This window comes from Haliotis cracherodii, unplaced genomic scaffold, assembly GCF_022045235.1.
Source record: "Haliotis cracherodii isolate W230 unplaced genomic scaffold, xgHalCrac1.p SCAF_5, whole genome shotgun sequence".
Classification (NCBI taxonomy): Eukaryota; Metazoa; Mollusca; class Gastropoda; order Lepetellida; family Haliotidae; genus Haliotis; species Haliotis cracherodii.
Window position 1 is genome coordinate 53,781,426 of NW_027266308.1, and position 569,261 is coordinate 54,350,686.

At 39.8% G+C, this 569,261-nt stretch overlaps 25 protein-coding genes across 64 annotated transcripts; 13 read left to right on the top strand and 12 right to left on the bottom strand.

The window, feature by feature from the left end:
* Positions 1-574: 574 nt before the first annotated feature.
* On the top strand, positions 575-26,851 carry LOC139443475 (ethyl acetate hydrolase-like). The gene is made up of 8 exons (XM_071224459.1): positions 575-841; positions 13,403-13,535; positions 16,440-16,561; positions 16,876-16,976; positions 18,413-18,507; positions 20,517-20,656; positions 22,108-22,194; positions 22,508-26,851. Exons 1-8 carry the CDS (start codon positions 622-624, stop codon positions 22,582-22,584), a joined length of 975 nt encoding a protein of 324 aa, XP_071080560.1. The 5' UTR covers positions 575-621; the 3' UTR covers positions 22,585-26,851.
* Positions 26,852-29,964: 3,113 nt separating this feature from the next.
* Positions 29,965-38,559, bottom strand: LOC139442516 (ethyl acetate hydrolase-like). Of its 2 annotated transcripts, XM_071223332.1 has the most exons (9): positions 38,144-38,559; positions 36,963-37,095; positions 34,767-34,888; positions 33,355-33,452; positions 32,572-32,666; positions 31,749-31,888; positions 30,730-30,816; positions 30,094-30,229; positions 29,965-30,051 (listed from the first exon to the last, which is right to left on the bottom strand). In XM_071223332.1, exons 1-8 carry the CDS (start codon positions 38,367-38,369, stop codon positions 30,135-30,137), a joined length of 996 nt encoding a protein of 331 aa, XP_071079433.1. In that variant the 5' UTR covers positions 38,370-38,559; the 3' UTR covers positions 29,965-30,051; positions 30,094-30,134. The 2 variants fall into 2 exon arrangements, with proteins under 2 accessions (XP_071079433.1, XP_071079432.1); XM_071223331.1 differs by having other exon boundaries at positions 29,973-30,229; positions 38,144-38,558.
* Positions 38,560-40,807: 2,248 nt separating this feature from the next.
* Positions 40,808-50,824, bottom strand: LOC139443311 (ethyl acetate hydrolase-like). Its single transcript, XM_071224290.1, has 8 exons — positions 50,434-50,824; positions 48,167-48,299; positions 47,383-47,504; positions 45,458-45,552; positions 44,526-44,620; positions 42,743-42,882; positions 41,852-41,938; positions 40,808-41,261 (listed from the first exon to the last, which is right to left on the bottom strand). The coding sequence occupies exons 1-8, from the start codon at positions 50,657-50,659 to the stop codon at positions 41,191-41,193; spliced, it is 969 nt and encodes a 322-aa protein (XP_071080391.1). The 5' UTR covers positions 50,660-50,824; the 3' UTR covers positions 40,808-41,190.
* Positions 50,825-57,793: 6,969 nt separating this feature from the next.
* LOC139444029 (uncharacterized) lies at positions 57,794-60,452 on the top strand. Its single transcript, XM_071224930.1, has 2 exons — positions 57,794-57,801; positions 58,910-60,452. Exons 1-2 carry the CDS (start codon positions 57,794-57,796, stop codon positions 60,450-60,452), a joined length of 1,551 nt encoding a protein of 516 aa, XP_071081031.1.
* Positions 60,453-64,719: 4,267 nt separating this feature from the next.
* On the bottom strand, positions 64,720-76,325 carry LOC139442061 (eukaryotic translation initiation factor 5-like). The gene is made up of 12 exons (XM_071222844.1): positions 76,236-76,325; positions 75,972-76,117; positions 72,464-72,698; positions 71,989-72,070; positions 71,332-71,504; positions 70,699-70,815; positions 70,312-70,482; positions 69,658-69,819; positions 67,853-68,014; positions 66,881-67,048; positions 66,276-66,401; positions 64,720-65,699 (listed from the first exon to the last, which is right to left on the bottom strand). The coding sequence occupies exons 3-12, from the start codon at positions 72,533-72,535 to the stop codon at positions 65,607-65,609; spliced, it is 1,326 nt and encodes a 441-aa protein (XP_071078945.1). The 5' UTR covers positions 72,536-72,698; positions 75,972-76,117; positions 76,236-76,325; the 3' UTR covers positions 64,720-65,606.
* A 3,513-nt stretch (positions 76,326-79,838) lies between these two features.
* LOC139442587 (kinesin light chain-like) lies at positions 79,839-125,814 on the top strand. 16 transcript variants are annotated; one of them, XM_071223435.1, is made up of 19 exons: positions 79,839-80,076; positions 84,033-84,077; positions 104,183-104,426; positions 104,884-105,120; positions 105,821-105,905; positions 106,343-106,571; positions 107,765-107,852; positions 110,144-110,245; positions 110,752-110,835; positions 111,134-111,223; positions 113,585-113,684; positions 114,412-114,461; positions 114,626-114,693; positions 115,141-115,255; positions 117,135-117,353; positions 119,580-119,698; positions 120,064-120,111; positions 121,799-121,862; positions 122,406-125,814. In XM_071223435.1, exons 2-19 carry the CDS (start codon positions 84,052-84,054, stop codon positions 122,484-122,486), a joined length of 2,049 nt encoding a protein of 682 aa, XP_071079536.1. In that variant the 5' UTR covers positions 79,839-80,076; positions 84,033-84,051; the 3' UTR covers positions 122,487-125,814. The 16 variants fall into 16 exon arrangements, with proteins under 16 accessions (XP_071079536.1, XP_071079539.1, XP_071079535.1 ...); XM_071223434.1 differs by lacking the exon at positions 79,839-80,076 and adding an exon at positions 80,151-80,389; XM_071223438.1 differs by lacking the exon at positions 84,033-84,077.
* A 12,937-nt stretch (positions 125,815-138,751) lies between these two features.
* LOC139442394 (enolase-phosphatase E1-like) lies at positions 138,752-145,911 on the bottom strand. Its single transcript, XM_071223198.1, has 6 exons — positions 145,724-145,911; positions 144,012-144,113; positions 142,511-142,707; positions 141,390-141,522; positions 140,305-140,428; positions 138,752-139,363 (listed from the first exon to the last, which is right to left on the bottom strand). Exons 1-6 carry the CDS (start codon positions 145,829-145,831, stop codon positions 139,095-139,097), a joined length of 933 nt encoding a protein of 310 aa, XP_071079299.1. The 5' UTR covers positions 145,832-145,911; the 3' UTR covers positions 138,752-139,094.
* A 12,061-nt stretch (positions 145,912-157,972) lies between these two features.
* LOC139442677 (ribosome-binding protein 1-like) lies at positions 157,973-209,627 on the top strand. 12 transcript variants are annotated; one of them, XM_071223542.1, is made up of 30 exons: positions 157,973-158,095; positions 158,263-159,206; positions 172,238-172,392; positions 174,930-175,002; positions 175,978-176,234; positions 176,404-176,441; positions 176,921-177,098; positions 177,659-177,901; positions 178,345-178,449; positions 179,276-179,442; positions 180,116-180,227; positions 183,252-183,347; positions 186,088-186,180; positions 186,553-186,630; positions 187,498-187,593; positions 188,344-188,436; positions 189,094-189,180; positions 190,485-190,565; positions 191,079-191,174; positions 191,594-191,686; positions 192,367-192,426; positions 193,651-193,716; positions 196,209-196,292; positions 196,909-196,989; positions 197,714-197,878; positions 198,643-198,678; positions 200,679-200,756; positions 203,668-203,685; positions 205,070-205,084; positions 206,637-209,627. In XM_071223542.1, the coding sequence occupies exons 2-30, from the start codon at positions 158,516-158,518 to the stop codon at positions 206,673-206,675; spliced, it is 3,474 nt and encodes a 1,157-aa protein (XP_071079643.1). In that variant the 5' UTR covers positions 157,973-158,095; positions 158,263-158,515; the 3' UTR covers positions 206,676-209,627. The 12 variants fall into 12 exon arrangements, with proteins under 12 accessions (XP_071079643.1, XP_071079645.1, XP_071079644.1 ...); XM_071223544.1 differs by lacking the exons at positions 203,668-203,685; positions 205,070-205,084 and adding an exon at positions 202,943-202,970; XM_071223543.1 differs by lacking the exon at positions 205,070-205,084.
* A 727-nt stretch (positions 209,628-210,354) lies between these two features.
* Positions 210,355-214,618, bottom strand: LOC139443136 (DNA-directed RNA polymerase II subunit RPB9-like). The gene is made up of 5 exons (XM_071224084.1): positions 214,481-214,618; positions 213,558-213,612; positions 212,887-212,960; positions 212,246-212,372; positions 210,355-211,237 (listed from the first exon to the last, which is right to left on the bottom strand). The coding sequence occupies exons 1-5, from the start codon at positions 214,546-214,548 to the stop codon at positions 211,175-211,177; spliced, it is 387 nt and encodes a 128-aa protein (XP_071080185.1). The 5' UTR covers positions 214,549-214,618; the 3' UTR covers positions 210,355-211,174.
* A 325-nt stretch (positions 214,619-214,943) lies between these two features.
* On the top strand, positions 214,944-223,811 carry LOC139442997 (FMR1-interacting protein NUFIP1-like). Its single transcript, XM_071223924.1, has 9 exons — positions 214,944-215,369; positions 216,014-216,127; positions 218,059-218,121; positions 219,223-219,305; positions 219,748-219,840; positions 220,622-220,739; positions 221,337-221,532; positions 222,527-222,675; positions 223,506-223,811. Exons 1-9 carry the CDS (start codon positions 214,998-215,000, stop codon positions 223,626-223,628), a joined length of 1,311 nt encoding a protein of 436 aa, XP_071080025.1. The 5' UTR covers positions 214,944-214,997; the 3' UTR covers positions 223,629-223,811.
* A 3,785-nt stretch (positions 223,812-227,596) lies between these two features.
* LOC139444021 (saccharopine dehydrogenase-like oxidoreductase) lies at positions 227,597-256,134 on the top strand. The gene is made up of 12 exons (XM_071224923.1): positions 227,597-227,858; positions 240,463-240,569; positions 242,705-242,785; positions 244,997-245,126; positions 245,890-245,939; positions 247,583-247,713; positions 248,766-248,883; positions 249,590-249,709; positions 250,284-250,340; positions 250,845-250,968; positions 252,790-252,871; positions 253,711-256,134. Exons 1-12 carry the CDS (start codon positions 227,675-227,677, stop codon positions 253,805-253,807), a joined length of 1,281 nt encoding a protein of 426 aa, XP_071081024.1. The 5' UTR covers positions 227,597-227,674; the 3' UTR covers positions 253,808-256,134.
* A 30,864-nt stretch (positions 256,135-286,998) lies between these two features.
* Positions 286,999-288,618, bottom strand: LOC139443765 (histone deacetylase complex subunit SAP130-like). Its single transcript, XM_071224684.1, has one exon. The coding sequence runs from the start codon at positions 288,616-288,618 to the stop codon at positions 286,999-287,001; it is 1,620 nt and encodes a 539-aa protein (XP_071080785.1).
* A 1,587-nt stretch (positions 288,619-290,205) lies between these two features.
* Positions 290,206-291,039, top strand: LOC139443767 (paternally-expressed gene 3 protein-like). Its single transcript, XM_071224685.1, has one exon. The coding sequence runs from the start codon at positions 290,206-290,208 to the stop codon at positions 291,037-291,039; it is 834 nt and encodes a 277-aa protein (XP_071080786.1).
* Positions 291,040-291,367: 328 nt separating this feature from the next.
* LOC139443768 (paternally-expressed gene 3 protein-like) lies at positions 291,368-292,009 on the top strand. The gene has a single exon (XM_071224686.1). The coding sequence runs from the start codon at positions 291,368-291,370 to the stop codon at positions 292,007-292,009; it is 642 nt and encodes a 213-aa protein (XP_071080787.1).
* A 7,060-nt stretch (positions 292,010-299,069) lies between these two features.
* LOC139442928 (ubiquinone biosynthesis monooxygenase COQ6, mitochondrial-like) lies at positions 299,070-309,567 on the bottom strand. The gene is made up of 12 exons (XM_071223851.1): positions 309,381-309,567; positions 308,682-308,816; positions 307,732-307,790; positions 306,893-307,153; positions 305,501-305,608; positions 305,279-305,341; positions 304,359-304,466; positions 302,864-302,942; positions 302,161-302,284; positions 300,417-300,532; positions 299,499-299,665; positions 299,070-299,157 (listed from the first exon to the last, which is right to left on the bottom strand). Exons 1-12 carry the CDS (start codon positions 309,565-309,567, stop codon positions 299,128-299,130), a joined length of 1,437 nt encoding a protein of 478 aa, XP_071079952.1. The 3' UTR covers positions 299,070-299,127.
* Positions 309,568-309,784: 217 nt separating this feature from the next.
* Positions 309,785-317,715, top strand: LOC139442281 (protein FAM161A-like). Its single transcript, XM_071223072.1, has 5 exons — positions 309,785-311,471; positions 312,604-312,679; positions 313,070-313,234; positions 314,255-314,354; positions 316,381-317,715. Exons 1-5 carry the CDS (start codon positions 309,785-309,787, stop codon positions 316,582-316,584), a joined length of 2,232 nt encoding a protein of 743 aa, XP_071079173.1. The 3' UTR covers positions 316,585-317,715.
* A 5,085-nt stretch (positions 317,716-322,800) lies between these two features.
* On the bottom strand, positions 322,801-340,079 carry LOC139442853 (zinc finger protein 410-like). Of its 5 annotated transcripts, none has more exons than XM_071223755.1 (8): positions 339,998-340,079; positions 335,369-336,121; positions 331,725-331,911; positions 331,168-331,343; positions 330,232-330,321; positions 327,653-327,919; positions 326,657-326,782; positions 322,801-326,144 (listed from the first exon to the last, which is right to left on the bottom strand). In XM_071223755.1, exons 2-8 carry the CDS (start codon positions 335,922-335,924, stop codon positions 325,726-325,728), a joined length of 1,821 nt encoding a protein of 606 aa, XP_071079856.1. In that variant the 5' UTR covers positions 335,925-336,121; positions 339,998-340,079; the 3' UTR covers positions 322,801-325,725. The 5 variants fall into 5 exon arrangements, with proteins under 5 accessions (XP_071079856.1, XP_071079857.1, XP_071079858.1 ...); XM_071223756.1 differs by lacking the exon at positions 339,998-340,079 and adding an exon at positions 339,883-339,964; XM_071223757.1 differs by lacking the exon at positions 339,998-340,079 and adding an exon at positions 339,862-339,963 and having other exon boundaries at positions 326,657-326,779.
* Positions 340,080-341,776: 1,697 nt separating this feature from the next.
* On the top strand, positions 341,777-371,877 carry LOC139442016 (exportin-1-like). The gene is made up of 25 exons (XM_071222769.1): positions 341,777-341,941; positions 342,907-343,084; positions 343,226-343,332; positions 344,857-344,972; positions 345,180-345,294; positions 346,665-346,784; positions 350,778-350,832; positions 351,442-351,518; positions 355,526-355,684; positions 355,866-356,063; positions 356,452-356,590; positions 356,706-356,809; positions 357,088-357,165; positions 357,491-357,647; positions 358,015-358,178; positions 358,539-358,673; positions 359,084-359,188; positions 359,300-359,485; positions 360,454-360,576; positions 361,330-361,401; positions 361,559-361,634; positions 368,343-368,597; positions 368,974-369,136; positions 369,479-369,575; positions 369,884-371,877. The coding sequence occupies exons 1-25, from the start codon at positions 341,825-341,827 to the stop codon at positions 370,028-370,030; spliced, it is 3,243 nt and encodes a 1,080-aa protein (XP_071078870.1). The 5' UTR covers positions 341,777-341,824; the 3' UTR covers positions 370,031-371,877.
* Positions 371,878-373,192: 1,315 nt separating this feature from the next.
* Positions 373,193-407,230, bottom strand: LOC139442566 (uncharacterized). Its single transcript, XM_071223396.1, has 15 exons — positions 407,073-407,230; positions 395,233-395,396; positions 393,250-393,381; positions 390,761-391,050; positions 390,288-390,404; positions 388,712-388,798; positions 386,017-386,094; positions 385,143-385,385; positions 383,522-383,686; positions 382,322-382,641; positions 378,579-378,736; positions 377,696-377,889; positions 376,394-376,475; positions 375,499-375,608; positions 373,193-374,050 (listed from the first exon to the last, which is right to left on the bottom strand). The coding sequence occupies exons 2-15, from the start codon at positions 395,378-395,380 to the stop codon at positions 374,027-374,029; spliced, it is 2,148 nt and encodes a 715-aa protein (XP_071079497.1). The 5' UTR covers positions 395,381-395,396; positions 407,073-407,230; the 3' UTR covers positions 373,193-374,026.
* On the top strand, positions 393,669-402,199 carry LOC139442568 (uncharacterized). The gene is made up of 3 exons (XM_071223397.1): positions 393,669-393,710; positions 399,977-400,380; positions 401,371-402,199. Exons 2-3 carry the CDS (start codon positions 399,984-399,986, stop codon positions 401,511-401,513), a joined length of 540 nt encoding a protein of 179 aa, XP_071079498.1. The 5' UTR covers positions 393,669-393,710; positions 399,977-399,983; the 3' UTR covers positions 401,514-402,199.
* Positions 407,231-407,313: 83 nt separating the features above from the next.
* Positions 407,314-436,025, top strand: LOC139443941 (DNA annealing helicase and endonuclease ZRANB3-like). The gene is made up of 20 exons (XM_071224827.1): positions 407,314-407,457; positions 408,053-408,071; positions 408,356-408,534; positions 409,751-409,985; positions 410,353-410,471; positions 411,269-411,413; positions 411,851-412,018; positions 414,585-414,752; positions 416,050-416,121; positions 417,090-417,269; positions 417,502-417,657; positions 418,685-420,935; positions 421,962-422,044; positions 422,899-423,029; positions 423,357-423,477; positions 427,998-428,138; positions 428,623-428,766; positions 428,901-429,004; positions 429,117-429,225; positions 435,695-436,025. Exons 1-20 carry the CDS (start codon positions 407,348-407,350, stop codon positions 435,884-435,886), a joined length of 4,827 nt encoding a protein of 1,608 aa, XP_071080928.1. The 5' UTR covers positions 407,314-407,347; the 3' UTR covers positions 435,887-436,025.
* Positions 436,026-443,040: 7,015 nt separating this feature from the next.
* Positions 443,041-464,891, bottom strand: LOC139442897 (sphingosine-1-phosphate phosphatase 1-like). Its single transcript, XM_071223805.1, has 4 exons — positions 464,745-464,891; positions 463,106-463,919; positions 446,932-447,021; positions 443,041-446,726 (listed from the first exon to the last, which is right to left on the bottom strand). The coding sequence occupies exons 2-4, from the start codon at positions 463,805-463,807 to the stop codon at positions 446,160-446,162; spliced, it is 1,359 nt and encodes a 452-aa protein (XP_071079906.1). The 5' UTR covers positions 463,808-463,919; positions 464,745-464,891; the 3' UTR covers positions 443,041-446,159.
* Positions 464,892-473,424: 8,533 nt separating this feature from the next.
* Positions 473,425-477,867, bottom strand: LOC139443176 (COMM domain-containing protein 1-like). Its single transcript, XM_071224138.1, has 3 exons — positions 477,700-477,867; positions 474,779-475,072; positions 473,425-473,635 (listed from the first exon to the last, which is right to left on the bottom strand). Exons 1-3 carry the CDS (start codon positions 477,865-477,867, stop codon positions 473,531-473,533), a joined length of 567 nt encoding a protein of 188 aa, XP_071080239.1. The 3' UTR covers positions 473,425-473,530.
* A 230-nt stretch (positions 477,868-478,097) lies between these two features.
* On the top strand, positions 478,098-504,031 carry LOC139443178 (integrator complex subunit 7-like). Its single transcript, XM_071224139.1, has 20 exons — positions 478,098-478,203; positions 479,138-479,267; positions 481,050-481,196; positions 482,677-482,814; positions 484,891-485,020; positions 485,714-485,953; positions 487,263-487,377; positions 487,884-487,985; positions 488,139-488,242; positions 488,392-488,488; positions 489,445-489,584; positions 491,501-491,686; positions 496,428-496,583; positions 497,201-497,395; positions 498,222-498,325; positions 499,038-499,103; positions 500,625-500,769; positions 502,279-502,374; positions 502,783-502,977; positions 503,701-504,031. Exons 1-20 carry the CDS (start codon positions 478,098-478,100, stop codon positions 503,965-503,967), a joined length of 2,859 nt encoding a protein of 952 aa, XP_071080240.1. The 3' UTR covers positions 503,968-504,031.
* Positions 504,032-507,298: 3,267 nt separating this feature from the next.
* Positions 507,299-558,272, bottom strand: LOC139443981 (metastasis-associated protein MTA3-like). Of its 9 annotated transcripts, none has more exons than XM_071224870.1 (21): positions 558,081-558,272; positions 557,527-557,594; positions 557,269-557,362; positions 546,729-546,776; positions 530,534-531,099; positions 529,476-529,593; positions 528,496-528,598; positions 527,938-528,037; positions 527,112-527,300; positions 526,830-526,904; positions 526,422-526,480; positions 525,813-525,898; positions 524,368-524,484; positions 523,335-523,367; positions 522,087-522,148; positions 519,796-520,021; positions 514,574-514,768; positions 512,962-513,054; positions 510,896-510,969; positions 510,217-510,356; positions 507,299-509,106 (listed from the first exon to the last, which is right to left on the bottom strand). In XM_071224870.1, the coding sequence occupies exons 1-21, from the start codon at positions 558,106-558,108 to the stop codon at positions 508,965-508,967; spliced, it is 2,616 nt and encodes an 871-aa protein (XP_071080971.1). In that variant the 5' UTR covers positions 558,109-558,272; the 3' UTR covers positions 507,299-508,964. The 9 variants fall into 9 exon arrangements, with proteins under 9 accessions (XP_071080971.1, XP_071080970.1, XP_071080975.1 ...); XM_071224869.1 differs by having other exon boundaries at positions 519,796-520,006; positions 524,335-524,484; XM_071224874.1 differs by having other exon boundaries at positions 514,628-514,768; positions 524,335-524,484.
* Positions 558,273-569,261: the final 10,989 nt, after the last annotated feature.

Here is a 569,261-nt window from a genome sequence, read left to right on the forward strand (position 1 = left end):
CAGCCATATATGGAAGAGACCAAGTTAATATATTCACATTTTAGTTATTTATGCAAAGTCATATTTAAAAACAAGTCATGAAACATATTTGAGCATATTGTATTGGTAGAGACAATGCTATAGAGCAGTAGCGACGACATCGGTAATATTTTACGAGTGCTTGCATCAATGTCTCCAGATCGAGTCAATATCTGCATTTCCTTTGGTTAAATGTTTGTGTGGGGAACTATATTTGTTTTGATTATGAGTGCATCATAATAGGTAATTTCTTGGAGCTGAATATTTGAAAGCTCGTAATGGATCGAAAATCCTTAAAGATAAGAAAATCAGTACTGCTTTACATTATCAAACTACATTTCTAGTAAGACTGTTAGATGTTTCCATTCATTATCATCACTGATTTTATAGCTAATGAAAATAATACCCGTAGTTTATCAGTCTTATACGCAAACGAAAATACCTTTCACAACACGACGTAAATTTACCGTAACGAGAAAAAGAACTTTTAAGAGAATACGCGATTTGACCCAGAGTAACCTCTGACCCCTCTGCGCATAATGGGTTCGTCCGAGGTTTCACTTCCGCGGTGTGTATTTTTCGGTAGCGGTGTTATTAAGCAAAATGCCGGAAGGATTTGACGAGTTCGCTACCAAATACAAAGTCCACAGTGAGTCCCTGGCATATCTGGAGATTCATCAAGCTGGGGGAATCGACATCACAGACGATTCTGTCCCTCTGGACGACAGGAGAAGGCAGGAGTCGTCATCCAAGTTGATCAACGATGCCGAGGAGTTCGCCGGCACTGTGAAGGAGTTCAGGGTTCCTTCAGCCGCCTTGCCAGGTACGTTGGGGGTGAGGGTGGGGGTAGGGGTAGGGGGCCATGTGGAGGCTGCGGGCAAGTGCTCTCACGGAAGTCTCATGCAATCAAAACAATAATATTTTTAGAGATGCGTAGGCCTCATATAGTCAGATGCCTGGCACGTGCTTTGAAACATTGTCACATAGAATTTTACTATTACTCATGTGTAACCGAAATAGCACACTGAGTGGGTATGGGATTTGTCCAATGTCATTTCAACATCTGGGGTCAGTCTTGAACTAACTGTTTGTGTTCTTTTTCGGATCGCTGTCAGTCGACATGAGAAGAGAAATGCTGACAGACAAGTTGTTCCGATAACGTAGACTCGGTGGACGCGTCCATTTATTTTTTGGGTAGCCCTGTGTGGTGGGCGTGGTCAACTGCTCCCGTGCTTCAAGCTGTTCTATTACACATCATTTGACAAGCTGTAGCCACTTATTAGTGTAAGATTGAAAAGAATTGTTATGTGAAGTGTACAGTATGTATTACATAAAAGATCTATTCCACCATATCAATCAAACTCCTATTTCACTTCTAAACAGACTGAAAAATCAATTAGAGTAAAGAACTGATCAACCTCAATTGGCATAGGTCACCTACCGGAACACCTGAAGCACTCGTTATATCTCTAACATCATCATCATCGTCATCATCAGCTACCGTTTTACTGCAGATGGATTAAGTGGTCAACTCTGTGACATGGTTGAGTTGGTGTTACGTAACCTGACAGTGTGGGACATGTTGATGATATCAATCACTGGATTGTCTGGTCCAGACTATCTGCAGGCAGTCATCATCTAGCTGGAATATTGCTGAGTTTTTTAACAAATAAACAAGCAAACAAATGAATAAGGATAGTACATCAATGAAAGCCCTGATAGTCAGGCTCTGATCCCTCTGATGGCTGGATGCCAGTTAGTGTAATAGTTGCCTGTTATATTTCCCATCTCACATGATTATTTATGTAATCAATGAACATATCGTCATTGACATTCAAATATGTTTAATCTTTGTTGGAGAACCTGGAGCAAACTGACCACCCAATCTAAATGAAAGAAGCCCTTGAATCAGGCGACAGGTTATTATAAGGATTTGGGTTCAGTCTTTGCAAAGAAAAACATAACAGTACACAGATATGCCCTCACTTCTACACCCTTTTCTATTTAGATAACTATAAAAGCGCTGCTTAATGGTTTTTTTCATTCTGAACTCACAGATGACATTTGTTTTCAAGAAATGGAAATCAGATATGCTTGTCTGAACGGTTCCCTCACTCGTATCAAGAATTTAGAAACCTTGATGATGATTGGCCGATTAGAAAGTTCACCTGATGTGACCTCCCATGGACGCATGTGTCCTCAGGTCTTCTCGCAGAGTGGTGTCGTATCAGAGTAAATTATATGAAGTTAATGTGACTCCCTCACCCAGCCACTCTCCCTTGCTCACCCAGCCACTCTCCCTCCCTCCCTCCCCTGACACCTTCCTCTCACCCTCCCCCACCCATCCCACCACCCTCAATCATTCACTCACCCTCCACCACTCAACCACCCATCCAACCACCCATCCAACCACCCTCAATCATTCACCCACCACCCTCACTCACTCACTCACCCTCAACCACCCTCACTCACTCACTCACCCTCCACCACTCAACCACCCATCCAACCATCCTCCACCACCCATCCAACCACCCTCAATCATTCACCCACCACCCTCACTCACTCACTCACTCTCAACCACCCATCCAACCACTCCCCACCACCCATCCAACCACCCTCCACCACCCTCACTCACTCTCTCCCAACCACCCATCCAACCACTCCCCAACCACCCTTCCAACCACCCTCCACCACCCTCACTCACTCACTCACTCTCAACCACCCATCCAACCACTCTCAACCACCCATCCACCCACTCTCAACCACCCATCCACCACCCTCCACCCGCCCTCACTCACTCACTCTCAACCACCCATCCACCACCCTCACTCACTCACTCTCAACTACCCATCCACCACCCTCACTCACTCACTCTCAACCACCCTCCACCACCCTCACTCACTCACTCACTCTCAACCACCCATCCAACCACCCTCAATCATTCACTCACCCTCCACCACTCAACCACCCATCCAACCACCCATCCACCACCCTCACTCACTCACCCACCACCCTCACTCACTCACTCACTCTCAACCACCCATCCACCACCCTCACTCACTCACTCTCAACTACCCATCCACCACCCTCACTCACTCACTCTCAACCACCCTCCACCACCCTCACTCACTCACTCACTCTCAACCACCCATCCAACCACCCTCAATCATTCACTCACCCTCCACCACTCAACCACCCATCCAACCACCCATCCACCACCCTCACTCACTCACCCACCACCCTCACTCACTCACTCACTCACTCTCAACCACCCATCCAACCACTCCCCACCACCCTCACTCACTCACTCACTCTCAACCACCCATCCAACCACCCTCCACCACCCTCACTCACTCACTCACTCTCAACCACCCATCCAACCACTCTCAACCACCCATCCAACCACCTTCCACCACCCTCACTCACTCACTCACTCTCAACCACCCATCCAACCACCTTCCACCACCCTCACTCACTCACTCTCAACCACCCATCCACCACCCACCCTCACTCACTCACTCTCAACCACCCATCCAACCACCTTCCACCACCCTCACTCACTCACTCTCAACCACCCATCCACCCACTCTCAACCACCCATCCACCACCCTCCACCACCCTCACTCACTCACTCACTCTCAACCACCCATCCACCACCCACCCTCTCACTCACTCACTCTCAACCACCTATCCAACCACTCTCAACCACCTTCCACCGCCCTCACTCACTCACTCACTCTCAACCACCCATCCACTACCCACCCTCACTCACTCACTTTCAACCACCCATCCACCACCCACCCTCACTCACTCACTCACTCACTCTCAACCACCTATCCAACCACTCTCAACCACCCATCCACCACCCTCACTCACTCACTCTCAACCACCCATCCACCACCCTCACTCACTCACTCTCAACCACCCATCCACCACCCTCACTCACTCACTCTCAACCACCCATCCACCACCCTCACTCACTCACTCTCAACCACCCATCCAACCACTCTCAACCACCCATCCAACCACCCTCCACCACCCTCACTCACTCACTCACTCTCAACCACCCATACAACCACTCTCAACCACCTTCCACCACCCTCACTCACTCACTCTCAACCACCCATCCACCACCCTCACTCACTCACTCTCAACCACCCATCCAACCACTCTCAACCACCCATCCAACCACTCTCAACCACCCATCCAACCACCCTCCACCACCCTCACTCACTCACTCACTCTCAACCACCCATACAACCACTCTCAACCACCCATCCAACCACCCTCCACCACCCTCACTCACTCACTCACTCTCAACCACCCATACAACCACTCTCAACCACCCATCCAACCACCCTCCACCACCCTCACTCACTCACTCACTCTCAACCACCCTCACTCACCCTCACCCACCCCTGAAACGTTCTTCTTACCCTCCACCACCCATCCAACAACCAGTTGATAACTTTTATACTTTATAGACCAATGAGGCTATTTACTTGAGTAAAAACGGTAAACTAACAGACAGTTGGGTTGCCAAGAACTATTCCCAAACTCTAGTTCCCACGGAAATCATATTGCACTTTATTGGACCAACGTTTACACTGGTTCCATGGTGAGAGCGCTGCAGTACCCTTCATCCGTGTTCTGAAATGGCAGAACAGGACTGTGAGGGTCTGTATTGATGTTATTTTGTAAAGAAATTGATTTGATGATCATTAACTAATGCACCGTAGAGATTCCAGGTTCAAGTTGTTATGGTGATGTGAGTGCTTGTGTTCCCATGCCCCTGTGGTGTGTGGTTACCATTGCCAGCTGCCTGATGGTTACTCTGCCAGAGCTCCAGATAAGCTTTTGGTGTTGTGGGTATTTTACCCATGTATTTTAAAATCATTGGGTATCAGTAATTCTATCTGGGTATTCAAATTTCTGTTACCCACTAGTTTTTACACATGAGGGTATTTAAGTTAGATATTTAAAAACACTATTCATCTAGTCCCTGCAAACTCGTGTCGTGTGGGTTCGAGAGCTTTATAGGACTCAAAAATACCACAATACTTCCACAAGAAAGTGTGATGGCAAATGATCATGATGTAACTGTCATCGTGGAGTTTGGCAAGGTTAACGGAATGCCCGTTTATAATTTCAAAATAAGTTGCTGATTTGCTAATCGAATACGCAGGGTTACTTCACAATATTTTGATGATACGCAAAAGTTTATTTTTGTAGTGTATCTGTAATGTTCGGTGCGTATTTAATACGCTTTGATTTTATTTTACTGCGTATTTCTGATGCGTATTTTACACAGATACGCAGCTTATCTGGAGCTCTGCTCTGCTCTGCTATCTGAGATCAGGTCTCTGTATGTACTAACGTAATCATTGTATAACTAGCACCTGCCACTTATAACAACCCCCTAATATGAAATATAAGCAGTAGATCTCCCCTAAATTTGTGACATTAAAGTGAAAAAGTCTGAGCTCTTGAACCCTGAACTGTCTAATGATCTCTACTCTCTTGTTGAATGTAATTGTGGATAACACAGGTAGGTGCATGATTGTAACATGAACTGGGCAACCCACCATTTAATGGTTCGGGGGTGCGAGGAGCTGGGATTTTTGTTAAGAGACAGAATAATTTTTCAGTCACTGCTTCAAAACAAGTTTATTCTTTCTCACTATACATTTTTCACTGAACATCTGACGTGTCCAATGAACTAATCTGTTTTGTTGTAAAACATGAGGACAAAATTATATTATTAGCTACTAATCATTTGTAATTCTCATCAACACTAATCTGACGAGATACTAATCAATTTATGTTTCATGAACACGAATGTGACAAGCTACTTATCAATTTGTTATTCTCATCAACACTAATCTGACTAGCTACTAATCAATCTATGTTTCAAGAACACGAATGTGACAAGCTACATATCAATTTGTTATTCTCCTCAACACTAATCTGATGAGCTACTAATCAATTTATTTTTCATGAACACTAATGTCATTATGTGACAAGGTACTTCTGTTTTCCACTACAAAGTACACCAGGAATGTTAAACTAGCAGAACAAATGGCACCATGGTGTTAAAAGATGAATTGATCATCACACAATGGGAATGTTTGGAAAATAACACCATTACTTCATGAATATTGAGATTATTCTACCTTCAACAGTGCCTCCCAACATAACCACCTATCTGAAACCCACAGCTTTAATCTTGGATTATAAAACCAGTTGCCATAGCAATGTGTGGAAAAGCTCGCCAACTGAGTAAAGTGTTCTCTGTTGGAGTGGAACATAATATAGAACACACACCACCAATCTCAGCAGGAACAGTCTCGCCTCTTTCCTCTTGATAGACACATGGATGATTCATAATTCATATCTGAAATTGCGTGGTGATGAAAGATTATGAAATATGTTTGAATTACGATCATGAAATATAAATGACACTGAACCATTGAAACGGAGTCAGTGTCGACAGAGAGTTGAGGGCTAGGAGTGTTTGGTATTGATCTGCAGATTTACGACCGTCTGGCTGGTGTACAGGCAGAGTTGGGTGTTATTACACGGACATAATTACATAGTCTTGGACAGTACAGCTGTGAACTCATTAACCATCCTACTAAATGACCCACTGCTCTCTCCATCAGCTTGTGACCATGTGGGAACCCTATGCCATGAACCTGTCCAGACCAAGATTTTGAGATTTGCTGCTTGATAAAGTCCCCATGAGCGTGTATGGTGCAGGTGATGGGTTATGAATGCACTGAAGTGTTAATGAAGGGGGCAGTATGTGGCGGAAATGAGGGTGTCATGATTACTTTTCAGTATAATAAAGTCAGGTTGAACTAGGAAATCAGTGCTGGTAATCTATTTATTTCATCTTGGTTATTCTGAGATTTACTCTGTCTATCTATTTTTGAGTTGAATAAGTTTAGGGGTCAAAGGCTCGGACATTGTGATGGATTCCGTAGCTGGTGACAAGACATTTGCTGATGTCACATCACTGCACATGATCAGAAGCCATAAGTCTGTTTGGATGGGGATTTCAATGTTAGACTGATGCATCAGGCTTTCAGTCAAACACATTTGTTGGGCTTTTTGTAACCTACCCCACTGCAATTCACAGAAAATGTCCCTATCTGGATCTTGTCCCTATCTGGAAGGACCTTGTCCCTATCTGGAAGGATCTTGTCCCTATGTGGAAGGATCTTGTCCCTATCGGGAAGGATCTTGTCCCTATCTGGAAAGATTTTGTCCCTATCTGGAAGGATCTTGTCCCTATCTGGAAAGATCTTGTCCCTATCTGGAAGGATCTTGTCCCTATCTGGAAGGATCTTGTCCCTATCTGGAAGGATCTTGTCCCTATCTGGAAGGACCTTGTCCCTATCTGGAAGGATCTTGTCCCTATCTGGAAGGATCTTGTCCCTATCTGGAAGGACCTTGTCCCTATCTGGAAGGATCTTGTCCCTATCTGGAAAGATCTTGTCCCTATCTGGAAAGATCTTGTCCCTATCTGGAAGGATCTTGTCCCTATCTGGAAGGATCTTGTCCCTATCTGGAAGGATCTTGTCCCTATTGGGAAGGACCTTGTCCCTATCTGGAAGGATCTTGTCCCTAGCTAGAAGGACCTTGTCCCTATCTAGAAAGACCTTGTCCCTATTGGGAAGGACGTTGTCCCTATCTAAGGATCTTGTTTTGTAATAAAACTGTCAGACCGGTAATGGTCCAGCTTGACACACTGCACAGCCTGACACAAGGCGGTATCATATACCTACAGACAAACACATCTGTAGCATAGCCAGTATAGGAAGAACTAAGTTTGCATCACAAACATTTTGTGTTCCCTTGAAAAATCTACAATCTGGTCAAAATTGACAACCTCAAGACTTGGATTACTGTAAACTATGTTTATAACGAACACCCTTCTAATGAACAGACAGATATAACGAACTGGGGTTTTTTTTCCTGTCCATTTGCTCAACGAACTGATTAAAGGCATATATTTATGTATATGCTATATATATGCTTGTAACGAACTACGGTTATAACAAACTAAAATTAGCTGTCCCTTAGAGTTCGTTGTTACCATAGTTTACTGTACTTGATTTTGACATACTCTCTGTGATTTTCCAGTGGTGTTAATACTCTTGCTAGTCCAAACCAAACAATAAAGTCATGGGGAAAATTCTGAAGAAACAATGAGACAAACTTCAACAAATTTGGTGAAATCTTTTCTCAACCCATGTGGTTATATGAATAAATTAAAAACTCAATCTTTATTGTAAGAAATTTGGCTAAAGGGGGCATTTATACAATACAAGATATTTGTAATGCTGATAACATGCCCTTTGAGAACCTCAAGGATAAGTATGACATAAAAAGTACAGTTTTAGATACTGTATTCTAAACATAGCCAAATCTTAGAAGAACACTCTTAGCCCTGTAACATTGACAGCCCTTGGAGCCTACACTCCTGGGGAAATTGTTATAACCGACAAACAATTCATTATGCTCAACTTATCTCATCAGTAAAATCTCCCTTGGTTTGTTATAAATGGGAGGCATTGTTTGACAGAGAAATCTCTCAGAAGGAAGTGTTTACTTACTATAGAACATGAACTAAAGATGTAAAGATACCAGACTTTCATTTTAGGTCCGTATATCAATAATAGTATCTTGAGGCTTTATTTGCTAAAGACACATGTAAATGGTATGACATGAATTGCTAGGAATGTTATCTTTTGTTTTGGTTTGTTGTTTAACGCTGCACTCAGCAATATTCCAGCTACATGACAGCGGTCTGTAAATAATCGAGTCTGCACCAGACAATCTGGTGAAGACCTATTCTACCCCGGAATCTTCACGGGTTAGGAATGTTATCAAGTATGTTCATATGAATGAAAATAAACATTGTTCAATTCATCAATTGCTTGTTTGGGACTTCTGTCATAAGGGCTGATTTTTTGGGGATATTTTAACATGAGCAAGTCTTTGACCCTAGCTAATTTTCATAAGAGATGTACATACATAAAAAAACATTAGCGCAAGAGGTGAGGTGAAATTGGGTTTAACGTCACGTCCAGGATTATTGCACCTTTATAGCGACATGCATGTGTGTGTGTGACTGCTTGTACTAGTCCGGCCTGATGCCGATTTATAGTGCTAGCACACTGTGATACCATGCCGCAGTTTAACATGAATACCCCACTCAGACACAGTATACTGACTCCGAGCCGACAAGTCCTTGTTTTAGCCCCTTAAGGCCAAGCGCCAGACAAAATAACAACAAGTACCATCTTTTAAAGTCTTTTGGTTTGACGAGGCTGGGGATCGAACCCCAGACCTTCCTCTCTCCAGCCGGACGCTCTACAATGAATGCGGTCATTAGTATAAGAAACAGCTAGGGATGAAAGGAGTACATCTTGTTTCACAAGTTCACTGATTGTTCCTGATGATAATGTTGAGTCACCTTCATTTTGTCCAAAAGAGATAAGAAATTGGGCTGTGTATTGTCAAAACATTGTCTTGAATACGTATTAAGCATATTGTGGCTAAAATGTTTGACACTTATAGTACATGCATATTCTTTGCCACTGTTAAAAGGTGGGCAGTTGAGTTCAAGAAGGGAAGATGACCCAAGGTCAGGAAGCCCTTCAACTGCCACCACTGAACTACTGTCGGAAATGCTAGAAAACTGCTTTCCTGGCTTCATGAAATAAATATGACTTAGAGTTATAGGACTATTAAAAGAGCGTATATAAAAAAAACGGAAATTGACCTAATCAAGCCTGTCCTTACTGACATTGTGATTACCCTTAAAATGTATTTTTGCAGGTAAAATGATGACAAACTTAGAAAATATATGTGTTGCATGTATGAAACGGCCTGTAACCTGAGGTAATTACCTAACACCTGTCCTGAGGTGATGACCTCACACCGCCAGTGCATTCTCCCAGGGTCAAATGTCACCAAGTAGGGGTGGTCTCAAAATATTGCTGTTATTGTACTTAATTGAAATGCGTTGATGGGGTAGCAATTTAGGGTATGTACTGCATTATATTTGCTTGGAAACATGATGGACTAGTTAAAAGCTATGAAACGGGATGAGTATTGGAAGGTTTTTGTTTTGGAATCCTGAAGTAGTTTCTTGAGGTAGCATTTATCTCCGCTGATGACGTATATGAATCTGTACTTTCGAATGTTGTTTTATGTCTTGCTACGAACCCGTTACACTCAGCCAACAGGGTTGAGCTCACAATGTCTGACTGGCATACGTAAGACAACGTAACTGTGTTGTGACGCCAGCACATATGTCTTGTACTTTACTGGTTTCTTTTTCAGCCGAATTTTCTCCATGAGTTGAACTTTCGTTTCATATGGTCTGAAGTCGACAATGTAATATATTCCTGTATGGTCGCCTTCAGACTACTCATGGGTTGGGCGACACTATCTGATTCCCGGACATTATATTAACGGGCGTCATCCATGACAATAACACAGGCGTTGTTTAATATATTTAATAACTGAAGTTCCAACCAGTCTATGAACAGATCACCTCCTATAATTTCCTTATGAAATTTACTAGTTTTCTTTTTCACCTCGAAAACTAGCACACATCCATCAATAAGCCCCATATCATGGGTTGCAGAGTGCAAAACAATGACACGATTACCTTAACCTGATAGTCTGTGGGTGCTTTTTGTCCATCTGACGATAGCCACATGTAGTCAGTGGAAGGATTCATCAAGGTAAATTAGATGGACGCCCTGGATGTGATAGTTATGAATTGTTCGGAGATAATGTGACCTCATAAACAGGATGGAATATTTTCCCCTGAAAATGCTCGGTCATCGCCACGCGCAGTGTATTGAAATCCCATCTCTTGGAGAGCAATAGTGAGTGCAGTTCGGGAAACATTTATTGTATCTTTAATTCCTCCCAAATTCTACTGCCTGTCAGGGTTACCTTCGGCTCATAAAGCTTTACACTATACACCTAATCACCCTGTATCAAAGCTGTCTAATACCCTTTTACTTCCCAGTTTTGTTTTTGAGACCACCCCTATACCTGTTCTGTTTTATTATCATACCAAGACTTGATGGTATGAATTGAAAACCTCATAGCTTGGGCAGTTTGGTAATTCAACCTAACTAATTAAATAAATGGTTTCCCTCTAGCTCTCTAAAGTGTAAAGAACTTGTATACATTGCCCAGTACAGACTCCATATCATGTACCTTGGTTATGGCTATGCAAGTGTAATGTAACATGCATTATGGGAGCAATGTTAACAAAATAAACGCAATGTCATTTTATCATTTTAGAAGATACACATCTAGAATTTTCTCCAAATGATTTTTGTGTGTGGATTAGATGTTTTACATTATTATCATTATAACGGAGTCACATGTGCATGTTTCTATAGTCTGTTTCAGACTGTCATCATTGGACTTAAAATAAATGTGAACTTCCTGTTTTGTTCAAATTTGTCTCCTGTAAACTTGTTGATAGGACTCATTGTGACTGAACTACATCGGCGATCAGTAGTTACTCAATATTTCAATATCATCAGTCTGTGAAAAATTATATCCTTTTTTTAACAGGCGAAAAGCATTTTTCTAGCAGTTTCAACAGTACTTTAAGGAAAATGTCGAATGATATTTTCATGAATGAACGACCACTCACTACGTCACGAAGCTTTTACTGTAGGCATCTCTCATGAAGGAGTTGAGCACATCTGGGGAATAATTTGGCCATGATAAAGGTTTTAACACACTGAATGCCAGAACTTCTGTCTCCAGATCAGAAATGCTCCAGATTCACCATCTCGTGTGAGAATTATTTCGTTTTGAAATGTTTGAAACCATGGATGAGTCTTGGGTGCACCACTATAAGCCAGAGACAAAACAACAGCAAAAGCAGTGGAAACACCTAATGTCACCCCCAAATAAGAAGGCAAAGTCTGTTCAATCAGCTGGCAAGGTGGCTTCACTTCTCTGGGGTTCCAAAGCAATCCTACTGGTGGACTACCGACCAAAAGGTCAGACCATTCATGAGCACTATTATGCTTATCTGCTTTGGCAGCTGCGAGAATATCGAGGCTGCAATGTGTGACTGTGGCTTTGAACATATTGAACATCCTCCGTATTCAACAGATTTCATCAGAAGAGAGAGTTGTCTGGCAAATATTATGCAAATGATGAAGATATCATTTCTGCTGTGGAAGACTTTTGTTGCGCCAGCAGGAGGAAGCCTTCTACACCGGTGGGATGTAGGCACTACAGCATCGTTGCAGAAGTGTGTGGACCTCGGATGGGATAATTAGCAACCAATTCTATCAATGCAGTCCATCTTATTCATAGGGGTGAAACAATACATCTGTGTACCGCTGCATCATGACTTTTCATGTGACGATACGATACACAATACATTTTTTTCTGTATCAACACAAGATGATACACTTGCTAAAATAGATAACTTACTACTCGTATAATGACCCCCACCCCAGCATTTTTGTCAGTCAAATATTGCAAAATGGGTTGTAATTAGCTTTTAAAAAGTTCACTACTAAAAACAGCTGCTACGAACATGCTTCAGCTACAGCTAGCTTTTCCTTTGGAACCTGCTCTGAAATATTTATAGCCAAGACGTTTCCACATGATTCGAAGTAAATATGCATATAGCAATACACATCGTATCAAGATCTATGTATCATGATACATATCGTATCACATTTCTGTATCGTTTCACCCTACTTATTTAGGCTCTGAATTTTGCAGCTTTCCCTCATATATGTATATTACAGGAGTGAGATGCCTGCTACCATCTGTCATGTCGTATTTCAATGAAATGATCATCTGCCTCAGTGTCAGCTCAGAGTCAGTGTACTGTGCCTCAGTGATGCATTTATGTTAAGCTGCAGTATGGTATCTCAGTGTGTAGGCACTATAAAACTGGCATAAGACCAGATGAGTACAAGTAGCCTCTCCCCACCCCCACAACACACCCACCTACCCCCACCCAAGACACACACACATACACACACACACACACGCACGCACGCATACACACACACACACACACACACGCACGCACGCACGCACGCGTGTACACACACACACACACACACACACACACACACACACACACACACACACACACACACACACACACACACACACACACACACACAGACGGACACCAGTAGCTATATAAGTCTTCTCTGATAGAAGTAAATACAAGCTTTTATGTACAATTTACACTAAAAATATTCAACATCCTGTACTGTAAGAATCAGCATATCTATTTACTCAGGCATTGCCTAATCCCCACAGCAGAATGCAGGTGTACATGTGAGTGTTTCTGTTCCAGATGGGATCCCCATTGATGTGATCAAACCACGAAACTGCAACACCAATCCCATCATCCTGGTGTACTTCCATGGAGGGGGCATGGTGTTCGGGTCAAAGGAGTCAGACAGGCCAATCTGTCAGGTACTGGCTAGGTGAGTGTTTGGGGGGCATGGTGTTCGGGTCAAAGGAGTCAGACAGGCCAATCTGCCAGGTCTTGGCTAGGTGAGTGTTCAAGGGCATGGTGTTCGGGTCAAAGGAGTTGGACAGGCCAATCTGCCAGGTCTTGGCTAGGTGAGTGTTCAAGGGCATGGTGTTTGGGTCAAAGGAGTCGGACAGGCCAATCTGCCAGGTCTTGGCTAGGTGAGTGTTCAAGGACATGGTGTTTAGGTCAAAGGAGTCGGACAGGCCAATCTGCCAGGTCTTGGCTAGGTGAGTGTTCAAGGACATGGTGTTTAGGTCAAAGGAGTCGGACAGGCCAATCTGCCAGGTACTGGCTAGGTGAGTGTCGGGGGCATGGTGTTCGGGTCAAAGGAGTCAGACAGGCCAATCTGTCAGGTACTGGCTAGGTGAGTGTCGAGGGGCATGGTGTTCAGGTCAAAGGAGTCGGACAGGCCAATCTGCCAGGTACTGGCTATGTGAGTGTTGGGGGCATGGTGTTCAGGTCAAAGGAGTCAGACAGGCCAATCTGCCAGGTACTGGCTATGTGAGTGTCAGGGGCATGGTGTTTGGGTCAAAGGAGTCAGACAGGCCAATCTGTCAGGTACTGGCTATGTGAGTGTCGAGGGGCATGGTGTTCAGGTCAAAGGAGTCGGACAGGCCAATCTGCCAGGTACTGGCTATGTGAGTGTCAGGGGCATGGTGTTTGGGTCAAAGGAGTCAGACAGGCCAATCTGTCAGGTACTGGCTAGGTGAGTGTCGAGGGGCATGGTGTTCAGGTCAAAGGAGTCAGACAGGCCAATCTGCCAGGTACTGGCTATGTGAGTGTCAGGGGCATGGTGTTCAGGTCAAAGGAGTCAGACAGGCCAATCTGTCAGGTACTGGCTATGTGAGTGTCGAGGGGCATGGTGTTCAGGTCAAAGGAGTCGGACAGGCCAATCTGCCAGGTACTGGCTATGTGAGTGTCAGGGGCATGGTGTTCAGGTCAAAGGAGTCAGACAGGCCAATCTGCCAGGTACTGGCTATGTGAGTGTCAGGGGCATGGTGTTCAGGTCAAAGGAGTCAGACAGGCCAATCTGTCAGGTACTGGCTAGGTGAGTGTCGAGGGGCATGGTGTTCAGGTCAAAGGAGTCGGACAGGCCAATCTGCCAGGTACTGGCTATGTGAGTGTCAGGGGCATGGTGTTTGGGTCAAAGGAGTCAGACAGGCCAATCTGTCAGGTACTGGCTAGGTGAGTGTCGAGGGGCATGGTGTTCAGGTCAAAGGAGTCAGACAGGCCAATCTGCCAGGTACTGGCTATGTGAGTGTCAGGGGCATGGTGTTCAGGTCAAAGGAGTCAGACAGGCCAATCTGTCAGGTACTGGCTATGTGAGTGTCGAGGGGCATGGTGTTCAGGTCAAAGGAGTCGGACAGGCCAATCTGCCAGGTACTGACTAGGTGAGTGTTTGGGGGGCATGGTGTTCAGGTCAAAGGAGTCAGACAGGCCAATCTGCCAGGTACTGGCTAGGTGAGTGTTGGGGTTGAGCTATGGCTTTCACTTTGCAGGGCAGCTGAGTGACAGAAGAGTGATTAAGTAGGTGAGATGGTGAGTCAGTAAATGTTGCTTGAAGCCACATCAGCATCTGTTCACTAGGATGGGTAGGTGAGTCAGTAAATGTTGCTTGAAGCCACATCAGCATCTGTTCACTAGGATGGGTAGGTGAGTCAGTAAATGTTGCTTGAAGCCACATCACCATCTGTTCACTAGGATGGGTAGGTGAGTCAGTGAATGTTGCTTGAAGCCACATCAGCATCTGTTCACTAGGATGGGTAGGTGAGTCAGTAAATGTTGCTTGAAGCCACATCAGCATCTGTTCACTAGGATGGGTAGGTGAGTCAGTAAATGTTGCTTGAAGCCACATCAGCATCTGTTCACTAGGATGGGTAGGTGAGTCAGTGAATGTTGCTTGAAGCCACATCAGCATCTGTTCACTAGGATGGGTAGGTGAGTCAGTAAATGTTGCTTGAAGCCACATCAGCATCTGTTCACTAGGATGGGTAGGTGAGTCAGTGAATGTTGCTTGAAGCCACATCAGCATCTGTTCACTAGGATGGGTAGGTGAGTCAGTGAATGTTGCTTGAAGCCACATCAGCATCTGTTCACTAGGACGGGTAGGTGAGCCAGTAAATGTTGCTTGAAGCCACATCAGCATCTGTTCACTAGGATGGGTAGGTGAGTCAGTGAATGTTGCTTGAAGCCACATCACCATCTGTTCACTAGGATGGGTAGGTGAGCCAGTAAATGTTGCTTGAAGCCACATCACCATCTGTTCACTAGGATGGGTAGGTGAGCCAGTAAATGTTGCTTGAAGCCACATCACCATCTGTTCACTAGGATGGGTAGGTGAGCCAGTGAATGTTGCTTGAAGCCACATCACCATCTGTTCACTAGGATGGGTAGGTGAGCCAGTAAATGTTGCTTGAAGCCACATCACCATCTGTTCACTAGGATGGGTAGGTGAGCCAGTGAATGTTGCTTGAAGCCACATCACCATCTGTTCACTAGGATGGGTAGGTGAGCCAGTGAATGTTTGTTTAAATTTCCACCTACCAACCAGAAGATTTTGAATATAATATCTGTAAACCCTACAATTTTTTAATATTATCACAAACCTCTTCTAGGCCTGTTCTCTTTTTATTGTGTCTATGATTGCCTAAATACAAAGTTGCCATAAACGGCATCATTACCGTACCTTTATGCCATGTACAGTCTATATATTGGTTAATGTTGATGCTAATAGGTGTGCTGTTGAGCAGGAAAGTAAAGAGGTCGCTATCATGACCCTGATGTTAATGGTGGAAAATGGGCCAGGACCACCCTTAACTGTGAACATGGTTGATAAAATCTCTTGACCTTGCAGAGACATTCCGTGTGTGGTTGTGAACGTGGAATATCGACTGGCCCCAGAAAACAAGTTCCCAGCAGCCTTTGAGGATGGGAAGAATGTCCTGCGATGGGTGATGATGAACAAGGCTCTCATAGGTACTGTCAAACTATGCAGGTGGATGCTTAACATGTATTAAGGCTGGCCTGATTGATTAATTTTTTTTTACTAATTTTCTTTGTCAGTATTCAAGATACAAGAAGCGCTAGTGATTGAAGGAAATGTTGAAAAGGGTTAGGTTAGGTTTGAATTATTAAAAAAATTCTTGATTTTTTTTTTAAAACAAAATTACAAACATAAAGATGTTTAACAAAGCATTTTGATGTGTGGTTATTTTTGGCACACGTTAAGTTGACTCTTCAGGTTGACCCTGAGATTGTCCATCCTTAATAGTACCACGCTTTGCCTCCAGGTGGCACCAATGACAGCAAGATCGGTGTGGTTGGCTGCAGTGCTGGCGGGACAATAGCTGCTACCCTGTGCCATGAAGTGACGAAGGGGATTGCGTTCCAGGTGCGATTCATGTGCTCCTCGATTGCTGGGTTAAATTTGTCCAAGTAACCAATTCTTGTTGTAAGCGGCAAATTAGATAGATTGGTTGTCAGGCTTGGTGATGTGGTTCATTGTGTGTCATCATTCTCCATTCATATTGTTGTTCATGATATCAATCATTGGTTTGTTTGATCCAGACTCGATAATATGCACACAACCATTATATAGCTTGACCATGCTCTACATTGATGTGCATGTACTAGTAAGAACTATGTTCTACATCGATGTGCATGTATTAGTAAGGACTGTGTTCTACATTGATGTCCTATGCTTGATATCCCAGTAAGGACTATGTTCTACATCGATGTGCATGTACTAGAAAGGACTATGTTCTATATCGATGTGCATGTACTAGTAAGGACTATGTTCTATATCGATGTGCATGTACTAGTAAGGACTATGTTCTACATTGATGTGCATGTACTAGTAAGGACTATGTTCAACATCGATGTGCATGTACTAGTAAGGACTATGTTCTACATCGATGTGCATGTACTAGTAGGGACTATGTTCTACATTGATGTGCATGTACTAGTAAGGACTATGTTCAACATCGATGTGCATGTACTAGTAAGGACTATGTTCTACATCGATGTGCATGTACTAGTAAGGACTATGTTCTATATCGATGTGCATGTACTAGTAAGGACTATGTTCTATATCAATGTGCATGTACTAGTAAGGACTATGTTCTACATCGATGTGCATGTATTAGTAAGGACTATGTTCTACAATGATGTCCTATGCTTGATATCCCAGTAAGGACTATATTCTACATCGATGTGCATGTACTAGAAAGGACTATGTTCTACATCGATGTGCATGTACTAGTAAGGACTATGTTCTACATCGATGTGCATGTACTAGTAAGGACTATGTTCTACATTGATGTGCATGTACTAGTAAGGACTATGCTCTACATCGATGTGCATGTACTAGTAAGGACTATGCTCTACATCGATGTGCATGTACTAGTAAGGACTATGTTCTACATTGATGTGCATGTACTAGTAAGGACTATGTTCTACATCGATGTGCATGTACTAGTAAGGACTATGTTCTACATCGATGTGCATGTACTAGTAAGGACTATGTTCTACATTGATGTACATGTACTAGTAAGGACTATGTTCTACATCGATGTGCATGTACTAGTAAGGACTATGTTCTACATCGATGTGCATGTACTAGTAAGGACTATGTTCTATATCAATGTACATGTACTAGTAAGGACTATGCTCTACATCAATGTGCTCAGCTTGATATCCCAGTAAGGACTATGCTCTACATCGATGTGCTATGCTTGATATCCCAGTAAGGACTATGCTCTACATCAATGTGCTATGCTTGATATCCCAGTAAGGACTATGCTCTACATGGATGTGTTTCATTGTCAGGTGCTGGTGTACCCGTGGCTCAACCTGAGATGTGAACAGCCATCTTGTACAGAATTTGAAAATGGCCCAATTTTGACTGTTCACATCCTTAAATGGTCAGTATGATTGCTGCAGACAACAGATTGAGTGTTGACCTCTTTGTAATCTTGCATATTTAAACTATTGTGATGACGTCACACAATAGTTTCAGTTGATTCTAAGCTGGGAATTCACTGACCATTCTGATTGTGCATTTGGCATAAAAACTAATAAAACTGACTCAACTATTTGTCATTATGGAAAATGATATATCAACCATAACGTTTTTATCCATAAGAAAGTGTCACGTGAGACATTACCGGTACTCGAATGGGATGATTCTGGAAGTAAAAACAACAGATTCTCATGCTTTCTCCCATGACTTAAATGGCTATTCCATCATTGCTTTTGGAATCCTGTATTCTGATTGGTCCACCAGCAGTACCGAATCTCAATCTCATTAAAATCAGATCTTAGTTCTCGCTACCAGTAAACAAAGCGTTTTTGTTTAGCGGTAGCGAGAACTAAGATCTGATTTTAATGAGATTGTACCGAATCTAGACATGTTAGAATTTTCCTACATTACCATGAAGAAAACATCTTCATAGAAACACTGCTTTTTTAGACCAGACTGGTAGTCAGTTTCAAATACTGATCTTAATTTTTAACATGTTTGATAAATAAGGAGTTGCAGTTCCTAGATTATTTAGAGCGAGTGTGGCAATATTGGTTAGGTGCAGAAGCTGATGAACAACTACTTAGTGTATTGTCAAAGTTGGTAACGTCAACACTTTAGTGAGACTTTAGTATGTATTCTTCTTTTCTTTCATGTTACAGTGCTTGGACTTCTTCCTCAGGAAGACACCCGTGAAGATCCGGGGTAGAATAGGTCTTCGGCAACCCATGCTTGCCGTAAAAAAGGCGACTATGCTTGTCGTTAAAGGCGACTAACGGGATCAGGTGGTCAGGCTCACTGACTTGGTTGATGCATGTCATCGATCCCAATTGCGTTGATCGATGCTCATGATATTAATCACTAGATTGTCTGGTCCAGACTTGATTATTTACAGACCGCCGTCATATAGCTGGAATATTGCTGATGGGGTTCGTTAAACAACAAACTAACCAAACCAATCCTAAGGAAGAGAATTTATGGATGTCAACTTCTTTATTATGAGGAACACAACGTTTCGGAGTATACACTTACTCATCAGGTGATGAAGGTGTTAGTATATACTCCAAAACATGTTCCTCATAATAAGAATGTTGACATCTGTGAATTCTCTTCCCTAGGTGTATCACTTTTAAATGCCTTTCAAAGACTTGGACTTCCTGTCTGTGGAACAGATGTCATAATAGTGCAGTGTACTTTGATCTTCTTTTTCTCAAGGGAATACAGACTAATTCATTTCAGGATATCTGTGCTGGATGATTCCACTGTGTTTTACTGAAGTGGTTTCTGTAGCCAGGCATACATTATGGTGTTGGGTTTATGAAAGCAAACATGAATGTCAATAAAAACCAATCTTTTTTTGTCCCTGTGTTCATGCATTCACCCTATGGAATATATTAGACTCAACTGATGCTGCATCACCGATCCCTTCCCCCGTTATGGAAGAGTTCACATTTATGAGGTCATAGTCATAGTTAACTGTGTTTTCAATTTAGAGGCCTTCAGCTGTACAATTTACCAATTCGAAACTTCACACTATCATGAAATTTACAGGTGTGTTAAAACCTCCAAATTGAAAACACAGTAGGTTTGCTTTCTAATTTAAACACATAGACATATGCTTAATAAGGCTATTTCAAATGTTAATCAATTTGAATTAATATCTATAGAAAATACAGCTATTTGAAATCTATCCTGTCTGAAAGCTAACTATATCAAGAACTATTTGAGCTAAGACCCTTTAGTGTTCAGTTACTTAAGCATGTATCATTTCATTCATTATTTTGAAACAAAAGATTTGTCATGACATGGAAGTATGACATTTGATTTGGTTTCATCCAGTACTCAAAGTCCTCAGTTTGAGACTGATTTTTCTCCTATATATTAAACAATGTTTCTGTATTTTTGTTTTAGGTGTGTAGACAAATATTTGAAAACTCCTGAAGAGGTAGAAAACCCACGAGCATCACCGCTACTTCGTGAGAGCTTCACAAGTCTCCCACCCACTCTCCTACTTCTAGCAGAGTTCGATCCACTCCGTGACCAGGCATATGGTGAGTCCATTAGTAGGGGTGTCAGGTTGTGTTTCCGACTCCAGGGGTCCACTCCCAGTAAGATTAACTTTCTGACAACTTCAAATATCAAACAAGGAGCAAGACAGACAATTCACCATCTGTTATTATCTGTTATTGCAGAGCTCATGTTTGAACAACATTTCACAAAGAGCAACTGAGGTGTTAACTTGAGAAATGTAGACAGCCAGCCATACAGCTATGTGTCTTTTAGTATCACCCTGTGGAGATTTAGGATGACACTGTGTCCCTAGTAAGACATGGTTGACGTAAGAGCTGACTGTCTGGGGTGGTCAGGTTCTGCCCCATGTGTGATTGTGACGTCATTATACTCCAATAGCATGGAAAGTGGTCACTGTATTTACTGCCATCATGATTTGGCTGGATTATAGCCAACTGAAGCATAAACTACATTTACTCACATGTCGAATCAATTATACTACTACTCAAATATACTACTCAAAAGAAGTTAAGGATCACCCGATTCTTTCATATTGGTAATGTTAATCTGTCATGGCATGAGAGATGCAGGTAGAGAATGGGTCTTCAGCAGCCCATGCTTGCTGTAAGAGGTGACAGCTTGTCGTAAGAGGCGACTAACGGGATCAGGTGGTCAGGCTCACTGACTTGGTTGATGCATGTCATCGATCCCAATTGCGTGGATCGATGTTCATGATATTGGTAATGTTAATCTGTCATGGCATGAGAGATTAACTATTGTAATATGAAATAATCAGGTGATCCTTAACTTCTTTTGAGTAGTATATATGTTATATGTTTAAATGCGGATTGTTGTTTGTTTGTTGTTGAACGCCGCACTCAGCAATATTCCAGCAATATGACGGCGGTCTGTAAGTAATCGAGCCTGACCCAGACATTCCAGTGATTGAAATCATGAGCATCGATCCATGCAGTTGGGATATGATGACATGCAACAACCAAGTCAGTGAGCCTGACCACCCAATCCCGTTAGTCGCCTCTTACGACAAGCATTCACCTCTTACAGCAAGCATGGGTAGCTGAAGACCTATTCTCTACCCGGATCTTCACGGGTCCCCTAATGTGGATTGTCTGCCTGTGAAATGTGACTAACAAAGCATAAAACAACGTTCACTCCCTAGTCTGTTGCATAGTAACTAAATTTGTGCCTGATAAAGTCACCACCACTGGTTCTTTGGTGTAACACAGTGTGCCAGATTTATGTGGGAAGAAACCGAAAGTGATGCATTTAACATTTTCGTTACCTACAATTTAGAAACAACCTAGAAACAGAACCTGGGTGAATCTTGGAATAAAACCTACAATCATAGATCCCTGGTATGACAAAGGGATGCAACTCTGCACAGCCAATTGGGGCAACAGTGCCACCCACCCCTGCCCCTGCCTTGACCTGAATACCTTTTCTGACCTCACATACCCTTGTTTGGTTTCAGATTACAAGCGCAAAATCAAGGAAGCTGGAATTGATGCAGAGAGTCTGATGATTAAAGGATCTCTCCATGGGTTCTTCTCTAAGCCTGGTATGTCTTATTAAGATAACTGCTGTGTCTACTTTGTGATTGGTCAATATTGGTCACATGACACAACAAAACAGATATTAGAAATATGCAACCTCACTGCACTTTGTGCAACCACAATGATAAACATGAAAATACAAAGGCATCTCTCAGTAGTGAGCCTTTTATATTTGTATTATTCATGATATGATCTACATATAATGTTTTTTGCCCATTTTTGTAATCATATGATTCTGATAACATTTAGAATTTGTTTTAAATTGTGCAAGTAGCAAAATAATTACATTGTTACAGGAACTGTTTTTCTTTTGTGCAGGACACTTCAAAGATCTGGGACTAAAAGCCAGGGAAAAGATGTTTGCATTTATTAAAAAAAGAGTAGCATCGTCATGATTGCTTTGAAGATTACCATAGAAATGATGTTTGCTCACAGCCCAACCAGGATTTAGCAAACACTGCATTCAAAATTGAAGTTTTTGCACAGAAGTAGCAGCAAAGTAGAACACCAGCATTAACAATCCATCCATTTAAGGCCCATGCCCTTTATGTAGGTGAAGTAGTGGTGCAGAAGATTGTATCTAAGGTGGGATTGTCTTGGAGGATATCTTCTTTACAACTTACTATTTGTGTAGAATGCTGATTTGGATGTCCATGTGAGAACTATTTCAATATTTTTTTGCATTCCTACGAAAGAAAATATTAATTAGTTGTCTCACTGGAACTTACATAAGTAAAGTATATGGAATTAATTTTTTTTAAATATCTAGTATCTAATCTTATTTAATAATAAATGAGAAGTATATTATCACAATTTTGTTCTTCAGAATTTATTAAATGGGGGTGTGGATTTGAATATAATCTGACTGGATGCTGGTTTTATGTTTTCAAATGACAACATGAATTGTTTTGGAAGACAGAAAGATTTTGATAGTCCTTTTTGTAGACGTAAATATCTTACATTTAATGAGTCACATTTTGGAAGAATATTATACGGTTATTAACACAAGGCCAGTTCTTGATAGAGAGAATGCTTTACACTAAGTCCATCAAAGGCTTACACGATGCTACTATGATGACGATATGTACATGTATTTGTTTTGTATGGAGGACTGATGGAATACACATAGGTATATTGGAACAAAGATTAAGAAAAAGAGTTGTGTCTACATTTATAAATGTTCCCTTCCACTTCTTTTTATAGCCTTTCGCATTTTTTAACAGTTAACTTTTAAACATCCAATTTGTAGGCAAACTTGATCCTGTATATGAAGATTTTTATATGAAGCTAAGGCTAAAAAAAATAATAGTCTTGGTTCTCAAGCACCGCCCGCGTCATCATAAAGTCTGCCGTACGTTTCGTTTTCATTTCCATTTAAAAAAAAATCCTAATATTAAAAAACATGCAATCCAATATAGCATGCAGTTACTTCCCTTTACCTGTACACTGCTTTACTGCGCATCTCGTGTTATGGTCATGGCAGCAATATGAGTTTGTATGCTTGTTGATGTAAGGAAACCTATTCCCAGGTTGATGGTACACAACTGTTTTTTGGTTACATACTAGTTTGAACAAACGAGAAACAAAAAAACACCGCCCACTCTAGATTTTCAAAAGTCATTGCCTGAGAACCAATTCTTTTATTTTTTTAACCCTAAGTAGACCAAATATGGAAACTGTTAAAGGACATTAAGTACTTTGAAAAGACTGTAGAAGAAAGCAAATGTAGATTGAAAGTTTGACGTTTACGTTAAGAATATACTTCAGTATTTAGGCACATTATGATGTCAATCTCATTAAAATCAGACCTTAGTTCTCGCTACCGCTAAACAAGGGTCGGAAGACATCCCATTAGGGGTCACGTCAGAACGACCTTTCATCTGACCAATCAGTGCATCGCTTACCAGATTATTAAAGTGACAGTCGGAATGTGATTTCTAATCATGCAATCTCGAAAACTTTAACATGGGGTATTCCGAACGATAGTTACGGGTTTAACGACTGAATCCTTACAATCTAGACCATCTATTAGCCATTCCAGAATGTCTTTTTGTTCAGGTTTCAAATTTGTAATCGAGAATTTGTCCAAATATGTTTTGAAGCGTAGTCGCCAATTTGAAATTTGTGCCGTAAAGCACGAGAAAGCTGCCTTCTGATTCGTCATTCCATTGGTTGGTCAAAGTTCGCGCAAGGTCGGTCTGACGTGACCCGTAATTGGATGTCCTCAGATCTTTGTTTAGCGGTAGTGAGAACTAAGATCTGGTTTTAATGAGATTGATTATGATGTATCACTTATGTTTTGTTTCATGTTTTGATGGGTTTCTTTAATTACTTTGGGGGGTTTCAAAGTACAGGTTTCTTTGTCTTAATAACTCTTTTAGTCTTTGATTTCTTTTCTTTAAAATCATTACACTATTCCTATCAGTATTTATGTGTATGTAAACTTAGTACAAGAAGGCAATAGGCTACTTAACTTATTACAGAGTTACCCCCCTTGATATTGTTTTCAACTCTTTTTACCATGATAACCAGCTGAGTGTAATGTTTATCAGTTACATATGTTTGTGTATTTAAGCAGCTTAGTCAAACTTTATGACTGATAATTTGAGAATTTATAATCACCTGATATACCCCAACAGGTGAATGTCCAGTCGTTGACGGATAGTTTAACCTGTATAAGCTTGGAACATTGTAAAACATACTGTTTTGTCCGGTGTATTGCTTATCCAGCACTGACTAGTTCTTCACGTTTCTTGTCTTCCCATTACCAATATACAGAAAAGGACAACCATCCCCAAACTTTGGTTGACCATATGCTTTTCAGAAAGTCAACTAAGAAATATTTGCTAAATGTGCCATAAATCCGCCCAAAACGATGTACCGTATTTCCTCTATTAAATGCCAAGCCTCAAATAAACGCTGGGATATCGATTAAATGCCTGGTTACTTTTGTGCACAGAATTCTCTCAATTATTATAGTTGTGATTAAACACCAGGGGGAAAGAGTGTCGGAAAGAAATGTGGAGTAGATTAATCAAGGAAATACGGTAATTAATTACCTCATGTCAACAAAATAGATACATGTTTGTTTTCAGCAAGTTTGGATATTTCATATTAACATGCTGATGTTTTGACCAAAGGATTACTTTACTTACAATCAATGGATATTGAATTACCAGTTCATACGGTTAATATCAGAATATGGAATATTAGCTGTTTAAGAATTCAAATCATCCCATCTCAAGATGGACAAAAACCTCGCTATTGTTTGCTCCAAAGTAGCTTGTCCTTTTTGCTTAATGGAAACACCATCATATGGAAAGATCCACTAACTTACAGATGAAGTAAATATTGATGTTATTTAAATGTTTGTATTTCCACAGTCGTATTGTATTGTAAACATCTACATACAGATATGAATTTATTGAAGTACAGCTGATGTTTGATATATGTGTGTTGTATATCTTTCATAGAGGTGGAAAGTTCTGGAATATTTTCTACAGCTGTTGAAATGTTTAAGTGCCAGTGGTTGAATGATTTCCAAGTTACAAGTGTGCTTATTGTATATGTGCCAAAACAGAGGAACTAGGCAGGTGATTTTCTGTTACTTGGTCAATGGATACCCTGTATATTCCAAAAACCAAAATCATCTTTTGTAAAAACAGAATTGCAAAAACATATTTTTGGAGGTCTAATTATGATTTGTTTGGTGCAAGAAATGAAATGGAAGAAACAGGCAATTTGGAGGGTTTCTTTATTGAAGAGCCAAGGAGTTACTTCCCTTGCAACATATTTGATAATTCAAAGTTATATTTCATTGCCAGAATTTGACTCAGGCTCTGAAAATAAAAACATTTCTTTTTTTTCTAGATTTTGTTGATCGGTATACCAAGTATTACAGAAAATAACTTGCCGGAGTAACTTTGCAACATCTGTTTTCAATATGTGAATGGTTATGTAGTTTTGATCATTGATTATGCCATTAAAGTGCCAGAGTTAAAAAGCAGGAGTTATCTGCCAAAAGCTTCAAATGTTTTGATTTTGAATTATTGTTATAGTTGATGAACAAACATTAGTTTAACACCTGATAATGACCTGTCAATTGCTCTATTTCGGCTTGTTGAAACATTAGTATTGTATATCCAACTAGATGTCTTACTTACAATTGCTAAGTGATCTTAGTTGTTAATGAAAGGTCAACAAGTTAGCATGTAGACGTTGGGTTTAATATGCAGCATAAATATTTGGTTAGTTAACGGAGAATCTGACAAGCCCTTCACATCTGCTTACATGGATTTCTGAATGGTAGAAATGAACAAGGTTACAAAATGCAAACGCCTCATGAGTTATTGAAATTGTAGGTAATTTTACATCATTTCTTTCAATAGGGCGATTGAAGTGCAATACTGGGAAGTGTGTTTGGTGCAAATACTTGATTTGTAAAAACCTTTTGGGTAGCTCAAGACCATTTCTTGTCAAAAGAGGCGACTAACAGGATCAGGTGGTCAGGTTCGCTGACTTGGTTGATTCATGTCATCGAGTTCGGATTTTGTAAGTCAATGCTGATGTCAATCACTGGATTGTCTGGTCCAGACTCAATTATTTACAGACTGCCATCACATAGGTGGAATATTGCTGAGTTCGGCGTTAAACAACAAACAAACAGACTTTTTGGAAATGCATTGCAAACTATATCATGTTATCAGTATTACCCAATATTAAATATTTTGTGTCAATGGTGTTTGAATAGTTGTCATCAAAATTCTTTGAGATTTATGAGATACCGTTAATGTGGCAACTAATCTTAGTTGAATATCTATAAGCAGTGACTGTTAAAAATCTTTTAATGTTTCAGTTTTGTTGAGAAAGGGTTTAGGTGAATATTAAAAGGATGAAAAATAAGAATACTCATTTCAACACTATTTTTTGGATTGTGTAATTCAAACAATCTAAGACGAGGGCAGCCTACATAAGGATTAGCTTAGAAAGCAAGTAGATATCTCATAATATAGTCTACAGTGTAATAACCTTACTGTATCATGATCTCATATATCTGTGTTTGTTTAAAATGGTCAGTGGTAAGAGAAGTAGTATTTGTTGATCTTGACGATAAACTTAATACAAACTTAATTGGTAAGTACTAACACCTTAACTCATGTTAATGTTATATTGTTAGGTCAGAGGGTTAGTAAGATTTGAATTTGCGTTGGTGCTAAAAGTGGGAACTGTCTTACTTTCTTTTGCCATCTGGTGGTTCCCTGTGCAACTTAGGTTGTGATTAACTGAAGAAATGGCCTGAATTATCAACACCAGGTCAAAACCAACAATGGAAAGGAGTCTCATGCATATGTATTTGACTTCAGTGATGATGAAGGGACCAAGTTTGACTAGAGAACTTTCACTAATAATCCTTAATCATTAAACATTTAGGTGACCCAAAATAATCAGTACTAAAAATAGAGAATGAGAAGCTGCCTCAGAGCTGAGGATTAACCCTGTTAGGAGCTTGAGGTGACACAATTTGATTGGATAACTAACAAGATGCTGGAATTGACGACAAAGTTTGTGAACTATCGCATTCAAATCAGATCTTACTCAGATATGATACCTGAAGAGCTTAATCCTTCACATTCTTTTCTCTATCCTTTTCATGTTTCACAGAAAAATGTTTTATGCAAGAAATTAGACATTTACTTTGTGAGTGTGCATGACTTTTATAACTGACAAATATATAACTTTACACAATATCCATTACATATCCAAGTTGTGTTTCTAGAATAGATTCAAGGTAATTTTGTAATGATTTTAGAAGAATATATTGGTGTATATTTTCGTAATATTTTATGTTTGTCATATTTTTGGCAAATATTGGTTTACATACTTAAGGAGATAATTATTTGAGGCTGTATTTATTAAGTCCAACATTACCTTGTCTGTTGGGGCCAAGAGGAGGAATTTACAAACTGTTGAAACTTAAACGGAGAACTTGATGATTGTATTTGGAAGTGTTAATCATATCTTGTTTTCATCCATAGTTGTATGGCTTAAAGCTTATGACGATGCATTTGTTGTTGCAGCTTTTCAAATGCTTTAATCTCATATGTGGCCAAAACAGTTTTTGATATTTTAGCTCATTTGTCCAGGTATTTTACACTGCTGTCCCTTGTTATTTTATAGTGGTTTATTACATAGGTATTTTGATTTTTTGTTGCCTTTTATTGTAGTTATTATGAATAAAGAGTTTTAAAAGTAATTATCATCATTTTTTTGTTGCCCATGAAGATCCGGGTTGGAATTGATCTTCAGCTGCTTATGCTTGTCGTAAGAGGCTACTACCCGGGGATACTGTATTCGACGTAATAAGCGCCCCGCTCTAATAAGCGCCCACGGCGATATTTGCTAAATAATTGGCTAGTGAACAATCCCAATTATCACCCCTTTCGATTGATCAATGTATCACATTGATCAATGTAATACGTGTGTTACGTGCACCCTTAATCATGGGGCATTATATTCTGGAAAAAAATATATCTTTCGTATATTAACATTTCAGGCTGTCAACATAAACCACGAAATTTACGATCTTTCAACTCTTTTGCTTTTCACCAAAATAATATTGTAATAAGAGCCCCCTATTTCTTATTTTGAGAGCGCCCTGGGCGCTTATAATGTCGAATACGGTAATGTGATGTAAAAAATAAAAGTAAAAATGGCCATCAGTGATAATTCAAGTGGGATTTGGCAATTATTCCCTAGAAACACTTGGAAAGATACAGTAGTGAGCGAAAGGTGGAGGTCAGCACAGCAAAAGCAATCGGTTTTTTTTCTGTTGAAAACAGAAGGGGACGTCAGTAACAGCAACGGTAACTACGTTACAGAGTTGGACGACTCAGAACGAGTCATCATAGCCAGCTTCCGGCGTGGTCAAGCCTAATGGCATTGTCGAGGGTGAAACAGACGGGGTTATTTCAGGCTGAACACCAGGCTTAACATTAAACTTAGAACTGATCAAGGCCCAGTGTCCACTCAGAGGGTTATTGTTTCAGTCAGATCAAGGCTCAGTGTCCCATCAGAGGGTTATTGTTTCAGCCAGGTCATCTTCTCGAGGTAATGGCGTTAACCTACTATAAAAGTCCCTATATAGTCAGTTAACGCCCTTGGCGTCAGCTAGGTCAAATGAACATGCTTCTGACCTGTTCCAGATTAAACAAATCTTCTTAGAATTCATCTTTCCCATCTTATTTCACATCAGATTCCACATAAAAGTTAATGATGCTTTGGTCAGGGGTAATTGTTGATACGCATGTTACACAGAAAAAATAATGTGCAAAAATGCCACTTGGGATACACTGTTTTGTTGGTAAAGTTGATGTTTTTTCGTTATGTTATGACAATTTCCGATTTTCAAACATTCCCTGATATCATTCATTTCCGCCACGTGGTGAAATGGATTGAGCGTTTGCTCGGTGAGCGGAAGGTCGGTGGTTCGATACCCAGGTCGCGTCACACCACAAGACGTTAACAGGTAGTACTCGTTATCTTACCTGGTACTCGGCATAAATGGCAATTGCTATTAAAAAAATTGTGGTGCATTTGAAAAATTTAGTATCATCAATATATGATTATGTATAAATCAATTGGAACGGAGGCGACGATTACAGTTTGTTTGTGGTTGCAATCAATATTATTTTATCATGCGTGACCACATGACATATTCTTGACAAAGCTAATCCGTTTTGTTTTTTCAAAATGCTTTATTAGAATATTTCATAACAATTAAAATAAACTCCAAAAACACAACTGAAATGAAGTATAAAAATCTGCCCATTACAAGTAAAGCTTGAGTATTGAGACATTGGAACATTCTGTTGACAAGGCAGTCGGGTGTCTGGGAGTGGACATATGCCAATACAGGGCGGATATGACGTAGCATGGTCACGTGGTGCTATTCGTCCGCGGGTGCGTCCTTGTTGCTGCCGTGTTTCCTGATGAATTCCGACACTGTTGCATATGCTGATGCACAAAGCAGTTTGAAGTGACCTGCAACATTATTGCATCAATAGATTTCTTAAACAACATGTATCACGTGTCCCCAGAAATGAAATTACTCAATGTGTAAGGAAGAAATATACGTTCAAGTTAATCCTTGGTTAATGTTTCAGCTGCGAAGTTGTAGATATGTATGATTCGGATCTTTTTGTTTCCTACTTCTACTTGTCTCTATTACATGAGAGACCAACAGACACCGTATAGTGCGTGAATGTAACAAGACGTGGCAGTCAGCAAATACCTGGTAAAGTCACAGGTGATATTACTCAAGTGTGGACCAGGCAAACCAGTGATTGAAAACATGAGCACCGGTTTACGCCATCGGAGCGTTGTGTGACGGAAGCAGCCACGGAGCCAGCATGCACCGTATTAATATAGTCGCCCCCAAACGACAAGCAGTACAGTGCTGGGAGCTAAGTTAACCCAGGTCCCTTCGTGGTTGTCCAATATGTGAATGCGGAACATCTATGTATATATTGCCTGTAGCTCACCTGGCATCCTGAAGAAGGCATGTGGCGCTCCCTTCACCAACACCAGCTTTGTCTGCACGCCAGCCTCAGATATTCGGTCACGGTAAGCTAAAATATGAGTCAATAAATCTTGAAGTCGTTTAGGGTACTAATCTGATATGAAAGAAAATTATTTAAGAATTGACTTCAATATGTTTTGCATTTACAGAGATATAAACGTAAAACCCTATGTGCGTACTGTGTAAATACGCGTAGTGGATTTACCCCAAGTCAGCACACCGGTTTAAAGGTTTATAACTCCATAACGGAAACAACATATTCTTACAAATATGTACGTCAACAATAATAACTTGACAGACTACCTATTCAATTATAACAGATAAACACAAACAAATTGTAGACATCAGTACGAAATCAGTGACATCGCCCAGCGCAATAATACAACACAAGCCACGCCCATTTTATAATCAGGAAACGATAGTCCGTTAGTGGGCATAGAAACAAACGCAAAATATTTTATATTTCTTTTATAAGCAAATAACCAATTTTAAGGAAGCACTATTTATGACCATATAAATCTTCAGAGATTAGCAGACTGTCACTGGAGATTTTAGACATTCTTTCAAAATATGCAATTTGTTTTATCGGGAGATGTAATACCTTTATCCATGGCATTGCATAAGCAAGGATTTTGTCACCTAACAATTAATATACTGGTACCAACATGGGGCTAATGCCCAGTTTTTCCCAAGCCAGGTAGTACACAGATACCGGTCGACCTTAAAAAAGTGACTGATTATATGTCACAAAGATTTATAGCTAAGGTATATGCATGTATATGGACCGGGGGCCTTTGATCAGGTGATGGTGGGATCGAATCAAAGGTTTATCCTGACTCTAGGTTTGAAGACTTTTCCCGTGGCAAACGCTTCCAACGGGCTTTCCTCCCACATTAAGCTGACACGCCATGATACAACTGGAATACTGTTCAAAGAGGCGTTAAATCCAACTTAATCCCTTGATATCAGATTAGAATTTACCGTATCCGCAGTCTCTCAGTGGATCTAGTTCAGCGAGGAGCACCAAGGCAGGGGGAAGTCCAGAGAACTGCTTCCTCAACAGTGGAGTTATACGCGGGTTAGACAGCTGAGCTGGCGATGTGAGGGCGTGGTTCTCAAACCTTCAAACAACCATCGTCATCATCAAGTCTCCGAATGGCACTTAGAAGTGATGCACACAAGAGAGAACTTTTTTTTATTATGAGGAACACAACCTTCGGGGTATATGCTTATTCCTTTATCAGGTTTCGGAGTATACGCTTACTCGTTAAACTGATAAAGGGGTAAGAATATATTCCGACACGTTGTGGTTCTCATTGCAAAGAAGTTGACATCCATAAATTCTCTCCTTTATCATCATCATCATCATCATCATCAATATATACGAAGTATAAACATTATATATTTTGAAGCATTAAAATCCATTAGGAGGGACGATATACTCTCTACAGGTGATGACGATGTAAGTGTACGGTGTGAAACTGTGCTCTGTCTGTTGTATTAATGAACCGTCGACATGTAATAAGGTTATTCAATATCATATTGATCTACATAATCAAAGCTTACAGATAGTGTTTGAACGATTGGCTGCATCTTCGATTATCCAGTGTTTCATACCAATTGTCTAATACATGTGTGTATATAATCGAGGGCTGCCAATTTGTTTGAGCCTCGTCCCCAGCCCCCTTTAACATAAAGTCTCAGCGCTACAGTCGTTTTGTCGAACGTGTCCACGGACACAACATATTAAGTAATACGAAAACATAAAAGTATTTCAGGTCCATTTGATAACGTTGAAGCCTACCACTCCAGGGCGTTCTTGTTTAGTCCTGGCGTGTTGGCGAACTCTGCCACGGAAGGATATGTATTCTCAAGGTCCACCATCGGGTACACCAGCACCTGCAACATCCGGGACATAGCACATAGCACATAGGGGGCGGCTGATGTAGGTGGGGACTTGCACAAAGCGTTGTTGGATGGGCATACATGAGACATACAACATGGGCGGATACAGACGGGGGGTGCACAGGACATGGATTCAAAACCATGTACGTCTTCTCTGGCCCAAGAGCAAGCTAACCTTCCCAGCGCGTGACACCTTACTAACTTCCGGGAACGGTAATCTTATGTAATTCTCAAATTTCTTTTGGTCGCTGGTTTAGTTGTATAAACACAAGGATTTGCTTTCTAACAAGGTCAGACCAATGTAAAAAATTATTAGACGGATAGAAGTGAAACTTTGATGCCATATTAATCGTGTTAACACTGATATAATATCTCACAAATAGATGGAATCGGGCATCTGGTATATGTATTTTAATGCCGAAAGCAAAATTCGTTTTGAGAGAATATTCATATGTGGGTAAGGGTTGCGTGTAGCATTGCGTCCCTTGGGCGCACCAGGATCCTATGATCGTGGCTTCGAATATCAGATTCGCACTGATTCTTGGTCTGACAGGATATGACAACATCGCAGGGCTAACTGACTACGACCTATGTCATGTTCTGTTCCTGGCAGATTAAGCTGACAGGCTTCTTTAAGAAACGATCGTTAACATTTCGTTAAAACAAACAAGTTCAGCGTTACCTGAAAGTCTACGTCCGGAACCTCATGACACACTGTGGAAGCGATGTGACCACCTACACTGTCCCCGGCTGTGCCAAGAGCGCTGATGTTGTTTGCACCTGTCACACAGTGAATACATGTTCATAGACATACTCAAGGAACTAAACAAGGGAACATTGAGCATTTTAGCGTGAGAAGGTTCATTGCTGTGCTGAAATGGTTTCCATATGAACAAAACGGAACTGAGGGCTGGCTGTTGGTATCTGGTGTTATATACATCCCCGATCATCTTTGCGAATGTCATGTCAAGCCCCGTTCCCTTATTTAGTATGCCTTTTGGATGAGAAGTTATTTATTGTTTACCACCCGTTCAGGGCCCACTTGCACAAAACGATCTTAGCGCTAAGACTATTGTAAGCCTATGTTAAAGTATGGGAGTTAAGATCATCTTAGCGCTAAGATCGCTTTGTGCAAGTGGGCCCAGGAGCTATTTCTTTGGGTTCCCCATAAAACGTTTCATGTCTTTATTTTCAACCAATTTCAAAATGCCTTTCAAAGACCTGATCAGTGTAACTGACAAAGAAATTCAAATTAGCTTCAGATGCTTTCAATACTCAAAAGTTGGACATATTATACATGTATATCAGATATATCAAACAACTCAACTTTTGACATGACACAGACATGTACATGCTGTTAGGCCTACTTCACTCCGAGGACAGCTAACGAAAATACAGGAAATAAAGCTGAATAAGCGTGGCACTATCACATACTAGTCGTATGACAACATTTCCAATAACGGACAATAAGTCTTAACCAATAGACACTATGACTACCCATATCAAAAGTTGTGTATGTTGTGCATAATGTGTATGCACGAGAGGGTCATGCTGACATGTTTTTTTGTCAAAGTATAGCGTCGTGAAAGACAACGACATTGGTAAATATATATATATATATATTATATGTAGTAGTATATAGGTATATGGTCTCTGGTCACCACTCGCCCCTTTCCGTAACCTACAAGAAGACTCGTCCCCGTATCGATGAATGTTATGTGCGAAAATACGACAAACCAATCAGAATGCGCGTATGGCTTCTAGTACTTCGGCCAAAGAATCCCTCAGGAATAAGTTTTGATTTTACATATGCCTTGCAATTAAAAATATACCCAAGATACATTTAAATGTGTTCAACTATACTGTATAATAATGTAAGGCCCAATGTGTTTTCAGTAGCATCAGGAATATATATGATATATGGGGCAAATATACGCGAATCATTACGTAACAAGTTGACACTTGTTTTAGCGATACCCGTTTGCGCTTAGACGGAACCCAGTCTCAAAAATGGCCACGGGAGAGGCACGAGTCGCGATTCGGCTTGTCCGGGAATAACACGAGTTGGTCACGAATGCAATAGCAATAACTCACCTATCAGTGCTCTGTTCATTTTCACCCAGCGCGTCACACACACGGCGTCGTCCAGACACGCCGGCAGTTTGTTCTCTGGAGCAAGTCTGTACTCCACACTCACTACTGTGCAAGGAGTATCCCTGTGTGAACACAATCACGTGTAATTACTATAAAACTCAGTATACTACGATTTATCAGAGACACTTTATGTTGCCTTTTTTAACTGAATTAAGAAATACGTAGCATTGATATATTTAATATCAATTCGTCCCCAGCAATTGTGTAGTATCAAGAAGTGAGGTTGTTTTAATGCCGCTTTCGACTGTGTTTCAGTTATACCAGTATATTCAGTGTCAGCTTGATCCGGGAGGCAGCAGTTGTATTTTAGACAGCCATGCGTCCTCGATTGTCCAGTGTATATTTGTCAAGCATATATTTCTAAATCAGTGAGTGAAGTTTTAGAATGCTTGAAACAATATTGCAGCATTTTTAATCAATATTAAAGTATTCTTGTAATAGTATTGCAGCATTCTTTAAACAATATTGCAGTATTTTTGTAACTATTGCAGTATTCTTGTAACAATATTGGAGTGTTCTTTAAACAATATTGCAGTGTTCTTTTAACAATACTGAAGTATTCTTGTAACAATATTGCAGTATTCTTGTAACAATATTGCAGTGTTCTTCAAACAATATTGCAGTGTTCTTGTAACAATAAGACAGTGTTCTTGTAATAATATTGCAGTAATCTTTTAACAATATTACAGTATTTTTTACACAGTATTTCAGTATCCTTTTAACAATATTGCAGTATTCTTGTAACAATATTGCAGTGTTATTTAAACAATATTGCAGTATTCTTTTAACGATATTAAAATATTCTTTTAACGATATTGCAGTATTCGTTAAACAATATTGCAGTGTTCTTTTAACAATATTGCAGTGTCCTTTCAACAAAATTGCAGTATTCTTGTAACAATATTGCAGTGTTCTTTCACTGCAATATTGCAGTGTTCTTTAAACAATATTGCAGTGTTCTTTTAACAATACTGAAGTATTCTTGTAACAAAATTTGAGTGTTCTTTTAACAACATTGCAGTGTCCTTGCAACAATATTGCAGTATTCTTTAAACAATATTGCAATATTCTTTTATTACTATTGCAGTATTCTTTAAACAATATTGCAATATTCTTTTAACAATATTGCAGTATTCTTTAAACAATATTGCAATATTCTTTTAAAGATTTGCAGTATTCTTTAAACAATATTGCAGTTTCCTTGTAACAAAATTGCAGTGGCACCAGGCCAATGGGCGCGGAGACGAGTACACGTGTGGACAAATTTACACTTGTCTTGAAAATCCTCATTGTGTCATTGTGTACACGATTGATACATTTGCATGAATAAATAACTACTCATATCTTAAATATGTATGTTCACATATGTCTACAGCAGCTCATGTTTAGTCTTCACTGAAAGGAAATAAGAGATTAGCTGCGATGTAAACATAAAAGTGTTTATTTTTCCTTCAAATACATCTCGGACAGGGCCTGCCGGGCGCTAAACGACACTGAGCCTCACTTCCTGCATAGCGACCTATATGTAATACAACTAGGTGGTTTATTGGGAAAGGATCTGCTTCCCGAAAGGGGCTGAAGCTCAGCCTCTCCCCCTGGATAAGATTGATGATGTGTGTAGTGTGTGGACTGTGTGATTTCAGTGTAAGTATTCAGATGGCACACACACGCGCGCACACACACACACACACACACACACACACACACGAGAACATATAACGATCGGAATATGGTCTCTGCATAGATACACACACGACCGCATATGCACACACACAGACACACAGACACAGTCTACTGTCTCACCTGGCGAGGGATCTGCATGTACTGTCTACATTCCCACCTGACGAGGGATCTGCATATACTGTGTACTGTCTCACATAGCGATGGTTCTGCATATACTGTTTACTGTCTCACCCTGCGAAGGTCCTACATTTACTGTATAACATCTCACCTGGCGAGGGATCTGCATATACTGTCTACTGTCTCACCTGGCGAGGGATCTGCATATGCTGTCTACTGTCTCACCTGGCGAGGGATCTGCATATACTGTCTACTGTCTCACCTGGCGAGGGATCTGCATATACTGTCTACTGTCTCACCTGGCGAGGGATCTGCATATACTGTCTACTGTCTCACCTGGCGAGGGATCTGCATATACTGTCCACTGTTGCCCGTGATCCTACGACGAAGCCCCCACCATGAAAGTAGACAACGACGGGGGCTTCTGGGGGACATTTCGTTGTTCTGTAGACGCTCACTGGTATGCTGTCTGGGAAAATGGCCATGGATGAAGTGGGTGACGTTTAACGACGTTCAGTAAAACAACATCTGTATCACGGCGGCAAGTACAGAATCGGGCCAGCCAGTGATTGATAGTATGAGCAACGATAAACCAGGTGACACCGTGTTGCCACATGACCCCATCTCTCGACTGTTACGACAGGTATGGCCGGGGTGCTTCCTAGATTTTGTTCACCGGAAATATGACGAGGGTGCGATGACGGAGTGCAGCTAACCCGCGTGTCGATGTGAGAAAACACGCTGCTAGTGTATTGTCACACAAAGTAGTTTACAGACTCCCACGGTGTAGAGGTCGTCGAGGGCGTCGTCGGATGCACATGAGTGGGAAATAACAACACAGTTCATGCGTGCATATTGTCCACTTGCACAGCACAGTCAGCTTGTACGATATGACGCACTGGCTGTCCTACCTGTGAGAACAGTGCTTACATCCAAATGCAACACGTTTGTGAAGTGTATTGAGACAATACACATTACGAGGCTAACGTCGAATAATGCTTCAGGGACAACAAGTAACATTTATAAATACTTGCGTAAGGATGTTTCTGTGGGCATTGACAATGTACATACAAAGCTAAAATCGAATAATTTAATAGTGTTGGCTAGTACTTAATCTATCACTACATAGGTAAGGGTGCATTAGGACTATACATATTATGGGACTATCATCCAATAATTCTACAGGTATAAGCAGTAGTCTTTTATTTTTGTTTGAGGGACAATACACATACAAGGTTAATATCCAGTATTTCAACAGAGGTAAGCAGTAATTTAACAAATACTTGTGTAAGGTGTATCTGTTGTGACAATACACATACAAGCTAACATCGAATAATGCATCAGGGATAACCAGCAACATATCTTATAAACATATTTGTCTAAAAATCCCTGTATTTTTTTTTTCACGCTTCAATCGTTCATTGTTATCGGTTTATCAATAAAAAGGCTTTTACTTTCACACAGCAGCAGATGTAATCAGTGCGCCGAGTCGTACTCCGTTCACGTGGTTGACCTACCTTGATCCGCAGGTGACGGAACCCTAAACTCTTTGATCTGACCGTCAAACTCAACTTCACCCCCGAACAACTTGGCTGTTATCAGTCCCGCCTCCCGAGCATCGGGGGGTGTCAGCTCGATTATGGGCCGGTCCTTCCGACCCTCCAGGATTCGGAAATAATCCAGAGTTTCCTCGTGAATGTCATACTTGAGACCCGCTTCACCCCACGCCTCGACTGTAGACATGCTGGTCCCGTCCCGTGTCTTATACAGGGATGTGATATGACTTATCTATTCCGGAGTGAGGTATACAGCCCTGATCAGCTACGTGTGACCTTGCCTTGTCGCCACCTCCGGGACTCTCCCGACTCTTCTATCGCTAGGCCCTTTTTACACGCTTCGAAGCAGATATATATATTTTCACTCCATATATAGAGCAGCGACAGTACACGCCGACTGGTTATCAGTCGATGCGTGATAAGGCGTTGTAAGCACTTATAAATACAACATGACTTGTACACGTAGTGTCCCTGTATCAAGTCAATTACTGTATATAACATACACACTGTGGTGTTATACATGCGTTTTGTATGATATTTGGCAATTATAAACAAATAAAATTTACCACTTAGGTTCATCATGAATTGTACATTAAACACGGCTCTGCTAATAAGTCATGAAACAACATAGCTGGGAAATCGACTATGAGAGAGAGAGAGAGAGAGAGAGAGAGAGAGAGAGAGAGAGAGAGAGAGCATTATTGAGCATTATTTGAAGCAATCACCATAAATAATACCAATTCTTCCCACACCACCTCGCAACCCCAGTACTAAATGGCTGGTTCCAGATTTCACCCGGAGTAAATAGATATGTCGTCATAACCCGTCTCACAGCAGAGGAAATGTGAAAGTTGCATGATGATGACTGGAAGGTGTCCGAAGTCCTCGCTCTGAAGTAAATATGTGTGCAGTATTCTAGAAGAAAGCCTGACTATTTTCTTGCATACGTCTGTGTAGGTGTGTGTGCAGTATTCTAGAAGAAAGCCTGACTATTTTCTTGCATACGTCTGTGTAGGTATGTGTGCAGTATTCTAGAAGAAAGCCTGACTATTTTCTTGCATACGTCTGTGTAGGTGTGTGTGCAGTATTCTAGAAGAAAGCCTGACTATTATACGTCTGTGAGATTATCCTTAAGATCCGAGGTTGTTACAAATCCGGGCCCAGGTCACGGTAACCCCAATACTTAGCAGGTATATTCTCAGGTTCGTTTATGCACCTCCAACAAACTTGAAATTGTGACACTGTTGGTCTGAGGGCCATGCCAGTTGTATACAGGAGAACCTGGCGACATCAAACATACCTTTACCCGTCATAAACCTGATATTTAGATGTCTCGATGATGACGTCCATGAGTGAGGTGAAATGGGGTTTACCGTCGCGTTCAAGATTATTGAAAATAGCGACGTGCATGCACGTGTGTGTGTATGTGACTAATACCGGCTTTATAGTGCCAGCCCACTATGCCTCAGTATAACATGAATACCCCACTCAGAATACTGACTCCAGTTTTTGTTTTATCCCCTTAATGTCGGCCAGTGTGACACCAAGTACCATTTTTTAATGTATCTTAGTATGTCGCGGCCGGGGATCACACCTCGAACTTCCCTCCTCCGGACAGCCGCATTATCCATTAGGCCACGGAGACGGCTGCACAAAGGCAATGATAGAGTCCTGCTTTGCAACTACTCCGTGAAATCTGAACTTAGTGAATCGGTTTTAAACCCAAGTCACGCACGCATATCAATATCCTTTGTATGTCACAGGCCACTTTGTTCTTGTCTGCTACCTTGTTATTTTACACCGCAATTTTCAAGATATATGACGCCGGCTTGAAAATAATTGAGTCTGGACAGGACAAACCCGTGATTGATATTATGTGCAACGTCTAACGCCATAGGGGAAAGATGTCACATAATCCACCACATCACCAAACCTGATCACCCGATCCACGACAGGCATAGGTTGCCAAGGCCGTAGTTAACATTTTTTGACAGGGAGGGCAAATATCTGTACAAGTATCACTTGTCCCCAACTTAATTCAAATAAAACTGTTTTCTATAAAAAATCCAGGGGGGGCAACTGCTGACGACCAATTCTAATCTAGAATGTGCACGGGGCGATTATCGTTCCTGACAGTGGGTTGTACGATGAGAAACAACAAAACTATAGGTAGTGGTTTGATCATTTGTTTATGTATTTTATTACAAGTGATTGTGAACATGCATCTTGAGGAATTCTAGCTATGATCAGTGTCTGCTTACACTATAACAACTGCTTTGAGACAGGTCACATATTATGGGGTGGGGGTGGGGGTGTCTAAGTTCTAAGACAAATATCAACTCGCCTCCCTACAATAAATGACCAGTCCCTTACGGCTGTACTGCGGTTCCGCGAGAGTTGCAGGGTAGTTTGGCAAAACATTGGCGCTTACAAAATGACCAAGGTACCTCTGTACGCTTGTTCTCGTATCGTACCGGTCTGGTACTGCAAAGATATGACGAACATTATAACGGAAAAAGAGATACCGTATTCGACTAAATAAGCTCCCGGGTCGCTCTCAAAAATCTCAAAAAGGAGGAGGCTCTTATTAGAATATAATTTTGGTGAGAAAAAACAGAGCTGAAAGATCGTAAATTTCGTGGTTTATGCTGACAACCTGAAATGATACAAAAGAAAAGTATGTGCGTATCATACACGACAGATATATTTTTCAGAATTTAATTGCCCATATAATTAAGGGTGCATATAACACACGAGTGCGTATTTTACACGAATAAATAAGTCCTGTGTACATCAATCGGAAGGGGTGCTAATTGGGATTGTTCTCTAGCCAATATAATACCCAATATTGCCGCGGGCTCTTATTAAAGCGGGGCGCTTATTACGTCAAATACGGTAAGTACTTGTGAGCAATAGCGTACATTGTCTGCTCAGTTAAGAGTCACGGGCCCTATATTTGTTTTCTGCCTGTATCCCTTCATGGAGCTTCGTGGTTTTGATCCTTTTTCTCAGTGACTAAATTTGCGGATGAACCTTGTAACAGCTTCGTAGGACAAACGGCAGTTCACTTCATAGTTTCCTAAAAACGATAAAAGGACGTGATGATAACAATGTATTTACCTGATTAAAGCTCTAAATCAGAACAATATGCGATATAGTTTGAAAGTGATAATACATTTTTTATTTGATTATAAATGATTCTGGTTATCCCAAATAAAGATGATGAGGTCGTTATAACCGTAACATTGTCGCATCACAAACTGAGCGAGATGCTACAGAGCATGGGTCTTAGCCTTTCTATAGAGTATAAATTCAGAGGACCTTGACCTTCTTCTTAACCAGTAACGACAACGTTGTTTCATAATGCATGACTAGGGCAGATTGATGGAACAATTGACACGTCTGCCATTAAGAATTTAACGTCGTGCAGCGATAACGATGAATTGTATTCCCCTTTTATCAGATATATAGCGAATCCAAATCACCCTGAGACGACACTGAGGCAATTATCTGTTCCGAGGAACTAGCAAGAAGTTTGCAAATTTGAGTTAGTGAAAAGGATAGATGGACGTTATCCGCACGCACCGTAATAATCACATGCTGTTTATAATGTTAAGGTTTTCGTGATGGTGTCTACCTGTACAAGCTATTAACTGTTTAACTTATTACCTGGCATGTGGAAAAATGCATGGGGCGCCCCCTGGAGAGTGATGCAGTCAGTTGTAACGCCAGCAGACGATAATTTATCCCGATAGGCTATGGAAAGCATACACATCATTTGAAATATATATTCAAACTCACTGGGGCTTGTAACGCGAAAAATAGCAGCTTCAAGATATATGGCCACAACCAGTGCTTATATAAGAATCCTTTTATATAAAACCCTGTTTTCAAACTGAACTGAATTATATGATTATGACAAAAGGGCTTTGGCAGAAGAGTGTCATCGGGAAACTGTCAGATCAATACACACACCCAAATGTGTGAGACGCACCATGTATATACAGGCAGGACATGACATAAGGTAAAACCAGCAAACAACTTCAGTCTGTTTAGGGACGCACCATTAAATAGTCTAGGAGTGAGTGAGTGAGTTTGGTTTAACGCCGCTTGTAACAGTTTTCCAGTTATATCACGGCGTGTCAGCTTAATGTGGGAGGAAAGCCCGAAGTGATGCAGGTCTCAGACGTTATCCACTTCGGTGAAACCCACGAGCACGGGTATGGTGCTGACAAACCTAGAAACATAATCGGGGCGAACCGGGAAAATAGTCTAGGAAGACGCTTGGACACAAAATACAGAAACATTCTCTATGAAATATAATCATAATTTAATTTTAGATAATTTTCATGCGTTGTTCTATGACCTTTGTATTTTTGTTCATGAATCCCAAAGACTGAAGGTTTATGTCATTATTTGGCTAATAGCCAAGCTTAAAATCCGCTTTTTTGGTACACAGATACATATCAAGATTACTGTCGTTATTTAAGCACGTAAGCTGACGTCCTTAATTCCCCGAGTCCGTATTGTTAGATCATGCACTGCACTTAAGTCACCTACCGTATCCACAATCTCTTAGAGGGTCCAGTTCTGCTATTACAAATATTGCCGGTGGCAGGCGACTGAAGTCTTTGTGTAGTAAGGGAGAGTAGCGGGGATCTTTCACTTCTTCAGGGGAGGAGAAGTGAAGGTCCTGGAACCTACAACAACCATACATGATGGAGAGGCAAACGTCAGACCTGCAGACATCAGAGAAGCAGAAAACAGTGACCAGCAGACATCAGAGATAAGCAGACGAAGTAAACACGCAAACATCAAACACAGGTAGACGACAGTGAGTCACAAATATCAGGGAGAGGAAGTCGACAGTGAATTGCGGACATCAGACACAGACAGAAGACAGTCATCTGCAGACAGAGAGAATCAGACGAAAGTGACTAACAGACATCAGACACAGCCAGACGACAGTGATTTGCAGACATCAGAGAGAAGCAGACGACAATAAACACGTAAACATCAGACACAAGCAGACGACAGTTACTTGCAGACACCACAGAGAATTTATACGACAGTTACTCACAAATATCAGAGAGAGGCAGTCGACAGTGACTTGCAGACGTCAGAGACAGGCAGACGACAGTGATTTGCAGGCGACAGTAAACATGCAAACATCAGACATAGGTAGACGACAGTGACTTGCAGATATCTGAGATAAGCAGAAGACAGTGAATTGCAGTCACCAGAGAAAAGTAGACGACAGTGAATTGCAGTCATCCTAGAAAAGCAGACGACATTGAATTGCAGACATCAGAAAGAGGCAGACGAGAGTAACTTGCAGACATCAGAGAGAAGCAGACTACAGTAACTTGCAGACATCAGAGAAAAGTAGGCGACAATAAGATGCAAACAACAGACGAAAGTGACCAGAATACATCAGAAGCAGACGACAGATAACATCAAAAAGAAGCAGGTGACAATAACTTGCGGACATCAGAGAAAAGCACACGACAGTCACTGGCAGAAATCATACAGAAGAAGGCAATAGTGACTATAGCAAACATCTGAGAGAGGCAGACCAGACGCAGATATGAGAGAAAAGCACAGTCGTAAGCTAAAGTCAAACGTCAGTAACATGCAAACATTAAAGAGAGGCAGACACGCGGTTAATAATAACATTAGCTGGACCGAACTTAGGTGTTTACTAACGTGCCTAGTCTAAGGTTTGGTGCATCGGTTTGGTAACATTGTAAAACGATGATGTGGTACATCCTGCCAGGTCCTGGTCCCGTGAAGATTCCGGGCCAGAATTGGTCTTCAGCAACCCATTCTTGTCGTAAAAGGCGACTAACAGGATCCGGTGGTCAGGCTCGCTGACTTGGTTGATGCATGTCACTGTATCCTAGTTGCGCAGATCGATTCTCATGATGTCAATCACTGGATTGTCTGGTCCAGACTCGATTATTTACGGACCGCCGTCATATAGCTGGAATAGTGCTGAGTGCGGCGTTAGATAATAACAACAATAACAACAACCTGTCAAGTCCTGAATTTTTTGCTTAGAATTTGTCAGCTACTGATGTTTCAGCAAATATGGTTCACTGGATACGTGTAGCTGCTGCAACATTTCATAAGGATCCACGATGGTTACTGAGACTGGAAACAGAACATTGTGACCTGTCTAATTGTGTGCCCACACCTAGTAATCCTGACGCGTGTACACTGCAAGTGCACAGGCCAAGCTCTGTGTGATAAAGGTGTACCATAGCGGACCTCCGTGATGCGGGTCCAATGTCCCGGATACAACGTAACACGCCATTCTATCATTGGCCCCTTCCCGACTTACCACTGAATCATGCTTTGGTTAAGTCCCGGTGTTGTGGCAAACTCGCCGAAAGATGGCTGTGAGCACGTGTGGTCCGTCATAGGGTACACTAGAACCTAAAACAAGACCAGTTCATCTACTTCCACTGTTTTATCTCATTGGTTCTGTAAGTATCAGGACAATACAGCCATGGTATATCTATACGGCCTTGGAAAAAGAGTTGGGGTTCTTCTTAAAATTGTTTGGCTCCTATTTTCGTCGAGTAGGGCTATAGTTCTACCATACTTAAATAGCCATATATTCTAATTGTAACTGTGCTATGGAATGTGCGTACATATAATTACGGTAAATAGAGACATAATTAGAGCTCATGCCTTTTGTATCATTTCAACATGGGGCGGTCGGGTAGCCTTGTGGTTAAAGCGGTCGCTCGTCACCCCGAAGACCAGGGTTCGATTCCCGATATAGGTAACATGTATGAAGCCAATTTCTGGTGTCCACCGCCGCGATATTGCTATAGAATTGCTAAAAGCGGCGTAAAACCATACTCACTCACTAACTCATTTCAACACTCCATCGAGCACTGCATCTGGCACTCACCTTGAAATCCGCATCGACCTTGAAATCCAACAGCTAAGTTGCTTCTCCTTCAACCCCAGCGAATCTTAGTGATACTTGCCCCCGAAAACACCAGTGTCTCACCTGAAAGTCGAGATCTCGCACCTCTATTCGACTAGAGTTACTTGCCCCTGAATTTGCTCACCTGATTGTGATACACGGTTCCCCAAACACCAACTCCATTGGAGTTACCTGCCCCTGAATACACAAGCCTCTCACCTGGAAGTCGACGCTGACGTGGTGACAGACGGACGCCGTCAGGTTTCCCCCTGCACTGTCTCCTCCAACACCAACTCCATTGGAGTTACCTGCCCCTGAATACACAAGCCGCTCACCTGAAAGTCGACGTTGACGTGGTGGCAGACGGACGCTGCCAGGTTTCCCCCTGCGCTGTCGCCTCCAACACCAACTCGACTAGAGTTACTTGCCCCTGAATTTACAACAGTAGAGTTTTTAATTAGCTAAATATAAATATATTTCTTCCGACAATTGAGGCTTTAAAAAATACAACTTGAACAATAACGATAGAATATATAAAGGCTACAGGTTTCTTACATTAGTACGTTAGGATTTGTACGGGGGAGAGTTTATACCGGGACACCGGCGACATAGCTGGAATGTTTCGGAGTGTTGTGTTAAACACCAAACAAACACAATCAGACAGACTGTATAGAAGCTCTGGATAGAATCCATACAAGATTTTATATCTTAGGTGTGAATGTCAGTTTGTCGTCATTAGTAAATATTTTGTTTCGGGTGGAGTGGACAATTCGTGATGCCATGTTAATAAAATTACCATTGAGCACATACCTACGGGTGCTTTGGTGCGTTACGTGATGACAACATTGCAAAAGACAAGAACGCAAATATTAAAGATGAAGTAGATTTTTAAACTTCAGCTCCATAGTGATTGGAAACTCGTGGAGCCAGCTGGACACCTTGAGGCATAAATCTAAACTCCTTGTTTCTAAAGTTTCTTCAGGGGTTTTTCAAGTGAACAATTGACTTTCCTTTGCACGTGTTTGTGACGGTGTCACCGGTGGTAGCAGGATACGGTAACCTTTTCGCTAACACCTACTTAGAAGTGATCCAAAAACACATTCTTATGATATAGTTGGAATTGTACAGTGGACTCTGCTTTTAGTAGATATTTCTTGTGATGATGGAAATGGTTTTTGTCACTTTTATTTTATATGTTGTCTTATTCTGACAATGAAACACGCGTTATATCATTACTTCTTACAATCATCTAGATTGTCAAAGACAGCAGAAATCAATTAATATGAATACATATAATCGTACATCTTCCCAAGGCAAGGGAGTTAACTGACTATAAAAGTCCAGTTTCCACCCTTGCCGAACTAGGCTGGAATTCCTGGGCTCGACCGTAGCGCCACCAATGGTTATTACGAGTGATGTTCCTTCTAAGCCTCTTCTATGGACCAATCAGATTCCACCTCTCGTATCACTTGCATTTGTTTCAAACAAAATGGTGGCGCCCAGTCAAAACGATCTGATTGATAATCAAGATCTATATTGTGATAAAACGGGTCTTACATAGCGAAGTGCATCAAATCACGTGAGCACCTTGATTAAAAACATGAAAAGACTTGGAAAATATCTGTTGACAACGAGTTGGCGGTGCATATGCTTTGCAAATCCTGCAATCGACAGAAATCTGCACGACATTTTACAAACCGGATTTCGATTTCGGTGAGCCATTTTGATTGGACTATGCATAGACTCGTAAGCACAGCCAAAATGTAACTCCATAATACCAGCCTAGTTCGGCAAGGGTGGCAACTAGACTTTTATAGTCAGTTAACTCACTTGCCTCGGGAAGATGATAATCGTTATATGTTTGGAGTAAATTAGAAAGTTTGCTTTTACGCCGCATTTAGCAATATTCCAGCAATATCATAGCGGGGACAACAGACATAGCCTTCACACATTGTACACATGTGGGGAATTGAACCCAACTCTTCAGCACGTCGAGCGAACGCTTTATCCACTAGGCCACCAACAACACTTTTGAGTAAATGAAAAGTATTTATGCAACATTTAGTTGCCAAGGGTCCCGGGTTATATTGACCAGAGAGAAAAACACCAATCACCCATTTCAGAACAGTGTAGGACCTCTGGTCCTGCTTCTGAAACCTGGTCTAATTAAAGGGTAATTCCGCCAGTAATGGATCACCTTTCTATAATATAAGGGTTCTCAATGATCTGAAGTTGTGTAATTGAAAGGAGACACGTGTACCTATGAGTGCCTTGTTCATGCAGACCCATCTAGTGACGCACTCCACGTCCTTGAACTGTGCAGGGAACCTGTGTTCCGGGGCCAGGCGGTACTCCGTGTTCACCACTATACAGGGCGTGTCTCTGAAACACAGCAGCAGGTGCCCGTCACAGGTCGCAATATACAGGTGGGAGGCAAAATACATAACAGACTACGACATGCATTAGGCATTTTTACACAATCATATCTTATGTAACCGGAGGTGATGATTGCTTACATGTTAGTAAATACTGAATGGTTGAAAAATATTATGTGGAGCCATGTGTAGTTTAATAGTTGTATTTGTTTTTACATCTAAATTTGAAAAAGAACTGTATAGCGAGATAACACGTACTGCCCATTTTACACGGTACTGTCACATGGTCAGGTTCGTTGACTTGGTTGAAACATGTCATCGATCCCAATTGCGTGGATCGATGCTCATGTATCAATCACTGGATTGTCTGGTCCAGACTCGATTATTTACAGACCGCCGTCATATAGCTGGAATATTGCTGAGTGCGGCGTAAAACAACTAACCATCCAACAAACCAACATGAATTTCTAAATGGGTGAACAAGATTGACTGCCTCTCTTGCACTTCCGGGGGTGAAGATCAACGCATGGGTGATAGAGGTATATTTTTACCCAAGTGATTGTTTCTATTTTTATAGAAATCATTCATATTTGTTTGTCAATATTGTCTTTCGTGAAACACCTTTCCTTTCATAACACCAAACATCGAAAAGAAAATAACAAAACGTACCTGGCTATTAGTTTACAGGTGACATCATAAGCCTGTCTGGAGCCTACCACCATTCCTCCGCCGTGGAAGTAGACGAGCACTGGGGCTGTGAGGGGGCAGATGGAGTCCTTGTACACGCTGACAGCCACGCCCTCTGGGCACAGTCAAGGTGGGGATGTAGACATATAACATGGTGACATTCGGCGCTAAGGTGGGTGAGTATGGATTTAAATTGCTTTAAGATATTTTTCAGCCATAACACGGCGGGAAATGGGCTTATAGCATTGTACTCATTTGGGAATCGAACCCCAGCCTTTCGTGTTACGAGCGAATGCTTTAAACCGCTATAGGCTTCCCAACCGCCTTTACCACTAAAAGACATGGTGGGCACCACAATTATAAAACATTAAGTCGGTTGTTTTTTTTAGATGTGCATTAATCATAATAGTATTCAAAACTTCTTCTTCTTTTATCTTCTACTCATACTGTTTCTCTTGTCAGAGTGGACATGTTTTATATCTGTAATCCACCATACCAGAAGAAGGCCAAGTCAACTTCATTGCGTAACGGGGCGTCGGGTAGCCTTCTGGTTAAAGCGTTCGCTCTTAGCACGAAAGGCCGGGGTTCGATTCCCAAATGAGTACAATGCTTTAAGCCGATTTCCAGCCGTGATATGGCTGGAAAATATCTGAAAGCCGAAGACCCAGATTCGATTCCCGACAGGGGTACAATGTTTGAAGCCCATTTCTGGTGTCCCCCGCCGTGATATTGCTGGAATATTGCTAAAAGTGGTGTAAAACCATATTCACTCACTCACTCATTGCATACCTTATATTTGCATGTATATGTTACTTGCATTCGCGTTAATTTCAAGCACAGGGTCATTTGTTCAAAAACTAATGAACTTAATGTGGTTATTTCAATACAGTGTAAATCAAATTTAACAAAACATTTAAAAGGTTTGTCTTGTATGCTATTAACAATACAATATAGCAATATTTGTAATATAAACATTGTATGAAGAAGATCTAGGTGGCCTGTTGATTTCATACTCATGTTTAAAGACATTTTTGTGTTTAAGATATGAACCTTTTTGTGTACGGCCTTGACCTTGGACGTAGATAGTAAAGATAAAATTCAACGATTGAGGGGCCATGTGTCTGTTGACAACAGTATCATAAATAATGCGTCGTGACAACGCGTACATATATCTGTATTCATGTCACCACTTCAAATGAACGTGACTGATCATACCACATATCAATCCTGGTGAGAGTGTATTGCTTCGTCACTGTAAAAACATTGTGAGGTAGTGGATGTTGTTTAACGCCGCAGTCAGCATATTCCAGCGTTTTCACGACAGTTTGTAAATTATCGAACCTGGACAAAAAACACGTCATCGGAAGCGGTTGACACATGAAGGAGTCGTTAATAGCCTGACCACCTGGTCCATTTTGATCGCCTTTTGGGACACGCATGGGTTACTAGGAGCCAATTCTAAATTGCATTATCAACACCGGGTGTTATTACGTCGCTTAACGTCGTCGACGTTTTATTTGTGGCATCGTCATTATCATCAAATACTGGCATTTAATACTGGCTGTGTATTCAGCCCCGTCATCGGGAGACAACATGGCACATCAAACAGTTATGCAAGTGCTAAGAGCAGGAAAGATATATACAGCGATGTAATTAAGTTTCATCATTTTCGTAAACTGTCATATTAGTGGCATGATTGCGGCAATTATGGTGACATGAATCCGCTGGAAGTGTAGTCGGTGTGTTGTGTTGGACTGATAACGTGCGAAAGATCTGGGTTACTTGCCGGGTAAAAACACTGTCCCACTGATCCGCTTATATCACCTTGACCTATCATGGCCGTTCACTGGGCACATATAACTGAACTGGTCTGTCGAGCAAACAGCTGACATGAATACCCGTTAATTATTTTCTGCTGTGTATACGACGGTACCCATACGACAGTGGCGAAAAGCCATCATCAAGATTACACTTTGCAAAAATAATTTTACGTGAAAATATTGTTTGATTATCTTAAATTACGCTTGCCTCCGAAAACACGACGAAGTCCATGCATGTTTAAGATGTAACTATGTATGCCATAGTACTTGCAGGTAGCAAACGACTTGCTTGTTATATATAACATATAATAAATAACAGCATAGCGAAGTCTCTCGTTGAATAAAAGGACCCCTGTCGTAGTTTTTTTTCACCGATAAGAATGGGCAAGATAAGAGGGCCCCCGTCTCTGTTTGTAAATACGGCCTTACCCGGACAATGAACGGAAGGAACTGTGAATTCCTTGATGCTGCCTTTGAATTCAGTGTCTCCGGCGTAGAAAAGTGACGTCTGCAAGTTGGCTTCACGCGCTTCCTCCACACTGAGCTCTGGATAGGGTCTTGCTCCCCTCTCTTTTTGTTGGCGAAAAAACGCAAGGGTCTCCTCGTGGATTTTATACTTCTGCCCCGCCTCCCCCCACGCGTCTAAAGTCGCCATGTTGGTATGATAGTCAGAGGCAGACGACCGTAAGCATATGGAAGAAATCTGCTCGATCAGTTCATATGCAGACGACAAGAGTAAGTGAGCGGTCTCTCTGCATTGTCAGGCGGACAGATATCGGGCGTTGAGGACAGTGTATTGAAGCTGTCGTCTCCCTGTTGAGGGACACGCTGGCATGATTTCAGATTAGGGGGTGTCAGATGTGAAGATACTTCAAAGTACAAGATCATTGTCCATAGTTCATGATATGGGTGGCTATTGTGACCCTGGGACAGAAGAGTTCCCTAGAACACCATGCTTGTCGTAAGAGATGACTGATAGATCTATATATAGAGTGCTTGGAGTAAATTAGTGAGTATGGTTTTCGCCGCTTTTAGCAATATTCCAGCAATATCACGGCAAGGAACACTAGAAATGGGCTTCATACATTGTACCCATGTGGGGAATGGAACCCGGGCCTTCGGCGTGACGAGCGAACGCATTAACCACTAGGCTACCCCACCGTCCCCTTATATATAGAGGACCGGGTGGTCACAATGCCTGTGACGTGAGTGACTGTTGTCAACCTCCTCAGCCAGCGTGGATCGTGCCCATACTTGAGATTCAGTCACTGAGTTCCCTGACCCAGATTCGATTATTCACAAGCCGCTGTGACATTGCTGAAGGATTGTGACTGCTACGTAAAACAACATTCACTCACTCACACGTGGGATACCGATGACACCTATATCTGAAACATAACTAAGATTTTGCTCCACACAACAAACATGAGGATACCATTAGATTCACAAGGCAACTTTATTTAAACCTCTGACATTTTATGCCATGTTGAAGGTCAATTCGACTTTTCAAAAGATGATTTTAAAAACGTTAAAATGAAAGTGTCATTAATGAATACATTCAGCTAACAAATTAAAATGGCGGCCCTTCTTCCGTGCCCGATCACCCTTGTCAAACAAGAAATTGCCATTCGTGAATTATTTATAGGTCAGATTAGGTGTGTATCGGTTTGGGGATGTGGCTTTGTTGTTTATTTCTATCCGGTATGGGGGTGGGTCTTTTTGTAGTTTGAGATTAGAGTTTGTTTTGGTAGGGCTAGCTGGGAAGCCCTCTTCTTCAACCGGTATACAAGACATACATTAGAAGGTATATTCCCTTCCTTTCAACTGGTATATAAGACTTATAAACTCTTCAAAAATAGAAACGCACAGGTAGATTTTTTGTAAATTTATTGTAACTAATAAAGTCGATATATTTCATTTAATATCATAGATACAAATATGAAATTTTGGAGCTCGATAGTCACATGTTGTCTTTGTACAAAGGCATTGAAAACTGTTCATTGTCACATAAGGCCACAAGGTTACGCTGAACTCAGTATCTCGTGTGACCGCCCGGGCAGCAATCACGGTTCTGCATCTCCTCGGCACTGACTGGATAAATGTACGAATTCTGTCCTGCGGAATTCTGCTCCATTCTGCTTGTAACGCGTTGGCCAGTTGTGGGAGTGACTGAGGCGTCTTTTGACGTTGACGTACACGTCGATCGAGTTCATCCCAGTGGTGTTCGACTTGGTTGAGATCTGGAGATCTCGACGGCCAGGGCAAGGCGTTGATATTGGCATTATGAAGGTAGTCTACCGTGACACGAGTTGTGTGCGTTGGAGCGTTGTCCTATTGAAACAGCTCCCTCTGGCGGTCAATGATTGGAAGAAGGTGAGGTTGAAGAATTTGATTCATGTAGCGATTTGCTGTCAAATTTGCCTGAACCACAACCAAGTCAGATCTCGTGGTGTAGGATATGGCCCCCCACAACATGACAATACCGCCACCGAAATTGTCGAATTCACGTACACAATGTGGGGGAAAACGCTCATTTCGACGACGATAAACACGTTCTCTTCCATCTCGCCGGTGAAGAAGAAATCGTGATTCATCGCCAGTTTCTCAAATTCCAAGGCTGTAGGGTATGGCACCAACGCAAACGTCGCTGTCGATGGATCTGTTGCAAATCAGGGACGATAACTGTTCTTCTGGGTCGGATTCCAGCCTAGCGAAGATGATTCCTGACAGTCTGGTCCGATATCCTCTTCAAACCAGGGATGCGTCCTGCAGTCTCCGTAGCTGTGGCATTGCGATGACGTAGGTGGAAAAGTCGAATATAGCAATCCTGTGCAAGGGTTGTAACTCTTGGTCGGCCGGTTCTCGGACGGTCTGCAGCGGAATTGAACTGTGTATATCGGTCCATTGAAGTGGCGTGCAACAGAAGATTGCGAATCCCCTCTCTGGATACGTCCTATGGCGATGTCCCAATCGGCAGCCCTGAGTCTCGGCATTTTCGAACTTGAAAAATGTTGACAATTGAATGACAAATTATTGGCTTGCCTTTTTATAGCCACTACCACGAGTTATGAATGCCATAACTTGCACATGCATTTGGCTTTCCTGTTTTCCTCCATGACATTTTGTACATGTGTGAAAACAATGCCGTTTAAGACATTTGAAATCGGGATGCCTGCGTTTTGACGCACCGTTTGTCGAATATCAGGCCACCAACATTTTCCAATAACATATATCCAATTTATATACCGGATTTTCTGTGTAGTCAGGTTCAATGAACTACATACTACCTGTGCGTTTCTTCTTTTAAGAGTGTATATTAGGAGGTATATTCCCTTCCCTTCAACTGGTATATGACGGCATGTATATTAGGTAGTATATTTTTGCTACTGGTATACGAAGACATATATTAGGAGGTATATTCCCTTACCTTCAAATGGTATACGAAGACATATATATTAGGAGGTATATTCCCTTCTCTAGCCTTGCTCCAAGTCTGTGCTGAAAGAAAAGTCCAAGAATGTGTAGTAATTCTATCCTCCTCATAGGCAAGTCTAGATATGTAGACAGACAACTTGTTCTTATTATTTACATAATCTAGAAAGTATGATCTAAACTAATAAAAATATTGCTTTCGAGACTTGTGCAGGGCTATCCCTTCCCTTCAACTGGTATATGACGACATATCTATTAGACAGTATATTTCCTTCAACTTGTATACGAAAACATATATTGGGATGTATATTCCCTTCCCTTCAAATTTTATACGAAAACATATATATTCCCTTCAAGTGTAATTACAATTTTAAGCCATTAGTTAGGCATTGGCATTATCTTGATATGTCAACACCGTATCATGAAATTATACCTTGCAATTATTGGTACCTTGCATTTTCAAATTTATAATTTCAAGAAAGCATAAAAATGGTATGGCCCTAATTGGTTTCCGTAGGGACACATCCCTGTCCTATTAAATATATTTGACGATACATGTTTGGGGCATATTTCCTTTGTATCTTTTATTAATTTGTTACATTCCCTCTCACTCTCTAAAGTACCAGTTCCACTGAAAGTAGTCCCTTCATAATTGTACTAGTTGCTGGTGTAAACATATGCCTTGTGTCTCGTCACGCGGCATCATGTGTGTAATTATAATGCTGAACGTATTATAATATAGATGTTTTTGTCTCCAGAAAACTGTTGGCAAATCTGTAAATGGTCGTTCCATAATATAGAGACTCTGTCGGTTATACTAAAATATAAATAAACACAACATTCGTTGATTACTTTCAAAGAGAGTCTCATGATATCCAGTCATGGGGAAGTACGCTTACTAAAAATAGCACCGTTTCTGGAGAAAGCCAAATTCTTGTTTCTAGTGGTCAGTATTGATACAAAGGACTTGTAAGAACTAGTCTGCCAGGGTATGTCAAGGTAAGTGTGTTAATTATGTCTCTTGACCGCTGAATTTATTTCTCGATCACCTCCCAGGCAACGAAGCATCGCTCAAATAGTTACATCAGTACGGCTGTGGGATCGCGCATTGATCCGGACTGTCCACGTCGATGTTAGCATCCGGGGGGCGTTATATGTTGTTAACATGTATCGTGTGAAAGTTCGTCATCTCATGAAGCTCTGTAAGTTTGAATTGTTGTACCATGTTGGTGGTTTGACGATTAGGTATCAATTACATGGTGTTTCTTTGAGGGGACAGAATTACTTCCGGGCAAAGGATGTATACACCCATGTTTGATGGTGTCTAAACATGAAACAAAACAAGAAATGGTTATTCGATGATGATGTGTTTGACAGACAGACAGACAGACAGACAGGCAGGCAGACAGAATATTTTATTTTCGTCTCACCCCAGGAACAGATAAACAACATATACAACAATATATAACTGAGCCATCCCCTGCAGGATTATGAGAGACGTAATTATTTACACGTACTATTTAGTATAAAATATAATATACACACACGGGTATCACAGATATTTCATGCATCATATCAATGAGTATCCCACAACAGGCGACATGGTCATGACGTCTCAGGGAAGATGGGGTCGCAGTTTCACACTACACAGTAATGAGCAGGGTCAAGTGTGAAGTTACAAGTCCATGCTTTCATTTGTTCGGCAGTGTACATGTTGTTTATTACATTAAGGGGACATAAAATACATTTTGTTTATCACTTTTAGTGGACATAAAATAAGGCTGTTAGTTACATTTATGAGATATCAAAGAAAGGTTGTGATTTACATTTAGGGGACATTAAATAAAGGTTTCAGTTACCTTTAGGAGACATAAAAGTTTAAGTTACATCTGGGAGACATTACATAAAGGTTTTAGTTACATTTAGGGGTCATTAAATAAAGGTTTCAGTTACATTTAGGAGACATTAGATAAAGGTTTTACTTACATTTGGGGGAAATAAATAAAGGTTTTAGTTACATTTAGGAGTCATTAAATAAAGGTTTCAGTTACATTTAGAAGACATTAAATAAAGGTTTTACTTACATTTGGGAGAAATAAATAAAGGTTTTAGTTACATTAAGGAGACTTTAAATAAAGGTTTTACTTACATTAGGAGAAATAAATAAAGGTTTTAGTTATATTTAGGAGACATTAAATAAAGGTTTTAGTTACATTTAGGAGATATTTGATAAAGATTATGATTTATTACGGGACATTGAATAAATGTTTCAGTTACATTTAGGAGACATTAAATAAAGGTTTTAGTTTCATTTAGGAGACATTAGATAAAGGTTTTAATAACATTTAGGAGACATTAAATAAATGTTTTAGTTATATTTAGGAGACATTAAATAAAGGTTTGAGTTACATTTAGGAGACATTAAATAAAGATTGTGATTTAGTAGGGGACATAAAATAAAGGTTTTAGTTACATTTGGGAGACATTAAATAACGGTTTTACTTACATTTAGGAGTCATTAAATAAAGGTTTCAGTTACATTAAGGAGACATTAAATAAAGGTTATAGTTACATTTAGGAGACATTAAATAAAGGTTTTACTTACATTTGGGAGAAATAAATTAAGGTTTTAGTTACATTCAGGAGACATAAAATATGGGTTTTACTTACATTTAGGAGACATTTGATAAAGATTGTAATTTATTAGGGGACATTAAATAAATGTTTTAGTTACATTTAGGAGACACTTAATAAATGTTTTAGTTACATTTAGGAGACATTAAAAAAAGGTTTTACTTACATTTGGGAGAAATAAATAAAGGTTTTACTTACATTTAGGAGACATTAAATAAAGGTTTTAGTAACATTAGGAGAAATATATTAGGTTTTAGTTACATTTAGGAGACTTTAAATAAAGGTTTTAGTTTCATTTAGGAGACATTTAATAAAGGTTTTACTTACATTAGGAGAAATAAATAAAGGTTTTAGTTACACTTAGGAGACTTTTGATAAATGTTTTAGTTACATTTAGGAGACATTAAATAAAGGTTTTAATTACATTTAGGAGACATTAAATAAAGGTTTTAGTTACATTTAGGAGTCATTAAATAAAGATTGTGATTTATTAGGGACATAAAATAAAGGTTTTAGTTACATTTAGGAGACATTAAATAAAGGTTTTAGTTACATTTAGGAGTCATTAAATAAAGGTTTCAGTTACATTTAGGAGACATTAGATAAAGATTTTAGTTTCATTTAGGAGACATTAAATAAATGTTTTAGTTACATTTAGGAGACATTAAATAAAGGTTTTACTTTCATTTGGGAGAAATAAATAAAGGTTTTACTTACATTTAGGAGACATTTGATAAAGATTGTAATTTATTAGGGGACATTAAATAAATGTTTTAATTACATTTAGGAGGCATTAAATAGAGGTTTTAGTTACATTTAGGAGACATTAAATAAAGGTTAGAGTTACATTTAGGAAACATTAAATAAAGGTTTGAGTTACATTTAGGAGACATTAAATAAAGATCGTGATTTATTAGGGGACATTAAATAAAGGTTTTACTTACATTTAGGGGTCACTGAATAAAGGTTTTAGTTACATTTTGGAGACATTAAAAAAAGGTTTCAGTTACATTTCAGAGACATAACATACATGTTGTTGGTCACATTTCGGGGACAAAAAAAGCTGATAGTTACATTTAAAAGAAATACAGTTTTTTAGCTACATCTAGGAAACATAAAATACATGTTGTTCGTTACATTTAAGAGACATTAAATAAAGGCTCAGTAGTCAGTAGTAATGTTAACAGGCATGGCATGTGAGTTTACAAAAAATATATAAAGGTTTCTATGTTCTGTTAACTTCGGATGTCAACTGGGAGTGAGTTCCATAGTAGTGGGGATGTCTTTCCCAGCATCTGTCACCAAGTGATGGGCATGATGAGAGTATTGTAAGTAAATGCTCACCAACGGACAACAAGGCTCGCGTAGGATAAACTCATGTTGTAAATATTAAGGAAAGTAATAAACAGTCCAATGACTGACATCATGAGCATCTATCCACGCAATAACATGCATCTACAAAGTCAGAGAGCCTGACCACCCGATCCTGTTTGTCGCCTCTTGCGACAAGCATGGTCGCCTTTTACCGGAAGTATGGGTTGCTGAAGACCTATTCTACCCTGGATCTTCACGGATCGCGATTTTAAGGAACTTTTGGGGACAATATACATATTGCTATTGTTACATTGTGGGGACATAAACATGACAGTTCAGTTGTAGGGCCAGGTTACTCTGACTGAATGGGTGAGTGAATGTTTTACTCTCATTCAGCAATATAACAATTATGTCACGGTGAGGTGGCACGGGTGGTCCAGTCGTCTTAGGCGCCGTCATTCGCTGTGCAGAGTTGCGTCCCTTGGGGACACCAGAAACCGAAGATTGTGGGTTTCGAATCCCGGTTCGCCCGGTGATCATCATACCTGTGCTCACCAAGTGGTAAACGTCTGTGACCTGCATAACATCGGACTTTCCTCCCACATAAAGCTGACACGCGGTGACATTACTGGAATACTGTACAAACCCAACTCACTCACTCAATCGTTATGTCACATGTCTGGGTCTGGGTACCATGACAAACAATCAGACAAGTCATCTTCTAAATGTACAGATGTACTGGGTGTCTATTCTGACTAGGAATCTTCAAGAGATCGATATACTTCAAACAACAATGACTTAAAACCATACGAGCCTATCAACTTATGGAGACAAATACAGTAAACTACGTTTATAACGAACTGACGGATATAACGAACTTATTTTTTAGTCCCGGCCATTTGATGTATATATGCTGTTTATATGTTTATAACGAACTACGGTTATTACGAACTGGTCCCTTTGAGTTCGTTATAACCGTAGTTTACTGTAAAGAAATCATACCTAAGTAGTTCATCACTTTGGTGAAACCCAAACGCACTGGTATCACCTTGTCAGACAAAGAATCATCAGTGGGATGAATCTAGGATTTGAACGCCCAACTAGTAGCTGTTGATCTGGCAACTAAGGGAGACAACCCTGCGCAAAGAGTTGATGCTTCTTGGACCACTGGCTACCTATTCGAGCTAGGATCTCCACCATGTATACATGGCCTTGAGGTGTATATATGTGTGGTCTGTGTTCAGAGATCATTACCTGTCACTTTGTACTGGTCCCTCCATGTTCACCACATGACATTGTCTGAAAACAAACACAAAACCATGCAACATTCACATGCATCTGTGTCATATAACGCAGTATGCATATTTTGTATGTAATAGGGATACCAATAGTAGTGTGCAGCTGCAGTCCTAAGTTTAGACTTTCTATAGAGTAAAATATTTCGTGTGTAGTAACATATTTGTTCATTGCTTGAATACATGATTGAAATTCCATGTTAATATGCATGTTTTCCTTTATAATACAGTATGGCAGATCCAACTCTTAACGCCCTGGTGAATAGCGTGTCCAGTCACCTTGAACCACGCGAAGTAATGGATTATTTATATCAGGAACATGCGCTCAGCGAGGAGGACATGGACTTGGTCAATGTGAAGGTCACACGTAAAGATAGATGTCGTCTGCTGGTGGAGAGACTGACTTTCAGGGACAACAAGGTCAAGGCCTTGAAAACATTTGTGGACAGCTTGAGGTCGGATTATAGTTTCTTGGTGTCACCGGTTGCTGCTTGCGTCAAATCTGTTATTTCGTCAATCCATGAGACTGCTGCCATCCAAACACGCTCAGTTTCAGTGGTTGTCCCCATCCGTGATAGTTCCACTGACTCAGACGAGGAAAACTCATTTACAAACAGGCGACAAGCAAAAACAAAGGGAATTATTGCGCGCCCGTTACCGAAATCGGGAGTAATCATAGACAGGAGAGTCCATCGTGTATTCAACATCCTGAGTAACTCTCTCAACAAGGGAGACTACTCGCAATTTCGCGACAATTCCCAGAAACTGATGTCGTGTTGTCGATGTCCGGCAGACGTGCGATGCACTGTCCTCTACCTACAGTGTTGTCAGTCCTTGTTTCAGAACGACCTGAGTCAAACTAAATTGTTGTGTCAAGAAGCATCAAAGTTGTTACAACATACCAGCAACCCCCTCGGATTCTCTGTGGACATTCTTTCCAAAAAAGCGTGGAGATATTTTAAACTTAACAAACTGAGTAAGTTAGAGAGTTGTCTTCGAGACGCCATGCAGCTGATTCATCAAGATCCACTAAGTTGCTCCGGGAAAGCGGCAGGGTGGATATTTGTTGATCATGCAAGACTATTGACATCTATCCTCGAAGTAGCTAGTCCACGTCGAAGTCACAATCTTAGACAACAAGCGCTCCGCAGTTTGGAGGAAGCAATAGAACACTTCAAAAGAGAAAACAGCAATGATGGACTCTTTGGGCAATCTCTTGCCTTCGTTAAGTATGCCTCACTTCTTCTCCAATGTGGGGAGAGTATGCAGTTTTCTGGGCTGAACCTCAATTCATTAAGTGTGGAAAAAGCCAAGGATGTTTTGCGGATTGTTGAAGAATCGGAAATTGGCGTCCCTGAGATTCTTCGAGTGACGTACTACACAGCAATGTCGGACCTTCGTTACCGCCAGCAGAACGTCCAGCGGGCTCTAGAGTACGCTGCAGACGCCTCGGAACTGTCGGGAAGACTTGGAATGTGCGAGGAGCAAAGAAACGCAGGCACGAGGGTAGACTTCTACCAAGCACGAAGAAGTAAAGAACAAATTACCTTAATTAAGGCAGATATCGAGGCAATGTGGGCAGAGAGTGCCAGAGAAACAGACGCAGACGACACATGTGTACCGGTTTCAGAAACAAAGAAGGTCGGATCGGATAAGCGATGTAAGAAAAGTAACTGGATAAGGGAGGTTATGTTGTGGGTGCGCTTTGTGGCTCTACTTTTGTGCATCATGGTGGGGTTTGTCGCGCCACTTACGCTCAAAGATGTGCAGTAGGATCCATGACAACATTTTGATCTACGTGCGTTGTGTAACTTGTAAATTGGGTCACTTGTAATGAAATTATGTCAAACACAAAGAGTCTACAGTTTTCAAAAGAAACCAGACACTCTGTTTTAACCAATAGGTGAATACTACTAGTCTGCTGGTTAGAAACGATGTTGCAAAAGAAGCAGTGCTCAATACGTCTTCTGTGGAAATCTCGTTTAAGGTTTGTCATCAAAGTGTTTCAGTCTTTAACTTTCGTATAAAATGACATAAGCGAACAATGTCTCTACTTGTTGGGGCTTTCCAGCCTTATACGGGTGGCAGCATGGTAGAGAGTAGTACACAATTATCATCAAAAGCAGGGAATTGTATGGTGAGGGATAAAAGGGGCATGTGAGGCTACTTACTATCGGTCATTTACTGGACAACAATTATGGTTAACAAAACGTCCGTTGTGCGGTGCTTGGTAATGTTTTGCATACCGTTTAATGCGGATCTCAAGGAGATGTTGAATTACATGTTTAAATGTATGTGATTAGGCGTGACGAGTTATGTCGACCAACAATCTTGACTCGATTTAGTCACGAATGAAATCTTTATTAAGCCCATTGCTGAATATATTATACACACCTGGAAAAACGTTAAGCACCCCCTCCTGTTGTAGCTATGAGTTTTGAAACCTGTTCCCTGACCCCAAATCTTTGGCATACAAAGCAGAACATTTCATTGGGTGTATTATTGGCAAAATTGGTACGCGATTTAAGTATGGAGCTGGAGGGTTCCCTATATTGTTATGGCTGGTAAGATGCTAACTACAAATGACCAATATGGCTTGAACAGGACTGTGTAACTACCACTTGCCCTGATAACTGCTTGAACATTCTCCACATAACCCCAGTGACTGATGCGTTCCTGGGGTAGGTTTTCCCATTCTCAGTGCAATAATGCTTGTGACAATTCCTGTAGTTTGACTACTGTTGGGTCCAGGTTTGCGCGACAGTGATCATCTTTGTCATGGGGCACTAACTTCTTCCCACGTGTATCCATGACGGACTACTTGGGGTTTTACACTCTGTTTCAGTATTCAGTTTGTTACTTTAACGCCTATTATCGTTTGGCACATGGATTGTTAGTTCATATAACATACGTTTTGTTATATCATGTCAATATAGTGCAAAATCATATTTTTGATTGTGTGTATTGTAACACTTCAGCATTTTAGCTGAACACTACACTTTACTTTGCAGTGGCGTTAACGAGCCTTTCACTGGGTGGTGCAATATCATCGTTTCAGTTGACTCAAAGAGTACATTTATGTCACAGTAGCCAATATGTTTAAAACAAATATCAGATTTTGCTTGGGATGTTCCGGTAATTGCTTAACACACCAAATGGACTAGTAATGACCTGTCGAGATGAATAGTGGCGAAAATATGAAAATCCCAAACGTTGAGTATGTATAATAACTCAACGTTGCCCCCTTATAAACCTCAATTTGATGAGGATATTTGAGTTGCAAAATATAGAGCAAGGAACCTTTTGTTTTGAGCAAATATTTGTTTATGAGGGTTATTCCAGGGTATATGTCCCTTCCAGGGTTGGAACGTTGAGCTGTCTTACATATTGCTTTGCCTTACAATTCGATAACACTGTTGTTCAAAAAGCAAGGAACTTTCCATACTTTGGTGTACTAAGAACAAATACAGTAGTTATGTGACACTGTAGATTATTATGGCTACATTTTAAAGGTGTGGCGAGGCACTAATATAGAGACGTTTGTGCGCGTGCGTGTGCGTGCGTGCGTGCGTGCGTGTGTGCATGCTTTATGCACTGTTAGTTTTATGGTGCTAGCCCACTGAGATACCAGGCCGCAGTTTAACATAAATACCCCGCTCGGACATAGAATACTCCGATCTCCGACCAGTCCTTGTTTTTGACCCTTAATGCAGAGCGCCAGACAGGAAAATAACGTACCATTTTTAGCGTCTTTCGGTATGAACCACCGACCATCTCCGGGCGCTATCAACAAGACCACAGAGGTGGTCGCTACATAGTCATTGGCTGGATACACCAAACTGAGTGTCTACATGTACTTTGCTCCCTTTGGCGATTGCCCATTCTAAACGGCATTTTCAAATAAAGTCTTTTCCTATTTGAAAAGTTAATTAATTTCTCACCTTGAAAGAAGAGTCCCTTGTTTGGAGTGATGCTTGTGTCGGGCGGTGTTAAAGCTGAGAACCGCGTCTTGTGTCCAGTAGGGTTGTTTGTGTAATTACGTTATTACTGTTGTGTTTTTGGAAACAATTGCATGGTCACTTTTCATTTAATTTTTTCAAATATAGTTTTGAGACTAATAATTGGGGTGCCGGTTTGCTAAAATGGGACATACATGCTTTGGTTGTTATTATTATTATTTATTTTTTTATTGATTGATTGATTTATTTTTATTTTTTTATTATTATTATTATTATTATTATTATTATTATTATTATTTTATTATTATTATTTTATTATTATTATTATTTGGTTGGTTAGCTTGATAAGAGAGCTACGCCACAATTGTTTTTCTTTTGTTTGTTTGTTGTATAACGCCGCACTCAGCAATATTCCAGCTAAATAATCGCGTCTGGACCAAACAATCTAGTGATTGACATCATGAGCATCGATCCACGTAATTGGGGTCCGATGAAATGCATCAGTTAAGTCAGCGAGACTGACCACCTGATCCCGGTCGTCGCTTATTACGACAATCGCGACAACTGACGCATGTCTTGGTCATTTACCACAAGCACCGATATGGTGCTTCCAATATAAGAATGACAATGCGAGCAAATCTGGGATTCGAACCACGACCACTGAATGATAACACGTCCAAGGGGCGCAACTCTGCCAAGCGAATTGCTGCTTGTACGAAGCGTGATCGCAGGAATGCCAAAATATTCAGGAACATTCTGACAGGCCATATCAATTGTCAATGGGGGTTTCCATCCCCATAATCATCTATAGTCTGCTTTATGGTGAGTTGAAATGGGGTTTAACGTCGTGTTCAAGGTAATGGAACGTAGCTATATAAGTGCAAAATTCTTGAACACGACGTTAACCTCAATTTCACCTTACCTCAATGAGACGCTTTTAACATTATTCCAGTTATATCCTGGCGTGTCAGCTCAACGTGGGAAAAGGCCCGAAGTGAAGCAGGTCTCAGACGTTTACCACTTCGGTGAAACCCACGAGCTCGGGTGTGGTGTCGACAAACCTAGAAACAATCGGGGCGAACCGGTATTTGAACGCACAATCATAGGTTTCTGGCGTGCCCAAGGGACGCAACTCTGCACAGCGAATCGCGGCGTCTAAGACGACTGGGCCACCCGTGCCACCCGTGCCCCCTCACCTCAAAGAGAGGCGTAATTCTACACACAAACATACATACCAGGTATGGATGAAAACGTCCACGCCAAACTACGATTGACTGTTTGAGTCTATGCTGATTATGTTTCACTTTTTGTGAGTTTTCCCAGGACGTTCAACCTTGATATTATCATGTAGTTGCCCCAGCAGATAAGCTGAATATTGGTCATTAATGGTCAGGCCTTTCGGGAGGGAGTCACCTATTAGGAGGATCCCTTTGGGATCCCAGAAAACCGAAGACATGTTGCCAGCTGATGAAACAGGGCTAGCTATAGGAGACGTTTAATGGTTCCATTAACTGTGGTTTAGTCTCTGGCTGATGTGAACCCAAGAGTTATCCATGGTTACAAATCCATGGTTACAAATCGCTGAAACACATCGGCTGGGTCTTCTTCAAAACGGCTGGGTCTTCTTCAAAACGACAAGCAAGGACCCGTTCTGACAGACCAGGATCCCCTTTCGGCTGTTTCATTGTATATAGCATGAATAACATTTCAATTGTGAAGAATCATCACAATCCATAGTTTGGTGTGTGTGTGTGGGGGGGGGGGGGGGGGGGGAAGAGTTTCATACAGCCCAGTTGCCATATTCCTGTCATATCATGGTGACATCTAACTAATCAAGCTGTGACCTGTATAGTCAGTGATGAAAAGCAATTCTAAAAGCATGTGCAACATTCATGGTGACATTGATGCACACATCTCACACTCTCCATTTGGTTCTCATTTTGGTCCCCATCAGATGCCGAGGACCTATTGCACAAAGGAATCCCCATTGGGTACATACTCATGTTCACATCATATGAATCTGCTTAACACTTGTAAAATGAGTTGATCAGCTCACTGGTGAGGAAAAAGTAATCAAATACTTCTAACTTTGAAACATTTTATTTATTACATAATTTAGTAATATATAGTTGTTTCATTGTGTACAGAGTACCTCAAGAGTAAGCAAACAATACCCCACATGAATAGCACATACATCCCAGCACTGAAGCCACAGTTGTCTCACAGATGAAGAAACGGATCACTATAGGATGTACTATAAAATAGCAAAGCAGACATTTTCTCAAAGCCTCCTTAAAACTTAAAAACAGAACTTCACAAAAATATACAAGGCTACAACAAAGTGATACAATACACAGCTTCATAGAACATACCATAAATCAAATCACTAAAACAAGCTGCATCATTTCATCAAGTTAGTCTTGAAAAGTCAGTCCATGCAAAACTCAATGGGTCAATTTTGAGAGTCCTTGCAACTGCAGGGAAACAACTCTGGTGGGGAAAAAAGAATTTAAGAACCACAGACCTCCAAAGAAAATCAAATGTATGTTTACAACAAAAGTGCTAAACTTCAACAAATTCCCAATATACAAATAAGGTTGATTACAAACATAAAGACAAGCCGACATATCTACAATAAACATTGAAAATCGGTTCTGATCAACCCTTTAAACAATGATATATTAATAAATTATGCTCTAGGTGATCAGATAGTGGTCAAATAGATGAAAGCCTGGATAACATATCTGAGACTTATCAGACTCAAAGTTCCATATTGGCTGAATGTTTCCGATGACTGGTATAACTGTAACTGGCGGCCCATCCTAACCTACAAGAATGTTCACAAGAAAGTCAACAGAACAGCCTAGTCTTCTCCCCTGTGATAGTACATCTGTGCTAGATAGATAGATAGCTATGAAGCTTGCAGTTAGACGGGGAGTGCTAGCTTGGTCTGCCAGTGGGGCATCATCTAGATGTCATCTATGTTGAAGTCATCTATCTCAGCAGTTTCAGGTTTAGGCTTCTCCTGCTGGCCAACCCTCTCAGTTGTGGAGTACACAACCTGAAACAGATCATAAAATGAGTTACTGCAAAAGAATTAGCTACTATATTATTAAGAAAAACTGAGTAAATTAAGGACCTGCTTCTCAATTAATCAACAAACCCTGCTGCAGTCAAACATAAGCCAATTTAAGATTCCATATTCTGAATGCAGTCATGACGGACAACCATTTGTAAAATGAAATCCCTACTTCATTGTAAATGAGACATATAAGTATTTAAAAAAATACCCATCGGTGACAAAGTTTGGCATAAAAGGCTGTATATTCAACTTATATTTAGAATACTCAAAAATGAAACCCTATCAACTCGCACGGATGTCAAAGTTGAATCTATCATAAGAACCATCAAGGTCAAGGTCATACTTTTCATCAACATATATACATAAACTGTAACATCCATGAATATAGAGAACCAAGAGAATTGATAAAATGTTTAAATGACTCAAATCGTGGAAAATAGATCAACTGGATATAGAATTAGGTACTTCAAAATGTGCTTTTCCTGCAACTGTTTTAGTGTCAATAATGATGCCAGTTTCTAAATAGGAAAGCCATAATGACATGTTTTGCCATACCTCCAGGTTTTCATCATCATCTTCATCTTCCGTTTCCTCTTCAGCTTCTTGCAACCATGTTATGAATGGTGCAGCCTTCTCATGGATCTCCGCCGCAACTTGCTTCGACACATATTTCTTAGAAACCTGTAAACAATTTTCAAAGTGATAATTTTGGGGAAACTATCAAGCAATTCTGTACTGAACATCTGTTAAAAAGAAAATGAGTATTATGCTGAAAAGCTACATGTGATGAGCAGAAAAATATTCTATATATGTAACTTACTTAAAAATGCTTATAACCAGCAGAAACTCAAGGGTGCCATAATGGCAAAGATCACTACTTTAAAGAAAGAATGTTGCCAGCCGCAGTCAGTAATATTTCAGCTAAATCAACAGTCTGAAAATAATATTAACCCAAAAACCCAACAACCCACTTACTGATAACATAAGCAACAATACACACAACCAGGGTATGATGGAATTAGTCAAGATCAGTCAAAGATACACATTTAGTCACATCCTACAAAAGCATCGGGTACTGGTGACCTAATCTGAACTGGAATATTTGAAGAAGCTGGTCATGTCTAGGTGTCTAAAGTGAGACTCGAGGAAATGGGCCTTACCTTCTTTGCCCAGTCTAGTAGCACTTCCTCCTCCAGGATGTCGGTATCGTACAATGCTTTGAGGATGTGAGGCATCTTAGGCAGCAGTGTGTCCTTGTGAACATTCCCCACCAGCTGCTCAAGGCCCCCCAACAGGTACTTCTGGGCTTTCTGGTTGCCATGGCAGAACTGAAAAAGGCAATACAGCCAATACCTTTTGAACATTGTCGGGAAATGACAACTGTAAACATATTTATCATGTTTATAAGGCTAAGTAACAGGAAAATGCATAATCTTTAATACTTCAAATGCTTAATGCCTGTTTGTTCAGAGTTCAGTCTGCATTACAGTTACATTGTAGGGGAACTATTTGCCGCAACATACACCTGGATTTAATCGGTGGGGGGGTGGGGGGGTGAGGGGGTGGGTGTGTTGGGGTAGAGTGACAGTTAGGGGCAGCAGTGAACAAACAGTTCTCTGCGGAGTATCCTGTTAAACATGTAACATACACAAGAATATATGGACTGTCATAAATATTTGTTCAGAAAAGGGGCACTAGTGAAGATTACATACAGATTGGTTTAGAAGTTGGTCAGGAGGCTTATGGGAGCGGGGCACTTAATAGGGGTGAATGTCAGCAAAAAGACTTAGGTATTCCTAGTAACACATGTATGATCAAGCTTATCCGACATATAAAACTCATAATTTTCATTCAAAGGTAAGCAAGATAAATGTAGAGTACCTTAAATCTAATTCAAATATGCAGTCAGAGTGTTTTTTCTCAATCAAGAATCTTGATGGGGAATCCAACACAAAGAAACTCATCATGTCTGCATTAGACTTAATTGTAGAACCTTGAACAGGCAGGTGTGAATATAAGAGGATAAACAGGAACTGTTCACAAACAACCCAGCATGAATGTACTTTTACTTTGAACATGGATGACAAGTCATTCACATTCTTAAGTTGATGACACTGCCAAAGATGACATACCACTCGGAAGAGCTTCTCATGCTCTTTGAGCTGTGCAAGGATCTTGGCACCGAGCAGCAATTCCACCAGAATTAGAGTAGCTTTGTCCTTCACCTCCAGCCTCTCAGCCTCAGAAACCACTTCCTTAAGGGTACTCTTCAAAGTTCCATTGTCACGACGTGTCTAGAGAATAAAGTAAGTCAAGAGTATTGTATAATGATCAGGACAAATCTGACTTTCAAAAGAATGACCTGCAGATCCAGGCAACCAAGGGAATCAACTATGCACGGCGCGTTACAGCATCTCAGAACTGATCAATCATGTAGTCAAATCAGCATGATTAAAAGTTAGCCTCATCTCAATATGGTTTTTGATGCTGCGACACTGGGTACTGATTGAGCATTATTTCAATGTTTGGGGAATACAGTATCAAAGCCGACCAGTCTTTGTTTTAGCCCCTTAACTCTTTCAACACCTGTCAACCAGAAGTGTTTACTGCTGGGACACCTAGTTCCCGGAGACTCTTGTGTGATAGATGAAGCCAACATTTATCAAAGAAAATATCTGCTTGTAAAACATCTTTGCTACCATGTGTTATACACAATTTGAAAGGTCTGATCCTATGGTTCATAAATATGAAAGTTATGTTTATCACATTATTTAAAAAATGCATTTACAACTTAATTAATTTTGTTGTAAATAAAAAAATATATGCTAACACGTTGATAACGTCCAGATTAAGGAAGCAAAAAATAGACGATTTTCGGCAAATATAAGATTTAATAAAATCCACCTACCTATTACTGTTTTATTTCCATTGTTTACGTAAGTGAAATCATTTTAAAAAGAATTATAAATAGTATCTGTCATCATATGTTCCCAATAACAGCGGCTGTTCGGTCAGTAACATGAAGAAATACCCCCTATTCGAGGCTTTGTATGAATAACACTTTCGAAGACTGGCATATGAAACACCGCCAGAAAGCTTATTCCTTCATGTACATGCTCGTAACATCACCTGCAGTTTTTTCGTAGTTATGACATACAATTTCATTGGATAAAAATTGGTTTCTAATGACACTTTCTTGACAAAATCTGCTACAAGCTTCGTGATTGGTCTAATTTGAGTACTTGACCTAAGGCAGACAATCAAAATTACAGCTATTGTACTGCCTCGTGGATATTAAAAACTTCAAAGGTTGACGCAAGATTTTTGTTAACTCATGTTATACTGATAGTTTTAAGCAGCAAATCACAATATATATTAAAAATAAGGAACTTTGTGAATGTATCGTGCAAGGTTACGAGATGTGACAAAGATTTTTTATGCATATATTTTTGCAATAAACATCGTGTCCGAGCCGAGAATTCAAGGCGACAAAAGCCAAGATGTCATTTGACTTACATTACACAGAAATGTCTTTATTTTGCTCTTTGACATGTTCGATGTGGACCCATTGTCAAGTGTGCCCGAGAATTTTATTTTCAATAACATTGCTGGAAATGGTGAATATTTTTTTAATATATCAATAAATAAAAAATGATAAATTGAAATGGAATACATATTTCAGACATTGTGAAATGTGATAGATTTAATAAATGAATGATATGACAGGTAGGTTCATAAAAATATATACTATTTTGACGTGACTATGGCTTGGTCGGTAAACCAGCCTATGGTGTCTGGGTACTCGATGCTTCTGGCAGGTATACCGGCCTACGGTGTTGAAAGAGTTAATGCTGAGTGTCAGGGCAGGGTAACAACAGGGTAAACGCAGCTGGGTACCACAGAGACAGTCTTGTAGCCATTCAACACTCAAGTTTACCTCAATGTATTTGTAGAGAATGTCAACCCTTTCCTCCGATGTTTTTTCAAGATCTTCTGTGAAAGCAAGTCCTTTAGCTGCATCCGTCAGTTCTTGCATCCGCTGTTTGATGGCTTCCGCACTTGTCTCCTCACCCCAGTCATCATCGTCAATCTCACGTGTCTGGATCAAAACAAACATAGGAGTATACATTTCCACCACAAAAAATAACATAGCAAACAAAATCACAAAATTTATTGGATGACATATCAGTGTTTTTTCTCAGTCAAGATTCTTGATGGGGAATCCAACACAAAGTAACTCATCAGTTTTGCCATACCAAATAGTTGCAAGGAAAGTAGATGTGTAAACTGTCACAGAGACTCATTCCATTTTTTCACCAGAATGCATCAAACAATATTATCTGGCACAACTTTATGCTATCAAACGATGCTAACATAGATAACATTATACTGTAGAAGTGGTCACATGAAAGCAAAACAAAAACATTCTTTGTACCATAATCTTGAGTAAATAGGTATAGTACAGCATGAGTATGGCCTTCTTATGGTTTGATAAGCATAATAAAACTGTTAAGGGAGAATTCTGGTTAGGCAGGGATGTCGCAACAAATGCATTATTCAAGGGCGAAAACTGTATTAAGATGTGACTGACCTCCTCAGGTGGAGCATCAATGACACCTCCAGAAGCCCGCTGAGCAGCCATTTGTTCCTGTGCGTTGACTTCTGGGCTGGCACGATCATCCTCCTTCTCCCCATTCACTGTTCCTTTCTTGCTTCTCTTTTCCTTCTTCTTGCCACCTTTCTGGGGTGTCGTCGACACTTCCTTAAATTTAGAAGTAATTAATGCAAAAACAGTTCATTGCTAAATCATTCTATTTATTTTTCTGACTTACATTCAAAACTAACACTGAAGGGTATGGGGCAATTCTGTTCCCTGTACCTAGGGAAAACACAAATCACTTTAAATAATAATGACACAAAATAACAATATGCCACTAGAATTTGTTGGAAGTCTCAAACCAATAAATGTACTACATACCATGTCTGGTGGATTCTTCAAAATGTAAGTGGTGACTTTATGAGTCAATGGGATGTTGCCAGTATACCCACAAGCAATGCAGCGCTGGGATATGGTTTGTTTCTTGGCATGAACAGTCTGCAACAAAATATAAACTTGTACTGTCAATGTCTCACATGCATGAAACATTTGGGCATTTTGTGGAGACAAGTCTTTTTGTGATAAAATGAGGAAGTGAAAGACAAGACTATGGTAATTGAGCAGTCAGAGTGTTTGTTCTCAGTCAAGACTCTTGATGGGGAATCCAACACAAAATAACTCATCATACCTGCATAAAAACAATTTTAAAATAAAAAAATCTGTGACATGAGCCTCTAGTCTAGTAAAATTTCAATCTGATAAGTTCAGAAAATACATGAAATTTTAGTCCATATATCAGGATAATATATTCACAATTAAATCTACTGAAAATGGTGCTGAGACAACTTTGGGCTTGCAAACTCAATTTTTGTCACAGACTTATTTAACATAACACATACAAATAGACACACAATTATGAAATGAAACCATTTATTCTTAAAAGTGATCATCGACCATCGAAAGCCATGTTAGCTTCATCCTACACTGGGCTAGTCTAGGGATCAATCAACTTACAAGATTTGTCTCCGGATTGGAGCATTCCGGACACAAGACAAATTTCTTGATAAAGCCGTCAAGCAGATCCTGAAGCTTGTTGGATTCGTGAGAGCCATTGACAATGAAGCGATCGTTTTTTAAATCGAACTGGGTTTGAGCGCCAAGTTCACAGCCAAAAAACTTGGTGGGATCTGAAAATAAATTAACAGCAGCATCAGTGAATGTTAACAATGTCAAACTGTGAATCATTACAATCTGCCTAGTAACAAGTGTGAAAGAATCAAATGAACATGTTCTGAAAATACAGAGACAGAAATGTTGATCTTAAAAAAGGCAGCTCAAAATTAGCTTGTTAATTCCATCCCAAAGCATGGTTCTGTATTGGACTTAAATGTGTGTGTGAGTGAGTAAGTGAGTATGGTTTTACGCCGCTTTTAGCAATATTCCAGCAATATCACGGCGGGAGACACCAGAAATGGGCTTCACACATAGTACCCATGTCGGGATTCGAACCCGGGTCTTCAGCGTGACGAGCGAACGCTTTAACCGCTAGGATAGCTGACCGCACCTGGACTTAAAGGTAAAGTAAGTCAAACAAAGACCAAGTGACACCTGGTTTTCATTAAGCTTTGTACATCTAGAATCATGTCAAGCTTTGTAATCATTCAAACTTACAAGTCGGAGGCCGTGCTAGGGCTTTGGCGATCTCCGGCATATTCACAATAACTGTTTTGATTCCATTTCCCTTTCCTTCCACCTGCATTGAAAGAAATGTCATTGTTAAGACTTGTACATGTTGTACGCAGAAGAAAAATCACTACAGTATCCAAATATATATACATATCAGTCATGCATTTTTTTAATGATTTGATCCAAGGCATTTAATCAGTTATTAACCAACATATTTTGTCACTATATCCTTCCTGAGAAACACTGGTTTGATCGGCATAGTTCAAAACATTTGAAAGAAACTTAAAATGTGATGTTTCATAGGTGTTTTTTCCTTGATCCTCGTTTCGCCTTAAAACATATTTCCATGAGATCAGCAATATCAATCCTTAAGGTAGATACATGACTTCCACAATACTTCTTGGCCAACAGTTACCTGGAATGGATGTTATAAGCAATAATACAACAGTAAAATGCTTACCTTGGCTAAGAGACGAGGCATCTTGTAACGGTAGAAGGGGTCGGTATTGCTTCTATCAATGTTGAACGACATCTTGATAGATTTTTCTGATAAGGTTTCCTCTTCCTATGAATACTACTATCTGCTTGATTTAAATGAGCAGCTTGCTTGAGGAACTTCATAAACCTTTCTGACGAAACTTTCCCCAAACCACTTAGCTCTGGTTCTATTATTCTTGTATGCCACCACAAGGGCCCTGCAACATCAAAATCATTCAATGTTTATTGACTTGTCACCCCAAAAAGTGATAGTCAGAATACTTCATGAGGTTGATGTTGTTGGTGTTGATTGTTGTTTAACGCCACACTCTGCAATATTCCAGCTATATGATGGCTGTCTGTAAATGATCAAGTCATAATCCATTGATTGACATGAGCATCAATCTACACAATTGGGATACGATGACAGACATCAACCAAGTCAGCAAGTCTGACCACCCGATCCTGTTAGTCGCCTCTTACAACAAGCAGTCACATAGGCAAGCATGGGTTGCTGGAGACCTATTCTACCCCTTATTTTCACAGGATACTTCATAAAGAGTATCTTCCATATCACTACAAAACCCAGAATAACACAGACACCTCTATTCAGCGACATAATAATTGAGTGTTGAGGGCATGCAAAACCAACTTAATTTGTCTAAAACATACTGCCAAAACCTTGAACAGGATGCAATACATTTTCATTGATAGGGCCAACATTTTATAATACCTTTAATATTTTGGATTATTTTAATAAAGAAGCTGATAGATGTGACTAAAAATATTACAAAAATATAGTTGTTGATTTCTTATCATTATTGCATGTGTTATGTTCAACTTTCATTTTGTTTTATTTTGCTTCAATACAACACTTCATCATTAATTAGTGAGTGAGTGAGTGAGTTAAGATTTAACGTCACATCGGCAGTATTTCAGCCATATCGTGACGAGAAGTACATTAATAATACACATAATTATACGAAATCAAAAACTGTCGACGAAGGACAGTAAAATAACTAGATTTATCACAGATCATGTCTAAAACTAGTAGTTAGCAATAAAAATATAACAACATACGAAACAATACAAGATAAAAATGAGCTATAGATCGCCAGCCACTGAAGAGAGATCACCATGCTAGGGTCCATGGGGACTTACAGTACTTTTGCTACCTGCATGGACCCTAACCGGATTTACATCATCCCTTCAGCAGTTGGCGATTATTGACAAATTTAGCAAACATTAAAATAACACATATGCTACGATTAAAACCGTGGTACAAATAAATATACTTTGAAAGACGTGGTCTTACATACCCTCTTAGGGGGACAATAATTTTACACTACTTCAACCCCCTTCGAGGATATAGCCACTAACGATCTCAGTTATTAATTTTATTCGACCAATTATAAAAAAACTGATTATGTACAGAAAATAACATTCAAAATTTATGCAATAATTCAATTTCCTTTAAAAAAACAATAATTAAATGAGAACTAATAGTATTTAAAAGATCCTTCATAGATGTAACCTTGAAATAGTTATCCCTTGTGATGGAAAAATCAATGCAGTCAAGCAGGACATGCTTGACCGTGATTCTTTCATCACAAGGGACACAGAATGGAGGATCCTCACCTTTTAAAATATATTCATGAGTATAACGTGAATGGCCAATACGACATCGTCTTAAAATGACCTCTTCAAATCTGGACTGACAACCCAAGTAGGTATAACCGATATTCGCATCAATTAAAACATGTAGAGTTATTCCAAATATAAGCATCAAGAATGCGTGAAGTGAAATGGGGTTGAACATGTTGAAGATTATGTTGTTCTATAATGTTAGCTACCATGCCACAGTTTTAACATGAATACCACTAGACCAAGGTCCCATAACTTGATAAAGATGAAGAAATTGCACTTTAACAAATTATATATCCATACAAGCGAGTTTGATTTGACACCTCTTTTAGCAATTTTCCAACGATATCACTGCACCGAACACCAGAAATGGGCTTCCCACATTGAACCCATGTCGGGACTCAAACCCGGGTCTTCGGCTTGATGAGCAATTGCTTTAACCACTAGGCTACCCCACCGAACCTATATCCATACAAGGCAGCATTATTATGAACTGCAATTAAAAGACTAAAATACATAACATATGGTCATTTTCACTTTCAAGATACCACAGATTTTTCCTGAACAAACTCAAGTGAAATATGTCAACATGGTTATCAGTCTGTGTCAGTTGTAAGGAACTTTCCAGCTGCTTATAATAGGTCTGAAGAAACTTAGTGTTCTTGCTTCACTCCACTAGGCAAAAATCCCATATGTATCCAATCAATCCATTTATTGGAAGTCAAACAGCTAAGGAAGTGAATTAGCTCTACTTTCATGACCTTGTCCGAGAAAAAAATAAACTAGAGCTTTTTTACAACCTAATGTGACTGTTTGCCTGATGTTTGTTGTTACGCAACAGTCAGCAATATTTCAGCAATATCACTACAGCCTGGAAATGATCCAATCAGAACTAGAAACTAGATCCCCACAGGAGTGTCAACCTTTCTATCAACATGACAATCCTTCTTGATATGCTACAAATCTAGCCCTTAAACAAATATATCTGAAACAGCCCATGCCATTCTATATATGTTCATTTCAGAGACTAGATGTTAGTCTATCTACTAGTCCTATGGTTAGCATAATCATTAGTCCTAGTTGGCTATAGGCCTGTAAATGTGTATTTGATTAACACAGCACTTAACAATATTAAAGCTGTATGACAGCAGACTAATTAATCTGAACCAGACAATCCAGATATTGAGATTATGAGTAACAAATCACGCCATTGGGGTAAGATGACACACTGTCAACTTACTTGGTGACCGAAATGATACTATAGTTGGTAATAACTAATTAAATGGGGAACTATGCTCACTGTGCTAGCCATTTCCAGTCTAGGTCCAGACATTTAAATAAGTGCCATGAGTGAACCCACACGCACCATTTCAGTGTGCAATTAGTAGATTATCATACGTCTGTATATCCAAACGTAAGGGCTGTCTGAAAGACTTGCTAGGATAGTCAGCTGGTCCGACCATGGTCCCCCTCATTAATACTTGCACTCAAAGCATGTTGTTACATTTCAATTTACTTTGTAACAGCATGTGAAGGTTAGAATTAGTTAAATTGTTTTATACTGACCTTGTTCGAGAGGTGAAATCATTAATAATTCTCATGATAGCTAACTATGCTGCCTTATTAGACAATATATGGTCAATGACGTATCACAAAATACCAATCCTTGAAAGGAAGACTTTGGTAGCAATCAAGCGACGGCAAACACCTACGCCACGTGTTGGTGTCGCAGATATAACACAGAGCAATATGGCCGACACTTCAACATATTTCATCATAATAGAACATGTCTACGACAATTTAAATCGACAACTGACTTAATTGTAAGTTAAAAACATCAAACTTACCGTCTGGTCGCACAAACGTCATAAAAACGCTAAAAATGAGCGAAGAAATTTGTAAGCAAACTGTAATTGGCAATCGCCCTGGGGAACTTGGTCCCAATATGTTAGATGAAATCTTCCTTCTACGAGTATTTCTCATACACCAGAATCTGAAAATACAATACAAATAAATAAATAAACCAAGCTGATGAATAGTAAAAACTGATTACAAAAGTCAAACAATTAACACGAGACAATGCGAAAGTTCAACTACGTTCGTCCACATACTTCTCCCACTCTGGTAGCGCTATGACAGAATGCCCGGATGAACACGCACCGACGTGCGCGCAAAACTATCTTCCAATGAACTGTTTAGAAGGTCCGTGACATTCAACATAATAGATATATGTTAATCGTTTCCACCTACGCAACCCTTTCAACGTATTGCAAAATCGAACGTAAACACATACTGTTTTATATACAGTGACACAGCAACATACTACTGTGCTTAACAAACGTTTCTTTGTATAATGACGGGTACACATGTACCACTTTCTGTCGCTAATTTCCTCAATTGAAATGGATTAAGCTTGAAAGAAACATTAAAATCAAATAGTTGTCAGATAGTGCAGTAAAGTGAGAGATTATATAGATATATATATATATATATATATATATATATATAGAGAGAGAGAGAGAGAGAGAGAGAGAGAGAGAGAGAGAGAGAGAGAGAGATATTTTATATACATATATAATCTCTCTTTTCTTGCCTGATGTGGATGTTCTTTTCGTTGGCATTTTTCGTTGTCTAATGTTGGCATGGGACGCGCATAAAATATATGATTCGGTGATATTCTTAATGGGAGGACAACCCTTAAGCAGGAATCAGCACACGATTATATTTATACAAATAACACAAGCCGCACGTGTATATTCAGTATTGTGGGCGTTCTGCATGTAAACACGCCGATCAATACATGTTTCATTTTTAATGACATATTAAACTAGTAGCACCAGATCTTTTGCAGTCTATTAACACAAAAACCTGTTTGATGACCACCAGTTGCGACATTACACTATTTCGAAATTCTTTTGTGTACACAATGTTTAAGGGCGTGTCGTTTTGCCATGATGAAAGTCACGGGGTTTCCAATAAACCGCTTAGATTTACCACATAATATACAATAAAGCTAATATATGCCTGTACTTATGGATGTATACGTAAGTAATAATAAAAACAGTCTATGGTACACTAATTGAATTGTGTGAAATGTTGTGCAAGTCTTCTTGCATGCCCCGTTGCTTTAAAACGTATGGGAGCGTCCTATCTCATATCTCCCATTCATACTTATACACGGACGAATACAGTGTAGCGTCAATAACACCCCAGTAAGCAAACCTCGATACGCATCGTGGGGAGTAAATGTCCCTGTGAATAGGAATTGTATATAGTGAGTAAGGACCCGTTTTCACAGAGAACTTTCGTAAGTTATGTATAAAAGTTGAAACGATATTCCCCAAGATGGACTCATTTCAAAGTCTGGATAAGCTAGTGGTTGGTGCATGTCTTTTGAACTCTATATTCTGTAGCGCGTTGAGAATGCTTGTATAGGTGTGAAAGCATATCCTCATGCAAGCTTACACAACAGCACCATATTTCTAAAGGCATGATTGTATATTCGTTGTTAATACTACTTGCAATGCAGATACAGTTAACCGCCTGCGTGCTCTAAATTATGTGCAACCAGTCGTGTGTGTTTTGGACTCAGCAAATTCGGAGGCCTGTAAATAATCGAGTCTGGACCAGGCAATCAAGTGATTGATATTAAGTGCAACGATCCAAGTCGTCCATGTAGACGCCCAGCATACGTTGCCGGAGGTCAATTCTAACCTGGAATCCCCCCCACCCCCTCTCTCTCTCTCTCTCTCTCTCTCTCTCTCTCTCTCTCTCTCTCTCTCTCTCTCTCTCTCTTTCTCTCTCATTATTTAGAGAGGTGGTGTGGGAAAAATGGGGTATTGCTTGAAATAAACTGTTTTATGTGAATGGATATGTTTGTTTGTTTGTTGTTTAACGCCGCACTCAGCATTATTCCAGCTATGTGACGGCGGTCTGATAATATTCAAGTCTGGACCAGACAACCCAGTGATTGACATCATGAGCATCGTTCTACGCAATTGGGATACAATGACATGCATCAACCAAGTCAGCGAGCCTGACCACCCGATCCCGTTTGTCGCCTCTTACGACAAGCCTGGGTTGGAGAACACAAGTAACAGCTGCGTGCTCAACGAACAGTATATTTGTCTGGTAAATCCTTATGGCAAAATATTACTTTCCTGTATCTGGAACAAATACAGTCACAAGAAATCCGCTTTCCGTATTGATTTTGTTGTGTGTCCTGTTGAAAGCCTCAGTTTGATATATGGTGTAGAACACGTTGTTTTGGACTGGTTGCGTACACTACATTTCCCACATGTAGGGTCGCTATATAAGTGCAATAATCTTGGACGCGACGTTAAACCCCATTTCACCTCACCACCTCACCCCATATGTAGGATACCAAGGTAAAAATGTTCGACTTTTCGGTATTTTATGTGCGCTTCAAGTATTTCTGTTCCCATACCCAGACGTTGAGTAACATGGTATTTATGGGATTTTACTGCGTGGAGACATTGTTTCCCACGGGATTTGACTGACTTGACAGAGATAAAGTACGCGAGGAAAGACGGGAATTCTGCGTTTCTGTTACTTGAGTTGATGATAGAGTGATTTCATGAAAAACCTGTGTGTCAAATGAATTCGAACCCGGTAAATGTTTTGTCACGACTTCGTAAACATCAGGGTGCCGTTGTACAAAGCGATCTTAGCGATGAGGTTATGGTAGCTTCTATACTTTAACATAGACTTACGACTGTCGTAGCGCTAAGGTCGTTTTGTACAAGGACACACAGATGTGGAATTAACAATTCGATATTTTCTTGCTATAAAACTAAAGAGATAATCCGTTTATGCGCCAGGGATATACTCGAATGGTTTTATTCGAACAGTGTGCTTCTGTATGCCCCGAACGTGCCTGTAATCTTTTTATACCAATTTTGTATAGCTTATTGGTAGCTGAAACGAACAGATAGAACCATGCATGTATTCAACTGTAGATCAGGGCTACGAGTTATATAATACAGGCCCATAACATGGATTTGTAATATCAAGGTGACTTATAAAAATATTTAAGTTGGCCCAATATAGAAATTTGCATACTTGCCCTATACTCTGAATAAGATTTAGATTAAAAACCAATATAAGAAAGTGTTGCCATGGGATCCGTCAACTTGTGTTCCTAAATTCGTACGGGTTTTGTTTTTGATGTTGAAGTCTTATTCACTATCCTAATATACTGCAGATGACTGTCATTAATAAAATCCCCATGACAACGGCTCGACGCCGAAACACCATAAGATGTCTAATTAGGTTTAATAGCTGAGAGAATGAAAGACCATGTATGCAGTATAATATATATTGTCCCACACCTTCCTATTAAATGGCATTTTATTAATTGCATAAACTTATTCAAATTGTCAGCGATCAAAAATAATATTTTCGAACCGAAAATATCACAGTTTACGTTTTAACTCCTTTTTCTTCATTTTAGACGGTTTAATTCCATCACTAACTCACAGGAAGGACTCGATGTGAGAATTTGAAGAATCCCTGTACACTAGTCACTATTTATTTCACTTGTAAGTAATTATACTAGATTAATACCATCCTAAGTTTCGCGGTGTGTTTACGGTCCACAATGCCATATCGCACCGACACGTGCTAAATGACTAGTTTTACACCAACTAGCACGCCTAACTTTCCCTTCGAGATCATGCGAGATTTCCGTAAAACATTCCGCCATCTTTGATGATGACTCGATGGGAGGAAACCGAAGTTTTCGGCATTCCTTTACAAATCAATCAAAATTTTCGTAAATACTGAGCAATAATTCTATGAAAGGCAAAATTCCAACAGAGCCATTTTGTTGAATGCAATCTCGACGTTCGAGTGGAAGAGGTTCCCATCCCATTTGAGATCGGAAGCACAGTTGTGTTTTCAGAACATATCGATCCAGTTCGCCTCTGTCTGGTAAGTTGTTCATGAATATTAAATCTACCATCAACCACTGCCACTTCCTTTTATAAATTATGAAAATTGTCACAGGCGTAGAATATTCTTTGCACGCCAGTGTCCGATGTGAGGAACAATCGCTTCACTGCACCATCTGACAACTGTCATTTGACATAACGAGCCCAGATGATACAGGGTTAAAAGGACAAGTGGCCAAATGTAGACTCATATATCACGTGCAGCGATTTTTAGTTTAATTACTTGTATATTTAATTACGTCAGTGAACCTGAGACATATCGATCCTGACTTAAAAATGGGTTCAGTCTACAGGTGAGTAGGTGTAAGCAAACAGAAAATGACATCTTCAAAAGTCAAATGTTGTTGGTGTGTATTTACGTGTAGCAATAGAACTAGACTTAGACCTAGTAGGTGTTATATGTGTCCTTTTGAACATATTAGGTTCAGTGGTGTATGTGTGAGATTTGACATTTCAGGAAAGACTACACATATGCAGATCCATCATATTGTTTATTTGCTAACCATATCCTTGGTACAATAATCAGGAACAATGAAGGAAGTTGTCAACAGTGGGGTATAAGGCCGTTGACACAAAATATTTCCTGGGCGCATGAATAATTTCTGTGTGAAATACATTATTATCTTTTGACAAATTATAATTATTAGTTGGTCACCAATTGCCCTAATAGTAATATCTCTGTTTCTTTGCTGTTTTCAGTTACATGTAGCTGGCATTACATGGTTAACAGCTGTCAGCTTTGACTGCACACCTTATAGTTCAGGTTCACAAAGGAACCACAGTTTAGAAGAGACATAAAAGTATCTGCATATTTTATGTACATTTTGATTCATAACCATGATAACTTCAGTTACATGCATTATTTGATAAAAGTCCAGACGGTTGACTCCCAGTCCAACGTGAACTTGATTAAGCAAAGATCATTCTTCTTTTGCATGTGAAAACTAATATGACTGGTTCTTTGCACCTGTTTGTCCATATTCTCAGAGTTCACGGTGATGAAACAGAAAGATAGACTGAAATACTGATTATCAGTTGCCATCGTCAGGCACTTTCTATAAATAGATGAGTGAGCATACTTTGTAAGTGACTCCTAACACACATTCAAATGTGGTTGTTTGTTTAATATCAAAATAAATAATTAGACATACAGACAGGTGTGTTTATTTTTGTGAGTACAGTACTCAGTAAGTGTTGTGTTTGTGATTGACACATCTTGAACTGCAACTTTCATTCATGTATGAACATTTTCAGCTGATATGTTGGTTGTTGCAAAATAGAAATTTATACAAACTTAATCAATCTTTTTCATCATATTCATTGTTAATCAGAGTTGGTAAGCATTGTTCGAAATTAAACAGGAAAATCAAGGTATCAGTAAATTCACTGATATGTTTTGGTGTATCTTTGTATTTTACATATGTCCTCAGTGAAAGGGAATTGCTTTATGTTGCCATAAAATCCCATCATGTATTATGTGTTCTACCAGTGTTCACTGCCAGTCTCAAAAGCTGAAAGGGTTTGAAGGGTTTATGAGAAAAAGTAGATGACCATGTAACATGTAAAACCTTTGACTGAACATTGTGATGAAAGTGTTAACTTTATCAGCATCTTTTGCATATTCCAGCCATTCCAAATTGATTAAGTATAGTTATAGTATGGTTTCAACCAATGTCGCATACTTCTGGTTGTGTATTACATTATTTTGCTCTCTGTGTCATTTTGGGGTTTGCACTGGTATATTATCTAACAGATTACAAGTATGAAAATAGTTAAATATGTCCCAGTCATCAAAATCATCACCATTCACTCCTCATATTTTTTCATTTGAGATTTTAAAATGAATATGAAGACTGTTATTTGGTAGGCTTACAAGTTGAAATACATGTAAAACAAATCTGACTTTTGACTAGTGGTTTAAGTCACAAACTGTATGGATCTTTACTCCTTACGACTTACAGACTTACAGACCTGCACAGACTTAGTGAGAACATGAATTTCAGCCATCTGACATAACTTTGCAGTCATTATTGGAAACTACCAAAACGTTGATGGATGAGTTAAAAATTATTTAGATTCTTGGATTAAGGTACTGTAGCTGATGATCCCCCAAAAGAAAGTTATTGAGTTAGTGAAATTTTTTTTTGATTCTTAGATTCAAGTACCGCAGCCAAACATACCAAAGATTTCTGAATAAATAAGCCTCCTTAGGTTTTTTTTGTCTTAATATCTGCTGTATTTACTGAGTCCTGATAATGCAAATGAGCACTATTTAGTACCAGTTACCTCTGCCGACATGGAGTCCGGGTTAGAACAGGACTCCAGTAACCTTTTCTTGTCGTAAGAGGCAACAAGGTGGATTGAGAACTGTAGGCTAGGCACAGTGGCTTGTTTGAATGCATGTCATTGTACCAGAACAGCATGAGACATTACTGTTATCAATAATTTGTTTGGGTCCAGACTTGATTATTTACAGTCTGTCATCAAGATATACCTGAAATATTGCTGAGTGCAGTGCTAAGCAACAAACATATCACTACAGAAAAAGTGTATTAGTTTTGGGCATCAGGCTGTGAGAGAGCATGTTGTGATGTCCCAAGTCTTGAAACAACATGACTGAAAAGAATATTTCACATTCTTTGTATCAAGGAACACTTTTGCCTGCGAGATTTTCAGCATGACCATGATTGCATGTAATTTTAAATGATGATTTTTCAAACATTATTGTTGTCATATCACTTTGATGAAACTCTACTTGACAGTAACACCAGAGGGCTTCAGAAAAAACACACAACATATTACCCTTTATTTCAGGAAATGAACACGAGAATGTACTTCCTGTACAGTGTTGCTCTTAAAATTATCTGAAGATTCAGTATGTTCTGAGATTGATCAGAATGAAGAGGAAGGGGCAAACTTTCAGAAGCATTTAGTTTTGTCAGTTGATTTATGAAACTTACCAACAAAACAAAAATGAAATAAGAAAAAAAATATTGACTTGCTTTGAAGAGTTGTAGGGGGACACAGTGGAATTAAGGTGAAGCAACAAACTGTAAAAACATACATCCCTTAGCTGTCAAGATCCTGTTGTTGATTCACTCTCATTATCATCCATGGCAGTATTCAACATGTTCGAAATTACGAGACTTTCAAGATTCCAAACATTTGCACCTACTATTCCCAGTTTGCCTGTGGCATTTTTTCTTTTGATTTGAAATTAGGAATATCGATAGTTTCGATTGTATTTACCATATCAATAAAGTACACGCAGTGCTGTTCAAATTTGTTTTTCTTTTGATCATGAGTGGTAGTAATTTACACATGGTAATGTGGAAGTTTCTTTTACTTAAATTATTAGGGTAAAGAAAAAACAAATCAGTCATATCTGAAACTTTACTTTTTATTTGTTGTTATGGTTATCACATTCAAAGGAAACTTCAGTTCCAAGGTTTATTTCAACTCTAAAATCCATCTAAAATGATACACTGAAAACAATTGATATTTATCGCAATAGTTGCATGCAGTATCAATAGTTATCGCAGAAGTGATTTCCAGACCAATAGTCACCCCTAATAAATGACATGAATTGACTTCTGACATTGGAGGCAAGTCTGTTTCACATGTTGAGGTATCATCCAAGGAACATGGGAGTGATACAGTTATTAATGTAATTAATAGCTGTTTGGAGGATGAAACCATTACCATTTACACACTGATGACTCTAGCTATTTAGCTGGAATATAGCTGAGTGCGGCGTTAAACAACAAACAATCCAAACCAAACCAAATCAGAGTTAATCAAAAGTATTTGTGTTTGTCTGCACAATTAAATCTCAATGGAAATATCTAAACCTATTTGTGGTGCACATGGATACTGAAATGGTATCCCAGTATAAAGGTGCATGTGAATGCTGCATGGTTTTATGTTTGTTTTCAGACAATGTGATGTGGTGAACATGGAGGGACCAGTACAAGGTGACAGGTAATGCTCTGAACAACGCAGACCACACATATATACACCTCAAGGCCATGTATACATGGTGCAGATCCTAGAATTCTGGGTTAGGATGTTTCCTGCACCCAGCTAACCCTCTTGTTCTCAAGTCTTATGTACATGGGGGATGGGTAGCACAGTGGTCAAAGGAGACTCAATTATTGTGCAGAATTGCTCCCCTTAGATCAACCAGTGCGTTCAAATCCCAGATTCATCCCAGTAAATGATCCTTAATCATTCAACATGATACCAGTGCTTGTGGGATTTTCCAAAGTGACGAACTTCTTAGGGTTAGGTACTTTAGACTTAAGGATAGCACAGTGGTCAAAGGAGACTCAATTATTGTGCAGAGTTGCTCCCCTTAGATCAACCAGTGCGTTCAAATCCCAGATTCATCCCAGTAAATGATTCTTAATCATTCAACATGATACCAGTGCTTGTGGGATTTTCCAAAGTGACAAACTTCTTAGGTTTAGGTTCTTTTGACTTGCGGGTAGCACAGTGGTCAAAGGAGACTCAATTATTTTGCTGTTACCTCCTTGTTCAACTAGTTGTGCATTCAAATCCCAGATACATGCCAATGATGATCTTTAGTCTGTCAACAGGATACCAGTGCTTGTGGGTTTCTTCTAAATGATGAACTTCTTAGATTTAATTTCCTTATGCTTCTGATTCTGAATTAGGCTGATGTGCTGTTATTGAAGTATCACTCTCATGTCCACAATGCCAGTATCATGAAGAGCATTTTGAAGTGAAGTGTGAATTGGGTGTGGTCATTGTGTTCTCAGAAACTTAGTTTCATGTGTTAAGGCCACTTCAAATTGATAACTAGTTTACAGGGGCGGTGGGATAGCCTAGTCAGGGTTAGAAACTAACAGTTTTTGTCCACTAGTCCTTGTAATGATAACATATAGCAAAACCCTTAAAATGGGCCAATTTCTACTAGTCCTTAGGATACCTTTACTATTGGGCATTTTGGTAAGGACTACAGGACTAGTGCCAATTTCTAACGCTGCTAGTGGTGTCCTTGATGTTTCTAGAAATGAATCTGGCACAGCTGATCAACAGTTAGTCAACCTGTTGCCGTGTAACTGTATTGAATAGACCAACAGTCCTTAGGACAGCCCTGTCTGTTGCAGCACACTATGTAGTATGACTTAGTTGTTTGTCCATGTAAGATGTTTTCAGCATTCAAATGCATCATGAAGAGAACAACATCCTTGGTATTGATTCAACTATGAATCAGCCAATTGGCCAATCACTGAATATGCTTCTGTTTATCGATTTGTTTTACAGAAGAATTCATGGAGCGTCCAATAAGTACTTTAGTGTGACGCGGTCATGGACTGCAATCAGTCTACTGTAGATCTGATACCAATGGTAGAGAAATAAGGCTGTATTATTCTAAACTTTCATAGCTTTTAATAATGCTTTTTCATACTAATTTCAATATCGTGCTGTGAACTGAAGCATTCAAAGGCCTGTTGCAGATCTGAAATAAGTTTATAAACAGCTTGTCACTGTGCAATTGACAACTCCAGGGTTGAGTTGTGAATTGTCTTCCTTTTAGCAACATGTTTCCCAATATATGTCGGTGGAGGTGTTTGTGTCTGTCTCAGTAGTAACATGCAGTGTTCATGTGCATACCCTCTGGCTTCTCATCAAATTCTGATTACCGGTTTTGTAATGTCGTCACTCACCCTAATTCACTGCCTGAGGCTGCTTCACTTAACTGTGTTTGTTAGCTTTAGAATATTTGATATCGTCATCATAGAATTGAACTGTGACTCATTTGTAATAATTCAATGGTCACATTATTTGATATTTACTCTAATAACTTAATGTAATATGGTTATCAAGGATATGTCTTGTAATACAGGTTGTAACTGTAGTGTATTCAGTAGTATTCAACCCACTCATCAAATACTTTTAGCTTTCAAAGATTCCTTCCATTGTCAAAATTCAGCTGACAGTGGCATGAAATAAGTATCATGTAGTACTAGTAGTATGTTATGCAATAGTATTTTTCATCATGTTCAGTCTTTTTATCATGTGATGAGCAAAGGATGTTTGAGTTGTCTAGGCACAAATTTGGTTTTCTGCATCACTTTCTGTACCTGTTTTACCCAAGCTTATGGATTGCCATTACCTGAGCTTACTCACATAAAGAAATGTTGCTGAACAAAGGGCAAAAGCTTCAGCCTGCTGCATCCCATCTACAGAGGGGATGTTGTAATTGAACAGTTGTCTCATATATGAGTGCTACAAGCTTTTTGACATTACCATATTAAGTGACTATTTGCATCTGTCTTAGTATCCCTTACCAGTTATTCTTGACATAATGTTGATCAAAGGTAATATTGCAGAGCGGTACAGGTCATCAGTAACAGTGCTGGTCAGGCATAAAACAACATTCACCCATCCAGTCACTAGACTTAAAGAAATTACAAGATTCTGCTTAGAGCGTGTGGCTGCAGTCACAGAATGTGTATTGGATCTGTGCCAAAATGTTGAGTCTATGAGCCCAAACTTTGCTTCTCGCATCAGTAGATTTTAATGTAATATTATAGACCATTGTGACCTGAGTTGACTTGATCAAACAGAATACCCGATTTAGGCTTCAGACTGGTGGCTGAAGTCGTAGACTATATGTATGTATATGGGAATTTTACTACAAGGAGGAAACCACAGCATCATGTAGTAGTGCATCATATATTCTTTAGTAAAGCTCATGCTTTTAAATGCATTGGACTTCCAGGTGAATGTGATCTAAATGAATGGAAACAGTGAATACATTAACATTGTACCAGGTTGTATTGTGATTCTGTTCACTGGTTCAAATCGAGGGCTGATCTGTGACAGTAATGAATATGAATATTAACTGCAATATGGTTCTCACACTCCTACATATCACACCCAAGTATGTGTACACAGGGTATAGTAGAGCTTTGGCGGGTTAGTTTATTTTTGTCTCGATATGGTGACATGCTATTGATAAGCGAGGTAAGGTTATGCAGTGTAATCAATCATGTGGTGATCCATCTGCCACTTTGTTTTCACTGGACTTGCATAAGGTAACAGGTATGTCCTTGGGGTGTCTCTTGCGTTGATGTTAAACCTGTCATCTTTGGTTGGTATATTTTGAGATTTCATCATTAGTCATCTGTTAGTCCTTAGCAGTCATTCATTTGTAACATGATCTTGAAATTGTATTCTTTTTAGTTATTTTGCACCTCATTTACAGTTTGCCTCTATGTTTGAATTGTTTCCTCTCTTGATTAAGAACCTTTATGGTCAATCCTTTTGTTAGATCTAAGAGCAGTTTGTGAAGGGTCAGATCATCTTCCCGGGGCAAGGGAGTTATCTGACTATAAAAGTCAAGTTGCCACCCTTACCGAACTTGCCTGGAATTTCGGGGCTTGCTTCTAGCACAACCAGTGGCGATTACAAGTTATGTCCCTTCTACGATCCTCCTGATGATTCCACCTCTCTTATAACTTGCATTTGTTTCAAAGAAAATGGTGATGCCTAGTCAAGACTATCTATTGTAATAAACCGAGTCTTACTTGCATCAAATCATGTGAGCACCTTGATTAAAGAGATGAAAAGATTTGGAAAATATCTGTTGACGCTTAGTTGGCAGTATACATACTTTGCAAATCCTGCAATTGATTGAAATCTGCATGACAGTGTCATTGCACAATTTTGATAAGACTATGCATAGATTCGTTAGTCCAGCCAAAATCTAACTCCATAATTCCAGCCTAGTTCGGCACGGGTGGAAACTGGACCTGCACAGTCAGTTAACTCCCTTGCCTCAGGAAGATGAATGTTATTGTTGTAGTTTGTATGATACAGCATGTGCCCTCGTGAACAGAAGGCTGAGGGTTTGATCCCTGGCCCTGTCATACAAAAGATGTTAAAAGATGGTACTTGTTGTTACCCTGCCTGGCTCTTGGCATTAAGGGGCTTAAACATGGACTGGTCAGCTTTCACTCACACGCACTCATGCATGCAAGTCGCTATGCAAGTGCAATAATCTTGAACAATAAAACCCATTTCACCTCACCTTGTTTGTATGATGATGTCTGATTAGGATAAAGACATTCTAGAGATAGCCTTTATCATACATTCAGGGATGATGACACACCACTATACCATTTTTCTATTCATGAAGGTCTTGTGTATATGGGTCACCGGTCAGTCTGGTGAGAATCAGTGTCACCAAGCCATGCAGCAACAGGGGTCATTAGGGATCCTGGACACTAGTTTGTCCTGAGTAAACATGCTAACATGTTTAAGTGTGGTCCTTTCCAGCTTTGGTGTGAGGTACTTTATTGAGGTACTGACCTAACAGGGACACAGCATTGGTAACTCTTTGTGACAGCTTCACAACAGTGGTGTGCGCTGGCCCTTGCACCGCTTGGGGTTTCATTCATCTGACCTGAAGGACTTCTTCCGTAAGCGTGAATGTTTGTTCATGGAATCACAATTAATTTTATTAAGTGAACATCATCTCCTTGGAAACCAAAAAGGTAATGTGGTACTGAAATTTGGAACAATTACATGGAGAATATGCATTCTTCATATCAAACTGACCAGATTACATAGCGAGTTAACAGACAGTCTCCTTACTATTCAGATTACTATGAATGTACCAGGTGAACAACAGTGCACTACTTTCATTTTTATTTCAATGCAGTCGTTGCTCCATTTTTATGTTTCTAGTTCGTAACATTGTCTGTAGGTAGTGTGCATTGATCCATGAGGTATAAGTTATGCTTTTGTGTGTACTTAATTTGGTTCTAAATTGTTTACACAGCCTGTGAACTTGCTCTCTCACTCCTGCGAATATGTGCATTTTGATTTTATCGAAATCACAAGAACAATGAATCAGAAACTTTTTGTCTCATTGTTTCCATAGCAACCATATTGAAAGATGAGTTGTTGATTATTGGCCGTAATAATGACACATGCTGATATTTTGGTTGCGTTCTACTCAAGCAAGGATGTTCTCATGCTGACAGCATTTGAAACTGTTCACAAACTTGTCGTTTTCATTGCAAAGGTGTTTGAGTGCTTGTGCTCTGTTTAGTCATAGACAGCAATGATGCAGATACTTACCCAGTGTTGGAAATTAAGGCGGAGTCCTATTGTATTTGGGGCTTTAAGATTTTGATAAAAGGTTCATGACAAAAGACCCTTGCCTTTCATACTTGGTTTCCACTGCCTCCGTGGTCTAGTGGTAGAGCGTCCCCCCGGAGAGCGGAAGGTCCTGGGTTTGATCCCCGACCGCGTCATACTAAAAGACGTTAAAAGATGGTACTTATTGTTACCCTGTCTGTCGCCCGGCATTAAGGGACTCAAGCAAGGACTGGTCGGCTCAGAGTCAGTATACTTTGTCTGAATGGGGTATTCATGTTAAACTGCGGCATGGTATCTCTGTGAGCTAGCACTATAAATCAGCATCAGTCCGGACTAGTACAAGCAGCCACAATAACACACACAAGTACATGCACGTCGCTATATAAGTCATGAAGTGCAATAATCTTGGACGCGACGTTAAACCCCATTTCACCTCACCTCATACTTGGTTTCACTGCATACCACTCAGTAAGCATGGTAAGTTTACCGTATGATATATTAACCATGAAATACACAATTTGTGTCTCAATGTTACCAGAGCAATTTGAGTAAGATTTTGTTGAATATTCTTACACTACTGATCTGTAGTGAATCAGAGATGGGAGGCATTTTAGTGTATGAGCAATGGAAATAAAGTGTTACTTTGAAGATGAAAGGTTTTCTACATATGGAATGTTTGATTTAGAGGCAGCATATTTCCAAGGACACATCACAGATGATGTGAGTTGACGACTATGGATGTATCCTGGGATCTGCTCATTGTTGACACAAATTAGAGTGTCAGGCCACCGTTATCGCGCCAATTAGGCACCTTTCCCCTGCCTTGCTCCCTCCCAACACTGTCCCACTGTCTTTCTCTCTCCGGCTTCACCCTTCAGTGGTGGGGGTATGAATGAGGCAGGTCTGTTACTGTAGGAGAAGGTGAATTCCTATGTTTCCTGGTGCTAGGATGAGGGTAGCCAGGTAGAAGTGTCTTTGTTAGGTGTCAACAGGGCGTGACCAATGTGACTGGCCACTCTGAATACATGGACCTGCACCAGTCCTCCTAGGTGGGACTAGCACTTGTGTGTTGTGAAGGTCAGTGTTTGGGATGTTTTATTTCCCATAGTTGACAATATCAATAAGATATTAATGTACAGTATAGAGTCATTGATTGAAGCGGTCTTATGGTGATGTTATATGTTTCAGACATTGATACTTGACACGAGGCTGAGCTGGCCCCTACCCATTGTTGACACAAACGCTAGTGATACTGTATAGTAGCACATTCCTTGCACAATGCTCGGTCTCAACTTCATTGTCAGCATCAGTTACAAGGCCTCTCCATGTTCATTGTAAATAGGCCACTGAAAAATCAGTAGTGAACAAAAAATATCTTCTCAGTCAGAACCATTAGTTTGGAAGTTTTACTGTCTGACACTCTTAGCTGATTGTGAAGCATTGCCATTGGTAAGCTTGCCTAGATGTGTATTAAACTCAACAGTATGTAGACATTCAGCTCCTTTTCCATCCTCACCCTCAACACCTGCTGGTTGTGCTGCTTATCTACTCAGGTATGTTGCCCTAACAGTATTCTTCAGAGAAATCATAACATGCTAAGGCTTAATAAGTTATGTAGATGTTCCAATTACTCTCAAATCCAAAACAGGGTTGGTCAGGTTTTCTCTTCCATATGTTTCCCATCCTCCATTTATCCTACTTTCAAGTTTATAGTATTTAGGTGAACACCACTGAGAACTAGTCACACTATCAGGACCTCATTGTTTTCTTATGAAGTAACACTGATGACAAATCAGAGAAAATCAAATATATATATACACCGATTCACAAAATGGCGCTTCATTGTTGATGGCAACATATAACGATCATTATGAGATTAACAGCTTCCCACATTATGAAAGTGGATGACTGGTTTGTTAAATCTTTATTAGAAATAATAATGACTTTTTCAACGTTTTTCATCTTATATTTTTTAATATCTGCGATTACCGGCACATGTCTTGCAGTCCGACTTCGCAGTGTTTTTTGCCTTTCAGTTCCTGGTTCGGCATATCTGCGGGTCATATCATTTTCTTTCATATTTCAATGGTCAAGTTAACACCTCGGCTTATCTACGGGGTCGGCTTATCCGCGGTCATATACGGTAAACAAGCATTGTTCACTAGAAACATGTTTTTTTTCCAGTGATTTAAAATAATCATTGCATATGTACATCATAGACATGGTTACGTCAGATCATTGTCAGGGTTTATAGGCAGGACTGAAGACGTCACATTTTTTTATGCTTATGTAATTTTAAAAAATCTCCACTCATGTTAGAAGCCCAAGTTATAGTTTCTATATATGGCCAGAAGCTGTGTGTAGGTGTTTCTTACACAACATGTGAAATGGAGTATGAACACGCACACAAATGATGCGACAAAACCCACATTATTGCTTTAGAGTCACAATGACCCTCAGGTTTTGTGGAGCTGTTGTGAATATTCGATCAACACCGAATTAAAATAAATCACTCTCATCATGTGTGTCGGCTGCATTGAATGACGAATGAGTCAAGAGGTATTTTTAAAAACAGATTGACTGATTATCTTGGCGTCTTGAAGCTGAGTTAGTGTGACCACTTCAATACGCTCACACGTATGTTGAGACTGGTTTATTGTCTTGCGGCAGATGTTGCCAGTCGTCCCATCATCTTTTGCCACACCAAGGTGTTCAATATCTTCCTGACCTAGCTCAGGTGAGAAAACCATCTTATATGTTCAGGGACAAGAAACCATCACAAGGTATTCCAGTTTTGGCAACATTTGCGCACAGCAGGAACAAATGGATTAAGGTTTTGAGCTCAACTGGTTTAAAGGTAATTGAGGTTGAGGTCCCTGCCTTGCTTTGTAACAATGGGATACCAACAGCAGTTAGACGTTAATGTGCTTGAAATGTTTGTGCTTGTTTTGCTCTAATTTATAGGAGTTAACGGTTAACATACTAAGAAGAAATGTAATTGGTAAGGGTGAACAATTAAATAATGCATAATTATTTTTGGACATGATGCAGAACGTGCATTTGTTTTCAGGGTGATACAATAGAAAGATGCAATATAGGATGCAAATAGCGCCCCAGGTGTTGAACCATTGTAGTACTCAGTACTGATGATATACTGATCAGCAGGAGTTTGAAGACAAGCCCAGACTCTATTTTGTGTGAAACATCCTAGTTATACATTTGGAAGTACTGTAGTAATACACATTGAACTGTAGCTTATTTGACCATCATGTTCATGGAATCCAGGCAATGTCTAAGCTGCTAACAGAGGGAAACACAGATTTGAACAGGATTTGATATTATTCACAAACCTTGGCTACCTTACTCATGCTGGGCTATACAGGTGACCAGAAACCATTGCAAATGGTTACTGCATATCTTTGAGATTCCTAAAGTTCAAGGTTATGATATTTTTTGGTTTAATTCAACCATTACGTTATCTTATATGGATAAATATCTGGAACAACATTTGTACTTTTGCTATGTTTCTGTGATTGCAATTAACAACTATATATAAATTAGCACGGGTTCTATGGTCCTTGCCAAACTGCCCACTAGTTCAGGTATCATAGGAACCAGAAGAAATTAGCCATTTTTAACGGTTTTGCTATTTGTTTTCATAAAAGGACAAGTGGACTATAAATGTTACTTTCTAACGCTGACAAATCTATTACTTTATTGCTGAGCAGTTAAGATCTTATTGCTGATATGCTTACACTGATTATCTTAGTGTCTTGCCTGTGTGTTGTGTGTTATTCAGTGTTACCTCATCTTTGTAGCTGTTGGTTCATCATGACAAGACAATCACAAATCAGTTTGTCTTCTTGTTGTCATTTTGTAGTCTTCTTTCATATGTGTAACCATTGCAGGGTTATTTATTTGGAAACATTTCAATGCAAGTCATGGTGGTTCAAAATAATCATTAAGATATGGCGAGGAATGTCGAAACATGCTTGCATGAAAATGTTCCAGAAATTAATTAATTTCAGTTTGTCAAAGATATGACTGTTATGTTATCTTAGCCATCAATTCCTTATCTTAAAAGGTGTTTGGGACGAGCTGATGGTGGTGTTTCTGGTAATTAGCATGCATTGATGAGCCTCATTAAGGAGCCCATCACCTGAGTCTGTTGCCATGACCTTGTTACATTGACAAAACGCTTGGCTTCAACGTCAGCAGATAAATTATGAAAATCATTGTTACTGTCAGCAGCTGTTCAGGACAGAACTGCTGCCACGAAATATATCTACCTTCATATCCAACAAGTCGCATATGACACAACCTGTATTTTGTTGGTACTGTGGTTAGAAATGGTCATAAGTATTGAGACATGAAAGTATGGGTCGTCCATTACTAATATATGAAGCAGTGATGTCAGCACTGTGGCGATGCAGCTACAGCAGCCTCTTATTGATTGCTAGGGAAAAATCAATATCGCTTTGCTGGTGGTAGTAGGAAATTTAGAATTCACTGGCTGTGTACTGCTATAGTTGGACAGGTCCATTGTTGAGAGAAGGGGAGCAGACACCAGGGTGGCATTTAGAATTGTGTTTTTACCCAGAGTAGTCTGATTATTATAATGCAGGCATCTGCAATGCAGACTTTACTTCACCCAAGTCTAACTACGTACTGTCTGGAGATTATAAGGATCAAATTCACCTCTACCAACTGAGCCTGGCTGTAAGTCTATCTACCTGCTCCACCCATCCCGAACTTGGGTATGCCTTGTGTGCTTGTCAATTGCTTCTGCCATGGTGGCTATTTGGTGGACCACGGGGAAGCGACAAAAATTCTAGAGAATACTCTATCTTCCATGATGAATTCTGAAACGGCCAAGAACTTTCGAGTGTAAGTAGTTTTCAGATGAAAAGATTGAAACAAATCATTCTAATATGTGCTGTTCTATCACATATGAGTCATTTGCATATCATTCACCAGGCTACCAATTATAATAAGATGGCATTGTGCAATGATGTGAGTTTTCATCAAAACATTGAAGACATATTGAACAAATTCAAGTCCTTTTTTCAATGGTATATTGTGAGAATATCTTGTGATGTGAGCCAGATGTATTTGAATCGCTGATCAATAGAATGTTGATCAGACGATATGTGATTCACCGGTGGACTGGGTAGGCTGTGCCACGGACTGTAGGTCTGCTTCTCAGTCTGCGTACTGTGACTGAGTCAGTGGAAGAAAGCCCACAGTGTATGTATGTGAGGGAGGGAGTTCACCTGACCTTGCTGCTAACATGTGATAGTGATCCACAGGAAGTCCTGACTTTGTATTTTTACCTCGCCTGGCTCACAATGCAGGCTGCCATGGCTCGCTGCCTCATGTTTATATAGTCTGTGTTGTTACATCTGAATGCCACTGTAGTCTTCTTCCACTTCCGGCCTATAATCATTAATTATATTATCACACTCAGCCCAAACATTACATCAGCACTTTAAGTCATGTCATTCCTCAGGGCCATATCAGTAGTCAACTACCTCAACTCAACATAATCGTCATTCCAATTTGAACCTGAGATAAATTAAAGGAGGCTTAAATTTGGGTTGAATTCATACAAATAGAATATCATGGTAGTTTTTGCTCAATCATTTTCATGTTGTGCAGTGTCATATGATGAGAGTGTAGAGATGTATGCCCTACTGTCTATTCTGAGTGACTCATGCTATTATGTGTCTGTCACCTGATTTGATAGATATACATCAAATAGTCCTATTGGTGTCTCTCTTGAATTTAGTAAAAAAATACTGTATACAGCACAGCTGAGATGGAAGTGCATGTTTCTAGTTATGTGGGAGCCCCTGTTCGGGCTGTCTGGGAGTAATCTGAACTGTACCCTTGATTACCTCTATTGTTAGACAGATTCATCACTATCTTCTAGTTTTGTTGACAGGGTATGACAATGTATGGAGGAGCTGTTAGCGGTTTCCCACTATTAGTGCAGAGTAGACAGTCTGCAGCATTTTACCTGTTTATGAAGGTTTCACTCGGTTCATATTGGCTGTTTTGGTGTATCATGGGTCAGATAAGTTGCCTATCAGTAGTCTTCTTAGCTAAAGATTAAAACTACAAAACAAAAAGACCATGTCTGGTGTAAATGTCAATTCATATTTTATATTTTGTACCTCAAAGGATGGTACACATTTTAATGTAGTATGTGTGACTTCATGTTTACACTGGAGTGTGTCGTTAAAACAATAGTGCCTCAAGAGGAGAGGTGACATAAGCATATGTATGCTCAAATCGCTCCTCTGTAACATCTTTTGTAGTTTAATGAGAACAAATAGATTTTAATAATATTGTTGGATGAGAAATATCTGCTAAGAACTACCTTAGTAAGTCAGTGACGAAGTAGTATAACATTTACTTCAAGTTGAGGACGTGAAATGGCCGAAATGATCAACATAACAGGTTTTTTTGGTTTTTTTCCAAAAATTGTCCATGAACGTATGGCCATCATAAGTGTTAGTCGTTAATCAATAAGCTAAGTATGAAGATATGTCGAATAGATACTGAACTAAAATTCATAGATTGTTGTGGAATGTTGTTGACTGTCACTGTCAGGCCAGGCAAGGGTCAAGTTGATAGGCTCATTTGGGGGTGCTTTCTTTGTTTTCTTTGCTAGGATAGGTTGTAGCAAGGATATTCTATGATTTTGTTTTTGTTTGTTGTTTCATGCTGGACTCAACAATATTCCAGCTATATGACAGCGGTCTGTAAATAATTGAGTCCAGTGATTGATATCATGAGCATCGATCAGACCAAATGGGATACGATGACATGCATCAACCAAGTCAGTGAGCCTGACAACTCGATCCCGTTAGACGCCTCTAAGACAAGCATGGGGTTGCTGAAGACCAACTCTAACCCAGATCTTCTATAAGGGGCATGCAGTCAAACACTCCTTTTCCATAGCACAAACGCAGACTTCAAGATTAAGTTGTCTAAATGATCAGGAACAACCCTTATATAGGTAGTCATGCTAGGGAATTCCCAGGGGTTTTACATGCTTTCATATGACCATTATTTTCAGTCATGTGACCGTCCTTCTCGTCCAAAGGAAAAACTGTATTTTATGTGAAGTTCACCTTAAAAGATATTTTACCATGTCACACAGCCTGCACAAATATCTATATGTAAAATAAGCTTCATTTTATTGCATCCTCTCTAATGGAAAACGATACACAAGCAGGTATTCCGGTTTGTTGAACTGTATGCCTATGTAGTACATCACTGTACAATATGGATAAGTAAACGGTTGGTCACAGATGTTGCATATTCTAGGCTCTTCAGAAATGGGCTACATTAGATATACAGCATATTCACTTCGTGCCAATATTTATCTTTCTTGTGTCGCTAAAAGCACCGCACATCTTTGAGATAATAGCTAATTGATGTAGCTTGATGGAACACAGAGTACGAATCAAGCGCAAAACTGCTCATATCATTTTTGGAACTTTATGTGAGATCTATACGTTTTGAACTGTGGTCATGCCACATAAACTGATAACTTGTAATGTTAGAGTTTGTCTAACATTTAACAAATGCAACTACTCATTTAGTTAACATGATCGTGATGATTACAGGGCACTTGCAGACTGAAATTCGAACATCGTCGGAAAGGGGATATATAGAGGATATTTCATGTGTTGTGAAGTATCAAAGCCAAGAGTGAAAATATCTCTTCTCTTCTGTCACAAGATAAGAGAAACATAATATTTCCCAAGACACATGGAATATCCGATTCATTATATACTTTTTGTGTAGTTGTCTACCAGAATTTTTTTTTTTTCATTACAAATGTAAAACCTTGAAACGTAAATTGTCCCTACCAAACACACTGGGACGTTTCACCATCTCTTGTAAATGCGACTTAAAAAGTAGTTCTGAGTTTGAAAGATCTTTATATTAAAAAAAAAGTAATAAAAAATTATTCGAGATGACTAAATTTCTTTATCATACTTTTGGATATAATAATGTACATAATCAACTTAAAAAAACACAATTTATGAAACCTAGGACATCACTATTGGAAGCGAAGGTATAACAAAAAGGGCACTTTGCGAAACGAACAGTCTCGATTGACAAGATAAATAAGTGAGTTAAAATTTAACATCTCATCAGCATTATTTCAGCGATATAGCGACTTACATGATAAATTTATAGTTTTTAATGAAACATTTACAAGAGAATAACAAACAACAAGAAGTGATGTTAACTCCATAAATGACCATCTGTCAATGTGGTACTAACGTTAAGAGGAAGTCAACAGTTTGTGAACGGGCCAGATACTTACGATAAAAGAGACAATTTCTGTGCATGTTTTCATGTTTTTGTATGACAATAGTTCTGTCAAAGTGTTATATTCACTGCAGTGAAAGTATACTTTTCTCAACTTCAGAAAACTCAGTCTTTCACACTGAAGTATATAATAAAATGTGTTATTGTAAGAGGAGTCCATTACGCATTACATGTTGTAATGCTAAGTAGTTTTACAAAAATCACTACTTTTTCTGTTTCTGTAGTTTAATTACAAATGCTTTTGATTTGATCAGAATTTACGCGTTCATTTCTTTGCTATTCTTGTGATTCTTTCATATATATTCATTACCATGGACAAACTCAGCTGAATATCAATTAATTCGTAGAGCATGTTTTGAAATGTACCAAATGTCTATGATATTTTCGATCTCTTATGTTCACAGCTGTCTGCAATCTTAATTGCCTACTCATGATAACACTGCTGTAAAGTTGGTGCTGCAAATGTTTAGTGTACTGCTTGATTACTTACATCAAGATATAGTTGCTTGATTTACAGTTTATTATATCCAGTGCATTTTATTATATCTTTGAGCGTATATATGTACTACATCACAGTCTTTGTGGGATGTGGGCCTTTCTACATCTCCATGCAAAACTAGAAATGTCTTCTCACTGTAGGTGGTAGGTCAAGGTGCAAAGTAACATATTTGCACTCTTGAGACTAGAGGCTTTGCGCTGCATCAACACACTTGATCACCCCTGTCACTATTTGTTTACAAACTCAAACAGACCTGCACAGTTTCAGAGCAGTTCATTTTCTAGGCCATTGACTAAGTGTACATCCAAAATGTCCTAATAATTTTGTTCAATGATATAGGGGAATATCCTATCAAAACTTATACAATCGTAGAAATGTCCTACTGCCTTTTGTCTCAGGCACAATCACTGTTCTGAGAATGTAGCTTTGTTTTCCTTTTAAATCTGACAGGATAATATAGCAGTATTTCCCTAACCTGTTTGAAAAAAGACGCTTGAACATATATGTTGACAGTTACATGGGTTGACACGCATTGGCAGGGTTAAAACTAATCTCAAAAGCTTTACGAGCCCAAGCCCAGGTAAAGATGAAATCCCCCTGTAATATAAAACAATGGTAAAATTGGGAAAGTTTTATTTCTACTAGTCTGCAGGAATTTTGTACTAGCCCTGGGTTGGTGACAACATTGACATCATACTGTACTCTTTTTGCCTTATTGCATATCACTTGGCTCCAGTGTAAAGGTTGACTGTCAACTTTGAGGAAATGCTTTTGTTGTGATAGAATTGTAATTTGTTTAATCAGTTCACATATCCCTTGGCCTAGGGAATTTATATACTTTTTTTATCAGGTTGATCAAATTCATCATAAAAAGAATGGAAAGAAGTCAGTTTCCTCTTTGAATGAACTTTGCTTTTGATTCTATTTAATTTGTTTGATGAGGTAGGCCAATGATTAGTGCATCTATATGTACACAAAATTAGAAGTCCATTCATGATCATGTTGATGTCCCCCTTGATAATGTTACCCAAAAAATATTTGACAAGCACTCGTTCACCCAATTGTGTCATTGGAGCTCCTGAAATAAATGATTCCTGTAGAGAGTGCCATACTATGCCAAGCATGTTAAGCTTTAGCCCCCTGTCAAGGTCTGTGTTTATCTCACCATAATTAGCAACAACTTGATTGTGTTCTCATTATGTCAGCTGAACTGCTGTGTAAGTGTTGGGTCCGAGTTCAGCTACTTGGGCTCCTTTGGACTGACAGTGCTTCATGTTAATCAACACAGCAGTTTACAGCAGTCTTTTGCCAGCTAGAGTTCACACCTGCTCAGACACTCTAGAATAACTATCTACATAATGTGCCAGCTTCCTGCTCATTGAAATTATACATGAGCCAGGGCCTGCTTGACTGCGACTTCATGCAGTTCAGTTCTGTGTCATGGCTGTGGTGCAAGCTAGGCAGTCTTCACGAAATGATTTGTGTTTATAGTGTATGAAAGACATTTGAGAGGTGACTGTGGTATAAGTATCGCAATCAGTGATATGAAAATACAGCATGAAGTTCTCCTTTTCACACGTTTTTGAAAGGTATTTGCTAACTCATCTTTCATGTAATATTGTGTATATTGTTCCTCATTGTTCAAATAATCAAATAATGTATTCCACATTCTTTTAGGAAGCATCTGGTTCATTGGAGAGTTTTGAATTCTGTATATAGTTTTTAGCCTGTTATGCAGTAATTTTGACCTTTTTCTCAGCCAGCAAAGTATAATGGCAGCAAATGATCAATAATCACTGTCTACAATTAGGTAAATAAGGTATGTAAGTTAGGGACAGTATTATTACCAAGTTGCCCGAGTTTTTTTAAGATTATAATATTTTATTATTTTGTTAATTTTGTTTCCTAATCATGCTAATGTGAGTTGAAATTTAAAATGTTATTTCATGTGGGTCAAATATAAAAAAGACAATCAGATATAGACTGTTACTTGCGGCTTTACTAGACATATGCAGATCTGCTTATACTGTCGATGCAGTATTGATTTCAGGTAGTTTGATATTTGTGAGTGATGTAGGTAATCGCACAGAAGCAAACATGCGACTGTCTTGTGAGGTGTCAATCTATGTTGGCACTGCTGCATGGTGGAGATGATCACTGCAGCAGTGGTAAACATAACACAAGAATACCTCACTGGCTCACTGGGCTTCCTGTCTGTCAGGCTGTTCAACACGTGATGTGGATGATGGATTGTATCATATTCCATCCTTGTATTGCAATGAGGACAAAGATGAGCATTACTTCTTGAGCTATGCGAAATATGACAATTAGCAAAGAAAACTTGGAGATATTTCTGGCAGGTTTTCCCCAACTACCCAGCTTTATTTTACGTGAATCAGGGGGCGCAATTGCGGTGCAGAGGTGCACTCTTGAGCCCGGTTTATCTTAGATTGTGGGTTTGGATCCCAGATTTGGCCTTTTTATGATTCTTTGTTTGTCACTGTCAGCACAGTTCTTGTTGGTTTCACTGAAGAGGTAAACATCAGAGACCTGCATTACTTTAGTCTTACCTCCCACACGATGTTGGTATACCATGAAATGACTGAAGTACTGATCAAACACAATTCCAAATATTTCTTGTATTTTTCTTCCTGTCTATGTCATCACATTTAAACTTACTCATCATCATAAAACAGACCCCTTTAGACATGTTCAGACAAGGCTCAATTAGCATTCTGCATTTTTAGAAAAAGCTTTTTTGAGACAGTCTTTGTCGATACCATTAATATGCTTCAACACAACAGGTAATTTTCCAGGCTTGCTTTTTACTGTATGGTAACAGCAGACTGGAGTGTGTGGCTACCACCATGTCTTGCAAGTATCGAGAGTGTTTGTCTGCATCTACACTGGCCATCCCTCCACCTGGTCTGTATGCTTGTGTACTCAGTTGGCCATCAGCAGGAGTAGTTATTGATCCTGATTCCCTTCCAGTCCCTGCAGACACGCAATCTGGCCTTTACAGACATTCTCCTTCACTGACCACACACCTAGGGAGGAAGGGGAGCAACTCTCGGTCCACTGGGACCATTCTGAATATTAGGGAGTGATTCTGGATCGACACCAGACGAAATCCAGCTGTAACCTGGTGCATAGAGTCCAGGCATTGTCCAGAATGACCTTCTGTCTTGTGCCCGATTAGTCCTGAAGAAGTATGTTACATCACGCTGGTTATGATGATTTGTATTGGCATTAGATGACCATGACAGCTGCTGAGTATGTTTTGCTCTCAGCAGTATTATGGCTATACCATGGCAGGCTGTAAAGTGTGGACCAAACAATCTGGTGATTGACATCATAAGCATCAGTTCACACAATTTGAATATTATGACACGCAGTCAACCAAGTTTCCACAAGCCTACGCTTACAATAAGAATGCTTAGTGAGCCCTACAAGCAAGAGGATAGGTGTCATTGTTGCTAAGCCTGTCATGACAAGCTTGACACATTGTACACTGCTGTTTTACTGGTTAAAAAGTATAGCATTAACCTCACACCTCACATTGTTGTAAGAGGATGTGCCCCCATTCACTCACTCATTCATTTCAAAGGACGAGTAGCTGGAGACTTTCCCCTGGCTGGTTTTATGTGTTATCTTCACCAGTGAGGCACAGCAATGCTCACACTATCAATAGCTGGTTTGCCTGCTCAAGACAATTGCGCCTGACAGGTTGATGTTGTATACAAGTCAGCTGGGATACTTACTATGGACTACAGGGTGACACCTAGCTATCTCATCAGTCAAACGTATTTGTTTATTGATGGTGTTATGATATTTCCCAACAATAAATATCACAAAGCAGATACTCTGGGCTGATGTTATTTAGGTTTAACAGTCCTTCTGACCTCCTTACTCACTGAAGAGCTCATAAACACTTAAGATCTTGTTGTAACATGGTCATTGTCAACAGGTTTAATAAGTCAGTGTGTGTGCTTGGGGATTATATTGTCTTTAGATGTTCTCTAAATATAAATGGTTGTGTCTTTTTTTGTTTCTTTTAGGGTATTAATAACATTAATGACACCGGGAAGAGTACAATGTGTCAAGCTTGTCATGACAGGCTTAGCTGCAATGACACCTATCCTCTTGCTTCTTTTGTGAACATAAACAGCAAGTTGTCACTGAACAACTTCAACAAGCATTGTAGGGCAATATTTGAGGAAACAAATTAAACTTGATTGTGTTTAGATATTCCCATGTACAACCACATAGTTGCAATGTTGTGTTGACACACTTTCATTCATTGGCCAAGAGGTGTTTCTAGATTGTGGATTACCTTACAAAATGTGTGTTTGTCTAGATCTATGTTACTCACTTGCTGTTCATCAGCGTGAAGGAAATGTTGCTGTGTTTGTATCTACTTCTGTTTGAAATGATGCGTTGAGATGTCCTGAGGAACATACTGTGTTGTAATGCTCCAGGGCTGACATTTTGTGACATCATGTAGGATATACTAAATATGTGTGTTAAATATTTGATCTAGGCTAGTTTCCACAAGACTGTTTTTCACTAATAGAGGCTTAACTTGTGTAACGTTCAATATGATTGTAAGATCACTTTGTGGAATACAACCCTGGTTTTAGAAGTCAATGTTTCAATCTTTTGCCGGATATTTTATGTGTTTTATTCCCAGCGTGTTCTTAGCAGTAAAATAGTTAGTGTGATCTGCTGTGGTACACATCTCGTTTTTTGATAGAAATATTAAAGCTGTTTTTGCCCTTGTCTCCCAAATCTTGGTGGTTTGTGACCCCCTGTTTCTTCCAAATAAGCTCTCAATGGTGTATTGAAGAGTCCTGGAGATCATCATTGTTCAAAGAGTCAAAGAATGTCTTGTGATATGTGTCTTGTTTTTCGTGATATAAATGTGAACTTATGCTGGAGGTTTTACCAAGGTTTTGTAAGTTACTTATCGCAAACTGAATGACTATATAGTGTCAATGATGACAGTTTAAATAAATTGTGTCTTCTCTGACACGAGCTGGATATATACATGCTGGATGTTAACTTTTTCAACACATTCGGGATGACTTTCTGTTGTAGTAGCCATTTGTGCAGTTCTTATCTTCAATGAGTGTAGGACTGCTATAACTGTTTCCCTAACCACCATTTTGAATTCTGCATGACAAGGAAAACTTTATCTGAACTCAAGTTGTAGTTTAGACGAAATGCTTATTAAGTGTTTTGCTATCAGATTATACAAGTTACACCCAGCAGGAAAATAAGGGTAGTAATCTGTAATGTCATGAGGATACGTCGCTGCTCAGATTTGCTTTGGGCTGAATAACATGTTCAATGATACGTTAGGATGAAATATAACAACAGAAGCTTTGCTACCAAAATCACTTTAGTCTATCAGCTAAAACTTTCCATTCAGCATGATTTTTTATATATATTTTACTTTCAACATATTGGCTGTCTTAGAGTACCAGACCAAAATAATTGTTGTTGAATTAAGGCTTTGTACAAAGGCTAAACCTGGAGACTGGGCTGAATCCCATCTACAGAGGAGACGTTGTAGTAGGACAAACATGTTACATATGTGTCTCTAGATGTTATTGACATTACAGTTTCAAGTGCCTACTTCCATCAGTTTCAATATCCAGTTATCCTTGACATTATTTTAATCCATGGTAATATCGTTGACTGCAAGATCAATGTTTATCACAAGATAGATGGTGTTGTTGTTGTTGTTCATGAACAAACCTGTTTGAAAGGGGTATTAAAGTTGGTGTAATTTCCCCATTAAGCTGTTTAATTCACTAAATTCACTAAAATTTCAAATGTATAATAATTGATCTAATTGGAAACTAAGTGGTCACTGATTATTTGTTTTAAGCGTCATATCCATTTCAGGAAACAGCCCTTTCATCTGATTGTTTTGTTTCCTTATCAACAGCAGGAACCCTGGTTGATCAGTCAGAACCCCATGTTGCTGGAACTGGAGCGGACTACTGACTACCTGCTTCCTGTACATTCCTTATGCTATGAGGCTTCATATTTGGAAATATGAAAGTAAATGAGGATCTGTTTTGTATTGCAGAAAGAAGATAGAGGAGATCGGCAAGATGACGGCGTTGACCCAGGACGAGATCATCAACAACACCAAAACGGTGATCCAGGGCCTGGACACGCTGAAGAATGAGCACCACCAGATACTCAACTCTCTCCTCACTTCCATGAAAACAATCAAGAGGGAGAATGGAGACACAAACCTCGTGGAAGAAAAAGCAAATATTCTCAAGAAGTCCCTGGAATCCATCGAGCTGGGACTAGGAGAGGCTCAGGTACTGCCAACTATATGTCTGTGTAAAGTTGATACTTGTGTTCTCAATACTGGTGATTGATGAGGAATTGTAATTAGTTGTTGCTAGCTGCAAAAATGCCATAAAAAATTGCGTTTTGCTACCTAATAACCTATGAACTGACATTTACATAGAAAAGAAAGTTACTTGGAAAAATGTTTATTTCTAGTCCATGAAATGCTCATTGATGTTCACAGCCAATGGTTGTCATGCGTTTCATTATATGTGTAATATGTTTGGCACAAACTGCAATCGCTCTTTTTAACATTCATCAAATTTATTGATGACTTGAATTTTAATCTTGTATACAAATAGAAACTAATTGCTTTACATTGTAAAAAGTGTTCATCATCGTAGTACACAGACATTACCATCACTTTCTCAGGTTGTTTGTTAGGTGAATCCAATGAAATGTTACAGCATGTGTTTGGTTGGGCAGGTAATGATGGCATTAGCTAATCATCTACAACATGTGGAAGCCGAGAAACAGAAGTTACGAGCGCAGGTGAGGCGCTTATGTCAGGAGAATGGCTGGCTGCGGGACGAGCTGGCCAACACACAGCAGAAGCTGCAGCTGAGTGAGCAGAAGTCGGCCACACTGGAAGAGGAGAAGAAACACCTGGAGTTTATGAATGAAATGAAGAAATATGATTCTAATGACACATCAGTCAGCATGGTCAGTGCCTCCAGGAAAACAGCTTTTTGATTGACATGCACATAATAATAATCATCATAATCATACATCATTATAATAAATAGTCAAATATCTACTATTACTACTAAAGCATACTTCAAACATGTGACCGATTGACGTGGCTAGTTAATAATTCAGATTTCTGACTTGGTATGATCAACTTGGTGGTCTGTGGTGCCACAGTTGTCTGTGATGAGTTGCATCCCTTTGCTGTTGCAAAGATTAGTGGATCTGGGGTTCAAATGCCAGATTTGTTTTGATTATGATCCTTGGATGTCAACTCCATAGCTATGCTTGTTGGTTTCATAAAAGTAGTTAACCCGACCAACCATCTTCATAGCCTATTGTTTCTCAGGTACAGGACACCTGTCTTGAAGGTCCTATTTTTATAGGGCGGTCGGGTAGCCTAGTGGTTAAAGCGTTCGCTCGTCATGCCGAAGACCCGGGTTCGATTCCCGACACGGGTACAATGTGTGAAGCCCATTACGGTGTCCCCCGCCGTGATATTGCTGGAATATTGCTAAAAGCGGCGTAAAACCATACTCACTCACTCACTCCTATTTTATATCTGGTTCGACTAAACATAAGACAGAAGGGGTAGTTACTCAGATATTTACTAAAAACTACATATAGAGCTCCTACTTTGTAACCAGGCTAACACATGATATTTTGTTGTCGACAGACAGAAGAAAAAGAGCCTGAACCCACTTCACAGCCACTAGATCTGGGATTTCCAGATGATGATGATGACGGACCACAACCTGAAGGTAAGACGGCCTCACTGTTCACATTGGAAATATGCGTCTCCTTATTTCAATGTTTATAAGTAGTAGACCTGTGACATGTAAAGAATATTTCATAACTTACCAGTTCATTTTAGATTTTTTACAGAAAATAACATACTTCACACATTCACTCTAGAAATACAAATATACTGCATATATTACTTGTGCATAAACTATTAAAGCTTATATATCATATTACAGTGGAGGAAAGTACATGGTCTCAAACATTAAAGTGTAAAACCTAATTAAAGTGCGAGCTGCTCCTCATTTTCAGAACATTTATGATATAGTATCACATTGGAATTGTACTTCAAAGAGAAAAGATTATGAATATACAAAGACACCTTAACAATACTCTTAGCACATAAGATGCAGAAATATGAGTAGAAGAAGCTGACTGAATGGTGTTCTTGTTCCAGTTCTGTCCCCAACACAACCAAGTGCAATGGCCCAGGCGGCAAGTGGTGGCTATGAGATCCCCGCCCGTCTGCGCACTCTCCACAATCTAGTCATTCAATATGCGTCACAGGGTCGCTACGAGGTGGCAGTACCACTGTGTAAACAAGCCCTGGAGGACCTGGAGAAGACCAGTGGGCATGATCACCCAGATGTTGCCACAATGCTAAATATACTCGCCCTAGTATACAGGTCAGTCAGCTTGCTGTGTACTGTATTGGTGGTCTGCTATGAGAGTTGATGGACGGAGCCATGTTCACAAAATACTATTGAACAGTATTCTAGGAAATGCTGTACAGTTAACGTAATATTTCAAAACGTTACTGCTCATTACATTACAGACAGTCGCAAGATATTTTTATAACCTCAGAGGAAGCTATTTTGATTGCTATCAATATTGTCACACACAGGAAAATTACCCTGCATTAAGTTGTGGTGACGTCTGACAAAATGTGAGGTTGAATTTGGATTTTTGGATAACACTATGAAGAGAAGTTATTGTGCCAAATTTTCATCATTAGCTGAGATTTAATAAAAGTAAGTTATGTTGATTATTTTTCCTTTGTCTGGTATATGGTATAGGTATATGAGAAATGTAAAGAAAAACATTGATCTATCTTTGCTGTTTTCTGTTGAAATGACGTGATGCTTCCCTGTTCAGCATGCTCCCTGATGGTGGTACCAGGGTGTAGGGAAGTGTTGTATTGTGCCCAGCATGCCATGTATGTTGGTGTTCCAGGGATCAGGGCAAGTACAAAGAGGCGGGCAACTTGTTGCTGGATGCACTCGTCATCAGGGAGAAAACACTGGGCAAGAGTCATCCTGCAGTGAGTGTCTGCCCTATCTAACACTCATACATCCCTTCCATTTCAGCCTACACCTGGGGACAGGCAGTCAATGACATCAAGCTTCTCCTTCAAGTGTTGTTATGAGCAATATGGATATAATAAGAACACTATATATGGGAAAGACAACTACTGCATTCATGAACTACAGTGTTAGAATGTCAAATCAGCTTTCTAACGTAGATGTGCTCCTATTGGATTCCGACTGAATAGGCCCTCAGCACACTATGGTTGTGGTGAGAGGTGATCAAATATACTGTTACTTTAGCTCGTAACGTTATGAACGCTTTTTGGAATGGGACAACATGCCCCTGTGGGATGAATTGATACCATTACTGAAATCATTCAGTTGATAAATACTGCAGTTGTCATCCATATATGATGTGACTTTATGCCCCATTAAGAACCTTGAGAAGGAGTACAGATTGTCATGGCTGCCTGGACCTGGTGACAGATGCTGCAGCACCTGACAAGGACAACCATGGACATTAGCGTCCACACAAGACTAGTTGTTTGACTTTTACTGCCTATCACTTCCAGAGACCAGGGCAAGTATAAGGAGGCTGCCAATCTACTAAATGATGCATTAGGCATCCGGGAGAAGACTCTGGGGCCTGACCACCCTGCCGTGAGTTGTTGCTGTTGTCTGCCTGCCTACCCGCCTTGGTTTTTGTTCCACCACCAGGCCACCTGATGGGTCGGCCGGCTGGTTGGTTGGTGTATCATTGGTGTTTGGTGTAGTGCATGTGATCCATTTAGTTGTCCATCTGTGCTGCTTGTAGCACTGCACAGTTTCATCCACCCTCAGATTTATCTGTTCCTGCAGATAAAATCACTGGTGGACACCTGGTTTGCAGTGGATCTGGCCTCCTTTAAGTTTATTTCATTGCTGTGCAAAACACAACCGGCACTTGGATTTTATCGATTTTCATCACCACTCTTCTCTTTTTATTTGCAAATTTACACTTTCACATCTGAAAATCTGCTTTGCATATTTGGCCCTATATATCACCACTTGTGTGTCATACTTTTTGTGTCTTTGAATATTGAGCATCACACAAGAGGAAACCTGTCATTCAGAAGTCCATTTTTTCCAAATCCCAAGATTGACTAAATGTCATGGCTTTCAGCTGATACTACTGATGAAGTACAGATCTTGTCATCTTGTACATCTGCAGACAGTGTCTCAGGAGGTTGTGGTGTCTGGGGATTTTGTACCTTTAATATTTCTCAATAACAATATCTCCTTTATATTCCCCATACTTTTTGGATCATTTCCTTCATCATCATTGGTAAACTACTAATACATTGTCGAAGGGTGATGAGTCATACAGCTTTTCCTTGTCATGTGGGTAATGCATATTTCATTGGTGTCCAGTCAGTTAACCTGCAGAACCAACCTATTATTGCATGATAGATATCACATGTAGTACATGAATGTGTTTGTTGAAAGTGGATCAGCCCTGGGTCTTGTTCCATGAGGTGATCTCAGCACTTAGATTGTCGTAACTCCCAAGGCCCCCGCGTTCCACAAAGCGATCGTAGCGCTAAGGCAATCGTAACTCCCATACTTAAACATAGACTTACGACTGTCGTAGCGCTATGATTGCTTTGTGGAACGGGGCCAGGGCCCAGTACTCAGCGTTAGAAATTGGCACTAGTCCTGTAGCCCTTGCCAAACTGCCCAATAGTTAAGGTATCATAAGGACTAGTAGAAATTTGCCATTTTAAGGGTTTTGCTATCTGTTATCATTATAAGGACTAGTGGCCTAAAACTGTTAGTTTCTACCGCTGAGTACTGGGTGTTTCTACATTTTATGGTATCAGCTGACAGCATGTCTGCATGACATATGTCACATAGGTAACACTTTCTGTTTCACTTAAACTGTATGACAAACTTTCAAATGACTTTGAAATGATTTGATCGTTGCACAATTCTTCATGCAGACATTGAATACACAGGCTGAACATGACCAACTGCTGAGACAGCTGCTGTGTATCGTGCTTGCTGTATGGCCTGCATGTGACATGCTTATGTTGTCGTCATGTAGACTAGAAATGTTTGTTTTGCACTATGTACAGTTTGCATCGTGACCACTAAACCTGAATGTGACCCTGATTTTAATGAGTTGTATGATAGTACACAGTTTGCTTTCAACATGTACATTCTTAGTTATAAGATGGGGGGGGGGGGGGGGGGGGGGGATTTCTTCCGTCTTTTAAATCAATTACATGACAAGAGGACTGTTTTGCTGCAAGTCCACTAAAGGAACATTTTTGGGCTTTACGACACACATGTAAAGTGACTATAAAAAGGAACGGCCATAATAAGGGCTTTTCTGCCTTCGGTCAGCACAGTACATGTCAGAAACTAAATGTGTACTAACTAAGGAGTGTTTTCTCATAAACTTTAGTTCTGGTAATGGAAAATACTGCAGTATTCTCATCTCAACTCCGCTTGTACATGTAGTACTAGGGGCGGTCTGGTAGCCTAGTGGTTAAAGCGTTCGCTCGTCACGCCGAAGACCCGGGTTCCATTCCCGACATCGGTACAATGTGTGAAGCCCATTTCTGGTGTCCCCCGCCGTGATATTGCTGGAATATTGCTAAAAGCGGCGTAAAACCATACTCACTCACTCACTCACTCATGAGCTTTAGTTCTGGTAATGGAAAATACTGCAGTTTTCTCATCTTAACTCCGCTGCCCATCAGTACCATCAGTATTCTAGACACGCGATTTTGCATCAGAAACCTTTATGATTATGCTTATTTTATTTATTTTATATTTTTGTGATAATTCCTTTATATTGAAGTCAGTGCCTCGTTATAAAGGGTGTAATACAAATAGCCCATTGGAGTTCAATGTCCACCAGTGTTGGTGATGGCTGAGTAACTAGTGCCTTCCTCTCCTCTCTTCAGGTGGCAGCCACCCTCAACAACCTGGCTGTATTGTATGGGAAGCGTGGCAAGTACAAGGAGGCGGAGCCCCTGTGCAAGAGAGCACTGGAGATAAGGGAAAAGGTAGGATTAGGAGTGCAGTTACAGAAGCACACCCCATTGGGAATAAGGGTCAGAATAGGTTGTCGTAAGAAGCAACCAAACTAGATCGTGTGGCCACAAGTGTGGCCTGTTGGAGAGTGTGCCATCATACTGTGTGGATTGTCTCAGACAGCTTTTATGACAAAGGACTGTGTGTATTATTTTGTTAATAATTAAGTTTTATTATGTTGTAATATTATTAAGATCTCAGTATTTATGTGATTAATTGAGGTGTGATGGGTTTTCTTATGTTCCTGACCTTCAGATGTATTAATTAAGATCAATGCAGTTAAATATAAATTTTCAAAATTACTTTTTTGTCTGACTATGTGGTAAAGACTTTTACTAATCGTATTATTGAGCTAGGTGTGCTTTAGAGATCAAGACAGTGTTTCATTCACTGAACAAGGCGACATTTAACCATTGTCACTCAGTGGAAGTATTTGATCCAATTTCCATGAGCTAACATTTTATTTAACTGGTTTCAGGTGCTGGGCAAAGATCACCCTGATGTAGCGAAACAACTTAATAATCTGGCTCTACTGTGTCAAAACCAAGGCAAATATGAAGAGGTAAAAAGAACGAGGCAATTTAATTATCCAGTCATAGAGGAATATTGTTTTGTTTGTTTAGTAGTGCATGTGTCGTAATGAATCAATATTAATGTTTTCAATAACTTGTTAATAACTGCTCAGTGAAATAATATGCTGTTATTAATTTATTCATATTTAAAAAAAACATTGTGATCAAGTCTAGGTATATTGTTTTGTATGTTTCACATGTGCAAACAACATGGGACATGAGATCTCAGCAAGAGGGACAACTCCTCCTATTCACTTGTTTTAACTGTGCATGATGTTTTATTAACAGGTAGAGCAGTACTATCAAAGGGCTCTAGAAATCTATGAAAGTAAGCTAGGCCAGGATGACCCCAATGTTGCTAAGACTAAGAATAACCTGGTAAGACTTGATGTTGTTGAGGAGCAGGGACCAGCAGTCTATACATCCTCGTCTCACACTGACCAGGGACATCCATACTGGCATGAGGACTTGATGACACTAGGGGTTTATTTCTGTACCACATTACTGTGTTCTGTCCTTCATGCCAGTGTGATGCTAAATTCAAAATTTCTGTATCTGTTTTGTGGAAGAATGACCAAAATTTCTATTTTCAGTGTCAGTTTGTTCTGCCGAACACCATGTGAAAGTTTTCCAATTTTGGTACAATGTTATTCCCTGAGAGACAAGTTGGTAATCACATCAACCAGTTTAAACAGATTTATACATTTTAAGTTCTTCCTACATGCTCATAGTTTTTAGTGGAATTTCTTTATGAGAAGACACATAACCCTTGTTTGATTTTGACCACATTCTCTTCTTCTTTCCCTATATGTTTGGTTGATGTGATTATTGGCATCTAGGAGATGAATAGACATCCGATGGTCCAGCTCCTTCATGTAGCACTGCATGCAATTGGCACTCTTTGGTTATTTATTGCAGGTGGAGAAATATTACATCCGAGCTTTAGAAATATACAAGAAACGCTTAGGAAATGATGATCCCAACGTGATAAAAACACAAAACAACTTGGTAAGGCGGTCACTCGTGCAGTAGAGTTGCCTGCTGCCTTTGTACCTGCCTGCACGATAACATGCATGTCTTTGACTGGGAGACAGAGTTATCTGCCCCTGACTGTTGACTGCTTGCATTTGTAACCAGCAAACCAGTAATATGCAATTGAATAACATGTTACACAAGATTTGATTGTGTGCATATAGTAACATGTTCCACATTAACAAATGCACCTTTTGCAAGAATTATGATTTCACTGTGACTAATATTTGGAACTGCAATGTTTGAAGTGATTACATTCAAGTTTTGTGAGATTTAGTGAATTGCTTGAAAGAAAAATCAGATCTGGTGATTTCTCTAAGGTTAATTGTTTTGTTCATCTTGACTGTAACCCTTTAGGTTGTTATCTCGTGAAGATCCAGGGTAGAATAGGTCTTCAGCAACCCCTACTTGCCGTAAAAAGTGATTATGCTTGTCGTAAGAGGCGACTAACAAGATCAAGTCATCAGGCTCACTAACTTGGTTGATGCATGTCATCATTCCCAATTGCGTGGATCGATGCTCATGATATCAATCACTGGATTGTCTGGTCCAGACTTGATTATTTACAGATGGCTGCATATAGCTGGAATATTGCTGAGTGCAGCATCAAACAACACACAAACAACAAACAAAAGGTTGTTCTCCAGGACGTTTTGACAGTTGTTCAGTATGTTCTTTCAGTGTCAGTAGATCATGAGGGGAGTTGAATATCTATGGGCACTACAGTGACCATGAGTAGGTTGAGGGTTGTACAGCCCAGAGTTGTGTTGATTTGCTGGGCTCTCTAGGTGAATCCTTTTTGATGCCAGATGAAATCTTCCATACGTATTGAATGCACAGTGATTACTACTGAATTGTTCAGCATCAAAATTGCCTATTGCATTTAGTTGTAGAGAAGTCACACTAACAAGTTACAAAGTAATCACTATCATGACATCTTATTGCCTTACTTCAGATAAGACGTAATAACATTACATAGGTATCAGTATCACTAGCATCTTCAGTCTCATTAAATCAGGTCTTAGTGCTTACTACCGCTAAACAGTAGGGGTAGCTAGCACTAAGATCTGATTTTAAAGAGATTGTGTGATGGTAACAAGCACTTAGGTCTGACTTGAAGGAAATTGCAAGCATCGTGTACTGGATACTAGAATATTGTGTTTGAGCTTACATATAGTTACTGCACCTAATATGTGTGTGACTTATCTATATATTACTCTTTCATTCCTGTAATCTGTTCCTGCTTTGTTCAACCTGTTGTTGAACTTTAACTCTGTGCAATCTTCACAGATGTCCTTGTATACACCGTTATATTAACACGATTTGAAATGTTTTGCATCTTTTCATGTTTATATTCCGTTATTAACACCATTAATATAGTTAAGATTTATAGATATATTCTTGAACATAGTATGATACACAGAGTATGGTACTGTTTAGTCCTTTTTCTCACTTGTATAATATGCGTTCAATCAGATTTAGTAATTAAAGCATGTTTCTCCTAAACAAGTAAAACAGAGAAAAAATCTTGTCTCAGAAAGTACATCTTCCACTAAGAAGAAAATAAGCCACCCCATCAAGTCATTGCCTGAAAACCAACTGTACATATTTCTCAGCCAGAGTATGGGTTACCTATATTGCATGTATGTTGTGTTGTGTTGTGTGAAGGTCTATGCCTGACCCTGACCCTGACCCCTCTTCTTGTAGGCCTCTGCATACCTGAAGCAGGGCAAGTACAAGCAGGCCGAGGTTCTGTACAAGGAGGTCCTCACCCGCGCACATGAGAAGGAGTTCGGCAAGGTGGAAGGTACGACTGTGGGACAAGCTGCATATGTGTTCACTTCTATTTCATTGTAGTGATAGCCTAGTGGTTAAAGCGTTCACTCGTCACGCTGAAGACCAGGGTTCGATTCCTGACATTGGTACAATGTGTGTAGCCCATTTCTGGTGTCCCCCGCCGTGATATTGCTAGAATATTGCTAAAAGCGGCGTAAAACCATACTCACTCACTCTATTTCACTGTCAACGTTAAGAGTGGTAGTGATTGGGGCCTCGGTCAAAACCCCAAATTTGTGAAATCAAACATTTAGGGTCCTTGGAATCGAATATTATAGCAGTAAACCTCAAGCTTGACCCCTTAATTTCAAACACTGTCAACATAACTAGCTCTCTGTGTTAAGAAAGAAGCATTTAATATGTAATATAAGTTATATTCATTTGGTATGTAAGGGCGGTAGGGTAGTCTAGTGGTTAAAGCCTTTGCTCGTCGTGCCAAAGATCTGGGTTCGATACCCCAGATGGGTACAATGTTTGATTCCCATTTCTTGTAACTTCACAATGATATTGCTGGAATATTGGTAAAAGCGGTGTAAAACCATACTCACTCTCACTTAGTGTGCATATTTTCATAACTTGAAGTGCAATGAACAGAAGATGTGGAAGTATTCCAATGTATTGCTATGACTGTGAGTAGATGAAGAATGGATGATGCATGTTCAGATGTAGGTATTAACCACTTGTGACTTGTATTGTAGGAGAGAACAAGCCTATCTGGATGAGGGCAGAAGAGCGAGAAGAAAACAAAGTGAGTCCATGTCACTGTTTGTTCACTGAAGTGTATCCACATGTTATACATAATGACATGTCATTGTGGCTACATATGTTTACTGTTGCATACTTCATTTGCAATACAGTTATACTGGACTGTTTACTTCCTGTATACTAAGCTCTTTTTGTCTGTTGTCACAGGGAAAATACAAGGATGGATCCCCACTTCCAGAGTATGGCAGTTGGCACAAGGCTGCTAAAGTTGATAGGTAATACTGCTAATATTAGAAACAGTATGTTACAAAAATCAGGATATAATTGTATCATTTGAGCATGATGTTTAAAATAATAATGACAGATACTATAGAGTCTACATCAAAACATTGCTACAATTGCAAGAAAGAAGTTGATCGTCCATATCTTGTTGTCATTTATTACATATCCATGACAAAGTCAACAACTTCTTTGTTTACTGTAAAGGCAATGTTTTAGTATAGATCCTTATACCATTGTCAAGCAATGATTGTGTCTACTTTGTTCTCTAATCAACTTCTATGTAATGCCTATCAAACAATTCATTTCATATCCATGTCAGAGATTAGCTTTAAAAAAATCAACAATGATTTCAAGACGCATACTTGTAAGATGAGGAATCTGGAAATTTGATGTGATGCTTTGAGGAGTTGCTCACCTCCTCCCCGTCTTCTCTCCCTCAGCCCGACAGTTACAACAACCCTGAAGAACCTTGGTGCGCTGTACCGGCGACAGGGCAAGTATGAGGCTGCCGAGACTCTGGAGGAGTGTGCCATGAGGTCCAAAAAGAATGTAAGTGTAGGTGTTGTCTTTTTATTGTTGTTATCTGTACATGCGTACAATTATTGTAGGTGTGTACAGAATCTAGTAGAGCATCTCTCTGCTTCCAACCAGGGGGCGCTGCAGATCAACTCTCTCATCACGGAGTTGACCTTATAATGCAAATGGCTACAAAATGCTGTTTGGGGGATCAAGTGCCTGTTCGCAAGAGACTGTTGTGAAAGGCTCCTACTGTTTCTGTTAATGTAAAGAAAGCCTGACAAAGCCAGCTATTTGTGGGTAAGATCTGCAGCCCTACCTAGTTGTGGCTGTCAAACAGCGGATGACAGCATTTATATCACAGAACTTCAGCAGTGGAGGTCGTTGGTCAGTCCGTCAGCGGCCGCACTGAGAGACACTCACAAGAAACACTGAATCGATGTCACGTGTCAGCCAATCTCATTACAGAAGTACATACGGATGATCATCAATTTCATCAATACACTTTCATTCATCATTCAACATGTAGTCCCTCCATTCATCATCTTTGTAGCTTAAATACTTCTAGTTTCATGGCTGAATACCCCAAGATTTAACATGTCAGTTCCTACTGCCACAGAGATGGCCCAGGATTTATCCTACAGACCCATGTGCACAAGTCATTCAACACTGTGTCCTCATTATGTTCTGAGGTTTCTGCACTTATTCTCTTATCTTGGCAATATTTAGCAACTATGAAATAGAACCTCAATAATGGTCAACATATTTGCACATATAACATTAGCTGTGGGACTTTCACGTCGGTGATGACACTTGTATGCACACACTCCAATATCACTGAACAACATATCTCGTCCCACAGTGTCACAGCATGTAACCCTTGGTATAGGTTCCAGCTTCCTCTCATATCAAGGCTGGGTTCAAACTTCACATTGGTTGATGGTTCCATACTTGTAGCTGTGTATCGTCATTCTCATCTTCTGTCAACTAATGTTGTGTCGTAATGGAGTCTCAAGTTTTACACCAAATACGTGGACACCAATCTTTATAATAGATGTATCATCAGTTTTGCTTTAAATAAATGCATAAGGTGTACAGTGTTGTTTATCTGAGTTTGTTGTTTTACTACTTTGGGTATTTTCAAACAATCAGTCACTGTGAATAGCTGAAAAAGTGCTGATGTGCCTTTAATAACGTTCTTTCCTTCCTTCCTTGCTGAAAGCTCCAATTTGTCACCGTGAAGATAATACTGCACAAAGTTTATAAGTTATGATGATAAACCAGATGTTTGTTTCAGAGAGTTGATAGTATTTGCTGTAGAGGCGTATGATACATGGTGTGTCTATATGGTGTATTGTGTGAGATGTCAGCTGTTATCTAACTCTGTCTGTCCCTCCTCGCTCACCAGCAAGTATATAGCTCTGTATGTACCCGGGGAAGGTGAGTCCAACACTCCAACAACAAGGCAAGGCAAGGCTAGACACACACAGATACTACACACACACTGCTGCTGTTTCTCAACGGAAGTATACTGGTGGCGGTGCTAAATGCTTGCTTTGTAGCATTTTGGTTTTCTTTAGTTTTCATTTACTAATTCTGTTTGCCACATGATTATTCCACTTCTTCACCCCATTGTATTATGTTTGGACCCTCACTCCTTCCTGCCCTACCCATCATCCCTGGTGCAGGCCTGGCCACCACCCACTCACGTTCTCACACTCCGGATATGGGGCTATGTTCACCTCATGTGTTCCACAATTTATGCATCCTTCATAAGTTGGGTTGTATTAGCTCTTTTTAGGGACATTTTCTATCTGACGTGACAATACCAGTGTTGTGTGGCCAGCCCTTCACCACTTTGCCTGGGTCATAGGTACAAACTACCCCCCAACATGTCAACTTTTTGGTTTTCTGCTAGGGTCTGGACGTAGTCAAAACCACGAAAATAGCGGATGTGTTAAGCAGTGAATATCATAAAGAGCAGTCTCCCAAAGAGCGAAAGCGCTCGATGAGCAGAGAGAACCTCCGGCGAGACTCTATGGATAGTGTAGCCTACGAGAAAACTGACATTGGTGACGAAGTGAGTATCAAAATGCAGTGGTCGGGCGACTCTGCGGCCCTCACAGACCAGGGCTGGGTGAGTATGAGTACCTACGCCGCCAGCAAAACTTTCCAACACAACATCAGCCACCAGTATCAGTGAAACGTCCCACCTAGCACTCAGACAACTCTGACCCACAACTCAAGCCCAGGCTTCTTTGTGCTAGTTGTGCAAGCTTATTTGTATGTTTTGGACTTATCTTTTAGTGAATGAAAGGCTTAAATGACCAGCCAGATGCAGAAAACCCTTGAATTTCTCTCTAGACAGGCATTATGATAGAGATACAAGGTAGTGAGAGATGTGATTGTTTCCCTTGGCCCACTGTTCACAGCATGTGCAACGCACATCGTCTCCAACTAGTCAGATCATGTCAGAAAGACCAGTGAAAAGTTTGCATGATAAACATTTCTCTTTAGACTTCTGCCGGTTGTATTTTGTTGCCTTGCATGAACGTTAAATGGTGTTAAGTTTTGAAATATTTAGGAACTTTTCCTTTTATCCATGTTTCATTTGTACCACTTTTCTATACTCTAATAAATATTGGCTGGATGCTGGAACAACCAAAATGTCCAGGAAAATCCCTTGATCTGGCAGTTATTGCACACTGAGTTTGTGACGGGCTGTTGAGTTGGAAGGTTTTCTGCCGGTGCATGTTTTCTCAGTGGCTGCTAGTTATCCAACAAGATAGGGCCTGTCAGATTTGTGTTTCTGTTTCGTTTACCTGTTTTTCCACGCTTTCCCACATACTTAGGTTTTCTCTAATGCACACCCACGGTGTTTGATTTTACCTAACAGTTCAAAATTGTCTTCTGGAATTGGCGTGTCTGCTTTTACTAGCAAATAACTGAAAAGAATCTTTGCTCTTCATTGAATCTTGCTGTTAAGAATATATATTTTGTGAAACATGTGATTAACAATTGTTATCTCGCTGATAACTAAGCACATTTCTTATCAAAGCAGTCTTCTTGTCTTTGGTATCAGCATGTTCATTTAATGATCTGTTACTATCGTAGCTTTGATACAGTCAGTCACTTGAAATTCTTTTCCTTTCTGAAGAAGCTTGAGCTTGTTTGCCTGTAAGGGTAAAAATGATTACACAACCCCCCTCATCATAAACCCCTTGTATGTCCTATTAGCTGGCACACTGAGTCAACAATGGTACTCATACCACCTTTGTTCTGTGTCCGCGGTGATTGCTGCAACTGCCGCTGCATGGCACTTGTTGCGTAGTAGACCCGACTTATGTTATCCTCACCATCAGACAGGTGGTAGGCGTAGATTAACTGTCACTCTTATTAACTTATAGTAAAATCCCAGTAATTTGGTGATTTACAGATGTAAATTTCATTGTGCTGGTAATTTAAAGTGTTAAAGTCAAATACCTGCTGGCGTTTGTCCTGGCATGTATTTCAGTATCACTACATCCTTTAGTTCATTCTGGCTGTCCTATATTTGCATGCCAACACAGTATTCATGTATTTTGTTCCTAGTATTTCTTTCTTGAGTTCTGTGCCTGCATGTGCCTGAAGGCTCAGTGAAAACATCACTCTTGTCCAAGCACTCAGGACTTCAAACCAGGAATTCAGGTTTAAGTGAACAGGCATACGTGCTGATGTACAGTTACTATTTCTTGGACAGTTATCTGAAGGATCTTGAGTATATGCAGTATCAAACTTGGAAGTCTTAGAGATAAGTTGAAAAATATAACATTGCTTCTTTATCTGAAGTTGTGCAAAAAAGAATGAACCACTTATTTTCTTCCATGACGCAGTATTCTACATTAAAGCTATCCTGTAAGCAATCATAAGCATAACTTGCATACCGGTATATTGAATAATAGTTGCCTCTGTATTGTTACTCAGGACAGTTCTTTGAACATTTTGTTGTTTCTACTTGATGTAACTGAGTGTTTGGAAATGAGCCATGGAACAAATGATTTGTTTTTTATTCCACTTCGAGGCACTTGAAATACATCAGTTTTGGCAAGGCTTTCTTATGATTTCATAAAGTAAGTTAACACGAGAAAATTGGTAGACCACACCTTGTTTGTGCACATGACTTACTCAAGCCATTCCATGGACTTGACTCCACGAGTGTTCACTAACCCCGACAGTGCATGTTTTCGGTTAACATTGGCTTAGCTTGTTGTCACTGAGTCGTCAGGCACTGTGTGGAGCCTGCTGCCCCAGCCAGCTCCAACCTTATACATACATGATCTAACCAACACATTCACCCCATCTTAATTAACTCCTCCTCCATCAGACGGGAAAGTTAAAGCGCAGTGGATCGTTCTCTAAACTGCGTGCTTCCATTAAACGTAGCAGTGCTAAACTGGTGCAGAAGTTGAAGGGGAAGGCGCCTGGTGACGAAAATTCTGGCAGGTAAGCACCCTGGTACATCCATTTGCCAGTTGTCATGGCAACACAACATGTCTCTAGCCTTGCCTTACATCTACATGACACAAGTACAGATAAGGGTCTCACAAACACAAAATCAGTTCTGTGCTCTGTCAATGTTGGTGTGAAATGTCTTGCTGTCTACAGATGTGTCGCAACTAGAAGCTAGCTGTACAATGCTACATTAAAGGGTTTTATTCATTGAAAGCAGTCAATATAGGATGCTACTTCAGATATCTATGCGTGTGTTAATAGTGTCATTTCATCTTGTCATATTCAGTGTTTTTCTTTGCTGTTTAAACTGGTTCAAGGGATCAGTTCCAAATTGATTTTGCACTGTTCTGTCTCAGCCTCAACTGGTATGTGCGGGGATGGTATGCCAACGAGAGAGTAAACACGTATGATGTTTCTTTCGTTTTTTATTTGCCATTTCATCTCGCCCATCCACAGCACATCCTAGCTTTTTGTTCATCACTGCAGCCCCATGTTTTCTCATCCATCAAACATTTAACAAAGGAACTGATTTCAAGTGACTCAAATCAAGATGATTTGCACAACTCATAAGGGCTTATTTCAGAGGAGGTAAAAGAAGGATTAATATTAAAGTTCCTCCATTGCCATATGATACACCTGGAGAAGTAAGATTTTGAAATGAGGATAATTTAATTTTAAGACTTATCATGACTACTATGAATTGTTTGTGTGTGTTTGTGTTGTGTTTGTTTATTGTGTAACATATCCAGCGTGAATCATCCGATGTACAATTCCCTGCTCATTCATCAGCCAGCTTTGCGTGGTTTGCAACATTCATACATTTCTCAAGGGCTTCTCATTACTAGTTCATGCTGTAATAATACTGTTTTACCTTAGTCATAGCATGGTGATGCTTCATACAGATATCATCAACCAAATACAATTTTACATTAAGACTCTCATCACATAGCTTTTGGATGCTTGAGATTTGAGGCATTGGCAAGTATTTCTTTCAGGGTTGATATCAAACAAAAATGCTTTTTTTTCTAAATTCATTCCCTCGTTTGTCATCACTATACATACACATCTACAGGAAGGAGGCTTGTACTGTGCACATGACCTGAAGTACCCTGAATACGGAACCCTGTCCTACCACTCACATGATGCCACCATGACCATGCCCCCATTATACAAGATTGTCATTCTGCACTGACATTATTTTTTTGCTTTAAGCTAGACTAACATTAAGACTCACAATAGCATTTCAGATTAAGTAGGAATGTGAAAAGGCATTCTTAATCGATTCATGTAATCACTGCTTTAAAGGTCTTAACTTCGAATAGGCCAATCTTTCTGTGTGATTTGCAACTGTTCTTTTATTTGCTGTCATTGGAAAGAATGTAATTCTTCCTGTTGAAATGGAAATTTATTCAAGTTTTTACACATGTTTAATTATGTAGAGTTGTTAAATATATAATAAATCATAGCTGTAGTAACACTACCCTACACCCATGCAGGGGACTGTATTTCTGTCATTGTGATTCAATTTAACAGTGTCTTGCATCAGTGTCAACCTCATCTTAGCTTTCTGGTTTCTATGTATCCAGTGCTTGTCTTAAGAGGCAACTAAAACTGTGATGTCCCTGTTGTCCTAAGGACGACAAAATTTCAACTTGTCTCTTGACGGGCGTTGGTGAATCCTGATGAAGTAGATCAGTGGTGATCACTGGTCAGTCCAGTCTAGGCCTGTAATACACAATAATGACCATGGAGTCAAATTTTGTTGATGCATTTTGTGAACCTGAAGGATTCAAAGCACTTGTCAGGTTTGTGTGTGAAAGATGAAACTACAGAGTACTGAGGGGAAGCGAAATATGTGGAGTAAGAATGTTGACAGTACAAGATATAGGTTACTGTTATATGTAGGGCATTTAACATTGTCACACCAAGACCTGAAAATGGCTTTAATGCTCTCTGCCGGCAGTGTCTGCAACAAATCTCCCCTCTCTCCCTTATTTTGTGGAGAGGGGCTGTAGCTGAAGGAGATGAAGGTAAGCATTCAGTCCAGCTGGTCACACCTCCCTGTTCATGCAGATTTCTCTCTTTTTGCAGTATGAAAAGAGCAAGCTCCATGTCAGTTCTCAATTTAATCAGCAGTAATGATGACAAGTTACATGTAAGTACAATACTGCTTTACACAGATAATCATTTTATCAGATTCATCAGTGGAGGTAGTACATCTACTTCTATTTCAATGTATGTCTTTTCCTGAAACTTATAAATCTGTTCTAACCTGAAACTAACACTGACAAAGATAGTGTGAAATGTTAAAACACATGATTCATTATTATGCTTCTCAAGTATGTTATCATGAGCAGTTTTATCAGGACCCGTGAAGATCCAGGGTAGAATAGATCTTCAGCAACCCATGCTTGCCGTAAAAGGCAACTATGCATGTCGTAAGAGGTGACGAACAGGATCCGGTGGTCAGGCTCGCTGACTTGGTTGATGCGTATCATCGTACCCCAGTTGCGTGGATCGATGCTCATGATGTCAATCACTTGATTGTCTGGTCCAGACTCGATTATTTGCAGACAGCATGTAGCTGGAATATTGCTGAGTGCTGCGTTAAGCAACAAACAAACAGGATCTCTTGTAAATGTGTCAAGGGTTGGTGTTGGAAAAATGACATTTAATATTTGCTCACTTGTACTTCCAGGAAAGTAGGCGGTCTGTGGGTGACTTGAGGATGCGAGGGAGGACAGCTAGTACAGAACATTTACCTGGCCAGCTGTTTTGATGAGCAGCTTGCCTGGTTAGACTTTATCATGTGTTTATATATATTTGTACAGTCCTTCAACCCAACTGTTGATGCAAAGCTGAGGCTGCTGGCTGCAAGAAGACTTGATGTCAGCAGCCCTGGCTGACAAGAGAAACACACTGATCACGCTGTCTTATTGATGAATTATTGCCAGATATGTATATGTGGCTTAACAAACCTTGGGCAGCCGGTGATGGAGTGAGGGCATATTGCCGGGAATTGAAGTAATCAGTAGTGTCTTCATGCATTATACTACTGTGTATCTTGAAGTTGGGCTGACTGCGTTATTTGTGTCTTTCATTGAGGAATCTTCCCGCTCGCAGTACTGTGTGGGTAGTTTGATAACAGCATAATACCCAGACAGACAGATGGATGAACAGATGGATGAACAACAGATGGCCAGCCCTCCAGGTGGAGCCATCGTCAACAACATGGGAGATGGTTCAATCACTGGCTGTCACTGCCGCTGTTCCTTACCCAGAACCACCCAGCTGCCACTTCCTATGTTGTGGGACTTCACTATCATCATTGATTTCATTGTGTGCAACAACGTCGTGGTGATTGTCGTAGAGCTTGCTGCTTGTGTACCTTGGTCAGACATCGATATATTCAACATATATGTCTTATACCCACATCTCAGCTAGGTTGAGAGATCTGCATCTACACATTGAAGTAATGTAACTCATTAACCACTAATAATTAGGAAGTTTTCATTATGGCTGTAGCCTGTTTTAGAAAGTATGAATCAAGCTTGTGTTGGAAGCTACATCACTTTATGCAGGACAGGTGTGTGGATCTAAGGTCCTCAGTTAGATGGGTTTCTACATCACAGCTGTGCTACAGAATTGATGCTTGCTGTGATGCTTCTGTTCAACAAGCATTAGGGATATTGTCTTGACACTACAACCAAAGTAAATGTTGAAGCAATTAGCTTTGCTTACTTATCAAATTCATAATATATGACTTTCTTTGCTCGCAAAAAGTCATGTTTTTAATTATTGTTTTGTTTAAGCAAGAAACATTAACATTGAAATAGATTGCTTTGCTTATAAAATTCATAGACATATTATCCCTTTGCTCGAAAAATCGTATTTTTGGTAAGTCTTTCTTTTGAGCAGAGTTTCTTAATCATCAAAAGGAATTTATTTGTACTTTCCATCCCAAAAAGAATACATGTTTTTCGGTGCATGTAGTAACTTATGTGAGACATGCATAACCTCTTTTCCCCTGTTTCGACTGAAAAAGAGCCTGACATGGTATATTCTCTCTGGATAGAAACCCTTCAAATATCTTGATCAGCTTATGTTGCCTTGGTATTAAATTGAACTGTATATTCGTCTTCATGTTCTATAGCCAAATTCTTAAATAACAGAAATATTTTCAATTTTAAACTTAAAATTAGCAGTTCAATTAAGTGCTTTCAGTGTCTTTTTATGTATCATGCTCTTCGATAACATGCTTCTGTGATTTATTAAGCAAGGTAACAGTTGTGTTGATTTGCGATCAGATGCATGGGTACCCTCAGTTTCCATACAACTAACTTGCAATATTAAATTGTATCAGGTAGGATGATGCCAATATTGGTTGAACGAATGAGAGCAGGTCATATTGACCTGGTAAACTAGGTCACAACGACCTAGCCATAGCAGCAGGACTGTGATCTAACTTTATATTGTTAAAACTTTGTTTTCTGTCAGATGTTTATGTTGATATAATTCAGGAGATCCTTGTTGCAGCACTGCTGCCCGGTTACATTTCGTCCTTCCTGTGTTAATGATGTGAAGATGTAAGGAGCTTGCACTTGGGTGAGTGGGCTGATTGGCAGGCGGGATACTAGTAGGACCATGCCCAGTGTCTGTGTCGTCTTTGTTCAGCAGCGTTCTCTCATAATCTGATATGTTAAAAGTGGCCCTAGTTGCTTTGAGTATACTGAGGTCCGCCTTCAGACCTGTTCTACCAGGACATGTAAATAGCAACAGTTTCTGCACTTGAGACATGGACTGACAATACGTCCAACACAAGTTCAGATTGGAATATGTGCAATTGTCTGATTTTCCTGTAAGCTTTTACTACCACATCAACTACTGTTGTCCTGATCAGCGACAATAGTATGACTTGCACCATGGATCAATTAGCCTGCTTAGATATTGTACACATACCTGTTTCTGGATATCTCGTACATGTTTGCCACAATACTGGCTGTCAGGCTGCGATACTACAAGGATTTCTTACAAAAACCAAATATTCTGTGAGCCTCCCTGTGTTAGCTGCCCTTGTTGTCCTATCATGCTGACCCTTTGGACAACCCACTGATTCCCTCACAGTTGAGTCAGTCACAACTGCCATGTTATTGGGCATTGGTAATAAGGAAATATAAGTACTTGTATAAAAAAAAAAACTATTTATTCTACCACAGAAGTGAACACCTTTCATGGGTACCAAGTCCTACATTCATCTGAATATTTCAACATTGAAACCAGCTGTAACTGACATTGAAGTGCTATGTTGTGTGATACTATAAGTTCTCTCATTGAGGATGTGGAATTAGAGAGATGCTGCCCTTATTAATACTATATTTACACCATGTGTTTGACGTAGGTACCTACAGCAAAAGATGGACTGGTATACAGGTTTATGGATGTGAGTGATAGGCTGAATGTAGACTGAATCCTCCCTTCCTTTGGCAGAGACTGCTAGATCCAGTACAATCAAAACATGCTAATGTAATGTAATGGACATAAGGAAAACTCACAAGGAATTAGGATGTAGCTCCTTGGGGTACTTCAATCATTCATTTATTTATTATTTGATGACATTAGATTTGTATTTGTTTGCAAGGTAATGGTGTATTTGGAATCATGTATTAAAGGTTGTCCTGTAGTGAGTACAAGACTGGACATTGACCAAGAATTATTGTGAGTTTCCCACATGTCTATCTAAAGTTGACTTCATACACTTCAAACTGACATTCTTTCTGTTAACAAATCAATTTTGATATTTTAATTACCCCTTTCAGACAGGTAGATATTAAATTTGATTATTGGATGTAATACAAAGATTTGTGAAGTAAGTAAATATGAAATTTATTCCTGATATATTATTGATGCCATTGTACAAGTTGAAACACATTATATGAACTCACTTGTCTGCAGTTTGGTTTGGATTCACTATGTGTATGCTGTCTGTCTCTTGCGTGTGAGATCCAGCTTGTATCATTTGAGGCAGTGTTCATGCAGCAAGTGTCAGTTTCTGTACAGTTGCTTGATTTCAATCCTGATAATTTATTAAAGCAAATTATTAAAACATCCCTCAGTGTTATCATTTTAAAGCAAGGAACTTCTTTTTCAGAAGTTACAGACCACACGATTTTTTTCAAATTACAACAGTTAATCTGTCATACCATCACAGATTTGTAATAGTAATATCAAAGAATCGGGTGGTCCGTGACGTCTTTCAGTTGTATTTACAAATGTGTGTTTGTTTCATGACATGCAAAAGAACACATTCAGTAACAACCTAATTATATAACCTGTCACATCTTACAGAATGCGTTTCCCTGACAACACATTGTGAATAGTCAGTGCCATCAGAAGTAATAGATGTAACACTGGAAACTATTCAGCTTCACGCTGAGGAGGAATGAAAACAATATGGAGGAATTGAGGTGGGGTTGGAACATGTCAAAAGAAAGCTTGCAGAACTACAAAAATGCAACAAACATGACTGACACAAAGAAAGATGTCAAACAAAATTTTACAGACATAAAACACTGACTGCCTTAAACAAAAGAAATATCTAGTAATCCTCTGAAGTGCATAAAACACGAATGACTTGCACACAGAAAAAGTTTCACAGCCACAAAAATACATATCCACAAAAACCTGTCAGTGGACTTAATTATGACTAGCACACAATAAATATATGTAGCAATTCTGCTTAAGTGCAGTGAACATTAATGACTTGTTCAAAAGAAAGACGTCTACGTTATTCGCAGCCGAAATATATGATTTTGGTTTGTTGTTTTACGCCGCACTCAGCAATATTCCTTCATATGACGGCGGTCTGACCAGACAATCCAGCGATTAATATCATGAGCATCGATCCACGCAACTGGGATCGATGACATGCATCAAACCAAGTCAGCAAGCCTGACCACCCGATCCCGTTAGTCGCCTTTTACGACAAGCATAGTCGCCTTTTACGGAAAGCATGGGTTGCTGAAGACCTATTCTACCCCGGAATCTTCACGGGTCCCAAAATATATGAACGAATGACGCGAGAAAGATTAAATGATATCAAAGAAACACTTCTTTATGCAGTTAACGTTACTGACATGCCCAAAAGTACTTGTAGACCTAAAATTGGTTGGTTGGTTGTTTAACGCCGCACTCAGCAATATTCCAGCTATATGACGGCGGTCTGTAATTAATCGAGTCTAGACAAGACAATCCAGTGATTAATATCATGAGCATCGATCCACGCAATTGGGATCGATGACATGCACCAACCTGTAGACCTAAAACATAACTGACTTAAGAGAACGATGTCTAACAGGACAATAATCACGAATGACCACTGGTTGACCGCGTGAGGTGCAATAGCATGTCGACGGGGCACGTTGATGCAATCTGGTCACTCACTATCCCATCCAATCCGTGGTGATTCCAAAGGAATCATACTCAAACAGCACTTCTCTCAAGGCGTATGAGCTCATTCCATGTAACTAACTTATTATCCTGATAAAAATAACAAATCAAGTTTCATGGCACAGCTCTTATGGCTAGACAGGCAATAAACACCAGACTCCCTAAACTAAAAATAATTTGTCCATGTCGTTTTAAGAAGAAACCGTAACACAAGATCATGTTGCAGTTGTTTTCAGTAAGACTTGACATTAGCGAAAAACACATTATACTTTCGGGTGAGCATAACTGTACCACACTGACACTCTGCTTTGTTAACCATCATGCAGAGCAATGCGTCACACTGCATGCATTCATCAATATCTGAATAGTAAGAATTCCACAACTCACTTTGAATACCCTACAAGAGATATTAAATTCTTGTATAGTTACCCAGCATCTTGATGGATCGGATGGTCAGATTCCTGACGAGGATGCGTGTCATATCGTTGCCAAACAAAGTGTGACTTTCCTAAAAATATCAGTCACTGTGTTTTCTGGTCAAGATTTTATTATTTACAGACCGACATATACTGCCAGTGGCCTTAAAAACAAAATGTAGTAATGGGTGGACTTCATTGCAGGTACCCGTGAAGATCCGGGGTAGAATTTGTCTTCAGCAACCCATGTTTGCTGTAAAAGGCGACTATGCTTGTCGTGAGAGACGACTAACGGAATCGGGACTTGGTTGAAGCATGTTATCGTATCCCAATTGCTTGGATCGATGTTCGTGATGTCAATCACTGGATTGTCTAGTCCAGACTCGATTATTTACAGACCGCCGTCACATAGCTGGAATATTGCAGAGTGTGGCGTTAAACAACAAACAAGCAAAACAGTGCTTGTTCTCTGCTCAAAATATACTCACCTGGTTTGTCATTTTTTTAAATCGTTCACTTTGTAAACTGTTTCTTTTCATTATGTTGTGAAAAAAGATACTTGGTGCTTTAATTAATGTAGCAGGAAGCGTATAAAAGATATTCTTTGGCGCTTGGTTAGTTTTTGTGCGTTCACCAAAACGGTACTCATAGACATTTGTTTGACCAGGCATTGGGAGCAGCAAAGAACGTTGACATTCATAAAAAAAACCAAGAAATGCTATTTTATCTGGTAAATTATCTTTGGGCTCAAAGGGAGCTAGACGCCTGTTGAATTTGTATCATGCTGTAAGGGTGTTCTAAATCCATTGCGTTACACAATTCTTCGGAAATAAACACTCAAAATAGTAAGCGAATTGGCCACAGATGGCCGGAGATAACACTGGTTATCGATTGGGTGTCATTCTTATGTGCTAATCAAAGCCATGGTCTTATGTCGTGGACTCTAATGCGTTATTCACAACCACAATGCCAAGGCAATGTTCTATAATACCAATGCCATTGTCACCAACATCGTCAGTCTATAAATGATGGTTGTTCGTTCACAAGCGTACTGAAATCAAGCGATTGTTTCGGTTGTATTTGCACAGCCACCATTAAACAGCGAGGGTGGGGACAAAAATACCTCAGGGATGAGTGTACGGCGTAAATCCCCTAATAACGGTCTCAGCCTCCCTCTGCTTGACACTCAATAAACATCCAGATGCAATACAGGGCAAGTCCGTGCAATAGCAGATAATTTACACCTGTCAAGAGTGAACGGGTCTGAAAGGTGAAATCTTATCGGACATGTTGATACCTGCATCCATAGTAATCAAGGTAATTTCACCTCGCTGTTGATGCGAGTTTACCTGTAATCGATGGGACGCCGATCACCACGGCATGAACATGATCGGCGCTTTAATTACATCGCGACACGGACGTCATTCGTCACGCCGGCGTGTTGCGCTGCAAGGAGCTGATGATGAACGGCGACCTGTCCGTGTGTGGCAGAGAGCCATACTGTCTGTTAAAAACTCAACTCATATACTTGTATAAGGATTCATCACTGGGGACATGTTCCCAGTTACTGTAACAATCAAATCCCAAATAAATATATTCGCAATCACAATGATCATACAATGTTCTGTCATTATAAAACTGTCATTTGTAACATTTGTAAGTCGAAGCACGTTTTTTTTTTCTAGACAATGTGACATCAAAATATCCTAAAAAATATTCATGATCCCTTACTTATTTTGTTCAGTATATTAGCATTGAAATGCAGGAACCGAAATTGATTATCTATTTATATGCTTATTAGTTTCCATGGCAATAGTTATTTAAGTACCATATGACGTCAGCCAGTACTATATGAACACAGATCAGGTATAGGTTTATCTCAGGCATTGATCAAAATGAGGTCTAGGCACATATGTTTGTTTGTTTGTTGTTTAACGGCGCACTCACCAATATTCCATTTATTGCGGCGGTATGTAAATAAACGAGCCTGGACCAGTGATTGATAGCATGAGCATCGATCAGCCCGAATGGGCTGAGCCTGACCACCCGATCCTGTTAGTCGCCTCTTATACGCCTTTTACGGCATAATACGATATATATCTGTGTGTGGGATATGGTGTGCAAGGTAGTGTATAGCTTTGGTGCTGTGCGTCAGCTGGTATAAGATGTAGTCAGCACACGTTTTGTCCCATACAACTACTCACAAATATTACTCTTGGCCAATATATGAAACAGGTAAACAGATAACTAATGAGTTGTGGACTGCATCACCAGGTGAGTGAGTGAGTGAGTTGGGGTTTAACGCCGCTTTTAACAGTATTCCAGTTATATCGCGGCGTGTCAGCTTAATGTGGGAGGAAAGCCCGAAGTGATGCAGGTCTCAGACGTTTACCACTTCGGTGAAACCCACGAGCACGGGTATGGTGCTGCCAAACCTAGAAACATAATCGGGGCGAACCGGGATTCGAACCAACCATAGGTTTCTGGCGTGACGAAGGGACGCAACTCTGCACAGCGAATCGCGGCGCCTTAGACGACTGGTCCACCCGTGCCCCTGCATCACCAGGAAGGCATCCCTGACCATATATAAAGTTAACATGTAAACCAGAAATCGCGCAGGTACAGCTTGTGTCGCCATATGCATATACTCACGTTATGGGTAGGTGTGAACCAGAAGAGATATATCAGAAAGATACCAATCTAATTTGAACCATTCGTAATGCACGTTTTCGCCTTGGATTATGTGATCTTTTAAAATATATTTCAAACTAAAAGGGTCAAAAACCTTTTCTAATTTGCAACCACGATTTTGAATATTACTTACTGTTTATCCGTGAATCTGTTGAGTTCTCTTACCTCCGTGGTATATTTGTCACATTCATCTGCATCAGTGCATTTCAAGGGACCAGTTACAAATATATGTGCATTTGTAACGTTCACCATGTACGGTACTGCTGAAAGAAGGGAATTGAACCGTGGTCCTATAAGCAGAGGAGCGAACACTTGCACCACAAGGCTACCCCGCCGCCGCTGTTATATACAGTAAACTACGGTTATAACGAACACGCTTATAACGAACTGACGGATATAACGAACTTACTTTTTGGTCCCGACTACTTGCTGTAGTCATACTGTATATGTACTTATAACGAACTACGGTTATAACGAAGTAAAATTAGTAGTCCCTTTGAGTTCGTTATAACCGTAGTATACTGTATACCTAATACCCAACACGCATATATTACGATACTCTGTAGCTCATTTTGTATAAGAGACTATGGCATTCGGGTTGCGCTATTTTCATTTATGTAGAATTTCAGTCTGAGAAAATGTGAATGGTGTCCTTCAAAAAGTGGGCTATAGAAAATACTCAAATACTCAAATATATATTGACAGATTCATCTCTGGAAAATAACCATATTACCTTATAACGGCACATGGATCGAACCTTTTTAGCTGCCCGATGTGATAAATAAGCTCACTATAGAACCATTCGCGTCATAGTGACCACGTCAGGGAGTTTGATTTGTACTCACATCGCGTGTGACAAGAAATAGGAGTCGCTTAAACAGTAGCGCTTTACGGCGCTGACAAGATATTCTAAGCCTTCTCTCTCGAACACATGTACTGTACTCTCATCGCTGCCTGGGAAATGTCCGACGGTGTTAGTTATTTCTATCAGGAAAAAATATAACTTCTGTTTGACACTTTGACTGTTAATTTGAGACATGTTATTCAATCCTTTCTACCTAATAAATGAGTTCCCGCTTTTATCATGTGATTCTCACCAAACGTGCAGTAAAACTATTCTTTCGTGTGTTTAACCTTCCTGCATGGTTACATTGCAACCCCAATTTCAAACCATGTACATATATCTACCGACATGTGCTGGATATATTGGTCAGATGAAAAGCATTCTTTAATTCAAACACGCGACAACGTGTCATTTTGCATTATCCACGTAGACCGCCTTTGACTCAAAGTATAGAAATTGATATAGTTCACGTACGCCTGCACGAAGTCCTGTGGTTCTAAATCGCCTTCAGTTGCGTGGTATAGAGTCTATACTACCGACAACACATTAGGGAACTCATGTCTTGATTGTGGCTATCATTAAGGTGTACAATTACATTGGCGTTGCATCTGAACGCACTTCTGATCACAATTGAATTTCACATCATGCATGTCATGCATAAACAGGACGTGTGCACGTGCACACAGAAGCCTGCAGGGGTACGAATGCAATTGAGCTGAGCACATCTTAAAAATGCCTCTGAGATGCTATCTCAATGAACAGACAAAATGGCAAATTGTGGGTATACGATAGAAGGTGGGTGGCTGGGAGGTCAATATCCAAGTTGTCCGAGTGTATGGCATATCAAGAAGTGTAATTTCTCGACAGTGGGGCAAGTACCGTCAAACGGATGGGGTTGCAATGACAAGCCTAAAAAAAGCCTGGGCGTGACAAGCCTAAAAAATGGACACCAAGACAAGATAGTCTCTTTATGACAAGGACGTCACCCATTATCAGAACAGGGACTTCGGCTTTTGTCAGAACAAGGACTTCGACCATATTCAGAACAAGGTCTTCGACCATTTTCAGAACAAGGACGTCGCCCATTATCAGAACAGGGACTTTGACCATTATCAGAACAAGGACTTCGACCATATTCAGAACAAGGTCTTCGACCATTTTCAGAACAAGGGCGTCGGCCATTATCAGAACAGGGACTTCGACTATTATCAGAACAAGGACTTCGACCATTTTCAGAACAATGACGTCGCCCTTTATCAGAACAGGGACTTCGACCATTATCAGAACAAGGACTTCAACCATTTTCAGAAAAAGTCCTTCGACCATTTTCAGAACAGGGACTTCGACCATTTTCAGAACAAGGACGTCGCCAATATCAGAACAAGTATTTCGACGTGTATCAAGAATTTCGGGTATTGGTTGGCGGGGAGAGGCGAACGTTATGGACCCACGATGGAACGGGAACATTTGAAGAGAACGCTGTAGTACTGCAAATCTGATTAGGGAAAGCTAAATTATTTCTTCGATAGCATCGTGAACTACTAGTTTGAATCGGGGATTCTATAAATAGTCCCCATATTATCATTTATGGACTAGGTATTAGATTTCACGTTTTTTCTGTCCATATTTTATCCCTCAGTGGTCCTACGATTTCTATCCACACTTTTAGAGAAGGTGTTGGCCTGTCCTTTGTTTAGACTGACAATGACGACTCCAATAGGCCCCCAAGACACATATCATGCACTGAAGCCGCTACGATCCCTGTAATCGATGTCACACACCTGAAGCCTTCAGAGTCTTTGCCCTCTGTCAAAGAACCGATTCCGAGTTTCTTCGAAAACCACACATACAATTGCAACCATCCCCAGCGGATATACGACTCATCTACAAGGTATAGTTAACTCTACCTTCCAATTGATATGACCATCCATTATCTATGGTTGATGACTATTCCCTACGGCCTACAAAGCCCATCTATAATGTATTCTAGTAATTAACTATCCCCTACAATTTATATGACCCATCTATAATGTGTAGTTCATAACTATACCCTATACAGTCCACATGGTCCATCTATATCATACACTTAACAATGTATAGGTAACTAGTCCCTATATAGCCCGTCTATAACGTACAGTCGACTATACCCCAATCTACATGATCCGTCTATAACGTACAGTTAACTATTCCCCAGTCTATATGACCCGTCTATAACGTACAGTTAACTATACCCCAATCTATATGACCCATCTATAACGTACAGTTAACTATACCCCAGTCTATATGACCCGTCTATAACGTACAGTTAACTATTCCCCGGTCTATATGACCCGTCTATAATGTACAGTTAACTATACCCCAGTATATATGACTCATCTATAACGTACAGTTAACTATGCCCCAGTCTACATGACCCGTCTATAACGTACAGTTAACTATACCCAAGTCTACATGACCTGTCTATAACGTACAGTTAACGATACACCAGTCTACATGACCCTTCTATAACGTCCAGTTAACTATACCCCAGTCTATATGACCCATCTATAACGTACAGTTAACTATACCCCAGTCTATATGACCCGTCTATAACGTACAATTAACGATAAACCAGTCTATATGACCTGTCTATAACGTACAGTTAACCTTATCCCAGTCTATATGACCCGTCTATAACGTACAGTTAACTATTCCCCAGTCTATATGACCTGTCTATAACGTACAGTTAACCTTATCCCAGTCTATATGACCCGTCTATAACGTACAGTTAACTGTTCCCCAGTCTATATGACCTGTCTATAACGTACAGTTAACTTTATCCCAGTCTATATGACCCGTCTATAACGTACAGTTAACTATTCCCCAGTCTATATGACCCGTCTATAACGTACAGTTAACTGTTCCCCAGTCTATATGACCTGTCTATAACGTACAGTTAACTGTTCCCCAGTCTATATGACCCGTCTATAACGTACAGTTAACTGTTCCCCAGTCTATATGACCTGTCTATAACGTACATTTAACTTTATCCCAGTCTATATGACCCGTCTATAACGTACAGTTAACTATTCCCTATACAGTCAGTCTATTTGACACATCTATAACTATGCCACAGTTTATATGACCTGTCTCGAACGCAGCAATGATGAACATTGTCAGAGCACACCCCTGCAAGTGATACCAATGACTGCTGTTATTTCAAGCTTCAGAGTCGAATATCCCCGTGAATCACTTCTCAGCATAGTCCACTCTGCATCATCAACATCGATATTTACAGTGAAAAATGCAGGCCGTAAACAGGTCGATGGGAATCAGGGCCAAATTCGTCCCGTAACGACGAGAGACTCATTACATTTATTGCTTTTGACATTCTCCATCTTATTGCTAACTGATAATGGTATTCGTTTCAACCATTTCTGATTCCTCATATAAATTGCATAAACGTGATAATCTGTTTAGATCCTCATTATAAAATGAATATAGACGTCAATGCACGCGGACAGAATCATTATCCTTTGTCAGCGTTTAAATACCGGTCTATCAATCATCAGGTATATGCTCTTTCAAAGATGCGCTGCCCACACAACTCGGGGCAGTTTTGTGAGATACTTAACATTAAGAGCACGTGCTAACGGACACCAGCTCGGCCAACGGTCACCGACAGCCAGTAAGATAAAAGATAGCCCTGACCACCCTAGGCGGGATCGATTTATGCCATATCTGTCATTGTCATGGCAACCGTATTGACAGGCTCGCGGTGCGTCAGAGCGAGGCTTCTCCAATAAAGTGAAGCCACGCCAAAACAAACCTCGCGGCACAACGTGCGAGAGCCGAGAAATGACGCTACCAAGACTGGTTGTTCTTATAATTGATCGAGCTTGTCAATAATCTACCCTGGAAGACTGGGGAAGTAAACGCACTGATATCCCAAACACTTGTGGCAGTTTTCTATGCAATTACACTGTGAATCAGTTATATACGTAGTAGTGAAGTCTCTTTATAAACAAAATTCGTATCGAATAGAGGGCGCATCACAACAAATGGTAACCCAAGTATTGTTCAACATTAATATACTGTTTATAAACGTCACGTTTGTCACGTGAGTCAGTATAGCAACACGTTGCCATAGAGACGGTAACAGGAGAATTTGGGACATGAATATATGTGCAGACGATCATTGCGTTATAACGAAACCATTTCAGGTGTATGCGATAAGATACGCCTTTATATGCATACGTGTTCAAATATTTCCTGTTTGTATCTGTACAAGTTTGGACGAGTGACACGTGTTAAACTAGGTTTTAATTTGTATTAACGCGGTTAAATATACAGGAACGTAGCTGTACATTGAAGCACAGAAAGTTCATCTCTATTCTGCTATGACAAAATTAAAGGCGAACGTGTCTGAGAACATATAGTGTATAGAGACATTGGTTAAATTCAGTGTTTCCAGTGAGTTTTCGATCCAAATTTATGAAACTCCGATACTAGCCTTTAAACAAACTATGACACCGTAGATGCTCGAACATGTTCGTTTACGTGGTCATACGTTTTCTTGCATGTATTTCTTGCGTTGAAAGCGTGTAGTTATAACTCCTTCGGGAGTTAACAAAGTAATTACAGTAAACTACGGTTATAACGAACACGCTTATAACGAACTTACGGATATAACGAACTTACTTTATTGGTCCCGACTATTTGCTGTAGTTATGCTGTATATCTGCTTATAACGAACTACGGTTATAACGAAGTAAAATTAGTAGTCCCTTTGAGTTCGTTTTAACCGTACTTTACTGTATGTTACTTTGGTATGATTAAAGTATGTAGGCTGGAAATGGCCCAGTTCAAACCAGGACTGCCAATAGACCCGAGTCTAAAGAGTTGGGTCATTATTTACCGTATTGTTTGTTTGCTGTCTAAGGCTGAACTCAGCAATATTACATGATAAATAATCGAGCCTGGACCACGCAATACGATGACACCCAATCAACCAAATTACCAAACTGGCCACCCGATCCGTTAAATCGCCTCATAAACCTGAACCTCGGTTACTGTGTGCCTATTCCAACCCGGAACACCCGCGGCTATACGTTCAACAGTATCCCCAAAATACAGCATATATTATACAAATATCAGTCCATATTGTTCTAAAGGTAAGTATGTGTCTCCGTGTGCAGTTCCGACCGATACCGCGCAGTACTCTGTCCAATTCGACAGGATGTATAACTATCATAAACCAGTGTTTTAAGCCAACTCATTGCCAAGTTGTTGTTTTTTAATATTGGCTAGTATAGTGAGCACAACCACCAGTATCCAAAGTGATGACGTTAATCTTGCTGGGATATCGTGCAGGAAGCAGAGGCACCGTAAGTCCCCATCATCCCCGCGAGGTGGCCTAGCCCCTAAATGATTGAAAAATTATTTTTAAATATAACTTTGTATTCATGAATAAATTGTGTATATATCAACTTGGTCTCGTCGCAATATGGCTGAAATAATGCCGATGCGCCGTTAAATTTGAATGTGCATACAGTAAGGAGTTCTATCCGTGACCCCTTTTTATTGATTTCGGGGATATCCTTAAAATGTGCTTATTTTGGGTTGAATAATTTAAAATTTGCCCTTGCGATTTTGGCACAACTTCTTGGCTACCCGTTGCATGTCATTTCAATATGAAGATCATGTGACAAAAAATGGGCTAAAAACTAAAAAGACCGACATTCGAAGTATTTAAGGGACTGTCCATTGTCTGACAACAGGGAGGGAAGATTTTTAAACTCACCAAATCACATCAAACCTATTTTGAGACATTTATTTTACTGCCAGAATGTAAAGTTACCCTATTCTACATAAAAATCTTCTGAAAATGAGGCTTAATTTGTCAAGTTCCCTGAAAATCCATTTGAAAACTAGACATACAGAAACCAATTAATAGCATAAAAGCTGTAAAAACCCGTGTCAGCTTCCAGCGTGACTGCAGGATAGAGCCAATTAGCGGCGAGTTTGTTGCAAGTCGTTCAAACGCCATTTCATTTTCATATCATATCACGTTTTCATATCATATCATGTAATTCAATCTAGGATCGTCGATGATTACCTAAATGGCACAGAGACAATGTCCCAATTTCACACATTGCGTCTAGCCATATTGGATAACAATATATCGTAAATGTTGATGCAAGTGCCTGAAAGTGATCTGGTTTCAACATCACCTCAATGAACCCTTTCAGTCCTCATCACCATCACTTGTGTCATATCTCAATCTCATCAAAATCCGATCTTAGTTCTCGCTACCGCTATTAAAACACAGATTTTAATGACATTGTGTCATATCTCTGGTGGGAGTAAATTCGGAAGTGTCAGGTTCCTCCTCAAAAGGGATCATATTTGGACGAAACAAGGATTCGACCCTATGACCAGCGAATCCTTTCATGGCTAAGGGACTTAACTCTGCACAGCAAATTGCGTCACGTAAGGACACCTAGTTCCAAATTGAAAATTGTATAAAATGTCACACTCCTGTCACGAAGGATGCAAGTACTGTCGATATATCTAAAGCAGTATATATTGGAAACTAAATGGGTCCTGAATGTTAAGAAGGCGGGAAAAACAGACTTTGTGAAGTCTGGGTGTCAGATGGAGAAGAATGAAAGTAGCATGTGTAAATAATGATGTGTAAGCGTTATTACAATTGCCTTTCACAATAGTAAGTGTTTTCTTCCTATAGATTTGAACAAATATTCCAGTAGTGATTCCCATCTGTTTAAATCACAAACACTCATGCTGTGCAAAACAAACTTGATGCATAACATCGAAAATTACACAGAAGAAAAACACGATTTCTATACCTGGTTGCGTATCTGGATTTCATGAAAAGGGAATATGTCCTCTCTGGACATTATTCACAATATATCCCCTAGACACCACATGTGCCCACTAACTACAATATACTCCATTACCTTCATACCATTGAAGACCAGACAGTAAATAGTTGATTGCATAAATCTACATTGATTAGCTGCACAATGTTTCAAAGATCCGGGATAGAATAGGTCTTCAGCAACCCATGCTTGCCGTAACAGGCGAGGGGTATGGTGCTGTCAAACCTAGAAAACTTAATCGGGGCAAACCAGGATTTGAACCCACAATCATAGATTTCTGGTGTGCCCAAGGGATGCAACTCAGCACAGCAAATCACGGCCCCTTAGACGACTGGGTATCAGTTCATGAATATACATCATATATCGACCCGTGAAGATCCAAAGTAGAATAGGTCTTCAGCAGCCCATGCTTGTCGTAAGAGGCGACTAACGGAATCGGGTGGTCAGGCTCGCTGATTTGGTTGATGCATGTCATTGTATCCAATTGCATGGATCGATGATCATGATATCAATCACTGGATTGCCTGGCCCAGAACTCGATTATTAACAGACCGCCGTCATATAGCTGGAATATTTCTGAGTGTGGGTTTAAACAACAAACAATGTTTCCCATCACACTGACAAACCACAGGGAAATGAGATGTAGAAGCCTGCTATTGCTGATAACCTCTGCAATGTGTATCAAGTTTATGTCAAGCTGTCATTCATTTGAAGAATTAGCCATCCTCTTTCTTCAAGGAACAAAATAAAACGTAACTGTTTAGGAAACTACTTTTATTCCTCAAGAAAATGTGGTTCCCGACTGCCGCTTGCAGCCTGCCCAATCGTCTGCTTCTCAGACTTCTGCCCGCATGTTCTGTACAGCAGTGGTATTCCTGGGCATCATACACATAAATATGGTAGTAATATCAAGACAACAGCAGTCCAAAACACTGGTAATGGTCTCCAGGCTCCGCCCAGATGAAAACTATTTATATGTAAATATATATGTAAAATGAAATCCAATGAGAAATCAGTCTAAAAAAGCACCTAGTATGACAATATGAACACGTAGAGTAGGGATGATATGACAGAGGCTGTGAGATGGTTTGTGGGGATGGCAGCATTATTTATGCATCATCATCTTCCTCTGGGTTTTCCTCTTCCACCTCGTCATCATCTTCATCTTCATCAGGGTCCTCCTCGTCGTCCTCAGCCTCCCCGTTGTCATCCCCCTCAAACCTCTTCAGGTCTTCTTCATCATAATCTTCATCACCATACAATTCATCAAACTTTTCAATACAACTGAAGTTCTGTAGGTGTTCCTCTGTGAGATCCTGATTGCCAGGCCGGATGACCAGAGTGCTTCTCATTCCTGCCTGATTTGCTGCCTTGGCCTCTGTACACAAGGAAAATCCGATTTACAACAAATCATGACATGGATGGTTATTACATCTTGTTGAGCATATTAGTATAACAAACTCATATTATTATCTAAAGATAAATTGTATCAAATAAGAGAAAGAAGGAGGCTCAACATGTTCACTGAGTTAGCGGATTAAAAGTTAACGTTGCATCGGCATTATTTCAACCATATAGCGACATGTTCACTAATACAGCTGAATCATCTATATAGCTGAATCATTATTTCCGAGCCCATGAACATGACTAAATTCCCCCCTTTCAGACCAATTCCTAAGCACTATGCATTCCAAGACTTTCATTATTTCCATATTTTAACATAGACTTTAATTGTAGAGCTGGGCTTGCTTTGTCCATGGGATGTGGGCAACTGGCTCTTCAATAATGAGGGTGCAGTGCTGATCTGATTTTAATGACATTGTAGTAAATAGAAATATACAGAAATTTCAAAACACATATTTACCTTATATAAAACTGATCTCTTAAAGTATGCACAGCAGGATGAAATGTAATTAATGAGGAATCACAAACAAAAAGAGTTAGTTCCCCATCTGTGGTCATTTTCACAACTCGGCAGAAGTTCTTATTTGTTCTGTATTTTTTACATGTTATCTCTGACTATCAATAAACCAAACAAGACATAAGACAACACCTCCGCTGTCCTCCGTATGTACTGGGGGACCTGTTATGTGTTGAGTGAGTGAGTGAGTGAGTAGAGTTTTACTCCGCTTTTAGCAATATTCAAGCAATATCATTGCGGGGGACACCAGAAATGGGCTTCACACATTGTACCCATGTGGTTAATCGAACCCAGGCATTCAGCGTGACAAGCGAACACTTGAACCACTAGGCTACCCCACCGCCCCTTATGCACTGAGATCTCAGGGTTGTCACTGCCGGGGAAAAGTATGAACCTACCCTCTGGGGTATCTGTGAGGAAGAGAATTTCATCATTTTCACACCCAACTTTCGTCACTAACGTCTTGTAGCTGCTGCTCGCTGTTTTGCTGCCTATTGTTGTGTCGAAGAAATCTGTGAACAACTGAACGTAAAGACAGATATCAGACTCTGCTTGTAATACATGTGTGCTTGTTATATAGCATGGTGGTTTTGAAATGTAGTGCAGAGCTGTAGCAACAGGTATCTGGTCGATTGCTCAATGGATTGGATTAGAAATAAGAAAGCATTACAATGCAAACTGTTAACAGATTTGTCACATTATGATACAAATTTGTACTTGTTTCAAAACTTGTCAAAAAAGCAAAATGAATTTTATTGATGACAAAATTTGATATATGATGTTTGTTTGTTGATTTACGCCGCACTCAGCAATATTCCAACGGCGGTCTGTAAATAATCGAGTCTGGACCAGACAATCATGTGAATGACATCATGAGCATCGATCCATGCAATTGGGATTCGACGACATGCATTAACCAAGTCAGCGAGCCTGATCCCGTTAGTCGCCTCTTTGACAAGATAGTTGCTTTTTATGACAAGCATGGGTTGCTGAAGACCTATTCTACCCCTGATCTTCACGGGTCGATATATGATGTATATTCATGAACTGATGCTGTCACTTAATTGATTCATATCCTCTTAGGACAAGACATATGATTTAAGTGTGTTAATATCCTGTACTATCCATTACAGTATACTGCTATTTCCGAGGATAAGCTCTTGCCACTAGGTTTCTTAAAAAGACAATGGACCTGTGAAAACTTGGGGTACAATAGGTCTTCAGCAACCCATTCTTGTCGTAAGAGGCGACTAACGGGATCGGTTGGTAAGGCTCGCTGACTTGGTTGATGCATGTCATCATATCCTAATTGTGTGGATCGATGCTCATGATATCAATCACTGGACTGTCTGTTCCAGTCTCGTTTATTTACAGACCACCATAATATAGCTGGAATATTGCTGTGTGTGGCTTTAAACAACAAACAAACAAATAAACAAACAGAAGACGTGGTTCCAAACATAAAATTCATAAGAGGACTCACTTCTACTAAATCTCCCTCTGATGTGTTGGCAAACAGTAGCTTCTGTGCCTCCACACTGCCAGACGAGTAGACATACAGCTTGATGCCCTCCTCCGATAGCTGCTGTATAACTGCTGGCACATCATCAAACACCCTGCAACATTAAACTGTCATGAATCGTACTCTAAGACACCCTGTAACATTAAACTGTCATGAATCGTACTCTAAGACACCCTGTAACATTAAACTGTCATGAATCTTGTCAAACACCCTGTAACATTAAGCTGTCATGAATCGTACTGTCAGACACCCTGTAACATTAAACTGTCATGAATCTTGTCAAACACCCTGTAACATTCAACTGTCATGAATCGTACTCTAAGACACCCTGTAACATTAAACTGTCATGAATCTTGTCAAACACCCTGTAACATTAAACTGTCATGAATCTTACTGTCAGACACCCTGCAACATTAAACTGTCATGAATCTCGTCAGACACCCTGTAACATTAAACTGTCATGAATCATACTGTCAGACATCCTGTAACATTTACAATGTTGTCATTAATTATTGTCAGACACCCTGTAACAAATAATGTCGTTTTGAATCATACTGTCAGACACCCTGTAACATGAATAACAATGTTTTATGAAATATATTGGCAATCACCAGGCAATATATAACAATGTTGTCATGAATCCTATTTTAATACACACTTTATATATAACACTGTTATCCTGAAGCTTACATATTAACAGTCATTGGAAACTCGATCATGATGATACATCCACAAAAGGGACATAACTCTAGTTTAGCACATTCAAAGACATTATGTTTGATCAGTGTTTGTACATAGACAAGCAGCATTAAAGTAGGGTTTTTTTTCCTTTTTTCCTATGTGACAGTTGATCTTTGAATCCAACAAATCTTAGTACCATGGAAGCATATACTTTTTTTTGGTAATAGGACAATGTTTTTAGAGTTTATACATTACTCACATACATAACAAGGTAAGGGGACTGTAGACTTATTATATTTAATGCAAGTTCTCAGGTGTTCACTTACAACAGAAATTTTTCTTGAATCACAGATATTTTGTATTTCAATAAAAGGCTGATTTAGCATGGACAGTGTACATACTCTCCCTTGAAGGCGCCGCTCTGGTAGCCCTCCTGCCACATGTGACCCTGGAGCTGTTTCAGCTCTGTGGACTTTCTGTCCTTGCTCATCTGCCACCTCACATTCTCCGAAACTGCCTTCAGGATATCTTCCTTGTCTGAGCTGCCATCAGGAATCTCAACTACACCATCCACAGAGTCGGATTTGTCTTTGGCAGCCTGGAATAAACATGATGAACATGATGAAGATATAAAACCGATGCAAGGTCCTCTTTTCTTCGAATGAGTAAAGTGTTCAATTTCATAAAGGGAACCATTTTAAAAAAATAAGGGACCCGTGAAGCACCGGGGTAGAATAGGTTTTCAGCAACCCATGCTTGCCATAAAAGGTGACTATGCTTGTCATGAGGGGCGACTAATGGGATCGGGAGGTCAGGCTCGCTGACATTGTTGATGCATGTCATTGTATCCCAATTGTGTGGATCGATGCTCATGATGTCAATCACTGGATTGTCTGTCCAGACTCGATTATTTACAGACCGCTGTCATATAGCTGGAATATTGCTGAGTGCAGCGTTTAACAAAAGAACAACAATCAACCAAACAACCATCATAAAACGAGTGGTTACATTTTGTAAAATGTGAAGTGGTAGTTTTGAATGATTGAAGTATGGGTTAATGAACAGGAAAAATCAATGACCGATTCTGTAATCATCATGTAATCCCAACCTCGCTGACATGACAGGTGCTGTTCACAGCATCTGAGGCTAGGCCATGAAGTTCTGGATCTAACAGAGATCTAGACAAAGGGGCATAGGGTCCACTGCAGACAGACCACCTTCACACCCCATTAAGATGCATTCAACTTTCAACAAAGAAGCAGAGACCGGAAACTGTTCCAGATGAATGCCCTGATCACCAAATCTTTGTATTATGTAACAAATTCACAAGTCCATGCACTTTGCTATTCATGGTGGATTAATCAATGTCACAGCTTTGTGCTGCTCTTTAAAGCAGCATGCTAACGTGACAAGGGAAATACTGTTAATGGCCTCGAAAGGTAATGGCCAACATTTGTGTGATGTAAGGGAGGTAACTCTTATGTAATTCACAAAACCTTACTGACTAGCCATTGATTTCTTTCTGTGCTGGCTATTACAGAGATAAGAGCATGGCATGTGCATTTTCTTACTAATCATGCAAGCTGTTATTTTAAGCCATACAGTAGTAATGGCAGAATGGAATGTTTTCAGGATTGTATGTCTTTGGAAGCAAATAGATGAAAATGTCTTATTTAATTTTCACATGTACTTTCTATCATAGCATGTTTTAAAAAAAAACCCAAAAAAACAACACATAATATTCATACTCACTCAAATACATTAAATTATAACCTTTCAATTTCAACACTTATCTAATGGATCTTGATGAGAAAACAACATCAATCTATCTATATGATATCTCTATTTCACATCTAAATTTAACTCAGGTAAGTAATTGGTAATTGCTACACAGTGCCTCACCAGGGTTCGTAATGCTGTAATGTCTTTCTGTGTCTCTGTGTCGTCATAATGTTTCTTGAGGTAAGTGTCCAGATTGTCTGTGATATAGGGGAATAATGTGTCCTGAAAAAAACAAGGAATAAATATATTTTACCTTGAATTGCTTAAATATATATCAGTTATATAAAATACGGTACTCATCAATAACATTAAGAATACACTTTGTATTGTTAAAATTGACTGGGTACATAAATGTTGCGAAATTCAGAAAATTATTTTAGCAGAATTTTGTTTTGTTTTGCATCCTTAATTTGCTGAATGTTACACTGCAGTGGTACATTTGGAGATTTCAAAACTGTTAATGGTCAATCTCTCTTAAGCGAGCTCAAAGATCTGATTTGAATTAAATAGCTGATTGGCTAATATTGCGAGTTATTATATTCCCTTGCAAATACAATTCTACTTTTCAGTAGTGAAAATATGTGGACTTTATCCATAACATTGGTACACGAGTCTTTCGGTTCAGGAGATGTATCTACAGTTAGTAAACCAAGTTTGACTGAGAGACAGATGCAATTAATGTATGATATGCGCGGAAGTCATTTTACCGAATGTTTACGGTAAACTACATGTAGGTCACATCTGGGGCAGTTTCACATTACACGCTCAAGAAACTATTCTGATCATTAAACTTTGTACATGCTTCCAATAAATGTTTGGGTATTTGTCGAAAATACACAAATATATTCTAAATAACCTTAAAGAATTTAGCCACCTCGGAATACAACAAATCAATCTCATTTTCAAGGCCGTCCGGTGCAGGACCGCCATATTGCCTTTCTCTACAACTAGCTTAACGAGGGTAGTGAATGGAAGAGTTATCACGTGACCAACATGGCTATTCCCACTATAATTCAAACTCCCCGCACAAAACTTTTGCCGGCACACCAACTTAAAAGTTATAATTTAGATCACAAACTGATTTGCCATTGAGATAGGGCACTTGTTGAATAGATGATATAGTTGAAAGAGACTAACCCACTTGGCAGATTAGCGAAAAAATTAACGTCAAAAATTTATGACGCTCTACTGTCAACATCACATTGAAAAAAAACAACTTTCAGAAACCCGGAAATAAACATTTTGCAAAATTTTATCACCGAGACCCTAAGAGATGTGCATTCAACACAATGATCGGACATTTAGTAGCCTCAAATGATTTTCTTAAACACGCATATAACTTAGCATAATGTCATGTTTAAATAATTGTTTTTCATTGAAAACGCCGTGCGCTCCTAAGTACCTTAAGCGCTCCTACTCCGGGAGAGGGCTAATGACAAAGTCACAAAAACAATGCAGACTTACGAGTGATAGTAATATTGTCTGCTTCCCCCCGTTGGATAAGGTCTATCTCACTACAAGAGGACCTGCAAATGCCTAATATTCACATTCTCAAACAGCGTTATCTACAGGGACGATGGTGCCCTCCGATACCCATGTCGTGCATGTTGTTGGATAAATAACGCATCTGCTGAAAGCGCCAACATGACAGGTGCAGCCGACGGAAGAAACCCTCCCGTTGAAGCCCCAATGATAGTTAAATCAAAGTAGCGCATCCCTTATAACAAATATTTGGCGCAATTACAAGGAAAATCAGAAGCGGTACATGTTCCTTGTTGGTCGACACTTAATAATAACAGTCTACTTAGCCGCAAAGATCCTAAATACTTTACCTTCACAAATGAAATTGGAGTTGTTGTCCCCTCAATATCCACAATTACTGCTTTAACTCCTCCTAGGAGAGAGTCGGCTTCTTGTGCACAACGTTTCTGAGGTGCCATGATGGATTAAACCAGCGCCCGGCGAGCAAGCGTCTGATCTGCTAGTGAACAAAGACGCGAATGAATCGAGCTTCAGCCAGCCAGGTGCCTCGCACACTCTGACCTCAATAAACGCCGAGAAATCCTGCTTGCCTCTCGACTAGCCATAGTTATGGGCGTAACTCGAGCTGCTCTATCGACCTGCCCTGCTTAACATGTGAATACGTCAACGCGATTGTGCTATAGTTTGTAGGAAAGTATTATATTAGCATAGTCGCAGATATTTTATAAATGCTTCAACGCATCATTAAATAAATCTGTTATGCAATAACAACAGAGAAACGGTTGTGATCGGAGTTCAAGGTATGGATACATCTGATACCTTCATTGATTTCTGTTTATTGACGCGGCTTGTACCAATGGACAAAGATCGTATAATCGGCCTTCTATCACCCAGATCACTATAGAGACTCAAATACCGCGCTTTATGTGAAGGTTTCGGTGTAACCTATTTGCAAAGAATTGCTTTGACGACAGACAAAGAATACATAGCGGCAAGTTACCACCGCATTAGCTATATACTGATAATGTAGTTTAACCTCCGCGACCACTTCCTGCTGCCACACTGTGATATGCCGATAGTGAGGAAAGTTGCTGTATAGTTCAATTGGATAGAGATAGCTATGAAAAAAACGTCGCTGTGTCAATATGAGGTTATGGAGATGGGCCAAGTTGCATGGCGTCATGCATGCAGCATTTTGGACACGTGTCTATATGAAATCTTCTGTGATAGAATGCACATATAACAAGTTTATAATAATATGCATCACCCCATGTGGCTAGCTACATAAAAGGTAACATAATTCAAATGATTATATAATCTAATCTTAAACATGTTTTATTCCACAAGTGTACAGACGCTAGCAGTTTTAATATACATTTTGACTGAAGATATGATTGTTATAAGACTTGAACATGTATAGTTAATATACACAAACTTGATATGGTTTAAAACACGTCTGTTTTCAAGACGAAAATTAGTTTAATAAGAGTATAAAGACAAGTAGAAAATGATACACTATAGACATATCTCGGTATATATGGTTGTGTATACTTAGTGTTGTAGTCTATAAACAGTGTTCACCTGTATATTGTGTGAAATAGACATCGAGAGCATAACAATCATAAACAATGTCGCCTCAAGATATTTGTGACAACATATGGACGTGACTATAGCAGGAAGGTGCACATGTGGGACTGCATGGGTGGAGATACAGTGGACTCAAAACATATTCGCTACATGCAAAGATATAGATGATTGACAGTCGTGGCACAAGTGAAGCATAGGTGAATCAGCTTGTCCGCGGAGGGTGTTTGGGCGCAGCTGACGCCATGTTGCAATGGGCGTATCCTACTGTTAGCAATCTACAGACGCGGACTGCACTGTATATACATAGAGGGCGTGTTCAGGGGGCTGACGGTGAGAGCATCACTCCACGTCGTCGGGGTACAATGGGACGCCATGACAGCAAGTTTAAACACGGAGTGACAATCTTCAATACCATTCCCTATTGACAAAGGTTTTAGTCTGCCGGTATGATTTGACACAGGTGCAGGGATATATGCACTTTTTGTTGTATTACAACTATGTGGAGAAGGCACATTGTACAATCATGTATGGTGTTGAATTGATAAAAAAGAGAGCGGAACAAGCTTTTACATTTCGAGCGGCAAGGAAAGTATGTATATCAAACCTTTTGTATGTATTCAAAAGAAAATGGATCAATGGCTACATACACAAATGATATATAGATCGATATATAGAAAATAATTTTTAAAATACTAAAACTATCTGATTAAGTTAAAGTAATGTCTAAAAGAGAATAATTGCTTTACAGTTTATCTTATAAGCTGGAAATGCTACCCTTTCGAAATGAATGTACTTGTCTGTCTGCATGGGCATATTTTAGTTCAGCTTGCGGTAGCGGATGAGAGTTACCACATACGCATGTGTAAACCGTATTAATCCCTGTGCTCAGGACTACGTGGGTACAATGTGTGAAGCTCATTTCTGATATTGCTCGAATATTGCTAAAAGCGGCGTAAAACCATACTCACTCACTGTGCTCCGGAATCCAACGTTCTGATTGAACCAATGAAATTGTTTAAGGTTTTGTACTTTCAGACGGCCCTATAGTTAAATTATTTTAATGATATAAAGTTGATGTTTTATAGTACACTAGGCATACAGTATTATTGGTTTAATGAGAACGTCACGGAGGTGTGAGCTGTGTTATGTTCATGTATGTGCAGGAGATGACCTGTCTTCTAGTTTCACTGATTGGTCATATAGATTTGAAAATGTAATACACTTTCATAACTACATAAAACATTAGGTTTAACATATTACAAATCTATATGTTTTTAAGCCTAAAAAACGACATCAGTGAGAGAATAATAATGATATAGATCGCTCTTAGCAACAATCGCACTGTATTTCAGTCTGTATATGTTGCATCGATGTTGGATCGCAACCGGCGTGACGCGCGCACGCTTCAAAGACGCACAGCATTATGGCGGAGTTCGCCGTAGGGGTCCGCAACAATCAGTAGTTAGGTTCCTAGCATTCTACGCATGTCGAATCACAGGAATCGACTGGTCCTGTACGTGACGTGTCTGAATGGTGTATATAGACTCGGACGGAGCGGAGCGGTTCTCAAACTATCAGCTGGGTTGTCTGGTCTAAGCAGGATTACTCACTGCTTCATGAGCTATAGGTATATATGGTTGCTGACTAACACATCACTGGCTCACAACATAGCAGTGTAGAGCTATGGGATGTCCATGAATATATGCATGGCTTGATGGGGTTTCTATTTGCGCACCACATTCCCGCAACAAATGAACATTCCTTTATGTACAGTCGACTCGGCATTTCGAGGTTTTGTAGCTGGACATATGGCGGCAATGTTGCTGATGCGGCGTGAACTAAAGTGCAGGGCTAAAGAAAGTGAACACCCATGTTTAGAACTTTAGACTAACATCTAGTCTCATGAACATAATTATGTTACAGAAAAACAGTTGTTAAATTTTCTTAATACAAATATAATAAAAAAGGGCCCAGAGACTTTCTAATCTAGACTTGCCAAACATTATAGACTTGCCTGGGCTGTATTGGATATATATTTGTATCAGGGACTGTATGACAGACTACCCCATGTTTGATTTTAGCTAAAAATGAAACAAACAAGAAAAGGTTATTTGATAGTGATGTATTTGATACGGGATCAAAACAGTGTTTTGGACCTTAGTTTGCTGTGTTTCGGCCACTGTTTTCAGTCTATATAGTCACGCTGTGGAAACGTTTGTAATATTTTGGTCAAATCCAGTTTTAGCGTACACTTTCTTTTGCCCGGCAGTTTATTAACTCCCTAATTCACACAGACGTGATTATCTTTGACTTCATCGTTCCAACCTTCCTTCTATAGATTTGTTATTTATACTTGCAATTATATCTCCAAGTTATGTTTTATATGTCAGTTGCTTTATATATGTTACCGCACTTTGTCTTATATGTCTATTTATATATTTATATAGAACGGTAGGTATTGGACGATTTACTATCGATGTCTCATTGACATATCTATAGATGGCTTTATTAAAAGAGGTCACTTTGTACTGTTACACCTATTGCAGGAGGCCCCTTTGTACTGTTACACCTATTGCAGGAGGTCCCTTTGTACTGTTACACCTATTGCAGGAGGTCCCTTTATACTGTTACGCCTACTGCAGGGGATCCCTTTGTACTGTTACACCTACTGCAGGAGGTCCCTTTATACTGTTACACCTACTGAAGGAGGTCTCTTTGTACTGTTACACTTATTGCGGGAGGTCCCTTTGTGCTGTCACACATATTGCATGGCCACTGTAATGATTGACACATGTCTACCACTGCCCAACCTGTTTACGACAGTGTTGTAAGGCGTGCAGCGTTCACACGTCAGGTGCCAGGTGTGTTCCAGCTGATCCATATATGTAACTGTAAATGTAGCCACCGCAAACAGGTGTTGTACGACTCCAAACACTGAACACTGGGCAGCCATGCTGAGTGTATGTGGACATCAAAGTCATGCCATACATGTATAACAAAGAATACGATACAGAATCCTTCGAATAATATGTGTATGTGGTCATGCGGTATATCTATATGATCAATAGTAATTTGTATATTAAATCTGTATTTCTGTTTGTATTGTTTGCTTTTTAACGCCGCACTCCGCAATTATCTAGCTATCTGACGAAGGATTTAAAAGATTCATAGAACATATGCTTGTTGAAATACTATCAACAATATTAAATATGGCGTTGACATGGGAAAGGAAGTGTACAAGTAGTATGTTCTACATACCATATGACTAACTGTCGCATGCATCATATAACATCGACAAACACCGCTTCCCTTATGCATGTGGCTCATTATACGTGTAGTTGTGTATCTATAAATGTTAAAGAGTTTTTCTGGGATAACTATAAATCTGTCCCGTCGTGTGTCAGGCCGTCACGACCCAGTATAACGCCATGTCACATAGTGCACGCATCACGTCACATTTTTATACAATAAAGACTAAAAATGTATCGACTGTACGCTTATTATTTGGGAGAGGGCGGGGGGATATCTTTTCATGTCCCCACCCCCCAATAATGGAAAAATATAATGAAGAGTCCTTAACGTACAATCCTATGTACAGAGTTATTATTTGATCAAACAAAACAGTTTTTTTTTATATAGTTGTAATATATTGTGGCGACCACAATATATTACAACTGTATAAAAAAAAATTCTCAACGATCTACCACTCCTAAAATGTCAAGTTCCTAATACTCATTTTGTCTATATGCCCGGTGTTTTGATGCGAAACCAGTCGTCGAGTATCTGCATATTTCAACGGCTACAGAGATAAACTTGCTTAACAATAAATAAGCTTTAAATAAACAAAACAGGATTATTCACATGCCTAGATTACCACAATCTCATTAAAATCGGATACAAGTTCTCGCAACCGCTGAGGACATCCTATTACAGGTCACGTCATACAGTTCGTAACAGTAATTTTGTGTTAAACTTTAGAGGTTGCATGATTAGAAAACATATTCCGCTAACAATATAACATAACAACATATATATTTACTTTTTCCTTTTGTTTTATTACAACGTGTTTGAATCATTATCTATCGTGTAGTTGTCCGATTTTCGATCTCAAACGTTGATACTACCTAATTTCGTTTATCCGACATACTAGTTAATCCGACATAATCATTTGCAACCAACAATGTCGGATTAACGGTATTTGACTGGATATCTCAGGTTATCAAAATGTTTCACGAGCTTCTGTTCAATGCATGCGCAGTCCAAGCAACACAGTTCACATTACGTCACCAAACACGTACGTTACCGTAAACACCAGGTTAAAACCGAAAATTGTAGGTAGGTAGGTAGGTAGGTAGGTGGGTGTGGGTGGGTGTGTGGGCTATAACAACGGAATGCCTGGAAGCTGTTTCTTATACACAAGGGAGGTAAGGTACTTCTTTCATGCTGTAAATAACCCAGTGTATTGTGTTATCCTTACAACACACGTCTCTCTAATATAACTTATATACCACAATGGTCTAGCGAAGGAAATTCAGTATTTGTTGGATACCGCTTGTATACATTCACTTGTGTTGCCTCAAAGAACATGTTTCCCGCGAATCCACAGTTGTAGAAGCACCAATAAAATATATTCAGTCAGCAAGTTTGGTCAAGTCAGGTGACGTATGAAGAGAACAAATAGACACCGGGGCTTTAGCAGGGGATTATATTGTCAAGCATGCAATGCTACATGAATGTATTGCTACATGAATGTCGACACTCTCTGTCACAACTGGTCTTGTCGCGACAAGGACAAATCGACTTGTCCAGCGACTGACTGTTCTTTTGAATATGTACACATTAGGACAATGTCTTGCTCTGTGTGGCCATGTGTTCATTGACAGCAGTGTGGAAGTCCCATCTAACAGTTTCTTACTTGACAAGCGAAACTTCGCAAACACTATGTAACCGCTATTTCGTTGTATTATCCTTTAATCCTTATGTATTTATTCGTAAGTGAACAATAAAGGATTCCATATTATTTGTCAAAATTTTACTTATTTGACCTGGTGACTGGAGGATAAATAAGAAATAAATCTAACTCTAAAAGGATTTGGCAAGTCTATATTGCTTCAGCTGTAAAACTAAGCATTATTCTGGGCTCCATATGGATTTTATTTCATATATTGTAGACATATATTTTTAAACAAGACAACTTTATTTCTGGGTCTAAATATTAGTCTACCGGTGACTGTACACACAGTGAAACCTCGTGTAGACCGGACACCGTGAATCCGGAAACCCTAATCTCCGAACGATTGGAAAGCATTTATATGATTAACTAACAACATGCTCATCATTTGTTAAACAGGATTTTTAGTAGAAAAATGTCAGTATCTGGTAGTCGTACCCCCCGGAGGAACCGGACTTTGCCGTATATCCTATAGAAGTGTTTGTAGGGTAACGGTCGCATGGTGGCACCTCGATAAGTGAATGCTGTTTATGCTTTCCCCATTATTTCAGTCATATTATTGCGTGTCAGTTGTGTGTTAGGTAGGGGAAAGCCCACTATGGTGCCGGTAGGATTCGAACCCACAATCGCTCCACCATCTTCCCTAAGCAAGGGCGTTAAACTGACTTTAAAAGTCCAGTTTCCGGTCTCTTATAGTCAGTGAACTCCCTTGCCTCGGGAAGATGTATCCACTTATTTACAATTATATATGTAATCTTGATAATAAGCTGTAGTGTCTGGTGTGATTTGGTGTCTGAATCCTAAGAAGAAGAGAAGACGACGCTGATACATGTATTACACATCACGTCAACAATGGTATAGGTATTACGTCAACATCACTGTCGATATTACACTGACGACTGTCAGCTTAGTCTACCGGAACATAACGTTAAGCTGCCTGCATTCCCAGATTCAGCTTGTATCGTGGACATGGCGTCATACCTCCACGTCTGATGCCTGTTGAATTGTATTATCTCTCCTATCTTGAAGCATATGGTTGATATATGATACGCTCTACGGCAAATGGAATCAGAATTCATTAATGACAATCGTTCAAATATCTTTACAACTGACATTGTATTAAGACCGGAGTTCAATGCGTGCACCTATGATTTTGGTATTCTTGTTGGGGAAAATATAGTCCTCATCATTTCTGTTCTTCAACAAAACCTATTTTAAAATTCTCCCCTCCCTCCCTTCTTACTTTTAAGAAAATTGTGCCCGAAAAATATTATATTTTTTATTATTTTGCCTTAGCCACCTGGTTAAGATGAGCGCGTTGATAAAAAACAAAACAAGATACGATGCTAAGGAGTAAGAATGATTACAAGCGCTCTACAACATTTTGGAAAGATGCAGACTGGATTGTTGTTTGGGAGCATTTGATACCTCGGACGTTTCACTTTCAATTCCGGGCCATTATGAATAATAACAAACTCAAAACAAAATAGCTGGGTTTTTTTAAAATTGGTAATGCACAAGGTGTCGGTAATTTTCCTATTTAGTAGAATACACAGAAAGCGAATATTTTCTGTCGTATGTGAATCGGAATGAAAACATAGTTATAGGTAAGCGTCTACTTTTGCTGGGACGTCGTCATCGCCGCCATCTTGTCCTAGAGAATGCATGTTTGGATGGGACTCGTGTGTGTCCTGCAGCCAGACATAGTGCAGCATGCCTTCCTTGTCACCAGCTGGTGCCTCAAAGCTGTGACTTCCTTCGACTGGGTTATCATGGCTACACATTGCCAACAGCTGTAACATGACCCTTCCGACAAAAACTTCGTTGCTGTACATAGATACAAATATCCTTTTTCATAACCCACTTATATATAGTTTTATTTGTGTATAGCTATGGATTCCTGTGCTTTTCTCTTCTTTACAATCCCCTAGAAAGTCTCGAAAATTGGAAACCTTATCAAAACGTTACTATGCCGAAAACAGTCGTCGAAAAACTGCAAAACCCAGGGACTAAATACAACTAAATACATCACCGTCGCATAACCATTTCTTGCCCGTGTCATTTGTAGCCACCATCAAACATGTGCATACGAGTAATTACATTTGCCCTGCAGTTTATATCATGGGTATATCTCTCTATTGAACCTCACTTGGGTGTAGCACAATTACACAATTCATGTCAATATCACTAGAGTGTAGCACGACAATGCCATTTTTGTCAACAGTGCGGAACATGGCTATACATTGTAAATAGTACAATTTATATATCAAGACTATACCAGCTCTGGACACGTTAGACACCAACTCTAAGACATGATTATCAGTTTAAACCATAATTCCTATAGTATATAAATAATAAGAACAAGCTGTCCCTATAAACGACTCGCGTCCTTACTATCTGTTTATCTAGACTTGGCGGTTATTAGGATATAATTGCTGAACATCCATGGACTTATCATATTGTACAGCCAACAAGTCTGAAACAGAAAATCCAGAGTGAGCATCGATCTACGATATCATATTGCATTTGTATTTGCCATTGCAGCAACCAGATTCCATTTAAGATACCATTTACATCATACATGTTTCAGTCACAATTTAAACTACAGATGGGACATACACATATCTCATTCTCTACTTGCAACACACGTGAAATATATACGTATTCCATACACATCTGCAACATATATGGGATAGATACATATTTCATACACTATTTACACCACACGTGGGATATAGACATATTTCATACACTATTTATAACACACGTGGGATATATACGTATTTCATACACTATTTGCCATACAAGTTGGATATAGACATATTTAATACACTATTTACAACACACGTGGGATATATATACGTATTACATACAGTGTTTACAACACGCGTGGGACATATACGTATTCCATACACATCTGCAACACACGTGGGATATATACGTAGTTCATACACTATTTACAACACACGTGGTATAAATACGTATTCCATACACATCTGCAACACACGTGGGATATATACGTATTACATACACTGTTTACAACACCCGTGGGATATATACGTATTCCATACACATCTGCAACACACGTGGGGTAGATACATATTTCATACACAATTTACCACACAATTGGGATACATACGTATTACATACATTATTTACAACACACGTGGGATAGATACATATTTCATACACTATTTACAACATGTGTGGGATATATACGTATTTCATACACATTTGCAACACACGTGGGATATATACGTATTTCATACACTATTTGCCATACAAGTTGGATATAGACATATTTAATACACTATTTACAACACACGTGGGATATATATACGTATTACATACAGTGTTTACAACACGCGTGGGACATATACGTATTCCATACACATCTGCAACACACGTGGGATATATACGTAGTTCATACACTATTTACAACACACGTGGTATAAATACGTATTCCATACACATCTGCATCACACATGGGATATATACATATTCCATACACTGTTTACAACACACGTGGGATATATACGTATTCCATACACATCTGCAACACACGTGGGATAGAGCCATATTTCATACACTATTTACAACACGTGTGGGATATATACGTATTTCATACACATTTGCAACACACGTGGGACATATACGTATTTCATACACTATTTAAAACACACGTGGAATATAAACGTATTTTAATCACTACTTACAAAACACGTGGGATATATACGTATAGCAGTCTCTATTTACAACACACGTGGCAAATATAGTTCGTCTCAGGCACTGCAATTCGCTTTTCAGAGTCGTGTACCTTGGGCACGCCGGAAACCTATGATTGTGGGTTCGAATCCCAGTTCGCCCCGATTATGTTTCTAGGTTTGTCAGTACCATACCCGTGCTTGTGGGTTTCACAAAAAGTGATAAACGTCTGAGATCCACCACATCTGCTGACGAATTTGACCCAATGTAGACAGTCATGTAACAGTACGTGCATGGCTGTATGCTGGGTCATGGGAAAGATACGGCAGTACATGTGACCTGTAATTCAACACAGAACATACAATGAACGCTGTCTTTTCGAACACTTTGAGACAACGGAATTCAATATATACATGCTTGTAATCTCACGGGTCGGTCCTATCTAATCAGATACTATTAATATTCTAATTTTGTAGATCCGAGTATCACAATCCACTGATGACGCATTACCATTGAACGAAGCTCTAGTAAAATACCTTTCATGCCCTCACCCGTGGCGTCAAATATGCAAAGCACTTGATAGCGTTTGATTATCAGTATAGTGTTTTTATGTCGCGTTGGGTTGGACACAGATGCAATGATTATAATCTTTGTAATATGTATCCTGTTGTTTGCAGGCGACTGGTGCCACCTGGAGGCATGGAGATTAACAACTTGTCCGTTAAAACTGGTTCGAAAGGTCCATATTATACTCAATACTGTACTCAAATGGTGTGTGGGTGAATGCGTATGTGCGTGTGTGTGCAAGTGCTCGCGTTTCTGCTCATAAAACGGATTTCGCAACCCTTGATACAATGTTCTTCATTATCATTGTAAAATAGACCTTTAGGCCCGTGGTTAGTCCTGCACCAGGGCGGAATATAAGTATTTAATGAAAACAAAACCATATTACATAAAAGCCAGCTCTATTCCATTACGAAATCAGCATTAGGAAATATTTTTAGAGAGAAATGAATAGTGTAATTAAAGATTTCATAGACTATATGTTAGCCTGTATTGTGTGGTTAACATATGTTAGATGCTCATGATTTCAATCACTGGATTGTCTGTCCAGACTCGATTATTTACAGACTGCCGTCATATAGCTGGAATATTGCTGAGTGCGGCGTTAAACAAAAAAACAAAAAACTTTGAAGCCAGATCAACCCCAAATCTGAGTCTCACGGTGAATGTGTCCACCGTTTTCTCTTTCATTTGAATATCAGTGCATATTCTAGCTGACTCATGATTCTCCGAATTTCAAATTTAACAAATATCGGTGAATAGGGACAAAGCTTACGCTTTATTTACAGCACGTGTATTTGTTTTATTTCTTTGATGACGTTGAGCGGACCCAGCAGCTAGCTGAGCTACATGTATCTATGAAGCATGCGTCCGACTGAGGTCTTTATGAGGACTACTATTAATAAATTGTACACCCATTTGCCTATTATAGTTTATCATGCCTTATCTCATTCCTTAATTTATGGAATACATAAGTTGTAAATATATTTATTATTGTTTATCATCAACAAACCAAGTCACGATTATATCAGTTCGAATGAATGGGTTTAGTATTCCGGGGAAAGATAATCGTTTCTAAATTCAATGGGGATGTATAGCTGCCACTGTAAATTGTTACAAGAGAAATGTTCGTAGGACGGCATAGTATTTTAGCTTCAAATAAACGATGGCGCTTGAAACAGATACAGATAACCGCACTGATTCAACGCGCTTCGGTGAGCCTAATGTATTTGTTCATAAACAATAATACCGGCGTTGCAAGAGGCTGGTTACATATCCTATATGGCTTATAATCACTGAAACGAAATTAATTACATTTTCCCTGTGACATTTTATTGACATGTTCATTATGAAATAACAAGAGAATGTGTCAACATCTATTGTTGTAAATTAACTGCGGTATAAACTTTTGAATACGTCAATCTGATACATAGCATTTTCTGTATGATTAGATATTTGCTGTCAGGAGAGTGGTATCTGCCAAGGCAGTGCTCTCTCCGGCTTCTGTGAATGGCTGTCCCCCGTGGCGAACATGCGCCCGGCCATTGGGAGCAGTGAAAGCATGAAATGAAGTGCAAAGAAATAAACGACGTTGGTGTATTTTTCCATTGAATATCAGATTAAACATTGACCTATGTGAAGGTAGTTTGACGTTGTGTGGATGCTCTTTCTCCCCTAGATGTAATTTTCTGCAAAATTATGAACTGACGTGGCAGGGAGGAGAAACAAAAGATCGACTCGCCATGATAAATATCAACCAATCGCAGCCCGTGTTACATTCGTGGTTGGGCTGTATTCCGACTTGCTATTGTTCATGTTGTTTGCCAACTAGTGTAAGGTCAGCAGACGGATGGGCTACCGTATTTTCCACGTTGACATTCGTGTAAATGAAGAGGAAAAATAATTGACACGCGTGGTAGGTCACATATTTCAATAATATTTTAAACGCTGACACGTGCAGAATTAAATAAGTATAAGAAATTATAGAGCCGATGTCAGATCTTTCACCGGCCGGTTTCTTCGAAAAATCGTGTGCTTACGTGGACTTGCATCTTAACTCGTGTCTTTTATTTCTGTCAACAGGAAGCCGGTTTCTGATGGAGACTTGACATAGAATTGTCCCTGGACTAAGATCTTGAAGCTTATGTGACATATATTAGCCATATCGGTAGGATTGTCGGTGAGCAAGTGTCCCAAAGTGGGTCCAGTCCTGAAGTAAGGGGCGTGGCCAATATTCACACTTGCTTACAAGTAGATTTGAGTTCACTCATCAGAAGGCATTTTTCAAAAAAACTTTAACATTGTTATTCTTGAACACAAGTCATAGATCAGCATCATGGATCCCCAAACTCTTCTCATCGGTGTTGCAGCATTTGTTATTTCTGCAATTCTAATTTATTTGATATCTGCCTTTACTATGAAGGAGAAAACTTTTGAGGAGGTTCTTGAGGAACAGCGTAGAAGACAGGAAGAGGAGAGAGAAAAACAGAAGAGTGAGAAAAAAGCTGAGAAGGAACATAAGAAAAAATACCGTAAAGGCAAAGAAAAAACAAAAGAAAAGCCTGACAAGCCAACACCAGTGCAAGAAACTGATGTACAAAGAGATCACAAAATGGTCAATCTTGAAATTGACCCTGAAATTATTGAACCAGTTGAAACTGTAGCGCTGAATACCAAAAAGTCAAAAAACAAAAAGGCAAAATCCATTCTGGTGAACAAGGAAGAAAAGCCACTTGTGACTGATGGCAAGCAGACCAAGGAACTGTATCACAAGGACATGGCACCTAAGGATGAGGTGGAGCTCCACCATGAGCAACATCGAGGGAAAGATAAACAGCACCCAGAGCAGCAGAGCAAGGCGAGCAAGAAGCAAGAGAAAGCACGTGAGGCTGAGCGTTTGGAGAAGGAACGCATCATTCATGTGGAGAAACGCACCGAGACCATGGTTGAGATACAGCACACAAGAGCTGTTATGGCTGAATCTGAGGTCAAGTCTGCTCGAGCCAAAGGAGGTGTTCTTGCTGCAGGTAATATAATGAATCTCAATCAGGCTTTCATAACTTCTAGAACCTGAGATGTAGTTTCTCGTCTGAGATGCTGCCATATTGTCATTGATAGTAAAGCATATTCCATTCTATATTTGCAATCTGACTGATGGCATATTGGGGATAGGTAGTAGGGCTTTGCCATTGCAAACTACATTTCCTATTTTCGAAATATTCCTTCAGCTTTGTTTTGTGGGTCAACAGAGATATGAGAGATTGCCATCACGGGTATTAAAAAGGCATTTTAATAGACTTGGTTCTTTGAGATCCTTAGAGTAGAGAGAGAGAGTAATTTAAAGTCCCAAGTTAAGGTAGAATAGGTCCACAGAACTGTGTTTCTTGTATTGTATTCATTGTTTCAACATTCCCCAAATACTTCACTAGAGAAATTATCCTGTCGTTTACAAATCGACTAGTAAAGTAGAATTAATCCTTGGTGTGTGTTATTTGATGCCAAACTCGGCGATATTCCAGCTATATGACGACAGCCTGTAAATAATCAAGTCTGGAGCAGACAATCCAGTGATTGATATTGTAAGCAACAATCCATGCTGTTGGGGTACACTGACAAGCCATCAACCAAGTAACTGGCCACCCTAACCATTAAGCAAGGATAGAAATTAACCAAGAATGTCTACTAGTACTAGTAGTAGATCTGCTAGCTCGAGTAGTGATAACATATAGCAAAGCCCCCAAACATTCTACTAGCACTTATGATCCTTTATGTGTCACATGACTTATTCATGCACAGAGCTCCAGATAAGCTGCATATCTGCGTGAAATACGCATCAGAAATGCAGAAATACACAGTGAAATATAATCTATGCGTATCAAATACGCAACGAACATTACAGGTACTTGTGCGTATCATCAAAACATTGTGAAGTAACCCTGCGTATTCAATTAGCAAATCAGCAACTTATTTTGAAATTATAACGGGCATTCCGTCAACCTTGCCAAACTCCATGATGACAGTTACATCATGATCATTTGCCATCACACTTTCTTGTGGAAGTATCGTGGTATTTTTGAGTCCTATAAAGCTCTCGAACCCACACGACACCAGATTGCAGGGACTAGATGAATAGTGTTTTTAAATATTTAACTTAAATACCCAGATGTGTAAAAACTAGTGGGTAACAGAAATTTGAATACGCAGATAGAATTACTGATACCCAATGATTTTAAAATGCATGGGTAAAATACCCACAACACCAAAAGCTTATCTGGAGCTCTGATGCGTAAACATAAATCCAACAACACAATGATGCACATTCAGTCCTGTCATAGCTTACTACCTGTCTGTCATTTCTTCCACAAGATACAATTCTAATACCTAATTGAGCTAGTTTTAAAGAATGCATTACCCTGAACGTGTCGAGAAGTCCACTTATAGTGGTAAGTATAAGCATGTGTAAATCAAATTTGGTGAATATTCGTTTTCGTCACTTTGCCAATGACAAATTGATAAAAGCATTTCTTACTGTAATGAATATAAAATTGAGTGCGATACCAGGGAAAATAGAAAATGTAATTTGTATAACTGATGCGGTGCACATGGTATTTGCTTTTTAGACGAAGGCGATAACAGGTACAGTTTGTTTGACAGGAAACCTCTATCTCAACTGTTTTGATTCCCTATCATCGCATTATTACAGAAATCAACAGAAACTTTTTCCACAGACAAATACTTGTATTTGCTCATAACTTCACAAAAATCAAAGTTATTGGCACAGTCAACATTGTACACAGAATATTTCAGAAATAACATGGAAAAAGTGGTGATTACTGGTCTGAGACGAGACATATACAAGTATTGTTAGGAACTCATAGTATTGTACAGAGATTGCATTAGTAGTACATTATCATGATAACAGGGAACATTACCCCTTTTAAAGACATGCAACCAAAATATGAACTCAGGCAAACTTGTGATTGAATGATAATTGGTATTTTATTCATTTGGCTAAGGGGGCACGGGTGGCCCAGTCGTCTAAGGCGCCGCAATTCGCTGTGCAGAGTTGTGTCCCTTAGGCATGCCAGAAACCGATGATTGTGGTTTCAAATCCCAGTTAGCCCCAATTATGTTTCTAGGTTTGTCAGCACCATACCCGTGTTCATATGTTTCACCGAAGTGGTAAACGTCTGAGACCTGCATCACACGCCGTTATATGACTAGAATACTGTTAAAAGCAGCGTTATAGTTTAACCCCAACTCACTCACTCACTCATTTGACTAATTGTTTCATATCATACTAGGTGTCCTTTTTAATTTAGGGTCCTCGTAAGTCTGTTAAGTAATGTTAGGGTTAAGAAGCCCTGTACATTTATGTTTAACTTTAAACATCATTATTATTTAAGCAAAAAATCAATTGCACCTCACAGGTAGTTTTATTTAGCAATGGATTATCTTACTGCCAAGTAAATGTACTAGAGTACAAAGTTACAAGTAGAAACACATAATTTTCTGAGCACTATTCTGATTGATTGCATGTTGCCAATCTGTGATCAACAGACTTTTTCTGCAAATGAATAGAACAGAGGTCAGGTACTGGGGACCATTTTTGATCGATAATCACCACAGAGTTCTGCAGTCGTGACCTACAACTAGAAACTTCTTAAACATTTGAAATGATACGGGAAGCAGTAATTGGCTGTAATGGTAATATTTTGTCAACAGTGTAAAAGGACAAATCTGAAACAAGTGTTGCTTAGTAAGTAATTGGAAATGTTATTATTGTAACAAATGCACTGAAGTATTTGATATATTGAAGAATAGGAAAAATGACGATAAATATTCTTCCATCAAGATTGAAGTGGTATTTTATGAATATTCAATATGCTAGTGTTACTACTTTCTGTAGGTTGTGATGAACTGTCCAGCATACTACAAAACCAGACCACAGTTCGAAGGCTGTGTGTTGCAATAACCATGGCAGATTAACTTTAGTCATGTGAAAATAGCGGGTTTTGAGTACTATACATGTATGATGACATGGCAAGAACTATTTGTATTGAAAATGGGAAATAATATGTGAGATAAATAGATCTATCTTGACTCCTAACATTCCAGAGTTACTATGAACAGTCTTGTGACAACACACTTATGAGACTTAAGATTATAAAGATTAATGTTTATGTTTAACATTATGTGATTCCTGCTGAAAATTGCTGTTGCTTTGATTATGATAGACTTTCTTATCATGATCTCTTTGCTAAACATAACTTGTGGGTGTATGATCAACACCTGTTGATGCCAGCATGTGCCACGTTTGATAGTGTCCAATACAGCCTGTGTTGATTCAGCATTTTGTCTTGTAACATGTTGGCCGGCTCGTAGCAGTGTAGTGTTCTTTCATGCTGTAGTTTCAGATTGTATTTATTTATTGATGTGAACGGTATAAATACAATAGTCATTTTCATACTCTGTTGGTCCTTTTCTGTTCTTGGCCATGCAATTGAAGAAGTTTTTCCCCCAAACCTAATAAATATGTCATTTCTGTGATCAAATTAACATCTTAGTATATCCATTTGTGGATAACATTTGTCATGTTTGTTGAGTAAATAATAATTTCTTTTCTTTTTTGGAGGAAAGTCATGACAGTGTCAATTTTATTTGAATGTTTGTCATTTCATCAATGGCATTATTTATGCACTAGTAATTGTTGAAAGTTCCTCATTCACACGGAAGCATGTTGAATATCTATGAGTACAGACTTAATGTAATCTGCTCTCGTTACATGGTACATTGTGACTTTTCATCTATACTTAATGCATCACGTCATTCAATGAATGAGTAATTGATAAGATCTTATAACGAAACAGTTAATACAAAAAAATGTACTAGTAATGTGTAATATATGATTTGAAATAATATTTTATTATAATATATTAGTTGTGGCTTTTTAGGGGTGACTTCTATTTCACAAATAACAGCACCAGTAAAGTGGAGCTAAGGTGAGGTGAAATGTAGTTACCGACACATTCAACAGTTCAAAGTTATTACACATATAAAGCGATGTGTGTGTGCTTGTAGCAGTCCGAACTAATGCCAGCTTTTTAGTGCTAGCCCACTGAGATACCATGCTGTAGTTTAACATGGATCACCTGCTCAGACAAGGACTGCTTGGCTCAGAGTCAGTATACTGCTGAGGGTAATTCCACTTATGACTGTCCCTTTTTTTAACCAAATGTAATATATGAGCAACTCCCAACATCACAGTTTTGTTTCGAGGACTGCAAATCTTGAGTTTGTGGGATTGATATGTTAAATTAGAAGTGGTTTGGTTATAAGACTAAACACATTAGCATGATTATGGTAGTATAACATATTCAAAGAATTGTCCCAATATTCATGTGAAAACCATGGTAGTCCATCAGGATATGTCATTAGTCCTTCACATATGTATTTTACTGTTTTTGGACGAGCAAACTAACATTAATTTTGAACCCTAAATTTTGTAGTAACTACTGGTTTGTGGTCAGGTGTAAGTCATGGTTTGAAGACATGGCCAAAAACTGATGTTTTATTAACTTTTGACATAGATATTAATGATAACAAATGTTATATTTGGGATAACACTTTCTTGGTAAAGTACTGAGATTCTGGAACTGTGTCCCGTCTGGGATTCGAACCCACACCGCCAGAGTGAGGCACCTAATTGCCAGCAAAGTCAGTGATCTAACCCACTCAGCCACCGAGGCTTCAACAAAAATGAAAGTCCGAACAACTGGAAGTCTAGATCACATACTTTGTGTACCCCTCTGACAAGTGTAAATTGGCACAGTACCCAAAAGAGTACCAGAATCTGTACTATACTAAGAAAGTGTTATCCCAAATATAACATTTGTTAAATGTGACCACTTTCTAAATGGCATTGTGTCTTCATCATGTTCATGATATTAATGATTCTTTGTAATTAATACAAGAGACATCATACTAACATGGCACTGTGGGATTAGGTCATCATGACATTAAACAAGTGCATGTTGGTCATGGTGGTTAGAGGATTTGCAGAAAGTCCACTGCTGTCTGCCATTCTACTCCAGACTAATGCATAAAGTAACTCAGTTGTTTTGTTCATGTACTTTAGGGGTCCATTTAATGAGATAGACACACATGCTATTTGAAAAGGTTAATCAAATATACAGTATGCTTGCGACACAATCCAGCTGTGATACTATGAACACTGCTGTCATGATCGTGATCAGACTGATGTGTTGTGGAAGAGCTGTTGTGTTATTGCTGCGTTATGTGGTGGGTGCCAGATTAGAATTGAGAGTAGCATGACACAGTCAGGAGAGGGTCTTCAACAAGCATGACATGTTCAAGGGGAGGATTGTACCATGACAGTCACCTCACTAATCTATTTTAGACACATTGGAATAACTGTGCTTAAAAGTTGATTTCAGCTTTAGGAAGCCCATGTCTAGTAAAAGGAAATTCAGCCTAGTAATCTGAACTATTATCAGGATTATCAGTCCATATACCGTATTCAACGTAATAAACGCCCCCGCTCTAATAAGTGCCCATGGCGATATTTGCTAATATATTGGCTAGTGAACAATTACAATTAGCACCCCTTCCGATTGATCAATGTACACAAGGCTTATTTATTCGTGTATAATATGTGTGTTATATGCATCCTTAATTATGGGAAATTAAATTCTGAAAAAATTTATCTGTCGTATATAAGCATTTCAGGCTGTCAGCATAAACCACGAAATGTATGATCTTTCAACCCTATTTCTAATTTTGAGAGTTCCCAGGGGGATTATTATGTCGAATACAGTGTGTTCAGAATTATATGTTCATGTCATGTTACCTGTAGCGGGAGTAGAAACTAACACTTGCTATCAGACATTCGTCCACTTGTCCTAATATAATGATAACATATACTATAGCAAAGCCCTTAAAAGGGCAAATTTCTACTACCGACTAATGACTTTTTCAATATAATTACAATGTTTTTCATCTTATATTTTTGAATATCTGCGATTACCGGCACATGTCTTGCAGTCCGACTTCGCAGTGTTTTTTGCCTTTCAATTCATGGTTCGGCTTATCTGCGGATCATATCATTTTCTTTTGTATTTCAATGGTCAAGTTAACACCTCGGCTTATCTACGGGGTCGGCTTATCCGCGGTCATATACGGTAGTTCTTATGATGCCTTAACTATTGGGCATTTTGGCAAGGACTATAGGACTAGTGCCAATTTCTAACGTTGCTGTTGCCGAATTTGGGCCAGTGAAATGAACCCAAACATTATTGGTACACACCTACTAACATGAGTTATCAAGCATGTGATGTCAAGAGTTGATTTGAAAATTAAATGTTTTTGTACCATCAGAAGTGAGTAAACTTGTTGATGCAAAATATAAAAGAATTCACAGATCATATAACATGTAGAAGCATATTAAGATAAATAACTTAAATATTAACATCCTAACATGCCTAAAAGAGTAATCATTAATTGTAATTGCAAATTGATTCAGTGTCAATTTACAACTTCAAGTTGAAAATCGAAATGTCAAGATAGAAGTATACATAACAAGATTGTGAAATACACTCAAAGACGTCCATTCAAATAATTATAGGATGAAAAACAATCTGAATAAATTTTGGTTAATTAAACACAATGAAAAACTAAGAAGAAAAATTACTGGAATCATTATGAACATAGCATCTTCAGAAATGTGCAGTGAAAGCAGTCATGTCTTGGTCTGCCTAGTAAGCACAAAATGAGCAAATATTTCTCTACAGTTGCTCCCATCTAGGAGTGCTTGTTTCAGCTGTTTGTTGGAAGAACGGTGACAGCTCCACAAAGGGACAGAATATGAGAGTTCACCTGTAGCTATATATACATGTATGTACTTAAACCTACAACAGGCTGACTACTCCCAATCAGCCTGTATTTAATTAGACATTCTTGCCATTTTGAGGAATGTGGTGTGACTTGTCTATCCCTTCAAAGAGTAATGGGCTGTGTGTGAGAGCACAATCACTAAGTCGCTCAGGTGAGACAGTGTCCCTAGACCTACATCCGTCTTCAAAATATTTGTGGCATACATGAGAATACCAAGTGTGCCCAAGATCCTGTTTGTTTACATCTTTACTTGACACTTTATTCACACTGGTTTTAGGTGACAAGGTAGACACAATTTTATGGATAACAACTTCTTTAATACTGTAAAAAGCGACGTTTCAGTATAGATCCTTATTCCATTGTCAAGCAACAAAAGATCTATACCCAAACGTCTCTTTTTACAGTATTAAAGAAGTTGTTATCCATAAAATTGTGTCTACCTTGTCATCCGTCAACTTCTAAGTAATGCCTATCAAACAGTTTGGTATTAGGTGGCAGTTGTAATAGTGGTATAACGTTTTACCATTAGGTAGAAATGGCAATTGAAGCAGATCAGGTTTTTTTGAGTTGTGAAAATGGAAATTAATCTCTAGACATGAATATGAATTTGCTTTATAGTGAATAATTAGCCTTCAATGAATCTTCCACAATATGAAAGTATCCACAGGATAATAGACTGAAATCAAGGCAGATATTGGAAGCCGCTCAAAAATTGAGCAACGAAAAGGTAGTGCTGTTGCTTGCCCGCCATCATGGACGGAGACCCAAACCTGTATTTCACACTGACTCACAGTCGGACAGGTCATTGTGACCTAGATTGAAAATATCCATGCATCATATTTCCTGCCAGCCAAGGCAACCTTAATAGATTAATATTTGTGAAATAACAACCCTCCCACTCGAATACCACAACAATTTTCATACCACACATGGAATCCTAGCCTATTGCTATGGCCTCCTCCGTGTGTGATTGTCATGCTAACCTCTGTTATGATGTGGTGATGTCCCTGCATTGTGTAGAGTGCTCACTGTGGTTGTATATTACCATATGTAGAACTAAATGAACATGAAGCTGGAACTTCATCGTGTGTGTGTGTGTGTGTGTGTGTGTGTGTGTGTGTGTGTGTGTGTGTGTGTGTGTGTGTGTGTGTGTTCTGCTAGTCCTACTAACACCTTAACTATTTGGCAATTTGGCAAGGTTTATAGGACTAGTGCCAATTTCTAACATTGATTAATCAAATTTCCTTGATCTTGCTATCTCAATAATGTCAAGACTACAGATCCAACTTCACAAGTGATCACGATCATCAGCACAAGGGATGGGTTTCACTGGGTTTCACTTACAGATGAGTCTTACATAATCTAACAATTCAGATTCACAACATTCTCATCAGTCTAATTTTGGCCTGTTGTTCAGAGATTGTCCTGTCAATCCCCGATATGTCATATTTCTGTCAGTGTCAGAGTAATGAGCTAGCTAGCACCCCTTCAACCAAACATCCCCCAAGGACTCCTGTAAATCAGTGTTGAGTTGTCCCTGCTGGCAATATAGTATCTGTGTCTCATGCTTCCTAGCCTCTGTTCATGTGGAGTGAAAGGCAGTAAAGCCATAATCATAAAGTGATAACTTAGAAACACAACAATAGCCCCTTTGGTGGTTGTTGTGTCAGGGTGTATTCAAGGTAGAATGTTAAAAAACATCTCATGGAATACTGTTAGGTACCGGTATTCTGCGCTGTACTTTATTTGAAAGTAATCGTGACTTCTAAACTGTTGAGATTGTTTAGTGGTTTGGTCTGGTTCGATCCCTATTTATACTACCTACTGTTAACAAGGTTTTTCACTGGTGTTTATGCTGACTGTTGACTTTTGAGTTATAATAGCTACAGTGAGAGCGCACTACTCAAAAGGGGTGCAGACACACTCCAGGGTATTACATGCTAATGTTTCAGTAAGTGCCAAAAATGTTCGAGTCTTTTGGCTTCAGATTGCCAGAGGGTCATTAAAAATTCACTTTAAAAAAATGGAGAGTCAACTTTGCCCCCTTTTCTGATAACTGGCCCATCATGTTCAAATGTGTCACTTGAACTGTAAGTACTCATGTCAGTCTGAAGCACTGATATAGCCCTATACAGAATGATGGATTCAACTTGATAACAGGACAACTAAACTATATGTGGAAAGTTTCTTTACTATATGAGTCTGAACTAGTCTGAACTAGTCTATTTTATACTTAGTTGTACAGTGATATTCAGTTTCCTTGGATAATTCCAGATATTTAAATTGAATTACCTTGAAAATGGTCCATTTGGCCACTGTCCAAACCAACAAACTTGACAAACAAAATAATCATGACAGAAAGTTGTTCATTAGCTATTCATATTGAACCTTGAAAATATATTATAGAACCTTTAATAAGTTCTATAAATATGGGAACAAAGATTTCAATTAGATTAAAATAACCTGTAATCATGATAATTGTGATGTGTTAGGCTTTATGAACGACTTTTATGAATTAATCAAATGGAACAAAGTAAACTGTGCACATTGTTGACACTGTTATCGTGAATCATGTTGATCCTTTGTGAGTAATTAGGAAGTTATATTACGTTTAGTTCCTGTGAAAGAGGATGTTCATGAATGATCATGCTTAGATTTCCTCATGAAATAAAACTTGAAATGCATTACATCTAATAATTTACAATTTTGCAGGTCCAAAACAGTCATTGCTGTTAGTAATCTATTTTCCTCCATTTGAAGAGAAATGTTAAAAGTTAAACTAGGCGGAAAATTTCATTTTATGAATCCTTGTATTATTTCCCTCTTGCCCTTCCTCTTCCACCCTGTGCCCCTCCCCCTCTCAATGTTTTTCATGTATGCATTTTTATTATTTTATCATTTATAAGCAACTATAATCTCATCCTAATTTCTATGGAGTTTTTACCTTGTAAAACAGACAGGATGATGATGGCATGCATCGGTTAAGTCGCAGGTCAGGTCAGTGTGTGACCTCTGACCACTCAGATGTTTATAATCAACACCTGATAACATTGATGCCTGCAAGCCTGGCATGCTGACTCTGAGAGTGAAGAACGCCAGTTCTTGATAAGATAACCATCACCCAACCCTTGTGGAGGAGATGTAATTAATGGAACTCAGGAACAATAGTTGTCCTACCCATAGCATATTGATGTTGGTTACTATACATGCTGTTTGGCTATAAACTATATGAAGGAAGATTTTGCGTTGCAAGCAGTTAGATTAGATAGTTTGCTGGTGAATATTTTCTGGTATGTTTCTATCTGGTCAGAGGTCAAGAAGGGGTCAGACTGATTTTATCAGTTGTACCAGTTTTTCATATTTAGATCTTTATTCAATGTTGATGAAAGATATTGACAATATTATCTCTGTGAATAATGAACAACGACAGTAATTATGAGGGAACTCAAAGGAATATTAAACTTTTCAAGCACATTTAAATAATTTGTCTTAATTTCTTTTTTAGTTTCATTTTTGTGATTGGTTAACATGGTTAAAGAATTACGGAATAGTGGACTAACACTTTGTCAATGAAAACATGTCTTTAAAATCATAAAAATATTTTTTCAAAAGAACCTTTCCTCTTCTACTGTGTGGAATCAAGCAATCTAGACTTGGTTAATTTGATCTAGACTTGACAAGGCTTTTAGTAAAAAAAAACACGTAAAAAATATAAATTCCACAGTCATGGTGCAGGACTAACGGAATAGTTTCAAAGAAAATTAAAAATAGGGTTGTAGAAAATGTTTGATTAGTTTTAAAGTTTGGTAAATATCTTACTCAGTTGTAAAACTACAATCTTCATTGCCGTACTACGTTAAACTTGGGAGTTTCTAGGCTCTTTCCCATGAATTTACAGATCACCTGCATGACTGATGTGTTGACATACACTCTGCCCATGAATACTTTGTGTTCACGCTGCATTTGTACAACGGCCACAGAGATTATGACAAGTGACAAACTGGGTTATTGCATACTTATGTATGTTACGATTGTTACATAGTAAATATGTTACTTCCCCTAGCTGAGGGGGGATTATCTTGACTGTATTGCCTGCTAAACAGGGGCCATAATAGTGTTATCATTACCTGCGTGTGAGATATTGAACCTTATGGAGATGTGTAAACACTGTGTGACATTACCCATGACCAAACCTGTTTGCCAGGGAGAGGCTACCACACGGGTTTGATGTCATGGTGTTCTTCGTTCAGATGGGAGGGCTGGGCTGCTGCTGCTGCTGCTGCTGCTGCTGCAGATGGGATCATGACAACTCTGTCAGCATGTTGCCCTCACTTGCCCCTGTATTCACCTTAACCCTTGTAACCCATTTTGCAGGAATAAGTTGCTGTGCTCATTTTGACCACGCCCTGATATTTGTAATGGGTTGGAAATAATCATGATAATATAAGTGACGTTGTTGCTTCTTGTAATAATGTCTGGACTTAATCGTTGTTAAGCACTATTGATTTATTACAATAGCCCCATTACCCCTGGTCATGTGGGCTTGAAGGGATACATGTAAATCATGGCTATTTTCTTTAATAATAGTCAGTTAAAATAAACAAAAATGAACCAAAAACCTAACTCTTTAGTACCATATTAGGTTGGCAGTATTTCTATATGTCAAGTATGTTGTGCAATCTTATGTCATCTATCTAATCTCTAATCTATCTGATTGTGATACTGCCCTAGCTTTTGACACCCAAATTTGAAACATTGCAGGGTGAGTGGAGTTCACAGTTACAATTTTTATAACTGACCCTTTCACCAGGTTTACTTTTGTTCACACTTCCTTACAAATGCAATGTCATGTCATGTTCGTTGAGTGTGCATGGCGTGACTCTTATATATTTCCTTAACTGATGATTTTTATTTTTTTTGCTCCAATGTGACAAAACTATAATTGTTTCCAGATGGAAAGAGTTTTGAATGATACATATTGAAAATACCAAATTAAAAATCATATAGACTTAGGAAATATATTATGGGCTATTGGGATCAACATTATTAAATTTTAATTATTTCTACCATACTGATTCAGGTTTTTACCTTGACTTACAAAAGTGGGAGTCCCCCCAAAATTTATTTTAAGGGTCTTTGCAGGTAGTATTAGGGTCCTTTACCTGAAATGGTGTAGTGTACTGTACGTTTTGATAATTACTTCAGAGCCTGGAATGAATTAATGATCATGTGTACTGTGGTCACGATTGATGGATGAAATGACAAACATCTGGAACTGCTCTTGATGCACTGTAGGAACAATTAATACTATTGTGCAGCCCTTGGGACAAAGTATATTCTTTTTATGCATCAAATCTCAACATTTTTTGCGTAATGGACGCACGTTTGTGCATCGCATAAATCCCTGCTGATTGCCTTCATATTTCTCCCATCTCTGTACAACCGTGGTAGTTCCTGGTCAGAATACATACCTAGTGCCCAGGAGGCGACTGATGAGGAAGGTGGTCGGTCCTATGTCCTGTCTGATTGTGTCTTCCTGCACTGAAAGCATGGTTACTCTTCATGCCGTTAACTGATTTGCCAGGCCTTTTGGACTGGTCAATCGGTTGAAGGGGAGCAAAATCTATCACAACTATATTGGTTGGGTTGGATGGGGATAGGGGCATGTCAGTTTCTAGAAATAACACAGGTCATAGGCGTTCACCACTTTTTGTGAAATCCACAATTACGGGTATGGTGCTGACAGACTTGAGATCATCCTCAATGCTAACCCTGCGTTCGAGCCGCTGGTCAAGCAGAATCTGGCACAGCCAGGTATTGTGCCTCAAACCACGGTCACTCATTCCCAAGGGAACATAAATGATGTGAAACAAAATGATGGGTTAAAAAAATTAACTTTTCTTCCTCGCTGGTTACAGGGTTATGTATGTTGTTCAACGTCCTATTGCCAGTGAAAGCTGATGTGATCCAATATCAAGCTATTCATAACCAATGAGAATGTTGATGCGAAACTCATATGTCTCAGTTTTCAGTAGCCTAGGATCGTGAATATTGCTTACAACTGCATTAGCGCTAATACAACAACTCCCAGTGCCACCGCTAACCATGATTACATGCTGTTATTAAATGTTCTTGTTGTTTACAGATGGCTCTCCTCTGAATGGTTCCAAATTGATTGCATCTGTTAAATCGGCCAACCTGAAGGATTCTGAAATTCAAACCCTGATCGAGATTCTCCTCAACCGACAAGGCATCTCTACATCAGGAGCTGGAGCTGCCTCGGCCACAGAATGGAACAAGGTCACAAAATTGAAGTCAATTAGATTCTTATCACATGATTTATTTGGGAATGAATGCTTAGCTATGGTGTCTGTATAGTTCATAAGCTTTTAGCAAGATATACCATTAGTACCAAAGTCATTCCTGAAATGTGATCTTATTGAGCATTTGAATGTCAGCATAATTTATATTTATATTTCAATCATATGGAACTGATGGCTTTGTAGTGTATCAATATCTTTGTAGAAATGCTTATTCCATCTAAGTGTAGTTTGTAGATGTGGATCTGCTGAACATGTAAACTTGAGGTATTGGTTTCAAAGCAGGAATTCACATTAATACACAGTAACATTTCAACTGTTTCACAATAGACTTTTTACTGTTTTGTTAATGACCAGCTGGTTTTGTCGTTTGTGCAAGCTCAGTAAGTTATTATGTTTCCCATTAAGTCTTCTGTTGATGTCATTGATATTCTGTAGCAGCTGTACTACGTACTGGAGTATTGATAGCTCACTCCCACAGCCACATGGTGTGAGACGGTTCCACGTGTTCAGCTCCTGCTTAGCTCTCTTTATCATACACCACAATTTATGATTATTTTAGGTCAGATAAACATGATAAATTCAATTATTTTTTTTTTAACTTTCAAGGCTAATAAGTTGAACATGCAGGCACAAACATAAAAGATCTTATCAATACTGACTGAATATTGACTGAAAGCCAGTTATTAAGGAAACCTCCATAGTGCCACATGTACAATGTAAAGTTAATAATCAAGTCTAGTACAATTCTGTTGGGTCTAGTCAGCTCAGCTAACTAAGTCCATATTATAGCACTATAGTCTATAGTAAAATGATGCCTAAGAGCCATGTTCGTGCTAGTTGTCTCAACAGTTCATGGCACACTGACAGACTGTAAGCAATAATGATATTGTGAAAAGATTAGCATGATTATTTAGGAATTCAACTTGACCTGAAATGTTTACCAGGAAATCGACTAACAACCTGAACTTCTACTAACCCTTTAACTGTTACATCAGACAGAGTGACTCAGACAGGTCCCAAGTTGCTTCACATTATTATATTTTTTTTATATATTTTCCTCAGAAGTCTTTTGAGCCAAAGACAAAATAAGACAATTTGCAAGAACATAAAAACAACCTTTGTTTCTTAAGGTTTTTATGTAAGTCCAGCAGACTATTTTTACCTATACATTGTTTCCTGCTGAAACACACATATGTGAAGTAGTGTGAATGTCACTTCTGTTGTCAATATCAACCAGATTAAGTAATTCCCTGTTTTACAGACACAATTGTAGGCTCATTACTTTCCAAATGTCACTCAAACTCAGTGTTCTGTGTAAATAAATACACAGTGCTTTATTGTAAATAGGTGAGTTAGACCTGCACAACAGATGACCAGCTGACCACGCTCTTATTGACACTGTCATGCTTACTGATTGACAGCTAAATAAACAACGATCAGCTGGATCATTGTAATGCTGTTGATTGGATTATTCAAACACACTTGGGGGCACAGGTGGCCCAGTTGTCTAAGGTGCCGCAATTTGCTGTGCAGAGGTGTGTCCCTTGGGCAAGCCAGAAACCTATGATTGTGGGTTTGAATCCCGGTTCGCCCCGATTATGTTTCTAGGTTTGTCAGCACCATACCCATGCTTATGGGTTTCACCGAAGTGGTAAACGTCTGCGACCTGCATCACTTCGGGCTTTCCTCCCACATTAAGCTGACACGCCGCAATATGACTGGAATAATGTTAAAATCGGCTTTAAACCCCACTCACTCACTCACTCACTCAAACACCCTTATTGTGAAGGGACAATGGATCTGCAGAACTAACAGATTAACATGTCAAATCATTTAGTTCATTATTGAGTGGATGTATCAACAGGGTATTGCTATTCAAGTAGCCATTCCAAAAAGAGTTATTTTGACAATTTTGGTTGATAACTTATAATAATGTTTTTAATTAATAAATAATCTCATACATTTTCGTGATATTTGAAAGTTTTGATAAGTATGGATGAATATAACATGTAGCATAGTTTTGCTTTATAATAAGAGAGAATGCAGTTTTCAAAGATAAATGGATTCATGTCATAACTATGTATTATTGGGATTCTTGGATACAAATATTTCATGCAAATTACCTGAATATGCTGGAGGACCCTAGGGGCCTTAATTGTTAATAACACTGATGAGCCTCATGGGGGTTCCAGGGAGGAATAATACCCCAGTACCCCATGCTATGCATAAGAGTGGTTGCAATGTGTGACCTGATGATTGTGTGGAATCTTTACCCAATGGCTTGGATCGTTGCTCATGCAGTCAACCACTTGTCTCTCTGGTTCAGACTTTATTGTGTACAGGCCACCTTGATAAAGCTGGAATATAGCTGTCTGGCATAAAACAACATTCACTTCCTTAACACTGATTAGACATAACACTTGTGAGCCCTGAGATGTATCACTAAAGCTGGGTAAACTTCATCATACAGATTATTTTGATTTCTATTGTGAACTTATGCTTTTTGTTTTCTAGAAAAGCCAAAAGGGAGACCCCACATCTCTGTTGAGGAAACAGCTGGAGGAGAAGGAGAGGGCCCTGCAGGAAGGTGAGTTGGTGGGGTGGGGTGGGGTGAGGGGTGGTGTTTATGGTTTAAGATTAACTGGTGGGTGTGTAATGGGGAGATAGGTAGGGATTGCTGTAGGGTGGGTCAGTGGTAGTGGGGGTGAGGGTGTTTGAGATGTTTATGGTTTAAGATTAACTGGTGGGTGTGTAATGGGGAGATAGGTAGGGATGGCTGTAGGCTGGGTAGGTGGGGGTGTTTGTGTTCTGGTTGATGTGTAATGGGGAGATAGGTAGGGTTGGGGGTGGTGGCTGTAGGGTAGGTGGGGGGGGGGGGGGGGGGGGGTTGTTATGGTTTAAGATTAACTGGTTGATGTGTAATGGGGAGATAAGTAGGGATGGCTGTAGGCTGGGTAGGTGGGGGTGTTTGTGTTCTGGTTGATGTGTAATGGGGAGATAGGTAGGGTTGGGGGTGGTGGCTGTAGGGTAGGTGGGGGGGGGGGGGGGGGGGTTGTTATGGTTTAAGATTAACTGGTTGATGTGTAATGGGGAGATAAGTAGGGATGGCTGTAGGCTGGGTAGGTGGGGGTGTTTGTGTTCTGGTTGATGTGTAATGGGGAGATAGGTAGGGAGGGTGTGGTATGGAGGGTGTTTGTGGTTTACAAGTTATTGGTGCATGTGTAGTAGGATGGTGGATCTAGGGTGGGGAGGTGTTGGAGTGTTAGGGGTGGAGATGGGTGTTGTGATGTAAGACTAATTTGGGGATGTGTGGTGGGTGAGTGGGTGGGGTGTTTGTGGTTTAAGAATAATTAGTGGATGTATGGTGGGGAGGTGGGAAGTGATAGTGGTCTGGGTTGGTATTATGTGGGGCTAATTTGTGGATGTGCATCTTAGAGGTGTCAGGTGAGTTTGTGGACACGAGACGAGAGGTGAGGTGGTTAAACAGTGTTACTTTGAACACCATCTCAAACATTAAAGATGAGACAGTAGGTATTAAGTGATGTTGTTGGTTAATTTTCAGAGCAAACCATAGCAATGTCTGCCAGCAGCCGTGTCAAGGAGTTGAGACAAGACCTATCATCAGAGAAGGCCAAGTTTGCCACACTGGAAAAACGCTACCAAGAAAAGCTAAGTCTTCAGGAGCGTGAGATTGAGTCTCTGCATGCACGCATGCAGAACACCCACCAGCAACACATGAGGGACTCGGAGGCCTTGCAGTCGAAGGTGGCACAGCTTGAGACAGCTGGCGACAGAAACGTCATTCAAAAACTGCAGGAGGTAGGTTTATGGTTGATGGTTGTCACTTGAAATGTTCATATTGATACTAAGAGTTTAAGATTCATCAATAATCTGTTGCAGTGATGTTGCTGTGATATTGCTGACTATGTTAGGGCCCAGTTATCACTCCTATTGCTCATTGACATTTTCTCCCTTGTGTGTTTTCCAGGAAAAGAAGATCTTAAGTGAGACACTGGCCAAAACAGCGTAAGCTCTTTTAGAAAAAACAATATATGTATACCATCAGTAGCACATTGAGATGTAATCTTTATGATTGATTCCTCTGAAAAGCATCATTTTTCCCTCGCTGTTGGAACACATGCAAAACGTTTGTTCCATGTAAACATCAGGAAGGTGGGGTAGCCTAGTGGGTAAAGCGTTTGCTCATCACGCCAAAGACCCAGGTTTGAATCCCCACAGGGGTGCATTGTGTGGACCACATTTCTTGCTGGAATATTGCTGGAACCCTACTCACTCACTCCATGTAAACAGCAACCAGTTCATTTATAACCAGGGAACGTTCAACTTGTGCTTAGATTAAATTAAACTATCTAAAACCAACACTTTATGAAAAGTGTATTAATGTAAATAAATAATCAAGGTAGTGTGTTTGTAGTTTGACTTGAGGCTAGCATAGTAACTTAATCTGTTGCTTATCGTACCAATCTTCCATGTTGCCCTGTCAGGAGCGAGAAGACTATTTCCCCGGCAGAGGTCAACAATCTCAAACAAAAGGTGCAGATCATGGAGAAGGAATTGTCTAGCAACGCCATCAAGCTTAACGCCTCAGAGAATGCCAAGAAGTCACTGGAACAGAAACTTGCCAAGTTTGAGGATCAGCTGAAGAAACATGATGCAGGACAGGTAGGCTAAGATCAGGACGGACACACGGTGTTCCAGTGTAAAGCTTGCACAGCATGTGTTTAGTCAGGGTATAACAGTACACTGTGGCAGGGAACAATAGGTTAGTAGAACAAGGCTAGCACAGGTTTGTCCGCGTATTCCTGTCAGGACAAATGGTGCAAAGACTTTTGCGTTTCTTAGTCTATGGACTCGAAACTAGAGCTCAACGAAATCCACTATGATTTTTGTTAGTCTGTGTTGAAGCGTGGATGTTACAGTAATCTGCATGCACCATATCACTTGAACAGTGCTGCCAGAGATAGACACCATATCAAACTAGACGCAGTGCTTTTAGGACAAGTATTTTATGTAAGATACTAAATTTCTTTTGAAAACTACAAATCCCTTTAGATTTTCACCAGCCTCGAACCGTTGATCTGAACATTCCGAAATCTTACTCGGCATAAATAATGATGATAAAGGGTGGTTGAAAATTAATTCAAAGCAGAAATGGGACAAAACTGTTTTCAATCGAATGGAATATGATGTATTATTTATGAATGTTGATTCTGACTTTGCAGAAGGACTCTGACGTCCAGATGACTCGCAGGATGGAGGAAGTAAGCCAGGAGCTGCGTCGTGCTGAGGCCCGCAACGATACACTTGTTAATGACAAGAAGAAGGCTAATGGAGAGCTTACCAAGGCAAATGATGCTCTGAATAACGCCCAGCAGGAAGTGAGCACACTCAAGTCAAAACTGCAGGAGTTAGAAAAACATCTATCAGCCAGTGATAACCAAAAGGAACTTGAGACAAAATTACAGGTACTGTGTTCTTATTGCTTAATAATCATCTTTTGAAATTTATGACTCTTGGCATCATCTTTTTAATAAACATCTTAATCATTATAAGTTTTATAACTGACTAATGGGATTCCCAAAGAACTCCAGGTAGTAGGTAAATTCCTCATACATATACATTGAAAGAATTTGTTTTTGACAGTAACAGTCTTGTCCCATGCATGTTATTATAGATGCCTGCAATCTCATTTGATAAACATTCGAATCACTCTATACGCTATTAAGAGCTTCAGTTTCTTTGTGGTAATTGCAAAACTGCCCCATTCATCCTGACACAGGATGCTTCAAGTCAAGAATTCCAAGATAAATCTCTGCCACCTTTAATATTAATATGAAAAGCCACAGCATGTTTAGATAATATTTCAAAATGGACTCCAATCTTTTACTCACTTTTACTCCCATTGCAGGAATCAGAGAGAAAGAAATTGGATTTAGAAGGAAATATTAAAAATTTGGAAAAACAGCTTTTTGTCATACAGAAGCAGCGAGCAGAGCTTGAATCAGACATGAAGGTAAATATAAACTAGAAGTCTAATGTGAATGTATATATAGCTTCTTAAAGAGAATCAGATCATACATTAATAAATGCCCATGTGAGATGTTTGACTAATGGGTCATGATGCTTTAAACATGTTGTCTTTAAGTCAACTTAATTGTGGGAAGAAAATCTATAGTGACAGGTGATATTTGCCATTTCAATGAATCTCACGAACATAGCCTAGTGCTGACAAATCAAGGATCATGATTTGGGATCCGACCTGCAGGGTCTGCCAGCAAGGATACACTTTGCACAGTCAGGGCACCTGACACAACGTTGCTACAAATGTGCTCTAATGGGTGTCGAACGTTTGCACATCTTTAGAATAGAACATTTGCACATCTTTAGAATGTACCATACAAGTTTTACTACATGAGATTTGAAGTATATTAGAGATGCTACTTTTTTAGCTGAAATTAATTTTCTCTGTTGCAAAGTTTCTGATCATCATGCTACTTCAGATATGAGAAAACAAAGCTATGGTTTGTTTGTGTATATTTGCAACATGGACCCTATTTATTCTAATTGCAGGAATCAGAAATAAATAAATGGGATTTAGAAGGAAATGTTAAGCATTTGGAAAAACAGCTTTTCGTCATTAAGAGTCAGCGAGCAGAGCTTGAATCAGATATAAAAGTTAATATAAATATAGTTTCTTTGAGATATATTAGAGCTTACTTCTGTTATAGATATATGATAACTCAGCTACTTTGTCAAATGTAGCCTCAGGAGACAAAATATTTTTATACAAAATCCATCTGATGAGCATTCATGGTAACACCTCTCATCGCTTGTCTTAGTCGCTGCAGCAGGAGAACTATGCCTTGGCGGAGGAGATGAAGACCACCAAGGAGAGGCAGGCTGGGGAGGGACAGGAGGCCCCAGCAGCACCGGCCGGAGCTCCCAACGGGGATGTCCATGAGAAGGCAGATGGGAAGCAAATTGAAATCAGGGAGCATGAAAAAATGTAAGTGTAGTCAAAGTTAAGACCTACCACATGCCAGTTTAGTGCTTATACTGTTTGAAAAGAAGCAAAGAAGGTGGCATTAAGTGTTGCACATGTGCCCAATCCTGTTGTCTTTTTGGACAGTAGATATTTTCTAAACCCAAAAAGAAGTACCATGACTAGTCAAAGTTCTGTGATCACTTTGTGCATGTGTTCTCTGGTGTTTTTGATGTAAGGCTGGGGTAGAAACTAACATTTTTAGTCCACTAGTCCTTGTAATGATAACATATAGCAAAACCCTTAAAAATGGCAAATTTCTACTAGTCCTTAGGATACCCTAACTATTGGGCAGTTTGGCAAGGACTACAGGACTAGTGCCAATTTCTAACGCTGTAAGTTATGCTGATTGACTGCTAAGTTTGTCTAGGTAATAGACTTTTGCGAGGGGGTCTACTTGCCTACTAATCTGATATTTAAGTATGTAATATGTAAATAGGAGCTATTGAAAATGATAATCAACATGCGATTAGTTCAGTTGAATTATTCTGAGTGACTTGGCTTTAATGCCCATGTATTTCAGTTATATCTACTGACTATTGACTTTGGTCATTTAAAGATATTCCAAAAAGCGACTGGGGCAGGTGTCTAAAACCTTTTGTTTCATGAATAAAATGGTGTTGGATTTATTATTCAGACTTGGAGAGAAATTGGCAGAAATTGGCAGACTGACCACAGACATTCAGTCGCAGAAACAACAGGTGTCATCATTACAGGAGCAGCTGGATGCTCAGAAGAAGAAAAATAACGTAAGTACATGTATAGACTTTCCCTGTTTCCCTGGGGTGTGATACAGTAGTTAGCTCCCTGGTGTGGTGCATTGTGGGAATGTATACAGTGTGGACCAGTGACTGTAGCTTACCAATACACAGAAACATTCTGCACCCACTCCGTGCTGGGTTGTGCAATTGGTTTGCAATAGGGTTTGGACGATGCACCAATGGTGCAATATGCTACATATCACGATACCTTGCTCACGATCCAATACATATCATGATACTTGCGCATGGTCTAATCGGTAAGCCATCTTTTTAATAGACAGAATAGCCAACTACTAACAATTTACTGTTAGCAGTGTCAAGTATGGCGCAGTGAATGAAATATTTATGTTTTCACTGCTGTTTTTACACTTGTTATTAGTGTTAGGTGAAACATTTATTAAAGGATACATTTAAGGTCAGAATCGATACCTTTTACTCAGTGTGTGATTGTGATCGATACTTGTATCAAGAAGTTAAAAAGATGCTTCGGCGTATCGACCCACTACTAGTTTGCAATGCTGATTAGTTTTGCATTGCAACTCTCTTACTTTTTGGTGTCATAGTCATGATAACAATCTTCTCAGCTGATGGAGAAGTTACATGGAACACACTGTAGACATGATCAATGTGCCCGTCTATTCCCTTGCCTGGTAAAATGGGTGGTACATGTTTTTATCAGCTCTGTTTTCAACTTGTCAATCCAACCTGTAGCAAGTCAAGGAAGAAATTGTGTTTTTTTATTTACATTTTTGAATTGTCACCCCTGTGCATTATAACATGTATGCTGCGATAACATAACCATGCTACAATGTTGGCTAAGATGTCGACATAAACTCAGAATGTTACATTCGAAACTACCCATTTACTCACAGGTAGTATGATACTTGTAGCTAGTCTGCACATACCCGCTCCTCTTGTAGCCCTCACATGTTTACTAACCATGGTTTAGTTTGAAAGGAAATAGTTCAACGACATAGGAACCATAAATTTACAGTGCTGATATCATCAACAAATGAGTATACTCTTAAACGATTAGCTCTATACCTCATGCTGTGTTAAAAAGAAAACCATCGCTCGAACTCTGAAGCCTTAGATCTACCATCTTCCCGAGGCAAGAGCGTCCACTAGCCTTTTTGTCAAAGTCTTGTTTCCACCTTTGCCATATCATGCCCACTTTCCTCTGCTAAATATGATTGGACTGTCACACATATAGATAGTCCAATCAGTGAATGTTTCACAATATCATCATCCACGACTGGTACACCCTCGTAAGAAAGTGATTTACCGCTGCCTGTCTTTACTGATATGACTACATTTACGATATTGCATGAATATGTTTTTTTCATGTTTTTATCACCCCAACAATTGCAGGGTTGAAATCGCGAATACTTTCGTTATCTGATCAACAAGGTTGTCACCTATGGTAGTTGCCATCTTTGTTAAGCTGTACCATAAGAACAGCAATCTTATTGGATATCACGTTTTCATTAAAAGGGGCATTACTCGTGATCTACGTGAGGTGGCGCCGGGGTCGAGCAAATAAAAGTGGCCTTGATGTGGCAAGGGTAGAAACTAGGCTTTGATATATGCTAGTGGACACACTTGCCTCGGAAAGATGCATATCTACAGGCTTGTAGCCTACAGTTCCTGACTGTTAATAAATAAACTGATTCTAAGACTTATCTGTATCTTTGTCAACAGTCTCATAACGATGTATGTGATGCATTGACATCCAAATTTTGGGATTTACCAGCCTGTATCAATGTGGCTTTATGAGCAGTTATTCAGGGTTATTGAATTAAATGCAAACTTATATTGTTATCAGTGATATGTCCTGAGGAAAGGTTTCACATACCGGTTCTGTAAATCATGAAATTTATGCAAAACGTGAGAGTGTCCCTTTTTGGCATTAATAAGTGAGGCATTTTGATCTGGACACATTGGAGTAGTACATTGTCATGTCAGGTTCACTCACATGGGAGGAAACAGTCACATATACAACAAATCTCACAGTAAACAGTGTACTGGAGATCCTCACCAATAATTGTATGATTATAAGCAAACCCCAGCTCACCCACATGGTGAAAATGTCCAGTACAGCAGTCATGGTGAACACATTCCACTGCAGATTTACACTGAACGGATCGCACCAACTTGTGTAAGAACACTTGAAACTGTACCATCTTCCTCAGTTACCTTATCTGTGTCATATGAAGCAGAACCATGAAGATCCAGGGTAGAATAGGTCTTCAGCAACCCATGCTTGTCATAAAAGGCGACTATGCTTGTCATAAGAGGCGACTAACGGGATCGTGTGGTCAGGCTTGCTGACTTGGTTGATGCATGTGATCGTATCCTAATTGCGTGGATCGATGCTCATGATGTCAGTCACTTGATTGTCTGCTCCAGACTCGAAAATTTTCAGACCACAGTCATATATAGCTGGAATATTGCTGAGTGCGGCGTTAAGCAACAAACAAACAAACAAACAATCATATGAAGTAGGCTACACACATTAATTTCATGACACAGTTAGGCCTGGGGCTAATACTCACATTAACTTGGTTTACGCATTACTTTCATGATTTACAGTGGTCATATAGCTTCAGTGACAGAGGATCAACACAAGTATATAAAATGCTGTATGGACTCTGTGTTTATTTGGAGATTTAGATTGATGAGAGGTGAATGTACAAAGACAAGCTATGTGTGAATTAACATTCAACTAATGTGTCTTGTTTATGTGAATACTCACCTGTGTTGCTTGGTCATTCTAATCAGTGCTAGGTTCATCATTGCTCATCGCTGAAATGATATTATTGTTCATTTGTTGAGATAAACAAACAATTATTTTATGATGTTACAGATGATAGGTTAATTTAACAAAAATGTTTGGAAAATACATAATAATGGAGTGGAGGTGGTATAGGTATAGGGTTATCTAATTGAGTTACCATGGTTACGGTCAGCTGTGATGTTGTGTACACTTTAGTCTTCTGATTACCATTGCAGGAATTACGGGAAAAGAACTGGAAAGCAATGGAGGCGTTAGAAAAAGCTGAAAAATCAGCCTCAGTTAAAGTTGATAGTGCTGTCAAATCCTCTAGGGTAAAGCCATTTTGATTTGATTACCCTTAACCAACTCATCTGTGAGACTGACAAACTGATCATTTACCAAGCACAAAATGTCATCACAAGTCCACATTGCAATCAGTGTTGCTTGTATCAGTTCTGTTGCTTATGTTGGTGATATATTAGTAACTAGGAAATGGTTATGATTATTTTGATTATTTTCTTAAATGTAGATGTACAGGGTACTAACTCCTTGATCTGTCCAGCACATTTGCATGATGTTGATACAACTAGTATGTCTGCATGATCAGCCGATGATGAAATGTCTCACTTTAACTAATATGCATGTCCTTTGTCTTATCCCACATGTGTAGGATGTAAGTATGTCTTGGTTTTCATTGGACCAGTGGCCTGGGATTGGGATGGTGTGTTGCATAACTGATCTCAAACAGAACTTAGATAAACATCAGAAGTGCCTAAATAAGTAGATACATCAGTGTTCAAAATGACTTTGGTGCCTAAATGGTCAGAGAGACTAATTTTGTAAAAGTACTTTCCCTTAGCAAAGAATCATGCAAAAATGAAAGATTTGTTAATGGACGTATCAACAGTGCAAGAAGAGTTGAAGTTTTATAGTCTCCCCGACTGATGTGTATGGTGCATAATCCTGTTATCAAGAGGGATTCTTGACTGACAAGTCCTGTGATTGCACATCTAACACACATTCATATGTTTATTGTGAAAATTCAGATTTGACTTCCAAGAAATGTATGTATGTGGTTATAAAGTATGTGAAAAAAATATCACTAGACAATTTGGGACTTGTACTTACTTATCCTCCTGTATTCTACTGGGCACATGATACTGCCAAGCAGTATTTCAAACACAGACAACCTAATACCACAGAGGAGTATCTAAAAAAATATGTTTTCTTCAAAGAGAAATTTTTTGACATTATCAAGAAATGACTGTGATGATCCACCTGAATTGAAGTGTCACAGTAGTTGGAGCCATGATGATTCTATTGTTTTAATAGGGATGTCCCAAAGACAGGTGTGGGGCGGTGGGGTAGCCGAGTGGTTAAAGCAAAAGACCTGGGTTTGATTCCCCACATGGGTACAACATGTGAAGTCTATTTCTGGTGTTCCCTGCCGTGATATTGCTGGAAACATTGTAAAACATTGTAAAACTCAACCCACTCACTCATCCACAGACATGTGATCTGTGTAGATTTGTGTGAATCAAACATTTAAGGGGTTATCAGATACAACCACTTAAGCAGCAAACCTCAGGCCCCCAGGATTCCCCTATATATCGAACACTGTAAACTGTTCCGCCAAGACATTTTGGCAAAGTGAATCTATACTGCCCCAATGAAAGCCATTTCTTACCCGGGCATCACACTCGTCAAAGTAAAGAGTGGATTAGGACAGGTGGTAGATTAGGACAGGGAGTGGATTAGGACAGGGAGTGGATTAGGACTGGTGGTGGATTAGGACTGGTAGTGGATTAGGACAAGGAGTGGATTAGGACTGGTAGTGGATTAGGACAGGGAGTGGATTAGGACAGGGAGTGGATTAGGACTGGAATCAAACCTGAAAGTTGACATAAACATGATCTCTGTCTGTTCACTAAACATGCTAAATGAGATTAATCTCTTTCTCCATGTTGCTTAGGAGAGGCCAGTTTGTTTTCTTGTTTTCTGGATTTCTTTGGTCAATATGTCACCAGCAGGAGGCAAATAACAAAATTAACAAAACTTGTCAGGAATCAATTGAGGTTAATTTACAAAACAACCCTTGAAATAAACATTTTAACACGAGAGATGGTGAAAAAGGAATTGTTCTAATTAAATACAACATTTTGAAATGTTTTTAGTTAGAGCATCCACAAAACAAGATATGAACTGGTCTGGCCTTAACATTTAATGAATGGCAAGAACATTAAGAACTTTGCTTGACTTTGCCTTTTTTGTCATCTTTTCACCTTCTGCACTTCCACACCAGAGTACATGCTTCAGTCTTTCCATCCCGCATACATGGCATAGATTAGACATCCTTTTACCTTGGATCCTTTATTATCAGAATGTATGTATAATAAGTCACTTGACTGATTTATTCTACTCCTGTTTGTTTCATGTTGATCTGAAATATCTCCATTCCCTAACTGTTGAAGGAATCCATACCACTTCACAATGTGTGTTATCACCCATGCAGCAGAGTGTTAAATCCTAATACATTTGATTGTCCTGTTATTAGTCAATGCATAAATGTTTTTGTAAACAATGTACGATGTATGACATGAACAGGTGGAAGCACAATGCCGTTGTTTGATCTGGTGGCTGTCAAATATTTGTTATCCCAGTGACCTTTGTGGGAGCTCTGTCTGAATTAAGCGGGTCACTGGGTCCGAGTATGTGGGATTCATTTCAGTCATGTGGCTCCACAGCTCGGTCAAAGGGTCAAGGACGTATTTCAAGTCATTTCTGAAGTATCATGTTGCTAAAAAATACTGATCACTTGTCCTTTGCCAGCTGCATACACTTACTAATGATATTCAAACAGGCAGATTAATCATTGGATGTGTCTAAAATATTTCACTAGAGCATATTTTAGTAGCTGATCCAGAGTTGCACTGTTAAAGGAAGACTTTCAGCAATACATGCTGTAAGTGTATTTCTTGATTAGAACGTTTGACATAAGTTGAAGTTAAGGCCCTGTTATGATTTTGTTCTTTGGTGTAAAGTTTGGTTCAATGAGTTTTCTCCCTTCCACAGGAGAAGAGTCAGGCCCAGGTGTCTGAAATAGAGGCTCTGGATAAAGGAGTCTTACAAAGGATCTTCCCAGACATCGCTGTAAATGCCAAGCTGGTACGTACTCTTAGCTTACTGTCAGAGTGGATTAACACCATGTGTCTTCTAGGTTGCCTAAACTTGCAGGAGTTGTCGTCAAGAAGGAGGTGTCATGAAAATACTCCTGCATTTGTTAAACTGCTTTTCATTCAAGAGTTACACAGCTAAGAATGAGATACCACATTTTTTATAATCCATACCTAGTAACTTCTCATACTATTCAGTGTTCAAAACTAAGCATGAAAGTCAAGTCATCCTTGTCATAACTCTAATGTTAAAAGTTAAAAAATTTTGGGGTGGCTTGATTAAAAAACTATAGCAGCAATTCTCAAGGACCCCCTTCAAACACTGCTTTCACCCCTGTATTGATGGATATTTGTTTTCATTCAGGTTCATAATGACTGGATGGGTCAGTTTGAGAGGGAAGCATCAACATACATCACAAACATCTCCTCCAAGTCCTCAGAAGTGGGTGCCATTTCATTTATTTAATCTATGTCTGATGATTGTCCACTGCAATATCTGTTGAACCAGCTGATCACACCTCTGTTATACAATAATAGACTTCATATGAGGTCAATAGCTGTTTTTTTGCCCCCCTCCCAAAGCAATATTGACTTTATGCAAGGTCGATACTGCTTTTTTGGGGTTTATAAAAACAGGTATTGACCTCAAATAAACTCTTTAAGTGTATGATTTTATTCCAAATTAAGAGGTGCAGAACCACATATTGTATAAATAGCAATCCAGCAGTGAATAATTCCACCCCTACTTACATCACAGCTTGGTTTTTATATTGTGGCAATTTGTCAGTTGACGACAAAAGTAGTGACAGTTTTATCAGCAATGTTTATAGTGAAGCATTCCCGCTGAAATCATCTGGAGTAACAAATACCGTATTCGACGTAATAAGCGCCCCGCTCTAATAAGCGCCCACGGCGATATTTGCTAATATATTGGCAAGTGAACAATCCAAATTAGCACCCCTTCCGATTGATCAATGTACACAAGACTTATTTATTCGTGTGTAATATGCACTCATGTGTTATATGCACCCTTAATTATGGGCAATTAAATTCTGGAAAAATATATCTGTCGTATATAAACAGTCAGGCCGTCAGCATAAACCACGAAATTTATCTTTCAACTCTGTTTTTTCAACCAAAATAATATTCTAATAAGATCCCCCTATTTCTAATTTTGAGAGCGCCCTGGGCGCTTATTTCGTCAAATACGGTATCTGAAATAACAAATCATGGGTATAGTGAAATGCCACTTTGTATCATAAGGATCCCGACCTGACAAGGCTTCACTGTATAACATCTCTCCTTGCAGAGTGCCGCCCAGGACTCCAGGGTCCAAGAACTTGTGTCCTCAAATGCAAAGTTACAGTCACAAGTGTCAGAGTACAAGCAGCTGGTTACAGATGCTGTGAGTTCTCTCGAATCCTGTTTTACTCGGGCATAGCTCATACAGAAGGGGACATCAATACAAGTAGAATAATGAAAACACTTGATATTTGAACACTACTATAAAACAAATCATCTTGTACTGCTTGTGCAGTATTCCATTTGTTGCTGTATTGTAGGAGACTGTTCTGAGTGTAGTGTACTGTAGGAGACCCTGGACTAGGTGTGTTGTATTGTATTTACTGGGTCTGTTGGCTATAGGAGACCCTTAACTGGGTGTGTTGTACTGTAGGAGACCCTTTACTGGGTGTGTTGTACTGTAGGAGACCCTTTACTGGGTGTGTTGTGTTGTAAGAGACCCTGGACTGGGTGTGTTTTGCTGTAGGAGACCCTGGACAGGGTGTGTTGTATCGTATTTACTGGGTGTGTTGTACTGTAGGAGACCCTTTATTGGGTGTTGTACTGTAGGAGACCCTTTATTGGGTGTTGTACTGTAAGAGACCCTTTATTGGGTGTTGTACTATAGGAGACCCTTTATTGGGTGTTGTACTATAGGAGACCCTTTATTGGGTGTTGTACTATAGGAGACCCTTTATTGGGTGTTGTACTGTAAGAGACCCTTTATTGGGTGTTGTACTATAGGAGACCCTTTATTGGGTGTTGTACTGTAGGAGACCCTTTATTGGGTGTTGTACTGTAAGAGACCCTTTATTGGGTGTTGTACTATAGGAGACCCTTTATTGGGTGTTGTACTGAGTTTGTTGTTTTGTAGGAGACCAAACTGCAGCAGCTGGAGAAGAGTGTGGAGTCCGAGGAGAAGAGGTGGAAGAAGGAGCTTCAAGAAGCACAGTCAAACCTCAAAACAGTCAGTATACTTCTCTCCTTACCTTGTGTGTGCATTAAAGTGTGATGAAATGCATCCATGTTGATTCAGTGACTAATTAGAAAGAAGAACAATTAAAACACTTACCCTAACAAATTATGACAATCTCTCAGCTCTTTTCTCAAAATGAATCTTATGACAACTGATGAAGACGATGTGATTCCAGTTGCAAACCTTTCTTTGTTTCACATGAAACAATTTCAAGGTGCATTTGTTGCTGTGCTTCAGTTCCCATGTTTATTTTGACATGAAACATGGTATAGACAAAATGGAAAATATAAGTGAGTCGTGTGTGAAATGATCATTTAAATATTACTTCCAGGAAGTCCAAATAGGTACTTATGTTGCAATTAACTGAAGATATGATAACAGTGAAACAATGTTATGATGGACCCTAGTTCCTGAGCAGTAGTGAGAAATGTTATTATGAATTACATGTTTAAGATTTAGTGAATTGATTTTAAAATATCCTTGCTGTTTATTATGTCGAAAGTTGACAGAATGTTTTCATGTGTTTAAGAGATGACAGGCCTCAAATATACTATTTTCCTGAACTGTCAACAGCCAAGCACACAAAATGCATTCTTGAAGAATAATAATCTAAACAGGCCTTTATTGGTTTCTTCCCCACTTTATCAGAGTACAAGCCGAGTTAGTGAATTAGAGCAGATAATGACAAAGTACAAGTCGGAGGTTACAGTCATCAAGAAATCCCTAGCTGAGACAGTGAGTGGTGAAGCAGGGGAGATTACTCTGCCCCGTTCAGTCAGTCCATGTAACCATGCTGCTTTCTCTGTGCTGCTTTTATAACACAGCATTTATATGTTATGTCTTCAAGTTTCTTGGTTTCATGACACAAAATAACTTCAGTCTTGTCATTAACAGCATTGACATTATATACCCTCTGCCTTATATAACCAATGGGACACTATGACTCTCTTGGACTTCTGCTTGGAATCACATATTTCTTGAACTCTCACTAACAGGGTTAGGCTATGAATTCAGGTTCACTAACACACACATTAGCTGCATGTCAGCTTGTGTTGCTTTTTCAGCACCATCTAACATGTGGGATACCTTTGTCCGTTTGGACAAAGCAATCTTAGTGCTTAGGCTGTTGTAAATCTCATACAGTGACATTCCTTCCAAATAGTCGTGGCATTAAGATTGCTGTGTGCAGTTGGGTCTCGCCATGATGGTCAGCTGCTTTTTTTACATATCACCATTGGTTACTATTTTCTTATGACTACTGATGCATTTCTTTTTTGCCATTGATATTATTCATATGCTCAATGCTCTTCACCTATGATGTGCATGCTTTTGTATTCCTGTGTATTTGATACTGATATTATGACTTAGCCTTTGCTCCAGGCTTTGTCATGATACATAGGGCCGTAATGATTCACTATTCCACAACAACAGTAGGATTTTGACATCATATGATGCACAATATCATTGATACTGCGAGTCTTAGAAGCTGTTACATCATTACCATAAAGTATTTGCAGTTCATAATCATATTAGGCAGAGTATGTATCTAGATTCAAATACTATGACTAAAGAAATGAAGGTTCTCAGGACCCCTCAGTTCCATTTGGAATGGAAGCATGACTCTGTTTATCAGTTATTTATTATATCCAAACATTACCACCATGTATACAATGTGACACACCAATAGTTCAGTGAATCGTTACGACCCTAGTAAACTTTATGATCCTACGATGTGTTCATCAACTGAGTCAGGTTTGAACATTCATGTTACATTTATGTACTAATGAAGTCAACTCCAACATTTCTAACTGATAATGAACATTCTTTGATATAGGTTGATATGTTAAAGGATTTAATATAAGGAAAAAAGCTAACTGCCATTTATGATCTATTCTATAGTTAAAATGGCATGACTTTGATCTAGATTGTATCATCAGCATGAGAAGTGATGCTTTTCTTTTTCTGCCGTAGTATGTTCAACAGACTTGTACCGGTATTTAAATGACTGCTTTTGTCAAGTGCTGTCTCTGTATGTACAGGAGAAGCGTTTGGGGGAGGCAGAGTCAAACAGTCAGCTGGTTAACGAGAGTCAGGCAGAATCGACAGCAGTTGAAGAAAAGGTTAGTTCACTTACATATGATTCATGCAGCCTTGTATTGGCTCCGTGAAATTGGGCAAGATTTATGTATAATGAAGAAGAATCAGAATATTACATTGAATATTTGTAACTATCTATGTTAGTAACAAGGGTTATAAATAATTTTTTATTTTCATTAATCACCAAAAATTATCAGCAAGAGTTGCCATCATTCTAATGGTAAAAGTGGTAGTCCACAACGGCACACAGAAATTTGCTGGACTGTAATCACGGAAGATCGAATAATTGTTACCTGGCTGCATTAGTTTAACTTCTCAATCACAGGCCACCCGGAAACATTGGGCAATTAAGCTGGGTCCTGGGGTCCCCCTAAATCTTTAACTTCAACATTGTGATGATGACAAGGACCCCTTGACTTGTCATGCTTAATTTTCACCTCTGAATGACTAAATGTGAATAAGATTTATCTCCCTTACACCATTAGCTGCAGTGGACACAGGGTACTGTGGTTGACAAGGGATGTGTTATGTTTCAGTGCCGTCAGTTCCAGGAACGTGTTGGCCAACTGGAGGAGAGCAACTCACAGTACGAGAAGCAGGTGCAGGAGTACCGGAATGTCCTCGCTCTCACGGTAGGGACAGTCTCTCCTCCATACAACTGTTTCTCAGATAGAGCTAGACAGAATCTTGTCATGCCCTTTGGTTCAAGCTTTGGTTCAAGCTCAAACATATTCTGTATATTTGCTTATTATGAATTGTCATAAATTAAACTGACTAAACTGAAAGAACAATTAATAAACTTGGTCTTCAGACAAGTTTCTGAATTTCCCAACTAGTATATTAAAGGGGGACTAGCTTCACAGTACCTTTCTTCATTCTTGGTGGGAATATTGCAATCTGTGACTAGTGTCACACCTGGATACAATCTCTGAAGTTAAGATAATCATCAACTTCTAAATTGAGTTCACAGACAAATATATATGTTTTTTAAAGACTTGAGTGAGATTAGCTAAGACTGCCAGTTTGTGAGAGTGTCTGTTTACCTCTGCAGGAGGACAAGCTGAGCCAGCTGGAGCAGCAGGCCAAGTCCGAGGAGTCCAGGTGGCAGGACAAGATCACCAGGACAGAGACAGATCTTCAGCAGGTCAGGCATCTCTCACTCTGCAGCGCAGTCTTCCACACTGACAGCACATGCAATTTGTTTGCAATTATTACTGTAACTGTTCAAAGTTTGGACAAAAAGTTTGATAGTACTTTTAGTAGTGGCTTATTTCAGATGAAAGGATAAGATGAAGAAAATAACTGTTTTTTCAGATTTCTATTTTTATTTCCTTATTGTTTCTAATGTGGTTGTATTATTTTAATGTTAATCTAATTTACTAACTTGTTCCGTGCCTTAATAGGCATTGTTACCTCCTAGATTTGTGATAACCAGATTATTGATCTTTTAACACAGATTGGTAACATCAGCTCTGATAAGAAATGTATTACACATGAAGGTGACAAGATTCCAACATAAGACTATTAAGTCATGAAATAAAGTTTAACAGATTCTGGTAGGCACAACTTTCATGGCAAATCATGCTTTGGATAATAAATAACTGTAGCATGAACGCCTTAATGCACAAGCATTGATGACTTCCTATAACACACATTTAACATGTCATAGGTTTGCTGGTCTTGAGAATTCAAATTTCTTTATTCTGGTTATGGTATTAATAATTCATTCTTTAACAATAATACCTATACACACACACATCATTCACCTGGCACCAGCAGATATTTATATATGTATGTGCATGCAACATATGAGTTTTCTTTCAGTCCAAAAAAGACGTGGAGTGTTTACAAGAGCAGGTGAAGAAGTTTCGAGGAAGTACTGAGGTAAACAATTTCCTCCTGTAACCCCATTGAGTTTTGGTGTTGTGGGGTGGGGAGTTATTGCTTGCATGGGCTGAGGATGGCTGTCGGGGCAAATGGCGGCACTGGCACCTGCACCGGAGTTTCTACACTGCCAAAAGCATGGGTTCTGCTTGGGAAGTTTGCTTCTGTTGTGGGTCAGGCTGTTGTGGGGAAGAGGGCTTGTTGATGTGGCAACTACAACTTTTCTCTCTAATTTGATGCAAGACATTTCAAAAACTGTTAATTAGTCTACGATCTTAAGGTACGATCAATTATTAATTATTAACTGGATCGTCCATAATCCCCAGACATTTTTTCTTTATCTTTTCCATTCATCAAACACTTTTCATGCCCACGTCACTCACTGCTAATACTTATCATACGATGGGACATTTAGCTGGTTTAGTTGTTATACCATGTATGGTTATTGGGGGTTGGCTAATTTTAATGTGAATTTATTTTATCTTGATTTATAATATTCTATTTTTACATTTTTCTGTTTTTATATAATCTTGGTGTATTTATGATTCTATGGTTTGTTTATATCAAAACGAAACATAATTTTGTTGTATTCTCTCATTGTAATAGTTAGAATGTGGATGTATGTCCCTCATGCATGTTGCCATCTGGTTTATGTAGAATTTTTATGTACATTTACAAATTCAAAGTATTTTATCAGGTTTAAAGCACTTTCATCTCCTGTTTGGTTGAATTATTTTGCTCTTTTGTATTTAAGATTCTTATTCCATATGACATCATCAATCCTAAGTATCCATGATCACATAACAATATGTTCAGTATAGTTTGTCCCAAATGTTTATGTACCTTAAACCATGTTATTACTTTTGGCACAGTGGTGAACATGGAGTTGTAAATAACTATCAGTGCTGATATTACAGTGCAGCGTTAGAAATTGGCACTAGTCCTGTAGTCCTTACCAAACTGCCCAATAGTAAAGGTATCCTAAGGACTAGTAGAAATTGGTCCATTTTAAGGGTTTTGCTATATGTTATCATTACAAGGACTAGTGGACAAAAACTGTTAGTTTCTAACCCTGCAGTGCTGTCCCCTTGATGTGATTAGTTCTTCTCCCGTGGTGTCATATGGAGGATGTTAGTTGAATATTGTTTTATGCCCTTCACTATCACCCCATAACCGTAGTGTATTATGTTGTGAGTTTGATGTTGTCTGGTCCGTCCATTCTAGGATCTCTCTGATTTGTCTTTCGCATACGGCATCGTAGAGAAAAGTCTGCCTCGTATTATTGAAGAGGTATGCATCCAAAACCCAGTTCTCATCCTTGCAATGCATGCTATTGTGTACCAACAGGTCACTGACAGACAGTCAAAAGGCACTTGGTTACAAGTGTTAGGCTTAAAACAGCTCATTTTAGGCTTTTCATAATTAACGCAGCTATGCCTTTGTGTGCCTTTATAGTAGTGTCAGCATTATACAATAAGAACAATATGCCATGATATTTCTTACATTTCAGTTGATGAGTTTTGTACTTTTCTGTATTACTTACATTTAATATTCTAAATATTGTCTTTCATAAGGATACAAAAGATATTTTGTAGCAATATAAAAAATGTCTCATAAAATTAAAATTGAATTTTCTTTAGCAAGCCATTCCTCAGTGATGTAGTGATTATTATTTTAAGATATCCCAGTAAGTCTGTACCTACGTTGTAAGCTGTTGAGTATTTCCTTATCATGACTGTCTGCCCTTGTGACTGTCTATCAATGTCTGAACCCAGTATAACTGCATGGACCCTGTGTGTTTAACATGTTGTGAATGGGGTTCATGGTTTTTTGGATCGTTTTGTTGTGACATTACACTCATTTGGAACATAATTCTATTAATGTGGTGATTCCATATTCACATTTCACTAATAACAGATTATGGTATGGGCTAGTCCAGGTAAACTAACAGGTATATGATTGAGCATATCAGTTGCCCCATGTACTGGATCGGAATCAAGAATATATTGATGCAATATTGTTATTCCATTACTAAGCATTGCTAAAGGAAGAGAGATCGGATCTGGTGAACAGTCCCTTACAGGTGTACAGTGCATGGATTTCATATTGAAGAAGATCTCTCCGAACTGTAGATCCTTTTAGTGCCTTTCTTCTTGTTATATGGGTTTTGGCATCCTTACAAGTTTAGAGCAGTATTATTATTATACCAATCAAACCCTATTATTTCAAGCTAATGAAGATAACAGCATATCCTGTGAGATTTATATTCTCAACTACATGTATGTATACTATACCATAATTACTGATACCATCATTGAATTCACTTTCAAGGAATATCAGCCATGTTTTCTGCTGACCTGACTAAAAGTCTAGTGAGCATATGTCATGGCCTGTTTGTCTGTCGCCAGTCTTGCTTCTTCTGTCTGAAACCACTGAAGCTGAAATTTCACATACTTGTTCCGACCAATGATGACACCCCAATTTGTTCCATAGGTTTGAATACAATTTTCAGTATAGTTGTCATGACAGCCATATTGAAAAAAATATATTTGTAGCCATTACTGGGTCATATATTTTTAATATAAAATGTGATGAAATTTTTAGTTTGTAGTGGGACTCAAAATATATCTGTTTTTGTGATATTTTACAGTTTAGTCTTGATTTGACCTTTGCACTTTGACCATGCCAAAAGCTGAAATTTCATATGGTCATTTCAAAATATGATGAAATTTTGTGTATGTGTGCTTTGGAGTGTGGATTATTATTCCCACCAATGATGAAAGCTGAATGTGTTCAAGTGGCTCGAAATCCAATTTTCAATATGGCCAGCTTGTTATAATTACATGTGTATATTGAAAAGCTGTTAATGGCCATTAATCAGCCATTTGTGTACAAAATATAATTAAATTTGGTATTTGGTTAGTTTATTGTTGCAGGGGCGGTTGGGTAGCCTGGTGGTTAAAGCATTCGCTCGTCACGCCAAACACCCGGGTTCGATTCCTGACATGGGTACAATGTGTGAAGCCCATTTCTGGTGTCCCCCGCCGTGATATTGCTGGAATATTGCTAAAAGCGGCGTAAAACCATACTCACTCACTCACTAGTTTATTGTTGCATTCATCACGTTTGAATATCATTACTGACAGCAAGTTTTGTTAAGTGGCTGTTATTGACATTTTAGGCTGTTGACTACATATTCAGGTGAGCTACGGTGCCATGACACAATTTTTATAGGACATTGCAGTGACAAAATTGTGTGATATATCTTGCTTTTTCCAATATATGAATCAAGATTATTGTTATTTAACATTTTGTTGCAGCTTTACAAAAGTATGACTTCCTACAATAAAACTGCTTTTTTTGGCATAAGTCCTTGTGTGCTTCACGTGTGGTTTCCATCCTTCCATTGACCTACTAGTTGCCTGTTTACAAGTTGAGAATTTCCAAAAATTGAATATACTTCATAATTCATTAATTATCTCGTTTGAAGTTTGATATGAATACAGTGCCCGTTGGCTGACTTGATTTATTTGTGTGATAAAGGAATTATCAATCAGTTATCACGCAAACTGTGTAGTAATGGAACACTTTGTCTATACAGATTTCAAAATATTTGACTACAGGTAAATGATAATAGTATAAGTATTAATTGTTTCCAAAGAAAAGGTTTGATGGCTGTGGAATTATGTGTTGAAGTATGAGCATGATTGCCCCGAATGTTCCTGGGTTCCTTTATTCCCTGCTTGTCTCCCTTGGTAATGAGTTATCTCACCTGGCTGCAGATGGAGGTGAAGGTCGAGTCTCTGGAGAGCCAGTTGAAGGCCTCTGAAGAGAGGTGTTTGATGCTGCAGAAAGAGACTGAGGAGGTAACGCACGTTACACCACACACACACACCCTGCATGATGGTCTGACCCTGGTCCTTGACTCCACTGTTATAATCAGTTTATACTCGTATCTCGGTCACACATTGTAAACAGGGTGAACATTTGTGTAATGTTTCTTTTAGAAATCATCCAGTGAAGCAGTGTTATTTTTAAGACCACTAGGGATTCTGACTTTGTAAAGGATTACAAGAACATTGGTTCAAAAAGACTCTTCTCAATGTACACAACAAAGTGTGCTGTGATAAGATTATGCTGGGTTGATTATGTCAGACCAGTATATATTTTTATCACATTATGATTTGGGTTTAATATATAGTGGTTATAACAGTGGTGGCACATAGTCTGCAAATGATTCAGAAACAATGACACAATAAACATATAGTTGCTAAAAACATTTTTGCCAAGTCAGCTGTCTTTAGAATATAAACACAAAAGGTTGTATCAGTTTGAGAAACTGTACGGAATTAATCTGAATCAATTGCCTTGGGTGATCTGCAAAGGATGCTTTATTGGTTTACTTTTGGGGGCACATGTTTTTGGTATATTTTTAAAAAGTATGTTTTCTATTTTATTTTGATCTTGAAAACTTTCTTGCAGGCACAAACCAAAGTTGTTACTGTCCAAAGTCAGCTAGAAATTACAAAGCATTCTTCTGATGATTTAGAAGCCCTTAGGCGGGTGAGTGCATGGTGGAGTCTTTATGTTTGTTTTAATAGTCCTGTCATGGAGATCTGACGGTTCCACAGTATCCACACTTGTCTAACAAGGCAACTAATTTGGGGGCTGGAGGAATATGATGTCAGTGCTCGAAGTCATGGCAACCTGGGAGAAGGAGAGGTCAATGACACCAGTCTAGTTGTCTATCACAAGAAGTATATATACCTATAGATCCTGTACTTAATTTAATGACTAATGATGACCCAGTGGTTACTGGGTGTGACTTGACCAGTTGTGTGATATCAAGCCATGAAGATGTGGATTGCTGCTATGCTCCCACCACTGGATTGTCTAGTCCTGACTTGGTGATCTTTAGGCCTCTGTTATACAGCTGGAATATTGCTCTCACAGCTAAATGTCACTCACTCACTCAAACCCCAACTGCATGAATCAAGCTTCACTCATATTAAGCTTCTTGTATCTATGCTCAGAATCAAATTTAGTCATATGGATGTCTAATGAATACTCATTCTTGCCTGAGAAACAGAATATTTTAAAATTTTACTTTTTAGTAGGCTCTGGCTTCCACAAGGAATCTTGCTTGGGTGAGATCATATAAATTTATAACGAGAATTGTCAATATCTCCTAGGAGATATCGCTACAATGAAATTGCATCACAGTGCTTTACACGTTAACCCTGAACTCATAACAGCTGTTTTTGACATGGCATGCCTTTACTTCCAGCGGATCGCAGAGCTTGAAAATTTTGTGGAGGCAGAGAAGAAGAAAACAAAAGAACTGTCCATGAATGTTGTGAAGCTCAATGGCATCATCAAGACCGGTCAGGATGCTCTCAGGCAGGAACAGGGAACCGTAGAGAAACTCACAGACCAGCTCAATGCAGCACAGGTGAGTACTGCTGCATGCATAGGCGGTCAGGTAGCCTAGTGGTTAAAGCATTCGCTCATCAAGCCTAAGACCCAGGTTCAAGGCCCCACATGGGTGCAATGTGAAAAGTCCATTTCTGGTGTTTCCTGCCTTGATATTGCTGGAATATTGCTAAAAGCGCGTAAAACCACACTCTCACTCACTCACTCACTGCCTCATTCACTGCTGCATACAATAGCCTTACTCAAGGACATTTGGTACAACTAGTTGTCTTGTTCTGACAGAACATTTCAGAACTTTTCAAGATGTAATGTTTTATGATAACATGACATGACTTTTCACAAACATGACATTATTCTATTTCCTTAATAATTTCTTTAATTATTCTGGAGTCATTGGGACAATTTCAACTTCAAAAGCAAAATTATTATATGAGTAAGTACAGGTCAATACCTATTGCCTCCAAAATATGGTTGAAATGTGTCCTGTACAATTTTTTCCAATGTTATGTCTGCCACAAATCGAGTCAAGATATACTTGGTTCAGTTAGTTTCCAGCAAGTTTGAATCCCATCCTTTGAATGCTTTGCCATGTATCTCCATTCCACACACAGCACTAAATACAGCATCTAGACCTGCCCTAGCTACACGGACCTGCACAATGACCTTGACCTTTGAATAGGAAATCCTACATTTGTACTTAATACTTTGAGTACCTCAATCAGTTTGAAATGGTTCAGCTTGTCCATCTTGTCCAGCTAGTTGATGAGTTTTGTTCTGTTTCAGTCAGGAGGCGGAGGATCTGGGAAGGGTGTGAAGGAGGTATTGTGACCAGCAGAACTGTACAGTATGGATGTGTGCGGGGCCAACACACGGGGTAAACACAGGCAGTAGGCTGGCTCACTGGAGCATGTCACAGTAGACACACACATTGTCACACAACTGATCTGCTTCTGTTCCTGCAGCATCATGCCCAGGCCCCAGGCCCCAGACTCCAGGCTCCAGGCCCCAGGCCCCAGGCCAATACTCATATTTCAGATTGTTCTAAAGAGAAATGTTTTTCTGCAATCAACAATCAATAATCAATAATAAGACACGGATGTTTTAATGAAGAACCATCATGTTCCCAATCTGAGACATTAGCCACGAGTCCGAAGGCCACATCTAAAATTCTGTTTGGTCTCGTAAGGTCATCAAATAACATATAATAATACTAAAATCCACCGAAAAAAGTTGGCACAGACTGTTAGTTGATGGCAACAATTGGATCATAACATGCAATATTTGTTCTGGTAAATTTATTACCATTCCACAAAGACTGTTCGCATGAGAAAATACCACAGCCATAGTGAACCCACTTTAACTAAATTTAATCGCTGCTCCCTCCTCTGGCATATCGGCCACATCCATTGAGCAGGTCTGGGCATGCTGCTGCCGGACTGAGTTAATGACGGAGTTTTCAGCATGGAGTGTTGTAATGATGACAGACCCTCACACCGTCGTTGTTGTTACCCTTCTCCATCTCCACACTGTAAACATAAACAATGCAAGTGACGTGTTAGCTCGACCGCCTGTCTTCTTGTGTGTTGTGTTTCTGCCATATTCAGCTGTTCATACTTTTCTCATTACATGTTTTGCGTGTGTTTCTAGCTAGACTATTTCTTTAGTAATTTCAGTTATTTCTTTCATGTAGTCAACTTTGAACTTTAATAGTAATATATGTATACTTTTCATGCACCTAATTTTCTCTGCATGTAGATATGTCATTGTATATCATATGTTTCTGTGTTTGCAGTGACTTACATAAGCCATGTACTCAGTTCTTATTATCTGTATATATCTTTTTGTAGTTAGCCTGTTTCATTATGCTCCTATAGAGGCAAGATTCACTGTTTCACATCATAGTGTCACTGCACTGATCAGAACAGTATTTGATCATCAAAAAGCGACTTGAGCAAATCCAATATGAGAGAAACAACCTAGTTATAACTAGTGTCTTTACAAGACTTCTACAGTCATACATTGGCAGAATTAGGTTTCTTATTTGTTTCAAGGTAGACCATATTAATTTAATTGGAAACGGGATTCTTACGAAACAGGTTAAAATACCCAAATGTCAAGAAACGTGTTGGTAAAAAAAAATTGAATACCCTCTAAAAATTGTGGATATCCAATCAAAATCAAACCCCTGGGTAAAATACCCAAATAACCAAAGGCTTATCTGGATCTCTGGGCTACTAGATGCTGTTGACATCTCGATATGACCACGTGAGGCCCACTCAGGACCATATGGGTATGGGCGTCTAGAAATTACTTGTACATGGAGTATTAGGGGCAGTCGGGTAGCCTAGTGGTTAAAGTGTTCGTTCATCATGCCGAAGACCCGGGTTCGATTCCCAACATGGGTACAATGTGTGAAGCCCATTTCTGGTGTCCATCGCCATGATATTGCTGGAATATCGCTAAAAGCGGCGTAAAACCATACTCACTACGTCACATGTACTATCAAGGCATGGATATCTAACATGTACTGTATTGAATCTAGGTATATCAGTGTTGGGGCACTTGCCTTCTAGGATCTAGATATTGACAGAATTATCATTTCAATAGGTATTTGTACCTGACACTAATAACATAGAATTTGGATATAATTTGGCTGGAATACCTGCCATCTAGAATCTAGGTATTATGATCTGCGTAAGGGCTCTTGACAGTTGTTATACAGAATCTAGATATAACTACCGGTATGTCTGGGCACCTGCCATCTAGCAGGTAGATAGGTTGATCAAGACATGGTTCAAGACTTGCTTTCATACTTATAGTTGAGGGCCAAACTGGCTGATAAGGAAAAACACCTTGAACGTGAAATATTGACAAACAAGCAACTTAGTCAACAACTGGTAAGTTGTCTTAGTGTCCAGCACAAAAATAAAGTCTTCAAAGACAGTTCAAGGAAACAGTGACAGATTCAAGCAATAATGTAATTCTTCATTTTCAAATATGTAAAGGTAAAGAAATTAAAAATAGATACTTAAAGTAAATTTATCTGCAGTAAGTGAATCGATATGTGCATCCCTGATATTTCAGCGCACACTTGACATATGACATGGGCAGGGATCCCATGCTATGTAAGCATTGTGCCACCCACCCACTGTCTACTGCACACGCACCCACACCCACACCCACACAAGGTCATCACAGTGCAAATAGATGGAGTATTCAGGTGTCATCCAAGTTTCCCTTTGGTATTAATGCGGCAAATGTTTAAAGTTGTTTAAATATACTCAGCGTCATTATTGAGGGGTCATGCAGATAAAAAGAGACAAAATGTCACATTTTCAACTTCCAAAAGGTGCATCTGGAATCAACTTTTTTATACCCACATTGACAGTTACTTGTCATGTATTGCATGTGCATGGACTAAACTGCTGGTTGCATTCATGCATTTGTTTTGGTTAGCTCTTTTCATCACCTTCAATCTTTAGGTTTTCATTGTTTTTAATGTTCGTCCACTTTTCCAGTTTCATAAAACATCCAATCAGTGTGACATTTAGGCATCAACAAGATGTTCTTCAATTGTTAATCACACGACATCATACTCTGGCCTATTGACGCATGTTGGCATATGTTCATGTTTGACATCCTACATGCCTAGGTCGATGCTTGTCGTAAGAGGCGACTAACACGATCGGGTGGTAGGGTCGCTGAGATGGTTGATGCATGTCATCATATACCATTTTCCGTAAATCGATGCTCATGATGGCAATCACTGGATTGTCTGGTCCAGACTCAATTATGTACAGACCGCCGTTATATAGCTGGAATATTGCTGAGTGTGGCATTAAACAACAAACAAGCTACATACCTAGGTGATCCTTATACAATGACGCTGAGTATATAAATTATAATCCTATCATCCAGGGTCCGTCCAGGATCCATAACCAATCAAATGCTGTCTAAACCTTCCTGATGATAAATCTATTTATAAAATATTGAAAGGAGCTATTTGCAGTGTTCTGACCTTTCCCAGACAAGATAAAATACCCTAGCTGCACATGGTTTATCCAATATCCCATACATACTTGCTGTGTGTCCTTACACTGACATGACCATCATATTACATCGCTAGTGCCCTGCCAGGAGGGATTGAGGCAGATCAGTACCCCCCAGTACCCCTTGCTTGTAACAGACGACTGAAGTCCATTTGTAGGTTCCCGGTACAAAGTGTGATCTGTCTGTGTGTCACTGTACCCTGACAGAGTGGGTCTAAAGTGCAAAGCAAAACTAAAGACACATTTGTTCAAAAAAGCTTTCCAGAGTGACATTTGCTTTGAGCATGAACTCGACATGGAGGCTAGTGCATTATAAGTGCACATTAGCATTATTATCATCATTGCTCTGGCAATCAGACACTAGTTTGCTTAAACATGATTATTGGCCGAGTGCCATGGTAATGCTGACTCTGGTATAAACCATGAAATGTGGTCCTGTGGACTGGTCAGACCTTGCATTCTTCTACATAGAGTGTACAATAATCCATTCATAGCCTGGCAGGTGGATATACCTCCAGTATGTGCAAGGTTCTGAAACACTTTCCTGATGCCACACCTGCACACTTTGTATTGTGGTCATAGATGGTATTGGTCTTTTGAGGATTGCTAAAAGGGTGTTATACCCCCAGACACATATTTGATTAGTGTTTTATTTTACAGCACTTATTGATTTAAAATTAAACAGTGAGACTAGGTTTTAATCATTAACTTTCTCTGCCTGAAGCTCTTTTCTGTATTTCCTGTTTTTGAGAAATCTATTCTTTTTTTTTTCTATTTAGTGACAGTGTTATTTATAATGATATATATTTTTTATATTTCCATTCATATTATTTATAACTACAAAACATGTATAGAAAGTTTTTAGCCATTTTCTTTTAATATCTTAGGTGATTTTTTAAAAATGTGTCACCAGACTGGAAAGTGATTTCACAGTATTGAACATGGCTTCATTATGATTCAGTGATCATTATGAATTGAATTTCTTCTTATGTTAAAGAGTCTTCTAACTTTGCCCTTGCTGTGCTTTGTTTTAGCCACTGCGTAGAACTCAGTCACTGACAGGTAGACTTGGTTAAGTCACCTCTCACAATCATGCACTAAGTTGTCTTTGGTTGAGACATACACTGTCTGCTTAGCTATGCTTCCATCCATCCAAATCACACTACTGTACCATATTTCCTTCAGTGCTTAATGTACAATTTTGCTTAATTAGACGGATTTAATGGTCAAGTTACATGATGTTTTATTACTTCCTGCCAAATGTCAACTTGGTACATGATGTGGTTTGAGATTTGACATTATTTTCTTTATTTTTTATCAATCTAAAATTATTTTTTAAGACTTTTTCAAATATTTTTCACATTTTTTTGCCAGTGGTACATTTGTTTTGACATGAAACATTGTGTTCTTGTTTTTAAGTCATTCTAAAATATTTATTTTTTTATCAGTATTTGTTTTCTTATTGATACAATCAGTCATTGCAATGTTTGTCCCTGAGCTTGAAAATCTTCCAAAGTTTCACCCTGATACAGCTCCTACTACCACCTCCAGCTGTTGCACCCCCCACATGCATAATCCAGCACAATCCGCAACAATCCACAACAATCCAGCATACATGACACAGCAATCCAAACAGAATATATTTGGAATCCCCATTGTGTTGCACATGAGCATCTCGTGGTTCTTCTGATCTCAGGATTGCTTTGGCCAGAGGTTTATCTACAGTGCCAGCTAATGTTCCTATTTCTTTGCTTCACAGGCACAATTAGGTGTTCTGGTGAGTTGGACTCGGTGATGGCAGTATTGCTGGTATACCCTGTACTCAGGGGAAATAGGAGGGTTATTGCATAGGGTCTTGAACAATTCATGTATTTTGGGGGTACTTTGTTATGTCGTGTTGAATAAAGAATATCTTGTCATACCTGTTATGGTATTTATTGCATGTTGATAAAATGTTGATTATAGTGATAATAATTGTGATAATATAAAAGTTATTGAATTAACATTTAATGTAGGGATTTCATCGAGTAATGTATTTATTAATCATGTTTATTGCAATACCATCCATCACCGTGATTAGTACTTCATCACATCCTCATGTTGCACATATGAGCTGCTGCCATCATCCCAGACTAGTCTCCCCTTGGTTGCCATGGATAACATGTCAACAGACTGACCAATCATACCATTATTCCCCACTCAATGCACACACGTTTATCTCAACACATGTCCTTGTAATTCCCTTGAGTGGCAAAAACTATGCTGTGTATTCAAATTTGTTGTGTATATTTTATTTATTCCCCCCTTCACCTTGAAAAAATCAAAGGCCGGTACGCCTCTTAAATTGTTCAGATGTTTTGGGTTGTTTTGTTTTTTGAGTTTATTGTCTACAAGAAGTGCTGTGTTTGGTTATTGAGATACTGATAATTGAAGCCAGTAGTTAATCTGCGACGTGTGGGTTGCATTAAGGTGGATTAAAACGGATAATCAGAAAATGAACAGAAAATACCTATAATATATACGCATCTACAACACTGCCAATCTGTTGACAATAAGGCCATAGGTTCAACATGACAAAAGATGATCTTGACATGAATGCAGGAGTTGTATAAAGGACTGAGGCTGCTTCCTCCCCGGTAGTTGTTGGCAGATAAGCATGCATGTCTTCTTGAATGTAGGTCTCCTGTAGTTAGTGTTTCTCATCTCACGCCCTTCCACACATAGGAGGCAGTGGAAAACACTTCTGAAACCATCCTTACTAGCCCCTTACAACCACTGAACAAAAAAAAGCAAAACATATATTATTGACTAACAGCAACAGAGATATTGAGAAAGGCCGCTGGACGTTTTTCTCGAAAGCCCACACCCCAATGCCATAATCTTCTTATGTTTGAATAATTTTGAAATAAATTGTTGATGTAAAATGTCGTTCATAAGTTCTGCAAATCAAAACATAACCCATACATTATAAACAAGTATTTTGGATGATGTTTTGAAGAGGAGAGATGAGAAACACAGAATGGAATACAGGAAGCCTTGTGTGCTTCATAGATTCCGCCATGGATGGCATCATGATCATTATCTTGCATCACCTCATTGATCCATCACACATCATGGTTTCAGTAGTAGTCTGTATTAAGATATATCATTTCTTCTGCTAGGCTTACCACCCAAAGGTAAATTTCTTCCAAATTTGTGTGGAATTGGACTAATCTTACTTCAAATTTAATCTTGGTAGAGGTCAAACTGAAGAAACAATAAGAAAAACGTCATAGTAATTACATCAAGGGTGACACTTAATATCATCATGCCCTTTTGAATCATAAGGTGCCAAAATGACTTCATTAGAATTTTGCTACATGAAATTACGATGAAATATGCATGATACTGATGTTGTGAGTGTTGGTAGTATTTCCTCTGTGGAGACATCGGAATTACGTGTTGTCCAATAACTCTGAATGTGTCTGACTTTTTCTCTTCAAGGTGATTGGTCATTCCACCAGTCAAGCATGTTGCCACCCTCTGAAGCATTGTGGAATATTTATATTCTAATACATGGCACAACATGTCATATTCTTGTAGTTACATTAATTCTGTCGCAATACATTTTATTACCAAAATATTATTTGTGAATCAACCCTTTGCAATGTTAACATCACGATTGTACTTTCAAATTCTCATCCACCTTGCTTTGTTGTGGTTAATATGTTTAACTGACTTTTTCTTGTTACAATTATTCAGAACTAGGTATTAAGGTCTATGTGTCTGGGATGTCAAGTCAATAAAGTTTCTGTTGCTTTCTTAGACATCCTGGATGAGATTAATAGGATTCACAGGGAATACACTGCCTCACACTTGTAGTTATTAATATCATAACTATCTTTGCCCGACTAACTGACACTTACAATACAGCTTTGGTGACTTTACTGGTGATGATTCTTATAGTATTTGGTTTCCTAGACGAGATAGAGACATGTACAGCTTTGTATATATATGTATATCTTTTCTTATAAATTACACTTCACAAATAGAAAAAAGACATTAAAGTTTTTTATGTCTCTGTTTTTCTCCTTGAATCATATTCCTTGACTCTCTACTTCTTACCTTCTGAAACCAAGGCAACATGACTGTCGTGTTAGTATAAAGCTAAATTTTACTATGGGATTGATATTTCAACTGACATGGTATCCAGTTGATTTGGTGTTCTTTTATACATCTTGGGCTTTTACTTAGATTTTCAGAAGGCAATATTAACTCTAAAACATTGGAATTGAAATGTAAGGAATGGATATGGCTTTTTATTTAATATATAATCAAATGGAATATGTCTTTTCTTGATTCCTATTCATAACATATTATCGGGTAACATAATCCAGCTTGCCATATGATCTTCACCAAAGCATCTTTCACTAGGATTACTCATGCACATCAATAGATTCCAAATGAATGAGAACCTTTTTGACAATTTCATCATAATTATGTTTATATATCTCCATAACACTCCTAGCGACCTGGTAACCTGATATGGTTATGATTGTTTCATGTTAACACTATGGGAGAACTGTTCTGTTAACCAACACTTGTAAATAACGGGCAGATGCCACATTTCACTGTAACATCTCTGTATTTAACCATGATCAGAAAAATCTTTGTAATGAAGAGATGGTGATCCAGGGCTGTTCCATGTGTTGGGCCTTGTCATGAGTGTATTCTTCTTTGTACTTTCAGGCTGCTTCTCCGGGGAATGATGCGGGCACCTCAGTTTAACACCTGCTTTCTACTGGTTTCATTCTGCCATGACGTACATCATCATCTGGCGATGCCCTAGCCAGACTTTGTCACATGACTAACTGCGCCATCTACCAGATGGATGATCTTAGTGTCACCCATGGATGACGTCTTCTCTTCAGCTCAGTCATATCATTATCATTTTAAATATACATGTACAATAGTTATAAGTGTTTGTATGACAGCAGTGATTTTTACCATTGCTTGCTTTTCTCACTGGTGAATGTTCATTGTCTTCCTTGTCAAAGGTCACTACAATGTAGGTCATGGTCAGTTTAAAAATGTTTGATCAAACATATCACATATCTTAGAAATTAGTGACATTTTCTTGGTTTGGTTTAATAAATAATATATGATTTCTGTTACTTAAAAGCAACATATGTTTAATGAAATGATGTATCAAAATAAAAGAACTAATTTGACCTTGACCTTGACCTTTAGACATTGGCTGCCATGTCGTTATTGCAAGCCATGTTTCTTTCTGTCAGGTAGCCTTGCATCGTTGCTGTAGTTGGGGGTGGGAACTTTCTTTAATTAAAAAGTGACATGGTATTTTATGAGTGCAGGTCATAGCCTGGTAGAGACGACAATGCTGTCAGGAAAATTATGTTTCAAATCAGTATATTTTCATATGTGTAGCAAAACTGAAACAGACTTACACTCCTACTTTGTCTCACTTCACAGTCATAATATTGTTAAGATGAGCGACCTGTTGAATTCAACATGAATGTATTCACAAGCATTTAGTAAGGCATTTAATGAAATAATGAAACTTGTGGACATGCCAGAATGCTGAAACTTACCTGGTTTGTATTATTGGCAGATTATGGTGGAAATGATATGAGCATTGTGTAATGATTAGTAATGAATGTTTTGTTGTTGACATCAGTGTCAATGTTTATGCTTTGTCCTTAAAAGGGATCCTGTGAGGTAATGCACCAAGGCAAACTCTTAGATGATGGAATTCAATATTACAGAAATTCATGGAATTGATTATTGAAGAATTTTCTAGTGTGCTTGTACAATGTATTAATTTGACCAATTTGCACTGACATGGTGTTGTAAATGTTTTGGCTGTACAGCCTGTGTTTGCCAAGCCTTTGGATACTGCATAATTGCTGGTTGTACTTGTCACATTGCACAAGCCAGGGAGCGCCCGTTAGGCTGTCTTGCTGTTGTCAGCCAATGCTGTTTGTCATTGTTGAGATCTTATTTTCAATATTTAATTTGTTCATGTTTAAACATCTTTTTCCTTGTTTACTCTCCAGTTGTCATGTTGTTACTTTGTGAGGATATGTTGAATATGCAATATAGATGGGTCCACTCATTGTTAAAGATTGTTTTTCTGTGAATATGTTTGCTTATTTACTTGCCCTCCTTGGAAAATTTGAAAGTGTATTTTTTCATGGGGCAATAGCAGGTGATTGTAAATTAACATTTGATACTTAAATGTCGAAATTGTTAATCTTAGAAATCTGAAAATTAGTCTGACCTTATTTTTGCAGCCTTGACCAAATTTTGTTTTGTGGATTAGCTGTTAATCCCCATTTGGATTTCCTTCCTAGAATAATATTATTCCGAGAGATGGTACACCCTGTTGCTGTTGCCTATGTGTCCAGTGTACAGAATCAACTTTGTACAGTAAATGCACTTTGATTATTTACAGTGATATATTATTATGATATTTCTGCATTGTAGGAGCTGTGTGAGCAAGGTGGTAGGGGCAGGGTATATAGTAGGAACAGGAGAGGACAATGCTTATTGATAGCAACAGGTGAAGGGAGGGCTTAGTATTTTGTTCATGACCAGCAACACCTTATTCTATATATTTAAGACTATACCATATCAAATGTCATAAAAAATTGTCGATGAAATTACACTGTGACATATTAATTGCTTTTACTTATAAGTATTCAAATTTATATACTTGATTAGCAAGAACTGTAAAGTAGGTACATGTAATACCAGTTGCAGTGACACACAGAGCACGTACCAGAGCTCATTAACAGACAGTATACTTCACAGTGCCTTTCAGCTGATTATTTACTCTTGCATGTATCCACCTAGCGCAGCTTCTTACGTCCAGGGCCCTGTTGTTCCACAAAGCCATCGTAGTGCTGCGACTGTCGTAAGTCTATGTTAGTATAGGAGTTACGATCACCTTAGCGCTACGATCGCTTTGTGGAATGGACCACACCATGTACTATGTGCCAATTGTAGCTGAGGCGGGTACTCGCCCTGTACATTCAACCATAAGGTAACACTATTTAAATTCTGTTGTGCTAGATTTGGCCTGTCTTTCCTTGGTAGCCATTGTAGTGTTGATCTGCAGAGCCGGTTATCCTTTCTGCCAGAGATGGCAAACAGAATTGTTACTAGTCACATATTGTTTTGTTTCTGATTATCATTTGTAATATAGAATATCATTTATTGTAAGAAACCAATGCAGTTAACTGCTTGCCATGTATCAATAGGATAGATGACATTAATCACTGAATAATTTACCAATGAGATTTTATGTTGATTTATTGTAATTAAGCATGTTAAGCATGTATTGGTCCATAGGTAGACTGTTCAGTAAATATCGGACCAGGTAACATGTTTCTGGTAATAGGCCACCGCCCCAGCATCACCATCCACACCAGAGGGATGTTGCCATGTTACAGCTGTGTCACAAGCAATGACGAGGGAGCCAGATGTGGTTCAGGGTGCCATCCTTGTTTTGTTGTACACGAATGGCTGGCAAGTCTGCCTCCTGGTTGTGGTGACTGGGACAGGCCACATGCTTCATTCACACTCGGTGGGGGCCCTGCAGACTGGGCTGTATGGAGGCCCCTTTGTCCAGTTTGTATGGAATCTCTAGTGATTGTTCACTGTGTGACTCATGTCCAGCATTGGTCAAGCTCAGTTAATAAAAGTTATGTCTCACAAGATTTTGTTTTGTCATAATGAAAACTGAAGAGTTTGCAGCCTGTTTGTTAACAGATTTTGCACCTTTCTTAACATATTGTATGCTGTGGCCAAAGAACGCTGTAGGACTCACCGAGTTTACCCTTGTGGAATACAGTACAGCCATATCACCCTGTCAGCCATGTGAGGACAGACAACCAATGGGTAACTAAGGAGCTTTGAGCAGGTGTTTGGATGTAAGGAGATTTTCTTGATTAGGCCACTTGGGATAGTTGGCTATCAAGCTGAAAAGTCTCCTTGCTATGCAACCAGTTTAGCCATCTCATCTGTGTTAGTTCCCTCTCAGGACAAGCATGAGGTTCATGGGACCCATTAAAACCTGTGAGTGAGTGAGTGTATGAGTGCATGTTGTTTGAATGTGAATGAATTGTGAGTTGGGTTATCCTCACACACTATCTACCAAGTCACACATTGTAACCACCTGATCTGCATTTTACTTTTCAACAGCCTCCTCCCGAGACCCATATGCATTGTGCTAAAGGATTCATGAGCACCACTACCACCACACTCAGAACAGAAAGTGGATTACACCAGAACTTGACATGGTTGTTTGCCTGCCCTCGCTGGGCTTGAAATATCATCAATGTCAAAACCAGATCAGATAACTCCTGCTCTATGAAGAGCAGAACAAGACAATAAAGTCGCATTCAGGTGACAGACAATATACACTTTGTCTACCATTAAATATTTTATTAAACATACATACGATTTGTAATGATAAATCCATTCACGAAACAAAATATCAGAAATCCTAAAACGTTTCAACATGACTGATAGTTATTCAATATTCATGAATACAAAGCAATGAATAGTGTCATTCTTGGACCAATTAAACCTCTGCTGACTTAAAGTGATGGACAAAGACAGTTACTGTACTTGAGGCATGGGCAACTGGGGTAAAATCGGCTGAATGGGAGTGGAATGTAGTTACACAACTTCCACAGCTATGTTTGTACAGTTGACTCCAATGTACGAAAGACGTATCATTATTCTTCATGTGAATAACATACTTTGCGTGTATAACAGTCTGATCTCGAGGTTCCCTTGGAATGATATCTGTAGGTGACTCCACCATACTGTTTGCAACAGTTCATTGGTTGCCAGATTTCCTAACTGATCACCTGTCTCATACATGAAGAACAGATCGAGGTTTTTGCTGTACCCATGGATGACAAAGCCAAAAAGTATTTCAAGGATTTGGGGTGAACAACTCACTTAATAATTCACTGATCCACATGACCTCTGTCTTATTCACATAAAATTGGCATCCCTTCTATACAACGAATATAACACATTTCTACACCATTAACTGGTACATGGAGATCAAGGTATGATGGAAACATATCCGGGATCTTCAGTAGATGTATGTTAGTGTTAAGTTGAAATGTCTTCAATACATGGTTAATGAGAACACGTCTGAGGTAACTACATGTCAATGATATATGGGGATGATCTCATGAAATGAGATGACAATACAATATGAACGGATGGCAATGTTCTTGTAGCAACTATTCAGTCCAGCGATGAACACAGTTAGAGTTGGTACATACGTAGTATAGTCGCATACCTTCCTGGAAAAGAAAAAGTAAACAAATTATTACACAGTCCATATAAGGCATTGGATGACCTGAAAAAAGTTCAAGTGATCCTAGTTTCATAACAGCAGCTGTGCACTTCTTTCATACATAATCACATAAACAGTGAGTGAGTGACGGGCAGACGGGCAGGAGAGCGAGTGCATGAGTATGGTTTTACGCCCCTTTTAGCAATATTTTCCTGCAATTTCAAGGCAGGACACCAGAAATGGGCTTCACACATTGTACCCATGTTGGGAATCGAACCTGGTTCTTTGACGTGACGAGCTAACGCTTTAACCACAAGGCTACCCGACCGCCCCTATCACATAGACAAATCATTAGACCCTTATGGGTAAAATGAAAAGTCACACTTCAAAATATAATCTATATCTTCCCATTTAACTTAACACAAACTGTGCAGTACTTTGTCCAAAGACTGAGTCCAGTAAAATTCTGTAGATGTAGTAAGCTCAGCTAACAACAGTCAATATCGGGGTACCCTGCTTGGGATGCATTTGTACCTGCAACTCGCAGTAAACAAAAAGTTCGAGGGTTTATTCTGATGCATGTGCCATCGCACATCACACAATGTCACTCAAACACACATCGTAGACAACATGAACACCATGGTTCCTCTTCATTAACATCAAAACATTGCAGTTTGCCAATTTCATCACAACAAGATGGTTTTTTTACTAAGGGAGATAATTCTATAAACATATGTTCTGTGCATACCACTAAGAATATCTCGTTACATTGCTTTCTCCTACTGCTACAGTCAATATAATGATGCTAAAATCTACTGAAAATGCTGCTAGTTGTTTAAGGGACAAACTGGTAAAGGATTAAGTGTCCATGATTTCATAGACGGGCGAGTACGTCTTCTTCAAAAGGCATGTGTCTGTACCGCCTGAACACACACTCCCTCTGGATGCCTGGTTAATATGTCATCGTTCTATGCACACTGACCAAACAGACATTTATGAACATCTAAACATTCACCTCAGCTTTTGTACTGTGCGACTGGAAAAACACGGACTCTTTGTGGCCACACTTTGGACATGGATGGTCTTCTGTGCGAGGGAGTGTCGGATCTGCTATGACGTCTCCAACAATTTGTGTCAATTCACTGCAACACATAAAAAACTAATGCATCAGGCTCAATTAATGCTGATATATTTAACTGTATATAGTAAGTTGTGTTCCTTAATGTACTGATGTATCATGAATTTACACCTGACAATATGATACACAATATGCCTACCCATGTAACACTTTTAAAAAAGTAATAACAATATTTCAGCAACACCATGTCAGTGAGCTCCCCACAGTCCCTGAATCGACCCTGGGTCTTCGGTGCGATGGGCCATGCTTTACCCTTCACCCTCCAATAATTAACAAGAATCTCAACATCATAGTTATAATCACATCCAAACAAGTAATAATTTAGAAGTTTTATGACAACAAATACCTCCTGAAGCAAAGAAATAAATAACATCAACAAACAGTTGATGTTTGTTATTGCCTGTTCGTTCACACGAAACGATACAATGCAGTTTATCAGTTTATTTTTTTCCAAAATATTGCACATTTTGCTTCAGTGCGCACTATAGTCAAGAAAATAAAGTAGGAGTAATACTCACTCGACCTCGTGCATGATCTTGTTCACGTAGATACACCGATTATCTGCTTCCTGCTGGTAGTCACAGTTCCGACACTGTAACAGCAACAAAATACCATCAGTGATCATGCAATATCACACATAACATACTCACATCCTGTATGTTACACTGAACAACCTACCGGAGCCATTGCTGAACTGCTTGTCATTTGAATCTACATATGCTAAGTACCTATTTCCAAAAACAAAATCCCTTCCTCATAATCCTGCCAGCCTTATATCAGTGTATATTGTCCACATCACGGAACCCTCTTCAAAAGTACATGACCTTCTAAATCATTAACCCCAGACATACTTGTATTCATGTAGTGACTGCGTGAGTTGGGTTTAATGCCACCTTTATCAGTATTCCTATTTATATCACGGTGTGTCAGCTTACTGTGGGAAGAAAGCCTGAAGTGATGCAGGTCTCAGACGTTTTACCACATCGGTGAAACCCACGAGCATGGGTATGGTGCTAACCTAGAAATACAATCGGGGTGGACAGGGACTCAAACCCACAATCAAAGGTTTCTGGCATGCCCAAGGGACGCTACTCTGCACAGCGAACTGCGGCACCTTAGACGACTGGGCCACCCGTGCCCCCTTGTATTTATGTACACAGTGGTAAATAAATGAACAGCCAAAACTTACTGCATACAGAAGAACTCTGTTATCTTTGTCTTCTTTTGGATACAGCATGTTGTTGCTGAAATATATATATTGAATCAGCATTATCAAGTAAATTAAATATTCAGAAGACAAACTTCATTGCATAATTCTGTAACAGTTCTACTTTGGCATCCAAAGGGTCATAAGATGGGATTATGACAATGACTTCAGACAATGTAACAGTCGCTTCCTTAAAGATTATATCATAAAAGTACTTATTCATTTGTATTCCCAACTTATTGCATGTTTGGTGCAAACATTCCTGTCATTGTTATGAAAAAAATAGCTTCAGCACTGCATCAGTGTTATTATTCTCAGGAAACAAGCCAACATATCCATATCCGAGCAAACATACACTGTTTAAACTAGATTAGTTCCTTAACAATAGTACCACAAAATCTTGTATGTTAATGTATGTGTGAATGTACATCACTAAAGACTTAGTAAAGTAAAACGAAATAGGATCACATTATGAGTATAAAACTAAGCAATTTGTTTTTCATTTTGATATTTGATTGGCTCTCTTGAATCAGACACAAATCAACGTTTTGACTGGTATCAATTTATTATTAAAAGTTGGGCGAGTACTGACAATATTGTATCCACAGTAGAACAAAAACTAAGGACTTGTTAAGGTTTTGTTCACAATTCAAAACCAACATTGCTCGCCAATACACACATCAACTTTCCCTAATGACTTCGTTTTCACATTTGAAACCATAAGTCACATAGAACGCTCTAAATAGATTATAGAATGGCAAGATCTGATTGATACATAGATCTTTTCCGTTTCGTGATTTCTCAAAAACTTTTCAGTGTCTGTAGGTTTGTTCAAAACAAGATTTGTAACATGTCAACATAGCATTCATCAACAATGATCAATTGTCCATATTTATAAATATTACCATTCTTTACAAAATTTAATGCCAACGAAACCAGGGCCTGCATCGTGGGCTTCGAACAACTGGTCCATTGCTGATTCTGATCTGCGCAATAACGATCTGAAATGATTGCAAAGCAAAATAAGCAAAACACACGCGAAAAGTCCCGTAAGCTTTCTGCAGAGCCGTGGAAAGAATACGCTATGTTCAGCGAGTCCTATGTTCACTGTTAGGAGAAATTGGCCGGAAAAGGAAAAAGCCTACTAGTTGTTTGCAACTCATTATACTATGACCAAATAGAATTAATTGATTAATATGTTAGCACCATTTGATGTAATAATTATGATTTATTCAACATCTGTTTTAAAATATCGTTAAACGTTATTGTTATTGTTAACTAAAATTCACCAGTTAGCAAGTTCAAACAATCTATCAGGCAAACCCTTTAATATGTCGTAAGTAAACATTACTTATGATGTAACGTAAACACATGTGCTCACGTCTTGATTCAGAACACCACGGTTAGCTTTCAATTTACAAAATGAATCACGGTTATGGATATAACACTTTCGATCAGTATGGACATTCAAATCCTTACTCACAACAAAATGGCATGTTCAACCAACAAGCATGGAATCGCGGAATGAACGGACACCAGTTTCCTCCAGGCCAGTTCCCCAGGCCCGCGGCTGGGCCTTGGCAATATCCACCAAGGGGACCACGCATCCAAGGCCCAGGCATGACACAAGGACATAGCAATAGACCGCAGTTCCAACAACGGTTTGGGAACCACCACCAAAGACACAATAATCCTTATCAGAATCCTCATAAGAATCCTCATAATGTGACAAACGCAGGCTTCCAGAATGGTAATTTCCATAACGTGCCTAATGACAAGAAGAAAAACAAAAAGGTAAACCACACTGTACGGTAGGCCAAGAGCGTTCTTATATTCCTTTCTCAAATGATCTAATTTGTTTCAGTTGTCACATTCAATTCACGTTTTAACATGATGAATTGACTTGAAGAGCTCAGGACACCCCCATATCAGGAGGGGGGCCCAGGTGGCTGTGCAGAGTTGAGTCCCTTGGGTACTCCAGAAACCTATGATTGTGGGTTCGAATCCCGGTTCGCCATGATTATGTTTCTAGGTTTGTCAGCGACATACCCGTGTATTTGGGTTTCACCAAAGTGGTAAACATCTGAGACCTGCATCACTTCAGGCTTTCCTTCCACATTAAGCTGAAATGCTGTGATATAACCGGAATACTGTTAAAAGCGGAATGAAACCCAACTCCCTCACTCACTAACCCATATCAGGAAACCACAGGAATCTGTAGCTGTACACAAATGAACATTTGTTTTATGATCTGTGTGTCCTATAAGGCCAAAGGTTTCCTTTACTGATGGTGATACAATTAAATTTGAACCCGGGTTCGATTCTCGACATGGGTACAATGTGTGAAGCCCATTTCTGGTGTCCCCCATCGTGATATTGCTGGAATATTGCTAAAAGGGGCGTAAAACCATACTCACTCACTCCTAATATTTTTCCAGAAGAGAATAGACAAGAGAGATCTTCCAGAAAACAACCAGTTCTTTTGCGACACATGTGACAGAGGATTTTGTTCAGATGAGAAGTACCAAGAACATGTCATGACACATGAAAAGGTTTGTTTTGTATGCTGCATATTTGTAGCTGATTGTTGATACTATGTTAGTAATGATGCTATTTCAGTATTGACCAAGTGAACATGGTGCATGTTCAGATGTACATCAATGTTATTATGATGTTCATGTCTAATTGCATTTTATATATTAAGGCTAATACAACTGTACAACACATCCATCAGACCTGTGAAGATCCAGGTTAGAATAGGTCTTCAGCAATCCATGCCTTTCATGAGAGGCGACTATGCTTGTCGTTAAAGATGACTAATGGGATTGGGTGATACATGTCATCGTGTCCCAATTGCGTGGATCGATTCTTATCATGCTTATGATATCAATCATTGGATTATCTGGTCAACACTCAATTATTTACAGGCTGCCGTCATATAGCTGGAATATTGTTAAGAGAGACGTTACACATGTTAAACAACAAGCAAACAAACGCAACCAAATTGACAAAACGCAAAAGAAAGTAAGGAAAAGCTTTCCCAGCAATTGACATTTTGATTGATTACTTTGCTTTTGTCAAAGAGAAGGGAGAACTGGAACTTTAATTTACTTAGATACTATTGCAATATTATCAAAATAGTTTTGAAATTATTTCATCATGTTCAATATGTCAGCATGTCCCTTGCAGCCATCTGTATGATGTCATCAGTGGGATGTCACTGCATGTAACAATGGTGGGAAATATTTAAATATGCATGTGTTTATCCACTTGTTGAATTGTTAAAAAAAAAAAAAATTTTTTTGTTTTCTTACGGATGTACATTTTATCTATATGTGCTTAAATTGTCTTTAAAAATACTGTCTGCTCTGTCTTGTGCCGATTGTAAAGTAGGAGGCATGGGTGGTCCAGTCGTAGAAGTTGCCACAATTTGCTAGGCAGAGTTGTGTCCCTTGGGCATGCCAGAAAACTATGATTAATAGTTTGAATCCTTGGTAGCCCCAATTATGTTTCTAGGTTTGTCAGCACCATACCCATGCTCGTGGGTTTCACCAAATGGTAAACGTCTGAGACCTGCATCACTTCAAGCTCTCCGCCAACATATATCTGACATGCTGTGATATAACTTGAACACTGTTAAAAGAGGCGGTTAACCCAAATCACTCACTATTGTAAAGTGTGAGATTTGCACAGAAGTTAATATATGCACCTAACTCAAAAGGACGTACAGTTACCTGCCTTGTTGTTCAGTTTGAGAAGTTCTATCATCATAATGACAGTACCTCATGCTTGTTCCGGGGCGGTGGGGTAGCCTAGTGGTTAAAGCATTCGTTTGTCATGCTGAACACCAGGGTTTGATTCCCAACATGGGAACAATGTGTGAAGCCCATTTCTGGTGTCCACCCACCCCCCTGTTATATTGCTGGAATATTGCTAAAAGTGGCTTAAAACCATACTCTCTCACTCACTCACTCATGCTTTGTCCAAGTGTCTATCAACCTGATTGCGTTATCAGATGCTTATACCTTCAATTACTGGATTACCAGGCCCAGGTTCAATTATTTACAAGGCCACTGTGACTCCCTCTGTGACCCTCAATCATCAGTTTAACTGCCTCCGTAGTCTAGTGGTAGAGCGTCCGCCCGGAGAGCGGAAGGTCCGGGGTTTGATCCCCGGCCGCATCATGCTAAAAGATGTTAAAAGATGGTACTTGTTGTTACCCTGTCTGTCGCTCGGCATTAAGGGGCTAAAACAAGGACTGGTTGGCTCGGAGTCAGTATACTGTGTCTAAGTGGGGTATCTCAGTCGGCTAGCACTATAAATCAGCATCAGTCCGGACTAGTACAAGCAGCCACTCACACACACACGTGCATGCACGTCACTATATAAGTGCAATAATCTTGGACGCGATGATAAACCCAATTTCACCTTCACCTCACCATCATCATTTTACTCTGATCACCGTTCTCAATGTATATTTCAGTGTTCAGATCCAACCTGTTCCTATGTGGCTGCCCCGAAGCTGGTCAAGCTACACTTCCAGATGGTGAGACATTATTGCATCAAGTTGAAACTGAAACTCAAAACCTAGTAGAGATCATCGGAAATATAGCAAGTTGTCTGAAGTTCAAGACAAGCTGAGTGTCAGTTTTAGAACATAGCACAAATAACACGAACAGTGATTTTGGCCTGGACCACCACAATACGTCTTCTTACAACAAAGGTGGAGTTTTAAGTTTTAGTAAAAAAAAGCTATTATCATGATAATTAGTGCAGTAAGAAGAATAGTTTGATAGGCATCACTTAGAAATTAACAGATCACAAAGTAGAAACAGTCTTGCTTGACAACGGTAAAAGGATTTATACTGAAACATCACCTTTACAGTAATTAAAGAAGTTGTTATGCATAAATTGTGTCTACTTTGTCAGTAAGACGAATGTGAGGATTTAAGGCCTCCGAGATTTTATGAGACAGAAGAATCACCCAGTACTCCATGTTTGTCATAAAGGGTAACTGATTGATAATTCATGATCTGATGCAAAGTGAACATAGTGCTGTGACTTTTATCAGACCTGGTATGGGTCTGTTGGCAATTAGAAGTGACAAACTTTGTAATAGTCTGGTTGGTTGTGGAATGCCAGCCTTTGAAATTCCAGGACTAAATTATGCTGAGGTCAAGTGAAAATCTAATTGTGGTAGTCTCCACTGACTAGCAGCATTTAGGGGCTATAAATTTGAGCCTGTTCTCAATATTTTAATATTTGCTACAAATTGGAAATGAATAAAACTGACAAAAAATGTAAACATAGTAAATGTTTTGGTCTCACTCAAGCAAAACTAGCTACAAACTCTGTGAAGTTTGTGTATTGAAATAATGTTTACAGTAGTTCCTTTGGACTAGTTTTGCAAAGTTTAAAGGCTGAATGCCCTTATGGCAACAGCTTTTCCTGAATACAGTTGTGAAATTATTTTTTTTCCTGAATGTTGAAAGTCCCTTGAAGACAAACTGTTAGTCATCCCCATGCATTGATATGTAATAGATCCTGACGCTTTACTGCCACTGCTGCAGCCTTACTCTCAGCCACCCCACATGGGCCCCAGAGGCCTCGAGTCATTGACTGATTCACTATGGTTTATTCGTTTCAGCAACATCAAACAGGTCTTGCTCACAAGATATGGCAGCTTGAGTCACCTGAAGACATCAAGAAATGGATTGAAGAGAGGAAAAGGTAAAAATACAGGTCTTCAGTTGGTGATGCCAGGGGTCATTGATCTCACACAAATGTTCCCGAATATGTCTGATACCTGCTCCATGATTCTCATGGATGATTGGACAGATGTGCTCACATTAATCTGAATCTCAAATGACCCGGGCAAAGTCTTGTACAGAGTTTCACCCCTTAGTTATGAGATGATCGAGTGATTGTGGTGTAATCGTTGAGTGTGATGATTATCCTTTCTTTGTCGGCACCATACACAATGCCATAACCATGCTAGTGGCGTTACCAGAGATACACAGATCAACTGAAATATACTGTTCAAAGGAGTGTTAAACCCAACTCATACATTCACTCACTCACATTTCCAATGATTCAGTATTAAAGGGGAAATTCTTCACACATGTTCCAACAAATGACAGAATACTTTTTACCATTACTGTTACACTTCTAGGAATTTCCCCACAGCAGCCAACGTAGCAAGGAGGAAGACGGTGGAGGCAGACAGACGATCTCGGGGGGAGAAACTGGACACCAAATATTTTGGGTGAGTCAAGTCCTAGTTCATGTCCACAGTTTGATCCCACAAGAGATCTTTTAAGCAGTAAGGTACCTCATGCTTGTTTGGTATCTGGGGAGTCAAAATGGCTGCCATGTGTGGATCTGGATGGTACTGCAGAATGTCATTCTGGGCAAATGGCTGTAATCTGGCGGATTGTGTGTCACTGTACCCAAACATCATGTTTCAAGGTTCACACTATCAACCACTAGTTTGCCTGTCCCTAAGATTTTCTTTGTGCTGACAGAGTTGTGTCCCTTAGCTTTAGGGATCTGATGATTGTTGGTTTAGATGGTTTTTGCCCTGATTATTATCATGGTTCTTCAGCACCTCAGTGATGCCTGAGGGTGCATGTCTCTGTGTCATACAACATTTCTGTGTTTCTTGCTTACTGATCAACCCTAATATGGTCCCTCATCATCCTGAATGTTTTTCTATATATTCTTGAGTTGATTTGTAGCTTTTGTCACTGTCCTGGTATTGTCCATGTTTTATGCAACTGATGTAAACTTCTTGTGGTTAAGTATATATTAAAAAGAACAGTCATTATCTTCATCTGAAATCTGTATCATACTGCAAGTTTCTGTTTTTCAAGGAAGAGTCCCCCCCCCCCCAAAGCACAACCTACATAGTCTATTTTGGGATGGTCTGAAACAGGAAACAGCCATATGTTTTGTCAGAGCTGTCTTTGGGCCTTCCTCTCTACATTGTGACTGAAACAGTGTACAAAGTTAACTTCTGGCCAACATATTTTGTGATTCTGTTCCAGCAAGATGAAGGGTGGAAAGCACCGAGGTAAATGGGGAAACAGGAAACGTGGCTTCGATGATGCTCAGTCTGATGTGCAACATTCTCCTGCCAAGAAAACAAACACAACAGAACAGACAGTATGTGCCTTTTGTCTCTACAGCGATCTATGCTGTCTTAGTATCAAGGATTTTATCTTCAAGTCTCTTTTGTTTTCTCAGTGTATTACTCAAGCTGTGCTGACTGAAGCGGTTGGGTAGCCTGGTGATTAAGGCGTTTTACTTGTTGTGTCCTGGGTGTCGATTCACCTCATGGGTAGACTGTGTGAAGCCCATTTCTGGTGTCCCCACCATGGTATTGCGGGAATATTGCTAAAAGCAGTGTAATACCATACTCACTCACTCTTTATTACAACCCCCAAATATTTTACCTGTTGTTTTTTAGCTCACCTGATCTGAATATAGTCTATTGTCTTATATTTGCAATTTTTCATTTTTGTGTCCTTTTTTCAAATGAGTAAGAATTTTATTTAAAATGTTGCAAATATTAAAATATTAGGTGAGGGGTTGTTTAAATAATTGTTGCCAAATTCATTCAGCATCTTCTATGCTGGATATATATATTTCTTTCGAAATGTCTGCGTACTATTCTATTCGGACTGATTTTCTTTGCGTTTGTGTGGGGATGCTGTTGTTTCCATTAAGGCCTCAGTTTAATATAATGTATACATATTCCAGACACCAGCTAATGGAGACCTTAAGACTGTGGATCCTCTAGCAGCCATTTTGATGCAGCCTGAATCTGAAACAGGCACAGATACTAACCAAGATCAAGTGAATGTTGCTGGTGGACTGGCATCACTGATGGCATCTTATGGAGCAGATTCAGAAACGGAGGAAGGGCCACACACATCACACGGCAAGTCACAGCAAAGTGAGTTATAGAAGGGATGTACTTCACACCCTGCATTTCCTGGAATTATTTCTCTATTTGGATTCCCCCATATTTGAACAAAAGTTTCCAGCTTCGAAAAAACAATTCATCTGAAAACATCCCAGCATCACCATGTCCACTACCCAAACAATTAGGTTATGTTATAAGAGCGGTCTGATTTTTAAACTTATCCTTTTTCACACTATCCATTTCTCCTTCTTCTTTCGATCCTGTGTGGAAACGTACTTAAACAATAGTTTCCAGCTTCGAAAAAAACAATTCACCTGAACACATCCCAGCATCACCATGACCACTACCCAAACAATTGGGTTATGTTATAAGAGCGGACTGATTTTTGAAAATTATCCTATTTCAAACTATCAATTTCTCCTTCTTTCCATCCTATGTGGATCAATTCACCTGAACACATCCCAGCATCACCATGGCCACTACCCAAACAATTGGGCTGCGTGCTATTATTCCGTGAAAAGTGACCTACATGACCTGATCACATGACTAACTCTGCCACATCATTCTCTTTCTCATCGCCACCCTGTGGAGACGTGTATTGTGTCTCAGTGAATCCTCTTTTTTTTCTGCTCCTCATGATAACATCTACAACACGATTGGTAGAAAATAGGAACAGAACAAGATAAACATACACCTTGCAAAGATTGCAGACATATTTTCTCCACTGCTGATACACGTGATCTGTTTTTTTACATTTATAACATAAAAGCATAAAGATATTGAAGACAAATCTTATGAATACATACATCAAAATTATAAATTCACAGACTTCTTTTTTATTCATTAACACCAAAAAATATAGACAGTACGAAATCAGTGACATTGTTCATCACGATATATATATTGTGACATCACATCACTCAAACTATTCACTTGACTGCTCTGTGTTCAACAACACTGTGACAAAATTGTTGAAATTATGACTAGGTTGTCTCCCTTATATTTCCACTGCTTATTTATACAGACACATCTCCAACAAGATCATGTGGCAACAAACAAACTAAGACAGACAGTACCCAGAAGCCCATGTCAAATAGACAGCGGAAACAGCAGAGGAAACAAAATGGCAGCTCGAAGATGTGGAATACAAAACGATCAACACTACTAGAGCGGGTGAGTCAAACTCCGAGTATGTAGTGTAGCGGTAGAAGTTACTTCACTGGGAAATTAAATACAGTTGGAATGTTGCTAAAAGTGGTATCCTAACTCACAATAATGTTAGACCCGTGAAGATCCGGGATAGGATAGGTCTTCAGCAACCCATGCTTGCCGTAAAAGGCGACTAACATGATAAGGTGGTCAGGCTCGCTGACTTGGTTGCTGCATCTCATCATATCCCAATTGCGTGGATTGATGCTCATGATGTCAATCTCTAGATTTTCTGGTCCAAATTTGATGTAGAAGTTACTTCACTGGGAGGTTAATTAAGGGTGGTGAAGTAGCTCAGTGGCATTGTCTCACCAAAGATTGAGTTTGATGCCCTGTTGGGGTACAATGTCTGAATCTCATTCTTGGTGTCACCAGTCCAAATACGGTTGGAATGTTGCTAAAAGTGGCATCCTAACTCACAATAATGTCAGACCCGTGAAGATTTGAGATTGAATAGGTCTTCAGCAACCCATGCTTGCCGTAAAAGGCGACTATACTTGTTGTAAGAGGCGACTAACATGATAAGGTGGTCAGGCTCGCTGACTTGGTTGATGCATGTCATCATATCCCAATTGTGTGGATTGATGCTCATGATGTCAATCTCTAGATTTTCTGGTCCAAACTTGATTATTTACAGACCGCCATCATATAGCTGAAATATTTGCTGAGTGCAGCGTTAAACAACAAACCAAATAAAGGTCTCTTTGTTAGGTTGGGAACCATCGCCAGTGTGTATCAAGATGATGATGATGATAATGTTCTCATCACCTACATTGTGTTACATTGTGTTACAGTTGCTGGCGAAGGAGATCCGGCATGAGCGGAATGTCCTGCTTCAGTGTGTGCACTACATTGTCAAGAAAAACTTTTTTGGTGTTGACCTGGAGGGAAAAAAGAATTATTTGGGCTCAAGATGATTTTGAGTAAACTTGATGTTGAAATGGACAATATTATTTTGTTTCCTTGGTATATGCAACATAAGGAGGAAATCAGTTCTTCGAGGATTTCTCTTTTACTTTGGTTATGAAAATATAATACCTATTAATCATCCTAACTGATTGTTACATTACCTTGTTGTAATTGTCTGATAAATATTAACAAGTGCCATGTTTTTATGTTTGATGTTTTTTGTTATTTGCTTTGTGAAACCAAAGGGTATGATTTTTCCACCATGAATCAAAAAGCTCTCTACATATCAGACTACTTCACCAATTGGGATTTTCTTCAATTTAGGGTCTGGTCATTATCTCCCCTGTTTTTTAAACATTGTGATATTGTGATAAGCATGTCCATCCCTCCATCCATCCATTTTTCTGTTCTCGAGGCTGATCTTCTAAGCCGTTGAATATTTCTTGTTGAAACTTTCTATAAAGATCAGTCTAGTGATGAACTGTGCTTTTTGATGACTTGGTATATTTATATATTTTTTAAATTTATTGAAACTTACGATGACAAGATACTGAAAATAAGGGAAGTGCTCATTTCAGGAGCAGAACTAAAAAAACGTGGAATATTTCTTGATGAAACTTGCTATACAGATCAGTCTGGTGGCATCTTCCCAAGGCAAGAGAGTTGACCGACTATAAAAGTCCAGTTTCCACCCTTGCCAAACTGGGCTGGTATTATAGAGTTACATTTTGGCCGGACTAACGAGTCTATGCATAGTCCAATCAAAATCTCGTATGGAAATCTAAATCCGGTTCGTAAACTGTCAGGCAGATTTCAGTCGATTGCAGGATTTGCAAAGCATGTGCACCGCCAAATTGTTGTCAACAGATATTTTCCCAATCTTTTCATGTTTTTAACCAAGGTGCTCACGTGATTTGATGCACTTTGCGCTGTAAGACCCGTTTTATCACAATATAGTCCTGACCAGGCCCCACCATCCATTTTGTGTGAAGCAAACGCAAGTGATACGAGAGGTGGAATCTGATTGGTCCATAGGAGAGGCTTAGAAGGGACATAACTGGTAATAGCCACTGGTGGCGCTACGATCGAGCCCAGTAATTCCAGCCTAGTTCGGCAAGGGTGGAAACTGTACTTTTAAAGTCAGTTAACTCTCTTGCCTCGGGAAGATGGTCTAGTGGTGAACTGGTGTCTTTTCATGATTGGGATAATGAAAGATCCTGAACAGCATTATATTTTCCTTCACTGAACTGAAGGTATCGAATGGCAATGAACCAAAAATAAGGTATAAGTAGCCATTTCTCCATTTCCAATTTGCACCAGACCGGGGGGATATGTCATCTCCTGATGACTCTTTTTTATTAGGATATGGCGAGTTTGAAAGAATGTTTTACTACATCAGGTAGTCTGTTTTTGTAGAATTTAATTTATGGATCCCTAGCATGCCTAATAGCTGATCCATAACTTACCTGCTTGATTTCGCTGTACAGAGTTGCGTCCCTTGGGCATGCCAGAAACCTATGATCGTGGGTTCAAATCCTGGGTAGCCCCAATTATGTTTCTAAATTTGTCAGCACCATACCCGTGCTCGTGGATAAATGTCTGAGACCTGCACCACTTCGTTCTGTCTTCCCACATTAACCTGACACACTATGATATAACTGGAATACTGTTCAAAGCGTTGTTAAATCCAACTCACTCACTCACTTTGCGTGGACCACATCCTTGAAAACAGCTGCACAAAGGGCAGTGCTGTCTCAGGATATGAGCCAATGATAAATGTGCACATGCACAGTAATCTCCAGTCTGTTAAACAATGCTCAGTCAGCTCGAATGGACTGCTCTACTTTTAATCAAGGCCAAGAGGCAGGTCAAGGTTTCCCTCGGTGTGTTCACCAGAAGCATGTCGTGGTGACCTGACATGGAGAGTCTCATCTCCTCCTGTCCGTCTTGTGTGTCTGTTGCAGCCATGTTGACAAATGGCAGACCACTGTGATAGAGATCAAAGCTGATACTAAACATGAATGCCTGCCCACTCTTGCATGCATCAACAAATAAGTGCACATGCTATATTTATATCACAACAAATGTACATCTATGTAACGTATTATCACTACAATTGACTAAACCTACTGTGTAACCTCTGAACCTGAAGTACAACTCTTCGAAAGGAATAAAAAATGTCAAAAAACAAAAAAAACAAATAAGTGCAACTGCACTGGTTAGCTGTGTAGGTATAAACAACACAAATGGCTCCTATATAACTGATTAGACCTGAAGGTGAGACTGATTGCGTGGAGTGACAATGTGTGCAGGTGCATGTCAGCTCGGGAAGAGACCTCACAACAGACTGGCCATCCTTAACTTATCAGTCTTCTCCGTGCACCTGGGGGATCGTAGGTTTGTTTGTTTGTTGTTTAATGCCTCACTCAGCAATATTCCAGCTATATGACGGTGGTCTGTAAATAATCGAGTCTGGACCAGACAATCCAGTGATTGACATCATGAGCATCGATCCATGCAATTAGGGTATGATGACATGCAACAACCAAGTCAGTGAGCCTGACCACCTGATCCCGTTGGTTGCCTCTTACAACAAGCATAGTCGACTTTTACGGCATGAATAGGTTGCTGAAGACCTATTCTACCCCAGATCTTCACGGGTTGGGTAGGGACCACATACTGGTTTGCCTGTTTACACAAACTTTGAGGAGGGGGGGTGCACCACCCATTTTGAAGGTGATTGGGTATACTAAAAATGAACATTTAGAAACAAAACACTGTGACATATTTGTACAATTACACAATTACTGAACACCAATTGACAAGTCACAACATGTACCCCTCCTTTTCCAAATTAATGTCTGAGCTTGACCCGGCTCAAACTTGTTTACTGACTACAATGATATAGCTGGAACATTGCTGACTAAGGCGAAAAACAGTCAAACTATCAACCTGCATGTTATATACTCACACCATCAACCAGTGGTTTGTCTGGTCCAGATATGATTATTTTCTGGCTGCTGACATATAGCTGGAATATTGATGAATGCTGCGTCAAACAACAAAGAAACATGTCTGCAGGAATATTAAGAGGATCTAAACTTTAAATTTCCCATAGGAGAAAATAAATGAGAGTTGGCATCCAATTTTCATTTTTTTCCAAAAAGATGGGTAAAATGTGCGAGGCATACAGTATTTTATTGTTACAGTTAATGTAAAACAAAATTTAATTACAATTTAAATAGTATTAATTACACTAAAATAAAAAAATTCTTTTTCTATGTAAGTGTTAATTTAGCACCATAACTAATTAGTAGGATTTGCATAATTTGCTGTAAAGCGACTCTTATCTTTTTTCCATTTAGACAAGACTTCATACAGACAAGCCAACACACTTTAACGTATCAAGTCCTTCAAGTAGGGGTACAGGATTCTAAGCATTTTCAAAATGACAAATATTTGATTAAATTTCCTCTGACAAGATTGTTTGAATGAAAAAAAAATCAATTGGTAATTCCTTTTTACAAAATTTAGACTTGCATGTTCCTCCATGAAAGCATGATTGCAATTAATTTCTGGGGGAAAAGAATGTGCCCTTGGAGAATTAGACCAAAAAATTAGTTTCAGACTCTTGTGTTTTGATAATAAATGTAAACATGTTTCAGTAAAAACGTGATTAAATCCACTACTCTCTCCACTCAAACCACAGTTTTTTGGATTGTGTGATCCATGTGAATTAAAATGTAAGGCAAACTTTAATTTAGGTTGCTTATTCTAAAAAAAATTCTCAGAAAATCCCCATGTACTACGTTTGCATCTGGTTGCAATAAATACAGATTGAGTCATTCTCTCATGATGGCACCAAGCCGCCCTGTAGCCAACCAAAACACAGACTGATTGAGCTCCCATCACCGCGTTATCTTCTTAACAAGTTGGTACGTTCAGTGAACCCTATAGGTCGGTGCGTGGAGCTTGAGGTTTGGAGCACCTGCACAGTTTGAGAGACGTGGAAGTTGGTTACTGACTGACTGCTTGCTGGAAACTGGTCGTCAAAATGCCGAGCGGTGAAAGTGCACGAAAATATGACTTTGTAATCTTCGGTGCCACTGGGTTTACTGGTCAGTTTGTGGTAGACGAGGTCGCACGACTAGCTGAGGAAGAGGGGGTGACATGGGCGGTAGCCGGCAGGAAGATGGACAGACTACAGAAAGTCCTGGAACAGTCCGGCCAGAGAACAGGTCAGCATCTCTGAATGTGTACGGTATCTGTGATATACTGCAGTGACAGCTCATACCCACCATCCGCCAACACGCCACACATGTTGGGTGACACACCGGCATTATCAGGATGCTTCACATATTTTAAAAATGTTTAATATGTTTGCCATGGTAACATGCAGTTCGAGATGCGGGACCTACTGCTGATGTTTACTGTAGTGTTTTAAAGGGATATTCCTGACATGTCATGTTTGTCAACGTATCTCTTTTTGTTGCAATACGTTAAAGGATACAGGCAATCACACGTTCATATTTCAATCTATTAGAAAATTCAAATTTCAAATAAATGTATAAACTTAATTTTAAAATGAAGAGCTTATTAAGTTTTAAACATAGTAAGCTCTAAGACATATGGTGCAAGCCTTTTGATTCTCAAAAAAGGGGCAAAACACATATTTTCATTGTCAGCCATGTTATAGATTGTTAAGGCCACATGTTCAAAGCAGCTTTAAAAAGATCTTGAGTGAGTCATCCATCATCACTTCCTGGTGAAACATCTGTTTCCGTGGCAGTGACAAGTCGCCATGTGCAGCTGATCATGATGATGGAAACATGTACACTATATATAGCCTGGAGTACAAATTATCAGCATCTGAAATTAGCGTGATAGGTATATGAGTGTTTTGCAAGAAATATGCTACTGGTATGTTATTCATTTCCATGTATTTTATGGATGATTAAAGACTTATTATCAACTTGGATGCAATGGTTATCCCCATGCATAAAATTGGGGAGGGGGGAGGGTGTCTATGTGTGTGAATTAGTGTCTTTATTCATCTTTCCCTCATTCTGACAGCACCATACAATGATAGGAATAGTCCTAAAAGTATGCAGATTGTCTTAATGGTGAGAGTCATAATCATAATTAACAGTTCTTAAGTTTGGAGATGTTAACAGGATAAGACCTGAGACGATTAGAGCTGTCGCTATGAAACCTTGCACAGGCCTTTTTGAAACTGTTATGAATCAAATTTTATTTTATTTTAACAAGATTAATATTGTCATGAATTCTCCCTAAGCAGTCTTTTGTATCTGATTTAATCTAAAAATTATGGTTTACCAAAATCAGACAGTTTCAGTTTCACGCCAGGCTCGAATAATCTGCAATACACCACACAATCCATGTTAAATAGTAATCACCCTGGTTCAATAAGTGCCTTCTGACTAACTTCTACACTAATCTATAAATTATCTTTATAAGCACCCCCTGCTGAGACTACTCAGAAGGGGTATTATCGAAAATGTTGTTTCATTGATGTTTGAACTAATTAGTTTACCATTCAGTCTCTGAAAACCAATTTGACTTGTGTGTGGTTCTAATAGGCACCCTTACACCTGTGTATTTTAAAACGCCCAGAGCTATAATAGCAAAAACAGAATTTAAACATGAGTATTTGAGAAGCATTTTCTTTGTTAGTACCTTTTTGGCACAAATCATCATCAATAGCGGTGTATGAATTCCTCTGCAAAATTGATGTATGATTTTCTCGAATACATTCTGATGATAACAATCTAAGTCCAACAGTCATACACTATATACCATGTTCATATGTTTGTCTATGATTCATGGCTGTGTGGGAGATGGTGTCACTGATTGCTATATTGAAGCCCGGCCACCAGTGGGGCATTGGAATGTGAGATCACTATAGGTCTAGCATCCATAATGCCGCAATGAGACTCGTTACACTGGCTGTTGGTAAAAGTCCCACAAATTTCAACAATGTGTAAACTATCAATTGCATTATTAGCTATTTGAATGCAGACACATCCTCCCCCACTATTTGGCGAGTCTTACACATTCCTGTGTGTGGGTGTGTCAGCTTGCCTGGTGACTCTATAATCGGACAGGTGAACCATGTTAGACTCTGGGGCTTACCAAGCTCTCCACACACTGTCACAATACCTTTCATGTGCAGGTTTGAAAAGTGATTAAGTGGCTAGGGATGTTGCTGTGGTGCTCATCATTTCATGTCTGTCTCAGAAGTTAGGTACAGAGTTGTTTGAATGAATATTTTCCCATTCAACCTGTTTACTCATAGTATGACCTCTGTGACCTGGGATCAAACATTCAGCATTCCCGTTTACCAGTAATTACCAGTTTTTTACCAGTAAAATTAGGCTTGGACTGGTAATTCATGGACTGGCAAATAAAGTGCCTTATAAATCTTTGTTGTTGGACAAAACATCGGTGATATTCATAAAAGTACATTCTTCTAACAAAGTCAGCTTGTCTGTTACCCTCAGTGTTTCCCCTTGTCTATTTCTAGGTTAAAAATCCATTTGTAGCGACTCAAAATATTATAAAAAAGAGAGCGAAAATTGTGACTGAAGTTTGTGTGAATGACGTATAGATCTAATTAAGTTACTTCAGAAATGACATCTTTGCACTGAACATGTTGAAAGAATTAAAACCAAATAATTTTCATACGTTTATTTATTTGTTGAAAGTTGGGACTGGGAACTGGTAATTTTTAGAGTTGCCAGCATAGCTGTCAACCCCTGGATGTCTAAACGAGTGAGAAGCCAGTGTGCAAGCCACGATGGGTCCAGGGTTAAGCCCTGGTGGGGAGGGGGAGGGGGTGTTGCAGTGGGGCACAGCCCGGCGAAAACTGGTTTTGAATGATTTTAAGACCATTTTAATGGCATGTATTCTGAAATAACAACAAGTAATTGCACGAAAGGGGAAAGAATGAACCCAGTCTCGCCGTGTTGGTTGCAATCGCGATAAATCGAAAGAGAAAAGCATTTCAAAATATTTTTATCTACATTTTATATGAATGCGTGAGAATTTCCCAACCGTGCGTGTAAGCATGACATAGGTGATAAATGCGTGAGATGCGTGCGAGTTGACAGGTATGTGCCAGTCCACAAGGACTGGCAGTTTCAAAAGCCAGCAGGAACACTGACATGTGAGTTAGCTGGTTACTGTACCACAGATGAGTGCAACTGTCAACTGATCAAACATTCTAATTTTGTGATTATAACTGAAGACTGCAGCTGTAGTAAAAGATCCCACACTTGAGTTTGCTGATACCTGCACCCAGTGTTTGTAATAAGCGCCTGCATGAGGTCCGTGGCTGGTAGATCTTGTATCAGGCCTGTAGTTTCAAAGTTGTATGGGTTCATATGGTTGAGGCATGTCATCGCATCCCAACTGTGTGGATCGATGCTCATGATGTCAATCACTGGATTGTCTGGTCCAGACTCAATTATTTGCAGACCGTAGTTATGAAGCTGGAATGTTGCTGAGTGTGGCATAAACAACAAACAAACAAATCTTATGACCTGCAGTAGATTTATGTGTTGATTTATTGGTCACAATAAGCTGCATTTTTTTACATGAGGACCTGAAGAGTTGAATCAGGACTTGAAGAGTTTTGTCAGGACCTGAAGAGTTTAGTCAGGGCCTGCAGCTTCTACAGTTTGTGGGTCCTGATGGGAACCTGACAGGTTATATTGATTTCAAACACTGACAGCACAGCTGAAGTACAGCAACAAAATTGGTGAATTAGCATGATTAGCATAAGACAAGATGATATTCTTTGTGATGACTTTTTTTATAGGAAGTCAAAGTTTAACATCATTGATATCTTTTAGATGTTTTCAACAATGCCAAATATGCAGTATGACATACTTTCAGGTCACCCAGACACGTCATTGGAGTTTGATGTCGTTCATCATAAATATCATACATTCTTTACCTGCACTGCTGGGTTAAGCCCAAATTCTGTTTGTGTTCTTTGCCATGAAATCTCATAAAAGCATCATGGCCTTTTCTTTTATTTGTCATGTGACAGATTGTCATAATGGATGTTCTAGTTTAGCTTACCTGACTGCCTGGGGGCACGGGTGGCCCAGCCGTCTAAGGCGCCACGATTCGCTGTACAGAGTTGTGTCCCTTGGGCACGCCAGAAACCTATGATTCGAATCCCGGTTTGCCCCAATTATGTTTCACCAAAATCGTAAACGTCTGTGACCTGCATCACTTCGGGCTTTCCTCCCACATTAAGCTGACATGCCGCGATATAACTGGAATACTGTTAAAAGTGGCGTTAAACCCAACTCACTCACTCACTCACTACCTGACTGCCTGTCTTCGTGCATTGTCTGTCACCCTTCCATCCATCTGTCTGTTGTAAACTTGATCTCATCTGAGGCCACAAGGCCCATGAAGCTAAAGCTCACAGGAATTAAGGCTTGTTATGATCGTATACTACTCAAAAGAAGTTAGAGAACACCCATTTGTTTTATTTGACTATAGTTAATCTGTCATGGCCATGACAGATTAACTATAGCCATAAAAAAAAATTGGGTTTCTCTATATTTTCCAGTCAGATTTAGCATTTTGTTTTGTTTTTATGGGGAGTAAGGTAATACAAGCCATTACAAGCCGGAGTAGTTAACAGGTCAGTTATTGCGAAAGTTTGTTATTACCTTTTGAAAATCGTTACAGGATTAGTCATCAATCGATGCATAGTTAGGATTATCTAGCTTGTAATTGTCAAATGTAATATTAACATGATTAATACATTAGTGAATCAGGACAACCCAATATCAACTACAACTTGTGAAAACCTGTGTTTTTGGAATTATGTATGTGGTCCTAGCAATGATGTCAATGAAATTTCACAGACCCAGTCAATTTTGTGCATTGCAGCCAATATTGTTTTATTTATGTACCTGGAATCAGCTATTGAGTAACCCGCGTGTGATGTAACAGAGGGTATGTTGTGTAAGAAGTGTTGTATGATGTTATACAAATGTCTATGTTATTGTGAGATGTCTTATTAATGTAGCTAGAAGCTAGGGCTGGGACGGGTAACTCGGGTACTTGGGACGGGTGGGTACTGAGAAGGACCTGGGTACCCACAGGACTACCCAGACCCATGGTTAGTCATGTGATAACACCGTGATATAACTGTATATTGTTAAAAGCGGTGTTAAACCCAACTCACTCACTCACTCACTCACTCACTAGTCATGTGATATATTGTTAAATAACACAAGATGATCTGGAACTATATGCTTACACTACAAGTCACTAATTTCTTTCTGACTATGCACTCATTCCTTCTGACTTATATATATGTTTGAATAAAAATAAAACTTCAGTCAACTTCAGTGTATGCATGATCGTTTTATATGTGTATCTAAATACAGTTTATCCAGGTCTACGGTCAAACTATTCCCAATCGGATAGTTTTAACCTATCTCTTGAGACCTACAGTGGGTACCTGGATAGGGTCGGGTAGTAAATTTGGACCAGTCCTACTAGGGGCATATATTTTCTGTTTTAAAATTTACTGCATTCAGCATAGATGTATTTTTCCCAAATCAGAAATGTTATTTGTCTACAAGTGATGTCATCAGAGCAGAATTGCATTTATTTGTTGGACTTATATGAAGGACTTTTCAGATCACAAGTAATGTCATTAAGATATTTTAAATCTTATGTGTGAGGTGGTCTTATGATTTGAATGCTTATATATGGCAAGTAATGACAGTCTTATAACTCAAGTAGGTCATGATGACCTATTTTCAGTAGATGGGATTCGCTATAATTTCGTTGTTACGTTGAATTTCACCTCATGTTTGGGCTAAATGTTTGATAGGAAATGTGCTTTCAATACTGGTAACTGGTATTCAAGGGCAAGTTAACTCCTAAGGTCATGCACATAAAAAAAAGTGTACGATGTTAAGGATAATTCAAGAAGTGTTCTTTGTAGTTGGATTAAAATTTAATATGCATCAACTGTAGGATCCGCTCAGGTGGTAAGGTTTTGATTGACCTTCATTGAAGGTCAGGGTGACCGAAACGGTTCAACATGCCCCTATGTTCGTATAACAATAGAAATAATCAACCATGTGATTGACTGAAATTGAAGGTCGAGATCATTAAACCAAAAGTGTGTAGAACTTGGCTAATAGGGTAGACAGATGCTTTGACCTTTCAGTTTTGAAACCATACTTCACTGGATGTGTGAATTCCCAAACTATAAGTCATGTCATTAAACTTGGAAATGCTTATTACTGTCTTATTAAAGAATGTAGGGGCATGGATTTTCTGTTTTAGAATTTACTGTTGTTTTTCTCCCAAATCAGAAATGATGTTATTTGACTGCAAGTGATGTCATTAGAGCAGAATTGCATTTACTGTATTCGACGTAAGAAGCGGCCAGGGCGCTCTCAAAATTAGAAATAGGGGTCTCTTACTAAAATATAATTTTGGTGAAAAAAAAAATTGTTGAAAGATCGTAAATTTCATGATTTATGCAAACAGCCTGAAATGGAACAAAAGAAAAGTCTATGTGTATTATACACGACAGATACATTTTCCAAAAATTAATTGCCCATAATTAAGGGTGCATATAACACACGTGTGCGCATTATACACGAATAAATAAGATTTGTGTACATTGATCAATCGGAAGGGGTGCTAATTGTTCACTTCTAATATATCAGCAAATATGGTCGAGGGAGCTTATTAGAGCAGGGCGCTTATTACGTCGAATATGGACTTAAGTGAAGGACTTTAAGATTTTAGGTCATGTGTTTTTCAGATCACATGTAATGTGATTAGACGACAAATGAATTTAGGTTGCTATTTTGGTTAATGGCAACTGGCAAGGTAGTTTTATCTGGTGGTAGGTTGTAGTATAGTAGTCATGTATTTCTGCACACAGAAGGTAATGATATCTGACTGGAAATGCATGGTGGTATACATTTCTGGGGCCTTCAGGAAATGGAACCGAAGGGGCTGCTTCTGTTTATAATGTACTTGCAAACACTTTTCTAGTTATGTCTTAATGACTGCAGATCATGCAGACTTCCAGCCATGTCTACCATACTCTCATCGCCCAACCTACAGGTATATTGACTTTTTGTCTCTGTTTTTTCTGTTACGCTCTTTCCAGTCAAGTCTTTACCTGGAGGTAAACTACTCCGTTTTTGTCATTATTTTGTATGCAAGATAACTATTCCATCTATACTGAACTCCAAAAGCGTGCTAAGCATTATGAAACAAGCGTGTATTAGACTGCAGTGGGGTTAGCGGTACCAAGTTTCTTCTAAGACGCTGGGCCTCTTAATACATGCTGGCCTCTAATTAACACTGGGTCATGCGCTCCGTCCAAAAAATAGACGCCAGGCCTCTATCAGATGCCGTGTATCTAATACTGTCATATGTTGGTCCTGCAAATGTACCCATTATAGGGACCCGTGAACATCCGGGGTAGAATAGGTCTCCAGCTACACATGCTTGCCACAAAAGGCGACTATGCTTTTCGTAAGAGGCGACTAACGGGATTGGGTGGTCAGGCTCGCTGACTTGGTTGATGCATGTCATCATATCCCAATTGCGTGGATTGATGCTCATGATATTAATCGCTGGATTGTTTGGTCCAGACTCAATTAATTACAGACCGCTGTCAAATAGCTGGATTATTGCTGAGTGCGGCGTTAAACAAAAACAGACAAACAAAACCCATTATATGAGTGTAGAATTAGGGATTCTGTGAGGTTGTGAGATCCACTGTGCCTGCATAAAACAGAATTGTGGCCAGGTCCACGTCTTGCGCAAAGTTGGGCATCTAATAGAGGAAATATGGTAGGTTGTGTTTCTCTGTACTTAATTTGTATTTTCAAGTAGCTACCAAAATTTTATATTTTTGGCTCACCTGACAAAGTTCATGGTGCATTTTCCGGCTGTCTGTCAGTTTGTCTTAAACCTTTTTCATTCTGGACATCTACTATAAAGCCTATAAACATGTGAAGTTAAATTTTCCATGGATGATTCCAGCTATCAAGTAAAACATGCTCACAGAATTCTGAGTCAATTTTTATCTGGACTGACATAGCAACTATATTGAAAGGGTCATTTATGTCCCTAACTGCATGTATCATAATGACATTTTATGTCGAGTAAATTTGTGGTATTGGGAATTATATACATATATACGATTTTGATTTTTTACCCAACTATGTCTTTTGACCTTCACATACCTTTATATATCTAGTTTTACTGCATCTGTGACAGTCGATGGGGCACGGGTGGCCCAGTCGTCTAAGGCGCCATTTGCTGGCCCTTGGGTACACCAGAAACCTATGATCATGAGTTCAAATCCTGGTTCACCCTGATTATGTTCCTAGGTTTGTCAGCAGCATAATTGTGCTTGTGGGTTTCACCAAGGTGGTAAACGTCCACTGTATCCCCTCAGGCCTTCCTCCAACATTCAGCTGACACGCTGTGATATAATGGGAATACATTTCAAAGGACCCTAGAAGATCCGGGGTAGAATAGGTCTTCAGCAACCCAATCTTACTGTAAAAGGCGACTATGCCTGTCGTAAGAGGCGACTAACAGGATCGGTTGGTCAGGCTCACTGACTTGGTTGATGTAAGTCATTGTATCCCAGTTGCGTAGATCGATGCTCATAATGCACAACCATAACCATTCATGTGTACATGTACATGGGACCCGTGAAGAATAGGTCTTCAGCAACCCATGCCTGCTGTAAATCGATGGCAATAGTCAATTGCATAGATCGATGCTCATGCTATCAATCACTGAATTGTCTGGTCCAGACTGGATTATATACAGACCACCCTCACATAGCTGGAATATTGCTGAGTGCGGCGTAAACCAACAAACAAGTGCGGTGTAAAAAACAAACAAACATTTCAAAGCAGCATTAAACTGAACAATTTCACTCACCTATCACTCTTCTGTGTCATTTTGTGACCTCTCTGATCTAATATAATGTTCCAGACAACATCCAATGAGCTACAGAGCCTTGTGTCTCTATGCTGTACATATTCTCTGAAACCACAGTAACAAAGATTACTGAGAATGAGCATGTCAGTTGGGGCAGTTGTTTGATCATCTGTATTTGACATACTGGTAGGTCCAGCATCTATGAAAAGAGACAGCCTCATCTGAAACCTGCGAATCAAGTAATGAATAATTGGTCTGACCTTAAGTAAAATACACTTGCCTCCTGACAAGTTAAGATAAGTGATTTTGTTGCCCGACCTCGTATTTTTACCTGCCGGGAGTCGGGAAATGGCAAATTTCCACCCCTGAGTGGCATTGATTGGTCATGTTGCTTAAAATACGGAAAACGAGAGTTTTGACCAGCACTATGCGCATTCATACTACATGTGTGTGACAGTGTCGCCTCAAATTGTATTGCCCACTAATTAAGAATATAAACTTCGCTTGTGGTTCTCTTTTATTGCATGCATGCGCTTCTAAGATCAAAGGATGTATAGTGTGAAAAGTTAACTAGTTGAATAATCGTATTTCCAGGACTTGCCGCGGATGTTTTCAAACAGATTATTAGAACTCCATTCAGTGATAAACGGTTGATTATGCAATGAGAAGCGTTATGTGCAAATGAACAACAAACAACAATACAATCACGGCTGTGTAAAACTCTCAGTATTAAAAGTGTACATAAATTTTGGGAGCCATGCGTTACCGCACATAGTAACCGAGGTAGCGCTTTATCGAAGAGCACAATAGCGAGGGATCACTGTACTCATTTTTTTCATTTCTACCATCTGATACTGCAAAGTAACTGCATAACAACTTTTTTATTGATTTGTAATATCTTTTCCTTGTAATAGATATCTTACTTGCTAGTAGTTCATGAACATTTGGACTAGAATTTCACACAAAATACCTAATACCTGTAAAACAATTTCTGTCATTTGAATAATATTTTGCCCACATAGATGTGATACTTGCTGGTGTAGACTGCATAAACTTTTGACCTAGAATTTCAAACTAGAAATAATATCAATATTTAATGCCATTGATTGCTATATAGCATGTGCTGGTTGTGTCAGCAGGACCCAGATGTTGCATACGAGGGTCTCACTCCACACATCAGCTGATCAGTATGGATCATTATCTCCTGCCCAGCTGTGTGATACAGATTATTGCATCCTCTCATGCTGATAACCAAATATATCACTTCTGATCACAGTCATCTTTTAGTGGAGCGAATTAATTATTTTGTTATAATGAAGGAATGTCTGGAAGATGTAGAAAGTAATTTTCTCTCCAATATGGCCATTATCATCTCTCCCATCACAAGGAGATGGGGGGGGGGGGGGGGGGGGGGGGGGAAGAAATTGGGGTTATCCTTCCATCATGTTTATTTCGTGGTGCATAACTCAAGACCATTCAGTGTTTCTTTGTCACATTTTGTGCAGATATCAGTTTTGCAATGTACTGACACCTTTCTGTATAAGGATGTTTAGAGAAAGAAAAATTCTGATTTTCATGAGGACAAATTCAATAAACAATTTGTATTTCTTCATTTATCAGTCAAGAGCATCAATCACATCAATAGAGCATACCATTGGCAAGGGAATATGACGATTTCATGCTTGCTTTTATAGAATTTATTTCTGTGTTAGTTTAAAATTGAAAAATTTCTAACCACAACATGATAAAGAGTTTTCTATAACCTTGATAACCATATTCATATATTTTGGCATGTTATTTGTAGTCAAGCAGGTAGTAAACATGATAACAATTGATTGTGTTAAGCATGGCAGCATGCCATGATATTAGTATCGATGTCAAGTATTTTACTGTGAATTTTGTGGCTAATGATTTTGTCACCCCGGAAAATGTTTTGAACAAAACCTTGACCTTTGTTTATACAGAGGAGCTATGCTAGGTCAGACTGACCTAGGCAGTGAAGTGAGCCTGCTTGTCTGTCTGTAGACTTGCACAAGTCTCTAAGGCAATAATTATTAGTCTAAATCATAATTTCTTGATTATGTAAATAAGAAGAACAAGTTGTTCCTAGAGACGGGAGTCCTTAGATTGTACTGTCCACATATCTAGACTTGCCTATTAGGAAGATAGAATTACTAAACATCTGTGGCCCTGTCTTTCAGTATAGCCTTGGAGCAAGGCTAGTCTTTCTGTTGTAGATCGAGGCTTGAGGTCAACATGACCTCATGAACACATCAACCTCTCATCACTGGACTTAATCATTTGTGCCTCATTTTTTTTCCCAGTAAAAATAATAGATAAAACATATTACCCCCTGATATGTCTTTTTTAACTGATGAAATGTAGTACTTTTGTTGTAAAAAAACAACAACTACATTTGACTGGAGGATATGTTATTACTGAAATACTGGTAGTATAATGGAGAGACAGAAGCTGGTACAGGGGGCACGGGTGGCCCAGTCGTCTAAGGCGCAGCGATTCGCTGTACAGAGTTGCATCCCTTGGGCATGCCAGAAACCTATGATTGTGGGTCCGAATCCCAGTTCGCCCTGATTATGTTTCTAGGTTTGTCAGCACCATACCCGTGCTCGCGGGTCTCACCGAAGTGGTAAACGCCTGAGACCCGCATCACTTCGGGCTTTCCTCCCACATTAAGCTGACACGTTGTGGTGTAACTGGAATACTGTTAAAAGCGGCGTTAAACCCAACTCACTCACTCACTTACTGGTACATGTGCAATAGGGTAGTTTATTAATCATTTGACACATGTGCAGGTTTATGTGAGCCATATGCTCTCAGTTGCAGAAGTGCACCTGGGGAAGGTGTGTGGAAAGCATCAAGTTTGGAAAGGATTTTGTAAGACATTGTTTCCAGTACCATATCTTGTTTTGCTGCAGTCACATATGGCGTCTAGTTTCTCTACAACCTCAACATGTGCCCCAAGAAGTTTCTGTTTTGTTTGAAATTTAGCATGATTAAATGTTCAGTTTACATATCTCAAAACTGAAAACCAGTTGACGAGCATCATTCATGAATGAGTGAGTGAGTGAGTGAGTGAGTATGGTTTTGTGACACTTTTAGCAATATTCCAACAATATCATGACGGGGCACCACGACATGTACCCATGTGGGGAATCGAACCCGGGTCTTCGGTGTGATGAGTAAACACTTCAACCACTGGTCTACCCCACTGCCCATTCCTCATGAAACACACAGGCCATAGAATTAAATACATCGTCCTACCCAGGGTTCATGGGTCAACCTAGTACAGGTACCTTCTCCCACAAACCAGGCAGATGTGAAGAGTCGTCATATCTTTCATCAAGTAATCATATGAGTTTATCATTTTTTTCGGTTTAGTAAGTTGTCCGCTTTTTTTAAAGAAATGTTTTATTTATTATAGAGAAAATGCTATGAAAAATAAGTAAAATGTAAATAAATATGATGGCATTAGCTGAGAAGGATTGCTACATTTTAGTACATCTCCTAAGGGGTGGTCGGGCAGCCTAGTGGTTAAAGCGTTCGCTCGTCACGCCAAAGACCCGGGTTAGATTCCCGACATGGGTACAATGTGTGAAGCCCATTTCTGCTGACCCCCACCGTGATATTGCTTGAATATTGCTAAAAGCAGCGTAAAACCATACCCACTCACTCACCCACTGGATATAGCTAGAATACTATCAAAAGCGGCGTTAAATACAACTATCTCAATCACTCAACTGGTGTACATGCAGCAGCCTTGATAATCTGTAAATCTAGTAGCTGTATTACAGCATTCATTCACTGTTGTTTTTGTTTTTTATCCCTTTGCAGGAAAGAGTTTGGAGGACACTCCAGTCATTATAGCCGACTCGAGCGCCGAGCAGTCAATCTTGGACATGTGTAAACAGGCTAGAGTCATACTGAACTGTGTGGGACCGGTAAGATCTCGGCTGTACTAATCTGTTCTTAGGGATATAAAACATTACATTCTGTTGTGAAGCTCACCATCCATTTATTGGAGTGTTAGCTGGTGTGTGTTTGTGCTTGAAGTGCAGCTGTTAATTCTTTGGCTTTCTTGACATGGTGGTGAATGTGCTGTTTCTGGAAATACAAGTACTTGCAAACACTCTTCTAATTGTGAAGCCATTTTTTTGTGTTTGTACACATGTGCAGACCCAAATAGAAAAAAAACACCTCCATGGTGTATCTGCACCAGGAGCAGAAGGTTGGTGGTTCTATCCCTGGCCGTGTCATACCAAAAGACGTTGAAAGATGGTACTTGTTGTCACCCTGCCTGGCACTCAGCATTAAGGGGCTAAAACAAGGACTGGTCGGCTCAGAGTCAGTGTCTCTGAGTGAAAAGGACAGACCTTCTGTACACCATGTTTGTTGTAATTCCAACATGAACTAAGGATCAGATTGTTACAATGTGTTCCCTGGTTGGGTATGAAACCTAATCACTGGTTTGCCTGAACCAGACTTGATTATTTACACACCATTGAGGTATGACTGGAATATTGCCAAGTGAAGCAAACAACTACATTTACTTGCACTTAAGGATTTCTTTGTATCATCAGTTCCTTACATGATTGGATATCAGCTATGTGGGGAAACATTTTAAAGGTGTAGTGACAGGTTTGACTATACCATTGTACTGTAATGTACTGTACTGAACTACTGTACTGTACTGTATTTCAAATTATTTTACATTTCAATCTCTTATGTACTGAAACACTTTGAAAAGAAACATTCGCTTTTTTGCAATATTAAACAAAATGGACACAAAAATCAAATTAAGTTATTCTGGGTATTTAGGCATGCGATAAAATTAAACACAACATTGTCATTGTACGGGTTAGAATCTCAATCAACTTGTTTGGAGATAGAGATGCAAAAAAAACAGACATGGAATAAATGATTATATGTACTGCCAGCGATTGTTGTGTACAGAACTGATAAAGCATGATAAAATAGCAAAATGTTCAACATTGATTAATCAAGGCAACACCAAAGCATATACAATATACAATGGTCTGTACTGGTATATACAAAGGTCTGTACCGGTATATACAATGTTCTGTACCGGTATATACAATGGTCTGTACCGGTATATACAATAGTCTGAACAGGAAAATAGACCCTGCAATAAGCCAGTTCACTGGATGTATCTAATTTCCAGAAATATGATCGACCATTCTGTTGACATTAGTGTGATTCATTAACTTTTATTAGTGTGATTCATTAACTTTCCATGGTGGGTGACATGTGTTTATGTGTGGTGTACCATGACATTTTCAGTTTGGTTTCAATGACCTTCTCAAATAAAAGAGAACAGTTCACTGGAATGGTGAAGTGAGATAATGTCTGTCCATGATACAAATTATGTACTGTTAGGTATCTTTTTAAACAAAATACAAGTATATACAAGGTTGGAAGTATACAAATAGTGTGTCTGTAGTACATGTATTGATACAATACAATACAACTATGTACCATGTTATATAAGGGTGAAAATGTTCAACTATTGAATGGGTAGATACTAGGGCTGGGACGAGTCCAAATTTACTACCCGAGTAACCAACCCCCTATTACCCAACACTACCCGGGTAGCCAATGTAGGGCTCAAGAGATAGGAACAAAATGTCTGATTGGGAATTGTTTTACCGCAGCCCTAGCTAAGACCATTTAGATACATGTATCAAACAATCAGATCATGTGTACACTGAAGTTGACTGAAGCTTATCTTTACTCAAACATATGAGTCAGAAGGAATGTGTGCATCATCAGAAAGAAATGCGAACATTAGCGACTTGTAGTGTAACCACTAAGCTATAGAGAGTTTTTGTCATTAAACAATATATCACGTAACTAACCACGGGTCCGGGTAGTCCTGTGGGTACCCAGGTCCTACTCAGGATGCACCAGACCCGAGTACCCGGGTACCCTAGTTACCCGTCCCAGCTCTAGTAGATATATCATATGTCAACACATATCCCATGGTACTTGCTACACAGAAACTTAGGTTATGTGTAGTCTAATGCATTATAGTTTCTAATAATCATTTGTGTTCCAGTACCGTTTCCATGGCAACCAGTTGGTGAGAGCTTGTATCGAGGAAGGAGCAAGCCACATTGACATAAGCGGAGAGCCACAGGTATACAAGGCCCACTCTAATTAACAACAACGGGAAACAGGATTGCTTTCGTTATGAAAGTTAAAAATGTTGAATTTGCAGAAATACATTGTGACAAGGGAATAACGTTGAGTGTTGTATTATTTCTGTCCCAGAGTTTTTAGTGATATGTTATACAGTAACAGTGGTCTCAAGGGAATTAGTTGAATTACATTTGTAGTCTTGCAAGTACACATGAGGGCACTTTAGGTAATTAACTGATTCATTCATAAATATTCATTCACTCACCCTCTCTAAATCAGTTTGTCCTTGAACCTTAAAGGGAGCTCTCTGAATATAGTATCAGTGGTGTCAAGGGAATTAAAATGGTGACTATTGTATTTGCAGTTGTGAAGGTACACATGTAGGCAGTTAATGTAATTGGCTGGTTTAAAATCCAGATGTCTGCATCACCATACAGTAAATCTGTATAAGTTTTAATTCCATTAAGTCTGCAGTAACTCTTTGACCATGTTTCTGATGATATTCCATGGCAAAGACATATGGTTGTAGTACCAATTTGATAAAATGGTAGAAATGTCTGTGTCAGTCAGTTGGCCAGACTTTGACCATGTTTCTGATGATATTCCATGGCAAAGACATATGGTTGTAGTACCAATTTGATAAAATGGTAGAAATGTCTGTGTCAGTCAGTTGGCCAGACTTTGACCATGTTTCTGATGATATTCCATGGCAAAGACATATGGTTGTAGTACCAATTTGATAAAATGGTAGAAATGTCTGTGTCAGTCAGTTGGCCAGACTTTGACCATGTTTCTGATGATATTCCATGGCAAAGACATATGGTTGTAGTACCAATTTGATAAAATGGTAGAAATGTCTGTGTCAGTCAGTTGGCCAGACTTTGACCATGTTTCTGATGATATTCCATGGCAAAGACATATGGTTGTAGTACCAATTTGATAAAATGGTAGAAATGTCTGTGTCAGTCAGTTGGCCAGACTTTGACCATGTTTCTGATGATATTCCATGGCAAAGACATATGGTTGTAGTACCAATTTGATAAAATGGTAGAAATGTCTGTGTCAGTCAGTTGGCCAGACTTTGACCATGTTTCTGATGATATTCCATGGCAAAGACATATGGTTGTAGTACCAATTTGATAAAATGGTAGAAATGTCTGTTGTCTGTCAGTTGGCCAGACCAAACACTGTTCACATACTATTTGTGATACATAATTTGCGTGGCTGTTTTATAAACTTATAAAGTATGAAAATGATAGTTCAGATAATATTTAACCGTTTGAGCCATGGGTTTCTCCAATCTGTGAAGATGATTGTTCAGATATACTACTCAAAAGAAGTTAAGAACCACCCGATTGTTTCATGTTACTATAGAAACCGGTAATCTGTCATGGGATGAAAGGTTTACTAAAGTAATATTGAAGAATTTGGTGCTCCTTAACTTCTTTTGAGTAGTATATAAAAAATGAAACTTTTCTCTGTGTTGCTGGGATTACTGCCATCGGCTGGTAATCCATCACAACAGCCTAGAACCTGCACAACAGCATTCTTCTAGTGGTTTCGGTGTGGATGCCCAGGCAGGATCTTGTGTGGCCTTGAATGTTAGGTTCACTGTCATGTCAACCACACCTGTTTGCTAGCTGCTTTAATTAATAAGGCTGATTCAGTACAAGCCATGATTCACTCCCTCACTCAATACAATGAAGACAAGCAAGTTTTTAAGATGAAGCTGTTTGCTTTGTTTATAAAATATATTTACATGTAAAACATTATTTAAGCTCATAGGACTCTTATGATTACTGGGGTAGCCTACTTGTTTAAATAGATTGTTACCCCAAAGACTCGCTCGCTCACTCACGAACGAACGAACGAACGAACGGAAATTAGAAATTCCACAAAAGCAAATAATTGTTAAAGGGTGAGGGATAATGAGGATCTCAGAGTATTGTTATTTTGACCTCCGCTGTACTGTTCAAAGTTCACTTGTCAATGCAGACAAAGTTGTTTTCTTGATTTTAGCTTATCTGTTCTTTCAGTGCAACATCTTGGTACAGGTGCTAGCCTGCTAGTGAACTTGCTTGATAAAGGTACCAGCACCTGTACCCAAACTTACTATTGAAGGAATAAAGAAGTTGAAATCCATATGTAAAGTCTTCTTTGGTACTACAGCTACTGAAATGTACCATTTGACCCTGTCTCTTTGTTCCAGTACCTGGAGAACATGCAGCTCTTGTACAACGCCAAAGCCAAGGAAGCTGGCGTCTACATCGTCGGCAGCTGTGGTTTTGACAGCATCCCTGCAGACCTTGGCGTTGTCTTCATGAAATCTAAGTTTCAGGGTATGTTCTGAACATCTTCCCGAGGCAAGGGAGTTAACTCACTGTAAAAGTCCAGTTTCCACCCTGGCCGAACTAGGCTGGATTTTTCGATCGTAGCGCCACCAGTGTCTATGACGAGTTATGTCCCTTCTATATCCCTCCTTTTGACCAATCAGATTCCTACTCTCATATCACTTGCATTTGCTTCAAAGAAAATGACTGTGCCCAGTGAAGATGATCTGATCGATAATTAAGATCTATATTGTAATAAAAGGGGATTTACTTCACGAAGTGCATCAAATCACTTGAGCACCTTGATTTAAAGCATGAAAAGATTTGGAAAATATCTGTTGATGCTATGTTGACGGTACACATGCTTTGTAAATCCTGCATTCAACCGAAATCTGCATGGCAGTTTACGAACTGGATGTCGATTTTGATTGGACTATGCTGGAAGCTGGACTTTTATAGTCAGTTAACTTCTCGGGAAGATGAATCATCTCATTTCCGGGGTAGAATTCACAGCCATTCAATATCACTAACCTGTGTATTGTATATGTGTATTTCAGAAGTGGTGTCATTTGCTTATAAGAATTTTTTAGTATGTTTAATGTTTGGCATTGTATAGAATATAGATGGATGGATTTATTTTCATGATATTTACTTGTGGATATACATGATATATCTTCATGGTAAAGTGGTGGTGTAAAAAAACATTCAATATTTCATTGTCATGACAACAGACAAGAAGGATCAAATATGAGCCTATTTTGAACTGTTTCAGGTGATTTGAATTCTGTGGAGTGTTACGTCAATTTGACCTCAGGACCAGAGGTAGGTGATGAAAGCTGATTATGTATGTTAGGTTTATCATATTTGTATTAAATGCATGTATAGTCCATGTGTACATTACATGTATTCGTACGAATCATGTGGACATATGTGTAAACACCCCATAATGAAATGGGTGAGAATTGGTCTTCAACAACCCATGCTTGTCGTAAGAGGCGACTATTGGGATTTTGTGGTCTGACTCGCTGACTTGGTTGATGCACGTCAGGGTATCACAGTTGCTCATGATGTCAATCACTGGAATTTCTGGTCCAGACTCAATAATTTACAGAGTTTTACCGTAGTTTCTTGAGCATAGTGCGCACCCATGTATAATGCGCACCCCCCTCTAGCGGATTCAATATTTTGGAAAAAAAGAAATTTGATTATTATGCTGGAATAATGCTGAGTGTAGGGTTAAAAAACAAACAACCAAACAAACGAAAACATAAGACATTAGGGCTGGGATGAGTCCAAATTTATTACCAGGGTACCCTACCTTCTATTACCCAACCCTACCAAGGTACCCATTGGAGATCCCAAGAGTTGGGGGGGCACGGGTGGCCAAGTCGTCTAAGGCGCCGCGATTTGCTGTGCAGAGTTGCGTCCCTTGGACACGCCAGAAACCTATGATTGTGGGTTCGAATCCCGGTCTGCCCCAATTATGTTTCTAGGTTTGTCAGCACCATACCCATGCTCGTGGGTTGTACCGATGTGGTAAATGTCTGAGACCTGCATCACTTCGAGCTTTCCTCCCACATTAAGCTGACACGCCGTGATATGACTGGAAAACTGTTAAAAGCAGCGTTAAACCCAACTCAATCACTCACTCACTCACTCAAGAGTTGCAAACAAAATGTCCCTGGCAGAAATTATTTAGTTACATATGTATCAAACAATCAGATGATGTGTACACAGAAGTTGACTAAAGCTTTATCTTTACTAAAACATATACAAGTCAGAAGGAATGTGTGAATCGTCAGAAAGAAATGCGAATATTATAGTCAGTCACTATAGTCAGTTTGTTGTCATTAAACAATTTATCACATGATTAACCATGGATCCGGTAATTTCTGTGGGTACCCGGGTCCTACTCAGGACCCACCTGACCTGAGTACCCGAGTTACCCATCCCGGCCCTAATACATATGTGGATGTTACATGTGTTTGGACATACTGTGTACATATTACATGTGTGGGATGGATATACTGTGTACATATTACATGTGTGGGATGGATATATTACCAATGTGGTAGAAATATCCTGCATCAAACTTGAGGTGATTGGATGGTTGGTTGGTTGGTTGGTTGGTTGGTTTGTTGTTGTACGCCGCACTCAGCAATGTTCAGCTATATGGCGGCGGTCTGTAAATAATCGAGTCTGGACCAGACAATCCGGTGATTGATATGAGCACTTGAGGTGAAGTCTGTACACATTGTAACCATGAAATTGGTGTATGAAGTACATTTTGTAGATTGGCTTGACAGGGTGTTCAGAGTTATTCCCCTTTGTCCAAAGTGCCTTTGCCTTTTGCAACTACTGATGTGATGTTGTTTTAGGTTGTACTGAGACCAAACTGGATGATTTACCTCTTTCTAAGTCAAGACTATTTGCTCATGTCTGTTTGAACCTGTACCTCTCTCCAGGGAGCTGCAATCAACTACGCTACTTTTGAATCTGCCGTCCATGGCTTCGCAAACCAGGGGGAGCTGCCTGCCATCAGAAAGCAGCTGTTTCCCAACCCCTTGCCTCGCAGTAAACACAAGGCCCCAAGAAGGTCAGAAACCATGGCAACAATAGCCATACATGGTTACATGATTCATGAATGTGTTGTTTTTCCTAAAATTGTGGAAAGATAGATGTTGATTAGCATTTATGGTAATATTCTTGACAGCAGCCAAATTTAGGATGTTTTTTAATGTATGACAAAGCATTAATCAGAAACCAGCTACTATCGGCTCATACATAAAAAAAATTACCTCCTGTATTTGGAGTCACACATTTACCCCAAATACAGTGATCGCTCGCTATAACGCTACCAATGGGGTCCAAATAATTGGTGGGCGTTATAGACGATGAGCCGTTTAACCGAGGCCGAGGCGCGCGCTCGGAAAATCTCAAATCATCAATATGTGTTTATCTCACGTCACATCAAAATAGTATATATTTTTATGGACCTAGATCTACCTGTAATATCATTCATTTATTAAATCTGTCACATTTCACAATGTCTGAAATACGTATTCCATTTCAATTTATCATTTTTAATCGATAAATTAAAAAATTATTCACTATTTCCCGCGATGTTATTGAAAATAAAATTCTCGGACACACATTTCGACAACGGGTCCACATCAAAGAGCAAAATAAAGACGTTTTAAACAAATCTTTAAATATATTATACAAAGTGATAAAAAAAAACAAAAATATATCTAAAAGTAATCAAACTTACATCTAAGTTATTATTTCCATCGTTTCGTGCGATTGCGTGTAATGTAAGTCAAATGACATCTCGGCTTTCGTCGCCTTGAATTCTCGGCTCGGACACAATGTTTAATGCAAAAATATATGCATGAAAAATCTATGTCACAGCTCGTAACCTAGCACGATACATTCGCGAAGTTCCATATTTTTAATATATATCGTGATTTCCTGCTTAAAACGTTCAGATTAACACGATTTAACAAAAAATCTTTCGCCAACTTCTGAAATTTATCAAACACGAGCCTTTATGCAATAGCAAGCTAGGTTATGAGACATACTGAGGCTCACTATGTCTGTCATTGATTCAGTTGATCAGATGTAATTTCATCTTATTTATTCTTTCAGGTCAGCTGTGTTCAAGAGTGGCTTAATGGATAAGTGGTGCTTCCCGTTCCTTGGAAGTGATAAGTCAGTTGTGAGCAGAACACAAAGATACAGATATGATGTGAAAAAGTCGCGCCCTGTAAGTTGCCAATCACTACCTCTACATTCATTGAATGATAATACATGGAAACAATACCTTTTAGTATTCAGGGAACCCATGGTGTACAGCCACAGAATACTTCTGACTATTCTGGTGTTCTGGTGCTGCAGTTCACATGTAGAGTTGCATCCCTTAGTGGTGCCAGGATCCAGTGATCATTGGTTCAGATCACAGATTTCTGATTTTTCTGATTATGATCCTTGATTTGTCAGCACCATATATTCAGCCTTCAAAATTCATTCGTGGCTGCTAGCCCAAGACTACTCTTCTGAAATGAAATGAAAACTAATTCTCATTGCTTTAATTTTGCTACAAATTAAAAATGAAGAAAACTGACATGGAAAGCAGTGAAGATCTGGGATAGAACAGGTCTTCAGCAAACCATGCTTGCCGTAAAAGGGGACTATGCTTGTCGTAAGAGGTGACTTAAACAGGATCAGGTGATCAGGCTCGCTGACTTGTTTGATGCATGTCATCAATCCCAATTGCAAGGATCGATGCACATGATGTCAATCACTGGATTGTCTGGGCCTGACTCGACTATTTACAGACAGATGTCATATACAACTGTAGCTGGAATATTGCTGAGTGCAGCGTTAAACAACAAACAAACAAACAAACATGTAGGCTGTATACCAACTTCACCTTCTCCCGATGACAGCATCTATCATGTTTCTCTCCCCAGACTCAGTTCTCCCCGTATCTGTGCGTTGACAGCTTCCTGTACATGATCCTCATGGTTGTATTCGGGTCGCTGTTCGGACTCCTCGCCAAGTTTAGCATTACTCGTAACCTCCTCCTAATGGTGAGTTCAGGCCATACAAGAAGGTGTTTCCAGTAACCTGACTGACATCATTTCACACTCTCATCAAATCTTTAACTAGATATCCAGAGAATTCATCGAAATTTGTGTACAAAAAAAGTAAGGGTTGTTTGACCTACTGACCTAACTGTTTGTGTTCCCTGGATGTCACCTGAATTTTTTTGTTTTTTGGCTTTGCTTGCAATTAAAAATTAACATGCATGCAGCTGAAATGAGGTATATATGTTCTATATCAGAGAGGGGTGGTGGTGGGGCAGACGATTGGTTGAAGCATTCGCTCATCACGCTGAGGGCCTGGGTTCGATCCCCCACATGGATACAATGTGTGAAGCCCATTTCTGGTGTCCCCCCGGCCTTGATATTGCTGGAATAGTGCTAAACATGGCGTAAAACCATTCTCACTCACTATATCACAGAAGTATTCACAATGTCTTCACTTCTGAATGCCCAAATGTATGACTGAGTTTACAAACAAGATGAATGATAGCAGACATTTATGTCTTAAGTGTTTCATACATACAATTCAGTGTTGACTAATCAATTGTTTTCTCCGCAGTATCCTGGCTTGTTTACAGCTGGGCTGGTGAAGAGAGGCGGGCCCAGCAAGAAACAGGTGCTGACATTTTGCTTGATGACAATTCAGGAGACGGTGAAACCGTGTTAATTCAATACTCATTGTAGTGTGTATTCTCTCTCATCCCACAGAAGTTTCGCTTTCTGTTATAAGATATTGCAAAGTGGCCACAAAAAAAGGAAATCTTGTGCTATGGATGCATAAAAAAAAAGTTCTGAAAAGTAAAAATATGACGATAATAATTGCCCTTGAAAACAATATCTTACCAAAATAAATTTACCCCACTCCACCATGTCTACCCATCTGCACTTTGTATGAAATTCTTGTTTATTTGTTGATATGTATATTAGATTCAGGCTTTATACAGTCATACATAATTATGCATACATCACCAATATGTATAAATTTATAGTATAATCTTCACATCTTCGTGTTGACCTCAATTAAAGTATGAGAAAACAGTAACAGTGACAGGTTCACGTACTGACAGTTGCATGACATGTTTTGGACAACAGTTTAAAAATTGCTATGTGCTTTCAACAGATTGAAGGTACCGCTTTCTCCATGACATTCTTTGGAGAGGGTTACAGTGACAAGCTGGACGACCCAGAGGCACAGCATGAGAACCCCCCAGACAAGAAAATAAAGACCAAAGTCATGGGACCAGGTACGCTCTCTTGTTGACAGCACAGAAAGACTGAAATCAAGTGAATCATCTCAGGCAGTGATCTGTCATTGTGACGAGTTGTGTCCCTTATGCTTGCTAGAATCATGTAATTGTGGGACTTGAAGCCCCACCTGATCATGATGCTTGACTTATCAGCATTATTTCTGTGCTTCTGGGTTCCCAAAGAGGTGAACATCTAAGACAAGGATCACTCTAGGCTTTCTTCCAACTTAAGATGTGACAGCCTCCATGGTCTAGTGGTAGAGCATCTGCCTGGAGAGCGGAAGGTCCAGGGTTCGATCCCCGGCCTCGTCATACCAAAAGATGTTAAAAGATGGTACTTGTTGTTACCCTGTCTGGCGCTCGGCATTAAGGGGCTTAAACAAGGACTGGTCAGCTATACTGTGTCTGAATGGGGTATTCATGTTAAACTGCGGCATGGTATCTCAGTGAGCAAGCACTATTAATCTGCATCAGTCCGGACTAGTACCAGAAGCCACACACACATGCATGCATGTCGCTATATAAGTGCAATAATCTTGGATGCAACGTTAAACCTAATTTCACCTCACCTGACCTCCAACTTAAGATGTAAGCCGTGATATATCTAAAATACTGTTGGAAGCTGCTTCAAACGCAACTCATTTATGCACTCACTCACTCAAACCCACCCACTCACTGAATCGGTAAGATCTATTCCAAGAGCAAATTTGTGAGTGGTTGTTGTTTTACACTACAGTCTGCAGGACTCCAGATTTACCATGGTAGCATGTTAATAATCAGGTCAGGTCCACTTGTTGGTGATGGGTTTCATGAGAACAATCAGTGCCTCAGAGTATGATGGAAGACAATCCACAGTTACACGCTGTCATTGCCCAATACACTTTAGTAGGCCTGCATTGTAAGCTTTGGGCACTGGGAACCTATCCTTCAAGGGGGGCATGGGTGGCCCAGTCGTCTAAGGCGCTGCGATTCCCTGTGCAGAGTTGTGTCCCTTGGGCACGCCAGAAACCTTTGATTGTGGGTTCTAATCCCAGTTCGCCCTGATTTTGTTTCTAGGTTTGTCAGCGCCATACCCGTGCTTGTGGGTTTCACCGAAGTGGTAAACGTCTGAGACCTGCATCACATTGGGCTTTCCTCCCACATTAAGCTGACATGCCGCGATATAACTGGAATACTGTTAAAAGCGGCATTAAACCCAACTCACTCACTCACTCACTCACTCACTCACTCACTCACTCACTCACTCACTCACTCACTATCCTTCAAGGACGGGACTGCCTCCGTTGCCTAGTAGAGCATCCGCCTGGAGACCAGAAGGTCTGGGGTTCCCCGGGCCACGTTATACCATAATATGTTAAAAGATGGTACTTGTTGTACTCCTTTTTGGCTCTCGGCATTAAGAGGCTAAATCAAGGACTGCTCGGCTCAGAGTCAGTATACTGTGTCCAAATGGGGTATTCATGTGAAACTGAGGCATGGCATCTCAGTGAGTTAGCACCATAAATCAGCATCAGTCCGAACCAGTACAAGCAGACACACACACACACACACGTGCATGCTCGTCGCTATGTAAGTACAATAATCTTGGATGCAACGTTAAACCCCATTTCACCTCACCTCGACTTCAAGGACGGAATTTGTGAGAGTCATACCTTGTTCGCTTATTTTTCTTTGTAGCAGTTTTTTTTTAATGAGTACCGGGCATTTGTTAATTACATGTATGTTGTCTTTGCTATGTTACAGAGATATCTTATTGTCTAAAAATAGAGTTAGTTTGTTCTATTATTTTAATTCCAAGTTTAATTTGTTTGATTACAGAGCCTGGCTATGTGACCACCCCAATCTGCATGGTACAAGCAGGACTTCTGATCCTCAAGGAAAAGTCCAAACTTCCTTCAGAGTAAGTTTCTTCTCATTTCCAATATGGCTACCATAGCATCCTTTTTCAACCAAGCCGCTTTTGCAAATATGGGTTAGACAAAGCTAATATTAACCATATATGCTGTTTTGAATCCAATATTTTACTTATTTTATGGTAAAAAATTGTTATGAATGCTTATTTTCAGTTGTATAATTCATAGTTCAGTAATGTTTTTCTCAGTAGTTAATCAGCAAGGATGTTCTGGTTTGGTAATAGTTTAACTGAACTTCATGTGTGATCCTTTGAATATGAACAGAAAAGGATCAAAGTTTAATAATCTATTGCTAAGAACTGTGTGGTCCTTAACTTCTTTTGAGTAGTATGTAACCAGATAGCTTAGGTTACTTAGCTGTCACCTGATTGGCTGAATTCCAATGGTTCAAAATACATGATAAGGAATGGATGTAAATTCAATGAAACATTCAGTTTGAAATATTGGTATGTCACAAGTGTGATTCAGGAAAGGTTGTACTGCTTCTGTAACAGCAGACCTGTGAAGATTCCAGGGTAGAATAGGTCTTCAGCAACCCATGCTTGCCGTAAAAGGCGACTATGTTTGTCGTAAAAGGCGACTAACGGGATCGGGTGGTCACGCTCGCTGACTTGGTTGATGATCTTATCTAATTGTGTGGATCGATGCTCATGATATTAATCACTGGATTGTCTGGTCCAGACTCGATTATTTAGAGACTGCCGTCATATAGCTGGAATATTGCTGAGTGCGGCGTTAAACAACAAACAAACAAACCAACTGTAACAGCATGTAATGCAAACAGTTTTCTAGTTTTCTTGTTGAGTTTGGCCGTCTGTGTTTCCAGTGGTGGTGTCTACACACCTGGTGCTGCTTTTGGCGAGACGAGTCTGATCGAGAGACTGGACAAAAGAAATGTGAAGTTCCAAGTGTTGGAGTCGTAATATGACAGTCAAGAGGCCTCCACGGATGATCAGGTCTTCTAGTGTACATGTTGGAAGATGAAACATCAACACTCTACCCAATATCAGCAGTAATATGTTGGTTTTTTTGTTGTTTAGTTGTTGTTATGTTTTTGAGGGGGTGGGTGGTCTTTCTTAGTATGCAAGAGCAAGGTCACAAGTGAGTACGTGGCTGATCTGTATGTCAGGTTGGATGTTCAGTTGACAGACAACACTGACTGACAAGAAAGAGTTGCTGTCAACTCTGAATGTTACAAACTCCAGGGATGTTTTTGATAAGTTTGTTAGTGTGGAACTTCACAAAAAAACACATTAATTACCCTGCTCTTGGATTAGATAAAATTAAACTTATTAATATATCCCAATTCATATTACAGACTGTTTTCGCAAACAAAATCATAATTAATCTGACATTTAAATTTGTAAACAAATATTAAATTTATATTATTCTTAGCAAACTCTACTGCATTTATTTCTCTTAACCAGCATTATGTGAGAAGGCCTGACCAAGGGGGATCTATGACTGAAGCATTTAGTGAAATGTCTTTCATCTTGAGGCCTGTGAGAGCGGGGGATATCAGTGCTGCCGTTAGTCCTCCTGGACCGTCCTGTTAGTTGTTGTTCAGCTTCTGTAGTTGCTTACCATATACCTACAGCTATAAGTAGGTCGCTTCATGAAATATGAGCTTGATGAATAAAATTTACAACTCTTAAGAGTCGAGTATTGTTTGAAAAAAGGCACAGATTTTGATTAAATATTCATTGCAATACAGTATACCACAATGCCATAGTATGATTTTTAGTTTATACGTACAATCCATGTTAGTACAGATGTCATGGTGTGATTTAATAACGATTTGTAAAATTCTATTTTCTGATGATTCTCAACTCATTCCTTAACGTGACAAAGTTTCCATGTATGGTATCCTATTGTAATAACACTCCCTCTGCTTCACCCATAGAACAACACGACAAGTAGCACAGTCTACCTTTTGTTACATGTGTCCTGTAGGCAAGAGATTCTTGCTAAGCAGTGTAGTTGCTAGTATATATATGAAGCCAAACAAGTTAGGGGTCATGAATAGTTCTTTGGATATTTCATATGAAATTGTGTGCACTAACTTTTTGGGTTCAGTATATGAACACTTTCCAGGCTGCTTTTCATTCCAATTTTTTCATCTGTTAAGCCAAAACAGTAACTAAATGTATTGATAAGATGGGACAGAATCCTATAACAGTTGCATCCGGGTATATCACAGTCCTGTAGCAGTACATCTTGAGAGGTGATTTAGTATAATTGTTTATTTCTTTTCACTATCTCTACTTTGTCTAGTCATTGACAAATCTGTGTGCTGATTATGTATGTATGTATGTATGTATGTATGTATGTATGTACTTAGGTTGGTACAAACATGGTGTTATCTTGATTATACATTTTGTATGTTGACCATATCAGTTCTCAATCTTGTACCAGTTCTTTGGTTTACTTGAATGGAGTGTGTGACTATAATTACCTGGTAACATTACGCGGGAAATGGTATGATCCGATATAGGCGAAAGTTACATGACTCGATTGTACATGCTATGTGACCTTAAGACTGGAACATTCTCTATATAATTCCATGGCTATCAAGGTCCAACAAACATGAAAACATGGAATTTCACAGCATGAAATTTTGACTGCCAAAAATGTTGCTTACTTTCAAAATGAATATTCCACAACTCCACAAATAAGTTACACTACTCAAAAGACGGACCACCAAATTCTATCAAACTATTGTTAATGTGTCATGGGATGACAAATTAATTGTAGACAGAGTAATTATAGTACTCTTTTGAGTAGTATATGTCATTTACGCAACACTTTGGGAGAGAAAATAGCCTGGTTTAACTGTTCGGAAAGTGCATATCATCTGATTGTACCAGTATATATCGTAATTTCCATTGTGGTTGATTAGCTGAATGTTTCCTGACTCTTGGGACCATAGCAATAATGTGGTACAGACCAATATATACTGGGAAATATATATGCCTATTTTTGTTGCTGTCTATTCTTTTGCCTGTTGATGTTTTGTATTGTTTGACAACGTTTAGTCTACTTTTGTCACTTTTTACCACTTTTGACAATGTTTCTTCCAGACAAGGAGTATCATGTTATTTCAAACTTCCAGATTGTGTTTGCAAACATTGATCTTCATGAGTTGAGTAACAAAATCAGCCACTGTCAATTATGAATTTGAAAAATATTATGCCAAATTTTCTGTATTTAGCTATGTATCTTGTTCATTCAATAAAGCTATTTACTCCTTGTATTTTGTTCATATTTTTATTCAGACCATAACAGACTCTTTGTATATATACATGTGTTAAATGTGTAGGCATAATTTTATGAGGATTTGTGGCAATATCTGACCCATTGACCCAAGCTTATCAGAAGTGGCATCGAGAATGATTTTTCACGCCGAAGACCCGGGTTCGATTCCCGACATGGGTACAATGTGTGAAGCCCATTTCTGGTGTCCCCCGCCATGATATTGCTGGAATATTGCTAAAAGCGGCGTAAAACCATATTCACTCACTCATTAAACTACTATTTACCAATCGCTTGCACATTGATAATGCATACTGGCGGGAATAATAGGAAATATAGAGCCCCGAACAAGAATATATACACTCACACGCAAAAGAAACGCAAGTCGAGTATGCAGTATACATGTTATTTATTTTCAACAGTAAAGACAAGAAATACTAATAGGGCAAGATTGACAGTTTAATGTATTAAAAGGCAGATGACATAATTGTTTTTTTCAAATGTAGAGGGCTTACACAGTTTTGGGTCAATACCCAAAATGTCAGTCAATACCTGGTGTGACTACCATTAGCATTGATCACTGCCACACATCTGTATGAGTGGATCAGACGATTTGTGAAGGCCCTAGGGATCCTCCTGCACACATCCAGAGCAGCTGTGTGTAGTTCATCGGCAGTTGTAGGGACTGGGCGCACATTGTGCAGACGCCTTTGAACCTCATCCCACAAGTGTTCGATGAGGTTCAGATCAGGGCTGAGGGCTGGCCACAGTAGAACACGGATGTTGTGTTGTTGCAGAAAGGCCATGGTAGCTCTGGCAACATGGGGACGAGCGCTGTCCTGCTGGAAAATGTGTTGATGTGCAAAAAATGGAACAACGTGGGGTCTGATCACTTGGTCGATATACCGCTGAGCAGTGACGCTGTGTCCCCGACCTTGACCAACATTCAGAAAGCACATGGGTCCAAGTCTGGCATTAAGTCCAATCCCTGCCCATATCATGACACTAGGTCCACCCCATGGATCCCTTTCCACAATGTTTCTGTCAGCGAAACGATCACCTCGCCGCCGCCAAATTCTGACTCTTTCATCTGCATGGGAGACACAAAAGTGACTTTCATCAGAGAAGATGACACGCCTCCACTCACGATGACGCCAACTGTGATGACCCTGTACCCACTGAAGTCGTGCTTGTCGATGCCTTGGTTAGAGAACAGGACGACGTGCTGGTCGGCGACATCTGAGGTGGTTGGAACGGAGACGTCGGATCAGTGTCACGGCTAATGTGTCGATTATGTGTTCCTATTGTCTGTCGAGCACTTTCGCTGGTGTGACAGGTAATCTGCCCATCTTGTCGAGGTGTGGTGACCCTAGGGTCTGAGGAAGGTCATCTGTGGTCTGTGTAGCATTGTATCGCTGCAGGAGACGGTAAATTGTGGTTATGTTAATGTTCAAATGACGGGCAACATCTTGGACAGACTCCCCAGCTTCCAAACGTCCGATAGCCTGGTTTCTCTGAATTTGAGTTAGGCGTGGCATTGTTGACGAAGGAGTGGTAGGTCCAAGAATCGGCCACAGTTTTATACCCACTACAGTTCGTGACAGTCTGTGCATTTTCAATTTCGCAAGAAATGGGTGAGATGATACCCACATATTCATTGAAATGGTGCGTTTTAGCGATTCGTTTTTTATGTTGCATTTTAACTCGGGGCTTCAAAAATGCAACCAAACAAATTGATAACACCATCAGGCTTCACTACTAGAAAATAGGCTAGAAATATGAACATTGTGGTAGGTAACCTGCTCTAACACAAATCATATACATATTATTTTGATCTTTTAAACATAATGCAAAATTATGAAAATATATAAAAGTTACTTTCATGCCAGACATTCATGTACTGCCGTAGCTGAGGTTGGCATTTATATGTTCTTAAATGAAATTATGCGGGTTGGAACCCCGCTGTTGACACCTTTTCAGAATAAAAAATAATTATTCACTTGTCAAATGTAAAAAATAGTTCTGTCTATTCCAAGTGGAAATTTTTTTTCAAATGTTGGTTCAAGATAATGTATAGTTGACAAACAACTCTCCATTATTGAAAAATAATGGAGTGTTCAAACAATAGAATGACATCACAGATGTGATTTAATGGCACATAACAGATACTGACTCAACTGTTGTTTTCACTTGTTTGATATACAGCTGAGATAGGCTCCACATGCTGAAGCACAAGGCCTCCCAAGTGAACATCTCTGAATTCAAATTTAGGTTTCCATGAACAGCTTTTAGATTGGTTATCATGTAACAGCAGCAGAACAGTAAGTTTGGAACACCATTGCCGCCTGTGTTCAGAGCGCCAGATAAGCTGCGTATCTGCGTAAAATACGCATCAGAAATGCAGAAGTACGCAGTAAAATAATATCCAAGCGTATCAAATACGCAACGAACATTACAGATACGCTACAAAAATAAAACTTGTGCGTATATTCAAAATATTGTGAAGTAACCCTGCGTATTCGATTGGCAAATCAGCAACTTATTTTGAAATTATAAACGGGCATTCCGTCAACCTTGCCAAACTCCACGATGACAGTTACATCATGATCATTTGCCATCACACTTTCTTGTGGAAGTATCGTGGTATTTTTGAGTCCTATAAAGCTCTCAAACCCACACAACACCAGTTTGCAGGGACTGGATGAATAGTGTTTTTAAATATTTAACCTAAATACCCACATGTGTAAAAACTAGTGGGTAACAGAAATTTGAATACCCAGATAGAATAACTGATACCCAGTGATTTTAAAATGCATGGGTAAAATACCCACAACACGAAAAGCTTATCTGGAGCTCTGGCGTTGATTCCAGGTGAGACAAGGTCCCCAGTGTAAGATTCAGTTGGAGAAGGGGATCGGGTGGTCAGACTCTTTTTACATGACAAATAACCTGTCAAAATTCCCTGATGGCATGGATCATTGTTCAAGCTTTCAGTTACAGCTTTGCCTTGTCCAGATTCCATTACTTTCAGGCTGCTGTGTTTGTTTGTTGTTTAATGCCGCACTCGGCATTATCCCAGCTATATGACGGCGGTCTGTAAATAATCGAGTCTTGACCAGATGCTCCAGTGATTGATATCATGGTCATCGATCCATGCAATTGGGATACGATGATATACATCAAGCAAGTCAGCGAGCCTGACCACTTGATCCCGTTAGCTGCCTCTTACGACAAGCATAGTCGCCTGTTACGGCAAGCATGGGTTGCTGAAGACCTATTCTATCCCGGATCTTCACAGGTCTCACGGCAAGCATGGGTAGCTGAAGACCTATTCTATCCTGGATCTTCACAGGTCTCACGGCAAGCATGGGTTGCTGAAGACCTATTCTATCCTGGATCTTCACAGGTCTCATGGCAAGCATGGGTTGCTGAAGACCTATTCTATCCCGGGTCTCACGGCAAACATTGTTTGCTGAAGACCTATGCTACCCCGGATTTTCACAGGTATACAGGCTGCTGTGCTATAACTGGAAAGTTGCTGACTGTGGCATTAAACAATATTTCTCACTCCTCGGGAGATATGGATGACTCTATGTTCTTCTTTGGCTATAATATACGAATCTATAAATCTCTTAAATCCACCATTTTTTATATCAGAAATATGGTAAGGACCCCTTTAATCAAAGAATTTCTAATATTTCTCAGCCATTTAACCTAAATGTATTTGTACAGCGCTAGACTCCACAGCACCAAGGGGCACGCTCAATGTGCAAAAATGTTTGAACACATGTGTACAAAAGAGGTCACATACACCTTTGAGACAAGTCCTTCTTCAGTATAGACTTCAATACTGGTATTGAAGGAGACTTAAAAGACATGATTCAGCAACTTTAGTGCCAAAAGACTTAAGTATTTCTATCATGATGTTCAAGAAGAATTGATCAATTGATCATAGTGTCCCAGGTGCTCTGTATATGGAGAGTGTGTGAGCCAGGTATATGTGCGTCTGCTCACTTAGCCGTGATAGTCATCGCCATCTGATAACTGGTTAATATGGTCTGTCTGTGTCCTGTCAGTTGGCTAACTGGCATGGCCTTGTTGATATGGACTGACTCCGTTATATCAGTTGGCTAGCTGGCATGGCCTTGTTGATATAGACTGTCTGTGTCCTGTCAGTTAGCTAGCTGGCATGGCCTTGTTGATATGGACTGTCTGTGTCCTGTCAGTTGGCTAGCTGGCATGGCCTTGTTGATATGGACTGTCTGTGTCCTGTCAGTTGGCTAGCTGGCATGGCCTTGTTGATATGGACTGTCTGTGTCCTGTCAGTTGGCTAGCTGGCATGGCCTTGTTGATATGGACTGACTCAGTTATATCAGTTGGCTAACTGGCATGGCCTTGTTGATATGGACTGTCTGTGTCCTGTCAGTTAGCTAGCTGGAATGGCCTTGTTGATATGGACTGACTCAGTCCTATCAGTTGGCTAGCTGGCATGGCCTTGTTGATATGGACTGACTCAGTCCTGTCAGTTGGCTAGCTGTCATGGCCTTGTTGATATGGACTGTCTGTGTCCTATCAGTTCGCTAGCTGGCATGGCCTTGTTGATATGGACTGACTCAGTCCTATCAGTTGGCTCACTGGCATGGCCTTGTTGATGTGGACCGACTATATCCTATCAGTTGGCTCACTTCCATGGCCTTGTTGATGTGGACCGACAATATCCTATCAGTTGGCCCACTGGCTAGCCTTGTGGATGTGGACCGACTATATCCTATCAGTTGGCCCACTGGCATGGCCTTGTGGATGTGGACCGACTATATCCTATCAGTTGGCTCACTGGCATGGCCTTGTTGATGTGGACCGACTATATCCTATCAGTTGGCCCACTGGCATGGCCTTGTTGTTGTGGACCGACTATATCCTATCAGTTGGCTCACTGGCATGGCCTTGTTGATGTGGACCGACTATATCCTATCAGTTGGCTCACTTCCATGGCCTTGTGGATGTGGACCGACTATATCCTATCAGTTGGCTCACTGGCATGGCCTTGTTGATGTGGACCGACAATATCCTATCAGTTGGCCCACTGGCATGGCCTTGTTGATGTGGACCGACTATATCCTATCAGTTGGCTCACTTCCATGGCCTTGTTGATGTGGACCGACTATATCCTATCAGTTGGCTCACTTCCATGGCCTTGTTGATGTGGACCGACTATATCCTATCAGTTGGCTCACTGGCATGGCCTTGTGGATGTGGACCGACTATATCCTATCGGTTGGCTTACTTCCATGGCCTTGTTGATGTGGACCGACTATATCCTATCAGTTGGCTCACTTCCATGGCCTTGTTAATGTGGACCTACTATATCCTATCAGTTGGCTCACTTCCATGGCCTTGTTGATGTGGACCGACTATATCCTATCAGTTGGCTCACTGGCATGGCCTTGTGGATGTGGACCGACTATATCCTATCGGTTGGCCCACTGGCATGGCCTTGTTGATGTGGACCTACTATATCCTATCAGTTGGCTCACTTCCATGGCCTTGTTAATGTGGACCGACTATATCCTATCAGTTGGCTCACTGGCATGGCCTTGTTGATGTGGACCGACTATATCCCATCAGTTGTCCCACTGGCATGGCCTTGTTGATGTGGACCAACTATATCCCATCAGTTGGCTCACTTCCATGGCCTTGTTGATGTGGACCGACTATATCCTATCAGTTGTCCCACTGGCATGGCCTTGTTGATGTGGACCGACTATATCCCATCAGTTGTCCCACTGGCATGGCCTTGTTGATGTGGACCGACTATATCCTATCAGTTGGCTCACTGGCATGGCCTTGTTGATGTGGACCGACTATATCCTATCGGTTGGCTTACTTCCATGGCCTTGTAAATGTGGACCGACTATATCCTATCAGTTGGCTTACTTCCATGGCCTTGTTGATGTGGACCTACTATATCCTATCAGTTGGCCCACTGGCATGGCCTTGTTGATGTGGACCGACTATATCCTATCAGTTGGCCCACTGGCATGGCCTTGTTGATGTGGACCGACTATATCCTATCAGTTGGCTCACTGGCATGGCCTTGTTGATGTGGACCGACTATATCCTATCAGTTGGCTCACTTCCATGGCCTTGTTGATGTGGACCGACTATATCCCATCAGTTGGCCCACTGGCATGGCCTTGTTGATGTGGACCGACTATATCCTATCAGTTGGCTCACTGCCATGGCCTTGTTGATGTGGACCGACTATATCCTATCAGTTGGCCCACTGGCATGGCCTTGTTGTTGTGGACCGACTGTTGGGCCAACTGTGCTAGCTTAACTGGCTGGTTCTGGTCCTGTCGTAGGGGTTGTTGCATCTCATCAAAGACATGTTTTATGGAGTGGTCTGGCCATGGCAATACAGCAATGTTATGCTGCCTAAAACAATATGTGCAATATGTGGGCGGGCATTATCCTGTCATGGTCAGTCATGTGTGTTGCTTCGCTGTAGATAACATCACCAAAGAGATGATATTGTGTTTGGCAACTTAGTTTTGCGCCATTCCTGTTTGCAGCATATACCCAGGGCACATAGACATTTGTTTTCAGAAAGCTGTGACATTGCGTAAACATTATTTACAGTTAAATAAAAGTGTTTTTATGAGCACCCGATAGCTAAAGAATCATTGTCTGCTGTTCACATTCAAAACCAACATGCACGAGTATCATGCTCCCAATAAACATGCAAACATCAAAATTGTGCAGCGTGCATGAACATGTGTTGAAAGATTGTTTCATTTAAATAAATATATTTTTATTAAACTTTACATAAAACACAGTTACTTTTTTCTGTTAGTATACAGGCTTATGTGTAGTTTCCACAAATTGATGTATTGAACCTTCGGTTGCATACAATATGTAGTCTAACACATTAATATGCAAGTAAATCCCATTGGTCAATGATCTTCTTAAAGTCATTTTAGCTGTTAAAATGACTTTTGTGTAAACAATGTGTTGCTGGGAAATTGTAAAGGAAAACCAAACAACTTCTGTAAAAGGTATATAATATAGGAGTCATATACCATATCATGTTTACAGTTGGGCGAATTGTAATATGCATGTTGCTTGCTTGTGTGCTGATAAAAAAAAAAAATCTTCAACTTCTGAAACATCTGCCACCTGCTTTTCCAATAAAATCAACTATTTTTGTTTTATGCCAGACTCCTGTTTAAACACATACAAAAACCATTCTAAATTCCTATTCATCATTTCTACAATGTATAACATACTTGTGAACATATATGAAAATAATATTTATCATCCAAAACTGGCTCCCACAGGAGATATGCTTGGGTGAGATCAAGCGATATCTACACTGTAGATATTGCTGCTATGAAATTGGATCACAATGCTTTGCAGACCATTGTGACATCATTGGTTACCATGACGTCACAATAAAATGACATCACTAATAGCTCTGCTACTGAAGCTGTTAGCAGTACTTTTTACACTTAAGACACTGCTTATTACTGTCTACAAACTGAAAAGGTTTGAAGAATGATGTTGGATGATAAATAAAATCTCACCCTTGTGTCTTTTGATATCAAATATATCAACACTCGTTGATAAAAGTGGAAAATATCCTCGGCAAGCCTCGGAGTTATCCCACTTATATCAACTAGTGTTGATATATTTGATATCAAAAGACACAAGGGTGAGATTCTCTATATATATACATTATTTCTTTATTTCATAATATGAATTGTATGTGAGAATGATTAGATCTGTATGTATACCATATACCTGCGGGGGGAAAAGAATAAACGAACAAATAAGCATAATGTCAGTAGAGTGGCAATTGTTGAACAGAAATCATATATGATCGTTATGATAAACTATGGATTTTAGAATGTTTGCTGAATATTTATACCCAACCTTCTATGATCTAATATGGTAGAGAGGGATGGGATCGAGTGGGGGCACATTTAGTATTGTTAAGCTGTTTTGAAAACCCCTTTATCCCTTTAAATCCACTTCACCCACTGGCTTTTATGTTTGTGGGGGTGTATAATTCCTTGCTTGATCACATTTGTCAAGTCTTGTGACCTTGTTTTCCTGATCATCTTTAAAGAAACCTGATTATTTGCGTTTCTTTATAATCAAGAAAGCTAGGTCTTCTCTATAATGTCCTAGATCCTGGGCAGCCAAGTATACACAGGACTAAGTCACACGTGTGCCTGAGCTGGCAGGTTTATGTTCCAGAAGCAGTGATCCATCAAAGTAAAGTGCTATATTTAGAAAACCTGCCTCAGCTGGTCTGCGCCTGTTTCTTGTGTGCATGGCTACACTGTTACAGGACAACTGGCTTTCATGATATAAACGAAATACACCACTTATTCATTCATGCATTGTAAATGTTTTCTCAGCAGTATATATGTATATATCGTCCCAACTTAATTAAAATTCAAGTTAAATATATGACATCTTTCGTTTGGGAGTTGTTCATTGGTATTGTTTTGCATTTCGAATAAATTTTGTATTTGTAACATTCATTATTCGTAATATTCAGAGATCCTATATCGGAATATGCAAATCTAAATATTTTAAATATGAAAGACAAGAACACACGCCCTCGGTTAATTTTGCGTCGTGGATATATAACCGCTCACTGTGTGGAGCTACCTTTCAAAAGTGGAATGTTTGGAATCACAATGAACAATGTTCCCATTTAATCGCTCGTCAACAATGGATCGAGTCTTTTGTGTGTAGATCTGCCATCGTCAAATGTGACATGCCGCGAGGCCGATCCCATTGTTCAGCATATCGGACTCATTACGTAACCTAACCTCAAGCTGAGGATTAGTGCATCTGGCCTCCAACTGTAATCGCTTGTCAAACAAAGGGTGCCCCGGGGTGTCAGAAAACACCGCCATCAACCTGTTGTGACATATTATTACATAATATTCCATAATTACAACTCACATATTGAATGATTCATACTTGTGCATAGGGAAAACCTAAAAACAAATTCCAAATAACATTATCGAAATATCGGTGACATTCATGATAACGTATGCACTACCAAATTGTGACATAAATTGATTTCTGACGTAAGGGAGGATCGATAGATATATATGTTCATTTTCGATAGAATGTAGGGATCTACTTGTAATAAAGTTTCGAGATTCCTAAATTGATAAAAATAGCGTATTGAAGAATAAAATATGCTGTGTCAATACTAATAAAATGCCACCGGCTGTAAATGCTATTAACAAAAGCAAGCGTAGGGGAATGGTCTTTGCCACGTACGTCACGGAAATATATTATCTATGAGACCATATAATCTCTGCATGTGTAGGTAATACATGCAAAACAATAAAATAATTGTGTTTTGTCATTGAGTCAACGCCAGATAATGTACAAATCGTGATGAAAACGTATTTGCGAAATTTCCTATGACTCCCACAACCGATCGAAACACTGGAAATAAGTGTGACGTTGCATATTCTATATTTAGTTATGACCACACATTGTCCCTTTCACCTCTTCCAGAAATTGTCCATCTCATGCTACAAAAATTCAAATTTAACAACACATGCAAAAAGGTTAATGCGAACAACATTTTTATATCAGTTAAAAATATGTTCATGGTTAATAAACTGCAGGTATTGACATAATGCCACATGTTTCTACGAACTATTTTGTTCCTGGCGCGTATGTATTTTCTGACGCTATCGACTGCTTACATCAAAATTTTCGGATACGTCCGCAATCACCCGTATGTACACTCGAAAATCGTTCGAAAAAGTCATAATTGTAATCTTATTTTATTTACATTTACTAGAAAATCGGATATATTGATAATATCATACCAATAACATGACATCAAATGTATAATATTCCACTCTTTGATGTTCAGTCCAGGGTACTCTTTTGGGGCTACGTGGCGCAGTAACACAGTGATTAGGCCGATTGTTAGGGTATATAAACTGCCAACCGCCGACCTGCGTCATAGCGTTGGTGAGGCCATAGAGCAGATGTGTCGGGTCGATTAGAAGATGCTTTCGCGTTAAAATCCTACATTGTCCATCATGAAAATCCAGGCTGTCAACCCCGTATGCGTTAGGTCCCAGGAAACGATATCCCGCTTGATCGGTAAAGTAGAAGTCAAGAAATTACGTTTCAGATCTAATTACACCGATTACAGATTGAATGCTGTTTTGGAAGCTACTTTATGTAGACTGAAAGCCGATATGGTAAAGATACAGACTTTACAAGTGAGGAAATCTCTGCCGTTTAAACCGAACTTTTGCCGGCAGAAATCAGTGAGTGCTTTATCAAATTCCGACATTCAAAATGGCGACCAGAGGAAACGCCCGTCTGTGACTGTGACGTCAGACCCAGTAATGCGCTCAGATTGTATTATCACAAGTAGCGTAGAGCAGCGAGATTCGTTGGGAATTGAAGACTTTTTCCAGAAATTAAGAGCTTGTGATCCGAATGTCTCTTCAAACGATATGGGTTTCAGCGCGAGATAAGTACCAAGTCCTGTGTTTTTGTATTGTTAAACAATTTTAATAGTGGCCGGCCCCGTTAATTTGACATACATTATGACAGCTCTTAAGAAGTTATATTTTTATACAATAAAGTTATTCATGTTCAATCTCTTTTTTTGTATCATATTTTGATCGATTGTGGGGGGTGGGTAGGTTAACTTTTATCTCTCCTTCAGCCCTACAGACAATCGGCTGTTTTCCATGGCTGGATGCATTTCATCATGCCCACATTTAGAGTTCTGCTTTGAAACTACTTGCAAGATTGAATCTCCTGTGGCGGAATGCAGACCTAGTGTGATTTGATTCTTAGAATTGACAGTGGGACATCAAAGTTGGAACGATGACTTCTATGTGTGGAAGTAGCTACTGGATTTTCATATCACTTTTACTACCTCTACCACTTTAACTTTTAATACCTCCTTAAAATATCTATAAAATTATCAAAGTAAATGTTTAATTTCTATTTGAATGTCAATTCAACCTGTGTAATGCTTCATTATATGAAATCTCACTTTCACCCAAACTTCTTTCCCTCCTTAGCATCCACAAAATTGTGCGTCCTGTCATTTCTCCAGAGCTGCTTTCATGTGTTGCCACCAGGGCAGTGTGCAAGAGAACCAGAGTTCAGCGGTCGTGACTAGGCCATTGAACAAGTATAGACACATCGGGCAAGTGGTTGCTGACTAGTTCTAAATTTTCAATTGTAAAATTGTGAAATACGTAAAAGTTCTATTTGAAATTACATCCGTGACGGAGATGCGTTTCATCTATTATGAACCTTTTGATGACAAAGATGATACCCGTGTTCATTTTGGATAAAAGGTGTTTTCACAAGCATACCTAAAATTTTGAACAAAGGTTATTGTGCAGGGGTGGGATTGACATGATTCTTGTAAGACTTTTCTTCAGCAACTTGCCCAGATGAGGAGTCGGACCTTTCTAGTCTGTTCCATATCAAGTTTCTATTGTGACCTGAAAGCTGATGGCATTATGAGAGATGACCATTCAGTACGGACAGATTGGATTCAAGAAGTATCTAAGTATACATGCATGGAACAGAGTAACTAATCTACTGCTAATATTGTGAAAAAAACTTAAACCTATTATATAAAATTAATGCAATGAATTGCTGGTAAACTAAACTCGAGCAATGATTACTTAATTTGTGGGGTCTTGCATGTGATCCTCTGCATATTGTCGGACTCTGTATAAGTTGGCCAAAATTCATTTGATCTTTTTGCTATGCTCTAGCACCATAAAGCCACATCTGACCAATGGATGGGATGAATTCAACTGCTTCAGTTCCTTTCCTGTATTCCTACCAGTATGAAGTAGGTCTGCTTACGAGGAGGGTATCACATTCAGGAATATTGGTAACATGAGTGTCTTAGATGATAGACAGTTCAGTGTGTGTCTGTATCATGTATCAACACTAAAATTAGCAAATGAATGTAAATTATTTTGAGAAATTAAGATTGTCACGATGGCAAATTAGTTCATTAAGATTACATTTAAAAAATCCTGATTTTAACCATTAACTTCGTGACTTCAATCCCCATTTCTATCTGGCATTGTAGCAAGTGCTGAAGCGCAGATTCCGTCCTTCAAAGAATGTAACGGAAACTAGAAAGGGCAGGTTCCACACAACATTGAACAACATTATGGAAACTAGATGTACATACTACTTCAGAGAGAAGCATTTTCTTGCAAGCGTGGATGCTGGTGAATAAGTACATTTTCAGGTATCGCTTGATTATCAAGGTTACATTTGTTAATTAACTACTGTCTATGTAATTGATTTGTGAAATGTACCCCAAACCAATCCTTAAAAATAACCTTACCTTTCTTAAACTTAGTTTGATTTAAATCTGTTTGCACAAGCTGATAAAATCATTTTTTGTCAGCATGTGAGCCACAGAAGGGTCAATGGTTTTAGACTAAACGGTAATCGTCACAAGCTGAGATCACCTGCAGTTCAACTGGCGACATCGAACCAAGACACATCACAAGAATACAAGAAATACACCAAGTTCAAATGAAACAGCCTATCGGATATGCTATGCATATGAAAGGTTCGAACTTTTACCTGGCTGAGATTGTATTGACGAACATGCATGATATCAACCTGAACATGACCTGTGTACCATGTACGCATGGAGCCTACGCTTACATCCTTCTACTTCACTAACAGGGATAGAAATTAGTAGCATTAGCCATCTGTTTTGAATCCATAATCTGTTTCACTTTCTTTTAGACCCAGAAAGTTTCCATAATTCAACTCTTGCGGTCAATTTCTATCCCTGCTAAACATACAGATACAGGGTTGATTAGCATCTGCTTTATTGGAGGAGTATGCAATGTATACTTGGAGAGTTGTGATGTAACATTGCATTTTTAAAAGATATTTCTTGACCTTGCAGGTTACTTGTCAGGTGTGAAATACGAACCATAACAAAAATACATGGGAATCGTTCAAGAATCGCTTGTATGTAGATTCTGTCATGAAATCAACAGGAAATGAAAAGACTGAAGAACTCCAATGAATGCTTCCTGGCACATCTCTTCGGACATTTTTCATTTGCTGCTTTCATAAGATTACTTGCATGTAGACTGAACGGATGAGGAAGACGTGCTGCTGCTTTCAATAATCCATTTGATTGGTTGCAAGAAAGACTGGGTCATGTTGCTGTTGAAGCTTTAAACTAGGTAAAAGCTGTCTTGAGTGAATGGTACTGCATGGATGTAATCGTTTTGTATAGGAATGTCTGTACCAACGTTGCAAGCAACTAATAATTTTCTGTCTTATACTTATTCTGTCTAAAGAGGGTGAAATCATCTCTAGCGGCAGATGCCTCAAGACTGACAAGAAAACTGCATCACTCCAGCTTAAGACAAGAGAGGAAGACAAAAGCAACCAATTTGTGGGGGTTTTGTTGGAGAAAGTCCAGTTTTGAACTGACTATTTCATATTTTTGACATTTTTTTTTAATATTAACAGGGTAAGGGTGGGGATTCTAATTGTGAATCCAGATCTTTTTGTAGACCCTGTGCTGTCCAAGGAGAACTTATTTCAAGTGACAAGGAATCTTAAATGCACATGTTATAAAAGGTTCATCCAGGTGAAACACTGGCTGATTACTGTTCTACCATCAAGCTGGTACAAGCTTTTGAGCTGAGTGAAATGACATTGAATTTCTAATGTGAAACTAAGAACTATAGTTTATTATTTCTTCAGACTTCCAAACAAGTATATATCGTGGGGTGTAGCTTTGTTTCTGACAGGTTTTCATGTCCCTGGAAAGAGCGCTGCCGAGTCCAATAATAAATATATTCTGATATATTTATTATCTTGGCTTTAGTACAGATTCTAGTGAAGTGTATGTGATGTATCCAGAAACAACTTTGAATTGTAGATGATTGAATGATTTCCTTATGTAAGGAAATTAATGGATTGGATTTGTAGTGTGGGGAACCAGGGTGGGGTGTCAATAATATAATTTTTTTGTTCATCGAACAGATCTTGGTTTAATGCCCCTGACAGTAAGGCTTGCAGTTCTCCCTAACATGACATGTTATGCAATGGTGAGATGCTGTAAAGTAATGTGCTTTTCTGTTTTGTAAAGATTCCAGGAGTGTAATTGTCATGCCTTTAGTGCATGTATGTGTCTGCTTTCATATAGACAGACCTGTATGCAAGACGTGCTGACAAATGTCTGTTGAATTTGCATCATCAATTTTCTTACCAACTTGATTTGAATCCATAATTTGCTTGCACAAGCGTCTACCGTTTTATGATTATTTGGCTCTTTTATCTGAGTGGAGCTGTCTTGTGAAAGGAGGGAGAGGTGGGGGAGATCTGATTATATCCATGGTTTTCTTAACAGCCCTCAGAAGCCTGCCATTATCTTTTGAAGGATTTGGCTATTAGGTATCCTTATTCTCAGCAGTATGAATAATGTGCTGATATTTACCTTTTAATTAAGCTTATGGTGTGAATATAAAACTGGGGGAGGGGTACAAATAATTGGTGTCATATCTACAACCAAGATCGGATTGATGGATCCATTATGCGAGTAAGAATATCAAATTGTTTTTCATATTTGAATGTATTTGATGGTCTTCACATCTTAGATATTGTGACGAGGGGAAGGGGATGGCATTAATAAGCAAAGTTTGTTTATCCTTTTCAAAAATGAAGAAACCGGTATTCAAGCACCAAGTCTTCAACATGGAGATGAATGTTCAAGCCAGCAGTGTTGGTTTTTTTTGCAGAAATATGGTCTGTTTTGAATTTCACTACTTTGGTTATCCATATTTTCTTATGGAATTGTTAATGGCAATATTATCTTGAGCTATTTCATCACATTGAATTTGTACCTTCACAAAGGTCTTCAGATCACAAAGTGTTTTCAGAAAATAGCTGAACAACTGTCAATAACTTCCATGAGGGGCATTAATTATTTTTAGACGTTTAATAGATCATTGGATTAGGTGTGTGCTCCTGTTTGCACTGTTTGAGCCTCATTGAGTTCGTAAGACTATTGTATGACAGATGGAACAACTTGGTTGAAATTAGTATATATATATATATATATATCCCCTGCGTGCTAAACCTACAAGCACTTCTTTAGTTGTGATAGTAAGGTTAAACTGCCGCTTATACTTTTTGCTTCATTGTATATGTGTGAACCCATGCTGGGGGTGGAAGCCAATTATTGTGTGTGAACGCCTCTTGTAGATGTAGACATGCCTGCGTGTAGCAAAGATCTATTCCACTTCACATGGACATACCATGGAATAACCATGATTCGTTTCAATATACGTTAGTGCTTTTCAAGTACACCTTAATTCTTTGGTTTTGACTTGTGTCAAATTGTTGGGTAGGGGAAGGGTTTTAATAGTTTCTTTGTTCTTTCAATGAAAGAAAATCAAGCAGGATCAAGCAAGTCAAGAAGAATGATTCCAACTATTTAGCTTCACTTGGCTGCTATAATGTTTTCACTCTGAATCGGTAACTGTATTGCATTGTTTTTCAGCAGTTAAATATGTGAATCAATATAGTTAATTCTAATTACTAAAGCACTTATCATCTTAGTATCATTGCTATAAAAGAATTCATCACTTTGCATGGATCTGGGGTGAGGGCGGGGCATTAATTTGTGTTTAAATACTTTACAGACTGCAGAGTATCCGATTACTTGTGTGGCCATGAGAAACCAGAAGGGGTTGTTATTCCCCGTGGCAGATTTTGAGTGGTAATACCATACTGTTGAGAAGTCATGGCCTTCGCAATGTTGCTTAAAACAGGCCTGTGCTTGTAACTGTGATATCAAGCCATTACAATTACAATCTTGTTTAATACTTTAATCTTTTATCTTGAGATTGTAAACATGTGACAGAATGTGTGAGTTTGGGGAAAGGGAGGGGTTTAATTTGTCCAGATACTTTTTAGACAGCAAAATAGGACCACAACATTTTGAATGTCTGAAGTACATGCATCAACAGTTGCCTGCCATGGGGACTGACTACTTCCAAGTGTTGGTATGAGCTTTTTAAATGTATCCATTTGGTCACATTCACTTCTGGATTATTTCTTATGTTTTTTTAGTTCAGATTCACTTATTGTTTGAAATTATTTGGTTTATGTTTTTGCAGTTTACACATGCATTTTGCCACAGTGCATAAAAACACCTGATTTTATGTAAATATCCAGAAGGCTTTGAAGCCCAAATATTATTTTGTTTTGGGTGGGTGTGTCCCTGAGGATGGGATGGGGAAGTGTGATACTTTCTATTTCATTCAAGTGATTGTGCATGGAAGATACCAACATTATCAAAGAAAGTTGACTTCAATCTACTACCTACAAATGGGTATGAAGACAAGTGGAGGACAGATTTGAAAGGTTTTGTGATGCTTTCTTCATAAGATTCTGATAACATTAGTGACAGGTAGTACATTTTACCTTCTGTTGATACGACGATGTAGTCGTCAATGAAGTTGTTGACCTGTTGTTGTTTTGTTGAACCTAAAGTGGGACCAATACCTACTATAAAAAATAAGTTAATTTTGATTAACTGAATATTGGATATTGTGCTCATGTTCATGAGGAATGGTTCTTTTTGTGGGGATGGGGGGGATTTATAGTTTTACTCTTTCTTCTTTACAAATATATGATCAAGAAGACAGAAGATGAGCAAGATTTGTCCCAGATGAAGTGTTGGACTTTTTGCTAGTCGTCTCTGGTAGAACGGATTTATACAAGCCATACTCTGAAAGGGTAAATAGTTTTGATGTTGAATAAGGTTGACTTTCTAGGTCATGTAACTCATGTTGCTTATTTTACTTGTTGGCCTTAAGGCTTTATGGGTTTGAAGGTTGACAGCTTGTCAATCAGCATGGCATAACTGTCATTTTGTTTGTTGACAGGTCTGTCTGTAGTATTGCAATGTTTTTGTGTGAAAAGAATTGTGCTGGTTTTTATCTGAGTTTCTTTGGGAGGGGAGGGCAATCTGGTGTTCAATGCAATGTTGTTGTTTTTGAAAACTATTAGCTGCTTACTTTCTCCAAAGAATTGTGCTGTTTTTATCCCAATTTTGTTTGGGAGGGGAGGGCAATCTGGTGTTCTTATTTTCATTCCCAAGATACCAACATTGTTAGAGGATGTGCTTGCCTGAAAATCACTAGCCACCCAGAACTGGGACAGGGAAGGGCATAAACTTGTATCTAGATTCTTCATAGATTCATGAAAGATCATGGAGTGTTCACCTGCCTTGACCGAACCGAAGCCAATGTTTCCAGTTCAGCCTCTACCGGTTTAAACCTAAAAGGTATTGCAGTATCTGCATGACTTTGTATATGTGAGATAATCTTTTATTTCCTAATACATCATCATTTATGATGTATCTTTATGTGCCATGTTCGTTTGTTTTCATTAATTGCACCTGAAACAATGGGAGAAGATCACCTGTGTGTGTGTGTGTGTGTGTGTGATCATATTATACCTGTATGTAGACTGTGTTATTTATGCATCTTGTATTTCGTCATTTCTTGGAGAGAATTTACTCCTTTGCTGATGGGGAGGGGAGGGTTTTTTTCATTTTCACTTTCTTCTTTACAAATTAAAATCAAGTACCAAGAGAGCAGGAATCAAGCAAGATTTTGTCCAAGAGGAAGTTTTCAATTATTTGCTACCATTTTTGATGGAACAGGCTCATTCAGGTATTCAGGTATCCGTAATTAGCTTTGTTGTTAGGCTGTCATTTTCTTGCCTAAACTGTGTCACTGTCTTATACCTGAAAATAGTTAAGCTAAGAATTCACATATATATTGCAATGTTTTGTGTCAATCAGGAAACTGCAATTTGTTTCTTACTTTCTCCAAAGATTAGAATTGTTAGGTACATCTTTTATTGTGCCAGTATTTGTTTCCCTGTTACGTTGTTGGGGAGGGGAAGGCAATCGAGTGTGAAGTTTCTATTTTCATTACCAAGAAGATCCTTCAAGACCAAGTTACCAACATTGTTAGAGGAGGTTCTTGCCTGAAACCACTAGCTATCAAGCGATGTTTGGATGAATTCTCATACAGGAGCTAGTTTGGAATCGCCATTCGGTAAATACTTCAAGCTGAACTGAAGGATTTGTAATGCATCTTACTTTTCCATAGTAATTTCTCTCCATGTGTCAACAGCTATGTGGTAATGAACAAGACCTATTGATTTGAAATCCAGTCATGGTTGTCAATAGTACTTCTTGTGTTGCTACTTTCATCTGTTGTCAATTTCAAGAGTTGTCAATCCAGTCTCATAGCGAGATTGTGATCATTTGGGAAGACATTTCTTTATTTTGAGAGCAGGTGTCCGAAAGAACCCAGCAAGAAAGAACCAGCAAGTAGAAGTGTTGCAGCAGGAATCTGAACATTTAAATAAAAAGAACTCTTACATATTTCAAAGGTACAATCAAGTAATTGTGACTGATTGACATTTTGTTCACCTTCAATATCCACTGAAGTGAAAATTGAGTGAGCTGGGGAAAGGGAGGGGCATAAACTTGTATCAAGAGATTCTTCATAGGTGTGTGAAAGATGAAGGGGTGTGGAGAATCACCAGCCTTGACTGAACCAAAGCCTCTACTGGTCTAAACTTAGAAGGTATTGCAGTATCTTCGTAACATTTCTCTGTGTGTCTTTTATTTTATAAATACATCATCTCAATAGGATTCTTAGTTTTCCTTGTGCCATGTACGATTGTTGTCATTGTGTACGCGTAACCTGTGATAGAAAAGATCACTTGCTTGTGTGAGTGTATGATACTTGTATGTAGATTGACTTTATTATTACTTAGAAATTTCATGGGGAGGATTTACTTTGCTGATGGGGAGGGAAGGGTGTTATTATATTTAATTTCTTCTTTACAAAATACTTGAGGAGTACGAAGAAAACCGGAATCAAGCAAGATTTTGTCCATGAGGAAGTTTTCAACTATTTTGCTACCCATCTCTGATGGAACAGGCTCATTAAGGTATTCTTTGAATGCGTAAATTGCTCTGTATGGCTTTAACATTTTTGCCAAATCTCACTGTCACTGACTTTTATGTGAGAAAAGTTTAGCTAAGAAATCACCAAGATATTGCAATGTTTTGTGTCAATCAGAAAAGTGCAATTTGTTTCTTACTTTTTTCCAAGAATTGTGGTGGTTGCTTCATTTTGTGTGCCAGTATTTGTTTCCCTGTTACGTTGTTGGGGAGGGGAAGACAATCGAGTGTGAAGTTTCTATTTTCATTACCAAGAAGATCCTTCAAGACCAAGTTACTAACATTGTTAGAGGAGGTTCTTGCCTGAAACCACTAGCTATCAAGCGATGTTTGGATGAATTCTCATACAGGAACTAGTTTGGAATCGCCATTCGGTAAATAGTTTCAAGCTGAACTGAAGGATTTGTAATGCATCTTACTTTTCAATAGTAATGTAATCTCTACATGTGTCAACAGCTATGTGGTAATGAACAAGACCTATTGATTTGAAATCCAGTCATGGTTGTCAATAGTACTTTTATCTTGTGTTGCTACTTTCATGTGTCGTCAATCCAATCTCATAGTGAGATTGTGATCATTAGGGAAGAGATTTCTTTATATGAGAGCAGGTGTACTCAAGAAGCCAGCAAGAAGGAACCAGCAAGTAGAAGTGTTGCAGAAACAAGGAGTGGGCAGTAAGGACATTCTGAACATTTACATAAAAAGAACCATTACATATTTCAAAGTTTGAATCAAGTAATTGTGTCTGATTGACATTTTGTTCATCATCAATATTCACTAAAGTGAAAATGGAACGAGGCAGGGAAAGGGAGGGGCATAAACTTGTATCGAGAGATTCTTCATAGGTGCGTGAAAGATGAAGGGGTGTGGAGAATCACCAGCCTTGACTGAACCAAAGCCAATGTGTCCACTTCAGCCTCTACTGGTCTAAACTTAGAAGGTATTGCAGTATCTGCATGACTTTTGTCCTGTTTGTGATAATCTTTTATTTTATAAATACATCATTTCGCAATCTCAATAGGATTCTTAGTTTTCCTTGTGCCATGTACGTTTGTTTTCATTTATTGTGTACTTGTAACCTGTGATAGAGAAGATCACTTGCTTGTGTGAGTGTATGATACTAGTATGTAGACTAACTATATTATTAATGCATCTTTAGTCATTTCATGGGAAGGATTTACTTTGCTGATGGGGAGGGAAGGGGGTTTTTATATTTAATTTCTTCTTTACAAAATACTTCAAGAAGTACGAAGAGAACAGGAATCAAGCAAGATTTTGTCCATGAGGAAGTTTTCAACTATTTTGCTACCCATCTCTGATGGAACAGACTCCTTAAGGTATTCTTTGAATCCCTTATAGCTTTGTTTGTATAGCTTTAACTTTCTTGCCAAATCTCACTGTCACTGTTTTGCTGAGAAAAGTTTTGCTAAGAAATCACCAAGATATTGCAATGTTTTGTGTCAATCAGAAAACTGCAATTTATTTCTTACTTTCTCCAAAGAATTGTGTTGGCTACTTTTAATTGTGTGCCAGTATTTGTTTTCCTCTTACGTTTTTGGGGAGGGGAAGGCAATCAAGTGTGAAGTTTCTATTTTCATTACCAAGAAGATCCTTCAAGACCAAGTTACCATCATTGTTAGAGGAGGTTCTTGCCTGAAACCACTAGCTATCAAGCGATGTTTGGATGAATTCTCATTCAGGAACTAGTTTGGAATATACGGTAAATAGTTTCAAGCTGAACTGAAGGATTTGTAATGCACTTACTTTTCCATCTCTACATGTGTCAACAGCTATGTGGTAATTTACAAGACCTACTGATTTGAAATCCAGTCATGATTGTCAATAGTACTTTTATCTTGTGTTGCTACTTTCATGTGTCGTCAATCCAATCTCATAGTGAGATTGTGATCATTAGGGAAGAGATTTCTTTATTTTGAGAGCAGGTGTCCTCAATAACCCAGCAAGAAGGAACCAGCAAGTAGAAGTGTTGCAGAAACAAGGAGTGGGCAGTGAGGACATTCTGAACATTTACATAAAAAGAACCATTACATATTTCAAAGTTTGAATCAATATTCACTAAAGTGAAAATGGAACGAGGCAGGGAAAGGGAGGGGCATAAACTTGTATCGAAAGATTCTTCATAGGTTTCTGCATGAAAGATGAAGGGGTGTGGAGAATCACCAGCCTTGACTGAACCAAAGCCAATGTGTCCACTTCAGCCTCTACTGGTCTAAACTTAGAAGGTATTGCACTTTCTGTGTGTGTAATCGTGTGTATCATAATAGTATTAATACATCATTTCACAATAGAAATAGATGCTTGGTTTTTGTGTGCCATGTTCATTTGTTTTTTTATTTATTATACCTGCAACCATGTGTATGTGAGCATATATTTGTATGTAAACTGACTTTGTATTATCAATGTGACTCTCAAAATCTTGTGCTTTTGTAAAAGCATTTGTTGATGGGAAGGGAAGGGAGTCTCATATTTACTTTCTTCTTTACAATATAAAAGAAAGAAATGCCAAGAAAGGAAGAATCAAGCAAGATTTTGTCCAAGAAGTGTTCGACTATTTGCTACCTAATGGACTAATTCAGGTATTCTCTGAATCCGTAAATATCTATGTATGTTCTATATAATATTCATTGACATACCATGAATGTGTTAACTTTCTTCATGAGTATTTTAGCAAAACAAACAAGATGTTGTGGATGGTTTGGGGTGCCGACATGTTTCTTTTCAGCTAGCATGTATGTGGTTGGAGGAAATTTGCCAGACTGGTTTTCATGGTTGACTGACTTCACTCGACAATGGTATGGCTGTCACTTAAATACTGTTTCTTGCCACATCTCACTGTCACTGTTTCAATCTGAGAATAGTTTAGCTGAGAATTTATTGAGACATTGCAATGTTTGTGTCAGAGAACTGGGTTCTTACTTTCTCTGAATCTGATGTTGGCCAACTTGTTTCATATTGTTGATGGGGAGGTGAAGGTGTGAAGTTCAGACAAGACCAAGTTACTATTAGGAAGCAAGGACTATTAGAAAGAATTCTCATCATGACAATTTGAGCTCTCATCAAGTGTAGAACAGAAGATTTTGTGTTGCTTCAAACATGTTCCTTATAAGGGAAGTAACTTGTATCTACTAAACTGAAAGTCAGATATCTTTGCCTTGTTTGTCTGAATGACATGTGAGGGAGGGGAGGGAAATAATTGTGCAGATTCTCAGATGACAGATCCAGACAAGTTTAGGATCCAAAGAAGAGCTCAACAATCCAACTGACATCAACCCATGAGTACTCCATACTTTTTCAATGAAGAACAGTGGCAGATTAATATGAATACCAAGACATCAGTGTGATATGGATTGAAGCCAGCTGTCGGTCATGTCAGTACATTTGACCTTTCTTTGATACAATGTTGTCAGTGTCATTGTTGGGCAATAGGACTTTTTGAAAGATATTCTTTAACGCTATCAAGTGAGAAAAAAGATTCCAGCATGGTTTGTCAGGCTATTAGAAAGTGTCTGTGCAGTAAGAAAATATGCAAGTTCAGGAAGAGAAAGTTCTGTTTCAAAGCTTCGATCAAGAATAGAAGTGAATTTTTGAATGACAGCCATCAATATCTACTAAGTGAAACTGACTTTCAGATAGGGAAAGGGAGGGGCATTAACTTGTTTCTACAGATTTTTCATAGATTCTTGAAGGGAACTCAACTGCCATGTCTCCATCCCTGGTTCAGCCAACATGAGCTTGCAAACGCCTCAGGTATACATGCATGTGAAATTGGTTTTCTGTGGAAATGAATCTTGAATTTGTGAATGCAAAACACTTTCACAATACATTTACTTCACAATGTTACCTTTTTTATGAATTATTTTGGTTCATAGTAACCATTGTAACTGAAACTCCAGTGTTACGAGGGAACACTTGTTGACAATTCGATGGTCCTGTTTGGAAGGTTGACCATTATGGCTGTCCATTTTTGTTTCTGCAAGATTTGGTAACTATCCTATTTTAAAAGAAAGGTATTGCAATGTCTGTTTAGTTTCTTCGAAGAAGTTGGCTACCTTCTGAATATCCTTGTTCCAATTTTGTTGATGGGTGGGAGGGGATAAAGTTGTGAATTTTTCTTGTTCCAAAAGAAGACCTGACAAGACAAGATACCAACAGTGTCAACAAACAACATGCTACCCATGGTATAAGGACATGTTCCTGCCCAAGATGGAACAGTGAATCAGTTAACAGTTAAGCCCTGGTATTGATAACAAGATTTCTGTCTTGCATGCAAGGCATTCCATAAATGAAAGTGCAAATGTGCAAACAGTTATATTTTTATTGTATTGACAAGTATGGGAGGGGAGGGAGAGTAACTGTACAAATTATTTATAGATGATCAGACTGCATTATCCAAGGAAGAGCCTAGTGACATAGTGACTGACAGCTACACACCAAAATACCAAAACAGTTCTGGATCAAGAATGATGGGGTAATTAAACCAAGCCATTGAGATTGGATTTGATGAAATCTATGGATTTTTTGTGTTGTAAATGCTAATGATGGTTTTCTGTGTTTTACGGTGTGTGTTTTCTATCACCATATTCTTTTGTAAAACAAATAGTAGTGTCACTGTGGGATCATTGGGGAGGGGTTTAATTTATCAAAAGCAGGTACCCTCAAGTGTGTGGAAACAACCAGCAACTAAGCTAAGAGTGAACCAGCAATAAGGAATTATTACAGGAACTTGGAGGTTGCAGCAAGGAAACTCAACAAGTTAAGAGAAGAACATACTCTTTTTTTCCAAGCTCAAGTCAAGAACTAAAGTTACATATGTTTGACTTAAAAAAATGTTTTATATATAAAACTATAAATATGTAACAGTAAAACCATGAGTTGGGGATAGGGAGGGGTATTAACTTGTTTCTACAGATTCTTCATAGGTTCCGTAACCTCACTGCCTTGACGCGACCAAAATGTCCAGTTCAGCCTACATGGGTTTGGAAGGCACAAGGTATAGAGGTAGATGCATGTAGAACTGTGAATCTTGAATTTGTGGATGAAATGCTATCTATTTGCTTCAAATGTTTTTTTAGGTAATATGATAACTGTTATCTTTTTTTTACTTTGTTTTAATTGGTATGATAACTGAATGTCATTTTGAATTGGACTCAATCATGTAAACAGTTCAACATTATTTTATCATTAGCTTACTGCATTTTGCATATTGTGCTCATGTTCATGAGATGGTGTCGATGGGGATGGGGGCATTTCAGCCTTACTCTTTCTTCTTAGAACATTAGTACAAGCAGGATCAAGAGGCAAGAGACAAGGAAGTTTTTGTCCAAGAGGAAGTTTTTGCTCAGCTTTTATGATTGAACTGGCTTAGTCAGGTATTATCTGAATTGTCAAATAGCTTTGTTTTTGGATTGTTGAAATAATGAAGTAATTGTCATGCGAATGTTTGGTACTTTCTTGAAACTTTGCCTTATTGAAAAAAGCATGTTGTGGATTTGGTGGGGTTTCTTTGAAGGTCATCTAAGTGGTTGGAGCATTTTGCCGGTCCTGTTTTGAAGGTTTTCCAGCTTGTCACTCAGCACTGGTATGGCTGCCCATTTCTTCCTGTGAGATTTCGCAACTAATTTTCTTATAAATGTTGCAATGTTTGACAAAGAATTTGAATGTTGTCCACCTTCTGAATTGTTTCCTTGTAATTTGTTGATGGGTAGGGAGGGGAAAAAGTGAATTTTTGTTATTCCAAAAGGCCAAACGAGACCAAGATAACAGTGTCAACAGGGGAAGTCATTGCCAATTAACAACTTTCTACCCATGGAAATGGACAAGTCTTGCCCAGGATCGGTGAACAGTTAAGCCCTTGTATCGAAGATTTGTGTTTCTGAACATACTCTTTTTCCAAGCTCAAGTCAAGAACTTAAGTTACATGTGTTTGACTGAAAATAATGTTTTATATATAAAACTATAAATATGTAACGGTAAAAACCATGAGTTGGGGATAGGGAGGGGTATTAACTTGTTTCTACAGATTTTTCATAGGTTCCGTAACCTGACTGCCTTGATTCGACTGAAATATCCAGTTCGGCCTACATGGGTTTGGAAGGCACAAGGTATTGCACTATATGCATGTAGAACTGTGAATCTTGAATTTGTGAACGAAAAGCACTTTCATAATATATTTTTATTCATATGTTTTCTTTAGGTAATATGATAACTGTTTTCTTTTGCTCTGTTAATTGGTATGATAACTGAATGTCATTTTGAATTGGACTCAATCATGTAAACAGTTCAACATTATTTTTATCATTAGCTTACTGCATTTTGCATATTGTGCTCATGTTCATGAGATGGTGTCGAGGGGGATGGGGGCATTTCAGTCTTACTCTTTCTTCTTAGAACATTAGTACAAGCAGGATCAAGAGGCAAGAGACAAGGAAGTTTTTGTCCAAGAGGAAGTTTTTGCTCAGCTTTTATGATTGAACTGGCTTATTATTCAGGTATTATCTGAATAGTTTAATAGCTTTGTTTTGGGATTAATATAATTAAGAAATTACATATTAATATGTTCATTGTCATATGTGTGTTTGGTAGTATCTTGAATCTTTGCTTATAGTTATATTAAAAAAGCATGTTGTGGATTTGGGGTGCTTAAGCATTTCTTTTCAATGTGGTTGGAGCATTTTTGATGGTCCTGTTTTGAAGTTCTTGCAGCTTGTTAGAGCTAACCATTAAATACTAAAACATAGTTCTGGATCAAGAATGATGAGGTAATTAAACCAAGCCATAGAGATTGGATTTGATGAAATCTATGTATTGTTTGTGTTGTAAATTTTAATGATGGTTTTCTGTGTTTTACGGTGTGTGTTTTCTATCACCATATTCTTTTGTAAAACAAATAGTAGTGTCACTGTGGGATCATTGGGGAGGGGTTTAATTTATCAAAAGCAGGTACCCTCAAGTGTGTGGAAACAACCAGCAACTAAGCAAAGAGTGAACCAGCAATAAGGAATTATTACAGGAACTTGGAGGTTGCAGCAAGGAAACTCAACAAGTTAAGAGAAGAACATACTCTTTTTTTCCAAGCTCAAGTCAAGAACTAAAGTTACATATGTTTGACTTAAAATAATGTTTTATATATAAAACTATAAATATGTAACAGTAAAACCATGAGTTGGGGATAGGGAGGGGTATTAACTTGTTTCTACAGATTCTTCATAGGTTCCGTAACCTCACTGCCTTGACGCGACCAAAATGTCCAGTTCAGCCTACATGGGTTTGGAAGGCACAAGGTATAGCAGTAGATGCATGTAGAACTGTGAATCTTGAATTTGTGGATGAAATGCTATCTATTTGCTTCAAATGTTTTTTTAGGTAATATGATAACTGTTATCTTTTTTTACTTTGTTTTAATTGGTATGATAACTGAATGTCATTTTGAATTGGACTCAATCATGTAAACAGTTCAACATTATTTTATCATTAGCTTACTGCATTTTGCATATTGTGCTCATGTTCATGAGATGGTGTCGATGGGGATGGGGGCATTTCAGTCTTACTCTTTCTTCTTAGAACATTAGTACAAGCAGGATCAAGAGGCAAGAGACAAGGAAGTTTTTGTCCAAGAGGAAGTTTTTGCTCAGCTTTTATGATTGAACTGGCTTAGTCAGGTATTATCTGAATTGTCAAATAGTTTTGTTTTTGGATTGTTGAAATAATGAAGTAATTGTCATGCGAATGTTTGGTACTTTCTTGAAACTTTGCCTTATTGAAAAAAGCATGTTGTGGATTTGGTGGGGTTTCTTTGAAGGTCATCTAAGTGGTTGGAGCATTTTGCCGGTCCTGTTTTGAAGGTTTTCCAGCTTGTCACTCAGCACTGGTATGGCTGCCCATTTCTTCCTGTGAGATTTCGCAACTAATTTTCTTATAAATGTTGCAATGTTTGACAAAGAATTTGAATGTTGTCCACCTTCTGAATTGTTTCCTTGTAATTTGTTGATGGGTAGGGAGGGGAAAAAGTGAATTTTTGTTATTCCAAAAGGCCAAACGAGACCAAGATAACAGTGTCAACAGGGGAAGTCATTGCCAATTAACAACTTTCTACCCATGGAAATGGACAAGTCTTGCCCAGGATCGGTGAACAGTTAAGCCCTTGTATCGAAGATTTGTGTTTCTGAACATACTCTTTTTCCAAGCTCAAGTCAAGAACTTAAGTTACATGTGTTTGACTGAAAATAATGTTTTATATATAAAACTATAAATATGTAACGGTAAAAACCATGAGTTGGGGATAGGGAGGGGTATTAACTTGTTTCTACAGATTTTTCATAGGTTCCGTAACCTGACTGCCTTGATTCGACTGAAATATCCAGTTCGGCCTACATGGGTTTGGAAGGCACAAGGTATTGCACTATATGCATGTAGAACTGTGAATCTTGAATTTGTGGATGAAATGCAATCTCATAATCTATTTGCTTCAAATGTTTTTTTTAGGTAATATGATAACTGTTATCTTTTACTTCTGTTAATTGGTATGATAACTGAATGTCATTTTGAATTGGACTCAATCATGTAAACAGTTCAACATTATTTTATCATTAGCTTACTGCATTTTGCATATTGTGCTTATGTTCATGAGATGGTGTCGAGGGGGATGGGGATGGGGGCATTTCAGTCTTACTCTTTCTTCTTAGAACATTAGTTCAAGCAGGATCAAGAAGCAAGAGACAAGGAAGTTTTTGTCCAAGAGGAAGTTTGTGCTCAGCATTAGTGTTTGAACTGGCTTATTCAGGTATTATCAGAATAGCTCTGTTTTGGATTGTTGAAATAATGAAGTAATTACATATTAATATGTTCATTGTCATACGCATGTTTGGTAATTTTTGCTTTATTGAAAAAAGCATTTTTGTGGATTTGGTGGGGTGCTTATGAGTTTCTTTGAAGGTCATCTACGTGGTTGGAGCATTTTTGACAGTCCTGTTTTGAAGGTTTTCCAGCTGGTCACTCAGCACTGGTATGGCTGCCCATTTCTTCCTGTAAGATTTCACAACAATCTGATTTCAAGAGAATTTTCTTATAAATGTTGCAATGTTTGACAAAGAATTTGAATGTTGTCCACCTTCTGAATTGTTTCCTTGTAATTTGTTGATGGGTAGGGAGGGGAAAAAGTGAATTTTTGTTATTCCAAAAGGCCAAACGAGACCAAGATAACAGTGTCAACAGGGGAAGTCATTGCCAATTAACAACTTTCTACCCATGGAAATGGACAAGTCTTGCCCAGGATCGGTGAACAGTTAAGCCCTTGTATCGAAGATTTGTGTTTCTGAACATACTCTTTTTCCAAGCTCAAGTCAAGAACTTAAGTTACATGTGTTTGACTGAAAATAATGTTATATAAAAATAAAACTATAAATATGTAACAGTAAAACCATGAGTTGGGGATAGGGAGGGGTATTAACTTTCTACAGATTCTTCATAGGTTCCGTAACCTGACTGCCTTGATTCGACTGAAATATCCAGTTCAGCCTACATGGGTTTGGAACACACAAGGTATTGCACTATATGCATGTAGAATCTTGAATTTGTGAACGAAGATCACTTTCATAATATATTTACTTCAAATGCTTTTTAGGTAATAGGATACCTGTTTTCTTTTACTTTGTTGTAGTTTTTATTGGTATGATAACTGAATGTCATTTTTTTGAATTGGACTCAATCATGTAAACAGTTCAACATTATTTTATCATTAGCTTACTGCATTTTGCATATTGTGCTCATGTTCATGAGATGGTGTCGAGGGGGATGGGGATGGGGGCATTTCAGTCTTACTCTTTCTTCTTAGAACATTAGTACAAGCAGGATCAAGAGGCAAGAGACAAGGAAGTTTTTGTCCAAGAGGAAGTTTTTGCTTTGCATTTGTGATTGAACTGGCTTATTCAGGTATTATCTGAATTGTTAAATAGCTCGTGTTTGGATTGTTGAAATAATGAAGTAATTACATATTAATATGTTCATTGTCATACGCATGTTTGGTAATTTTTGCTTTATTGAAAAAAGCATTTTTGTGGATTTGGTGGGGTGCTTATGAGTTTCTTTGAAGGTCATCTAAGTGGTTGGAGCATTGTGCCGGTCCCGTTTTGAAGGTTTTCCAGCTTGTCACTCAGCACTGGTATGGCTGCCCATTTCTTCCTGTGAGATTTCGCAACTATCTGATCTCAAGAGTATTTTCTTATAAATGTTGCAATGTTTGACAAAGAATTTGAATGTTGTCCACCTTCTGAATTGTTTCCTTGTAATTTGTTGATGGGGAGGGAGGGGAAAAAGTGAATTTTTGTTATTCCAAAAGAAGGCCAAACGAGACCAAGATACCACCATTGTCAACAGGGGAAGACATTGCCATTAACAACTTTCTACCCATGGGAACGGACAAGTCTTGCCCAGGATCGGTGAACAGTTAATCCCTTGTATCGAAGATTTGTCTCTGAAAATACTCTTTCCAAGTCAAGAACTAAAGTTACATGTGTTTGACTGAAAATAATGTTTTATATGTAAAACTATAAATCTCTTAAAGTAAAAACAGTATGAAGTGGGGATAGGGAGGGGTATTAACTTGTTTCTACAGATTCTTCATAGGTCCTGTAACCTCACTGCCTTGACGCAACCAGTTCAGCCTACATGGGTTTGGAAGGCACAAGGTATTGCAGTATGTGCATGTGAAATTGGTTTTCTCTAAAACTGAAAGTTGTGAATGAAAAGCACTTTCATAATATATTTACTTCAAATATTTTTTTAGGTAATAGGATACTTGGTTTCTTTTAGTTTGTTTTAATTGGTATGATAACTGAATGTCATTTTGAATTGGACACAAAATCATGTAAACAGTTCAACATTGATTTATCATTAGCTCACTGCATTTTGCATATTGTGCTCATGTTCATGAGATGGTGTCGAGGGGGATGGGGGCATTTCAGTCTTACTCTTTCTTCTTAGAACATTAGTACAAGCAGGATCAAGAAGCAAGAGACAAGGAAGTTTTTGTCCAAGAGGAAGTTTTTGCTCCGCATTTGTGATTGAACTGGCTCATTCAGGTATTATCTGAATTGTTAAATAGCTTTGTTTTTGGATTGTGAAGTAATTACATATTAATATGTTCATTGTCACACACGTTTGGTAGTTTCTTGAACCTCTGCTTTATTGACAAAAGCATGTTGTGCATATGGTGGGGTGCTTATGCATTTCTTTGAAGGTCATCTACGTGGTTGGAGCATTTTTGCCGGTCCTGTTTTGAAGGTTTTCCAGCTTGTCATTCAGCACTGGTATGGCTGCTACCATTTTTATTCTGCTGGATCTCTCAGCTGATCTCACATCTGATTTTAATGTAAAATATTTGATTACACATCATACCAAACAGTAGTTTATTCTTACTCTGCAAAGAATTCGTTTGTTGGTTTCCCTTTAAACTGTGGTGCAATTATATTGGTCGGGAGGGGAGCTAATCAAGGTGTGAAGTTCTATTTGTTCCAAAGAAGACCAAGATGCAGTCAAAGGAGGATGTTCTCTATATCAAACAACTTGCTACCCATGGCTATTAGGACAAGTTCTCATCAAAGACCAAATTTGGAATAGGTAAACAGTTGGCAACCCATAGGCATTTTTTAAACTTGAGAAAGTTTTTTAGATACATATTCCTACTGCTAAACTTGTGTAAATACATATTATACCAAGTGAGTTTTTATTTGTTTGTTGGATTGTTTGTGAGGGAAGGGGGGGTGCTTATTGTGCAGGACTGGTATGACTGACTGGATTGAAGGAAGACCATGGCATGACAAAGACCAAACTACTGGATGGAAGGGCGACCCTGACTGGATGGACGACCCTGGCATGACTGGATGGATAGACGACCATGGTGTGACTGGATGGATAGACGACCATGGTGTGACTGGATGGATAGATGACCATGGTGTGACTGGATGGAAAGAAGACCCTGGTGTGACTGGATGGACGACCCTGGCATGACTGGATGGATGGACGACCCTGGTGTGACTGGATGGACGGACGACCCTGGTGTCTGGATGGAAAATCCTGGGGTGACTGGATGGATAGGTGACCTGGATGGATGGACGACCCTGGTCGGACTGGATGGATTGACGACCCTGGCATGACTGGATGGATGGACGACCCTGGCTTTGACTGGATGACCCTGGCTTTGACTGGATGGATGACCCTGGATGGATGACCCTGGCATGACTGGATGGAAAGAAGTCCCGACGTGACTGGATGGATGGACGACCCTGGCCGGACTGGATGGATTGACGACCCTGGCTTTGACTGGATGGATGAACCTGGCATGACTGGAAGGACGACCCTGGATGGATGAACCTGGCATGACTGGATGGAAAGAAGGCCTTGGCGTGACTGGATGGATGGACGACCCTGGAGTGACTGGATGGACGGATGACCCTGGTGTGACTGGATGGACGGACGAACCTGGTGACTGGATGGAAAATCCTGGCTTGACTGGATGGATGGGTGACCTGGATGGAAAGAAGACCCGATGTGACTGGACGGATGGACGACCCTGGCCGGACTAGATGGATTGACAACCCTGGCTTTGACTGGATGGACGACCCTGGAGTGACTGGATGGACGACCCTGACGTGACTGGATGGATGGACGACCCTGACGTGACCTGGATGGAAAGAAGACCCCGATGTGACTGGATGGATGGACGACCTTGGCCGGACTGGATGGATTGACAACCCTGGCTTTGACTGGATGGACGACCCTGGAGTGACTGGATGGACGACCCTGGCGTGACTGGATGGATGGACGACCCTGACGTGACCTGGATGGATGGACGACCCTGGCCGGACTGGATGGATTGACGACCCTGGCTTTGACTGGATAGACGACCCTGGATGGATGACCCTGGCATGACTGGATGGAAAGAAGACCTTGGCGTGACTGGATGGATGGACGACCCTGGAGTGACTGGATGGACGGATGACCCAGGTGTGACTGGATGGACGGACGACCCTGGTGTGACTGGATGGAAAATCCTGGGGTGACTGGATGGATGGGTGACCTGGATGGAAAGAAGAACCGATGTGACTGGATGGATGGAAGACCCCGGAGGACTGGATGGAAGGACGACCCTGGAGTGACTGGATGGATGGACGACCTTGGCTTGACTGGATGGACGGACGACCCTGGTGTGTCTGGATGGATGGACGGACGACCCAGGTGTGACTGGATGGACGGACGACCCTGGTGTGACTGGATGGACGACCCTGGTGACTGGATGGACGACCCTGGTGACTGGATGGAAAATCCTGGGGTGACTGGATGGAAAGAAGACCCCGTCATGACTGGATGGAAAGGAGGCCCCGACATGACGGATGGATTGACGACCCTGGAGTGACTGGATGGATGGACGACCCTGGAGTGACTGGATGGACGACCCTGGTGACTGGATGGAAAATCCTGGGGGGTCTGGATGGAAAGAAGACCTTACTGGATGGAAAGGAGACCCCGACATGACTGGATGGATGGAAGACCCCGGCGTGACTGGATGGATGGACGACCCTGGAGTGACTGGATGGACGACCCTAGTGTGACTGAATGGACGACCCTGGAGTGACTGGATGGATGGACGACCCTGGAGTGACTGGATGGATGGACGACCCTGGTGTGACTGGATGGACGACCCTGGTGACTGGATGGAAAGAAGACTCCGTCCTGACTGGATGGAAAGAAGACCCTACTGGATGGAAAGAAGACCCGGACATGACTGGACGGAAAGAAGACCCCGGCGTGACTGGATGGAAAGAAGACCCCGACGTGACTGGACGGAAAGAAGACCCTGACGTGACTGGACGGAAAGAAGACTGGAGTGACTGGATGGATTGACGACCCTGGTGTGACTGGATGGATGGAAAGAAGACCCTGGTGTGACTGGATTGATGGAAAGGAGACCCCGACGTGACTGGATGAAAGAAGACCTTGACGTGACTGGACGGAAAGAAGACCTTGACGTGACTGGATTCACAGAAGACCCTGGTGTGATTGGATGGAAAGAAGACCCTACTGGATGGATTTTAAGACCCGATGTGACTGGATGGAAAGAAGACCCCGACGTGACTGGATGTAAAGAAGACCCTGGTGTGATTGGACGGAAAGAAGACCCTGGTGTGATTGGACGGAAAGAAGACCCTACTAGATGGATTGAAGACCCCAACGTGACAAGATGGAAAGAATACCCCGACATGACTGGATGGAAAGAAGACCCTACTGGATGGAAAGAAGACCCTACTGGATGGAAAGAAGACCCTGGTGTGACTGGATAGATGTAAAGAAGACCCTGGTGTGACTGGATGGATGGAAAGGAGACCCCGACGTGACTGGATGGAAAGAAGATGACGTGACTGGACGGAAAGAAGACCCCGACATGATTGGGTGCAAAGAAGACCCTGGTGTGACTGGATGGAAAGAAGATCCTGGTGCGACTGGATGGAAAGAAGACCCTGGTGTGACTGGATGGAAAGAAGACCCCGACGTGACTGGATGGAAAGAAGAGCCCGACGTGACTGGATGGATGGAAGAGCCCGACGTGACTGAATGGATGGAAGACCCTGATGTGTGGCTAGATGGAAAGAAGACCCTGGCGTGACTGGATGGAAAGAAGACCCTGGCGTGACTGGATGGAAAGAAGACCCTGGTGTGACTGAATGGATGAAGACCCCGGCGTGACATGGATGGAAGACCCTGGCGTGACTGAATGGATGGAAGACCCTGGCGTGACTGAATGGATGGAAGACCCCGGCGTGACTGATTGGATGGAAGACCCCGGCGTGACTGGATGGATGGAAAGAAAACCCTGATGTGTGGCTAGATGGAAAGAAGACCCCGACGTGACTGGATGGAAAGAAGACCCTGGTGTGACTGAATGGATGGAAGACCCTGGCGTGACTGACTGAATGGATGGAAGACCCTGGCGTGACTGGATGGAAAGAAGACCCTGGCGTGACTGGATGGAAAGAAGACCCTGGCGTGACTGAATGGATGGAAGACCCTGACGTGACTGGATGGAAAGAAGACCCTGGCATGACTGAATGGATGGAAGACCCTGGCGTGACTGGATGGAAAGAAGACCCTGGTGTGACTGAATGGATGGTAGACCCTTGCGTGACTGAATGGATGGAAGACCCTGGCGTGACTGAATGGATGGAAGACCCTGGCGTGACTGGATGGAAAGAAGACCCTGGCGTGACTGGATGGAAAGAAGACCCTGGCGTGACTGAATGGATGGAAGACCCTTGCGTGACTGGATGGAAAGGAGACCCTGGCGTGACTGGATGGAAAGAAGACCCTGGCATGACTGAATGGATGGAAGACCCTGGCGTGACTGGATGGAAAGAAGACCCTGGCGTGACTAAACGGATGGAAGACTGCGTGACTGAATGGATGGAAGACCCTGGCGTGAATGGATGGAAAGAAGACCCTGGTGTGACTGAACGGATGAAAGACCCTGGCGTGAGTGACTGGATGGAAGACCCTGGCGTGACTGGATGGAAAGAAGACCCTGGCGTGACTGAATGGATGGTAGACCCTTGCATGACTGAATGGATGGAAGACCCTGGCGTGACTGAATGGATGGAAGACCCTGGCGTGACTGGATGGAAAGAAGACCCTGGCGTGACTGAATGGATGGAAGACCCTGGCGTGACTGGATGGAAAGAAGACCCTGGCGTGACTGAATGGATGGAAGACCCTGGCGTGACTGATTGGATGGAAAGGAGACCCTGGCGTGACTGATTGGATGGAAGACCCTGGCGTGACTGACTGAATGGATGGAAGACCCCGGCGTGACTGGATGGAAGACCCTGGCGTGACTGGATGGAAAGAAGACCCTGGCGTGACTGAATGGATGGAAGACCCTGGCGTGACTGAATGGATGGAAGACCCTGGCGTGACTGAATGGATGGAAGACCCTGGCGTGACTGGATGGAAAGAAGACCCTGGCATGACTGAATGGAAAGAAGACCCTGGCGTGACTGGATGGAAAGAAGACCCTGGCGTGACTGAACGGATGGAAGACCCTGGCGTGACTGACTGAATGGATGGAAGACCCTGGCGTGACTGGATGGAAGACCCTGGCGTGACTGGATGGAAAGAAGACCCTGGCGTGACTGAATGGATGGAAGACCATGGCGTGACTGAATGGATGGAAGACCCTGGCGTGACTGAATGGATGGAAGACCCTGGCGTGACTGGATGGAAAGAAGACCCTGGCATGACTGAATGGATGGAAGACCCTGGCGTGACTGGATGGAAAGAAGACCCTGGCGTGACTAAACGGATGGAAGACTGCGTGACTGAATGGATGGAAGACCCTGGCGTGACTGGATGGAAAGAAGACCCTGGTGTGACTGAACGGATGGAAGACCCTGGCGTGAGTGACCGGATGGAAGACCCTGGCGTGACTGGATGGAAAGAAGACCCTGGCGTGACTGAATGGATGGAAGACCCTTGCGTGACTGAATGGATGGAAGACCCTGGCGTGACTGGATGGAAAGAAGACCCTGGCGTGACTGAACGGATGGAAGACCCTGGCGTGACTGGATGGAAAGAAGACCCTGGCGTGACTGGATGGATGGAAGACCCTTGCGTGACTGGATGGAAAGAAGACCCTGGCGTGACTGAATGGATGGAAGACCCTGGCGTGACTGGATGGAAAGAAGACGCAGACGTGACTGGATGGAAAGAAGACCCTGGCACATCGTGATGGATGACCATGACGGACTGGAGGTTGGATTGAAGATTGAAGTTGGAGATGACAAGATGGATGGAAGACCCTGGCATGACTGGATGGATGGAAGACCCTGGCGTGACTGGGTGGATGGAAGACCCTGGTGTGACTGGGTGGACGGAAGACCCTGCTGGACCTACCTTCCCGGGAGAAGCATGAGATGGTGGACCTTCCTGGGAGCAGCGTGAGAATCCGGACCTTCCATGGGGAGTGTGAGATGGTGGACCGTCTTGTGCTGCTGTGGTAGGTCCAGATTCTCACGGCGCTCCGGGGAAGGTCCATCTCAAGCTGTTCCAAGGAAGGTCCATAAGATGGATGACCAGGCGCAGCAGTATGGTTGACCCTCCCTAAAGCAGAGTGGACCTGGGCCAGCGTGAGATGGTGGACCTTCCCTGGATCAGCGTGAGATGGTGGACCTTCCCCGGAGCAGCGTGAGATGGTGGACCTTCCCCAGATCAGCGCGAGATGGCGGACCTCTCCTGGATCAGCGCGAGATTGGACCTTCCCCGGAGAGGCGTGAGTTGGACCTTTCCCGGAGAGGCGTGAGTTGGACCTACCCGGAGAGGCGTGAGTTGGACCTTCCCCGGAGCAGCGTGAGATGGTGGACCTACCCAGGATTAGCCGAGATGGTGGACTTTTCCCGGATCAGCGCGAGATGGTGGACCTTCCCCGGAGAGGCTTGAGATGGTGGCCCTTCCCTGGATCAGCGTAAGATGGTGGACCTGGATCAGCACGAGATGGTTGACCTTCCCCGGAGAGGCGTGATATGGTGGACCTTCCCTGGATCAGCGTGCGATGGTGGACCTTCCCTGGATCAGTGTAAGTTGATGGACCTAGATTGGTGCGAGATGGTTGACCTTCCCCGGAGAGGCGTGATATGGTGGACCTTCCCTGGATCAGCGTGCGATGGTGGACCTTCCCTGGATCAGTGTAAGTTGATGGACCTAGATTGGTGCGAGATGGTGGACCTTCCCTGGAGAGGCGTGAGATGATGGACCTCCCCTGGATCAGCGTGAGATGGTGGACCTGGATTAGCGTGAGATGGTGGATCTGGGTCAGGGCGAGATGGTGGACCTCCCCTGAATCAGCGTGAGATGGTGGACTTTCCTGGATCAGCATGAGATGGTGGACCTGGATCAGCGTGAGGTGGTGGACTTTCCTGGATCAGTGTGAGATGGTGGACCTGGATTAGCGTGAGATGGTGGACCTTCCCCGGAGAGACTTGAGATGGTGGACCTTTCCCGGAGAGGCTTGAGATGGTGGACCTTCCATGGAGAGGTTTGAGACCTGGTGGACCTTCCCCGGAGAGGCTTGAGACCTGGTGGACCGTCCCCGGATCTGCGAGAGATGGTGGACCTTCCCCGGAGAGGTTTGTGATGGTGGACCTTCCCCGGATCAGTGCAAGATGGTGCACCTTCCCCGGATCAGCGCGAGATGGTGGACCTTCCCCGGATCAGCGCGAGATGGTGGACCTTCCCCGGAGAGGCGTGAGATGTTGGACCCTCCCTAGATCAGCGTGAGATGGTGGACCTTCCCCAGAGGTGTGTGATGGTGGACCTTCCCCGGATCAGCGCGAGATGGTGGACCTTCCCCGGAGAGGTGTGTGGTGGACCTACCCCAGATCAGCGCGAGATGGTGGACCTTGCCCGGAGAGGTTTGAGACCTGGTGGACCTTCCCCGGAGAGGCTTGAGACCTGGTGGACCTTCCCCGGATCAGCGCGAGATGGTGGACCTACCCCGGATCAGCGCGAGATGACCTTCCCCAGATCAGCGTGAGATGGTGGACCTTCCCCGGAGAGGCGTGAGATGGTGGACCTTCCCCGGATCAGCGCGAGATGGTGGACCTTCCCTGGAGAGGTTTGAGACCTGGTGGACCTTCCCCGGAGAGGCTTGAGACCTGGTGGACCTTCCCCGGATCAGCGCGAGATGGTGGACCTACCCTGGATCAGCGCGAGATGGTGGACCTACCCCGGATCAGCGCGAGATGACTTCCCCAGATCAGCGCGAGATGGTGGACCTTCCCCGGAGAGGCGTGAGATGGTGGACCTTCCCCGGATCAGCGCGAGATGGTGGACCTTCCCTGGAGAGGTTTGAGACCTGGTGGACCTTCCCCGGAGAGGCTTGAGACCTGGTGGACCTTCCCCGGATCAGCGCGAGATGGTGGACCTACCCTGGATCAGCGCGAGATGGTGGACCTACCCCGGATCAGCGCGAGATGACTTCCCCAGATCAGCGCGAGATGGTGGACCTTCCCCGGAGAGGCGTGAGATGGTGGACCTTCCCTGGATCAGCGCGAGATGGTGGACCTTCCCTGGATCAGCGCGAGATGGTGGACCTTCCCCCGAGAGGCGTGAGATGTTGGACCCTCCCTGGATCAGCGTGAGATGGTGGACCTTCCCCGGAGAGGTGTGTGGTGGACCTACCCCGGATCAGCGCGAGATGGTGGACCTTGCCCGGATCAGCGCGAGATGGTGGACCTTCCCCGGAGAGGTTTGAGACCTGGTGGACCTTCCCCGGAGAGGCTTGAGACCTGGTGGACCTTCCCGGGATCAGCGCGAGATGGTGGACCTACCCCGGATCAGCGCGAGATGACCTTCCCCAGATCAGCGCGAGATGACCTTCCCCAGATCAGCGCGAGATGGTGGACCTTCCCCGGAGAGGCGTGAGATGACGGACCTTCCCTGGATCAGCGTGAGATGGTGGACCTTCCCTGGATCAGCGTGAGATGGTGGACCTTCCCCAGATCAGCGCGAGATGGTGGACCTACCCCGGATCAGCGCGAGATGGTGGACCTACCCCGGATCAGCGTGAGTTGGTGGACCTTCCCCGGATCAGCGTGAGTTGGTGGACCTTCCCCGGATCAGCGCGAGATGACCTTCCCTGGATCAGCGTGAGATGGTGGACCTTCCCTGGATCAGCGTGAGATGGTGGACCTACCCCGGATCAGCGCGAGTTGGTGGACCTTCCCCGGATCAGCGCGAGATGACCTTCCCTGGATCAGCGTGAGATGGTGGACCTTCCCTGGATCAGCGTGAGATGGTGGACCTTCCCTGGATCAGCGTGAGATGGTGGACCTTCCCTGGATCAGCGTGAGATGGTGGACCTTCCCTGGATCAGCGTGAGATACCTGGATTAGCGCGAGATGGTGGACCTTCCCTGGATCAGTGCGAGATGGTGGACCTTCCCTGGATCAGTGCGAGATGGTGGACCTTCCCTGGATCAGTGCGAGATGGTGGACCTTTCCTGGACCAACAAGAGATGGTGGCCCTTCCCCTGAGCAACAAGAGATGGTGAACCTTCCTGGGAGCAGCGTGAGATGGTGGACCTTCCTTGGAGCAGCGTGAGATGGTCGACCGTTCACGGAGCAAGAAGAGGTGGTGGCTCTTCCCCGGAGCAGCAAGAGATGGTGGACCTTCCCCGGAGTAGCATGAGATGGAGCTTCCCTGGAGCAGAGTGAGATGGTGGACCTGGAGCAGCTTGAGATGGTGGACCTGGAGCAACGTGAGATGGACCTCCCCGGAGATGGTGGACCTGGATCGGCCTGAGATGGTGGACCTTCCCTGGAGCAGCGTGACATGGTGACCTGGAGCATTGTGAGATGGTGGACCTTCCCTGGAGCAGCCAGAGATGGTGGACCTGGAGCTGAAGTGTGAGATGGTGGACCTGAAACGGCATGTGATGTGGACCTTCCCTGAAGCGCATCCACCATGGTGGATACGAGGCATCATGAGCTGGATCGTCGGTCTTGGTACAGCATGGTGAAGGACCACTCTCAGATGCATCATGTACTCAGACTGGCACCTGTGGGAGCCTTGACATTTTAACAATCCCAGTATACACTGAGATGATATCGCAGCATGAGGTGTAGACCTTTTACGGAGATGATGACCCACAAGCAATGAGTTGAGGGTTTAAGGCATCGGGGACAAGCACTAGATGCACATAGCAAGACCAATACTGCATGATCTAGGTGGGGATATGAAGCTGCACAAGACGTAATCCTTCCCATGTAGTTGATGTGTCATGTCAAATGGACTCCTTGAATCAGTGTTAGATGGTTGGGGAAAGAAGACTTTACTCATTGTCATAAATTGTCCAATTATGTACAATTTATTTAGTTTTCTCTAATTGTTAAATACGTCTTCATGATCTGTGTGAATGAAAAATATATTCTAAATTTATGTGCTAAAGTTACGGTCTTTGTCATTTAGAACTGAATGAGCATAGTGAAAACCCTCACCTATTTGTGAATGAAATGTAAAATACATGAATTATTTTATTGTCATGTTAAATTATGTGATTATGTTTTGACGTAGAGGGGATAATAAATTATTTTTGGATATTCTTTGCTATGTTCTTATTACTGTCGTGGTGGTTTGTAGCCACTGGTTGATGCTGTGAGCAGTGTCCAGTGCTGTCTGGGTACAAAAACAATACAAACAACTGACCACCTACCCGCCTGATACACCAAATAACAGACTATTGGGGTCTAGCTTTCGAATAGGTCATCAGCAGCCCATGATTGCTGTAAGAGACGACTAAAGGGATCGGGTGGTCAGGCTCGCTGACTTGTTGCAGGGTTTCATTGTTTGTCCCCATGTTCAAACCTCCTCTGTGACTATATGCCTCTGAAACTTGCCATATGTAGAGTTGATGTCATGAGTTGTCAACTTATGTAGTGTACGACCTTGAGAGTGAACTTGACCTTCAACATTAGTGGCAATTATTCCAAAGGGCTATCCAGCATATTAAGCAAATGTGATGTCTGTTGGTGGAAAGTAATGAAACTGTAGCATAAGCTTCTCATTGAAAGTAGTTGTCCATAAAGAAGAATTAAAATGACATAATAAGTAGATGCACAAAAATATCTACAGGAAAAGGCCAGCATACTTTACAAATGACCTTCACTGGGCCTTAATAAAAAATATGTGAGTTCTAGTAATTCCACAACACCAGTCTCCAGCAATTTAAGAGCATGATCAAAACAATGTCAAAATTAATATTTGCACAAATGTGGAATGTGTTTTAACTCCGAATTAACTAAACAATGTAAATTTCATCACATTTTTATAGTATCTTAATTTTCACATTGTTTCAAAATCTGCAAGTGTGAATATTATTTCAGAATATTGTTACAATGAATAACAGATACATTTAGTTGACACAAATTTTAAACTCGGCCATACTACCAACAAAAGGTAAGGGGACTAATGAAATGTTAGTGAAGGTGTAATGATGATAAAATTAATGTCCGTAAAATTAATTTCAGGGTTGTAGATCAATATCTGGTGTGTTCACGTTGGGCGATACATGCACGACAGTTTCCCCCGACAACTTGAGGGTATACTGTTGATTAACTTGTGTATGGTTGCTCTTGGTTTTGCCCGCCATTCCTCCTGAAGAGCTACCCAAAGTTCGGCCACGTTGGTCAGTGATGAGTCTCGTGTACACTCTCCACCCGTCAGTCAAATGTCCATACACCGTCCTGGTGACGACTTTGGGTGTGTGTGGTCTGGCATTGTCATCTTGCAGATCAAAATTTCTGCCAATAATACTAGTGAAATAAAATGACAGGATGCCAAAATTCGTCAACATATACTACTCAAAAGAAGTTAAAGAACACCCAAATCTTTCATATTACATGCCAAAACACATTAACTATAGTAATATGAAAGAATCGGGTGTTCTTCTTAGTATATATATCTGGCCAGTCAAATAACAAAAACCAAATCAGTTGACCCGTCGTGTGATACTGACCCACACCATGGCACTACCACCCCCATACCAATCATGGCCAAGAATTGTTGCGCTGGCATACTGCCAGCTGTTACGTCTCCCAACTCTTTCTGGCATCTGTGAAATGGAGGAAAAACCTTCGCCTAGCCCACCCTAATCGCCTGCATGTGGTAATCTGTTAGGGTCCTGTCCTTCACATAAAGCCTTGCTTTCAGGCGGGCTGCATAGAACATTTTTTTAATGATTGATGTGGAAATTCGACTTACTGTTATTGTACTGAATTATTTGCATACTGCAATGAGATGATCTTTTTAGGTGTCTCTTTTTTTAAGCCTGTGACACCCAGGTCTCATTACAACCCCACCCATTTGAATGAACTTGTCCTCCCATCGTACTAACAATTTCCATTTTGTCTGTTCAATGAGATACAGTTAGGAGGCAAACAATATATCACATGACTAGCCACGGGTGCGGGTAGTCCTGTGGGTATCCAGTCCTACTTAGGAACCACTCGAACCGAGTACCTTAGTTATCTGTCCAAGCCCTCGTTTCTAGCTCTCACTTGGCCGCCAAGGTAATCCCAAAGGTGCTTCTGTAATTTGATTATTCTGCTCTGACAAAATACCCTGACACACTCACTACAGTATCTTTTAATATTCATCATGTTGTTTGAGGGAAATTCTGTGGAACGTTTCTGATCCGACAAATGGAGAAAGGATGGGTTAAATCAAGTTGTGCTAATTGGTACACCTAAAACATGTTTGCCACACAAAGTTGTGATACGTTCAACTTGACACGTGGCACAGATTAAACAAGAAAGAAGTGAGCAAAGCTCACATACCCCCGTAATCCCTGCTGGTCAACAACAAATAGTAAATAGTTTGTTAATTAATTAAATATACCTGTTGCTTTAAGTCAGAGGAACTGCCCTTTCCTTTGTAACCCCATGAGGATGCATTATGTTTCAAATGAACACATGTTTTTGCAAATATATTTCAATCTAGTGTGGGATAATGCTTAGCACAACATACATTCTTGATGTCTCTTAATGTTTCCATGGAAACAGCAAAAATTAAAAAGTACAGAATCTTCAAACTAGCAAAAGGCACAAGTTCTCATTGTGGTAAATGTGTGTAGCAAGTTTGGTGAAGCTAGGGTGCATGGTTAAAAAGTTATGGGCCGTACAAAAGCACGGAGGGACAGAACGCTATATACCCCCGATTTACTTCGTAAACGGGCGTATAAAAATGAACACAGCTGATTGGAAAAACAACACAACCAGTGAGTTGATACACAATGACATTTATTTACATGCAATTACACGATGGATGCTTCCAGAAATACGGTTTCTTGGTCCATTAACTTGCAGCTCTAGAGATGATTTGTCTCTGAAAAATGAAAATGCCAATTTTAATAACAATTCGTTTCTTACTGAATAGTCTCAGAGATATAGCGCCACAAAACAAATTCTGTACACAATAAGTAAACACACAAGATGAGGCAAGCTCAACTAGCACTGTTCACATGGCATCATATTCACATACATTCTCCAAGAGTAAATACAAAAATCTGAATTGTTATTTTATTACCACCTACTGACCAGTTTTCACACAGAGAATTCATAAACCAGAAACAAAAGAACCTATGTATAGCTTAAAATTGATTAACCAGAGATGTTTGTTAAAATGCAAATTTGTATTTCCAAATCTGCGACCCAGAAAAGCCTGACCTTGATGAAGTCTAACGTGTTGGTAGCATGCAGGCCCAGACTCCTCAGCACAACAATGGGTGTGAAGTCCACGCTGTATAGCTTCTGTAGCCCATCAATAGCACCCATCACTGGCACCACGTGGCGCTGTCTCTCCGTCTCGTAGTCATGGAGATGGGTTAATGATCCTGGAAGAAAATGGCATGGGAATCAGAGACCTTAACAACTAAATTTCACATCTCTAAGCAGTGGTAGACACACACGAGTGAAACAATGTTTGTCACACCCAGAGAAGGAAATGGGATTAAAACATTGCTACATTGTAAACAGGCACCCCATGTACATCATCTTGATATATATTACATGTCTGTGAAGAGATCACTCGTTTAATAAAATTACGTCCTACGACATTGTGACATGCTTGTAAACTTTGTGATGCAGGGTCCGATTCCACTAGGCGATTGTAGCACAACGACACTCATGAGTAAGTCTATGTATATGGAATTTACGGATAACCTTAGCACTGCGATGGCTTATGTGAAACGGAACCCTGAAGTCTGGCCATTGTATAGTATCAAATTAATATGCATCAACTTTTGACCTGTTTGGAGTATTATTATTCTGTTAAACTCAATTGGATTATGCTGTGGATCGCGTAGATGTCTGCCTATTCACACAGGACAGTGAAAACTCGCTCCCGTGTAATACCAATGTTATGAAACTCGTGAATAGTTCTGGTATCTGACTTGCTTTTTGCTCGTCAGATACCAGAACGATTCACTCGTTTCATAAAATTGGTATTACTCAGCTCATTCAATATTATATATATATATATATATATGAGACATTCTTTCAAAACTGTTTGTGATGATGTGATGAAGATTCTTAAAACAGTATTTAACTGAATCGACGACTGGTACAGCTATATCATGTACCTACCAAGATCACTACCGTTCTGTAGTGCTGCTGTCAGAGTCCCTGACAGACATGCTACATCTCCAAAGCCCAAGTTGACCCCTTGACCTGCCAGCGGATGGAGACGATGGGCAGCATCACTGAAACAATGATTAGTGATCTCCATTCAGTAAGCACCACACCCGAAACAAGGATTAGTAATCTCCATTCTGTAAGCACCACTACTGAAACAATGATTAGTGATCTCCATTCTGTAAGCACCACTACCGAAACAATGATTAGTGATGTCCATTCTGTAAGCACCACACCCGAAACAATGATTAGTGATGTCCATTCTGTAAGCACCACACCCGAAACAATGATTAGTGATCTCCATTCTGTAAGCACCACTACCGAAACAATGATAAGTGATGTCCATTCTGTAAGCACCACACCCGAAACAATGATTAGTGATCTCCATTCTGTAAGCACCACTACCGAAACAATGATAAGTGATGTCCATTCTGTAAGCACCACACCCGAAACAATGATTAGTGATCTCCATTCTGTAAGCACCACTACCGAAACAATGATTAGTTATCTCCATTCTGTAAGCACCACTACCGAAACAATGATTAGTGATGTCCATTCTGTAAGCACCACTACCGAAACAATGATAAGTGATCTCCATTCTGAAAGCACAACTACCGAAACATTAAGTGATCTTCATTCTGTAAGCACCACTACCGATATATAATGATTAGTGATGTCCATTCTGTAAGCACCACTACCGAAACAATGATAAGTGATCTCCATTCTGTAAGCACCACACCCGAAACAATGGTTAGTGATCTCCATTCTGTAAGCACCACTACCAAAACAATGATTAGTGATCTCCATTCTGTAAGCACCACTACCAAAACAATGATTAGTGATCATGTAAAATCTCAAAGCACCAGGCGAATCTTTGAGTCTCCACATTCACAAAAGGTCAATAAACATAAAAAAGTTCAAAGTAATCCTTGCAGTGTTGTGATGCAACAGTAGCTACTAATCTGAAGCCAGTGTCTAGAGAATTATGGTGTTCAGATTCAAATCTACTGAAAATTATGCTAATTGTCAAACTCCTAGTTTCAGGCGCTGGAGGCTGGTGTTGCACATGTGAACACTATTTTGGAAGGTAGACTTTTAATTAGGGCTGGCTATTGATATAGATTACAGCAATCAGTAATCAACATATTTCATGCCACTCGTGAGCAGTGACACACTTATGCTATAAAACTTTGTGGACATTTGAGATATAACAGTTGCTTTCCGCCTTCGACAATGGACATTATGGTCTGTAAATAATCAAGTCTGGACCAGACAATCCAGTGATGAGCATTGATCCACGCAATTGGGATACTTTAGTCGCCCTTTACGACAAGCACAGTTGCTTTTTACAGCAAGCATGGGTTCTACCCTGGATCTTCATGGGTCGCTTCCTTCTTAACCAAATTTTAATTCCACATCTCTAATAAAAGCAGTCTAATCAAATTCCACTTAAAAAAAAGATGAAGATGGTGATGTTACTTCCAAAAGAACAATGGTAGCAAATGGCCTTCACACATTGTGCCCATGTAGGTAATCAAACCCGGGTCTTTGGCATGACAAGTAAACGCTTTAACCACAGGCTACCCCACCCCTCCTTTACACAATAGAATGGAAGTTCAATACACTAGATAATCAAACATGACACAAACATCATGTCTAGTTAATCACACATCCAGTACATGACTAACATTCTCACCCTATGAGGGCGACTCTGGGTCGCACATACGAGGAGGAGTGTATCAGCTGCAGTGGGAAGGCGCCACGACTGCCAGGCTCTATGTCCACCACTGTAGGAGGCAGCTGGCGGACTGTGTCTGGCCCTACACAGCAATAATACATGACTTATGTAAAAAAACGTGTAAATTTTTCTGAAATACAGATAACCTGAGAACATTACTATATTACCTTTATAATAGTTAGCATTAGAATATCAGCCATACTTATGACACTACTTGTTGAGAAAAGGACATTTTTAACACTGATTAAACAAGAAAGGTGTTTGCATGACATGCAAAAGCAGACACAGCCCGATCTTCACCACAAAAAAGTAACTCATTCACACACATAACTTGAGTGTGTGAATGTGTTGGGTTTAACGCCGCTTTTAACAGTATTCCAGATATATCACGGCATGTCAGCTTAATGTGGGAGGAAAGCCCGAAGCGATGCAGGTCTCAGACATTTACCACTTCGGTGAAACCCACGAGCACGGGTATGGTGCTGACAAAACTAGAAACATAATCGGGGCGAACAAGTTCGAACCCACAATCATAGGTTTCTGGCTACTTAAGGGACACAACTCTGCACAGCGAATCGAGGCACCTTAGACGACGGGGCCACCCATGCCCCCTCACATAGCTTGAAAAAAAATAGAGGAATGAGAGTATTTTCTAACATGCCTGGCAAGATGTTCCTGACAACAGAACTGAAGACTTCCAGAGCTTTGTCCGCCAAAACATTCTTCTCTCGATCATTCCACTGTAATAAGATGCAATGTATTATCCATCTGGGACCAGTATTTGTACCTTTTGTAACACAAGAAACTAATGTCTTGGAAAAAATTCAGATTACAGTTTAGTTTCTATACTTTTGTACGAGGAAATAGATGTCCACCCCAAGTCAGGTATGAATCCTCCCAATTCCATTTGTAACATGACTCTTACATGATAACATTTGGTCTATGTTATCATTGGTAATCAAAAGGGCTGAGGTAAACGATGGAAGCCTGTTGAGAAATGTGTGCTTGTTGAGATTTTTTGTTTGCTGTTTAACACCATACTCAGTAATACTCCAGCAATATGACAGCAGTTCGTAAATAATTTAGCCTGGATGAGACACTCGAGTGATTTACATCATTTGCATGATCTAGGCAATTGGGATACGGCAAGATGCAGTAAGCCAAGTCATAGGGCTTGGCCTCCTGATCCTCATTGGTTATAATCGGTTGCTGGGGACCTATATTCTTAACTTGAATCTCCGTTGATGCCTGTTAAGAGATGGAGAACGTGTTGAGAGAAAGATATCCGGCTGCAGTTACATATCGGGTATAATAGTTTTGTTTTATCATCCACCATTCACTGTTCTCTCAACACTAGGGGTGAAACGATACAACAAGGCCACGATAAAATATTATCATGATACATAGGTCATGATGATACGTATCATGATGCACATATTTACGTCAAATCATGTGGTTTTAGTTTGGTTTGTTGTTTTACACCGCATTTAGCAATATTCAAGCATATGACGGCAGTCTGTAAATAATCGAGTCTGGACCAGACAATCCAGTGATTTTCATCATGTACATCGATCCACACAATTGGGATACGATGACATGCATCAACCAAGTCAGCGAGCCTGACCACCCGATCCCGTTAGTCGCCTTTTACGACAAGCATAGTCGCCTTTTACGGCAAGCATGGGTTGCTGAAGACCTATTTTACCCCGGATCTTCATGGGACTCAAATCATGTGGAAACTTTTTGACTATTAATATTTCAGAGCTGGTTGCCAAGGAAAAGCTGGATGTAGACACATGTTCGTAGTAGCTCTTTTCAGTAATGAATTTAAAAAGCAACTGGTAATTACAACACAATTTGCAATATTTGACTGACAAATACACTGGGATGGGGTCATCAAACGAGTAGTGAGTACTGTAATTTAGCTAGTGTATCATCTTGTATTGATACAGTAAAAAACATACTGTGTATCGTATCGTTACATGAAAACTCATGATGCACCGGTACACCGATGTATCGTTTCACCCCTACTTAACACCCTATCCATCCATGGCTTCATTCCACAAAACTTGTGTCACTTCAACTGTTGTAATTCATGCAAGTAGACTTCAGGTCTCTAAAGCTACTGAGGTGATGCTGACATCAAATGAACTCACAAAAGCATCATTCACTGCATCAACAAAGCTGTCCTCTGGTACGTTCAGCAGATGCTTGGCCGCCTCGTGCGTTGTGGACCACACCAGGGAACTAAGATTGTCTGTCAGCTGCAGAGACATAAATTCTCCATTACTTTGTGCATATTGCATACTGTGTGAATGATCAGGGTACATAGTGAGATAGTCTCAAAATAGTGCTTGCCTTGAAAGTTACTAGCCACTTTCAAATTTCACAGCTTAAATATGCAACAGTTTATTTTCCAGAAATTTGAGTCAAATATTACGAAGCGGGGTTAACTCTGAGCTTGCAACCTCGATTCCGTAAGGATATTAATTTGATGGTCGTATGGATCTACAGAAACGGAAAACTTTTTATATGTTGATCAACTAAGAGGTTTGCATAAAGAAATCCCCATTAAAATTTCAGTAGTCAGTTGGGCTAGAAACATTTCAGAACCATTTGCCCCACCGAGCGTTTGCTAGCCATGGGCAATTGGGCAGGTGGGCAGGTGGCTATTTCACACACTGATAATGATAGGTCAATATTTACACTAAAAATACATTTAAATTGTACAAAACATATTTGTTACATATACCAATGTTTATACTTTAGTCTTAATATTGTACATACTGACCATAATGAAACAATCTTTTACAAATACAAATAAATAGAATTAAGTGCAAAACCAATAATTTTCCAAGGTATGTGGAAAATTAATGGCCTTCCATGAATTCATTAAGGTTTATCCCAATCCAATAAAGTGTGGAATATAAACTAAATTGATTTTGATACGTTCCCATTTAACACTTCATTTGGCAAACATTCTGAACAATGCCACATAAAAAAAGAAACATACAAGGAGCAAGCTATCTTCATGAGTTAATTAAAAAGTACACGTGGCCAACACATTAGTACTTACTGGGAGCATTGCTATAGGACCAGTTGACAGGAACCGTTGCCAGGCAACACAGTTATCAGGTGCCTGCAACAGTCATTTCAGAATGTAACAATTGGTCAATATTTAAAAAAAACGCCTCTAATATTAAAAATATCTGTTGTTGAGTATGAACTTTGGTTTTTACAAGACTAAATTACAAAACGTTCCTTTTGAAATAGATTGAGAGAGTAGTATGTGAGAGACCTCAGCTAGTTTGAGAGTTGCCACGATAGCTTTCTGTTTGTAGTCCCACGTGACCGTGTGGAAGTCGGCTGCTTGACGGACTGCGGACTGGTTCCCATCAGCTCCAATCTGTTGGAAAACATACGATGTAGTCTCCCATGTCTGTTTGGTGATCATAACAACTTGTCTCCATACCACCGATAACACATGACATGAGATAAGCAAATCAAAAAACATCCGAAATATCTTCAAACCAATACACACAAAACCAAATGTTCATATACTACTCAAAAGATGTTAGGGATCACGATTCTTTCACATTACTATAGTTAATATGTCATGCCATGAAAAATTGCTACCAAATAACTAAACTGAACATGACTTGTATCAAGCCTCTCCGTCGGTCTAAGCAAAACAGGTCTCAAACTTGTGAACATCACCAGAATGCCAACAAAAACATCTTGATTGTGTAAATATTGTATCCTGAAATCTGGAAAGTTTTGTGAGCAGGAAAGTACTGCGAAACTGCGACTGATACACAATTGCAATAGCAATCTCATTAAAATCAGATCTTTGTTCTCGCTTCCGCTAAACAAAGATCTGAGAACATCCCATTACTGGTCATGTCAGGCCGACCTTGCGCGAGTTTTGACCGACCAATGGAATGACCAATCAGAAAGCAGCTTTCTCGTGCTTTACGGCACACATTTCAAATTGGGGACTACGCTTCGAAACATATTTTGACAAATTCTCGATTACAAATTTGAAACCTGACCAAAAAAACATTCCGGAATGGCTAATAGATGGTCTAGATTGTTAGGATTCGGTCGTTAAACCTGTAACTATCGTTCGGAATACACCATGTTAAACTTTTCGAGATTGCATGACTAGAAATCACATTCCGACTGTCACTTTCATAATCTGGTAAGCGACGCACTGATTGGTCAGATGAAAGGTCGTTCTGACGTGACCCCCAACGGGATGTCTTCAGATCTTTGTTTAGCGGTAGCGAGAACTAAGGTCCGATTTTAATGAGATTGTCACAATAGTTTCATGACACAATTGTTTTAGCAGACCAATAACAAACAAAAGACAATGGAGGCATATTTCCTTTTATTCACTTCCAAACATTGTCAACCAGGCAGTAAATGACTACACTGAGTAGTCAGACACACAACCACCTTTGTCAACTTCAACATGCATCTATAGTTCAAAAATCACTATCTGACACTGAGTAACCATTTCCTCACACCAGTTCCTACTTTTAAGAAATAAGACAGGCAAACACAGTTTTGATCTTCGTTATCCTTAATCGCAAAACTTTCCAGACTCTGTTAAGGCTATTGTTAGTCACTCGCAATAGATTCATGGCACAAAACATTCCACATTTACAGTATCAAGACTAATACTTACGAGTAATCGTGTCCGTATGACATCTCCACTTTCCAGCTTCACGCCTACCAGTGGATGTTGCTTGGAAGAGAAATCTTTCACCCCAGGCAGCTCGTACGCCTTTGGTTTTGTTCTATAGCGGATCTCTACACGATCACCAACCTCAGACAACCTCTGCATCAGAGCCGCCAGGATGATGTCATTCTCAACAATGTAAGCCAGTGGTTCTGCCATATCTTCATTGTTGAATGTGATCATGGAGTCCGAGCAGGACTCCCAAACCTAGGGAGAGGAAAAGTATCAACTGTTTGTTTTCCATCCAGTCATCATGGTCACATTGTAAGCAAACTGATCACCCGATAAGCCAAAATAAAAAGTTTTGTTTGTTTGTTTGTTGATTAATGCCGCACTCAGCAACATTCTAGCTATATGACAGCAGTCTGTAAATAATCGAGTCTGGACCAGACAATCCAGTGATTGAAATCATGAGCATCGATCTACGCAATTGGGATACGATGACATGCATAAACCAAGTCAGCGAGTCTGACCACCCGATCATGTTAGTCGTCTCTTATGACAAGCATGGTTGCCTTTTACGGCAAGTATTGGTTGCTGAAGACCTATTCTACCCCGGATCTCCACGGTTCAGAATAAAAAGTAACATTATTTTCTTCCATCCCTCTCTAGGTGTGGTGTTGTTAGTGGTATGTTTTCAAAGACATGCTGTTCTTATCCAGCCATGTTCATCATCATAAATACAGTGTACTGTAATGTGATGGTACAGATTATGAGAACATTGGTCTTTAGTGATGTATACAGGTGTAAATGGCCTTGTTAACATTTTTTAAGCCTTAACGAACCTGCATCCTCCTGACTGGTTGACATCTCATCTGTAGAATTTCATCCCAACCACCGAAACCTGGAAGAAATACCAATAAATGAAGATAATCACACCTGTGAATCTGTAAATTTCTTTCAGCAAAGTAATGACACATGAAAGTGAATACTTGTAATATGTTGACTGTACAATAAACTCATTAGAGGGAGTACTGTCTGTTAAACTTAGAATGCTGGCACTTTGTGATGTACATACTGTATATACATTATAGTCAATGTGTAAAATGATATTTTACATATTGACTAGAAATTTGTTGATTTATTTCATAATGCAGATTTTTGCATTAAATTGTATATTAATATAACAATCCTATCTCACACTATGCCTTTTTTCCTTCTTCTTTCGATCCTCATGTGGAAACATGCTTGAACAAAGTTTCAAGCTTCTAAAAACATTTCACCTGAAAAAAACATCCTAGCATCACCATGGTCACCACACAAACAAATGGGTCATCCCAAAAAAGATCCCAAAACAGAGATCTTAAGAGTGTCAACCTGTAGACGTGTAATGTCGAACCCTTGAATATTGATCCTTTGATGAACTATGCCCCGATTATTTCATAATGTTCCGTTCCCATCCTCTTCTTCAATTAGAGTCCACAGATGGTGATTAGAAGGAGAATGATGTGGCAGGGGTAATCAGGTGATAAATCATGAAAGGTCACATGCACGGGATATAGTGCGTAACCCATTTGTTTCCATATAAGGATCAAAAGAAGAAGTAAGAAGTGAGATAGGATAAGTTCAAAAACATATTTTTCTCAAATGATCGTCTCCTGCAAATCCCTAACATAGTTGGTAGTGGCATGACATAAACCAGTGTTTAATATTGAACACTGTAACCAAACTATTCTTTTGCTCTCAATGTAGATAAAAACATCAGCTTAAAAGTTGCCATCCTTTTGAGACTTACTGTTAAAGAAATTGACAGTTGCTGGACTTAAAGCACACGTCCTGTTGCTGTATTTCTCCTGAAGAATAAACTTTCCTTTGTCTGGGGCTGCTTCCAGGAGGATTACTTTCTTGTCAGAGAACAATGGGTTGGTGGCTACAACAAATACAACTTTAGTCTTGTCAAGATTCTCAATGGCAAACCACTCTCAAACCTACCAGTAATCTACTTCTTATCAAACTCATTTCATGCACTTTGTATATAGTAAATGAATAGAGCTTCAGATTTATGTGAATATTTTTGGGTCCGGTGAGTGAATCTGTAAGTTCAATCTATTGCTTGTTTTCTAAACCAAAATAAAATGAAAACATTAGGTGCTGTTTTCATCCTCGCAATAGTGGCCATTTTGGCTGGGTAGATGTTCGGTTTTCGCCATTTGGTGAAGTTTTTGCTTGGTGATATTTTGCTGAGGTGCTGCTTTAGCTATAACCCCAAAAGTAGTATTGAAAATGCCCTTAAATTGCCTCTGAAAAAGTAGTCTGTTCATGAGCAACCCATCCCAACACAACTACCCTAACGATCGAAGGGGCATGCGAAATCAGGGTCACAGCCGGATCCATTAACGCTATAGAGTTGTTCTCTGCAATATAACTAACTTGGAACTCTATAAACTAGAATTACAACTTCAGTCAATTGCAAGGTGAACTTCACTCAACACACCCAATGCGCAAGCCATTGCTGCTCCAACCATACCACCTCCGGATATGACAATATCTGACGTTTCTTCATTGTTATCTAAGAGACGTGTACTGGTGCTGAATGTTCTCCGAATCCGTGTAATAGCACTGTAGGAGCGAGACCTTGGAAGTATCCTTATCAATGTTGAGGACAATGCTGAGGTAACCATACTGACTTTGATATTTGGAGTAACCTCCCCTTGTTGACATCAGTTTCGCACTTACGTCTTGTTATATTTATATGAAATTAAATATTTTTATAGTATTATTTTCAGTTTAGACTAGTAATGATTAGATTAAAATATTAAAATGTGAATAATATTAGCAATTAAAAAGATGCAAATTTGCTGCGGGTCAACATAGCTCGTTTGCATAGTTCAGTTTAACATGGCAACAATGGCAACAAGCCATGGGCTGTCGGTCTTAACCAATTCTTGCATCAAACCACCTGTTAATCCTGATTCAGGACTCTCGTCAACTTATGATAATCGACCAGAGGCCTATTACAGGTATCATGAAAATGTTGACAATGCCGAAATTAACGAGTATGAGCTTCAAAATCGAAACGGCGGCAATGTCGGACACATACTCGCCAACGTCCCATTGGATGATGTTGCTTCGCACTTGCAATTACTGTCTGACGACGAATTTTATGACAGACTCTTGACACTAAAGGAAGAACAGAAGAAAACCCTTCAGAGATGTGAGGAAATGTACCGACAGAAATTGTCGAGGGAACAAGGTTTGACAACACAAGATGCAGTTGATGACATCTTCCACCGGAATGAAGTCCGGCAGACCGTGAATGGACATGTCTCAGATTCAGAAGATTCTCAGGCCTTCGCTGGATTTTCTCATTCACACCACATAGATCAAGTAAGAGATATGACTAAGAAACCTCCCATATCCCCATTGGTTAAACACGCATTACGACAGGGAGCAGTCATGTCTCAAACCCTCCCTGTAAGATCCCGAGTTTTTAAAGAACGGCCAAGTTCAGCTCCTGCAGCAGGGAGACATTACTCAAGAAGTTTGGATGGAGATGACTGGCAAGAAGATCAACAGCAATCAGCATATGAAAGTGGCAATGAGGAACTTCTGGAGAAATCACAGAATAAATCATCTGAAGAATTGTCAGCTGCTCTCAGTAGGATTGACGACATGTGGGACAATTTTTCCATTGAGGATTATGTGACAAGGGAGAGAAGACATTCCTCTGCATCTCTTGTGAAACAAAAGAAAAGTAACAGGCCTGAAGATAACTGGAGACATAGGCTTACCATACCACAGCCTTTTAAAATGACATTAAGAGATGAAATAAAAGAAAAAAAGAAAACTTCAGCACAAATTGAGGTAGAACTGAAGCGATTAGAAAGAGAGAAACAGGATGAGGCAGAATGTCAGAAAAAGTTCAAAGCATCTCCTGCTCCGGCCCACATCTACCTTCCGCTGTATGATGAGATACAGGAGAAGAACGAAGCACGACGCAGATATGTGAGAGAATATTGCACAGAAATGCTGAAATCTCAAGAGAAACCATTTAACTTCATGACTCGAGAGGAAGAAAAAAAGAAGTGCAAACCCACTCCAGCACCTGTAGTCAAACCAGTAAAGGAGAAGCCTGTTTTCAAGGCCAAACCAGTCCCAGAGTATCTCTATGATAACACTGTGAATGAAAAGTTAATGGAAGAGGAAGAATACAGGAGAATTCGCATCCAGATGAGGTCAGAGGAATTGCTGCGGGAATCGGCTCTACCTCCAAACATGGCAGCTAGACAAATGATGAAGGAGGAAAAGCTGAAAGCAAAGGCCTTGAAATCTAAGAGGCGACATTTTAAACCTAAAATCAACCGCTACGTACCCGATTATGATGCTCTATTTAACCAGTTCCAGAGGGAGCTAGCCAGACGGAAACGACAGAGAGATGCAACTGTTATGAAACCATTTGATTTGGAAACTGAGCGAATCCCATCCAGAAAAGAGAGGATTCTCAGGGAAATCGAGAGGGATGAAGAGTTGCGGAGAGAGAACAGGTGGCCATATAGATCTGGACGCATGACTCCAAGATCTGCAGGTATTGTATTTGATGACCAATCAATGATAATGTGGGTTGCAGAACAAGAGTGTATGAATTTGATAATTTAATTCAGGTTTGGAATACCATGGCCCATCTAAAAATGTGAAGAATGGTGAATTTAGTACAGCTGATGGGATACTTCTCAACCTGTGTTACAGTCTATCATTGTTTTGTACCCAGGGTATGTTTCAGTATACATGTATCTACATGTCCTCGCTTCTTTTCCTGACTCTCGAAGTGTACCTTGAATTGAAATTTCCTTTTGTTCCCTGGTTTCCCTGCTGTTGGATGTACTGCTGTCAAATGGCTGGAAATTAGAATATTGCTGAGTGAGGCAACAAACAATAATCCTGCCTGCTGTAACAACATATTGCTTTGATTTGCCATAGCGTAATTGCTGATACCTGGGTACAATTTGTTTGAGCTGGATACATGAAACCGCAAACAACCATAACCATTCATGTGTACATATACATCAGACCCGTGAAGATCCGGGGTAGAATAGGTCTTCAGCAACCCATGCTTGCTGTAAATCGATGGCAATAGTCAATGGTGTAGATAGATGCTCATGCTATCAATCACTGGATTGTTTGGTCCAGACTTGATTATTTATAGACTGCCATCATATAGCTGGAATATTGCTGAGTGCAGGGTTAAACAACAAACAAACATGTAAATGGCGTGGATATAATGAAATGTTGACTGGGTACAATACAATAGTACCCCTCAGTGATCGTTAACTTATATGTATGCTTTCTCTTGATCTTTTGGAACCATTCCGCAATTTATTGTCATATATCAGACGAGATTCTGGTTAAATGCTGTCTGGTGATGGCTTACCACAATACTAAGGTTATCAGTTTTCTCCACTGCCTTCATTCATAAATTTTTTATTATAGGGCATTATCAATAACTTAAAATAAGGCCATGTTTGTGCAAGTTGAAAAATTGTTATTGTGAAAGAAACAGGATCATTATGATAAGGGCTGAACTTTCATTTCAAGATATTTAGCTGCTGCTGCTGTAGTGCATGCTGTACAGTCGTAACCATGGTAACAGTACATCAAACATTCATCTTTAATGTGATACATTTTGCTGATAACTGCAAAATCTGATTTAATTTCCTCAGGGATTCTGTCTACGTCTTTGGATTCCATTCCTGCAAAGACGACCCACAGCAGTCAGCTAAGAGAAAGTGTTACTAGGTAAGTACATTTGATAAAGAGCTGAAATATTGCTAATACAGTGTGACATTCTAACTCACGTGTCTACATTCTAATAGGGCCCCGTTCCACAAAGCGATCTTAGTGTTAAGAATATTGTAACTCCCATTCTTCAACATAGTTACACACTAAGTTGATCGCTTTGTGGCACAGACCCTGGTCTTTAACACTATCCCCATGATTGTTGTTATGAATGTTAGTAGACTCTGCTGTTTGGTTAGAATAAATTTATTTTGCACATTCCCTTGAATTGCCTGGTTTCTTTACATGATCCGCCAACTTGGCAATGATCTATTTGAGGCATGACAATGATTGAGATAGCTATTTGGCTTTGCCAGTTTGAGATTATGCTTATCTCATGCTTGTTTACAGAGATCATCGACAGAAGCTGACACAGCAAGAACAAGAAGAGTTGGAAGAAGAGAGAAGAAGAAGAATACGAGGGATGAGAATTAGGAAGACAATCTCAGAAAGATCTTCTGTAGATAGTGCAAGAGGCCGACGTGAAACAGTCAGTGATAGGCTGAAGAGAATCAGGTACGATAGGATAAGGCACAGTGATTTCAAAATGGTTCAGTTTTCAAGTTAAAGAATTCAGGTCAAGAGTCCTTGTCATTACCCTGATGTTAAAGATGTTGCTGGTTCTTTCATAACAATAATAACAAACCTCAAGAGCCTCTTTGCGCAGCAATATTAGCTCTAGGACTGCCGTGAGTCAGTGTTAAAGTATGGGAGGTAAAATGTCTACGTGCTAATATCTCTCTGTGCAATGGGACCATGGACCATAATTTCTAACATAGGTTCTTCTATGCTCAAAGTACGACAAGTAAATCTGGAAGTTTTGAGCAGGGTATATTTAGGTTATTTGTATTCTTATGTGTAACATACAAAACGAGATAACGTGGTAGGACAAGAGATGGGACAAGTGTATTGAACTGCAATGGGACTGTGTTAAAACATAATTAAAACTCACAATAATTTAGTTATGTGTATGCTACTACTTGACTAGGCTCAGAACTTGTAATAAACTGTCATAATAGAACTCTTGATCCATGTTCAAGCTTGCAAACTGACAGTGGTATTTTCCCTTAAAATTTGTTACGGTTGAAAAAATGTGAGCAAGTATATGTCCAACATTGCCGCCATTTTCGATTTTGAAGCTCATACTCGATAATTTTGGCATTGTCATCTTATCAGACCAAAAGATATTTCACTAGCCACAGGCTTCGGACTTGGTTTATGTCCCAGACTGAGAGAGTACCTGCTTGACTGATTTAATGATAAGATAGATGTTTGTTTTGTGTGTCAAGAGTTTAGTGTGATTTATAATGATTTACTGAGCAAGGAATTGTACATGTTGTATACCGACTGATTTAATGATAAGATAGATGTTTGTTTTGTGTGTCAAGAGTTTAGTGTGATTTATAATGATTTACTGAGCAAGGAATTGTACATGTTGTATAGGTAGACAGTTTGGTCCAATTCATTTGACTTGTGTGTACCTTTGTTACGGGTAATAGAAGAATTATCCATAACCTCAGAACAATGGTATTTCAGAGAGGAGGAGAGATCTCGTCAAGAGGAATATGATCGAGAGCTGCAGAAAATTCAGGAGAAAGTACAGCAAAGACCATTGTTGTTTGAACGTCAGTCACAGGTGTGTATATTTAAAGATTAAACTCCAGGAAATCCAAAAATAAACTAGGTCCTTCCTTGCCTTACTGTCTGTAAGAGGGGCTAAAACTTTGATTTGATTTAATGATTGCTTAATAAGGACCATCATGCTTTTGGTTTGATTTTGTGCTGATTCAGAGAATGTGTACCATATATTTCGGCCCTGTACTACTGTTTTTGTTAGCCTTGAAATGTAGTTAAGTTTTCCTTGTTGTTTGCTTATTTTTGTCACTAAATACAAAACACTTCTCATCCATTCCATGAAAATGAGAGAATAAATAGTTTTTTATGGCTATGCTTAGTTAATGGCACTCTTATTGATACTCTCACAGGGAAAGGAATTAACCTAGAAAGTCTACTTGGCCGAATAGTGATAACATATAGGAACATCCCTGAAAAGTTTGAAATCATCCCAGCCCTAAGGTTACCTTTAACATTAGCAAAGCTGTTTCAGACGAGAGGGCTAGTGATCATTTCTATCACTGCTCTCATGAAGTTTATACAGATATTTTCACACTCACATTCGAATAACGGAATATGAGTTTTCTGTAAGGTTTGTGCAATGATATTACTTTATTAGATTTGTGTGTATTAATCCAATGACACGCCAGTCTCGCACTCCGACTCCGACTCCGACACACCTAATTTGCAACGAATTACCGAAATCACTCATTAAACAGTCTGTTAATCCGACACAGTGATCAACGTACTCAGTGGTCATGTGCCCGCAAGTACACAGCCCGTGTTTAGATGCGAGACGAATCGGTTGGTAGCTGCATAATACAACGGCTGCAGAGATAAACTTGCTTAACAATAAACAATTAATGCTTTAAATAAAGAAAACAGGATAATTCACATGCTTAGATTACCTCAATCTTATTAAAATCAGATACAAGTTCTCGCTATCGACGAGGACATCCTATTACAGGTCACTTCAGAACATCCTTTCGTGAACTATGACCTACCAATGAAATGACCAACAGAGAGTCGACGTTAGCCACTTAGAAAGCAGCTTTATTAAGCTTTGGGTTCCAGTTTCAAAGTTGTGACTTCCATTCCAGAGTATGCTTTTTAAAGAATTTTGAATCGGTCATACAGTCCGTAACAGTTGTTTTGTGTTTAACTTTAGAGGTTGCATGATTAGAAAACACATTCCGCCAACAATGTAACATAACAATATGAATATATTTTATATTTTTTATTACGTGTTTGAATCCTTATCGATTGTGTAGTTGCCAATTTTTTATCACGAACGTTGATACTACTAAATTTCGTTTATCCGACGTACTTGTTAATCCGATATGATTATATGCAACCATCGATGTCGGATTAACAGGACTTGACTATATGTGTTTGCGTTTATGGAGGTATGAACATAACACTGGTGTGAGCACTGTGTAAGTCAGAATAGTTGGTATTCCATGTATGACTTCATAAAAGAAAAACCATATTGAAGTCAGTTCTTATAAAATATGTCAATAATTTATAGACTGCTTATTTAATCATTAAGACCCAAAAAATAACAGTTTAGAGAACAATTTGAATTGAGAGACATCATCCAGCGCAATAATCCAACACAAGCCCCACCAACTCTATAATCAGCCAGTCTGGAAACATTAGTGGGCATGGCATTTGTTTTCAGGTTTATAGAAACAAGCACAAAATAAATTGCTTGCTTAGAAAATCAAATCACTTTTAGTTTTTTCATATATGTGTATATCAGAGGTTGTCGTAAAATTGTATGTACAATAGGCCACTAACCACTTTTTCATAAATTAAATCGATGATAAATATGTTTCGGTCTGAATTCTTTTATTCATTTTCATGATGGCATATTTTGCCTAGCAATGCAATTTTGTTTTGATTTCATGACATGTATCACATTGTGTATCATCATTTTTCAACAGTACTAACTAGATATGTATCATATAACGACAAAGTGTATCCATACATCCTAATCTCTCACTTGTCAACTCTTGCATGCATACTAAATTGTAGGTGTGTTGCAGGTAAACGCTAGAAAAGCAGCAGAGAAGAAATTCTCCAACACTTTAAGAAGTGTTGGGCTGGACGAAGACTTCCTTCACAGTCGCAGTTCGGCGACTCACAGTCGCAGTTCAGTGACTCACAGTCAAGTCGTGGATGGGGACAACTACGATGATGATAGTTTTGATGACACTGCCCTCAAGTCTACAGAGATGGATGATGAGTGACATGTTTACTGTTATAACTATTGTATAAATCTAAAGCAAAGTCAAAGGAAAAATAAATTAGAAATAACAGTGATGAATATGTTTGCTATACCTGCCTATAGGTATGCCAGCCTGAAAGAATCTAAATTAACACATTCCAACTACTTTGCTGCATATTCTTTGGTTAGTTTTTTGTTTAGTTCAATATTCACAGCATATTCTGCAGAAAATGGCTAAAGTAATTTTATTCAAAGAAAACTATTTATTTTTGTATTTATTACCCCTATTGATGTCATTATGTGTGTTTTACAATCCGTCCATATTGTTGTAAGTCAACAATGTCTAGTTAACACGGTCACTGTAAATAGCTACTATGTCTCATAAAATATATGTTATATGTTGGAAATTAGTTTTCCTGTATATGCACTAAAATAAAACAGTGCCTTTTATAATAGTTTTATAACACTTCCTGGTCCATCTTTCTCATCAGACAATTGTTATCTTGAAAAAAACTTGCCATATTGCCTGTGGAATTCTGTTCTTCCTGTTGAAAAACGTATGTGGCCATGTGTTAATAGGTGCCATTGTAACAGACTACTTGAGATATTGATAAGGCCTTGTGTGGTAACTAATTGTTTTGTGTGGTCAGTATCTGCGGATGACAAGATCTACCTACCTCACTGTGTACACACTGTTTGCTCCTCAGCCATATAGATGTAGATTAGAAATGTTGACATGCAAAACTAACATTCCTCGTCTTATCAATGTGAGAAGTGTAAAAAGTTATTCACCGTTTTATCCCTACTCAGCACAAAGCTATAGGTTTAGAGAACATGTATGTAATGTACAAATCCTGTATTTTGAATATTTGGTTGTTTATGGATTTTAAAATTGTGTGGTTTAGGTAACTTGAGGTATGGAGCAGTTCAGTGTAACACATATTTCATGTTAGTTATGACATGATTAACTGCATGTTAATAAATAAGATGTGATTTTGTTTGTTTGAAAAGTTATGAATTTTTACTTGTGTATGTCTTTGTCAAGTGCTTTTATTCCTGTTGTGCACTCATGTATCTGTGATATCTACTCTTATACATGTCTGTACAGAGCAGAAGATGACCAATCTGGATGTCCAGTATGTATCTACTTGTATTTTAGAGGAAATAGAGGTAGCGATTCTATTCCAAATAAAATAAAGCTACTTTTGTAGAATGTTGTTGAATTGTTACTTTTTTTTACCAACAGCAATATGCATAAATCTTGTTTTAAAAGTTCTCTATTATACATAGAGCAGTACTATGTCACTATAATACTCACACCATGAGTTTGGGCATGGTTTTATGATGCTTTAAACAGCCATAGGGCTGTATGAGAAAAAAGGATCCTGTGTTGGAACATCCTAGTTCCTTCACCCTGACATGAGTGCAACCTATCACATATTTACAAGATTTTCTGTCAGTTTGTCATTTTACTCTGGTGTTGCTATGTAATCAAATCCCTTGTGGAAATTATACTCACGTGAGTCCCAAAGAGGGACAGATCAGCGGAAATTGCTTAGGCAGAAGGCGACCTCTTAAACACTTAATGCAACAACAGCGGAAATTCAAGACGAGAACTGTCATCCATTACTTGCTGGTTGTTGCATGAAGCCATATATTGGATGTATCCCCATTAATGCACTGACAGTCTATGGAGAATAACTCTCAGCTTTAGCTGATCAGACCTGTCAACCCCTCATCATGACAATGTGGGAGATTTGACTTCAAAATGGGGTAGATTTGCCTCCAAAGGGGGAGATTTTTAAGATAGTGAAAATAAGATAATTTCCAACTTTTATTTTTAATAATGTTACAAAGAAAACCAAATATTTTGAAACAATAAATAATCAATAAGTTTCTTATACTTACAGCTTGCTTAATTTCCATTTGCATTTTCCTCCTCCAAAAATGAACCCAGCACAATCTACCCATATAACTTTCCTTCAAAGATCATCTCAGATAAACGCAAACAGATATTGAAATTTCACAATCGGTAGCTTGACCAGTTGACGACGTGTTCAATCTGACCAGTTGTCAGGCTTCGTTACGATGCAGGTTTTCTGAGTATTTGGCGCGATGTTGGTTACAAAATTCGCCAAAGAAATATCAAATGCATTTATCCTGACATAACATCATCGCCCTTAATTTCAATAAGATATACTGGTTTTTTTCTGTCTGCGGTAGTCTGTTGACAGTCCCATTACTTCGCTTCTTAAATTTCCTAGAAATGTTCACGTTATTCCATTCCAAGAAATGTATGCCATATTTGGAAGTACTTTTAAGTTTTACTACAATTTATGAATGAAATGAGTCTCGTCGTTGTTGACCTTTCTGACCTTGACGGGTATTAATCTCATTGGTTGACTAGTACTGTTGTATGCAAATTAGATTGCAGATCTGAGACGCAAGCAAACTATTAGCCAATCAAATCGTGTAAAATAATCACATGATACATTCTCGCGAAATTTGATAATGTTCTGTTTTGATATTTTCTGTGCACACAAGTCACGATGTCAGTCAAAAGGAAATTTATAAGTTTCACTATAAACTTTGACTTTGAAACCCTAGCTCTGAGGAAGCCTGATCGTGTAACTCATTGATATTTCGACTAGATCTACCTAATCAATCAATCACGCATAGTGTTGTTTCTGAAGACGGTGCTTGCAGGACATATTTTGTTTTCATTTCCAAGAGTTCAATGACATATCTTTGAGGTATGTCGATGTTTTAACAAAGTTTCTGACAAATCTGATAACCAATAAAGTCATGTATAAATGGACCGACCATATGTATCACAGGGCCACGGATAGCCATACTATCACTGACTGTACTGATTACATTAAAAAATGCAATCAGTACAGTCAGTAATAGTATGGCTATCCGTGGCCCTGTGATATGTATCTACGTTCTTAAATTATGGAAGAATAAAGACGCTAAGAACATGAAGACAACAGTTCATTTCATGAAGTGATGAATACTTGGCTGATTTTTCATTTCAAGTTCAATCCTTCAGGACTACCCGAGTTTTCTTAACAGTTTACATTGTTCAATCGTTCACCATATGAATTTAATTACCAGTTGATTACTGGACAAAGGCCGATCTGGGTCCCCCTGCGGGTGGCTGTGATAAGGGTCCCTAATCCGGGAGCCAGCCTACCGGACAGATCGGGACACAAACTTCCCGTTCATTGTTTTTACTCACGGGACAATGGAGGCGTTTTTTTTAAATAATGAAGAATTCTGTTTTGTGGGAGAAATAGTCCATCTTGCGGGAGAGTGGGAGATTTCATCAAATTGCGGGAGTCTCCCGCAAAGTTGTGTTGTGTGGAAGGATGCTTTACACTGGCCCGGTACCGTGAAAGTGATCTTGGGCCTCAATCTTGTGACAAAATATGGACTTAAGTTATTTTCCAGGGCTCTGACTGGAGAGCTGCAGCATGGTATTCAAGTTAGGGAGCTGTTGCTTACTGCGATGTGAATCTCAATCAATAGCTCGCTCTCTCTCTCTCTCCAAACAATTTTACTTAATTGATGGTTTTGTCTGGTTCAGACTGTCTTCTTGAGGCTGTATACCTGTGAAGATCTGGGTAGAGGTGTTCAGCAACCCATTCTTGTCGTAAGAGGTGACTAACGGGATCAGGCTTGCTGACTTGGTTGATGCATGTCATTTGCAATGTCAGTCACTGGATTGTCTGGTACAGACCTGATTCTTTTGACCGAAATATTGCTGTCTGAGGCGTTACACAACAAATCTTCTGGCTGTAACATGTATATTGAATATTCACTCACCTAATCCATAGGTATACAGCCTGTTCGAACACATTTTGGAAACACACAGAAAAAAAATGACATACTTTACATAGAATGTAATTTAATCACATTACAAAATAAACTGTACAAAATATGTAGAAATAAAAAAAATATTTATGATGGCATGAACATAATTCTACAGAGGTGCAAACATGGCCAGGTAAAAAAAATACCTGTTGACTGGACACCAACTGTAAACCGTCACATTTTCATCATAACAAGGACACTGTTTCTTTTATTGACAGGACTACAATCAATGGTGGATATAATCTTGAGCAGAAGTCTCATTTGTGGCAGAAATCTTAATAACATGCTTAGGTAATGTGATCAGCATGATCAAGGAATGCTACCTGTTTCGTCAGCGTGGTTCCTATATTGTAGCTTTACTGCCTTTGGCCTTTGGCCTTGGGCATCATTCACTTTCCTAAGTGTCAGTCATATTTCCAGTGCTTGAACATTGATATTCACTACAAATAGGACTTCTTTACTCAAATTAATCATATATATCACAATGCCATGGTAATATCTACCGTAAATAGGAAATGTGCTTTAGATCTTGATTCCACCACAATCCTACCTTGGATCTCGATCTACATTATGAATCTTCATTCAAGAAATCTTAAATTCATAATTAAATAAATTAATCAGAGCATAAAGCAGAGACTCATCTTCACTTTGCAGACATCAACATATTACAGGCAATATAATGTGAACTGGGAGAACTTACTGTATATAAAATTGATTACAGAGAAAAATCAATTTGAATATTTAACTTTGAAAATACTGAGTTTGCATATGACACAACTTATGAAATGGGGACAATAAATAATATTGATATGAAAAATAACAATTAATAAAAAAGAACACAATGTGGTAGATTGAAACTGCCCATCTTAACCTTTGTTGACATTCTGTCTTACACATCCATTTCGCAGACTCACAGATGCAAAATAAATACATGTATAAAGTTTGGATTGATTCGTTGTGGGTCAAGAAGGCTTGGGACTTCCTTGTCTTAATATTTCCTCGTCCTGTGTTTTTGTACATACACAAGTAGCTGCTGACCACAGGATCTCTTTTTCACCGAAAAAATTGAGAGACTAGGTTGAGACCATGGTGACTACAGCATACAAAAGCAAGGTACACTGTCAAAGAACTACACTGCAGCTCAAAATGAAATATCAGAACCATGTGGCTAAACAGAAAGAGTTCGCAAGTAGTTGTGCATTATGTACGTCCTTTTCAGCAATATTCCATCATGGACACTTAATCTATATTTAGGGTCCATGATTCCATTAATGTTACAGACGAATTGCCTAGAAACACAGAAACATTTAAAATGGCTGCCATGACAGTAGTCCAAACTGAAATCAGACAGTTTGAAGCATGTTTTAATGACACAACGGCTGCCACCATCCAAGCAAAGTTTCACATGTGGTTTCAGAGAGAAGCTGAAATTGTTAACATAACTGTCCTACAGATAGAAAGTGCTTGCCATAACATAAGTTCTCATAATGTTTTAAGGTTAAGCACAAATGATACAATAATGTTATCTTATTATGTTATTTTTGTACTACAGAGATGCAAAATGAAAAGAGAGACACCAAGATTAACTGCGATCAAAATGTCAAAACATCACTAACCCTTCATGTGTGAAATACCCAGAGAAAATGAAAAAAGAAAACAGAAAAAGATTGAAGTCTTCTGGTCATATCTGAAACTAAGCCTTGATGATACTACTTACACAGGCTGATAAATCCATATTATGCTGACCATCTCAACTATGATATAACCATATTTGACTTATTAAGTACACTGATCCAATAAACGCCCCCGACCAACTTCTAGAACAATCTTATTAATCTTTACAAGTGCCCCATAATGAGACTGAAACTTTACAAGACAGTCCCTAATTTCCTATATATTACAGACCTTTTTTTAAAAACAGACAACAGCAGCGCAGAAGGGATATACTTTTGCCCAGTAACTATAATCGAAAATGTTAAAGTTTCATCTATGCTTGACAGTGCTCCAGATAGATGCCATATCGGCATATTGTATGGATAGAAAGTACTGAAATACGGATGGAATGCAAATTACAACAGCCTCAAATAAGCAGGCAAACAATACTATTAGCTCTCATGATTAATTGTTACCGTACATTGTCTATTTATTAGGCAAGAATGCAGTATATCAGACACCTTCCACCATTTTGGTAAGGGATGTGCGCAAGCTCATTCCCTAGTAATGGTTTCTATGTTTTTCAGACACCATTTTTGTCGCCTTGCTAAAACAACAGAGGGTTGGGGGGGGGCTTCCCCCCACTCAATGGCTTGAATTAAATGCTCTGGTATGTAAATGAAATGTCTAATTACCAAAGTAGATACATTATCAGTAGCATCAAACACACATGGCAGATTGGTGTCCGGAATAATGCATGTGTAGCATTTTATCTCAAACACGTTATTTGAAACAGTGTTAAACTTCTGTTTACAATATCGGGCATTAGCTTCGGCTTAAATGGGAATACGTCATTTTGTGTTGGCAGCAAACAGCTGTCCTCCCAATCCTGCAATATGATTGGCTAATAATAAAGCATTCAAATTCTCACGTCTCGGTTATGTTTACGTTAGTTTGGCACCCAAATCCGAAAGTACAACACAAGGTCTTTAAATAATGGCGGCACAATATCATACCAATACTTCTCAATCCTACAGGCAGGACAGTATTCATTGATTTGAAAAAATATGTCTTGAACTCGTAAAATCTGAAAATGACCAGTACTGTTCTCATATGGTTGAAAAAATTATCTGGAGCACTGCTTGAACTAAGTCTGTTCACGTCTGCGCGACCTCGTTTAACTGGTTGTGTATGATTTCTCTGAGGGCACTTATTACAGTGAATACGGTATGTCTCAACAGACAAATAAAAGTTGCAAAGGAAGGTAATTTATTAATGTTATTCTCCCTCTCAAGGACATATTTACACTACCTATGTATTATCACCCTTCAGACAACTGACAACTATAAATTTTGTTCCAAGGTTGCAGATAAATAAATGATTATGTATGTTCATTAACAATGCATGGCATACAATTGAAACCAACATCCTTTGATGTTCAGTTGTTTTATAATCAATACCATATTCAGTATCTGGCCAGGCAAATGACACAGAGTTAAACATTTTACACCAGAACTAGCACCAGAGGGACAACATTCACGGTGTCAGTATCACAATCATATCTTACAACAGTTGAATAACACATCTTCTCAACATCGGTGTCCACACGTTAAGCTAAAACAAAACTAACATTGGTTCTCAGATATAACCACTTAAGCACACATTCACCTTACAACTAAACACAACATGGATACTGTTAATTTCATATTATTTTACACATGTTAATAAGATGCAACATTTTCACATTGAGCATCAACATTAATATCTCTGTAGGAACCCGTCCTGTATTACAGGGGTGGGTGGGTCAGAAGTTCTTGACGCACTCATGTACTGAAAATAATGACCCTTCCCTAATGCTTGTCATATTTTTGGATAACCCTCCCCATTTCCTAGTACATTTTATTCACGACACTTCCTCAAAAGACATAACGCAAAAAACTTTTATATTTTATAACAAAATGTCCACTTTTTCATGACCTGTCCCCAGATTTGTGTTTTATTTTTTATGACCCTCCCCTAGAGACTGTCAGATTCCCTCTGACCCACACACCCACCTCTATTATGAATGACCGGTCCCTTAACGCCTGAGAACCAACAGTTTTTTTCACCTTTACAGCAGCCTATGGTTGACCTGTACAATTTTCAGATCCGAAGTGTGTATCATAATAAAACAAATTTTTGTCACTTTATGTTTTTTTTGTTTTAAGCAGACCACAATTACAATCATTTTGGAAGAATCCTGATATGGTAATACTTTCCCCATGTTACTGAGATCAACAATGAACAATCATATATGAACATATCACATCTGATTCCATCACAGCCAACAAACTGCTACCTACTCACAATACACAGTAATACTCATTTCCACCTCTATCACACTTAAAGACAAAGACTTCATGGTTACCATAGTCACTTGAGTATTTGTGCTGAACTAGATAAATGTTGCCATATTTCACCATCTTCATTCTGTTTTATTAAAACAAACAAACCGTATTCAACGCAATAAGTGCCCCGCTCTAATAGGCGCCATGGTGAGATTTGCTGATTTAATGGCTATTGAACAATCCCAATTAGCACCCCTTCCGACCCCTATTCACGTATAATACGCACTCGTGTGCTATATGCACCCTTTAATATTGGCAATTAAATTCTGGAAACATATATCTGTCGTACATAAACATTTCAGGCTGTCAGCATAAACCACGAAATTTATCTTTCAACTTTCTTTTTTCACCAAAATAATATTCTGATAAGAGCCCCCTAATTTTAATTTTGAGAGCGCCCTGGGCGCTTATTACGTCGAATACGGTATATAAAGTTTAACTGTACTTCTTAATGGCTCCACAGAAAATAACAGACTGAAGAAATCTGATATGTCATGAATTACTATTTTTTAAACACATTGAAACTCTTGGCTGCATTTAGTTTGAATGTTTATGTAGAAATGAACGTAAAAACAAGGCATCTTTAGGTACAATTCACTCTCACAAATCAGCTTCTAGATGCATTGGCTACTACTCTGTCATGTCTATATGCTTTAGGCATACATCATTCAGCTTACTATTTATACTAATCAAGTAATGGTTCAAGTCTATCACTGCCAGAGCAATAGAGGAATCCTCCACTGGCTTTCAGACCTATGGGTAACAACAGAACCATACATCACAATGTGTCCCATCTACACACAATGTACTGGCTCTGAAACACACACCATGATGTTGGATAGTTTTGACAATGTCATTCAAGCTGTGTGTTCAGGATCATACCTCCAAAATAAATTACTTCATTTGAACATATAATCTGTAACTCAATAGAGGCAAGTGAAATTACCACCCATGATGTAATTCAATCTACTTTGTAAAATACACTGATGGCAAATATCCCAGAGCCACTGTCAAGGTCGTTTGCTATTGACTTGTGGAGCACAATGACATTACAATGGACAAGCATCAGAAATCATGGATTACTGTGAAAAACGAAGTAGATGATTAGGGAACAAATCAAAACCTGTAATTTCTACAACTGGCCAAGTGGAAATATCTTCTGAGCATTTACAGTTGAAGTAATACTTTGTATCTCCACTCCAACTTGGATCATAACACATAAAACATCATCACCCCATTTCTCCATGTTAGACCTTGTCCGTCTGCTGTTTATTTGTCACTAAATCCTCCACATGATCAGTGTCGTCATCCGACTCCATCATAGGATCCATGGCCATCTCCCTCCCCGTTTGGGAGGAGCTGGAAATATCACCATGTTCTGTTAGTCCTTGGTCTGCAGCCATGATGCCATCCCCCATGTCTCCAGACCCCTGTGACCCCTGGGTCAAGGACTGAAGGCTGAATTCAGAATGAGCAATCTCTTCATGGTCGAGGTCCGTATGTAGGAGGTCAGTTTCGTATATGATCTCCTCTCTCCCAGGAATGTGTGGCTGGTGGTAAGGTGAGGTCAGACTGACTATCTCCTGTGGTTGTGAAAGGACCACCACATTCATGCCTTTGTCCCCAGCCTGGAGAGCCTCAGTGTGGATAGGGTCACCATGTAAACCTGAAAACAGAACACATTTGACACATATACATGCACATAATGAATATCCGCTGGTCTGTATTCTGATGAGTAGTTCTAAAATCTAGATGATTTACTCTACCTGTAACTGTCCAACTAAACAAAATGGGGGCTAGTGAGCATGTTACTGGGCTAGGCACAATTATCAAGTACCATGCCAAATTCACACTGTATTTTAAAGGCTTATACAAATTCCTGTTTAAAATATTTAAATCAAGCAAAGATTTGATAAAAGCATCTGTTCTACTTCTGATTCAAATACCAATATCTGGTTAACGAAACAATCCTACAATCCAAGTCTATTTTATTATGTATGATCTTATAATATAACAGTTCATAAGCACGCATATCACTTGAGAGTCCACTCACGGTACAGAAATAACATCATTCATGATTTCAATATCACATCATAGTAGATTTCATCGAACAGAATTCAAGATGATAACTTCACACTGAATATGTTCAAAGGTACGCTGTGATTGAACAGGGCTCACCTTGTGCCTCCAGGATGTTATCTGGTAGATGTATCTTCTCAGCATCACCGTCAGCTGGTTGTGTGGTCACGGTCACAACATGGTCCGTCAGACCTTGCGTCAACACCACAGGTTCATGTGCATCTGCTAGTAAGGAGATGATAAGAAAAATATTTAAAAGACAACATTTTACCTAGACTTACAAAAGTGGAAGGTCCAGGGGACCCCCAATAATTAATTTGAAGGGTCCTTGCAGGCAATATGAGAGTCCTGTAAAGCAATGAAATGGTGTAGTGTACTGTACATTTAGATAATTACTTCAGAGCCTTGAATGAATCAATGAGAATGTGGAAAGTGTTTATGATTGATGGGTAAACACAGACGCCTATAACTGCTCTTGATGCGCTGTAGGTTCTGTGCGTCCCTTGGGACACAGTATTTTTTTTCTGTGTCCATACTTAAATTTCTGCATACTTGACAAACATTTATGCATCATGTAACCCCTGGTAACATGTCATGCTTGTTGCCTCATGATACTTAGTGCTATGACAATCTGAAAATTTAGCCACTAGTCCGAAGCCCGAGTCTAGTAAAAACCTGTTCGGTCTTGTAAGCTGGCATGACAGATTAACTATAGTAATACGCATATGAATGAATCGGGCCAAAACTCACTTTGAGAATATATATACAAGTTCTCAAGCAAATGTTAGTTCAATTGACTCAAGTGTAGTTCATACATATTGGCTGGGCCTACTTTCAATCCCTTTGTTGATGGAAAATCCTTGAGTTGACCTGTGTCAAGTTTATATTATTCATATTGCAAATGCACTATCAAGATATCTATCATAATGAGACTAAAGACTGTACGTGCCATACACTTAGTTAAATAGAAGAAAGTAAAATTCTGCAATTATGAAACTGAGAGACTGAATGTCTTCTTCATCTCTGAACAAGTAGTGTCTGAAGTCTCTGATGTCAAAACTTCTAAACAAATTCCTTTCCATGAAACAAAACTACCTCCATAGTGTTGTGCCAGCTCATGAATAACGATCAGCTTTTGGTTGTCTGTGCCTTCCTTCATGCCCTCCTCATTTATCTCTCTCTTTACTGCAATGGCTGATGCGGACGATGATGTGACAGTGACAGCGATGTCGTTCCTCTCCCTCCTCATCGTCACAGCGGCTGTAGCAGCTGCCGCCATCTCATGTCTCTTCATGTGCACCTTCCGGCTACCACTCTGGGAAAATGTCTTGAAGCAGATGTTGCAGGAAAATGGTTTTTCACCTGTAAAAATATTAAGATGTTGAAAGTGTGCATAAATAATTTAATAATACTTTCCATCTACCAGACACACATGAAATGATGAATAATCTATTGAGTGTCAATAGTATATTTTAATATTTATCTGACACCGTCTTAACTTGTCAAGATTTCTTGATCACCTAAAGAGGCATTCACACAATAAAATATACAATGGGTATACAATTTGATGCATGCATGAACAGGCAACTTGTTGGATGTGAGTTGTCCAAAATATGACATGCTCTATTTCATGTGACAAGTTGTATCAAAGCAGCCAATCAAAATGCTTATCGAAATCATGTGATGTTTACACGTCAATTTGTAAACAAAAATGGTGACTCCAATTCACATCAGAAACTGCTTTTCGGTATCCAAAGTGTCACAACTCAACAAAGGACCTATAAAAAGTAGGTACGCAGAATAACCCTGTTACAAATTATACATTTTCACTTTTGTATCGGTCTGATTCTGAAAATATTTCACAGTGTTATTGAAACGGCAGGCTATGTGAGCATACACTGTAGGCCTAGATGAGGAGGTCAATAAGCCGTTTCTAAAACTCATATATATCATGCGCATAAATACACTTCACACTTTTGGATTCTGAGGGAAAGTGAGTGAGTGAGTGAGTGAGTTTGGTTTTACGCCGCTTTTAGCAATATCCAGCAATATCACGGCGGGGGACACCAGAAATGGGCTTCACACATTGTACCCATGTCGGGAATCGAACCCGGGTCTTCGGCGTGACGAGCGAACGCTTTAACCACTAGGCTACCCGACGGCCCCTCTGAGGGAAAGTATCTACTATGCGATGCCATTATCAACTATATTAGACAAAGCAGAAGTACAATAACAACATCTGAAATTAATGTACAATGAAAATATCACCATTTTTGCATTTTAACAATTCCCCATTCTAAATGTAATTATTCAAATAACGGACAGCTACATGGGAAGTTCAATTACAAAAATACTGTGTGTCTGCTCTTTCTTAAAACACCAATAATCATTCTGAAAAGACTCCAATAACTCTAATATTCGTTTCCAAAAAAAACCGTAATAATTCTGAAGCGAACCTCCATGTTGGATAGTGTTTACACAATCATGATTCTTTTTACATGTGCCAGATGACTATCACATCATATATATTACATTCAGCTACGATACATACATCCCTGAATTCATCATACCATTAACAAATAATTGACAAACTGTTGAAGTCATGATTATAAACTGTAAACATGAAATCAACTGAAATAATCAAGTGTGAAAGCAAACCCTGTGCCCCGAAACCTACCAGTAGGCCTCCTCATTCGAAAATGTAAACAAAGCAAACATCTGGTTTTACATGTTAACATTTTCTTCCCTTTCAAGAGACCCAGTCTTCAATTTTTTGCATACATTAGGTTCGCTTAGATATAAAGCAAACCCTGTGCCCCGAAACCTACCAGTAGGCCTCCTCATTCGAAAATGTAAACAAAGCAAACATCTGGTTTTACATGTTAACATTTTCTTCCCTTTCAAGAGACCCAGTCTTCAATTTGTTGCATACATTAGCTCAGATTATTGGGAATATGCATGGGACAATAATCTTTGCAAAAACTGAGGAATCAATAATTAGATACTTTGACAATGCTTTGGAAAGGTCAACAGAAATTTTTCCATTTGACACAAAATCATGCACACTGATGCCGGTATTCATCTGCCTTTCCACATAAGTTTCCAGGATAGAATGGAAAACATAAAATACAAATAGAAACATGTTGGGTTTCATTATCAATTAATTATAATTTGAATATCTCTTGAATGTCTTTTCACCCAGAAAAACAATAAAACTCATAATTCTATCCTTTTCACATTCACGTTATGTGAAAAATATGCATATGAACTTTAAGAAACTGTCCAAATGTAAACATGATTGATGTCAGAGCACAGCTATGCTTGCTGGGGAGCCGTGTAATTACAGGACATGCCACAGTATTGTTTTAACAGCCACACCATCTTGTTCTTCACATTACTTGGTTTACAGTGCTTCAGGCCTCCTCCAACAACAAATGTTGAACACAAATTAAACAAGGTGAACAACCTTTCTCCTTCCCAGTGAATTTGTGTAAACAACAAAAAGAAATCCAAAATTTATCGATATTAATATCAGCAGGGAAGAAAGCCTGTCATGTCATTCATGAAATAGTTTCACATACAATGATGCATATTGTATAAATGTCATTCTATTTGTTTGTTTGTTTGTTTGTTTGTTGTTTGTACTGTAATGGTTAAACACATCTATCTATCACCTGTATGGACCAGCTTGTGTTTCTTGAGGGATGAACATTCTGTGAACTTTCTCACACAGCCTTCATAGTCACATGCATATGGACGTTCGCCTGCAAGAAATATCTTGGTAATAAGCAACAATAGAAAACAGACAAAGTATTTTGGAGAGAGTGAGCATATGGAATAAATGCTGTTATCTACCAGCAATGTAACATGATAATTTGAATGCCAGATACTAACCAAGGGTGGATACAATGAATAAAGATCCCTTTAACTGAAACAGTTCTTGAAAATTAAACATTCAAAATCAAATAATTTTCTGTCACATTGACCACCCAAATCCTCACTGACACAAACGCCCTGGCTACCTGGGAGCTGCTCTACTCTGAGAACATGGCAAACAAACGTATCATATCTCCATTCATTTTGAGTCATTTTGAATTACATGACACAAAAAATAGCCATCCAATCATATAACACCATATTGGATAAAATGAGTGAGTTCTCTGAGCTAGGTGTAACCCCGCTTTGAACAGTATTCCAGTTTAACACAGCATATCAGCTTGATATCGGAGGCAAGCCTGAAGTAATACAGGTCTGGGGCGTTTACCACTTTGGTAAAACTCATGAGCACAGGTATGGTGCTAACAAACCTAGAAACATAATTGGGGCAAACCAGGATTCGAACCCAGGATCATAAGGACGCAACTCTGCACAGCGAATTGGAGCTTCTAAGATATCATGAAACTCAAACCAATGAAAAATATTTAACAATAAACTGATATCTAAATTTACTGCAGGCCGTAAGGGCCCATACAAACTTGAAACTATGGGCCCGACATGAGATCTACATGCCACGGGCCAACCTGCAGGTGTTTTTTTCACTGGTCCAGGGTAAACCTTCAAATCCCCAACCCCCTACTATATTCCCCAGCATTATTGAATAGATAACTTACCTGAGTGTATACGCTCGTGGTTTTTTAGATTCCCTGCAGTGGTGAAGGATTTGTTACATTCAGTGCAGACAAATGGCTTCTCTCCCGTGTGGGTGCGCATATGAACTTTCAACCGCTGAGCAGTAAAGAACCTTTTTCCACAGCCTTCCAACTCACACTCATACTGGCGATTGTCCCTGGAAACAGAAAAATAATTATACAACAGGAATAGGATATAACACCTTGAGCTAGGTTTAACTTAGTCCTGCACCATGGCCAAGGAATATATTTATTTTATAAAAAAAAAAAATCTAGAAATGCATACAAAACCAAGTCTAGCCAGCTCAAGCGAAATCAGCATAGGGAATTTTTTTATATTTTTAGTGTCAAGAAGGATATTGTGTAATATAAGATTTCAGAGACTAAATGTTAGTCTAGGTTTAACTGTGATTCCAACTATATTTCTAATATGTCATTGTGTGTCACACAAATGCTGAAGTGTGTTCAATGAATGTTCCAGTCTATCATAAGGTATTGATCCTATTTTCACAATGCGTTCAAATGCAAAGAAGGCTTACGTGTGGGTGAGTTGATGATACTTGAAGTGGGCTGGTCGAGCAAACTTGCGCCCACACTGGTCAAACGGACACTGTAGAGCTTTGCTACTCACAGAGTGACCCTGTGCTGTCTGATGAAACTTGCGGAAACCTGCAGAGGCAAATGTCTTTCCACATCCTTCGGTCTCACACATGTACACCTTTCCTCCTGAAAATACATGTTCAGTTTTACTGATCAGGAATAAGCATAAATATTTTCATTACGCATTTGGAAAATACCTTACAAATAATTTCATAGATACTAAAGAGAGAGTGTGTTACTCACTTCAAGCATTTTCCCAGCTAAATCATCTATAGCCTGTATATAATTGAAAAATCTACATTAACTTGTATATATATATACTTATCCTATCTCACACTGTGGCTTTCTTCCTTCTTTTTTCGGTCCTTGTGTGAAAACGTCCTAAAACAAAGTTTCCAGCTTCCAAAACTGTTTTGGCCGAATACCCCTTGGATAACCATTGTCATCACCCAAACAAATGGGTCATGCACTACAATCCTGTGTATCATGACGTAAGCGGTTTGATCCCCTCGACACCCGATGCCACATCATTTTCCTTCATGGAGCTGACAGGCTGGTGTCACTGTCGGGTGGGCATATAACATGTGTGATAGGATAAGTAAATAAATATACAATTTAATGGAAAATTTTCAAATTTTTAAACTTAATGTATATCACACTATGCATTTTGTCCCACGGTTGGGTGGTGAGTTGCCGATAGCCTAGCAGTAGTCTACAACAGTGAGACTAATGGTGGAAGATTGTTGCACAATATTGCCTGAAAGATATGCTGAATAAGACATGCTTCAAACATGAGATTGTTGCACAAAAGTGCCAGAAAGACATCGACTCACGAGTATGTATAACACTTAAAAAAGTGGGAGAATAGGTCTTCAGGAACCCATGCTTGCCGTAAAAGGTGTCTATGCTTGTCGTAAAAGGCGACTAACGAGATCAGGCGGCCAGGCTCGCTGACTTGGTTGATGCATGTCATCGATCCCAATTGCGTGGATCGATGCTCACGATATCAATCAGTCGATTGACTGGTCCAGACCCAATTACATGATTTTATTTTTCACTTTGTATAATATATTTAAAGATTTGCTTAAAACGTCTTTATTTTGCTCTTTGACATGTTCGATGCGGACCCGTTGTCGAAATGTGTGTCCGAGAATTTTATTTTCAATAACATCGCGGGAAATAGTGAATAATTTTTTAATTTATCGATAAAAAATGATAAATTGAAATGGAATACGTATTTCAGACATTGTGAAATGTGACAGATTTAATAAATGAATGATATTACAGGTAGATCTAGGTCCATAAAAATATATACTATTTTGACGTGACGTGAGATAAACACATATTGATGATTTGAGATTTGCCGAGCGCGCTCATCGTCTATAATGCCCACCAATTATTTGGACCCCATTGGTAGCATTGTAGCGAGGGACCACTGTATTTACAGACTGCCATCATATAGCTGGAATATTGCTGAGTGTGGCATTAAACAACAAACCAACCAACTTTAAAATGTGAGATGACCCCTTTACGTTACTAGGACATGTCATGAAATCGGGATTAACATGTATTAGAACCTAACAGTTTTATGTCTTCATGTAGGACACCGTTTCAAGAATGATCGAGTAGCTTCGAAGTAGGGAACCTATTCTACCATGACAAATAACCAATTCGGAAGGGATGTCCAGTGATTAGTTCTACAAGACAAACCACCAGATATGCCCTAAGTAACTGCCAGAACCGTAGATGATAGAGATTTCACAGGAGATACGGGAGCGCTAGAAACAGTCGACAGTAAAGATTTGGCAGGAATCTTGTCATGGAAGAAAGCTGTCTGAGACTGCATCTTGGTGGATTAGAGAATAGCTTTGGTAGTAACATGCTTAGGCTTCTTGGTTGCAGATGGCCCATGTTCAACATCCCATGATTTGGATCTCCAATCAACAGTATGCTTCTTTTATTTATGCAGGTAATTAGTAACGGCCATAGGTGAGATCATTCTGAACATCGGATACCAGGTTTACAAACAGTCACAGCATAACGCATGTGGATCACAAGGTGAAAATATGAGATGACACTTCTTGCAGGCCGGACGAAAATTCTGTTTTTTCCCCATGACGTTAGGGAGAAGTAATACGTGAACTCACTATCAGAAGCAATAGAAATACAAAACTTGTATTTTCTACTTTGTAACCCGACTCCACACTGCGGCAAAGAGAAAGAATGATGTGGCATAGGGTGTCAGGTGATCAAACCACTCGGTTGGTTGGTTGGTTGGTTGTTTTACACCGCACTCAGCAATATTCCAGCTATATGACGGCGGTCTGTAAATAATCGAGTTTGGACCAGACAATCCAGTGATTAATATCATGAGCATCGATCCACGCAATTTAGATCAATGACATGCTTCAACCAAGTCAGCGAGCCTGACCACCCGATCCTGTTAGTCGCCTTTTACGACAAGCATAGTCACCTTTTACGGCAAGCATGGGTTGCTGAAGACCTATTCTACCCTGGAATCTTCATGGGTCCAAACTGCTTAGGTCATGGTATACGGGACTGTAGTGCGTGACCAACTTGTTTGGGTGACCACTAGAGTGATGCAAGGGGAGTTCAGGCAAAATGTTTTTTTGAAGCTGGAAACTTGATTTTAGGATGTTTCCACCCACGGATCGAAAGAGGAAGGAAGAAAGGCATAGCGTGAGATAGGATAAGTTTCAAAATTTAGGTTTTACCAGGCAAACAAGTGGTTGACAGTATCAGCAATGATCCACGCTGTCCACACAACCAGCCCAAGCATTTCTAAACCTACTGACACTTTTACCATTTGTAGAGTAGGTACCTTGCTATCTAAATGCAGTAACCTTGTGAGAGGTGCTTCTTTCAAGTGAGACCTCCTGAGAGGTTTACATTTGAATTATAAGACCTGCTTGGAGTTTTTACATCAGAACATGGGTGCTGAAGACCAATTCTAACCCAGATCTACATGAAAATTCAATGACATGAATCAGACCTGCAACCTCACATATCATGTTTACTATTGTAACCTACTGTTTTCCAACTGAGCCACAGGGGTAGTGATGAAAGGGTGTTCAATCTTACATCATGACTTCAGTTGATTGCAGGCTGCACATTGTCTTTCTCTCTCGCTGTCATCAAATTGATTGTTTAAAGTAGTATTTCACTATAAGGTATCCCAATGTTTTCTTATTATTTCTGGTATTTCTTGCATTTAGACTGATCATAAGTTAATTCGAACACTCCTCCTTGGCTTTCATTGAAAATGTGAAACCTATGTCTTTTCCTTTGCTCAAGATTTTACATTTTCAACCAAAACTCCACAGTCATGTTTTAATTATAACTTAGACGCTACGACATTGATTGGCTTAATAGATTATGATGTGATCTTCTATGAAGGGTTTGTCAGTGGAGGTATCCTATGTGAGTAACAGATTTGATACGAATGAGACCATCTTGTAGGGCTTGTATAGAGGACCTATCCTTGCATCCTAAACAGGGAGCAGCAATTACAAACAATATCACTGCATGATTTCTAACTAAAATAATTGTTTGAACTCATTACCTGAGGCTTTAGATTTTCCCTGACGATGACCTGTTTGTTCTTCATCTTCACATGAGCTCTGAAGACTGGTAAAAGTATCCCCCTCATCCTTGACCTTTGACTGTAGTGCCATCTCTTCCTCTCCAAGTTGCTGAGCAATATGCTCCTGAGTCTGTGCAATGAGATTAGCCTGAGCCATTGCCTGGATGTTCTGCAAGTCACCAGATAGACGCAGAAATGCTGGGGATGAGTTTTCCAGCATAACATTTGCTTCCATAGCCCCTTTGCCATGGTTATTTGACAAGACAAGGACCGGCGTGATGGTGCTGAGGACCTTCTGCTGGTTGGCACTGCTGCTCAGGTACACGACAGGCTGGCTGTTGTCCACGGACGTTGTCTGGTGTCCTGTTGCGCTACCAAGATACACATATGATGCCTGTGGTAAGATAGACTGTGCAGTGTTAAGAGAGGCAGTTGTCTGGGGATGAAGAGCATTGACTGTTGCAGTAACTGTCAGAACATCCATCTTGCCAGGTGCTAGTTCCTCTCCTGATGGAGAGTCTACTGTCTCATCCATGTCACTTTACACATGCAGTTAGTCAACTACATTCACAATACATCTTTGTCCCATGGTTCATCTTGTGACCTGGTTCCACAGTGTGGCATTAGGTTACATCAACAAGCTTCCAGTTATGCAAAATCCTCTTGCTGACTTCTTTTCTTCTTGTATAGCTGTAACACATCGTTTTCAACCTCGCATTCATTAATCCACATCTGAAACAAGATATACATTTATTAATGTTTTGTAAAACTGTGTTTACTGTTACCATGATTATACTCTAGGTAAGTTGTGTGCATAAATAAAGAAACAACAGATATTCAAAATATCAACAAGAACACCTAGAAGAAATTGTGTTCTCATATTAAAAAGACCACTTTTTAGATCCTGTGAGCTTGAAGGGTTTGATATTTTGAAAACTGGTGTGGAAAAGAGATTATGAATTTCATTTGAACATAAAGTTTAAATTGTTTTGCAGAACAGGGTCTGTAATGTTTTTGTACTTAAGTTTGTTTGTTTATTGTTTAACGCCACACTCAGCAATATTCCAGCTATATGACTACAGTCTGTAAGTAATCAAGTCTGGACTAGACAATCCAGTGATTGACAACATGAGGATCGATCCACGCAATTGGGATCGATGACATGCATCAACCATGTCAGCGAGCCTGACCACCCGATCCCGTTAGTCGCCTCTTTCGACATCATAGTCGCCTTTTACGGCAAACATGGGTTGCTGAAGACCTATTCTACCCCGAATTGTACTTAGGTAGATAGATGTATGAAATTGACAAGAAATACAAATGTTCTGGAAACCAGACCTACATAAGCTTACACGTTCCACCCCACTGTGTACTATCGACATGTCACATAACCAGCCAAAAAAAGAACAAATAGCCAGGGAAGTCACCTGAACTTTGGATGGAAATGATATGAGCAAATATGAAAAAGTGAGTATGGTTTTACATCACTTTTAGAAATATTCCAGCAATATCTCAACAGGGGACATCAGCAAAAGGCTTCACACATTGTAATTTGTACCCATGAGGGGAATCGGGGAATCGAACACGGGTCTTCGGCTTCATGAGTGAATGCTTTAACCACTAGGCTACCCTACCGAACAAAACGTGAAAAAGCCAAAATGGGATCATCTATGCACAGTTCAAAATTCATAGGTCTATTCAAGTTCTTAATTTAAAAAGGCTACATTGGTGTCTGTTTGGGATGCTGGACTGATGCCAAAAGGACAATTTGAATCAGGAAAATGCTTTTCAGATCTCTGTAAATGCTGTTGTAGGTTCTGAGAAGACGTCTATTATATTAAATCCAAGGATTTAAATTTAAATTTTAAATTTAAGGATTTACAATTACAGGAGACATTAAAAGCCTTGATGTCTTGGTAAAGTTTTAAGTATTTGTTTGTCTGTTTGTTCGCTGACAAACACTGCACTCAGCAATATTCCAGCTTTATGATAGCGGCCTGTCCAATAATCAAGTTTGGACCAAAACAGTGATTGACATGAACATCATACAATCAACCAAGTCACAGAGAATGACAACTCAATCCATTTAGTCTTCTCTCAACACAAGCGTAGGTTATTGAGGACCTTCTCTGAGTCAGAAACCTAAGTTTCCAAGTTCCATTTCATCAAAGTAGACACAAATTTATGGATAACAACTTCTTTGTTTACTATAATAGCGCTGTTTCTTATCCTTATACCCTCATCAAGCAAGACTTGAATAATAAACATTGTACAGAATACTTATGGTAGGTGGAGGATTAGCAGTGACAACAATTGCATACATGAGTAGAGGGGCGGTCAGGTAGCCTAGTGGTTAAAGCGTTCGCTCGTCACACCGAAAACCTGGGTTCGATTCTCGATATGGGTACATAGTGTGAAGCCCATTTCTGGTATCCCCTGCCGTGATACTGCTGGTATATTGCTAAAAGAGGTGTAAAACCATACTCAATCACTAACATGAGTAGACTAAATAGTAGAAGGATAATATTGTAACAACATGGCGGACAGAAAACACATGATGGGGAAGCCACTTAAACAGGATTAAGTATACATAGGTGGGAGGATTACTGCTTAATGAGTTCATAGCATAAAACAGATGTATATTTACAATACCATAATTCTGTTGTTATTCTTTTAACCAGCTCATGTTAATCTCTCTCATGCATGGACCACATACGTGGTCTAGTGGTAGAGCGTCTGCCCGGAGAGCGGAAGATCTGGGGTTTGATCCTCGGTCACATCATACCAAAAGACGTTAAAAGATGGTACTTGTTGTTACCCTGACTGGCGCTGGGCATTAAGGGGTTAAAACAAGGACTGATGGGCTCGGGGTCAGTATACTGTGTCTGAGTGGGGTATCCATGTTAAACTGTGGCATGGTATCTCAGTGTGCTAGCACTATAAATTGCCATCAGTCTGGAATATTACAAGCAGGCAGACAGACAGACACACGCACATACACATGCACGTCGCTATATAAGTGCAATAATCTTGGACGCTACGTTAAACCCAATTTCACCTCAGCTCTCTCATGTATGTAATTGTTGTAACTTTTAATCATCCACCTACCATATATATTCTGTACCATGTTCATGTTTTAGTCTTGCTTGACAACAGTATAAGGATCTACACATAAACATCACTATTACAGTAAAATAAAGAATTTGCTATCCATAAATTTGTGTCATCCATCAATTTCTAAGAAATGCCTATCAAACAAGTCATCTATTTCATCACTGATGAAAATATGGATGGACCCATAAGCATTGTTATTTTACAAATGTGGAAGCTTCTAACAGGCAACACTGTATCAGCATGACTCTACTAAATTACATCCACAACATGACTTTTACATCAGGCGTCATTAGTCATAATTATTTCAAGTACCAATGAAACCATCAAATAATCCCCTATAATAACACTCGCTATCCTATGGCAACCAATATATTATGTAAATCAGAACTATTATAGATACTTTATGAGATAATAACATACGGAACCACATAATTAATCCAGAATTCATTGGAACAACTGTTGATACAAATCCAGGTTTAGAACAACTAATATCCCATTTGGGAGAATATGGCTATTTTCTTAATTCCTAAACACCACAAAATTGCTGACCATACTACATATATGTAGATTACAGGGAGTGAGATTACAATTTTGAGATAAACCTTGAGTGCTTTTTAAATATATAACTATAAAGGCACATGTGTACATGCCACTGCTCACATAAACACTTCACCTTTGAACTTAAATGATAAATATATATGCATGTTTTATAGACCTGTTTGAACTGTCAGTTATTTTCAATGTATTTAATACTGTATTCATTACAAAGCCAAATTTAAAATACTAACTTAAAAATATTTACATACACCAAAGACTACATAGATATATGAATATACGTCTTTGAATACACCTATAAACATAAACGGTGCCTATGAGGTTGTTTATTCGTCCACAAATTGAATACCACAAATGGCTCAATATCAGCTGTGTTTGGTAAGCATTTGTAAGATATCAATCATACCGCTGAACACGTTTTTTCTGATTAGATCTACATGACTTCTGTTGTTTACCTATAGTTAATAGTTCTTATGAATGATCTGCTTCCAACTGCATTAAACCGGCTAGAAACCATCATTCGTGGGTTGTTTCGTGAAACACTGACATTGCTCTATTGAAGGTCGGTGGAATTTTCCATCAGACTTCGTTAACATTTTTAACCATCAATGGCAAAATGACGACATAAACCCTCAAACAACAAGAAACGATAGCGCCTAAAATGTAATTTAGGCCGACGTTTGAACCATTTCGTCGAAACGGACTATCCTTTTTTCCACACGATATGTGTTATCAAACAAAACAGTTTTGACCACTGATAATCAACGCGGAAATAAATGAAATATTATGGGTTGTAATCTTACTCTTCGCACTTTCCATCCTACCTTCATTGCGTAAGAATACAGTTACCAGTCAATGAAAAGTACCAAATCAGTTTTGCAGCTACCGTGGAAACATAGAGAGAGTTTTAAAAGGTTAGAATCATGATAGTGTGGATACCATGTAACGTTTTATCCTCTTAATACAAATACTCATGCAGAACTATTTAAAAATTGGGTCATCTTCTGAAAGAAGTTCCAATCACTTCCTACACATCGATGGCGTTTGTTAAAACGATACCGATTGGCCAAAGGAACAAAATTTTCCCAAAACACATGTGAATGTTGCATATATTTATGAATGTAAACAATCATATCTGTACTTGGAAATACAAATTTGTCAACATTAGAGTGGTTGCGTACTTATTGTGTTACCAGTCGCAAACTAAACTGTCAATGGAACCGTTTTGATATTTTGTTGACGACATCATGAAACAACCAATCAGAATACACCTTACTTTCTTTCAGAATGACGGAATTACCCGAAGAATTAATATGTATATCAAGTTATTCTTTTAAGAGTTTGATTTCAGATAGAAACGTGCATTTGACAATATGTGAACACGAGAACATATATTATATCAGTTATATCAATATTGTTTATGAAATGTAATAGTTCAACCTATACGGAAAGACACGAGTAAAAGCGGATATGGTGAACATCTACCAGTTTCAACCGGTTTACAACTTTGGGAGTTTTCATAGCACAGAAGACTGGTACGGGTTCGACAAACTGTTAAGGTATATACCACGAATGATATAGGTAAAGGACTTTGGTTTGGGGTTAATGTGCATGCTAAAAGGTAAGAGTAACGTTGTGAAAATTGTCTACACGCCGGCATGGAGGCCGCCATTTTAAAACATGTAAACAACGGAAGTGGGATTCAAAGTCATAGGCAACCACGATTGTATGTCATGTGATCTCGGTGCATTACGCGCCCTTTTTGTATGGTGATTGCTTACCATGGAGAATGTAGTTACTTCTTAACATGAATGTGTAAATTATTTAGAGAGCAACAGCAAAAAATAACCTTGCGATTGATAAATGTAGTAGCCTTTGTCCGATAATTGCGTGATGTTGAAAAGTCAGCTGTTTCTACGAATGCTTTTCGACTCGTGTTCATTGTTAGATGGTGTGTGTTTTTTGTCGGTTAAACATCAAGACACTGTCAAGTCACATCTCAATAAATACAAATTTACGAGGTGTTAAGTCTAGAATGTTATGTGTTAAGGTATTATCCTGACTTTGCTGCGAACTGTGGGCTGACACAGCAGTGTCAGAAAATTTTGTTCCTTTCCACACACGTGTTCGGAACGCAAAGAAGATTAGGCCCAATATGACAATTTGACAGGGTATGTTGGACCATTAGGTGGTCATTAGTTACTGTTTTTACAGATAGATCTGTATCCAGACATGCTGTATGGCAATTATTATCAAGCTTGTGCTAACTAGCGATCAATAGCTTTAGAAAATCTCAATGCGTCTTCAGCTGAGCAAGGCTTGTATTTTCATGTATCTGTAGAAGTTAACCCGAAATGTTTTGCTAACTCAAATAGCTACTAGTAGTGTGTATACCTTAACATTACCAAAAATACAGTCATCTTGTAGACAATTCATCATTCGCAAGTCACACACGGCATCTTTATCAACGGACCGCATTCCATAGGAGGGATTATTATCATGCAAAATTATAATGACGTTGCAGTATCCATCAAACCCTACATCTATTTTTTCAGTCATGTTACTGTTCAAATGTTAGGCAAATGAATAAGAGGTTGGTTGGACTACCAACATTGAATACAATTCCAATTTGGAATGATTTATCATGTTTATAAAGTGCTAAGTTTGCTAACAAGGTGTTACTCTTTTTGCAGGTTAATTCACCTTTTCCCGCCGTAGTTGGGTAGCCCAGATTTAGTGAGAGTCGATGTAACCAAGCCTGTCCAGATGGTCATGAGCACCTTGACTGAACAGGCAGCCAAGTTGCTCGACTTCAATCAGAAGCTCGACATACAGCTGCTTGACAATGTTGTTGCCTGCATGTATGCAGGGGATGGTCCCCAGGTAGATATGATTTCCTGTTGATTGTAGTTTTGAATCCAAGCCTTTCAGCCAAGAACAGATATTGTTACAAAGGTATCATTGATCCTGGGTTGTGGAAACATACACTTGTCCGTTCACAGGTGAACCTGTCAAAATCTTCAGTCAGTAGTTGAAGGCTACTGCTCACAAATTTTACAGACATATGTGTCATATGGGTTTGATGTTTCATTTTAGTTTCCAGAGCATTTACTCACCAAATGATTTCCGGTGTATTATATTCTAATACGAGAAGTATGCTTTACTCAACGCAACCATACATTCGTTTCTGTGGTGACATAACCATCTTCATCTCTCTTTTTACCATCTCACCTGTGAAGATCCGAGGTAGAGGCTCGCTGACTTAGTTGAAGCATGTCATCAGATCCCAATTGCATAGATTAATGCTCATGATGTCAGTCACTGGATTGTCTGGTCCAGACGCGATTATTTACAGGCCGCCGTCATGTAGCTGGAATATTGCTGAATGTTGGGTTAAACAGCAAACATCACCAACTTAGCACAGAATTTCTCTTGCTTAAAAGGGTGGCGTATATAGTTATACCAAGGAATTCCGTCTGTCATGCCGAGGACATTTTTCTGTTAGACTTATAACTCAAGAACTACCATATAGATTCTTTTCAAACTTGGTGAACACTTTTTATAACTATTGGAGAGATGCAGTGCAAAATTTGATTTCAACTTTTGGATTTTCTATAAAAAAATACAGCTTTTTTCATTCTCTTCCTTAAACATTTGTGTGACCTATAATTTTAAGACTACTGCATGGATTCTTTTCAATTCATATTTAGTGAACAGTTTCCTTACTAATGGAAGAGATGGAGTGCCAAGTTTGATTTTGATGTGTGTATTTTCTGGTGAGAAAAAAATCATGTTATGAACTTAGAATGTATTTGACTTCAACATTTGTACCCTATTTTCTTCTGAAGCAACAGCAGATGGCACAGAAGGTTCTTACAGAGCTGAAAGAGCATCCAGATGCCTGGACAAGGGTAGACACAATATTGGAGTTTTCCAGTAACCAACAGACCAAATACTATGCTCTTCAGATCCTGGAGAATGTTATCAAAACCAGATGGAAGGTCCTACCTCGTCCACAGTGTGAAGGTTTGTAAATTGTTTTGTACTTGATTCTGCATGGAATTCTTTTCACACTGTAAAAAGTAATTAAAATGGTGTTTTTGGTATTTTTGTTCATGTTGGTGAGATTGTTCGCTCCTTGTTAGTAAGTTCTCATTCCCTTTTCAGGCATCAAGAAATATATCGTTGGACTTATCATTAAGACTTCATCAGAGAGTTCATCTTTGGAGAGGGAAAAGGTTTACCTTGGAAAACTTAACATGATTCTAGTCCAGGTAATGGTTTACAAGAATTTAATTTTCTGCTTAGGGCAGTTTAATTCCAATTTCAATTAAATGAGATTTTTTCCCTCGGATACAACTATCTCTGCATGAAGAGCTGACAGAGGTCACATGACATGTAAGGTAAACCCTGGAAATTTGATTCAGTTTTCTAGATCTATTAGGCTTAATTCTTTTATGTCCTTTTTCCGAAATAAAAATCTTAACAAAAGAAAACCTACACAATATAAATATACCTTAGTACACACTGTTTCAGGAGTAGATGCCATGGTGACCTGAAACAACAGGGTGTATAATATTCAATTTCTAATTGGAACTGCCTGTTATTGTACATTGCAATATGCAGGTACCAAATTTTCTGTTCATGTTTGTTCACTTGTGTCAAGAATTTAGAAGTCTTGACACTGATTGCAATGGAGGGTTTTTGTCAGATCTTCATGGAGAGGTGCATCGGAGTAAAAGAACCTTCTTTTTTTTACATCAGATTGGTTTTAATTCATATTTACTTGCATTAAATGCATGGTTTAGCAGATGCTGTTAGTGGTGGTTCACTTGTCATTCAAATGAAGAGTATTAAGCTAATATCTGTGTATGTAGATTTCCCATCATCACACTACTTGGGGACGTCCACTCTCATCTACAGGGTTACCAAAACAAATTTATGCACTAGAATTTAGAGGTGTAACAAGCTGACTCCTTCAGAAACATAGTAGACAAGCCCCTGTAAGAGTTGAATATATATATTATATGCAATGACCAAATATAACACATCAGTGTGTAGTCAACAAGCAATATTCTTTTACTTATAAGACTTCTGTACTGTAGCAGTAGATGAACAATATGTCAGTTCAACCAAGTTTTACTGAATGTTCTGTAGCATCCATGAGTTCCAAAGGGGATTTCACGCCTCTATTTACATTTAGCTAGTTCCTCAGTGTATATGACCGGGACGGCAGTTGTTAGACCCTGGATGCGCTCAGAGACTGTTCAGGAATCTGGATGTGGTCTGGTCTACTGCTGGGTGGTTGTGTGTAGTCAGGTTTCTAACAAATTTGACAACTGTTGTACATTTACCAGACAACCTGTATCTACACATCTCCAGTGGACACATGCCAGTCTCGTACTATTTAATCTGTATCTAAAGCCATTTAGAATGTCCTGTCTTCCTCTTCATTGGGCTGTGCATTCTCCCAAATTGTGAATAGATAGAGCACTTCTTTGTCTTCAGTTACAGTAATAACGACACATCTCAACAAATGCCAGCCAGACTTTTCATGTCCCAAAGTGTTCCTATCAAGATCAGTGTTAGAAATTGGCACTAGTCCTGTAGTCCTTGCCAAACTGCCCAATGGTTAAGGTATCATAAGGACTAGTAGAAATTTTCCATTTTTAAGGGTTTTGCTATATGTTATCATTATTAGGACTAGTGAACTAACAATGTTCGTTTCTACCGCTGAAGATAATATATGCATGATAAGAACGATAAAGATACTTACAATATTGTTTTTGTCTTTTCAGATTCTCAAATATGAATGGCCACGAAACTGGCCATCATTTATCAGTGATATTGTTGGTGCAAGTAAGACAAATGAGTCTCTTTGTCAGAACAACATGACCATATTGAAATTATTAAGGCAAGTGAAGAGGAGCTATTTGCAATACTAATTATGTCTGAAATAATTTTACCATGAACATTTTTTTATCAGCACTTTTATTTGCTAAAAAATCTTTTATTTTACACATTGTTTCTGGAGATGTTCATGTAAATCGTCAAGTATTGTCACTAGTAAGAGCTTGAAAGTAGGTGACTGTATTAACAAGTTTCTTTATCTTTGCTTCAGTGAGGAAGTGTTTGACTTCTCAAGTGGGCAAATGACACAGGCCAAAGCTAAACATTTGAAAGATACCATGTGTAGTGAATTCTCACAAATCTTCCAGCTCTGTCAATTTGTAATGGTAAGTACAATATCCCTATCACCATCTTGATACATGAAAACAAAAAATGTAGTGGTTTCTGGGAATTCCAAGATGTCCACTTGTTATAGAGCGTGGCAACCATTAATCTTGCTATGATGCAAGTATTTCTAATTCTGTATAGTTAATACTTATACCAGGTTTCACGCAATGCACAAATGTTGATAAAAATGGACAAACTGCATCCTGAGGGACACAGTAATATTCTTTGTACCTAGAACAGCGTATCAAGAACAGTTATGGGTGTCTCGTTTCATCCATCAATAATGCCACTATCCACTTGATCATTGGTCATGTAGTCGGAGCCTACTAGTGAATTAGTGTCTTGTGCTGATTTGGGATGTCGAAAAATGCTGAACAGCATTATTATTTTATTCATTGAACTGAAGGTATCCAATGGCAGTGAACCCAAAGTGGGTAAAAGTAGCCAAACTCCATTTCCAAGTTGCACCAGAACGGGGGGATATGTCATCTCCTGGTGGCTCTTGTTGTCAAAAGGTTGAAGAAAGTTTCAGTTTCATTGAACTTCTCGGTTAAAGATTTGTTTGGTTCTTAACCACACAGTCAGAAATATTTCAGCTGTAACATGGCAACCTCTTAATAGTTGGGACAAACCAGTATATATTCAATGCCATATGGGTACAAGGACACTAAATCATCTTAGGCACCACCCTATCCAATTTAAATGCCTCTTATGACAAGCAATAGAGAGTGCAGTGGAACTATTCTTACCTGGGCCCCCATGAAATCTAATGTAAAAGGTATCTTGAGAGCTGTTTCCTATTTCTTGGGAGTGAATAAATGTTGCATTTGGTCACATCATGCCGCCATTTGCAGTGAATACTAATGAAGTAATAGAAGACCCATGAAGATCTGGGGTAGAATAGGTCTCCAGCAAACCATATTTGACGTAAAAAGCAACTATACTTGTCGAAAGAGGCGACCGACAGGATCGGGTGGTCATGCTCGCTGACTTGTTTATGCATGTCATCATATACCAATAGCGTGGATCGATGCTTATGATGTCAACCACTGGATTGTCTGGTCCAGACTCGATTATTTGCAGTCCACCATCATATAGCTTGAATATTTGCTGCTGCATTCAACAACAAAAGAATTTGAGACTTGATAGTCTTTTTGTGTGCTGGTACAGGTTCAAGATTGATTCTACAGCTGTTAGTCTACTGATCTTGTCAACTGTAACACATTTCAGTGACATGGTTAGCAATGCCAAAGCAAACTGCTCCAAACATTTGGTCATTCAGCTTTCAGAAGTAATGTGCCAGTACTTACTAATGTTTTTCAATATTAAACTATGGTCATCTATAATAAAACCTGATTTTGCTTTGCAGGACAACTCCCAAAATGCACCACTTGTAGGTTCCACCTTAGAGACGTTACTTCGGTTTCTCAACTGGATCCCATTAGGATACATATTTGAGACAAAACTGATCACTACTTTAATTTATAAGGTTTGTATTTTAAATTTCATATCAATACCTTGCCTTTCTATCTAATCACTGGTCGAGGATCAGCCGATTTATTGTTGTTACCTTGTATCTGTCTGTCTGGTCAGTTTTGAGCATCCTCTCTGAAACCTTAGCTCTGGGCATTATATTATTGAAATCAAAAGTAAATGTGTTCAGAACTATATTTATATCCAATATAAAGCACACACAATTTAGAATCAGTTGGATGGGAATAAACATTTTTATTTTGAAAAACACTTGTTGGAAGTTCTGAACATCCTCTCAATGAGGTCCAAATAGCCAACTCCATCATAATATATCCAGAACTGTTCAACTTAAATGAAGGGACGTAACTCTTTGTTCTTGTACTTACCCCTATCCATACTATATTTCTTCAAATCATTTAACCACAGGTAAAGGATACATTTTGTAAAAGTCAATCATTAATGAGTAGTATTTTAAGGTTTTAATTTATTTGATTGGATGTGATGCATGTTGGCTGCCTTGTATTAATAATGTCATTTTGACTATGCCGAAAAAACTGAATAACGTGACAATATGTGGGAAGTGTTTTGTATTTGAATGTGGATGCTGAGCCTGTAATGTTATTCACAGTATGGCAGGTATTTCAGGCAATACCAGATGTGCACAATTCCTTCAAGTTTTGCTTTTTTGGGTGTGCGGGATGCTACATTTATCAATATTCCTGCTTTCAACTATTATTGCATGAGGTATTATGTTAACATGGCAGAATCACATGACTTGGCAGGACGTAGTAGGTGCATGGTTTATTATCTTCTCTTTACCCCCTGGCATATGATGTCTTTGGAGATATAGTCAACACCTAGTCTCTCTATCCCTTTTCAAAAACAACATTGTTTCCTTGTTCATAGTGGTGTGTTTGTCCGGACCATATCTCTAAAACTAATATGTACTCTTTCTTGAAACTGCATGCACAAACTAGGTTTGTCACTATCTGATGACTCTTGTTTGGTCCTGTTATTGGATAAATATGATTCACCTTTGCAGAACTGAAATGATAAATAATAATGATGTAATAATGTACTCCTCAGTGTACACATTTATGGAATATTTTTACAGTATCTAACCTGAACTTTAAACCTATCAATCCTTGTGTATCCACTTACTACAGTCGTGCCCAGCTTATACAGACTTCAGATATCCGGAAACCTCGGTTCCCGGACGATTTTCATTCAAAACGAAATAATAACTATATAAATTTACCCGTATATACGGAAATTCAGTTTCCGGAACCGGACGGTCATTTTCATACACAAAACACTGAAATGCACACAGAATTGGCTCACTTATCCGGACAATACACTTCCGCTGGTGACACTGAGTTACGTTTGAGACGGGCTTGTTTAGTGTACATGTAATCCCCTTCGATAAATATGGTGTCTGTGGAGGTCAGAGGTCAAAGTTGTGTAAGTATGGCCTGTCAACCAGCAAACCGTAAGCGACACGCAGTTACAGCATGCGAAAAAAAGGGAAATTTGTCTGTTTAAGGAAAAATGCTCGTCAGCAAGTTTAGAAACCATCAGTAAGCATTATTGCACTGAATTTGGACATACCATAGGAAAATCGACATTCTGTCATGTCATGAGTTGCATAATTGAAGGGAAGTAACTCTTCCAGTAAGAAGCTGGTTTCAGTTATACAGAAATTTGTTTATACGGACGAATTGTGAAATGACGCAAGTGTCCGTAAACGAGGCACAACTGTACTGTACAAAATAAGTATAGTAGTTTCTTTTTATATAGGAAGAAATCAGTTTGGGTTTTTTTAAGGATCAGATATTTTGCATCAGTGTAGCATGTTTAGTTAGAAACATTCATTTGGTTTTTACTTTGGATAAACATTCAGTATAGTGCTGTCTACAACACGATATCAACTGGCATTTGAAAGCAAGCCTGGCACAGACATTTGACAGTAAAAGTTCATTTTTTCTACAAAATAACACTTCTAGAAAGATTTTTCTCAATGATAAATTTATTCATACAGTAATTATGTTTTTTTTGAAAAATAAAGTTTACATGAGTATGCCTCGATCTATTGGAATGCTGAGCCAGCTGACCCGGTGAAACAAAAAATCTGTATCCAGCAGTAGAGAGCCGGAAGTTAGGATAAGCGGGATCATCTGAACAGAGCTACAGATAAGCTGCATTTTTGCGTAAAATAAACCCCCAAAATACTCAAAACCCAATTACTTTCAATCATCTTGCGTACAAAAACACATGCATTAAATGAAAAACTCAAATGTATAAAACCAGCATGCATAAATACCCAGTGAAGATTTTGTATCATGCGTACAGCAGAGCTAATTTCCAAAACACAATTATATTATAAGCTAATTTACTTTCTGAGTCAAGCCGATATATTTAGAACAGTTCTATACATCTAAAACATTATTTCATTTATATTTTTTTTAAATCTTAAAATGTTCACTTATTTTGGGAAAAACCAAAGAGTGATGAATGGATGAGTGAAATAATATTGGTTACCCAATGAAAAATGTTATCACCCAATTAAAATAGAAACCCTAGAGTACACGTTTTATACATTTAGAATGCCAGTTATATTTTCTTTTTATGTAAATCATCACTGCATTTCCATTGTACCTTTAGTAACTGTCTAATTATATGGATGTATTGAAATAAACTGCAAAGTAAACAAAAATATGACTCATAACAAAACTACATTTTCTTGTACGGGGGCGCACGACACTAGGTCCTGCATTGCTTAGCATTTCTGTGTTTACTTCAGTGACTTTCACCGAGGTCGAGTTTTGGAATGGCCTAGCAGAAAGACCGTCAGATGTTGGCATTTGCCGGTAGTTTCCTTTGAAAATCTGATAAGTTGTCAACCAATGAAAAAATATAATTGTAAATACCGTAATCGACGTAATAAGAAATAGGGGCTCTTATTAGAATAATATTTTGAGTTGAAAGATCATAAATTTCGTGGTTTATGCTGACAGCCTGAAATGTATATATAAGACAGATATATTTTTCCAGGATTTAATTGCCCATAATTATGGGTGCATATAACATACAAGTGCGTATTATACACTAATAAATAAGTCTTGTGTACGTAAACCAATTGTGTACGTAAACCAATTGGAAGGGGTGCTTATTGAGATTGTTCACTAGCCAATATATTGGCAAATATCGCCGTGGGCGCTTATTAGAGCAGGGCGCTTATTACGTCGAATACAGTACTACATTAACAGTTCTATAATTTGTAAACATTGATGAACTTAATAAGAGAGTTTTTATGTAATAGAGTTACTACGAGTTCAGGAAAATTAGTAATCACTCTTTGAATTGCTACCATTGTAGATTTGTGTATATGTGACCGACCAGGAGAAAAGGGACCTTATGGGTGCTAGGATACAATTGTGCTGTGGTGTCATAAAGAAAGATGTTTGACCTTAACTTACTTCTGTATAAAAAAATCACCATGTGTGCAGACTGGGAAAAAAAGTCGCATTTTTCTCTTGTTAGTTTGTAACTAGGGTTATACGGAACTAAGGGACCACTAATTTTAGTTTTGTTATAACCATAGTTGATTATAAGCATGTATACAGGATATATACAGCAGATGCCCAGGACAAAAAAACAACCCAGTATGTTATAACCGTCAGTTCGTTATAAGCGTGTTCGTTATAAACATAGTTTACTGAAATACATGAACAGTCATAGGTCTGAAAATAGGACTTTACAGAAAACGAGTCCAAATGTTTGATGCCATATATCTCTGTAATCAATAGGAACTGAAACTTATGAATTTGTCCTAAGATACTCTAGTTTAAAGAAAAAAAGAATCAAACTGATTTTTCACGCATAAGGTCCCTCGTCTCATAGTTGGTCACATATCTTAAGTTGTAGAGTCTTGACATTTGGATTGGCTTCAATCTTGACATGTTATGTAAATGTCATTGAATTGAAAGACATGATTACCTTCCAATTTCAGTTCTTAAACGTGCCTATGTTCCGGAATGTAACTATGAAGTGCTTAACAGAAATAGGTATGTACTGGTTGTGAGAGGTTTTCCTGGAGTTGAAATGTTTATTATGCAGGGATAGACATGGTCACTAGTCCATTTGTCTGTGACAGTAGAAATCTACGGGGTCTACTTGTTTTGTCCTAAAATGTAGATAACTTATGTAAGCTATTTGTCCAGAATTAGCTGCTGACAAGTAACTTCTACAATGTCGATTTATTTTAAGTTAGATTTGTTTGTTTGTTATTTAATGCCACACTCCACATAGCTATATGATGGCAGTCTGTAAATAATCGAGTCTGGACTAGACAATCCAGTGATTGACAGCATGAGCATCGATCCGTGCAGTTGGGACATGACATGCATCAACCAAGTCTGTGAGTCTGATCACCTGATCCTATTAGAAGCCTCTTACAACAAGCATAGTTGCCTTTTATGGCAAGCATGGGTTTCTGAAGACCTATTCTAACCCAGATCCAGATCTTCAAGGGTCGTTAGTTAGAAGAAAAATGGTTATCATACGTTATAAAATATAGCTGTGCTATTTAGGAAATGAAAAATATATATATTAAAGAAATAAAAATATATGCTAATGTGGATGTGCTTGAGATTAATTATTTTTTTCCTTTACAGCTGGGGTGCAGGTTGCTCAGATCTACGATGAGCAGTTTCAACAGCTCTTCACACTTGCTATGAATCAACTGAAACAGGTATGCAAGGATTTTTTTTTATAAAAGTTACGTCAACTCAGTATACACTTTTCAAAGATTGGGTCAAAATTCCTTACAGCCCTGCGAAAATTCCAGATTAGAATTGGTCACCAGTAACGTGATGATCATAACATGCATAAGATCCACTTAATGAATTGGATATTCTGGTTGGGTGACTTTGTTGATTGTGTGTTATCATACGCTGATGGCATTGATTGTTGCTGACTGGATGGTCCTGACTCAATTACCCAGGAAGCATCGTGTCCCCAGACACCGTAGGCCGGTTTACTGGCCAAGCTGTAGTCACGTCAAAATAGTATATATTTTTATGAACCTACCTGTCATATCATTCATTTATTAAATCTTTCACATTAAATAATGTCTGAAATACAATTTATCATTTCTTATTTATCGATATATTAAAAAATTAATCACTGTTTCCTGCAATGTTATTGAAAATAAAATTCTAGGACACACACTTTGACAATGGGTCCACATCGAACATGTCAAAGAGCAATAGACGTTTCAAGCAAATCTTTACATATGTTATTAATTTATACAAAGTAATGAATAAAACCAACAAATATTTATCTAAAAGTTGTCAAACTTACATCTAAGTTATTATTTCCATCTTTCCGCGCGATTGCATGTAATGTAAGTCAAATGACATCTTTCGAAGCCTTGAATTCTCAGCTCGGACACGATGTTTAATGCAAAAATATATGCATGAAAAATCTTCATCACATCTCGTAACCTAGCACGATACATTCACTAAGTTCCTTATTTTTAATATACCGTATATCGCTGTGTATAAGGCGAGTTTTTCGTACCTAAAATGAGGGGGCTAAGAAGGGGGGTCGTCTTATACACGGAGTCGAAGATCTCACATTTTTTTCCACTGGCGATGTCAACCGGCGTCCGATAGCCAGCCCAGCATTTGACAATAAAACTTCGCATTTCGTCCTAAATAACTGTTCAAATAACTATTTCCATACATAAACATGATTTGTATCTCTTTTCCTTGAATAAAGTTTAATAATTTCTGCAAATAAAGTTGAAATGACCCTCTCCTCGATGCAGATTGTCAAACCAGCTGACACGGTAAAACAATCAACATCCGTGAGTAGAGAGCCGGAAGTACCGGTAATCATTTGCATATTGCACATGTGACCTAACATGTGATAACCGGTGAAGCTGAAATCAATTCCCGCTGTTTTTACAGTTGTATTAACAAGTGTTGGAGACGGTGTGTACAAGTGATTGTGGAATAAAAACGCTGAATGTGAAGCAAACATAAGCCTAGTTAGTTACAACATAGTTAATTGGCGATTAAATTACTCACCATTGTCTCTTATATGTTATTACTTCATAAATGAATTTTATTTTACGGGCACCAATTTGGTGTCGTACCGTGTAAACACAAAATGGCGACGTGTGCCGGAGTTACACACGCGACCTATCATTGTAGAAAAAAAAACAACGCAAGATAAACATATTTTCATTGCATATATAAGGTTTGTGTGCGCACTTGTGATGTGTGCGAAATACGCATCAGTCGGAAAGCGCACATTCAATCTCCAAAGTAACTAACTAACTAATTTGTGATGTCCGTGTGCGAAATACGCTACAGTCGGCAAGAGCGCGTTAAATCTTCTACCGGTATATCAGTCAGACTTGTGATGTGTTTCATTCCAGGTCGCCTTATACACGGAGTATAGGATTTTGGGTTGATTTTTAAGGCGTGTACAGGGGGGTCGTCTTATACGTGGGGTCGCCTTATACACAGCGATATACGGTATATCGTCATTTCCTGCTTAAAATGTTCAGAATAATACGATTTAACGAAAATCTTTCGTCAACTTCTGAAATTCATAATATACACAAGGCAGTACCACAGATGTAATTTGATTGGCTGCCTGAGGTCACATGCTCAAATTTGACAAATCACGAACCTTGTAGCAGATTTCGGCAAGAAAGAGTCATTAGATACAAAAATATTTCCAGTGAAATCGCATGTTGTAACTACGAAAAAACTCCAGGTGATGTTACAAGCTTTTTGATGAAGGAATAAGCTTTCTAGCAACGTGTCATGCCAGTCTTCGACAAACGTGTTATTCATACAAAGCCTCGAAAATGGGTATTTCTTCATGTTACTGAGCGGACAGCCGGGAAATGGGTGATGACAGATACTATTTATAATTCTTTTATGTGATAAACATAACTTTCATATTTATGAATCATTCCAAATGGTATATAACATGTAGTAGCAAAGATATTTTTCAAGCAGATATTTTCTTTGATCACACACAAGTCTCTGGGAAATCGGTGTCCCAGCAGTAAGCACTTCTGGTTGACTGGTGTTGAAAGAATTAACAGCCATTGCGATTATGTAACAGGCATATATTTGAAATGTGTCCCCAGGACTCTGTAGTGTTCTTTAACTTTTAACAATTTTTAGTTTTTACTTTTTGTAAAGGTAAATATTTTTTTATATACATGGGTATGATGCTGTTTGAACAAAAAAAAATATGTTGTACATCTATAATTCTCTTTCGCCAAAACGAATGTATGACTGTTAAAAAATGTATAAGTGGAACTTTCATGTATTGTCCCTTGCAAAGGTTTGCATGGCTAGTATCAATGTATGTATCAACTTGACACATCAGTATCATACCCCAACATCAGTTCATTAAAATAAGTGCGCTCAGAAGTTTTGTTTCATTTAATATTGAAAAGAATTGTATTTATCATATAATGAGTAGGTTTCTCGGCAGGATAAAGCCAACAGATAAAAACGATGTCCGTTGGGGTCATATGCGGATAGATTTGCAAATATCAAAGGTCAAGTAGGATTACTTTCACTGTTTATAAACAAACATGGCGTCGCCCTCGCGATCAGTCTGATATAGTGAAAATCAGTGTCTTAACTGTTGACGTAGCTAAGGCAAGTTTTGGTAACTTTGGAGATATAAATTTCAAAACAATTTTGCGAGGACACAAGGCCTAGCCAAGCGGGATCAGTAGCCATATCTGTGCTTGTAGACCTCTGCGGCTTAAAACCTTCTCCACAATTTTAAATAGTTGGATTTTGCTGAAATATGTTTGAATTGTTACCTTGTTTCGTTTTGTCGCTGTGTGTACATCTGACTACACTTCTTAACGTTATAACAGGACAGACCGACTGTCAACAACGTCTGACAGTAGCCGCTACGTCTCATAGACTAGGGTTAGAGTAGCTTCCCTTTGACAACGGGCAGTTACTCTAGCGGACAGACCGCTGGATTGCTGCGAAAGGCAATTAAAAACAACTGTTGTTTTGCGTATATGTTGCTTCGCCACTGTATAAGAAACAGATTTCAGTTGGAACTATATTGGCTACTGTCACTGTCCGACTGACAGATCACTTACACTGTGACGTAATAAATATTAATGCGCCCATTCCAAGAAAACTCCCAATGTTTCGGTAATATTTGTGAGAGAGGGAAAGCGATTTTAAAGCACAGAATTAAAGAATGACAATATATGATAAAGAGGTTATCACACTTGTGTGTTTGGGGATGGTAAATATCCTGTATTAGGAATAAACACTATGTATTTAGCTCGCCTTAACACAATGTTTATTCCTAATGCAGGATATTTACCATCCCCAAACACACTTGCGTGATAACCTCTATGTTTGTGTATATTTACACGCATGTTATTATTAGGGAGTCATGTGGCCTCTTCATCAGACAATAACTTAGAACCAAATGATTGATTCAACTTTTAGCAGTCTGTCAGAAGGACCTTTTTATCATAGCTAGTTGTCTTTTTCTAGATGCGGGGCAGTGGGCTAGCTAGCCTAGAGGTTAAAGTGTTCACTCGTCACGCTTAAGGGACGGGTTAGATTCCCTACATGGGTACAATGTGTGAAGCCCATTTCTGGTGTCCCCTGCCGTGATATTGCTGGAATATTGCTAAAAGCGATGTAAAGTTATACTCATTCACTCTCACTCCCTCTCTTCCAGATGCTTCCTGTTGAAACCAACATCAGAGATGCCTACCAACGAGGCACTGATGATGAGCAAAACTTCATCCAGAATCTGAGTCTGTTCCTGTGTACATATCTTAAAGAGCATGCTCAGTTAGTGGAGAAGAAACCAGAACTGCACCAGCTTCTCATGGAGGTAGGTGAAATGCTCTCTCTTCACATATATCAATTGCTATCTGGATACTATCTGTCAGTCTCAATACCAGAATTACAGTTAGAATTTCTTGTCAATAGTAGTAATGTTAAACTGAAAACCAGAAGCACTACAGTATTTGGTAAAGAACTCAATTAGCACTGTTTGACCTGTTTGTTTACAGTCCCTTCATTATTTGATACGGATATCTGAAGTTGAGGAAGTGGAAATCTTCAAGATTTGTCTGGAGTACTGGAACTCCCTGGCAGCCGAGTTGTACAGAGAGTCTCCGTTCTCTGCCAGCACGTCACCATTAATCATTGGCAAAACTCACACCGAGATGCCTGTAAGAAGGCAGCTGTACAATCCAGTGTTGTCAGAGGTTTGTACAATATCCTTTGAAGGAACAAATTTGAATTTTTCTAACATCACTATTGGTCAGATCTTAGAGAGGCCTAGTGCTATATATTCTATAAACTGTGTTCTACGGCGGTAGCTTTCCCCAATGGTGGGTTATTTTTGTTCCGGTTCATGACTAATTACAGATAAATGAATGCATGCAATATATTGTGGTACAAATGGCAATACATGAATTATCATTGAAAGCAATAACAATACGAAAGTCAGGCCAATACCCATCACTTGCATCAAAAATGAAAACTGTCTGTTTCATGGAAATACCTGATTGGACACACCTTATTCTGTCCTGTAATGAGTACAGAAGATTCCCCCTATAAAGGCCTGACTTTATTGAAACTGTTTACTTCCAGGTTCGTTTGGTGATGATATCTCGGATGGCTAAGCCAGAGGAGGTCCTAGTGGTAGAGAATGAGCAGGGAGAGGTGGTCCGAGAGTTCATGAAGGACACAGATTCTATCAACCTGTACAAGAACATGCGAGAAACACTAGGTAAGATAATCTTCATGTGCCATGAAGGTTGGATCCTGTGCAGGCATTTCAATTATAGTGTTTTGTAACAAACTTCCACATAACTGTAACTGATGAAATGGTTGATTTGTTTCAGTATACCTCACACATTTGGACTACACAGATACAGAAAATATCATGACAGAGAAACTGCACAATCAAGTTAATGGGACGGAGTGGTCATGGAAAAATCTCAACACGGTGAGAAAACATGAAAGAGAGACTTGTTTGTTTCAGTTTTATTAAGTGTATTAAAGTTACATTAAGTAAAACATAAATAAATCTTTGAAATATATATACTTCAAGATAATTGTTCATGAAATCAGTATCACGAGGCATGCAGTTCCAATATGTTCTTTCATTTATTCAGTTCTCCTTCGTTATTAACTACGCAAGTAACAGCTCAAACATGCTTCAACTTGACTGATTTATGTGTCAGAGTTCAGTGTGATAACCCTTTGTATAATGCTCTGCTACAGTTATGTTGGGCAATTGGATCTATCAGTGGGGCCATGCATGAAGATGATGAAAAGAGATTCCTAGTCACTGTAATCAAAGTAAGTGATTTTATTGTATGAAGGTCAACTGAATTGTCCAATCATTTGTTCTTGATTTATGTGTGTCATTTATATGCTAAACTTCTTTGTTAGACATTAGTTGCCACTGGTGACAGCTGTTCTCATGTTGGGTGACAGTGTCAAATTATCCTTTTCATCATTGTGATGTGGATTCCTTTCCTTTGTTGATGTACATTTTGTTTGGACATTAATGTAAGAACACTACAATATAATACTGTAAGCAATCAATTACGTGTCGCACCTCATTGAAAAAGCCAGATATCATTTTTACTTATTTAACTGAACACTGAAATGTACTTTTCAGGATTTGTTAGGTTTGTGTGAACAGAAGCGAGGCAAGGATAATAAGGCAATAGTTGCCTCCAACATCATGTATGTGGTTGGGCAGTATCCACGCTTTCTGAGAGCACATTGGAGGTTCCTCAAGACTGTTGTCAACAAGCTGTTTGAATTCATGCATGGTAAGGTTCTTTGGTATAGGCTCCATCATTCTGTAAAATATATGGACAGTTTAGAAGGCAAAGTGTTTGTTTTCATTTTCCCATGGAACTCTTAACCGGCAGACTTGATTACATCGAGAAATATATTACTTTTAAATATGTCATCATGTACTCAGCAGTAACAGGATATTACATCTGCTAAATGTTTTAACATCTGTAGGAATGAATTAATGCAGTTCTTCAAATAAGAGGGAACATTTATGTTCCTGACAAGAATCAGTTCACTAGCAGGAACATTTCCATCATCATGATTAGTTTATCCATGCTTCGTATTAAAATATAGAACTTACATTTATTTATTTTTTGCTATTTTGTGATTTTATTACAGAAACTCATGATGGTGTACAAGATATGGCCTGTGATACGTTTATCAAAATAGCCCAGAAATGCCGGCGTCACTTTGTTCAAGTGCAAGTTGGGGAGGTAATGCCTTTCATTGAGGAAATACTAAATGGAATCAACACCATCATCTGTGATCTACAGCCTCAACAGGTGAGTTGTCCTGACATATTATCACACAGTACTCAGATGTCAGTGTTAGAAACTGGCAGTAGTCCTTGCCAAACTGCCCCATAGTTAAGGTATCATAAGGACTAGTGGACTTAAACAATTAGTTCTTGACGCTGGATGTCAATGAAATTGTTTGTAGTTATGGTCGACCGACAAATAGCAGGCACAACTACACTGGTATTTTATATGTTGTGTATCTTGGCAAATAGGTAAACGTATTTATGCATATGTTCAGCACTGTTTCAAAAGTAAAGTACGAACGAGAGTTTAAGACACCTGAATGTGTGACTTATGTGTGCAGTTTCAATGTGTTGAATTCTGACTGTGTTCATCTGTTCACAGGTACATACATTCTATGAGGCAGTTGGTCTAATGATCAGTGCACAGACGGACCAGGTTTCTCAGGAGCACCTGATTGAACGCTACAGTCTCCTACCCAACCAAGTATGGGATGGAATCATCAATCAGGCCACTCAGGTAAGTTATTTGGGCCACACCATTTAGCTTACCAGGACCAAGTATGAGCTTGTGACGTGCTGCATTGTCTGCCCTAAGCACTGTTCATTTTATTTTTATCTCGGACATGACTGAAAGGAGTAGATATTGTCTATAAAAAAACAACTATAAAAAAGGTCACATTGGACAGATAACAGGAGTGTCACATATAAAGCATTTCTTAAATTCAAAAGATTTTTTTTTATCTGTGGTAAAGGTGAACGAGTACTTGCCAAATACCTTCACATTCTCTGTAAAATTGAGCTTACTTGTACTTAGCCGTTAGCAGTTCTTTGCCAAATAGTGTACTTTTCTTTGGATTTTAAATAAACTCATTGTATTTGTCTACAGAAAAGATGGGATTGCTTATAGTATGATGATCATTCTTTCAGAATGTTGAAGTTCTCAAGGATCCTGATGCAGTGAAGCAGTTGGGAAACATCCTCAAAACGAATGTTAGAGCATGCAAGGCATTAGGGCATCCGTATGTTGTACAGGTTGGTTTCATTTCATATCCCTTCATAAGTTGCTCTTGAAAGTAATGTTTGATATCAATGGTGATTGCTTTTGTTTGGATGAAGTACTTATTTCTGTCTTTTTTGTTCTAGCTGGGTCGTATCTACTTGGATATGCTGAACGTGTACAAAGTGATGAGCGAGAACATCAGTAGTGCTATAGCCACAAATGGAGAGAGTGTTACAAAGCAGCCACTTATTCGCAGTATGAGGACTGTGAAGAAAGAAACACTCAAATTGATATCAGGCTGGGTCAGTCGCTCCAATGATCCACAGATGGTAAGCATAAACATGAAAAGGATGACATTGGTTGCATGCATATTGAAATTAGTTATTCATCCATTAATCGGTCATAGGTTGTCCCTGTTCAACTTCTCCCAAATGCATGGTTCACAGGCATTGGCTTTTGAAACATTTTAGGGATCATAGATGACCTCCGTGTCAGCTGTTACTTAGCTCCTGAATCTGATCACATGACCCGTGTGAGCTTATTTCTTTGCGTTTCCTTAGTCTGTCCATTTTAGACATTCTTTCTGCAACCGCAAGAGCCTATGCCACAAGACTTCATGAATAATTCAAGGAGAGTCCTGATACTATTTATTGTAAAACAGCTTTTTTATAAAAAAAATATAAACTAAAGATGATTCAAATGTGGAGTGTAAAAGATTCATAAGAATCTCCTTAACTTTTCCGATTATCGAGCTAAAATCACGTAAAAGTTGCATATAAATTAGACCTAATAAAACATCAAAAGAAATTGATTAGTGTTTAGAAGTTGCAAACAATGAATTAAAGTAATGAAACGCAAAGCAAAACCAGCAGTTCCCATGTTTTCCTAACAGACTGAAGATCTGCATTCACATAGACCAGTTCTCATTTTAGATTTCGTTTTGCAACTAAATATTATTTGCAAAACCTGTTCACAATGTTTTTACTGACAAAGCAAAAAACCATACTGACTACTGACTTGAGGGACCAAACATTAACTAATGCAGACTTGTTCACACACTTAGCAATGTTATCTTGAATAATTCCAATACTATTTAGAACCTTTGCTTCTGTAGTATTTTGTTCATGGGTAAGACTTTGTGTGTTGTCAGTTATTTATTCAGTATGTGGTATGCAATAAAACATACTTGGCTTTTTGTGTTTATGGTTGAACATGAGCTATATGTCACATCAGTCACATTTTAGACTTAGTATTTTATGATTTTACTGTTCATATAGTATATCTAATTGTTTAACAGGTGGCAGAAAACTTTATTCCACCATTGCTTGATGCTGTTTTACTCGACTACCAGAGGAATGTTCCTGCAGCTCGTGAACCAGAGGTCCTCAGTACCATGGCAACCATTGTCAATAGATTAGAGGTATGACACTTGATTCCACATTGAAGCCATGTGCTGATCTTTGTGTAGCCTTGATTCAGTTCTGGATGGGGTACAGTTACATTCCTTGATGAGATCATGCAGCGATCACTCAAATTTGGCAAGACGTTATGTCAGTAGCAACATCATATCTAAGGTAATTGTCCATTCTTAGCCATTCCCTATTTTCCAGTATGACTAGATTCAGGGTTATACTATCTTCATTGTTTTTCATTTGATTTTGAAAAAGAACATGATTTTCCATTCTTTAGGAACTTTCTTACCTTGCCAGAAGTACTCATTCGGAGTAGACAAGTTGAAACTTTTCATAGCTATATTGTTATGACACAGACAAAATGATCACTAGCAAAGCTTTCTAAATGCTTTTAGGCTCTTCTAAATTGGAGAACAGATAACTGAAGCTACTTTTATGAAAACAATCTGTGATATTTAGCCAATTACAATAAGCAAACGAAGTATGATTTATGAGAGTTTGAAGGCCTTGATCATTACCTTTAATGCGCCTTCTGTGATTCTGGCATACCAGAGGAAGCTGTATTGATAATTTGAATGCACATGTTTCATTGCACGTATGGATCAAAAGCATAGCCCAAAGTGATCTCTGTGATGCTGTAGACTATTCCAGCCACTTGATTCTTCCTGCTATGAGTCTTCTTATAAACAACCCCAAACTGATGCCAACATGTGGTAATGCTATGATACAATGGTTTATGTTGACTGACATTTCTTTTACAGAACCACATAGCCAAGGACATACCACAGATCTTTGATGCAGTTTTTGAATGTACACTTACCATGATTAATAAGGTGAGTGAAAGTTTTTTATATCAGTCAAAATTTAAATGGCTACATCTGAGTGAAAAGTTTTTTATTCTTGGCCCTTGACCGTATGCCATTCTTGTTCCATTGTATTGCCTTTTCAAATCTTTGATGTTCTTTCATCCTTTCATTCATTTCTTTGCAGGATTTTGAAGAATACCCCGAGCACAGAACAAATTTCTTCCTCTTGCTGCAAGCTGTGAATTCTCACTGCTTCCAAGGTATGCCAAAGAAACAGATATTGATTAGATATGCATTGTTAATTTGGAATTCTGAAAACAGACAGGTTTGGTGATAAAATCTGAGTAGATCATAATGTTAAGTAGGGCTGTGATGGTGTACTCGGGTTATACTACAAATCACAAATGTTCGCATTCCTTTCTGACTGCACACATTCCTTTCCGACTTTTATGTTTGAGTAAAGATCAAGCTTCAGTCAACTTTAGTGTATGCATGATCAGATCATGTTATACTTGTATTTAAATATTTAAATAGTTTTTACCAGGGCTCTCGTAAAACAATTCCCAATTGGTAAATTTTTTACTTATCCTGCATTACTCCTTAATGCATTCACTGCTTACTTACGACAACTAGAAGGACAGCCTGCGAAGGTCCTGGGTGAAGAAATAAAGTTGTTGTTCTCAAGTCCCAATCAGTGGCCTTCCGTCGCTGTCCTGTGACCTTGATGACACCTAAGGTCATCTTCACATCACTGCTTGTCGCAGCACAGCTAGGACGTGTCCAAGCGGAGCTCTCCTTTTGGATTAATTTTAGACCTTCAGTTTGTCTACAATCTTAAAAATTGATCTGCGATGGGTGATGTATTCTTTTCATATTACTTTCACCATGTTGTGTAGTTTTATGTGAATTAATTAGGCGTGTAAAGACTCTTGTCTTTTTTCCCGCCAAAATAGTGTTGTTCGCCGCCATTTTGAATTGTGTTACAATCGTTTGCCTGCCAAGGTAGTCATATTGTTTACAATTCTCAGCTACGTATGTATAACATATTCTTATGTTCTTAAATACTACTAGCTTTGGCGTAACAGTGAGTTGCGTATACTCAAATTATTGTATACTTTTTCAACTCGTTAAAAATATGGTTGCCGAATCTACGGCATTCTTCCAGTCCCGCTTTATCAACAATTCTTTTATTGCGTACCTATGTTTATGCGATTAAATAGGTTTTTGTTGGTCTTTTTGGTTTACATTGAGTTGCGTATATGAACTATTGTATACTCTTGCAACTTGTAGTTTTGCCGATAGATTATTGTTCAATTCTATGGCATTATTCCAGTACCGCTTCATCAACAATGGCGTAATTGTGTAACTTATGATTGAGCGTGGTACTAATTGTCGTGGGAAAAATCTTACAAAGATTATCATCCACGTTGTTTGGTCTGTACGCAGATGTGCTCTCCAAACCCTAAATGAAAATATAAATACCCTTGGTTTACATTTAGTTGCGCATACAAAAAGATTGTATACCTTTGCAACTCATAATTTTGCCGATAGATTACTGTTCAATTCTACGGCACTCTTCCAGTATTGTCTCATCAACAAGGGTTTAATTGCGTAACATACCTTTGAGCATTGTACTAATTGTCGTGGAAAAAACCTAACAAAGATTATCATCCACGTTGGTTGGTTTGCGCGCAGATGTGCTCTCCAATCTCTAAATGTAAATAGCCTTGGTTTACATTGAATTGCGTATATAAAAATATTGTATACCCTTGGAATCCGTATTTTTGCCGATAGATTACTGTTCAATTCTACGGCATTCTTCCAGTACCATTTCTTCAATGGTTTAATTGCGTAACTTATGTTTGCGTGGTGTACATATTGTCGTGGAATATTCGCCCAAAGCTCTTTATCCACGGTTCTAGGCATGCACGTAGATGTGCTCGCCCAAATTCAAAATGTAATTTTTGTGTAAATCTCTAATCCAACGAGTTTACTATATAAAAGCAGATTACTCACAATCATATTTTGCAGTTATTCCGTCGTGAGACGAGAGGAATGTCACTATCGCAGAATAGCGAATGACATGGTTCGGTCATTACCACCCAACCGTTATTATCAGCAGGTATTATGACGCCTGTGACTGCAGAAGTACACCATCCACCGAAATCAACAATACCGGAGGATTTTGTGAGTATCGTAACTGCTCTTATTTTTTCAGCCGCCGGACACTTCCAGATACATGTATGTTAATCTGTGAGGTCGGCGACAGCACCAGCGTATCAAGATGCTATGATGGGGGTAGATTAGACGCAAGCCTTGATCCAGTCAATACTTTTGAGCTTTGTGTCTGATTTATCTGCGCCGAGCGCAGCACTTGACTACAACCCAAGCACTTCTATTACGCAAGCGACGCACGATCAGCTTAGCGCTGTTCCAACATATCCAGCATAGACATGCGCCGAGCGCAGCGTCTGACTGCTACCCAAGCGCTCCTATCACGCAAGCGACGCACGATCAGCTTAGCTCTGTTCCAACATATCCAGCATAGACCTGCGCCGAGCGCAGCGTCTGGCTGCTACCCAATGCGCTCCTATTACGCAAACGTCGCACGATCAGCTTAGCGCTGTTCCAACATTCCAGACCTGCGCTGAGCGCAGCGTCTGCGTACCAATCAAGGTCTCTACAATGACGTTAGCCCAAGGCTTACAGTGTACTCGGTTACGTAACCGGCACATGATCAGCTTAGCACATGTACCCGATTGGGAAGCAAACCATCTCGTGTCAGTAACGCCCTCCCCTGATAACAGGGTAAATAAGAGGGACACCACGAGGTCATTGGAGGAAGACTTCTCCAAAACTCACTTTTGCTCCGTCATTTAAGCGACCAATATCGTCAATGTTTGCAGTGGATCAGAATCTATTAGAGGATAACCCTATCTGAATAGATCACTTTCAAACTATCGTGTTTTTCCTACAGCGTCAGTTTGACCACAGGAAAATTCATCTTGAGACCGTTCTGACGGAGATTACCGTTACACCCAATACTTTATAGCATTTCCAACTGAGATGCTGGTTTCAAGGGCAGTCTATTACGTCAACCTTGGTCATCTACTCCCCTGTTCAACGAACAGATCGCAGACACGCACGTCAAGTTCCCAAAAAGCTTGGAAAGTCCAAGCGGGCTGGCAAGTCAGGGAATTATAAGCCTTGACGCGCGTTTCTCAGGGAAGACCAGCATTCCCTTACTGAGTAGGTAGTGGCAGAGACAAGTCTCAAGGACGATTTCGTACTTATCGCACTATATCATGGTGTCCGTATACGGGTAGAGATAACCCCACCGTTGACCACAGTTTGATTGGGAAAATCCAACATTGATATACTGTTGGTAAGAAGAGTTGTAGAGTGGGTTCACAACCCAGTTTTTACACCGGGGTTTTATCCTCACACCTACCTGGTACTCATGAAGGACCCAGACAAGATGAGAATGATCCACAATCTCTGTGTTCAACGAACGTTTGACTCTTGATCAGTCTCGACTATCCATCCCAACCGTAGACTTTTCAGGTCCAGTTCATTGAGGTTCACTACCAATGGTAGTATTTCCCATTTGACATGTCAGTGACACTTATGGCTATTTACAGGAGTAATGAAGCCAATAACTATCTACACGTGACGAACACTTGGTTCGAGTCGTAGATGGAGGGCGATCTACTGTATCATCAACACATGTCAATAACTGGGATAGACAATCAACGAGACGAAGTCGGGAGTATTCTCCTTCCTATTGACTTCAGTTCATAGGAGACCTGTTCAAGACAGACCAGGATATCCTATCTGTAACCGAGGGACAGATGGCACAAGTTTCTACTTCTTTTTGTCATCTACTCTACACCAACCACACACACTTCGCCAGTGGCAAGTGTTGCTAGGGTTAATCACCTCGGCACAGGAGTTAACTAGCATGGGCCGCTTACAACTGCGACCAATTCAATTTTTTCCTGAACCCTTACATCAGGAGTCAGGATCCACTCAAGGCCATCACTCTACCGACTAAGCTAGAGCCTTGCCTCAATTTGTGACGTTGAATGTCTGCGGAGTCTCTTTATTCGGGTTTTCCCCGAATACACACCTGTTTGTGGACGGCCCCTTTCAGGGGTGGGGTCTTCACTTACAAGACCAGATAAACTCAGGGCTATGGCCCGGCGCTCAATGGAAGTGGCACACAAACAACTTGGAGTTGGAAGCTTTAATTCTGGCTATATCACATTGGCAGAATCAACTACAGTTAGCCCGACTCGCAATATCCACAGACAACAGCACTGTGGTGTGGTGCCTGTGCAATCGGGGAACAACACACTCCCACTCTTTACTTCTAAGGACATTCAGATTTGTTCCATCTAGTGGATCGGCTGTGACTAAAGTTCATAGTTCAGCACATCCCCGGATGTAGAAACAGACTGGCCGATACTTTATCACGTCCAGACAGGGTGGCTCCCACCGAGTGGAAATTTCTCACAGAAGCATTCCAGTTACTGCTTCAGGAATTCAGGCAACCAAACATTGACTTGTTTATTACTTGCCTAGGCCACCAACTCATGACGTATATCTCCCCGTTGCCGGATCCGCAGACTTGGGCGGTGGACGAGTTCAGTATCACTTGGGAAGGGCAAAAAACTAACACTTTTCTGCCACCACTTTTACTTCCCAAGGTGATACAGGGGATCAAGGAGACAAGGTATCTCGATCTCTCCTTTGGTCGCACCCTGGTAACCGGCGAGAGGGTAGTTCGTCAAGCTCGGAAAAATCTAAAACGATTCACTACCCCTCTCACAGTGGTCCAACCTACTCATCCACCCTCAACAGAAAATTGCCTCACCCAACGTCTGCACGCATGGTTCGTCTTTAAAAGGCGTTTAAGTGCGAAGGGTTATTTCGACACGGGCAGCAAAGCTATAGCTTTAATTCATCGTTACTCTCCCAGAGACGACGATGACAAGTGGGGATCACTTGAGACTTTTTACAGGGAAGAAAAGAATCAAGACCCTACGATTGCGTCACAATTCCTAGAGGAATACCTCCTACATTGCGTACCCAAAAACACTTGGAAGGTAGCACCATTACTACGTAATTGGCTGCAATTATCTTAGTGTTGGCCGTTTCCGGAAAATCACAATGTGATTAAGGTCACGGAACTACAGGCCATATTATGCTCATTCAGGCTTGAGGATCAGAAGGCCAAGTTCCAGCCACCTGATTGGGACTTGAACGTGGTACTTCGAGGTTTGCGAGGGCCCCCTTCGAGCCCCTCATTGCATCCTCATTTTCAAGCTCCTTCCCAGCGCGTGACACCTTCGTTACACTCTCGGTATAGTATAGAGAGCTCCGCGAACGGGCTATCGCTGTGAGGAGCTTGGAAATCACCAAGGAAACAATGGTTTCTCTTGGCATTAGCAATGGCGGTACGGGTGAGCGAACTACATGTGATCGACTCAACCCGGATCCGTTTTGAGCATGGGACGCACGGAACGGGACATCTAGGGTTATGCTGGGATTTTATTGCTAAAATCTACTACCAGGCCAACCCGACCGTTCCTTCACCATCCCACCGATATCGACTAGTGTGGGAATCGTACATGGTGAAGTTCTCCTGGGCTCGGTGCGAGCAGTTCGAGTTTTCATTCGACGCTCCAAGACTAGGAGTTCGACGAGGAGTTCGAGGAAGCGGTCATTGATACCCGTATTTACTTTGTCAACGACCGAAGTTAGTCTCATAATTGCAAACACCATATCTCTATGGTTACGTGCAGTAATCCTTCAGACATACGAGATCGCCAACCGGAACTCGCCGAGAGCGAATTACCCTCAAGATCTCAAGGTGTCAGCCTTACCAGGGCTCAACACGGCACTTGTGGTTTTGGAACAATCACGGAAGGATATTTCTGGAGATTCGACACATATTTTCGTTAGTCATAACCTTCGCGTTGGGGCTCTCGGGGATGTCGAAAACGTTGGAAGTTTGGCCCTCTGGTTGTTATCCTGTAGGTTGCCAACCCCTGACGCAAGTAATGAACTCGCCCTATACAGAGCCAGTCAACTTCCATGTGCAGTCACTCAGTCGCCGCCAGTGGAAGAATATTATCTTGTTTGTCAGCGACGGCTCGATGACGTAGTAAGTAAAGAATTAGCTGAATAGCTATTATTTTCTTTATTACTATGCGTGTATATATAGAGAATTTCTCTTTAATTCCTATGTTCAATCTTTTTGATTTTTGAACAACCCTACCGTAATGGCGTTTTGTTTCTTTCTGAACTTTTCCGCTTCACGGTTTATCGACCAACTGGTGTCGTATTGTAGGGTGTGAATTATTGAGGTTTCTGTATTCTGAAGGTTTACCCACCTCCAAACCGTCCGATACAGATGCATTAAGGAGTAATGCAGGATAAGTAAAAAATTTAGTAAAATCTAAATATTTTTTACATTTGTATACTTATCCTGCATTACTACGCTTAAGGCCCACCCGTCGTAAGACTTGCCTCCCCACTTTGGCTTCAGAAACCTCAAAAGTATGTTTTTCTAAGAGCTTGGGCGACAGGCAGTGATGTGAAGATGACCTTAGGTGTCATCAAGGTCACAGGACAGCGACGGAAGGCCACTGATTGGGACTTGAGAACAACAACTTTATTTCTTCACCCAGGACCTTCGCAGGCTGTCCTTCTAGTTGTCGTAAGTAAGCAGTGAATGCATTAAGGAGTAATGCAGGATAAGTATACAAATGTAAAAAATATTTAGATTTTACTAATTTTGTACAAAGCTCTTGAGACATACAGCGCATATTCCAGGTACGGTTGGGTAATAGTGGGTCAGGTACCCAGGTAGTACACGTGGACTCGTCCCAGTCCTAATGTTAAGCATCTCATCTGAACACGTAAAGCAGCACTATGATATTGAACTTTCTTTTTCTCCTCAGCTCTCCTTGCTATTCCACCAGTACAGTTTAAGCTTGTGTTGGACTCAATTATCTGGGCATTTAAACATACAATGCGGAATGTGGCTGACACTGGACTAGACATTCTGTATGTACTGCTGCAAAACATTGCCCAGGAAGACAACAATACACAGAATCCTCAGGGCAAGAGTGCTGCTCAGAGCTTCTACCAGACCTACTTCACAGACATCCTACAGCACCTGTTTTCTGTTGTGACAGACAGTTCTCATACAGCAGGTAATTCTTTAATATAAGGGCTTTCCATTGCATTTCTACGTACATCAAAATGGTATATACACACCTATTTTTGGAACAAAGTTTGACATTGGAAAGCATTGTCCTAGTTGTGGACAGTTAACTAGAACTTTACATGTCTTAGATTTAATAGTTGCAACTGGCAGATTCAGGTGGGGAGTGGCAGGGTTTACATGCCCTACTTTTCAGACCTGTAGCGGGTTTTTTTTGTCCACTTAACACTTAACAACAAACCTCCTTTTTCAAAATCCTAGAGTCTCCTCTTGGTAACATAGCTTTTGAGAACAATTTTCAACTATTCATTACTTAGTTCAATGTCTGCTGCTTCAAATAATATAAACACATTTGTTACTTTCAGGGCTAACCATGCAAGCAACGATACTTGCCTACATGTTCAGCACACTGGAGAGCAGTAAAATCACTCTTCCCCTCAGCCCTAATATGCCTGCCGCACAGAATATTCAATACGTCCAACAGTTTCTCCTCAACCTCCTCAAGGCTGCTTTCCCACATCTCAACGAGTAAGTACATGATGAATTGCATGTGTATGTTCCACAACTGTCATAGTGTACACATTGTCATAGTTGTTCTCTTCCTGTTGGGGGGAGAGGGGAGAGGCTCCCATTATCCCATGTGTGTTTAAAAGAATTAGAGGATTTGTGTGGATACTTTCATTAAGTGGTTTGTGAATGTCCTGACTCAATTATGTACAGGCCACCATGATATTGCTGAAATAGTTCGACTGCAGAGTTAAGAAACATTCACTCTTTTAACCGTGTTAGTTTGTTTGAATCAAAGACAGTGGTGATCTGATGTGATTTGAATGTTTCAGTCATAGTAATTGTGTGTGTTTTTTATTTCAGAGCTCAAATCAAACTCTTCATTGAGGGTCTGTTTAGTTTTGATCAAGATTTTTCAGCATTCAAAGAACATCTAAGGGACTTCCTGGTACAGATCAGGGTAAGAACTAGTCATTTATTTCATGGTTAACCTTTTGTGTTGATTTCTGTCATTTTAGCTCAATTTACATAATTAAGTCCTGGGTCTAGTTGCCCAAAGTTATCTTAGCGCTGTGACAGACTCCAATACCTTAACGTGCAACGTTAACGTGCAATAGTTGTGACACAATAGCAGCAAACCTCAAGGACACCCTTAATTGGACACTTCTAAATTGTAGACCTTACTCTTAGTTGCTTTTCTAGATCAAATTGGTAACAATTTACAGATATCAGAGCTGCATTATACATTTACATTGTTTTCCTTTACAGGAGTTTGCTGGCGAAGACATGAATGATTTGTTCTTGGAAGAAAGGGAAAATGCCATTAGGCAAGCACTTGATGAAAAGCGCAAGATCCAGAGATCTGTGCCAGGTATCCTTGGACCACACGAGATTCCTGAAGAGATGCAAGACTGAAACAGAGTTTAACTGCGAAAATAGAAATATGAGCAGGAGCTCACATACAGTCCGGCCACACAAGCCATGATTGGTTCCTGAAGACAAACTGGATCAGATGCATGGAGCAACGCATGCCTTTGAATAAATCACCATTTCATTCATGACTGCTGTGTGTGACTGAGGACATCCACTACAAGACAGGAAATTGAACAGTTAGTGTGTCTAAGACTGAAGGCAGCTGTTGTTTATGTAAAATTCACGGAAACCGATGATGCCTGGTGATTGGAGAAGTTTGAGGAATGCTGCCTGGTGTTTGACATGGAGAGTGAATGTGATATGTTGGAGTGGCCCAGTTGTGCGAGAGGGAGGTTGTGCTGGGCACTTGTGATAGATATTCCTGTATGTACACATTGAACAATGGTGTGCCAGATCTGATCATCTGCATCCTTCCTTCATTGTATTGCACCACAGATACATATTTTTATTGTTACTACTTTTACACAAGTTGTTTGTACTGGTGCTGAATGCGAGCAACGGAGAACTTGGAATATGATGAGGGGCAGGTACAATCAGGGCTCCTACATCACACAAATCTAGCCTGTTGCGGTGCCGTAAGCACACACCACATGAGACTAAAGAAGGGTCAGGACCACATGTTGCTATTAAAAGTAGTGTCATGGTTGACCCTGACTAGTGAAGAGGAACATTGAAATAAGAACGTGTTGTGCTGTTGTCCTCTCTGCCATTGTATAAACATGAGACCGCATTGTTTGTTTCTGTATATATATTTGGTGCCAAGCAAAAGACCATGATGACAGTAACAAGTTCTGCATTCGGTGTTGAATTTGGTTGTACTCTGAACCAGCTGTGTTCCCAATGTGAAACAAGGGACACGTTGAGAGTAAGTAGTAATGTATCTGCTTAAAAGGTTGAAAGAAAATATCATGACATCAGCAACATCATTATGAAACCAATACCAATGGTAAGGACTAATATATGAATTGGGTATGACTAATAAGAGTTTACACAACAAAGATGTTTGATGATCATTTAGGGTCATAGTGATGTTGCCACAGTAAATTATCATGTGATGACATCTTGGTTTTCTAGCTGAACTGTTTTGACTGCATGTTTGGCTAATACAATCAGCCTTCTAATGGTGTTAATTGTTGTATGTTTTGCCAAATGTGCAGTGGTAATGCAACATTTATATATATCACAAACTTTTGACGATCCCAACATGCCTAAAACAAGGGAAACAGTACAGATTGTCTGAAAACATAAAATTACAAATATATCTTTAGTAGTAAAAGTCTCAGATTAAGTTGAGAAAAGAAATTATTCGCTTTTATGGATTTGTCGACCCCTGGAGAGTGGTTTTATTTCTTAATGTCACTGAATGGAAATTTCTTCAAAAATTGCTTTTGGGCAAGAAGCATGTACTACCTCCATCTGGAAGGATTGACTATGGACCGAGTATATTTGAAGCACAAATGAAATATTCATGTGTCATTCAGCAGTGTGAACATTTTGAGTGCTAGAAAAACATGACATCAATTGTGACTTGCCGTTTAATGCTTTTTGGTCAGCTTACCACAGCAAGTGAGGTACTGGGTCCATATTGTCAATACTTTCTTGATTTAAAGAAAACAATCCATGTAATCATCTTTGATCAGTTAGGAGTGCTTCTATAAATGCTTCAATGAAGTGAACATTTATTAATTCAATCATCATTTAATACTGGATATTGCTATATTATCTGAAACTGTGCAGCAGAGGGTATCAAACAGCTTTATGAGTTTTCTTCTGACAGAGGAGTAGACTCCTGTAGAAGTTGACTGAATAAAATTTATTTGATCTTGGTAACAAAATACTTCATTGTGTTTGTTGTGCTTAATCAGTTCAATGCATACAGAAGTTGAACTTCGGGTGTAATGAAATGGTGTTGGATCACAGTGCTGGAAAAATGTATCCTATTGAAAGGATCCTTAATGGATTGATTGGCTAAGTGGCCTTAGAAGATATGTCTCTTTTTAGGTTCCTAAACTACCCAAATCCACTTGTCATACTTTCATAATCGTATCCAACTTGACCCTTCTCTTGGTGTTAGAATCGTACCTGTTTTTGTAGGTTTCTTTAACTCATGTACTTTTGGCACTCGGTGGGTACCTAGGCCCCCAGCCCATATTGGAAGAACCCTCAAAATTTTAGTCTTGCTGGGTGACTTGGTTGATTGTGTGTCATTGTCCTTTCAACAAATATAATGTTGCTCATATAAATCACTGGTTTGTCAGGCCTAGACCCAATTATTTAAAAGCGGATGTAATATTGCTTAAATATAGTAGATTGATTGTGTGGTGTAAATACAATTCAACTACCACTTTCTACAACTGATCAAAATACTGACACTATTTCCATCCATCAGTGTCGGTAAAGAACAGAAGAGGTCTGATGTCTTGGCGTTTCAGGGCCACATGGAAAGCTTCATATGATTGGCTTTTGTGTTATCTGGTGATCTGTCCACTGTTAGGGGAGAACAAGTTTGTGCTAGACCAGATAAGCACTATCCTCCCAAATCCCAAGTAAAGCTGATAGTGGCAAGTGAAATACTGCTCAAAGCTGCTTTAAACCCAACTCGATCACTAGTTGTAGTGGCCAGTTATGTTTTCACTTGTACAATCCCAAGATCGCTCTGAGTAAGTCAAGGTCATAGCCAGGTCACCATGAGAAGGCAATGATTGGTCCAAAGATGAACCTTGACTCAGTATCTCCAGCCCAATAAATGTTATCAGCTTGAATCATTTCATGTACCTACTTCAAGAAGATAAAAGCAACACTATGGACTTAACAACCATCTTGAATACCTTACTGTTATTGAGAATAGGTGTTTGCCATCAAGGCAAGTACTATGATTTAAATATTGAGGAATGTTCTGATAGATTTGACATCTACAACACTATCCCGCCATCAAAGCAAGTACTATGATTTGAATAATCAGGAATGTTCTGATAGATTTGATATCTACAACACTATACTGCTTACAATATTCGCTGGTAATCAAAGCTGAGCAATATTATCGTGAACTGATACTTCTTTATTGGCCTGATAATTCTGAACCAGTTCTCAGTCCTTCAATTTTGCTACAAATTGGAACTGAACAAAAAAGACAGAATATGTAAACAGAGTACACATAGTCTTGTTCAAGTAAGACAAGCTACAATTCAGGTTTACAATATTCCTCTGGACTAACACATATTTCTAAACCTCTGTATACATATACAATATTATATAACATCATTAGGTGCTTCAGTAACATGATCCTGAGTAATTATTATTCACCTTAATGGATTTGTGGCCCCTCGGAGAGTCATTTCTTCATGTCACTAAATGAAAATTTCTAAAATTACTTTAAGGAAAGATGAGCAGGTACTACCTCCATCTGGAAGGATGACTATGGACCCAGTATATTTGAAGCACAAATGAAATATTCATGTGTCATTCAGAGCAGTGTGTATCTTTGTACTCGTGTGAAAATTGTGAGTGAAGGCAAAACCAAGTCGTCTATGTGACTATTTTGGCTCAATACAGTTGGTCAGCTTATTACAGCAAATATGGTACTGGGTCCATATTGTCAATACTTCCTTGATTGAAAGAAAAATATCCATGTAATCATCTTTGATCTGAACTGAACAAAATAAGACAGAAAATGTAAACAAATGGTCTTCAAGTAAGACAAGCTACAAACACAGACTATTGAAATAAGGTTTATACTAGTCCTCTCGACGAAAACATTGCTAGGCCAGTGTATACATGTACAATCTCATGTTAAGCATAACATATCATTACTTATTTGAGCAATATTATGATCCCAGCTATCTGTCATGACCAATATTCTCAGCCAAAGGCAGATTCTAGGTGAAGGTCCCAGTATGTACATCCAGTAGTAAGTTCCATGATTCCAGAGATAAGGTAGACCGGACTGCATCTACCATAATGTATCTGTAGGGACATCCTTTAACTCATATTGTCAATATCCAACTGCAAGAAAAAAGAATGCGCATGTCAGATGTTCTTTTCTTGATCTTGTTTGGCAAGTACTCGTTTTATGGATCCACGACCCAAAATTTCAAATGAGGTAAAACATTCTTTTTCTTTCTGACAAATCTTCACAAAAGTTTAGCAGGTCAAAGCGAGCAAGTTAGATTTTTATTTCTATTTAGGTCCCAAGAGAGTCTTTATACTTAAAAGGTGTGTTAGGTTTTACTGCAAGTAGTCCTGTAGAATACTGTAAATTTAGCTTTGTAAAGTGGGTGGTCAACAAACCCTTATCTGCCTGGGAGAGTGTTGAGATTTACATATCCTTGTTCTAAATGCTGTTTGATTGTGACCAAACTGTGATCAATATTGCGGGACTATTCAAAGTGGTTTGGTCACCTGGTATGGAGGATAGTAGCCTAATAGTGTTTGCTCAGCTTGGTTGATGCATGTCATCGATCCCAATTGCGTGGATCGATGCTCATGTGTTAATCACTGGATTGTCTGGTCCAGACTCGATTATTTACAGACCGCCGTCATATAGCTGGAATATTGCTGAGTGCAACGTTAAACAACAAACCAACCAACCAACCAAATCATCTTGCAGGAGACCCAGGTTAGACGCAATGTGTGAATTTCATTCCTTGGTGTTGTAACATTGCTTTAATACTGGTGCTGCTACGAACTCACTTCAGGTAACTTTAGGAACACTAGTATACCTTCATGGGAAACTAAGTTGGTACAGGAGGTGTATTGTAAATACACAATAAATATTCTGCAGCCAATTTATAGCTATGTTAACTGTTACTTTCAAAAGATTTGAGCTAATCCATTTTGAACACAATGCCATTTAGAGTGGTTAAATGTAACATGTTATATTTGGGATAACACTTTCTGAGTAAAGTAAAGATTCTCGTACCTGTTTGAACCCACACTGCCAGAGTGAGGCACCTAATCACCAGCACACAAAGTCAGCGATCTATCCCACTCAGCCACCGAGGTTTCCACATAAATTAAAGTCCGACAACTGGTAGTCTAGATCACATACTTTGTGTACCCCTCTGACAAGTGTAAATTGGTCCCTCACTCTGGCAGTGTGGGTTTGAATCACGAATGGGACTCAACAAAAGAAGTATGAGAATCTGAACTTTACTCAGAAAGTGTTATCCCAAATATAAAATTTGTTATAATCCATTTTGATTCCCTTTTATAAGAATTGGAGATCACTCAGCTGATATTAATACCATGCATTATGACAAAATTATGAAATTTGAAACTCGCCACATAATGGAGATGTTTGCCTGTATATTATCAAGTCGAGACAATCCAGATTGTCCAGATAGAATGATGCCGTGAGCAACGATCCGCGCCTGATCCATAAAGGCGCCCCTAACAAAGGATGTATGAAAAGTAATTCCTTCACAACTATTGGTGGTTGCGGATGTCCTTACCTTGCAATGATCATCAGCAGGCTTGAAGCCGAACACCTTGCCAAAGAAGTAGAATTCCCCATCCAAGGCTTTCTGAATGTTCTCAGCCTTCCTGAAGCCATGTTGCTCACCTGTGGAGAAGAAGTGAAGTCATGGAGATCCAGACTAAGAGACTGGATAGTGGATAGGGTGTCTGTCCAGAGAGCAGAATGTAGGTGGTACAATCCCATGGCCACATCACACCAAAAGATGTCTTAAAAATGGCGGATTAAGGGGATAAAACAAGGACTGATAGGCTCGGAGTCTCTCTCATTTGTGCATGCATGTGAATGATAGATTGAGCATTGATCCATGCATCAGGGTACAATCACTTTGAGCAGGGGGTGAAAAAAAGCAAATATCAATGAGGCTCAATTTGAACTCAACATTATACATTCTATAAACATCAGACTTACTAAGTCTGGGATAGGTCCAAATTTACTACCCAGGTACCGGACTACCTATTACTATGCCCTACCTGGGCACCAGCTACAGGTCTCAAGAGTTGGGTACAAAATATCTGAATGGGAATTTTTTTACTGCAGCAATTGCAAAAATTATGCAGATACACCTATAAAACCATGTCATCATGCAAACACTGAAGTTGATCGAAGCTTTATGTTTACTCAATCATACAAAAGTGAAAGGGAATGCATGCATAGACCGATAGAAATGCAAACAACTTGTAGTGTAACCATAGAGTTTGTAATGTTATTGTCGTTAAACAGTGTCGAGACTAACCATGGGGCCGGGTAGTCCTGTGGTTACCCAGGTCCTACTCTGGACCCACCTGACCTGAGGATAAGAGTTACCCGTCCCAGCCCTAGGACTTGCATTAGCATGAGACTCACATTAGCATCAGCGTGGACCTCCTCACCTTCAAACATTACAAGAACTGTGGGAAGCTTCTTCTTCTTCACTGCTTCATACATCATGACGGCCTGATTAGGAAGCACAATCTGTGAACACAACAACATGGGTCTTCGTCTTGAGTCAAGTCAAGCATTTATCAGGCAATGGGATGGTGTCTTGTCTAATTTCATTGAAATATAACCAAGTAAACTCAAACTGCTGCCAGTACTTTAAGCCTAGTTGTCTGGGAATCAGTCCCCGAACAATAAAAAAGCACTGACCCCAGCTCATTATTGTACATACATGATAGTGATAAACAAACAAATTAGAGATCACTTCATCACAATTCTCAGTCAAAATATTTTTATATAGGGAACCTACACCATGATTACTTTATGATGTAATGAGGTGAGGTGAGGTGAAATTGGGTTTAACGTCGCGTCTAAGATTATTGCACTTATATAGCGACGTGCATGCACGTGCGTGTGTGTGGCTGCTTGTACTAGTCCGGACTGATGCCGATTTATAGTGCTAGCCCACTGAGATACCATGCCGCAGTTTTACATGAATACCCCACTCAGAAACAGTATACTGACTCCAAGCCAACCAGTCCTTGTTTTAGCCCCTTAATGCCGAGCGCAAGACTGGGTAACAACAAGTACCAGCTTTAAACGTCTTTTGGTATGACGTGGCCAGGGATCGAAATCCCGGAACTCCCACTCTCCGGGCGGACGCTCTACAACTAGACCACAGAGGCGGTCCTACTTTATAATGAAGTATTGTCGGCATGACTGTTCATGTCAAAACAATTTCATGAGATAAGAGTGACACGCAGAAACTGTCCGAAATAACTGCCTGCCTGCCAATGGGAGGTGACTCTTTCTGGCTGCATGAAATTTGTCCCCACCTGGCCGACTGTCTGACAGATAAATTTAAGACTACTTATGTATTCAGTATTCCTTGTAGATTCTCAAGTAATTGTTTGCATTATTTCGACTGAATCAAGACACGATATTCTCTTACTTTATGTGATTTTGCTCATACTATTGTCGGCAATTCGTTATTAAAGGAAGTAGCTACGCTTTCATTGGCCAATCTAGTCTTGATTTTAGTGTATTGGGATTGATATTAAGACGAATAATCAGAAGTATTTATTAGGGGCTCGAAAACACAGTGCACAAGGATACACTTAAATTCTATATTGTCTGAATGCGGGCAGGTAACTTTGAAGATGGGCAGGCAACATTTCTGGGTCACCTGCCCGACTGTCTTGTTGGGTTATTATTTCAAGCAGTGGATGCAGAGCCTCTGACAGATCCCAGCTCACCTTATCCTCGTCTCCCTGGAAGAAGGCACAGGGACAGCTTAGATTCTGCACATAGTTTATTGGGGACCGTTCCTTGAGGAGCTTGATGCCGGACTCCGTCAATGGCGCCAGTAATGTGTCAGTGTAGCGACTCTCAAACTTGTGTGTCTCCTCTGCCAGTGCCAGGCAATCGGCCACACCGTAGTGACTTGCACCTGATTTAATAACAGGCATATACTCATGGAAACAAACAAGGGAACAACAAAATTGGCCGAATACCATTTACAGTTATGCCAACCAATCAATATCTGTTTTATCAAACATAATTATGTACACTTCACTTATCAATTACTATAGTTTTGCAAAGCTTTAATTGTTCAAATGACAGTTACGCAAAATGAACGATGTTTTCAGAGTAATATACTCTTCTATCCATGATATAACTGTGTAATGATATCAAGAAGAGGGGCACCAAAAATGGGCTTCCTGGATTGTTCCCATGCCATGAACCCAACCCAGATCTCCTGTATGAGAGAGTGAGTTGGGTTTAACACCGCTTTTAACAGTATTCCAGTTATATCACAGCGTGTCAGCTTGATGTGGGAGTAAAGCCAGGAGTGGTGCAGGTCTCAGACGTTTACCACTTCGGTGAAACCCACAAGCATGGGTATGGTGCTGACAAACCTAGATACATAATCGGGGCGAACCGGGATTCGAACCCACAATCATGGGTTGCTGGCGTGCCCAAGGGACACAACTCTGCACAGCAAATCGCGGCGCTTTAGACGACTGGGCCACCCATGCCCCCTCTTCTGTATGAAGAGGAAATGCTTTAGGAAAAAGCTGCTCCTGCATCAAGAGACATTCAACTCTCTTGTGAAGGACACTGAACATGTTGTTGTACCTGCATGGAAAACTTCTTTCCTGAAAGTGAGACAAGCAAGTGTTGTGTAGCCCCCAGCCGACCCGCCATCAATACAAAGGCGCTTTCCGTCCACACGCTTCTTCTCGGCCAGATAGAGGGCGCCACTGCAGCAGTCTTCCACATCACAGATGCCCCAACTGCAGAATGCACATATCACTCATTATAAATACAGAGTATCCTCGGTCTTTGAGATTTTACACATTCACTGAACATTCGGGGCAGTCAACGGTAACCCTAGTCTTTGTCTCAGGTGAGGTGAAATGAGGCTTAACGTCGAGTCCAAGATTATTGCACTTATATTGACCTTTTTCACACTTCGTCAACAAGCCATGCAATCGGGACAAACTGTGACAATTTAACCATCCTGGTACATTTATCGTAAGTATTGAAATTTGTTTTCCTTACAACGATGATAGCATGAATTTATTTCATCTTGTGATCTGACAAAGTTAATATTTTCAAGTCAAGATATCAACTTTAGTCAACCACAAGAAGAGATAAACATTTCATTTGACAAAATAAATTCAAGTCTTATATTTTCTTTGTGATCTTCATGACCTTATTCATAGGTGTGACAAAACGTGATATTTCACCTGATTTTAATAAAAATCTTATTTATTTCACTCTAGCGAAAGTATGTTTTCAGACTAAACAAAGTATTTCATGATTAAATACATACCGGTAATACAAATATCAAAACGTGTTTCATTAAAACAAGAGTGAATTTCTGTGTGACATTGATATAAAGAGCTTTAGTACACTGTCATTAAATTGATGCATCTGTTGAGTTTACTGTTTACACAGAATATACTGTTTGAGTTTTAGACACATGAATTGATGCCTTCAAGATTGTTCTAAAGTAGCATGTAATGTTACACACTGCGATAATTTTCCTTAAATTTCTCTATTTCAGAAGAATGTTGTTTTCTAAATAAGCAATATTTTGAGAGAAGGTGAATATGCATTGTTTATAAAAAAATTTATTGAAGTAGAAATATCATTACAATATTATTGAATTATTCATTTCAGGCCAGCATGTCAACACAATTAAGTACTAGTATCCGGTGATGGATGTCTGGAGGAGCTTTCTGCTGACAGTTTCACACTGGTTACAATGTGCGTCCTGTCAAAGGACGAGGAAGTGAAAAGCCATATTCATTCAATCAACAAATGTGCTTCCTGTCACATTTCACTTAAATAGGATGAGGAAGCCTTATTCACTCACAAAACAACATGGCGAATATTTATCAGACACTAAAAAAGCATATTGTACCATTTGTTTACAAGCAAGAAAATTATTTTCTCCTGGAATTTAATTAGATGCTTTTGACTGACAAAGACACCCGGTCCATGTTAAGTTTTGAAAACTGATATTGTGAGAAATAAAGACATGAAAATTTTGGTTGTTATTCTTTGTTAAATATGAGAAATCCAGATTGTTCCATCAACATAATTTGTACCGATACATATATTTTATCTTGGCTTGATTACAAATTGTAGTTGATCTTTTGTTACTTTATCTGTACTCATATCTGATCAAGACATTTTCAAACTATTCAGGATAAATGTATTAGTAGCTTCCTTTTGATATACAATTACCTATCATCATACAGGATTAGGTCAGGGTGTTCAAGAAGTTGGTGGTTGTATCAATTCTTAAATTTCTTAAATTTCATGCATTATTTATATTTATCAATATTTAGTTTCCTTTTAACTTATTTTAAACAGTTCACACATCATTACTTTTGTCGTGCACGGTGCAATCTCAATCAGCAATAATCAGTTAAGTAATTGTCATTGTAAACACTGAATAGAGTTATCGCCCCTTCTGAATATTTATTTTGACACATGAATTATTTTGTGAACTCATTTCATTTACATCGTAATATGTTAAGATGAAAATCATAGCAGAAAAAGTGTCTTTTGTCAACTGGACTCAGGGCAAAACGATAGTGCGTTGTGCAGCAAACACCACTATGAAACGTGAAATAAACATGATCTCGATCTCGAGTTCGCCAAGCCACGCATTGACTGAGCAAATTTGCAAAAGTACACTGATGTGTTTCATGTTATGCGGTTCATTTACGACACAAAACTTCTGTCATTGAATGTACTGTCACATTGTACCTATATGCCGATGAGGTTATGATAAAACAATCTATTTCTGAAATACGTATCCCGAAATGCACCTTTCAATTCACTTCCGGGATTCTGACAGCAAAATGCTAATTCCAGTGTATTACAGGCATATTTTAGTTGGACCTCATGATTAAATGTGAAATATCTTCTGTATTAGATACAGAGGATACCATTTTTTGTTTATTTGAAATGTCCATCAGTGAAATGCACAACATGCCGTCTGTTCCCTATGAGCTGATGCGACTCACACTGCATGGAGCTATGCTCTCCAAGCCTCGTTTTTGATCCAAGATGGTGAAAAAGGTCAATAGCGACGTGCATGCTCGTGTGTGTGTGCATGGCTGCTTGTACTAGTCCGGACTGATGCCGATTTTTGTGCTAGCCCACGGAGATACCATGCCACAGTTTAACATGAATACCCTACTCAGAACCTATATACTCTGAGGCAACCTGTCCTTGTTTTAGCCCTTTAATGCCAATAGCCAGATAGGGTAACAACTAGTGCCACCTTTTAACGTCTTTAGGTATGACACAGCCGGGGATCAAACCCATGACCTTCCGCTCTCCAGGCGGACACACTACCACTAGACCTCGGAGGCTGTCTCTTTGACTCTTTGTCTCAGAAGTTCCTAATGAATATATACAGTACAATGGTATCACAATAGTGTTTTAAGCTGAGGGGATTCCATGTTGGAATCAGTCCCCAGCATCTCATGCTTAGTCACCAGAGCTGAATAATATAAGGGCTGGGTGGTCACTATGTCTGATGCTGTGTCATCATACACTGACGGCGCTGATCACTGCCAACAATATCAACCACTCATGTGTCTCTCACTGACTTATCTACAGTCCATGGGATACAGCTGGAATATTGCCAGCCTCGCTACCAATAACGTCTAACCCACTGCAATAAAGCCCTGTCAGCTCAACACAGAAATCACATTTCATCCTTGCAAGCAGCATCCGCTATCAAGGCAAGCTTCAGCAGTGTACTAGGGATGGACTGATTTGAAAAGTGCATTCCTATGAATGTATTAAAAAATGTGTGATATCTGTATTCAACCAAGTGAGGAGGATTTACACATTCAGTGAAAGGACAAGCAGATCCATTTCTGCATCTTAAAGTCACACGTGTATGATTACAGAAATGTTCAAAGGGGGGAGTGAGTGAGTGAGTTGGGTTGAACACCGCTTTTAACAGTATTCCAGTTATATTGCGGCTTAATCTGCGAGGAAAGCCCGAAGTGATGCAGGTCTAAGGCGTTTACTACTTCGGTGAAACCCACGAGCACGGGTATGGTGTTGACAAACCGCGAAACAAAATCGGGGCAAACCAGGATTCGAACCCACAATCATAGGTTTCTGGCATGCCCAAGGGACGCAACTCTCCACAGCGAATCGCGGCACCTTAGATGACTGGGCCACCCGTGCCCCCCAATGTTCAAAGGGAGTCATCTCCTACATCATTATTAAAAACAATTTCTTAACTCAAAAAATCCCATGCTATTTCAATCCCCTACAAAAGCTGTAATGCTATTTGTGTTTGGATTAATAAGTCTGCAGTAAGATGTCAGTCAACTCACTTTCCACGGAGTCGATGCCTGTACTTCTTGCCATAGCCCGTACTGCCGCGGTAGTCGACTGTCAGCACTGCAAACCCCCGACTGGTGAAGTACTGTATTTGAATATTGAGGGTGCTCGAGTACTTGGCTGTGGGTCCACCATGGGCCTTTACCAGTAATGGAGGCAGGGTACCCTCTGGGGCTACAAATTCTTTGGATTTCGGGGGGTAAAAGTAACCATGGGAGACTTCACCATTAGCAGTGGGCCATGTGATTGTCTCAGGAACGCTGAAATATCCGTTGTCGATAGATAGTTTGCGGGATTCATGAAGAACATCAACCTTTGAAAAGAAACCAACATAGTCTTTTAGCCAAATGAACTATATGTTGTATCATCCTCAATCAGAGAATTTTTAGGGAGGTTATCACAATTTTAAAGGTACGGTAAGGTGAAATGGAGTTTAACGTGTCCAAGATTATTTCACTCCTACAGCAACATCTATGTACATGTGTGTGTGGTGGCTGCACTTGTCAAAACTAATGCTGGACTTAAAGTGATAGACACAGATTAACATGGATAAACCACTCAGATACATACATTATACAAGCAGGACAGTCTTTGTATTATCCCCTTAAATGCCGAGCGCTAGACAGGGTAATATTCAGTACCAACTTTGAATGTATTTTGGCATCAATGAAAACCCCCTCTTCCACCAAATTTCCAAAATATTGAAAACTGAACACATCTAAAGCTGTAGGATAATCATGTGAACTTTTCTGTAGGGAAAAGACAAATCGGAGTATATTTACTTCTATCTTGATCAAAAATACATCAAGGCTACTAATATGGGCCCCGTTACACAAAGCTATCTTAGTGCTAAGGTGATCATAACGCCCATAACATAGGCTTACAACAGTCGTAGCGCTAAGATCGCTTTGTGCAACGGGGCCATAATTATGAAAAATAAATGACTGCGATATACTTCCCCTGACCTAGTAATGTAGATATTTATGGATAACTTCTTCATTTACTGTAAAGGCGACATTATGGTATAGATCCTTATACTGTTGTCAAGCAAGACCTGACATCAATGACAACGGTATAAGGATCTATACCGAAACGTCGCCTTCACAGTTATAAAAGAAGTTGCTATCCATAAATTGTGTCTACTTTGTCATCCGACAACTTCTAAGTAATGTCTATCAAACAATTCCTCTGACCTGTTTGCTGCCCACGTTCACTCGGACAACGCAGGGGAAGCGGGTTGGGCTGGAGGCGATGCAGTACAGGTCCCCGCTGACGGTCAGACCCACGTACTTGTGGGACTCAAACTCGGTAGTTATCTTCTCATACACCTTGGTCTTCAGGTCCACGATGCCCAGCTCCTGCCCACACACAACACGACATAGAGAACAGCCGAAGTCCCTACCCACACACAACACTACATAGAGAGCAGGTGAAGTCCCTACCCACACACAACACTACATAGAGAACAGCCGAAGTCCCTACCCACACACAACACGACATAGAGAACAGCCGTAGTCCCTACCCACACACAACACTACATAGAGAACAGCCGTAGTCCCTACCCACACACAACACTACATAGAGAACAGCCGAAGTCCCTACACACACACCACACGACATAGAGAACAGCCGAAGTCCCTACCCACACACAACACTACATAGAGAACAGCTGAAGGCCCTCATCCAAGGACGTTCATCATTTGGGTCACATGTAGGGGAATTATATCCCAATGACATACTCCAGTCAATACCAGTGCTACATCAACTATATGTACTTTGAGATTTACACAGATGCCTGGGCTTTTTGTTGGAGTAGAAAGTGAAAAATGTACCGGTATGCGTGAACTATTCACCTATACACTACTGGAACGAAATGCTTCGTCTCACCCATTATTTTCACAACTGTACCCAGGGGCGGTCGGGTAGCCTAGTGGTTAAAGCGTTGGCTCATCACGCCGAAGACCCGGGTTCGATTCCCAACATGGGTACAATGTGTGAAGCCCATTTATGGTGATATTGCTGGAATATTGCTAAAAGCGGCGTAAAACCATACTCACTCACTCACAACTGTACCTTCATAAGTTCATATCCCAGTAAAAACTTACAAATCAAAAATCCTTAAAAATAGATTAACAGAAAATAAGAACACATACAGGTAACAGTGAGTGAGTAAGGTTTTACACCGCTTTTAGCAATATTCCAGACACCAGAAATGGGCTTCATACATTGTTCCCATGTGGGGAATCAAACCCGGGTCTTCGGTATGACAAGTGAATGCTGAACCATTAGGCTAACAACCTGCATACCAAGTGACCAAGCTACTTAGAAATCCCAGATCACCAGTTACACAGCATGTATTCATCACTCTTATGCTTGTCGTAAGAGGCGACTAACGGGATTGGGTGGTCAGGCTCGCTGAAATGGTTGATGCAAGTCATCGTATCCCAAATGCGAGGATTAATGCTCATGCCAATCACTGGATTGTCTGGTCCAGATTTGATTATTTACAAGCCGCCATCGTATATATGAAATATTGCTGAATGCTGCGTTAAACAACAAACAAACAAACAACATCACTCGCTGATTCTTGGTTTGCTAAACACTAAAATATGGGGACAAAACTAGTCAAGTCACTGACACCATGGTACAAAGACATTCTCCACAACCACAGCACCATCCAGTGTTTCTCTAACTCTTACCTTTTGACCAATTCCTCATGTTGATGGAAAGTGTACAGTCTTGAAGTAAATTTTCATATAAAAACTACATGTCACAAAAATGCAGTCCCTATATACTTAGGCCATGGTAACTCACCCCTCCGTATGTCGTGACAACCTTCCCACTTCCAGTGGGGTCACAGCAGTAGGTTCTGGCTCGAGTACAGAACTGCCAGTGAGGCTCTCCCAACTCCACCTCCCGAGGCAGTACGTTCACCTGGTCACCTGACTTGGTCACATGGTACAGGTTCCACCAATCAGTCTGGTCACCTATGTACAACAACTCATTGTCTGGGGTCCAGCCTGGGGTGATGGCACTGAGGTCAGTTTCACCGGCAATCTGTGGAGAACAATGGTGAAACCTGCAATCTCTGGATCAACAATGGTGAAACCTGATATGTCTGGATCAACAATTTGTAAACCCTGCAATGTCCTGGCCCAACAATGGTTAAACCTGCAATCTCTGGATCAACAATGGTGAAACTGCTATCTCTGGACCAACAATGGCGAACCCTGCAATCTCTGGATCAACAATGATGAAACCTGCAATCTCTGGATCAACAATGGTGAAACCTGCAATCTCTGGATCAACAATGGTGAACCCGGCAAAATCTAGATCAACAATGGTGAAGCCTGCTATCTCAGGCTCTCATGATCAAAATCCTTAGAAGAGGTACCCTTGTCTAAATCAAAATTCTCATTTCAGGATATGTATTTGTTCTTTGAATATCATTACTGGCTTTGTTTGGCTGGTGAGACCATGGTGATGCTGGGATGTGTTCGGGCAAAATGTTTTTAGAAGCTGGAAACTTTGTTCTAGCATGTTTCCACACAAGGATCAAAAGAAAAAGAAGAAATGCATAGTGTGAGATGGGATAAGTTTAAAAATATACCAAATGGTAAGCTTTATTAAACATTGCACAAAACATAAAATACAGTTGTTCGTACAGCATGTTTAATTACACACAGACCTTTTTCTTTGACCCATCCACAATGGAGTCTCCATCATCAGATAGGTCAGCTATCCACACTTCAGTGCTGTCCCAGGGCTGGTACAAAACAAACATAAGAGTTAAACATGTATAGCATTCCACACTACAGCAACATTCATAAGGGTTCACTCCAAATTGTCAGACGCCCCAATTGTCAGATGTGCCAATCATCCGACAGGTCAGGACCCGTGAAGAACCGTGGTAGAATAGGTCTTCAGCAACCCATGCTTGCCATAAAAGGCGACTATGCTTGTCGTAAAAGGCGACTAACAGGATCGGGTGTTCAGGCTCGTTGACTTGGTTGATGCATGTCATCGATCTCAATTGCGCGGATCGATGCTCATGATATTAATCACTGGATTGTCTGGTCCAGACTCGATTATTTACAGACCGCCGTCATATAGCTGATCTGTGCCCAGTTGCTTGTGTTCTATGAATTGGGCTTAACCAGTGATATTCAGGAACATATTTAACTCTATAACTGTTAAACTTTTGACATATTCATAAGACATTCATCATTCTCGATAACATCAATGTTAGATTGTTTACAAAAATCACATTATCTAACATCTCAGTATCAGGTGCACTTTTAACACCCAAAATTTCACTCCAGTGATACATCATGGAAGTTACATATGAATCATATAATTGACAACATGATATTATATATGAATACAAGACGTTCATGGCCTTTAGACCGTTGTCAGATGTGCCAATCATCCGACAGGACAGGACCCATGAAGAACCGTGGTAGAATAGGTCTTCAGCAACCCATGCTTGCCATAAAAGGCGACTATGCTTGTCGTAAAAGGCGACTAACAGGATCGGGTGGTCAGGCTCGCTGACTTGGTTGATGCATGTCATCGATCCCAATTGCGCGGATCGATGCTCATGATATTAATCACTGGATTGTATGGTCCAGACTCGATCATTTACAGACTGCCGTCATATAGCTGGAATATTGCTGAGTGCAGTGAAGTGCAACATGTATCACTGCCTAGTCTTACCTACTTGATTAATGAGCATCTCCCAATGATGAGCAGAGTAAGATGCTCCAAATCATTAAGTGATACAGACAACCAGATTGAGATTGTGTTTAGAAGTTGCGTTTGATCTGTGCCCAGTTGCTTGTGTTCTATGAATTGGGTTTAACCAGTAATATTCAGGAACATATTTAACTCTATAACTGTTAAACTTTTGACATATTCATAAGACATTCATCATTCTCGATAACATCAATGTTAGATTGTTTACAAAAATCACATTATCTAACATCTCAGTATCAGGTGCACTTTTAACACCCAAAATTTCACTCCAGTGATACATCGTGGAAGTTACATATGAATCATATAATTGACAACATGATATTATATATGAATACAAGACGTTCATGGCCTTTAGACCGTTACCTGTGTGAGATACAGACCATGTGGGGTGTAGTAACAGTGTATGTTCAGATACAGGCCATGCGGGGTGTAGTAACAGTGTATGTTCAGATGCAGACCATGTGGGGTGTAGTAACAGTGTATGTTCAGATACAGACCATGTGGGGTATAGTAACATTGTATGTTCAGACACAGACCATGTGGGGTGTAGTAACAGTGTATGTTCAGATACAGACCATGTGGGGTATAGTAACATTGTATGTTCAGACACAGACCATGTGGGGTGTAGTAACAGTGTATGTTCAGATACAGACCATGTGGGGTGTAGTAACAGTGTATGTTCAGATACAGACCATGTGGGGTGTAGTAACAGTGTATGTTCAGATACAGACCATGTGGGGTATAGTAACAGTGTATGTTCAGACACAGACCATGTGGGGTGTAGTAACAGTGTATGTTCAGATACAGACCATGTGGGGTGTAGTAACAGTGTATGTTCAGATACAGACCATGTGGGGTGTAGTAACAGTGTATGTTCAGATACAGACCATGTGGGGTATAGTAACAGTGTATGTTCAGACACAGACCATGTGGGGTGTAGTAACAGTGTATGTTCAGATACAGACCATGTGGGGTGTAGTAACAGTGTATGTTCAGATACAGACCATGTGGGGTGTAGTAACAGTGTATGTTCAGATACAGACCATGTGGGGTGTAGTAACAGTGTATGTTCAGATACAGACCATGTGGGGTGTAGTAACAGTGTATGTTCAGATACAGACCATGTGGGGTGTAGTAACAGTGTATGTTCAGATACAGACCATGTGGGGTATAGTAACAGTGTATGTTCAGATACAGACCATGTGGGGTGTAGTAACAGTGTATGTTCAGACACAGACCATGTGGGGTGTAGTAACAGTGTATGTTCAGATACAGACCATGTGGGGTGTAGTAACAGTGTATGTTCAGATACAGACCATGTGGGGTGTAGTAACAGTGTATATTCAGATACAGACCATGTGGGGTGTAGTAACAGTGTATGTTCAGATACAGACCATGTGGGGTATAGTAACAGTGTATGTTCAGACACAGACCATGTGGGGTGTAGTAACAGTGTATGTTCAGATACAGACCATGTGGGGTGTAGTAACAGTGTATGTTCAGATACAGACCATGTGGGGTATAGTAACAGTGTATGTTCAGACACAGACCATGTGGGGTGTAGTAACAGTGTATGTTCAGATACAGACCATGTGGGGTGTAGTAACAGTGTATGTTCAGATACAGACCATGTTGGGGTGGCACCACTCCATCCAGCAGAGTTTCTTCCCATCCGGTGATGCTTGAGGACAGCTGTAGAAGTCATTTCCGCTCACCTACACAACAGACACACAGACACAGTGATATTTACACCTACACAACAGCCATACAGACACAGTGACATTTACACCTGCACAACAGTGACATTTACACCTACACAACAGCCATACAGACACAGTGACATTTACACCTGCACAACAGTGACATTGACACCTGCACAACAGCCATACAGACACAGTGACATTGACACCTGCACAACAGCCATACAGACACAGTGACATTTACACCTGCACAACAGTGACATTGACACCTGCACAACAGCCATACAGACACAGTGACATTGACACCTGCACAACACCCATACAGACACAGTGACATTGACACCTGCACAACACCCATACAGACACAGTGACATTTACAGGAAGACTGGCAACCATGCTTGATCATCCAGTATGTTAAATCTCCAAACTGTTATGATAAATACCCTAGACCGATCCACAACCATACATTTGTTTTGAGTCTGTCTCTGAAGACACAACACTAAAATAGACGTCCTATCAAATTATGTTTTTCACGATTTGTTTAAATACATGTATATCAAAGGGTCACAGGGATGAAAGCATGATTTTGAATGTAGATCAAAGCCGAACTCGCATTCTGAAGAGTCTCTTGTGATTGCCTCTTACTTATGTTCATGAAATGAGAGAAATTCTGTTCAAAACTAGTGATGGGAGAGATGGCCTAGGTGACATCACTCCAAACACCAACTATATGGTGGCAAGCCCAACAGAATGAAGATATGATACACTTGATTATCATGAATGGGGTGTGCTGCAGTTGGCAGTTGCTTTTGATTTATTGCATCCTCTATTGTTAATCCTTCACCTACTATATATATTCTGTACTATGTCACTCATTCAGTCTTCTTGACAACGGTATAAGGATCTATACCTAAACGTCGCTTTTTACAGTATTTAAGAAGTTGTTATCCATAAAATTGTGTCTACCTTATTGCAATAATGATTTATGCACTGCGATACTACCACTATATATTGCACGCATTCTTTCATCCGTAAGTTGTTATGAGCCTGAACAAATATAACCCAGATGGACCCAGCACAACTTGGCAACTTTGTAGTCGTACGACATGTTGTTGGATGTTGCTATGGTCACAACACATGCGTAATAGACACATCATATACAGTAAGCTGGTTACCATGGTTACAAAAGTTTTGCGTTTTTGATCAAAGGAATCAGTTGCTAATTTCTGACCTTCATAAATTCAATTTGACTTGTCACTTATGCAAACTTTGCCAACAAGATGAAAATATGCATGATATTGAAAAATGCAATACAATACAATATTTTCCAAACATACTTTCACACATATTCATTAGTATTTCAAATTGTGGTACCACACACCTCTAGCACCAAGGTATTTCTTCAATCCAGACTGTGGGTCAGTTCAAGCATGGCCCATGTATCAACTGACATTCGTAATAATAATGCATATAAAAGAAAGGGACAGAGAATGCTGTCACCTACCAGTACGCTTTGTGTCTTTGTTGCCGGGTTGATGGACACAATGGTGTTGGTGGGCTCCTTTGCTTTCTTCTCCTCTACAGGCTCATGATCTTCTCGGATGCTGTAGATCCGGGATTTCTACCCACAAAATAACTACATGATAAAAAAATAACACTATCGGAAAAGAACAACTCTATATTTGGATACCAACAGTAGTTCAAGTAAGTTCATAGAGACCGAAAATATTGCCAGTCCAAAAACATATGACCTGGGCCCACTTGCACAAAACCATCTTAGCGTTAACATTATCTTAAAGCCTATGTTAAAGTATAGGAGTTACAACCATCTTAGCGCTAAGAACACTTTTTGCAAGTTGGCCCTGGACTTTCATCACACCTTGAACATGTTGAACACATTGTCAAATGAACTTGAACAGGTGACTATTTGAAAAAAAGACAGGAATAAAGTATCGAAACAAAACGTTCTTTTCCTACCTGCTCTGAATATGTACCGTCTGCATACCGCCATTTCCTGGCTGTATCAACGACAGCCTCTGGAGCCTTGGTAGGACCCTTCTGAATGTACAGCTGCTGATCAGTAAAGTTGGAGAAGTACACGGCTCCATCATTGACAAAGTAAGTACCACCACCGTATTCATGAACTGTGCTGCGAACATTAAACCCCTCTGGTGTCCATGTCTGTACCTTCCCTGATGTCTTGTCAACAGAACACACGACTGATCTGCCCTTCTCTTCTGGGCGGGCCTCAGTCCAGTACACTACATCTGGAAAAGGATAAAGAGAGTGACGCAAAATGAACGATGTTTTCAGAGTAATATACTCTTCTATCCATGATATAACTGTGTAATGATATCAAGAAGAGGGGCATCAAAAATGGGCTTCCTGGATTGTTCCCATGCCATGAACCCAACCCAGATCTCCTGTATGAGAGAGTGAGTTGGGTTTAACACCGCTTTTAACAGTATTCCAGTTATATCACAGCGTGTCAGCTTGATGTGGGAGTAAAGCCAGGAGTGGTGCAGGTCTCAGACGTTTACCACTTCGGTGAAACCCACAAGCACAGGTATGGTGCTGACAAACCTAGAAACATAATTTGGGCAAAGCGGGATTCGAATCCACAATCATAGGTTTCCGACGTGCCCAAAGGGACGCAACTCTGCACAGCAAATCGCGGCACCTTAGACGACTGGGCCACCCGTGTCCCCAGGATAAAGAGAACTACGGTCAGCTGTCATTGGAGAGAAAGAAATAACCCTTGCCCATTGTTCAAAGGTATCCTTACTGCTATAGAGATGACCTATGTGCAGCATACCTAAAAATAGTCGAACCTTAATTGTTGTGTCGAACTCGTGGGGAACCTGAGAAAAAGTTTGAGTTATCGAGACAACCAACAAAGCAAATTTTCGAAAACCAATCATCAGGTTATGAGAGATTAAATATTACCAGGTCCAGACGAACACTGGATTGTCGTCATTGTTTAAGTCATATCTCAAATAAAAGATTCACTAACATAATCTTATCTGTCTTACTCGTTTCTCAATGTTCCCGATCATCGGCAGTCACATGAATAACTTGCCAATATGTATGCAGAAATCAGCTTTGCACCATTGATGTAAGGTGTTGCCTATTAATCAGGCTTGATTGGATATTGGCATGTTGTTATAAGGTATCCTGCCTTTGATGTAATTGCCTCAATAGCAGTGAGGTCCTACAATTATGTGTGAAGTGAGTTAAACGTTGAAAGTTTTTCGAGTGTAGGTGTGTGAACGTTCGAGTCATCAGGGGATATGCTTAATTTCTATATACTTGGGTTTCCAATTGAGTTTGAAACAAATGGGATTTTGACATATCCATTTTAATAGATCCAAGTACAAATGATGATAAACATAGTAGGAATTCCCATGGGCTGGAAGGGGAGTTAGAGACAGGTTGTAGTCAAAACGGCCTCAAAATTCACACGTCAAAATGGCCACAAGAAAGTCACAATGGCCACAAAAAAAAGTCAGAATGGCCATGATAATAATTGACTTTACTGCATTTTAGGTTGTTATTACATCTCTACAAATCCACGCGATATATGTGTTTTCAATCATGTATAGCTTGTGGCCAAGTTCTAAACAACGAGGTTGACTATATCATACCTTAATAGTAGGGCTGTTACAATTCACTCGCGTATTCGGTGAATTGAACCGTATCCATTCATGAATTGAATTTGTTATTCGTGGCCACTAGAATCGAATATTTATGAAAATGCAAGCATGTGCATTTACATAAAAAAATACCCATAAGAACATATTTTATGCATAGATTTCTTCAAAAGACAGCACTCTTATACTATCTAATTTCACAGTATTGTGGTCACTGGTCATTGTCGCATTTGAGCAGATACTAGTACCTGGATAAGTGCAGTATATAAATGAATAATATATTAATAATTAACAAACCATGTCAAATAATTTATGCTGTTGTTGCCCCACTGAACATGCTGAATATGACAAATAATACATCAACTGCTGACTTGTTATTGTATTACTGAATTAATATTCGTATTTGCTACCCTATATTCATGATACAAATCGTATTCGCCTCATAGCGTATTCGTTGCAGCCCTACTTAATAGCAAAGTTAGTCACATGGCTGCATCGTGTATCTAATTTAAACATACTGATTTGACATTATTAAAAATTGTTAAACTATTATTTTCCAGAATATGTCACCCCACCACATGACCCAATTTATATTTATCTTTTTAAACATAAAATAAACATAACTGAAATAAATATATATATATATTGTTATTAAACCTGCCTTGATGTAGACGAAGAAACTTCGTCACCCAATACAAAGTCAAATTAAAGCGTGTGCTTTATGTGTAAAGATCTTCAAATGAATTAAGGGGTGTGACGCCGAGTTCGAAATCAACGGGTGACAACATCACTTGACACCGGTTCTTAGTGTCTTACTTGAATTTTTCGAGTTGAAGTCAACCCTTAGTTCCTGCAGTGTGACACCGCTAGCAGTGACCAGCTGGCTCGTTATTGGCGACTTCCAAGTCCCATACGGTGACACGGACATTGTGCAACTTGTTTTATATCCTGAAACGAAAAGAGATATTACATTGACTATGACCTGCCGTACCGGAGGTATTAGTTCAAAATGGCACCCGGTAATCAAAAACGGATTATGAATCATATCATTCCAGCATATTTGAATTGGCTATCTCTGATAGGTGCCACCAAATAGACATTAAGTATCCAACGTTTACTGTGTAATAGGGTAGTAGTTAGGAATTTGTCGTTTTGATTCAGTGATGGTATTACATTCATGTAGTATTATTTCGTTTCATCCAAGGTCCGCAATACAGTACATCTATTAGCAGACACAGCCCGGTGAGCCCGGTGATCACATGGGTCGCTTTTGCATGGTCGGTCTTATTAGGGGTGTTCATTAAAGATTTCCCATAGGCCAGTTAGGGTTATCATATTTGGTTGAAATTTCACATGTGTAATGATACATGTATCTATGGGTTTTGTCTGAATTTGCAGCACCGAACTATTAATCTTACCACTTTTACAGGTGTTATGATCGAGTAGGGTGTGACCATGGAGCCAGTAGAATACCGAGCAGTGATTAGGTTCTTATATTTGAAAGGTCGCACACCAAAAGAAACTTTCGATGAAATGAAAGCAACTTATGGGGAAGATGCCCCATCATATGACGTTGTTAAACACTGGCATCGCCAGTTCAGGTGTGGTCGGACATCTGTGGAAACAGCTACCATTCCTGGTCGCCCGCATTCAGCCATTGATGAGGACACTATCCATCAAGTGGAGACCGCCATTTTGGCAGACCGAAGTATAACTGTTCGCCAGTTAGCACAAGATGTTAAGATCAGTGTAGGGTCTGTGGAAAAAATCATCCATGACAATTTGAACATGCATAAGGTGTCTGCACAATGGATTCCAAGGTTGCTCACACCTTTCCAAAAGCAGGAATGAGTCAATGTGCCAAAAATACCAGGCAAACTTTTTTGACAGACTTATCACACAGGATGAAACATGGGTCCATCACTATGATCCTGAGACTAAAGTTCAGTCGCTGCAATGGAAGCATGTGGAGTCACCACCCCCAAAGAAGGCATGTGTCCAACCCTCTGCAGGCAAGGTCATGCTCACGGTGTTTAGGGACCAGCACGGAGTAGTGATGATGGATTTCTTGGCAGAGGGTACCACAATTACAGGAGCTTATTATGCTTCACTTTTGCGGACATTGTGGGACGCTATCAAGCTTAAGAGGCGTGGCATGCTGACCAAGGGTGTCCGTCTCCTGCAAGACAATCCTCCAGTACACAACTCTCATGTTGCCCAGACAGAAGCGCGGTCCTGTGGCTATGAAATCCTTCCACATCCTCCTTCCTCTTCTGAGCTTGCACCATCTGACTTCCACCTCTTTCCAACCATGAGGTCATTTTTGAAGGGAAAACGTTTCACAGATGATGAAACACTGATTTCTGAAGTCAAGTCCTGGTATGAGACGCAAAATGTGGGCTTTTACAAGCGAGGTCTCCATAGTTGCATAAAATGATGGGAGAAGTGTGTTACTCTTGGTGGTTCCTATGTGGAGAAAGACTAATACCTATGCCAAGTTTCATTTCACTAGGTCCATCGGAAGTGGGTCAGGGGAAATCTTTAATGAACACCCCTCGTATGTGGCGACCTATATAATGTTTTTTTTCAAGGTTCTATTTTCATGCGTGCTAATATTCATAGACCGTTCGTGATTCATAAGAATCTTTCATTTTCTTAGAACGAAATTAGAAATGCAATCATAGTGTTTGCATGTTTTATCCATCTTATATGACTAGTGTATTTTTATTTTAAAGTATCTATAGGGGAAAGAAAATATATTGGCCTATAGAACTTTATGTAGATCTAAACAAACGTTACCTCTATGACGAACTACTTGAACTACTCGTTGTTTTCGTATCCAAATATTTCTCTGAAACCACTGATGTTCTGTAAGGTAGTTACTCAGAGATTGAAAAATGATGCGTTTGGGACTTCCTTCTAGAATTGCCTTGAATATACAGTTCATTCTTGACGATCATGTTCTGAAAAGGAAGGGGATAATTAAGAACCTACCTTTGTTGTTTAGCACAGCTTAATGTGAACCCCACGACTACTGCATATGAAGTGACAAACACTACTGCAATTGTATGTAACTGATAGCTTTCCTTGCTCACTGATTGCATCAATTTCATGTGTGTATCGATAGGAATGGAAATGTCTTGCTAAACCAACTTACATATTTATTTATAGCTTGCATTGTTATTAGGGCTGTTATGATTCACTCCTGTATTCGGTGAATCGAACCGTATCCATTCATGAATTGAATTCATTATTCGTGGCCACTAGAATCAAATATTTATGAATATGCAAGCATGTGCATTTACATAAAAATACTCATAAGAAAATATTATATGCATAGATTTCTTCAAAAGACAACACTTTTATACGATTTACTTTGACAGTATTGTGGTAACTGATCATTGTCGCATTTGGGCAGATACTAGTACCTGGATAAGTGCAGTATATAAATGTATAATAAATTAATAATTAACAAAACATGTCAAATAATTTACCAGTATGTTGTTATTGCTTCACTGAATACAAATAATACACCAGCTGCTGACTTGTTATTGTATGCGTGGATTAATATTCGTATTCATTACCCTATATTCATGATACAAATCATATTCGCCTCATAGTGTATTCGTTGCAGCCCTAATTGTTATCATTGCAGAGCTCCAGATAAGCTTTTGGTGTTGTGGGTATTTTACCCATGCATTTTAAAATCATTGGGTATCAGTAATTCTATCTGGGTATTCAAAGTTCTGTTACCCACTAGTTTTTACACATGTGGGTATCTAAGTTAAATATTAAAAAACACTATTCATCTAGTCCCTGCAAACTGGTGTCGTGTGGGTTCGAGAGCTTTGTAGGACTAAAAAATACCACGATACTTCCACAAAATCTAGAAAGTGTGATGGCAAATGATCGTGATGTAACTGTCGTGGAGTTTGGCAAGGTTGACGGAATGCCCGTTTATAATTTCAAAATAAGTTGCTGATTTGCTAATCGAATACGCAGGGTTACTTCACAATATTTTGATGATACGCACAAGTTTTATTTTTGTAGCGTATCTGTAATGTTCGTTGCGTATTTGATACGCTTGGATTTTATTTTACTGCGTATTGCTGCATTTCTGATGCATATTTTACGCAGATACGCAGCTTATCTGGAGCTCTGAGTTACGTCTAAACTGACAGATTTAGTGAGCAGTTCAAATGTAACTTCATGTGAGACTAGAACGCCTCCGTTGTCAAGTGGTAGAGCGTCCGCCCGGAGAGCAGAAGGTCCGGAGTTCGATCCCCGGCCACGTCACACCAAAAGACGTTTAATGATGGTATTTGTTGTTACCCTGTCTGGCGCTCGGCATTAAGGGGCTAAAACAAGGACTGGTCGGCTCGGAGTCAGTATACTGTGTCTGAGTGGGGTATTCATGTTAAACTGCGGCATGGTATCTCAGTGAGCTAGCACTATAAATCGGCATCAGACCGGACTAGTACAAGCAGCCACACACACACACATACATGTGCATGCACGTCGCTATATAAGCGCAATAATCTTGGACGCGACGTTAAACCCCATTTCACCTCACCTCATGTGAGACAGCTATGGTTTTCAGCCTCGATGGGCCTAAGGGCAATCATTAAATTTCAAAACTTTGATACAAATGTATGTTGTTGGCCACATTGTGTCATGTAGTAATTGAGAATTAATTGTATTACCTAGAGATAGTGACTGAGCTGGTTACCAGGTAACTTCAGACAATCAAAACATGAGACCTGTTTAAATGGGATATACATGTACATGTATATTCATTCCATTTAAAAACACCGGATTAATGATTGATCATGATTATCTGCCAACCATTTCATAATCATGTTAAACAAGATTATGATACAATAATTCCTACATAAACAATATTTAATTTCATAAACATTATATTCTTTATGAATTAGACATAAGAAATAATTGTTTTGATTGTCCATATCAATTGATCTTAATCTGTCAATTGACCAGAATCATTTCCTACACTTTAAGAGTGACTTTACTCTTGCAAATGTAAAGTCTGACGGAAGCTCTATTAAACACTTCTTATAGCTAAAATCAGAGACCATGATCTCTGATAAATAGAATAGAATAGAATTATCATTAAACCGCCCGTGTATTATCAGAAATCGGCGGGCCACTGTAACTTGTTAATGCCCCCATATTGCTTGACGACGGGCCATTATCACGCCCAATGTTAGGTGACGTCATAGGATGGGGATAGTGACGTCACATTTAATAGTGACGTCATCTTGTTTGTTCTATGAAGTTTCCATACTTGTAAAAGTGGGTCAGTGACATTCGTTTTGATTGCAATAAATGTTTCAAAACCGATATTGATGTTTATTTTTATTTGATAACAAATTCCATCCATTTTAGCTATAATAAGGCTATTTTTCAGGGCATTATCATTTGCAGAAACCCTCGGTATTTTCAAATGCCCTCCTTCGTCGGGCAGTTAATTGAAAACCTCATGCTACTGCAAATGATAATGCCCTGAAAAATAGCGTTACCCTTATAATAAACTTACATTATATAAAATCTGAAATTTGACAGTTAATGATTACCCCAATTACATAAACGCTATGGGGCGGTTGGGTAGCCTAGTCACCGGGTTCGAATCCCGACATGGGTACAATGTGTGAAGCCCATTACTTGTGTCCCCCGCTGTGATATTGCTGGAATATTGCTAAAAGTGGCATAAAACCATACTCACTAACTCACTCATAAACTCTATCTTGATGTCTGTTTCATATATCAGACAAATTATGTCTCAGTTTGGGCTGGAAATGGGCACCGCATCGTGGAGCATTGTCCTGCAAAATGAGCAATCACAAGACTGATTTACAACTCTTTATCTGGAGGTAAACAGAGAACTAGAAATACACAGACAGTAAAGTCATGCACAAAGGAAACATAAATCATAAGACTGGGAGAGGGTGGGGGTTGCGGTGTCTGTTGCACATGCACTAAGGTTATTCAGAGTTGTAAGTTGTAGCAAAATGTACCATGAAGTGTTGAGATACCCCAGTAAAAGAGTTTATATCTTTCCTTAAAAGCCTGGGGACTTTGCAACACACTTATAACAATTTGGAAAGGTTAAGGTTACTCTCAAGATCATTTTAGTATGTCATATACGCTGCAAGAAGTTCTCTCACATAACTAAAGTGTGTGCTGTACATGTTGAAATCCCGAATGCAGAACCTTGAACTAATAAGATTTGGCTTTAATTAATCACCATGATCACTGTGAAGGTTTTGAATGAAGTAGACTTATTCACATGAAAACTTTGTACATGGCTGTTTTTTAATGTCTGTTGTTTTTATTCTAGGTCAAATTGCGCAGCTGGTCTTTTTCATTAAAAATAAATTATGGTTATGTACATGCTATTAAAAAACTCTGTGTTTTGGATAGTTGTTTTAGAGTGAGTGAGTGAGTGAGTGAGTATGGTTTTACGCCGCTTTTTGCAATATTCCAGCAATATCACGGCGGGGGACACCAGAAATGGGCTTCACACATTGTACCCATGTCGGGAATCGAACCCGGGTCTTCGGCGTGACGAGCGAACGCTTTAACCATTAGACTACCCGACCGCCCCAGTTGTTTTAGAACCCATTTACAACCAACAATATAAATGTAAAGGTACCAGTTGAACATTTTTGGGCCATGTCTTTGAATGGAAGTGATAAACATAAGAGAATTAATGGATGTCAACTTTTTTATTATGAGGAACAATGTTTCCAGCCATGACCAGGGAACATATATGCCTAGTGCTTGGGTCTTATTGATTTATTAAGCTGTGCCCCTTCAAGGGTAATTAATTCAGCTGGCTTCTGTTTGTCCATCGCTAATCACCTATCACTGCTTATTACCCCCTGGATTCTATTTGTCCATTGGGGGCACGGGTGGCCCAGTCGTCTAAGGCGCCACGATTCGCTGTGCAGTGTTGCGTCCCTTGGGCACGCAAGAAACCTATGATTGTGGGTTCGAATCCCGGTTTGCCCCAGTCATGTTTCTAGGTTTGTCAGCACCATACCCGTGCCTGTGGGTTTCACCGAAGTGGTAAACGTCTGAGACCTGCATCACTTCAGGCTTTCCTCCCACATTAAGCGGACACGCCGCGATATGACTGGAATACTGTTAAAAGCGGCGTTAAACCCAACTCACTCACTCACTATATGTCCATTGTTTATTACTATTAGTTCTGATTTAAATCCTGGCTTCCATTTGTCCATTGCTAATCACCAATCAGCCAATTGTTAATGTTTCCACCTTTGTTAGCTTATTATGTTTGTTGTTTTTACATGCACATATATGTATGCTCTCTGCGTCCTAGCAATCGTTTACCTGATGAAGGAGTAAGCATATATACTGCAAAATGTTGTGTTCCTCGTAATATCGAAGCTGGCATTTATAAATTCTTTCTCTTATATGTGGGACATATTTATCACCCATGAAATATTTAAGATACTGTGTACTCTCATAAACATGATGAAACATTCTATTTTTGTTTAAGGAACTGAATGCATAGGAGGATGGATCACATAAAATCTTGGCTGGGTATACAAAACCCCACTGAATCTCCACTGGTCTACAACCAACAGGAGCCCAGATCTCATCCTGCATCGAACGATACACCAAAACCATCTGTTAAGACGGACATAGAGATACATTCAGTGAGTCGAATAGAACCAACAACTGCTAGTGAGAGACTGGAGCTGATCGGACAAGATGTACGGGATGTTGTAGCAAGAGTTATTCCCCTTGAGGAAGATGACTGCCTCAGCTGTAAACTGATTGGTTCAACAACTCTCTATGTGGCATCTGTGTTTGTATTTAGAGGGGGGATGAGGTTCAGGAAGCAGTTTACTGGATTCAGGAGAGGCTGTGCCACTGCAAGTTATTCATCATTTGCGTTTGGTGAGACATTTTAAAATTTGTATTCCTTTAATTAAAAAATCGGACAATTTTGTTCTTGTTTTAAGGCAATCTCAATAAAATCAGTTTTTAGTTCTTACTACAGCTAAACAAAATCTGTGGCCATCCCATTACAGATCAGGTCAGAATTACCTTTTGCGAACTTTGACCGACCAATGAAATGACTAACAAGAAGTCAACATTAGCCATTGCGAAAGCAGCTTACTCAAGTTTTACAGCACTACATTTTAACTGACGACTCTATTGGTGGTGCGAGGCAAGAAAGTTGTACATTCAAAATTTGAAAACTGGACAAGTGAAACTTCTGGAATGTCTGAGATTGTATGGCAGTACTTTCCACAGGCTTTATGCCATTGAAGCAAGAAATAGACAATGACTTTGACGGAATCAGGCATATAACCTATAACTGTCTTTTGGAATTCCTCATACCGGGTATTAACCTTTTCAAGGTGGCATGACAAGAAAACACATTCCAACTGTCACTTTCCTGACTGATAGGTAGGATGAAGTGTCGTTCTTATGTGACCTGTAATGGGTCTTTGTTTAGCGGTTGCAAGAACTAAGATCCGAGTAAGGATAAGATTTATGGAGGTTATTAAGAGGAGCATATGTACGTCATTGAGATTTAGAACTTGTTTAAGAACTTGTATACCAAGTTAGGTGTGTAATTTCAACATATATTTAACTTCACAGTTGTAATCTCGGAGCAAATGAGTGTTGTTTTATACCAAAGTCAGCATTATGTCTGGCAAACCAGTGGTGAAAAGCATGAACAACAATCCATGTTGTTGGAGTACAAAGACACAGTAATTCAGGTCACATGAGATCCTCATGTAAGATGGATGTTACATCAGACATTGGTGGTGCGAGGCAAGTATGGAAATACCTATTTGACGCAAGCCTTATCTCAAAACACGATTATTTTTTATCCAAGCATGTTACTTTTCTAATTCTGTTTCTTCTTCTCCTCAGCTTTATTCCTGCTGGGAACCTCGCGGTTATTTGACCTGGGTATCTTCCAGAAGAACTCTAACAAAACCATATTCGAGATGGCTCAGGATGATGTGCAGTCAATGGTTGCCCTTGTACAGGGAAAATCTGATAAGAAAAACTAACATGTAACCATGGTAACCATGAAACAAGCAGGGAGTGGTAGCTCATGGGCGAGTGCCCCGTGGGGATTGTAAAAAAGTTGTTGATATATGATAGGGTTTTATCTTGTTCATGTATGGACTTTCATAATCTCTTCCCGTAGAAATCAATATGGCAATATATCTGTGGGAAGACATTGAACAGGAGCAACTGTGTTCAGGATGTTGGAGATGCTTGTGAAGAGTCATGCACATCAACATTAGTGATCTTATAGAAACATGTTTCCTGGTTGTCGGACTGTCCATTAATCCCAGTGTATGAAATTCCTCAAAATGTCAGCCAGACCATTAATCCCAGTGTATGAAATTCCTCAAAATGTCAGCCAGACAACCGGTCCGTAAACTTTGCACAGTTACCAGACCAGATAAAATGTTGCCAGACCAGAATTTTATAGACTTACATACAAAAGTAACAGAAGGGTAAACATAAGAATAGTACGGGTTAATGTTAGTTCTCAAGAAAACAACTGGTGGATTTTGTCACCTTAGTAACTTACTCCCGACTATCGACAACTTCTTTATTGTACTATGAAGATATCTTGTCTTTACTGATACTTACCAGCTTCTATGAAAATGCCAATCAAACAGGAACTTGCTTGTGTAAAATGACTTAATTGCAAAATATTAACCCACAAGAGAAAAGAGTGATGTGTCGGCTGATGTAAGTCGATTTTAGAAAATCAATAAAATAATTATTGAACTGATATCTTTGTTGCGTCATCTTTTCTATCAGAGAAGGAAAAACAAGCAAACTCAATACTATGGTTCCTAAAACTTACTCCACAATGTACTGATCTTAAGATTTGTAACCAACATTTTTCAGCAGTGCAGCAGTAGATATTTATGTTGGGCACAGCATCTTGCAAGTGACCTAAAGGTGAAATGTAAGGGTTAGCCATTTTGGTTGATGAAATCAAGTAAATTAACATCACAATAGATCTTATACCTATTATTTGAGGTGAGGTGAGGTGAGGTGAAGTGAAATGGGGTTAAACATTGTGTCCAAGATTACTGTAAATCTTCAAATTAACGCGAGCGAAAAAATGCAAGTGGTCTTTGCTCGCATTTTTAAACATCACATTTATATCAACAATAAGACATTTTGGATAGCAAAAATAGCAACTTAGACATACGCTGATGTATTCCACACCACTGTTTATTGAGCAGCACTTGTAAATAAAGTATATAAACAATGTCATCTAAACACTAATTACGTCCTGTGAATTGTCACTGCTGGGGTCAAGACAAAAGTTCTACTCACTTATGTCATCACACCTGCAAGTCCAGACAGACGCCACCCTTTGTTATTTGCGACTGCATCAAAGGCCGACACGAGCCAGCGCGCATGTATTGTTTTTGCGGAAGTACTTTACTCAGTGCTAATAAGCGGTGCTAATTGGTGTGTGATTGGATTAATGTAAGGTTGAATTAAGGTGAGGATTCTAAACCTGACTGAGGACATCTTTAGATAGAAATCCACTGAGTTTATAGTTTATAGACAGTTAGCGCCCTTACCTTGGGAAGATGACATCTGACAGATTGTTACAGATTTATAAGATGCAACATTACAAAACCAATGTGTAATATTTTTGTCTTTATATCTTATTTCCAATTTAACTCGATGATGGCCATGCTCACAGCTGCAGTGCTTACATCATCACTTCACAAACATCAGAACAAATTCACTAAATTTTGTTTGTGGCTTCCATATTCTTGCCTGCATGTCCATAGTTCACAAAGTCTGAATATACAAGCAGTAGCAATCCTACCTCCTGCTCAAATACTGATGAATACAGGAGCAGATCCAGAATGAATGTACCTTTGAAGCAATCTTTATGGGCAGCCAAGAGGCAAAACAGAGTCAACAGTTTGAACCAATCTCATTAAAATCAGATCTTAGTTCTTGCTACTGCTAAACAAAGATCTGAGGACATCCCATTAGGGGTCACGTCAGAACGACCTTTCATCCAACCAATCAGAGCATCGCTTACCAGATTATGAAAGTGACAGTCGGAATGTGATTTCTAATCATGCAACCTCGAAAAACTTTAACTCCGAACGATAGTTACTGGTTTAACGACTGAATCCATACATTCTAGACCATCTATTAGCCATTGCAGAATGTTGTTTTCTTCAGGTTTCAAGTCTGTAATCGAGAATTTGTCAAAAAATGTTTCGTAGTGTAGTCGCCAATTTGAAATTAGAGCCGTAAAGCACGAGAAAGCTGCCTTCTTATTGGTCATTCAATTGGTCAGTCAAAGTTTGCACAAGGTCAGTCTGACGTGACCCGTAATGGGATGTCCTCAGATCTTTGTTTAGCGGTAGCGAGAACTAAGATCTGATTTAAATGAGATTGCAGTTTGAACTTAATAACTAACCCTAAAGTCTATACATTTGCGCATATGATGTCATCAAAAGTAGAACTGTACAACCTCAGTCTGTCAATTACATAGAAGATGTTTACAGTGCTAGGAAATGTACAGTTAAAAATTCTAACAGCAAGATTGAAGTATGAAGGTGAAATCAACATTTAATATACTCAACAAGAAAAGTTCCTGTGACACCAATATTTTAGTGTATTTTTCAAACAAGTAAAGTTTGGTTTTCAATATTGTAGTACATGTATGGAATCAAGTCACAAAAACACAAGTGCTACAGAAAAGCATGCATTCCATGCAAAAGTTGACTTTTATTCACTACCCAAGAATGCGTATAAAAACATGTGCGTTAACAGGATTCCATAGGCATTGCTTAGCATCGTGCTGACAACAACCACTCAGAAAAGCAACAAAATTACGCAATTATTCAACATGACGAAATGCCACACCTGTCCGAAAATGAGCGTCTGCCAGCCATTGGTATGCTTGAAGCAGGATCAAGTCAATGTGATGTTGCAAGACAATTTAACGTCCACAGAAACACCATTTGGTGTTTATGGCAACGTTGGCAACAGACAAATGCAGAGACCCACCTCGGAGTGACAGGCCATGCGTCTAACCAATAATCGACACGACAACTGGATTCGAACAACACACCTACGAAATCGATTCCAGCCAGCATCAGTGACTGCAAGAAGCATCCCTGGCCTTCGATGAATATCTTCACAAACCGTACGTCGTCGCCTCAGATGTTCAGGGATTGTCGCCAGAAGACCAGCCAGACGTCCCATTTTGACTGCAAACCACGGTCAAGCACATCTACAGTGGTGGAGACAGCGTCTACGCTGGAAGGCCATACAGTGGGGACAAGTATTATTCATTGCCGAGTCTCGTTTTCACCTCAGCCACATCGATGGACGGATTCGACGTACCGACGTCGAGGTGAATGTTTCATCAATCATTATGTCATGGAAGAAGATCGCTTCTGGGGTGGCAGCTTTATGGTATGGGGATTACAGCAAGACAGAGGACCTGTTTGATAGTGGTAGAGGGAAAATCTCAATGGACAGCACTACCGCAACGAGATCATCGGCCCTGTTGTTCTACCGTTTTTGCATCGTCATGGCCCAGGCATTACCTTTCAACATGACATATGCTCGACTTGTTCAGGATTCTCTTCAACAAAACAATGTGAATGTCATCTCCTGGCCGGCTCGCTCCCCTGATCTCTCACCAATCGAGCACATGTGGGATGAGATGGATTGGTGCCTTCGACATCAACCACGTGTTCCACAGACACTCCAGGAACTTCGAAACATGCTCCAGCAGATATGGACAGATATCCCACAGGACTTTGGTCCTTTCCATGAGACGAAGATGTGTTGCTTGCATCGCAACCAGAGGTGGACACACACGCTATCGATTTTTTTAAAATTGACATTTCGGCATGTTCATGTTTTTTTTATGAAATCAAGCATTTTCTGAAGTTAGTATGGCAAATTACACCATTTGAACACTTACAGGAGTCTTTTATCTGTTGCAAACCGAAATTGTTTCAGATTTGGTAAAAAACATAACTTTGCATTAAATCTTATTCAATGTCACAGGAACTTTTGTTGTTCAGTATATATACAACAAAATATAATATGGTTTCCATAATGGCTATCTGATTCAAACCTCTTATTAACAAACATTCACACATTATTTCACCTGAATCCATCAGAGAAGAAGTCGAAAATGTAAAATGGACAAGGCCAATGGATAACAACTCGCGATGCTGAACTAAAAGTACATGAAAATGAAACAAAGGTTGAGTAAAACAACACAACTGTTACAATATGGTAGTTACTTTGCTGTTAAATGTTTCAATTGAAAATCAGTACTCTCCTCGAACTCGAGCTGTCTTCACTACGTCATACACATGTTACATACACAACATTTTAACAAACTCAATACAGAGGGAGGAAAACTGCCTAATTGAACCTGTAAGATCATCTAAAATGATAGCCGCATCAACATAATCATTCATATCAAAGAATAATAAAACACTGTACTAAAAACTCCAATTGGCAGTTTCAAGTACTGGATGTACTTAATTAATATTATGCCACTTTAATTTTGAAAAGCAAGGGTTGAAATACATTTGGACTCAAACAGTGTACAATGACCGCTGTACAGTACAAATAGAGTAACATTGATAGAGACAAAGATTTGGTGCTAGTTTATCATGCACTATGAGATGTTTACTGCATCACAAAGCTCTGACTTCCTGTCCATGTGTTGTCATAATAGTGGTTTGTGCTCTAGAATGTCACCCTACAAGGTTTACTTTGTTTAAATATAACTGTTACGTTAGTTTTCAAGGGTTGCAGGCTAAAATGACACCTCAGGTAAATGTCATGTTTTCACTGGCGAAAACAGCTGCTAATTCTTTTCAGGTATCAGGACTGTATATTTATATGTTCTGTGAAAAGTGTCCTTAAAAGATGAACAACATAATGCCTAACTAACTGTAGATTGAATGTTTCAATAATTATATGCCAACATGGTCATATCTTGACTCAAAAAGTGGTCAGTTTGAAATGAACCATACAGGTTCCAAAACTAATAACAAATATTGAAAACAAAATAGTTTGTTTTTTCCTTGTACCAAAAAGGACATGAAAATGCAACAAGTGAACAACCAGATGGCGCTGTATCATTCAGTGTCTGCTTGGTGCATCTTTAAAGAGGGATTATATGCTTAACTATCTGCTGCACATTCCCTTTCTAGATCTAGATATGTTTCGTGCCATGTGTAAAAATGAAATATTGATATGGTGACATTACTTCCAAAAGGAAGCAATGGTGGGCAAGGTACATTTATCATAATACAATAGAGATCTCATACCCTGTATAATCGAGGATGATCAAAACCTGAAATAGAAATTATCAGATTCAATCGAATACAGTCAAGGTCAACTTTGAGAATAATGAAAGTAATTAATTGCTTGATTTTGGAATGCATAAGATTTAAGCGTGGCTGATTTAGTTAGATCATGGACCTATATATACAAGTCCGTGGTTAGACATAAGCACTAAGCAGAGACAATACAAAAGCTTACTGGAGCATGATGATGAGGAGGATGTAGCTTTCAACATTTACCTGTATTATTAAAAATTCATTGAGTCAGTATGTGTGAAATGTCGACAAAGGTGCATCGTCAGCAAATTATTATTATAATTTTACAGAAATGGTCACTGCTTCCAATATTTACTGTTACGTGTTAAAATGTCATAACCAAGTGACATCGTATCCACACTGTAATGGCTCGCTCAGAATTTCCTTGGTGGTATGCTAATCATAACGAACATTGGAGTGACCTCCCTTTGAAATTGACACTGAATGCGGGAAACATGAAGTAAACATTGAATCTCAACATGAAAGATCAGGACGACTACGTGTTGTCCAGATTGCCAGGACGGCTCGTAGAGCGACTAATGCCTTTCCAGAAAGATGGAGTCAAATTTGCAGTAAAAAAACATGGAAGGTATGTTTCTTATTTTGACTGATCAAAGTCCGTGTCACTGTCAGACAAGATCTTTTTAATTTTAGCCTAGCGGTCAGTATTTTGTTGTTACTTGTATAAGGTGAATCAATGCAACCTACCTGCCAATACAATTCCTGCCATTCTATCCCGGATGAGCTGCAAATTTCTGAACATTACGAGGTGAATTCCAAACACAAATGCAGCAGTTAATTTGGAAATCACCTCATAACAATGTTAATTTTTATTCTACCCTGGTTTTTGGTTTGTTTGTTGTGTAACATCCCACCCAGCTTTGCCTGGGACCTTTGTGATGAGACACTATTTAACATGTTTTAGCGCAATACTCTGACACCCTAATAGAAGTATTATCACTGATCAGGGCCTATCTCACTGTTCAGTCTTTTTCATATGACTTGAGTAAATGTGTTTGTAATAATAATATTCTTTGCTGTTACATATTGTTTCATAGTTAAACATGTTTTATAGATCATTATCTGATGTTGTCTTGATAGTGTATGTACGAACTTAAATGTCAGGATGTGTTTACAAATTCATATTGAATCAAATTGTGTAATGAAGTTTACTTTTTTTTCAGATGCTTGATCGCAGATGAGGTGAGCAACAGAGTGTGTGTGTGTGTGGTATGTGTGTCCGTGCATGTTCATTCATGTGTGCGCACGCACGCGAGTCTGTGTGTGTGTGCATGCGTGTATGCATGTATGTATAATAAGGGGGTTCTGGGGCTGTTGAGATTTATTGCCTCGGTAACTCAGTTTACACATTAGAGACCCCTGAATTATTATCATCTAACTAAGTTTATGTAAATGACCCATTTCATTATTGATTTCAAAGTCAAATGTGAGTGTTTTAATTGTCGACACTTGACCTGACTTCACAGATGGGCCTGGGGAAGACACTACAGGCAATATCTGTAGCCTACTACTATCACTGTGAATGGCCTCTGCTGATTATTGTGCCGTCCTCGCTGCGGTTCTGCTGGATAGAGGAGCTGGAAAAATGGCTGCCTGATGTCCACCCCAATGACATCAACCTCATCAGGGGAGGAACTGATGCAAGGTGATTACTATATATAAGTGATAGGTACCGGTAATTAAAATGATTTTGTGGAAATAGATAAATATTAATTACAAAAAAAAATTCTTTTGGATATAATTATCGTCATGACCATACAACAATTCTACAAGCTAAAGTACAACTATTTGTGCTGTTTCATTCCATTCCTACATTTGTTCATCTCCCCAAAACATGAGAGATAGCTGACTAAAGTCCAGTTTCCACCCTTGCCAAACAAGGCTGGAATTTCTGGGTTCGATCGTAGCGCCATCAGTGGCTGTTATGAGTTATGTCCCATCTATGCCCCTCTCCTATCAATTCCACCTCTCATATACTTGCGTTTTCTTCAAACAAAACGGGGGCCCCCAGTCAAGATGATCTGATCAATGATTAAGATCTATATTGCAATAAAATGGGTCTTACCTCGCAAAGTGCATCAAATCACGTGAGCACCTGGATTAAAAACATGAAAAGATTTGGAAAATATCTGTCAATGCCCAGTTGAAGATACACATCCTTTGCAAATCCTGCAGTTGACTGAAATCTGCATGTTGAAATCCATTTTGTTCATGGATTGGATGTCGATTTCATTTCGCGATTTTAATTGGACAGTGCATAGACTTGTTAGTCCAGCCAAATTGTAACTCCTTAATACCAGCCTGGTTCGGCAAGGGTGGAAACTGGACTTTTATAGTCAGTTAACTCACTTGCCTCGGGAAGATGACATTTGATGGGGAAACATAATCTGTGAATTGATGTGTATGCTGTATTGGTGTAGTGGATAGAGCATCTGGCCAGAGAGTCTCTCTTATCTAAAGACGTTAAAAAGATGGTACTTGTTGTTACCCTGCCTGGTGTTCAACGTTAAGGGCATAAAACAAGGACTGGTCATTTCTGAGTCAGTATAATGTGTCTGAGTGTGGTATCCATGTTAAACTGCGACATGATGAATACCATTATGAAACCAACATGTCTGAACTAGTACAAGAAGCCACACACAAATGTATGCATGCAGGCTCGCACACACACACTAGCACATCACTGTATCAGTGCAATAATCTTGAACAAGGCATTAAACCCCATTTCACCTTACTGATTATATGAAAAAAAGATATAGCTGTGGGAAAAATGAATAAACCAGATTACTTTTTTAATCAACACATTCTAAAATATTATGGCCAACAAATATGCATAATATCTTATATAAATCCAACATCAGTGGCATAGCGTCCTCTCGAGTCAGCATCGTGACGTATGGGCTGCTGAGTAAACAGACCAGCTGCATTGTCCGGGAGGCACTCACCAATCAACACTTCAAGGTGATTATTTGTGATGAGTCTCACTACATCAAGAACACTCGGACTGCATCATCGAAAGCTGTCGTTCCGCTCATCAAAGCCGCCAGCCGACGCCTTCTGCTGTCTGGGACCCCTGCGCTGGCTAAACCGGTAGAGGTAAGCAGCTACACTGTTAGTAATATATCAGTATACACCTTTCAGCTGCAGAATTACCCGTGCAGATCAGGGTCAGAATAGGTCTTCAGCAAACCCATCCTTGCAGTAAAAGGTGACTACGCTTGTTGTAAGAGGCAACTAACGAGATCGGATGGTCAGACTCGCAGACTTGGTTGTTGCATGTCGTCGTATCCCCACGGGGTGGTCAGGAAGCCTACTGGTTGAAGCATTCGCTCGCCATGCCGAAGACCCGGGTTCGATCCCCGACATGGGTACAATATTGCTAAAAATCGCGTAAAACCCAACTCACTCACTCACTATTGCTGAAAACATGAAATGCAGTAGTTTGTATTCCATGCTGTTGCAGCTGTTCCCTCAGATTGATGCGTTGAAGCCGGGGGAGTTTGGGACGTGGTGGCAGTTTACTGCCCGCTACTGTGATGCACGAATGGAATGGTTTGGCAGGCAGAAAATGAGGAAGGTTGAGTAAGTGTGTATCGTAACAAATCTCAGTTGCTTGTTCTAAAACTGAAAATATAGTTTAGTAGAAATAAATATAAACTTGAAAAAGTCCATTTTTGTTCTGACTTTATAAGATAATATCATTCACATAATGGTGGGGAACACAGTATTGTAGAATTAAAAAAACAATCATGCAACATGTGTGACTGTATTGCCTTCCTCGGCTCAGTGGTGCAGAGTTGCCTCCTTTAGGGATGTAGGGATGCTGGTCTCCCAGCACACTCCATAACTGTTGGTTTCAACACATTTGTTAGCATCTATGATCTGTCACTATAGACTCTCCGCCCTCAGTAGGCTGATATGATAGAACTGAAATACGGTTCCCAAAAGTATTACACACAACTCACTCACTCACTCACTCACTCACTCACTCACTCACTCACTCACTCACTCACTCACTCACTCACTCACTCACTCACTCACTCACTCACTCACTCACTCACTCACTCACTCACTCACTCACTCACTCACTCACTCACTCACTCACTCACTCACTCACTCACTCACTCACTCACTCACTCACTCACTCACTCACTCACTCACTCACTCACTCACTCACTCACTCACTCACTCACTCACTCACTCACTCACTCACTCACTCACTCACTCACTCACTCACTCACTCACTCACTCACTCACTCACTCACTCACTCACTCACTCACTCACTCACTCACTCACTCACTCACTCACTCACTCACTCACTCACTCACTCACTCACTCACTCACTCACTCACTCACTCACTCACTCACTCACTCACAGTGGTGCAAGTAACCTGGAGGAGCTCCAGGAGAAGCTGAGTAGGTCGGTGATGATCCGGCGGGAGAAGCGGAATGTCCTCAAACAGCTGCCTCCCAAACAGAGGCAGAAGGTGCTCTTTGAACTCAAGGACTCCAGCCAGAAGAAGGTAAATTGATGCTTCAAATGTAAGAAAATAAGGAACCTATTTTCTCCCAACCGTACAGGAAATGATAATTTAAAAAGAAAAATTCTCAACATAACTGGAAATAATGAATCCGTTTTCTCCCAATGAGACAGGAAATAATGAATCCGTTTTCTCCCATCATTACCGGAAATAGTGAATCTATTTTCTTCCAACAAGACAGGAAATAATGAATCCAGTTTCTCCCATCAATACATGAAATAGTGAATCTATTTTCTTCCAACGAGACGGGAAATAATGAATCTGTTTTCTCCCAACAATACAGGAAATAATGAATCTGTTTTCTCCCAACAATACAGGAAATAGTGAATCTATTTTCTTCCAATGAGACAGGAAATAATGAATCTGTTTTCTCCCAACAATACAGGAAATAATGAATCTGTTTTCTCCCAACAATACAGGAAATAATGAATCTGTTCGAGGAACTGAAGCCGATGTTGCAGCGTAACACAAATGTGACAAGCCTCAGTCTAGACGCTGCTACTCAGGAGTCTGAGGATGTCAGTGGGGAATCCCTGCATCGACTGTCTCTCATATCCAAGCTGTACAAGCTGAGTGGGGAAGCTAAGGTAGGTAACTCTTGTATGGAATCAGCCACAGGACTGGGAGCAGGTATTCATGATATAAAACCAACCATAACAGACAGGCTGCCAATGCCACCTGTTACAGTACAACTATCTTACAAAGACCCCATGTGGTTTCTAAGGGTGAAACGATACACCGATATTCCGATGCATCGCGATACTTGACCCACGATACGATATACGATAAACGTGGGCCCATTTATCGATACACCACGATACGGAACGCAAATCTCAAGTACAGCGTTTGCTCGCTATTGTGCCTTTCAATAAACCGCAAACTTGATTATAGCGCGCGGTAACGCATGGCTCCCCAAAACGTACTTACATTTTTAATAAGCTCAGGTTTTACGCCGACAGATGTTTTTCCCCATCTCATTAAACATTATCAGCTGATGCCCGCAAGCACATAACAATGGAAATACAAGTCAGCAAGTCCGAACTGAAGTACGCAATTCAATACCATTATTATACTATCTTGTTATTAAAACGTGTTCATTATATATCTGGACTTGTGTTTGTAGTATATTTTATTAATTTTACTCAAAATTTCATTTAATATTGTTTTCATTAAGTTAGGTGAAATCGTGTGTGAAGAGATACAGCAACCACGGTCAGAGTACCGCTTTTGACGCATTGAAACGAACTTTAGTTGCTAGAGAATGGATACATATATGAAAAAAGGCCCTACTTTGACTCGTCAAAGGTCATATTTGTGGCAATTTGGCTAATATATGTCAACATAACGTTTTCGCAATCGAAATACATGTAGCACGGGAAGTCCCTAGGGTGACTGGTCAAATTGTTCCATACATGTACGTACAAATATCCTGTAACAGCAATCACCAGTACCAAAATGCTACACTTGTGGTTCTTATAATTTTAAATATATATATAGTAAAAGCTGCAACTAAGGTAACACGATATTGAATATATTATTCCTGATAAAACATAAAATTCAGATACAATTTCTTCGACCATTGCATCAAAATTCTTTGACGTTGTATCACTGGTGGAGCACATTAATTATTTTCTGGTGTTTGAACTTTGAATTGTTTTTAAGGAAAGTTAGAGAAAGTTCCACTTTGAAGCTGAACAACTTCAGTAGTCTTGTTATTATAAAATAATTTTGACTGTTCCAAAATCATGTAAGGTTCAAACTTGACATGCTTTAAGTCTTGTTTTTTTATCATTGCGTATCGAGATACGTATCGTATCGTGACCAGAATATCGCGATGCGTATCGTATCGTGACCTTCCTGTATCGTTGCAGCCCTAGTGGTTTCCAGGGTTGAAGAGGTGAGGATTGGGTGGTTACAGCTTCTGACCTGCCTGATGATATGCCTACATGGATAGATGCTCATGTCGTCAGCCACTGGTTTCCCTGGTGATGCTGTGATTTACAAACTCTCTTCATAATGCTGTTACCTTGCTGACTGCGACATTAGATCATGGCAGTACGACCCTTACTTCTACATGACCTAAAATCATATTCAGTGTTTGAAACAGGCACTGTTGCTATGGAAACGGGGGCGCGGGTGTCCCAGTCATCTAAAGTGCCCCAGTTCGCTGTGCAGAATTGTGTCTCTTGGGCAAGTCAGAAACCTATGATTGTGGGTTTGAACCCCGATTCACTCCGATTATGTTTCTAAGTTTGTCAACACCAAACACATTCTGGCGGGCTTCACCGAAATGGTAAAGACCCGTGAAGACCCGGGGTAGAATAGGTCTTCAGCAACCCATGCTTGCCATAAAAGGCGACTTTGCTTGTCGTAAAAGGCTTGTCATAAAAGGGTGGTCAGGCTCGCTGACTTGGTTGATGCATGTCATCAATCCCAATTGCATAGATATTCATGATGTCAATCAATGGATTGTCTGGTCCAGACTCATTTATTTACAGACCGCCATCGTATAGCTGGAATATTACTTAGTGCGGCGTTAAACAACAAACCAACCAACCAACCCAAATAGTAAATGTCTGAGACATGCATTACCCGGTATTTCAGGTCCTTCCACATTATGCTGACACACCATGATATAATTAGAATACTGTTCACACACAGCGCCATTTAACCCACCTCACTCACTCACTCACTCACTCACTCACTCACTCACTCACTCATATGAATACATCATCATAACACGACAACATTAAAAATCATTTGTTAAAACTATTCCAGCGTTTCTGTTGTTTTATTAATTTTACCTGTACAGTAGTCAACATTGCCATCTAAAAAATATAAATTTGATTCACAAATATTTCATACTTCATGATAAAGATGTTGTACGGGATTGTTGATAGGTGTCTGACAATTCCTTGTTTGAAATGTGTGTCAGTAGCTCACACCGTAATTATCCCCTTGACTCGTACCTCCACAACTACTCATGTCAGGTTAGGGGGGCACGGCAGGCCCAGTCATCTAAGACACCACAATTCTCTGTGCGGAGTTGCATCCCTTGGGCATGCCAGAAACCTATGAAAAGCTGACACGCTGTGATATAACTAGAATACTGTTAAAATTGGTGTTAAAACCCAACTCACTCACTCATGTCAGATTGGTCCAGTGAAGGAATACTTGGAAATGTTGTGTGACAACTCGTCCCTAAAGTTCCTCATATTTGCCTACCACCACGTCATGATGAACGGCATCCAGCAGACACTCTGGGATAAGAAAGTCAAGTTTATCCGGATAGATGGCAGCACTAAGCCGGATGACAGGCTGGTAAGAGCTAGCATAAAATGGAAGTCAAGCAATATTCCAGTGTTAAAATGTCCAAGATATTTACTGAACACAGGGAATTACTATGTAACTTTTCACTTGTCTGCTATTTAACTTCAACAGGTCAAAGTTATATGATTTTTTTTCTTCATCTTGTCCAATCTCATTAAAATCAGATCTTAGTTTTCGCTACCGTTCTGACGTGACCCATAATGGGATGTCCTCAGATCTTTGTTTAGCATAGCGAGAACTAAGATCTAACTTTAATGAGATTGCATCTTGTCTACTCCAGAGAGGTGTATATTATTATTAAGAAAAAGTAGAAATCTTGTTCAATGACCTTGTTTCACAAGTCTATTGTTACAAAATAAGTATTCAATAATTTAATTATAAAAAACATATTCATATTTTGTTTTGTGACTATGGATATGATTGCTTGATTTGTATGGTATGTGTGGGTAACTTGGCCACTGTGTCAGAGATGGAATAACTAGCCCCCCTTGTAAAGGTTAGACCTTGCATTTTCTACTTGGTTGCTTTATGCAACCACCTTCCCTACACGGGGGCAGTCATCCAAGTGTCCCAGTCATCCAAGGCGCCGTGATTCGCTGTGCAGAGTTGCGTCCCTTGGGCACGCCAGAAGCCTATGATTGTGGGTTCGAAACCCGATTCGCCCCAATAATGTTTCTAGGTTTGTCAGCACCATACCCGTGCTTGTGGGTTTCACTGAAGTGGTAAACGTCTGACACCTGCATCACTTCGGGCTTTCCTCACACATTAAGCTGACACGCTGTCATATAACTGGAATACTGTTAAAAGCGACGTTAAACCAAACTCACTCACTCACTCACCTTCCCTACACAACCGAAAGGTCGGGGAGGAGACGGGGGATAAAAATCAGTAGTGCAGGTACGTGTTTCAAATGCAGCTGACTGTAAACTTGTTATGATGATGATAATATTCTCAAACTATTTTATGAAGACAGGAACAATACTCAGGCATCTAATTCAAGTTATTATGCAGAGGATCCTGTTTGAAGGCATAGTTTTAGTAACTAAGATCTATTTAACCAAATAAGAAAATCTGGCCTCACTGTATTTGACATTGGGTAACATTAATTGTATTAGATTTCTATGAACATGTATGCTTTAGTAACATTATGAAGGAGATATTGGAGACATTTTCTTACTGAGACAATGTTGAGCTCAAACCAATAATTTTATGCCTGCTGAGGAGAGAATTATTTGACTTGCTACCAATTGCTTGTGTTTATTGAAAGATTTTCATGAACCACTTACAGATGCTCGTCCAGCAGTTTCAGTCGGATGCGGACACAAAGGTGGCCATCTTGAGTATCCTAGCAGCAGGAGTGGTAAGCAGTGTTCACCTCTCTATATGTACTAGCTGATATGGGGGGTGCACTCATCTACGGCCTCGCAATTCACTGTGCAGTGTTGCATCCAGTTAGCATGCCAGACATCTATCTTTTGTGGGTTCAAATCCTGGTTTGCCCTGATTGTGTTTCTGGGTTTGTCGGCACCATACCCCTACTAGTTGGTTTCACTGAAGTGGTAAATGTCTATTATCTACATCACTGATGCACATTGATATTGAACTGAAATACTATTCAGAGCACCGTAAAACACAACTTCCTGAATTATACGGTCCAAAGAGTGACTCTGGTGATGATAGGGTAGAATAGACCCCTGGTACCCCCTGGTCATAAGTGAGTGAGTGAGTGAGTTTGGTTTTACGCCGCTTTTAGCAATATTCCAGCAATATCACGGCGGGGGACACCAGAAATGGGCTTCACACATTGTACCCATGTCGGGATTCGAACCCGGGTCTTCGGCGTGACGAGCGAACGCTTTAACCACTAGGCTACCCGACCGCCCCCCTTGGTCATAAGAGTCAACTAATGAGGATCTTGTGGGTACAAACTGTGAGGGTGGTTGGGTAGCCTACTTCCCAGGGTACTCACCCAGTTGCTCACCTAGTCAGCTTGTCGGCTACTGATATATTCCTATCAGGCTGTCTGTCCTCATACACGCCACATTATCTGACCCAAATCTGTGGATTCCATCTATTGGGTGAGTGAGTGAGTGAGTTTGGTTTTACGCCGCTTTTAGCAATATTCCAGCAATATCACGGCAAGGGGCACTAGAAATGGGCTTCACACATTGTACCCATATCGGGAATCGAACCCGGATCTTTGGCGTGACGAGCGAACGCTTTAACCACTAGGCTACCCGACCGCCCCCATCTATTGGATTTGAATATTAGAGTGTAGCATTAAACAATAAACAAAACAAATAAGAAACTTTTCCGGTATGCCCACAGGGACTGACCCTCACGGCAGCCAAGCTGGTTGTGTTTGCTGAGATGTACTGGACACCTGGTGTTATGGTCCAGTGTGAGGACCGAGCTCATCGAATTGGGCAAACAGCAAGTCTACCTGTACATTACCTGGTTGCCAAGGGAACCATGGATGAATGGGTTTGGGGCACTGTGTGTAAAAAGGTAAGAAAGATATATTTAAAAAAAGGATCAACATTTTTGAATATTTAGATGGTATCATTATCCAATATAACATTTTCTGAAATCTTTTTGAAAGACAGGAGCTTTCTATTCAGAATGTGTATAAATTCAATACATTACATTAAAGCAGAGTTTATTTCTCAATGTCTTGTGCCAGCTTTTATGAATCATTACATGAAGCCTGAGTGAACATCTCTTGTTCTGACCCCTGCAGACCCTGGTCACCAGCACAGCACTGAGTGGTCAGCGCCGCAACATGGAGGCTGACAAGGGAGACGAGTATCAGGTGGAGTTGCTGTCTAACGCTGATGCATGGGTTCCAGCAGAGCAGACCGACCTGGATTTAACATCTTTCTTTCAGTCACAAAAGGTATTGTGCTTTGTGTTTAGTTGAATCATGTGAAGATGTCAGGTTTTTTTCGAAACAATTGTCATTGTTCAGTGAATGGGAGCGTGATGCAAACTCGCTTTTTTCACGGCTTGTGAATAAGTTTCTTGGCAAGTATCTTTTTTCTCAATCACAAATTTGAAGAGAAAATAACAATCGGCTTGGCAAAATGCTACTACATAAATTAGACATCACCTTTTGGGCGGCCTAGTGGTTAAAGCATTCACTTGTCATAATGAAGGCCCGTGTTTGATTCTCCACATGGGGACAATATGTGACAACCATTTCTGTCGTCCTTGCCGTAACATTGCTTGTGCAATGCTGAAAGTGGAGTAAGGCCATTCTCACTCTTTCAGATATCAACTTATCAGAACAGTTCTGTGAGTGAGTATGGTTTTACACTGCTTTTAGCAATATTCCAGCAATATCACAACGGGGGACACCAGAAATGGGCTTCACACATTGTACCCATGTAGGATGATCCCGGGTCTTCGGCATGACAAGCAAACGCTTTTAACACTAGGCTACGCCACTGCCCCAAGAACAGTTTAGAATTAAGTCTATTCTTCCACATTCTGCTTACCAGGCCGGTTCAGTTATCAAGGAAGAATATGATGTCACCCACTGTATCATGACATTATACCCTTCCAGAGTAACATAATGTCAGTCTCACAACTGTGAGAGTTCACACGGACAAGTTTGAAAAAGCATGCTATGGAAAATTATTGATGATTTGTTTTTATGTTTTCATATTTGTAGCTGTTATGGAGTATTTGGTGCCTGTCATATGTAAGCTGTGATAGCTAACATTCAGTATTATATATTCTACCTTTGATGTGTTTAGTATCATCAGGGCCTCGTTCCACAAAGTGATCTTAGCGCTAAGTCGATCGTAATTCCCATTCTTTAACACTGACTTACGACAATCGTAGCGCTAAGATCACTTTGTGGAACAGGGCCCAGGACCAGCGCAGTCTGCTGTACCCTCTCCTGTTTGTGTTTTCTTCAGCCGACAGATCAAAGATCAATACTGGAGTTTTTTACACCTCCATCAGCAAAGAACAGAAATAAGAACATGGATGAAACTCCTGGAAAAAACAGACCCTGTGATGATGAAGAAGGATCCGATCTGCTTTGTAAGAAGCAGAAGACAAATCACGGAGAACACGTGACAGAGGGACGGTTTAAAGGGGAGATAATTCTCCTGGACAGCGAGGAGGAGGAGGAGGAACAATTCCAAACAGAAAAGAAGAGGAGAAGGATAAACAGAACAGAGGGAAGAGACAAAGATCAGTGTTTTGCTGGCAGTAACAGAATCTTAAGCCCATCCACACCTTCTGGTAAGGATGGGTTTGAGAAAGCATCCGACAGCCAAACGCTTTGTACAACACCCACCAATCCTAGGAGTGTTAAAAATGCCTTCCATATGCTGAAAACAGCATCAGTTGGAAAGAGGGGAGAAAGTGCCTTGAATGGACGTAGTCCTGAGGACACTGATGATACAAAATCACTAGAGAGTGGAGTGTCCAGTCAGTGGGCATGCAGTGCTTGTACGTTCCTGAACAATGCTGGCATGTCCCGTTGTGAAATGTGTGACACACCGGGGAAGGTTAAAGATGTCAAAAGGTCAAAAGGTCAATCCCAGTCAGAAGATTTTATCCTAAGCAGCCCAGTGTTTGGGACGAAGCAGAAAACATGCTCCCATGTGGTGAAAGTTGATACAGAACACACTGTGTTGAATGATGATGATGAGGCTGGAACTATGGAGGTAAAAGCTGTCCGGGACATGTCAAGTAGATCCTCCTCCCAGGGCGCAGACACTGATAACGTCAGTCATGATGGAGCTGCAGGCAATGGTGGAAGTGTAGGCTCTTCAGTTCTAAAGAAGAGGAAGTGTTTTGTGCTTGATGATAATGAGTGTACACTCTCTTGTATCACTGCTGAAAATGGTGAGAATTTATGTGCTGAAGGTTGTGTTGGAAGTCCTGACATTAATGGAGTACATCTTGATATGGGCGGCAGTGATGCAAGCCTGTCTGGGGATGAGCAGCTCAGTGGAGCAACAGCAACTCCCAAACCCAGAAAGAGGATGTGCTTTCAGCTCCACTCTGATGATGAGGAAGAAAGACCTGACAGACCCAAGTCTGGTCGTTGGGAAGATGTTGTACAGTCTAGTCCTTGTCACCAAAACAAAGATGACCAACGCTTGTCTACCCCAGTGGGTTGTTACGGACGATGTGGGGCCAACCCAGTTGGTTGTGATGACCAATGCTTGTCTACCCCAGTGGGTCGTGTTGACCGATGTGTGTCTACCCCAGTGGGTCGTGATGACCGATGTGAGTCTACCCCAGTGGGTCGTGATGACCGATGTGAGTCTACCCCAGTGGGTCGTGATGACCGATGTGTGTCTACCCCAGTGGGTTGTGATGACCGATGTGAGTCTACCCCAGTGGGTCGTGATGACCGATGTGTATCTACCCCAGTGGGTCGTGATGACCGATGTGAGTCTACCCCAGTGGGTCGTGATGACCGATGTGTGTCTACCCCAGTGGGTCGTGATGACCGATGTGTGTCTACTCCATTTGGTCGTGATGACCGATGTGTGACGTCCTCATGGGAGCTGATGCCTTATGACAGTCCATGCTTCAGTTTGGTTCTAGACTCCTCAGATGATCAGTCAAATGAGAGTACTAGTAACATGGATACTGCAGAAGCTAGAAAGTCAGGAGACAAACAAATCCCCTTTACTCCAAGCAAAGACAGTCCCTGTTTCAGTCTGATCCTCGACTCGTCTGGTGATCAGTCCAAGAACAGTGAGATGGATGTTGCCGAAGCTAGACACCATGGAGACCCTCTGATTCATGTTACATCACGTAAAGACGAGGCAGAGGGAAAATCAGACATCAGTGACATTGACTGCAATTATAATCATCTACCAGGAGATCCAGATGTCCAGGATTCGGTATCAGATAGTGAACATAGTCTACCTGAATTTGTTCTTCCCGGAAGAAGAAGTAGAGACTCTCCGAGTTGTATAGTGTCTCTCACACCTGACACTAGGACACCTGTGTTGAGGAGGAAAATGTCCTTCAACCCTCTGCTATCAGTAAATACCAAGTCAATGGAAGGTTCTGCTGACAAGTTCAGCCCAGATTCTAGACGCCAAAGTTGTAAAACTCTGACAGATGACGACAGCTCCTCCCAAAGTGCCAGTCAAAAGGGCAGCAGGACTCCTCCTGGGAAATCCATCTCACCTAATGGTAGGACAGCTATGCAATAAATTGTTTGATAGACATTACTTAGAAGTTGGTAGATGACAAAGTAGACACAATTTATTGATAACAACTTCTTTAATTACTATAGCTGTACAATATACTTTTGTTGCAGTGGCAAGAAAAATGAGTAATCTGTTCTTTTTAGAAGCCTAGTTAGGCATGAAGAAAATGAAACTTCTGAATTATTGATTTAACGCCGCAGTGGATTTAACGCCGCTTTTAACAGTATTCCAGTTATATCACAGCGTGTCAGCTTAATGTGGGAGGAAAGCCCGAAGTGAAGCAGGTCTCAGACGTTTACCACTTCGGTGAAACCCACGAGCAAGGGTATGGTGCTGACAAGCCTAGAAACATAACAGGGGCGAACCGGGATTCGAACCCACCATCATAGGTTTCTGGCGTGCCAAACTCTGCACAGTGAATCGTGGCGCCTTAGTCGACTGGGCCACCCGTGCCCCCCTTATGATGAGAGAAACGAATCTAATATTGTATAATAGAGATAGGTAACATTTTACAGAGACATCATAGACAATCCATCAGCTTTACTGAGCAACACACACAGCTTGTAGCCACAAAAAATGTATTTACATCTTTGCATGCACAATTTCCATGGTTATCATGTTTATTACAATAAACAGCATAAACGTGGCAAAACATAACGAAGCTAAACAAAGCAGGAGGATGATGCCTTTTATCCAATATTCTATGACACTTGAGGGGGCACGGGTGGCCCAGTAGTCTAAGGCGCCACGATTCGCTGTGCAGAGCTGCGTCCCTTGGGCACACCAGAAACCTATGATTGTGGGTTTGAATCCCAGTTCGCCCCGATAATGTTTCTAGGTTTGTCAGCACCATACCCATGCTTTTGGGTTTCACCGAAGTGGTAAAAGTCTGAGACCTGCATCACTTCAGTCTTTCCTCCCACGTTAAGCTGACACACTGCGATACAACTTGAATACTGTTAAAAGCGGTGTTAAAACCAAACTCACTCACTCACTGTGACACTTGCAGGTACATTTGCCCACACGTCTGTGTTCCCTGCCTTCCTCTACTGCTGCAGCTTCTACACAGGCCGAGTCTACCTCTTCCAGCAGGTCAGTCCAACTACAGTAAACTCTCAATATTTTGCTACTTGCTACATATGATCAAGGGGCATAACTCAGGTCGGGTCTATTTCATACTCAAAGTCAGGGTTTCCATATCTTTATGAAATGTTCTCCTTAACACAAATCAAACTTCCAAGCATAAGATTATAGTATTATTATTGATTATATCAATAAAGTAAAGTAAGGTTATAACAAATATATATATCCGTAGTTCGTTATATAAGAATTTCAACTGTCAGACATCTTGGATCAAGTCATGTGACTACATCATGTTACTCGATAAATACATAAGAGTAAATTGCCTTCAATTGTAAATTGCCACTTTGAACAGCCGCGCTTGGCCATGAAGGTTTTGATAGGCAGATTGGTAACACGTGAGCAACTTATTGTTGACAGAGTACACACAGGACCACAAAGTCAGTTTGCTATATCCCTTATTTCATCATAAGCTTGTTCGTTATATCCATCAAGTTTATATGATAAAAAATACAGCAAATGGCCGGGACCAAACGAACAGTTTGTTATATCCAGAATTTAGTTATAAGCATGTTCATTATGAACGTAGTTTACTGTATCTGTCTTTAGATACACATGATATTTAGACGTTCCTGTGAGAGATTTTATGTATTTGTTTTCACTGTAGGCCTCCTGGTATTGCACTATGTAATGGTTAGGATAAGTCATTATTGAAATGGCCATGGCTGGAATGCCAGTATATCTTCAAGATTCTTCTGTCCACAATAGTCAATAGTCACACAGCATGAAATGTAGTAATTTGTACCAGCCCAAAGCATGCACGTGTCCATGGTGTTTTGAAATGTGTCCTGCCTTGTGTCTGCCAGGACGGGACCTCTCTCAGTGAGAACTTCCTGCCCCTGGATGTAGAGATGGGTAACATGGAACAACTGCCAGCTGTACTTCATCACCATGGCAACCTGAGATTGGTGCAGAAGTTTGTAAGGGAATGGAACAGGTCTGTTGTATCTCACGTTTAAGTGTTATATACATGATATAGTGAGAATTTACATATATTTTAGATCTGTAGTCATAGTAGTTTGGGAAATCTCCTGTTAATGGTATATACAGAGATATATATTGAAGTGTTGACTTCAATTATTTTTATGGTTAGCTAATTAAATGCCATAGAAGCATTAGCAATATATTAATTAAAATGTATATATTTTAAATAAATTAAAGTCAAGGGGTACTTGTCTAATCCCTAATGTCACAAAGTTAGAGAAGCTTAAAATTCAACTACTTTAGCAAAACCGCTTAGACCCGGGGTAATTTCCATCCCTAGTTTGACGGAGACGAAGAAGCGTCTGATCGTGAAACAAGGGATGTTGTTCAGCAGCCCTCTGGTGGCGTACGAGGAGGTCCGTTCTGGCAAGGTCAGCAACACACAGCGACACAAGACCAAGGTGGGAGCAACATGGCTGCAACTTGTTTTGATATTTGTGTGATTAGTAGGTCCCGGGTATTTGGCAATGTGTGGATTCCCAGTTAGAAGATGGCTCAGATATGTATCAGTGGTTAATACTCAGTTTCTTAGTTGAATGAATGTCATCATATCCCAACAGTGTGGATTGTTGCTCATAATATCAATCCCTGGATTGACTTCATTTTTTAAAGTCTGTCGTCATATAGCTTGAATATTGCTTTGTGTGGTGTTAAACAACAAACATATCTTATGAATACCTGAATTATGTTCCCCAACAGATGTGGAATATAAATAGTTATGAACAATTGTCCACCTGCATAAACCAACCGACCATTGTTGTGTTTGAATGTACACACTGGTGGCACTGTGAAGGCCTGTCAGCTAGGGAGTGCTATGGGGACCCTGTGGTCCATGGAGAGTTGTGTCCCCTAGTGTCCAGGATCTGATGTTGTGTATGAATGTACACACTGTGAAGGCCTGTCAGCTAGGGAGAACATGGGGACCCTGTGGTCTGTGAAGAGTTGTGTCCCCTAGTCCAGGATCTGATGTTGTGTATGAATGTACACACTGTGAAGGCCTGTCAGCTAGGTAGAACATGGAGGCCCTGTGGTCTGTGAAGAGTTGTGTCCCCTAGTGTCCAGGATCTGATGTTGTATATGAATGTACACACTGTGAAGGCCTGTCAGCTAGGGAGAACATGGGGACCCTGTGGTCTGTGAAGAGTTGTGTCCCCTAGTCCAGGATCTGATGTTGTGTATGAATGTACACACTGTGAAGGCCTGTCAGCTAGGGAGAACATGGGGGCCCTGTGGTCTGTGAAGAGTTGTGTCCCCTAGTGTCCAGGATCTGATGTTGTGTATGAATGTACACACTGTGAAGGCCTGTCAGCTAGGTAGAACATGGAGGCCCTGTGGTCTGTGAAGAGTTGTGTCCCCTAGTGTCCAGGATCTGATGTTGTGTATGAATGTACACACTGTGAAGGTCTGTCAGCTAGGGAGAACATGGGGGCCCTGTGGTCTGTGAAGAGTTGTGTCCCCTAGTGTCCAGGATCTGATGTTGTGTATGAATTTACACACTTTGAAGGCCTGTCAGCTAGGGAGAACATGGGGACCCTGTGGTCTGTGAAGAGTTGTGTCCCCTAGTCCAGGATCTGATGTTGTGTATGAATGTACACACTGTGAAGGTCTGTCAGCTAGGGAGAACATGGGGGCTCTGTGGTCTGTGAAGAGTTGTGTCCCGTAGTGTCCAGGATCTGATGTTGTATATGAATGTACACACTGTGAAGGCCTGTCAGCTAGGTAGAACATGGAGGCCCTGTGGCCTGTGAAGAGTTGTGTCCCCTAGTGTCCAGGATCTGATGTTGTGTATGAATGTACACACTTCGAAGGCCTGTCAGCTAGGGAGAACATGGGGACCCTGTGGTCTGTGAAGAGTTGTGTCCCCTAGTGTCCAGGATCTGATGTTGTATATGAATGTACACACTGTGAAGGTCTGTCAGCTAGGGAGAACATGGGGGCCCTGTGGTCTGTGAAGAGTTGTGTCCCCTAGTGTCCAGGATCTGATGTTGTATATGAATGTACACATTGTGAAGGCCTGTCAGCTAGGGAGAACATGGGGGCCCTGTGGTCTGTGAAGAGTTGTGTCCCCTAGTGTCCAGGATCTGATGTTGTGTATGAATGTACACAGTGTGAAGGCCTGTCAGCTAGGGAGAACATGGGGGCCCTGTGGTCTGTGAAGAGTTGTGTCCCCTAGTGTCCAGAATCTGATGGTCAAGCATCAATCAAAGATTAAGAGCATTCGTTTTGTCATCTAAATCATGTACATAGCCTTCTTTATAATGTTGTTAGTGATGAAATGCAATATTTACCTGAAAATATTGAATTGGAATTTCACTCATGTGAAAAAGCAGTTCTTTCAGTCTGCTTCAGTAACACAATGATTTTCAGACTAAGATCATCAAGATCAGTAAGAAAATACACAAAAAAGAGAACATTTGTTTTTGCTTTAATATCTAATGCATGGCCTGACATAGTTGATATTCTACAAAAAATTACTCTTGATAAGGTCAATATGCGAAAACAAGGTCCCGAGGACCTGACCCACAAGGACCGAAATTCACTTTAATGTTTATGAAGTCTTTAAACCGTCCTCTGTTTCATTACAGTAACTTAACTGTAAACCATGAAACGTGTGTACCAGACACCATCTTGTTTTCTAGCAGACGGGTCAATATTCATCACATTACAGGTCAATACTGATCATTAAACGAATCAGTATTCAAGGTCAGTGTCAGTTACATGATTTCAGGGTCTACATTGAAATGTATTGTTTCGTCACGTGGTACGGAATAACCAATGGAATTACAAGATTCTTAATAGAGGTATGACATTATCACTTGTGGCCATGCATCTCACCAAAGTATCAACTTTGACAGGTCACAAATGAGATAAACAACTTCTGTCAATCTTTATATTCCTAATCTATCGACTATCTATGGAAAAGTAGCTACATATCAACACAATTTCTCCAACAGGTTGAGATCACTGACCTGCCTAGGGCTTGTATGTCATAAAGTGCTTTGTGCGTGCTTGGCCACGACCACCATGTCATGCCTTGCGTCATCAGCCATTAACTGTAACATCATGACCGTGAGATTTGATACGTTACATTACATTGATGCCTGTGAAAGGTACATGAAACTGAAATATTCCACAAACAACATACCTTTTTTCAAATGGGGTATTTTGTGCTTGTTATCGAACTGATATCACTTTTCATTTAAGTTGCTATGACGGCGTTGGCATATTCTGAAATTTCCTGTATATTATGGTGTATTGTCTGACCAGACTTATAAACCTCCAGTGACGCTATGTTATTGTTCTCTGGTGGGGTTAAACGTCATAAACAAGGATGTTGCAATACATTCTACCATGAATTTGGAATTTACTCGATTCTGATTGGTCAATCAGAGGCTATTAAATCACAATAAACCCCCTCTGATTGAAACAGCTGGTTTGAGGGCCGCATCACCGCGGAAGCTAATATTCATAGAATAGTACTATTTTCAGTCATTGTCGGTAGGCATATTTGAATAACTATATCTACAATTACCGGTTACAAAATGCACAGATGCGGTTACTACAATATTCAAAGGATATGTGACAATACATTTCGTGCAGAAAAACACGACAGAAATCAACAAAGGGAATGTATTTACGTTTTGGAGACAACAGAGAGCTTGAAATTTTGGCGCTTTTCTATATACGACTGTGACGTCATATCTTTAGCGTCACAATGAGCGATATGACGTCATAATGGTGACATGTGATGTAGAGCGAAAGCCTTGCAAAGCTTGCTTTGTTTTCTTTAGGGATGCCCACCTCATGTTAGCTTACCAAGTTGCCGTGCTTATATGCTTTCAATTCCTGTCATATGTTCGAGTGAAGTAAATACGGTGTAAATAAACTGCTTGAGTATATACAGCACCATATTTTGTTCGGTGATTCTGTAATGCAGATCGATAACCCACTCAAAACACTGAACTCAACCCTTGCCGCTTCACTCTGTATATTTGCTAACGCCAAAGAGTTCGCATTTTATTTAGTCATGGTAGAATGGAGATAAACATACTGTGTTTTCAATGTAGAGCTAGGTTACCTGTAGATTTAACCCCGCTAAATTTAACATTTGAAACCTCACGCTGCGCGTTCGGTTCCAAATTCAATTTAGCGGGGTTAAATCTACAGGTAACCTAGCTCTACATTGAAAACACAGTATGTTTATCTCCTAACTGTATCCCAGGTATTTTATTAATACAACTTCCATTAGATTGTAACATATGAATGTTCTCGCGAGAAATTTATTTTGCATTTGAACACAATGTAATGAAATGTAACATCAAATAAAAAATGTTTTCTTTATATTCCCCAGGGTTGAACACGTAACCTTCGTTTTTGTAGCCCAGTGAGTGTACCACTAGGCTACAGAGGTGTGGATAAATCACGATGCTTTTAAAATGTCTTTTTAAAGTAATGTACGCTAGCAAAAGATATTTTACGCCCGTTTCCTAAGGTTCATAGAAAATTTGTTGGAAACATAAAAATGTTGATAAATGTTGTTTTAATTTTTGAGGGGGTGTTAAATTAGATAAAACAATTCCCGCATGATATTTAAAACCCTTATCCCACAGATGCGGGTTTTAATATCATACAAACCATCAGACTTGCTTTATCCTACACATAAAGGCCTACTGTCCAACTTGTCCCTTGAAATCACTAACCGGATGACATCCTTAGAAAGATTGACCCCTCAATAAACAATATTGAGCATATATATTAACTGCATGTGTTGACAATGTATTAATTCAAGCTACACTTGCAGTGGTGTATATATTTTTCAGTTGTTCATGCTGATGATTTTCATCTGATACAACAGCAAGAAAATGTTGTATACAACAATAAAGACTTATTGTGTATCATTGTGTTCCCGTCTTCTCTACAGGACGATGCAGCAATGGTGGCACAGAAGGCAGCAGGGGAACTGGGTGGGACTGTCAGGCTCATATCAAAGAGAGGCCAGACAGGAAGTCAGGGGTCACATGACCAGGCACGGCAGACGCACAATAACATAGGCGTGTTACAGGTACAGATTTTGGTGAAAGTAGTCAAAGTCCTCTGAGTGGCTATAGTTTGATAAGAACAATATTTGTGAATACACAATGCCTTTTAGAAAGTGGTCAAATGTAACAAATGTTATGTTTAGGATTACACTTAAATACTAGTACCTTTTTGGGTTGAGTCCCATCCAGGATTCAATACAACACTCTTAGTGAGGCATCTGATCGCCAGCACACAAAGTTAGCGATCTAACCCACTCAGCCATTGTGTTCATAGCTTTCAGTCATGGGAGCCATTCAAATTCACACTTGTCAGAGGGGTACACAAAGTATGTGATCTAGACTACCAGATATGGGACTTCCATTATTGTGGAAGCCTCGGTGGCTGAGTGAGTTAGATCCCTGTACTAGAATTTTTACGTTTCTAAGAAAGTCTTATCCCAAATATAACATTTCTTAATATCCTATTTGTTACAACCATATTTGGTTAAATTACTCTCTTCCACACAGGCTGTCACAACAGAAGGGGTTCCGCTGTGTTTAAATTGTCAGCAGCCATATGACAACCCCCTCCTGGACAAGTCAACTATCACAGATGAGAAGAATGCTTGGAATACTCGTTTCTGCTCCTCAAAATGCATGGACCAGTACTGGGTAAGTTGGATTACTAGGTGGACATGTCAGTACGTGAGTGTATATGTCTGTTACCTGTAAATCTGTCTGCACGTCTGCTGGCAGGTGCATCTGTCTGTCAATATATCTGTCTGTATGCCTGTTCTGTGTTTCAGATGCAGACACACAGCAGCTACTGCCGGGACAAAGTGTACGAAGTGGAACATGGCATCTGTCAGATCTGCAAATATGATGCTCATTCCTTCTACAACCAAGTCAAGTAAGGCACAACAAAGTTGGTCAAGACTAAACTTACAACATAAACACTGGAAGTGCAACATTGTCCATATAATTGTTGTATCTCTACAAGTGAGCTGTCTCTCCTGTTGCAGGAACACCCAGGACATGCAGAAGCGAGCCAAGCTGCTGGCGGAGGGCAAGTATTCAACTCTCAAGGCCAAGCAAAAGGAAAGCATGGTGCGCAGACCAGTGGAGGGACAGGTCAGTTGGTCATCATGGTTACCTTGACGTACATTCAGTTTCAGATATATCCACTGATTTCTAGTACAGATTTGAACTCAATTTGTGGGTCAATTCACAGAAAACCAAGTGAGCTTTTGTCATGGTTGCTTGGCCAGCGGTGGCAGCATCATTGTCTGTAAAAACATCATTCCTCAGAAACAACCGCCTCCATGGTCTAGAGGTAGACCGTCCGCCTGGAGAGCAGAAAGTCCGGGGTTTGATCCCCGGCCTCGTCATACCAAAAGACATTAAAAGATGGTACTTGTTGTTACCCTGTCTGGTGCTCGGCATTAAGTGGGTTAAAGCAAGGACTGGTCGGCTCGGAGTCAGTGTACTGTGTCTGAGTGAGGTACTCATGTTAAACTGCGGCATGGTATCTCAGTGAGATAGCACTATAAATCGGCATCAGTCCGGACTAGTACCAGCAGCTACACACACACATGCATGCACGTCGCTATATAAGTGCAATAATCTTGGAAGCGACATTAAATCCAATTTCACCTCACCTCACCTCAGAAACTACTGGAGAGTGATGCTGAAACTTCACATGCTTGTCCCCACCAATGACAACGCCTGCATTTGTTTAAGGGGTTATTACTGTTACAAATGTAATTAAATTTGTTGTATGTGTTGTTGGTATTAGGGCTTAACATATACTCAACAACAAAAGTTCCTGTGACACCAATATTTTAGTGTGTTTTTCAAACAAGTAAAGTTTGGTTTTCAATATTGTAGTACATGTATGGAATCAAGTCACAAAAACGCAACTGCTACAGAAAAGCATGCATTCCATGCAAAAGTTGACTTTTATGCAAGCCCCATACATTTCGCTACCCAAGAATGGGTATAAAAACATGTGCGTTAATGGGATTCCATATGCATTGTTTAGCATCGTGCTGACAACAACCATTCAGACAAACAACAAAATTACGCAATTATTCAACATTACGAAATGCCACACCTGTCCAAAAATGAGCGTCTGTGAGCCAATGGTATGCTTGGAGCAGGATCGAGTCAATGTGATGTTGCAAGACAATTTAATGTCCACAGAAACACCATTTGGTATTTATGGCAACGTGGGCATCAGACAAATGCAGTCAGAGACCCACCTCGGAGTGGCAGGCCACACGTAACCAATAATTGACAAGACAACTGGATTCGAACAACACACCTACGAAATCTATTCCAGCCAGCAACAGTGACTGCAAGAAGCATCCCTGGCCTTCGATGAATATCTTCACAAACCGTACGTCGTCACCTCAGATGTGCAGGGATTGTCGCCAGAAGACCTGCCTGACGTCCCATTTTGACAGGAAACCACCGTCAAGCCCATCTACAGTGGTGCAGACAGCGTCTACTCTGGACGGCCATACAGTGGGGACAAATTCTATTCACTGACATGTCTCGTTTTCACCTCAGCCACAGCGATGGACGGATTCGCGTCTAATGACGTCAAGGGGAACGTTACGTCAATCATTGTGTCATGGAAGAAGATCGGTTCGGGGGCGGCACCGTTATGGTATGGGGTGGGATTACAGCAAGACAGAGGACCCTTTAGATAGTGGTAGAGGGAAATCTCAATGGACAGCGCTACCGCGACGAGATCATCGGCCCTGCTGTTCTACCGTGTTTGTGTCGTCATGGCCCAGGCATTACCTTTTAACATGACAACGCCCGGCCTCATATTTCTCGACTTGTTCAGGATTCTCTTCAACAAAACAATGTGAATGTCATCCCCTGGTTGGCTCGCTCCCCTGATCTCTCACCAATCGAACACATGTGGGATGAGATGGATTGGCGCCTTCGACGTCAACTGTAAAATATTAGGTTTTGTTTGATAAATTCTGATGGTAAACAGAAGTCATTCATGTAATGTCATCAGTGGTTCGGAAAATGTTGCTACGTAACGCACGTGCAATGCGTGCTTGGGCTTGGCTACCCATTGTCACTTGTCGTCTGATGAATAAACGAAGTGGGAAGTTGGCAGGTTGTCTCTTGGCTATTGAAAGAACACTACAATTTTGGCGACGAGGATTGCTTGCTGAGAAGGATTTGAACTTAAAGAAATCAATGGAAATATCTTTGCGTATGGAAGCTGCGAATAAGGAGACCAATGAGTTTAGTCATAAAGTGAATGTACTGACAAGAACCAGAAGTATTCAGATAAGCAAGCTGGACCGATGTCTCGGGATAACTGTGAATGTTGGCGTTGTGTCATATCTGTCAGAAGCAACGACACATTAGCAGAAGGTGCCATGAGAAGCCACAGGAGAAGAAGGCCTATAAACCAGAAAAACTTAAGAAAAAAACATCCAAAGTCAGGTATATAGATACAGGAGTGGAACATGATTTACCTGATTGCAGTGATGAGGATACAGACCCTTATGAGGACACATTGAGTAATACTTTATTCACTGTAAAATCTATTGCAGGTGATAAGCCCATCTACATTCCTATGTGTGTTGAAGGGACAAACATTTCTCTGGAGTTGGATACTGGAGCTGGAGTAACTTTGATTCCGGAGGAGCAGTACAAGAGAGATTTTAGGCATATTCCACTGAAAACCACCAACCTGCCTTACTTGGAGACTTATACTGCAGAAAAGTTACCTGTTTGGGGAAAAATACAGGTGGATGTTGACTATAATGAACAGTCTATCACTTTACCTGTATATGTGGTGACAGGAAGTGGACCGGCGCTCCTAGGCAGAAACTGGCTATCTCAGATACAGCTTGACTGGTATTCCATTGGCAGAGTCAATACCATGCGAGTTGACAATTCCCAGAAGGACTTGGAACAGTTGTTATCAAAGTATTCAGCCCTATTTGATGGCAGTTAGGGAATTGTGAAGAGTGTTTAGCTTCATCTGTCTGTAAAACCAAAGTTCTATAAACCAAGAACTGTTCCATATGCATTGCAGGATAAGGTAGCTGAGGAATTGGATAGACTAGAGAAGATTGGGGTCATTGAGAAAGTGGAATATTCTGAATGGACTGCTCCAATTGTATCGATACTCAAACCTTCAGGCGCTGTGAGGATATGTGGGGATTATAAGCTGACAGTGAACAGAGACTTGGAGGTGTCTCAGTATCCTTTGCCTGTGCCAGAAGATTTGCTCAACCAACTGAATGGTGGGACGAAATTCACCAAATTAGACCTATCACAAGCCTATCAACAAGTGTTACTTGATGAGGAATCTAAGAAATATGTGACTGTGAACACCCATAAGGGCCTTTATCGTTCTACACGATTACCCTTTGGGGTCGCTTCAGCCCCTGCTTTATTAAGTGTCATGGACCAGGTATTACAGGGTCTTCCAGCAACTGGCGATTTCATAGATGACCTGTATGTCACTGGTACAGATGACAGTAAACACCTGAAGCACATTGATAATGTGTTGGATTCTTATGGCATCAAACTAAAGTCGAAGTGTACTTTCCTTCAACCATCTATGGAGTATCTTGGTTTCAAGGTGGACAGTCAAGGTATTCATCCGACGGAATCCAAGATTGAAGCAATCGCGAAATGCACCGCGACCAGCAAATCTGACAGAACTACAATCCTTTTTGGGGGGTGTGAACTATCACTGGAAGTTTATACCAGATATGTCCTCAGTGTGTGCACCATTAAATAAACTTCTGCAGAAAGAAACAAAGTTTCAATGGGACAGCTCGTGTGAAAAAATCTTTCAGAAACTATGTCAGCATTTGACTACATCTGATGTACTAGTGCATTATGACCCAAAGCAGCCTCTGATCTTGGCGGCAGATGCATCTCAGCATGGTTTAGGTGATCATTTCTCATGATACAAATTCTGGGGAACGACCTATAGCATTTGCTTCACGAACGCTAACAGCTGCTGCGAAAAACTACTCTCAGATTGAGAAAGAGGCTTTGGCTATCATTTTTGGAATCCAGAAATTCCATAAGTACTTGTATGGGAGACATTTCACCCTGTATACGGACCACAAGCCACTAACAAGTATTATTGGGCCTAAAACAGGAACTCCTGTACTTGCTGCATCAAGACTGCAGAGGTGGGCCATCCAACTATCAGCTTACACTTACGAGATCAAGTATTAATCCACGAAACAAAATGCTAATGCAGATTGCCTTTCCAGATTACCATTAGCAGATACGGATGGTCAGAAATCCAGTTCACACACACTTTGGACACTAGAAGCTACTTCAGTGCCCATGGCTCAGCTAGATAAACTGCCTGTTACATCCAGAGACATATCAGCTGCTACTGTACGAGACAAAGTGCTATCTCAGTAGGTGATATTTGGCCGTCAGTAGGTGATATTTCTCCTCAATTCCTTCCATATTATAGAAGGAAGGACGAGTTGACATGTGAAGAGGGCTGCTTACTTTGGGGAGTGAGAGTAGTAGTACCCACTCAGTACCGAGTTGAGATTTTGGATAATCTTCATGACTCTCATCCGGGGATTGTTCGCATGAAATCTCGAGGAAGGATTCATGTGTGATGGCCAAAAGTGCTGGAATCATGATAACAGTACTTGAAAAGTGGTGGCATGTAAATAAATTTGGTCTAGATATGACATAATCGCAACTGAAAATTATTATCAATTGAGTTTCAAAGCCTAGTTTATTTCCTGTCACTTACAACATGTAATGGAAGACTGTCTTCTGTCTATGTATGAATTACCTGGATTGTATTACTGAATAAAGTTTATTTGTCACATTATCGTGAGCAGTACTTGACCATTCTCCCTGAAAACGAAAGTAGGTCATGAATGTTGCATCGACACGTGTGATAGAAGCAGGGCAGAAAGTTTCGAATTGTATTTAAATCAAGGGGAAGTGTGTTTTTAATCACACTTGGGTTTCAGAGTACCAATAGTACACAAAACAAAACGCACTGTGTATGATGGGGTAAAGTGAGCTGAAATCTCACATACGAAACATCATCCCAAGAAAAACTGTCAATCATTGTTGGGAGTAAATGTGCTAGATTTGGGTATCGTAAACATGAAGAGAGTTCAGAATCAAATGCCAGCAATGTTGTACCCGAAACAGTAGCGATCACAGAAGGAAATGAACAGATAATTCTCCAACCCTAAAGTTTGACCTTGACGGCATCCATGTCGACTGCTTCCAGCATGCTGTTTGGCATTCAGGATGTACTTTTGGAAGCGAAAAAGTGGTTCTTAAAAAGAAATGTTCTCCCATGAAGAATGCTTTAAAGTGCTCTGAATGAACCCTGTGGTTTTACTTTGACCATGACATAACTATCTTTGGAAAGAACATGATGAATTGGGATACTCTATAGAGTTGTCTTGTCAAAATGTGTTAAAGTACTCACGGAAATGAAAAAAACCTGTTTTTTCGACCTCAGATCTTAAATAAATGCAGTTAATATACAAAATATGTAAATATTCAAACAACTAAATTAGTACTAATTAGGCCGTGGCACAAATACAGTGTATCAAATGTTTTTATGCCTTTTTACACGTAAAAGTGTGTAAAAATGTGAATAAAACAGACTATTGTGAAACAGGGCATAACCAGGTGTAAGTAGATCAAGGTGACCTATGACACCTTGACGACAAGTGAGAACAGGTGCACAATGTCTATAGTCTGTTTCTGCTATGTCAATTTGGACTTAGTTTAATTTTTTAATGTTGAAAGTGCCGACAAATTACCTCCTATAAAGTACATTTTGTATTGTTCACTGAGATCAAACTAGCAAATCCAGACTAGTACTTTTCGAGTTGTTTTGTTATTTCGTATTTACAGCTACGTAACACTTTGTGTCGATTTTTAAATTGAGAAAAACAGGTTTTTTTCATTTCCGTGAGTACTTTAGTTCTCACATTGCTCATGTCTGTAGGGTTGTCTACCTTTGCTAACTCTCCAAATTACAGTGCCAGAGGTGAGAACAGACGTGGCTTAACGTTAGATGGAAACTGTTCTTATACCCCGGACCTTTTAGGTTGGGGGTATATAGTTATACCAAGGTTCCGTACGTCCGTCTGTCCATCCGTCCGTCCGAAAACTTTGTCCGTCCAAAACTATTTAGTGGATTCATCTCAAACTTAGTACATATAATCTGTGTCATATGGAGGGGTGCAGTCAAAAGAAAAAAATGTTTTTCATAAATTTTCCATTTTTTTATTAATTTTTCAAACCCCAACATCCATCTGAAAATTTTGTCCGCTCGATTTCTCTTAAACTATTCAGTGGATTCATCTCAAACTTAGAACACATAATCTGTGTCATATGGAGGGGTGCAGTCAAAAGAAGAAAATTGTTTTATTAATTTTCCATTTTATTATGAATTTTTCAAACCCTCGCCCTATCCTAGCTATTTAATTTGAAACTACTGACACACTAGGCAGGTCGGGGGTATTAGTGAGCCATGCTCACTTTTGTCCTTGTTTGTTCTTAGAAATACTTTCATGACCTGTTTACAATTTTGTTTCAGTTTTGGCACGTGGACCACATCACCCCTGTGTGGGAGGGTGGCGGCATGTGCGACATTGACAACATGCGGACACTGTGTGTGATGTGTCACCAAAAGGTCACTGCAGGTCAGGCCAGGAAGAGGGCAGTGGTCAGACGTCTACAGGGAGCTAGGGCAGGGGGAGATATCACAGCCTTCTTCCAGAAGTCATGACACAACCAACTGGCTGTCATTGTGATTATTGTGTCTGGAGGTAGTGGTCAGACGTCTACAGGGAGCTAGGGCAGGGGGAGATATCACAGCCTTCTTCCAGAAGTCATGACACAACCAACTGGCTGTCATTGTGATTATTGTGTCTGGAGGTAGTGGTCAGACGTCTAGAGGGAGCTAGGGCAGGGGGAGATATCACAGCCTTCTTCCAGAAGTCATGACACAACCAACTGGCTGTCATTGTGATTATTGTGTCTGGAGGTAGTGGTCAGACGTCTACAGGGAGCTAGGGCAGGGGGAGATATCACAGCCTTCTTTCAGAAGTCATGACACAACCAACTGGCTGTCATTGTGATTATTGTGTCTGGAGTTAGTGGTCAGACATCTACAGGGAGCTAGGGCAGGGGGAGATATCACAGCCTTCTTCCAGAAGTCATGACACAACCAACTGGCTGTCATTGTGTTTATTGTGTCTGGAGGTAGTGGTCAGACGTCTACAGGGAGCTAGGGCAGGGGGAGATATCACAGCCGTCTTCCAGAAGTCATGACACAGCCAACTGGCTGTAATTGTGATTATTGAGTCTGGAGGAAGTGGTCAGACGTCTACAGGAAACCGGGGCTGATGTCACAGCCGTCTTCCAGAAGTCATGACACAACCAACTGGCTGTCATTGTGTTTATCGTGTCTGGAGGTAGTGGTCAGAGTGCTGAGATACGATGTATCAGAGTTCTCTCTGAAATCATGACTGTCGACATCTGAATGTTATATGTGCTGAGACATCTCAGTATTTGTGATATAAAACAAAATAAAAAACATAATAAACTGACTTTAATGTTATTTTTTATGATATATGCTTATGTAATAGATAGATGAATAGAGACAGTAAGTTATTGGGATATATAAGATAGAACAATGAAGAAAAAAGTGTGGTTTATTTCACAATAATACATTGTTCTATCATGACGTAATTTCTGGAAGTTGAACATGCGCTCAAAACTTGATGACATCGTATATTGGACGACATTATTTTTGAGAGGGGAGCGCTTAGTGAGTTGTTCCCCATAGATGTAGCTGGGCAACGCAGATAAGTGTGATGGCTGAACGATCGCATCCAAAAGCTGGAGAGATATGACCATTGTCAATGAGAGAATAGGTACAGGTAATCGATGTGAGAATATGCGGGAAATACCCACCTGTGCATAAAAAGGTCGGATTCTATTGACGGAGTCATCATTATTAAAATACGGGTAAATATTTTAAAGCTTGTACATTTCATCTTTAAAGAGGCTGTACATAATGTTGATATCTCATATAAGAAATGGTGGTTGTTGTTTATTGTACAATAAAACCCTGTAGGGATAATATACCACTTGGGGCTGCGGTTTATTTCTTAATTAAAGGTACAGTTGCCAGATCCTGCTGTTCTCACAACCATCATCAGTCCTCCATATGTCGTAGAGAACTGAAAACACATCTATTCACATGTGAAGAGACTACTACAAGAACATGCTGACATGAGGCAGTTCCATAGGTAGAGATACTGTTCTGGGCGCCGTTGTACAATCGATTGTTTTGTTTGTTTGTTTGTTGTTTAACACCGCACTCAGCAATATTCCAGCTATATGACAGCAGTCTGTAAATAATCGAGTCTGGACCGACAATCCAGTGATTGACATCATGAGCATCCATGCAATTGGGATACGACGACATGCATCAACCAAGTCAGCGAGTCTGACCACCCGATCCCGTTAGTCGCCTCTTACGACAATAGATCATAGCGCTAAGGCGATCGTAACTCCCATACCTTAACACAGACTTAAGACAGTCGTAGTGCTAAGGCTGTTTTGTACAACATCACCCTGGGCCACAGTAGAACCATCAGCATGACTTTTACATTTCTGTAAATGCTTTTCATGTGAGCAGCCTAGCTGGAAGTAGTAGGAGCAGCAGTAGCAGCAGCAGGAACAGTAGCAGCAGCAGTAGCAACAGCAGCAGGAGCAACAGTAGCAGGAGCAGCAGCAACTGTTAGTCCCATGCAGACCTTTCAGGGAAAGAATTGTCTTTAATCTAATAATTATTTTAACATCCACATCTAAGTGGTGGTGTATTCATGTAACAAGATCCGTGTTGACACTAATCAAGATGCCCATCATTACTGATAGCGTCAGCAGGTTAAGGGAGATAACTGCTATCAGTTAGGTCACAATGAATTCCAACCCAAACTCGTGGATAACATATCTATCATGCACAATTCATCTATCGTGACCAGTAGCCTTGAATGAAGCACAAGTGATAGCATTCAGCTGGCAAGGTCAGTCACACTGTCCCCTGTAGAGATCTGTAGCTGGTCATAAGATGTGACTAGGTTGGGTCAGGTGGTCAGTGATGTACTGCCTTGCTGGGATCATGTTTGCGGTCACTGGGTTGCCTGGTCTTGACATCACCACGCTGCTGGATGTAGCACGTATATTCTGCCTGCAGTGTAACACTTTCACTCATTCAGTCCCACTGTCCTCATCAGCGTTCTACTTGTGTTCGGATTCATCAGTAGTGACTTGCTACACAGTGAGGGATCTCATGTCTTCCTAACAACTTTCTTAATCATTTCTTTACTAGCAGCTTCAATTTTTGGGGATGTGCTGGTATTTTGGTTTGAGATCAGAATAAATATGTTTACTTGGAAGACAATTATTTATTTCCAACATAAACAGGTGCTCAGTTATGTATTTTTCTAAATATATGATAAAAAAACAACTGTATTCTTGGGAAACTTGACTGCAAGAAAAGGGTATTTTATTTTTAGGTCATTTTTTTCTTTCAATAAAAAACAGACTTGATTAGTTTTTGGGACCACTCCCCCGGGAAATTAAATGGTTGCTTCTGAACTCGTGTGTGCAGGGTTTATGTTGTTTGACTGAATATACCACAAGTGCAATTACGTGAGTAGGGATTTCTTTCAACAAAACCCCAGTTCAGTTATATCAGTGTGTGAGCTTAATGTGGTAAACATGTAAATGACTGACTCTTGAAACCCACAAGCATGGACAGAGTGAGAACATACCAAAGTACATGAGGCCTGTGTCCATCAATGGCATTTAGTATGTTATGGTTTTACACCCTTTTTAGTAATATTCCAGCACCATCATGGCAGCAGACACCAGAAATAGGCTGCACTGCTTGTACCCATTTTGAGGAAATGAACATGGCCTTAGGCATGACTAGCGAAAGATTCAACATCTTGGCTGCCAAACTGCCCGTTTACAAAGTAAACAATATAATAGGTTTGAGTTAACTGACATGAGGTGATTGAATAATCAACATCAATTCAACAAATCTTTATGTTTTTGTATATTTTGTATTAAAGTGCAGAGAAACCTATGATTCTTGGTTTAAATCCTGGTTCCTGATCTTGTTTCTGGGTTTGTTGACACCATGCCTGTGCTTGTTAGTCATTTCAGTGGTCGGTCAAACTTCATGATAGGCTGTTCTGACGTGACCCGTAATGGGATGTCCCAAGATCTTTGTTTAGCGGCAGCGAGAACTTAGATCTGATTTTGATGAGGTTGAAGACTTACATAACTTCCAGCTTCCCTCCCACATTAAACTGCCATGCCATGAAATAACTGTAATACTTTTCAATCTGGCATTAAACCCAACTCACTCACTTACTTACTCCCACTTTTAATCAGTAAAGTACAACTAAGAACATAGTGACCAAGGCCCTGCCGGACAGAGCGATTTAGCTCAATGTCAGTCAGTCAATGCTAAAATGTGGGAACAACGATAGTTGTAGCGCTAAGATCACTTTCCAGAACAGGTCTCTTGTAACGATGCCTCCATAGGGCTTATTGTATCGATTCATCAGTCAACAAAACTCACATAGCTCCACACTTCCCTCAACAGCTGATGGTACACTGTCAAAATCCTGCTCCAAACCAGGGCCCCTTTCCACAAAGCGATCATAGCGCTACCACTGTCGTAAGTCTATGTTAAAGTATGGGAGTTACGGTCGTCTTAGCGTTACGATCGCTTTGTGGAACAAGGCCCTGATTATGGTTAAAAAATTGAAACAAATATTGAAAGCATAAATCAGTTTATTTAAATACATGTTCATCATCGTAAAATACAGAACCAGATCTGATCGTAACAAAACAAAGAGAAGCTTTCAAATCTTAAACTTCAAATAAAATATAGCAGAGACTAATTTCACATGGATCATTGTTGGCTACTGATGAGACGACACCTGCACATTTTCCACTTATATGTATATTTGCCAAATTGTTTGTAAAGCTCAAAAATAGTATGTACATTCACCATTATTTCAGCAGAAAGAAGTTTCTAGTTACACATGTAAAACGGAATCGGCTGAAACAAGAGAAACTTTTGGACTGAAACTCAACACTATGTGGTTATGAGAGGGACAGAGCTGTCCTATTGGTATTGAACGATAGTCTCGATGAACTTCTATATACATACACAATACATATTCATATTTCAGACATTTCATCTTAGGTTACTATACTACTCAAAACAAGTTATGGATCACCCATTTTTTCTTATTACTATAGTTTGTCAGACATGAAAGAATCGGATGTTCCTTAACTATTTTTGAGAACTATACATGTCTTAACAGGCCTTACCATCAATAGCTATTGACTCTAGGCCAGTGAACTTAACTAGTTCCACATCAGAGACCGAAACTGGTCGGTAGACATATTATGCTACATGCAAACAACACACTCCAGGTGCAATTAAATTGTTCACCATTATTTTCTGTGCTGAAAATCTGAAATCACTTACTGATGGGCTTGATCATATACTGTAAAGATCTTGAAGCATCTTCAGACAAAGAGTGTGATCCTATCCAAGTTTGGATCTCTTGTTTTAGTTAATAAATCGAAAACACTAATAAAGGATACAACAAAAGTTCTCTATCAGTATCGCTTGATGTTGGGAGACCACCCCACCCCACCCCAGATATTTTTCCAATTTGATTTAGCCAAATTTTGTATGATTTTTATTGCAAATGTTATCAATATTTTAATAGAAAATTCACTTCTAACTTTTTCCTTAAAAACAACTTAAACTGGGTTTTGGTTTTCTCGCAATCTTTCCCCTCAACCATGTCAACTCTCTCTTACACATGTCCTCCCCATCCAACCATCTCCAAAACATCTTAGTGATTACTGATTTTACCGAGGGAAATCACTAGTTTCCTTCAGACAAATAAATTACCTGTTATTTCCAGTTATGACTAAACCCTGTATATCACTATAACGAACTCCAAGGAATCCTCAAAATCAGGTCTTGTCATCCGGAAGTATGTTTTCCATGGCAACAGTACTGTTAAGACCACTGAGGGATTAATGGCAGGTTTGCAACAGTGTAGTTGTTTCACTTATCATGTATATCCAGACTGCAGTCGTCACAGGAATAATTCTTATGTATAAGTATTGACAATTGTTTACAAAATATAGTGTATTCACAACTACCTCAGAAAGACTGAACTTAGGGACCGGTAATTAATTTGGCATGAGAGAATCAGGGAAGGGTCAAGAAAAAAATTATACACATAATATTTGGGGAGGGCCATGAAAAACAAAGAGTAGAAGGACATGGGGAGGGTCATCCAAAAATATGACAACCCTCTGTTCCACACACTCCTGTAATTAATGACCGGTCCCTTGCACTAAAATGTTTCAAACAACCATTACATGAACAAAAGTGATGATAAATCCACAGCTGGTGCTAAAGACAAAGCAAAAGCTGAAAACATCTATATGATAAGTACACCAATCTGGCCACATCTAATGGTTGGAAATGACTCATCACAACAGTAGCTTCATTAAAAAGATGTATTCCCATCAGATCAATGGTATCCAGTACCTGGGATTATCACAAGACATTTCACACAGCACTGTTTCTTCTCACAGCAGCAGGCTTCATCATAGCGGCAGACAAAAACAATTTGACTACGGCAACCGATCCTGAAGTTGTCCAGTGTATTATATTCAATCTGTAGGACTCCAGGTCTCTGTCCCCATCGTTACTGATAGGATGTCCGGTTGTGCTTGCTTCAAGGGATGCTGAGCTTTCATTTTCTGGGATAAGTTTGGTTTTCTCCTGTACCAGCTCTTGGCGTTATGCTACGATCATTCATTCATTGGTTATCGTAGCACTTACACATTCATTAAAATCTTTAGGGACCTGTCATTTTTATTAGAAGTGGGTGGGAGGGTCACCACAAATACGAAAGTCTCTAGGGAAGGGTCATAAACGTAATACATATTTGGGGACGGTCTTGAAAAATAGACATTTCATAAAAAAATATAAAGAGCTTTGCATTTTGTCTTTAGGGGAGGGTCATAAAATAAAGGTCATGGATATGGGGAGGGTCATCCGAAAACATGACAAGCATTAGGAGAGGGTAGTTATTTTGCATACATTAGCGCACCAAAACCCACCCCTCCTGTAATTATATGACTGGTCCATTAAGGCCAGTTATCTTTAGGGTTCGGATGGTGATGCAAGTCACTCCTTCATACTTCATCCCAATGCTCCAGGGGCGGTTGGGTAGTGGTTAAGGCGTTCGCTCGTCACGCCAAAGACCCGGGTTCGATTCCCGACATGGGTACAATGTGTGAAGCCCATTTCTGGTGTCCCCCTGCATGATATTGCTGGAATATTGCTAAAAGCGGCTTAAAACCACACTCACTCACCTAATGCGGCCATATCACAGATCTACATTAGACAGAACACATGCCAGATATCTGAGAGTTGGCCACACATGCAAGTCTTACAAATCTATATTCTATTCAAATCAATATTCGGAACCTGATCCTATTTTCTATCATAGCTTCATTTGAAACTTCCCATCGAGTGAGTGCAATTCAGTTGGAGTCCTAATGTTAGCATCATGTCATTATAATCACACTCCAACTGAAGCTATGTTAGAGAATGGGTCCAGGGTATATATCAATTAGGCATGGAGATTATTTTACACTGGATAATCTAGGATGATTGCTACTGTGTCAAGATATCACAATGCATAAACATATTACACAGCGAGAATTGGAGAAACAATTCTTCAAAGGACACTGCCCAAAATATACACAATCATATTAATGTTACATCAAAGAATATAAGGAAGTCATCAGAAGTTTACATATTCTTTATTAACTAAAATCTTAAATTATAAATCTTATTGTAAGGCCACAATAAACGGATTATATTACAGATGCACACACACTAATAGTGTATCCAATACCGGACAATTTCCACTGGCAATACTCATCCCTGATCCTCATCTAATGCATACTAAACCATGAGACAATGAACTGGACTTTACCCTTAATGATTTCTTGAAATAAACCATGCCATTGAAGTTTCAGAAAAGAGAAAAGGTTTCCCTGGTGACTAAAATCACATGAGATGACAGGTTTTGAAGTTATGTTCACAGGGATGTAAATGTCATAATAGTTATAAATACTAATCAAAATCGTTAAGGACCGGACGATTCTTTCGTATTACCACTGTCATGCCAAGCAGACGAACTAAAGTAATATGAATTGGGTGTAGGGCATGACATATTAACTATAGTTATATGAATGAATAAGTAGTACTTAACTCCTTAAGAAGAAGAATAATAGCCTGATACACTAGACATGCTAGACAAGTATGCAAATACTGGAATATCACAGTGTGTTTGTGTCTCATTGCTACAATATTGAATCAAAATATACCAAGATGTGACATCATAATCATTGATAAACAAACTGAGTATTATCAAAGTGTACAGGCACACCGTAGGATTGCTTCAAGTGATAACCAAACAAAAAATTTAAACAATGTTTAACACTGCAACATGTAACATTGTCAGATAGGGCAACACATTTTATTTTTGTGTTTTGAATAGCAAACATGTTAATCAAGGTCAAAAATTAATTTAATTTAATTCTTCATTAATTGTCATTCCATTTATTGCAGCAGCAGGTAGCAGGATGTAGGTAACATCATTATTTCAAGCGAGGTCCTCTCAGAACTTATTTTTTCTTCTCAACATGTGCTCTGTGGTCGTAGGGTTCAAGGTTGAGTATGGTGGATAAAAAATGTTTTTCATTTTGGGTGAGCTGCATATACAGCTGGTTGGTCAGTGAGAGACAATAAAATAAGAAACATGACCCTGAGAGGATAATGACATCCTACACAGTACTAAAACAACTAAATATGAACCGTGCATTCAACAAGTAATTATATTCAGCAACAAGCAGCTAAATCAGTCATTAATGATCACAACCATGCCTTGAAATTAATTCAAAAAGCGTTGTTGCAATTCACTTTCTGAGCAATTAGATGAACAGCCCCAAGGTCAAAACTTAATGTACCCATAGACATAAAATGCATCAACAGATAGTTTTAACTTTTAGATGAAGTAAAACATGCTTAATACAAAGTAGATGAGGTATAATAAGCATGTTAAGATGGTTCATACTTTAAGATATTTATGGTACTTAAAATGAATTGGATTACTGTACTTGGTCTAAAATAAAAAAATAAAAAGAGAGTAATTAACAGCTTTTGATGACTAAAGGTGACTAGATGCAGCAGCTGTAGCCTGCATCATACCCTGATGTAACGACGGGCGTATACTTGAGCAACCACAGACTCCAAGCTTACAGTCATAGTACTAACAGTGAGTGTGCAAGTTTCACACGCTCATATCACGGTCGGAGACACTAGTATCAGCTTCACTGATCAGAACCAGTACTATTAGAAGGAATCAGAAAAAACTAGCAAATGCACGGCTGAGAGATATAAAAATATGTATAAGGATAAATATATTCATCCAATATTATATTGGTTTATGAAATATTAAAGTTTTTGTCCGTGATTAGATAAGGTCTCCAAGAAATACCAATACTCATTTCCGAACAACAGTTCTGATTTGTCCACCTCTGATTAAAACACTTCATTGGTAATATGATTCTGCTTATCATAGATTACAGTAAATAATGTTCTAGATTAGCAAAATTAATTGAGCATACAACAGATCTCTGGCACTTGTCTTAATATAACTAAATTTGTATCTTTTTCCTTACTCTCTCCATGTTCCGAGCAATGACAGCAACATGTATCGGGGTACAATAAATATATCTGAGTCTAAATCTCAGGCCACCCATGCCGTGTTTCAATAATAAATCTACATTACCCATAACGATGTGTGAAAGTCAGCAATAGTTTCAGCTGAACACACAGAAAAATCAAATCTGAAAATATACATTTCATACAAACAATCGTAACAGGGAGCAAATATCATACAGCTCCAAAACAACTTCCATCATGTAAATTTGTTCATAACATGCTACCGGTAAATGTGTTACTTCTCTGAATATTGGATCGGGGCAGAAAAATATTCCCAACACACGGAGGGGGGTCTTGGGGTAGGTGGGATGGGTGTTTTAGAAGGAGGGAGGAGGAATTAAATGACATACATCAGCATTCTTTGACTTAAGAACATACTGATAATATCAGTCTACAAAAGTGTCCTATTGCTATGAAAGAACGTGAATTTACCAAAAGTTTCCATTTTACCTTTTTTTTTTAATAATATAAATGTACAACTATAACGTGGCAAGTCTAAACAACCTTATTTGGTATTTACCGGTAGTGAAGAAATACTATTATTCCATGATACATATTTCACTCAAGTGCAAAAACACGTATGTCAGAGCTATTTTCAATGATGCTATGGTTTTCAGAGTATAATCATAAAATATTCCAAGAAAATACATAATAAGAGAGCATTGTCTTAAGTTTTCAGAGTATATCCATGGAAATATTCCGAGAAAATACATAATAAGAGAGCACTGTCTTATTCTTGTCAAACATGTTTATCTTATCTCATCTCATGACGTGCATTACTTGAAATATTTGCTGGCAATAAAACATGTGGCCAGTTAATAAATGTAGCACTTTGTGTTAAGCATTACTATGTTTAGCTTAATACTATGTTATCACTACACTGAAACTACAGACAGGAAGGAAAAGTCTACATGTTTTTTTATCAAATTTTATGGGAGTCATCACACCTAAAACACAACACCCACAAGTGTGGGTGGGTAGAGAAGATGGGACAGGTACGTGGGGAGGTGTATGGAGTGAAAGAGATATACTTTACCTTTATAGTACCGAAAACCCACTAACGGGTTTATGATTGTTAAGATGAGCAGCCATATACAAAGCTTCAAACAATATTTCCCTGACTAGCCTAACGGCATTAAATTTCTGTGTAGTAGGACATTCGTGGAATGCCAATGAAGTAGAACATGAGAGGCATTGTATATACAGTGTTCAGCGCAATCATGAAGTAGCTCAGGTACTTGTATGGGAGTTCCACAATGAACTTTTGTTTGGTTTTCGGATCTTTGGGATCCATACTGAGGACGAAACAGAGTGACGCATACACAGTGTTCTTCATATAGTGGTGCAACACAAGGGTGACAGCTACTCCTGACACCAGCCTCATCATGGCGGTTAGGATGGCCTGGTATTGGAAGTTCAGTGAGAAGGGGAGGGAGGCGTCGTTAGGGCTCATGAAGCCTTGGTTGTAGTTTATCCAGCTGCCTAGGAACAGGCCGCCGGTGATGGACAGGATGAGAGTTGTATCGCCACGTGCCGTACTCCACTTGTCCAGTTTTGGATAGAGCAGAGAGAGGATTATGGGTAGAGACAGCAAAATCAAGGGTGACAGCGGATGTGTGACGAGAAACTTGTCGACTGGGTCAACGAAGGGCACGGTGAAGGTCATCACCACGATCGCAAAGAAAAGGCCCGCGATCACATCCTGAAATGTAAAATTGAAAAATACATTATCAAGAATTACATGGTTTTAGCCTTCTGACAGGCAAAAGTTTGAAGTCCTCAACACTTAATGTATAAATTTTCCTATTTGCGTCAATAGTGCTTCGTTCAACTGAGTAAAGATTACTTTATTTCCTGTTATGTTGAAAGAAAGATCTGTAATGAATGATCAAAGGGAGATAACTGACCAGAATGTTGTGCATGCCGAGGTAGATCCGACTGAGGCAGACCAGAATGCACCAGGCTACTGCTACGAGCAGGCCAATAAACATGGAATACTGCAACAGAAACGCAACAATTAGTGCATGTCATCACAAGCAGAAAAAAGACAACCTCTAACTTTCACCCTAAACCTACTGATGTGTTGAACACATCATTTTAAGTATGTGGTACATTTTCATATTTTCAGCAAATTTGATGCCTGCCCAGTAGTTTCTAAATTAATGGTTGCCATAAATCTTACCGAGACTGGTTGATTGACCTCTAACCAACAAAATGAAGACTAGTCATTTAACTTAAACCCTAAAATTTGAAGAAGAATGGCCTTTGGTGTGAATTGCTATCCCATGACTAACCCATCTAACAAGATCTGTAACGAAGGTGGAAGTAGGGTTATCTGTGTCACCTTGTTACTGCACACGGCACCCAGCTCATGAGGCCCCACCAGTAGCCACACCATACACCATTCTACACTACACAACCTTGTTACTGCCCACGGCACCCATCTCGTGAGGCCCAACCAGTAGCCACACCATACACCATTCTACACTACACAACCTTGTTACTGCCCACGGCACCCAGCTCATGAGGCCCCACCAGTAGCCACGCCATACACCATTCTACACTAAACAACCTTGTTACTGCCCACGGCACCCAGCTCATGAGGCCCCACCAGTAGCCACACCATACACCATTCTACACTACACAACCTTGTTACTGCGCACGGCGACCAGCTCATGAGGCCCCACCAGTAGCCACGTCATACACCATTCTACACTAAACAACCAACACACAATGAGGAAACACAGTCTGAATGTACTAGTGTGTGAGTGAGTTGGATTTAACACCGCTTTTAACAGTATTCCAGTTATATCGCAGCGTGTCAGCATAACGTGGGAGGAAAGCCCGAAGTGATGCAGGTCTCTGACATTTACTTCTGTGAAGCTCACGAGCACTGGTATGGTGCTGACAAACCCAGAAACATAATCGGGGCGAACCGGGATTCAAACCCACAATCATAGGTTTTTGGCATGCCCAAGGGACACAACTCTGCACAGCGAATAGCGGCACCTTAGACAACTGGGTCACCCATACCCCTCTAAATGTACTAAGAATAAACGTCAAAGGCTCTGGATCGTTCACATTCATTCAAAAGGATCAGCTAATGTGTTAAGTAATGAATATCTACAGATGAACAAATAGATCTTGTAGACAAGACCATGGCTTGTTAGTTGTCGAAACGCACCAGACAATCCAGTGATTGACATCATCTAAACTAAATTAAATGAGTAGTAAAAGTGGAAATTGAATGGCAAAACTTCAATAAACAAAAGTGAAGTTCATAACAAGCTATAACCATGAAAGTAAACATTTAGTAATGGAGGAATTTAGGAAACATACTGTCTATTGTAGGAACAGAAAGATATTGATAAAATAGTATTAGTTGTTAAATAGAAAAAAAAATGAAGATTAGCCAAAAACATAATTAATTATAAGCTTTAACAAATTAACCATCAACAGCATATGTATACATTAACTGTCGGGTGATGTAATTCACATACATCATGATAGTTAGGCATTTGTTTGGTAAAACATTAGATACTACTCGTCTGTAGATACTTGAGAACAAAAAAATGGCGTGAGATATGGTGTTTGTCTGAGAGGCTGACATGAAAAAAATATAATAATTGATTTAGTATGGCCCACATGGCTCAAATAAAGACCAAATAGCGAAGGAAAGACCCTCTGGCTCTCTGTCATTTTCACACCATCATAAACCTATTTTCAAAGCAGCAAAGAAAGTATCCCCAGGGGAGACGCGTACCATTAAGCAAATTGCTTCAGGCAACCTAGTATCACTCGAATGTGTCATTCCCACAGACCATGGTCAGGCGACACCACAATGCTCCTGTATTCCAGACAAAGCTACTCCGGCTGCCTCTGGTGATTCTCCATGGCACACAAACACTAATGGCGGGCCATGAGTCCTTGAAATAATCTAATATCATGAATCATATGATAAATAGATTTTCACCGACACAGATTGTCCTATTGTTTGTAATTGGTTGGTTGGTTTGTTGTTTAACGCCGAACTCAGCAATATTCCAGCTATATGATGGAGGTCTGTAAATAATCGAGTCTGGACCAGATAATCCAGTGATTGACATCATGAGCATCGATCCACGCAATTGGGATCGATGACATGTATCAACCAAGTCAGCGAGCCTGACCACCCGATCCCGTTAGTCGCCTTTTACGACAAGCATAGTCGCCTTTTACTATATTGTTTGTAAAATAAGTCTTGTTTGTTTGTTGTTTAAAGCCACACTCAAATATATTCCAGCTATATGACAGTGGTCTGTAAGTAATCAAGTCTGGAGCAGACAACCCAGTGATTGGCATCACATGCATAGATCTACACAATTGGGATACGACTACGTGCATCAACGAAGTCAGCGACTCTGACCACCCAATCCCGTTAGTTGCCTCTAAGTAAAGCATGGGTGGCAGAAGATCAATTCTAACCCAGATCTTCACGGGTCTTGACCAGTAAGTGAAAAGGCAAGGAGGAAGCATTGAAATGAAAAATTCAGAGGGATTAACATATTGTTGATGAAATCTTACATTACAAAATCAAATTCTGTTCTGGTTTTTTTTCTTATTTCTCTGTTTTAAATTTGTACAACATAATAATTTTAGTACTGGTCTTATGTAGAATAGACCTAGCTAGACTTGCCTATGTTGTCATCTTGACTGATTTTGAAAAAAAGATTAATGCAGACATTGCCCATGTCATGCAATGTGCAGGACTATCTGCATTTCCTATCTGACATACAAGGGCCATGTGACTGGAGGTGTGGAACAAATATCCATGAAATATGACATGTTAATCATATTGCTATTTCAAAACAAAGTATTCCAATTGATATACTGCACTGCACTGCAAGACTTGATTAGAACATGTAATTTCAATGGTGCATAAGTGGGAAGGTTTAGGGAGTAACACACTGTTCCCCACTGTTGTGTGCAAATCACCATGTTAACGAGCCTAGAGGAGGTAAACACTTAATGCCTAGATCCAGTTACAGAGCTTTCACTTTCAAAGTTTCACGAGTACAGCTGCTTTTCACACAATGTTGGCAAACAGACAAACCCAGTTATACTGCCAGGTTAATTCTAACATTGTATGCCACATATTTTTAGTCCGGACATCTGGGCTAGAACGTATAGAATATCTGTGCTCATTTACAAATAGACTGGTATGAATATGAACATGATTATCTTGAACCACTTTAACTGCAGCACATGGACATGTACCTAGTAGGGAGCAGACGGGTAACTCGGGTACCTGGGTTGAGTGGGTCTTGAGTAGGACCCGGGTACCCACAGGACTACCCGTCCCCATGGTTAGTCACATGACAGAGCTCCAGATAAGCTTTTACCCATGCATTTTAAAATCATTGGGTATCAGTAATTCTATCTGGGTATTCAAATTTCTGTTACCCACTAGTTTTTACACATGTGGGTATTTAAGTTAAATATTTAAAAACACTATTCATCTAGTCCCTGCAAACTGGTGTCGTGTGGGTTCGAGAACTTTATAGGACTCAAAAATACCACGATACTTCCACAAGAAAGTGTTATGGCAAATGATCGTGATGTAACTGTCATCGTGGAGTTTGGGAAGGTTGACGGAATGCCCGTTTATAATTTAAAATAAGTTACTGATTTGCTAATCGAATACGCAGGGTTACTTCACAATATTTTGATGATATGCACAAGTTCAATTTTTGTAGCTTATCTTTAACGTTCATTATGTATTTGATACGCTTTGATTTTATTTTACTGCGTATTTCTGCATTTCTGATGTGTGTTTTACGCAGATACGCAGCTTATCTGGAGCTCTGTACGGTGTTAGAAATTGGCACTAGTTCTATACGCCTTGCCAAACTTCCCTACAGTTGGCTGTCATAAGGACCAGTAGATTTTTGCCCTAAAACTCTATGGTTACACTACAAGTCACTAATGTTCCCATTTCTTTCTGACTATGCACCCATTCCTCTCGACTTTTATATATTTGAATTAAGATGCATGAACTTCATGCAGTAAACGTCAGTGTATGCATGACCAGATCGCTTAATGTGTATCTAAATACATTTTGCTAGGGCTACGGTCAAACTTTTCCAAATCGGACAGTTTGTGCCTATCTCTAGATATCTACAGGGGGTATCCGCGTAGGATCGGGTAATAGGGTGGTGGGTACCCAGGTAGTTAATTTGGACTCATCCCAGCCCTAGTACCTACACAGAAATCACTTTTACAAACTATACTCGTGTAGCTTCGCCAAGTGGTGACCATTTCTTCACCTTGGACTTTGTATCCACACTAAGCTGACACACAATGAATATAGGGCTTAGAAACAATTGTCACAGTATTCATCCCATGGAATTGACAATTTCAATTTGCTTGGATACGAATGAACTTTGGTTCTCTTTCAGTGCTTCATGGTCACAGACTATTTGCATGGTTAAAGCATCTTCCCGAGGCAAGTGCGTCCACTAGCCTTTTTATCAAAGTCTTGTTTTCACCCTTGCCACATCAAGTCAAACTTTCCCGTGCTAAATATGATTGGACTATCTCACATGTTGATAGTCCAGTCAGAGAACGTTTCACAAATTCAACATACACGAATTGTACGCCTCCGCATGAAAGTAATTTGTCACTACCTGTCTTTGTTGAAACAAATATGTCTTTTCCATCTTTTAACCCCCCCCCCAAATTGCCTATGTTTTTTGTGTCAGGGATGATATTGCAAATGTTTTCGTTAGCTGGTTGACTGGGTTGTCGTCTATGGTAGTTGCCATCTTCGTGAAGCTATACAAGATAAGAACAACGATCTGATTGGATATCGCGTTTTCACTGCAAGGGGCACAACTCGTGATCTACACGAGGTGGCGCCAGGGTTGAGCCAAGAAAAGTGTCCTTGAAGTGGCAAGGGTAGAAACTTGGCTTTGATAGTATAGTGGACACGCTTACTTCAGGAAGATGGGTGAAAAGCAGTATTAGAAATATACTCTTACTACATATGTTTGGGGTAGACACCATTGGTCAAATCGGACTAGTCTTGAATTCAAATCGGACTAGTTTTATATGTAAAATAACTATATTTGGGGACAAATTAACTAATCCCTCTTGAATTTCACTGGTCTTGGAATTAAGGGCTGGTGGCCTTGTCTAACCATATAGGTCAAACAAACACAGACCTCAAACTGATCTACAGAAATGGGAAAACCCATTAGATTTGCATAAAAACAAATAGGGTAGATAGACACGCCTACTAGTCTTTTAGTCCAAGACTAGTAACAATCAAGACAGACTAGTTTTTTTCTCTCCAAAAATCTTATTATTTTACACGGCAACTAATCCAAAATGAGCTGCTGACTAGAGGGACATGACATGGTGTCCAACCCTGGTCCTATAACAGGGATAAACACTATCATGTCCACATAGCAAAGGGCAGATTATTCTGGAACTATTCAAATGATTATGATGGAGCCCACAGCACAGAGCAGCAAGTTCTGGGAGTGGATAACCTCAACGCCCGACATCATAGTACCACCCTTTCACATCGTCTTTTTGTTTAACACCCAATGCAGCAATCGAGTCTGGACCAGACAAACCTGTTATTGATATCAACAATCATCTCATGCCTTGAGGGAAGCATGACACACAATCAGTCACCCAGCCTTGTAACAGATCTACTTAGATGCATCTTTAGCAGCTGGCAACCTATTTAGACTAAGTAGTAAGAAATAGAAAGAAACAACTTCATTTAAATTGAAAAAGAACCCCAGTGTTTTTGGAGATTATGAACCTGTAGAAAATCTAAACTTGCATCATCTAGGGCTATATCATTACAGAAGGGCTGGGCGGAAGGGAAAATAAAATGGTTCAGGGATTCTTGTTTGTTTGTTGTTTAATGCTGCACACAGCAATATTCCAGCCATATGGCAGCAATCTGTAACTTGTAATCAAGTTTGAACCAGACAGTCAAGTGATTGACATCATGAGCATCGATCTACGCACTTGGGATACGATGACATGCATCAGTGCATCTGACCACCCGATCTTACGGCAAGCATGGGTTGCTGAAGACCTATTGGCTACCCGCATCTTCACAGATCGGTCCAGGGACAGTGAGACAGACTAGAGACCTATTCTAACCTGACATTCCTGCAGGGTAACTTGTCACGTACACACATAATGGAAGGTCTCAGCAGTGTCAGTGTGGACTCACTGTACTAGTGATGGGAGGTTGTCAGTATGATGGATCACCATGACAATGGATCACCCTATGACCAGGATGAGGTAGCTAATGTTTCACTTCCCTTGACTCATGACCAGCCCATGACGGTTTCGCTTGACACAGACACCCCTCCCTCACTTCATGTACAAATATTTCATTGCTACTGGATTTGTTTTGTTTTTATGGTCCAATATACCGTAGATGATTTAAGTTGGCTATTTATGTACGGTTGGTTTGATCTAACCCTTCATCACAATAATAACTGTACGTTACAGTGAGATGAAATACAGGAAATACTACAGGATTTTAAAAAAAAAATCAGCACTTAAAAATAACATAGTTCAAATTACCAGGACTACAGCAACCATAACACTGAAACAATATGAAGTACTAACAAGTGTACAGTGTTCATTCTGGAGGCCAGTACTGCTCCACTGCCGCATCGATTTCAATAACAAGGAAGAATGATGCAGTAGGGGCATGGTTTCCAATACAAACAAATTTCATATCATAAAAATAACATGCACTTAGCATAAACACTTGTCAACGTGCTCCACTTGCAAGTATCTTGACATCGAAAATTTAGTAGTTTGCATACTACGCAAAGATTACAAAGATTCAAAACAGATGTGACAATTGCATTCTTATTACTTTGCAAAACATATAATAGAGAAATATTATGCAATTTGCAATTCAAGCAAAAGCTCTTTGACTACCACAGTCCAATTGCAAACATTCGATTTCTCAGAACAGGCAAAGGACGGGATGATGACACGGCAGCTCTGCTGCTGCTATTGGCCTAACAACACCTAAGAGAGTTTGTTACAAGAAAACCTGTTACCTGCCCCTGACCCCTGCTTTATTGAAAATAACCCCACTTTTATGCCAGTGTCTTCTGCAGCCAGACGGAACAATGTATAGTCATGGTGGATGTACATATTATTCCATGACACACGACCAGATTGATTAGCATAAGTCAATACAAATAGATCAAATAGTCCTAAACTTGTCCCCGTAAAAATGGAAGGGTCTGGTCACCATACTATCTGGCACGGTGACTCATAGTGCTTGTATATATTTCTCCCTGGGTCGATGACCTGACAATCACAGTACTCCAGAACTGATCAACAGCTTCTATAGTGGTTGTTTGGCAACCCCCAATGAAATGATTTCTAATAAAAGAATGTACGAGACACAGCAAGTGGTCGTCATTGTAATTCAGTGCAGTGCTGAAGCCCCAGTTATGTACGCCTGTTGACAGAGTAGAGCCACAGCTCAGGTATTGATCCCAGCTAAACCAAGCTTGTATGGTGTATTATATACTGCCCTATATCTTGGTAATAACTTATTTTCATAGAAATAGCAAGTGTATATATGTCACTGGTACCCTTGGCTGCCCCAACTGTAGGAGTTATTGAAGCAGAGGACCTCTATGGTATTCTAAAAGCTCACTTACAACCATCACACAGTCTTCATATATCAGCGATAGAAACAGCTTAAGTCCACTAGTCCGTATAACGATAACAATAGCAAAACACTTAAAAAGGGCAAAAATCTACTGGTCTTCATGACACCCAACTGTAAGGAAGTTTGGCAAGGTGTATAGGACTGGTGCCAATTTTTAACGCTGTATATACTATATCTGTGTATTTCTTTGACATAATGGAATAAGGGGAGTAGCACTGATCACCAAAGAGCTAACTATGTAATCAATAATTTGTGTCATAACAACATGTAACCATGGACACAATGTCATAAACATACCAAACTAGAAGTAGTTAAGAAACGTCAACTTGATTTCATTTCTCATTCCTCAGACTATACATTCCAAATTCTGTCTTCCCTGTAACATAGATACTAGAACAATGGCAAGACACTTTACAAACCTATATCAATTTGATAACCATCTTGTGGTTTCAAGAGATGTCAAATATGTCTAAATTGTAGCTTGATATAGTATTTTTCATTACACAGACTATACATACGAAATCCTTACAAATAATGTGGATTTCCCTGTAATGTAGTCCCTAGAACAATCTTAAGACAGTTTTCGAAACCTTGGTCACCCTGACAACCAATGTCACACTTCTGCTTGATCACGAACCTCTTCCGATAGATCCAAAATGTACCTGATAGTGAATGGGCTATCGACAACATACCATAACACAAGTTCATGAGAATCAAGACGTATAAATTGGCAAATGAAACACAAGTTCTCAAGATCTTGCTACAAATGTCAACTCTGATGTAGAAATAATGAGATGTGTGCAGTGAGTGGAATAACTACGGGAGACAGAACATACTTTGTCTTTGTTATCATGTCTAAATTATGTCATGTCAAATCTACCCAAAAATATATTTATGTTTACATTCAAATTCTGTTGCGTTTTCGTTATTATGATTATTGTCCTAAATCAAATAAATCAATTCAACACTTCAGTTGACACACAAGTATCCCCGTGTTATGGGTCTTCGGACGCTTAAGAAAAATTTATAGTACCAGTTTACTCACTCACTTTCAAAAGATGACTTTATCTTAAAAAGAGGCCATCATCTGAGTATTTACAATGCCACACCCCTTGTTACAACATGAGTAATAGCGATAACCATAGCCGTCAAAAAATGTATGATTGGTTGTTGTTGGTTGGTTGGTTCTTTAACGCCACACTCAGCAATATTCCAGCTATAGGATGGCAGTCTGCAAATAATCGAGTCTGGACCAGCGATTGATATCATGAGCATCGATCTACGCAATTGGGATTGATGACATGCATCAACCAAGTCAGCGAGCCTGACCACCCGATCCCGTTAGTCGCCTCTTACGACAAGCATAGTCGTTTTTTACGGCAAGCATGGGTTGCAATAGACCTATTCTATCTCGGATCTTCTCTTGATGTCCGAAAAACCTATGATCAAACGATACTAGATACTAATACAGTGTAGGATATACCAACAAGTAGTGAAAAGCCCTAAATAATATTTGTTTTATATCAGTATATCTATATGAAGTGATTACAAACACATGGGGCATGTTAAGCCAAATGAAAACTGTTGCTTCTTTATCTGACCGGTAATTATTTTACTCTCAGGCCCTACATGACCCTTTGATGACGCCACGCCCTAAAACGTATGACAAATTACAAGTAAGACACGCATCAGTGATGTAGTATGGTAAATACACTTAAAAGGTATTGATTGTATTCAAAGATCATTTTGTGTGTGGACAAGTAATAAGTCTGACACAAATCTGAAATATAGACATAAATATTAGGTTGCATTTTGCAAAAACAGGTTGCACTAGTGCATGGTTTATAAAGCTAAATCATGCCCTGGATATGATCACTCGCAAAACAGGCGATACATATCGCCGCTGGCCAAAGTTCAAGGCAACATGTCTCTAGGTCAGTATTGCAGCAGCAGCAGCAGCGGCAGCACAGTCCACGACAGCTGGATGGGACACCCTTAATGTTGGTCACAACATTAGCATTTGATAATTGTCAATTACCTGGCCTTTTTCTATGTTCTTAAACATTGTCTGCCCTTTTTTTTGTCTGTTTATTGTTTCCATTTGTAACACATGCTGAATGTTTACATGCGGCCGATGAGCTGTTTGAAAATGGATACTGTTCTAATTGAAAGTAATAATTTCCACACAAGTATTATTACTTGCTAACATTGTACATTCTTAATTGTGAAATTAAATCAGTTTGGTTGCATCAAATACATTTTTCAATTATTGTTACCATTTTTTCATAGTCTCAACAGTTGGAATTATTTTTTATCTTGAATGTGAATCGTAACAGAAGTGGTCCCAAATGGGTTTCAGTTCAAGTAGTTTGTCTGAGAAGCAAAATCACACAAAGTGAGCATGAATTATATAATAGGCATGAATACTTTATAGTGGTGGTCAAATACCCACTTCTCTCAACCCTTGACCTATTTAGTGTTGATATTACCACAAGTGGCCAACTCTTTAGACAACATTTAGTCAAACCAACTACTACATGGCTTATTCTGTTCTAAAGGTTTTGTATTAACTAGTCTGGGAAAACAGTTCCTCTTAATTTTCGTTACTCGGACTCACAGACTAGTGACGACCTCTAACCCTGTCTAACTAATTACTCAATGACATAAACAGTTCATCTGCAAACCACCAAATATGTGAAACTTTTTCAGGTTAAAACATTCGAAATAATCATGTCATCAGTTTCTAACACATTTTTCCATGGTAATATTAGTTGGTTTGGCTTAAATTTACACTGTTGATAGTACTTGTTAGTTATCACAGCAAACAATCTCATTAAAATCAGATCTTAGTTCTCGCTACCGCTAAACAAAGATCTGAGGACATTCCATTACAGGTCACGTCAGACCGACCTTGCGCGACTTTTGACTGACCAATGGAATGAAGGTAGTTTTCTTGTGCTTTACGGCACTAATTTCAAATTGGGGACTACGCTTCAACACATATTTTGACAAATTCTCGATTACAAATTTGAAACCTGAACAAAAGAACATTCTGGAATGGCTAATAGATGGTCTAGATTGTATTCATTCAGTCGTTAAACCCGTAACTATCGTTCGGAATACCCCGTGTTAAAGTTTTCAAGGTTGTATGATTAGAAATCAAATTCCGACTGTCACTTTCATGATCTGGTAAGTGACGCTCTGATTGGTCGGATGAAAGTACGTTTTGACGTGACCCCTAATGGGATGTCTTCAGATCTTTGTTTAGCGGTAGCAAGAACTAAAGTCTGATTTTAATGAGATTGCACAGCAAGTGAGAGAGTTTTGGTTTAACACTGACTTTTTACAGAATTCCAGTTTCTAGTATATCACAGTGTGTCAGCTTAATGTGGAAGGAAAGCCTGAAGTGAAGCAGACATTTAACATTTTGTTGAAACAAATGATGTATGGTTGTGGACAAACCTTGAAACATAATCTGGGCAAACAGGGTTTGAACCCACAATCATAGGTTTCTGGCATGCCCAAGGGAAATAACTCTGCACAACGAATTGTGGCGCATTAGACAACTAAGCCATCAGTGCCATGAAAGTAAAAGGAAACTGACGTCTAGTTTGTTGATTTGTTTGATACAGTACTGGCCTTCTAAATCCAGGATCAATATATCAAACCAAGCATGCTGCTTTACATTGGCAACCTGATTAAACCTACCCATACCAAACGTGAACATGAATAATTGAGGAATTGATTAAATGTCTAAGATATCTCTAATTTCAGATTGAAGTTGACAGCCATCCCAGTGTTTTTCGGCAAGATAAAATATACAGTTACTATGCAGTGAAAGAACACTGCATCATAAAATGTGCAAGATCAAATTTAATTTTTTTACAGATTCTCCCTGAGAGATGCAGGAGGCAAAATTAACAAAAATTTAAACAGTTTTCAGGAATTTGGTGTTGTTTCTTAAACATATTTTTTTAGAGTTTTCAACAAAACACATGCAGACTGAAGTTCAATATGAGCATATTTGTATTCAAAAAGTGTTTTACTGATTAGCCTTCCTTACCTCTTTAAACGTAAACAAAACATGATCTAGGGTTTGTTCTGGCCGAATAAATCCCAATAAAAACCCTGTAATCAAGGTTTTAGATTATAAAGAGATACTGTTTCCGAAAAAATTTGCAGCAGCATTCAGCTTCTAACAGAACATATTCCTACTCTGTAGGGCATGAGCTGTGCAGAGCTTGCAGACATTTTTGTTGTCACATGTTAATACTTGCGTGCACATAAGTGGGTGTGTAGTAGTATTGGAAATCAAAAGGGATTCCATCATCAGTTGTTTCTTATGATTATAATTAGTTACCATGGTTACTCATGTTTCATGTTTTTCCCAGACTTTAGCTGCTTTATCGTGTGTATATTGCTTGAGCTATTCAGGACTTAATGAACCATACAGTTGTAATTCAGTCAAGGACTCGTCAGTGATTGTTGATTTCGTATAGCAATCTGAGAAAATATACCAGAAGCAATGCCCCAGCTGATCAGTCATCTGACCATTGTTGAGTGAGTGAGTTGGATTTAAAGCCGCTTTTAACAGTATTCCAGTTATATTGCGGTGTGTCAGCTTAATGTGGGAGGAAAGCCCGAAGTGATTCAGGTCTCAGACGTTTACCACTTCGGTGAAACCCACGAGCACGGGTATGGTGCTGACATACCTAAAAACTTAATCGGGGTGAACCGGGATTCGAACCCACAATCATAGGTTTCTGGCATGCCCATGGGACGCAACTCTGCACAGCAAATCGCGACACCTTAGACAACTGGGCCGGCTGTGTCCCCCTGACCATTGTTTAAGCTTATCATATATATGAAACAACAGACATTTGACCTTATGACTTTTGAGAAGCTGTTGATGTGGATCCAGATTAACTGCTCATAATTATAACTGGAATACTACTGATGCCTACCAATGATTTCAATTATTAAACAAGCTTCAAATGATTTGTGTGAATGTAACAAGTATTCCTTAATCAATTACATCAGAATATACAGCGGAGAACTTATGTTACGCTGTTCAACAATATTACAATGTTTTAACAATGGCCGTCGGTCACCGGTCAATTTGACAGATGGTTTGTTTAAGTAGTCATACATTTGAGCAATAGAAATGGTAAGCAAGGCATAACATGTTTCATAATTTCATAATTTAAAAGTAAATAGTAAGGATTAGTCCTACTTACGTTATAAATTTAAAAAACAATGCACAGCCATCAAAAATCGTACTTGAAATTCTGAGCAATGCGTGTCTTTGCTTCATACTTTCTGTATCATAGGGAAATGTCATCAGGAACCATTGTGACTTAGTCAAGCACTTTTCTCATTGCGCTGTTCATTGGCAATATCGTATATATTTTGCCAATTGGCCTTCGTGAACGATGTCCAGACAAAATTTTATATTTTGTTCATTTTACTTATTTACTTTTGCTATTGACTTCTTACAGTTCTTGAGTCCAAGCCAGTGACCTATGTTATCCCCAAAACTAGGGCTGCAACGAATACACTATGAGGCGAATACGATTCATATCACGAATAGAGGGTAACAAATACGAATATTAATTCACAATTACAATAGCAAGTCAGCAGTTTATGTATTATTTATTATATACAGTGAAACAATAACATAATTTATTTGACATGGTTTGTTAATTATTAATAAATTATACATTTATATACTGCACTTATCCAGGTACTAGTATCTGCTCAAATGCGACAATGACCAGTCAAAACAATACTATCAAATTAAATATTATTAGAGTGTTGTCATTGAAAGAAATCTAAGCATATAATATGTTGTTATGGATATTTTTAGGTACAGGGTATGTAAATATACATATAGCATATTTATAAATATTTGATTCTAGTGGCCATGAATAACGAATTCAATTCATGAATTGCAACGGTTTGATTCACCGAATACGAGAGTGAATCGTAACAGCGCTACCCAAAACCCTTAATGACTATGTTTGGTTACTTTGCTGAGCTGCATCCAGCAATATTCCAGCTATATGAAGGCGTTCTGTAAATCATCAAGTCTTGACTATCTGATCATTTTAGTTGTTTCTAACGACAAACATAGGTTGCATGGGACCTGTATTCTTAAAAGTGAATTAAATGTCTACAGAATTTAATATATGTGAAAGGAATAACAACAATACCTACATAAGAATCTTGAACACAATGTGTAGCCCCATTTCACCTCACATAACACTATCATGTCTCATGCAACATGTGGGTTTGACTGTGAACAGAACTGATTGTAAGAAGTGAAGTAAATGTTAATGAAATAAATCACATTAATGACTACCCTCATGTTACTATTTTTGTAATTTCCCATTTTCACTACTCAAGACACCAGAAACCTATACAATGTTAGGCTTAGAGAACATCACCTAGCACAATAGGGGTGATAGATAGAAGCTGTCATTGAAACATGAAGTAGGTTTATTTAAGCAGTAGTTATATAATGGGACAATACTTCCTTCAAAACCAACTAATTGATAGTATGCCACACGCTGTGGGTTCAGGCTGAAACGACACCTCAACAATACGGCAATGATTTCATCAGGTGAAAACGGCTATTGATTGTGGAACAAAACGGCACAAGTAATATATATGTTTTTTTATATTTATATATATCCTCATTATTGTCACGTGTCTCTATTTACAAAAATCATTGTCATATTGTCACAATTTCAGCTTGACATAGAGTTATTTTGAGTGAAGGTACTTAAAACTTTAAAGCGTGTACAATATTTACACAATAGGTTTATTTGCGCCTCACAATCAGTGTCGGCAGAGTAAATTGGAGGAGAGGCTAATTTCTTATAAAAATATGGTTTAAAAACATAACAATTTACAATCATTTGTGACTGCATGTGAATCTGAGGTTTATCTCATTTATTTCCTGTGTTTAGAAGCCAAGTTAAATAAAAAAGTAATGTGCTGTTTTCGCCTCACAATGGTAGCCGTTTACACTTTGACGGAGGTTCCATTTTCACCAATCGATGCCATTTCCTTTTTTGCCAAAACCCCACGCTACACAAATCCTCAACTGACTACGAATTGCAAACTACTATGATATAAGTTAATTATGAATTCATGTACCATTGTAATATGTATACATGCACTTCATCTGTACATGGACCAGTGGCCTTCATAAGAATAAAAGACTTGACTTGACTAACTAAACATTTGCTAAAGCACCCCATTAGTTGAGTTCTGTGGCTCTTTCTTTATGCTGAGTCAGCCCGTGAAACCCGGCTATTTGTAAAAATGGTGAAGACGTCAGTCTTTGAAGAATATATAACAAAATGGAAAAATCTGCTTTTAAAAGATACATCTGCACGAAACAACAGAAAGAATAAACTGAGAATTTATAAACAATACAAAAAAGAGTATTCCTCAGAACAATATCTAAAATACCCACTCTCCCGTGGCCACAGAAGTGCCTATGTCAAGTTCCGTTGTGGGGTTGCTCCTTTACGTGTAGAAACGGGGCGCTACGAAAATATACCTTTTAGTCAACGTTATTGTTTTAACTGTACAGATAAAGTGGAAGACGAAATACATGTTCTTTTATCTTGCCCCTTATACAAAGATGGCAGAGATTTACTTTTTTAACAGTGTATTCGTACTGTGCAGAATTTTATAAGCAAACAACCCAGTGAGAAGTTTTTATGTATTTTATCCAGCCTGGACCTTAGCTTTTATTCTTCCAAAGCCTGCCATGAGATTTTAAGAAAGAGACGCCAGCTTTTACAGCAATAGTGTTTTATGTGTGTACATATGTGTTTTAATGTATTGTATTGTTGTATATATTTTACTTAAGTTTTAAAGTCTCTCATAAAATGCTAAGCGATTGGTCGTGTACAATACATGTCTTAATTCTTAATTTTATATGCATGTATCCCCACGAGTGAGATGTAAATAAAATCTTCTGTCTGTCTGTCAACCTGTTAACTACTAAAATATAAACAACAAAATAAATTACTGTATACCACATGCTACACGTGTCATCACCAACTAACCCAAGCTACCCCATTAGCATGATTAGAATGATCAATAACTGTACTTAATTTTGTTTTATTATTTTCACAAATAACGCTTGTAGAGACATTTTTGTGCAACATGCAGAAATCCATGGTCCACTGACAGACCGTCATGCCTACGGGTGACCCCCTCTCAGATGGCTTTCCCGTCTCGCGTACACCTTACGTCCTCTACTGATTAGTGAGTCTTGTGACTGTTCCTTCACGCTCTGTCAACCTGTTGAGTACTATATTTAGACATCAGGCGAGTGGGTGATAACTTACCTCATATCTCCCACTGGTGAATATAAGCATCGAAAGGGGAATGGCTGTCCCAACAATTGCATGAGTCGAAGGCATTCCGTACTCGAGTTCATATCGAGTTTCCAGTCGAACGACGGGTGGGGATTTGGGGCGTGGCAAACGCACGATATCCTTAGTTGCCTGTCCAAAATACATGCATATACACCAGACTAGACATATTCTCCGGGCAACATAGGAGTCAAAATTCCAAAATGAGAAAGAATAAAATAGCATATAAAATGTAGCATTTCCAAGCTGTGCCCCGAAGGAAAATACATAGTACAAGAGGGCGTTTTCGATGCGGAAAGGCACCGTACCGGTACGAATCACACCGTTCACTGCTCTCTTCTTGCCTTTATCCGTAATTTCGTGGTTTTTCACAACACCGTTCCTGTGTATGACTTGTGAATCCGAATCTTGGTTTGTGTGTGATTTAGTGTCTACAACTTCGGAATCCATTTTACGACCTGTATTGGAACAAACACCATTTACAAGCGAAGATTTCCCACCCGGAAAGGCGTCTGGAGAAATGCCATTCGGGTGCTGGGATATATTCCCATTATGCTTGTTTTCGTCTTTTAAATTGACTGGATCAGGTGCGTGGATGATACCACATGCCTTTTGGAATCTTGCCACCACCTCCGGATCACTGGTGTAAGACAAAACACGCCGAAGAAGTGACATATCGGCTGATTTCTCCTGGAATTTGGACCTGTCCTATCTCAACTGCCGGTCCACTTCCTCAACGAAGGTCGAATATAGAAAGGGCGGGTAACTCTCGTACCACGTGCTGTACCTGTGCGATTAAAACATTAATGTCATGATATAGAACTCTTATCGCATACTAATCATTATAATTGGATATGAATAAACATGTGCAAGCTCATCAGATTGCAAAATGGATTTGATTTAGGACAGTTAACCTTTAGAATCGAAACATAGTTTGTTAAACTGTTATATTTCAATTATTACATTTCACCAGATATTTATAAAAACATTATTGAAAGAAGCGTACTGACAATCACAATTTGAACACAGAAAACAAATCAAGCAAACGCGATTCTTTCCTCGATTTCGAAATGATGGTCATATAAATGCCTTTGACAATGGTTAGACCAGGTGTACTTTCAAGGATGACACATTCTAGTCGTTGATTCATGTCTACGAGCTGTTACACTTTTTTTGTATCTAAAAGAAATAACTATTCTGTTTCTCTGCCAACAGTTCCATATTTTCACTTAAATAAAATATGAACAAGGATTGTTTTCTTCGCTTTTCAAAATCGCATTTTAGAAATTTGCTTAATTCGTTACGTTTATTCAAACAAACTTCAAATAAATCTGAAACAAAAAAATGAAATAGTTCTTCTAGAAACTTATTTGCGGTTTCAACAACTGTTGAAAGTAATTTATTTTAAAAGGAAAAAAGTCATAGCTGCCCGGTGTTTGTGTTTTTTAACATAAAAAGAAGCACACACACATACTAGGTTTAATAACTTATCCACATACGTGAATATGTGTCGAGGGACTTTCTTACTGCACGTGATCCCCGCTCTAGTAAACTAAATAACGGAAAACAATAGTCATGGTTACAAATAAATCATTCACGCTTAAGAACGCACCTCGTATTTTGTAAACCTCCAGATCTGTGTGTTGATTTCTCTACAAATATCCCAATCCGTCCATCCAGTGCTGTTGTACTCCTGGTCAGGCTTCAAACACGGCCATTTGGGCGAGTGTCCCAAGCACGAGATCTCGGCTCCAGCTAATGTGTGTCAGAAATGGAAACTGATTGTTGTCGATATACATGTGGCCCTGTCAGCTGATGATGTAATAGTGGACTTCGGGCTAGTCGCTAGGCAACTTGAATGTCAGGTTAACGGAGTCAAAGTTCACTTATAGAAACCAACTGGACTTTTGATGGTATGCAGCAGGCCAATTATGTAGGAGAAGTAGTGCACATATTTTTCATAACAGTGGGAACTGACAGGTCGAAATGAACAACATGTAGTCGCATTATTAAGTTAATAAAATATATTATATTGAAAATAAATCGAATGCAATCTTTTAGTTTTTCTATGTATAGGATGGTGAACGGTGTTTGCGTTTTGCATTGTTACTCTGTTGGCAGATCCATTAATTAAACAATGTCAAAACATGGATAGGTAATGAAATGTATTAGTAAAGATACCGTTAGAGTAATCTGACTTATGACCAGTAAACAGAGGTCCAGGTTTATACAATGTGATATATGGTTATAGAGTGAGGTAATACATCCGTGAAATACAAACAAACAAAACCACAAAGACGATATACAAGAAAACATTACTAGTTTATCAAGGAACTGTTACGACGCTTTGTTTTGAGATTGTAAAATGATCGTCATTTAACCTGCTTGACACAAGACGTACGTCTGTGATAAGCCATTCATTGTTCTATTAACTGTTAGTCAATGTAGGGAGGCGCAGTGGATCAAGGCCTGCTTACATAATCACTTAGCTCTCTTCATCTGTTAGTTATGTAACGCAGCTCGCATTGTACACAACATCATATAGTGTTATTGAAATATGAATACACTTTTCTGTTTTTGTTTCTTAAATTGCCGGCAGGATGGATAGTTGGATAACATTTGACGTCACATCAGCAAATTTTACCGCGTAGTCGTTGGTATAGAATATTAGTTACATGGTCCTCTCGGTTAGAGTTAATCTGGGCATATAGTTAACCCCTTCCTTGGATTAAGACAAATTATGGTAATTCCTTGGATTAAGACTAATTATGGTAATGAATCGACAGTAACCAATAAAGGCACAAACTAGAACTGGAACATTAATTAGGCATTAGTATGTGTAAATCGTTTTGGATCACCGGAGTATATCTTCTTTGTGCTTTGGTTTGTTTTTGTTTTTTTCACGCATGTACAACTTCACGCTATGTCCTTAAAGTCTAGGCTTTGCTTGAACCGATGTCTCGCCTGGTGTTACATTGCGAGTCGTCCGTCGCCATTCCATCGTGTAGGTTCGTGGTCGGGATAGCGACCCATCGTCTGTCTCCCAGACCCGAAAGAATATATTGAAATAAAGGAGTCCAACTCAAGTCTATTTTTTATATTTTATGGACATACATAGAATAGAAACAACACTCGTTGATATATTTGATATGAAAAGACACAAGGGTGAGATTCTATTTATCATCCAACATCATTGTTTCAATTTTTTTTTCAATTTTTAAGCCCCCGTTACACTATCAAAAAGACAGTAATAAGCAGCGTCTTAAAGTGAAAAAAGTACTGCTCACAGGTTCAGTAGCATCCATTAGTGATGTCATTTGATTGTGACGTCATGGTAACAATTACGTCACAATGGTCTGCAAACCATTGTGATGCAATTTCATTGCAGCGATATCTACAACTCACCCAAGCGATATCTCATGTGGGAGCCAGTTTTGGACGATAAATATTTTAAAATGAGATAACATATAGTATGACTTTCCGACGATTTGCACATGTGCATTTTAGAGATTCGCAATACTGATTAGTCAGTGTAAGCCATATCACGACACAGAAACATACGATATGACGTCACCCATTGTTCATGACGTAATAAATTACATAACGTCATGTGAACAATAGGGTGCCTTCACTGAAGTTTCTCTTTAGGGTTGACATTTCCAACTTTTTCACGTCCTTTTCTCTCTTAATGTACAGAATATATCTCTTACTATACAGAACAACCTATTCCAATCTCATTAAAATCAGTCCTCAGTTCTTGCTACCGCTAAACAAAGATCTGATTTTAATGAGATTGAACCTACTCGAAACTGCAATTATCTGCACCGAGCGAATGAATGGTGTAAGCTATCTCCTTTTAAACATAGACTTTTCAAATATTTCAATATGTAATGTGACCACTTTGCTCTATTCTAACATTACACGCACGTACGCACACTATTGTGAAATAGGATTTGCAGGTATACATCGCAGACCTTCTCTGCGAGCTTTCCTCACATCCGGGGGGGAAATCCGGGGTAGAATAGGTCTTCAGCAACCCATGCTTGCCGTAAAAGGCGACTATGCTTGTCATAAGAGGCGACAAACGGGATCTGGTGGTCAGGCTCGCTGACTTGGTTGATGCATGTCATTGTATCCCAATTGCGTGGATCGATGCTAATGATATAAATCACTGGATTGTCTGGTCCAGACTCGATTATTTACAGACCGCTGTCATATAGCTGGAATATTGCTGAGTGCGGCGTTAAACAACAAACCAACCAATAACCAGAGTGTGTAGGGTTCCACATTAGTGAGTGTGTAGGGTTTCACATTAGTGAGTGAGTGTGAAGGATTTCACTTTTGTGAGTGAGTGTGTAGGGTTTCAATTTAGTGAGTGAGTGTGTGGGGTTTTATGCCACTTTTAGAAATATTTCAGCAATATCCCAATGGGGACACCAGAATTGGGCTCACCACCTGGGATAGACATGGCCACTTGTCTGTTTGTCAGGGACAAGAAACAGTATGTTTATCTAACTCAAAACCTAGTTATTTTACATCCCCACCAGTTCAAAATGACTAGATCTTCAGTGTGATAAGAGACACTTCAACCACTGAGCTACCCCTCACAACTGAGACAAATCTGGCAGATCTGGTCCAGACTCGATTATTTACAGACCGCCTTCACATAGCTGAAATATGCGGCGTTAAACAACAAACAAATATAAAAGCTGACACGCTGTGATATTACTAAAGCACTGTTCAAACCGTTAAATCGAAACTCACACACTCAGCGAGATGGAATAAGCAACCTTATATGGAAAATTATGTATGCTGCAGCTTCAAGTCCATCACTGCCATGTGGGGTTGGGCGTGGTAGGATGTGCAAGGGTTGGTGAGAATGAAGAATATGTCAATAACTAGCAAGTCCAATCAGTACTTCGCCCATAATGGAGAAATGTAGTTAATGTACAGGTATTAACGACGATACAGGGAACATCGGTAGTCGGTTAATTTCGTTAAATATACAAACAATTATATCTTAACCCGTAAAATAATTCTTAAGCCGTGAGTCTACTTACTGTTGTTTTTTCCCCGAGGATTTGTTAAGATAACACATTGAAGTCGCCAGGACATGCTTTAAGCAGGTTGATTCAATTTTGAACTGATGTTCTTTTTAGAGCATTTCTGCTTTTGAGGTTGGTCATCTTTCTCATATTCATTGTTTTTGTCTGTTGTGTAACATGGCACTAATTAACGTTAGAGCTATATGAGGTCTGCTTGTATACAATCAAGAAAACCTGATATTCTTCATGTTATCTTCGGAGGCAGGGTGACCCTGCCGTATGAGGGACCACAATTATGTACGAAGTTGCGTCCCTTTGGTCCACAAAAAAACTATGATTGTGGGCTCAAATCCCTTTTCGCCCCAGTTATAGTTTTTGGTTTGTCAGCACCATACGCATGCTCGTGGATTTCACCAAAGTGGTAAACTGCATCACTTCAAGTTTTCCTTTCACGTTAAGCTGACCATTTTCCCGAGGAAAGAGAGTTAACTGACTTTAAAAGTCCAGTTTCTACCCTTGCCGAACTAGACCGGAATACTTGGGCTCGATCTTAGCGCCACCAGTGGCTATTACTAGTTATGTCCCTGCTCTGCCTCTCCTATGGACCAATCAGATTCCACCTCTCGTATAACTTGCATTTGCTTCAAACAAAACGGCGACGCCCAGCCACGACGATCTGATCGATAATCACGATCTATATTGTGATAAACGGGTCTTACATCGCGAAATGCATCAAATCATGTGAGCGCCTTGATTAAAAACATGAAAAGATTTGGAAAATATCTGTTGACAACGAGTTGACGGTGCACATCAACCGAAATCAACATGACAGTTTATGAACCTGATTTCGATTTCGTTGCGCGATTTTGATTGGACTATGCATAGACTCGTTAGTCCAGACAAAATGTAAATCCATAATACTAGCCTAGTTCGGCAAGGGTGGAAACTGGACTTTTACCGTCAGTTAACTCTCTTGCCTCGGGAAGATGTAAGCTGACAGGCTGCAATATAACTTGAATACTGTTCAAATCCCATTAAACCCAACGCATTCACACTTGTTATCTTCCTATCAAATGGGGGGCACGGGTGGCCCAGTCGTCTAAGGCGCCGCGATTCGCTGTGCAGAATTGCGTCCCTTGGGCACGCCAGAAACCTATGATTGTGGGTTCGAATCCCGGTTCGCCCAGATTATGTTTCTAGGTTTGTCAGCACCATACCCGTGCTCGTGGGTTTCACCGAAGTGGTAAACGTCTGAGACCTGCATCACTTCGGGCTTTCCTCCCACATTAAGCTGACACACCATGATATAACCGGAATACTGTTAAAAGCGGCGTAAAACCCAACTCACTCACTCACTCACTCCTATCAAATGCTTCCACTGGATGTGTCAGGGTTTGTGCTACAATATATTATGCAGACTTAAATCCCTTTTGTGAAGCCAGGATCCAGTGATCATGGGTCTGAATTCCAAACTCTCCCTGATTATGATCCTTGAACATCTGTGCATGTTGCTTTTGTCAGACCTGTGTCCAACAAATAATCCGAACTCATTCACTCACTCACTCACTCTATTTTCCTAATTCCTTCAACTGCAAATGCATTTTCGCGTTTGAAGAAGGGCTAGTCAAAACGAGTTATCTTCCCTCAATAGAATCACTCAATTATTCATGTAACTTAAACATGAATATAGATGGTGTTATAGGCAGTACTGAATTCTTGGCCATTGAATTACTCTAATAACAAATAGATCTACCAGAAATACTGATGCTGTCTCTATTGTTAGGTAATTGGATTATGAGTGGGTTTTGGGTAATGAGGAGTGAAGGTTTTAAACACTCAGTATTTACATTGGTATATATTGAAATGTTGGATAAAACACCATAACAGACTTTGATTTATGTTATATAATTATTGAGTTTAAAATTTGATTGATTTGGAACATTTTTCAGAAATTATAAGAGAAGTATAAATTAGATGATCAATTTGTGGTTTGCAGGTGACAAAATGGAGAAAGGTTTCCCTCAAACATTAATTCCAATAAATGTCTCTATTTTTGTCAACATTTAGTACAAAGGCAAATGATGCCAAAGTTATTTTTGTGTCCAGTTTTTGTTTGCAGGTGACCATCTTCCTGAGGAAAGAACGTCCACTAGTCTATTTATCAAAGTTTCGTTTCCACTAGACTTTGATATAGGCTTGTGGATACGCTTGCCTTGAGTTGAGATGATGGTGGTGACAGAAAACTTAATTATTGTCCAGTGGTTGTAGTGTTTGCTTGTCATGCCAAATACCCGGGGTTTGATTCCCCACATGGTACAATGTGTGAAGCCCAGTTCTGGTGTCCCCCATTGAGATGTTGCAAGAATATTCAAAGCGTGGTAAACAATACTCACTCACTCGATGCTGCACATTAAGCACTCCCATGTAACACTGCTCTTACTCACTGTCATACATTTGTTGCTCTGCAAGGCTATATAGGTTCCAGTGGTGTTATCCTTACCACCGCACAGACAAAACAAACATGGGTGCCAGGGGTTATCACCTTGACCAGATAACTTCACACCAAGGACCAGACAACAAAAACACATAGGGCTTATAGCACAATGCTAGGGACCAGAAAAAATTCAGGCATGTAGATTTTACAGGTAATAACAGAGACCATATAATAATCTATTACCGTATTCGACGTAAAAAGCGCCCAGGGCGCTCTAAAAATTAGAAATAGGAGGCTCTTATCAGGGCGAACCAGGAATTGAACCTATGACCATAGGTTTCTGGTAGGGCTGGGACGGTTAGCTCGGGTACTTGGGTTGGGTGGGTACTGAGTAGGACCCAGGTACCCACAGGACTATCCGGACTGGCTGGTCATATGATATATTGTTTAATGGCAAAAATTATGCATGACCAGATCGTTTTGTACGAGTATCTAAATACATTTTGACAGGATTACAGTCAAATGTTTCCCAATCGGACATTTTGTACCAATCTCTTGATACCTACAGAGTGTAACCCAGGTAGGGTCAGGTAATGGGGGAGTGGGTAACCGGGTAGTAAATTTGGACTCGTCCCAGCCCTATGATGTACCCAAGGGTGCAACACTGCATGGTGATTTGCAGAGGCCTAGAAGAATGGGCCACCCAGGCCACCCGGACCACCCCAACTATTATGACAAGATAATCATATTTTGACAACTATCAAATATCACTATGTCATGTAGAAGTGGGGGGCACGATGGGCCAGTCGTCTAAGGCGCTGCAATTCACTGTGCAGAGTTGCATCCTTTGGGCACGCCAGAAACCTGTGATGGTGGGTTCAAGACCCGCTTCACCCTGATTATATTTCTAGGTTTGTCAGCACCATACCTGTGCTTGTGGGTTTCACCTAAGTGGTAAACATCTGAAACCTGCATCATTCAGACACAACAAGCCGACACACTATGATAACCCGGTCACTGGAATACTGTTTAAATCTGCATTAAACACAACTCACTCATGTAGAAGAGTATCAGATGTATGATAGTGCTAGGCATTGTCAAATTACAATACTTCCCTGTTGTGTATCCACTGCTATGTTCCATCATCACCCATTAATACATTTGGCTTCTAAGCAGTGTTGTTACTTGTAAGGCTTAAAAAAATAAAAGAATTGGTTCTCATGCAAAGAAATAATGCAGGCGGGTGTTTTTTTGTTGTTGTTGCTTGTTCAAAACTAGTATGTAACCAAATAAACAGTTGTGTACCAACAACCTGGGAAAGGGCCTCCCTACATAAACAGCATACAAACTCCTATTGCCGCCATGACCATTACACGAGATACACAGTAAAGCAGTGTGCATGTAAAGGGAAGTAACTTGTTTGTTTTATTGGATCGCATTGCTCTGAAGCAATATGATTACTTTATAGTTTTGAAAATGGAAATAAAATTGAAACATGCGGCAGAATTTATGATGATGTGGGCAGTGGCTAAGAACCAAGATTATTATTTTTTTTAGCCTAACCAATGAATCAAGCCACTGCCTGGTTCCAGTGAATGCTCAGATAACATCACATGAACAGCAATACATGCATTTCTCACGCAACATATGCTACAGCCTTGTGGACATCAACTCTACATGTTCCTTTATCAGCGGAGCTCAGCTGACTGCCTGGAGCTATAAGTATAAATGACTCCCATTTCATGGCTCGACTTAGTAGTCCTGCATCACAACTACTCTGCATATCAGCTGTATGTATTCACTGGTGAGGAAGTGTAGTAGGGCCACGGTGAAATTGTTTTTTGTCTAAGTATCTCCTACGTAGGACTTAATTTCTCCTACGTAGGACTTACTATCTCCTACTAAGTCCTATGTAGGAGATAGTAATTCTAGGCAATACTGAGTCCTACGTAGGAGGTAGTAAGTCCTACGTAGGCGATAGTAAGTCCTACGTAGGTGAAAGTAAGTCCTTCGTAGGAGATACTTAGACAAAAAAAAAATCACCGTGGCCTTAGCTACTACGCTTCCGTACACTGGAAATGGGGAAATGTAGCATACACAAGCCTGGAGCCTGACTCATTATGTGAGATCACAGGATAAAAAACACCAAACAGCCTCTGTTGTCCACAAACATTATTAAGATGTAAAACAACTATATATTTCATCTCCATGTCATGAAGAGCTTTATTTTCAGTTACATAACTATTTAATACAATTTAATAATCACATCAAACTACACAAATCATGAACTTGTGTAAAATGTGATGTGATGAAAACTTTCTGCTCTTTCAACAGATACAACATGGCTGAGGTTCTATGGTCATTATTTCAAAATAGTTTCTCTGTACTTACAGTCCATGTGTCTCACATTCAGACACTCTTGTTACCAAAGTTACAACCATTACAAGGCCATTCTTTTTCTATTTATTGGAAACAGATTTCTTGACCTCTGTCTGGAGATGAAAGATAGAATTCTCTCAAAAACATAACTACAATCTCCAACAAACATTTCCTATTTCAATAAAGGTGCAATCTGCTGTTTCTTCTTGGAAAACAAAGGGAGTTAATTTGGCCAACTCTGTGCATGATGGACAAGGGACAGAACACTCAGATTTATTAGGCATGGAATCCGCTTCAACTGATTGATGTGGAGAATTATAGATAGATGTCAAATTTAGCATGTAATTAGTGTTGTTGATTTTTTATAATACTTTGAGTAAACACATGATATTTTTCAGAAGAAAAGTGTAAATCTTGAAAAAACAACAAACAAAAAACTAATGGCACATGTATATATGGTGACCTGATCAGATATCTGTCTAATGTTGAGATATTCCAGAGCTCATTATAGAAAGGAATGGTGAAAACACCATGGACATATCACTGCTGTGAGTTTTTGGCTATTTCTTGTTCAATCTCTTGCATGCTTTGTAAGACTGATGATAAATGGTCTTCATCCATTTCAAAACGAACAACATCACCAGTCTGCAAAGATAAAGAGATAAACTCAGAAGATAATAAACCAGTTAAGATTTATAACAGCCAGAAATCTGAAACAAAACTTACAAATCAACGATCCTTTAAAATAGATTAACATAACATAAGAACACACACAGGTAACAGTGAGTGTGTATGATTTTACGCCGCTTTTAGCAATAATCCAGCAATATCACGGCGGGAAAAGCTTTAGCCATGAGGTTACCCAAATGCCCTACAGGTAACAGACAAGAACAATCCAGGCTAAGGCATGCCAAAACACATGATAATCTGTGATAACCATGGCATGTGGACCAGATTTATGTCCTTGTTTTAAACAAAACAAATATGTATATGACTAATGAGTGAGTGAGTATGGTTTTACGCCGCTTTTAGCAATATTCCAGCAAATTTCACGTGGGGGACACCAGAAATGGGCTTTACGCATTGTACCCATGTCGGGAATCGAACCCGGGTCTTTGGCGTGACGAGCGAACGCTTTAACCACTAGGCTACCCGACCGCCCCGTATGACTAATGACTACGGTATGTGAACTTTAAAATTTCACCAAAACTCTGCTATCTGTCCATAAGAGACATCATATCACGTACTGTAAGACAAATCATATCCAGTATTGTTTTCAAATACCATATTCAACGTAATAAGCGCCCAGGGCACTCTCAAAATTAGAAATAGGGGGCTCTTATTAGAATATAATTTTGGTGAAAGATCGTAAATTTCGTGGTTTATGCTGAAATGATACAAAAGAAAAGTCTGTGGGTTTTATACACGACAGATATATTTTCCAGAATTTAATTGCCAGTAATTAAGGGTGCATATAAAACACAAGTGTGTATTATACACGAATAAATAAGTCTTGTGTACATTGATCAATCGGAAGGGCGCTAATTGGGATTGTTCACCAGCCAATATATTAGCAAATATCGCCATGGGCGCTTATTACGTCGAATACGGTAATAATAATGTCGAATGGAGGTACTGTAGTAAGAAAAGTGTCACAAATTCAACTGAGACATCTATACCTTCAAAACCCACCCAGTTCTTGCAAAATAATCTACTTTCTTGACACAATAGCCCTACTTTTTTTTAAAAAGATAACAGCTTTTACATAATATTCTAAATAAATCTTACTTTTTCAATATTCTGTCCATCACTGAGGTGCAATTCCATAATGGCTGATGGAGTGTTGATCTCATCTATGTGACGAGCCTGGGATTTCAAGTCTATTCTCCATGACACTTTCTGAAGGGAATTACCCCACGTTGTATGAGCCACAATACTGTCATGTACTTTTGTCTTGTTAGTTTTCCAGAACTTCCTGAACACATTAGCTTGGGTTTCTGATAGTGCTCCTTCCTTTCGTTTCATCTGTGCAGTGATAAAAGCTTCAAGCTGGGTCATATCCATGTCTGCCGACACCATACTCTGAAATGATATCATGTGTGTTCTATGAACATGGTTCATTTAAGGTGAGGTGAAATGGGGTTTAACGTTGCGTCCAAGATTATTGCACTTATATAGCGACGTGCATGTACGTGTGTGTGTTTGTGTGGCTGCTTGTACTAGTCCGGACTGATGCCGATTTATAGTGCTAGCTCACTGAGATACCATGCCGCAGTTTAACATGAATACCCCACTCAGAGACCAGTCCTTGTTTTAGCCTCTTAATGCCGAGCACCAGACAGGGTAACAACAAGTACCATCTTTTAACGTCTTTTGGTATGACGCGGCCGGGGATCGAACTCTGGACCTTCCGCTCGCTCTACCACTAGACCACGGAGGCGGTCGGTTTATTTAAAGTTATGGAAGACTTTGTATAATTGTTGTCAAATATGATGGACAAGGCCATGAATTTTTTCCATTTTTCCTTTAACACGGCCGCTGCCCCTACTGAAAATCAGCCAGTCCAGAAATAAATTCAACATAAAAATATTTATTTATCTCTCACTAGTAACATAGACCCTTTTATACAATGAAACATGTATATAAATTCCAAGTCTACATCACTATAGATGATTCATGATGCCAGCTGCAGTTTCAACTCCACGGCAGAATAGCTTTCATATAGATAAAAAAACAAATAAATAAACAAATAAATAACTGACATAGATATTCATTTTTATTTCAACTGATCTTGTGTGGAAAAGTTGGAATAAATTTGTACAACATCAAATTGAAAAAATGTGGCCACACTAACCTTATATATTTCTATCACTTGCAAGTATTGGACTTATGACATACAGCACAAAATGGCTGATACATCAAATTTCAACAGAATATCTATGAGTCTAACTCTGTGACCTAAGATGATCTTTTTGCCATTTGTTTGTATGGTCTGTAGGCTAAAAAAACCAAAATGTTTCTTGGGCATCAGTGCATCACCTTAAATTCTGCACGTTGGTCATTTACATTGCCAATAAAATTAATATTTTCAAATATCCCAGGGCATAAAAAACAGACTGTTAACTTGACCACTTACATTTTATTATCATATGTTAACTAGAGGGGATAGCTTAGCCAGATAAGACAAGAGATGTAGCACAATACACACACGTGTGAGAGCATAAAGTGTTCCTCACTCACAACTTTAAAAAAAGGGCTTGAGAAACATATGTTTTTTATACAGACTGACCTCAATTCTCCAAAGAAAACAACCTTTGGTTAATGCTTCCAGAAAACATCTAAAGTAATTTGACTCATTTTAACCTAACCTCTACATTTTGTGTAGATAATGCAAGAACAAAATCATGCAAGAACAAAGTCTAATTCTTATTCACATAAATACATCTGATAACATTCAGAGCTGGTGAACCAATGTCATACCTTATAATTTAGACCATCTTCCCGAGGCAAGGGAGTTAACTGACTGTAAAATTCAATTTCCACCCTTGCCAAACTTGGCTGGAATTTCTGGGAACGATTGTAGCACCACTTGTGGCTATTACAAGTTATGCCCCTTCTATGCCCCTCCTACTGACAATCAGATTTCACCTCTCATATCACTTGCATTGGCTTCAAACAAAGTAGTGGCGCCCGGTCAAGATGATCTCATTGATGAATCAGATATGTATTGTAATTAGACGGGTCTTACCTCGCGAAGTGCATCAAACCATGTGAGCACCTTGATTAAAAACATGAAAAGATATAATTTTATCAAAAATATCTGTCGACGCCCAGTTAACGGTAGACATCATTTGCAAATCCTGCTGTCGACCTAAATCTGCATGTTGAAATCCATATTGTTTATGATTTTGATTTGACTATGCATAGACTCATTTGCCTAGCCAAAATATAACTCCATAATTGCAGCCCAGTTCGGCAAGGGTGGAAACTGGACTTTTACAGTCAGTAAACTCTCTTGCCTCGGGAAGATGCATTTAGACATATCCAGACATTCATTACAACAGGTACAACATACAAAAATAAGGAAATAAGTTTCTTTCTTTGTAAATAATATAGCATGTTCTAAAATGTAGATACTTCAAAGGCATAAAACAATATGAAGCTGACAATGTAAATAAGCTTTGATCTTGTTGCAACAAACATACAAAAAGACACTTTTGCTCCATCAGAAAGGGCTGCTAACCCTAAGGATAATGAAAGGGCATTTGAAAGGGTATCTAAATTTTAAGGTCTAAGGTTCCTGGTAACCAATACCCTAACCAAGCTAATACCTAACGATCATAGCGACATGCAAGATCAGTGAGGAGTCAGCTTGATAATAGCTGCCCTGGCTGTGCCCATTAAACAGCAGTCATACCAAGCATTTTATTGTTACAATATACACAGATATTTTTGCAATGTTTTTGCACATCATGTTGACACATAAATGGGCAGTCAGTGCACACATGGACAACTTTCCCCTTTTAAAGTTAGAAAGTGAGAAATCCCCAAATATCAAAAGAAATTTGTCCCGATATTGTAACCATTGATGTTTGTACATTATCATAATTGATGTATGTACATGAGATCAAACACTTCCTAGAAAAGGGGGTGTTTCCCCATGGTTGAGAAATGTTGAAGGCATCATCGTTTTTCATAAAGTAAGCTACCTTTAACAAAGAAGAACATCTCGAGAGTAACTGATTAAACTGGTCTTCTGGGAGATCAGGATATATTTCATCCTTTAGGAAACTGTCAGTTATATCTTTATCTCCGTAATAATTTCGCCGTGCAATGCCGTTCAGCAATGCAAGGGTACTTTTCGGGTCGTCCGCCATCTTTCTGTCATGTGACCAGTTTTTATATGGATTTTAGAACAAACGAAATATGTCCCAATGTATAATTTGTATTTAGAAATAAAACATATTTTCTAAAAACGTTGTAAATTGGACACCACTATTTTAATATGCGTGTTAATCTTTTAGTCCCAATTTTAGCGTGATTTTGTGTCGGTATTATTATTAATTTTCACTACAAAATAACCAATCCCAAATCTAGATTGCTCAAAATGGCGGCCTCCATAGTAGGAGTGCGAAATGTGAATCCCACCCTTGATGGGGTTTCTGCCGAGCAAGAACAAGATGCTAACTCTGCTTTAACAGAATTGGACAAAGGTACTAAACTGCCAATAAAAATATGGATTATCGAGCTGATCAATGAAAATATGCAAGTAGCTTTCGGCCTTTTTCAACGATCGAAAAGGGAACACTTTTACTTGGTTCAGAATTCGATCACCTAAATGCATTTGAACAGTGAACATTAAACTACCGTCTTCTAACTATATGATCAAAGAGTACTATTTGATCGACAACAATGGAGATTATAATGGGTGTATCTAAATCCTTCACGATGATTGGTATGCACACAGGACCATGTAACTATAATAATTAATGTCAAAATCACAGACGATTATTATTATTATTATTATCATCAGATAAATGGTCCTGTGTTGTAAGTAATTTCGTACAGAAGTAATCTCGTACATGAAAACATCTAGGACACGATAAGATCTAGTACACGATAAAAAAAAGTAATTTCGTACACAATAAAATCTTAAAATACAAATAGTTTTTAAATTTCAAATGATCAAAGTATATATTTCCATTAAAAATTGCCTTCTGTAAACTGTGTGCAAAATTTTGTTTCTTGTACAAGATTACAGTAAACTACGCTTATAACGAACAGGCGGATATACCGAACTGTTTTTTTTGTCCCGTCCAATTGCTGTGTATATGCTTATAACGGTTATAACAAACTAAAATTAGTGTTTGAGTTCGTTATAACCATAGTTTACTGTACATACAAAACTGTGTATGATATTACTGAAATTTCCATGTATGAGGTCGTTTTGTGTACGAGAGTACCGCAACCTACTGTGATACATAGGATGATATATATCATTGAAACTTAGATAAATTGTAATATGTACATGAACGTACCTTGATCATGTTGATCAGGTACAAAAATATGCGAACAAAGCAAAGTTTTCATGCAATTAGGCAGAACAGTCGCAAATGTTTAGTCACATGACTTTCTATTTCTTTTCAGGTTTGCGTTCAAATCGCATAGGATTACAGTGTGAGGCAGTTGTGAAATACCCTCGATTGTTTGAAAAATATCCATTTCCTATTCTCATAAATTCAGCTTTGCTGAAGTTAGCTGATGTTTTCAGAGAGGGGTGAGTAAACCAAAGAAATCATAATCAGTCAAAGTGTATATTCTTATATTCCTACACAAGATAGGCCAACTAACGAAAATAAGAAAAGTACCTGTCCATAGTATCCTTTTAACACTGATAGATTTCTTTTTCCATGTCATCATGATACAAGTGAAAGGTTACCATGGTTACCTTGTCTGTGTATCAGATCCTTCCAGATCCTGTGTGTCATTGGACCCGTCCTCCTGAGGCAAGAGCATCCATGAGCCTTTTTATCTTGTTTCTGCCCTTGCCACATCAAGCCCACTTTCCTCTGCTAAATATGATTGGACTATCGCATGTATAGATAGTCCAATCAGAGAACGTTTCACAAAATCAACTTTCACTGGTCGACTGGTATACTTTCCACTGCCTGTCTTTGTTGACATGAATATCTTTTTTCATCTTTTATCCCAGCCAACAATTGCCTATGTTTTGGTGTCAGGAATGAAATTGTGAATGTTTTTGTCATCTGATCGACTATGTTGTCGCCATCTTTGTGAAGGTATATGAGATAAGAACAACGATCTGACTGGATATCGCGTTTTCATAACAAGGGGCAGAACTCATGATCTACACAAAGTGGCGCCAGGGTCGAGCCAAGAAAAGTGGCCTTGATGTGGCAAGGGTAGAAACTAGCCCCGGGTAAATGCATTGGACCGGATCGTGTCATAATCAGCTCATCATGGCATACCCTTCACATCTATGAGAAATAACTATTGAGCCACTTTTCTGTTGATAAATGTCACAAACCAAACTAAATTATCCCTTTTGCATCATGTCAGTAGATTTTAGTCTAACCTATAGACTGTCAATCATGTCAATAGCTTACTAGACTGAAAGATATTTGTCTAGGTTTAGGCTGTGCTCCAGTAATTATGAATTAAACCATGTTAATAAAGATGATGATTTATTGATGTTGCACCTAAAGTCTGTCATGGACACGTTAAAGGTGATAATAATGGTTATTTGGTATAGGCCTGGGCCCTTTTCAACAAAGCAATCTTAGCGACAAGAATCATAATTCTCAAACAAAACACTCCCATATTTATGACAGTTGTAGGGCTAACATCGCTTTGTGGACTGCAGATTGTCTTGAGCTTGTCAGCTGTCCCGACATTTATAAGATGAATAAAGTTCCACTACCCTAAGCAAATCTAACGTAATCATTGCTAATGGAAATGTAATATATATATATGTCCATTTCTTCTCACAAGAGGGGGCACGGGTGGCCCAGTCGTCTAAAGCGCCGCGATTCGCTGTGCGGAGTTGCGTCCCTTGGGCAGGCTAGAAACCTATGATTGTGGGTTCGAATCCCGGTTCGCCCAGAATATGTTTCTAGGTTTGTCAGCACCATACCCGTGCTCATGGGTTTCACCGAAGTGGTAAATGTCTGAGACCTGCATCACTTCGGGCTTTCCTCCAACATGAAGCTGACATGCCGCGTTATAACTAGAATACTGTTAAAAGCGGCGTTAAACCCAACTCACTCACTCACTCTTCTCACAAGATGGGGGTGTTGGGGTAGTCTAGTGGTTAAAGTGGTCGCTTGTCATGATGAAGACCCGGGTTTGATTCTCCACATGGGTACAATGTGTGAAGCCCATTTCTGGTGTCCCCTGCCGTGATATTGCTGGAATATTGCTAAAAGCGGCATAAAACCACACTCACTCACCTTCTCACTCACTCATTCTTACAAGATAATATGGATAAGTTCTGATTGTGACTGATAGTGACTGATGGATGTTTTCGTGTCTGTTTCAGTAATAATTTTATCCGTTTGTGTATCCTCAAAGTGACTCAACAGAGTGGCAAACACCTGGACAAGATTCTCAATGTCGATGAATTTGTACGAAGAATATTTTCAGTTATCCACAGCAATGACCCAGTGGCAAGAGCAATCACTTTGAGGTAATTGTTTTAAATTTCAAGACTCTTGTGTTGAGAGAATTGTATTATCTATCTGTGCAGATTTGCCTCCCTTACTGTGTCAGGATCTGCTGATCTGCCATATTTGTCTCAAATGTGATCCTTTGCACAATACCTGTGCTTGTGGGTTTGAAATAATTGTGGTTAATGTCTTCAACTTTCCTAGGTGTAGGTAAAAGTGAAATAAGGGGTAGCTCCGTGGTTGAAGTGTCTCTTATCACACTGAAGATCTAGTCATTTTGAACTAGTGGGGATGTAAAATAACTAGGTTTTGAGTTAAATAAACAGACTGTTACTTGTCCCTGACAAACAGACAAGTGGCCATGTCTATCCCAGGTGTTGAGCCCAATTCTGGTGTCGCCATTGGGAAATATTGCTAAAAGTGGCATAAAACCCCACACACTCACTCACTAAAGTAAATCCCTACACACTCACTCACAAAAGTGAAATCCTACACACTCACTCACTAATGTGAAACCCTACACACTCACTAATGTGGAACCCTACACACTCACTCGTTAAAGTGAAACCCTACACACTCACTAATGTGGAACCCTACACACTCACTCACTAAAGTGAAACCCTACACACTCACTCATTAAAGTGAAACCCTACAAACTCACTCATTAAAGTGAAACCCTACACACTCACTCACTAAAGTGGAACCCTACACACTCACTCATTAAAGTGAAACCCTACACACTCACTCACTAAAGTGAAACCCTACACGCTCACTCACTAAAGTGAAACCCTACAAACTCACTGAAGTGGAACCCTACACACTCACTAAAGTGAAACCCGACACACTCACTAAAGTGAAATCCTACACACTCGTGAATAGGTATTCAGCAACCCATGCTTGCTGCAAGAGGCGACTATGCTTGTTGCGACTAACGGGATCGGGTGGTCAGGCTTGCTGACTTGGTTGACGGATGTGATTGATCCCAATTGTGTGGATCAATACTCAATATATTGATCACTGGATTGTCTGGTTCAGACTCGATTATTTACAGACCGCCATCATAAAGCTGGAATTTTGCTGAGTGCGGCGTTCACCAAAAATCAAACCAAAACCCTACACCCTCACTATAGCTCAGTGGTTACACTATAAGTCGCTAATGTTTGCATTTCTTTCTGACGATGCACACATTCCTTTTGACTTGTATGTGTTTGACCTTCAGTCAACCTCAGTGTACACATGATATGATCGTTTGATACATGTATCTAAACAGTTCTTGCCAGGGCTGCGGTAAAACAATTCCCATTCAGACATTTTGTTCCCACATCTTGAGACCTAGAGTGGGTACCCAGGTAGGGTCAGGTAATAGGGGGTCTGGTACTGGGTAGTAAATTTGGACTCGTTCCAGCCCCAGAAGTAAGATACAATGACTGTCCGGTATTCGGCGGTTTAGCAGTCCCAGGAAGACTACTGTGTATCATGTTTTATCATGTTATTCAACAGGACACTGGGCAGTATTGCTGGTATCATCTCAGAGAGGAAGAATGTCCATCACAGTATCAAGCAAAGTCTCGATTCCCACGACATGGTGGAAGTGGAGGCAGCCATGTTTGCTGCTGATCGTTTTGCAAAGGAATCCAAGTAAACACTCATTTTGTTCCCTGATATTATGAATTGATTTACATAGCATAGCATGCCTCCACAGCTCATTGCCCATGGCTGGTGGCCTAGAGGGTACTGTGTTCAATTGTCAACACCTGGTTTGTTTTATCACATAGTTACATGGTAGCGTGTCTATGATATTGCTACGATTTTCCGTGGAGATTTGTAAAACACCTATGTACACATTTTGAATCCAATCAATAATACAATTCAGTGTCATTTTGATCGTGCTCTCACAATTAAAGTGATAGATCATCTTTAGCCTAATGAATAGACCCTGTAGTAGATCTCACATGGCAAGGGAGTTAACTGACTCTCAATGTCCAGTTTCCATCTCTTTCAAATTACCCTAAATTTCTGTGTTATATTTTGGCTTATGCATAAGAAATTGACATCCGGTTTGTAAACAACATAGCAACTGTTGTGCAGATTTTGGTTGATTGTGTACCACTTTTAAGTACGTTGCTCAAGTGATTTGATGCACCTCGCGTGAAAAGACCTGTTTTAGTATAATATAGATTTTTAATGTCAATAAGAACGTCTTGACTGGGAACCGCCATTTTGTTTGAAGTGCAAGTCATATGAGAGGTGGAATCTGATTGGTCAGTAGGAGGGACATAACAGGGACATAACTTGTAATAACTACTGGTGGAGCTACGTTCGAGCCATGAAATTCCATTTTATAGTCTGTTAACTTCCTAGCCTCGGGAAGATGTCGCGGTAAAGTTATGTATAAAGTTAAATATAAATAATTCTATAGTGGAAGCCATCTTTATTAAGGAACCCTAAAGTCTCTTGATTTTAGGGGGGCACGGGTGGCCCAGTCTCTAAGGTGCCGCGATTCGCTGTGCAGAGTTACGTCCCTTGGGCATGCCAGAAACCTATGATTGTGGGTTCGAATCCCAGTTTACCCCGATTATGTTTCTAGGTTTGTGAGCACCATACCTGTGCTCTTGGGTTTCACTAAAGTGGTAAACGTCTGAGACCAGCATCACTTCAGGCATTAATCCCACATTAAGCTGACATGATGCGATATAACTGGAATACTGTTAAAAGCACTCTTAATTTTAGAGTTGAACGAGAGCTGAAAAGACAATGAGTATATAGAGCTGATAGAGCTGAGAAGGGAGAGGGAGTGGAATGGGGGTAAATGTGTTATTTAATATACCGTATTCGACGTAATAAGCTCTCAAAATTAGAAATGGGGAGCTTTTAATAGAATGTTATTTTGGTGAAAAAAAACAGCCTTGAAAGATAAATTTCGTGGTTTATGCTGACAGCCTGAAATGTTTATATACAGCAGATATATTTTTCCAGAATTTAATTGCGTATTATACGCGAATAAATAAGTCTTTTGTATATTGATCAATCGGAAGGGGTGCTAATTGGGATTGTTCACCAGGAAATATATTAGTAAATATCGCCATGGGCGCTTATTAGAGCAGGGCACTTATTACGTTGAATACGGTATGCTCTGGGCACTGTAAGTGAGCCTAGATCTAGCATTCATCTGAATGCTGTGATCAAAGCACTGAAACAAGATTATTGTCCTAGCTATATGACTAGCTATAATCCAGTGATTGATATTGTGAGCAATGATCCAGGCCATCAGGGTATGATAACACACAATCAACCAAGTAACAAGGCCTGACCAGGTTCCTTGGGAGCTGGGCGGTCGGGTAGCCTAGTGGTTAAAGCATTCGATCGTCACGCCGAAGACCCGGGTTCGAATCCTGACATTGGTACAATGTGTGAAGCCCATTTCTGGTGTCCCCCGCCGTGATATTGCTGGAATATTGCTAAAAGCGGCGTAAAACCAAACTCACTCACTCACTCACTCCTGGGAAGCTATTCTAACCTGGAATCCCCATGGGGTCAGTGAAACGAGGGGATGAAAAACTTGTTGGTGCCAGACTGTCACATACATTACTTTTGTGTTTTGCAGTTTGAAAAGCATTGTAAGATTTGTGTGAATGCATATATAAGGGAAGATATATGTGAACTGTCATAAGAACATGTTATACTGTGTAGTCACTCTGTGGTTTTACCTTACAGAACATTTGCTGCAAGTATCTGTGGTAAGATTGCCGACATGATCTGCAGTATCGCGACACCTGTCAATATGAAGCTGAAGTTGATTCCCATCATGCAACACATGCACCATGATGTCACAACAGCCGCCAAAGTGAGTTACACATTCACTCTCCTATCCAGGGTTTGGGGGCACAGGGGCACGGGGGGCACAGTCGTCTAAGAGTTCCAGCATAGTATCTCTGCCACTGGCCATTGACATGTGACGATTCATCACATCTTACACAGTCCTTTCAAGATATTGCAGATGTTTTTCACCTGTTTCATTTTCGACAAGTCTTCACATCTAGATAAACATATGTCATAGAATGGTTAACTTTCACTGAGCAAATATCCTAAAACGTGAAAAACTATTTCCATTTACGTAGTTTACATTGTCTATGCCTCCACATGCTGTCATCGAAGCCCTAGGGAGAGCTAGAGATACGGTCACTATGATTTATAAATATACATGTATACATGTATATTGACATGCACCTCACTGTCGCATTTGTAGTGGCATATCAATATGATTATGCCAAACAATATGTAAAGCTCCCCAAAAGGCTTGAATTAGACCAATCTGTTCTGATTTTCAAAAAAAGAGAAAAGACCGGTCATGTGATATGCAAATTAGCCTGTGGCAGTGGTGTTATGCGAAGTCACCACTTTGCCGAAGTGTGTTACACAGTTACTACACAATCAGTCTTCATTTCTTGTAATAATCTGTATTGCCTTCAATTCTGTGATTCCTGTATATGTATAGTTCCTGCTTTTGACTAAAACATGGCATGCATTCTATGACCAGACTCGGGACATTTGCCTGGCCCTGCTGGAGAGTTTCCCAGCGGAGAACCTGGTGGTGGTGACGCTACACACAATGTCACAGCTGGCAGCGTTCTCGTTGTACGACCTCCAGGAACAAGTCCAGTTCCTCCTCACCTTCCTCAACCAGGATCCTCGCCATGGGGTCAAGGTCATTGTGCTACAAGACCTGAGACTACTTGCTAAAAAAGGACCACATCTTTGGACATCTGGCTTTATTGAGGTAATTTATGTAAATTCAATATAAATTATGTCGGTGTGTGTATTTTTTGTAAAACCTCTATGCTGAAACTAAACAAGATTTGGTAACTAGATTGTAGTTTGTCTTTTAAAGGCATTTAGAAGTGATACACAAGGAAGAGAATTTATGGATGTAAACTTCTTTGTAATGATGAACACAATGTTTCGGAGTATATGCTTACTCCTTCATTAGTTGAATGCTTACTCCTTCATTCACCTGATGAAGGAGTAAGCATATACTCCGTGTGTACCCCATCAAATATCCCTTAATATACATATAACAAAATTGTCCAGAAATTGGGGCGACTATCACAGTTTCACTGTGTCATTAATGATGTGGCAGTAATTAGTGATGAGGCAGCCCAATGTTGGTTTTCCTGTGCTGCTTCTCCTAGAAGAGAAATGACACCCAATTTCTGAAAGAAATAGGTCCAGGGCCCCGTTCCTCAAAGCGATCTTAGCACTAAGGTGATCGTAAGTCCCATACTTTAACATAGTCAAGTCTGGACCAGGCAATCCAGTGATTGACATCATGATCATCGATCCACACAATTACATCTTTCTGAGGCAAGGGTTTTTAATGACTATAAAAGTCGAGATTCAACCCTTGCCGAAAACTAGGCTGTTTTGTTACATTATTGATCTTGATTATCAATGAGACCGTCTTTACTGGGGGCTGGCATTTAGATGGAAGCAAATGCATGTGAATCTGGAATCTGACTGGTCAATAGGAGGGACATAACTCGCAATAGCCACTGGTGGCGTTACAACTGAGCCACCAAATTCCAGCCTAGTTCGGCTACAGTTATCATCAGCCTATATCAAAGTATGATAGTTACAATTACCTTAGGGCTAAGATGGGACCTGGGCCCCGTTCCTTAAAGCGATCTTAGCACTAAGGTGATCGTAAGTCCCATACTTTAACATAGGCTTACGATCATAGCCGTGCTAAGATCGCTTTGAGGAACGGGGCCCAGGTCCCATCTTAGCCCAAAGGTAATTGTAACTATCATACTTTGATATAGGCTGATGATAACTGTAGCACTAAGATCACTTTGTTGAACTGGGCCCAGGGCCCCATTTCACAAATCAATCTTAGTGCTACGACTGTTGTTAGTCTATGTTAAAGAGTGGGAGTTACGATCATCTTAGTGCTAAGATCGCTATATGAGATGGGGCCCAGGGCTCTATGGTTCTCAAACCTGGCCATGCCGTGACACGGGATATCTTAAGCTCTGGTTATCTCTTGGCTGTAGAAAGCTGTGTGTTGATCATTTGTTCCTCCGTTGCAGACTCTGTGTCAGTTTGTGTTGGCAACCCCGTCGGTGAAGCTGAAGGTTGGTGGTGTCAGCGTGCTCACCATGGTGTTTGACTCGGTCGCCGTACAGCTGCTTCCACTCACGTCAGGTATGTAGTGCTTTATGTGAACATGCAGGACTTGTAGGAACTAACACAGACCTTTATGAATTACTGTATTCGAAGTAATAAGCGCCCCGCTCTAATAAGCGCCCACGGCGATATTTGCTAATATATTGGCTAGTAAACGATCCAAATTAGCACCCCTTCCGATTGATCAATGTACACAAGACTTATTTATTTGTGTATAATATGCACTCATGTGTTATATGCATCCTTAATTCTGGGCAATTAAGTTCTGGAAAAATATATCTGTATATAAGCATTTCAGGGTGTCAGCATAAACCACGAAATTAACGATCTTTCAACTCTGTTGTTTTTTTTAACCAAAATAATATTCTAAGAAGAGCCCCCTATTTCTAATTTTGAGAGTGCCCTGTGCACTTTTTACATAAAATACGGTAATAGTTAATATATTTGTCACAACATAAACATTTCTCTGTTTACAGTGATTGATTTATGATGGAAAAGTCATGATCTTTTTTTGTTTGTTTCAGACTCAAAGCTGCTAGATTTGTGCCAGCAGTACTGTTACCACGACAACCTGATTCTGGCATCAAGGACAGTTCAGCTTCTTACACAGCTGGCCAAATCAAAACGTGTGTTGTTTGCCATTTTGTATTTAAGCATTTTGTAATATATGGAATAAGCCCAGATATTTATTTTTTGTCCAGCATATATGATTAACATACTTGTACTATGCTTTCCTTACTTCAAAACAACCTGTTATTTTAATATTTGTGATATTTTAGGCAGTCCTATTGATCTTCTTGGAGAGGCAGTGGGATGTCTGCAGACACATCTGATCCTGTTGACAGGAGGAGGGGGTGAATCAGAACAGCACACAGAACTCAAGGTGAGAGAAGACACACTGTCCTTGTTTAGTTGTGGTAAAGTAGTGCGGGTGTCTGCAGACACATCTGATCCTGTTGACGAGAGGAGGGTGGTGAATCAGAACAGCACATCCCAACATTGTGCTCATGTCATTTCACTTTATGTTTGTAGCTGTGCCTCCATTGTGCTGTAGAACTGTGCCAGACGTCACCCACTCTCTGTGGTGGATTTGTAGACACCATTGCAGGACTTCTGCCGAGTGTTTCTGGTGAGTCAAAATTAGCTCATGTAATCCAATGAACCGGATGACTTTTTGACAGGGCAGGTTTCACATTTTAAACCTCTTTAAAAAGTCATCGGAACTTGAAGCAGACACTACTACTGCCCTCACAACTAGTCTTTTGACATCCATCTGTGGTACTAAGTGATTTGAGAAAAACAAGCAGTTTGTGGATGAAACGCTCCTGGATTTTTTTTATCAACATCAACAATAGGTAACCAGTCAGCAGGATGAAAAAATTAACATTAGTCAGCAAAAATTTGCAGTTTCATAATTTCATAATGAATTCTTTGCAGGCTAGATAATAGATCTGCTGTTTGTTTGTTTAACACTGTGCTGAGCAATATTCCAGTCCATAAATAATCAAGTCTGGACCAGGCAATCCAGTGATTGACATCATGATCATCGATCCACACAATTACATCTTTCTGAGGCAAGGGTTTTTAATGACTATAAAAGTCGAGATTCAACCCTTGCCGAAAACTAGGCTGTTTTGTTACATTATTGATCTTGATTATCAATGAGACCGTCTTTACTGGGGGCTGGCATTTAGATGGAAGCAAATGCATGTGAATCTGGAATCTGACTGGTCAATAGGAGGGACATAACTCGCAATAGCCACTGGTGGCGTTACAACTGAGCCACCAAATTCCAGCCTAGTTCGGCAAAGGTGGAAAATGGACTGTTAATGCCTTTGCCTCGGGTAGATGCACAATTGGGATATGATGACATGCATCAACCGAGTCAGAGAGCCTGACCACGGGATCCTGTTAGTTAACCTGCATTCGGACCTGGATCTGCAATAAAATGAAATGTTTTCTCTTGTATTCATACATCCAACAAAGGAACTGATGTTACATGTTAAATACTGGTAACACATGGCTCGGAACTGATGATAAAAATAAACTTTTTAGAAAACAAACTTCTTTCCATGGTTTGCTCAGATTCTGAAGCCGAAGTCTTATGTGAGGCCCTTGCAGCTATTGGATCAAGTAACTCACAGTCACTACAACTTGTGGTTCCTGTCATAGTCAGTTGTCTGGAGAGCAGTGTGGAGAACACCCAGCAAATAACACAGTTACAGGTGAGTCTGTCTCACTGACATAGGTTGATCATAGTCAGTTGTCTGGAGAGCAGTGTGGAGAACACCCAGCAAATAACACAGTTACAGGTGACTCCTTCTCACTGACATAGGTTGATCATAGTCAGTTGTCTGGAGAGCAGTGTGGAGAACACCCAGCAAATAGTAACACAGTTACAGGTGAGTCTGTCTCACTGACATAGGTTAATCATAGTCAGTTGTCTGGAGAGCAGTGTGGAGAACACCCAGTAAATAACACAGGTACAGGTGAGTCTGTCTCACTGATATCTGGTGATTGCAAAACAAGTGGGTGTCATATACTATTTACCTTATAACGAGTTGTTTAAAATATATCTAATGAGTGAAATCGAGTTAGCTACATTTTGAAACAACTAGTTATAAGGTAAATGGCATATGACAAGCACCACAAAAAATGGCACCATTTTAGCAAATGATTAGCATTTTTACCTCTCCTATGATTGCAGTGGTGCATTAATACATAACACATCAGTCATAAGTGACATAACCCAGCGACCCTCTTACTACTCATACCTAGTGTGACCCTCCTCAAAAAAGTGTCTGCCAGACCTGTGGATTATCAAGGCGATGAAATAATCTGAACTAAGGTCATCACCATTTTATAGCCAATCATGGACCTGGAAATCATGTTCATGCATATGTTTGATAACAGTTATCCCACATACAGTCACGTCTCGTTAATCCGACAATCAACTTTATCCGACACTAATGATGGGAACAGATGAAATTAGTGCTCTTTATACCCGTTGATCTGACAGCCTCGCACTCCAACTCCGACACACCTAATTTGCAACGAATTACCGAAACCACTCATAAATCAGTCTCGTTAATCCGATACAGTGATCCGCATACACCTTGGTCATCTGCCCGCGAGTACACAGCCCGTGTTTTGATGCGAGACAAGTCGGCTGATAGCTGCATATTACAGCAGCTGCAGAAATAAACTTGCTTAACAATAAACAATTAATGAACAATTAGTGTTTGTATCGTTACTTATCGTGTAGTTGTCCGATTTTCGATTTTCGTTGATACTACTTAATTTCGTTTATCCAACATACTCTTTAATCCGACGTAATCATATGCACCAATCATGTTGGATTAATTAGACTTGACTGTATGTGTAAAAAGGTTGGTGATAATCAGCGAATATTGTTTATAACGTTGAGAAAGGTGGTGGGGCAACCTAGTTTGCTCGCCACGCTGAACCATTGGGTACAATGTGTGAAGCCCATTTCTGGTGTCCCCTGCTGTGACATATTGTTAAAAGTGGCGTTAACTCCAACTCACTCACTATAACAGTCAGAAACCAAGATGTATGTATACCGGTACCTGTTTAATGAGATTTAGTATTAGTTGTCAACTTGCCTTTGTCAAACTCATAAGATCAAATCTTTTATTCTGATCTGGTTCCTCTCTCCATCAAGATCTGACAAATCCTCTATACGAGTCCAACTAAGGTGAGCTCTCTCATCAGTCAATCACATGAAGGCTTCTAAATTGTCGTTACAAGCAAAGTATTAGTATTTCATCTTGAAAAATTGAATGTAGACGGGCAGTTCCAACTGGAGAATGATAAAGGCCATGCTCTTTTGTTAAGGTCAAAACTTCTGAATTAATGTTGTAAAGTAATTAAACTGAATCATTTTAGAAAACTGTTATTTGATTGACTCAATAAACCATGAATCCATTATGATTCAGGATTCAACTGACGTAACTTCTCCTTGTGAGTTTTGTCAGATTTGTACAAGTAGAGCTATTGAATCCCAGTAAATGATTTGATTTTAATTTGATTGGCCCATTATCAAATGAAGTTCATCCTTACTTAAATCTCTATTCTACCACTATGCTACTGTTCACTTATGTTAATATTATATTTCCAGGTGTACATGTGCACCCTACTGTTCCAAGCTGCTGGTGGGGAGGGAATACCCAATGAAATTCATGAACTGATTGTCACATGTGCTGGGCTAGCCAATCAGTGGCTGGCTTACAAGATGTCCCGACAGGCTTTACGTTACAGCCAGTATGAGATTGGTGGTGACATCATCAAACCACTCACAGTCAAGGTAGGCAAAGATGGGGTAGTTGTGGCCTGGTGTCTGTGTGCTTCACATAGGTCTCTTCTTAAAAAAAAGTACCCTCTTATTTAAGCCATTTTTAACACATTTTTCTAGGCTCAAAATGAGTAAAAGTAAATGTGATTTGATGGTTCTGTGTATAAATATTCAAGTCCTCACACCAGTGTTTCAATATTACTTGGACTGCCTCTATCGTCTAGAGGTAAAGTGTCTGCCTGGAGAGCGGGGGTTGGGGAAGGTTGGGGGTTCGATCCCCGACTGCGTCATAGCAAAAGACATTGAAAGATGGTACTTGTTGACCTGCCTGGCGCTCGGCATGTAGGGGCTAAAACAAGTACTGGTTCGCTCGGAGTCAGTATACTGCAGCGTGGTATCTCAGTGGGCTAGCACTATAGAATCAGCAACAGTTTAGTCTACTAGTCCGTATAATGATAACATATAGCAAAACCCTTAAAAAGGGTTCTATTAGTCCTTATGATAACTTAACTATTGGGCAGTTTGGCAAGGACTAAAGGACAAGTGCCAATTTCGAACACTGGATCTTAGTTCTTGCTACCAATAAACAAAGATCTTTCCCCTGACCCCTCCTCTAGACTTTCCCCTAACCTCTCCTCTAGACCTTCCCCTGACCTCTCCTACAGTCCTTCCCCTGACCTCCCCTCTAGACCTTCCCCTGACATCTCCTCTAGAAGTTCCCCTGACTTCCCCTCTAGACCTTCCCCTGACCTCCCCTCTAGACCTTCCCCTGACCTCCCCTCTAGACCTTCCCCTGACATCTCCTCTAGAAGTTCCCCTGACTTCCCCTCTAGACCTCCCCCTGACTTCCCCTCTAGACCTTCCCCTGACTTCCCCTCTAGACCTTCCCCTGACTTCCCCTCTAGACCTTCCCCTGACTTCCCCTCTAGACCTTCCCCTGACTTCCCCTCTAGACCTTCCCCTGACTTCCTCTCTAGACCTTCCCCTGACGTCTCCTCTAGAAGTTCCCCTGACTTCCCCTCTAGACCTTCCCCTGACTTCCCCTCTAGACCTTCCCCTGACTTCCTCTCTAGACCTTCCCCTGACGTCTCCTCTAGAAGTTCCCCTGACTTCCCCTCTAGACCTCCCCTCTAGACCTTCCCCTGACTTCCCCTCTAGACCTTCCCCTGACGTCTCCTCTAGAAGTTCCCCTGCCTTCCCCTCTAGACCTTCTCCTGACGTCTCCTCTAGACCTTCCCCTGACTTCCCCTCTAGACCTTCCCCTGACTTCCCCTCTAGACCTCCCCCTGACTTCCCCTCTAGACCTTCCCCTGACTTCCCCTCTAGACCTTCCCCTGACTTCCCCTCTAGACCTTCCCCTGACTTCCTCTCTAGACCTTCCCCTGACTTCTCCTCTAGACCTTCCCCTGACTTCCCCTCTAGACCTTCCCCTGACCTCCCCTCTAGACCTTCCCCTGACTTCCCCTCTAGACCTTCTCCTGACTTCCCCTCTAGACCTTCCCCTGACTTCCCCTCTAGACCTTCCCCTGACTTCCCCTCTAGACCTTCCCCTGACTTCCTCTCTAGACCTTCCCCTGACGTCTCCTCTAGAAGTTCCCCTGACTTCCCCTCTAGACCTTCCCCTGACTTCCCCTCTAGACCTTCCCCTGACTTCCTCTCTAGACCTTCCCCTGACGTCTCCTCTAGAAGTTCCCCTGACTTCCCCTCTAGACCTCCCCTCTAGACCTTCCCCTGACTTCCCCTCTAGACCTTCCCCTGACGTCTCCTCTAGAAGTTCCCCTGACTTCCCCTCTAGACCTTCTCCTGACGTCTCCTCTAGACCTTCCCCTGACTTCCCCTCTAGACCTTCCCCTGACTTCCCCTCTAGACCTCCCCCTGACTTCCCCTCTAGACCTTCCCCTGACTTCCCCTCTAGACCTTCCCCTGACTTCCCCTCTAGACCTTCCCCTGACTTCCTCTCTAGACCTTCCCCTGACTTCTCCTCTAGACCTTCCCCTGACTTCCCCTCTAGACCTTCCCCTGACCTCCCCTCTAGACCTTCCCCTGACTTCCCCTCTAGACCTTCCCCTGACTTCCCCTCTAGACCTTCCCCTGACCTCCCCTCTAGACCTTCCCCTGACTTCCCCTCTAGACCTTCCCCTGACTTCCCCTCTAGACCTTCCCCTGACTTCTCCTCTAGACCTTCCCCTGACTTCCCCTCTAGACCTTCCCCTGACTTCCCCTCTAGACCTTCCCCTGACTTCCCCTCTAGACCTTCCAATGACTTCCCCTCTAGACCTTCCCCTGACTTCCCCTCCAGTCCTTCCCCTAACGTCTCCTCTAGACCTTCCCCTAACGTCTCTCTAGACCTTCCCTCTAGACCTTCCCCTGACTTCCCCTCTAGACCTTCCCCTGACTTCCCCTCTAGACCTTCCCCTGACTTCCCCTCTAGACCTTCCCCTAACGTCTCTCTAGACCTTCCCCTGACCTCCCCTCTAGACCTTCCCCTGACTTCCCCTCTAGACCTTCCCCTGACTTCCCCTCTAGACCTCCCCCTGACTTCCCCTCTAGACCTCCCCCTGACTTCCCCTCTAGACCTTCCCCTGACTTCCCCTCTAGACCTTCCCCTGACTTCCCCTCTAGACCTTCCCCTGACTTCCTCTCTAGACCTTCCCCTGACTTCTCCTCTAGACCTTCCCCTGACTTCCCCTCTAGACCTTCCCCTGACCTCCCCTCTAGACCTTCCCCTGACTTCCCCTCTAGACCTTCCCCTGACTTCCCCTCTAGACCTTCCCCTGACCTCCCCTCTAGACCTTCCCCTGACTTCCCCTCTAGACCTCCCCCTGACTTCCCGTCTAGACCTTCCCCTGACTTCTCCTCTAGACCTTCCCCTGACTTCCCCTCTAGACCTTCCCCTGACTTCCCCTCTAGACCTTCCCCTGACTTCCCCTCTAGACCTTCCAATGACTTCCCCTCTAGACCTTCCCCTGACTTCCCCTCCAGTCCTTCCCCTAACGTCTCCTCTAGACCTTCCCCTAACGTCTCTCTAGACCTTCCCCTGACCTCCCCTCTAGACCTTCCCCTGACTTCCCCTCTAGACCTTCCCCTGACTTCCCCTCTAGACCTTCCCCTGACTTCCCCTCTAGACCTTCCCCTAACGTCTCTCTAGACCTTCCCCTGACCTCCCCTCTAGACCTTCCCCTGACTTCCCCTCTAGACATTCCCCTGACTTCCCCTCTAGACCTTCCCCTGACCTCCCCTCTAGACCTTCCCCTGACTTCCCCTCTAGACCTTCCCCTGACTTCCCCTCTAGACCTTCCCCTCTAGACCTTCCCCTGACTTCCCCTCTAGACCTTCCCCTGACTTCCCCTCTAGACCTTCCCCTGACTTCCCCTCTAGACCTTCCCCTGACTTCCCCTCTAGACCTTCCCCTGACTTCCCCTCTAGACCTTCCCCTGACTTCCCCTCTAGACCTTCCCCTGACTTCCCCTCTAGACCTTCCCCTGACTTCCCCTCTAGACATTCCCCTGACTTCCCCTCTAGACCTTCCCCTGACCTCCCCTCTAGACCTTCCCCTGACTTCTCCTCTAGACCTTCCCCTGACTTCCCCTCTAGACCTTCCCCTGACTTCCCCTCTAGACCTTCCCCTGACATCTCCTCTAGACCTTCCCCTGACTTCCCCTCTAGACCTTCCCCTGACTTCCTCTCTAGACCTTCCCCTGACATCTCCTCTAGACCTTCCCCTGACTTCCCCTCTAGACCTTCCCCTGACATCTCCTCTAGACCTTCCCCTGACTTCCTCTCTAGACCTTCCCCTGACTTCCCCTCTAGACCTTCCCCTGACATCTCCTCTAGACCTTCCCCTGACTTCCTCTCTAGACCTTCCCCTGACTTCCCCTCTAGACCTTCCCCTGACTTCTCCTCTAGACCTTCCCCTGACATCTCCTCTAGACCTTCCCCTGACTTCCTCTCTAGACCTTCCCCTGACTTCTCCTCTAGACCTTCCCCTGACTTCCCCTCTAGACCTTCCCCTGACATCTCCTCTAGACCTTCCCCTGACATCTCCTCTAGACCTTCCCCTGACTTCCTCTCTAGACCTTCCCCTGACATCTCCTCTAGACCTTCCCCTGACTTCCCCTCTAGACCTTCCCCTGACATCTCCTCTAGACCTTCCCCTGACTTCCTCTCTAGACCTTCCCCTGACTTCCCCTCTAGACCTTCCCCTGACATCTCCTCTAGACCTTCCCCTGACTTCCTCTCTAGACCTTCCCCTGACTTCCCCTCTAGACCTTCCCCTGACTTCTCCTCTAGACCTTCCCCTGACATCTCCTCTAGACCTTCCCCTGACTTCCTCTCTAGACCTTCCCCTGACTTCCCCTCTAGACCTTCCTCTCTAGACCTTCCCCTGACTTCCCCTCTAGACCTTCCCCTGACTTCTCCTCTAGACCTTCCCCTGACATCTCCTCTAGACCTTCCCCTGACTTCCTCTCTAGACCTTCCCCTGACTTCCCCTCTAGACCTTCCTCTCTAGACCTTCCCCTGACTTCCTCTCTAGACCTTCCCCTGACTTCCCCTCTAGACCTTCCTCTCTAGACCTTCCCCTGACTTCCCCTCTAGACCTTCCCCTGACTTCTCCTCTAGACCTTCCCCTGACTTCCCCCCTAGACCTTCCCCTGACTTCTCCTCTAGACCTTCCCCTGATTTCCCCTCTAGACCTTCCCCTGACTTCTCCTCTAGACCTTCCCCTGACGTATGATGATATGTTCTCTGTCAGGTTGCATCTGAGCACTTCTACCACTGGCTAATGGGTGTGGCTCACATCTGCAGTGCGGAGACGAGGCTGCGACACGTGGTCACAGACAACGCCAATGTCCTGCAGTGTATGTCAGAATGTCTGGAACTCTACCAGAAGGCTCTTGTCTCTCTCAAGGTCAGTGTTAATCTATTACATGGGTAAATCTCCACAGTCCCTGACACATTCCCCCATCCTGACTACCTGGTGTTGGTTGTTACTCTTCAGTCATCACAAGTCACAGATCAGGCGACTATGCTTGTTGTAAGTGGCAACTAATGGGATCAGGTGGTCAGGCTCGCTGACTCACTGACTTGATTGACGCATGTCATTGTATCCCATTTGCATGGATCGATGCTCATGATGTCAATCACTGGATTGTGTAGCCCAGACTCGATTATTTACAGACTGTCATCAATAAGCTGGAATATTGCTGAGTGTGGCGTAAAACATCAAACAACAGCAGGTTATAGGCCATCTTCTTACACACATGACTTCCATCACTCAGCCCTGAAGCATGACATGTGAATGTTTTCAAGCACAGGCAGCTTCAGTTGTACCCTCCCCAGGGAGCTGAGAATTAAATTTGAAAGCACACTATCCTTTGACATTGTAATAATGTCATGCACTGTGATGTCTTGCATAAGTGACTTGATTTGGTTTATCGATTCTACATTAGCTTGGTGTGATCGTAACAAAGATGGATTCCACTAACAATGAGAATCCTAGTGTTCATGGATGTATTTGTGATACAGGCCGGCAGCTCCCCAGCCCACCCCCTCAAGTTCCAGTGTGACTATGTCAGTTTGAGGATCACCCTTCTCCAGGCCCACCGCCAGCTGATTCTGTCCTGCAACACGTTCCGCACAGCCCCGCCCCCAGCCATCGCCACCGCCCTCGCCTCCACCAATGGCCAGGAGGGTACACGCTGGAGTCAGATCGTGCAGCAGGTAAACTACAGCGTGCAAGGAAATCAGTTGTACTGCTCAGTGGATGTACTATTACTCTTCAACCCCCAAACAAATTTCATACCTCTATACTGTCCATACAGTAGGACTCCTCTGTGGTCTAGTGGTAGAGTGTCCGCCTGGCGAGCAGAAAGTCCGGGGCTCAAACCATGGCCGCGTCATACCAAAAGACGTTAAGAGATGATACTTGTTGTTACCCTGCCTGGCGCTCAGTATTAAGGGGCAAAAACAAAGACTGATCCAAGCTTTGACTTAAAGTTTTTGTGGTATGAGCAAGTGTTCATTCAGAAACTTGTTTAACCATCAAGGTATTTGATCCATGTAGATTCCTTAATTTGCAACTCAATAGAAATTAAATATTTGAGTAGGCTGACTGTTTAAAGCATGTGTTTTGGCTGTGCGGTGACCCGTGAAGATCCGGGGTATAATAGGTCTTCAGCAACCCATGCTTGCCGTAAATGGTGACTATGTTTGTCGTAAGAGGCGACTAACAGGATCGGGTGGTCAGGCATGCTGACTTGGTTGATGCATGTCATTCTATCCCAGTTGCGTGAATTGATGCTCATGATGTCAATCACTGGATTGTCTGGTCCAGACTCGATTATTTACAGATTATTTACGCCGTCATATAGCTGGAATATTGCTGAGTGCTGCGTTGAACTTCAAACAAACAAAACAAACAAAACAAACAAACAAACAAAGCTGTGGTGACAGAGGGGTTTATTTGTGTGTCTGCTGGTGACTGAGGGGTTTATTTGTGTGTCTGCTGGAGACTGAGGGTTTATTTGTGTGTCTGCTGGTGTTTCAGTTGGAGGGCAGCATGGAGCAGTATGAGGAGCTCAGCAAGAAGATCTCCAATGTGTACTGGTCAGCCTTTGATGCTGACAAAGCCTCACTCTCAAACATTGACATGTATCCTTACGATCCAGTAGCCAGATAGCCATTTTCTGGCTGGAATAAGAAATGATGGCTCATTATGACTTACAATATGACTAACAGTAAAATCAGGAAAATGACGTTTGAAAAGATTCTGCAGCTGGGATGCCTATTTTCTATGGGGCTTATTGAAAATTTTTGATAATGGAGCAAGTTTAATTCTCCGGTCAGAAAAAGATTCATGTTCAACATTTTTACTGATGCATTTTTACCCCTGCCTTGGCCCGATGGCCAAGAAATTCCATCTGTCCGCATGTCTTTCCTGAAGACATTTTTTTGTGCGACCTAAAACTTGAAAACTACTAAATAGATTCTTTTCAAACTTGGTGAACACTTCTATCTATAGGAGAGGTGCAGTGCGAAGTTTGATTTCAATATTTTTATTTTTTTTTAAAAGTACATCTTTTTTTCTTCTTTTTTTTACTCTTTTGAATTTTGTACTGAAACATTTGTTTGACCTATAACTTGAAAACTACTGCATGGATTCTTTTCAAATTTTGTGTACAGTTTCCATACTTATAGAAGAGGTGCAGTGCTATGTGTATTTTCTGATAAAAATTTAAAAAAAAAAATCATGTTTTGAACTTGCTGGAGGCAAAGTCAGGGGTATTAGTGAGCCCTGCTCACTTTTTGTCATGTTTGTGGTTGACCTGATGAAGGAGCAGTGTTATTTTTCTGAGCCCAGGAGTCTTCAGCAGAGTTGCGACAGTGTGAAAGCAGCCATCATGTCCATCATCTCCACAATGCAGCTTGGGTGAGGATGTGAGGGAGATATATATACAGGAGTGGGAGCCCACGTCACGTCTGGAGCACGTTGTTGGGGACATTCTACTCAAAAGAAGTTAAGGACCATCAATTCTTTCATTCCATGACAGATAAGTATAGCTCTATGAAAGAATCGGTGGTCCTTAACTTCATTTGAGTAGTATATCTCTGACAAATATGTCACTACTCCCTGAGACATACAATTATTTTATTCAGGCTGATGATTTGGAAATTTGAATAATTACCTTATCCACGTATTCCTGACAATCATGCACTGTCAGAAATATGATACCGTCATTTTCATAACCCTCCTCCAAAATATTATTTTGATGATCTTCCACACATGCTTGTCATTGCTTGTTTTAGCAAGAACACACACATTTCATGAGTGTTGATTTATAACATTAAGTCTGACATAGAAGGACTTGTGTTAAAGTGAAGTCTTTTGTTGTGGATGTTATCGAGGTATTTCCACAAAAAGTCAACTGAGCAAACTATTTTGCTGTGACGAATAACAGGGATATGTAACCTTTGGATAATGACAAAGTAGACACAAATTATGGATAACATCTTCTTTATTTTACTGTAACGCCGAAGACCCGGGTTCAATTCCCGACATGGGTACAATGTGTGAAGCCCATTTCTGGTGTCCCCCGCCATGATATTGCTGGAATATTGCTAAAAGCGGTGTAAAACCATACTCACTCGCTCACTATTTTACTGTAATGGCGAAGTTTTGGTATGGATCCTTATACCATTGTCAAGCAAGGTTTAATGATGAACACTGTACAGAATATATGGTAGGTAGAGGATTAACAGTTACACAACAATTGCATACATGAGAGAGATTAACATGAGAAGGGTAAAATTGGAAATTGATTTCACTAGTATGCAATTCGTTCTATGTGAAGGTTAGGATTTGTCAATCAGCCGTGTATCATGAGTATCAGTAGAATGGCTGTTCAATATGTTAACGACACTGACCCAAATTGTGTAATTTCTTAGGACCTTTCCTCCCCCCCTCCCCCCTCCTTGTTATCCTCCAAGATTTTCCATCCCTCCAGACGAGTGCATCATTATAGTAGATAAAGACAGTCAACAGATTACATCAGTATGAAGACTGCCTCCTTGGTCTAGTGGAAGAGCGTCCGCCTGGAGAGCGGAAGGTCATGGGTTTGATCCCCGGCCACATCATACCAAAAGACGTTAAAAGATGGTACTTGTTGTTACCCTGTCTGGCGCTCAGCATTAAGGGGCTAAAACAAGGACTGGTCGGCTCGGAGTCACTATACTGTGTCTGAGTGGGGTATTCATCTTAAACTGGGGCATGGTATCTCAGTGTGCTAGCACTATAAATCGGCATCAGTCCGGACTAGTACAAGCAGCCACACACACACACACACGTACATGCACGTTGCAATACAAGTGCAATAATCTTGGATGCGACGTTAAACCCCATTTCACCTCACCTTGTCACCCACCTGACATCAGTGTGACTTTTGCTCTACAGCGGAGGATCATTTGGAGACCGGCAGCTGTGGACAGGTGGAGGTGAAACCATAGAAACAGGGGTTTCTATAGAAACAGCCCTGCAGAATGTGTCGAGTGGCCTGAACAAAGTCCTGCAGGATACGACACACGACATGACGAGCAGGGTGAGCATCGCACGTATAGTGGACATCTTGGTCCTGTTCTGTAGTCAGTGCTGGTTACACAGCAGTTGTCGGGTCACTGTTGTATCATCATCATTCCTATAGGAGTCTGGACCACACAAACAAGTGGTTGAGAGAGTACCAATCTCGTTAATATCAGATCTAAGTTCTCGCTGCCGCTAAACAAAGACCTGAGGACCTCCCATTACGGGTCATGTCAGAACGGCCTTTCGCAAACTTTGACCCACCATTTCATGACTAACAAGAAGTCGACATCAGCCAATTAGAAAGCAGCTTTCTTGAACTTTATGGCACTTGTTTCAACTTGGCGACTTCCATTTCAGACTACACTTGTAAAATATGTTGACACAGTTCTTGATTAAAATTGTGAAAACTGAACAAACGAACATTCCAGAATGTCTAATATATGGTTGCGCTTGTATGGCAGTGCTTCCACGTACTGTGCAACGCCTCCTCCATTCAAATGTTTATCCCACGGAAATGAGAGAGACGATACTTTTGATGGAATCAGTCGTATGGGCCGTACCTGTCGTTCGGAATACCCTGTGTTAACATTTTCGAGGGTGCATGATTAGAAAACACATTTCGACTGTCACTTTCATGATGTGGTAAGTGACGCTTTGATTGGTTGGATGAAAGGTCATTCTGATGTGACCCGTAATTGGAAGTCCTCAGATCTTTGTTTAGCGATAGTGAGAACTAAGATCTGATTTTAATGATTTTGAGAGAGTACCAACTATCAACACAGGGGATACGACCATGCACTCAATGCAAGACCATACACTTGCATGACACAATCAGCTTGGTCATTCAACCCCCTGATCATCCAATCGTCATCATTCTTGATGACTGTTCATAGGGCCTCTCGTTTAAATAACCCAGAATAATACATATTAAAATCTATAATCTTTCAAATACAAAACAATTATCTTTCGGTATCTTGCCATGTAAAAACTAGTTTATTTTCACCTACATTGAATTTTAGGTCAAAACATTTGTAAACCAACCAATAAAAGCCCAAGTGAATGAAGTACCGTATTCGATGTAATAAGTGCCCAGGGCGCTCTCAAAATTAGAAATAGGGGGATCTTATTAGAATATTATTTTGGTGAAAAAGACAGACTTGAAAGATAAATTTTGTGGTTTATGCTGACAGCCTGAAATGTTTATATACGAAAGATACATTTTTCCAGAATTTAAATGCCCATAATTAAGGGTGCATATGACACACGAGTATGTATTATACGTGAATAAAAAAGTCTTGTGTACATTGATCAATCGGAAGGGGTGCTAATTGGGATTGTTCACTAGCCAATATACAGTGATCCCTCGCTACAACGCTACCTTCAAGGTCCAAATAATTGGTGAGCGTTATAGATGATCAGCGGTTTAACGAAGGTATTAGCAAATATCGCCGCGGGCGCTTATTAGAGTGGGGCGCTTACTATACGAATAAGGTATATGTTTATTTTGATACTACTCTTTTGGCAGATCACCTTCTTGAGTGACTCGGCCAAAGCTCTGATCAAGTCAAGCCACAGCTTCCCACGCTTCTTCTTCCAGACTCTTCAGTCAACTGTACTCAAGGTGAGACACAACGATCAAAATATACATTACTTTTCTTGATGCGAACATTTCTGCTTTTCATTACTATTAACATATGCAGTATTTTATAGCACTTGTTGTGAAGATCCGGGTTAGAATAGGTCTTCAGCAACCCATGCTTGCCGTAAAAGTCGACTTTGCTTGTCATTAGAGGCGACTAACGGGATCAGGAGGTCAGACTCGCTGACTTGATTGACGCATGTCATCGTATCCTAATTGCGTGGATCGATGCTCATGATGTCAATCACTGGATTGTCCAGTCCAGACTCGATTATTTACAGACCCGCCATGATATACCTGGAACAAACATACTATAAAATTAATAGTACCAAATCATTCAAGAAATGATAGTTGATAAATTGTGATGCGTCTCTCCATTGCACCATCCAGCTGGCAGTTTCACCCCAGCAAAACGCTAACATGGAGCCGATCTCCATCCGCTGTGACACGCACCTGGCGGTCAAGGTGGAAGGGATTGTACAACATGGTGAACGACCTTGTCTGTTCCGGACAGCTCACTCCGTCAGCATCTCGGCCAATTCAACTCTGCAGAGTCGCAGCACCCAACCAGGAGCCAGCACCAAGGTAGGAAGAATTATTGTGTCCACTGTTGTTTCTTGTGGGGATCATGGACAGAAATTCATATCAACCAAAGCTTCGTGGCGTTAAAGGCATCCTTATTAGCAACCAGAAATTAGAACAATTTGGAGGCTGTTCCGTTTTCTGTCTAAACTATTTGGGCGAGTTAGCTTTCACGGTCAATTTCTCTCCTGGTGTATGATAGAAAACATGAAAATTTATATTTTTGAGAATCAGACAATAAAATATATCAGTAACATGTCCTTACATGACAGAAGAAACCAGGGAAGAATGGGACCCAGCACCTCAGGCTTATTGTTAGAGTCTATTTATGAGGATTGGGTGGTCACAATGCGTGACGTTCTCCGGATGTGTTATACCCAGACGGCATTGGTGGTTCATGTAACATCATTACATTGCAGGAGGGGCGGTCAGGTAGCCTAGTGGTTAAAGCATTCGCTCGTCACGCTGAAGACCCGGGTTCGATTCCCGACATGGGTACAATGTGTGAAGCCCATTTCTGGTGTCCCCCGCCGTGATATTGCTGGAATATTGCTAAAAGCGGCGTAAAACCATACTCACTCACTCACATTGCAGGAAAATTGCCGGATGTAACACAAGATTCATATACCTAATTGCCTGTCCCTAATTTATTTACAGGCCATCGTTATATTGCAGGAATACTGCAGTGAAAGACAAGATTCATTCATGAACATCTTTTGCTTGTAGGGGAATGAGATCACATCCAACTTCCTGACCCAGACCGTGGAGCCTCACAATGACTACTTCAGTGTCAACTTCCTGTTGCCCTTCCCGGTCCTGGGCATCCACACGGTGACAATCGATGCCTCCATTGTTGACATCAGTGGAGCCGTCTGGCAGACCGGGCCCAAGGCCATGCTTACGATCAAGTCCTATGATGAGGTGCTGCAGCGTCAGCAGCAACAAGCCAGGTACCAGTCTCGGTCGGGGACATCGTCGTCAAGCCTCAAATAGTGCTACTCATTCTCATGAGAACTCGTCACACTACATTTGATCATGAAACACATCATGATGTTGTGTACTGTTGTTTCATACAATAAATCATCTAAATCATCTTTCTTTCATTTTTGGTACTCATTCTGTCGAACACAAACACAGTGACTACATGTTGTAGAAATAGGAGTCATAACTGTATCTCTGGGCCTGGAGCAGGTAAACACGGTAACTCTGATCGGACTTCATTCAAACATGCGAGTTATTAAAGTACTGTCTGAAATGCTTTTCTGGCTTCATTTAATAAATAGGGTCATAGGGCTATGAAAATAGCATATATCAAAGTAACGCAAATTGACCTAATCTAACCTATCCTGACACTGTGATATAACCCTTAAAATGTACTTTTACAGGTAAAGTGATGATAAACTTAGTAAATATTTGTGTGTTGTCATGCATGTATGAAACGGCCTATAACCTGAGGTAATTACCTGACACCTGTCCTGAGGTGATGACCTCACACTGCCACGTGCATTCTCACAGGTGGGGTTGGGGGTGGTCTCAAAATATTGCTGTTTTTGTACTTAATTGACGTGCGTTGATGGGGTAGCAATGTAGGATATGTACTGCATTATATTTGCTTGGATAAATGATGGAATAGTTAAAAGCTATGAAACGGGATGTGTAGTGGAAGGTTGCGGTTTGGGAATCAAGAAGTATTTGTTTTTCTATAGATGATTTCTTGAGGTAGCATCTATCTCTGCTGATGACGTATATGAATCTGTACTATCACCCAAAGGTATGATAACTGATTCAACGAGGCTGATATCTAGCAAAGACTGCATTGATCCTCCCTTTGACATGTGTGAGTTTGAATGTTGTGTTGTCTTGCTACGAACCCTGTTAGTCAGCCAAGATAGGCTCAACAGGGTTGAGCTCACAATGTCTGACTGGCATACGTAAGACAACGTAACCGTGTTGTGCCGCCAACACACGTCTTGTACTTTACTGGTTTCTTATTCAGCCGAATTTTCTCCATGAACTTTCGTTTCAGATGGTCTGAGGTCATCATCAACTCATGGTTGGCACGACTGTTCCCGGACGTCGTATTAACTGGCATTAGCCATGACTATGACACTGAGGTTGTTTAAAATGGGCAATAGCTGATGTTCCAACCGGTCTATGAACATATCTCCTCCTATAATTTTCACCGCGAAAACACATCCATCAATACGCCCCAGATCACGGGTTGCAGCATGAAAACAATGAAACGATTACCTTTTCCTGATGGTACCAGGCGTGTTTTTTTGTCCATCTGCCGATAGCCAACATGTAGTCAGTGGAATGATTCAAGGTAAATGATCTGGAAGCCCTGAATGTGATAGTTATGAATGGTCCGGAGATAATGTGATCTCATAGACAGGATGGAATATTTCCCCCTGAAAACTTTTTGGTCATTGGGGGTACCTTCTGCTCATAAAGCTTGTACAAACCTAGGCACCCTGTATCAAATATCCCTTTACGGCCCAGTTTTGTTTTAGAAACAACCCATCCCCACTACTTCTATACCTTTTTAGTTTTAATATCATACCATAGACTTGATGGAATGAATTGAAAACCCCATAGCTTAGGCAGTTCAGTAATTCACCCTATTTAACTTAATAAATGGTTCCATAAAGTGTAAAGTACTTGTATGCATTTCCTAGTAAAGCCTCCATGTCGTGTACCGTGGCGATGGCTAAGCAAATGTAATGTAACATGCATCATGGGAGCAGTTTTCATAAAACAAACGCAGCGTCTTATTGTTATTTTAGAAGATCCACATCTAGAATTTTCTCCATGTGATTTTTTGTGTGTTGATTAGATGTGATGGAAGACTACATTATTATCATTATAACGGATTCACATGCGCATATTTTTATAGTCCGTTTTAGACTGCCATCACTGGACTTAGAATAAATCCAAACTTACTGTTTTCGTTCAAATCTTTCTCCTGTAAAATTGTCGATAGGACTCCCTGTGACCGAAATACTTCAAATCACTGGTAGGTTGATCGGTATTTCAATAGCCACAGTCTGTGAAAAATTCTTTTCTTTCTTAACGGCCAAAAAGCATTTTTCTAGCATTTCCGACAGTACTTTAATGTGCTAAAAGTCTAAGACTTTGACCATTTTGGGATTTCCTCCCATGTTGACATAGCTGAAATACTGTTTATTGCATCTTCCCAAGGCAAGGGCGTTAACTGACTAGTTTCTAACCTTGTAGCGCCACCAGTGGCTATTATGAGTTATGTCCCTCCTACAGATTCCATCTCTCATATCACTTGCATTTGCTTCAAACAAAATGTCGGCGCCCAGTCAAGACAATATGATCAATAATCAAGATCTATGTTGTAATAAATCGGGTCTTACCTCGCGAAGTGCATGAAATCACTTGAGCACCTTGATTAAAAAACATGACAGATTTGGAAAATGTATGTAGATGCCCAGTTGATGGTACAGGTACACATGCTTTGCAAATCCTGCAGCAGACTGAAATCTGCATGTTGAAATCCATGTTGTTTACAAACCGGATGTCTAGTTTGTGCAAGATTTTGATTGGTCCATGCATAGACTCATTAGTCCAGCCAAAATTCCAGCCTGGTTTGGCACAGATGGAAACTGGACTTTTCTAGTCAGTTAACGCCTTTGCCTCAGGAAGATGTGTTTGATGCTGCGTTATACCCAACTTATTCATTCGGACCAGTCTCAAAACATAGCTACGACAGGGAATGTATCCAGGGTATGAAGAGGATGAAGATGCCATACGGCACAAAAATGAGTTGGGGGATTATGAATTTAAAAAAAAATAAAATTAAAAATTAAAAAAATTAAAAAATTAAAAATTCTGGTGTAGGGGGTATATTGTTTTTGTAGTGAAGACTGAGCACACAATTTCATAATAATATCCCCAAAATTATTTATGATTCCTAATTTCCTAAATTTCCCTCCATATTAAAGGCTCCGCAAAAATATAATAAAAAAAATACTGAAATATTGTTTTAATTGACAAAATTGAGGGCAGAAAATTTATGGGTCTGGTCTGGTAAAAGAAACACAAAATTGTTTCAAAGGGTAGAATGTGTACTTGTTGATCAGTGATAGAACTAAAGGTCATTGTGGATTTTGATCCTCATCCTTAATTTTGAAATCTGTTGATATTTATCAGCTGGTGAAGACATTGCCCCTGGAACATGCTCCATTTTCGACAGCACTGCCGTAGAACCATGGAGTTTTCTTCTATTAAAGCGCGAGACTTTCAAAGATGGAGAACAAACATTTCTTTTATCGAAATAGTTTATTAACTTGAGTGTATGAATTAACCAAACGTACAATATGGCCGCCTGCCAGATGGTGATGACAAGTGAAGTCAGTGTAACCATGGTAACAGATTTTGCATAAAATAAATATTTCATCTGATGTGAGCATACCACTGATGTAACAATGCTCATCCCTCATCCAAACATATCAGCATTTACACAAGAAATCAACAGGCCAAACTGTCGATAAATATACTTGGGGTTTCCTGAAATATCATAGCCTGAAATTGATTGTTTTCACAATCCCGTCTGAGTAAATTCTGGTTTGATACAGCAACAGAAGGGACCTAAACTTTTTAATCTAACAATCTCATCTGTAACAGCTTTGAGTTTGTTTACTAAGACACAGACTAAGCAGAACATTCTGTAAGCTTACTGCATATCCTCTGGGTGCAATACTGATGGTTGTAAAAACAAACATTTAATGGAGATTGAAACAGCCTACAAACCACACAAACAGCAGTCATTTAGTACATGATATTAACTTTTTATGTTATGATAGGCTGATAACTGAGAAACATTTAGAAGATTGAAAACAAAATGCCATTAATTAGCCAGGATAGTTCCTTGTCAATAATCAAATACAAATACTGAAGAGAACTTGAAGACATTCTTTCTTCTCAAAGTTACATTTCCTGCATACTGTGATTGTTTCGGAATAATCTATCTACCGAACCCTCTTCCTTGCTGGCACACATGGTGTGCGCGAAGTAGAGTGGTCACCCAGAGGCACACATGGAAATACACAAGTTTTGACACGGACATCAGATTACAAGAATGTCCTTCAGTAAAAAATCTATTCCTGTGAAAGGGTTTCTACGTCATCCCAAAACTTTCTACTACATCAGAGTCCAGAGAATAAGCAGCTCAATTGACAGTATGTACAAAATAATTTGATAGAAATTCAAATTTCTAACCAATTTTAAGAGACATTTATGTAAAGCTAGTATCATACTCAACGCTCACTATGCATATAAAATATTTAAGTTAATACTGATGTCAACATAACTGCATTTCAGAATGCATAACTTGTCTCATTCACAACACAACACGATCAGTGAATAAGTTACAATTTTCTTACCATTCCAGGTGTATGGAATGTCGAATATTTAATATTCTACACCAAGACTGCATTGATAGATGTTGATTCACTGATCCCGTTTTGCACAAGAAACCAATGTGGATTGCACAACAGACCAATGAGGATCACACAACGTTGAATGTTTCAGCACCATGCTAAAGTCAAATCTTAACAAGCATATTCTAAGCAGCACTAGTTAAGTCACAGCAAGCATACTTAATTTAGAGTATGTGAAAGTCAGTTTCATAATGGATATATTTCTGATAAACAATGACTATACTTGTACTTGAAAGGGACATTTTTTAGGATTATTATCTTGAAAGAAATCAGACTTGACCAGCAAAAGAAACACAAGATTTGTTACAAATTATGAAAAGAAGCTGAGGTTTTAGAGAAATGGCAAGACCACTTCGTCTCAAGTTGAATGAGAAATCTTTGATATGAAGTGTTCACAGATAGCCAAAGTGGTGTCAAAGTATCCCCATGGTTTGACAGGCAGTGACAACAAAGACGAGTTGACTCTGGTCAATCTGCTCCCGGATGAACACAAAATGATGCAACACAAGCTCAGCTGCCAGTTCAGTCCAATACCACCACTTCCTGCTTGTGTTCCGGTCGAGGAACTTCGATTGTTGGCATGGGAATCTGGAGCAGCAGTCCGCGCCAGGGGTTGCGAGCTGCACGCTTCACGGCATGGCGGGTCACCTGGTGCCTCAGCTTCCTGGAATGAAGAGGAAAGAGTTCTGAACCGGGGCTTTGTCTTGACAAGGAAATACTTTTAACCAATTAGGCTTACAACTTTTTAGCACAGAGGTGGAGAGAATAGCAATTTAAGATACTATTTTTTTTCTGATCATTGCATCAAAATTCTATTCAGTTATATTATTGGGAATGTTTTAACGTAATTACTGATAGATTCGGGAACGTGTGTACAGCTGATTACTATTTCCGGCTTAGTTTACGAGACAATACACAGGGTAATCTTTATCCCTGCATATAAAAACAATGCCTAGCATAACAAGAAATACAATGGAAATGGTAAATCATCATGTCTGGTGATGTTTAATCGCAAATTTCACATTTTCATTGACAAAGTTTGTTATAGCGTTGTTCATTCACCTGAAGGGATAGGATGTAGTTTTTACCAAAAGAGTTTGATGAAAGTGTAACCCATACATAAGCCGAACCCTGTCTACAGAATCTTTTTTATGGTCCTTAAAATTCGGCTTATCTATGGTCATATACGGCAGGTTGTATACCAAACAACAATACAGGGGAATGAGGGCATTTTGTTTTACGCTGCAGACAAACAATTGAGCAAATAAGGCTAAAGAAAATAATAGTCTTGGTTCTCAGGCACCGCCCACACCATCATTAAGTTCACAGCATTTCTGTTTTTATTTCCATTTTAATAAAAAAAAAAAAACCTAAAAATTCTTAAATACAAGTAAAACGGTAGTCAAATACTGTATTCCAGTATTTGATTCATCAAGGAACACATTTATGTAGGGAGGCCCTTTCCCAGGTTGATAGTACACAACTGTTTATTTGGTTACATACTAGTTTGAACAACCAACAAACAAAAGACACCACCCGCACATTATTTTTAAAAACTATTGCCTGAGAACCAATTCTTCTTCATTTTTAAGCCTTAGTGACAATTTATGGGTAACAACTCCTTTAAGTTACTATCATAGCGATGTTTCAGTATAGATACTTATACCATTGTTAATGAAAGAATTGGGTTGTCATTCACTTCATTTGAGTAATATAGATGGAATATTGCTGACAGCCTTGTTACACAACGAACAACTTATGTAGTGATACTGACCTAGTGGCTTCTGTGGCAACGAAGTACACATCGTCAGGTGCATCAATCCAGCTGATCATGTGCATCTTGTAGCCGCCTCGAACACCAGGTGTCTTGCTGCGACCATTCTTGAAAGTGCTGTGGTTGATCACGCTACCTCGCTGGGACAGTGAAGAAAGTATTTAGAATGCTTCAGCAACACATTTTAACATATATGGGCTAAAAGCAGACATGACATTCAACTCCATACTCCTCAAAACAAGTTAATGAGTGAGTGAGTGAGTTTGGTTTTACGCCGCTTTTAGCAATATTCCAGCAATATCATGGCGGGGGACACCAGAAATGGGCTTCACACATTGTACCCATGTCGGGATTCGAACCCAGGTCTTCGGTGTGACAAGCGAACGCTTTAACCACTAGGCTACCCGACCGCCCCTCAAAACAAGTTAAAGGCTGTGCAATACCCAGATTAATATACAGTCATCAAAGACAGATTAGCTGTAGTCATATGAAACATTCAGGTGTTCTTTCACTTCTTTGAGTGGTATATTTGCATAATGAAAAGAACACTTATTTTTTTTCATTACTAAAACTTCATCAATATTTATGTGGGAAAGTAATCCTTTTTGTAGAAAGGTTAGAATGTACAGATAGCTACTCGTTATGGGGATAGTAAAGAGAGATTAGTTGGTATACATACTATTGTTGGCACCGATCGGAGTGCTGACCCAACTTGGCGGATAACTCCTAGACTTGGCCGCTTGGCACTGGGAGCTAACAAAACAAAATCACTTTTCAAAACTGATGTCAAATATTTATTCTTAATTAAAGACCTCATCTTTTTTCCTGTGGAAAAGATAACATGCATTTATTGCTCAATAGGTTTTTATCTTCAGTGTGCTGACTTTAAGCATGAAAGTCAAGGTGTCCTTGTCATGGCCCAGGTGGTAAAAGGTAAACATTTTGGGGTCCTTCAACTAAACTTCAAAGGGAGCAAACCTTTAGGACGCCAGGAAGCCCCTTAACTTTGAACACTGCTTGCCTGCTCAGTGAACATTTGAGGGGTCATCCAGGGTCCTCTAGCTTCTTGGCTCCATCATATCTTTGTTTACAGTGGTAGTATCCATTGTTTGAAATTAAAAAAACGCTGCCATCAGGACCCACAGACTATAGAAGTTGTAGGCCCTGACTCATCTTCCCCAGGCAAGTGAGTTAACTGACTATAAGAGCCCAGTTTCCACCCTTGCTGAACTAGGCTGGTATTATGGAGTTACATTTTGGCTGGGCTAACGAGTATATGCATAGTCCAATCAAAATCGCGCACCAAATCGAAATCCGGTTTGTAAAATGTCGTGCAGATTTCTGTCGATTGCATGATTTGCAAAGATGTGCACCGCCAACTCGTTTTTCCAAGTCTTTTCATGTTTTAATCAAAGTGCTCACATGATTTGATGCACTTCGCTATGTAAGACCCGTTTTATCACAATATAGATATTGATTATCAATCAGTTCGTTTTGACTGGGCGGCACCATTTTGTTTGAAACAAATGCAAGTGATACGAGAGGTGGAATCTGATTGGTCCATAGGAGAGGCTAAGAAGGGACATAACTCGTAATAACCACTGGTGGCGCTACGGTCGAGCCCAGGAATTCCAGCCTCGTTCTGCAAGGGTGGAAACTGGACTTTTAAAGTCAGTTAACTCCCTTGCCTTGGGAAGATGGCCCTGACTAAAGTCTTCAGGACCTCGTGTATAAACTGCAGCTTATTGTGACCTATATAATCAACACAAAAATAAATGCAGGCCATCAGGACCCATACAAATTTGAAACTACGGGCATGACACAAGATCTACCTGCAATTGGCCTGATGGCAGTGGCTAATTTCGAACACTGGTAGAATCACAAGGAACCCTTGACTTCCATCCTTAATTTCAAACGCTGCTATGGTTCTATGTGCTCCTTGATAAATTCTCAACTGTTGGAATTACCCAAACCTAAAAGTACCATCAAGCCTTGATAAAAAGCCTGTCTTATGTAAACTCATACCTAGCATAATCACCAGATTATCACGTCACGAAACAGGATGCACAGTTTCCAAATACTGACAAGTAACAACATAATTGACAGTTATGGTATATGCTACTCAAAAGAAATTAAATAACACCCAAGTCTTTCCTATGACTGTAGTTGTTCTGTCAAGCCATGACAAGAGTAACTATAGTAATATGAAAGAATCGGGTGTTCTTAACTTCTTTTGAGTAGTATACATGGCAGTGACAGGTAACATGGAGGATAACATCTACCGTATTCAACGTAATAAGCACCCAGGGCGCTCTCAAAATTAGAAATAGAGGGCTCTTATTAGAATATAATTTTGGTGAGAGAAACAACAGAGTTGAAAGATCTTGAATATTGTGATTTATGCTGACAGCCTGGAATGATACAAAAGAAAAGTCTGTGCGTATTATACACGATAAATATATTTTTCCAGAATTTAATTGCCCATAATTAAGGGTGTATATAACACACGAGTTTGTATTATACACAAATAAATAAGTCTTGTGTGCATTGATCAATGGGAAGGGGTGCTAATTGGGATCGTTCACAAGCCAATATATTAGCAAATATCGCCATGGGCGCTTATTAGAGCGGGGCGCTTAATACGTTGAATACGGTAATTCTAAAAATACTGTTGAAGAATGTGGAGTTACAACTTTGTGGCAGTGATTCTTTTATCCAGGCATTGACAAATGGGAGACAACTCACGTATATCTATCCCATTGCTCTGCTCATAGCCTCTCTTCTTCATGATTGATGGTCCGGCTGTTGACGTCTGAATTGTCTCTGGGACTCTGTGTGCTGATATCATCATAAATATGGTCAGTAGAACATTTGAAAACCTTGTCTTAAATACATAAGATAATCTGTAACTGTAGTCCAAATAAAGCATCTTGTAGGGCATATTAGTAAAATTATTGAAGTAAATATTGCTTGATTGTGAATTACTTGAAGAGTGCCATGAAGTGAAGTACAAATGATCATCTTAATGAAGTTCTCTGATTAGCGAATAAAAGTTTTATTGAAAATGTTATTTCTGAAGTGTGGGATGCTTCTGTCTACACCTGTATAATTATATTTGTAGTGGATGAAGTAAAAATTGTATCAGTTGTTCAGCAGCCTTAAATAAGTATAACATAAATACATGAAAACTGTTTACTTAAATTTTTATATGTGTCATATATTTCAAACAATTATGACTCAGTTAGCATTTCTCATATTGCACAGTGGAACAATGCTAAAAAACACAGAGGAAGGATGTGAGAGGCAAGGACAGTGATGAACCACAAGCTTGCTGACATGATGACAACCAACACAACCCCAATAAAAGTCTTATCCAAACTTTGCTGACTCATGATAGGTTTATGTCATCTACATGGCAGAGTTCAAAAATTGGTCATGTGATAAATAACAGATACAGTATTATTACTGGAAAAGCACGACCATCAGGAGAATATTAGTTCAGACATCTCTGAGGATTTTGCAGGTATTTTCGTAATACATTGTACTTACTGAAGAAAAGGACAGTTTAGGTGAGGTGAGGTGAAATTGGGTTTAACGTCGAATCCAAGATTATTGCACTCATATAGTGACGTGCATGCACGTGTATGTGTGTGTGTGGCTGCTTGTACTAGTCCGGACTGATGCCGATTTATAGCGCTAGCTCACTGAGATACCATGCTGCAGTTTAACATGAATACCCCACTCAGACACAGTATACTGACTCAAAGCCGACCAGTCCTTGTTTTAGCCCCTTTATGCCAAGCGCCAGACAGGGTAACAACAAGTACAATCTTTTAACGTCTTTTTGTATGACGCGGCCGGGGATCGAACCCCGGACCTTCCGCTCTCCGGGCGGACACTCTACCACAAGACCAGGGAGGCGGTCAGAGGACAGTTTAAATCTTCATACCACCCCCAAAAGAATAAAGAACTAAAACAATGCAGGGATTAATTTTTTTGGAAACACATTACACAATATTTGGTCAGAGATGTCAAAATGCATATGAGTGTCCTCCAACCCTAGAAAAGGAAGCCATTTTTTATGTGATCGTGTCTTCTTACACAAGTTCGGGAGCTAATTTGGCTACACAAAATTGGTAATTCTACTAGGAACAAGTCAGCCTTAGATGGGAAACAAGTCAGATTTAGATGGGAACGAGTAAGCTATACATGGGACATGTCAGTTCTTGAATGGTATGAAATGGACTAAAAGACTGGGTTGGCAAGCTGAAGATCGTATGACGAGACGAGAGGCTTACTTACAGCACACTGCATCTACAGCTACAACACAGGCAGACAGAGGACAAAGGTAACTTACGTGGTGGGTGAGGCGGGGCAGGGAAGGATATCCTCTGTTCTCCACGAGGCTCACCTGACTTGCGATGTAGCAAGGAGGGTTTCTCCACACTTATATCAATGCCAAGGCGACACACTACAGGTTCCATTGTCAAACCACGAATCTTTCCCGAAGTGGGCAGTTCTATCTTCCCAACCTCTGTCACACGGCCTGAGCCTGTGGGAAAGACTTGATATGAGAAATTTGTAACCACACAGAAAACAACAAACGAAACCCACAAATAAACACAACATGAAAATTTGTGACTTTTACAAAGTTTTATTGTTGATGATCAGAAACTGAACAGCAAAATTCCCCAAACTTGCAACAATGAAAATAAAGACGAGAAACAGCAGATACTTTACAGAAGCAATGAACGATTATTATCAGCAGAAAGAGCATCAGAAGCCTAAATATCTGACACAGTAGCCACGAGGAGGAGACTATATGTGACAGTCTGCTGTGACGTAGGTCTTACTATAGAGTAGATTAAAGTTTTGGAAGAGGGATTGTATAGAGAGGTGTACCTGTCTCACTCACTTCTTGGCTTGCAGGACGAGCAGGTGCCCCTTCTCTTTCTCTCTCTGCTATACAGCATTCACAGGGTGCCTGGTCACAAAATCTCAGGAACAATTTAGTGGTGGAGATAGTTTTTTGCAAGGGAAACTGGCCATGTTCTTGGAGATTTATGTGCAGAATTTGATGTCGCCACCAGACTGTCACATATACTTGTTTTCGATTTCTGCACTTTGCCAAATAACGGAATGATTGTTTGTGAGAAGCTCGGCTTTTATTGCAAGTTAGTATTAAGCTATCAGAGAACAACTGCTATTTGACAAGCCAGAAGCGATATCTAAGAAATTGAAAAAGAAAATACATAAAGGAAGAAAATAAAAATACATGACAATTACGATTCGGCATGAATGATTTGAAAGCCATGAAAGGAACAGACATCGCCCACTAAATATAACATTCTAGAGATTGTCCATGACACAGGCACCCTTCAGTGATGGAGACATCTTCCCCTAGGTGGCCTCCTGGCTACCACAGTATGTGTATAATGCTGGTCATGTGGAACAATGTACAACTTGGATACAATACAGAACAATCAATGAGCAAGGTTCCCTGGCAAAGAATAATGTAGATTTCTTTGGCTTTTTTTCTTCTCCAAAATCACCTGGCTTCGATTTTTATTTTTAAAATATTTTCACGTCAAAACTACAAACATAACGGCAGCCAATTCGTTTTTGGTTGGAGCAAAAGCTGAATGCTTTCAAGTGGAGTGGCCTTACTGATGCAGCAGACCAAGTCCACTGATAACACATCTGAGACTGTATCTCGCATCTACATTCAGACATATTTTCACGTTATTGTGACCCAAGGAATCCTTGCTCATCAAGTGTATCATAGGCAAGAATACACAGTTGTAGACATTCACCCCTTCTTCATTAAGCCAACATGCAGTTTACAAAGACAGAGAAATTTGAACAAAATATTCTGATGAACAACAGATCTACAGGATAGACATCCTGTAGCAGTTTTCTTGTTCAGGATGTCAAGGCTGTTTGGTCAAAACCAATGGGCAAACAGACCATGGAAGCTTTATTTAACTAAATACTTCATTTACTTCCCAATGAGCTGATAAATATTACACATATTTCATATAAAACCAAAAAATTAACTGAAACAGTGACTATTCCTTTGAATATGAATCATATGTTTGTAAAATATGATTCGAACCTTGTAGTACCAGAATCTTGAAAACCTCAAGAGATATTGTCTGGAATCTCAAGAGATTTTCAAACAAAGAACGAAAACCAGGTGTGATGTTTTTGTAGAATTTTATTGCTGACAAGTGTTACAAGGCTATGTTACATGGCTGTTGGTTGTCTATACACACATGCAAGTGATCTAACTAGATGATGATGATGACACTACGTAATATCACTGATGGAAGACAACATGAGAGATGATACTAGGACCAAGATAAGAAAACCTGTACAAATGTTATAGAAAAAATGTCCAACTTGGTTCATACAATGTTTAAGGAGGAACTCAACATCAAGCTATGTTACTACATCTAGATACACAAACATTGGCAAAATAGTCAAAGTATGGCTTTCAGGACAAATAATTCTTAAATATTGAATAGCACAAAAATCCATACCCTACACAATGATAGACTACAATGAAATTCTACAGTGAAAGGATAGTGGTTCGAGTTTGTTCTTCACAACCCTCAATGCCCAGCCAGCTTCCTGCATATGTACGAAACTTCATTCATACCAACATATTGGTTTTGATTGATAAAAAAATCCAAGCTTTTTCTCGTGACTATGTTATTGCTTTCTTGTACTACAGAGATTGACAACAGGAACTATACTTGTCTGAACCGAACAGAAACAAATTAAGGATTCGGAAGTCCAACCACACAAATACAGACAAGTATGGAGACTTGTGAAGCTGCTGAAGACGGCAATGTCATGAATCAGATTTAAGGATATTTCGATTCAATTATTTGTTGAGACGAATGGGTCGCTTTACCATTAATTGCCTTCATGAACTGCGTTGATGAGGAAATCAAACCCAGGTCAAGACTCTCACAAACCAACACTTCACCCATAGAGCTACCTCAGCATTCCACATTAACTCTTATTGCAAATCTCATCTTGAAAGAGTTGTCCAAATCAAGAAATTGGTTCAAGAGCTTTAAATTTTTTCCTCTATACAGGTTCCTTCCTATTGTCAAATTTATTGGCCAAAATGTGCAGGACAAAACAAAAGGAATCAGTCATTGTCTCAAAGATGACATGAAAATATCAAAAACTGCCATGTTTCATAATCAATGTCCATACGGACATAAACCCTGTCAGCTTCCTGTTGGGAAAGGCACAACAGCATTCTTCCAGGAGTAAATCCATACATATATCTGCTATATAACTATTGCTGTTAAATCAACATCTTACATATTTGACTGCGGACCTGAAATGCTGCAAGCAAATACAGCTGCATGTGTGTTCGTTACCCACGTGTCTATAAATAACTGAGTTCATCAAAATCGTATCTGCACTTGTGCAAATATCACTTCACGCACCAGTGTGTTGTTCACGTCATCCGGACGGCATTGTTGACACCATTCAAATCTTATTGTGACATCAGGTTAGAATGCCGTCACACTAGAAACGACGTCACAGCTGAAGATTGTTCACGTCAATCGACAATTGCGATTTTATTTTAATACGGTGATAGTGATCAGTGCATTTTTCTAATGGGGAGCTCAAAAGGATAACAAATAATGGGTAATGAAGATATTATTTCACTCCCATGTGTGTCATGCTGATTTTACTAAACTCATGTATTGCTCTCACTCTCACTCGGGAAATACAAGAATTCTGACACTTGTTTTGTAAAATCATTATGACACACATGCTTGTATAATAATCTGTTAATGACATGATGTCAAAGGCCAATGTCATATTGACCAAGCCAATTTTATTTAGCTTCTTCTCTCCAAATATGGAGTGAAAGTGAAAGCTATGGCATATTGATCAGGCAGAACTGTTTTCTGTATTTGAAGGAGCAGGGTTTCGTTGAGATTGCCTGGCTGTACTACTTTGCTGCAGTTTGTGGTAAAACCAGCAGCATGTACCTGTCTGCCAACTGGACACCAGTCTGGTGGTTTGAATGCTGCAAGATTCCATGCTATCTCCAGATTAAATACCCTGCATGAGCTGCCCAGTTATTTCAGACAGAATTGGCAACAATTCTCAATTTGAGCAAACGGATCATTGCAGACTCATTACTTGACTCTTCCCAAAATGAGTACAGTGTTACTGGCAAGATGTTGAATAAGACTGAAACGTATGTAGAAATTCAAACTCATTGTCTAAGCAAAACTTAATAATGGTTTGAATTAATACTCAATACAATGTATAAATAGATAACACACTAAGGCTAGAAGCTGATAGAAAAACAAGCCTTCCCTGAAGGACAAGAATACAAAGTTAGCAAAGAAAATAACACACAATGCCCTAGTACCAGTAGCCCCGAGAGAGAGGGTCTGCATGGTTTCCACACCATAGGTATCGATTAGCGTCAGAATAAGTTATAAAGTTACACACATCATTGTCATGCAACTGCTCCATGGAACAGCACTGTGAGGGATATGATGTCGGGGAGTTGGGGAAACCTTGCCGTTATTGGTAAAACAAACGATAATTTCGAAATACCAGACAACCTGGATCAAACTAACAGAAGTCTGTCACAAAACCTTTCAGTTGTTTACAAAGATATACAAACAGTCGGGTTCAAACATTGTCAAATATGTAATTACATTTTCAAATGAATATCATTTCCAAATGTAAATTCATTTTATAGCCATGTCCTCTGTGACAATAGAAAAGTATGAAATGTTGACATGTGACGTATTGCTGGATCACCATCACAAGCTCCTGTCTGCACTCAGGGCACCCGGCAGAACTAGGAACATGAGATGAAACACTACAAAATTCATCTATGATTGTTTTTGCAAAACAAATCTAATTCTACTCTTCATGTACAATTATCAATTCATCTGGATGAAACACTATGGAGTTGATGAACTATGCATTTTTAATCTTTAAAAATAATGGTGATGAGAAAGATTAACTGGTCAGACGATGAACATGTTCCTAGTTCCAGATGGCACAAAATGTCGAGTTTGTTCGCTAAATGTTTTTTCAAATGTCGGATGACAATTGCCAGGTTTGCCCACCGAACTGGAGCTTGTTAAGTCACATAATGAAGGCATGTCCATCTGCCAACACTGGATTTGTCTTAAACTTCACAGCAAACAAATCACCATTAATCTGTAACAGTCTGTTGGTGTGTCCTCTGCTGCCGTCAAAAAGAATTGTTTCTCAAACATGTGGTCGTCATGATGAACAACCATATTGTCCTCTTGAAGTCCCTGCCATACAGTGATGGGACCCATGTTCATCGGTTGTGTGCTGGCACAGCGTTGATTGGGTTCAAGCGGACATTGTTGGGGGTCCCCGATGACAGGTTGTTGGGGGACACATTGTTACGGGAAACATTATTGGGGGACATGTTGTTGCTTGCTCTCTCAAATATAGGTTTGGAAGCAATCATCTCTACATCAGACCTATCATAGTCACTGTAATCATTTTTATCTGAATAGTTGGCGACAAGCCCATTCAACTTACATTCTTGCTTGATAGCAGCAATGTTTATTGGTATGAATGGACATCTGGCCGCATGTCTTGGGCGCAGGATTTCCTTGCAGAGTCGGCGAGAGATTCTGGTTAGCGGTGTGGTGACAAGACAGAAGGCGGCTCGGGTCTTCATGACAGGTCGAGGGCTACCTGACCTGATAGCCAATCCATGAGCTGTTGCCAGGTGCCGCGCCAAGTGTGCCTTCAATTTGAAGTCCTGCATTAAAGTCAGGTCATTCAATCACAAACTGCTCACAAGCATCATGCAATGAACAACAACATGTACTGTGGCCAACATCATTAGGGACAGGTAAGTTCTAACAACCCTTACTCATGTACTTGGACTGTCGCCTGGCAACAGGCATTAATCATAGTAACAGCAACTGTTTTCACTTAAGATCAATTAAATTTGACAGAGGGTTATTGACTTCAAGTATATACAAGCATAATGATCTATCTATCATAGTTTATCCGTAATAGTTTACATTCTGCTGGCAATAGTACACGATACAACATCAATTTTACAAGCTTGGGGCAATCACAAATTACTTCATCTTTTAGCCTCTATCAAAGAGTATGTCCAGGAGCCGATGGTGGGGGAAAAAAGAAATTTGTTTCTTAACCCCACAATTACAAAAAGAAAATTTAAAAAATAATTTCGAAAACCTGTATTGCTAGAAATGCAATACATGTAGTCAAAAAATTCAATCATATGTCTTCGACAAAAAGAAACAATTTAAGGGAGAGAATATATCATTATATACAAGGGTTATTTGATACAACTACACATGGGACAACATAAACTACAAATAGGGAACTAGTTCCATTTTTAGATAATGCTAATTATCAGCCCCAAGGAAAGTCTCTCTAACTCTTTGTGGACGTAAATTAATCATGAGTACACAATGCTACTTACAAAGTGGTCAAATGTAACAAATGTCAATTTGGGATAACACTTTCTTAGTAAAGTACAGATTCTCGTACTTTTAGGGGGGATGAGTCCTGTCCAGGATTCGAACCTACACTGCCAGAGTAAGGCACCTAATCGCCAGCACACAAAGTCAGCGATTGGTCGGTTAGATTAGGTACCTCACTCTGGCAGTGCGGGTTCGAATCCCGGACGGGACCCAACCCCCCAAAAACATACGAGAATCTGTACTTAAATAAGAAAGTGTTCCCAAATTGACATTTGTGTCATTTAATCAGCTGAACTATAAGAACTGACATGAATGCACACTGCAAGCCAATAATACAACACACAGGCATGAAACTCTGTCTCAATCATAACATGACAATGTCACAACCCTGAACCTCTTCAGCAACAAAGTATATACACTCTGTCTCAATCATAACATGACAATGTCATAACCCTGAACCTCTTCAGCAACAAAGTATATACACTCTGTCTCAATCATAACATGACAATGTCATAACCCTGAACCTCTTCAGCAACAAAGTATATACACTCTGTCTCAATCATAACATGACAATGTCATAACCCGGAACATCTTCAGCAACAAAGTATATATAAGCCACTCGACCACTTGCCAGACACAGCTGGTCATATGTCAACTGTATCCCTTTGAAAAGTGGACATTTTACATTTTGATAGTTTTCTAAATGGTATATTTTGTACATGTAATCATTATTCTAGGTCATTTCTCTTGATCACTCAACTTGAACAATAACCATCAAACAAATTTTTATCATTGCTGTTGAAAACTTTATTTTAACAAAGGTGTCTGTCCTTTAGAGAATACATGGTCATAAATAAAACTGTCATGTAAAGACAGTTTATTAATGAGCAAGGTGTCTAAAGATAAGAAACAATTTAATTTTCTTAGCCCCAGATATCAGAAATATTAATATTCATCAATAACCAGTTACCTGACATGTCTGTATCTAACCTAGGCCTGTTGCACAAAACAATCTTGGCTACACAACGATCGTAAGCCTATGTTAAAGTATGAGAGTTATGATCATCTTTGTGCTTAGACAGCTTTGTGGTATGAAGCTTAATTGCTATTGACTGAACACTGGACCTTAGGGAATTAAATCAGGACATCGTAAGGATTTCATGCTATTCTAGAAACACAGGCCTCCTATCACTATGCATACTCAAACAACTCCATCTATTCAGGTCCGTATTCAAAGTTTTCACAACACTACTGTCCACAAACACAACAACCAACTCTCTAAACCTGAACATTTCAACACTTCTGAAACTATACACACCAAAACACATCAAACTGACCACTACACATACCAACACTGAAACTTACCTTGCCGCAACCAGAGATAGTGCATCGGTGGCTTCGAATGGCATTCATCTGTGCAACCCTCTCTGTAATAGGAACAATAATGATGAACTGTCGCCCTTCACGCGTCCTTCCTACACCTACCATGACACTACTCCAACTTACAATGGACAGTCTCACCTAATGCATTACCCTGTCTGGTATGCTATTGTAAAAACTACGTACAATTTATATTTGGTATGCTCAACACTATTTCTTACAATGTCATGAAATATGCTGTAAGCCAATGCTAAATACAGAGAAAGAAGTGATTTACAATACTTATCATGCAACTTCCACCAAACAATTCCGCTTTGAAAATCTATTTCTACCAAATACTTGGCATTCATCATCATTGGATTTTTTACAACACCTCAAAAAAAAAAAAAAAATTGCATAAAGTTTATGGAGCTTTAATACAAAGAGGTTGGCAGGGCTATTGTCAGCATCACTTTGCCACATGTGACCATGATAAAATTTGGAGTCCCAGGCGAATTCCATGCTTCTGTGATTGTGGGGAAAAAATGCAAAAGTATTAATTAACTGTGATGTACAAAGTAGAGTGGACAAAAGACAATTTTGTTAGCAGTGCTTAAATGACAACAGAATTTTGTAGGAAGTCATATGGCATATAAAACATATAATGAAACCTGATAACTATGGTGATTACTGTCTGAAAGTAAAGGACATGGATATTACAATAACAGAAAACACCACATTTTTTGTACTGAAATGTTTTTCAACTTTTATGAAGAGGAATTCTTTCAGTTTTTCTCAAAAACTTCACACACTTTTTCCACAGAATTCGCTAGGGACTGACCTTGGCAAGTCATAAAGAATTATATGATGATGTAATGGTTACTCTGGGTGGACAATAATTGTGATGGCAGATAGCTCTGCTGATTGGCTGGACATGTTCATAAGTTTAGTTTTCCAAAGCTGAAGTTAAAAACATGTGTTAGGCAGCAGTCTAGACGTATAGATATTGTTAAAAAAAATAATGAGAAATAGTATTTCATTCCATGATGAAGAAAGCATCTACAAAATAAGCACCATCAAAAATATATCTACAGTGACTCAAAAAGCCATTCACATACAATAATGCAAGCATTGCAAAATGTAATGGTAATTGTCTCAATGCCAGGCAACATATCTGAACACCTCAGTAACTTGTATCCTGGCTCTGTCAACTTAACCAATGAAAACATGTGTTATATAAGGTGTATGTCTAACCTTGTCTTTGATTGGGTGCAGGTCTCTCACCATCTGCAGGCAGACAGACAGGAAGTGAGTACAAGCAATTAAACAAGAAAGAAATCAAAGCTGTATCACTTGCATAATGCTACCAACAGAAAACACTGACATGCAACAACATTGATAATATACCGACTTTTGATAATGCAAACATAAATGCCAGTGCTGAAATACCGACCTAACCAGAACTTCTACTTCCTTTTAAAAATACAAACCCTATTGCTAAAAGATAAACCTGACCGTTGAGGTTTTCAAAGTTGATGGTACCTGTTGAAAATTAACAGGTTAGGAAATTTGAAGCTTTTTACAGGTTTTGAAAATTAAAATGTGCCGCTGCCAAATTTCTGACTATTTTCCAAGTTCTGAGAGTATCTCTTTCAAACAAATAATTTCTTGAGTCAGCACAATCATGTCTGAACTTGTAACCTCTGGGTCACCAAGACAATCCATCGTTCGCCAATGTGTGCAAAGATCCATGCTCTAAAGGTACAATGAGACACAATCAGCCCGATCACTAAGGTCAGGAACATACCAGCCACTGGTTGAGAGCAAGAATATGAACCCACTCTGACCTGACCTGTAAATCCTAAATTCATTTTGTACTTTGTAATTCACATGGTTCAACTGAAATGCATCTTTGAGTCGCCACATTCCATCAACTACTGTCAAGTACTGTTATATCAAAAGTTCAGCCTTCCATTATTCTTCCACCACATTCTCAGAGGCATACTTTGTCTAGTATTACACAAGCAAAAAGCAGCAAATCACCACCAAGCAGCATCTTACTCAAATTGTCATGCATCAAATAAAAAGGCATATTAAAAATCTATTTAAAAATTAAAACAAAAATCCTACTGGCTAAACAATAAATTACATTAATTCCACCATCAACCGCATATCCAACCAGACAACACCCTTGAGAGTAAACAAAATACATGTAGTGAGAGTCCGAGGGGGCAATTTGAATAAATTTGAATACCAGTGGGTAAACTATCTCCATAGTTGTTAGTACCTAGCCGCGTAGGCATCTTGAGGCCGCCATACTTCTTCCAATAGGACCAGCAGCATGAACAGAGGCGACACTGAAGGTGGGAGGGGCCCCACGAGTACCACTGGCTAGAGTGGGCAGCTGAAACAAACAGGGTGTGATCATGTAGAGGTGAACCGATACATTGGTGTACTGTGAGTGAGAGAGTAAGTTGGGTTTAACGCCGCTTTTAACAGTATTCCAGTTATATCACGGCAGGTCACCTTAATGTGGGAGGAAAGTCCGAAGTGCTGCAGGTCTCAGACGTTTACTACTTCGGTGAAACCCACGAGCACGGGTATGGTGCTGACAAACCTAGAAACATAATCAGGGCGAACCGGGATTCGAACCCACAACCATTGGTTTCTGGCGTGCCCAAGGGACGCAACTCTGCAAAGCGAATCGCTGCGCCTTAGATGACTGGGCCACCCATGCCCCCCATTGGTGTACCGGTGCATCGTGAGTTTTCAAGTGACAATACATGATACATTCTTTTCTGTATAGATACAAGACGATACCCTTGCTAAAATAAATTACTTGCTACTCATTTAATGATCCCCAGCGTTTCTGTCAGACAAATGTCGCAAAATGTGTTGTGATTAGCATTTCAAGTTCACTCCTAAATATTGCTGCTACAAACATGTGTCTACAGCCAGCTTTTCCTTTCAAACTGCTCTGAAATATTCATAGTCAAGAGGTTTCCAAGTGATTTGACATAAATATGCGAAGCGCGATACATATCGTATCATGAGCTATGTATCGTGATGCACTTCATGTCAGGACCTTGCCTTATTGTTTCATCCCTAGGATCATGATGTCTTGCCATTGCCAGTTGCAGTACCGTTTGTTAATGGTGGTTGCAACTACCACCAAACCTATGACATACAAGGAATGGATTGTGAGCAAGTCTGGTTCTACACCACTCTCTTGTTCCAGCCACACCATGGCAAGGGACACCAAAGAAATGCTGAACCAATGTGTGGAATCAACATTGCTCTTTGGAGTGAGCAAGAGGTTGATTTGGTTTTACACCGCTTTTTAGCAATGTTCCAGCAAAATCACAGACAGGGAAATAGGCTTCACACATTGTCGCCATATGGGGAATCAAACCCAGGCCTGTGGCTACCCCATCACTGCTCTCTGGAGTAATGAACTTGAACGCTTGAAATACTGGGCTACCCAAATGCCCTAAAGTAAGGAATGTCCACAGCAGATTATACCTCTGCAATGAAATATTTTCCCTCACCTCAGTAGCGAATGTTCTGATAATGATAATTTACAATATGAGTAAACAAATAACATATGATGACATTCTACTTGAAGAATCATTTCTACCACACATATGAACATGGTGAATCTGTGCATTAAAAACACTATATGAAGAAACATGTTTGAACTGGCGTCACGAGTAAGAGGCATGTGTTACTGACTGTAGCAGCTCTCGCAGGCTCTCCCGGACACCTGGCCATCAGCGCCATTCATCTTGTTGGACAGAGCTGCTGGGTTGGGTTTATTGCTGAAAAAGTACAACAATCAATTACAGTCTTGACAAGCATGGGGATTGAGCAGGCTTAATGCTGAGTCAGCAATATTACAGACACTTTAATCTGGAACATTAATAGGTCAAACAAATGAAAAAGATAAACACCTTAATCCACAATGGTTAATTTTTCACAAATACTCTCAAATCAAAGCTAAAGGTAGAACAATGACTATTACATCAATACTCACAGGTTTGGAATATAAAATCAATACTAACTAGTTGGGAATATCATGTCAATACTCACTAGTTGTGAATATCATATCAATACTCACTAGTTGGGAATATCATATCAATACTCACTAGTTGGGAATATCATATCAATACTCACTAGTTGGGAATATCATATCAATACTCACTAGTTGGGAATATCAAATCAATACTCACTAGTTGGGAATATCAAATCAATACTCACTAGTTGGGAATATCATATCAATACTCACTAGTTGGGAATATCATATAAATACTCACTAGTTGGGAATATCATATCAATACTCACTAGTTGGGAATGTAAACCTGCTTTAGTTTACTCTCAGCTTCAGCAGCTTTTATTCTTTTCTAAAACAGAAAAAACCCAACATGTTTTCAAATACCTTTTTCATCACATTCTCAAGAGGAATGTTATATACTTGTAGACAGCAAATTTCCTATGAAAGATTAATTTGTAAATATTATTCATACCATCACTATTCAGTAAAAGTCAAAACTAAGATCAGGGGAGATAACTCTGTCAACCTTCAGGTCTTGTGAGTTTCTAGCCTTTGTTATTTTCCAACTTTTGTTGATGAAGGTGTAAATATGTACTCCGAAACGTTGTGTTCCTCATAATAAAGAAGTTGACATCCATATATTCTCTTCCTTCTGTCAACCTTATTTAACTGTTATTGTCACTTGATAAATGTCTCACCTGTTGCACATATCTATCTGTTGTTTTCCACATATAATAGTACTCTATAATACTTTTCAGTGACTTCCATGGTAGCTGGAAAAAGAAAATAACATCAAGTGAGCACAGAATAAAACAAGTCAGACAAACTGTGAAACCATCCGCTAATATACCTGTGTTGACAATTTTTTGCAGCCTGTAAAAAGCACCATGTTATAATCACATGGGAAATTTACAGATACATTTAAAGCAAGATGATGATTCTACTTCAAGTCAACAAAACGATCAAAAAGGAATACTTACAAAATCTTGTCGAATATCATTGAAGTCTTTGCCATATTTGTCTAATGCCTCCTCGAAGAGGTTTGCCTCGGAGGCAGACCACTCCTCCATCTCGTCGCGGCATAGGACTGGGCCTCCCTCTGGCACAAGGCTGGCAACTGCTTTTGCCAAGTCATAATTGTGTTTGTGTAACGTGCACATTGCATGAAACTGTACAAAGAAAAGAAAGAATTCTTTAAAATTGTGCTCATTCTACTTTTATTTTTTGTTTGTTGTTTAACGCCGCACTCAGCAATATTCCAGCTATATGGCGGCGGTTTGTAAATAATCGAGTCGGGGCCAGACAATCCAGTGACTGTCATCATGAGCATCTATCCATGCAATTTGGATCAATGACACGCATCAACCAAGTCAGCAAGCCTGGCCACCCGATCCCAATAGTCGCATCTTACAACAAGCATAGTCGCCTTATGGCAAGGATGGGTTGCTGAAACCCTAGTCTACCCCAGATCTTCACTGGTCTCTACTTCTATAAAGATACCAACTCTTGGTAGGAATATTTTGAGTAACTAATTTCTGGCAGATGTCACGTGAATAGTATTCAGTACTCCAACATTAACAGCTTCATTCCAAATAAATATAAACATAATCACACATTCTATGAGTGGGTTGTTCCCAGTAAGAAAAATAACAGTATCCCTATCAAAAGCTGGGTAGGAAACATGCAGTGACATATTCAACCAACATATGTTCAAATTGCATAATGTTCTAAGCATTTCAGGAATAGCACATGGATGTAACAATATGAATATACAGACTATAGTTGTGTACAAGGGAAGTAACTCACGAGTGTGATGTCCCTGGACGCAGCAGCTGCACTCATGTGTAGACTAGGTTGGCGAACTGTGCTGGTGCAGTCCAGAGCTCTTGCAAATGTACCCACTGACCTGTAATAGTGATGAAGAATGAGCCAATTTGAAAAGGGAGGGAGTGCCATTGAGCAAGCAAATCTGCGCAAAGAAGCAACAATATCAGTGATCTTGCTGGGAACAAATGGCATTTTAGTCAAATCTAAATATTTGTTATATTTGTATACTTATCCTGTATTGTTACAATTTGAGGATTTTAACAACTGAATTATTTTATATTATTACAAATTGGGATAAGCAGAAGTAACATCTACCTTAATCATTTAAAACATGCTATTGTGTATACAAAATGCTGAGTGCATCATAGACAAAAAAAGCAAGAAAGGGATGTGACACTTGAATGAATATGTAACAGATGAATCGATGTACAAAGTTCAACACACCTCACTGGTATTTTGAGTAAGACAATCAAAGAACCCATCATTCCCTGGCAGGGATGAACCATAAGTGACAAGTATCACTGCTGAATAGCATACCTGGAAATAATGTTAAACTGATCTACTTCTTTTTCTGCTAATCCATTTTCAGGCTGCCATATTAAATCTTCAAGATCAGCTATGACACGACCATCTTTTTCACCTGAAAACAACAGTAATCTGAATTAAAATTCTGTATTATTCCTGTTGTTAACACGCACTGACACAGGAAGTACATCAACAACTGAGTTTTTATCTTGCATGTAGAAACTACAATGACGCAAGTCATGATGAGATCATGCAGTGATCAAGACAGAAAATTAAAATTAGCTTGTTAAAAATATAAATAAACTGCCATTGCATTGCATATATCTGTCACAGCCAGGTAACAACAGCTTGCAAACTAGGCCAGACAAAACCAATGTCACAATTGTAAGCAAATATTTTGTTGGTTTGTCTAACACTACATTTAGCAATATTCCAGTTATATGACGTCAGTCGGTAAATAATCAAGTCTCCATCAGACCATCCAGTGATTGACATCATGAGCATCGATACACACAATTGGGATATGATGACATGCATCAACCAAGTCGGCGAGCGTGACCACCTTATCATGTTAGTGGCCTCTTACAACAAGCATAGTCGCCTTTTACGGCAAACATGGGTTGCTGAAGATCTATTCTTCCCCAGATCTTCAGGGGTCAGTTAGCAATAATCCATGATGTTGGGACAAGATGACACCCAGTCAGGATGCAACTAACAATTGTTTTTCTGACAGTACTGATTGCTGATGAAGACACACTGACACACAACAGCCAGGTGGTGCAATGCAAGCACCCAATGCCCACTCTCATCACAGACTTGTGGTACTGGGGGCCTAGTTTGCCCCGACATTAATTACATCTCATTGATGAAAGCGAACAGCATTAAGGACAAACTTTCCCAGCCTTATACATCTAATGGGCAGGTTACAAACTGACAATTGAGGATGAAAAAGACATGATTTGTGTTGCTGTTGAATATCTGGAAGTACCTACCTTCTTTTAATAATGGTGTAATTTCTGCCTGAAACTTGGAGCCCACTCGGATTTCCCCCTTGTCTGCTAAGAGGGTTTTCTGCTGTGGGTCGTAGACTAGTGAGTAGAAAAAGGTATCCTGGAAAGAAACGAAGAAAGTCAGAGAAGAGTATATACGAGGTTAAACATGTGGCAGTAGAAAACATAATGGTTTGTTAATCATTAAATTATTATACATTTATATACTAAACTTATCCACGTACTAGTATCTGCTCAAATGTGACAATGACCAGTGACCACAATACTGTCAGTGTTGTGTTGTCTTTGAAGAAATCTATGCATATATGATACGATATGTTCTTATCAATATTTTAAGGGTCAGGGTATGTAAATGCATATGACTGCATATTTATAAATATTCAATTCTAGTGACCATGAATAACAAATTCAATTCATGAATGGATACAGTTCGATTCACCGAATACGCGAGTGAAATCGGAACAGCCCTAATGAAAAGCCAGTGGTATTAACAGAGGAGATACTACGACAGGGGCCGTCAGAAACCACCACCTAATAGCGTCTCATTTATCAGGATGGACATTATTCATATCTACATATACACAATACAGAGCAGTATAACCCACTCTAAAGTAATGCATATCTTAAACAAAGTACAGAAAGGCGGTAAGTAAATGTGGCTGAATGCAACAGTCAGAAATATTCTAGACTCATCGAGGCGGTCTGTAAATATTGAATCTGGACCATACAAACCAATGGCTGATATAATGAGCAACATCCTACAACATACGATGACATGCAGTCAACAAAGTAACCAAGCCTGACTTCCCTACTCATCTTGTATCCATTCCTAACACAGGACAAAGGTGTACGCTGGATTGTGTATATATCAGTGTAAGATATGAAACAAATCACTCTTACAATCTGACAACCTGGAGAACTTCCTGATTACATCATAAGGAAAAAGATCATAGACGATACACCACACAGGCTACTTCCCTGTAAATACCAGGAGGGCTGGATGGGGACTTACTAAATAGCTAAGGTCTGAATCTACTCACTTCTTTATTCAAGTATGAAAGCAGGGACTCTGTCTCATTGAGTAGTGTGACAACACACTTCCCTCGTATGTGTGTGGCTGGCAGGGTCTCCACCTGCCGCGACAGGAACAACTCTCGGTGCTTCAGCTGGTGCCTCTGCTTCTCGGTCACCTGGGACTTGTCGTTCTTCTCAGATTTTTCTGAATTCTCGGACTTGTTGTCGGTCTTATCTGAGGATGTCTCCATTGATCCTTCTGTTGGTAGCTGCTGCTCTGACCCCGTCTGTTTCTCTGTCTGCTTGTCAGACGGTTTCTCTGGCTGTTTTTCGGACTGTTTTTCAGGCTGTTTTTCAGACTGTTTTTCGGACTGTTTTTCAGGCTGTTTTTCAGACTGTTTTTCAGGCTGTTTTTCAGGCTGTTTTTCAGACTGTTTTTCAGACTGTTTGTCGGACTGTTTCTCAGACTGTTTCTCAGACTGTTTCTCAGACTGTTTGTCCTGCTGCTGTTCCTCAGTTGGCTGTGGTGACTGCTGTGGCGGCAGTGGCGGGGGTGACTCCTCCTCCTCTTCATCTCCCACATCCATATCAACTGTAACAAGTCATGGGTGATATCAACAACATGGATAAAAAGTGAGGGCAAGTCTGAAAAAAATATTGCATTGCATTCATTTAAGGTGGACATAACTAAGATATACTCAATACCAAATATGAAAAATACCCAACAGTGATGGACACTTGGTAAAAGAGTCAAATCACGGCAATGTCAGCTTGGAATCAAGCCTGAAATCATGCATGTCTCAGACTTTTACCACTTTGGTGAAACCCAAAAGCACAAGTAAGGTGTAGACAAACCTAGAAACATAATATGGGATATGAGCAAAAAAGTGTCTGTCATAGGGGTTGTCCTCCATGCCCCCTGATCAGTGGCAATGTGTTTGTTGTTGAACAGTGAACTCAGCAATATTCCATCTATATGACAGCAGCCTGTAAATAATCATTTCTGGACCAGACAATCCTGTAATTGATGTTATGATCTATGCCACCTGGATACATTGACATGCCTTTTTTCAGTGTGTCTGACAACCAGTTCCATTAACTCACTTCTTACAACCAGCATAGGTTGACAGGTTCCCATTCTAACCCCGTAAGCCAACGTGTTCCCAATGTGGTTGCCTCTAACGACTAGCAATGGGGTGCCTGGGACATATGATCAGTTATCAGTATGAACATACATGGAAACAGTCAACATTATTATTGAAATGCTTCATACAAAACTTGAGCCATTAAGGGACTTTCCACAGCTAAAAGTAAACACCAGTGTCATAATATTTATAGATCGAATCGCAGACCAAACTTTTACTAAATCAGCATCAACATGAGAGAAAAATGTAATTGTAATATATTCATTAAGAGCAGAGTTAACAGTGGTTGCCAAAGTGTGCTAGGTTCAGGTATTTTGTTGGCTGGTAAAAATTCCTATAAATTCTGATGTAAATCATTTCAGTAGAAACCTAAATCAGGAGGTCCCTTGGAATACTAGAACTAGTAGAAGCTGAACGAATATTCAACATCGATTAATTCTGGTTAAAGTCAAGCGAGTAAACCAATATTATACCAAAGATACCACCATGTCTGTATCACTTATTCATGAAATACTGTAGCTAACAATACATATGGCTGTATGGAACATGGAAATTGTCATACAAAAATGACACAAGATATTGTATCAATTGTGATATGTACAGAGAGGTACACCGATTGTGACATCACAAAAACATAGTGTTAACAGTGATTTATGGATTACAACATCTTTATGCGATACTTCGGTACAAGTGCATGTCATGGGATGTCATGATATCAATGCATCAATAATTTTTTTAAATATCGATGCAGTATCGATACAAATTGCAAATACTCTATTAATAACTCACTGCCAGAGAAAGCTATATATTTTATTTTATAATTTTAAACATTTAATGTATCGGTTCACATTTAGCATTAAATTGGTCACATAGGTAAATTTTATCTGTACATACACAATAATTAATGTTATTAATCAATATTTCGTGATACTTTTGAGTCTATGTAACAATACTAAATTTTACAATCAATAACACACCTATTACCATTTTCTTCCTTGCTCTACCAATTCCAAAATTCAAATAAATACCAACCAATCAAATCATTATGTTTGGCTTGTTAGCTATGAAGAAACCTTCATGATACAGATAACATTTGACCGGTGAAGTTGGTTGTGCTTTTGGGGTTAAATGTTTCAGGCGAGGTGTTATGAGAGCAACAAGAGGGGTAACATCAAGTCAATCTAAGATAACAGACACCAGTTCATAGGCGGTTGGGAGCATGTAGACAGGTTTGTAAAGGTCACATACATTAACACACATGTACAGTATCTCACATCCTCAACAACCTGGTTTGAGACAACCATACTCCTGAAATAATTCCCAGGCAGCAAGAATAAAATGTTTCCATGGGCTTCAGAATTGTATATATTTCAGAACTGAAACAGTGGTTATAATCTTCAACCATGGTATTTGGGTGGGTGACTTTGGGTTCATGCTGCTTTTAGCAATATTCCAGCAGTATCACAGCAGGGAACACCAGAAATGGACTCCATACATGGAAGCCATGTGGAGATTGACCCCAGCCTGATAACGAAACACTTCAACCACAACTATCCAATGATAGGATCTGATTCATCTAATCACGTTTCTCAGGTGACAAGTTTAAATATTTGGATCAAATATATTGCTCAATAAATGGCCTATGTCTCCCATACTATCTAGTCATACACAGAGAGTATAGTATTACAGATATTACACCTTTCTGAGCAAACATTAATCCACTACTGGGACAATTAACATGCATTATCTAATATAAAATAAACAAGAAAACAGCGTTATCACTACCCCTGCCATGGGGCACATCAGAATTGTATTTATTCATATAGTAGTGAACAAAAGCTCTTAAAAAAAAAGTCCTATAAAGCCTTAAGAAGAGATTTGCACTAAAGCCGCTTTATGTCTGATTATATGTGAAATTAATACACACAAAAGGCCCCTTTCCTGGAAAAAATAACTTGTATAATACTTGAAATACTTTAAACAAGAGTCATCAGAAAGATGACATATCCCCCCGGCAGCTGTCTGTAAAGTAACCATAAGTAGATGTGCAATTCTGTATGTATTGAGTCAAGAGTTGAATGTTCTTGAAGAAGCATACATTGTTTACCCAGAAAAGATCCACCATGGTCGCATCCATATAAAATGGAAAGTAAAACAAGTGTGTTTCTGTGGGACTTTTTTATGCTAACAAATGACAAATTACAAGAAACAACAACTAAACAAGCGTATAGTCAACGAAGTCATCTATATCCCCCGCCCATTTGAACTTGTTATGGTCCTAAACCAGGTAACTGACCCAACATTTGTCTTAGCCAATGTCAAAATAGCTGCAATGGAAATTCTAAAATAAACATTTCTAAAACTCCTTTTTATCAAATAGCACCAGTTCAGTATGTGCTTTATATATAGACATGCAATATTTGGCAAGGAAATATTTAACAGTTTATTTGTTATACTCCATAAGTGAACCCACCCTATATCAAAACTTAAATCCAACTTGTTGCCATGTGAACGTAAAAAATAAAGATTTCTAATTTTCCTAAATAGCAAAAGGCACAACTTCAGTATGTGACTGATAGATTTGCCAAGTTTCGATCAAATACACTGAATTGTTTTCGAGTTCTGCCCCGGAAAAGGAAATGATTACGGACAGACGGACTGGCTGATCGCTATATCCCCCCGCATTATATGCCAGGGGGATAAATATTAATTAAACCGACCAATTTTCAACTCAGTCATGACAAGTATCTCTTAGATTCATGTTACTTCGGTAGTTTCTGACAAAACATTGCCCACACATTATGCACTCAGTTGAAAAGCAAGGAGCAAGGGCCATAACTCTGTAATATACAAATTTGCAACACCAATTTTTGAATTCATTTGAGATTATGTCCAGGTACATATGTAACTCTTTTCCTATATTCCCTGCCCCACTTCGTGCCTGGGAATAAAAATTGTAAGAGACATCTGTTTTATCATTAAAAGAGCTGATCATTTTATCCTTATACAACCCATGATAAAGCTATAAGTCCAACATGGTTTCACAAATCACACATTGTTTTTTTCAGAAGGAAGATACTTCTACACAATTTGCTTGAGCCTCAAAGGCAAACAACAATCCTGTATTTTGCTGAACTGTTTCCGTAAAAATTCACTGTTAATGAGCAGAGGTTTCATTCCACGTAGCACCATCCTAAATCTTAAGCAATTCCATTTAAAACTTAAAAAAGAAGAAGAAACATTGCCTGCCACAAATGTCTCAAGAAAAGAATTCAAATTCCTTAAATAATTAATTATTTAAACAAATATCCTCCACCAAAACTAAATCTTGCTATCAATTTGGCTCTTTGCCCATTTCACGTGAGCACAAACTGAACTGATGAGTATTGCAAGCCACATCCAACAATGACTATGAGTGATGTCGCCGTGACCTTCATCTCTGTACTAATCAGTGTAATACACGAGGGCCCCATCAGAGACGAGCATCATGGGAAGGAATTTCTCCTACACTGTATTGATTCAACAAAACTGCATGAATAACTCCTAAGCAATCTGCATTTAAATATGCCTGCTAATATCTATCTGGTCTGATATGAGGATAATCACTAATCATCTGCAGTATCTTGAAACATTCATTCATCTTTTTCTCCAAAAATCTGTGATGTTCTTTTGCTTCTTGAAACACAAAATTTGCCGCCAGAAAATAAATGGGCTCTTGAAGAATCTCTATCACCAATCATGTTGGTCGGATATTTCACCAGTTTTATTAGTGTGCTTGATGTCCACATCTCCTTCAAGATTTAAAATCCCGTACCAGCTTTTATTCTGTGTGAAAATGAAAAAAGAAGAAGCTTTCTTAAATCTCTTAATACTTTAAGCCTTACATAACAATTTCTATTCATGAATATTCAAATTTACTTTCGAAAACTTGAATTAAAGATCACATATTTATTGGGTCAATATGTCGATTGATATCACAGATACGCAAACGTCTCCGACCCTGAAGGTCTTTGTTTAATGACGAACTGGGGACACAATGGGCATGTCACATGACCTCTGACCTGTCCCTGGACTACTGACATGTTTGTTCATGTACGATCACAACTAAACAAACAGAGCAAAGTACACTGGGCTTTCCTTTGATACAACAAAACTTAGTGATCAAATTAATCTCATATTAGGAAACATTTCAAAGGGGACAATAAGTGAACTGAAACCAGAGTGAATCATCATCATCATCATCATCATCATCATCATGATGTGTTTATCTCAAACACTTTTACAGAGAAAGGAGAATACAGCCAGTGTTTTATGTTCAAGAAATGTACACCATTGGAAACTAAAGTCACTGACACACACAAGCTTGGTGATAATGATAACTCGCAGTTTGTGCCAAATACAATTGAGCCTGCTTGCAAAATCTGTATTTTTGTGTCATTTCTGCAGATTTTAGTGATAATATGTATATGGACTATGATCATCTGTTCTCACTTGGTAGGGAAAATAGGTTTTTTTACACTTGGTCTTTGGCACAAGTAACTGTTAAAAGGCATTGTTATGACATAATCATGTTAACATAGACTATATGTACTATCAATAAAGGTGCTATCCATAATGAATTGTGAACATTTGTGAAATCTTGTCAGAATCACAGACAACTGACCTTGCACTATTCAAATTACCAAAGTCTGTCAATGAGAATCACTGTCAATGCCAAACAGCATAGTCAGACAAATATAAGTATACGTTCTCACATGACTGTTATTGTTCTTTCTTTCTAACGTGCAGTGACCCTAAGATTATGCAAATTGCTTTACAAAACATACATTTAATACATAAATTTAACACTATTCATTTATAAAACAACAATGGATATTAGTACAACAACCAAAATGTAACATGTAACTATGACGATGAACAATAAACTATCGCATGAAACAACAATGATGAACATACAGCCCAGCTTGAATCTGGAGAAACAGCAGAACTGTCAAAAAATAAAAAATAAATTGGGTGGGCTTGAAGGTCAACTGCTCGTGTAACACAACATACAAACGCTCCTGCGTCGTCTTCGTTGTTGTCGTGCTGTCACACGCTTCCTTCTCTGGCCTGTTAATGAAGACAGACAAGATACCAGTTGTAACTCAGAGATGATACCTTATATGTACACATTCCAACACTAAACATGTCAGAAGCTCTTCAGTATAAGCTGTTAGTTACATTACTTGGTTGATGGTTCTCATCGTATCACAACAGTGTGGATCGATGCTCATGACGTTAATCACTGGACTGTCTGGTCCAGAGTCGATTATTTACAGACTGACGTCATACAGCTGGAATATTGCCCAGTGTGGCGTCAAACAACAAACAAACTGTTACATTAATTCCTTTATCATATAGTCCTTGTGGCACTGGATATGCATACTGTGAAAATCGTCTTCATAAACTTTGATCAAATGAACTTTCCATACAGGATTATAAATTCACCATCACAGGTAGAAGAATTATTTCCTTGAACGACTTCACATAATACAGCTTCCCTGACAGACATAAATATCTTGTTTTGTGATAAGGGCCGAAAATACAATTTGTTCTGAAAACATTTGTCTACCGATTAACTTTTCCTGAATTTCACCAATCTTAATTTTCCCACATGAACCACAATTCAAGCTACATGTATTTGCAGAATTTACATCACTATGACATTCGGCTGATCATAGTGAGGTGTAATTACACAACTTACTCAACACCAATCACCATTTCACTCAAGGCAATACTAAAAAGTTTATTTGTAATATTTAAGGCCACATCAGTGGTAGAAATTAACCAAATCATTTACTTTCTCAAAAAGCCTGAAATTTTACAACCCCCCCAGGGTACCTTTAACATTTAACAAACTGACTGTGACTAATGGGTGAGTGTAACTTTCGATCAGATATCCTTGCAAATGTATAGAAACTTAAGGTCACATATATAGAAACTGTACCCAGGGAATTTTTGTATATAAATAATCAGGAAATGCAGCTTCCTGTAGGCCAGGCCCATAACCTGGACAACGTTACGTGTGGATAAGAATTACCAAACTTCTCTCATGTTCACAGTACTGATGATGTCAGTGTGAAAACCTTTGAATCAGTTTGCCTGTGCTTGTTATTGGAATCATCTCAGACCATGTTGGTCTCGATATACAGACTATTATCAGCAGAGTGGAGACAAAGAAAATTTTACTTGTTGCCATTATCTGCAGACAAGTGAAATATTGTCTTTAACAAGTACCAAATAACATATGAGTGAATTTGGCTGGATGATGATTTGAAGGTGTTATTTGCGGTTATTTTGCCACTTGAAACCCACAAGCACAGGTATGGTGCTGGCAAACCTAGAAACATGGGATTCAAACCTACAATCATAGGTTTCTAGCAAAAATAAACATCTAAAAATAAGCATGCTTAAGAGACGCAAATTGCATCGCCTTAGACAACTGGGCCACCCATTACCCCAAAGCTCACTGTGCACTCTAGCATCAGGAAAGCATAGTGATGTCAGATGGATGAAGTCTAATCTGAAATATTCACTAGCCTGCAGGGATAACATCAAAAACAAACACATCTAACATGCCATTACTTTTTCATTAGCACACAAGAAAACTGACTCAGGTGGAGTCAACCGATTCATGGCAAAATCACTGCGACAATCCTATCAGGACCCTAGCAACCATCCATCAAATGGTATGGAATGGAAGAACAGGTGACTGCTATCAGACCATGTCAGGGCTGTCACAGCCTGGTCATTGTGTAAGCACCTCAAGATGACAGCAATAAGGCTTTGCCTGGCATTAACATACTTGCCTTGGAGAACCTAAACAGGGCCTCAGCAATCAGGCCATGCCAGGCTCTCACACAATGGCCAATGAGAAAGCACCAAAACAGGGCCCCAACAATCATGCTCTGCTTGTCAATAACCAACAATGTACCTCGAGAGGGCCTCATGTCTGGCCCTCACTGAGGCCAAAGAAGGGACACCTCAAGAGGGCCTCATCAGTTAGGCCACGGATAGCTTTTACGATCAATGAGGATGTACCTCAAAAGGGCCTCGTCAATGAGGCCTGTACAAGAGTTTCACACTGTGGCCAAGGAAGGAGCACCTCAAGAGGGCCTCATCAATCAGGCCATGCATGACTCTCAATCACACCCTAGCAGGGAGTACAACATCTGGGCAGGCAGGTACCCCAGGGTTGTCACTCCCTTGTGTAGCCTGTCTTTGTGTGGGACCAGCTGTCCCTGCTTGCTGGACTGCCGCCAACCCAGCCTCACCACACTGCACCATAGCACCCAGGCCTTTGTGTTGTCTCTCGTTCTGCTCAATTGATTTCAATACACGCCACTGATTTCTCCCATGTTCCACTGACAGAGCTGACATAGTCAATCATTTCCATCCCATACTTGAAAATCATCTTATAATTGTACATATTTACTCAGGTGCTCAATTTCAATTTTTAGTAACACCATCCCAATCCAACATCAGTGACGGTAACAGGACTATTTTTTTCCTTGGGGGGGAATGAAGCTGGTTTTAAGATGGACTCTGCTGGAGTATAGTCAGCCCCCTAGAAAGTCCAGGTCATCCAGCTCCAGCCATGCCAGGTGTATCCCCCCAAAAGACCCACCCAAGCTGTGGTAGTATTAGCCTACTGTGACCCACATGCATCAGTAACAGCAGGAAGGTCAGACGCGCTCTCCCTCACTCATGTCCCAGGCAGACAGCTGATGCTTTAGTAGGTCAGAAGACAGACAGCAGCCATTACAGACATTAGTCCCCATTACCAGTCTTCATATCAGTGCACAGACATATCATGGAGAAATCAACTGCAGAGAGGTGGCTAGCGTTCCATCGTAATTGACTCCTATCAATGTGCATTACCATAATGTCAATGCTATTTTAAGCATATGGAAAATGGAATAAAAGTATAAATGGAAGATCTTCGAGATGTTGAGTATCATGATTTCCTCCAGTCCTTTACCTCCTAGAATTGGGCAACCAAGCAATGAATGCTTCCGATGAACTAAAACATGATTATCATACATATCGTATATAAATGAAATGTTATCAGACATTGATTCTCAATGGTGTCAATTTAATCCTTTTATCTATTCAATTATTCAAAGTTAAGCAATGGGTTGGAACAAAGTAGTTTGTGCAGATCCTTAGCCATGTAATAACACAAAACTTCCTGTTACTCTTGACAATGCACACAATTTTGCAGTCTTATCTAGTGTTGGAATATAACCCGTATCAATGGGTCCAGGTGTTGAAGCTAACCAGGAAAATCTAGCACTGTCCTAGGCTGAAACGTGATATAAAATACATCACCCTGACAGCTTGAGAATCCATTAGGTTTCACTATACCCTCAAGCCTAGGTAAAGCTGGTTTTCGAGCTGATGCTTCCTTGCAATGACAAGCAATTCCTTTCAAAATTCATCAATATCTATCAAATGGAATTATATTTCTTTGACATCAGAGATGACAACCCAAACATTGTGACAAAAATTGGATAAATAAATTCACAAAATTATTGTAAAAATCTAAGGATTTAAAAAAAATCTGACTTTAAAATCATTGTTTTAAAGAAAAAGGAAACCAAGAACTAAAACAATTTGTCAAGTACTTAATCCCATTGATAAAAAATGATTGATCTGTCACAACGCAAAGAACAGATACTGAAGGTTCTGCCTCATTTCAGCCTACTAGGAAGAATATCGTCACCTAAGCAAAAGTGCCACCTAATAATAGTAATGATGTAATTTCCCCCATTGATCCTTCCTAACACTGCACTACATTCGCTAATCAATCTTACCCACATAGACTCACATATCGCAGTCACCACACGTTACTACTGTCAGATACACCTTGGCACCACATAGTAGGCCAACCAGAGTCCAGCTTCAAAAACAACTGGGACATGTGTCTGTTAAATCTGATCTACAATGGTCACAAACCAGTCGCAGATAATGAATGTGTTCAACTAAAATCAATATTATCTTCAGTTCTGTTCAGGAAATTAAGTTCCAAAAAGCAGTAAACTGGTGGCGTGGCTGCTGAATCAATACCTATGTAACTCGGCGAGGACTAGTCTGTGGTTGTCAAAGACAGACCAGCAGGCCCTGTATTGTTCAACATGTAGGATGTGATGTGAGTTGGGTTTAACGCCGCTTTTAACAGTATTCCAGTTATATCACGGCGTGTCCGCTTCATGTGGGAGGAAAGCCCGAAGGTCTCGGACCTTCACTTTCACTTCGGTGAAACCCATGAGCACGGGTATGGTGCTGACAAACCTAGGAACATAATCGGGGCGAATCAGAATTCGAACTCACAATCATAGGTTTCTGGCGTGCCCAAGGGACGCAACTCTGCACAGCGAATCGCGGCGCCTTAGACGACTGGGCCACCCGTGCACCTCAACATGTAAAAGCCAGGTCAGCACATGAGTGAGTGAGTGAGTTTTGTTTACAGAGTGTTTTCACTTTTCTCACAGAGGTTCAGCTTTATGTTGGGGGATAGCTTGAAGTGATGCAGATGTTAAGACTTTTACCACTTCTGTGGCAAAATCTATAACTAGTATGAGCATGGATATGGTGCTGACAAACCTAGGAACATAAATGGGGCAAATATGAGATTCAAACCCACCATCTAGATTCCGGCACGCCTATATTAGAGCACTTAGACAACTCGGACATCCATGCCCCCCAAAACATGATGGTAACAACTTGAAATGTGGTTGTAGGGTTTCAGGAGATAAATGATAAGAATCTCATCTAAAACAGCTCTGGCCCGCTAAAAACATGTTTGTTTGTTGTTTAACGCTAAACTCAGAAACTTTCCAGCTATATGACAGCGGTTTGTAAATAATTAAGTCTGGACCAGACAATCCAGTGATTGACATCATGAGAATCAATCCACGCAATTGGGATACGGTGATTGGCGTCAACCAAGTCAGCGAGACTGACCACCTGATCCCGTTAGTTGCCTCTTACGACAAGCATAGTCATCACATGTAGAACTCCCAATGACATATCATCCTAAGTCAGGGTATGAAATTTGTATTTATTTTCACTTGCCAATAAAAAAATGACTTCAGCGGAATTGCCATCTACGTAATGTGAAAGTGGTAGTCCACAAATACATGTCGCCAGTCCTTCCTGAAATTTACAGGTCTCTTATTAGCAGACTTTTGTTTATTTTGAAACATATAAATACTTTCAAAACATTTTGAGAAAAATTTGATAATGTCACTAAATATGATACCATGACTTCAGATGAGCACCTTATTGTATGTTACCGTCAGCATTGACATTAATATGCTGAAGTTCATGCAATCTCATTAAAATCAGATACAGCTTAACAAACATCTGAGGACATCCAATTAGGGTTCACGTCAGAACGACCTTTCGCGAACTTTGACCGATCAATCAAATGACTGACAAGAACTCGACATTAGCCAATCAGAAAGCAGCTTTCTTGAGCTTTAAGACACTAGTTTCAAACTGGCGACTACTCTTTGAAACATATTTTGACGTATTCTCGATTAAAATTTTTAAAACTGATAAAAAGAACATTCTGGAATGGCTCATAGATGGCCTATATTGTGTGGATATAATCATAAAACCTGTAACTGTCGTTCGGAATATCCTCGGTTAAATATTTCAAGGTTGTACAATTAGAAAACACATTCCGTGTGTGATTTTCATGATCTGTTAAGCGACACTCTGATTGGTTGGATGAAAGATCATTCTGACGTGACCCGTAATGGGATGTCCTCAGATCTTTGTTTAGCCGTAGCGTAAAACTAAGATCTGATTTTAATGAGATTGAAGTTCATGTAAGGTTAGAAGGTACTGCATACAAACATTGACAATCTCTAAAAGTATTTACAAATCAATGACAAAGAGGAGACCTTTACCTCCCAAGGTGATCACTGATTCAGAGTTACACTTTCATACAGGTTCATGTTGTAGGACATGGGTGGATTGTCGTCCCAAATGGATCAAAGATGGTTTCCAAATTAATTAAATATATTGCGGAATGTCCTTTTAAAATTTACAAAATCATGAAAATGACCTAATGCATTTGCTCCCAGGAAAAACACAGGTCCTCCATGTCCTATCCACAAGTCAGCAGCAGTCAAGCTATGTGTCACAGCAGCGGTCAAGTCAAGCTACGTGTCACAGCAGCGGTCAAGCTACGTGTCACAGCAGCAGTCAAGCTACGTGTCACAGCAGCGGTCAAGCTACGTGTCAGCAGCGGTCAAGCTACGTGTCACAGCAGCAGTCAAGCTACGTGTCACAGCAGCGGTCAAGCTACGTGTCAGCAGCGGTCAAGCTACATGTCACAGCAGCAGTCAAGCTACGTGTCACAGCAGCAGTCAAGCTACGTGTCACAGCAGCGGTCAAGCTACGTGTCACAGCAGCAGTCAAGCTACGTGTCACAGCAGCGGTCAAGCTACGTGTCAGCAGCGGTCAAGCTACGTGTCACAGCAGCAGTCAAGCTACGTGTCACAGCAGCGGTCAAGCTACGTGTCAGCAGCGGTCAAGCTACATGTCACAGCAGCAGTCAAGCTACGTGTCACAGCAGCGGTCAAGCTACGTGTCACAGCAGCAGTCAAGCTACGTGTCACAGCAGCGGTCAAGCTATGTCTCACAGCAGCGGTCAAGCTACGTGTCACAGCAGCAGTCAAGCTACGTGTCACAGCAGCGGTCAAGCTACGTGTCAGCAGCGGTCAAGCTACGTGTCACAGCAGCAGTCAAGCTACGTGTCACAGCAGCGGTCAAGCTATGTGTCACAGCAGCGGTCAAGCTACGTGTCACAGCAGCAGTCAAGCTACGTGTCACAGCAGCAGTAAAGCTACGTGTCAGCCGCAGTCAACCCACGTGTCATGGCAGCAGTCAAGCCACGTGTCATGGCAGCAGTCAAGCTATTTGTCACAGCAGCAGTCAAGCTATTTGTCACAGCAGCAGTCAAGCTATGTGTCACAGCAGGTGGAAATTTTCAAGTCTGGACTACACTAGCTGGTGATTCATATCATGAGCAACGTCCCATGCAGTTGTTATATACAACCAACTCGAGTCAATCTTACACAGTGTTTCTCCTCTAGCAAAGACATAACATGTGTACCATGCTTCAGAAGAGAGAAAATTCACAATCTTGACAGAAATCAAAAACCTATGTTGTCCAATCCTCATCGTCTATATGATTCAGATGAAAATATGATGCTATTTCCCCCAATGCCAGACTTGTTTTCCAAAAGAAACATGTGATGACTCACTACTCTACTCAACAAGGTATCAATCATTCTACAGCACAGGCAGTTTATGTCACCTTCATCTGGGCTTTCCTGCAAATGTTGCTACCTTAATATAATTATCTTACCAAAAGAAAATCTTACTACATTCATAATGAAAATTAAGGGAAAAGGGTGATTATGATTTCCTGCATTAAACATACATAAATGTATAAGTTTATCTAATTCTTAGCCTAGAGTTATACCCTAAAGCTTTTCACCTGCTGGAAAATAAGAAGACTATTCTAGAATGACACATGACACATGACACTACACTGTCCAAGCATACAGGTTTGATAGCCACAGATCAACGAGCAGGCCAAGAGGTGTTTGCATTTTGTTTTCATGTCATAAATATTAATAGCACTATCAGGCAGCTCAGGTTAATACCATCAAGTTGCCATGGTGATAGAAAATCAATAAAATTATAAGTAACTTAAAGGCTGGCACATGACCTTCAAAGAAATGGCATGTGGATGCTGCAGAAATTAGAGGTGTCACACACACACTGTAAGTAAACCAGATATTTGCCCTGATGGAAACTTGTTCTGGTTTTGCAAGATTTATCTCATTAAAAATTTAGCAGCCAAAGAGAAACATGTTTTTTATGTCATTATATTCATTTCAGCATAATTACTGTTTGAAAAAAATAAAGAAAAAAATTATACAATCTGTATGTAAAAAGGAGTTTGCTAGACTTCTTATAAGAGTACAATGTATATTGCAATAATTTAAGTATTAAAGCAAACTGCCCTTGCTATTCATTGAATGCCCATCTCCCCCTAATCACTGTGTGTGTGTGTGTGTGTGTGTGTGTGTGTGTGTGTGATTATTCCACATTTCAGATTCAACTAAACAGCGTGAGCACTATACAAGGGTTTATTTTTACTTAGCCCCTCAAAGACTATGGTTCTGACAAAGGGACTGAGTTAGTGATAGAATACCAACCATTAACACTGCAGTATTAAAATGGAATGAGAAAGTGAGTGACACCATTTGCGAAATGGGGTCAACAAATATCCCTTAGGTCTTCCATCACTGCTGCCTCAAACTGGTTATCATATCAAGTGATCAAACCATTGGTTGATAGCATGGGGCATATTCTGGCATCATAGAACCTTTGAAAATAATATCTTTGATAACAACAGCTCGAAAGGATATCATACCCCATACAACAATAATGACGTGTCAACAACAGTGGCTTGCAATATCAGCAACCTGGTGTGGAGTACGACCCATACTTGTCGGTCAGTCAGCTGTCGCTCAGTGCAAGTCTCAAGCCATATAGTCCCGTATTTCAGGATAGGCACACTCACTTAGTAAGTCATGTCAGTCTTTTCTGACAAAAACTAAGGTCAGTTGCTCGCTGATTAAGCAATTTAATGTCTAGTCCAGTTGACCCTTGCGCTTGATAAAGAGTTATTTATTTTGACTATACAAGACATGTGATACATAAAAACTAATGCTTCATTGAGTACAATATTTAATGTTAATTACAATACAAACAAAGGTCTATCATGATAAGTGAAGCCATCCCAAATTCTAATAACACACCACTGTTTTTCTAGGTTTTGACAAAGAAAGGGAAATCATGACCTTATAAGATCATCTCAAGGGATCAATGTCAAATTAGAAATGCAGTCTGTTGTAGAATTGGCAATGAATTTCCAAATTAACTAATCGTGCTAGTACTTTAAATCATGCTAATAATTCAACATGTTCAACACAATGAAGAGAACCATTGATCCAAATGTAGTCTGCATCAACAGATGTTGAATGATCACATTGTGATTAACTCAAAGTTTCTGGAAATGTAGTAACATTGATAAAATAATCCTCAAAGTCTGTCAAAACTGTTTGAGTCTACTAGCCCCAACATGTATTTTGGCATTATTCTCAGATATGAGCCTTAGTAACTGGACAAGTACAAGCTGATCTTACTAGACCATAAGAAATATACCAGACAGGGACTTCGGACTAGCTGATAAAGTCACAGACTATTATCCATGTGCAATATCTATGCCATATATTCAACAAAGATGTACCTACCGTTGGTGAGTAAGTTTGGTTTAACGCTTTGATCAGTATCACAGCATGACAACTAAATGTGGAAGGACAGAACTCGTAAAGGCAGGTGCAAAATCAGTTTTTGGCTATTTTAGCATGATCAGAAGCTTGCTGTACAGGGGAGTCAATAGATCTTGCATCTTTGAGCAGTACAACAAATGCCGCAATCAGCAATATTCCAGCTTTCTGAGGGCAGTCTGTAAATAGAGTCTGGAGCAGACAATCCAGTGATTGACATCATGAGCATCAATTCATACAATCGGGATACGATGACATGCATCAACCAAGTCAGCGAGTCTGACCACCCAATCACTTTAGTCACCTCTTATTTCATCTTTTATGCAACTTTAGACAAGTCTAACTTGTTTCCATGGAATCAGAGAAAATCAAATTTTGAAAAATCCCTAAATAGCAAAAGGCACCACTTCAGCCCTTAGTTAATACATGTACCAGGTTTGGATGAAAGTCTTTCACAGTTTTCAAGTTGTGCTCCGGAAAAATACCACCTAGCCCTTCCTTTTAAAGAGGGTAAAACTGCTGCAAATACACGAATCAAGAGGAAAGTATTCTGTGCCAGCCTTAGTAGCAACATATCCCCCAATCACAACTCAGTGCAATCCAAATTGTACCTGAAATGTGAAACTATGACAATTAACCCTAGAAACAAAACCTACCTTCATCTCTGTCTTGGTTGTACACCTTTTTGGAATCAAGGGCATCAGCTGCAAGGAAGTTAATGCAATGTTAATACCACCTCAGTCATGCAAGTAGGAAAGGCAAACTTATGGCAACATAATACTTTGTGACCTAACTGACTTCTTTTATACTTGCAACAATATCATGACCACGAAAATAAATCTCAACAAGCATAGGTTGAAACAGATAAGGATAAAACCTCAAAAGATGTTCTTAAGTTGTTTCACAGTACTGTTTGCATATCAAATTGCTACAGGAACAAATAATAGTGAAATGAGACAATGTGGCTGCCATGTTCCAATAATACTAAAAAAAAGGTTCAGGACCACCCCATTCTTTTCATGGTACTATAATTAATCCCTCATGGCCTATTCTTTTGAGGTGTCTAGTTTGATCAGAATTCTGTGCCTTCTTCATGTTTTTCACCCATTCAGTGTGTAAGCTTCATACGCCTATCAGCATTTGAAATTAAGCATGAAAGTCAAGCCTGAAAGGGGCCTTGCCATAACCCGAATGTAAGATTAAGGGGGTGTATAGATTCAAATACTATAGAAGAGCTCTAGGACTCCCCTAACGCTGTTTTTATCACTTTTTTTCAAATTAGGTACAATGAAAGCTGAAAGCAGAGACCAAAATAACCAGTGCACCTCAGACCTATGTTTGTACTTATGGGTTTGGTTCATCACTTATTGTGACTTAAGTGACAATATGCTAAATTGTTTGGACTTACACAAATGAAAGTAGGTACCAAGCTTTCAGAAGCATTGAAATGCTTTGATACTTTCTAACCATTTCTATGACAATTTTCTTCATGTTCAGTTAAAAAAGTGTTTAATGTGTTCCAAATACATCTTCTGATAAGGACAATTAATACGATGCACCACAGGTGAAAGGGTTGAAAAACGTCTTGTTTAAGATTAGTGCACATAAATAACGATGTGCAATGTGCATGCATGCATGCGTGCATGTGTGGCAGCTTGTACTTGTCCAGACTAATGCCAGTTTCACAGTGCTAACCCACTGATACAATGCTGTAGTTTGACATGGAGACTAAGATGCCCACTCAAACACAATATACAGACTCCGAGCCGACTAGTCATCATTAAATCTCCTTAATGCTGAGCACCAGGCAGGATAACAACAAGTACCATATTTTAAGGTCTTTTGGTATAACGGAACAGGGGATCAAACCATTGACCTGCTCTCCGGGCAAATGCTCTATCCACTAGGCCACGGAGGCGGGCCAATGCGGCTCAGGAAAATTACACATGTAAGAGTGAATGAGTGAATATTAGATGATGGCACAAGCATCAACCACAAACAATCAGCCAGTCACACGTATTTGTAACCGTACAACCTTAATCTAAGTCTGTGTGCTGGAGACCTACTTTGCCTCAGAATCACCAAAGTATAGATATCAGACCATTTAGTTCATACCAATATTCCAGCAATACCATGGAGGGGGTCACCAGAAATGGGCTTCACACATTGTACCCAAGTCAGGATTCGAACCCGGATCTTCGGCGTGACGAGCGAACGCTTTAACCACTAGACTACCCAACCGTCCCTTATCCCATACCAAGCAAAGGCAATGTGATGTTGAGGTCTTAAATGGAGCTTCTAGGTCCCTGGAGGTAAAACAAACATAACCTCATACTGCAGATTCAAAAGCACACTTCTGCAGATGTATCTGAATATTTGACCTTAATAAATGTTTTAAATAGTAAGTGTCATCTTCCCGGGGTAAGAGTGTCCAATAGCCTTATTTTTTATCAAAGTCTTGTCTCCACCCTTGCCACATCAAGCCCACTTTTCTTGAGCGTAATATGATTTGACTATCACACATATCGATAGTCCAATCAGAGAACGTTTAACAAAATCAACATCCACAACTGGTAGACCTTCATATGAAAGTGACTTACCACTGCCTGTCCTTGTTGACACGAATGTTTTGTTTTTATCTTTTAACTCCTCAATAATTGCCTAGTTTTTTTGCGTCAGAGGTGAAATCGCTTAGGTTTTTAATATCTGATCGATCGCCTATAGTAGTCGCCATTTTTGTGAATGTATACAAGATAAGAACAGAAATCTTATTGGATATCGCCTTTTAATTACAAGGGGCACAACGTGTGATCAATGCCAGGGTCGAGTTAAGAAATGTCGCCTTGATGTTGCAAGGGTAGAAACTAGGCCTTGATGTTGCAAGGGTAGAAACTAGGCCTTGATATAGGCTAGTGGACACACTTGCCTCGGGAAGATGAGTAAGTGTAAGATAGAGTTGCAGAGCTCCAGATAACCTTTTGAGCTATTGAGTTTTTACTCAAAGGTTTCCATTTTTATTGGGTTATTACATTTTCATTGGGTAGCCAATATTTTTTCACTCATCTATTCATCACTCTATTGGTTATTGAGATTTAAAAAAAAAAAGAAAAAAAAAAAGGTTTAAGATGTATATAAGGGTTCTTACTATAGGCTTGACTCGGAAAGTAAATTAGCCTGTAATTGTGTTTCGGAAATTAACTTCATTGTACGCTTGCCCAAAATGCTGCACTGAGTATTTATGCATGCTGTTTTTATACATTTGAGTTTTCCATTATATGCATGCGTTTCTGTACGCAAGTTAATTGAAATTAATTGGGGTTTGAATATTTTTGGGGAGTATTTTACAAGCAATGACATCAATCTAGGTAACCCCAAATGTTAAACAGGCGCGGTTGGGTAGCCTAGTGGTTAATAGCCTTTGCTTGTCACGCCAAAGAGTGAGTGAGTGAGTTGGGTTTAACACCGCTTTAAACATTATTCTAGTTATATCACAGCGTGTCAGCTTAATGTGGGAGGAAAGTCCGAAGTGATGCAGGTCTAAAACGTTTATCACTTCGATGAAACCCACAAGCACGGGTATGGCGCTGACAAACCTAGAAACATAATTAGGGCGAACCAGAATTCGAACCCACAATCATAGGTTTCTGGTGTGCCCGAGGGATGCAACTCTGCACAGCGAATCGTGGCACCTTAGATGACTGGGCCACCTGTGCCCCCTCATGCTAAAGACCCGGGTTCAATTCCCGACATGGGTACAATTTGTGAAGCCCATTTCTGGTGCCCCCCGCCATGATATTGCTGGAATATTGCTAAAAGCGGCTTAAAACCATACTCACTCATGTTAAACCTTCACTTTAGGTTGAATACAAGGACACCTTCACATGCTTAGTTTTGACCACTGTAAAGTCACAACTCTGAAGTCCAACAAATCTTTGGAAGTATTTATGTTACTTTACTAACAATAATAGAACTAGGTAACTACAAGGTCATTAAATATTAATACACACCATAAGAATTCTTAAAACACTGGTTTAATACGTTTGTTGTTTAACGCCACACTCAGCAATATTCCAGCTATATGACAGCAGTCTGTAAATAATCGAGTCTGGACCAGACAATCCAGTGATTGACATCATGAGCATCGATCCACGCAATTGGGACCGATGACATGCATCAACCAGGGTTAATATGTACAGAATGCACTACAGCTATAGTATGATCTTCCCTGTAGACTGATAGTTCAGTCCATGGTATCTAATCTACTAAACAGCTTACAATCCTCCGTACTTGACAGAACAATAAGTGGCTGCTGTCAATCTGAGGCTTGCTAGGCTGCTGCATATCAGAAATACTTATTGGTTCAATTACTTTTGAAGACATGATGTATTTTAATGACATTCAGTGTCCCCACTATACTGGAGAGGAGATATCAGCATTATTCCAGCTATATGACAGCGGTCTGTAAGTAATCAAATCAGAACCAGAAAATCCAGTGATTGACATCATGAGCATCGATATCTGCAATTGGGATACAGTGACATGGCCTTACCACCCAATCCCATTGTTTGCTGAGGACCTATCCTCAACCCGGATCTCCCTACTACACTGGAGAGGTGATATCATCAGTCTCCCCACTACACTGGAGAGGTGATATCAGTGTCCCTACTACACCAGAGAGTTGATATCATCCGTCTCCCCACTCCACTTGAGAGGTGATATCAGTGTCCCTAGTACACTGGGGAGGTGACAACATTGGTGTCCCTACTACACTGTAGAGGTGATATCATCTGTCTCCCCACTACACTGAAGAGGTGATATCAGCATCAGTGTCCCTACTACTCTGGAGAGGTGATATCAGCATCAGTGTCCCTACTACACTGGAGAGGTGATATCAGCATCAGTGTCCCTACTACACTGGAGAGGGGATATCAGCACCAGTGTCCCTACTACACTGAAGAGGTGATATCAGCATCAGTGTCCCTACTACACTGGAGAGGTGATATCAGCATCAGTGTCCCTACTACACTGGAGAGGTGATATCAGCATCAGTGTCCCTACTACTCTGGAGAGGTGATATCAGCATCAGTGTCCCTACTACACTGGAGAGGGGATTTCAGCACCAGTGTCCCTACTACACTGGAGAGGTGATATCAGCATCAGTGTCCCTACTACACTGGAGAGGGGATATCAGCACCAGTGTCCCTACTACACTGGAGAGGGGATATCAGCATCAGTGTCCCCACTACACTGGAGAGGTGATATCAGCATCAGTGTCCCTACTACACTGGAGAGGTGATATCAACATCAGTGTCCCTACTACACTGGGGTGGCGATATCAACATCAGTGTCCCTACTACACTGGAGAGGTGATATCTATGTCCCTACTACACTGGAGAGGTGATATCAGCATCAGTGTCCCTACTACACTGGAGAGGTGATATCAGCATCAGTCCCCCTACTACACTGGAGAGGTGATTTCAGCATCAGTGTCCCTACTACACTGGAGAGGGGATTTCAGCACCAGTGTCCCTACTACACTGGAGAGGTGATATCAACATCAGTGTCCCTACTACACTGGAGAGGTGATATCAGCATCAGTGACCCTACTACACTGGAGAGGTGATATCAGCATTAGTCTCCCTACTACACTGGAGAGGTGATATCAACATCAGTGTCCCTACTACACTGGGGAGGTGATATCAGCATCAGTCTCCCTACTACACTGGGGAGGTGATATCAGCATCAGTCTCCCTACTACACTGGGGAGGTGATATCAGCATCAGTGTCCCTACTACATGTACTACACTGGAGAAGTGATATCAGCATCAGTGTCCCTACTACACTGGAGAGGGGATATCTGTCTCCCCACTACACTGGAGAGGTGATATCAGCATCAGTGTCCCTACTACACTGGAGAGGTGATATCAGCATCAGTGTCCCTACTACACTGGGGTGGCGATATCAACATCAGTGTCCCTACTACACTGGAGAGGTGATATCTATGTCCCTACTACACTGGAGAGGTGATATCAGCATCAGTGTCCCTACTACACTGGAGAGGGGATATCAGCATCAGTGTCCCTACTACACTGGAGAGGGGATATCAGCATCAGTCTCCCTACTACACTGAAGAGGTGATATCAGCATCAGTGTCCCTACTACACTGGAGAGGTGATATCAGCATCAGTGTCCCTACTACACTGGAGAGGTGATATCAGCATCAGTCCCCCTACTACACTGGAGAGGTGATTTCAGCATCAGTGTCCCTACTACACTGGAGAGGGGATTTCAGCACCAGTGTCCCTACTACACTGGAGAGGTGATATCAACATCAGTGTCCCTACTACACTGGAGAGGTGATATCAGCATCAGTGACCCTACTACACTGGAGAGGTGATATCAGCATTAGTCTCCCTACTACACTGGAGAGGTGATATCAACATCAGTGTCCCTACTACACTGGGGAGGTGATATCAGCATCAGTCTCCCTACTACACTGGGGAGGTGATATCAGCATCAGTCTCCCTACTACACTGGGGAGGTGATATCAGCATCAGTGTCCCTACTACATGTACTACACTGGAGAAGTGATATCAGCATCAGTGTCCCTACTACACTGGAGAGGGGATATCTGTCTCCCCACTACACTGGAGAGGTGATATCAGCATCAGTGTCCCTACTACACTGGAGAGGGGATATCTGTCTCCCCACTACACCGGAGAGGTGATATCTATGTCCCTACTACACTTGGGAGGTGATATCAGTCTCCCTACTACACTGGAGAGGTGATATCAGCATCAGTGTCCCTACTACACTGGGGAAGAAGAGAGATCGGATCATCTTATACACAGGGTTGAAGAGTTTTGATGTTATTTCCCCCTAACACAAACACACTATTGTGAGCACATAACACCAGAAATACCATGTCAACAAATCTCTACTGAAGTACATGAAATAATCATGCATTCACCAAGTCAGCAAGTCTGACAACACGATCCCTTTAGTTGTCTCTTATGACGAACATCGTCGCAATTACGGTTGCTGAAGCCCTATTTCTAATCCAGAACTTCACAGGCATATTACTTACTAACAGTTCAGCCAAATGTGTACTTTGACATTTATGCAACCAGTTCTTCAGTCTCATACCAGTGTGTTAGCTCTATGTGTGAGAATACATTTACTTAAAGAGCCATAAGACATTAACCAATAAGCAGAATCCACCAGTGTGGGTCAGTTGCTGACTAAAACAAAATTAATTGAATATTAGATTCAAAACCAACAATTTGGGGAATCGGGCAGCTAAGGGAAGCAACTCTGCAATTAATTGCATCTTCTTAGACCCCTGGGACATCCCTGCTTTAAGAGGTTTCAAAAAAGGGGTAGTCATTTTAGCTCCTGCTCATCGGTCACATTTACTGCAGGTTGTTGACATATACCACGTTGTTTGCAACCACAAGCACAGGTACGGTGTCGACAAACCAACCATCAAAATTGTAGCAAATGTGGGATTTCTTTTCAAAGATCCTGACATGACTACTGGGCCACCAATTCCCCCACTTTACTCTAAGCTGTGAAGTATATTTGCATAAATTTCAGGTGAGGTGAGGTGAAATAGGGATTAACGTCGCGTCCAAGATTATTGCTGTTATATAGCGACATGCATGCAGGTGTGTGTGCGGCTGCACTTCGCATAAATTTAAGATAGTGTCCACCTGTTGTGGGTCCTGAACTTGTCCTGAAGGACTATTTTCAGATGATCCTTGACTTCCCTAGAGTGAGGTGAGGTGAAATGGGGTTTAACGATTATTGCACTTATATAGCGACATGCATGCACGTGTATGTGTGTGGCTGCTTGTACTAGTTCGGACTGATGCCGATTTATAGTGCTAGCTCACTGAGATACCATGCCGCAGTTTAACATGAATACCCAACTCAGACACAGTATACTGACTCCGAGCCAACCAGTCCTTGTTTTAGCCCCTTAATGTCGAGTGCCAGACAGGGTAACAACAAGTACCATCTTTTAACGTCTTTTGGTATGACGCGGCAGGGGATCGAACCCCGGCCGGATGCTCTACCATTTGACCAAGGAGGCGGTCTTGCTAGAGTGTACCTTTGAGATGAAAATTGCCTACTGGATGTAGATAGTGTTTGTGTCATGATTCTTAACAGTTAATCCACTCTTCTAATATTTACTTGTAAATATGGCTTGACTTTTACTGTACTCATGTGACCTCAGACTTTGAACAAACCACTGACAAAGTTTGAGGTGATGCAGTTTAGACAATCTGAAGTGAAGGGTTGAACATACATTACCACCTCTTACGAACAGCATAGGTTGCTGGGGAACAATACTATAGGTTTCATAAAAAGTACAGTGGTATTTAACACAGATGGTCCATATAAAACATTTCTGTATTTTCCACAGACGCCTCTAACATCAATGCAGGCTAACTAACATCATAAACCAAATTGTTCTTGGTGGCTGTTTGGCATCTTCCTGAGGCAAGGAGTGAGTGAGTGAGAGAGTTTAGTTTAACGCCGCTTTTAACAGTTTTCCAGTTATATCGCGGCGTGTCAGCTTAATGTGGGAGGAAAGTCCGAAGTGATGCAGGTCTCAGACGTTTACCACTTCCGTGAAACCCATGAGCACGGGTATGGTGCTGACAAACCTAGAAACGTAATCGGGACGAACCGGGATTCGAACTCACAATCATAGGTTTCTGGTGTGCCCAAGGGACGCAACTCTGCACAGTGAATTGCGGCGCCTTAGACGACTGGGCCACCCGTGCCCCCTCTGAGGCAAGGAAGTTAACTGACTATGAAAGTCTAGTTTCCACCCTTGCCGAACGAGGCAGGAATTTCCAGGCTCGATTGTAGCACCATCAGTGGTTACTAATCAACGTCTATATTGAAATAAAAGTGGTCTTGACCCGCGAAGTGCATCATGTCACATGAGCACCTTGATTAAAAGTGTGTAAGAATTTGAAAAATATCTGTTGACGCCCAGTTGGCGGTACACGTTTTGCAAATCCTGCAGTCGACTGAAATCTGCACATTGAAATACATGTTGTTTACGAACTGGATGTCTAGTTCGTTCACAATTTTGATCGGACTATGCATAGACTTGTTAGTCCAGCCAAAACATAACTCCATAATCGGAGCCTAGTTCGGCAAGGGTGGAAACTGGACTTTCATAGTCAGTTAACTCCCTTGCATCGGGAAGATGCTGTTTGGGTGAGTGAGTGAGTTTGGTTTTACGCCGCGTTTAGCAATATTCCAGCAATATCACGACGGGGTACACCAGAAATGGGCTTCACACATAGTACCCATGTTGGGAATCGAACCCGGGTATTCGGTGTGACGAGCGAACGCTTTAACCACTAGGCTACCCGACCGCCCCAGATGCTGTTTGGAGCCTCTTGGAGAAGAACAGTAACTAGGTGTCCGTGGGTGAATGTTGTTTCATCACGACAGCCTGTAAACAATCCAGTTGGAACAAGACAAGTCTAGATAGACAGCATGAGCCACAATCTGTCGGGTCATGACAGCATAATCAGCCAGACACAGACCGAAACCATCCAAATCTTTTTTTTATGTCAAACATGAAATATAGGTGATTGCTGATTTGTGTCTCAAGTAAAATGCATACCACACCATAGCGTCAATCATGTATAAAAATTTACATCATGTCATGAGCCAATAAATTCTTTAAAACCTCAAAATTTCAAGTTCAACATTTTTTATAATGGCACCTATCCTACAGACTGAAGACAACACTACCAAAGATAATATAATGCCCACACGAGAAGTAGTAGAAATTAAGGAAAGATTTCCAGTATACAACATAACAACCACAAGGGCTAATGCTTGCTTGTTTGTTGGACCAGACAATCCAATGATTGACATCATGAGTCTCGATCCCCACAATGTGATATGCGATAACATGCATCAACAACTCGACCCCCTTAGTTGCCTCTTACAAGCATGCCATAAATGAATTTTTATTTCCAAAACTGTGTCGCAAAGATTTATCAAACACTGATGCAAAGAAATTGGCGATACAGACCCAATGTTATCACATTTTTCAGATCAATGTGATCAATTCAAATTTATAAAATAGTTTTGATAAGCAGCGTTATAAGTTTGCACGGTCCAATAGTCCTTGCCAAACTACCAAATAATTAAGGTAGCATAAGGACAAGTAGCATTTTGCCATTTTTAAGGATTTTGCTTAATGTTATTATTGTAAGAACAAGTGGACCAAAAATGTTAGTTTCTACCCCTGATGAGTACAGCGAACTACAGAACTCCTGAAAGAAACATCTCAAGAATAACAAAATTCCAGAAAAACTAATCACTGGTGTGTAATGGCATTATGCTAATCATAATCGGAACCGCTATGGAATATGTTCACCACTGACGACGTTTCCAAAAGTAACCCTCCAGAGTGCAATATTTCCTGATTAACAGGGTCCTGACCAACAAGGTTTCACTTTATTTGATATGCTTAATATTTCGACCTGATATATTGCTTGTTGAAAACATGCAAGGGATAAAATAGATTTTTGAGATGTTCCTCACATGATATTTTTCACTGACTGAAATGGTTAGTCTATTGAATTGAACAAAATCAAAACATACAATTTGATTATTAAAGTTAGCTTTATACTAAAATGTATCAACTTCATATTCTAATATGCTGAAATATCTTTTTTGTCAAGAAAGGTATGTCTGAAAACCGTATGCATGTCGATGTAAAATATGAAAGCAATAAGTCTATTTCTCTTGACGATAATGCAATTAAACAATCATGTATCAATAATATTAACTTGCTGTGATATGTTTGAACAAATAATAATTATATAATCAGTCATAATTCACAGTTAAAACATCCTAAAAGTAGGGAAACACTAAACCTATGAATGAAGCCTAGGTCCTCCAATCAAATATCTGCTCGCAAAGCGGGACTATTTTCAACACTTGGATCGGACCCACGTGGACCTGTGTTTTTAAAATGATATGAGATGTCTACGTTGTGAAACAATGGTTTTACTCAAGTCCAAGCATTACTGAGTTCAAAGTAGGTCGCGAGCGCACTACTTGAGCCGACATGCATCGCGTGCCCCATCCGGCTGTGTATGAGGGCTAATCGTATCACCGGCCTATCAATAAACAAACCTCATTTCTACTTACTTTGGTGCTTGTCCGCCAAAACGATGAGTGAACTCGATATATCCCTCCTTCGATAAAAACACATAACTTTGGCTTCCACATTTCCATTTGGAGTCTGCAAGGAAGATGTTGACAGACACTCTTAGTCAAAGTCAGCCATTGGATAAGCATTGAATAACAATAACCCAAATCACCCGCCGCAATCACCGGAATTTAACAGATTTACAACATTCTCAACACACGATCGCTTGAATTGACACGAAAACACAATCCACTTACCTTGTTGAGTTCCTCGATTCGTCTAATTTGGAACGGGGACGTGGACGATGTTTCAAAATATACATAATCTGCAAAGGAAACAAAAAAGGTCTTTGTGTGTGCTCGTCAATATACCGGTTTGTATGTACAAGCCACTGACGAAAAATAGTCCCTTGGGGTAATCGAGGTTCAAATGTGACGAACAAAAAGCAAATCAGACATAAAAAATATGGACAGATTAATTTTACCCACATTTTCTATATAGAAATTACATTAGATTATCGGAATTTACGGTAAAAAGTGGTTAACGGAGATTCTCAGTGAAGTTGAACCGAATCACACCTCGCATGCATACGCATGCACTGTACTCATGTGAATTAAAAACTCCGAAACAACCTAAAAGCTCAAAATGTACATTTATGAAATCAAACATATAGTCAGAATCTGCATGGTATCGATCGGAAGGTACATTATGCATGATTACTATGTTGTGTCACGACAAAGGTGTCGAGGTATCATGCCGCGGGACGAGTGGGTCCGTCCATGCTCTTTCCATATTCCGAAATTATACGTACCTCCAACTCTGTACATATTTGCCGCCATTTTTCATGTGTATGGTGGTAATTTAAAGATAGTATCCTTATTCGTCCTATAAAGCACAATCATGCGAATACATGGGGTATAATATCACGAAGGTCCACTTCATTACCCCCCTGAAGCGACAGATCATGGAGTCGCCATTTCTCGGACTGCCTACTGTCTTCCTCCTCTTTTCACACGTGACGTCATTCGTCCTTCGGCAACACTCGGTTTTCACTCTAAAATACACTTGAGGTACGTCCATCACAGAACCTAGGCATGCAGGGTGTCAAACTTCACCACTTGACACCCTCTATAAGTCTAGATATATGTAGTGTACAGAAACTATAACATATTCGAGAAAAACACATTTTTGTCATTTTCACCTTTATTGAGATTTTTTAGGCAAAATATGTACAAATATTTATATTCCATGTTCAAAAATGGTAAATTAATCATATAAATGTATATAGCGTTTATTCAGAACAACGAGTTTAAATTCAAACGAAAGCGTCGTTTAGGGTTTCTTTGTTCTTGTTAGAACCTTCCTGGACCCACATTTAGCATATTACTGCCTTTAGTGGTCACTCAAACAATCAAATTTCATCGACCATGGCAGCACTGGTCAAACAAATGATCAGTGATCTAAAAGTAGTTACCCCGGGATCATAGTACTCATACGCCGGTGAAGAAGGGTGGAAAAACTCAGTAACTTAGCAACTATGTGACGTCAGGGAAAAGGACACCTGTCTACATGCGCAAGAATATAGTTCCAGTGTGCGTGACAGTAGTTAACCCGGACCTATGTTGTGCATCCTGAGAGTGAAAGATCAACCACGCACGGGTCGCGGGGGTCAACTTCAAATATAGTAACAATTATCTTGCATTCACCTGGTCGTTATCTAACTATATCGTCCATCTATTACGAATATCAAATCTATTTGTAATTTCAACTTTCAAAATATAAAAAAATGTGATGGGATCTATATTTAGATATCTTGAGGAGAATGGCCTGGCTTGCTTTGCGGTTTAAACAATGTAAGAATTCCGAATTAACGGTGGTTTATATATCAAAGATGTTATTTCTATTCAAGCTGTTATCGTGCCGTTTAAGCTTCTGCTGGTTATGGGAGCTTCATTGTTACTTATGGTGCGGCGTGGTTATGTAAGAGGATATCCCCACAATTCATTAGCCTCGTGGTCTGATACTGATGATCAGTCAAAATGCGCTGTGGATTATTAGTTGTCCCGGCTTGTAGATTATGTTAATAATACACGAAAAAACTAATTTATTTCCCTCAAATTAAAACAAACTATAGCTACATTTTCTTATCATTAAATATTATAAGAAAAAAGCTGTTTTTTTTCTTAATTCGGCTAAATTCTAAATAAATATAAGCTATATAATGTTGGTTTCAGTCAAACGCTCATATACATCTATACATTAACATTTTATGCAGCTCTCAGATTAACAAATATAGACATTTAATATAAAATTGATATAAATATATGAGAATATTTGATAACTGATATAAAGAAGAAAACACAACACGTAAGGTTCATCAGCTGTATGACAATATTAGTACATATAAAAGTTTATTCTACACATCTGGATCAAATCATTACGACCGTAGCTATGTAGTCGTATGTTGCTGTACTAGTCGGCATTCTTATCTACTCGTTCCTACATGTTTTCAGTTGGAATATAGACCCCGTAAAATAACACTCAACCATACTAATGGATTTCACCAAGACTGGAAAAGAGACATTATAGATAACACGACTTATCGTAAGTTAAGAAAAGGATTCTAAAACAAACATTCACAGCTTTGCATAATGTATCTATACCCCTATTGTGTGGGCGTTCTATTGTGTGTGGTAAGGAATTTTCGAGAGGATATATGCCAATGATACCAACACATATGTTTTAGACATGTACACCAATACAAATATAAAAGGCATTGTAAACTGCATTTGCTCTCTGTGTGTGTCGTGTGTGTGTGTGTGTGTGTGTGTGTGTGCCAAAGCCAGAAAGCTCAGTGTAGTAATTACATGTATTGGTACTGGGTATACTACAATATACACATCTTCAGGAGAAAACGTCTTCAGGTCCTCTTCATATACACGTGTAAGCTCATTAGAAAAGACACCACAGACAAAATTTAATATGCATGATCCAAGAGACAGGTCTATAGAAATCACTTCAGCTTATAGCTGGTATATTTTATACAATAGATGCACGGAGACACGTTCAGTTTACAACCAAATGTTCCTCGTGTTAGTGAGGGGGCTTATATGGATCTTCACTTTGTGTAGAACTTGATTACAATCACTTCAACAGGGATAGCACATATAGATCTTGTTCTACCTACTGTTTTTTACAAGTTGTTGCATCTATACATCGTACATACTTACGATAGTTGTAGCGGTACCACTTCGTGAAATGGAGTGCAGATATCCCACTGTCATATGCTTCAAGGCTTTGTTTCACACGCAATCGTAGACATACAATATAGAACTTATAGATATTCATAAGACTAAGACGCATACGGGCGGTTGTTGATAACACTTTGAACAATATGAAAGATTCGGATATAACACTACAGAGTTTGTAGTTTATCATACCAGGCTTGGAATTACACAGTAATTTATTACCGGAGAGGTGAGGTGAAATGGAGTTTAACGTCGCGTCGAAGATTATTGCACTTATATAGCGACGTGCATGTGTGTGCTTGTACTAGTCCGGACTGATGCCGATTTATAGTGCTAGCCCACTGAGATATCATACGCAGTTTAACATGAATACCCCACTCAGACACAGTACACTGACTCCGAGCCGACCAGTCCTTGTTTTAGCCCCTTAATGCCGAGCGCCAGACAGGGTAACAACAAGTACAATCTTTTAACCTCTTTGTATGACGCGACCGGGGATCGAACCCCGGACCTTCCGCTCTCCGGGCGGACGCTCTATACCACTAGACCACGGTGGCGGTCAATTACCGGAGACGACAATCATATCCCTTTCTGGAAGAGAGATTATAACATTTGTGCACGTGGCATTCCTGTTAAATTAAACTGGTGTCAGAAGATGTTAATACACTTTGCCAAGACTATCAGTATGATACAATTAATATTTATGTTAACCCTTTTAAATATATGCCAATACATATATATTTTAATACACTTTGCCAAGACTATCAGTATGATACAATCAATATTTATGCAATACATATGCAGATATATAATTAACCGTAATGAAGAAATATAGGGTCGTCTCCATGGAGATGGGTAACTGTGTAGCTTAGTAGTCAAATCGTTCGTTTGTCTCGACGAAGGCCTTGGTGCGATTCCTCATTACGTGTACAATGTTTGAACCCATTGCAGATGTTGCCCGCCGTGATTTTACTGGAATAAAGCGGAGTAAATCCATACTCACTCACTCTACAAGGAGAACCGTGTTCCCTGTCCCTCTTCCGTCTCTACACAGTACTTAGTACCACCAACTATGATGTCTGTAAGACCTAAAAAATGATATATATTATCTATGTGTGTAGGGCTTACCAGTGATACGTTTGGATAAACGGATTCCGACGTACCAAGACTCACACACGTTTCGTAAAATCAGTACGACGAACACACTTATGTCCGTTGTAATCCTTTATATGTAGGTCCACTGGCTGGTCCGGGGTTGCTTTTTCCAGACAGCTGACATGTTCACTGCGCCCTCGGCAAGTCACTTTATGACTTGTGTCTTATGCACGAACACCCTGCATTAGTGGCGTGGCTGTTTTGAGGTTCACATATCCACGAGATACACATTGCTTCAGAAAAGAGACAGGAGAGATACATGTCAATAGAATCCTTGCATTCCACCCTCTACATTGTCAATACCTAGACACTGTAGACTATACAAACGCGTGTGGTATTGACGATACAACCTTTAACTTGCACATTTCCCCAACATTTCTCTTGAAACCGCAGGTTGATAGAAACAGTAACATGTCAAAGGGAGGTAACTCTTAATTCTTTATTTTACTTGATTGAGAAGTCACCAATTCATTATAAAGAATACGTACAAAATGTTTGAAATATTAATTTAAACAAACAAACAAGCGAAACATTGTTATTAAAACTCTGTTTTTTACAGTAGGAAGGCACCAGAGACAGAGGAAAATACATATATCTCGGAGTTTTCTAATAATTTTCTGAAAAATATTATTGGAAAAGAAACTGCTTCCCGTCAAGCGGGCATAAAGAAAATATTTTTGAAAATGCTGTCTTTACTGTTGACTATTTGTGGCAAAATTATGATTTCAGTAAAATATGTAATGTGTTGAATGGGTCTATATCATGCCATATCCCACGTTTAGGACATGTAAATATATATGATACAGTTGAACCAGATTAAAAGTCGATTGCTCCCCAACGGTTGAAACCATGTCTCTACCGGTCACCACACATTGTCGTCAACAGAGACCCGCCGAGAGGGGTAGCTCCTTGGTGAAAGCGTTCGCTCGTGACGCCGAAGAGTGACAGTTGTGTTTAACGCCGCAATTAACAGTATTCCAGTTATATCACGGCGTGTCAGCTTAATGTGGGAGGAAATCCCCAAGCGATGCAGGTCTTAGACGTTTACTACTTCGGTGAAACCCACGAGCACGGGTATTGTGCTGACAAACCTAGAAACATAATCGGGGCGAACCGGGATTCGAACCGACAATCACAGGTTTCTGGCGACGGATACCCGTGGAGATTCAGGGTAAGAACAAGGATCCCAACCAATCGATGTTTGTCGTAAGTGGCGACTGAATGAATCTGGATGTCAGACTAAGTGTATTTGTTGATTGCGTGTCATCGTATCCAAATTGTGTGGATCAATACTCATGATGTCAATCACTGGATTGTATGGCCCAGTTTCGATTATTTACAGACCGCCGTCATATAATTGGAATATTGGTACGTGCGGCGTTAAACAACAAATAACAGCATTTAAGAGACGTTAGCCGGTTAAACAATCCGGTATTTATTTTCAGTTATCTGATTTATTGACGGATGGAGCAAATAGTTTATGTACATTGTACAGTTTCCATAAACATAGTGACTTATGTATTGTATATGGCGTCGGGGTAACAAACCTGGGATGCATGCGTTGGGTTTAACGCTGCTTTGAACATTATTTCCGATATGTCTTGGCGTCTCTTTTCCAAACGTGAGAAGAAACCCCTAAAGAGATCCATGTCTTAGATTTCACCACATGTCAAATCCACAAATACGGGTATTGTTGCAATCAAACGAATTTGGGATTCGAATCCAACCACTTGATCCTGGGAAGACTGTACAGCGAAACGCCTTATATATAGGACCACCATAGACCAATGGTTTGGTTGGTTGGTTTGTTGTTTAACGCCGCACTCAGCAATATTTCAGCTATATGACGGTGGTCTGTAAATAATCGAGTCTGGACCAGACAATCCAGTGATTGATATCATGAGTATCGATCCATGCAATTGGGTTCGATGACATTTATCAACCAAGTCAGCGAGCCTGACCACCCGATCCCGTTAGTCGCCTTTTACGACACGCATAGTCGCCTTTTACGGCAAGTATGGGTTGCTGAAGACCTATTCTACCCCGGAATCTTCACGGGCTCATAGACCAATGGGATACCTGTGCCCCACGACAAGTATAAAATCAGACTATAACAATATCTGAATCAACGTGAAAGGAATCTGAAAGACGCCCGATGTTCGACGAATTTCCATAAATAGAACACCATGACACCACCGACGTATATACGGTGCGTCTGTCATTATTAAGTACTAACAGACCCGAACCTGAGGAAAATCTAGACTTGCTTCATTTAGAGGTTTTGCATTACAGAAAGGGCTGAGCGGAAGGGAAATAATATGGTTCAGAGACTGTGAGACAAACTAACCAATGTGATGAAACAGTCAGCAACTACATTGCGCATGGCCCCGAAAACATCCTCATTGAATTCACTGTCGTATAGTTGTCGAAGTTACTATTTAATATTTAATTTAAACCAGTGTTATTTTTGTCATCCTTCATACAAAATATATATTCTATAGCACGCGTTCGAGTACATGAGCTTGTGTGAAAAAACACCACTAACTGCATATTAAGCAGCACGTCACGTATAAGTAATTGAATCCCATTTATTCAGTGCAATTTGAACAATAATGTATGCAATTGATAAACTTTATTATCGTTAATTGCACAATGTAGACTGAGATACTAAAATAAGCTCTTATGGATAAATACCTCATTTGAATCTTCAATCAGATGATGTAGGAGTAAGCATATACTCCGAAACGTTGTGTTCCTCATACTAAAGAAGTTGACATCCATAAATTCTCTACCTTATCGAAATACTTATTTATCAAATATGTGTAACATTACCACTGGATTATATATGTGGATATTAATTGTATGGTGGTAACAAATATTCAATAACTTATATACATCAGCCTGTTTTTAAATTAAAAACTTACTATAAACTAACTCATAATGTTTTGTTATTTTACGAGGTAATGAAATATGTAGAATGTCATCTTTGTGTTAAACCCTGTCTCGTTAGTATCACGTTCCCAATTGGTTTTCAACAGAGGCAGATAAATAAGCACGTCGTAATGCGGGACGAATGTAATATTGCTTCCAATCTTGTGAAATAGACAATTTTAACATCTGACGACGTATTAATATTTTTTTGTGCTGATGACATGATATCAGTTAACATTACAGTTTTAATGGCCGAGGTTATCTGTTTTATATGTAACACGACCAAATCCATCGATCATAACGATTAAGCGAAATGTTTATTGCACGTAAGCACACGGACATTAAATGTTAAAGATCAATGCTTAGATGAGACATTTATACCATGCCATTACCATTGTCATCTTGTGTAATGGCTGCAATCGTTTCAGCTTCATCTTTGCACACATGTATACACGAGTGAGTGAGTGTGGTTTTACGCCGGTTTTAGTGTGTTTTCCCCCCATATCACGGCGGGCGGGGGACACCAGAAATTGACTTCATCCAATGTTCCCTTCTTGGGAATCGAACTGAGTTTTGGGTGTGACGAGCGGACGCTTTAACTATTAGGATAAAATGCCACCCTAAAAAAAAACTCTGTGTGTGTGTGTGTGTGTGTGTGTGCTGTCCGGACTGATGCCGATTTATTATGCTAGCAAACTCAGATACCATGCCGCAGTTAGTATCACGTTCCAAATTGGTTTTCAACAGAGGCAGATAAATAAGCACGTCGTAATGCGGGACGAATGTAATATTGCTTCCAATCTTGTGAAATAGACAATTTTAACATCTGACGACGTATTAATAATATTTTGAGCTTATGACATGTTAACATAAATACCCCACTCAGACACAGTATACTGACTCCGAGCCGACCAGTCCTCATCTATCTCATTAATGCGATCCGCCAGGCAGGATAACAACAAGTACCATCTTTTAACGTCTTCTGGTGTGACGCGGCCGGGGATCAAACCCCGGACCTTCCGCTAGACCACGGAGGCGGTCTGTCACGACTGAACCAAGGATGACGTAAACATAGTTTTGACATTATATACCCTCATAGTTCATGTGATGCTGTTAGAACGCTATAGGTTAGCTTTAGATGATGCCTCTCTATGCAACCAGTCAACGAAAGGGTGACGTGACTCTCCTCGTAAGTTAAGAATTGTATGTCTCCAGTCATTAACGTTCAAAGTAAAATAATACACTCGGGTCAGACAGTGATGAAAAGATGTTTTCTCAGTTTTCAGTGTGTCAGTTGCACAAGAATCAACCCAGCGACGTGGTTCCCCTTATGCAGCGGGGCTAAGGAACTCGATGTGAATTTGAAGCACCTATGTTTTTCGTTTTGATTTTCTTTTGATGAACTTCTTTTATCCCGTGCACCTTGCAGTAAAAATAGATTTTGTTTGTAGTTTTAACGCCGCACTCAGCAATATTTCAGCTGTATGACAGCGGTCTGTAAATAATCGAATCTGGACCAGACAATCAAGTGACCGATCATCATGAACATCGATATACGCAAATGGGATATGATGACATGCATCAACCAAGTCAGACAACCTGACCTTCCGATCCCGTTAGTCGCTTCTTATGACAAGCATATAGTTGCTTCTTATGACAAACATGGGTTGCTGAAGACAAATTCTAGCCACAGGGACACATTCATCATTTTAAATTTGGCTCACGTTTACAAAATACAACTTTCTTCAACGCTACCATGATTCCGAGTTTTCAACACGACCTTTCTCAGTGCATATATATGTGTATTTGAGATCATATGTCTAACGACAATCCCCTTCGACAATACATACACAAATGTCGTACTGGAATATATTTAGGTATCGTAGACATCAATGATGCAAAGTGTGTATGGATGGGTGGATAAAAGAATTGAATCAAAATTTCTTCTTGGATGAACCAAACATCATCGAGAGATAAAGCCATAAACCTACCATCGTGGGTTCGAATCCCCGTTCTCCCGACTGAGTTCCTATGTTTGTCAGCACCAAACCCGAGCTGGTGTTTCATTTCGAAACCGACCTGGAGACCGGATGTGTTCATGGCCGCTCCTATACCTTGGCCTATGCTTCATTATGGATTTTCACGATGGTCGAGGGGCAGTCGAGTAGCCGGTTAAAGCGTTAGCTCGTCACGCCGAAGACCCGGGTTCGATTCCCGACATGGGTACAATGTGTGAAGCCCATTTCTGGTGTCCCCCGCCGTGATATTGCTGGAATATTGCTAAAAGCGGCGTTAAACCATACTCACTCACTCACTCACTCACGATGGTCGACGTCGTGTTTATAGCTATAGCCAAAACACAGGGCATCTGCATTCCTGTGTGGTTGAACATTTCATATGGAGTCCGGTCAACATCGTAAGGAATGCACTTTTGACTGGTGATGAGACCTTTCTTTCTGATTGTTAGACTTTACCCCGGTATACATAAATGGACGCTAATGCACATATATATAATAGAACTATAGAATCAAATACTATCTCCAAGGGACACAATTCAGCCTGTATGGATTGGCCAGCGAATTGCTCGGACTTGCTTCCTATCTCACATACTTGGGGTGTACTCAACAAAGGTCTTGTTCATAGTCCGAATTCTACAGCCATGTTGCAGGATCAGCCAGATGTTCCAGGGAACGAACTGATTTCGATTCTTCAAAGAATTGGTGCTAAACTTTCTGTGTCGTTGTAAAAGTGAGGTTGAGGAACGTTGATGTCAAATCCGACCTGATTGGGATTCTTTCTGAAGGGTCTTCAGTTTGGATAATGAAGTTCTCTATTACTCTAGCCATGTGAGACCACCGACTAATAACAACTTCTGCGTATATTCCGATGGTTTCAAGGTTATTTGCAACTGCAACGTTTTCAACCCGAAGAAACATTAATTTATCTAACACATATGTCCCTACATACATGAACTTTCGCTTTATATAGGGTATACTGTGTACTGGAATTTTCCGTCTGATTTACTTATTCACGCCAGTCGTAGCAAGGTAACGTCACGTCAACGTATTGTCACGAGTGAGGTGAGGTGAAATGGGGTTGTGTCCAAGATTATTGCACTTATATAGCGTGTGTGTGTGTGTGTGTGTGTGTGTGTGTGCGTGTGTGTGTGTGTGTGTTTATTGTTTAACGCCGCACTCAGCACTATTTCAGCTATATGACCGCTGTCAGTAAATAATCGAGTCTGGACCAGACAATCCAGTGACTGATATCATGATTCATGAGCATCGATCCACGCAATTGGGATCGATGACATGCATCAACCAAGTCAGCGAGTCTGACCACCCGATCCCGTTAGTCGCCTTTTACGACAAGCATAGTCGCCTTTTACGGCAAGCATGGGTTGCTGAAGACCCCATATTCTACGCCGGATCTTCACGGGTTGCGGCATACTCTTATGTATAGTATTCGCCCATGTCGCTTCGCGTGTGTACCGGCATCACATGTCCTATCCAGCTGACATCTACTGAACACGTCTTGACTGAAGGCCTCTGTATATTCCAGGTAAGAATACAGGTCCCCAGCAACCTATGCTGGTCGAAGATAAAAAAGATATGGGACTTGGTTGATTGCATGTCATCGTATCCCTATTGCCTGTGGATCGATGCTCACAATGTCGGTCCCTAGATTGTCTGATCCAGACTTGATTATATACAAACCGATGTCGTATAGCTGGAATATTTCCTGACCATGATAGACAAAGGTGGAAACACAACTGTGTTCTGGAACATGAACATCAGGACATGCGTCTTCATAGGCAATGCGTCATGTTATTCGTACCTAGTCTAAATTATGAATAGTTAAAAATATCTATATCTATGACCGGGTCCTGTTCGACCCGTGAAGATCCGGGGTAGAACAGGTCTTCAGCAACCCATGTTTGCCGTAAAAGGCGACTATGCTTGTCGTAAGAGGCGACTAACGGGATCGGGTGGTCAGGCTCGCTGACTTGGTTGATGCATGTAATCGATCCCAATTGCGTTGATCGATGCTCATGATATTAATCACTAAATGTCTGGTCCAAACTCGATTATTTACATACCGCCGTCATATAGCTGGAATATTGCTGGGTGCGGCGTTAAACAACAATCCAACCAACTAACCGGGTCCTGTTCAACGAAACGATCTACAAGCGTTAATCCTATACACTATAACACACATCATAGACTTACACAGTCGTGGCGCTCGTGGAACGAAACCCTGGTTACGAATACATTGCTGACGACTTCGAGAATCTACGAGACTTCAGATACACCACAACCAGGAGTAAACTGAATCGGCTCTTCTTCGAACAAGGCGATCCTTGTGCTGTACGACTACCGTAGCTACTATGCTTGGGATGGGCTCACATAGTAAGAACGAAACGTCATGCGTTGCATCATGGAAAAACGCACGTTCTACTATATGAAATCCGATTTTGCACGGGGTGCGTTCACAGAAAACATTGCATGGGGATTACATTCATGACGTCATATTTCTCATGTATAAGGAACTCATTACAATGTCTGTGTATTATAGGTAGCTTGGTGTGTATGTATCTTTGCGTTTCGATGAGAGCAAGTGGTGGGTTTAACGCCCTTTTGAACAGTGTTCCAGTTATA

Bases quoted from the DNA above. Each gene is read 5' to 3' on its own strand.
- LOC139443311 (XM_071224290.1), bottom strand. From the start codon at position 50,659: ATGGCGACTTTAGACGCGTGGGGGGAGGCGGGGCAGAAGTATAAAATC. The intron at 45,553-47,382 runs GTACACGTGTCT...TTGTAAATTCAG, and splicing joins CATGAACAAGGCACTCATAG to GGGCAAGTAACTCTAGTCGA. The intron at 42,883-44,525 runs GTAAGTCGGGAA...TGGTTGTTGTAG, and splicing joins AACCAAAGCATGATTCAGTG to GTTCCAGGACCTTCACTTCT.
- LOC139443768 (XM_071224686.1), top strand. From the start codon at position 291,368: ATGGAAGACCCTGGCGTGACTGGATGGAAAGAAGACCCTGGCGTGACT.
- LOC139443136 (XM_071224084.1), bottom strand. From the start codon at position 214,548: ATGGACCAGTTGTTCGAAGCCCACGATGCAGGCCCTGGTTTCGTTGGC. The intron at 213,613-214,480 runs GTAATATTTATA...TATATATTTCAG, and splicing joins ATTAAATTTTGTAAAGAATG to CAACAACATGCTGTATCCAA. The intron at 211,238-212,245 runs GTGAATGTTTAG...TTTCTTTTCCAG, and splicing joins CGCACAGTACAAAAGCTGAG to GAAGGTATGCGACTATACTA.
- LOC139442997 (XM_071223924.1), top strand. From the start codon at position 214,998: ATGAATCACGGTTATGGATATAACACTTTCGATCAGTATGGACATTCA. The intron at 216,128-218,058 runs GTTTGTTTTGTA...TGTATATTTCAG, and splicing joins ATGTCATGACACATGAAAAG to TGTTCAGATCCAACCTGTTC. The intron at 221,533-222,526 runs GTGAGTTATAGA...TTATTTATACAG, and splicing joins ACACGGCAAGTCACAGCAAA to ACACATCTCCAACAAGATCA.
- LOC139442394 (XM_071223198.1), bottom strand. From the start codon at position 145,831: ATGGCACCTCAGAAACGTTGTGCACAAGAAGCCGACTCTCTCCTAGGA. The intron at 141,523-142,510 runs GTATGTACACTG...TTAATGTTGCAG, and splicing joins AGCGGCGCCTTCAAGGGAGA to GGTGTTTGATGATGTGCCAG. The intron at 140,429-141,389 runs GTGAGTCCTCTT...CTTTACGTTCAG, and splicing joins CAGAGGGAGATTTAGTAGAA to TTGTTCACAGATTTCTTCGA.
- LOC139442897 (XM_071223805.1), bottom strand. From the start codon at position 463,807: ATGTCACTTCTTCGGCGTGTTTTGTCTTACACCAGTGATCCGGAGGTG. The intron at 447,022-463,105 runs GTAAGTTATCAC...TTTCTGTTGCAG, and splicing joins TCACCAGTGGGAGATATGAG to TATTCCATGTTTATTGGCCT. The intron at 446,727-446,931 runs GTCAGTTATCTC...TTTACATTTCAG, and splicing joins TCGGCATGCACAACATTCTG to GATGTGATCGCGGGCCTTTT.
- LOC139442061 (XM_071222844.1), bottom strand. From the start codon at position 72,535: ATGTCGTTCAACATTGATAGAAGCAATACCGACCCCTTCTACCGTTAC. The intron at 72,071-72,463 runs GTAAGCATTTTA...CTTTCAATGCAG, and splicing joins TGCCTCGTCTCTTAGCCAAG to GTGGAAGGAAAGGGAAATGG. The intron at 70,816-71,331 runs GTAAGTTGATTG...ATTTTGTTGCAG, and splicing joins CCAATCCGGAGACAAATCTT to ACTGTTCATGCCAAGAAACA.
- LOC139443475 (XM_071224459.1), top strand. From the start codon at position 622: ATGCCGGAAGGATTTGACGAGTTCGCTACCAAATACAAAGTCCACAGT. The intron at 16,562-16,875 runs GTACTGTCAAAC...CTTTGCCTCCAG, and splicing joins GATGAACAAGGCTCTCATAG to GTGGCACCAATGACAGCAAG. The intron at 20,657-22,107 runs GTGAGTCCATTA...GTTTGGTTTCAG, and splicing joins ACTCCGTGACCAGGCATATG to ATTACAAGCGCAAAATCAAG.
- LOC139442566 (XM_071223396.1), bottom strand. From the start codon at position 395,380: ATGAACTGTATATTCAAGGCAATTCTAGAAGGAAGTCCCAAACGCATC. The intron at 390,405-390,760 runs GTAGGAAAAGAA...TTTTGTGGGTAG, and splicing joins ACGGTACATATTCAGAGCAG to AAATCCCGGATCTACAGCAT. The intron at 378,737-382,321 runs GTGAGTTGACTG...TGCATTCTGCAG, and splicing joins AGGCATCGACTCCGTGGAAA to TTGGGGCATCTGTGATGTGG.
- LOC139442516 (XM_071223332.1), bottom strand. From the start codon at position 38,369: ATGTCTACAGTCGAGGCGTGGGGTGAAGCGGGTCTCAAGTATGACATT. The intron at 37,096-38,143 runs GTAGGTCAACCA...CCATTTTCCCAG, and splicing joins TCCGTCACCTGCGGATCAAG to ACAGCATACCAGTGAGCGTC. The intron at 34,889-36,962 runs GTGAGACAGTAG...GTGTTCACACAG, and splicing joins ATATGCAGATCCCTCGCCAG to GGATACTCCTTGCACAGTAG.
- LOC139443176 (XM_071224138.1), bottom strand. From the start codon at position 477,867: ATGGCGGACGACCCGAAAAGTACCCTTGCATTGCTGAACGGCATTGCA. The intron at 475,073-477,699 runs GTAGCTTACTTT...ATATCATTTCAG, and splicing joins GATGTTCTTCTTTGTTAAAG to AGTATGGTGTCGGCAGACAT. The intron at 473,636-474,778 runs GTAAGATTTATT...TTATCTTTGCAG, and splicing joins ATGGACAGAATATTGAAAAA to ACTGGTGATGTTGTTCGTTT.
- LOC139442568 (XM_071223397.1), top strand. From the start codon at position 399,984: ATGCATAGGAGGATGGATCACATAAAATCTTGGCTGGGTATACAAAAC. The intron at 400,381-401,370 runs GTGAGACATTTT...TCTTCTCCTCAG, and splicing joins TTATTCATCATTTGCGTTTG to CTTTATTCCTGCTGGGAACC.
- LOC139443178 (XM_071224139.1), top strand. From the start codon at position 478,098: ATGGCGGCCTCCATAGTAGGAGTGCGAAATGTGAATCCCACCCTTGAT. The intron at 482,815-484,890 runs GTAAACACTCAT...TTTACCTTACAG, and splicing joins CGTTTTGCAAAGGAATCCAA to AACATTTGCTGCAAGTATCT. The intron at 502,375-502,782 runs GTGAGACACAAC...TGCACCATCCAG, and splicing joins TTCAGTCAACTGTACTCAAG to CTGGCAGTTTCACCCCAGCA.
- LOC139443941 (XM_071224827.1), top strand. From the start codon at position 407,348: ATGAAAGATCAGGACGACTACGTGTTGTCCAGATTGCCAGGACGGCTC. The intron at 417,270-417,501 runs GTAAGAAAGATA...TGACCCCTGCAG, and splicing joins GGGGCACTGTGTGTAAAAAG to ACCCTGGTCACCAGCACAGC. The intron at 417,658-418,684 runs GTATTGTGCTTT...TGTTTTCTTCAG, and splicing joins CTTTCTTTCAGTCACAAAAG to CCGACAGATCAAAGATCAAT.
- LOC139442281 (XM_071223072.1), top strand. From the start codon at position 309,785: ATGGCAACAATGGCAACAAGCCATGGGCTGTCGGTCTTAACCAATTCT. The intron at 311,472-312,603 runs GTATTGTATTTG...TAATTTCCTCAG, and splicing joins CATGACTCCAAGATCTGCAG to GGATTCTGTCTACGTCTTTG. The intron at 312,680-313,069 runs GTAAGTACATTT...GCTTGTTTACAG, and splicing joins CTAAGAGAAAGTGTTACTAG to AGATCATCGACAGAAGCTGA.
- LOC139442677 (XM_071223542.1), top strand. From the start codon at position 158,516: ATGGATCCCCAAACTCTTCTCATCGGTGTTGCAGCATTTGTTATTTCT. The intron at 180,228-183,251 runs GTAAGTACATGT...TTACCATTGCAG, and splicing joins CTCAGAAGAAGAAAAATAAC to GAATTACGGGAAAAGAACTG. The intron at 183,348-186,087 runs GTAAAGCCATTT...TCCCTTCCACAG, and splicing joins GTGCTGTCAAATCCTCTAGG to GAGAAGAGTCAGGCCCAGGT.
- LOC139442928 (XM_071223851.1), bottom strand. From the start codon at position 309,567: ATGGTTACCTCAGCATTGTCCTCAACATTGATAAGGATACTTCCAAGG. The intron at 308,817-309,380 runs GTGTGTTGAGTG...TATTTGTTGTAG, and splicing joins AGCAATGGCTTGCGCATTGG to CCACCAACCCATTGTTCTCT. The intron at 304,467-305,278 runs GTAAGTACTAAT...ATGTCTCTGCAG, and splicing joins GTCCTATAGCAATGCTCCCA to CTGACAGACAATCTTAGTTC.
- LOC139443767 (XM_071224685.1), top strand. From the start codon at position 290,206: ATGGAAGACCCTGGCGTGACTGGATGGAAAGAAGACCCTGGCGTGACT.
- LOC139442016 (XM_071222769.1), top strand. From the start codon at position 341,825: ATGGTCATGAGCACCTTGACTGAACAGGCAGCCAAGTTGCTCGACTTC. The intron at 356,591-356,705 runs GTAAGATAATCT...GATTTGTTTCAG, and splicing joins GAACATGCGAGAAACACTAG to TATACCTCACACATTTGGAC. The intron at 358,179-358,538 runs GTGAGTTGTCCT...ATCTGTTCACAG, and splicing joins GTGATCTACAGCCTCAACAG to GTACATACATTCTATGAGGC.
- LOC139442587 (XM_071223428.1), top strand. From the start codon at position 93,994: ATGCCTTGTGTGCTTGTCAATTGCTTCTGCCATGGTGGCTATTTGGTG. The intron at 114,694-115,140 runs GTAATACTGCTA...TCTCTCCCTCAG, and splicing joins AAGGCTGCTAAAGTTGATAG to CCCGACAGTTACAACAACCC. The intron at 115,256-117,134 runs GTAGGTGTTGTC...GTTTTCTGCTAG, and splicing joins GGTCCAAAAAGAATGTAAGT to GGTCTGGACGTAGTCAAAAC.
- LOC139443981 (XM_071224868.1), bottom strand. From the start codon at position 558,108: ATGGCGGCAAATATGTACAGAGTTGGAG. The intron at 531,100-546,728 runs GTAGGTTTTGTT...GACTTGTTACAG, and splicing joins CAACCAAGACAGAGATGAAG to TTGATATGGATGTGGGAGAT. The intron at 529,594-530,533 runs GTGAGTAGATTC...GTTTCTTTCCAG, and splicing joins TTTCATACTTGAATAAAGAA to GATACCTTTTTCTACTCACT.
- LOC139443765 (XM_071224684.1), bottom strand. From the start codon at position 288,618: ATGTCGGGGCCTCCTTTCCATCCAGTCATGACGGGGTCTTCTTTCCAT.
- LOC139442853 (XM_071223755.1), bottom strand. From the start codon at position 335,924: ATGGATGAGACAGTAGACTCTCCATCAGGAGAGGAACTAGCACCTGGC. The intron at 330,322-331,167 runs GTAAGTTATCTA...TATTTCTTGCAG, and splicing joins CCACGAGCGTATACACTCAG to GCGAACGTCCATATGCATGT. The intron at 327,920-330,231 runs GTGATAGATAGA...ATATTTTTACAG, and splicing joins ACACAAGCTGGTCCATACAG to GTGAAAAACCATTTTCCTGC.
- LOC139444021 (XM_071224923.1), top strand. From the start codon at position 227,675: ATGCCGAGCGGTGAAAGTGCACGAAAATATGACTTTGTAATCTTCGGT. The intron at 227,859-240,462 runs GTCAGCATCTCT...ATCCCTTTGCAG, and splicing joins ACAGTCCGGCCAGAGAACAG to GAAAGAGTTTGGAGGACACT. The intron at 242,786-244,996 runs GTATACAAGGCC...TCTTTGTTCCAG, and splicing joins ACATAAGCGGAGAGCCACAG to TACCTGGAGAACATGCAGCT.